The sequence below is a fragment of the Rhinatrema bivittatum genome, chromosome 3 (genome assembly GCF_901001135.1).
Source record: "Rhinatrema bivittatum chromosome 3, aRhiBiv1.1, whole genome shotgun sequence".
Classification (NCBI taxonomy): domain Eukaryota; kingdom Metazoa; phylum Chordata; class Amphibia; order Gymnophiona; family Rhinatrematidae; genus Rhinatrema; species Rhinatrema bivittatum.
This window is the reverse complement of record NC_042617.1, coordinates 415,092,925-415,655,017: the sequence shown is the minus strand read 5'-3', so window position 1 is coordinate 415,655,017 and position 562,093 is coordinate 415,092,925. Positions and strand designations below refer to the sequence as shown.

General features: G+C 43.5%; 3 protein-coding genes across 8 annotated transcripts; 2 read left to right on the top strand and 1 right to left on the bottom strand.

Moving 5' to 3' along the window:
• Positions 1–76,826: 76,826 nt before the first annotated feature.
• Positions 76,827–119,890, bottom strand: KLHL31 (kelch like family member 31). Of its 2 annotated transcripts, none has more exons than XM_029595711.1 (3): positions 119,753–119,890; positions 95,360–96,563; positions 76,827–93,590 (listed from the first exon to the last, which is right to left on the bottom strand). In XM_029595711.1, the coding sequence occupies exons 2-3, from the start codon at positions 96,529–96,531 to the stop codon at positions 92,858–92,860; spliced, it is 1,905 nt and encodes a 634-aa protein (XP_029451571.1). In that variant the 5' UTR covers positions 96,532–96,563; positions 119,753–119,890; the 3' UTR covers positions 76,827–92,857. The 2 variants fall into 2 exon arrangements, with proteins under 2 accessions (XP_029451571.1, XP_029451572.1); XM_029595712.1 differs by having other exon boundaries at positions 95,360–96,559.
• Positions 119,891–157,685: 37,795 nt separating this feature from the next.
• Positions 157,686–235,901, top strand: LOC115087943 (elongin-A-like). Of its 5 annotated transcripts, none has more exons than XR_003855668.1 (11): positions 157,686–157,858; positions 190,989–191,045; positions 192,715–192,827; positions 201,197–201,893; positions 203,474–203,576; positions 206,647–206,814; positions 213,609–213,706; positions 214,335–214,515; positions 221,592–221,715; positions 227,554–227,647; positions 235,388–235,515. XR_003855668.1 is itself a non-coding variant. In XM_029595708.1 (11 exons), the coding sequence occupies exons 1-11, from the start codon at positions 157,781–157,783 to the stop codon at positions 235,709–235,711; spliced, it is 1,806 nt and encodes a 601-aa protein (XP_029451568.1). In that variant the 5' UTR covers positions 157,687–157,780; the 3' UTR covers positions 235,712–235,901. The 5 variants fall into 5 exon arrangements, 4 of the variants coding, with proteins under 4 accessions (XP_029451568.1, XP_029451567.1, XP_029451569.1 ...); XM_029595708.1 differs by lacking the exon at positions 227,554–227,647 and adding an exon at positions 235,650–235,901 and having other exon boundaries at positions 157,687–157,858; positions 192,715–192,822; positions 201,195–201,893; XM_029595707.1 differs by lacking the exon at positions 227,554–227,647 and adding an exon at positions 235,650–235,901 and having other exon boundaries at positions 157,687–157,858.
• Positions 235,902–310,789: 74,888 nt separating this feature from the next.
• Positions 310,790–558,987, top strand: LRRC1 (leucine rich repeat containing 1). The gene is made up of 14 exons (XM_029595706.1): positions 310,790–311,595; positions 371,438–371,555; positions 413,416–413,494; positions 419,313–419,402; positions 472,187–472,243; positions 473,084–473,147; positions 478,660–478,734; positions 498,181–498,325; positions 501,978–502,096; positions 503,818–503,901; positions 535,228–535,343; positions 551,539–551,711; positions 555,708–555,844; positions 557,802–558,987. The coding sequence occupies exons 1-14, from the start codon at positions 311,437–311,439 to the stop codon at positions 557,958–557,960; spliced, it is 1,575 nt and encodes a 524-aa protein (XP_029451566.1). The 5' UTR covers positions 310,790–311,436; the 3' UTR covers positions 557,961–558,987.
• The last annotated feature ends 3,106 nt before the right edge of the window (positions 558,988–562,093 follow it).

Here is a 562,093-nt window from a genome sequence, read left to right as displayed (position 1 = left end):
AACATGCCTATTTGTCTTTTGTTTTATAACTTGCATGACATCCATAGCAGAAAAGCAAGTTTGCTTACTGTAAACGGGGTTGCTGTAGATAGCAGGATGAATTAGCCATGCTGTCTGGGAGCGTGAATGCGACCGGGAAGAAGGCGGAATTTCTCTTAGGTATTGACAGAGTTTTAACAATGTGCGACTGCGCGGTCGTCTTCCCGCGCAAATCCGTTTCTCTCCTCAGTCTCTTTGTAACCAAGCGAGGTGTATGGCAATTAAGCGTAGAGTAGTCCCAGCTGCCTAGGGAGGTGGGAGGGATCGCATGGCTAATTCATCCTGCTATCTAAGGAAACACCGTTCACGGTAAGCAAACTTGATTTTTCCCGTCGATAGCAGTGCTGAATTAGCCATGCTGTCTGCGAGTCCCAAGCTCCCGGGTTGTGTCCATATAGGATGTATATGAAGTTCTGGACGACAACCCTTAAGCTGAGTAGACAGTCCTAAGTAATGGTAAATTTTGACAAGACTGCTGTACCTAGTGTGGTGTCTGTAGAAGCTTGCTGGTCAATGCAGTAGTGTGACGTGAAGGTATGAAGAGAAGACCAAGTTGCTGCTTTGCAAATGTCTATTAATGGTACTTTTCGTAAATGGGCAACTGAGGTTGCTGTGGCACGTATTTGGTGCGCTTTTGGTTTGCTGCTAAGTTTGGCAGAACGTTTATTATAACAGAATTCTATACAATGGCACAACTAGTTCGCTATGGTTCTTTTAGAAATAGGCTGACCTGGTTTGTTTGGATTGAAGGAAAGGAATAACTGAGATGGTCTGGATGGAGAGTGGGTTCTCCGCTTGTAATAAGCCAAAGCTCTTTTGCAGTCCAATGAGTGAAGGAGTTTGTCCCGGTCATTAAGATGCGGCTTTGGTTTGAAGATGGGTAATGTAATTGTTTGATTGATATGAAACGGGATAATGACCTTTGGAAGGAAAGAAGGGTGAGGCCACATAGTGACCTTGTCGTGATAGAACTCCAAATAAAGAGAATAGTGAACTAAGGCTTGCAGCTCACTAACTCTCCATGCAGACGTAATTGCTACAAGGAATACTGTCTTCCAGGTCAGATATTTTATGTGGCAGGAATCGAAAGGCTCAAAGGGAGGAGCCATGAGTTGCTCTAACACAACGTTCAGGTCCCATGGTACGGGTGGTTTTGTCGTTGGTGGTTTTAAATGTAGCATGCCTCGCATGAATTAGGAGATGAGAGGATGATTAGAAATAGGAAGACCTTCTTGACAGTGATGAAAGGCTGCAATGGCACTGATGTGTTCTCGAACAGAAGCGTACGCTAAACTGGAAAGGTAGAGTGTATGGAGGTATTCCAGCAGTTGGGCTGCTGTGGATGAGAAAGGGTCTAGTTGTTGAGGTTTCATAAATCCAGGACCGGACGAAGACCTCCGGATTTTTTTGGAATGAGAAAATAATGGGAATAGAACCCTTGATTCCTCTGCGATGGAAGAAGTTTGTGAATGGGTTTTTGGATGCAGAGATTGCTTATTTCTTTTTGTTAATACACATATTGGGATGATGTTCCTCGGAGATGAGGAACATAAGGAATGTTTGTAGGGATGATGAAATGTAGATGATAACCTTCTTTGATATCCAGCACCCAACGATCTGTAGTGATTGCTGTCCAATTGGCATAGAAGTGTTGTAGGCGACCACCAATGAATAGTGGTGGGGGTAGCTCGGGGTAGCTCAAAAAGCCGGTGTCTGCTTTTGAGGGGGAGCGGTTCCTTGAGGGTTTCTTCAAACTTAAAGTCTTAAAAAACCTGAAACCTCTCCTTCACGCTAGTGACTTCCGCACTGTCGTCCAGGCTACACTGGCATCCAAGATGGATTACTGTAACTCCATCTTTCTTGGCCTACCCTACTCCTCCTTAAAGCCCCTCCAAATGCTACAGAACACTGTAGCCAGAACCCTCTCCAACGCTCACAAATACAACCATATTTCCCCTATACTGAAGGACTTACACTGGCTCCCTATTCCCTCCCGCTTCCTCTTTAAATCCCTGACCATTATACATAAAGCCTTATATTCCCATCACTCCAACTGGCTGGCAGATCCCCTCCAATTTGCCTGCTCGAATCGTCCGACAAGGACCACTAACAAAGGGTCCCTCCATGTGCCATCCCTAAAGAAAGCACACCTCACAGCTACAAGGGATCGGGCGCTCTCCATTGCTGGACCTATGCACTGGAACTCATTCCCAACCCACCTCAGACTTGAACCTTGCATCACCAAATTTAGAGCCCAGCTCAAAACCTGGCTATTCAAACAAGCCTTTCCCCAACACCCTTGATGAATAATGAATTGTGATGGATCATGACCTGAATTTGACTATGACCTTGTTCTTATGACATTATAGTTCACTTGTTGTTTGTTCCTATGCTTATCTGCTCTCCTTATGGTTTTTTGTACCCCTTACCCTTCCCCTGTTACTTGTAATTTCCGTTGCTTTTGTTCCATGTAAACCGAGGTGATGTTTTGACTAACATCGGTATAGAAGACTTTTTAAATAAATAACTAAATAAGTAAATAAATGCGACGGCATCCCGGTCCAGGGTCGATGCGACAACATCAGGAACAAGACGTTGACATGATACCAAGTCCGATGCAACGGCATCCAGGATGAGACGAGGAACTTGACAAAGTCCAGATGAGACGAGAGCTGGGTGGAAGGACATTGGCACTATCTCTCAGGGCGCCCTACACAGACCACTCGCAGGACTGGTCGTGGACCACCCTGTCCCACTGCGCACCCTACACAGCCCAAGGAGGCTGGTCATGGACTACGCTGAGAACAGGACAAGCGCAGGGAAGAATCCAGTCGAAGTGGGACTCCGACGACGAAGCCAGATGTCACCCGAAGCACCACAAAGGCTGGCAGGACATGACGGCTCAGGAGCACAGGACACCAGTCCACCTGCTGGCCACTCCACGCTCGGGAAAGACGTCATCCGAGGGAGTTGGGCCTGACAGGACCAGAAGGCTCAGGAGCGCTGAAGCAAACACCAAAAAGGGCAGAACATCAAGGAACCTGGGACATCAGGAAGCAGAAGATCAAGACGAGACACCAGGACACCTGGATGGGGACCTCAGGCACAAACATGACTTGACAAGAAGACGAAACGAAGAGGAGCTCCACAAAGACCTGACGGAGCTCTGGCAGGCAGGAGCCTCCAGAGTGAAGTAACTCCGATGCAAGTCGAAGACTGAAGTGACGGAGCAGCCCTTTATAGGGCTGGAACAGGAAGTCCAATCATAGGTGGGGCCAGCACACTTCCTGTGTCTCGCCCTTTAAATCCTGTAGAGAGGCGCGCGCCAGTGCATAAGGAAGGAGGAAGAAGCTGTGCAGGACCGCGGACAGCGGTGATCTCCTGCATGCTGCGACAGCAGAGCAAGGGAGGCAGGCCGGTCGCAGGCAGGCCCCTGGGCAGCCTCCAGGCTGCCAAACGAGAACCCCATCGATGGCGTTGTGGCTCCCGGTCATGGGGGCAGGCTGATAATGGCTCCCTGCCACGGGGGCAGACTTCGGGGCAGCCTCCGGGCACAGAAGGAAAACACAGTCCGCAGCTCCAGCCGCATGGGAGACCCGACTTCATCGGCGTCTGTGTCACATCGGGCAGTCACGAGGGGCGGCCTCCGACCGCAGGAGCAGGAAAAGTCCGTGGCTCCGGTCGCAGCAGAAGGCCCGACTCCGGTGGCACCAGCCACATCAGGCAGCACAGTAAAAGGTGAGCAAGGCCTGCTCGCGGGTTCCCCCGCGAGCAGGGTTCATGACAGATCCTCTCTATCATTGCGATATAATTTGTACCCTGATATAGCACTGTCCCATTGGTTATCCTCCTTCCACCAAGTCTCTGTGATGCCAATTATGTCAATCTCATCATTTGCTGCTATACCCTCTAATTCTCCCATCTTACTTCTTAGACTGCTGGGATTGGCACACAGACATTTCAAAGTGTGTTTTTTTGTTTGTATTAACAACCTGCTTTTCAGTTGTTAGGGATAATTTGAAAATCATTAGCTTCAGTGATTTTTTACATATAGGCACATGGACTACGTTTGCTTTTATTGGAATCTCTCTGTTGGGATGCCCTAACTCTCCTGTTTCATTAGTATCCTTCAAGGATACATTTCTTCAAACCATGCACTGCTGAGTGACTGTCGGCTTTCCCCTTTGTTCTAGTTTAAAAGCTGCTCTATCTCCTTTTTGAAAGTTAGTGCCAACAGCTTGGTTCCATTCTGGTTAAGGTGGAGCCCATCCTTTTGGAAGAGTCTCCCCCTTCCCCAAAAGTTTCCCCAGTTCCTTACAAAACTGAATCCCTCTTCCCTGCACCATTGTCTCATCCACACATTGAAACTCTGGAGCTTTGCCTGCCTATGGGGACCTGCATGGGGAACAGGAAGCATTTCAGAGAATGCTACCCTGGAGGTTCTGGATTTCAGCTTTCTACCTAAAATCCTAAATTTGGCTTCCAGAACCTCTCTCCCACATTTTCCTATGTCGTTGGTGCCTATATGTACCACGACAGCCAGGTCCTCCCCAGCACTATCTATAATCCTATCTAGGAAGAAGGAAGCCCCACAGCTGAAGCATGATTCCACTTCAGTTTCAATTAAAACACATTCACAGGACTCTCTATATTTCACAAGAATTAATCCACAGTTCCAAATACTAGAAAAAGAAAAGCAGCTTCATGCTGCTTTTAAGATACCTGCTCTGACTTTTTCTGACAGTAATATCTATTTGCAGAAATCAGTAGAGGAGAAAAATGATAATTTAAAAAGGAAAAGGATTCAGTTCCAGAAGTACCTGTCTTAATAACTAATCCTTATGTTTCAGCTTCTCCTACCAACAATCTAAACTTTGATTCTCCCTAGCCGGCTAACTTTAGGATAGTTCTTTGACTCGACCAGACTTAGCCAGTTAAGCTATCCGACTAACTTTGAATATCAGAATTAGCCGGTGAACATAGTCGGCCTACTCAACTTTTCCCAGTTATGCCTCTGGACTGCCCCAAACTTATTAGGCTAAATTCTAGCTTTCTTACTTATTAGCCGGTGTTGAGAAGGGGCCTCGAAAGGCCTTGCATTCTGTTACGTGGCGGGGTGTTTTCGTGTGCCCATGGGCCTCGACCCGGCCCCAGATGGATCCAGGACCGAACTGAGGGTTGACGGCGTGTTTCAGCATGGCTGACGGTCTTACCCTCTGCCAAGCCTGCAAGCTCCCAAGGCCAACAACATGATGATGTTGGAATGTGAATGGTCCTCCGACCATTCCGAGCTCTTTCGGACTTGCCGCTTGGATCGGCATGGAGCAGCAGGCCTGGCCCGAGGACGAGGGCAGACGGGCCTTGACATGAAGACATAACACCAAGATCAATGCAACGGCATCACAGACGAAGACATGACACCAAGGCTGATGCGGACGACATCAGAGATGAGGGCTGGCACAAGACATGACACCAAGGCTGATGCGAAGACATCACGGACCAATGGTCGATGCGACGGCACCCGGACCAGGGTCGATGCGACAACATCAGGAACAAGACGTTGACATGATACCAAGACTGATGCAACGGCATCCAGGACAAGACGAGGAACTTGACAAAGTCCAGACAAGACGAGAGCTGGGAGGGTGAACATTGGCACTGTCTCTCAGGGTGCCCTTCTCAGCCCACCTTCACGGGCGGACCCAATGGGCTGGTCGCGGACCACCTTGTCCCACTGCACGGCCTACACAGCATGAGGAGGCTGGTCACCGACCACACTGAGAACGGGACGAGCGCAGGGAAGAATCCAGTCGAGGTGGGACTCCGACGACGAAGTCAGATGTCATCCGGAGCTCCACAAAGGCTGGGAGGACATGACGGCTCAGGAGCACAGGAACAAAGTCCACCTGTAGGCAACTCCTCGCTCGGGAAAGACATCATCCAACAGAGCACGGCCTGACAGGACCAGAAGGCTCAGGAGCGCTGAAGCGAACACCAAGAAGGGCAGGACACCAGGAGACGAAACACCAGGAGACCTGGATGAGGACCTCAGCACAAAGACTTGACTTGACATGACATGAAGATGAAATGAAGAGGAGCTCCACGAAGAAGACCTGACGGAGCTCTGGCAGGCAGGAGCCTCCAGAGTGAAGTAACTCTGATGCAAGGCGAAGACTGAAGTGACGGAGCAGCCCTTTATAGGGCTGGAGCAGAAAGTCCATCCAAAGGTGGGACCAGCACACTTCCTGTGTCTGGCCCTTTAAATTCTGTAGAGAGATGCGGCCGTGTGCCTAAGAGGAAGGAAGCAGGAACTGTGCAGGACCGTGGACAGCGGCCTGCACAGCCTCGTGGTGTAAAGAAGCAGGGCTGGCCTGAGAAGAAGGCCCGATGATGGCAGCGGCTCCAGCCACTGCAGGAGGCCCCGGGGCAGCTCCAGCCGCTACTCCAGCCCGGGGCTTGCGGCCTGCAGCCCCGGAAGATGAGATGACGTCGGCGGCGCTCCGTGCCGCATGGGAGGACGCAGAAAAGTCCGCGGCTGCTGCCGCGGTGAAGCAGAGCAGCAGGGGCCGCGAGAACTGGAAAGTCCACAGCTCCAGCCGCACTGGAAGGCCCGACAACAGCTGCATCCATGCCGCGTCGGGAGAAGCAGCGTGGGGAGGTAAGCAGGGCCTGCTCGTGGGGGTTAGCTCCGCGGGCAGGGTTCATAACAGCCGGCTAGAATTTAGCTGGATAAAGGCTGAATATAGCTGGGTAAGACATTTAGATGGATAACTATCACATTATCCATCTAAATGTTTTTTAATATGGACTTCTTCAGAGCTTATTATGGAGATGAGGCTTAATATATTTATATCTGAATCTTGGCATGCTGACGAGGATAATCTTACTGAAGCAGGCATGTCTATCTGGTTGTGGTTATGAGGCACTGGCTAGAATAAATAAAAAAGGTGGGAGGTTGTAAGTAATCTTTAAAGAATTCCGCAAGAACAGATATCCACAGCAGCTAATTATGAAGCTGTTTGATCGCCTACGTGAGGCATTAATCTTTACGAAACTAGATTTCAGGGGAGCTTCAATCTCATCCGCTTACAGGAAAGGGATGAGTAGAAGACTACATTCAACACTCATGATGGCCATTATGATAAATAAGATCTTCAAGGACCTCCTGTATTCTCATGTCTTTGTATATCTGGAATATATTCTCATCTTTTCACACTCTGACACAGCATCATGATCATGTGAAACAAGTATTGTAGAGACTCTGAGAGAGAGGCTCTGAGTTTGGCTTATATGCCAAACTTGAGAAGTGTACTTTTGAGCAGGGTGAACTGCTGTTCTTCAGGTATATTATCTCTCAACATGGTCTGTGTATGGACCCAGCAAAAGTGAAGGTCATTTAAGACTGGCCTCCACCTATCAGGCTCAAGGCTTTGCAAAGATTTCTTGGCTTTGCTAAGATACTCTTCACTGGCCACCCTTCTCACTGCTCTTACAAAAAAAGGCGCTGATACCAGACATTGGTCTGAAGAGGCAACTCAAACCTGTCATCTCAAGTAAGCATTCCTCAGAGATCCCTGTCTCCAATACCTGGATCCATCGAGGCCCTTTATCGCAGAGGTGGATGCGTCTACCATTGGCATAGGGGCTGTCCTTGCTCAACACAATGATAAAGGAATACTCATGCCTTGCTTCTTCAAGAAGTTCACGCCTACAGATAGGAATTATACCATTGGGGACAGGGAGCTTCCTGCAATTAAACTGGCTCTGGAGGCATAGCGCCATCTATTGGAGGGAGCTTGACATTCAATCACGATCTTCATGGATCACAAGAATTTGCAGTACCTCCAGCAAGCTGAATGCTTAAACCCTCGCCAGGCTCAGTGGTCTTTATTTTTCAGTTGTTTTGACTTCAAACTTAGGTACCGTCTGGCCAAGAAAAACCAGCAGGCTGGTGCCCTGTCATTTTTGTTCAAGACAGAGGACTCCATGGAACCTCCTCACCACATCACTAACCAGGCAAGAATGATGATCGCCATGGCAGTACATGTTCCACCTGGGAAGACAGTAGTCCCCAAATGCCTGCGGGAGAAATTACTAAGATGGGCCCATGATTTGCGAGAGTCAGGCCACCCTGAGTTCACCAAGACTAAGGAACTGCTACTTCACAACTCCTGGTGGCCTCAAGTGAGGCATGATGTGTGGCACTACATAGTCTTGTCCCAATTGTGCTGTTAATAAGAGTGCCCATTGTTACGATCCGGCCTGTGGCAGGAGCCACAGACCGCCTCTTCACCCCTCTTTTCCAGCAGCCCGGAGGCCGCCGGCTGTTGCCGTGACTCGCGGCGGGCCCGCCGCTGTTGCCTGCCCTTCTTGCAGCAGGGAACCACTGCTGCAGGAGCCGCGTTAACACATTCCATGTGGTTCGGAGGCCGCTGGCACTTCCCTCTTCCAGCTGGAGCTGCACTGTGACAGGCTACGCGATCCGGAGGCCGCCAACCCTTTCCTGTTGCAGCAGGAGCCGCTCTACCACTTCCTATGCAGCTAGGAAGCCGCTAACAATGCCCTCATGCGACCCGGAGGTCGCCAACCTTACCTTCAGGGGAGAGGCCTCGGAGCCGCCCTCAGTCCACCTTCTGCGGCTGGGAAAGCTGCCTTCCAGCATCAGGCCTGCTCAGGGCCTGCTCCTCCTCCTGTACTCAGCGTTGCCTAGGCCTTCTTCCTAGGGGGCAAGGCCGCGTCTTCCTTCCCTTCTTAAAGGGACAGCGAGGGAGTGGTGCTTACTGATGTTATCATTGGATCCGCTTTTTCCTGCAGTATAAAAAGCTTCATTCTTCATTCTTTCCTTGCCTTCACAAGGAGCCAGACCTCCTTAGGACTTATCATCTGCTTCTCAAGGCACTTTGTTTTATGTGGAATCCCGTGTCTTCGTGATGTCTTCCGGCTACGTCTTCATCTTCATCGTCTCAAGGTCTCCAGATGTCTCATCTTGATGTCTTCTTTATCCATTTGATCTTCGTCCTGGTAGTGCAAGTCTCCAAGAGGTTCCAGCTTCCTATTTTAATCTTCATCGTAGAGGCATTCCCTCGAATCCTAAATCTTGCCTGGAACCTCGGAGTCTGCACCCTGCCTCCATTTCACGAATGAACTCTAGTATCCGATCTGTTCTGGCGTGGCCCTGCCTGGCCTTTATCAGCTGTGCAGGGTGCATTTGGAACTAGAGATGTGCTTCGTTTTTTCCTACCGGGTCGTTTTTCGGTTCGGATACTTCGTGGTACAATTCGGGTTCTCTCGTTTCGTTTTTTCGAAAAACGAAACGAGGAAACCCGAAACCGGGCCGAAAAACGAATCCGGAAACGAAGCTAAAAAAAAACCCACCCCAAGCATTTAAAATAATTTTGAAGCATTTTCGTACATATATACAACCCCCCCCATCCCGATCCCTCCCCAAGACTTACCAACATCCCTGGTGGTCCAGCGGGGTCCCGGGTTCCATTTGCCCTCCGTGCCCGGTGTGCTACTGCAAGCCGTGCGCCTCAAAATGGTGCCGAATAGCCTGAACTACCATTATTGGCAAGCCTTGGGGGGGGGGTCAGGAGCCCCCTCCTGACCCCCCCAAGGCTTGCCAATAATCCCTGGGGCTCCAGCAGGGGTCCGGGAGCGATTTTGTTGTCGGCTGCCAGTAACCAAAATGGCGCCGATAGCCTTTGCCCATACTATGTCACAGAGGCTTTCGGCGCCATTGGTCAGCTCCTGTCACATGATAGGAGCACAAGATGGCGCCGATGGCCATGTGACAGGGGCTGACCAATGGCGCCGAAAGCCCCTGTGACATGGTAGTTCAGGCTATTCGGCACCATTTTGAGGCGCACGGCTTGCAGTACCGGGCACGGAGGGCAAATGGAACCCGGGACCCCGCTGGACCAGTGATGTTCGTAAGTCTTAGGGAGGGATCGGGATCGGGGGGGGGGGGGGGTGTATTATAGTTAATTTAAATGTTTGGGGTGGTTTTTAATTTAAAAAAAAAAAAATTGTGCCCCTCTCCCCAGGCAAACCCGAAAAACGAAATTTCCCCGAAATTCGGGGAAATTTCATTTCGGGTTTCAGGGCCTCCGAAACCGCAATGAATTAGGAAATTTCGTGCAATTTCCTAATTTGGGCGAAAAACGAAGCACATCTCTATTTGGAACAGGCTTTGTCGGAGTCTTCACTTCATCTTCTTTCTTCCCTGTGTGGGGAACCACCAGCATGGTCCGTGACCTGTCTTCATTGGCTGAATATATGTGCACGTGATGTGCAGTACCAACTCAGCTCTGCCAACTTGTGTGGGGAACCACTAACTTGGTCCGTGACCAGCCTACCCCGGCTGTGTAGGGCGCGCTGCCTGCGTGGTCCGAGACCAATCCGGCTAGGTTTGGTAGGGCGCTTGATGTCCAGTACCGACCAAGTCCTCTTCAAGCAACTCATGGCCTTCCAGAGTTTCTTCATATACGTGACCAGAGTTCCTCTTCACTCCACATATCCAGATTGCATTTCTTCATGTTTCGAAGTCTCGTCTTACTTTGTATCCAGAGTGATGTTCTACTTCACGTATCTTGAGTTTTATCTCACTTCAAGTCTTCGTTTTTGATGTCCTCATCCTCTGACCACTGTCCGCCCTGTCGAAGTTGCTGCTCCGTGCAGCAGGTCCAAAAGGGCTTGGAGTAGTCAGAGGACCACTTATGAGACCAACATAGCATTGTTTGGGTCTCTCTGCTGTGTACAGATGTGGCTGTGGTCGAGGTAATCATTCTTCCATCTTCAGCCATGTTGGGGCACCTCTCACCTCCCTCAGTGCTTGCCAGAGCTCCTCTGTGGCTGTTTCGGTGCCCAGGGGCACACGAAACCACCAGAGATGGGATCGCTACCCGCGTTTCCACATCATCCATGCTCACTCTTTGGGGCTGTTACAGCCATTGCCAGCACCCAAGAAACCCTGGACTCATGTGGCCATGGACTTCATTACTGATTTGCTCTCTCTAATGACTGCACTTCCATTTGGGTGTTGGTGGACAGATTCTCCAAGATGGCTTATTTTACACCACTTCCTGGCCTCCCATCTGCACTAGAATTGGCTCAGCTCTTTTTCCAGCATATCTTCTGATTAGATGGCCTACCCCAAAACATTCTCTTGGATTGAGGCATTCAATTCACAGCTCTCTTTTGGAAAGGCCTATACAAAAAGCTTGGAATTTCTTTGGACTTCTCATCCGCGTACCACCCACAAAGTAATGGACAGATGGAGAGAACCAACCAGATCCTTAAAAAGATTCCTGAGGGATTATGTCAATATACAGCAGGATGATTGGACTTTTCTCCTCTCCTGGGCAGAATTCTACCACAACAACCATGCTGCAGACTCCTCGGGATCATCTCCATTCCAGATGATACTGTTATGGTTTCGAGGTGTTGGAGTGGATTCTTGGGTACTGAGGTGATGACCACGCCCATGGGGAGGAGCCCCGTGAGGATCCACAGTACTAGGCTAGACTCTAGACATGCAAACAGAGATTTCTTTTATTATACAGCAGAATGATACCACCAGAGGTGGCAGTAGTTAGGTGATCCATAGGTAGCAGTCCAGAGGCCCTCGGCAGAGGAGACCAGTCTTGCAGTGATAGTATAGGGAGTGCAGGATACAGGTTCCCAGTGCTGATCTGTAGATGAGACAGACTGACAATGTTAGATTACTCACTAAGTTGGTAGCTGTATAGATGGAACCAGACGCCGACAGGTATCCCTAGAAATAGCCCCCCTGATGTCTTGGGCAGAAGCAAATCTACAGGACATCTCCGCCGTCCACATCGCCGGGAAGGACAATACCACGGCAGACTTCCTCAGCAGAGAAAGCCTAAATCCGGGGGAATGGCAGCTGTCGCCCACAGCTTTCCAGATGATTGTGGATCAGTGGGGGACGCCGGGTATGGACCTACTAGCAAACAGGTCCAACGCTCACGTACCCAGATATTTCAGCCGCAGGCGGGAGCCTCTATCCCAGGGGATCGATGCCCTGGTCCAGCCATGGCCCCTGCTGGGCGCCATTATACACAAGATTCAGCGGCACAGAGGCCTAGTTCTTCTAGTGGCCCCGGACTGGCCAAGAAGATCCTGGTACGCAGACATGAGAAGACTGCTGGCAGGGAATCCACTACCACTGCCTCCACACAGGGATCTGCTGAGACAAGGTACCATCTTCCACGAGAATCCAGCTCAATTCTCTCTTACGGTCTGGCCATTGAGAGGGCTCGACTGAAGAAAAGGGGTTACTCGGGGCCGGTAATAGACACACTCCTGCGAGCACGCAAGTTCTCCACCTCACTAACATATATAAGGATCTGGAGAGTATTTGAAGCCTGGTGCGAAACTCACAGCACCAATCCACATGCCGCTAAAATCGCTATCATTTTGGATTTCCTGCAAGATGGCCTTCAGAAGGGTCTGTCCCTCAATTCCATCAAGGTTCAAGTGGCAGCACTATCCTGCTATGGTCCCCGGAGTGACGGCAACAGCATTGCCACACACCCAGACATTTCACGTTTCCTGAAAGGAGTCAAACACATTCGCCCGCCACTGAAGTGGCCAGTGCTCCTGTGGAACCTCAACCTAGTTTTGGAGTTTCCGGCGGGACACGCCTTCAGACCACTTCGAGGCCTTTCCCTCCATTTATTAACCTTGAAGATGGTGTTCCTGCTGGCTGTATGCTCAGCCCGCCGCATCTCAGAGCTACAAGCACTGTCCTGCCGTGATCCGTTTCTCAGAATCACTCCAGAGGCTATCCATCTTTGCACGGTTCCTTCCTTCTTACCAAAGGTAGTCTCACACTTCCATCTCAACCAAACCATATCCTTGCCTACTACGGAAGGTTTGAAGAAGTTCGAATACTACGCCATCTCGACATCGGCAGGCTGCGGTCCAGATACCTGAAAATGTCGGAAGCAGTACGAAAGACAGACCACCTGTTCATCCTTCACAGCGGGAAGAAGCAAGGGGAAGCGGCCTCACGGGCAACCATCGCCCGCTGGATCAAAGAAGTTATCAAGGCAGCCTACCTAGAAGCAGGAAAACCACCACCTCTACGGGGCAAGGCTCACTCTACCAGAGCGCAGGCGGCCTCTTGGGCAGAAACTGGGATGCTGTCGCCTGCAGGCATATGTAGAGCGGCAACGTGGTCCTCCCTCCATACCTTCTCCAGATTCTGCCGTCTGGACATCCAGGCCAGGGAGGACACAGCATTTGCGAGGGCAATCCTGAGCGGACCTCGGGCAGCCTCCCACCCAGTCCGGGAGTAAGCTTTTGTACATCCCATTTGTAATGAGTCCATCTGCTACATGCTAGGAAATGTAGAGATTACTTACCTGATAATCTCGTTTTCCTTAGTGTATGCAGATGGACTCAGCATCCCGCCCGGCTGCCCGCATACATGGGGATTCACCGACTCATGGTAAGCCATTTTTTTTTTTCTTATAATAGGCCATCCACCCTGTCGAGTGTCGACGCCTTCCGGTTGAGAACACTGGCGGTCTCCAGCTACTGTCAATTGGTCAGGGTAATCCTGTTCATTTAATCGATTGGTCAGCTACAGCTTTTGCAAGGAAGATTACTGAATTGCTGCACTTCCTGCGGGGGTATATGTACCCGTGCTGACATCAGATCCGTCTCCAACTGCTAGCACGAGCACATTATACCATTTGTAATGAGTCCATCTGCATACACTAAGGAAAACGAGATTATCAGGTAAGTAATCTCTACACTATGGGCCATGATATTATGCTCAGTCTCTCTCGTCTGGGATCACTAAAAAATGGTCCCCCAGTGGTTGAATGCAGGAAATACAACAGGTTAGCGCAAATTACAATAAATGCTATATTAGCATAAAACACATCCCTTTTGCTATCGCATGCGGTACTTACCGCATTTTGATAAATCCAGGCCTAAGTTGGTAGCAGTATAGATGGAGATCCCAGCAGACAGAAATAGTTGAATACAGGCACTGAGGCAGGGAAAGCAGGCCCTCGAGGAGCAAGTACTTGATCCCTGATAGGCACCTGAAATAAAGCAAAGGGCCCCCGAGGAGCGCGTACCCAGGTTAGAGAAATACCCTGAAGGGCAGAGAGAACTTCCAGCGGCAGCAGGGAAGCGGCAGAGTAGCTTAGACCGGACAAGTCCAATCCTTGCTAACTCGAATTGTTAGCAAATAAAGGGCAGGCTAAATACCTGGATGGCATGATGTCATTCGAGGGGGCTGCCCCCGAGGTTCCCACCATGACGAGGATAAAGATGTGGGTGGCCCTTAGGAGAAACATGGCGGATTGCCTTGCCGTTGCGGGGATGCCGGAGAGAGCGGCATGCAGACACGGCGGTAGCCATCTTCCCAAGGCTAGCGGGGAGAGCTGAGAGAAAGGTGAGGCACAGAGGTCGAAGCCGTCTGAGACCGACAGACGCAACACTTATTTGGCAAGACAATTGTAGGACAAGGATCCGGAACCAGAATAGGCAGGGGCACCCTAGGATAATGTCATGATTCAAGACCTTAAGAAGTTATGGCATAAAACCTGCCAACTTTTATCAGCTCCTGAGAAATACAAAAAACAAGTAGACAAAAAGCGCTGGTCAGCGCCTCACCTCAAACTGGGGGAATTGGTATGGTTGAGTACCCGCAACCTACAACTCAAGTTCCTCTACCAAATTCTCACCATGTTTCATTGGACCATTCTCCATCATTCACCAGGTGGGACATAAAACATGCAATATTTAGAAGTTTATAATTTATGCCTCAGTTGCATCGTTGAAGCAACATTGATGTCAGCATTTGCATTTTCTTTTTTTCCTTTTTCAGTGATGACATTTATTGTTACCATCATGTTGAGTCTTTTGGAAGTCTACAATTGGATGATGCAATTTCAGAATATCCTGTGATCTGAGTACTCACCAGCTGTAACTAAGAACATAAGAACTTTCCATACTGGGTCAGGCCAAGGGTTCATCAAGCCCAGCATCCTGTTTCCAACAGTGGCCAATCCAGGCTACAAGTACTTGGCAAGTACTCAAACACCAAGTAGATCCCATGCTATTGATGCCAGAAATAGCAGTGGCTATTCTCTAAGCAACTTGATTAATAGCAGTTAATGGATTTCTCCTCCATGAACTTATCCAAATCTTTGTTTAAGTCCAGCTACACTAACTGCACTAACCATATCCTCTGGCAACAAATTCTAGAGCTTAATTGTGCATTGAGTGAAAAAGAATTTTCTCCGATTAGTTTTAAATGTGCTACTTGCTAACTTCATGGAGTGCCCCCTCATCCTTCTATTATTCAAAAGAGTAAATAACCGATTCACATTTACCTGTTTTAGACCTCTCATGATTTTAAAGACCTCTATCATATCACCCCTCAGCCATCTCTTCTCCAAGCTTAACAGCCCTAACCTCTTAAGCCTTTCCTCATAGGGGAGCTGTTCCATCCCCTTTATCATTTTGGTTGCCCTTCTCTGGACCTTCTTCTTCACAATTATATCTTTTTTGAGATGCGGCGACCAGAATTATACACAATACTCAAGGTACGGTCTCACAATGGAGCAATATAGAGGCATTATGAAATTCTGTTTTATTCACTATTCCCTTCCTAATAATTCTTAATATTCTGTTTGCTTTTTTGACTGCTGCAGCACAATGAGTTGACAATTTCAATGTATTATCCACTATGAAGCCTAGATCTTTTTCCTGGGTGGTAGCTCCTAATATGGAACCTAACATCGTGTAACTATAGCATGGATTATTTTTCCCTATATGCATCATCATGCACTTGTTCACATTATATTTCATCTGCCATTTGGATGTCCAATCTTCCAGTCTCGCAAGGTCCTCCTGCAATTTATCACAATCCGTTTGTGATTTAACTACTACTCATGATGTTGCTGTCAGAAGCTGCTAGCATCATCATACCATACACTTTTGCAATTTCTGACTGAGTGAGGAATTTGGGCTAAAAATGATGTGAGGAATTTGACCTGATGCTGACCACTGGTTTTAGATAAATTTTTGTAAAGATGTTCCCCTGATGCAGTTTTGCTATGACATACTAGCTGGTGTCAGGTTATGTATTGACTTTTGGGTCTGTATTAATGTTTGGGGTCAGTTTGATTACAGTAACTATACTTTTTTGGTGACAGTTTGGTTAAGATAAATATACCACTGTAAGAATAGAATATACTATACGCAAAAAATATCTGAAAAATTGGGACTTTTGGGGTTAATGACTAAGAAAACCAGTGTTGGCTTTTTTATAGCCAGATGGTTTACTGGCTTGCTGAAACTCCATAAGAAATTCATATAAGTGATTGAAACACAGGTGGTTTCATTTATACATTGGTGCCTTTTTCTCTGATTTTGTATTATTGCTATTTATGAGAACAAGTTGCCAGTCTGTATCACAACCCCTGACTTAAGGGAACTTTGATCTACTCTTTGGCTAATCTCTTTAGACCTGTTGGGCAAAGGGTATCCCTATCAGGAGCTTGAGCTCTGAGGATGCAGCTTACAAGATCAAAGTCACATACAAGTTCATTAGCAATTCATATCAGTTAAGCTCACTTATCTTCAGGGTTATCGGTTAACTTAAGTGAAGCTAGACACACACAGGCCAAGATTTCTTAGATCAGAATATCTAGTTACTCTCTATAGTTCAGTAACTGAACTTCAGTAAGCACATGTACAAATTGCTTATTTATTAATTTATTTAAATCCTTTATTTCTTGCCTTACAACATAACTGAACTCAAGGCGAGTTGCAGTAGGAAAAAATATAGCATTGGATAGCAGTAGAATGGACAGCAGTACACTTTTCTAGACGAGCATTCACTGTTAGATCAATACCAATTTGGTTTCAGAGCCAACCACAGAACTGAAATGCTCTTGTCTTCCAGTACTGACTTAATTCATCGTAACTTTGATGCAGGGACTTCATATGTTTCTATCTTTCTAGACCTTTCTGCTGCATTTGATACAGTAAATCATGAAATTCTACTTTCTCTACTCTCCGGGACAGTCCACTCTTGGTTCCAATCATACCTCACAAACAGCTTCCAATAAAGTTTAGCCCAAATTCCCCTAAAAACAGGTATCCCACAAGGATCCACTCTGTCAGCAGCACTATTTAATATCTATCTTACGCCCTTCTGTCTGTCTATCAACCCTCGGCGTTTCTTACCGTCTGTACACCGATGACAATCAATTTTATTTTCTGACCTGGCACAATTGGAATTCCACTTTAAAATTCATCGAACTTTGCTTATCCACAGTTAAAAAATGGCTGTCCTATAATAAACTCACTTTAAATCTGACAAAAAACGAAATAATGATTCTAGGACATCATCAATTTGAAAATATTCCCAACTCTATTCTCCTTGATAATAAATCTATTAACATTTCCAAACAGGTTCTAATCTTGGCATCATTTTAGACCCCAAACTCAATGTCAACTCATATCAAATTCATCATTAAATCTTCATTCTACAAACGTTGACTGCTTAAACATATTAAACCACTGCTTAATCCCGCTCTTTTCTGTACAGTACTTCTATCCCTCATACTCATAGGATTGGACTACTGTGACTTTTTACTTAGGTCTGTCTCAATCAGCTTTACTCCCACTCCAACTTGTACAAAATGCTGCCGCACGGCTACTCTCCAACTGCAGACTACACAATCATATATCTCCAGTTCTCTTTCAATTACACTATTTTCCAATTAAATGGCGAATTCAATATAAAACCTTGACCATAATACACAATCTCATCCACAATAACAATAACTCCTGGTTATCTGCTACTCTACATTTATACATTCCATGTGAAATCTTAGGTCAAAAAATCAATTCCTTCTACAAGTCCCATCCCTCAAATCAACCAGATTGTGTTGTGAACCTGCCTGCAAGGAGCGGCAGGTCCCCTACCTTGCTGCGGCCAGTCGGGCTGCTAGCGTTGCCTTCTTCGCAGCAGGTGTGCCACCGTTGCTGGGCTCCTCTCTGGCTGCCTCCTGACCTGCGCAGCAGGGCTGAGCTGCTGGGAGCTCTCCCTCACGGTTGGGATCGCCGCTGCTACTCCTGCTCTCCCCGACACGGCTGGAGCTACTCCTGCCTCTGTCCTCGCGCTGCCGGGGTCCTTAGATGGCAGGGAGACAGTCTTTACCTTGCCTGCTCCTGCCAGTGCTTGTTACTGCTCCTGGAGTCGTCAGCTGGCAGGGAAGCCGTCCCTGCCAGTGCCTGCAGCCCTCCTGCTTGCTTTCTTCGCGGCTGGAAGCTGCTCCTGCAGCCTGCCTTCTTTCATCTTCATGGCAGGACTGCTCCTGCTGCTTACCTTGTTCTTCGGGCCTTGCACATGGCTGGGAGAACGCCATCAATGATCCTGCCCTTCCTGGATTTCCCTAGGCGCGGGCGTGCGCCTCTCTTCTCCTTTTCAAGGGCCAGCCAGGTGTTGCTCCCTGCCAGTTCCTCCCTGGGCGTTCATTCCAGTTTGCCTTCGCAAGGAGTTAGATGCTCGTGGATGTTCCTGTCTTCTCTCCAGGAGTCTTCTCTGTTCCAGCTTTTCTTCAAGGTCCTGTGTTCTCTGTTTCCTGTTGGAGCTCCATGTCTTGTCCTGATGTCCGTGATCCGGTCCTAATGTCCGTGATCCGGTCCTAATGTCCGTGATCCGGTCCTAATGTCCGTGATCCGGTCCTAATGTCCGTGATCCGGTCCTAATGTCCGTGATCCGGTCCTAATGTCTGTCTCCTGATCCTGATGTCCGTGATGCAGTCCAGTTGTCCTTAACCCCTGGTTCCTCGTTGCCACACTTCCTGGCGTGCCACATCGTGGTCCGTGACCAGTCCCGCGAGTGGGCTGTGTAGATCGCTTCGTGGTGCAATGCCTTCCTCACTTCTGCAGCACAAGCCTTCGGGAGACTTCCGCTTGTAAACTTGTCCCTGGTCTACGGAGTCCCTTATGCTTGCTCCGTCCATGCCAAAGACTCTTGCTAGTACCTGTGCCGTCCCAGCGTGGTCCGCAACCAGCCACTGGCGGCTGTTTAGGGTGTGCTCCGGTGCAGGCCTCTACAGCTTCTGAGACATGTTCCTTTCTTTACTCCACATCTCGTCTAGAGGCTCTTTGAGTCCAGCGTGGTCCTCGACCAGCCCCGTGGGTGGGCTTTGTAGGGTGCACTGCATCGCAGTCCCAACCCAGTACTTTGACTCTCCTGAATACCTTGAACCTAGCTTGAGTCTTCTGAATACCTTGAACCTTTCTCTGAGTATCTTGTTCCTGAGTCTCGTCTGTGCTTCCAAGTACCTCGTTCCTGAGTCTTCATCTGAATCTCCATGTTCCGGTCTTCACTGCCCTGGCCTCCATCCGGCCTGCCGCTTCTTGCTGTTATCCAGCGGCAGGTCCGAAAGGACTTGGAATGGTCGGAGGTCTGTTCATAAGACCACCATTGTGTTGCTGGTCTTTCCAAAGCATGCATCCGGAGGAGGGTCAGTATCTTCAGTCATCTGTCTTCAGTCCAGCCTCGCTCCTGTCCAGCCCATGCTCGGGCATGCCTCGCCTGCCGTGGCACCTCTTCGGAGTTCGTCTAGGGTCGAGCCGTGGTCCAAGAACACACATTCCCCTGGTAAACGGAACCGCTCTCCTAGTGCTTCTTAACAGATTGGTCATGACACAAGAGCGTGCTTTTTCCATCACAGGCCCAATCTTATGGAACATGTTACCCCTTGACCTCGGAATACTATCCAATAATAAAGACTTCAAAAAAGCTCTAACACACCACCTTTCCAAGTTAGCTTTTCCAGACCTATGCGAAACACTATCCCAATAAGTTTAGTTTATTTTCTTTATTCACCGTTATATAGTTTGTTATTTCAAGTAATTCCAATTTTATTTATTGTAGTTATTTCTTTTATTCTTTTATATTAATTTATTATTTTATGTCTGTCTAATTATGTATATTTTTCTTTGTAACCTGCCCTGAACATTGGAGAGTGTGGGAAATAAATAATTTTAAATAAATAAACATTTTTCCCCGAATAAAGATACTACAAATATAAAATCCTACTATTTTATGATTTTATTTATAGTATAATGGGTTTTTATTTTGTTGTTTTTAGAATTTGTGGGTGGGTTTTGGGTCTCAATTTTAATTCTGTTTTATGTTCTTTTATATAATTTATAATAATTGCAATTCAGCTTAAGTGTTTTTTAATTGGCAAACAACAAATAAAGATTGATTATTGTGAAATTTCAATCTATATAGAAAGAAGGGAGAAACCTGGGATAAAATAACTTATTTCAAATGGAAACAAAAACACACATAATTAACATCACCCACCCAAATATGTAAATATATGAACTCAAATTATATTGCTGCCTCACATGACTCAGAGTTTAGGTATAAGATTTCTACCCTTACCGTGAGCAGGACCAGCACAAACAAGTTTATCTTTAAGAGATGATTTAAGATGAGTCAGTTCATAAAATACAAATTGTTTCCCTAAAATTTCACAATACATTTTCAAGGAATTTTAAGGAAGAAATCCACCACCCTAAAAATTGCCTGCTGGCACATTTCCAGTTACATTGAGTCACCTTAAGATTAGGAAATATTTTGCTTCATTGACAAAGAAAGAAAATTTCTAGATTTAAAGAAAAAATGTAATATGCATTAATGATGTTGATCAAGAATTAGAGGTACTACAATGTTCTTTTGGATTTCACCTAACAATGCTGACATGTCTAAACTATGCCAACACCAGCAAATCCTGGTTTCCCTTCTGTTACGAATCCCGGCCGTGGGACTTCACGGCTGGGCTCTCACCTCCTTCTCTGCCGGCTCCAGGCTGACCGCGGCGTTCTCCGGTCCTTCTTGGGCCACAGTTGGACCACGCCGCTGAGCTCCTCCAGCAGACCCCACCCCTTAGGCGCGTGCAAGGGGCTGAGATTTAAAGGGGCCACGGCGGGAAACCTCGGCCCAGCCCCTTGGATGACGTCAGATGCTGGCAGATATTGAAACCCAGCATCTGCCCTCATTTCTTTGCCTTGCAACAGGGTTCACTCTTCAGAGCTACTAGTTGCTGTTCCTGCCTTCGTGATCCTGCTCCAGTTCCTGCTCGTTCCTTCCTTCATGATCCTGCTCCAGTTCCTACCTTCATGTTCCTGCTCCAGTTCCTGCTCGCTCCTGCCTCCGATTCCTGATCCAGTTCCTGTTTCCTTCTCGGCTTGTCTTCTTGGTTCCTGACTTTGGCTTGGCTCCTGGTATTCCGTGTCTGCTGCCCGTCCTGATCCTTGGTTTGTCTTTGGTCCTCGCTGATCTGCTGCCTGCCCTGACTACTGGTCTGCTTCCCCGTTGTGCTTCTCTGCTGCCTGCCACGACCTCTGGTCTTTCTTTGGACACTTCTCCTGCTGGTCTCCTGGCTTTGATCCACCTCCCGGCTATGGATTCCACTGTGGGCCATCCCTCAGCGGCCTCTCTCCATCTCCTAGCCAGCTCAAGGGTCCACTACCATAACAGTTTGCAAGGCCATGGACCCGGCGGACCTCTCCGGCCTCCAGGCCATCCTCGGTATTGCTCAATGAATACAGCAGCAGCAACACTGCTTGGATGTCTTGGCAGCTACTGTAGAAAGATTGGCGAACCGGTTGGACTCTACAACTCAGGTAGCACCTCCACCTCCGGTTCCTGTTCCAAGTCCCGGTCCGGCTGTGTCTATGTATCTACCAGCTCCACCCCAGTACTCGGGCGAAGTCAAGCAATGCCGAGGTTTCCTCAATCATTGCTACATGTGATTTGCTCTCCAGCCAACACAGTTCCCATCCAACCAGGTGAAAAACACTTACATTTTGTATTTGCTGGATGGGAGGTCCCTGCCTTGGGCCTCTCCATTATGGGAACGTAATGATTCATTGCTGGGAAATCTTCAACAATTTGTACACATCTCTAAACAAGTATTCGATGAACCAGTTCGCCAGTCCACGGCGGCAGCTGAGCTTCTGCACCTGTGCCAAGGTTTCCGGCCGCTGGCTGATTACGCGGTCGAATTATCGACTGAGCTTGGTCGGCGGGAGGACAGCCTATGCAGCATCTTCTTGGAAGGACTGTCCTCCCACATTAAAGATGAGCTGTGGCAAGAGATCTTCCTGATGACCTCAAAAGCCTGATAGACCTGGCAGGAAGGGTCGATCACAGGCTTCAACAATGGGCTTGAGAGCTTAAAACGGTCCATAGAGCGGTCACGCTGACTCCGCCCTTCTCCCGACCTATGTCTTTACCTCCGGCTCAATCGAGCAGTCAGGGTGACAAACCCATGCAACTGGGGCGAAGTCCTCTTACCCCTGAAGAGAGGAAACAACGCCGAATGCTAGGTCTCTGTTTGTACTGCGGAGGTAAGGATCATCTACTGGCTCAATGCAGTGAGCGGCCGGAAAACTTCAGGGCCTAGGTTTCATCGGGGAGCTGTCCCTAGGCTGTGACAATTCTGCTCCTCAATGTACAGTCCTTGTAACCCTTGAATACCCTGGAGGAACATTCTCTACTCTTGTCTTCGCTGACTCCGGAGCAGGAGGGAACTTTATCCTAGCAGAGCTGGTACAACAATTGCAACTCTCTGTACTTCCCTGCAAACCTCCATTACGAATCTCATCTATCCGGGGCACATTACTTCCAGTGTGCGTCTCGGCTACCACAACACCCTTGACTCTTCACACTGGAGTGCTCCTCATGGAAGAAATTTCATATCTGGTCTTGGAGAAATCCATTCATCCTATCATCCTAGGCCTACCATGGCTTCAAAAGCTCTCTCCTATTATCCATTGGGACTCTTTACAAATAGCAGCTTGGGGCCCACAGTGCTTTTCATCCTGTTTACCAAATTTACCATGGCCCTGTATAAATCTAATGGCCACTCCCCTCGCCCTACCTTCACAGTACGCTGACTATACTGATGTATTTTCTAAACAAATGGCGGAACTTACACCTGAACATTGACCTTTTGACTGCGCTGTTGATTTACTGCCGCGCACAACTCCACCTCAAGGGCGAGTATACCCCTTGTCCCTTCCGGAGACACAAGCCATGTCTAGTTATATTAAGGAGAACTTGCATCGAGGATTTATTCATCCTTCTAATTCACTGGCTGGAGCTGGTGTCTTTTTCATTGCTAAGAAAGATGGTTCCCTCAGGCCCTACATAGACTACAGAGGACTCAATGCCATCACACGACGAGACCGGTATCTATTACCACTCATCCCTGAACTTCTGGACCGATTAAAGGGAGCCAAGGTCTTCACCAAACTCGAACTCTGCGGTGCCTACAACCTTGTTTGGATCCGCCCAGGGGACGAGTGGAAGACCGCTTTCAACACTCGTGACGGGCATTACGAGTACCTCGTCATGCCTTTTGGTCTATGCAGTGCCCCTGCGGTTTTTCAAAATCTAATGAACGAGGTACTACGGGACATGCTCCATTCTTCTGTTATAGTTTATCTGGATGACATCCTAATCTACTCTAAGGATATTGCCACGCATTGTCAATAAGTAAAGCAAGTGCTACAGCAACTAAGAGACAACCGTCTACTCGCTAAATTAGAGAAATGCTTGTTTGAGCAAAAGTCACTACCTTTTTGGGGTACATCGTCTCTTCAACAGGATTTCAAATAGACCCAGACAAGGTATCTGCCATTAGGGATTGGCCTCAGCCTGTGGGGGTCAGAGCCCTCCAAAGATTCCTTGGGTTTGCAAATTTCTACAGACAATTTATACCTCACTATTCTCAAAGGGTGGCCCCTCTTATGGCCCTTACCAAGAAGGGAGCTAACGCTAAAGAGTGGCACTTGATGGCACGTCAAGCTTTCGAAGCTTTAAAGAAAGCCTTTCTACTTGACATTTGCCTACATCATCCAGACCCTCAACGACCCTATATTGTGGAGGTGGATGCTTCAAACATAGCAGTGGGAGCTGTTCTTAGCCAGATCTCAGACAAGGAGAGATTACTTCCCTGTTCTTCTCTCGGAAATTCTCTGCTGCAGAAAAAAACTACGGTATTGGCGACAAGGAACTCCTGGCCATCAAGCTAGCATTCGAGGAGTGGTGCCAATGGCTGGAGGGTGCCCAGCATCCCAGTGTGGTATACACAGATCACAAGAAGTTAGAATTTCTGTGCTGTGCACAGCATCTAAACTCAAGACAGGCTCATTGGTCCTTGTTCTTTAGTCGCTTCCACTTCTCTTTGCGCTACAGGCCAGCATCTAAGAATATACATGCTGATGCCTTATCTCGCACTATAGAAACCGACGAATCATCCGATCCCCCTCAGTATATCTTGGACCCTGTAATGGTTATTGTGGCAGCTACAGAAGTAGCTCCTCTCGGTAAGACAGTAGTCCCAGCTCGCTTAAGAAGGAAAGTTCTCTCATGGACCCATGATTCGCTTATTGCTGGACATCCCGGTAGAGCGCGAACTTTGGAACTTCTCACCTGGTATTACTGGTGTCCTCACGTCCGGATTTACTTCGGTTCCTGTCCTACTTGTGCCAAGCAAAAGCCTTTGCCAGGTTGCCCTTGGGGCCTTCTCCAGCCACTACCCATTCCTACCGAACCGTGGACCCATCTCTCCACCGATTTTATAGTGGACCTGCCCTCTTCTGAAGGAAAGACTGTCATCTGCACCTGAGTTGGCCCAACTCTTTACACAACATATTTTTCACACTCATGGACTACCCCTTCACATTACCTCTGACAGAGGTCCACAGTTTACAGCACGGTACTGGAAGGCTCGTTGTAAGAAGTTCGGGGTTCGCCTAGATTTCATCTCTGCTTTCCATCCCCAGAGTAATGGACAGGCAGAGTGAACTAATCGCTCTCTGAAGACTTTCCTCCGAGCCTTTGTAGGAGACAAGCAAGATAACTGGGTCTCTATATTACCATGGGCTGAATTTTCATGTAATCTCCATGTCCATTCAGCTACAGGGAAGGCTTCCTTTCAGCTCGTCTATGGTAGAGAACCCAAACCATCTTTGCCAATTCCTTTGTCTGTGCCGAGCCCTATTGCCCAAATGTCTGCTCAGCAGCTTCATTCTCTCTGGGAGTCTATACAAGTCAAACTACAGCAAATGGCAGCCATTGCTAAGAAGAATGCTGATAGACGTCGCCGTCCAGCTCCTGTGTTTCACCCTGGAGACAAAGTTTGGTTAAGCACAAAGCATATTCATGGAAGACGCAACAGAGGGAATCCAGAGGTTGGACTGAAGATGGCCACTAGGGTTCAATCTGGAACCCGGTACAAGACGAGGACATCAGGACAGATGGACGAGGAGGATCTTCGGCCCCATGAGATGGAGGAATCCCGCCAGCACCCTACACACCCCAGCGGGGTTGGTCGCAGACCACTGGGCCACTGTGCGCCCTACTCAGCTCAGCAGACCACAAGGGACGGGATGACAGAACCTCAGGAACTTCTGGAGGAAGAACTTGTGGAACATGGACGAAGACTTCAATTATAGATCAGGAACAGCAAGACTTGGAGACATCCGGAACAGAAGGATTAAGAGACAAGATGAGATGAGACGAGGCCAGGAACAACAGAGACGAGGGATCCCACAAAGAAGGAATGCCAAGCTGGAGCAGAAGACAGGAAGTCTTGGAGAGAACTTGCTCCTTGCGAAGGCAAAGACTGAATGGCAATGGAGCCCTTTTGTAGGGCTAAGGAGGCACATCCAAAGTGATGTCATCAGGTGGGGCCAGGAGGGCCTCTCCCTCATTGGCCCTTTAAAACTAGTGAGGAGGCGTGGCCCCGCGCCTAAGGAAGCAGGAAGAGAGGAAGTGCAGGATTCTGAACAACGGCCATGCTGACGTGCAGGAGCAGGTCCCAACCAGGCTGACGTAGAAGCAATGGCGTCCTGCTGCTCGAGGAGGTGGAGTAAAGGCGGCATCCTGCCGCCGAGGAGCAGGCCTCCAAGCCTGCCAAGGACGGTGTGGGCAGTGGCTCCATGCCACGGAAGAGCTGGCTGAAGTCCGCGGCTTCCTGCCGCGGTGAAGGGGACGTCGGCGGCGGCCTCCTGCTGCGAGGGAGAACCCCGGCATGGCTCCTGCCGCACCAGCACAGCAACAGTCTCCAGGCCGCGAGACGGAGGAAGGTAAGAGGCTCCCCGTAGCTCCGGCTGCGGGCAGCATCGCAACACATATAATAAAACAAATAATGTATTCTCTTGTGAATCCTCTCTCCAGAAAGGCAGAAATCAATATAACTGCAATAAAGTAGCAATCATATTGTGCAGAGCAGAACTATGACAGTTCACATTACTACCTAACATGCAAAAAAAATAAAAATCCAAATTCTGGTGTCACCTCAGCAAAACAAAGTCCCTGCACTGTTAAACGCTTTCAGGTAGATTTTAAAAGCATTGCTTGTGGAAAAACGACCCCCATACATGCGTATGTGGGCTGCGCACGAGCAATGCTAGTTTTAAGAAACCGGGAAGTGCGCGCGGGCATAGGTATTCTGGGTTGGGGACATGTGGAACCTCTGAATTTTGCAAAGGCTGAACATGGCACACGCGCCATGTTACCTGCGTAACTTTACTACTGGTCTTGATGAGGTGCAAGTGTGGAGATTTTGAGCCAGGGGGTCCTGAACACTGGGGTGGGGGTGGGAAAGAGAGAATTTGACACTCTTTATATCTCCCAGTGGAAGAAGGGCATTTTCAACTCAGAGTGGGTTGGTTTTTTTTTTTTTGGGGGGGGGGGGGGGGGGGGGGGGGGGGGGGGGAACAACGTTACATTGGTTTGCCTAAGACATAAGGGTATGTAGACCCTTGTAACATTGCACCCCCCCCCCCCAACTCATTCTGAGTTGAAAGTGTCCCTCTTCCAGTGGGAGATATATAGAGTGTCAGATCCTTTTAAAATTTACCTGTTTGTGAAGTAACACAAACCCCTGAAAAAAAAAAAAGACACCTAGAATCTTGCCATTCCATACAATCACAGCACTATCTCTTAGGATCAAATAAAGCAACTTTATCTATGAAAAGGCAGCAATACAAATATTACACCAGGCCCTAGAACACTAATACAACACTACTGGAGTAAAAGAACAAGCCAGACTGCTACAAATAGTAACAGAGATACTACACACCAGCAGAAATACTGCACCTCAGTCACACAAGCAGAACACAGACTGACTGTTACCTCATACAAAAATAAGGAACTAGAAATTAAGAAACAGAAACATGCAAACAAAACCAAAATGAAAAACACAAGAAAGACTCACTGGAGAATGCTCAAGAAAGAGCAAAATACAAAATTATAAGAAATACACATTCCCAAAGATGGCACATTCCAATCACTAAAACCTCAAACTATTTTTCTATTTGGTTAGTCCTTGTCTTTTCCTAATTCCTGGATCTTCTCTTTCTTTCTGTTTCTTCTCTCTCCTATCTTCTTCCCTTCCTCTTTCACACACATACACAGGCTCTTACTCTCACATGACACACATACATAGACTCTCACAAGTACTCGCTCACATGCTCCCACACACAAAGCTGTTGGTCTCACAGACTTCCTCACCCACATACAGGTTTTCACTCTCAAACCCAGGCTCCCTCACCCACTCAAAGGCGCTCACTCATTCACATACTCATACAGGCTCACTCTCACAAGCTCACACACACACACACACAAGCTCTCACTCACACAAACACACTCAAAGAGGCCAGTGCAAGGGTAGTAGGTGCCCTAGGCGATTTCTGCCTTGCGCTCGCCTCTCCCCCTCCGTGCCACACACTGCCCCCTCCAATCTTGGGCCCAGCTCCTCCTACCTCGTTCACGCTGCCCACTGTATGCTTCTTAGGGCCGCGCACGCTGCTTGCGGCCCGACAAATCTCTACTCCTCTTTGCCACGAGTGGCTCCACTCGCAGCACCACTTGGCTGCTCTTCGTCACCCCCTAAAGGTCGGCGCCATAGGCGACCACCTACGTTCTCCTAATGGACGCACCGGCCCTGCACACTCACAGGGCCTCTTCTTTGGTCGCTGCAGGATGTGGTCCCATATCAAACTCCTCCTTCGGCCACTGCGGAATGGGTTCCTGTAATGGCCCTCTCCTTCTTTGGCTGCTGTGGGATAGGGTCCTGTGGCAGCCATTCTACAGACCTCCTCTTCTAGTGTTGGGCTGCGGCCCATCTGAGGCTACACCACTACTCTCACGACAGAAACAAGGGGAACTTGATGGCCCCACATAACACCTCTCCCCCCCCCACGAGAACTATGATGAAGCCATACCTGGGAACTTTTGATGTTGAATCACTGAGATTGTCATTGATTAGCAGGGGGGAGGGGCAGATCTAGGCAGTATCCACACAGACTTCCTCCTCTTTTCATATACACACACTTACATGTTCACTTTCACATACATACATGCTGTTCTGGTCAGGCGTTAATTTCTGAGCGTAAAAATATGCGGGTCCGGTGCACAGTTTGTTTTTTTTGCATGTGGGGTGAATAACTAATAGCCTCATCAACATGTATTTACATGTGAAGAGCTCTATTCGTTTTGTGATGTGTTGAGAACGCGCTAATCCCCTTATAGCATAAGGGGCTGTGGACGTGAAGCCAACCATGGATTAATCAGTGCGCTCGGCTGAGCACACTGTTTTAAGAAGAAATTGCCATGCTGGGTCAGACCAAGGGTCCATCAAGCCCAGCATCCTGTTTGTAACAGAGGCCAAACCAGGCCACAAGAACCTGGCATCGGCCCTAAAGCATATAATTGAAATATGAGAAATGCAGTTACAGAAATGCAAAGAATCTTTTAGTTACAAGTCTGTCTTTGCTGGGATCTGCCAGCTGATATTGTTCAGCAGAAAATTCAAAGACTGTTCAAACAATGGTGCAAAACAAAAGGTGTGAGGAATTAAGAAAGCTAGAGAGTGAACTAATATCATGCTTCAGGCTGCATGAGTCATATTCATGGGAGCCAATTTACTTTTGCTTTGTCATAATTGAATGACGCTTTCTTTTTTACTTAATCATGGTATACCTAGTTATAGTAAAGGAAAGTTATTCATACTTTTCCTTATATAACCTGAACACTTTTGTTGATATCACAAAGCCACTAGAATTATCTACATGTGGCCCATGAGTAATAGCATGTACATAACAGTCGGGATACTCTAGTTATATTTGAGCATTATGACCATCTGGTCTCGTGGAGTGGGATCACGTTAAATTGGAGTGAAAATAAATAGGAAGAATCAACACAGTGAAATTTAACAGAAGTTTTTTCTTTTTTGATTTTGAGTTAATCATGAGAGGTATAAAGACTTTTTCTAAATAAAGTTTTTTTTATTAATAAGTGGAAAAGTATGAGCTAAAAATCTTGGTATATGTACACACACACACACACACTGGTTGTAGCCCATTGCGGGCAAGAGCCTGTGGATTATAATCATTGAGCACTGTGTTCTGATACTTTTCCCCCTTTTTTTTTTTTTTTTTTTTAAAGTTTTTTGATATTTTGAATTATATTCTTTTGATTGTGTTATTTTTTTTCTCATACCATAAAGTAGAGCCAGATTTTGGAATATACAGCAGAGCAGCACTATCAAAGTGACTCTGGGTAGGCATTCATTAAAGCTCCCCCTGTTTTCAGAACTCCAAAAGTGCTTTCTATGACATAGCGAGTAGAATATAAGGCCTTGTACCTCATCTCCACTGACATGTTGGGAACGGTGAAGGGCATGAGAAGCCAAGTCCTGCAACCGTATACAGAATCTCCTATGGCAAAGAGAGAATGGCTGCATCACTCACACCACCATGAATTTGTGCTATCGCTGCCAACCCACAGCATGCTATTACACACTAGAAGCTAAGTTCTAGCTTGATATGAGCCTTAAAAGGCTCTTTCCAAACCCAAATTCCATGCTGCCTTGTACTGTGAATCTATATGAATGCCATAGCACTTGCTTAGGTTGTGTCAGATCGTCCCAAATGGCAAACTGCATGTGGGGTTCCTACAAAATATTTCCATGTCATTCATACCCAAGCTTTTGCTACCCGTTTCTAGCACTTCTTGTTGTGGCCCCGGTCGCGAGTGCCGCGACCGGGACCTTACCTTCTGTCAGGCTTTGGTTCGGGGGGCGCCGGGTTCTGGTCGGCTGCTGCGTAGTGCTGGCGGGCCGGCAGGATACATCTTCGGCGGAGTCTCCACGAGGGAGATGCCGTCGCCTCGCTGAATTAGCCCCTTCTCCCTGGGTGCGCGCACACGTGAAAGGCCGGGAATTAAAGCCCCTCCTCCCTGGGTGTGCACGTGCGAAAGGCCAGGAGCTAAAGGGCCTTTCCTGCCTTGGGCGCCCCGCCTCCCTTTCTGAAAGTGTGTAGCTTGCTGGGCAGACTGGATGGGCCGTTTGGTCTTCTGCCGTCATTTCTATGATGTCAGACGCCAGCAAATATTTAAGGCTGGTGTCTGCCTCAGCTTACTACCTTGCATCAAGTTTGCTTATGGTTACAGTGTGCCTCTGGAATTCCTGCTTGTAATTGTTCCAGTTGCCTGCTTCAGTTCCAGCCTTGATCCTGGATCCTGTTCCAGTTGCCTGCTTCAGTTCCAGCCTTGATCCTGGTTCCTGTTCCAGATGCCTGCTTCAGTTCCAGCCTTGATCCTGGTTCCTGTTCCAGATGCCTGCTTCAGTTCCAGCCTTGATCCTGGTTCCTGTTCCAGATGCCTGCTTCAGTTCCAGCCTTGATCCTGGTTCCTGTTCCAGTTGCCAGCTTCAGTTCCAGTCCTGGTTCGTGTCCGCCAGCCTTGGTCCTGTTCCAGACTTGCCTGCCTTGACCTTGGATCTTCTCATCGGCTTCTCCTCTCGCTTAAGTCCCAGCAGCCTGGCTCCTACGGGCTCCTCCCGGGGGAGCGCGGGCTTCCAGGGTGAAGATCCTTCTTTTCAATCCGTCCAGTATCTGCCTCCCGGCCTGTTCCGCTAGTCCGGAGACTATTTCCATCTTCTCCGTCAGGCCCTCCTAAGAGTCCACTAAACCGCTTTAACAGTAACACTTCTCTAACACTGAAGCTGTATATCACATCTTCCATACTGTCATTGCAAAAAGACATGAACCTTGTGATATGATTGTGCATGCCCCTGGCTGTTCTGCAGGATATCCTCTGGAGCTATACACTTGAATGACATGACAGTGCACAGTCTCCAGCTTCAATACAAATCTTGTACCCCCATGATGGTCAAGACAAACTATGGTTGACATCCTGGCTGTCAAATCACTAACAGGGCGCACCTGAGCTGGGAGTCCCTGCACTTGGACATAAAAAGGTTTAGGTTGCCAAGTGACATTTCAAAAGCTCCAAGAGAGAGGAATTGAACAGCCACTTGCTTAAAGTTAACAAGTTGAAAGTCTGTAGTGCTGGGTCACACACAAAGCTCTGCGGAAAGTGTATTGTTTGGGCACCCAACATTAGCATGCCTCTCTGGTATGGAGAAAGAAAGCAGGGCCATGGTACTATGGCTTGTAGATCTAACTATGCAAGCCACTTATCACATAACTGATGCAGTACATCCGACAGCCCCTGTATCAGAGGTGTTTGCTTTAAAGACATAGCCAGAGAGAGACTATAGAAAGAATTAGTAGTCTTATCTATAAGCCAACTGTCATCACAGAGGCTGTCTTCAAAATTATCAATACGCTATCTAAACATACAGGGAGCACCCAAACACTTGTTACCATGTACAATATTTATAATAATATCCCTACTACACCATACTAATTCTGATGTATACATCCACCATATATTTCACAACTTTATTTATTGTCATAACATCAAAACAGTACATTTTTCATTACAAATCTTAATCACATCATCTCATATCAAAATTTGTCTGTTGGACATGCCAGTAATACTCAAGAACATTTTTTTAAAAAACATAGCCCACATACATTCTTCCCCCATTCATACAACACACCTAACTAAAAATACCTAGAGTACAATCATTATGTTCGGGTCATGAGTGGTTGTGAGGTTGTTTGTGGTGTTTGGTATGCATAAAGTTTGTTAGAGTGTGGTATGGGTTATGGTGGTGTTGTGATGACGTCTGTAGCACATCAGCTTTGGTGATTGGCTTGTGCCAGTTACGTGATGAGGTGGGGTTGTAACTCGAATTATGCTGGAAGCTAATTTAAGGGGTAGCCTTGGGTGTAATGCCATTAACAGCGTGGTTCGGGTTGCTTTGAGTGGATTGAAAATCTTTGTGAGCGGTGATATGCTATTGAAGGTAAGCTGTATCAGTAATAGTGAGTTATGTTAGATAGAGATATGGAGGATATAAGTAAATGAAGTAGATGTGTTGATAATGTGTGTGCCTTTCTTTGAATAGGTACATGTGAATCTGGCATTAACGGTTGTAAGAATCGGGTGGAATATCTACTGTTTGGAGATAACAGGAAAGAGAGTGTGAGGAATTTAAAGGTGGATGAAATTTATGAGTAAGATAGATGAAACATTAATTGAGAAGATTTAAGTATTAAAATAAGAAGTTTAAAGATATTATTTTGTTATAGGGTTACCATAATGTAGCGGTGGTGGACATGAACAGACATTGATAGTGTTGGAATAAGTGAGTTAATATCTATTAAATCACATTTTGGGGTTTTTTAAATATGTTTTAACAGAATTCTTTTTGTATATCGAGGTGTTTTGGGGAGTTTGGAGACAGTTCAGAGACAAGCTCGGAGTGCAAGTTATCCCCTGAGGAAGCTTTTGAGAAACAAGGAACTTTGTAGGGAATACTGATAAAGGGTTCTAGTTAGTATGAAGAGGATCTGTACTATCCGAAACAAGTGTGGAGAGAAGATCTTAGATATTGAGAGGAGGAATTGAGCCTTCTGAACAAGTGGAGGGGACATTGAACAATTTGAAACCATATACAGATAGACAATAGAACTGAATCTCCTTGAACAAAATGGTTGCACTCTAGGTATTTTTAGTTGGGTGGGTTGTATGTATGGGGGAAGAATGTATGTGGGCTATGTTTTTTAAAAAAAATGTTCTTCAGTATTACTGGCATGTCCAGACAAATTTTGGTATGAGATGATGTGATTAAGATTTGTAATGAAAAATGTACTGTTTTGATGTTATATAATCAATAAAGTTGTGAAATATATAGTGGATGTGTACATCAGAATTAGTATGGGGTAATAGAATGTGTAGTAGGGATATTATAAATATTGTACATGGTAACAAATAAGTGTTGTTTGGATGTTACCTGTATGTTTAAATAGAGTATTAGAAATTGGGGAACAGAATTTCTCTCTGTGTTGTATGACCATTCAAAATTGTCAAACAGGCCCCATTTGCCTAAGTATAAAGGAATCATGCGTAGCTCTTGGGTACCTGGTGACCACATCGAGGATGCTCATTCGAGTGTCACGGACCACCTGCACATTTATGGAGTGGAAGAGTTTTCTGTTGCAGTAGATCTCCTCTCTACGATGGGGTGGGATGATGGCTATGTGAGTGCAGTCAGTAGCTCCCAGAACATTAGGAAAGTTGGCAATGGCATAAAGTTCTCCTCTTTAAATCCAACTCCTGCCTGCCACGAGGGAATCTTATATGATTACATACGGCTGTTATGACTTGGCCCAGATAGTGGGAAAAAGGTTTGGGACATTCCCTGACAACTCTGTCGTTTAGAAGGTGCCAGATGCTACAAAAAAGCAGAGTTCACGAGAGTTTTGTGAGGCTCAGTATAGTGTGGGATCTTTCTATGACCGGATCCAGATCCGCTCTGAGTTCTTGATACAAATCCATGATATCAGATATTGCCTCGGCTATCAGGCTAACCACATGTTCCTCTGGCATGCCTAGCAATGTGGTGTGTGGATGAAAGATGCACTCCCTGTACTGCCTGCATGCCCTCCTGTGTGGCAGGCCCAGCTGTGGGCCAGAGTGCTCTACCAGCGGGGAAATAGGCTCATGTTCAGGTGCAGAGATTTCCTTAGGAGGCGTTTGAACCTCCTTTGCCTATTATAGTTGTTCTTGTTCTTCTTCTTGTAGTTGTTCAGGTTGTCATTATTGTTGTTGAGTAGCCCGAAGCAGCCAATATCCCACTACTTGTTGTGCTCCGCGGCCGTGGCGCCCCACGACCGCGTCCCCCTACCTGACTCTCAGCGCCATGAAAGCCCCGGGGGAGGGCTCCGACTCGGGCCCGTGCTGCCCGCTGCAGGGGAAGCCATCCTGCTTCCCCCAGCGGCGTCTCTCCTCCACTGGGGAGATCCAAGATGGCCGCCACCATGGGATCCAAGATGGCCACCAACTCATTTGCATTTAAAGGGACCTGGTCCCTTTAACTAGACTCACCTGCTTCCAATGATCCAGAGCAGAGGAAGTATATAGGGAGGCTTCCTCTGCTCATTCCTCGACTTGGCAACGTCTCTTGCGAGTGTTGTTTGAGTCTGCTTGCCTCGGTGAGTTCCTGCTTCTTGCTCCTGTTACGTCTTGGTGTTCCTGGTTCCTGACTTCGGATTGGCTTACGGTGATTCTCTGGTTCCTGACTTCAGGATTGGCAAGCGGCGATTCTCTGGTGCACGACCTTGGACTGGTGAGCGACGACCCTCTGGCACTCGACCTAGGACTCCTCCAAGACTCCGTCTCCAAGGGCCCACCTAAGTCCCAGTGGCTCTGGTCCCTACGGGCTCCTCCTGGGGGATCGTGGGCTTCCAGGACGAAGCTCCAGTTGGCCTTTGCGCCATTGCTCTGACCTCCCTAGGTCCACCTAAGTCCCAGCGGTCGGGGCCCTACGGGCTCCTCCCGAGGGGACCGCAGACCACCAGTGGTGAAGACTCAGCGCCTCATCTACTCTCTTCATCGCCTCCGTATTCGCCTCAGCCTCCAGTGCCAAGGGTCAGCTGGTCCCACCTCCTGTTCTGCCTCGCCACCCGACAAGAGACCCTACGGACCCTCCGAAAAGGTATACCATCGTCGGCCAAGGGTCCACAAGCCTGAGCATAACACTACTAATACACTTCCCCCTAAAATTGTAGCTTTTGGAAGATAAAAACAGCTTTTCCTTACCTGCCCTATTAGCCCAGCAGGACTGTGTAGCTGTGTCAAATAGAAGGCCTCATTTTATCATGCACGATAACAGTCACAATTGTGAAATAAAAACTTTTGCTGCTCTGCCACAAAAAAAAAAAAAAAAAAAGTGTTATTTGCCACATTATACTATGTTATTTTACCATGATATGCGGAGGTAGTTCCTCATTTGCATAAAAATAAAGCTTTTGCATACTCTGTCAAATTTGCATGCTAGCGCACGATGTGATAAATATTGCGTATTTGTCGCGTGTTAGACCCCTTTTATCGTGCGATAGAGCCCTAATGCAGTGTTGCGTTCGTGCCTATTCTCGCCCTCGCTCCACCCTCTCTATCTTTGTGGCGACTCCCTTCGGATCTGATGGACAGATGCTGCCGCGGCTTCTCCTCGCCACTTCTCCCTGGAATCCCCGGGCTGGCCTGACGCTGTGGATCCGCCATGTTCCTGATGACGTAAAGGCGCACGTGTGCACTTCAGAGTTTGTACCAGCAAGGGAGCGAACCTTGGGGGCATCCCCCCGTAGTGACGTCATCCGCTTCCACCTTAAAAGGTCTTTGCTTGCAACTACGAATCGAGTTAGCATGGGGGATAACTCTCTCACTGATGCTCTGCCTCCTCAACTTACCAAGGGGTACCTGCTCCTCGGGGGCCCCGCTCTCTTCTTGACTTCAGATTGCTAAGACGGGATCTAGTACTCGCTCCTCGAGGACCTACGTCCCTGAATGCTCAGAAGACTCCTTACTGCCTGGAAGCAATCGCAGACGTGAACACTGAGTCCTATTACAGATAGGAACTGGTACTCGCTCCACGAGGGCCTATGTTCCTAAAACCCTCCAAAGACTCTCTTCTATTCCAGAAGCCATCTCATACACAGATATTGTGAGTTCTCATTCCAGACTGCATATAGGAATCAGTACTCGCCTACGGCTCCTGTTCCTGAATATATTGAAGACTCTGTTGCATAAGAGCCATTACAGATATCTACAATTGTGAGTGTATCATTTACTATTTTATTTATTTAAAAGTATTTATATACCGCTTTTTAAAATAAAATTTTATCAAAATGGTTTACAAGTTAAAATGAAAAAATATAAATAAAATTAAAAAGTACATAAATTTAGCTAAATAGCTAGATAATTGCTAGCTTAAAACAAAATTATTAACTAAAAAATAAAATAATAATAATGTGCCATGGATAAACAGAATAGGGAAAGTAAAAGGTGTAGAAGGGGGAGGAGAAGTGATAAATTGTCGGATTGACATATCCTAAGAAGAAAGCAGGTAGGATGATTAAGTGGAAAGTTGAGGTAATGTGTGTCAGGTGGGTGGAATTGAAGAGATGAGAACTTCATTTTTGATGGGGGGATGCTTAGACGGAGTATTAAATGCATGTTGAAAAAAGTATGTTTTTAAAGCTTTTTTGAAATGAGGATTTGATATTAAACGGAGAGGGTTGGGTAAAGAATTCCAAAGAGATGGTCCTACTACTGAAAAATGCTCTCTTTCTGGTAATGTCTAATCTGGCCTGTCGTGGTGATGGAATGTCTAGGAGATTTTGAGTAAGTGATCTTAGATATCGGGTAGGTTTGTAAATGCGGAGTAAGGTGCATAGCCAGGTGGAAGAAGAATTATAGATTAAGCTGTGAATGATTGAGAGTACTTTATATTTTATCCTGTATTTTATGGGTAGCCAATGAAGAGATTGTAAGATAGGGGTTATATGATTGCGAACGGAAGTACCGGTTATGTATCCAGCATACCCTGTCTACTCCCTACCTATAGTCTCTCTCTACAGCTCAGCAACCCAGAGACCGCAATTCCAGTATCTGAGGGACTTCAGCCCTGCCGGGCATATCAGCTCACTACTGCCACCTCTGGTGGTTCTACTTCCTGTCTAATAAAGAACTGTGTTTGTCTCCATACTCCAGCCTAGCCGGTGGTCCCTCTCAGGATATCCTCCTGGGGGCGCTGTCATCTGCCATCAGCCCAAGGATTCACCAATTTCCATTGTGTTTATTCTTTACACTGCTGAGCAGTATCATACAGACTGCCACTCTGTGGGAGCCAACCCATAACAGATCATTAACTCTGCCTACGGAGTATTACAAGTTGCTAGCTCCTCCCCTTGAGGGAGCAGCATTGAACAGAATGCTAACTCCCCTCCTTGGCGGGGTGATCCATAACAGACTGCTAACTCCCTAGCAGACTTATAACAGATTGCTACTCCTACCCTTTGGCGGGGTGATTTATAACAGATTGCTAACTCCACCCCTCTGGGGAGCAGATCCACAACAGATTGCTAACTCCTCCTCTCTGGAGGAACAGATCTTCAACATGCAGATTGATGAATGACCCTGTAAGTTAGCTGGATAAACAGCTCCTCCCAGTTATGCCCCTGGAATGCCTCTGTTTTATCTGACTAGATTTTATCTGGATAATGACTTATCTAGCCAGTTAAGAGGCTGAATATACCAACACATGTGTTGCGCTGGAGGTGGATTGGCATGGCCCTCTGGTCAGACCCAGAGAGCGCCTGCCACCAGGAGGCGGAGCACACAAGGAGACAGAGGCTAGCTGGAGCTTCACCACTACCAGTCCGGGGTTTCTGCAGGTTGAGCCCTTTGGTACCCAGACTGCCTGGACTTAGGTGGGCCTCCAGGGGTCTCCCAGAGAGGTGTGCCCACCACGAGCAAGGGTGCGCAGCTGATGCAGAGTGAGTGGACTAGACCAGAACCAGAAGCTCCGGAGACCTCAGGAAGGCAACAGTTCAGAGAGGTCCTCTGGATGAGACAGGCAGCACCTGCAGGTCCAGCCACATGGAAGCCGTGGTTGTTATCCAAGTGCATAGGCCCGAAGGTCACTGGGGCCAGAAGAGAGTGTCTGAGTAAAGCGCAAGGGTCAAAGCCAGAATATCAGTCCAAGAGAGGTCAGCACTAGAGTCAGTCCGTGCGTTGTCATGGCAAGTGAGGGTTGGCTCCAGATGGCAGGCAGAAGAATGGTCAGGCAGGCGGTAGTCAGTTCCAGGCGGCAGGCAGAAGAATGGTTGGGCAGGCGGTGGTCAGTTCCAAGAAGTCAGTCTGGATAAGTACTACCTGAGAAGGACATGGGAGCAGGAGACACTGGAACACAAAGGCAAACTCACTACACCAACGGTGTCGACCCGATTGCCAAGGCAGGGATCAGGGGTTTGAGCCCCGCCTTATATATGGAAGGCTGATGTCATCATCGGGGCGCACCTCCCGAAGGTTTCCCGCGCTGGGCCCTTTAAATATATGAGGTCGGCCACGTACACATGCGCCTAGTGTTGGGGCCATGCCGGCTGAGGAGAAGGAGCCCCAAGGGGAGCTCCGCTGTGAGGCCTGTAGAGATGGGGGCGCTGAGGGAGGCCACAGTGAGCGACAGGGACGCTGGGGGTTAGCGGCAGCAGGCAAGCCTGCGCTAGTGGACGGCAATGCCAGGTGAGCAGGCCCGGTCGCAGCACCCACGCAGCTGGAAAGCACAACAGTATCCCCCCTTGTAGGCCTCCCCCTTACCGGCATAGATTTTTCTCTGGATGGTCCCTGTGGAAGGTCTGGAGCAAGACCTTGTCATAGATATGATGAGAGGGTTCCCAGGAGTTCTCCTCCAGGCCGAAACCCTCCCCTGACAGGAGGTACTCCCAATGGCCTCTATGGTGCTGGACATCTAAAACTTCTTTTACCTGTAGGGTGTTCTCAGGATTAGCAATGAATTGTGTAAGCAAAGGAGGCCTTCGAGAAGGCCAGGACAAGACCAACAGTTTCAACAGTGACATGTGGAACGTGTTGTTGATTCCTAGAGAGGCAGGGAGTTGCAACTGGTAGGTGACTGCACCAATGCGTCGAAGAATTGGAAAGGGCCCTATAAATCTGGGGGCTAGTCATTGAGATGGTAGACGCAAGCGAATATTCTTTGCACTAAGCCAGACTTCTGAAGAGTGGTGCACCTCAGCGATAGACATTGGTAAAACGCTTGGCTCGCTCGGGTGCTTGGTTGAGTCTCTCCTTTACTTGGGTCCAAGTCTTCGTATAGTCTGCGCTGTAGACTGAGCTGCAGGTGAAGGTACCGTGAGTGGAACCGGTAGGGGTAGGCATGGTTGGCGGCCAAAGACTACTGTAAATAGTGAGACATCCGTGGCAGAGGCGATGTGAGAGTTGTGGGATAATTCCACCCAAGGCAGGAAATCAGGCCAATTATCCTGTTGGTCATTGGCGTATGACCGTAGGAATGATTCATCTTCTCGGCTTGGCCATTAGCTTGCGGATGATAGGCTGAGGTTAAGTTTAGTGTAATATTAAAAACTTCTTACAATGTGATCTCCAATATTTGGCCTCAGAGATGATTTCCTTTGGAAGTCCTTGCAAGCGAAAAATATGGGTCAGGAAGAGTTTAGCTAGTTCTGGAGCTGAAGGGAGACCAGGCAATGGGACAAAATGGGCTATCTTTGAGAAACGATCAATGATCACCCAGATGACAGTATTACCTTTGGAAGGCGGTAGATCTACGATAAAGTCAGTAACGAGGCTTGACCAGGGTTTGGTGGGCGCAGGAAGAGGTTGGAGGAGGCCCCATGGGTGGCCAGTCGGAGGTTTCTGTTGCACGCAAACTGGACAGGAGTCCACATAGTCGCAGTAGTCCTTTAACATGGTAGGTCACCAATAATGCCTTAGAAGCATCTCGAGAGTCCGGGCTTGTCTGGGGTGACCAGCTAGCTTAGAGTCGTGTGCCCAACGGAGCACACGCTCACAGAGACTGTGGGGTACCACCGACTTTCTGGCTGGTACTGTGGTGGTAACTGCAATGGAGATGCAGGCTGGGTCAATGATGTGCCTAGGAGTCTCGGGTGTATCCTCCCGCTCGACAAAGCGAGAAAGTGCATCTGCCCGAAGGTTTTTAGTTGCTGGGCGATAGTGGATCTCGAAGTTGAAGCGTTCAAAAAGCAAAGCCCAGCTGGCTTGTCTGGGGTAAATTAATTGAGCCTCCTTTAGATGTTCTAGGTTCTTGTGGTCAGTAAATGTTGTGAACTTGTGTTGTGCCCCTTCCAACTGTGGGTGCCATTCCTGGAGGGGAGGTTTCACTGCTAGGAGTTCACGATCCCCTATAGTGTAATTTTGTTCAGTTGGGAAGAATGTGTTTGAGTAGTAGGAACATGGTACTAATGTTCCTTTAGTGGAATATTGACTTAGAACCACTCCAGCTCCGATGGTGGAAGCTTCAACAATGAAGGGATGGTTAGGATCCAGATGGCATAGACATGGGCCAAAACAGAAGGCTTCCTTTAAGGATTGGAATGCTGACTGGGCCTTGGGACTCCACACTCTGAGGTCACATCCCTTCCTAGTCATGGTGGTAAGTGGAGTGGCTAGGGAGGAGTAGTTAGCGATAAAGTTTCAATAGTGGTTTGTAAATCCAAGGAATCTTTGCAGGGCACTGAGGCCCACTGGTTGTGGCCAGTCTTGGATACTCTGGAGTTTCAGGGTGCATGGTGAAGCCACAGTTGAAAATGATGTATCCTAAAAATGGGAGACTGGGTTGTTCGAAAATACACTTTTCTAATTTTGCATAGAGGTGGAGGACTGTTTGGATGTGGGAACGATGGGACTTCATATCTTTGGAGAATATTAGTATATCATCTAGATATACTACCACAAAGGAGTACAAAAGATCTCATTCATTAAGCTTTGGAACACTGCAGGGGCATTACAAAGCCCAAAGGGTATTACTACGTACTCATAGTGGCCATCCCTCGTATTGAAGGCTGTCTTCCATATGTCTTCTGGTTGGATTCGTATAAGGTTGTACGCCCCTTGGCGGTCCAGTTTCGTAAAGATGTGTGCTCCCTGCAGACGATCAAATAATTCGCTGATAAGCGGCACTGGGTAGCTATCCTTACGAGTCACTGCATTCAAGCCTCTGTAGTCGATGCAGGGTCTTAAGCTGCCAGCCTCCTTCTTTACGAAGAAGAACCTGGCAACTGCCGGGGAATTAGAGGCTCTGATGAACCTTTATCTACGTTCTCCTTGATATATTCAGACATGGCTTGTGTTTCATGAAGTGATAGAGGATAAGTTCTGCCCTTAGGAGGCATCGTTCCAGGTAGTAAATCTATGGGACAATTAAATTCTCGAAGTGGTGGCAAGATGTCAGCGTTAGTCTTGGAGAAGACATCCTTGAAGTCTGAGTATGGGACAGGTAGTCCAGGAAGGGTTGTGGTGTTGAGAACAGTCATAGATAGGGACACTTGGTGTAAACAGCGATTATGACATTGAGGGCCCCACTGGGTTAGTTGTAAGGATTGCCAGTCAAAGTGGAGTGCGTGTAACTGGAGCCAGGGAAGTCCAAGTACTACCGGGTGTGTACCGTCTTAGGACCAGAAGGGAGATCTCTTCATCATGAAGAGTTCCAATGGTGAGGTAAATAGTCGTGGTACGGTGAGTAATACGACCGGGGAGGTATTCCCCCTGGATCGAGGCGATACAGAGAGGTATTGCTAGTGGTTGGGTCTGTATCTGAAGAATTTTAATGATATCTTCCATGATGAAGTTGCCACTCGCCCCAATGTCAATAAGGGCGGTGGTAGCAAAGGATCATGTCCCCTAGGAGGGAGATAGGGAGCAATAGTTGAGTGCCAGAAAAAGTAGTGCCCAAGCTCAGGACCCCCGCCGGGCTCAGGCTTTGGAGTTTCCCAGACGCACGGGGCAGGTTTGAAGGTGGTGTCTGGAACCACTGCAATATAAACAGAGAGCTGCCTTTCTGCGTCAGAGACGTTCCTCTGGGGTCAAACGACCACGATTGATTTTCATGGGCTCTTCAGGCGGCTGAGGAGCTGGTAAGGCTTTCAATGGGCTCACTGTACTTGGTCATGGAGGAGGAGCTCTGAGAGCCCTTACCTCTTGATGACATTGTCGGAGACGGTAAGCAATTCTTTTTTTTTTTTATTATTATTCCAAATTTTTGGATATCAACTATAGTACAACACAATACAGTGATAACTAATACAACAAGAACAAACTCCTTCCATCTGTACCAGATAACAGTATCTGATCACAGTCAGAATACATTGCATATCAAACATAACATACCCACTTTTTTCCCCCCCCCCCTTAGATCCCCCCCCTCCCCAATCCCCCATCTCTAGATGGTAGTAATACTTCAGGACCCCTGTCTGCCGCAAGAGAAAAAATGAAAGAAGACTTAGGAATATAGGTTAACGTACGTCTACAGGGTCGGTAGTCAATTCTACTGACCAGGGAGATCAAATTCTTCCAGAGAGAAAGAGAGAGGGATTTTACGGGCAGCCAGTTGGTCCTTAAGGGCTGGAGATAAGCTTTCGAGGTAGAGTGCCCTTAAGCAGTCCTCCTGCCAACCTAGTTCAGTAGCGAGTGTTCTGAATTCTACTGTATACTCAGCAAGTAGGTGTGAGCCTTGACCTGAGCAAGACCTCCTGAGTTGGCCATGACGGATTCCTCTAATTGTGTACACATCTTCACTACAGAAGAAGTCAAGGCTTCTAAGATCCGTTGTTGTTCTCAGACATGATTAGCCAGGCCAGGAATGGCCTGCAAGGCATGAGACTCCGCTGAGTCCATGGCCTTGGCAACCTGTTGCGCTGGAGGTGGATCTTTGGCATGGCCCTCTGGTCGGACCCAGAGAGTGCCTGCCACCAGGAGGCGGAGCATACAAGGAGACAGGCTAGCTGGAGCTTCACCAATAACAGTCTGGGATTTCTGCAGGTTGAGCCCTTGGGTACCTCTACTGCCTGGCCTTAGATGGGCCTTTGTTGGTCTCCCGGAGAGGTATCGGAGAGGTGTGCCCACCACAAGCAAAGGTGCGCGGCTGATGCAGAGTGAGTGGACTAGACCAGAACTGGAAGCTCTGGAGACCTTGGGAAGGCAACAATCCAGAGAGGTCCTTCAGATGAGACAGGCAGCACCTGCAGGTCCTGCCACGTGGAAGCTGCGGTTGTTATTCAAGTGCGTAGGCCCAAAGGTCACTGGGGGCCAGAAGAGCGTGTCCGAGAAGAACAAGGGTCAAAGCCAGAATATCAGTCAAAGAGAGGTAAGCCAAAGTGGGGATCAATATCAGAGAGAGTCCGTGCGTAGTCATGGCAAGCAAGGGTCAGTTCCAGGCGGCAGGCAGAGGCAGAGGTCAGTCCGGATAGGTACTACCTGAGAAGGACACGGGAACAGGAGACGCTGGAACATGAAGGCAAACTCACTACACCAACGGTGTCGACCCGATTGCCAAGGCAGGGATCAGGGGTTTGAGCCCTGCCTTATATATGGAATGCTAATGATGTCGTCGGGGCTCACCTCCCAAAGGTTTCCGTTCTGGGCCCTTTAAATATAGTGAGGGCAGCCGCGCGCGCACGCACGCCTAGGGGCGGGGCTGAACCGACGACCCCGACGGGAGCTCCGCTGTGAGAATTATAGAGACGGGGACGCTGAGAGAGACTGCAGTGAGCGACAGGGATGCCGGGGGTTAGTGGCAGCGGGCAAGCCTGTGCTAGTGGATGGCAATGCCAGGTCGCAGCACCCATGCGGCCGGGACCACAACATTGCGTTTCAAACACGAAGTAATTTTGTTGAAGATAAAAAGAAGACAATCAAGAATTATGCAAAGTAAAATAGTTCAGAAGTACAACATATGTAAGGAAATAACTGTAGAGACACCTATGTCTCTACTATCAAGTTGGTCCCTAGCTTAATCCCTAGGTTAGGATGTTGGAATTTGCAAACTGTCCTTGCAGGCACAGCGACAGACGTTTCTCTGGATAAGTCAGCAATACATTATAAAAAGTAATTATAAAAAAAAAAAAAAAGTGTGGTTTGTGGTTTAGTGTTCTGAGTTTTGAGTTGCAGTTTGGAGTGCTCCCCATTTGTTGGTTCCTACAGCCTGATACAGGGGAATCAGTTGTTTTATCTTGTAAAGATTTGGGAGAAGAGGAAGAGTGTTAAAGAGATTTCCCATAGTGGGCCCTCATCCTAGAGCTAGAGGGAAAGACTTTGCCCTGGACAGTACTCTCTGAACTGGAAGAGATTGTCTTGGAAGAGTAGTTAAATCACAAGCGGATTGTGATATATTACAGGAGGACCTTGCAAGACTGGAAGATTGGGCATCCAAATGGCAGATGAAATTTAATCTGGACAAGTGCAAGGTGTTGCATATAGGGAAAAAATAACCCTTACTGTAGTTACACGATGTTAGGTTCCATATTAGGATCTACCACCCAGGAAAGAGATCTAGGCATCATAGTGGATAATACTTTAAAATAGTCAGCTCAGTGTGCTGCAGCAGTCAAAAAAGCAAACAGAATGTTAGGAATTATTAGGAAGGGATTGGTTAATAAAATGGAAAATGTCATGCTGCCTCTATATCGCTCCATGGTGAGACCGCACCTTGAATACTGTATACAATTCTGATCACCGCATCTCAAAAAAGATATGGTTGCGATGGAGAAGGTACAGAGAAGGGCAACCAAAATGATAAAGGGGATGGAACAGCTCCCCTATGAGGAAAGGTAGAAGAGGTTAGGGCTGTTCAGCTTGGAGAAGAGACGGCTGAGGGGGGATATGATAGAGGTCTTTAAGATCATGAGAGGTCTTGAACGAGTAGATATGAATCTGTTATTTTCACTTTCTAATAGTAGGACTAGGGAGTATCCATGAAGTTAGCAAGTAGCACATTTAAGACTAATCGGAGAAAATTCTTTCACTCAACGCACAATAAAGCTCTGGAATTTGTTGCCAGAGGATGTGGTTAGTGCAGTTAGGGGCAGATTTTCAAAGGGTTATGTGTGTAAGATACGCACGTAACCCCCAAAAAGCTGCCCCTTCCATCCCCTGCACGTGCCCCGGGACACGCGTAAGTCCCGGGGCTTTTCTGGGGGGGCCGCAGCCATGGTTCCATCCCAGGGGCAAGGCTGCGGCCTCCGGACCTGCCCCCAGACCGGAACATGGCACGCTGACAGCTGGCCCAAGTTACGCTTGCCTCGGGCAGGTGTAACTTTTGAAATAAAGGTTGGGGGGGGGGGTGTTAGTTAAGGGAAGGAAAGAGAAGGTGGGGGCGCCAGAAAGAAAGTTCCCTCCGAGGCAGGCTGCGTGGCTCGGCGCGCACAGGTTGCCAATTTTGCACAGCCTTGTGTGCGCCGACCCCGGATTTTAAAAAGATACGCGCGGCTATGAGCATATCTTGTAAAATCAGACGTACTTTTGTTTGCACCGGTTGCGTGAACAAAGTACGCACGCGCATACTTTTTTAAAGTCTGCCCCTAAGTGTAGCTGGGTTCAAAAAAGGTTTGGATGGGTTCTTGGAGGAGAAGTCCATTAACGGCTATTAATCAAGTTTACTTAGGAAATAGCCACTGTTAATTGCATCAGTAGCATGGGATCTTCTTAGTGTTTTGGTAATTGCCAGGTTCTTGTGGCCTGGTTTGGCCTCTGTTAGAAACAGGATGCTGGGCTTGATGGACCCTTGGTCTGACCCACCATGGCAATTTCTTATGTTCTTAAGAGTTTTTAGAAAAGCTACTTTTTTTTCCTGTTAGTTTTTTTTGGGATCCTGCTGCTACCTAAGGAGCCTTGTCATCCCTGCTTTGGGAAGTCAGGATAAGGTGCTGTGATTCCTTCCGCCCAGCTAAGGGGGAATAGCAGCAACCTGACAGAGAAGAGAGAAGTATTTTTGTGGAGACTTTTGTTCCAGCTGTTTTTGCCACCTGTTCCTGCCCACTGAGAAGGAAGAGAGATGTTTTTTTTGGAACACTTTTGGGACTATCTACCATGAGAAGTCCAAAAACTTTTATCAGAGAGGAGATTCCATCCCTACTAGGAGCTCACTCTAACAATGAAGAGGGTTGGGGGTTTTTTTTTTCCTAGTGCCTACCATCTAAGGGAACACTGACTAAGAAAGAGGCACCTTTAGACTGTTTATTTTTGTGAGAAAATAAATGAAATAAGTTTTCTGAATTGGACTTAAGTATTTTTTATTTTGGTTTCAGTAACTTTTTTATTTAGCACCCTACCAGAATGTCCAGCATCTTTACTTCAGTGTGAAAAGTGCTCTCAAGCAAGGACATCTGTGAGAGGAACCAAAGAGAGACTGAGAGACTATGCGTGGATCCCCACTCCCGTGAGCTTAGGGTCTCAGATGTTAAATCCTCTTCCCCACTGGAAAGAACCACAGCATCCTGAGGCAAGTGGATGGTGTTGGTGTGAGAAAAGAAAGTTGGGAGAAAAGTGGCCCTGGGGTCAACAGTGTGCCCCTGCATTCCTGAAGGTCCCTGAGCATAATCATATCCCCAAAGTAATTTCAGCAGTCTCAAGAAACAAAGATACGTCCTCAAACCACTTGAATACTGGGGCAGAACTTAGGGGACCACTCTGAGCTCTCCGAAAAAGGTGTCTATTCAGCACCTCTTGGAATTATGAAAATCCTTTTCTCCCAAGTACGAGTGGTAGCACACTACCTGACTGGAGACCCGGTCTCCCAGATGACTTCCTTTATCTCTCAGATCATAGGATTTGAAACACTCATGAATTTGGATGCAGATGGCTCCCTCTTAGAAACCACTCCATCCCTGTCAGCTCTTGGGCATGGGGGTTCTTGGGGAGGGTCATGCACCATGGAAGTCCCCCTGACCTCCCAGGCTTCCTGCACAAAGGGGGAAAAGGCAGTCTTTTCAAAGTTATTAAGGTTTTGCTTTCTCTGGAGCTCTTCTGCACACCATTCCAGACACACACAAATCACCCTTCACTCCAGAAACTGTTATTCAAAATAATGTCTTTACCAAAATCAGTGGCAAGAAAACAGATTGTCTAACACAAGAGGGTAGTGCACAACACTACACAAAGTCCAAAAATACAAAAACAAACAAATCTCAGTCTCTTTCACTTCTTCTCTATACACTCTCCCCAAAACAGGTCAGATCTCGGGGCAAGTATTTTTCCACCCTAGACTCTCCCTGTACTATTTGGGTCTGTAGATCCTCTCAGTTCCTCTCTTGTTTTTTTAGTAGAATCACTGGCAGCTGGATTTAGTTGGTCAGCACTACTGGGGGAATTTTCTGGGGCAGGTTGCTTCTCTCTGAAACCTCCCAAGGCAATCCTCTGACTCTGAAAAGATTCTTTCTTTCTGGGAATCCTCAGATGCAATTTCTTTGTTACAGATAAACGGGGAACCAAGACAGGTGACCGCATACCTTGCCTCGAGAACAGTACCTCCTCCCTTACGCCCCCACTTCAAAGGGCCTGGTTTACCGGGATGGTCCAGATGGAACTGTCATAAGAGGGATTTATCTAAGATGTTGCGAGCAGGTTCCCAGGTGTTGTCTTCATCTCCGCAATCCTCCCAGGATAACAGGTACTCCCATCGACGATTGAAGAAGTGCACATCAAGGACCTTGCGCAACTTGGTATGTGGGGTCCTCAGCCGTAGGAGTCGTAGCTGCCTCTGGCGGCTTGCGTGAAACAGAGAGAATCACTGGTTTAAGGAGGGAACAGGAAGACATTGTGAATACGTAATGTGGAAGGCAATTGTAGTCGATAAGACACCAACCACCCAATTCGCTCTGCCACACGAAATGGGCCACAGAACTTAGGTGCCAATTTTTAGAAGGTAGTCTCAAATGGATGTTCTTCGTGCTGAGCCAGACGCGATCTCCCGGCAGGAACACTGGGGCTGGTCTACGGTGCCGGTCAGCAAACTTCTTTGCAGCCCTGCCAGCTGAAGTGAGTTTGCTTTGTATGGAATTCCAAAGTCCTTGAAGTTGCTGAGCTGATAACTGTGCTGCAGGTGAGGAAGCTGGTATAGATAAAGGCAGAGGTGGCTTAAGTTGTTTCCCATAAACAGTCTGAAAAGGGGGCCTCCCGGTCACAGAATGAATCTGGTTATTATAGGAGAACTCAGCCCAGGGAAGTAATTCCACCCAATTGTCTTGCTTCTCATTCACAAATGCCCGGAGGAATGTCTTCAGAGTGCGATTCATACGCTCCATATGGCCATTGCTCTGAGGATGAAATGCTGTGGAAAAGCTGAGCTGTACCCCAAAGCTTCTACATAAGGCCTTCCAATACCAGGCCGTAAACTGTGGCCCCCGATCCGACATTATGTCCTGCGGAAGTCCGTGAATACGGAAGATGTGTTGCGCAAACAGTAGTGCTAATTCTGGAGCGGATGGCAGTTTGGGCAATGGCACAAAGTGGGCCATTTTAGAGAAGCGATCTACCGTGACCCAAATCACGGTCTTCCCTAGAGATGCCGGTAGATCCACCACAAAGTCTGTGGCTATATGGGTCCAGGGCTCCGTGGGGACTGGAAGTGGCTGTAGTAGGCCCCAGGGGAGCCAGACTTTCGGTTTCTGTCTAGCTCATGTGGGGCAGGATCTCACATAGGTTCGAACATCCCGTCTTAAGTTGGGCCACCAGTAGTAACGATTCAGTAACTCTAATGTCCTGTCCAGCATGCCCGTCGGTCAGGGAATCATGGGCCCAGCTTAGCACTTTCTTTTGTAGGCATTTAGGAACTACAGTCCTTTCTTGGGATTTGACAGTAACAGCTGCCAAACGAACCTTGGCAGGGTCTAGGATGTATTGAGGGCTTTCTCTTTCCCTCCTCCCAAGACCGGAGGTCCGAGATAAAAGCATCGGCCCAGACATTCTTTGAAGCTGGACGATAGTGAAGAGTGAAGTCAAAACGGTTAAAAAGAGCGACCATCTGGCTTAACTAGGATTCAATCGCTGAGCATGAGACAGGAACTCGAGGTTCTTGTGGTCTGTGTAAACCGTAACTGGGTGGATTGCCCCCTCCAGCCACTGCCTCCACTCCTCGAAAGCCAACTTGATTGCCAGGAGCTCCTTATCACCTATGCTGTAATTGCATTCGGTGGGCGAGAACTTTGAGTAATAAAAGCATGGGAGCAATTGACCAGATTTCGAATGCTGACTGAGTATGGCTCCTACTGCGAGACTAGAGGCATCGACCTCTACCACAAAGGGGCGCTGAGGATCAGGGTGGTACAGGCAAGTGTCCGTTAGAAAGGCTTGTTTTAAATCTTTGAAGGCCTGACAGGCTGCTTCTGGCCACACCTCAGCATCTGCTTCTTTACGGGTCAATGCGGTAAGGGGTGCCACTCTACGCGAATAGTGAGGAATGAAATGTCTATAAAAGTTGGCAAATCCCAGGAACCACTGTAACGCCTTTAACACCGTGGGGCAATGCCATTGGTGATTGCCGATATTTTTTCTGGATCCATCTGAAAATCCGGTAGATGACACTTTGTATCCCCATGAACGGAAGCGATTCGCACTCGAACATACACTTTTTCGAGCTTCGCGTATAAATTGGTTATCCTTCAGGACTTGTAGCACTTGTTGACATGCTGTCGGGTGGGATTCCAGATCTTTAGAGTAGGATTAGGACGTCATCCAGATATACTATGACGTACGAATTCAGCATTCTCCCTCAGTACTTATCGTTCATGAGATTCTGGAAGACTGCCGGGGCATTGCATAACCCAAAGGGCATTACCAGGTATTCATAATGCCTGTCTCTGGTGTTAAAGGCAGTCTTTCATTCGTTTCCCGGGTGGATGCGAACCAAATTTTAAGCCCCCCGTAGGTAGAGTTTCGTAAAGAGTTTGGCTCCCTGTAATCTAGGAGCTCGGGGATCAACGGAAGCAGATAGCGGTCCCGTTTGGGTGATGGCATTTAAGCCTTGGTAATCGATGCAACGGTCTAAGAGACCCATCCTTTTTCCCCCCCACGAAGAAAAGCCTGCTCCAGCAGGCGACCGAGAGGGGCGGATGACCCTTTAGCAAGATTCTCCGTGATATACTCTGACATGGCACGAGTCTCTGGTAGAGATAGTGGGTACACCCTGCCACGAGGAGGAGTGGTACCAGGTAGATCTATAAGCGGCAGTCAAAGGGTCGATGTCATGGAAGAATCTCTGCTTTCTTCTTAGAAAATACCTCCGAAGTTCTCTGTACGGTGTGGGAGGTAGTACCGAGGTGCTTAACACGGATATCCTGGGTGGTCTTAGAAACTTGATGGCAGTGAGAAAGGCAAAAGGGCTCCACTGTGCCAGTTGTAGAGTGTCCCACTTAATCACTGGAGAATGTTGCTGCAAGCCATGGCAGGCCCAGCACCACTGGGTGCACCTGCTTTCTCCAGCCACCAAGAAGGATATTCTTTGGAGTGCAGTACTCCTGTCTGGAGCGTCAGTGGTTTTGTGGATTCAGAGATGGTTCCAGAAAGCATAGTGCCTCGAATAGATGTGACACGTAGCGGAGGGCTCCGCAGTATGGTTGGCAAGATGTAATTGCCTGATACCAAATCTACTACGATGAAGTTCCCCCCCTCCGCTCCCCGAGTCTATTAAGGCCAAGGTGTGAAAATACCCTCCAGGGTATTCTGTTGACACAGGGACTGTACATTGAGGAGCAGAGGCCTGCGCAGCTTAGGAGTAGCTCCCCCGTACCTCCTAGGCTCTGGCGTTTTCCGGATGTTCGTTGCACTGTGCTAGGAAATGACCTTTACTGCCACAGTAAAGGCATAACCCCAGCGTGCGACGTCTCCTCCTCTCCTCAGCAGTCAATGGGGTACGACCTATCTGCATAGGCTCCTCTGAGGAGGAAACCACATGGGGCGCTCTAGGAACGCTGGATGATGCCATGGGTCTAGAAAACGCTGGAGCTAGAGATATGGGATGGCGAGGCGGATGCTCCTCTTTAGCCCGCTGCTGAAGCCAGTCAATCCGGCCATGTCGATAAGATCATTAAGGTCATCGGGGATGTCCCTGGCGGCCAATTCATCTTTGATATGGCCTGCCAGGCCCTCCAGAAAGACTCCCCGCAAACAATAGTTGCGCCAACCCACTTCCATGGTGAGGGTGGAAATTCCATGGCAAGTCTGCCAGAGATCAGGATCCTTGTCTTAACTGTAACAGCTCTGACGTTGCTGTGGACAGACATGCGGGTTCGAAGACTTGCCGGAAGTTAAGGACAAATTGCTGGAGGTTGTGCAGTAAGGGATCCTGGTGTTCCCACATTGGCGAGGCCCAATCCAAACGCTTTCCCATCAAGCAGTGAAAAGATGTAGGCTACTTTCAGCGAGTCAGATGAAAATTGGGCTGGAAGCAAGGAGAACCGGACGTAACATTGGTTTAAAAACCTCAGCAGGCCTTGGCATCACCGGCATACTGTGTCGGAGCTGGAAGCTGAGTGGGGGCCACTACATTCATGGTAGGCACTGGAGGTAGTTCTGGTGGAGCCGCATTCAGCCGATTGGCCAGATGCTTGACGGGTGGCAGCCAGGACATCTAGGCAGTGTTGCTGCAGACGTTGAGCCATCCAGGAATGGCTTGCAGACTGGCATGTCCGCCGGGTCCATGGCCTTGCAAACTGTTGCGGGTTGAGGTGGACCCTTGGGCCGACCTGGTGGAATCGGGGGTTCCAAAAGCTGTGGAGGTAGAACCAAAGCTGAAGCAACCGGGAAACACCTTCACCCTGGAGATCCTGAGATCCCCCAGGAGGAGCCCATAGGGATCTGGACCACTGGGACTAGGAGATCACAGCGAGACGAGAGGGGGATCCGAGGGTCGAGGCAGGCGGCAGGCAAGGCACGTCAGGAGCAAACTGGAGTCAGGAGCTCACCAAGAGAGAGGAACAGCTGGAGCTGGAGCTGAGGCTGGAACTGTAGAGACAGATGGGAGGCTCAGCAGGATGGCAACTAGACACTCAAGGAGAGACCTCGTTGCAAGGCGATGTTTCAGGAGGTCAGACACCGGCTTAAGTACTCTGCTGGCGTCTGACGTCATCCAGGGGGCTGTCCAGTGTGGGGGCAGAGCTGGCATTGGGCTTCGGCGGCCTCTCCCTCGTGGAGATGTCACAGCCATGCGGCCTAGCAGGCCTGAGACCCGGTTCGCGGCTGAAATCACCGGAGCGGAGGTAAGCGGCCACGGCCCCGATCGCAAGAGAGGCGACCGGGGCCGCAACACACAACACTTTCTTCTGGATTCTCTGGACCCAGGACTTTACCCCTCTTGGGCTCCGGAACTTCTCTCCTTTCAGGCACTCCTTCAGCCCCTGTCCCTGTGGAAGGACAGAGCCACCTAAGTGTCCTTCATGAAGAGAAACACCTGCTCCCTCTGTCCTGTGCAAAAGCTGATGCTGAACTCCCCAAAGGTACATTACACTAACACACCTACCATACACTGAACTCACACATGGGGGCAGTGTCTGACTCACACTGCTGGTAGGACGACCTGTTAAGGCCATAACCGCCATTCCACTCAAGGGCAAACACTGCTAGTAAGGGGCAGATTTTGGGGTCTTCTTACATGGAGAAAACAGGAAAGCCTAGAGAAGTGAAACCCCTTGGCTGCCTCTCCAGTTCCCTCTTCTAACTCCATCACCAACTCTTACTTGACTCACTGAGACACCTATATAGATTCCAGAACAGACCCGACCTTTTGGGGGACGGACTATCACTCAAGCTAAGCCACTAACTCTCCTTGATCCTTCCATTGATGAAATGTTCCTTTTCTCACCCCTCCAGAAAAAGGAAAAACTGAGAACAGGCAGAAGTCATTCCTCTTCATAAAAATGGAAGCGTAGTCTGAAAACTACACTTAGTCTGACCTCAGTGGTGAGTATCTCAATGAAATCAGTTCTAAAGTAGAAGAGCGGGCAGTTTTTGATTCCAATGGATTAGAGAAGCAGAGGCAGCATGGCATTCAAGTAGAGGCATGAGAGAAGATTTGCCTCTTGAGCAATTAACCATAGTGTTACCCTAGACTACAAAGTTACTGGGCGTACTTTTCTTTTCCACTTCAGGACCTGGCAGTAAGAATCTAACAGTTTTCTTCATTTTGAGTGCTGCCACCATATTTGCTTTTCTTGCTCATGCTCACAGGAGCTTTAGTCTTGGCAGGAGTAGTAATATAGAAGAACTAAAGAGGACTGCAAAAGAATAGAACTAATATGCTCCTTTCATTAATTTGATACTTAATACTTAAGTCACCATGGTACTAGCAAAGCTAGTCAGCTGAGTTTCAGGCTACCTCTCCTGGTGCAGGTCCTGAGGCTTAGGGCTGCTTCCAGCTTGAAGGGTCCTAATTGGGTTACCCCAGCACAAGTGCAAAAAAATGAAAAATATACTATATTGTAACAATTTCAAAAGAGAGCTATTTTATCATGATTTTCCCTTTCACTTTGTCTGCTTATCCTTTTCTACTAAGAAAGGAAAAGGTTACAAAATAAAAGGTGGAGATTTATTTCTGAAAGGTTAAATAAAGAAGATTTTGTGCTGGTTTACTTCTAAAAGAAAGAACAAGGGGTGGAATGTAGCAAGTGAATCTGTCATTGCTCAAGGGAAGTTCCAGAGGACAGGATTATATTTAATTAAAGATCCTGGATTAAAGGAAGGGAGATGTTTGTTACTGAACAAGTCTCCAGCTGCAGTTACAGCATGTTTCAGTTTGTAACTGTAATGACTGCAGGAACTGTAGAAAAATGGTGTGTTTTGACAGAAACTACTGCTAATTAGAAAACTGTGTTTTTGTTGTATGGAAACTGCTAACTGCATGGAGAAAAGCCAAATACAAATTCCTTCCTTAATAGTCTCATACTTTTCATTGCATAGGGAGGCAGGATAGTAAATTTCACAGAAACCTTTGCAAGTAAAAGAGTGTTTTATGTGCAGAAATGGTCTTTTACAATGTTTCTCACCCAATATGCAAGTAAACCATCTATATGTCATGGTTCCTCCAGTCTGTGCACTCCCAACTCCATCTTTTTTAGGGTCCAGCCCCTGAAAGAGCTTTCCTGGTCCCTTGAACACTCAAATAGAAGAAGTTCTTTGTAATTTATCTTTACAAGTCCTCAAGCAGGGTTTAAACCCTTCCAGCTTGGTTAGAAGGCCAATGCCCTCCCCACTGAGCCAGCGACTCACTTTGCAAAGACTGGCTTCAATCCAATGTTCAAAGTCTGGCCCACTGGGCCTAACTGCCACCTCCCACTGTATCTCTTGGGATAATTTCCTTGTCCCCTCAGATACAACCACCCGCTGGCAGTCTCTCAAACAATATCCTTAAATAGGCACATCCAGATATTAAAACAGTCTTTAGCTCCCGGCTCACCTTCCTGGAAGTCACACCAGCCATCCATCTTCCGTCTAAGCAGGAGCATCAACATTCCAGTCTTGAAGAGCACCAGGTTCCATGATCCTTCTCCTTCAGTCCCCAGCAGGAGACTGAAACTGCTGGGTTAGGGAGTCTCTTTTATACTCTGTAACTCCTCCTCCTCTGCCAGCTGATTGGCTCCGGGAAGTCCCTCCCTTAACCTCCCACACCTGTGTGTGTATCTATGGTTACAGGGGAAGCCACCAGAGTATATACTTGACTCTGTGTCACCTGGGTTTTCTTCCCCCTCCTTCTAGGACTTTGGTTCCAGGGAGTTTTTGTTCCTGGCTTTATTCTACCTACCTGGACTGGCATAGTGACCCCGTCACACATGTGTATGTTGTTCCCATACTAAGTGGAAGCATTCCTGGGGGCTGTTATGATTCTACCCACGGCCGGAGCCGCGAGCAGCCTCTTACCTTTATTCCCCTTTCTTCCGCAGCCCGGAGGCCGCCGATGCTCTCTTCATGTGGCGGGAGCCACCCAGATGCTGCCCTTGCGGCCAGGAGACCGCCACCAGCATTCCCATGCAGTCCGGAGGCCGCCGACATTCTTGCTGCTGTGCTGCAGCAGAGAGCTGCCGGCATGCCCCCATGCAGCCTGGAGGCCACTGATGTCGTCTTCTCCCCCCCCCATGGGGGGGGGGGGCCCTCCATTCTCAGCTTTACCGTCGTGGCATGGAGCAGCCCTCAGCATCCTCTCTGCAGCCTGGAGGCCGCCGCTCACACTGGGCCTGGTTGTGGCCTGTGCCATTCCTGCTCCTGCTCTGAGCCGGCAGGATGCCGCTCTCCAGGGTCCTGCCTTAGGCGCAAGGACGCGCCTCTCTTCAATTCTTAAAGGGCCCACGGTGGGAGTAGTCCCGCGGCCCCTCCTGATGACATCATCATGGGTGTTTCTTCTCAGCCCTATAAGAAGGGCCTATCTTCATTGCTTCGTTGCCTTCGCAAGGAGCCAGTCCTCCTTAGGACTTCTCTTCATTCCAGCTTCTCCTAGACATTCTGTTCTTCATGGGAATTCCTTGTCTTTGTCTTGGTCTCTCGTCAGATCCCGTGTCTTCATCCTTTCAAGCTCCTAGATGTCCTATCTTTCAGATCCCCTGAAGTTCCAGTTGTCCCTATATTCTTCTGGTCCTTCTCTTCAAATCTTCAAAATCTCCTTATGTCCTAGATGTCTCGTCCTTCAGATCTTCTCTTATCCAGATGTCCTTCTCCTCAGCAGCGCAAGCCTTCGGAAGATCCTGCTTTTAATGCTCCAAGCTTCAGGTTCCAAGCTCTGAGTTCCTTGCCCAAGTCCCTACTCCATGTTCCTTGCTCTGAGTCTTGGATCCTGAGGTCCTACTCCGAACCCTGAATCCTGTCCGGGTCTTTGGAGTCCCTTGCGTCTGCCTATGTCCATGCCTAAGAACTCTGCCTAAACCTGTTCCGTTCCTGCATGACCCATGCCTTGCTTTGATTGGCTGTGGGGGCACGTTTCGGTGCAGGCCTTGCCGGAGTCTTCGTCTTGTCCTGAGACTGGAATCTGCTTCATCGTCCGTGTGGTCCACGACCTGCCTTGACTGGCTGTGTAGGGCATGCGGCGTGGCAGTACCTATTCAGTACTCTCCTTGATCCTGAACCTCGTTGAATCTCCAAGCAATCCTGAGTCTTCATCTTACTCCTTCGTCTCAGTTCTTCAAGTATCCTGAGGCTTTGTCTGAATCTGTTCCAGCCCTCAGCCTTTGTCCTTCCTGTCACATCTGCCTTCCCATATGACAGGTCCGAAAGGGCTATTGAGTGGCCGGAGGGCTACTCCAGAGACCAACATTGTGTTGCTGGGTCTCTTTGATGCGTTCAGGTTCGGCAGAGGCCAGGGTTCCTTTTCTCCAGCCTGTCCACCCATGCTTGGACACGTCTCGCCTGCCTCGGCGCTTCCCCGGAGCTCCGCTGTGGTCACGTCGTGGCCCAAGGGTACACAATCTTTCCAGAAACGGGACTGCCTCCAGCGCTCCCGTAACTTACACACATACTTTTAGATTTAAAAAAATAGCATACATTTTCACAAAAAATGTGTACAAACAATTTAGCAAATGTAACTTGTGCAGGTATGTTTGATAGGATAATTTTCAAAGCAAATTTATATGCATTAGCTTTGAAAACCATTGTAACTTGCTGAATAAGTATATTTGATTACTTTTTATGCATGGTTACAAAATTACCTCCATAAAGTGAAATACATTCAAAGGACACAGAATTGTATGACAGAAGTCTCCATCTTGATATGGAAAATTGAACTTTATATGCAAACAAATGTCACAAATCAGCCTCTTTCAGTAAGTTTATCTCCTGTTTACCTCAGCATTTGATGTCTAGCTTGAATCCCTACACAGTCAATTAAACCTTTTCTCAGCTGAAGATATCAGATAACTCAGTCCTTGGTTACCAAAACATTTATTTGAATAAAGAACAATTCAACACTCATAGCTGATGAGTCCCAAGAATAGCTGAACAAACTGATGAGATTGATACAGCTTTAAAACATTTCTCTGAAAGCTGACAATAACTGTGGGTTAATAGTAAATAAGGTGAAAAGATGATGCATCTCAGAGCCTGAAAGAGGATGAGAAAAAGCTGTTAGCCTGCCAAGAGTCTTCTTCCAACTGCGGCAGTTACTACCCTTAACAGAAGGTATGTGGGTAACCTACACAGAGCAGCAGTTACTACCCTTAATGGAAGGCATAGGAGGTAATTACATAGAGTGACAGTTACTGACTTTAACAGAAGGCATGGGGTTAACCTGCATGGAACAGCAGTTACTACCCTTAATAAAAGGCACGGGGTAACTGCATGGAGCGGCAGTTACTACCCTTAACCCATTATGTCCCAAATTTTTTTAAGGAGCTGACCTCTAAACAGGACACTGGTACATAATGGGTTAACAGAAGGCATAGGGGTAACCAACACAGAGCATTAGTTACTACCATGAGCAATTTGCTGGGCAGACTGGATGGACCATTTGATCTTTATCTGTCATCATTACTATGTTACTATGTTAGGTTGTTTTGAGTCAAGGGACCAACACAAAGAAGAGAGAGAACACAGAGAGAAACAGAACAAAACAGAAACAGATACCATGTAGAGCTCAGAAACATTCAAACAATAACCAATCAGAAAAAAGATCTCTACAACCTGCAGAGACACTAAACTAAGCTAAGCAGTATCATAAGATGGCATAAGGTGGCAGCATATTAAAGGAACATATATATTTTCTGTGGAGGCAGAACAACAAAACTTGTGAGAACATTTTTATAGCGACTAATTGATTCACACAATTGAAATCGAACTTGTCTTTTGTCTGCATTTATCAGGTGGGAGGCTCAAATTGAAGTGCTACAGGGTGAAGGTGAAGTGGTGAAAGTTTGCGAAAGGAGCTAGCCTTCTGGCTACTTCTCTGGTCCTTTTGGGCCTGTCATGGACTCAAATGTGAAACTGTTGGGCCATCAAATTGGCACTGCCTGATCTGTGAGCAGATCTAGCTCCAACAAGTGGCGGCTGATGCAAAACCAAGGAGCATGATAAAAAGTCAGGTAAGGGTCAGGGCAGGCGGAGTCCATTCATAAAGAAGAAATACCAGGCCAAGGTCGGGGCAGGCGTAAACAGAGCGAGGTCAGAACCGTCCTGGTCAAAGGAAAGAAGGAACATGAAGAAGCAGGTACTCGGAAACAAGAATAACAGTATCTGTTGCTCGGGAAATTGTTGAAATGAATTGAACTTCCTTAAATACTTTAAATAATGCTTATGTCATCAACGTGCATCACAGATTTTTCTGTTTTCAGGCCATATAAAGCTCAGTACTTCCTGGGCAGATCCCTAGTTAGCTATAGGATTCAGGGCAGAGCCAGGACACTGGGAACCATGGTTGAAAGCCATGTGCTTGAAAGCTCCAGTGTGTTACTTCCCCAAGATAACACACTGGAGCCGGGATAGAGAGGTACTGAGGGCTAGCTGTGGTGCAAGCTGCTAGGTCGGAGACATATTATAGTTCCCCCCCTCCTAGGCCCCCCACTATGGTTCCCTCCAGGACCTTTGCTCTTCAGCTTATGTGTAAATAGCCGGTGAAACCGCCCGATCAAAATCAGGGCATTAAGGTCTTTTGCTGGTTGCCAAGATCTCTCTTCAGGCCCATATCCTTTTTAATTAATTTAAAAGTTCTTATATTCCACTACTTCCTAGAATCTGCCCAGTACATTAAATAATAATGCTTATTTTTTTACTGCTTAGAATCGATGATTTCTTCAACTTCAGAATTGGTGTCAGGATAAAGGGAGCCTGGAAAGGGCACCATCCTGGAGAACCTGTTGAGAGAGAGGCTTGAGTAAGGAGACATGGAAGGAGTTAGGGATGTGAAATGAAGATGTAATCCTGGATTGGTTTGTTTTATGATATCGTAAGGACCAATAAACCTGGGAGCAGACTTTATGGAGGGAACCCTCAAGTGGATTTTCTTGGTGCTGAGCCACACTTTCATCTCCCAGAAAGAGTTGGGGAGCCGGTCTGTGTCCCTGCTCAGCATTATTTTTATACCAGTCAGTGTCCTTAGTGAGGAGGGTATGCATGTCTTTCCAGATCTCCAACAGGTTGGAAGTCAGAAAGTCAGTCTCTGGTGTTTGAGTAGATTGAGGAAGAGGTAGAGGAACTTTAGCATGCTTGCCCTATACCATATAGAAAGGGGATACCCCAGCAGACTCATTGACACAATTGTCATAGCTGAATTCTGCCTAAGAAAGCAATTGCATCAAGTTATCCTGTGTGGCAGAGACATAGGCTCTAGGGAATCCTTCGATTGACTTTCTCTGTCTGGCCATTAGACTGTGTGTGATATGCTGAAGAAAAGTCTAGAGTTACATTCAGTTGTCTGCAAAGGGCCCACCAGAACCTTGATGTAACCTGCACATCACGGTTACTAATAATAGATGCCCGTGCAACTGAAATATATGTGGAAAGAAGTGCCTGGAAAGAGCTAGAGCCGCAGGCAGGGCTTTGTGGGGAAGAAAATGAGCCAGCTATCAACTACTACCCAACCTATCAACTACTACCTAAATGACTGTGTGCCTCAAGAAGGGAGGCAAGTTTGTGATGAAATCCATTGATATATGTGACCATGGTCTCACAGGTGTAATAATCCCCAAGGACACAGATGGAAGGTCTTCTTCTGAGTGCATTTTGTGCAGGCACAGACAAAGGCTTGTACATCCTTGGCCAGCTAGGGCCCCCAACAGTGGCAAGCAATGAAACCCCACGTATTGTGGATGCCCAGCCAGAGTGGTAGAGAGATCGCAGACAGCCATTTCGTCTTTAAATTGATCCTCCTGGCCCTGCCATACACGGTTGTTAGTGCCTCTTCATTCCACGATAGCTCTGATGCCAGAATGTGGAATACACAGCATACTGCACCACAGTCATGGGTCCTTGCCTCAGGCAGAGCAGAGGTGGTGCAGAGAAGGTGTATCAAAATAATGTGAAGTCTGTACCAAAAACACTATGAAATGAGACTTAAGACCTGACATATTAAACCTGTCCTGGGGGATCCCCAGCCAGTCAGGTTTTCAGGGTATCTGCAATGAATATGCTTTAGATAGATTTGCATGCAAAGGAGGCAATATCTATGGGGGAAATGTTTAGTACATAGGCCCCTTAAGGACCTAACTGTGCATTCTTTATTTATTCTATAATTTATTCATATTTATAAACCAATCCTGCATGCCATTCCTTGCAGTGAATAAAAATAATTATAAATAAAGTCAATAAAGAGGAGATGTTCAAATACCTGAAAGGTATAAATAATGTAGATGAAGTAAACATTTTTCATTTGGAAAGGAAGTTGTAAAAGAGGATATCATATGAAGCCCAAAAGGGATAATGAGGCTCATGTATAGAGGCAGCTAATGTATTCTGTGGTTCAGAGTAGGACAAGCCCATAGTGCTTCATTATAGGAATATTAACCCCACAAACAATGAGAACCAAAATGTCATCACATCAAACAAACTTATATATAAACATAAAAAATGTTATTAAGAATAATACATCCTAACTAGACACATAATACTAACTAACCATTCATCATTCAACCCCATTCATTCAACCCCATTTGTTTGATGTGATGACATTTTTGGTTCTCATTGTTTGTGGGGTTAATATTATTGGATATTAGAGAACCTACTTATATCATTGCCCTCTGTGGTTGTATTGCCTTGGTCATTATAGGAATAGGCAAGAATGGTCCTCGAGTGCCACAGGCTGCTCAAGTGTTCAAGATATCCACACTAAATATTCATGAGATGCATTTGCACACACTACCTCTACTGCATGCAAATGTATCTCTTGAATAGTTGTTGTGATGGCCTTCGGAGAGAGGAAACTCACTCCAAGATGAGATTTGGGCAGTGTTCTCTCCACCTAGCTTGATGTTACCCAGGTAGAGAGTCCATCAAGCTAGGTTGAGAGAACATTGGTCAAATCTCATCTTTAGGTGAGTTTCCTCTCTCCGTCGGTCCTCAGATCTTCACAAGAGACCACTGTTCTGTTCGTACGTCTCACATTGAATGTCAAAGTGGCCCCTAACCCACTACACCAATACCTAACCCTCACCTTGAGTTACTAGGTGGGCCTACCATAGGGATACAAATACCTATCTAGGGAGAGGTTACTATGGCTAGTCTCTCTCTCTCTCTCTCTCTCTCTCTCTCTCTCTCTCTCTCTCTCTCTCTCTCTCTCTCTCTCTCTCTCTCTCTCTCTCTCACACTCACATTTTGATAAATCCAGGCCTTAGATTGTAAGCCCTCTGGGGATAGGGAAATACCTACAGTACCGATGTGATATCTCAGATCAAATGTCAGTATATAATAAATAAATCTATTTTTTCCAGGGATAAATCACTAGTTGTGGATGGGATAGGACAAAGAAAGAAGCCCAATAATGGAAAGGACAGAAGGGCTGTGAATATCTTTATTCAAGCTCTGGCAAATTTCTTTTGGAGTTTGAAAACAGACCAAATTGTGGCCAGATATCCACTTTTACAATAGTAAAATTCAGGTAAGCACAGTGGAGTTGGAATCAAGCTGTGCTAATATTCTTTTCCAATATGGTAAGAATATATTCATAATCTATAATACAGCTACAAAAGAAGGGGGATCTTAATGTTTTTCCTAAGGGCCTGGGTTTTAATTGGGGTAAATGCACTTTACTGGTGTAAGAAGGCTTTTGAAAAATGGTATGACAGTATGTTACATTTACATATGTAACTCCTTTGAAAATTCACCTGTTAAGTGTTTGATAAATATGAGAAAAAAAAAAAAGGTATTTCCTCCAGGATTTATACACCATGTTACATGAACAGTATGGGCATCCAGTTTCACATTTATTCCAATCTTTTATTAATAGATATCAGAAGTAGAGATGCTCTTGGATGTATGAAAAGGATGTACTGTACTATAGCTAACGTTTGGTTACAGTGATATGTCAACATCACACAGGCAGGAAACAGATGCGGCAGAATGAACAGGTGAAAAGCAGGGAGCAGGCAGAGAGCCTTCATAATAACACCAAAATAGTCACCGCTTTCTTCTTTGAACAGAGCTTTAATGATGACATAGTGCTTGAACAAGGCAGTATAGGAAGTGTACATCATAGAACAGCCTAAATATTACATTTGAATCATCACAAAGCACGTACAAACCTTTTACTTTAACCTTTGACAACTCAATTCATTTTAACAGTACTTGTAAGGACTGGTTTACAGTTGGGGTTTTCTACTTGAAAAAATGTACAGAAAAATGTGGGGGTTTTTTTTATTGCTTTAAATGGCAAAATGAACTATATTAAAACATTTTACAGCCACTGCAGTGGTAGGTCATATATACCTTGTGTTTGGTTTGTTCCATTTATTCCAGGTATTTTATATGCAGGCCAGAATCAAGGGTACCTCAAAGTGACATATTTTACTGTAGTTTTATTTCTAAAGGTACAGAAAGCTATTTACACTAAATTTTCTTGAGCCTGGATGGTCTGCTTAACTTTGTCTTAGGCTTTCATTTTTTTCTTTAACATTTTTTTACAGTTAACAAATGTTTAAAATAATCTTGGCCAGTGAAAAGCAACTTAACTATTTACACTCATGTATGTACAGCAACCTTTTAGACATCACTGGCATTTCTGCCACCTTATTCTGATTGTCCTCAACCATCTGTTGAAGCCTTGAATACATTTTTTTTTTTACCTACAATGTTCTACTTAACATAGTAACATAGTAGATGAGAGTGGATGAGGACCAACTGGCTCACCCTGTCTGTCCAGTTATTTGTTTTTCCTACATGAAGAAAATTTAAATCCCGTCACCACTGTTCCTCTAAACATAATTATTTATGAAGATACTTTAATTAATAACCATAGGAAAATTTCAATGCCACACAATTAAAAAATGGGAGCATTATAATCCAGGTAGGAAATTCATCAACAAGAGCAAAACACAGAGTGCTTAGATAAAGTAATTTTGCAAGCTGTCTTCTGCATTGTTTTATTAATATTACTCATACAGCCTCAAGTAAGGATTTTGAATCAGGGTTATTAAGGTCTTTAGATGCAACATGGAAGAAAGCCATTAATAGAGCAGGTTTAATTTAATCCTTTAGCATACTTCTACAAATAGCTTTGCTCTCTTTGCTTGTATATGCTTCTGGGACTATACAAATGATTTGCACATGTTTAAGAACAGAAGTAAAATTACTTCACAATAAAATAAAATTAATAAGAAAGAAGAATATTGGCCCCCTAGTTTTCACAGTAGAATTTAGTTGATGTCTTTTGAATTTACAGTCACAATGAGATGTATCTTCCAGTTATGAGCACAACCCAGGGCTTCAAAATTAAAAACATTATAGTTGTAATAATTTATAAGCTATTTGAACAAAAGCATTACTATCTCAAGAAATCAATTATAACATTTCTTTGCATGTTAATTCTATTTTAAATAATGCTTACAGAAAAAGAATACAAATAATCAGCATGCTTTTTCCTACTGCTATTACGTCATGCTAAAAACATTTTCATTTTCTTTATTTAAAAAACAATTTTTTTACAACATTTTACTAACGAAAAATCTCTCTGTTCCCTTGTACTGAAAATTAGGGCATTAGATACTTAATTCTAAATTGAAATGATGTTATTTATTAATGGCAATGATAATTAAGTGGAAATTTGCTTTATATACCATTTTAACGTTTGAATTGGTGAACCAATTATATTTTCAACACAAATCCTAAAATGTATTGTTATGTCCTCATTCAAATCAATAAAAATCTACACCTACTTAATATTCCTCACAATCAACCAACTAATCACAAATAAATCATATATTACATCACTTGTCAATCGCCAACAAAAATGTCACATCATTCTTTTATCCATCCACGCTCTTGGTTATTATTAATTAGCTTATTATTTTCCTGGTTTTGCATTCAGGGTTCCCCAGACATCTTACTTTAGACAGATTTAGCTTTTTCATGCTATGTATTTTTTTAGATTTATTACTCTGACCATCTTCTATTCCCCTTAATAACCATGGTTATTTCAGAGGGACTGGAAAATCATGACAACTAATTGTGATCCAAAATCCTGCTTGTAATTTAGGTATATACCATTGGAAAGAGTTTATTGGATCATGACACAAGTTTATATTAAAAAGATTAGCTAAAATCAGGGAAAAAAATGGACATCTTCAATTTTTTTTTCACAGTTTTTGGGAATCTCATTAACTTTACATTTTTAATTCCACACACCATGATTTTTCAAGCCATTTTTAATTGCTGGCATTGTATTCTCCGTAAAGCTCAGAGGGCAGGCCAATTAACCAGCAAATCAAGTTCTTGGTTAATAGATGAAAATAAAAGTGCACTGAATGGTGTGTTCAATATTTTCCCAGTCCTTTAAGTCAACCTGCACTTTAGTTGTTTTACAATCTAATAGAAAAACATTCTTGCACACTATAATAAGAGTTTTAGTATGGTTGTAAACACTTAATCACTGATCGTTAGATTAGTATCTTTTAGACAATGGAATGATACCATCACTCAATTAGAATCAAGTTTCAGCTACTTTTCTCTGGCAGTAGAAGCTTTCTGGAGCACAATGATTAGATGCAGTGGTTGGAAAAGAAATACAGATTTTTACAAATTATGTTTTTGGTTTTACTGTTTTTCATTTTCTAAAATGAACAGTGTCCTTGGCCTCAGGCTGTACACTTCCTGCAAAAACTGCTCTTGACCAACTCCTCATCCCTCACTTTTAATCTTCTGGGTAACTTAAAACAGCAAAACAACTATCTAGAAGAACCCATCATCACTGAAACAATTGCTTCAATGAAAGGTACCACCAAATTATTACTTGTTTAAAAATTATATTTTACCAGGTGACAAGTAAGATGTTCTTGTTTAACAGTATTATTTCTTTTGTTTGCTTTGGACCTGACAGAGCCACAAATACCAAGCCACACAAGGGGCCTTCTGCGTATGTGAGAAGTAACTCAGTGGTTATTTTATTTACACAATTTATTATGCACCTTACCAAACAATGGGCTCTCTTTACAAAGCTTTTTTTTTCCCCATAGACACAAAATGGGAGAAAACCTTTAGTAAATAGGCCCCAGTGTTTGAGGTGGGGTTCAGCAGAATTAAAACAAAATGTTAAATTGACAGATGTGACTTGGCTTATATATAGAGTGGGCTCACTGTGCAGTCTAAAACTGCTCTCTGTACAACTCCAGTGTCCTGTTTTGCTACCCAATGAATATTTTTCATAGTTGTCTTTCATTTAATTCAATTTGTATTCTTTAATATAAAAAAGGATAATGAAATAATAAATTGCCTTCAATATGTTTTTTCATTTTTAATAATTTAAATTTTTTAAAAAACATTTTAAGAAGGTAATGATGTCACCAATTGCAGTTATGCTCTGTCTAAGTATTCTTGTCGAGTTATAAATACTAGAAGGGACAATGATAGCCAATTGTTCAATAACATATAATGCACAATTTTTCAAAGTTGTAAAGAAACAAGTATTTATATAAAAAGTTCATAATTTATTAGCATGTGTAATATAATTGAATTAAAATCCAGCCATACTCTTTCACAAGCCTAATTTTTAACCTTTCAGGTACTAACCTCCCATTGCACGTAGCCCATAACTCATACATTACATTCCATTTAAATATTTAAGCATAATACCGATGTTAAAGTTGGTTATTGTTTTTTATTGCTCCATTTTTATAAATCTGAGCTGTTTGTTGCCATATTATATTTCATTCTGTATATGATTTAGAACTTGAAATACTAAAAACGTGTGTGTAAGTTCATAAAAGCAAAATCATGGGTTTCCACTGTGCAGCTTACACCAGATTCACAAACAAAACTTTCAGGGCTAGGTAGATTTCCTATACATTTTTGCATAGTGCTCTATGCAAATATGAATAATAGAAATATGAATAAGCTATACTGTAGTTATACCTACCACTCCTTTTCAACAAAAGTCTCATTCCAAGGCCCCAAAAAATCTGCAGGGTACAGTACAGTAAAAGGTATTTTATTAATGGCCTATTTATTTACATGTCTTCAGTGGAATGTGTACAAAATCTTATTTGAGAAAATACTTATATTATGAACTTAGGAGGATTAGAGAGCATGGTCTTTGAAATGGAAAGGGAAGTTGGTACTGTACTAAAGCAAGTTGAACCCAAAAGAAACCAGGGGTGTACAGCCAAAATGTTTCATTTTGTATTGTTTCTCATGTTGCTGTCATTTTAGCATGTGCTACAACATTTCAGTGCACACTAAAAAAAAAATGTGACACACACTAAATGGCTTTAGCACGTGCTAAAATAAAAAATGAAACAAAACAAAATTTAAATTCTTGTCATTTCATTTTGAAAACAACACAAAACAAAAGCAACAAGTGTTCTTCATGTTTAAGTCATTTCAAAACAAAAGTACTTCCATATCATAAACTAGTTATTCTAGCATAATGTAAGGTTGATGTTTCTTTGAAGAAGTGAATATGATTCCAATATTATAGCATTAGCAAAAATGTTGAGACACTTCCACTGCTGCCTTTTGCTAAACGCAGTGGGGTAGATTTTTAAAGTTATGTGCGGGCGTAGATTTGTTTGTGCCAAACAAATCTACGCCCGATTTTATAACATGTGCGCGCTGCTGTGTGCATGTTATAAAATTCAGGGTCGGCGCACGCAGGGGAGTGCACAATTGTGCAACCTGGCGTAGCGAGCCGAGCAGCCTGCCTCTGTTCCCTCCGAGGCCGCTCTGAAATCGGAGCGGCCTCGGAGGGAACATTTTTTCTGGCCCCCCCCCCCCACTTCTCCTCCCTTCCCCTACCTAACCCATCCCCCAGCCCTAACTAAATCCTCCCCCTACCTTTGTGCAGAAAGTTACGCCTGCCTGAGGCAGGCATAACTTGTGCGGGCCGGCGGACTGCTGGCGCGCCATTCCCAGGCCCAGGGGCTGATTCAGAGGCCTCGGTCATGCCCCTGGAATGCCCCTGGGCCAGCACTAGGCCCATGGCCCCGCCCCTGGAACGCCCCCGAATGCCGCGCCGCCCCCGACAAGCCCCCCAAGAAAAGGCCCGAGACTTACGCACGTCCCGGGGCTTTGTGCGTGGCAGCAGCCTATGCAACATAGGCGCGCTGGTGCGCAGGGCTTTTAAAATCTGCCCCAGTCTCTTGTAATCTGCCTCTACTTGGTGAGTACAGTATTCTAATTTCTTTAGTTATTGCCATATATAAGGTATTGTTGTCTAGGCATGTGCATTTGTTTTAAATGAATTAGACAATTTCACCGAAATTGTCTAATTCGTATTGGTTTGGGAGAACCCATATACGAAAGGAATTTTTCCGATAATTCAGGTGTGGCCCGAAACTGGCTCCTGGATAACCTGTATCAGTGTGTTTATATATCTTGATGACATCTTAGTCTTCTCTCAGGACATTCAAAGTCATCGCCAAGATGTCTCACAAGTTTTGCAACGCCTACGAGACCCTGCAGCGTCTGACGTCATCCTGGAGCTGTCCTTAGTTTTCCCATGCTGGCCCCTTTAAGAGGAGAGCACCTGCACGCACGCGCGCCTAGGGGGCGGGGCCACCAACGGGGAATCGATGGCGTCTCCCTCGCAGTGGGGACGCCGCGGCAGGCCGCGGAACGGGCCTGGGAGGCCGAAGATGGACTCGTACGGGCCGGGCCGGCCCCAAGGTGGGTGGAGGGACCGAGGTACGGCCCGGTCCTGCAACAGTACCCCCCCCTCCTACGCCCCCTTCCTGGGGGCCTGGGTTTGCCCGGGTGATCCAGATGGAACTGACGGAGGAGGCCTTTGTCCAGGATGTTGACGGCAGGCTCCCAGGAATTCTCTTCGGGACCATAACCCTCCCAAGAAAGAAGGTACTCCCAACGCCTGCGATGAAACCGGACATCAAGCACATCTCTAACCTGATAGATGGCATCTTCCTGTGCCTCAGGCGTGGCGGGTGTGGGCGACTTCTTGTGCTACGGAGAGAGGACCAAGGGTTTCAACAAGGAAACGTGGAAGACATTGTGGATCCTGAGCGTGTGTGGAATTTGAAGGCGATAGGAGACTGCCCCAATCCTGTCCTTAACTGCAAAGGGACCAATGTACTTAGGAGCCAACCTCATTAAAGGAAGCCGTAGGCGAAGGTATTTAGTACAAAGCCATATCTTCTCACCAGGAAGGAACGCTGGGGCTGGCCGTCGCAAACGATCGGCCACTTTCTTCATAATAACCGCTGCACGCTGGAGTCTCTTCCGGTTGGATTGCCAGATCTGGCGTAACCGTCGGGTGGTGGTTTGTATGGTTGGAGACGGCACATCTACTGGTACTGGTAAAGGGGGCCGCAGACGTCTGCCGTAAACCGTGTAGAAGGGAGACTTGCCGGTGGAAGAGTGCTTGTGGTGATTATAAGAGAATTCTGCCCATGGGAGCAGGGCCACCCAGTCATCTTGCAGGTCTCCCACGAAGGAACGAAGAAACGTCGTCAAGGTCTGGTTTACCAGTTCTACTTGCCCGTTAGCTTGGGGATGGAAGGCGGTGGTGAAGTCAAGCTGGACCCCGAACTTCACACACAGTGATCGCCAATACTTCGCCTTAACTGAGCACCCCTATCCGAGGCGATGTGTAGAGGGAGCCCATGAAGGCGAAAGATATGTCGCGTAAACAAATTCGCCAGTTCAGGCGCTGAGGGTAGTTTGGAGAGAGGCACAAAGTGGGCCATCTTAGAGAATCTATCTATGACAATCCAAATCACCGTCTTCCCCTCTGAAGCAGGCAGATCTACAATAAAGTCTGTGAGTCCATGGTTCCGCAGGGATCGGCAGGGGCTGAAGAAGGCCCCAGGGGTGGCCGACGAGAGTCTTATGTCGGGCGCAGGTCGGGCAAGAGTTAACATAGAGGCGAACATCCCTCTTAAACTGGGGCCACCAGTAATATTCCGAGAGTAATTCCTGGATCCTGGCTATTCCTGGATGGCCAGCTGTTAGAGAGTCATGTGCCCAGGAAAGAACCTTCTTCCGCAGTCGGAGGGGTACCACAGTCTTCCCTGTCGAGACCGTGTTGGAGGCCGCGAGGAGCACTTTGGCTGGATCAAGGATGTACAGCGGTGGGTCTGGCACATCCTCCATTTCAGCGGTACGGGAGAGAGCGTCCGCCCGAACATTCTTATCGGCCGGCCGGTAGTGAAGAAGGAAATCGAAGCGGCTGAAAAAGAGAGACCACCTAGCCTGCCGGGGGTTGAGGCGCTGGGCACGGCATAAGTATTCCAGGTTTTTATGGTCTGTGTAAACAATCACCGGCTGTTGGGCCCCCTCCAACCATTGGCGCCACTCTTCGAATGCCAATTTAATGGCTAGTAATTCTTTATCCCCTATTCCGTAGTTCTTTTCCACTGGCAAGAACTTCCGAGAGAAGTAGGAACAGGGCAGGAGCTTCCCCCTAGGGGATACTTGACTTAAAACGGCCCCGACGGCAATGTCGGAGGCATCCACTTCCACGACAAACTGTCGTTGGGGATCGGGGTGCCGCAGGCATGTATCCTGGAGAAATGCCTCTTTCAGTTTCTGGAAGGCCTGTATGGCTGCCGTTGACCAGTTTCTTGCGTCTGATCCCTTCTTGGTAAGGGCCGTCAAGGGTGCCACCATCTGGGAGTAATGTGGGATAAATTGCCGGTAGAAGTTGGCGAGCCCGAGAAACCTCTGCAGCGCCTTCACCCCCACCGGTTGGGGCCAATCTTTGATGGCAGCGACCTTCTCTGGGTCCATGTGGAACCCCGTAGAGGACACAATATACCCTAAAAAGGGTAACGATTCTTGTTCGAATAAACATTTCTCGAGCTTTGCTTAAAGCCGATTATCACGTAACTTCTGTAACACCCGACGAACGTCCTGGTGGTGTGTCTGTAGATCCTTGGAGTAAATGAGCACGTCATCTAAGTAAACAATTACTGAGGTGTGTAACATTTCTCATAGAACCTCATTCATGAGGTTCTGAAACACTGCTGGGGCATTGCAGAGACCGAAGGGCATGACCCGGTATTCATAGTGTCCGTCCCTTGTGTTGAATGCGGTCTTCCACTCGTCTCCAGGCCAAATTCTCACTAGGTTATAAGCTCCGCGAAGGTCTAGTTTGGTAAATATCCTGGCCCCCTGCAGTCGGTCCAAGAGTTCTGGGATCAAGGGCAGAGGATACCGATCCCGCCGGGTATTACTGTTCAAACCCCGGTAATCTATGCAGGGTCGGAGGGACCCATCTTTCTTCGCCACGAAGAAGAAACCTGCCCCGGCTGGAGATGTAGATGGTCGGATGAACCCCCGATCCAGATTCTCCCGGATGTAGGCCGACATGGCTTGAGTCTCCGGGAGGGACAATGGGTAGACCCGTCCTCGTGGCGGTGTGGCGCCAGGGAGAAGATTAATTGCGCAGTCAAAGGGGCGATGCTCCAGGAGGATCTCGGCCTTCTCTTTGGAGAACACATCGAGATAATCCTGATAGTGAGATGGCAGACCCAGAGTTGATGTCAAGAGAGGAATCGGTGGCCAAGTAACCATGGCTAGGCAGGAATTAAGGCACGCAGGTCCCCAATATGCCAGTTGAAGGGAATCCCACGCAATTACGGGCGAGTGCTTCCGAAGCCAAGGTAGGCCCAGGATGACCGGGTGCATGGACTTCTCTAAAACGAAGAAGGAGATCTCCTCCTGGTGCAGAACGCCCGTGCGGAGAATGAGAGGCTCGGTGCGGGTAGTGATGACTCCAGGAAGTATTCTCCCCTGAATGGAGGACACGCGGAGAGGGGGTCTTTGGGGTTCTACCCCGATCTGGAGTTGTTGAACCAGCTCCTGAAGAATGAAGTTAACCCCCGCTCCCGAGTCGATCAGAGCTTGCATGTTGAACTCCCCCTCCGGGAGGAGTAAGGTCACCGGCACAAAACATGGGGAGTCAGAAGCAGTATGACCTAGGGTTAGCTTCCCGGCTGCCCCTAGGTCTGAGAGTTTCCCGGACGTTCACTACAATGGGCAAGGAAATGGCCTTTGCCACCGCAGTACAGGCATAGGCCGAGCGACCGGCGTCTCCTTCTTTCTTCTTGGGAGAGAGGTCCCCGACCCACCTGCATGGGTTCGATGTCTTGGACCCCTGAAGAACCAGGCTGGGAATTCCCGCTGCGGGGAGGAGTAGATCCAACGAGCCCCAGCCTAAAAGTCGGCCTCTTTTCTCGAAACCGGTGCTGGATGTGACGGTCCACACGGCCTGCGAGGTCAATCAGAGCGTCCAGGTCATCAGGGAGGTCTCGGGCCGCCAATTCATCTTGCAGCTTTGGGGAGAGACTCTCCAGAAAAATGCCGTGCAGGCTGTCGCTCCCCCAGTTTAGTTTGCCGGCGAGAGTCTGGAACTCTACGGTGTGTTCTGCCAGAGGCCGGTTCCCCTGGCGTAACTGGAGTAACTCTGAGGCAGCAGTGAACTTGCAGGAGGCTTCATCAACGACCCGCCTGAAGGCAGAGATGAAATGCACCAAGTTGTCCAGGCGAGAATATTGGCACTCCAAAAGATTGGAGGCCCACGCCAGGGGTTTCCCATCCAACAGAGAAATGATGAAACTTGTCTTGACCCGGTCCGTCGGCAACTGAAACGGAAGCAGGTTAAAGCGAATGTAGCACTGGTTCAGAAACCCTTGGCATAGTTTCGTGTCTCCTGAATACCGTAAAGGTACTGGCGTCTGGATGGGAGCTGTAGTGGCGGAAGTGGCCCCAGTTCCTGGTACCGTAGAGCTGGCAGCCGTGGCTCCTTCGACACGGTCAGCTAACCTCTGTACCGTCGCCGTCAGCGCGTCGAGGCATGTCTGCTGCTGTTGCAGCCTCTGGGCAATACCCAGAATGGCTTTCAGGCCGGCTAGGTCCGCCGGGTCCTTGGCCTTGCAAACTGTTACGGTTGTGGACCCTTGGGTCGGTTTGAATAGAAGATGGTGCGCTGTGGAGAACCACGGCAAGCGTCCCAACCGGGAGGCGGCTCGGAGGGCTTAGAGAAGACTTCGACACTGAGACACGGTGGAGTCCTATGCGACCAAGGACTCGGCGAAGGCTGAAAGGATGGATGACATTGGGCCCCGGTGACAGACGAGCCTTCACCCTGGAAGCCGGTACTCCCCCAGGAGGAGCCCGTAGGAGTCCAGCCACTGGGACTTTTGGAGATTCGCCCTGGAAGCCAGAGCCCCCCCCAGGAGGCGCCCGTAGGGGCCCGGCCGCTGGGACTTAGGTGAATCTTCTGGGCCAGCGAAGACCAGGAAGACAGCTGAGTTGGAAGCCGGGAGTCGGAGGAGAAACCAAGCCAAGGATGAGGCAGAAGACGAAGTCGTGGACGGAGCCGGGTCAGAGCCAGAGGTCAAGGACAGTACCAAGCCAGGAACAGCAGCCGAAGACAAAGTCGGGGATGGAGCCGGGTCAGAAGCCAGAAGTCGGACGTCGAAACCAGAACCAAGGGGTGGAGGCAGGAGACGGAGTCAGGAGCAAGCCAGGTCAATGACAGAAGCAAACCAAGAGCAGACAGCAACTAGCAAGTCAGGAACTCCTGAGAACCTCGTTGCAAGGCAAGGATCTATCCCAGCTGCAGGGTAATATACCCTGCAGCGTCTGACTCATCCTGGAGCTGTCCTTAGTTTTTCCGCGCTGGCCCCTTTAAGAGGAGAGCCCCTGCGCGCGCCTAGGGGGCGGGGCCAGCAACGGGGAATCGACAGCGTCTCCCTCGCAGTGGGGACGCCGCAGCAGGCTGCGGAACGGGCCTGGGAGGCCGAAGATGGACTCGTACGGGCCGGGCTGGCCCCAAGGTGGGTGGAGGGACCGGGGTACGGCTCGGTCCCGCAACAGTTCCTGCGAGCCTATGTAAGTCTGCGGCAAGACAATTGGACTAGCCTTTTGCCCTGGGTGGAATTTGTGCTGAATTCCCTCTTATCTTCCTCCATGGGTTCATTGCCTTTCCAACTAGTCTACGGACGCCAACCTTTGCTGCCACTTCCACTCCCGCTGTCCATTGCTTCTCCAGCAGTGCAGGCTACTGCCCAGGAATTACACCAACTGTGGCAAAGTACACAACAATTGCTCGAAAGGGCTGCCCAGAGATCTAAGAAGGCTTTTGACACCCATCACCTTGCTGCAACCCAATTTCAATTTGGAGATAAGGTATGGCTCAGCACTAAGTTCATCTGCCTCAAGCTGCCCTCAGCTCACTTTGCTCCCAGATACATTGGACCTTATCCAGTGTTACATCGCCTGGGTCCTGTTATATATTGGCTGCAATTACCTCCATCACTCAAAATCCACAATGCATTTCATGTTTCTCCACTCAAGCCTTTAATTGTCTCTGGATTCTCCAAGAAACCACCCGACCCAGCTCCGCTGTCTTCTGAAGCCGACATCACCTACCAAGTCCGGGAGGTCTTGTATATCCGGAAACATGGGAGAAAATTGGAGTATCTCCTGTCGTGGGAAGGGTTTGGTCCTGAGAAGAACAGCTGGGAACCCATGGCTAATATCTTGGACAAGGACCTTCTGTGACAGTTCCATATCAAGCATCCTCACAAACCCAAACCACCAGGGAGGGGCCTTAAGAAGGGGGGTACTATTATGCCTGTCGGTCGCAGACAGCTGCGACTGCGAGCACTCATGTCTTGAACTGCTCTTCTGCCCTCCCCGGGGCTGCTTGCTGCGCAGGCCTGTCTGTTCCGCAGTATTTCGCGGGACTCTCCTCAGCAGCATGGATGCTGCTGCTCCATGCTTCGACGCTGGGCCTCCCTAGGCGCGCATGCGCGTGTCACAGTCCCGCCTATGAAGCTGCTTCAGCGGGAACCTTGGGGGCGTCCCGCCATGATGATGTCATCAACCTCTCATTGATAAGCTCCTCCGTCACCCCCAGCAAACAGACTTGGCAACAAGTCCCACTCTGAACTCAGCTCCTGCAGATTCCTGAGACGTTGCCTGCTGCCGTGCCTTGGCAGCCAGTGTGCACTTCCTGGGGGACTTACTCCCCTGGCCTTCCCCTGCTCCTTGGGCTGGCTCTGCGCCTCTTGGGTTCAACCCTGCCTTGGCTCCAACTACTCTAGTCTCGTCGGATCTTCACAGTTCCTGTGATTTCCTCGTCAGGCCTCCCCGCTCCTTGGGGCTGTGCCTGCATCTCTGCCTAGTCTGGCAGCTCCTGCCTGCTCCTCGGGTCGCGCCTCTTCTTAAGAGTTCTACCTGGCCTCGTCCCGCTCATCGGGGTTGGACTCCAGCTTGTTCCTGTCTACTGCTCTGCTCATCGGGTCAGCTACCATGTCATCTCTGGCAACACCTTCGCTCTCCAGGTTCCTCCCTACTTCAGCTGCTGTGGTTAACCGGACTACCCCACCCCGTGTGTGGTCTACATCCATTCCTACATCCATCATCCTGCAGCTGAGCCATCTTGGGTTCCGGAGAACCTCTACAACTCACCATCCTACGGGGATTAGCTACAGGTCCCTGGGGCCTCTCCATTGCTTGTTCAAGAGCTCTCCTCTGTGCCGGTATCTCGCCTTCCGATGGCGCAGACCAGTGGGGCTCCTCCCTACAGGCTGTAACAACTTGCACCTCGGGTCAAGGGTCCACTAACTCATCAACCATAACTTATGTAATGGATTTCAAGGGAACAAAAGCTTGATTATTGTCAATCACTTCATTTCTGCATTAATTATCAGTAAAGTTATATTGGAACTGCATTCATTGTCCAATATGACTATTATTGTACATGTTTAAAACTTTTAAAACAATCCTCAGGACCTTGGAGATCAGTATACCCCTTCCTATATTGACCTTAAGGACAGTATAGGAAGTTTGGAAAGCTTAAGTCCTTGGAACTGGATGTAGCCTGTGGACTCCTCAGTGAGTACCTCAGCCCAGGGGGTTACACTTGAACTGTACATGAAAGCAGATGGGAAGCCAATGTAATGAACTGAGAAAAAGGGTTACATGGTTGTAGCAATATGAAGGAGGATAAGTTGTGCAGCTGAATCTTGAGTAGATTGCAGTGGAGAAAGATAGTTCAGTGGGCAAAGGCAAGTTGCAGTAGTCTAAGCTGGAAGTGATAAGATTCTGGCTGAGCATTTTGGTAGCAAGGGAAAGGAAGGGATGGATTTTTGCAATGTTATAGTAGAAGAAACAATATACTTTAACAGTGTTTTGGATATGTGTAGAGAAGAAGAGAGAAGCATCAAAGATGACCCATGGTTATGGGCTCAAGGAACCAGGAGGATGAGAGTGCCATCCACAGAGACAGAAAAAAATGGAAGAGGGAAAATGGATTTTGGGGGAAAGACAAGAAGTTCCATCTTGGCTATGTTATGTTTAAGGTAGTGTTAGGATATCCAGGCAACGATGTCAGAAAAGCAGAAGAAGATTTGGAATTGAATTCTTGATGAAATTTCTGGAGCAGAGAGGTAGAGCTGGAAGTTATCAGCATAAAAGTGGTACTGAAAGCTGTGATCATAACACCAAGGTAAGAAGTGTAAAGTGTTGAATCTTAGAAAGCCCAGCACTGGCTTATGTTGTGCTTTTTCTCTGACTGGCTTATTGCAACTGCATTGCAACTATGCCAGTCTTATAGAGATAAGAATGTAACTGCTTAAAGGCTATGAACTTAATTAACTATTGCAAAAAGTAGAAGTTATAAGGTTATATGCATGCAAACAAAACCAGCTTCAACCAGCTTTTGTTTGTCTCATAGAATGGAGTGGTTTGCCATAATGTAGGTAATATTATTATACATAAGATACCAAATCTACTAGAAGTTTGTGGTGTAACTAAATACTTAGATGGTAACTTTAATATGCGTGCATGGGTGCCTATACATGTGCGTATGGTGCATGAGTGCTCATACGCAGAAATTTTAAATCATGTGTGCAGTTAAACATGTATGATTTCAAATATGCCTACTGCACTTATGTGTGCTCCTAATTTTAAGCAGTCTCTCAAGCTAATGTATTTCATGTATTTCCTTAGGACATTGTCAGCTTTAATATGTGCAAGTAAGCAGATTTTAAAACATGCTCTCATGAAGGACATTCCCAGTTTTACCAATTAGTCCACCAGTTTGCCCAGTCCATCTTGAGGTCATCCAGACCCCTCTGGTTCTTCAGCCTGCACTCACCCAGTTGACCCTCATCCAGTCGTTTAGGACTTACACGTCATCAAAAGTGGAAGTAAACCTGTGCAGCTAAGAATCCACCACGTGCTGTGGCCTCTGGATTTAAAATATGGATTTATACACATAGATTTTGGCCCTGTCCCAGAACACCCCTGACAAGCCCCAACTCTGCACCCCCCCTTTTTTTTTACTCAAGCACATACATATAAGTGCATAATTTGCTGCTTTTAAAATACGAGTCGCTCACACTTGGCACATATACTCGCATAAATGAGCCTATTAACACAAGCAATTCTTAAAATTCACCCCTTATTGGGAAGAAATAGTCTTTTGTCTAATATGAAAGTATGCTGTACTCTAGGTAAGACCACCCAGAGGTGGTATACATCAATTATAAACTGTGTACTAATAAATGCTAATTATTAATGTAACACTCTGTGATAAAAGACTGTATCTCTATAAACAGGCAGATTGCATTGTGTGATCTCTTTGCATGCAAGTTCTTATAATAAAACCTTTTACCGGTTTCCTTGGGTGTGGCCCTTTGTAGAGAACCCTAAGAGGAAGTTTAGGGAATTCACCTACCATGATGATCTTTCCTATAATTTCCTGGTGAATTGGCCATTATTTGAGGAAGAAGATCTCATGTAAGAATCCTCGGTTTCTTTTGCCTGTTTGTCCCTTACCCCTCTGTCCGCCTACTGCTCTTACCCTCTAGTAATTGTTGTTTTTTTTTTTTAATTGCCCTCCCTCCTCCTGCCTGTGTTTCTCCTTTTAATTTTAATTTTCTTTTTTTTTTCTCAGTGCTATGCTACTCTCTCTCTGCCGCTTCTCTGTTTGCTGTCCCTCCCTTGCTGCTGGGCCTGGCTCAGGGAGCACCTTCCCCTTGTCAGTACACAAGGGGGGAAAGTTGATGATGGTCTCTGCTGCCCCAGTTCCCTATCCTGGTCTCTTTCTCTGCTAGCACGTAGGGGACTTCTGTTGACAAACAAATGGAGGGGTCCATCTGTGGTGGAAGTCTGGCTGCCCCATCTTCCCCAAGGCCACAAAGTGAGAGAGCTAGGCAGATACAGTGGAAGCTTAGGAACCTGGTACAGCCCTCCTGTACTACAAGTCCCAGATTCCCTAGTGCTAAGGGAGGTGGGAGGGACCAAGCTCAAAGGCCCTGGGTTCAGGGGAAAACCAGGGAGGAGGGATGAAGCCGAGTTTGATTGGAAAGACGAGTGGCAGGAGAAGGGTGGGGGCTTGCTCTGAAACACCAGGAGGAGAATCCACTGGGGGAGGGGAAGCAGCTGACCTGGTCCCAGAACCCATGGAGTTCCAAGAAGCAGAGGAGTCCCAAGACAACGGGGAGCTCATGGATACATCGGAATAGCCCAGAAGAGGTGAGTCCCCAGGTGGGGAGTCAGGATAAAGATTTCCTTTTTGGAGGTGTAGAGAATGCAAATGGAGTTACTGAGGACTGCCCACCTAGTGGATTTCTGTGGGAGGAGAGGGAGGTTGAAATCCCCATCAGCAGTGTACAGCTGTTGGAGAGTGTGGGTGTGTTAAAGAGTCTGGTGAATAACTTCGCCTACTGGAGAAAAGGTGCTGGAATTACTATGGGGAAACTTAAAAAAAAAAGAGAAGAAAAACTGCTGGTATTCTCCCAAAGTGTCAGGAGGGCCTTAACAGGGAGCTTACTTTGGGATGTTTGATTTGGACTTTGTTGTTTTACCCCAAAGACTGAGAGGGACAATAATTACCTGGAGAATTGCTGGTACAGCTGGAAGAAGTGTGCAGTGAACTGATTACTGGCAGGATTGGGGTTTTTTTGTTGTATTTTTTTGTTTACCTTTTGGACTAAAGGCTGAAACAAGCAGTAGGACATTGGTAGTTGAAGGGGCAACACTCCCTCAGTTTCCCTCCCAGGTTAAGAGGGGAGGGAAGGACTCAAGTGGAGCTACTAAAGTGGGGAGCTGGGTTCAGGCAGCTGCCCTGCGAAAGTATACTGCAAACTGCAAGCATTGTTCCTGAGAAGTCTGGACTGTTATGGATTGACCTGAAAGGCTAGCACTGCTTGAAGGCGGGAGGACAAGAGACTAAAGGCTGTTTCTTGAGGGTACTCACTGCAGGCCCCCAGCCCAAGCCATCCATGGGAACATTGCTCCAACTCTGGAGACCAGTGAGGTGACCCGAGGCTACTACACGTGGTGGCAGCAGTAGGATTCTGGACCACTCAGAGCGGAGGCGGAGCCATGAAGCCGGGGAGGCATCGTGATTGCCACAGATGGGGTGGACGGATAACGGAGTCTAATTCAAACAGCGCCAAAGCCTGTACCTGGTGGAGGAAGGGTACGGCGCAAGTCAGACCCTGAGGAGGGAAGGGGAGAAGCACAGTGAACCTAGCAGGTGAAGCAGGGTGAGGAGGGCAGATGCATAGGATGCTGAGAACATCTTGGCAGCTGGTGAGCAGTCTGTCCCCAAGCCAGAAGGGAAATTGGAAAAGAGTGGTCAATCCGCACTTGGGTTTTTTCTTTTTGTCTCCCTCAGATATCAGGATGACTTCCAAAGAAATCTGGAAATGGCTGACGGACCAGCTCCAGCAGCAACAGGAAGGCTTTCAGCATCTAGTCCAAAACATGATCGCCCGCAGCAACAGCAGCCGTTGCTACACCTGTTGGAGGAACAGGCCAAGCTGACACGTCCAATGCCTTCACAGAGAGGAGAACAAGAGGGAGGTATCGTACTCCCGCAGACTGAGAACTTTGGGGATGGAGAAGTGGCCCGTGGACTGTTGCTGACCTGAATGGGGGAAGGGGACGACTCGGATGCATTTTTGACAATGTTTGAAAGAATAGCTGCATGGCTGCGGACACTGTGGGCGTATCGGTTAGCCACCTATCTTACCGGGGAAGCTCAAATGCCATTTCGAGCCTTGACTCCAGAGGAGGCCGCAGACCATGACACGTTGAAGGCCACTATTAGAGACCAGTTGGGGCTTACAAGGGAATCATACTGTTAGAAGTTTTGGGCGATGAGAATGGTTGCCGGGGACAGGCCCTGAGCTTTGGCATAGCAGCTCAAGGATTTGGCCTGTAGGTGGATTGAACCAGAGGGCAAGTCTGCTATGGAGGTAGTGTCCATAGTAGTGTTGGAGCAATTTTTAAAGGCCATTCACCTGAAAGTCAAAGAGTGGCTGGTGAGGGAGGGGGCATCTACCATGGGAAGTGCAGTCACCCTGGCAGAGCAGTATATGGAGACTGAGACCACCCTTAGGTCTGATGAGGGTGAGGGCGGCCAAGGAGGCCTTCATAGGCAAGGAATTCAGGATCTAGATAAAGGGAAGAGGGGACAAGGTGACCCTCAGGGGCTCACATCACGAATGGAGCAATTTTTCCCACCAGGGAGAGGAAGGGATAGAGATCGCTCTACTGCCAGGAGGGAAAGTGGCCCAAATTACGCCCTGAGATGCTATGGCTGTGGGGAGGTCAGGCACAAATGACGTACTTGCCCCAGAGTGAATTATACGGCAACTAGGGTCAGGCCGTCTGGGGGAGCAGGTTCTTCAGAGGGAGGTAACCATTCATATACACAGTGAGAATTAACAGGAGGCCCACCTAGGCCCTCCTGGACACTGGAGCCAACCAGCCCATGGTATCTATAGAATGGGCTGAGGGTGCAGACACGGCGAAGGGGCATGGACATGATATTGGGGAGAGGACTGACCAGGTGCTGGTAAGGTGTGTTCATGGGCACCCTGAGTACCACCAAATGAAAGAGGCAGCAGGCCAGCGGGAATGCCTCCCCGAGGCAATAGTGGACGGGCTCCCATTTGAAGCCATATTAGGGGGAGATTGGCCCACTATGAGCCAATTGGTGTGGGGGTTAGGAATCTCTTCTCAACTCGGTCCCACCAAGGACAGGAATTGGCCCCAGACCACCATGTGGGGCAAATTTACCCTTTCAAGGACGAAGAGTTGTACTCGGGGTCCAGTAGGGGAAGGAAACCCAGGGCCCGACATAAAGAGGAGAAATAGAGTCATAGGGGTGTCCAGACTCTGGTAGGGGAAATTGCTGAGGTAGACAAGTGAGCGCAGGGGATTCCAGGAAGAGCAGGAACATGATGAGACCCTGAGGGAGGGTTGGAGGCAAGCCTTTGCAAGAAATGAGGAGGCGTTGGATGGAGAAAATAAACAGGGTTTTGTGTATAGGATAGAAGAGGATGAAAAGGGGGGTCCTACGGGGGGGTCCTACAGTATAACAACTGTTGGTTCCCAGGTCCTTTCAGGATCAGGTGCTAGACCAGGCTCATAATTCCTCGATAGCAGGGCATCAGGAGGTCCAGAACACATTGGCACCGATTAAGACCCAATTTTATTGGCCGGGATTCTACAGAGATTTGAAGAACTATTGCTTGTCTTGTCCTCAATGCCAATGGGTTCCCTTGGGGGTACCCCTACGGGCCCCTCTGATACCCTTACCTGTAATGGAAGATCCTGTCTGCTGGGTTGCCTTAGACCTCGAGGGCCCCTTTGAGAAGAATCGCTGAGGGTATAAGTATCTGCTAGTAATGGTAGATTATGCTATGTGATATCCCTGGGCCATCCCCCTGAGGAATGCAGGTGCCCCAAGTATTGCATAGGAATTGTTGAAAATCTTCTCTACTGTGGGGTTCCTAGGGAAACAAACTTCATGGCATGAACCTTGAGCTAGGTATGGGACACCTTTGGGATCTGCCATGTGTGCACAGCCGCTTATCATCCCCAGACCGATGGTCTAGTAGAGAGGTTCAATCGGACCCTAAAGGGAATGTTAAGATGGTGACTGTGAGAAGACATATCTCGCCCATACTGCAGTCTCTACACTGGTTACCAATCAAAGCCAGGATTTCGTTCAAAGTACTTATGATGATACATAAAGACATTCATAACATCGCCCCTCTCAAACTGAGCCATCAATTCCGGGCTCATACCTCTGAAAGACCAATCAGAAGAGCTTACAAAGGCTCTCTGCATGCCCCCCCTACTAAATCTTCTCTAAGCAAAAGAGCGTTATCTACATCTGGGCCGACTCTTTGGAACACTCTCCCTCCTGACCTCCGTCAAGAACATTGTCTCCTAACCTTCAAGAAAGACTTAAAAACTTGGCTGTTCAATCAAACTTTCCTTGAAAACCCAAGTTCTCTTTGATGCAGGTCCTAGAACATGACTCCAAGACCTATGCTAACAGTTATTGGACTTACTGAACTATCTTTTCACAGTCCCTCGAGGATCCATCCTAGTTTTAAATAAAGTATTTTATTTATTTTATTTTATTTTATTTATTTACTTATCATTATTTTATTTATCCTGAATTTTATTTCATTTTTTTGGTTTTTGTTCTCGGTTTGTTATGGTTTGTCATGGTTCCCTATTTCCAAATGTTTTTCTGAATGTTTCCAATTACTAAGTTCATTGTTTAATGTATCGCCTCCCAGCGAAAGTTCAGTTCCATTGTAAACCGGTGTGATCTATATTCTTTATAGGAATATCGGTATATAAAAATTCAAAATAAATAAATAAATAAATAAGACCCCCGAGACTGGGCCCAGCTTGTCCCCTTTTTGCTATTCACTGCACGGGAGAGCTCCCAGGTCTCAACGGGTTTTTCCCCCTTTGAGTGAATGTTTGGTAGACAACCTCGGGGACCCCAGACATGGTGTGGGAAGCCTAGGGAGGGGAGCCTTCACAGAACAAGGGGATATTATCTTACCTGCTAGGTCTCAGGGAGAAAATGGAATGGGCCAGGACATTGGCAAGGGCTAATCAAGAGAAGCAGAGACTATTATGATAAAGAAGCTAGGGAGAGGAAGTTGCAGGTAAGGGATAGAGTGTTGGTGCTGCTACCCACATCTTCCAACAAACTCCTAGCAAAATGGAAGGGGCCGGGGCAGGTGGTATGCCAGATGGGGCTGGTAGATTATCAAGTATGGCTGAGGCAGGGTCACCTGCAAACATAAACATGTTAAAAACTTGGTTGTCCCGAGAGGCCCTCCTCACCATGAAGGACACTGGTGGGGAAGGGGATCTGGGTCCCCAAATCTCAGCAATGCAGGAGAGAGATCCATAGCTCTGGGTTTATCTTATTCTCAACGGACGCAGGTTGAGGCTTTGGTGAAGAGGAACTGAAATGTATTTTCCCCATACCCGGGGACCACTAGGGTGGTCAGCCATAGCATTATTACACCCCTGGGGAAGGTCATTAGACAGAAGCCCTACAGGCTTCCTGATGCTAGACAAGAAGGAGTTGTCAAGCAAATGAAAGAGATGTTACGATTAGGTGTCATAGAGGAATCCTGTAGCCTGTGGTTGAGCCCCATAGTATTAGTGCCCAAGTTTGACGGTATCCTACTTTTTTGTATCGACTTCAGACAAGTGAACTCCATATCTCAGTTCGATGCATATCCAATGCCTAAGATAGACGAGCTGGTGGACTGACTGAGGAAGGCCCAATTCATTTCTACTTTAGACCTAATGAAGGGATATTGGCAGATCCCATTAGATCCTCAGTCCCAGGATAAGATAGCCTTTGCCACCCCACCGGGCCTTTACCAGTTAAAAAGAATGCCATTTGGCTTACATGGTGCTGCTGCAGATATTCAGAGAATGATGAACATTGTGTTAAGACCCCCTCCAGCGGTACGCAGCAGCCTACATAGATGATATCATGATCCACACCGAGAACTGGGAAGACTATTTAAAGTACTTGGAAGCAGTATTAGGGTCATTGCGGGCGGCAGAACTCAGGGCTAATCCTAAGAAATGCCATCTGCTGGAGAGGGAAGTACAACATTTAGTATACTGGTTGGGTGGAGGAGAGATAAGACCGCTGGTAGACAAGATAGCAGCTGTCCGCCATTTTCCGCCCCCCCCCCCTCCAAAAGAAATAAGCAGGTTAGATCGTTCCTGGGGCTAGTGGGGTCTTACCGGAGGTTTGTACCACATCTCACTGAATGGGCAGCAGTTCTCTCAGATCTCCTAAAGAAGGGGAGTCGAAATCCCCTACAGTGGGGCACAGCCCAAGAAGGAGCCTTCACAGATTTAAAGGAGGTACTGTGTAGTGCCCCAGTTTTGAAAGGGGTGGATTTTGACCACGAGTTTATACTCCAGACTGATGCCTCTGGGGAGGGACTAGGTGCCGTGCTGTCCCAGGTACACCAAGGGGAGGAACATCTGGTGAAATACTTGAGTCGAAAGCTATTAAGCCATAAGCAGAAATACTCCACAATTGAAAAAGAGTGTTTGACTATCCTTGCTTTCTTGGACCTCCTCGGCTTTGATCATCATATTGGTCACTGACTACGAGTATCGCTGCCTGCCTCGACCCCTGCCTGGAATCCAACCACGAGTAACGTCGCCTGCCTCCATCACCACAGAGACCCCATGTAAGTCCAGCCGGCCCCAGCATCCAAGGGCTCAACCTAAGGGGAAAGTGAGCTGGTAGTGGGGAAGCTCCAGAGGGGTCTCTGCCTGTCTTCAGCTTCGCCTCCCTTGCTCCAAGGGTCCAGCTGCGCAACAGGTTGCCAAGGCCATGGTCTCGGCAGAGGCTTCAGTGCTTCAGGCCATTCCTGGACTCGCTCATAAAATTCAGGAACAGCAGCACTTCCTAGAGGCTCTGGCAACCTCCTTTGAATGCCTCAACACTCGGCTGGACGCTATGGCTAACCAGGCTGCGTCTTCTCTTCCGCCGGCGACTTCGCTGACCTCGGTGACCCCTTCACATCCGTCAGTACCTTCACCGGCATCCTCGCGGTACGGCAGTGATCCTAAATAGTGTCGGGGGTTCATAAACCAGTGCTTTATGCACTTTTCTCTCCAGCCGGCTCTTTTTCTGGACAACTCCACCAAGGTTACTTTCATCCTCTCGCCTTGATGGCAAGGCCCTGGCTTGGGCTTCCCTGCTTTGGGAACTCTGACTGCAGGTCTTATCCCATTTCATCTCCTCCTTCAAGAAGGTCTTTGATGACCCCGGGTGACTGGCAACTTCTTCTGCAGATCTCCTGCATCTCCATCAAGGGAACTGTTCTCTGACTGACTACATCATAGAATTCTGCACCCTAGCCATGGAGCTCGGCAGGCGGGAGGACTGTCTACGCCAAATTTTCCTGGAAAGGATTTTAGTCCATATTAAGAATGAACTAGCAGCTTGTAATCTCCCGAAATCCTTAGAGGACCTCATCAACCTGGCCGGGAGGACAGACCGTTGCCCTCAAGAACGTCCCCGGGAGTTCCATACCCCTTATAGATCTGCTCCTACCAGGCTTCGTTCTCCTACTCCCATCCCAGCTTCCACCTTAAAGGCTCCCTTTACCACTCAGACCGAGGAACCGATGCAAATAGGCCATGGCTGCTTCACGCCTGAAGAGCGCCTATGGAGACAATGAGCTGGCTTTTGTCTGTACTGTGGCGCGGCAGGACATTGACTTGCGGAGTGCCTCATCTATCCAGGAAACTTCCCAGCCTAGGGAACCATGGGGGCAAGTCCTTAGGCTTCTCCACTCCAGCCACCCTGCTAACCCTCTCTGCAACCATCTCTCTGGACCAGCAAAGCTTCCCAGTCTTGGCTCTTGTGGACTCTGGGGCTGGTGGGAATTTTCTCATGAAGTCACTCGTAGACCACCAGCATATTCCAACTGTGCCTAAGGAGTTGCCTCTTGTCATAACCTCCATCCAAGGTGTTCCATTGCCCAGGAGGGTTACCTTAACCACAGTCCTGGTCACTGTGAGTATCGGAGCATTACATGTGGAGGAGATTGAATTCCACATGATTGACAAGTACATTCATCCTATGATCTTAGGATTGCCGTGGCTACAACTCCACTCTCCCCAATTTGATTGGGTTTCTCTTGAACTTTTGAAATGGGGCCCTCATTGTCACCAGTCCTGCCTCAAAAGAGTTATGGCTCCCTCGCAACTCCCTTGGTCCTTCCCTGCTTCTTATGCAGATTTCTCAGATATGTTCTCTAAAGTCAAAGTGGAGATTCTACCACTCCACCGAGACTTTGACTGTGCCATTGAGCTGCTATCGGGTACCATGCCTCCGCGTAGTAGGGTTTACCTGCTATCCATTCTGGAAACCAAGGCTAGGTCGGACCATATCCGGGAGAACCTCGAGAAGGGGTTCATCTGACTATCCACCTCTCTGGTCGGCATGGGATTTTTCGTTGTGACTAAGAAGGATGGCACCCTATGGCCTTGTACTGATTACTGTGGCTTCAACGCGATCACCAAAAAGGATCGTTATCTGTTACCACTAATCGCAGAATTATTTGACCGCCTGCAGGGAGCCAAGATCTTCACCAAACTGGAATCTGTGAGGGGGCCTACAACCTGGTTTGTATTCGACCCAATGATGAATGGAAGACCACCTTCAACACTACGAACACCTCGTTATGCCTTTCGGGTTGTGTAATGCTCCGGCAATCTTTCAAAAAATGATGAATGAGATGTTCCGTGATCTCCTCTATAACAGAGTCATGGTGTATCTGGATGACATCCTTATATTCTCTAAGGACCTTTCATCTTATCACTGTGATGTCTGCCAAGTTCTGCAATACCTCCAGGAGCATCACCTGTATGCCAAGCTGGACAAATGCCTGTTCAAAAAAGAGAGCCTTCCCGTGGTTTTTCCAAGGATCCAAGCAAACTAAAGAGCATCCATGACTGGCCTCAACCAACTGGACTGCAAGCTCTCCAAAGGTTTTTGGGGTTCGCAAATTATTACTGACATTTCATTCCTAATTATTCCCTGATTGTAGCTCCCCGTATAGCCCTCACATGTAAGGGAGCCGATGTCAAGAACTGGACCCCTGAAGCCATGGCAGCATTTCAGGACCTAAAGGAAGCATTTCTACAGGAATCCTGCTTGCACCATCCAGACCCTAATCACCCCTTCATCCTAGAGTTGGACGCATCCTCGGTAGGAGCTGAGGCCGTGTTGAGTCAGTACTCTCCTAAGGGCACTCTGCATCTGTGTTTTATTTTTCCTGGAAGTTCTCCGCTGCTGAATGTAACTACAGGATTGTCGACAGAGAACTCCTTGATATCAAGCTAGCCCTCGAGGAATGGTGCCACTGGCTGGAGGGCACACAGCTTTGGTTCATGATCTACACTGATCATAAAAATCTCGAACACCTGCAACATGCCCCACGTTTGAATGCCCGATATGCCTGCTGGTCCCTCTTCTTCACCCACTTCAATTTTGACTTGAGGTACCACCCAGCAGACAAGAATGCTCGGGAGGTCCTGGATGTAAGAAGAAGTGGTCATAGGTGGGAGAACCTCCTCACTTGGGAAGGATACGGCCCAGAGGAGAATACTTGGGAGCTGGCTTCTAACATTTTGGACAAAAACAATTTCATGCCTCTCACCCTAAGAAGCCAAAATCCTCAGGAGGGGGACTTAAAGGAAGGGATACTGATAAGCTTGCCGGCCATGGAGCCCCATGACCGGCTTCACTTACCTCCACCTCTGAAGCGGGCCCGGGCTCCCTGGCAGCAGCAATTCTCCCCATTTGCGTGGCTCTGAGCTGCCAGCCAATGCCATCTGTGCCTCCTCCACAGCTGGGATGCTGCCGACTTCCTCCTGCACAGGACTGCTTCCTAGGCATGTGCATGCGCCTCCTTCAGTCATTTAAAGGACCCGCATTGGGAAAATGCCGTCGACCCTCCCTAAGGATGTCAGTCCTTCTGATCTATTTAAGGAAGGACCCTGCTTGGTCCTTGCTTCTTCTGAGCTACAGTGAGTTCCTGAGTTCTTCATCCCTTCCTTGCTTTCTTGGACCTCCTTGGCGTTGACCATCAGACCGGACACTGACTATGAGTAACACTGCCTGCTTCGACCCCTGCCTGGAATCCAACCATGAGTAATGCCGTCTGCTTTGACCCCTGCCTGGAATCCGACCACGAGTAAAACTGCCTGCCTCCATCACCACAGAGACCCCCACATAAGTCCAGCCAGCCCCGGCACCTGAGGGCTCAACTTAAGGGGAACGTGGGCTGGTAATGGTGAAACTCCAGAGGGGTCTCTGCCTGTCTTCAGCCTCGCCTACCGATAGTGGGGACCTGTGGGGCTTCTCCTCACAGGTAGTGTCAACTCCCCCTCAGACCAAGGTCCATCTGCGCAACACTTTCCAAAACTTGCTCTAACTGAACGCATAATTACCCTCGCAGTCCATGGAAAACCCATAAAATATCTAATTGATACTGGTGCTTCATAATCCACACTCCAAATGCAGTCTGTTCTTCCATTACCATTATCATCCCAGAATGTTCAGGTTGTGGATATTGCCAATACCACTGAGACCCTCCCCATTTATGTGACAGTGAGCCCACTGAAGACATCCCACTCTTTCCTTCTTTCTTCTTCTCCTCTTAATCTTCTAGGCCGAGAATTTATTTGTAGGCTCGGCTGCACTATTTTCTGTTCTGAGGGGGTAAATTTTTCCTTCAATTTCCTGAATCATCATCACCTCTGCCCTCAAATACCATCTTGGCAGTACAGGGCTGCATTGAATCAGTCCTTTTAGATACTAACTCCTCATTTACACTTTCCTGGCCTCCTAAGCTTGATCTTTCTCTAATATCAGAGTCTCTGTTAGCCATGTCCAACATTGACGTAGGTCTCCTTGATATCTCTCCAATTAAAATGTATCTTTCTCACATTCCAAAGCTTTGCCTAACCAATACCAATATCTTCTGAACCCTTTGGCTGTTGAGGGTATTTATCCAGTAATAACCAACTTATTGGGAAAAAAAAGGTACTTATCAAGGTCTCCCCTACTAAACTGAAAAATTGTAATACACGATTTTATCTGTGCAGAAACCAAATTCAGACAATTGGTGATTTGTTCAGGATTTAACACTCATTAATTCCACTATGCAGCCCAATACTCCTGTAGTCCCAGACCCTTACCCCATTTTATCCAAAATTTTCCCCTGAACCCTCTACATTTCCAGTTGTTAACTTGTGCTCTGACTTCTCTTCCATATCTGATTCTCCCGAGTCTCAATATCTATTCCAGTTCACATTTAAGAACTATGACACACCTGGAATAGTTTGCCCCCAAGGTTTTATTCATTCTCCTCCATCTTTTCCCAGGCCTTAGGTGATGTTCTAAGTTTGAATTTCCTGAAGGTTCCATCCTCTTGAAATATGTTGATAATTTGCTCCTTTGTTCTTTTTCCTTTGAGGCATCAGTCTCAGACATTTTGCAGCTTCTGATCCAACTAGCTGATAAAGAGTTGAAAGTTTCCAAAAGCAAGCTGCAACTTTGCTCTTCCTCTATCATTTATTTGGATTACTCTCTTTCTGCGGGACAATCCTCCCTTACTCAAGACTGCATATAAGTTATCCTCAGATATTCAGAACCTTCCACAGTAAACCAGCTGCAGTCCTTTTTAGGAATGATTAATTTATATCACCTTTGGATCCCAGATAATTCTGGTCTCACCAAGCCCCTTTACAGTCTCTTCAAAAATCATTTGTAATCCTCTTTTTCTTGGTGCCTAGCAGCTGAAGCCTCCTTTACATCTCTCAAGTGAGCCCCATCCATCTGCCCAGCCCTTAGCTTAACTAACTATTCTCTTCCTTTTTTTTGTACTGTCACAAACAAAATGGAATAGCCTCTGGAATTCTCACTTAGCCTCATAATGCCAAGCAGGACCCATTGCAACTCAAACCATTACTATAGCTGCTCTCTTGTTAAGGCTTCAATTATTTTATTCTCGAGCATTCTCTTCATCGTTTTGTTCCCCATTCAGTGTCAACCCTCCTTAACCATTCAGGGACACATCTGTTGATTTTGACCCAATTGTTTCACTATCAACTTCTCCTTTTTTCCGGAAGCCTCACCATTCATAATTTTCCTCCAATTAGTCTAGCCTCTTTACTACCTACTCCAGTTGGTGGTGAATCACATGGCTGTGCGGCAGCTGTGGAGACTGAATCTAAGATCCACCCTGATCACTCTCTTTGACCTTGCAAAACCCTGATTTTATTTATTTAGTTGATGGCTCCCATCTTAAAAGCCCTTCTGGAACATTTGCCACAGCCTATTCTGTGTGTTCTCCTTCTGACAATATTGAGACGACTCGCCTCCCTCCTGGACTGTCTGCTCAGATAGCAGATCTTTTTGACCTTACGCATGCTTGCATTTTAGCAGACAAACACTCTGTCACTATCTACAAGGATTCCTCCTACGCTTTTGGCATGGTGCATGATTTTGGCGCTTTGTAGCACAATCGTTGTTTCTTTACTTCATCAGGTGCACCCATTAAAAACACTGCTTTTGTTCATGCTCTACTACATGTTCTTTTTTCTTCCCTCACTGCTTGCTGTGGTGAAGTGCAAAGCATACACTTCTGCCAATACTTCTGAATAAAAGGAAATGTCTTGGCCTGTGCTGCTGCCCACTCTACAGACACTACTGTTCCTAATGACCAACTTTTCCCCTTACAGCTTCAGGACCAGATTACTGTCAATAATTTGCTTGCCTTACAGAAGGAAAATGGTAGCCACTACCCAGCTTGAATGAAGCACATTCCATGATGGCCTTTGGATAGGTCCTAATGGATTTCTCCTCCTTCCTTACATCCTTTCTTGGCTCATTTGATTCATTCTCATTCAAACTCGAGCCAAAGGAGGGTGGGAGGTCAAACATGAAATTCTATCATATTGGTAGGCTCAATTGTACAGAAAGTGTGTTATAGAGCATGTGCACTTTACAATGTGGGAAAAGGGTTATGGGTCACACCTTCAATCTGACTGCCCCTTGGGGCCTTTTTGTGAAATTGCAAATGCACTTTATTCACATAAACAAAGTTTTACATTATTGATATACTCTCACTATTGCCTGTGTTTTTACTGGATGGCTCAAAGCCTTTCCTATTACTAAAAACAATGTGGAAGCTGTGGCTAAGAAACTATTAAAAGGGATTATCCCTAGGTTTGGATCTAGTTTCTGAGACTGACAGGACAACTGATGCAGCAGATTGGAATGAAGTTGGGCCTCAAATTATTTTTCCATTGTCCACATAAACCATAGGCTTCCAGACTTATAGAGCATTTAAATGGGGCCTTAAAGACAAAGCTTGCTAAAATTATTCATGAGACTTCCTTAATGTAGCCAGAGGCCCTCCCACTTGCCCTCATGGCTATGAGAAACAAGACTAATTGTAAGCATGGACTTATGTCTTTTGAACTTTTGATGGGCCAATCAACACTAACTGTTTCAATATTCAACCTTGCAGTGAATCTTGACTTTGCCCAGGATGAAGCAATGTTACATTTTGTTTCTCAGCTACACCAGCAGATGTGAAGGAAACATCATTGAGCAGTAGCTACACTATCTATCCCACCAAATACAGCAGGATTAGACATTCAACTAGGTGATTTTGTATACCTTAAATTATTCTAGAGAACTGTCTGCAACCCAGGTGCAAAGGCCCTTACCAAGTTCTTATGGTAAGCCACTCAGCATTAAATCCACAAAGACTTAATCACGGGGTCCACATCATTGCAAAAAGACATTTGCTCTGATTACTGCAGTTACAGATGAGGCCCACCTGAACTCCAGTGGGAGTGGCCCATCTGGGCTGGGTGGTGGATGGGCCATTGACTCTTCTTGTTTGTAACCTCTGAGCAATCAAACTTGAAGACATACTGGGAGGGGTCTATCGGGATCCCACAGTGGCAATGTGCATTTCCCTGTAATGAACATCATCTATGAAAGAAATGAAGAGGATACTTCTCTTCCTCTTCTGGGCCTCCACCTCCTCCACTTCCACAAATGTGATTCCAGACAATAATGGATATGTTCACCTCACTTGAGCTCTGCACAAGAACTTTAATCTTACCAATAATTAGGTCTGTTCTCATATCCCAGCTTCAGCCTATACCTTTATAGCTGCCTGTGCTTTCATTACAGTGCCAGTGAACCTTACTGCCATGAATAGTTCTGTGATATACCATAGCTGTGTTATCCCTCCAACGACTGTGAGAATCATTGAGGTCTCCTACCCCTTGGACCCTGCTGAATGGTGTTAGCAGCTCAATTCTGCTGATCACAGCCTTAACTTCCCTCATGAGGACAATTATCCTCATTGCCATTACACTATTAAGACTCTTACTAATAGAACTTATGTCCTCCCACTAGGGTGGATGAAGAACAGATCCTGTAGTATAGATTCCATCAACAGACCTGAAGCTGTACTGGTAGATATTTATTACAACTCCACGTTTCCTAATATTTATCACTGACACCCCTACTATACTTGGTACAGGCCACCTGTGAATTACCTGCTTTTCCATACCACAAATGCAGCTACTCTTCATTGTACAGCCGCTGAGACCTTCTACCTGTGCCTTTTATCGCAAGCCTTCAGTAAACTAATTTGTCTAGATGGTCTAAAGATAATTCAATGTGGACTTATAAATTAGCATGTGTATCCCTCTTTTCAAGCCAAAGTATCAAATGCAAGAATAACTGAAACCACCCCTGGAGTCTTCTTTTTGAATAAGAAAAGGGCCTTTAAAGTGTTCACAGTTAGTCATATTTCTCGAGTCGCCATGTGATATACTATCCCAAACTTTTCTGTTAACAGTTTCTCCAACATGTCCTTACTTTCCTCTGCATCCACCTATCACCTTGATATCTTAGCAGCTAGAGCAGCAGGTTGAGATCCAGAGAAGCCATGAGTGCACTGAACAAAGTTGGGCCTGGCTAGCATTGCTCTGCATGCTGCCCATTAATTTCCACACTGTGGAGATCATAATGAAGTTAGGAAGGAGAGGCATGCATGACTGTATTTGTGCTCATAAAATAGCTTCTGCATGTTTAAGAGCCACCGCTGATGTCTTGTTGCTTAGAGCAGAGTCCAGGTGCTGGTCTGGACCTGAGACATTGGTGATTTTTCCATGGCACATCTGATCAAATTTGAAGGTACACCAGTGTTCCATGGCGCACTGGTTGGGAAATACTAAGTTAAACTGTCCCAGTGTCTGTGAGTAAGCAGATACCAGGGAGAAAGAAAGGCACTGAGTTTAGCAAGTTGTTGTACTGTATTGTTATTTCCAACATCAAAGCAGTGAGTTTTTAGACTAGATTTGAATATGACCAGAGAGTCCACGATCTGGAATAAGTCACACTTGCCCTTATGAATCTTCCAGATGCACAATTTGGAAAGTATGTTTTCTTTGCGAATTGGTGTAAGGCACATGATGAACCTGTAAATATTGTTTATGAGATAATTCTATCTTTGTACTGCACTTTTGAGGTATGCATTTAAGTCTGAAATGTTTACATCGGAAGGCTCTCTGATTATGAAAGTGTTTGTTTTTGCAATTTCTAAATGTTAGTCATTTTTTCCCACTGATATTTAAAGCAAGGGTTTCATAACATTTTACAAATAAAATCCTTAGGGTACATTTTTAGTAATGGGACATGAAAAATTAAAGAATTCCCATGATAGGAGCTACATGTTTGATATATTTTACCCAAAATACAAACATACCCCTTTAAGTTATTTATATGAAAAATGAAGTGATGACTAATCAAAACTTACAAAAACAATTTGATTTTATATTTCTGAGAATGAAGTAGTTCTAAAAACTCTTTTTGGTGGACTTTACTAAAAATAAAAAAACATATTTAGACACATGTTTAAATTAAATGGATCTCTAAACTACATGTTGACTTGTTTTTATGTAGACCTACTCATGGCACAATTTTTAAATGCTAACAGGCACAGAAGACACTGAACTGGCCCTGGATTCTTGTGTTTTGCAGTTAGGCATGGTAATGGTACAACAAGATACTCCCACTGTGGCTTCAGGCAATTCATCATCCTCAGTCCATTCATTAATATCTGGATTGTAACACTGAATGCACTTCTTATATTTCTTTTCTATTTCATTCCAGCCACCTACCAAATAGATCTTACCATTAAGTGTTGAAGCACCTGAGGTACTTACTCCAGTCTGAAGTGGAGCAACATAACTCCATTGCCCAGTATGTGGATTATAACACTCAACAGGGAGGACATCAACCCTTTCACCTCGGCCACCAAGCTGGCTCCCACCCATTACATAGACTCTGTCACCAAAGGAAACAGCGCAGTGCCAACCTCTTGGAGTACTAAGGCTTGATTTATCTTGCCAACTGTCAGAAGAGGGGTCATACATGCATACCGAACGTGAATAAGCATTATTTATATAACCACCTGTCACCAAGATCCTACCATCTATGACTGCACTGGCATGACAGCACCTTGCCACCTCCTGTGGTGCTTTCATCTGCCACTGATTAGTTGAAGGTACATAGCATTCAAGTGAGGATAAACAGCCTTCTGCATTGCGACCACCCACTGCATAGAGGAGGCCATTGAATGCATTCAGGCTAAAATGTGTGCGCTTCTGATTCATATTTGCCAGGTGAATCCAGGCGTTGAAACGAGGATCATATCTGAAAATATTCCAAAATGATGAATTAATAAAATCCTCAAACACTCCTTAATGACAAATGTACTTTCTATTTGAAAGCGCATCAGTTGTGTTACTATTATACATGCAGTAGTTAATGTAAGTTGGTTTGAAATATATTTTCTGTACATAACATATAATAGTAGTATGCATACATATTTTAGATTTGTAGCCAGAAGATGTGGTCAAGGCCAGCAGTATAGCTGAGTTTATAAAAGATCTGGACATGATTAAGGAGGATAATTGTATTAACAATTATTAACCAGATAGGTGTGGGGATTTCCATACTTCTTACTTCTGGGAATGAGCAACAGGGAAGTGTTCTCCCCATTAAGATGTGCTGGGTACTTCCAAGGAACCTGAATTGGCCTCTGGAGACAGGATGCTGGGTTTGATGGACCATTGGTCTAACCCAGCATGGCACTAGGGTTACCCAATGGTTCCAGATTTTCAGGACAGATTGATCCATTTGCATGCAGGGACTTGGAGTTCTGAGTTTTCTATTGTGATCCCTAAGAAAAGCATGACTACAAGTCCCTGCATGCAGTGAGGTAAAATCAGGATTGGATCAACCTGTTTTGATAATCTGGAGCCAGGTAGGATCCCCACATGGCACTTCTTAGGATCTTATGATTTACAGACCTTTTACAGCTTTTGCTACTCTGCTTGTGCCTCAAAACTAAATCTGGCCCTATGGAAAGATTAAGCATCAAATATAGCCAGATTGCCATAGCAAGTCTAAAAGTATTTGGTATATGTGAGCAATAAACTACATAAAATAAAACTAAAGGGACCAATATTCAATAGGGCAGTTAGTGGCTAACCTGTCTGGTATTTTCAACAGGATAAAAGTCCTGCTGAATATACTTGCTTAATGTCATCCGGCTACATGTAGCAGGATAAGTTAAAAACATAAATGGCTATATTTGAATTTGTTTGTTTTTAAATTACCTGGCCTTGTGTGGCATATCTTTAAAAGATATGCAGCTAAGCAACATTGTCCTCACTTAAGATTCAGTAACAGAATCCCCTTCCTTCTCCCCCAAAGCCATACTTTTCTAACCTACCCCACATACACATATACACATACACCTCTTTTTAAACATCAAAGCTGTGCCAGAGTAAGGCTTTGGGGGAGGAGGAAGGGGATTCTGTTACTGAATCTTAAGGGAGGACAACGCTACTTAGCTGCATATCTTTCAAAGATATGCTGTTAAGTAGCATGTTATCTGGTTACACAAGGCTGGATAACTTTAGACCTGCTCAGATACTCAGCTAGGTTAGCCGGATATCTTAGCTAGGTTAGCCAGATATCTTAGCCCCCTCCCCGGAATGGCCTCAAAATACCCCTAGCCGGGTAACTAGTTATCTGGCTAGAATTTAACCGGATAAGGGCTGAATATAGCCAGCTATGTCATTTAAATGGATAACTGTTAGGTTATCCATCTAAATGGCTTTTGAATATGGACCTCAAGATATTTTAAGGTTGCCACTTCAGTGGGTCAATTTGAACAGGTTGATTCAGTTCTAGTTTTGCCCCATAGCATACATGAGATTGTTGTTTTGATTTGCCTATAAAATGTAGCCTATTTGGGTTCACCTGGGTGAGGTGGTAACTCTAATTATATTGAATTTTTGACAATTTCATCATCCAAGGAGACTTCTTATTGGGTCCACAGAAGCTAATTTTTTGTGTACTTGGTGTTGGTCTTACAGTTTGTGAGATACAAAGTTAGCATAAAACAAAATTACCTGCAGAAGTTGCTGACTGCATGCTTGGCTTGATTCCTGGCATCATTCTGATCTTCACCACCAGCCACATAAAGGAATCCATCCATCACAGACACACACTGGTTAAAACTTTTAGCAGGCATTTCAGCAAGTCTTTTCCATCCATTTTCTGGATTTCTGTAGAGGATTTCTCTACTTAGAGACTTCTCTGTTAAAGCTGGGCGGCCTCCAACAGTGATCAGCACTCTAGAACCCCCACGAATTCTTGTTCTTCTAGATTGCAATGTGTTCTGATGATATGGAAGCAAATGATAATTCATGGCATCTACTAGAAGTTTGTGACAATCAGGATCTTGCATCATTCTTGGTATAGTTTGAACATAATTGACTAGCTCTTGAGCTGAGATGGTGCCAAAACGAATGTTGCTCAACAGATCACCTGCATACTTTACCCGTTTTTGGTCAAAATCTAGCCATTTACTTGCAATCTGTAATGCAAGAATTTCAGAAGATAACTGCAAATCATCATCTATAAGAAGCTCATTGATCTGATCATAGGTAAGTTTTAAGAACTGTTCTGTCTCAGAAAATTCAATGAAATTGTCTCTAATAAATTTCTGTGCTGCCTCTTTGGTAGTTTTTAGCCCATACGTTTCTGCAAGGTTGGCAACGTACATGCAGTTTTCGACATTAATTTCTTGCAATAAAAAGTCACAGCACATCTTTACAAGGGTGTGAATCTGAAGGTAGATTGCTGAGGAAATTGTACTGCCAATTGTATACAGTGAGAGAGTAAGCTTTCCAGCATAAGCATATGTGATAACTGTTGCTAGACCTAAAGGTGATATGTCATTGAGGTCAACTGTTTGAATAGATGGATCTTTCTTAAGTATGTTATGAAAGTAGTTACTGCAAGAAGCCATAACTACTCTGTGAACAGCAAAGGATTTAGTTTTGGTAGCTATGGTCAGGTCACAAAGGAAGCCATCTTGTCTCATTCTGCTAAGTCCTTCCATGAGATTGGATCCATAAGAAGCATCACAGACTTCAGTAGAGATGCAGCTGAAGCCATTCCCTCCTTCCAAGAGGCCACTCAAGCCATTGAGTTTGCTAAGAGGACCATCCTCCACAATTATGGTCATTTCATTGATATCCGCTTTGTTCTTTTTGACTGTCTTCTTTTTCGGTGCCATGACTGCAATGAAATATCACAGCCAAGACCTTTCTAGGAAAAAAGGTAATTTAAAGATAATTATAGCATGATTAATATACATATGTTTACATTATAATAATATACACTAGAAGACAATGAAACATAATACACTAACCTATAATTGTTATGAAATGTAATATTTAGTTAATACAGTATGTGTTCTAATACAAACAAAAAAATCTGAACCCATTTTGATGATTATATATTCATGATCTACTTCAGTTAGTGTATCTTCTATATCCTTGAGTTCCATATTCAGTAAGTAGTGAGCAGAGAAGTTACCTGGTTAAAATTAGCTGTATAACTTTTCCCAGATAAACATCCTACTGAATATACTTTCCTAACGTATCCAGCTACCTGGGGATAAGGGGGGGGGGGGGTGGGGAATAGGTCTGGGAAGTCCAGGGGTAAGTTTTTTTTTAAACCATATGAGTGCCACTTAACTGGATATCTTTTAAAGATTTCTGGTTAAATGGCAGATTATCCAGCTACACAAATTATGCGGCTAACTTAGAGACTGATTCACTATGTTTTTTCTCTATTGACACAGAATGGGAGAAAAGACTTAGTGAATCAGATCCTTAGCTGGTTATAGCTAAAAATCAGCTAAGTTAGGCCTAGATTCATCACTTTGCTATAAATTTCACAGGCCTAATGCCTGTGATAAGAAAAAGGGGTGTGGTTAGGCTAATTTTCCAGTTACTGCATTGGACAGCTATTTTATTGCAATGTGCCTTATTTTTCATCATTCCCTGTGTTACTGCCTGGACAGGTGAGAGAGAGGAGAGAGAGAGAGCCTCAGTATTAGATAAATGGGTCAGTTTACTATTTATATCCCTGTTATGGGGGACCTTTAAATTCGGAGTAAGGTATCAGGGGTGGGGAGGGCAACCTAGGATACACCATCACATGTACAAATAGCACAGTAGACACTTATGAAGACTAGGTGTCATTCGGAGCACTGGGAGTTGAAAGAAAAGTAGATTTGTATACTGTACTCTCTGGTGTACTCTCTCAGTATTTGTCTAATATTGAGTTTTTCTCTCTCTCTCTCCCTCCCTCTCTCTCTCCAGCCTGAACCACAAAATGCATTAAAAGCATTTTCGATCCTATCACGGGGAAAATGCAGCCAAAAATGGTATAGTTATTTCCAGCGATAAAACCATTATCACGTGTGTTAATGCATTATCGCATGTGATAATGTGTTATCACATGTGTTAACTGACGAACATTTCCATAAACATTTCCACCCTAACTCCTCCCACATGAATAACTAATGCATAATTTGCATATCAACGCATGTGGTAATTAATGTGTGTGTTAGGGCCCTAATGCAGGCATTAAGCCATTATAGCAAAATGATGAGTGACCCTGTTAGCCAGCTAACTTTAACTCTTCCCAGAAATGCCCCCAGAATGCTCCTACATTATCTGGCTAAATTTTAAACAGATGATGAGTTATCCATCTAAAATGTAACTGTATAAGTGAGGGAAATACTAAATATTCATTATTTAGCTGGATAACTTGTGAGGTATCCAGTTAAATGTCTTTGAAAATTAACCCTCATATTTTTATTATATGATTAAAGAAATCATTAAAAACTTCATGCTGGGGGCCTGCCTGTGGTGGTGAGAGGGGGCTGCCGACAACCTGCCCAGCTGATTGGAGGGAGAGCGATAAGAACTGCTTGCACCTGCGGGGCTCCCGACCCGACCGTGACATCATCAGCCGAGGACCGCGAGTTTAAAAGCCCGTGGCGAGGAGGTGAGAGCGGGGCCTGCCTGTGGTGGTGAGAGGGGGCTGCCAACAACCTGCCCAGCTGATCGGAGGGAGAGCGATAAGAACTGCTTGCACCTGCGGGGCTCCCGACCCGACCGTGACATCATCAGCCGAGGACCGCGAGTTAAAAAACCCACGATGCTGCGGTGCGTAGCTGCCGCCAGCGCGTCGCCTAAGCCGTGCGCGCCCCTTTGGCACGCGCGGCTTAGATCGGCTTGATCGCCTTTATCGCATTAGTGGTGGTTGTTTGGTAAATTTATGGGGCGAAAAAGGAAGGCGAAGCTCGTAACCTCATCCCCGGCACCACAGATAATAGGACCTATGGACTCTCATATACGCAGGTTAAATATGCCACAGGAGGACTCGGATAGAGACATTTCGGATGTCTCTTTAAGTCCTGGCACGGGACCGACACCTTCACAGCCCATAGGAAGAAGATCAGGAGTGACATCAGACATTGAAGATCGTGCAAAAGTAAGTGGCTTTGAAATTACTTCTCAGTCACTGAAAGTTGCAACACCTCCCTGCCCAGGGCTAGAACAGCACGAAGCAGGTGAAGGAGCTTTAACTGTCAGAATAGATAGTCTACGGGCTACTACCGTAGACGAATCTAAAATTACCATGGGAGATCTGTGGAGGATGCTGTTAAAAGTGGACTCTAATGTTTCCTTAATGAATTCTTCCCTTTCAGCTATTGTTAATGGGAACAAAGTTGCTATACAAGAACAAGGGAAGAAATTGAGGGATGTAGAAATATCAGTGGAAAATATTAATTTAGAACTACAAAATGTTAAATTAATGGAAAATTTACATACATCTGATAATGTTATGTTACATAATGAATTGGAAAATTTAGAGAACTTGTTCAGAATTAGAAATTTGCGTTTTGTGAATTTTCCCATTACCAGATTGCTTGCACCTTACGAGATGTTTAAGAAATATTTGAGGGAAAATCTGGCATGTGAAGAAATTCCCTTAATATCTAAACTATATTACTTTCCAGCCCCAATTAATGAAGCTAATGGGAGGGAGGGGGAGAACACCTTGGGTGTCTCCACCTTCTTGGAGGAATCCATTGATATAATCTCTAAAAGAGCAACATTGTTTGTTTCATTTGTATTAGAAAGGGATAAAGAATTCATATTAGAGAAATTCTTTAAAAATAAAGATATTCTATTCTGTGGGCAGAAGGTCTTTATATTCCCGGATGTATCCAAGCCTACTCAGGCAAGGAGAAAGCAATTTTTACTCTTGAAAAATAAAACCTTGGAAATAGGAGCAACTTTTTATCTGAAATATCCGAGCAAGTGTTTTATAAATTTTCAAGGGAAAAAATATATATTTACAGAACCTTCTCACCTCCAAACTTTTTTAAGCGATAAAAGTGAGGTTAATTTGAGAACACCCAATTCAGCAATAGTAAAGTCCAACAAATATAGATTTAACAACCCCCTCTCCCTGAAGTTAGTATTTGATTTAATGATATATATATTTAGGCCTCCAATCATTATTGTTTTCATTGTGAAAGTTAATGATATGGTTGAAAATGAATGTAAGTTTGTTATTTGCTTTCGCACTGGACTGCCTGTGAAATGCACAGAAATGTGATATTGTATTATAATTAAGAAATATCTAATAAAGAGTAAATTCAAAAAACTTCATGCTACAAAGATTCAGATACAGAATTTTTCACAAAATTACAGAAATATCAATTCATAAATAATTTTATTACAGAGGTAGTTTCAGATAGGCTGTAAACTCAGGATTCAGAGATTAGCTAATTGTGGGCTTGCACTGTACTCACACCCAGTCTGATGGGTGTGAAGAATAAAACAAATACCAGAGCATATCTTTTGTGGTTAATGGCAACTTCCCCCATCAAACGCTACCCTATTGCACTTTGTCTTAATAGAGCTTATATAAGGAAGTGCAGGTTATTGTAGAAGCAAGGTATGAGTAATGTAACTAGTAGGAGGCATGTGAATTAAATGGAATACATTTGCCAAAATAATTCCAGATACTAGGGATGTGAATCGTGTGCCCGATCGTTTTAACGATCTGCATCGGCTGGGGGGAGAAAAAAATCTGATCAGCATGATTTTTTTTGCAAAAAAATCTTTTTCTGAATAGTGCGCACTAACGCGAGTTAGTGCACACTATCAAAACATTGTTACTTAATGGTTTAAAAGTAACATTTCAGGAAATGTTCATTAGCTAGAGGTGCACACTAAGCCGCGCATGCTTGGTGCTGTCCCCCGTGGCCATTTTGCTACCAGATACAGCACACACTAGCCAGAAAGAGGAAAAAAGTGCCAGCAGGCTGCAGCAGTGACAGTGCCAGCAGTAGCCACTAGCCAGTAGCCAGTCTAGCCTCAGCCTGCTCTTTAAATTTAACCACTGTAAATATAATAAATTAATAATAACGTTTTTTGTTTAGTTTTTCTATAGTATGTTAATGTTTTGAAGCTCAGGTTGCAAGTTTCTTTATTAAATGTTTTGTTTCACTAAAGTAGAATATAGAGAAGTACTTAATTTCATGTTATGTAAAGTTTCTTTAGTTTAATACACAAAGTACTTCATTTTATTTTATTCTACTCTAGTGAAAAAAAAAGTTTAGTTTAACACAGGAACTGCAAACTTGAGCACAGTTTTCTCACCAATTTTATCTGCATGGCCCATCTGAACTTCTGAACAGACAGCTGTCCTTCAGAGACTGCCTGGCCCTTCACCTCCCCGCCCCCTCCTTTCTCCCATGTACCAGCAGTGTGGGTGAGGGGGAGCAGGGATGTGAAGGGGGAGACAGCCCCTGCATTCAGGTCTGATTTTCTGAAGAGAGCTGTCCTTCAGAGACCAGGGAGTCCTGCTTGGCCCTTCACCTCCCCCTTCCCTTCCCTCTCCCATATACCAGCAGTGAATGGGGGGGGGGGGGGGGGAGAGGGATGTGAAGGGGGAGACAACCCCTGCATTCAGCAGCTCTGAGTTTCTGAAGAGAGCTGTCCTTCAGAGACTAGGGAGTCCTGCTTGGCCCTTCACCTCCCTCTTTCCTTCCCTCTCCCATATACCAGCAGTGAATTGGGGGGGGGGGGGGGGGGGGGAAGGGATGTGAAGGGGGAGACAGCCCCTGCATTCAGGTCTGATTTTCTGAAGAGAGCTGTCCTTCAGAGACCAGGGAGTCCTGCTTGGCCCTTCACCTCCCCCTTCCCTTCCCTTTGTCAAGCTACCAACCGTTTCCATTTCCCATCCCCCATATATTAAACCATCACCTCAGTGGGAACCTTGGTAACATCAATAGATAAGAGGGCAGCCAATAAGAATACATATTCCTTCCTAACTGACCTGAAAAGTGTCAAAATGTTTCATTTTCTGTTAATGCGCACTAACAATGGGTAGTGCGCACTAACTCCCGTTAGTGCGCACTAACCCAATTAACGATTTTTTTTACAATAAATCGAGGGAATTTCTATTATATCGCACTCTTTAATGATTAATGACGATATTACAAATATTGGATGATAATTTGAATCATTAAAAAACGATTCACATCCCTACCAGATTCTATAAACAGAGGTAGTAGAGCTAGAACTTGGCAATCAAAAGCAGAAACATTTAGAAATACTTGAAGAAACAATAAGTAACTCAATAAACAATGCAGCATTCAGCAATACCATAAGAATCAAAGAGCAACATAAAATATACAGTCAAAAGGAACAGTTAGTAGCAAATGGCCAGGGCTGGCTTTAAGGTATAGCGAGCTGGGCAGTTATCAGGGCCGTTGTGAAATGAAAGGTGAACCATGTGCCATTGGCATCACCCATTGGGCTGGACTTGATCTACCACTTCCTGCCACATGTGCAGCTGGTAGGAGGAGTGAAACTTAGTAAGTTCTTCTGCATGGGGCCAGTCTTGCAGTATAAGCTGTAAGATCCCATAGACCTTTCAACTAACACTTTGAGACTGGCCTCATGCAGCAGAAGAAGCTGACCTACTATTAAGCATTCTCTTACTGGATTTAGGGGGCAAAGAAGAGCTGGGGTTATAGGTGTGGTATATGAGGGAAGGAGATTGAAAATACGAGGCATCGGGGGGGGGGGGGTGAGTGATACGAAGGATGGGGAGATGTATTGGGGTAGAGCATAGAGAGGGAGAGAGTCTATATGGAATTGTGAGAGGAAGAGGAAGATTTATATGAGGAGAGGGGTAGGGCAAGGAAAGGAAACTGAACATAGGGTGGTGGGGGCGGGACATGGAGAGGGAGACCTACATGGGGGGTGGGGACAGAGAGATTTAGACTGTACATGATATGGGTTGTGGACACAGGGATAGGGAGCTAAGATTTGGGATGCAGGCATAAAGCAGGAAAGAGATTGGATCCAGGATGGTGAATGATGGAGGAGAGAGAAGACCACAGAGGGAGAGAGGATTGGAGAGGGGAGGAAATTGGGCTGGTGGGACAGCTTGTGGGAGGGACCACATTTTGGGAGGAGGGAAGATTGAGAGAATTCAGGGGAACAGGGCGAGGCAGACTGATTTTGGGTAAGAAGGAGGGCAGAGAGAGAGAGAGAGAGAGAAGACATGGGAGTGGAGGGATGAGTTGAGGAGATTATGGATGGGTAATAAAGAGGGAAAGAATATTTGAGATGGCAGAAGCAAGGAACTGGAGCCTGGGGGAAAGTGAGCAATAGGGAAGAAGCTTGAGCAGGTGAGGAGAAAGGAGGTAGAGTAAAGAAAATGATGACTGGAGGGAGGGATTAGTACAGAAGGTAAAAATGGGGGACTAAAGAGAAGATGGGGTGAACAGAAGGCTGAGGAAAGGGAGTGAGAATGGGGAAGGGACTGGGAGGATTGGGGAGGAGGTGAGAGAGAGGGAAAGAAGGGCTGAAAAAGGGAGGAGATTAGGAGATAGAAACCTGGAAGGTAGGCAAGAGATAAAAATAGGGCAATTGTGAGGACTGGGAGGAGCAATGAGAGTAAGAGAGAGATATGATAGGGAGGGGTGTGAGAAGGTGCAAGACAATAAAAGATTCAAAGAAAAGGAAAGGGAAGTAAAGAGATGAGGATGAGAGAGCCTGAAGGGGTATGGTTGGAGCAAGAGAGTCAGCTTGGGGATGATAGCTGGGGGGGGGGGGCAGGTGTTGAAAGAGAGCCAGAAAGGAGGTAGCAGTTAGGAAGTAAGGATAAGGGAACCAGATATCTGGAGATCAGTGAGAGGGAGATGGAGAGCTGAGAGGGGTCAGTGGAGAGGAGTTAGGGAGGTGAAAAGTTGAGGCAGTGAAAACTGAAACAGAACTGGTAATATCTAGCTATGTGTGACTAGAGATGACAGAGAAATGAAATGGAAGGAAAAGATCAATGTCAGAGACAGATGTAGGGAAGAAAGTAAAATAAATAGGAGAGAAGAAATAAATAGAAAATAAAAAGGAGGCCCTGGAAAAGGAAAATGGAGAAGACAAAGTCATTGAAAGCAGAAAAAAAGGACTGAACCAACGCAGTTAGATAATAAATTGCCCAGACAACAAAGGTAGAATATATTTCATTTTAATTTGACTTATTGGACTATGTTAGCTTTGCGAATGTGCATCTCTGATGTCATAGTATTTTGCATAGTACAGGAGGATGTTCATTTCTGTTTCTCTTTCTCCAGTGTTGCACTGCATAAAGATTCCAACTTTATTTTTAATAATTTTTTCTGTATATGGTGAGGGTCTGTCTATGTTCAGCATGGGGTAGATTTTATAAATCTACGCGCGCGCGTACTTTTGTTCACGCACCAGGCACAAACAAAAATACGCTGGATTTTATAAGATACGCGCGTAGCCGCGCATATCTTATAAAATCCAGGGTTGGCGCGCGCAAGGGGGTGCACATTTGTGCAACTTGCGTGCGCCGAGCCCTTCGCGCGCTGCTTGTTCCCTCCGAGGCCGCTCCGAAATCGGAATGGCGTCAGAGGGAACATTCCTTCCGCCTCCCCCCACCTTCCCTCCACCTTCCCTTCCCTTCCCCTACCTAACCCACCCCCCGGCCCTATCTAAACCCCCCCCCACCTCTGTTGTGAAAGTTACGCCTGCTCGAGGCAGGCATAACTTTGCGTGCACTGGGGCGGCTGCCGTGTGCCATGTTCCCGTCCGGGTGCTGGTCCGGAGGCCGCGGCCATGCCCCCGGAACGCTCCCAGGCCAAAACCACGCCCACGCCGCTGCCCCCGGATGTCACGCTGGCCACATCATGCCCCCCCGACACGCCCCGGATGACACGCGGATCGTGACAGGCCCCCGACACGCCCCCCCCAGGAAAGCCCCGGGACTTATGCGCGTCCCGGGGCTTTGCACGCGCCGGAAGCCTATGCAAAATAGGCTTGGCGCGCACAGGGGCGTTTTAAAAGGGTTACTCACGTACCTTATGCGCATAATCCTTTTAAAATCCGGCCCCATGTGTGTGACAGAGATGAGGTATTTTACTAGTGTCTAGTTTCTATGTAGGGAATTTTAGTTTTCTGACTTATTCTGTTTTCCCAATAGAAGGGGTATTGATGTTCTAGGACCTGGTATAATATTTGAGTGTTTCTTTCATAGAAATTATTTTTGCCGTTTGAGTCTTGGGAGTTAGTGCTATTTTAGTATGGCAGGCTTGCTATATAGGTTCAGAATATGTTTTTTGTAGGATTGCCAACTGACTTCATTTTTTTGATGACAGATTGATCCATTTTGTTTGTTTTAAATAAATGTCAACTTGAAAAAGGGCTGGAGGTTTTAGTAAGTCGCCGTAAAGTGCATACTGACTGCTTTGACTTATCTTGTATAAAATTAAAGGCATAATTTATCCTTTATGTATCTTTTGAATAATATATTTAAAGAGATACACATTGAGTCTGCCAAGTAAATCATACAATTAGCACAGCAGGAAAGATCCATGAGTAGTAATAATAATAGCATTCAGCATAATATAGAAAGAATAGATAGGTGCTAGGATGCACAGGGTATTTTTTATGAAACCCCCTATGTCAGGGCATTCTCTCTGTAGAAGGCAAGGGACCATCTTCAGATGCTGCCAAGCACTGACCAACTCAGTATAACTCTTGAATCAATATTCTTCCAGTGGGGGGCAACTTATGCTGTACGACTCAAGGGGATGTTCTATACCCTGGAGCCTCCCATGGAAGGAATTTTCCTCATTTTAACCTACGGTGAAGGCTGAGAAAAGAAAATATTTGAGAACCACTATGTAAACACTTTTTTTCTGTAAACTTATTGCATTGCAGTATACAATACAATATGGAGAGTAGAGGGGGATCCAAAATATTCCTATTTCTGCAATGGTTGATCAGATCATTACAGACTCTCTGCTTGGCATAGGCTCTGTATTTCTTAGACTACAACTCCATCCCTGAAAATTAATACACAGTTAGTATCTATAGCCACATAAATATTAAAACATATAATCAGTATCCTATTTAGAAGAATTCATCTAAGGATTACCTTAAATGGAGTCCCTAGATAATATTTACATAGATCCCATTAGCATGTTGCTGAGCAAGATATATAAATATGACAGCCTACTTTTTCTCCCATAGGATTTATACACAAAGGCTACCTTCATATAGAAGTGTACACCCTACATGTTGCACTGTCAAAACACCAAAGGTGGAATTCTATTTTTAGACATTTGAAATAATAATAGACATTCATTTATTACATAATATACACTCAACATAATTTTCTTAGCCAAAGAACGGATTTTAGGGAAAAAATTGGAAAATTGTCCAGAGTTCTGCAGAACCTCCAGGACATGGACAAAGAAAACATAGTAATGACATTGGGAAAGAGTACCAAATAAAGATTGTGAATATGGCTAATGGTTCTCTGCATTGTAGGAGAGAAAAACAGACTCTTCTAAAAAGTAGGGACCATGACTTCACTGAACTTGAATCCTGTCCCTTAAAAAGATGTTGGTATAATGTATTATTATCCTAGTAAGGATAGGTAAAAGATATCAATTTCATTTCCCCTGTAAAATATTATAGGTGGAGATAATGCAAACTTTATTAAACACTTATACAATCTTTGAGTTACAGAAAATATACCCCTTTAATACCTTCATCAGCTTTCTGATTTACAAATTCACAACACATCCCAAGACCATGGTTAGTCACCTGTGGAGGTAAAAAACCACTCAAATTTGTTACCAAAAATGAAAAATCATCTTAGGACATCATCTCCCTTTTTCAGGTATAGCAGGTCGCCTGAAAAGGTAATTGAATTAATATTGGGGCCAATGTAATAAGACGTGATAACACTAGCAAAGGTTTTTACTCCTATTTTAGCATGCATTTTTTGTGGTAAGTCAACTGGAATTTAACACGTGTTTTAACTCCTAAAATATGCACGTTAAACCGGGATTAAAAAACAGCACTAAAGTTAGTGCAGGTTCATGAAACTCTCATGTAAAAGAAGGCATTAGCAATTCCCCAGCAATGCAGGGAGGGGCGTTAAAGAACAGACAGCTTAAAGCATATTTTCTTAGCACTGGAAATTTAACTCCTGGGTCAGAACAGGAGTAAAACTTAACTCACGCTTCTGGTGACTATATTGTACTATTGCTGTGCCCAGTGTGGTAGTGTCTAGCTGCTTCTACCACACTGGGCACAGCAATATAATAACTTTGGCCACCAGAAATGTGAATTTACGTCACTGCAGACCCAGGAGTTTAATTTCCAGGGTAAGCTCTTGGGGGCGTGCACTTATGCTGAACCGTACACCTGTGCTGTGCATCCCAGCTTTGGTATACTGTTTATCTGTAGATGCCCACCCCAAGGAGCTTACACTTTGTCCAGCTAGCTGTAAGTGCCCACTCAAAAGACCAAGGAAACTCCCTAAGGGCCTTGAAGAGTTCAGTGTTCCCCCCCCCTGTATGGGAAACCCAAGAGATCAGGAGATCTACCTTGGGACCAGATCGGGACAGGGGCTACACGTGTAAAATTGGAAATTACATGTGTAAGTAGCATGCACACGTATAAGTAGTATTTTACAAGCAGCCAAAGCATGCCCGTGCTTTCAGTGTCCTGCATAAAAGTGAAAGGGAAAAAAGTGGGGAGTTTAGAGGCGTTCCAGGATGGGGGTTCAGGCGTTTGTGCATAAGATAGTATTTGTAAGCAGTGTACATACATTCATTACCGACTCTGTCCGCATGTTTTTTCACCTGCTAATTAAGCTGTGGAAGTGAAACTGCACTTGCCTTTTTGGGTAGGAGGTCTGGATAAATTGGTGGTGGGTCAGGGTGAAATGGTAGAGACAGAACAGCCAAGGAAGGTTCCCCTTTGGAGCCTGGCCCTTTCGTTGAACTGAAATGTTAGAGAAGGGGGAGACAGGGTCCAGGGCTCCCAGAGAAGATACAATGTCGATGATAATATTTCTAGGAAGCTGACAACCCTGCCACATTCACGGGAACCCTACCACCTGCCTCCCATCTTACCTCAGCATTTGACCCCGGAGGAAGTGGGAAGAAGTTGAAGGATAAGGACAGGAGCGGATTGGCCTATCGGGGGATCGGGCATCCCCCGGTGGGCCGGTCGCTCCCATCACGTGAATTTTTTTTTTTTTAACTTCCCGGCCAAACACAAGAAAAGGGTCTGCTGGGGCTGCGACCCGAAGAGAAACCTGTGGGCAGGGCCAGTGGAATCACTAGGCCTGGGCTTGAGGCGCTGCGAGCAGTGGTATCCCGAGGGGAGCCAATGCCCCCGGGCGCAGGGAGGCTCATGCGGCGCTGCGACAGGCAGATCGGCAGGGCCGTGGTGACGTGAGCCTCACCACGGCCCGAAGAAAAAGATCGTGTTTAAACGTGCTGATGCTCCTCCTCCTTCCTGCCTGTATGGCCCCAGAAGTAAACGTTGCTGGAGCCGCGTGGGCAGGAAGGAAGGAGGAGGAGCATCAGCGCATGCAGAAGAGGAGCAGCACTTACGGGCCGCCGCGAATCCCAAGTCGCAGCGGCCCGAGAAGAGGAAGAGGCCTGGGAGCAGGGCCGCCACGGCCCGAGAAGAGCAGGGCCGCCGCAGAGCCCATCCTGCAGCGACCCGCGAAGAGGAGGCCCAGAGGTGAGAGAGAGGCTGAGGGTCTGTAGAGTGTGTATGTGTGCATGTATGAGATGAGTTGAGAGATTGTGTGTGAGAGTGAGGACCTGAATGTTTATAGAGACAGCATGTGAGAGCCTTTGTGTGTGTGAGAGAGAGAGCATGTGACAGTGAGAGCCTGTGTGTATGAATGATTGTATGAGAGACAGCATGTGACAGTGAGAGCCTGTGCTTGAGCAAGACAGCATGTGGGAGAGAGAGAGAGCCTGTGTGTGTGAGAGTCAGACAGCATGTGCCAGTGAGAGACTGTGTGTGTGTGAGAGAGAGAGAAATGCATATGAGAATGAGAACCTGACTGTGTGTTTGAGGGAAGAAGATGGAGAGAAAAGTAACAGAAAAAAAGACAATATAAAAGGAATTGGCAAAAAAAAATAAGAAAGGGAAGGTGGGAAAAAAAAAAGCTTGTGACCAACCAATTAGAAAACTAAGATCAGACAGCAAAGGTAAAAAAAAATAAATTACTTTTTAGTGATTGGCACATGTAATCTTTGGGAATGTGCAAGAATAGCACTTTCTCTATGCGGATCTCACGATGTACGAGATCAGCATGGAGGAAGTGGAAGCCCACGGGGCCTGCACAGAGGAGGCAGCAGAATGGGCTTCAGTGTCAGTAGCAGCAATCAGCACCTCCCCAATAGCCATGCGGCAGCAGTGACAGTGGCAGCGGAGGAATGAGAGAGGCTCCGAGGTTGGTGGCAAAAGAGAGGGGGGAGGGGGTCTGCCTTTAGTGTGTGCATGTGTATGAAAGGGACTCTGCCTGGGGGCATATGTGTGTGAATGCATAGGTGCCTGCCTGGGGGTCTGTGTGTGTGAGAATGAATGTGTGCATGCCTGGGGGATGGGGAGGGAGTGGTGTGAAAATGAATGGGAGCCTGCCTGGGGGTCAGTGTGTGTGTGTATGTGAGGGAGCCAGTGAGTGTGAGAGCATGAGTGTGTATGAGAAAACCCAAGGGAGTAAAAGTTTGTGTGTGGAGGGGGAGAGAGTGTCTTAGAGCCTGAGAGTGTGTCAGTGTCTGTGAGAGCGAGAGGTTATGGTGGATATAAGAGCATGAATGTGTATGTATGTGACAGTGTATGTGTGAGAGAGAATGGACATGTGAGTATGTGTGAGAGAGAGAGAGGATAACCTCCTAATCCTCGACAATGTCAGGGTGACTGGAAATCAAGAGTTCCCACAGAAGGGGACAGCAGGGGCTTTTTAAAATCCTTATTAGTTTTAATTATTGAATATTATTTGATGTGTGCTCTTTTTGAAATATTTTATTGGTGTTATATACAAATTTTTGAAAATTTCCCTGAGTTAAATTACTGGAGGTTCTATTCATCAGCAGTTTTGAAATATATATTTTTAGTATGATTTTCCTATAATGATGTTTTATAGTTCTTGATTTTATTGTTTGATGTTTTATGAGGAATGATGGTATTTTCTGTTTTTCCATTGCTGCATTACATACAGTCTAACTTGTTGTGATTTCCAGTTCAGTTTGTCTGTGCATTTCTGTATATATTTTATGGTCCCTTTATTCTGTATTTGGTGACTCACCAAATTGTATGTGTAATTGGGTACCCATGGGCCAGTATGGAGAAAAATCCCCCGGGCCACTATTTTCCCACAATCCGCCCCGGATAAGGATCTGGGTGTGGTGGACTCTCTCAGAGACAGTTCAAAGGTACTTGGTGTCTTAGGCAAACATTACAGCTTTGTGCCCTCCCCCAGCCTTCACCACACACAATTAAAAATTACGCATTTAAAATACATTTTACGTGAAAAAGGACATTAAAACTACATTCTTCTAAGATTAAAATATCACTTATAACATGTATATTATTATATTTATATGCACCGCTGTGGTGCCAACGAGGAAATCCTGCAAAAAATACATTTGGAACCTATATAATATTAGGCCTATTGTAAAATACATTGGTTTTGGGTTTGGCCATCAGAAAGGCATGAATAAACTGAACTACAGTTACAATATAATAAACCTCCCATACAAAATAGCACTAACTGCCAGCATGCAAATAGTAAGTACCCTATCCATGAAAATGCAACACTGCAAATATTATACTAGGCCCTAAGATACTAATACACCTCCTATTAAGAAAACAGAACAATCTAATTTGCTATAGGACCCAACACAGAAACTAGAAGGTAGCAGAATACCTCACCTCTGTCACACACCAGAGCATAGACAGATGCCCACCAAAATTCACATAAGACATGGTCTTGAGCATCAGTATATTAAAAAGAATTAAATAAATAAATAAATAAATAAATATAGAATAAAGTGATCATAAAGTATAAACACAAACATGCAGACAAAAACTGAACTGGAAACCGCAAAAGGCTAGACTATGCAACAATGGAAAAACAGAAACATCACCATTCCTCATAAAACATCAAACGTTAAAATCAAGAAATATAAAATATCAATCATATTAGTAAAAATATACTAATAAAAAGAATAAATATTTCAAAACAGCTGATAAACAGAATAACATTCTATAATTAAATCCCTTTAGAAATTATAAACAGTTCACAAAAACAACAGATACAAATAAAATCTAATAAATAAATAAAATAATAAGGATAAAAAAAATTCCCTGCTCTCTATACCTGGGAGCTTTTGATTTTCAGTCACCCTGAGATTGGCCTGGATTAGTGGAGAGAGGGTACTGCACAAAAACTTTGTCCACTCTTTCTCATGTACACCCACTCTATAACACATTCATTCTCACCCACACACACTCACTCTCGCTTATTCACAAATTCTCACACAAACACACACTCTCTCTACACACATGCTCATTCTTCTCCCCCTCCAGAATGCACAAGCAGCAACAGCGTTCACCTTCAACCCACACAGCTGATGGGACCTCTACTCATTCCTTCCAGGGTGTGGGACAATAAGAACATAATAAGATTTGCCATACTGGGCCAGACCAAGGGTCCATCAAGCTCAGTATTCTGTTTCCAAAGGTGGCCAATCCAGGTCACAAGTACTTGGCAGGATCCCAAGGAGTAGATAGATTCCAGGTTGCTTATACCAAGAATAAGCAGTGGATATCTGCAACTCCACCTTAATAATGGTTTATGGACTTTTCTTCCAGGAACTTGTCCAAGCTGTTTTTATATGCAGCTACACTACTAGCTTTCACCACATCCTCTGACAACAAATTCCAGAGTTTAATTATGCGTTGAGTAAAAAATATTTTCTCTTATTCGTTTTAAATGTATTACCTAGTAACTTCATTGTGTGTCCCCTAGTCTTTGTACTATTTCAAAGAGTAAACAACATATTAATGTTTACTCATTCCACTCCACTCATTATTTTATAAACCTCTATCCTATCTCCCCTGAACAGTCTCTTCTCCAAGGTGAATAATCCTAACCTCTTTAGCCTTTCTTCATAGGGGAATTGTTCCAACACCTTTATCATTTTGGTCACTCTTTTCTAATTTTGCTATAACCTTTTTGAGATGTGATGATTAGAACTGCACACAATACTCAGGTTGAGGTTGCACCATGGAGCGACATAGAGGCATTATGATATTCTCTGTTTTATTCTCCATTCCTTTTCTAATAATCCCTAGCACTCTATTTGCTTTCCTGGCTGCTGCTGCACACTGAACAGATGATTTCAACATATTATCAACGATGATACCTAGATCCTTTTCCTGAGTGGTGACTCCTAATGTGGAACCTTGCATTGTGTAGCTATAATTTGGGTTACTCTTCCCTAAGTGCATCAGTTTGCAATTGTCCACATTAAATTTCATTTGCTATTTGTACGCCCAGTCTCCCAGTTTTGCAATGTCCTCTTGCAATTTCTCACAATCCTCTTGTGTTTTAACAACTTTGAATAATTTTGTGTCATTGGCAAATTTGATCACTTCACTTGTTGTTCCCATTTCCAGGTCATTTATAAATATATTAAAAAGCAGTATTCCTAGTACAGATCCCTGGGGCACTCCACTATTCACATTCACTACTCACATTTTCAAAAAGAAACCACACATGCACCCTCCCTTTGAGAATACAGGTAAAGTACATGCGTTAAAACTGCCCATGTAGTTTGCAACTAGGCAGGCTATATAAAAATCATCTTCTGAATGCTTCGGTCATATTCCCCCCCCCCCCCCCCCCTTTCTCTCCTGTCCACTAGCGTTAATATTTAGGCTTCTAAGTTTCATTATGTAGGACTTTTGGTGCATACCCTGTATCAGTTTGGTAACCTTTCTCTGAACTGCTTCTGTTACCCTCCACCCCCCCATCTAGGTCTCGCTCCTGCTTGTTGCAGATCAGTGTCATAGCTCAAATCACATATTACTCTCTTCGATTTTAACAGCCCAAATGCATGACTAATTTTTTATGCATTGAATCTTAGCTATCAAACATTTGACTACTCTTCAAGCTTTTTTTTTTAGATTTTTCCTCATGTTGTCTGCTCCTTTAGGACTGTCTACTCTTTTGCAGATCTTAGTGTCTTTGGCAAACAGACAAATCCTCTGATTATCATTCATGAAAATGTTGAGTAGAGCTATCTCTGGGACTGATCTCAGAGGCATTCATAGTAATATAGCAATGAAGGCAGATAAAGACCAAATGGTCTATCCAGTCTGCCCAGCAAGCTGCTTATGTAGTAACTGCTGCTCCATGCAGGTTACTCCCAAGCCTACTTACTGTTAGGGATAGTAACCCCCATGCATTTTGTTAAAGATAGTAACTACCACTCTGTGCAGGCTTTCCCCCATGCACCCTTTTCTTCATTTTCAACCTCTAGCCTCTAGGGATCTGCAGTGCTTATCACATACACTTTTAAATTCATTTACTGTCTTCGTCCTCACCACCTCTTCTGGGAGAGCATCCACCACCCTTTCCAGGAAGAAATATTTCCTGATGTTGGTTCTGAGTTGTCTTCCTTGGTGTTTCATTTCATGACCCCTAGTTCTATAGTTTCCTTTCCAACAGAAAATATTTGAAATTCGTGCATCATTAAAACCTTTTAGGTACTGTATCTGAAGGTCTGTATTATATCTCTCTTGTGTCTCCTCTCTTTCAGGATATATATATTTAGATCCTTGCCTCATATCTCCTCCGATACAGACCCTACATCATTTTAATCACCTTTCTTTGGACCGCCTTCATCTTATGTCTGGAGAAACGGTCTCCAGGACTGAACATAGTACTCCTGTTGAAGCCTCACCAAGGACCTGAATAAGGACATTGCCTTACTGGTTATCTCTCTCTCTGTGCAGCCCAACATCCTTCTGGCTTTAGCTATTGACTTGTCACATTACTTTGCTGCCTTCAGATCGCCAGATAGTATTACCCCAAGGTCCCTCTCCTGGTCCATGCACATTAGTCTTTCGCCTCCATCCCACTCAGCTCTTTTGGATTACTGCATTCCAAATGCATGACTCTGCGCTTCTTGGCACTGAATCTCAGCTACCAGATCTTTGACCACTCTTCAAGCATTCCACTCATAATCCCTCTTTCCTTGGAGTGAATCCCATTTATCTCTACTTTCTGTTGTTTATCATTCAACCAGTTTCTATACTAGTCAATTATCTTGGTGTCCATCCCTAAGCATCTCAGTTTATTTACTAGCCTCCTATGTCTAACAATATCAAAATATATGTACTGAAACCCAAGTACATCACATACCCCTAATCTAATTCTCTGGTGACCCATTACTGTTCATGAGAGTAGGTGAATGAGGAGGCATTCCTAAAGTTTGTGAGCAATAAATATTTTTGTTTAGAAAGAGATACAAAACAATGTTTCATCATATTACATTTGACACTTTTATACCACCTTACTTCACAAATATGAACTTTAAGTGGTTTATATCACAAATCTCATCCTGTCTCTGAAGGTGGCCAGTTTGGACCACAAGTACATGGCAGATCCCAAAAAGTAGATTTATTTCTTGTTGCTCCCTCCATGGATAAGCAATGGCTTTCCCAAGTCTACCTGGCTAATAATTGTTTATGGACCTTTCTTTCCAGAACTTGTCCAAACACTTTAAACCTCACTATGCTAGTCACCTTGAACATGCCCTCTAGCAGCTGATTCCACAGGTTAATTGTTCACTGAGAGAAAAAATATTTTCTGTTTGACTGGGCCCCTAAATGAGCACCTGGGTCACAAGAGATTCGCCTTGGAGAAGTTCTGGGGAAGATGTCACTTAATCTCTAACCTTAGGTTATGGTGATGTGTATTGCGACAGAGGTTTATTGAGCAGATTGTATATATCTTTAAGGGATGTTGTGTTGGAAGCCAGAAAGGAGAATTTCCTTGGATCAATATAAGGCGATGGTCAGCATGGGAACTGTGAGGTTGGTGGGTTTCAGAAGCAGAGAGTGGAGTGGGTAGCTTCACAGCTCCAGAAGGACAGCTGGTCTACTCAGTCCAGCAAAGCCAAGGTATCGGAGGACACTGAAACTGCCCTGGGCTTTTAGGTAGAACCTAGAGGCAATCTGGGCGGCTTATGGAGCGAGAAAGCCGTGTGAATTGTATTGATGGGACTGTGACTATGTAATTCTGTGGAATGATGAGAGTACTGAATTTCTTCTGAGGTGAGGAATAGTGAGGAATATTTTGGGTACTTTTTTCTATCAAAGTGAAGAATGAAAGAAGTGTTTTGTTGTTATTACTACTGTGGCTGCTAAATCAATGCCCTAAGAACCCTGAGAACTCAGTTTTATCTCTGACTGCTGGAAACCCCAGACTGGACTATAAAAGTTGTGTTTGTTTGAGGATGTCTTTGGAGTGAAACCCTCATTTATCCCAAGGGGTGAATGTGTGAAAGGCATCTATCAATAGCAGAAGCTTGTGGTTGAAGACTATGGGGGTCATTTTCAAAAGGATTTGCATGCTTTAAACTGGGTTTTACATGTGTAAATGCACTTTACATGTGTATGTGGGCTTTTGAAAATTGCTCCAATATTTATCATTCAATTGTCAATATGTTTTACATGTGTAAGTTCACCTTAAGCGTGTTAAGTGGCTTTTGAAAATTGCTGTGATAATATGTTACATTTAAGTGTGTAACTCCTTTGAAAATTATCTGCTTTGGCTTTAATGTGGTGCAATCAGAAGGGTCACAGAAGGGAAAGAAGTGTTTTGGTTTTTAGTTCCCTATCCAGCATGAGCTATACAGCCCTCGCCTCTGGGCCAGGTCCATTACACCATCTGTTTGACCACTTTTGAATTCTGAACCCACAGAGATGGTTGCTTAGCTCAAAAACAAGCACCAGACACTTCATCACTTTATGTGCCCTGCCAGGAAGTTATATATTTTGTTTCAAATCTGCCGGTTGTAGTTTCATGGAGTGTCCCCTTGTTTTAGTATTATTTGAAAAGTAAATAACCTTCCTCTATTTACCATTTCCACTCCACTCATGATTTTATAAACTTCTCAGATCCCCTATCAGTCATCTTTTTTTCCAAGCTGAAGAACCCCAATCTGTTAAGCCTTTCTTCTATCCCCTTTATCATTTTGGTCACCCTCCTCTGCACCGTTTCTAGTTCTGCTATAACGTTTTTGAGATGGGTTGACCAGAAATGCACACAATATTGAAGGTGCAGATGCAGAGGCATTACGACATTCTATGGTTCTTTCTATATTCCATTCTAAAGAGGTGCTAATATTCAGTTTGTTTTTTAGTTGCTGCTGCACACTGAGTTTGGAGTTTCAATGTATTATCTACAACGTTCTTTGCCTGGGTGGTGATTCCTAATAAGGAACCCTGCACTGTGTACCTGGAGTTGGGATTATTGTTCGCTATGTGTATCAGTTTGCACTTGTCGACATTACATTTCATCTGCCATTCAGATGCCCGGTCTCCTAGTCTCAAAAAGTCCTTCTACAGTTCCTAAATAAAAATAAAGACATTCAGAAAACTCCATTCCACACTTGCCCAGCTAATAAACAAAGCAGAATATAGTAAACTAACAAAACATCAGCAAATCAAGGCCCCTCACTCCAAAAACAAAGGATGCATACCTCATCACATTCTGAATAACAATCTTGACTCCCCTGGGTTGTTCCCGAAGGAGCACCCCAAAAGGGTGATCCCCGTTTATGTCATCCCTTCAGCGATGACATGCCCAGGGGTGCCCCACCCCCAGTGACAGATTTCTGTTGCAGATAACATGATAAAGGGGACAGAGCCAGTAACAGGACAGGTGGTATGGATTGTGAGTATTGTGATCTATAAAGGCCAGTTCTAGTTTTTTGGGGTTTTTTAAAATTATTTTTCCTTTCATGAGTCATGATTCTTCATCAATCTTTTGTGAATTAAAGATGGATCCCCAAAAACCTTAAATCCTTAGTTCAACAGAGAACTTTGATTCTTTTTTTTTTCAGGATCAATTTTTTGGTTTGAAAAATACTGATCGATGATTATGATCTAAAAATGAAAACTCACCCAAATATTACTAGTTGGGGTCAGGCCACCCTGGGCAATAATCCTTGTGATCCATTTTCATTTTACAAATTTAAACCACTTTCATAACAGAAGAAGAGTATCTATGCATATTAAAAACATAAATACACTGGGGCAGACATTTAACATTGTGAAATCTCTCTTCTACAGTAATATGTTTATGAAATTTGTCACTTTTGTTTTCTATACATTTTTTCATGCATATATTTACCTTATATATATATTTTTTAATATATATTTACTGTATGGGCTCCTTCATATTTATATGTCACATTTATATTGATTATGACTTTATTCACCTGCATCACTAATAATGAAAGGAAAACCTCAGACAGCACTCACACCAGGATCTCTATTTTATCTCTTGGTGCTTCATGTGCCTATATTTCATTGCTGTCACTGGTAAAAAATAATAATAATAAAACAAATACTTTCACCTTTCTTATTGCTTTAATTAGCTATTCAAAAATATTATAAAATCAATTGAACAGTTTTCTGTTTCACCACATAACTCCACTTTTAACCAGTATGATGCTACAATTGTACAGATCCACTTTTTACAAGCCTCGAACCTCAGTCTGACCAGTCCAAAAATGTATTTTAAATCCACCAGTGGTTAGATGAAATGACTTCTCTGTGCAACGCCAAGGCCATGTTTTGCTCTTATTTCCACTGCTTCAGGGCAGACGTACACGTTGATGTTATCACCAAGTTTCTCAGTCACTAGCATTCCTCCATGCTTAAGCAGCCATCTCATTTTTAGATCATGATCTTTGATCAGTATTTATAATTTTATTATAAAACAAAAACTGGTGACTAATGAATACTGTGAATGCATTTTGAGTTGGGACATTGGGATAATTGCTTTTGGTAGTGGTGATTTATCTATATTTTTAAAATAACATTTTTTTTGTGAATTTTCAGTGTTTGCGAAGGTTAAATTTACAACACTTGAGACTCCGTGCATCCACAGGATAGGTACACAACAAAAGAACAAAACGCTTTTCTGATTTGCCAGCTTCTCCCTGGTCTTGCACTACATGGAAAAATATAAACTTGAATCCTTCTCAGGCTTTATTTATTTATTTATCTGCTTTCATTTCTGTACCACCTATCAGCAATCTAATCTTTGACTGCTGCTGTGAGGATACCAGGAAGTGTGGCAATTAACATCTGTTGTGAGGTGAGGTTCTGTTATACAGAAAATTGTCCATTGAGATTGTCCCTAAAACCTCCTCAACTGCTTCCACAAACAAAAAGCCACTGAATGGCCAAAAAATGGCATTCACCCAGCTGAATTGGATGTTTTGGTCACTTGTAGATGAAAGACCTCGTATTGCTTTGCAAATCCTGGAGCCATTACCTCCCTCTTAGCTGTTCCTGCTTCCTCATTATTTAAGAAACATACTATAATACAATTCCTAGACGCCCCCCTAAGAAATATGCCCTTATGTTTTATATATTTGGAAAAGTTAAATCTTCTAGTAAACCTCTAAGCTACTAAAACTGTTCACCATAAAAAAATATGGAGTCTTACCAAGAGTGCTCCAGCTAACAACACATCATGGAGATGATTTTTAAATAAATTAAGCATTTGCCAACTCTGCTGCACTTTTAACACACACACACACACACTGCCGGTGCAAAGTACATGCATTAAAGATGTCTGTATAGTTTATACCTGTTATTTGTGGGGGGAGGGGGGGCAATAGAGCCCTTATACATTGCAAAATCAAATGGGTGCACACTGTATTCCTCCCCAGATCTAAACACACCCCCAGGGCCGCCTCCTTCTTGTGTAGCTAAAAGTATGCAGATTTTGGATCCCATATGTAATTTTAGCTGCATTTGAGGTGGGGAAATTTTTAGTTGGGCCATAAGAACATATTTATCCGGGTAAATGCCTTTGAAAAATTGTCCTCTATAGGTGTAATTCTAGAAAGGAATGGCATTGAGTTGGTTCTGCTTTTGTCCCAGTAGTGCAGATGCCGAGTGCAGAGTTGCTTCACATGTACCTCAGCTATCAGTGTCACTGCATACCAGAATAAACTGAGCTCCCAGAATGTCATCCTGCCAAAGGGGGATCAGCTGCCTCTCTACCAACTCTCCCTGCTCTGCATTCCAAATGCTGCATCTGTTGAAACCACTCACAGTCAGCTCCAGGAATAGCAACACTGAATGCACACACAGAGCTTTCCATTTTAAGATAGCTTGACTTTTTAAACAGGTTTCATGTATAGTTTGTCAAAATTCAAATAGCTACCTTTGAATGGGATGAGCAGTGAAAAACGCGGACAAATGCAAAAGCTGGACTTGTTGCTGTACTTTGCAGTACCATCATTGTTTCACTGAAATCTATAGAGCATAATTCTATTTATTTTCTGAAACAATTGATTCTCCTTTTCTTTTTTATTTAATTTTAACAAACAATTCATAAATTTATGAACATTTTCAATCAGCTGTGTTTTTTGATTGATGTTCATGATTTTGGAAGAATGATTACCATTATGAAGCGTTCAGAACAAGTTCAGGGCCTGATTTAATAAGCATTTTTCCCATAGACTACAGAATGGGAAAAAAGATTTAGTAAACTAGGCCTAAGTTTGTCTTGCTAGAAGTTCATCTGCATAGTTGCAAGGAAAAGAAGATCAGTTTGCAATCCCTAGCTGTTTGCATTTGTTAGCAATGCCACATTGCCAGAAACAGGGGACATTTTGATATCAACAGGGGAAAAAAACCCATCTCTGCATGCCTCTTGAATTCTGGAATATAACTTAAGAAGTTTACAGTGCTTCAAAAAGCAGCAACAATTTCATCCTGTTTTCAAAAGTAAATGACCTGAAAGCTTACCCTCCTCTGTGAAGTGCCTATCCACACTGTAAGCGGGTTGGAGCCGAGCTTGTCCGGGAAGCAGTCTGAGGACAGAATGAGAAACACACACAGACAGTAATCTCCACCTGCCAAGATTGGGAGTTCTTTAGTGACACTTTGCTGTCACACTTCATAAAAGAGGATGGAGTTTGCGCGAAAGATTTCTTAATACTGACCCCTCCTCTCGCACGTCATCACTTCAAGGGAGGGGATTTCTCCTCCCTGACATAGTAACTGAAACATAAGTTCTGACCTGGTTAGAATGTAGAGACAGATACACTTTTCGCCCTGACGCAAGGGACCATATTTTCCAAGGTAGACTCAAATAAGAATATACATAGTATTACATGTTTTCCTCTCCTCTTCCTGCCTCTGAGGCCATGGGTTCTGTGGTGGAGTGTAACAAAAGGGATTCAGATAGGAATGGTCAAACAATTGTAACCTCTCTTTGGTTTAGTGCCAGAATAAAAGGGCCATACAGTCCTCAGGGCCAATCTCACTGTCCTGGACCTCTAACTCTTCTCTCCATGCACCACACAGCTACTGGGGTGCTGGGGTTCCTCCGGTGGGGAGGAGGACAAGCTTCCTAGGTGTATGCTAGGTGGAAATCAGTATACAGTCTCTCCAGGCCTACTCGACCTTTCTCAGAAGGGCATTCATTACAGTAGATTGCAGTGGGCTGGTTCTCCAGTTCAGAAAGAGCAGACAAGAAGCTTGAAATGGTATTCAAATAATAAGTTTACTGTAACTCATAAAAACCCGATTCGAAGCAAAAATAGAAAAAAATCACACATTACAAAAATAAAATTATTTCTCTGACTCTCAGTCAATGTCCCATGTGTATTAAGTTTGTGCCTGGAGAGGTCATATACTGGAGGAATTTAGTCAAGATTTCCCTTGATGTAGGGCATCATAGGATGCCGAAATTTTGGCAATGTTGGGACTAGAAGAGCTGGATTTATAAACTAAACAAAGTTTTTTGTGAACTATTAAAAAGTAGATCCTAACTTGGGAAAAGTTACATGACGTGAATTGAATGCTTGGTTAATGATGTTTATTTATTTATTTGTTTGTTTTTATATACCGACATTCATTGGGCAATATCACATTGGTTGAAGCCCATTGCGATCAAGAGCCTGCAGATTAAAATCTATAAGCAATAAAATTTCTGATACCAGTTTTTACCGAGGTAGATTTATGTATTAGAAAATTTATATCATTGAAAGTTTATTTACTCAAATCTTTTCTTTTTTTGAGATTATGTAGATTTAAAATTTTGGAGAAGATCCATAAAGTGGTGATTCAGTTTCTCCCTTCTCCTTTCCTTTGTATATTTGGTGTTTTAAATGTAGATCATGAACAACAAGATGACATCAATATAGAACAGGTTGAAAATGGGAATACTTTTCAAATTCAAAGTAATAACATACATAGTAACATAGTAAATGACAGCAGTTAAAGACTAAACAGTCCATACAGTCTGCCCAGCAAGTTGCTTTTGGTAGCGAACAATCAGCTGAGAATCAGACAGTAGAGACTTATCAAAAGAATGGGATACCAAATTACATTGAATGGTAATCATTTGACAGTGAAATTGAGGAAAATGATTGAGATGATCAAAACCATGATGAATAAGCACAAGTAGCCCTAGGGGAAATTGTCATATCACATATCCATAAAGAGGCTAAAAGAAGAAAATATGCAATTCAATGGCAAAAAGCTATGCAAGAAGAAACTAAAAGGGTAATATTCAATAAGCTGGTGGGCAGACAATTTATCTAGCTAGGTAGCTGGATAACTTGTCCCAGATAGTCATTGGGATAAATGTCCCATTGAATATACTTGCCTAAAATTATCCAGCTACATGTAACAAAACGTATTCGACCTTGTGTGGCCAGAAAACTAGCTACTTAACCAGGTATCTTCAAACACCCCCCTCACCCCCACCCGGCTGGCTTCATGGTGCTGGACAGTTACACCTACAGCTTACGCTTCTAATGCTGAAAGCATCCAGGATCCCAGTATACTGTCATCCTAGGCCTCAAAATGGTGGCACAATTTGGGGGCGCTGTTCTGCCGAGCTCCAAGATGAACGTTTGAGCCTGAAGCTCCCTCCTTACCCTGCTGCTAAACAGCTCTAAATCTGATACAATCCCTATTTGTGCGATCGATTCCACTGCATAATGACCTCAAGAAAGTGCTTAACGGACTTGAAGCAATTTTCTTTTTTGAAAGCGTTGCCAGAATTTCTAGCAGGAGAGAGCGGCCTAACAACTAGGAGGTATCTTTAGTGATACAATTGTTAAAATCCAATAAATCCCCAGATCTCGATGGCTTTACTAGCGAATGTTACCGCCAGCTATCTCCGTCATTGACAGTGCTCCTAACTGTGCTTTTCAACTCTATCCGGGATGGGGGTTCTCTCCATTCGCACTCTAACGTTGCCAGGATCACAGTTATCGCTAAGTCTGGTAGGGATCTCACGCTGTGTGGATCATATCGGCCTATCTCATTAATAAATCTGTACCTTAAAATCTTAGCGCGTATTCTCGTTCTTCGCTTGAACCAATTTTTGCCACTTCTGGTTCATACATATCAAGTCAGTTTGATTCCACAACGAATGGCTGCAGACAATGTCCGCAAAATTATAGACTTAATATAGTGGGTGAAATGGGAAAATATGCCCTCAGTCTTTCTGTCTATAGATGCTGAAAAAGCCTTTGACCTCATTCATTGGTCTTTCCTTTTTCAAACCCTTCAGAAGATGCAATTTGATCCATTTTTCATACAATGGGTAAGACAGTTGTACACTTCTCCCAGAGCGAAGGTTAAAGTTAATGATAGTTATGAGCTCGAGTTCCCAATTACAAGAGGCACCAGATAAGGTTGTCCCCTGTCTCCGTTTCTATTCGCACTGTTTCTGGACCCATTCGCAGCCGGGATACGTTCCTCTGCTGTTATTAAAGGTCTCCAGATTAGAGATATGACTTGCAAACTATCTTTCTTTGCGGATGATAATTTTTTTGCTTTGTCAGATCCTACTTCCTCACTCCAAGATGTGGAAGCTGAACTACAACAGTTTAACAGAGTTGCTGGTTTTAAGGTCAATCTGGAAAATTCTGAACTCTTCAATATAAATTTAGCAGATCGAGAGGTCGGTTATATTAATAAACATTTTTCCTTCCATTGGGCTAAGACTTCTCTCAAATACCTGGGCATATGCATAGGTCCTTCTCTTTCTGACTTATTCTCTCTCAACTACACCCCACTGGTCCATATGATTAATAAAGACCTGGAAAAATGGCGGAGAGGGATTTTTCCTGGTTTGGGAGGACCGCAATTACAAAATGAATATTCTTCCCAGATTTTTGTATTTGTTTTTCACCTTACCCATTTATATATCCCTGATACTTTTGCGCAGGCAGCAGAAAATGATATTTGATTTTATTTGGTGCAGGAGACCCCCGCGGGTGGCCAGGTGAGTCCCCTATCACCCTAAAATAAGGGTGGACTTGGGGTATCTAATCTTGCCCTCTATTAGTCAGTGGCTCAATTAAAGGCTTTGGTTGAGCTCAGCTGTATGGAACCCAAAAAGCAATGGGTATGGCTTGAACAAGCAAGTGTCAGGAATATGCCTTTGAGAACCATTCTGTGGCAACCACAACATTCTTGGCTCTCGATATGTGTTATTGCTTGGACTCCCCAAACAACCTTGAAAGTGGTAGAGAACTCGTTTAGTGGGAGACTACTATTATTTTTACCAGACCTCTCTGTATCATAATCTAAACTTCCCTGCTGGCTGTTGTGGCTCTTGGCCGTGGCAGGCCTCGACCGGTCCCCCCTACCTGTTCCACCGCCAGCCTCCGCCACAGCCCTGCGCGGTGCTACCCGCTTCGCGGCAGGCCAATTGCGGCCTACCACATGGACGCGAACGCCGTCCTCCTCTGTCCAGCAGGGCTCTCCCTAGGCGAGCGCTCGTGGGAGGCTCCGCCCTTTAAAGGGGCCGCGGTGGGAAACCTCGGCCCGGCCCTGGGAGATGACATCAGAAGGGAGGGGTATTTAAACCCCACAACAGTCTGCAGTCCTTTGCCTTTGCAACAGGTCGTCTCCTTGGAGTGCTAGTTGCTGTTCCTGACATCTTCGTTCCTGTTCCTGCCTTGATCCTGTTCCTGCTTCCGTTCCTGCTTCTGCTCCAGTCCTTGTGTTCCTGATTCCTGTCCTGGCGTTCCAGTTCCCGCTTTCCTGCCCATGCCTTCGTTCCAGTCTCTGGTCTTCTCCTTGATCCTCAGTTCCTGTGACCCCGTCCTTGGCTTGATCTCCTGGTTTGACCTTGGCTTGTCTCCTCGTTTCTGCTTATCTGCTGCCCACCTCGACCCTTGGCCTGGTACTTCGCTCTTGCCTGTCAGCTGCCTGCCCCAGATCTTTGGTTTGTACTCCTTTCTGCACCTTTGCTGCCAGCTCAGACCTGGACCTCTGACTCTGCCTACATCCTCAGCACCTTCATCTTCTGTGAGGCACCTGCACCTAAGTCCTGCCGGCCCCGGCACCCAAGGACTCAACTTGCAGGGAACGAGGGCTGGTATAGGTGAAGGTCCAGCCGGGTTGTCCTCACCAGCTCCACCTACTGGAGACGAGATCCATTGGGGGCAATCCCTCAGTGGTCACATCACCACTTAAGAACATAAGAACATAAGAACATAAGAAAATGCCATACTGGGTCAGACCAAGGGTCCATCAAGCCCAGCATCCTGTTTCCAACAGTGGCCAATCGAGGCCATAAGAACCTGGCAAGTACCCAAAAACTAAGTCTATTCCATGTAACCATTGCTAATAGCAGTGGCTATTCTCTAAGTGAACTTAATAGCAGGTAATGGACTTCTCCTCCAAGAACTTATCCAATCCTTTTTTAAACACAGCTATACTAACTGCACTAACCACAACCTCTGGCAACATATTCCAGAGTTTAATTGTGCGTTGAGTAAAAAACAACTTTCTCCGATTAGTTTTAAATGTGCCCCATGCTAACTTCATGGAGTGCCCCCTAGTCTTTCTACTATCCGAAAGAGTAAATAACCGATTCACATCTATCCGTTCTAGACCTCTCATGATTTTAAACACCTCTATCATATCCCCCCTCAGTTGTCTCTTCTCCAAGCTAAAAAGTCCTAACTTCTTTAGTCTTTCCTCATAGGGGAGTTGTTCCATTCCCCTTATCATTTTGGTAGCCCTTCTCTGTACCTTCTCCATCGCAATTATATCTTTTTTGAGATGCGGCGACCAGAATTGTACACAGTATTCAAGGTGCGGTCTCACCATGGAGCGATACAGAGGCATTATGACATTTTCCGTTTTATTCATCATTCCTTTTCTAATAATTCCCAACATTCTGTTTGCTTTTTTGACTGCCGCAGCACACTGCACCGACGATTTCAATGTGTTATCCACTATGACACCTAGATCTCTTTCTTGGGTTGTAGCACCTAATATGGAACCCAACATTGTGTAATTATAGCATGGGTTATTTTTCCCTATATGCATCACCTTGCACTTATCCACATTAAATTTCATCTGCCATTTGGATGCACTTGCTCCGGTCCAAGGGTCCACAACCATAACACTGGTTTCCAGAATACAGCAATTCCATCAATGAGAACTGCACATTTGAAATTAGTGAAAGATAGAGCATTATCCCTGGTAGGTCCTGGTGTATGGAACGAATTACCATCTGAGTTACGGCTAGAAAAAAAATACACAGTCTTTTAAAAAGAACTTAAAAACCTGGTTATTTTTACAGGCTTTTACTTGATGTTTTAATGAAGGTTACAGGCTCTTATTTTACTTTTTTCTCGTTTATTAATTTTTGTCTTATTTTGTATTTGATTGGAAAAATGTTTTATTGTATTATTGTTTTATTTTATTTTAGTATATTTATCATGATTCGTAGTTTATTTAGTTGTTTTAAGATATGTATCATGTATGTATTGTATTTTATGCACGTGCTATTTTGTATTGTACACTGGTGTGAAGCGACCACGAATGACTGTATAGAAAAATGAACGAATAAATAAATAAATAAATAAATTTAAAGTGTGGAGGTCGGCTGGCATTCATACAATTGGTAGACTGGTATCCCCAGACCACTTGTCTCAGTGACTTCCCTCTGGCCATGGCACCTTTTTTGCTTACACACAAACCAAACACTTAGGGGTGGATTTTAAAAGCCCTGCTCGCGTAAATCCGCCCGGATTTACGCGAGCAGGGCCTTGCGCGCCAGCGCGCCTATTTTCCATAGGCCTGCCTCTGCGCGCAGAGCCCCGGGACTCGCGTAAGTCCCGGGGTTTTTTGTCGGGGGCGTGTCGGGGGCATGTCGGGGGGCGGGGCCGATCGACGCGGCGTTTTGGGGGTGGGACGCGGCGATCCGGGGGTGTGACCGCGCCCTCCGGAACCGCCCCCGGGTCGCGTCTCGGCACGCTAGCGCCCGCTGGCACGCGGGGATTTACTTCTCCCCTCCGGGAGGCGTAAATCCCCCGACAAAGGTAGGGGGGGGGTTTAGATAGGGCCGGGGGGGTGGGTTAGATAGAGGAAGGGAGGGGAAGGTGAGGGGAGGGCGAAAGCGAGTTCCCTCCGAGGCCGCTCCGATTTCGGAGCGGCCTCGGAGGGAACGGAGGCAGGATGCGCGGCTCGGCGCACGCCGGCTGCACAAAATCGGCAGCCTTGTGTGCGCCGATCCTGGATTTTAGCAGATACGCGCGGCTACGCGCGTATCTACTAAAATCCAGCGTACTTTTGTTTGCGACTGGTGTGCCAATAAAAGTACGCGAACGCGCATTGTTTGTAAATCTACCCCTTTGTAGACTCCTTGCAATGTTTAAATCTCCTCAGACCAAGTAGATCACTGTTTGAAAATTTTTGCATCCAAGCTGCATCGGTCTCTGGGATTGTAGCAAACATATATAAATTATTATGTTTGCCGGGCAATGAAATGGTAGAATCTCCCTTTGCTCATTTAGCTCTTTGGGAAGGAGATTTCGATTAGCCCCAAAACATGGAGCATTAGCTATAGAAATGCTGGTAAATGCTCTATTTCCTCTAGCTTACAGGAACATTGAGGTTTCAATAATAAGAAAAGTAGTCCAAGTGCCTGTAACTAAAAACTCACCTGAGCTAAAAAATTCTAACTTATCCCTATCAATTAAAAAGCAGAATGAAAATACAAACAAAAAACAAACTTTGAAATGTTTGTATGCTAATGCCAGAAGTCTAAGAAGTAAGATGGGAGAACTAGAATGTATAGCAGTGAATGATGACATAGACTTTAATCGGCATCTCAGAGACATGGTGGAAGGAGGATAACCAATGGGACAGTGCTATACCGGGGTACAAATTATATCGTAATGACAGAGAGGAGCACCCGGGAGGCGGTGTGGTGCTTTATGTCTGGGATGGCATAGAGCCCAACAGGATAAACATCCTGCATGAGACTAAATGCAAAATTGAATCTTTATGGGTAGAAATCCCTTGTGTGTCAGGGAAGACTATAGTGATAGGAGCATACTACCGTCCACCTGGTCAAGATGGTGAGACAGACAGTGAAATGCTAAGAGAAATTAGGGAAGCTAACCAAATTGGTAATGCAGTAATAATGGGAGACTTCAATTACCTTATATATAAAGACGTGGTATTTGATAATTTTGAACAATCACAACGCTATGCAAATCTTTTTATCAATTACCCCAATATTGACTGGGTAAATGTATCATCGGGACATGCTAGAGAGATAACGTTCCTGGATGGAATAAATGATAGCTTTATGGAGCAATTGGTTCAGGAACCGACGAGAGAGGGAGCAATTTTAGATCTTATTCTCAGTGGAGCACAGGACTTGGTGAGAGAGGTAACGGTGGTGGGGCTGCTTGGCAATAGTGATCATAATATGGTCAAATTTGAATTAATGACTGGAAGAGGAACAATATGCAAATCCACGGCTCTCGTGCTAAACTTTCAAAAGGGAAACTTTGATAAAATGAGAAAAATTGTTAGAAAAAAACTGAAAGGAGCAGCTATAAAAATAAAAAATGTGCAAGAGGCATGGTCATTGTTAAAAAAATACCATTCTAGAAGCACAGTCTAGATGTATTCCACACATTAAGAAAGGAGGAAAGAAGGCAAAACGATTACCGGCATGGTTAAAAGGGGAGGTGAAAGAAGCTATTTTAGCCAAAAGATCTTCATTCAAAAATTGGAAGAAGGCTCCAACAGAAGAAAATATGATAATACATAAACGTTGGCAATTTAAATGTAAGATATTGATAAGACAGGCTAAGAGAGAATTTGAAAAGAAGTTGACCGTAGAGGCAAAAACTCACAGTAAAAACTTTTTAAAATATATCCGAAGCAGAAAGCCTGTGAGGGAGTCAGTTGGACCGTTAGATGATCGAGGGGTTAAAGGGGCACTTAGAGAAGATAAGGCCATCACGGAAAGATTAAATGATTTCTTTGCTTCGGTGTTTACTGAAGAAGATGTTGGGGAGGTACCTGTAATGGAGAAGGTTTTCATGGGCAATGATTCAGATGGCCTGAATCAAATCACAGTGAACCTAGAAGATGTGGTAGACCTGATTGACAAACTGAAGAGTAGTAAATCACCTGGACTGGATGGTATATACCCTAGAGTTCTGAAAGAACTAAAAAATGAAATTTCAGACCTATTAGTAAAAATTTGTAACCTATCATTAAAATCATCCATTGTACCTGAAGACTGGAGGATAGCTAATGTAACCCCAATATTTAAAAAGGGTTCCAGGGGCGATCCGGGAAACAACAGACCGGTTAGCCTGACTTCAGTGCCAGGAAAAATAGTGGAAAGTGTTCTAAACATCAAAATCACAGAATATATAGAAAGACATGGTTTAATGGAACAAAGTCAGCATGGCTTTACCCAAGGCAAGTCTTGCCTCACAAATCTGCTTCACTTTTTTGAAGGAGGTAATAAACATGTGGATAAAGGTGAACCGGTAGATGTAGTATACTTGGATTTTCAGAAGGCGTTTGACAAAGTTCCTCATGAGAGGCTTCTAGGAAAAGTAAAAAGTCATGGGATAGGTGGTGATGTCCTTTCGTGGATTTCAAACTGGCTAAAAGACAGGAAACAGACAGTAGGATTAAATGGACAATTTTCTCAGTGGAAGGGAGTGGGCAGTGGAGTGCCTCAAGGATCTGTATTGGGACCCTTACTTTTCAATATATGTATAAATGATCTGGAAAGAAATACGATGAGTTAGATAATCAAATTTGCAGATGATACAAAATTGTTCAGAGTAGTTAAATCACAAGCAGATTGTGATAAATTGCAGGAAGACCTTGTAAGACTGGAAAATTGGGCATCAAAATGGCAGATGAAATTTAATGTGGATAAGTGCAAGGTGATGCATATAGGGAAAAATAACCCATGCTATAGTTACACAATGTTAGGTTCTATATTAGGTGCTACAACTCAAGAAAGAGATCTAGGCGTCATAGTGGATAACACATTGAAATTGTTGGTTCAGTGTGCTGCGGCAGTCAAAAAAGCAAACAGAATGTTGGGAATTATTAGAAAGGGAATAGTGAATAAAACAGAAAATGTCATAATGCCTCTGTATCGCTCCATGGTGAGGCCGCACCTTGAATACTGTGTACAATTCTGATCGCCGCATCTCAAAAAAGATATAATTGCGATGGAGAAGGTACAGAGAAGGGCTACCAAAATGATAAGGGGAATGGAACAGCTCCCCTATGAGAAAAGACTAAAGAGGTTAGGACTTTTCAGCTTGGACAAGAGGCGGCTGAGGGGGGATATGATAGAGGTGTTTAAAATCATGAGAGGTCTAGAACGGGTAGATGTGAATCGGTTATTTACTCTTTTGGATAATAGAAAGACTAGGGGGCACTCCATGAAGTTAGCATGAGGCACATTTTAAACTAATCGGAGAAAGTTCTTTTTTACTCAACGCACAATTAAACTCTGGAATTTGTTGCCAGAGGATGTGGTTAGTGCAGTTAGTATAGCTGTGTTTAAAAAAGGATTGGATAAGTTCTTGGAGGAGAAGTCCATTACCTGCTATTAAGTTCACTTAGAGAATAGCCACTGCCATTAGCAATGGTTACATGGAATAGACTTAGTTTTTGGGTACTTGCCAGGTTCTTATGGCCTGGATTGGCCACTGTTGGAAACAGGATGCTGGGCTTGATGGACCCTTGGTCTGACCCAGTATGGCATGTTCTTATGTTCTTAACATTGTTTCAAGTTACTATATAAATGGCATTTTATTCTGGAGAAATTGCACAAATTTTAAACCAGGTCAATCGAATTTGTGCTGGAGGAACTGTGGCAAGGTGAGATCATACTTTTACATGTGGTGGACCTGCCCCAAAGTTACTGTATTATGGACAACCATTATATCTTGGTTACAGACTAAACGAAAAACTCCCTTCTCACTGGATGCTGATGCGGCTCTACTTAATATGTCATGCAAAGGTTTGAACAAATTCCAACAGAAACTTTGCTATCAAGTCCTTTTGGTGGCCTGGAGTATGCTTGCTTTTCACTGGAAGTCTGAACGCTGCCCCAAGCTATCAGAGGTGCTGCTCAAGCTCAATGCTATCAGGCGCATGGCGGAGCTTTCAGCTGATAAGAATAACAGTATGGCCACTTTTCACAGAACCTAGAGGTTCTATCGAGATTAGGGTTACAATCTATGTATCTATTGAAATAGAGGAGTAATCGCCCTTTCCTACCTATGTTTCCTTTTGATTCCATACCACCTTTTCTTTTTACATAGTAGCATTGACACTGGGATATTCGGATAATATATTTTATTTAGCTGAATGTTTTGCTTTTGCATTATCTGTAGTGAACACATTGTCTTATTTGTATACATATTTCAGTGAGCCCGGGTGGGGGGGGGGGGGTAGGGGAGAGGTTCGAGGATGGCTATGGATCACCTGCTGTGTGTGCGACTTGCGGACTCATAATTTGTTCTGAAATGTTTTTGCATCTAAAGCTGTTTTGTATTGTTTACAAATTTAATAAAATACTAATTACAAAAAAAAAAATGGTGGCACAATTCCAGTTAACTTAGCCGGTTAGAACTAAAATCCAGCTAAGTTAGCAAGATAGCTTAGGCATGCCCCAGAATGCTTCTTGAACACCTCTTTTACCTCCAGCTAGATTTTAACCAGTCAATATTTCAAAAGCCGTTTGGTTGGATAACTCACTTATTCATCTAAAGGGCAAGGTCTGAGATATTCAGTCACTTATCCACCTAGATTTTAGCCAGATAAGTCATTATCTAGTTAAAATCTAGCTGAAAGAAAAGACAGTCTGGGTGTTGTGAGGCCCGGCCGTGCTCACCCGCGGCCAGACCTCTCTACCTCCTCCACGTGGCCGGCTCGGGATCCCCCTCGCAGCTGGCTGCAGCGCGCGGGCTGCGGCACGACTGAATTCGGACGTCGGGGAGCAGCCTCGGAGAAGTCGCGGCTGGTCCCGCCTCTTAAAGGGGCCGCGATGCCGAGACCAGGCCGGCCCCGGAAGATGACGTCGGCAGCCAGGGAGATTTAAACTCCCTTGGAGGAAGGTAGGATGCCTTTGCAACAGGTTCCTGAGTTTTGGCTGTGTTTCCCTGGTTCTCCTGTTTCCTGGCTTGAATTGGATCGGATTTGGATTTCGTTGCTCGCTGCCTGCCCTGGACATTGCTTGGATTTGGATTTTGTTGCTTGCTGCCTGCCCCGACCTGTGGTATTGTAACTGTCTGCTTGCCGCCTGCCTTGACACTTGCCTGGAATTTGGACTGAGTTGCTTGCCACCTGCCTCGACCCTTGCCTGGATTTTGGACTGAGTTGCTTGCCGCCCGCCTTGACCCTTGCCTGGAATTCGGATAGTGTCCGCCCGCCGCCTGCCTTGACCCTAGCCTGGAACCGGACCACATACCTGCTACCTCTCGGAGGACGCCGTGACGAGGTCGTGTTATGGAACTTCCACCTTCCAGAGACAAGTTCACCTGGGTACTACAGGTGGGTGTCATCTCTCGTCCTGGTCCAAGGGTCCACTATCATAACAGATTGCAAAGGCCATGGATCCGGTGGATTTGACTGGTCTCCAGGCTATTCCAGGTTTAGCCCAGCAGCTGATGCAGCAACGACAACAGCAGCAGAGTCTGGAGGTGTTAACTGCCACTGTGGAACGGCTGGTCCGTCGTCTTGATTCTGCTCATGGAGCTGAGGCAGCCGCTCCTGCACCTACCCTTCCTTGTACCTCTGCTTCGGTTTCTCACATGCCTGCACCGCCTCGCTTTTCTGGAGATGCTAAACAGTGTCGAGGTTTCCTCAACCAATGTTTCATCAGATTTTCTTTGCAAAGGCAGCAATTTCCTATGGACCAGATGAAAACCTCTTTCATCATTTCTTTGCTGGATGGGAAAGCCATGTCCTGGGCCTCTCCCATCTGGGAGCGAGGGGACCCCATTTTGAGTGACTTATCCAGATTTGTCCAAACCTTACGGCAGGTGTTTGACGAGCCAGGACGGCTATCCACAGCTTCTTCGGAACTCCTCAACCTGCGACAGAGTACTCGTACTGTTACACTTGGGCTGAGTTCAGGGGTAGTGAACACCACCCAAAAGGGTGGCTCCAGGTGGAGAGAGACAGGGATGGATGGAAACCGTGTCTGGGGCCCGGCTGGGTCAGGGCAGACAGCAAGTAGCAGTGTCTGGGTCTAGGCTGGGTCAGGGCAGGCGGCAGTTAGCAGGGTCTGGGTCCAGGCTGGGTCAGGGCAGGAGGCAGATAGCAGTGTCTAGGTTCAGGCTGGGTCAGGGCAGGCGGCAGATAGCAGTGTCTAGGTTCAGGCTGGGTCAGGGCAGGAGGCAGAGCAAGGCAGGTCAGAAGGCCCGTAGGCCACACACACACAGAAGGCCCGTAGGCCAGACACCGTAAGCGGGGCAAGGCAGGTCAGAAGGCCCGTAGGCCACACACACACAGAAGGCCCGTAGGCCACACACCGTAAGCGGGGCAAGGCAGGTCAGAAGGCCCGTAGGCCACACACACACAGAAGGCCCGTAGGCCACACACCGTAAGCGGGACAAGGCAGGTCAGAAAGCCCGTAGGCCACACACACACAGAAGGCCCGTAGGCCACACACCGTAAGCGGGGCAAGGCAGGTCAGAAGGCCCGTAGGCCACACCCACACAGAAGGCCCGTAGGCCACACACAGTAAGCAGGGCAGAGAGCCCGTAGGCCAAACACACACAGACAGTAGAGCAGAGGGCCCGTAGGACTGCACGCACAGTAAGCAAGGCAGGGCAGGGCAGAAGGTCCGAAGACCATACACAGCACAAGGTAGAAGGCCCGAAGGCCGCGCAAGGCAAGGCAAGACAAGACAAGGTAGAAGGCCCGAAGGCCGCCCAAGGCAAGGCAAGGCAAGACAGAAGGCCCGAAGGCCGCGCAAGGCAAGGCAAGACAGAAGGCCCGAAGGCCACGCAAGGCAAGGCAAGACAAGACAAGGTAGAAGGCCCGAAGGCCGCGGAAGGCAAGGCAAGGCAAGGCAAGACAAGACAGAAGGCCCGAAGGCCACGCAAGCCAAGGCAAGGCAAGACAGAAGGCCCGAAGGCCACGCAAGGCAAGGCAAGACAGAAGGCCCGAAGGCCACGCAAGGCAAGGCAAGACAGAAGCAAGGTCAAAGGACCACACGCACAGCAAGCAAGGAAGGCTAGAGCAGGGAGCCCAGGCGAGCTCGATGCCGAAGCACTGAGGGGACTGTCAGGCAGGGTTATAAGGGAAAGCCCAGAACATAGAGAAGGGAGATAGACTGGGCCTGTCAGGAGAGCCAGCTCTAGAGGGACCCCTGGTGGTGAGGCGGTTGCACAGCAGCCACAGCCGTAACACGTACTTTGGCAGACTTCGCGATTGAGTTTCGCACCCTCGCCTCAGAATTAGGGTGGCGTCCGGACTGCCTACGGGGCATTTTCCTGGAAGGGTTATCACCCCGCATCAAGGACGAACTCGCTGGCCGTGAGATACCAGAGGACTTGGACGCGCTCATCGACCTAGCAGGCCGTATAGATCGACGTTTACAACAGCGCGCCAAGGAAGCAAGACCACCTCGATGCCTGGTTCCCTTGGCTCCAAGCTTCTCTCGTCCACTTGTTACCCCTCCCGCTACTGAAGCTTCAGCAGAGACCAGGGAGGAGCCTATGTAGTTGGGCAGGAGTCGGTTGACTGCAGAAGAAAAGCAACGCCGGAGAAGGATGGGACTGTGTTTGTATTGCGGTAACAGAGGACACCTTCTGGCTCAGTGCCTGGAGCGCCCGGGAAACTACCGATCCTAGGTGTCTCCGAGGAGCAGACCCTAGGGAGTAACCGGGCTCCTCACTTCATAGTTCCAGTGACGTTGCAATGTGATCAAGGGTCCTTCACCACTCAGGCTCTGGTTGACTCCGGAGCCGGAGGGAACTTTATCCTGGCTGAACTTGTCCATCAGCTACAGCTCCCGGTACGTCCTCGCAAGACACCATTATTCATCTCGTCTATCCAAGGAGAGAATCTTCCCGGACGGGTTACCTCTTGTACTGCTCCCATAACTCTCCAGACCGGGATCCTCCACCAGGAAGAGATATCCTTCCTTATCTTGGAGAAAGCTGTTCACCCAGTAGTACTGGGACTGCCCTGGTTACAAAGACACTCTCCTACTATAGACTGGAAGACCCTCCAAATTGCTGCCTGGGGTCCAGACTGCTTTGGGACCTGTATCCAATGGAGACCTCAACCGGTAATACCAGTAACTACCACCAGGATCCCAGTACCTCCCCAATACTCCGAGTTCATGGACATCTTCTCCAAAGAGAAAGCTGAAATCCTTCCCTGCCACCGAAGGTTCGATTGTGCCATTAACTTATTTCCCAATATCAGCCCACCCAGGGGGGCGGGTTTATCCCCTCTCCGGTCCCGAATCACAGGCTATGTCACAATATATTAAGGAAAACCTCGAACGGTGGTTCATCCATCCCTCTACGTCTCCAGCAGGGGCAGGTTTTTTCTTCGTTCCTAAAAAGGACGGGTCCCTGAGACCTTGCATTGACTACAGAGGGCTCAACACTATTACTCGCAAGGATCGATATCCTCTTCCCCTAATACCTGAATTACTCGATCAGTTGCACGGAGCCAGAATCTTCTCTAAACTTGATTTATGTGGTGCCTATAATCTGGTTCGAATTAAGCCCGGAGATGAGTGGAAGACCGCATTTAATACCCGTGATGGCCACTACGAATTCCTTGTCATGCCATTTGGCCTGTGTAATGTGCCTGTGGTCTTCCAGAATTTAATGAACGAAGTGTTCCGGGACATGTTGTATAAACAAGTGATCATTTATCTGGACGATATTCTTATCTACTCAAAGGACCTGGCTACTAATCGCAAGGATGTCAGACAAGTTCTACAACGTCTAAGAGAGAACTGGCTATTCGTGAAGCTGGAAAAATGTCTTTTCGAGAGACAGTCTATACCCTTTTTAGGATTTATTGTGTCTACCATGGGGTTTCAAATGGACCAGATAAAGTGGCCAGTATTTGGGATTGGCCACCACCAGTGGGGCTTCGAGCGATACAACGGTTTCTTGGCTTTGCCAATTTTTACCGAAACTTTATTCCACATTACTCGAATATTGTGGCACCGATCACTGCTTTGACCAAGAAGGGAGCTGACCCTAAGAATTGGCCTTGTGAAGCCGTACAAGCATTTGAAAGACTCAAGACTGCATTCCTACAAAGACCTTGCCTCCACCACCCGGACCCCACTCGGCCATTTATAGTGGAGGTAGATGCCTCCGAAGTGGCGGTTGGAGCAGTCCTCAGTCAACATTCGGATTGAGGCATCTTATTCCCCTGCTCTTACTTCTCCCGGAAATTTTCTCCCGCCGAGAAGAATTATGGAATCGGCGATAAGGAGTTGTTGGCCATCAAGATGGCTTTCGAAGAGTGGAGACAATGGTTAGAAGGGGCACAACACACCATTACGGTATATACTGACCATAAGAATTTAGAATACCTCAACAGAGCCCAATGCCTCAACCCTCATCAAGCCCGCTGGTCATTATTCTTTTGTCGTTTTGACTTTGTACTACGATATCGTCCTGCGGCCAAGAATATTCACGCAGACGCACTTTCCAGATCTTATGAAACTGAGGATACACAAGAGACTCTTAATTATATCATAGATCCAGCCAAGCTGATTCTTGCTTCTACCGAGACTGCACACCCAGGGAAGACGGTAGTGCCACTTCGACTTCGCCCTAAGGTGCTTTCCTGGGCACATGACTCTCTCTCTACAGGCCATCCCGGGAGAGCACGTACCCTGGAGCTGTTATCTCGCTACTATTGGTGGCCTCAGATGAAGGGGGATGTGCGGGCCTACGTAACTTCGTGCCCAAAGTGTGCCCAGCAAAAACCATTACCTGGTCAACCTTGGGGTCTCCTCCAGCCCCTTCCGCCTCCTCAAGAGCCCTGGACCCATATATCCACGGATTTCATAGTAGATCTTCCTCTGTCATGCGGAAATCAGGTAATATGGGTTGTAGTCGACCGGTTCTCTAAAATGGTACACTTCGTGCCTCTGCCCAAGTTACCATCCGCCCCTGAATTAGCTGACCTATTCTCTCTGCATATTTTCCACTTTCATGGACTTCCTCTTCATATAACCTCTGATAGAGGCCCCCAATTCACGGCCAAATATTGGAGCGCGCTTTGCAAGAAATTTGGCATACAATTGGATTTTACCACAGCTTTTCACCCGCAAGGAAACGGACAGGTGGAACGCGTTAATAGAGGGTTGAAGATGTTCTTACGCCTTTTTGTGAACCATCGCCAAGATGATTGGGCCACCCTACTACCCTGGGCCAAATTTTCACATAACTCCCATGTACACTCGGCCACGGGACAATCTCCATTTCAGATCGTTTTTGGCAAACAACCACGGCCTCCACTACCTCTACCTCTTACTGTTGCCTCTCCAGCGGCCCAACTATCGGCACAGCGGCTCCATGAACTCTGGGAGGTCACGAATGCTCGTCTTCGCCAGGCGGCCGAAACCGCGAAACGGATGTCCGACAAGCATCGTCGACCTGCTCTGCAATTCAATGCGGGAGACCGGGTTTGGCTCTCCACCCGTCATTTACGCCTCCGGGTCCCCTCCATGCGACTCGCTCCCAGACACATCGGACCGTTTCTCATCAGTAGACGTCTGGGTCCTGTAACTTATTGATTGTGACTTCCCACCAGTCTTCGCATTCATAATTCCTTTCATGTCTCCTTGCTAAAGCCTCTGATTTCCTCTTCGTTCCATGATACTCCACATCAATCTCCTACTGTCGAGTCTGATGAGGATCCCATCTATCAAGTACGGGAGATTCTGGATGTTCGCCGTAATCATAGACGGTGGGAGTATTTGATCACTTGGGAGGGGTTTGGTCCAGAGGAGAACTCCTGGGAACCTGCGGCAAATATATTGGATAAATCATTACTTCACTACTTTCATCTTCTGCATCCCAACAAGCCGGGCCCTTCCAGGAGGGGGCATAAGAGGGGGGGGGTACTGTTATGAGGCCCGGCCGCGCTCACCCGCGGCCAGTCCTCCCTACCTCCTCCACGCGGCCGACTCGAGATCCCCCTCGCGGCGGGCAGCAGCGCGCGGGCTGTGGCGCGACTGAATTCGGACGTCGGGGAGCAGGCTCGGAGAAGTCGTGGCTGGTCCCGCCTCTTAAAGGGGCCGCGACGCCAAGACCAGGCCGGCCCCGGAAGATGACGTCAGCAGCCAGGGAGATTTAAACTCCCTCGGAGGAAGGTAGGACACCTTTGCAACAGGTTCCTGAGTTTTGGCTGTGTTTCCCTGGTTCTCCTGTTTCCTGGCTTGACTTGGATCGGATTTGGATTTCGTTGCTCGCCGCCTGCCCTGGACATTGCTTGGATTTGGATTTCATTGCTCGCTGCCTGCCCCGACCTGTGGTATTGTAACTGTCTGTTTGCCGCCTGCCTTGACCCTTGCCTGGAATTTGGACTGAGTTGCTTGCCGCCTGCCTTGACCCTTGCCTGGAATTTGGACTGAGTTGCTTGCCGCCTGCCTCGACCCTTACCTGGATTTTGGACTGAGTTGCTTGCCGCCCGCCTTGACCCTTGCCTGGAATTCGGATAGTGTCCGCCCGCCGCCTGCCTTGACCCTAGCCTGGAACCGGACTGCGTACCTGCTACCTCTCGGAGGACGCTGTGACGAGGTCGTGTTACGGAACTTCCACCTTCCGGAGACGAGTTCACCTGGGTACTACAGGTGGGTGTCATCTCTCGTCCCGGCCCAAGGGTCCACTCTCATAACACTGGGAGTAATTGGGGGAGGAGTAAAGTTATCCAGATAACTTACCTGCTGCAGGCCGATACAGTACAGTGCGCACTGTTAGCCTCCTCTTGGACACGCGTTTTCCCTTACCCCTTATTCAGTAAGGGGAGGAAAACGCGCGTCCAACCCGCAGCACCTAATAGCCCCCTCAACATGCAAATACATGTTGATGGTCCTATTAGGTATGTGCGTGGGATACAGAAAGTAACATGTGCAGCCAAGCCGCATATTTTACTGCTACGAATCAAAATGGCGCCGATGGCCCTTTGCCCTTACGATGTCACAGGGACTACCTGTGACATCGTTGGTCAGCTCCTGTCACATGGTAAGAGCAATGGACGGCCGGCGCCATCTTGCCAAAGTCTTGCCAAAAGTCCCTGGTCGTCCAGCGGCAGTCCTGGAGCGATCTCCTGTACTCGGGCCGTCGGCTGCCAGTATTCAAAATGGCGCCAATAGCCTTTGCCCTTACTATGTTACAGGGGCTACCGGTGCCATTGGTCGGCCCCTGTCACATGGTAGGAGCACAAGATGGTGCCGGCCATCCATTGCTCCTACCATGTGACAGGAGCTGACCAATGGCACCGGTAGCCCCTGTGACATCGTAAGGGCAAAGGGCCATCGGCACCATTTTGATTCATAGCAGGCCCGACAGTCTGACGGCATGGAGGGAGAGATCACTCACGGGACCCCGCTGGACCACCAGAGCTTTTAGTAAGTCTTGGGGAGGTATCGGGATGGTGGGGGGTTGTAAGAAAGTAAAATTGAAAGGTTGGGGTGGTTCTTTTTCCAATTCAGGATTTGTTTTTCTTAATTCGTTTTTCCGGGTTTGGGTCGGGTTCCAGCTTCGTTTTTGGTGACAAACGATCCATGGGAAAACCAGTTTTCCCATGAAGCGCCTGAACTGAAACCCAACCCGAGCCAGAACAACGAAACTCATCTCTAATGCTGGTACATAATAGGCATGGCAAGTAGACATATTAAAAGCATGACCCCCAAGGTAGTATATCAAAGGAATGGCAAGTACACAGAGCAGATGCAGCAAGATCCCTAAGATGGTATATGAGGGGCATGAAGGTAGGCATAGTAAAATAGTAAATGATAGCAGATAAAGATGAAATGCTCCATCTAGTCAGCGCAGCAAATTTGTTTTTAGGGTAGTAGCCACTGCTGCTCTATGCAGACTACCTCCATGAAGTCTGTTAAGGGTACTAGCATGCGGCAGCAAGACCGCTAAGGTGATATATCTGGGGCACGACAGGTAGGCAGAGCAGAGCAGTAGGGCCCGTAAAGTGATAAATTTGGGGCTTGACAGGCAGAGTTGTAGCAGTAAGACCCCTAAAGTGATTCATCAGGGGCCTGGCAGAGAGGCAGACCAGCAGCAAGACCTTAAAGGTGCTTTCACTCATCTTGCCACTTGCATTGGAATTCTGGAAACACAAGGAAAGGCAGATTGATTTCCAAAATACCAGCTTTTCCATCAACTCTGGCCCCAGCCTTGAACAACAAGGGCTCATAATGTCATCTGACACTGAGAAGAGACATTCACTGTGCACACTGGTTGGTAGACAGGAAAGATGGCACTAAGATAACTTGGCTAAGTTTGGACAGACTTCAGACGTGTGCTTAATATGCCAGTACATCTGTATCCATTTCTTCAATGGGATCTGCGAGATAGCATGTCACAGACATTTTTGCTGGAGTCTCCTTTGCTGAGGTGGTCCGAGGGTCTCTCTTGTCAGCTGTGTTATCTCTGGCCTATATCAGGAGAGATAGTTATTGTGGGCAAAGTGGCTTTGGCTTATTGAGGTGGGTGAGGAAGTGTATCTGACAGGGTGTATCTAGTTGCACAACTCTCTGAAGTGGCCAGTCTTTCCTATGCCTCATTCTCTCTGGTGCTTTTTTTCACACACCTTAGCTACCAGTATCTCCTTCATGAATATAAGACACTGGGACTGGAGGGTGAGATTCCCTTTCACCTGTGGATCACAAAGTGTAACAAGCATGTATGTTTTGTTTTTAGTCAAAGATTTCAATCTCTCTTGAACCTGTGGCTGCAACGAGTCCAGAAACTGCAACACCTTTGTTTGTGTTTCTTCTTGCTCACGGAAGCCCTCTAACCTTTCCTCCAGAATACTTACTGTAAGGATGACCCCACCCAGGGTGGGACCTCTGGCACTCAGATCCTCCATGGTATCCTTGAAGGGCTTCAATATTTGTAGCAGCTGCCTCATCAGGCAATGCACATCTATGGCTGTTTCCAGAGACAGATCATGAATGGCCGTCTATTGCTCCATTAATCTCTGCAAGATACTACAATAAAACCCGTGAGGTGAAAAATATTAATAGTATACACAAAGATTTCACTTCAATGAACAATGCAAATCACTTGCTAAATAATATTAAATGCTCTGCTTAAGGTGACCGCATACAAATAGGCACTTTGCACCATTTAATCAGATGTCTTGTCTTAAACTAAAAATGTGCAAAGTTATTTATAATCATCGGTGCAGGATAACACCTGTTTCTGAGGGTCCCAAGTATATTTTTATGAGAAAAAATGTTTATATGCAAATTAAAAACATGACAAAGCAGAGAGAAAGACTGAGTACTTAGCTTATTACCAACTGATTCCTGTGGACTTTAAGTTCTTTACAAGCATTCTATGGCTAAACTTATCCTTCTGGAGTTTATAAGATAAGTACTCAGTCTTTATCTCTGCTTTGCCACGCTTTTAATTTGAATGCATATTAACTGATGCCAGTATGAAAACATGTTTCAGTTGCAAGGCTTTCCTCTTGCTACTACTGATATCAGGAGTACTGGAGTCCTTTGATATACAATATACCTTTTTATTTGATTGCAGTGTTTTTCTCTCACTGCCTTCTGCTGATAGATATTGCCTTCAGAAAGAATTAAGACAGGTAGCTTTAGCAATTGATCATGATATTTTTCTTTTTTCAGTGTCTGATGCTACAAATCAACTACAGGGTGATCTAGAGATATCTGTGAGTCCATGTTTAGTGAAACCAAGGTGGAAACAGGTTTTACTTGAAAAGCGTTTTCCATGTTTCTAATTGTAATGGACAAACAAACAGGAGTCCTCTGACACTGAATGTACCTTTACCCCTTGATTGTAGCATTTCTCTTTCACTGCCTTCTGAGGAATATTGAGTAACTGTAAATCAGGTTCAACAGAATCTAGTCTAAACACAGACCTAACTGGCTTGGTTTTTACCTTTTCATTATGGGGAAAGAAGACATCAGATTTTTAACACAGATGATAGCTTAGCTTGAAAGTTACAAGGACCCACCTCTTCAGAGGTCAGTTGTGCAGTAACTGGATCTTGTGTCTTAGAAGTTGATTTAATAGCAGCATAGTGAAAACATATTACTTCAAAGAGACTATTTTCTGTCTAGTTCAATGTCACAATATATTTTTTTGTTTGCAAGTAAAAACATATCTGGCTTGGTGATCTTGAATAGTAATTTTCATAAGAATGGCATCATCGGTAGGTGAACCCCGGCACGGTCCGTGTTTCAAACGGATGATTCTGCATCGGGAGTACGTTTATTGTGCTTTGATTCCATTCAAGCGATGATTATAAATCCATGGTAGTATCTCTTAAGGAATTGATTCCGTCAGTGTCTCCACAAATTGGCACCCATCTGAACTAGATCGATGATTAAATATTGAAGGCAAGTGAAGGTCACCCATTGTCAAACTGCTAGTGCTGATTATGAAGGTCTATTGAAATTTATTAAATTTACTGTCGTGTATATGAGAGGACGCTGTCTTTTGTATAATTTTCTCCTCGGCACTGTCTTGTCACCATCATTTACAACAGAGTGAAATTTAGTGCCATTGTGAAAACAACCAAAAGAAGCCATTTGACTGAGAGAATTTCTTGGTGAGTTTGATTATGAAAAAATGGATACAAACCCCTGTTGTCATTAAGAAAGACATCCAATCAGCAAAAATTATTCCATTACTTGTCAATGTTAACACAAAAATGAAGCACATTGTGAGAAACATCAATTTTGTACATGATAGTACAGGATACATGAAGAATATTGGCTTGGAACATTGTCCTGCTGAATTAATGTGGACTGACAAAAGTGTTGACTGTGCCTAAACTGAAGAAGCATCTAGATGAAATTAACATGAAATAATCAAGTAGAAAAGTACCTCAGCATTACATGGAGTTTATGGTTTAAGGTGCAATATTTAACTGTGTGAAGTACCCATTTCATTTTAAAATATTATATTAATATGTTTAATTAAAAAATTATTTCAAGAATAAATTGAGCAAAATGCTAAAATTCTTATCTAATTATATATTTTACTCATGCATTGATTAATGGTATTAGTTGAAATTTTAATATTTCAAAACTTCGAAAAAAAAAAAAGAAGAGCATGCCAGTGTATTGATGTATAATGTCATACTGAAGATTCTTGCAGCAGCAGCATTAGCATGTGCTCACTGTGAGGCAGATTTTAAAAGCCCTAAGTGCATAAATCCAGCTGGATTTCCGTGTGCCGAGCCTATTTTGTATAGGCCTGGCGACGCGCGTAAGCCCCGGGACGTGCGTATGTCCCAGGGCTTGAAAAAAGGGGCGGGGCTGGGGAGGTCCGGGGCTGGGGCGTGGCCAGAGGCCTCCATAGGGCCTCTAGGCCGGGGGATCGCGCATCGGCACTTGGCCGGTGCGCACAACCTATGCCTGCCCAGAGGCAGGCGCAACTTGCATAACAAAGGTATGTGGTGGGAGGGTTTAGGTAGGGCTGGGGGGTGGGTTAGGTAGGGGAAGGGAGGGGAAGGTAGGGGGGCAGGAGGGAACAGAGAAAGGCATTGGGGCTCCCCTAGGGCTCGGCGTGCACCCCCTTGTGCGCACCGACCCTGGATTTTATAACATGCGCGGGTCTGCTCGCGCATGTTATTGAAATCAGGTGTAGGTACTAAAATCTGGCCCTGTGCTTGCGTACACTGTACCAGCATTCTTTGATGCAGCCGTTTATTTTTCTTCTCATTTCCTATACTTCATCTCATCTAATTAACCCATCATGGTTGCTGTTAGTCCACTTGAATGCACTGGAATGAAGGTTAACAAAACAATAACGTGAAACGCTACTTAGCTGGATAATTAGGACTTATCCGGATAAGTGGCAGCTGCTGAATGTCTGACTATGTTTAGCGACTGCCATTTAGTTGGGTAAGTATTTATCCTGCTAAGTAGCTAGCCAGTGGGTTAGGAACAGTCAGAGGAAATCACAATTAGACTCTGACTGTGCTTCAGTGCTCTCTATTTACAGTCGGGCCGATACAGTAAAAAACGCGGGAGAGCGGGCAAATGCATGTTGCGGGCGCTATTAGGTTTGGGGGGGTTGGACGCACGTTTTGGATGCGCTATTACCCCTTACTGAATAAGGGGTAAAGCTAGCGCGTTGAAAATGTGCGTCCAAATGCCGGTTAACAGTGCACTCCGTTGGAGCGCCCGCTCTCCCAGCGCTCGCACAGGACACTCTCCTGTGCGCGTGATACAATAAAAAAATTTATTTAAATTAGGCCCAGAGGTAAAAAGTGGCGCTAGGGACACTAGCGCGTCCCTAGCGCCTCTTTTCGGACAGGAGCGGTGGCTGTCAGCGGGTTTGACAGCTGATGCTCAATTTTGCCGGCGTCGGTTCTCGAGCCCGCTGACAGCCACGGGTTCGGAAACCGGATACCGGCAAAATTGAGCGTCCGGTTTTCAACCCGCAAGCCACTGGACTATTTCAAAATTTTTTTTTTTTACTTTTTTAAACTTTCGGGACCTCCAACTTAATATCACCATGATATTAAGTCAGAGGGTGTACAGAAAAGCAGTTTTTACTGCTTTTCTGTACATTTTCCCGGTGCCGAGAGAAATTAGCACCTACCTTTGCATTTGCATGTTGCGGGCGCTATTAGGTTCGGGGGGGGGGGGGGGGTTGGACGTGCGTTTTGGACGCGCTATTACCCCTTACTGAATAAGGGGTAAAGCTAGCGCGTCGAAAACGTGCGTCCAAATACCGGCTAACAGTGCGCTCCAACGGAGCACACTGTACTGTATCGGCCTGCTTGGAAGTAAACACAAAACAAAATGGCAGCAAATGACAGGGAAATACTTCAACTGTTCCCCTGTTAGCCTCAGTTACTTCACAGTCTTTACACAGAGAAAAAGCCTTTAACCAACCTTTAGACATAACTGGTCTTAGCATATGCTGGGACTCCATCAGTTCCCCAAGGCCCATCTAACCCTTCTCTAGGGCCTGAGATTTTATCCTCTAGGGAAGGGCTCTTCCCTTTACCTTTACCCAGGTTTATTTGCGACTCTCTTATCTTAAGGGGGACCAGACGGGATAGCTGTGCCCAGTCCTTTAAGGTAGACTGAGGGAGTTTCCTATACACTACCTCATATACCCTCCCCCTCAGCTCAGTCTTGCCGGGATAAGCATTTGCCTGTACAAGGGACACCTCTCTTGTCAGGAAATCTGCATTCGCATTCTCCTTCCCTGCTCTGTGTTGGAGTTTGTAGTTGAAAGGCTGGAGGGCTAGGAACCACCGCATCAATCTTGCATTGGATTCCTTGTTCCTATTGATCCATAACAGCAGTTGATGGTCCGTTACGAGCGTAAACTGCTGCCCCAGCAACTAGTAGCAAAAGGCCTCTAAGGCCCACTTGACCGCCAAACCCTCCTTCTCAGCAGTTGAGTACCGTCTCTCACGTGGCATCAACTTCTGCTGATGTATGCCACAGGATGTTCTTGGCCATCCTTCTGGGCCAAGATGGCTCCAAGCTGATCTCCGAGGCATTGGTTTGTACTGTGAAGGGTTCAGTCAAGTCCGGGCTGATCATGACTGGTTCAGAACATATCGCCTCTTTCAGGGCTCTGAAGGCCTTCTCCACTTCCTCCGACCACTGGACCTTCTATGATGCTTTCTATACCTTGTGAGAGGCTCCGCCTTCTTTGGATAAAGAGATGCTATAGGACTTTCATCAAGTGCATCCTCAAAAACCAAGACCTGATAGGAAATACCCTTTGAAGGGGGAGTACTGTTGCGTCCGTCGGTCCTAGACGGCTTCGCCCCGTTTGCCTCACCTTATTCACGGCTCCTCCCGCTTACCTGGGAAAGATGGCTACTGGCTCTTCCCTTTACCCAGAATTCCCTGTGACCAGGCAGGATAGCTGTACCCGGCCCTTTAAGATAGACTGAGGGAGTTTCCTATACACTCTCTCACAGGCAGTCAATGGGCGGATCGATGCAGGGCAATTGATCCAGTTATTTTAACTGGATAAATGCCTATATTCAGCCTTATCTGGTCAAGTTAACCAAATAAGTTAGACCTACTCAATAGCAGAACTAACGTTATCCAGATATTACTTATCTGGTTAACTAGCACTTATTCAGTTATATTCAGCAGCATAGTCGTGCTGCTGAATATGCCTTCTGAGTTATCCAGATATGTTGTATAAATTATATCTGAATATCTAAGATAATTGGATATCTTTAAATAAATGTGCTCCTGATATCTTTTTATTGGATTAACTTAATATATTTCTTGAAAGCTAGTTAAGAAATGTATTAAGGCAGTCAAAAAAGGTATCACCGTATATGTTTTTTGTTAATCTTTATTTCCATGCTTTGGAACCTTAGTTACCTGTTTCTAGAGAGACTACAGGTTTCATGAGTTACTCCCTTTTTGAGAAAGGAAACTCGATAAAGGAAGTTTGAAGAACAAGAAGTGAAAGGTTGGAGAGGGAATTTTAACAGAGCCCTGTGAAACAAACCTATGCCATGGGCAGAGCACATTTAAGATTCTCAGAGATATTTCTCATGAACTAGGAGTCTGATTGTAAGGATAGAAGGAAGTGGCAGACCAAACTACAGTTGTGTGTAACCTTTGTGGACTGTATTTACACAGTGAGTTTCTCTTTAAGAAGCCTTGAGACACAAGGGCTTCTTAAAGAGAAACATACTCCGTTGAATATTGTTGCTTTATAGCAGCCATGTTTAAGGGCAATACACATGCTTAGCAATTGGAGAAAATGCAATGGAATAAAAGAATATAACCAACAGGAGGGTGGGGTTTTTCTGTCCTGCTTAGACCCCAGAGAAGGCAGCATACCTGCGCTACCACGATAGCTGTTGGACAGTGGCCAGTGGAAATCTGAGTGGATTGCAAGACTCAAAGATGATAACTTTTAAACAGGCACGCGGGCGTACATGTGCGCATGTTTGCTGATTCGCGCCCATAGACGCGGCTATTTTATAACATTTGTGCTTATATGCGTACATTATAAAATAGGCTGACCGTGCACACAGGCGCGCGCAGTTTTAATTGGGCATGCAAATCCCACTTCCACTGCGTAAGTGGGAGGATTTTAAAAGGGACATGCGTCCATGCCATTGCCAGTTTCACCAGTTTGTTACCAGTTCACCCAGGCAAGGGATAGGACTTCCAAACTCCCCTAGTTTAATAGCCTCCTTTTTCCCCCTGTTAACCCCAGCCCTTAAAATCCTGCTGACTAGCCTAGAAAGTTTTATTTTGTTACTTACATGCTATCCCTAGCAGTAGTAACGTTATGTGGCAGGGGACCCTAGCGCGTGCCTGTGTGCATAAATATTTATGCGCACATCTCTTGGCCTTTCCCTAACATGCCCGTGCCTCGCCCCTTTTTCAAACGTGTGAGTAGCGGGAGACACGCGCGTACATGGGTGACTTTCAAAATCCGCTCGCTGTGTGCTGGCCCAACGTGCCCACTTCTCTCCCGCTTTTGGCGCTTGCAGGGATTTTAAAATTCGCCTTAAATTGTGGAAACTTTCCTTTCAGATGGAGTAGTGGGCTTCTAAAAGCAGTGGCGCCAGAAGACTACTCCCGAAGAAGAAGGTTACCGCAGGAACTGGACCACTGTCAAGGAAGAAAGTTACAAGTAACAAAAGATTTGGACGCTAAGGAAAAGGGACTGAGCAATTAGGAAATTCTGTTCATTTTCTTGTTAGAATAAAAATCAGAAAGATAATTGTAGAAAAATGATCATTTGCATTCTTTTAATGAACTTTTGACTTATATGATTTTCATGGTTGATGAAGAAACAACTTTTCATGTCCAAGTGCAAATTACATAAATAAAATTAAAACAAATAACTGTTTCTCCCTCTCTTTGGTTCTTCCTGAGAAGCTGGTAAGCGGCTACCAAAGAGAAAATTAAAACAATCCAGACCCTGAACTGAACTCTTGAATGCTTGTTACATATGTTTAAAGGTAACCTGGGAAGTAACATTAAACCCATAATTACTGAATTCCACGTAACTAGGAGGAAAGAAAGGTGTTGAATGTGGGGATAGTAAGCTTAGCCCGACACTGGCAGTGAAAGCACTGCGGCAGTTATAGACAATGTTCAGATACAGCTTAGGTAATTTTTCTGAGCTTTTGTTTCCTTTCTTTTTTCTCCTCCCTCCCTGTGTTGGTTTGGTGGTAAATAAACCCTCTCCTCAGACAAATCTACATTCCATTATGATTATTCACCTGAAAAAAGAGACTGAGATCTCTGAGGGGAGAGTGGGCAGCCCCAGCTGGATCCCGGTACATTATATATTATGTGAGAAGTAGGATAAGAGATTGGGCCAGAGAAAGACACCTAGGTGCCATGGAAATATTTCAATTAAACTTCTCCCCAGTTAGTTCACAGAGGCCTGGAAATGTATGTAACTGGATTACCATGGGAAACTGACCTGATTCGTTTAGGGTTCTTTTCATGTGGACCAATCCTCTCTGTTCTCTAGAAATGTCTTTGTAAAGGTGGAAATAAAGTTGAGAGAGAGAGAGGAGAAGAGCGGGGAGGGGCACAGAAGAACAGGAAGTTTAGGCCCCCTCACACTTATTAGGAGACTCCTAAAATACCCGTTTCCAAAACCTGTCCTGCTGACCCCACAGTCTGGCGGGATTTACAGGATATCCACCATGAACATATATAGGAGACACATTTGCATATATTGGAGATATGCACATTTATCTCATACATATTCAAGGTGCATATCCTGAAAACCCGACGGGCTATGGGGTCAGCAGGACAGATTTGGAAAGCTCTGCTCTTATGGCCCCTTGAATAAATCCTATGGCAGGTTGTGAAAATACCAAGAACACAAAGTCATGTTCCCTGTACATACCAGGATCAGTCCAGACCGCTGGGTTGTGTCTCACTTCCAGCAGAGGGAGTCAGAGAAAAAAACTGAAAAGGCACCCCTCTTAACTTGGTGTGCCACCTGTGAGCCCTCAGTATTTTCTCTGACTCTCAGCAGAAGGGTTGACAGAAGCTGCGGTCCTGATTTTTAAATTTCTTTAAATTTAGTTACATCTTTTTTTTTTTTTTTTTTACAGAGTTCTAATGCTCTGGATGCTTTAGTTAACACCTTTGGCTACAGCAAGTTGGATGTGTATAAAAAAAAAAAAAAAAAAAAAGCTCAGTGCGGTTTTATTTTCCCAGGCTTTTCACTCAGCCGGTAGAGGTAAGGCAGGGGCTGGCAGCTCTAAAAGCCTTGTTCCTGGAGGGCCGTCTCTCTTTGGAGGGGGATTAACCTGTGGGCCGGTCCCTCCCCTCGGTGCCCCGAGACGTGTTTCCTCGGGTGCTGCAGCGTTCCCAGAGCTCCGGAAGGCTGCGAGTCAGCAGGGTATTGTAAGTTCTTCTTTTTTCTTTCCTACCGCGTTGTTTGGGACCCCCCCCCCCCCCGGATGCCTCAAGGGCTATCGTGTTCAGCATGTGGAGAGGCGGGCTTGCGCCTCTCACGGGACGAGGTTTGCGCCCTCTGCCTCCCCGGGGGGGGCCCCCTCCCTCATTTTGCCATGAGGCGCGGAACGGTGATCGTGGCCGGGACCGTCGCTGGCGCGCACGGGAACAGCGGCCATTTTGTTGGAGCCCTGCCTGCCGACTGGGGAGAGGATTCTCCGATTTCTCCTCCCAGTCTGAGTCCCGTTCGACCGCGAGATCCGGGGCCCGCCCCCTCGGGAAGCCTGGTCTCCCCCTCCTCCTCCTCACCTATTGGATCCCTTAAAGGGCCAGTCAGTTTTTTCTTCAAAATTTATTTTACTTATGCATAAGGCTTTATTGGAGGTGGAAGCCCATCATCAGGATGAGCAGCCCCCTCCCACGAAGATTGCGCGGCAGGACACGTCTCTGGATGCCCTTTCGGCCCCTGAGGGGGGGCTCCGGATCCTGCTCCCTTGGGATCTTTTCTGGATCCTCTCCTCCAAAACCTAGATGGGGGTGTTGATGAGTCCGCTCCAGTAGAGGGGGATGACCCCCAGGTTTCTCGACTGTTTCGCTGGGAGGAGTTGGATCCCTTGATCCCCTATGTCCTAGAGGAACTGGAAGTGGAGGCACCAGTCCCCAGTTCGGAGCCAGTTAAGGGGAAACCAGTACTCTCCGGGCTGCGTGCCCTGCCCCAAACTTTTTCTTTCCACCCAATGCTTAAGCAGTTGGTCACTTGGGAGTGGGAATCTCCGGACGCGACCCTGCGGGTGGGACGGGTGATGGACAAACTCTACCCTTTACCCGAGGAAGCCTTGGATATCCTCAGGATTCCCAAGGTGGACGCGTCGGTTACTGTGGTCACCAAGCGGACCACCATTCCTGTTACGGGAGTGACGGCTCTTAAGAACTTACAGGATAGGCGGCTAGAGGTCCTCCTCAAGCGCATTTTTGAGGTGTCAGCACTCTGTGTCAGAGCGGCGGTCTGCAGTAGCCTCATGCAGCGAGCGACCCTTGGGTGGGTCCAGCAAATGCTCACATCACAGGTGTTGCCGCCAGAGGAAGCAGATCAGGTGAATAGGATGGAGTCCATGGTAGCTTACACAGCGGATGCATTATATGATCTGTTGCGGGCATCTTCATGCAACATGGCCACTGCAGTTTCGGCTAGACAGCTTCTCTGGCTCTGGAATTTGTCTGCGGATGTTTCTTCCAAAACTCAGTTGGGTAATCTTCATTTTAAGGGAAAATTGTTGTTTGGGGAGGAACTCGAAGCCCTTATTAAGTCTCTTGGGGAGAATAAGGTGTATAAATTGCCAGAAGACAAGCCTAAGTCTTCCAGGCCCTTTGGGGCAGCGCATTACCATTTCCGAGGACAGCACAGATTTCGGCAGTTGTGGCCGCCTGCTTTTCCCGCCCAACAACAGACTCAGACAGCTCAGTCTTGGCCTACTTCCTTTCGTGGTTGGAAGCCATTTCGGGAGGGAGGCTCTCAAGGGGCCACCGGAGGTAAGCAGTCCCAATGAAGGTGTTCCGACCCTCTCCTCGGTTCCAGTAGTGGGAGGTCGTCTCTCCCTGTTTCTCGAGGAATGGGTCAGGATCACGTCGGACTAGTGGGTCTTCAATATCATCGCCCACAGTTAGATTTTGCCCGCCTGTTAAGAGATCTTTTTCTGATTTCTCCCGCCGGCTCTCTGACCAAGCAAGAGGTAGTCGGGCAAACCCTGAGTCACTTGAAATCCCTGGGGGCTATTGTTCTGGTCCCTCCAGAGGAGTGCAGGGCTGGCAGGTACTCCATCTATTTCATAGTCCCGAAGAAGGAGGGGTCCTTCCGGCCAATTTTGGACCTCAAGGCAGTCAACCGAGCACTTCGGGTTCCCCGATTTCACATGGAGACTCTACGGTCGGTCATTGCGGCCGTCCACTCAGGAGAATATTTGGCCTCTTTGGATCTGACCGAGGCATATCATCACATTGGGATACGCGAGCGCCATCAGAGGTTTCTCCGATTCATGGTCCTGGGGGAGCATTATCAGTTCCAAGCTCTTCCGTTCGGCTTAGCAAAAGCGCCTTGGGTCTTCACCAAGGTAATGGTAGTCTTAGCAGCGGCCCAGCGGCGGGAGGGGATCTTGGTTCACCCATACCTGGACGTTTGGCTCATCCGGGCCAAATCGGAGAGCCACTGTCAGGAAGCAGTGAGCAAAGTTCTACTCCAGCTCCAGTCCCTTGGTTGGGTGGTCAACTTTGCCAAGAGCCAGTTGGTACCATCTCAGATTCTAAACTTCCTGGGAGCATGCTTCGACACCTCGGTAGGCAAGGTCTTCCTCACTCAGGAGAGGAAGCTCAAGTTAGTGGCGCAGATCCATCGGCTCATGTCCTTACCCCTGCCCATAGTATGGGATTATTTGCAGGTACTTGGTTCCATGGCGTCTACTCTGGAAGTGGTTCCCTGGGTGTGGGCGCATATGAGACCATTACAACGCGCATTGCTTTCTCGGTGGGATCCGAAATCGGATGAGTTTCGCCTGCCTATGCCACCGATGGAACCAGCCAGGTCCAGTCTCGATTGGTGGTTGATTCCGGCCCATTTGTTACATGGGATGGACCTAGAGGAGCCGCAGTGGGTAATAGTCATGACGGATGCCAGCCTCACTGGTTGGGGAGCAGTTTGCCAGTCACAATCCGCTCAAGGTCGTTGGACAAGTTATCAGGCGACGTGGTCAATCAATCGATTGGAAACCAGGGCGGTACGCCTGGCATTACGTGTTTTTCTCCCTCTGGTAGCTCAGTGTGCGATGCGAGTCTTGTCAGACAACGCGACGACGGTAGCCTACATCAACCGCCAAGGGGGAACCAGGAGCCGATTGGTGGCCTGGGAGGCCGAAAGGCTCATGACGTGGGCAGAGCGGCATCTGGTCCGGTTGGCGGCCTCGCACATAGCCGTGGTGGACAATGTGCAGGCAGACTTTCTCAGTGCATGTTTTGGTTGTGGAGTGCTTGGTGGATGAGGGTGAGAGTTTTGTTTGTTATTCTTTCAGCGACAGGTAACCAATGTAGGTGTTTTAGAACAGGGGTGATGTGGTCTCTTTTGTGTGCAGCGTTTTGGAGTAATTTATTTATTTATTTAAAAATGTTTCTAGACCGTCGTTAAGTTAAATACCATCACAACGGTTTACAGAAGGGCATGATAAAGAGAAATATGGGTGGTATAGATTACAAATTACTCGTGTGCCATCATAGTACGGTAACAATGTAAAATAATAAACTAGGTGTGTAAATTAAACCTGATTGTTAGGAACAAATTAGGCAGTTTGATTTTAACATTAATATGCTTATGTAGGTTACTAAAAAAACTTCTAGCTTGGTGCATCCTTATTGCTCAACTATTTTTCTCCTTGCATTTTTCTCATTGCAGTGGCTGCAGTGTGCTTTTGGGTAAACCTAGGAGCAGGGTGTTGCAGTAGTCAATTTTGGATTGAATGAATGCTTGTAAGATAGTGCGAAAGTCACTGAGGTGCAGGAGGGGTTTGACTTTTTTGAGAGAGCGAAGTTTGAAATAACAGGCTCTGAGTGTGTTGTTGATGTATTTTTTGAAAGAAAGGTGGTTATCAATAGTGATGCCAAGGCTGCGAACCTGTTGGTTGTAGGTAGTGGTGGGGTGGGGATTGTAGCCTGGCTGCAGTGGAGGGGAAATGCCTTGTGGAGTGATGAATAGTAGCTCCGTTTTGTCAGTGCTGAGTGCTAAGAAGTTGCTTGTCAGGAGTTTATTAATAACCGATAATGTGGAATTCCAGGTATCAGTGGCTTTTTGAAGCATGTCATTTACAGGTATAAGAATTTGCACATCATCAGCATAGATGAAGTGCGGGAGGCCTAGATTGGATAGAAGGTTGCAGAGAGGGAGGAGGTAGATATTGAACAGGAGGAGGAAAGGGAGGAGCCTTGGGGAACCTCTTGTGGCAGGGGGATAGTTTTGGAGGTGCAGTTGCCTATTTGTACACTGTATTGTCTGTCTTGTACGTAGGATTGGAACCATTGTAGGGCTGATCCTGTCATGCCAATATCTGAGAGGCGTTGAGCCAGTATTTTATGATTGCCGGTGTCAAAAGCCGCTGAGATATCCAGGAGGATCAGGATATGTGAGAGGCTTTTGTCTAGGCTTTTGAGAATGTAATCAGACAGAGAAATTAGTAAAGTTTCAGTGCTGTGGTGTCGTCGAAATGACGACACCACAGCACTGAGACTTTACTAATATATGAGTAAGACCCCAGGTAATATAGCTTGGCCATAGCAGATAGGCAAAGCACTAGCAGTAAGATCCATAAAGTGTTTTATAAGGGGCATGCAGGGAGGCATGTGGCAGCAAGATCTCAAAGGTGGTACATCTGGGACAAAGCAGGTAGGCAGAGAAGCAGCAATGTCTTCAAGGTGCTTTCAGTCATCTTGCCACTTGCATGGGAATTCTGGAAACTCAAGCAAAAGCAGATTGATGTTCAAAAAGACCAGCTTTTCCATCAACTCTGGTGCCTGTCTTGAGCAATGAGGGCTCACAATGCCCCCTACCATTGAGAAAACATGTTCTAGGAACTCTGGTTGGTGGGCAGTAAAGATATTGCTGAGCCACCTTGATAGAGCTGGCCAGACTGTGGACTTGCGTGCCCAATATGCCAGTGCATTTGTGTCCATGTCCTTGATGGGTTCTGTGATTATAGCATATCACAGAAATTTTTGTTGGGATCTCCTATGCTGGGGTGGGCTGAGGGTCTCTCTTGCCAGCTGCTCAAGCTATGGCACATGTCAGAAGAAATGTTTCTTTGTGGGTAACATGGCTTTAGCATATTGAAGTGGGGGAGGAAGTGGTAGCTGAGAGGGTGCTGCTCATTCTTGCACTACTCTCTGAGATGGCCAATCTTTCCTGTGCTACATCCCAACTGTGTCTCTGCCTCTGGTGCTTCTGTTCATACACCCTAGCTACCAGCATCTCCTTCATGAATGTGAGACACTGGGACTGGAGGGTGAGATTCCCTTTCACCCGTGGATCACAAAGTGTAGTAAGCATGAATGCATTGTTTTGTGTGTGAAAGATTTCAGTCTCTCTTGCACCTGTTGCTGCAAGGAGTCCAGAAAGTGCAACACCCTCTGCTTGTATTCCATCTTGCCGTTGGAAGCCTTTACCCTTGCCTTTGGAACTCAGATTCTCTGAGTATCTTTGAAGGGCTTTAAAATTTGTACCAGCTGCCTCATCACTACCCAGTCTTGATGTTCCAGGGGGCAATGCACATCTGAAGACAGATCATCAGGGGTGTCTGCAGCTCTACTTACTCTGCAGCATCATATAGGTGGAATTCCAGGTGCCAACATATTGAATCCGATGCTTAAGGCATCCTGAATTCTCTCTGCTTCTCACGGAAAAGCTGCCCCACCTTCATCCTTCAATGAAAATGTCCTGCTGTTTTCATGCACGTTTCTACATTCCTATGGTCCTTGGGCCCAGTCCCAGGGTACCCTCCCTGCCAGATGCAGCAAGTGTGAAAAGCAATGGATACCTTGAAAGTCCCAGTCTTCTACTGCCTTTAACATATTTGCAGCACTGCCTGGAAAAAGAAACCTGCCTCAACACTTCTGCCTCTCTGGTCTAGCTGCCAACCTTCCAGCATCTTTCTTAAGATTGGCAGAATATTACATAAGGTATGGGGGCTATCCATCAACTGGGTGTGCAGCAAAGCCCACCTGAACCCTGATACTCCATCCCCTCTGGAGTTGCTGCCTGCCCCTACCTCAGCCAGGTCCCACCGGTGTGCCATCAGGGAGAGGTAAGAGTGCATAGTCTTCATGCTAATCTGTGAAATGATCACTACTCCCCTCTGCCTTAGCCGCATGCAGGCAGAACTGGCTACGGAACTGTTTGTACAGGGCGGGGATGACCTTCCTAACTAAATGTAGTCCTGGAGGGGACTTTGTAATCGGGGACTAATACATGCAGCAGATGCTTAAAGCCCACATTTTCCACTACCTGCAGAGGCTGGTCATCCAGGGCAATCATTTTCACAATGCTCCTACTTTAGAGGCTGCCTGTATCTTGCCTTGGGAGAGTACCACGGATCAGCATCCCATTTCCTCTGCTGGCTTGCTTCAGAAGCGTGGCTGAGGAAAGCAGGCTTGCCACATGACTGCTGAGACATGTGGCAAGCCGGCTTGGGGAAATGTCTTCCCTTTTCAACCCTTTCCTCTGGCTTGTACTTTGATTGGCAGAAGGGGGTCCCCAGGTTAGCTCTGCCACCCTCCCCTGATTCCAATGCTGGCTGGTGCTGCTTCTCCAAATGATGCTGCATACAGCATTTCTGAGATGCCCCACGTTCTTCCCGTAACTGATGTCTTTAATGAAGTAAACATACCGAGCAAAATGCCGGTCCTCTTTCACTTTAAAGTGTCTCCAGATCAGGGATGTCTTTCGCAATCTTTTCCCTATATTCTTGGGGGTGCTGTCAGCATCATCCATCCCGCCGCAGCTATGCCGGGAGTCTCTTTAGTCACAGCGGGATAAGAGAGTTCTGGTGTGGCCGCAGCAAATGTCATCCCACCGTGGCTGACGAGAGTCCCGGCGTGGGCTGTGTGGATCCCAACTCTGTGGCCAAAGAGAGTGTTGGCATGGGCTGCAAGAGTCCAGGCATGGGCTGAGTCCATGGCATATCCTCTCCCATCCCCCCCCCAACCTCCCCTTACCCAAAAGATGACTCCCTGTTCATCTAGTGGTGGCCCAGAGTGCCTCTAGCTCCAGGCTGGTCGATGCCATTTTCAAAAATGGTATTGATCCACCTTTGCCCCATCACATGGTAGGGGCAAAGGTCAGTGAATGACATTTTTGAAAATAACATTGATCAGCCTGGAGCTAGGGGGCACTCTGGGCCATAACTGGACTACCAGGGAGTCTTCTTTTAGGAAAGGGGGGTTTGGGGGACATGTGGGACTTCTGTGGGGGGACCACTACACTACCAGGGAATTGTTGAGTGTGTGTGTGGGGGGGGGGGGGGGGGGGAGTCCTAGCATGGAGGGGATACATTTTACCCAGGACAACATTTGCCTTGCCTTTCCCTCAACCGCTGCCTCTATTTTTTCTCTCTGAAACTTCCCTTGAAACCTCCTTCTCCCAAATCATCCTCCCTCCCCTCCTTTCATCCTCCTCTCCTTTTACCCAATCTCCCCTTCCCATCTCCATACTTCTATCCACCTCTCCCCTTTCCCTCTTCTAGCTTATACTCCCTCGCCTTCCATCTTCCCCTCCTCTGCCTACTCCTCCCCTGTCAACTTCCATCCTGCCCTCATCTTCCATCCTCCTCTCTCCACCTTCCATCCTTTTCTCCTCTCCACCTTCTAACCTCATATTCTTCTCTCCTTCACCCATCTTCCAACCTGCCCCTTCTCTCCTTCCCCTTCCAATTCCCTACCTTCCTTTCCCCTACTCCCCCTCACCTTCCATCCTCTTTGCTCAACTTCACCCTCCCATTTCATCCACCCTTCCTTTCCTTCTCCTTCCATCCCCTTACCATCCAGCCACTCTTCCATACAATCCCCATTTCCACCATCCTTCCCTCCCACCTCTTCTGGACTGAGTTGCTTGACCCCTATCTCTACCTTGCCTTTCTTTTCCCCCCTCTCTCTCCTTACAAACTCACCTTCCATCCTTTCCTTTTCTCCTCCTCTTCAGTCCCCACCTGTTCCATCCTTCCTCTCCTTGCCCTTCTCTTCAAATCCCCTCCCCTCCCCTTTTAACACCCTCCCCTTCCATCCTTTCCCCTTCTCTTCTAACCCTCCTGTCTTCCCTACTCCTAGCCTGTCACACCCAATCCCTCACTCAACTCTCTCAGCATGGAGTCATGGGTGCCAGCTCTGTGGCTACAGTGGCTGCTTGAACACACCTGATATTGAACAAACTCCTTCACTATGACCAGGAAGGGGCAATTTGTGTGGAATTGAGCAGCTGCAATCATTTTGACAACTTGGTGCTTCAGCATGGATTCCTCTGGGATGAGACTCAGCTTCTCACAAGCACTTGGGGAACTCAGTTATCCTTAAGGCTGCCACTCTCAACCCGAGGCTCAGGTAGCCATCGGAGTTGACTGATAAAGATAACAGTCAACAGGGCTCTCTCCATAGAACTGTCTCAGATCACCATCAGTTCAGGAGAATGGGGGCTGAAGATTGAAGAATGCAACCGCCCTGTCCTTACCCTCCTAATCTTTCAAGTTGCCAATGCCAGGTGCATGCTGCTCCTGCTGTGTTCTACCATTGTCCCTCTTCAGCCCTGGGGCAGCAGCAGGAGGAGAGAGGAGACAGCTTTTTTTCGCAGCAGCATTGGGAGGGAATTCTAGCGCCCCCTAGTGGATGGCACGTATGACCGAGACCATATTGACTATGGTACGCACAGTGAAAAGAAGTCAGTGACCCTGTTTGTAATGCTGTCTCTTCCTGTGCTACTTTCAGTTCTGTAAAATGAGACAGCATTGCCTGCTGTGCATCTTGGGAGTTTGGAGCTTTTGGAAACTTGGGTGGCCGTTCTTCGGTCCTCATTTCATTGACATTAACTGTACATTTTTTTTCTCAGATGAAACATCAGTAAATTATAAAAACACTTGAGAGATCTACATAGAGTGAGTTTCTTTTAATTGAGACACCTCCCCTTTAAGAACTATGGTCCGTATTCAAAGAACTGCAAGGCAAAAGAGTGGCTATAAAAGGACCTGCTTCGGGGTTGGCTCTGGGGAGTTGATTGGGCAGTGTTATTAGATTATAATCAGATTTGGTGAGGAAGTTGTAGTTTGGGGGATTTTGCCACAATGGCAGATTGTAAAAGTGTTGTGCAGAGGGTTTTGCAGCTCAAAGAACGGCTCAGTGGAAACCAGGATCCCAAAAAGGTAGTTGTTTTTTTTTTTTTTTTTTAATCAGCCAAGGGTTGTTTAGATGTTTTAAATCTGCAGTGGCTTTATGAAGCTATATTTTGAACAGAACAGGCACTTAAATCAGTGTGCTTATTGTCTTTAGTTGTGTGATCTTTATAAAACAACTTTAAGGTGCATCTGTACTATTCCTTTAAGATTTTAAAAGGTGGACAGCCGATTATTTAAAGCTTTTTTTTATTTTCTTCGTTACTTGGAGATATATTTCTGCTTTTATTTATTCCCCCCCGCCTCTGTTTCTGTGTTGCCCTTTAGGTGGGGAAGATGGGTTATGCAGTATGAGATCAGTTTGGGTTTTGATTACAAGGCTTTGATATCAGGGTGGGAGGGGCGAGAAGTCTAGGAGTTTCACCATTTTAAATGTTAAAGCTTTGCCTATTTGTGTAACTGCATATCTATTTATTTGTGTGGGTTCATTTGCTTCTTGGGTTGTTTTTTTTTTAACTCTCCGTCTCAAGTTGCCTCTGATTTTGGCTACAAACTTGTTTTCAGCTGCAGTTAATTCCCTTCTTTTCCGCTGCTGAGAGCTACGACCGTGCACACCCCCCGCACCGCAGGATTTCCCTCCTTTGCTTGTGATGAGCCTATTATTCCCACATTTATGCTGCAGCCTCGCATGGGCACGAGGAAAAAGTGCCGAGTGCCACATAAAAAGTTCTTTCAGATATGAAAACCACTATTGCTTTCTTAACTATTTTGGTCTTATTCATAAGTGTTCCCCCCTCACAGAATGGGAGAAACCCCATAGTAACTGTGACCCCCGTCTCTGGTTTCAGTAAAACTGTAAATTTTTTATAATCCTCTTTTTGTCATGTAGCATTACTTACTGCTAATTTTGCAGTGATTGGTGCCTTATTTTTTATATTTTAAAACACAGTAGCAGTTGCTGACTCAAACTATTTTAGTTTGGTCCAAGTGACCCAGTTTCTGGAGGGAGATATCAGGAGATGCCTGGATTTTGATGATCATGCTTGGACTGCTGTCAGTCTGATGTAGGATTGCCACCTCATTCAAGTCAAGCTCAATGTTTTATCCCGGCCTGGTTTAGTCCCACTGCATGGAGTCGTCCTTCCTAGTCCCTAAATTTAAAATAGGATTGTAAAAACCAGGATCCAATAAACCAATTTGGATTGACTTGGCTGGGGTGGCAACCATGTACAGACTGCAATTGGAAGGGCTGCAAATTTAAAAAAAAAAAAAAAAAAAAAAAAAAAAAGGAAACAGACTGGCCAAAAGTCTCCTTCCAAAAAACTGGGTCACTTGGTGGCTGAACGTTTAGGTCTGAAACTTTGCCAACTTCTCGCTTTCTTCCCGCCCCATAAAACAAACCTTGTTCTTGTGCTTTATTCTAAGGATTCCTTTACTCTAACTCACATGATTTATAATGATTTGTGCAGATAAGACTGCAGTCTGCTAGAGCAGGAAGTGTACAAAAGGGGACGGGGGGATGGGATGTGTGTGAGTGATCCTGTGGGTGGGTTGGATGATCAAGAAAGGAAAAAAAAATGGCTGCCCTGTCCAGTCTTTGTGCAGTGGAGGCACTGCAAGCTCGGGAACAATTAACATCATTCCAAGCATGCCATGACTTTTAGCCATGTGTCTGTTTCAGCGGGCCTGGGAGAAAAGCTGCTGTGATATTCCACAATCCCGGAAGAGCTGCCACCCTCTGGCCCCAGCCCAGGGGTTCCTGCAGCCCTGGGAGGGGGAAATGGGTAGTGAGGCCAGAGAGAGGAAAGAAGAAGAATAGAGGGAGAATGAAGGCAAAAAGGGCAGAAACAATTTTATATCAGCAAAACATGGCAAAATAAAGATAGTAACAGTAATAAAAATGGTGGGAATGAGTTTTCTGCCCCCACCCCAACTCCTAAAGATTTTGGCTGACATCTTAAGTTCCTCTGGTCGCCCCTCCCCCCCCCCAAATAAGAGTTCTGTCCTTGACAATGTGTTTGTGGTGTGTCTTTGTCTGTCTGGGTATGTGGTATTTGTTTCTGTCCGAGTGTGGGGTGTCTACCTCTGTGTCTGTGTGAATGCTGGCTCCTTTCAGCTAGGGTTGCCAACAGTCCAGATTTTGTCTGGACCGTACTGACTTTTGTTTTGGCTCTGTCTTGAGCCAAAGGGAGGGTTAAAATGTCTGGAAGTTGTCTGGATTTTAACGCTCAGTCCAGAGCTCCATTGTTGTACCATCTGATGCTCTACCCTGCCAGTGTGAATACCAGCTCAGCCAATACCTTGCTCCCCACTGCAGCTGCCTGTTTGTGGATTGGCTCGCTGGCTGTTGGCATCCATGTGGAGAGAATCAATCCACACCACTAGTGAGGAGCATGAAGTCACCTGGTTGGGGATTATTGCTGCCAGGTAGAAGGTCTTAACCTGACCACACATCACGTCCTTCCTGCTGCAGCATTGCCCTCCTCTCCTCTGCTTGCCTGTGCTGTGCCAGTAAGTGAGAGCTAAGCAGTGCAGTGTGCATGAAGATCACCTGGCCTGGAGTGACCACCAGAGGTCCAGAGTGCCTTCCTCTCAAGACTCGCCCCTCTGGTGCTGGGGAAGCAGGGGCAACCACAAGCTGCATGAGTTTTGCTCTAAAAGCAGCCAGGGTGCTGGGACTGAGCCTGGCTGGGTTAAGAGTAGGGGTTGAGAGCGGTTGGGTGGGGAGAAATGATGGGTATACTGCGGCTGGGCACAAAGTGAGGATAAGAGGAGGGTGCAAGATGGGAGGAGATGTTTAGGGCCCCCAGTATTGGTTTTGTGAGAAGGGTTAATGTTAGGGCTGCTGGGCCCTTATTTTTATTGTAGGGGTGGGAGGATTTTATGTTGTAACTGCATAAATTAAAAAAAACATGTTTTATGTGGGATAGTTTTTGCAAACTGCAATCTATATTGCTTTTAGGTGGAGCAAGTAGGAAAAGACGAGCAGCCTTTATTTCTACAGAATACCTAATACATTTATATATAAAAATATGAACATATACATCTTTCTATCATATACTTTGTTAGGCTTGTGCTGTGGTCACTCTGTCAGTCATGCTGATAAACTTGTTTCCTGGTATCTCAGACCTGCTTCTCCATTTTCCACCCAGTTGGTCCATGGAAATGTCTACAGGAAGAAATCAATAGAAAAGAGTGAGGTTTTCTTGTGTTTGTGTTTTTTTGTTTTTTTTTAATTTTTATGGCTTTTGCAGTCATTCCTGCATCTTTGGATGGCAAATAGTGCACCATGAACAGGCAACATGCTCAAATCGTTATACATAACAAGTGCAACTCCAGGGTATTCCCTTGTCTCTGCATAGCAACTGTGTCTATAACAGGGGTGACTAACTCTAGTCCTCAAGAGCCATAAAGAGGTCTAGTTTTCAGGATATCCACAATGAATATGCATGAGAAGGCTTTGCATACAATGGGCGCCGTGCATGCAAATCTCTTATGCATATTCATTGTCGATATCCTAAAAATCAGGCCTGTTTGTGGCTCTTGAGGACAAGAGCTGGCCACCCCTGGTCTATAATATGACTGTGACGAATGTCTTGCCCACACGCAGACTCTCCAGTGCTAGGTCGTGCTTTTAAATTCTACTGCTGCTAGTTCAGCTCACCTTTGGCGGCATTCTGTGTCCCTTTGCTAGTGCTTCTCTGGCACCAGAGACCCTAGTCTAATGCCCCATTGCCTTCATTACTGTGGCTAAAACAGCTCTTCTCTCCTTGTCTTATCGCACTAGGTGCCATTAACTACAATCAGCTTCCAGAGCCTTCACAACATTCTCTCTTTTTCTCTGGCACCCACACACCTTGGAAGCCTGATGCATTTGTACCATTGTTGTTAGAGTTGTAACTGCCTCAGCTCACTCCAGGGTAGTTATGTTTTTTGACCTTGGCAGTCTAATCACTACTATTGGGGTTTAATCAAACCTGATGCAGTTGCACTGCCTTTCTGACCACTGTCCTGTGATTTCCCCTCATGTCTAAAGTGGTGCATGTTCTTCATTCTTTCTGGCACGCTGGCATGTCGTTCACATGGTTCTTCTGCTCTTGATCTTGCTGGTGCGAACAGCTAGTTGAAAAGACCAGAGAAACTGGCTTCTTCACACTGCAGGCAATCTGGACATGTGATCTGATCTGCTAGTCACATGGTAGCTAGCCATGTAGTACTTAAGACTATTGGAATAGCATTCTCTGACAGCTGATACCCTTCAATTGTGATAGTGTGCGGCTGTCCATGTCTGCAGTACGGTCTCTTACTGTACAGCAGTTAACTTGTTTCCGTTTGCCTAGAACCCCATGGCTCTGCATTTGTTGCCACAACTAGTGCACCTCTGCATATGATTGTGGGTATCATTATACAGTACTAACAAATGTTTGTTTGAAAAAGTCTGAAGCAAATCCCGGCCCCCCCCCCCCCCCCTCACCCTGTGCAGCTTGCAAAAGCCAAATAAACTTAATTACTGAACTGAAACTGCAAAAGGCCATCATACATTGTGCTGTTGGGGAGATGGGGGTGGAATTTGGACACAGAGACTTTAACTATTGGTCAGTGACTACCTCTGAATGGCAACAGCAAGCCCTGGTGCAGCAAGTGATAGCAAATAGTGCAATGTGCTATAACTGTGAGTGCATGCCACGCTACTAGCACTAACATGATGTACTCGGTGGCACTATACCATCTGCTAAACTAATAATGAACCACTGGCATTATCTGTTTCCTTAGATGAAGCAAACTATGTTTAATAGTACAACATAATCCCATTTGACGACTCCTGGTCGAAAACATTCTCTTTACTACAACTTTACTTAACCTATCACACAACAGACTAAAATTAAACATGAACAAGACAGAATTGATTTATTTATCCACAGTTCCTGATTCTCATCATAAACCACCTCAATCTTTCACATTTGAAAATCAAACCATGACTATCAAACCATTTGCAAAAAATTTAGGAATGCTCATTGATTCCCGATTATCACTAACCAAAAACATTTCTGAAGTAGTGAAAAGATCATTTTTTAAGATGCGCATGTTGAAAAAAATAAAACCCCTACTACTACCAAAAGACTTTCGATCTGTTACCCAGGCTTTAATATTGTCCGCACTAGACTACTGTAATGCTTTATATCTTGGACTGCCTCAAAGCTCACTTCAGCCACTGCAACTTGTTCAGAACACAACAGCTCAAATGCTTTGTAATGCTACACGCAGAGACCATATTACACCAATCTTGTACCTCTTACACTGGCTCCCTATATCATTCCGTATTTCATATAAAATCTTATCCACAATTCACAATTTAATACACAACCCTAACTCAATAAGGTTATGCTCCATGGTAAGATTATAACAAGCCCAATCGACAGCTTAGATCAATAGATAAATGTATGCTAGGAATCCCAACAATAAAAACCGCAAGTTTGGCATTAACAAGAAAAAGAGCTTTTTCTGTTGCAGGACCAATTTTTTTTTTTTTTTTTGTGGAACTCAATTTCTGAACACATCCGATTAACAGTCAACGTAACGAGTTTAAAAGAGCATTAAAAACGTATCTATTTACCTGTGCATATAATATAACTGAATGACCTTCTCAATATCTGTGACACAATATCCGAACGACTGTTCCAATATCTGTGACATTTATCAATCACTGTTGCAAAGTAATTATGTAATGATTTTTTGTATGTTATGACTTTTGTTACGTATGACGCTATTGTGCATGTTTTAATTCTTGTGAACTGCTAAGATGGATAGACTACTACCCCTAGTGCGGTATATAAAAACTTTTAAATAAATAAAATAAATAAATACAACATAACATCTGTGTTAAACACTCATGCCCTGCAGTTACCGGAGTAGGCATGCTCTGCTGTAATAGCGTGCAAATGGTTTGGGCACTAGGCTGTTGCACTGTGAAGTGCCAAAAGAGAAATTCCCAGAATGTTGTAAAAAAAATTACTTTTAACTGTTTTACCTATTTCTAAATAGTATCTTCCCCCTTCCCCTTTTATTTATCCATTGCAAATACTTGGTATGTGCATGCTGTGGAAGACACTGAAGAATGCAGATCTGTGTGACAAGAGTTCCCAGTGTATGGCAGAGTTGGGCCTAATCTAAACCTGAAGCCTGTGCTCAGTCAGTGACTGCAAAACTTTCTTTTCTTTATCTTTCTTTTTTTTTTTTTTTTTTTTACACATCTCAGTACACAAGCAAGGCTGGACAGGCTGTTGTACTTATCCGTATTTTCTTGGAGGGAGGAGATACAAACTGATCACAACGGACTCTTATTTCCTAAAGCAAATTAATGATTTCATTGCTGGGTGAATGCTTTTTCAGATGTAGAATTTCTAAGCCTGGGGCACCAAAACTTTCAGTTGGAATTTGTTGAATCTGAGGAAAATCATGGTGTATAGAATCTGACAAATTTTCTTAATGCCAACTGGATATATATATTTTTTTTTCAAAAATCTGACAAACTCAAACCAGGCTAAAATCTTCTGCTCACCCTTCAAGTTTTAATCTTAAAGTTTAACCTTGGATTGTTTGCAAGTCTGCTAATGGCTGTTAAAGCAGTTGTACTAACTGGATCCCGCCTTTGTCTCCAGATATCAAATTGCCTTTTATTTGGCCCTTTGTGTCCTCTTGATCCATTTCCTAGGACGACGACTTCTATCTTAGGGGGGTCATTTATCAAATGTGCTAAGGCGTTTTCCCATGCGATAGGCCCTTACCGCATGCAAAAAGTCTTTAACACATGCGATAAGCACCATATCGTACGGTGCGATGCAAGTATGAAAAAGAGGAGGAGTTAGGGGTGGGGAGTGGGCTGGGTTTGCCAGTCTGCAAAGTGCTATCGCACAGACTTAATTTTTTTCAGTAGCGTTAAGCCGTGTGATAGCTTGCGTTACAGGGCGGTAAGGTGTTAGTGCATTTTGCGATGTCATCTGAAAGACCTGTTTTTTTGGTAGATTTAAAGCTCCTGGAGGATATATATATATATATATATATATATATATATATATATATATATATATATATATAATCTCTCCATGATGGAATGCAGGAAATACAACAGGTATGGCACGTATCACAAAGTCTGAAAATGTTATAGCACTTCGCATAGATAATTAGCGCAAATTGTGATAAACTGTATAGTAGCATAAAACACGCCCCTTTTACTTTTGCATGCGATACTTATCACACTTTTGATAAATCCAGGCCTTAATTTCATTTTGAATTTGACAGCCTTAATAATAAGGCATTCCTCTGTGTGAGCCTGCCTTTAAAAATCCCTTTCCCAACCTTCTTTTTGGTTCATGGTTTACATGTACCATCAATTTCATGGAAGTCTGTTAAAGAGCAGCACAGCAGTGCTCTTATTTACTTAGGAGGCCTAATATTAGGTTCTTTCAAACACATCAAAGAGTAATCATATCTCAGGAATCTAATAAAAGTTACTATGAGGAAAGCAAGGGAGGGATGGTGGTGTGTGTATTAGTCCCACTTTTTAAATACATTGATTTTCATGGGTCATATAATGTACTCCTTGAAGTCAGCAAATGACTGAAATGTTTTCAGTGTTTTAGGAAATATACTCCATGTTTCATCGACAGTGGGCTAATGTTGAATGGTCCAGTCTTATGTTGTAAAAGCTTGGGGATTTAAACTGAGGCGTCTTGGCCCTGTCGGCTCTGGCTGCCCGGGCTCTCTGCTCCTGCCCTGTGACAGATCTGAGGTCAGCCCAAGTAGCTGCTGGCACTTCTAATGCCCATTTATAGCACAGGGTAAATGGAGCTGTCTGTGCCGGGGTCTTCCCAAACATAGCTCCTGACCTCACTGCAGACTCAGCCATCCCCCATGCTTTCGAGAGAAGAGGGCAGGTTTTCCATAAATGGAATTTGTGGGACTCCTGTGCCTTTTTGTCTTTCTACCTTTTTAAATCTCTTTCCAGCAATTCTATTACCTGGATTCCATTTAGTGAACTTTAATATAAAAGTAGTTGATTTTTCAGTAGAATTTTGAGAGCAAAAATGTTAGCATTATGCTGTGCTAATACATCTTATCTTGCCATAAATACCACATTTTGATTTTTTTTTCTCCCTCAGAATGGTTCAATTCTGGAAGGTCCTCCAATTTTTTTTTTTTGTCCTGAAATCTGCATAGTCCCCTTCCTGCCCCGTAACTCTACACAAAAAATGGTATTTTAAATGTTATGGACAGTGTAAAGTAGCTGAATTAAACTAAAAAACTAACTTTGACTTTTTCTTTTTTTTGCCTATAGCATATAGTTCTTAATCCAAAGAAAAACATGGTTCAAAATATCTTAAAGCATTAAGAACACAAGAATTGCCCATGGTGACAGGAAGCTGGGCTCGATGGACAGACAGTAGCCAATCCAGGTTGCACTTACCTGGAAGGTCCATAAAGTTGATCTAATTACTGTTACTCCCAATGTGGATAGCAATAGCTTTCTTTAGTCTGTCTGGCTAATAATGTGTTATGGACTTTTTTTTTTTTTTTAAACCCTGCTGTGCTATTTGCCTTGATTACATCATCTGACAACAGATTCCAAAGTTTGAGAGGGTGCTGAATGGGGGGAAAAACTACTTTCCACAATTTTGTTTTGAATCTCCTGATAATTTCATGTCGTGTCCCCTTGTTTACCTGTTCCACGCCACTTAATGATTTTATAAACTTTTGTCATGTCTCCTCTCAGCTGTTTCTTTTCCAAGCTGAATAACCCTAACCTTTTCATAGGGAAGATGTTCCATTCCCTTTATCATTTTTGTCACCCTCTGCATTTTTTTTTTTTTTAATTCCGCTATGTCTGTCCCGAGATGGCGACCGGAACTGCACACAGTACTCAAGATGTGGTCGCACTATGGCTCTCCAGAAGCAACGTGATATATTCTGTACCGTTCTCCATTCCTTTTTGGATCATTTCTAACATTCCATTTGCTTTTTTGACCACTGCAATGCACTGAGCAAAGTATTTCAACATATTGTGCACAAGGACTCTAAAATCATTTTCCTGGGTAGTGACTCCCAATACAGAACCCAGCATTGTGTACCTGTAGCTGGGATTATTTTTCCTTATGTGCAGTACTTTGCACTTTTCCATATTAATTTCATCTAGTATTCACTTGCTCAGTCTCCTAGTCTCACAAAGTCCTTCTGCAGTTCTTCGCAGTCTGTTGCTTTTTTAACAACTTGGAACAATATAATGTCATCTACACTGGAATGCTGTTCCGTGCATCCATTTCCCCCTCTAAAGAAATATTTGTTAGATTACTCCTGAAATGACCTCCTTTCAAATTCATCCCATGATCCTTTGTTCCAGAGCCTCCTGCTCATTAGTATCTTGGATTTATTTAAATATCAAATCTTCCCTATCCCACCTTTCCCTTGGGGTATACATGTTTAGATCTTTAAGTACATCCCATATGCTTTAGCCATCCTCTGGACAGACTCGATCTGGTTTATATCCTTTTGCAGCTGCGGTCTCCAGAACCGTATACAGTATTCCAAACTAGGTGCCACCAGCGACTTAAAAGGGAGGTGATATTACCCCATTATATCTTCTGACCATTTCTGTCTTTCGCTATCACCTTCACCATGTGTCTGACCACCTTGAATACGATCATCCCCAGATCCTGTTTGTGCTTAGAAGAATTTCACCTGCTATACTGCTATACCATGTCCTTGGGTTTTGTAGCTCATACGCATGACTCTGTCCTATATTTTTAGCATTAAATCTTAACTGCCAGGCTCTAGATCCATTTCTCAAAGCTTTGCTAAATCTCTTCTCATGGGTTCTACGCCTTCCTGGATGTCAAGCCTTTTATAAAAAGTCAAAGCGTTCCTGATCCTCCTTCCACAATATGTCTTACAAAAATCTTGAAAGGAAGATTTTCCTGGGCACACCACTAGTAATGCTGCTCTCCTTGGGGTGAACTCCATGTCGCCTCCCACTCAACCAGTTTGTAACCAGTCCGTTGCTGCTTTTCTTCAGTTCCTGCCCTCTAATCCTCTGGGCCTAATTGCACAAATCTAAAACATTAATATGACAATAACTGCTTCTCATAGGGGCACTTGGCAAAAATAACACTGAGGAAATGCTTGGATTATTTTATAATTAACTGCATCAGGGCTTCGTGCCGGGAAGAATGAGCTGCTGTTTATCCCATTCTCTGTTCTGGGACAGGAAAACCACCCTCCTGTATCAAGGGTAGGGCATAAAAATAATCCCCAATAGATTTAAAAAGATGAAAAAAAAGAAGCCCTGAGGTCAATCAAGTACAGCACTAACAACCCCAGACTGTACACCAGCACTTGATTTTAATGCAAATGCAATCCCTGCATTTTGGATGCAAAAATAGAATTCTGCAATAAAAAGGGTCAACTTTTTTTGACAAATAAGCTTAACTGACACACACAGTTTTTGACACTAAATTGTTACCGTTCTATGATGGCACATGGTTAATTTGTAATCTATACCACTCATATTGTTTCATTAACGTGCCTTTTGGTAAACCGTTGTGATGGTTATCTAACTCAACCACGGTATAGAAGAGTTTTTAAATAAATAAAATAAACTCAGATGGCAAAAAAATTCAGCATCAGTTTTTAAAAGATTAAGCTTCTACAGTGACAACTGTGGGGGAGGCAGGAGCTATTTTGCTCTGTGGTCTTCCATGTCATACAAATCTAGTTTGATGTAAATATCCTGTATTAATATGTAAACATTTAAGACAAGACAAGTTGTTTTTTTTTTTTTTTGCTTCATTTGTATTGTCATTGTTACAAATATAGTTGAAAAAACAGGCTGCTATTTTTTTGCATACTTAAGTTTGTGTAATTCAAGCTGTATCTGGTGTTCTAACTTTATTTTATTTTTTAATGTTATAATACTTTTATCACTCACTCCTTTCAGATAACACAGTACAGACATATATTTTGTAATAAGCAATTTGCACATCTTAAAATCTACACTGTCCAAGTGATACATATTTTTTTAAAATTTCCGTGCATCATGTTCACAAAAAAGTCACCAATAAACAATCTAATATTTTATTTATTTATTTATTTTTTGGTTTTTATATACCAACACCGCCAGTCTATATAGATGCTTTCCCTCCAAATGCCACCCACCATTGCATTTAATCCCTAGAAATCATTATTTCTTAATTTGCCATCAGCGTTTCTCTAACACTGCCTTTAAAAATACAGATAGCTACTTTGTGCTGAGACTTGCTTGCTCTAGAATGCTCAAACCTTTTTGAAATGGAATCCTTTCAGAAGTTGGATATCGTTCAGCAAGCTGTTCTGAAGTCACAGGTCAGCAATAGAGGACTTTCTTGCCTGCTCTAAGCATACCTCCTTCCGGGGAAGACATGGTAGTTCTTTTTAGGCAGCCCTCAAGCAGTGACCTGGAATATAACTAAAGACCTTCATTTTTCAGTTCTTTATTTTTTATTTTTCCTAGGAACTTGTCGGGTTTATTAAGAATAAAATCAGGAGAAAATCAGTTGAAAAAATGACTACTTATTTTTCCAGGTAAATATCTGCGCTTTTTATTTTGGTGGTCAGAAGCCAGAACAATAAAATGTAGTAAGGGGCAGGCCAGGCAGGGGATTCTACCTCCCCCAGCCACTCGCCACCAGTAAGGCTGACTGTGGTAGGAGTGTGGGCAGCTCCAGGCTTCTCCTCGGGCCTTCAGCGGCAATGCTTACTGAGGCTCCTGTGCAGGGTTGTGCTTCTGCTGGACAGGCCTGCTTCAAATGCATTTGCCACACCAGACAGCAGGTACTTTTGGCTGCTTGTGAGACGAGAAGGTGGGACTCGAAACACGGCATGTGCTTTGGCCCACACTCTTGAAGTGCTGCGTCTGCAGCTGCAGAGTAAGATTTTTTTTTTTTTTTTTTTTTAAATCAGCCTAAAATTAGGGTGAATATCTGATTAAACAGACTGTCGCATTTGGAAAAATCTGGGAATTTATGGGTAAAAAAAAAAAATCCAGTTTAAACTGAAAACAAAGGTCCATGTTGTGTAACTCTCCAGTCTGCAAGATATGTGGGTCCTAAGCCTTGTAAATATTAACATGAGTATTTTTGAATTTAACATGACAAGCCAATAAAGCTTTTAAATGTTAGAGACTGTCCCCAGCATGTAAACGACCTACTGTCTTCACTGTTGTATTTTGTATCAGCTGTTACGCCTGTCGGTCGCAGACGGCTGCGACCACTTCTGCTCACCTCTCTTCTCTTCAGTGACTCCATTGGGGAAAGTGGCGGCTACCGCCGACCCACCTGGCATTCCCAGGACAGCGTGGATGCTGCCGACCGCCATCTTGACTCCGGGATCACATGCGCGCACAGGTCAGGTTAAGCACTGCTTGGCGGGAACTTCAGGGGCGTTCCCCCGCTGATGACGTCTCCACTCCCGGATATTTAAGCCGACCGAACCTGACCACTGGCGACTTGGCAACAAGTTCCCTCATTGCTGAGTCCGCACCTCACGCTACGGACTTCTGTTCCAGCTCTTACTCTGGCAAGACACCCTCGGGGTACCCGCTCCACAGGGGCCCTTCCGTGTCTCTGGCTATCGGTTCCTCGGAGGGCCTTCTGTCTTGGGCTATTGCTCTATCCTGCATCCCAGGACTACTTCTGGAACTCGCCTTGCTGTGAGTGCTCTGAAACCTTGGATTACTTCCTATCTCTGGTGTATCCCGTGCTGTGGGCCACTACCATGTTCACCTTCATAGGACCTCCTATGAGCACCTCATCCTGTGGACCTCCTCCATACCATCTTCTGTGGGAATCCTCTGGCATATCCTGCGCTGCGGCCCACTACCAAGCCATCTCTACGAGAGGACCTTATCGCTGTATCCTGCTTTGTGGACCATTACTGGCTTACTACTAGGAGGTATCCCCTCTGGGTTTACCCCATCTCAAGCACATTGTGCTTGTCTCTGCACTGCCCACTTCTCGAGCAGTCCTTCACGCTCTCTCTCTAATAAAGACTCTATTCCACAGCTGTGTCTGCAGCCTGCCGAGACCTCGCCTCCCGACAGCGAGACTCACAGGGCTCCTCCCTGTGGGTGGTACCATTGCTCCCAGGGGCCCACCAACCTCAAAACCCTAACAAGTTGAAGCAGCTTAGAAAACTTTTGTTGGGATACCATTCAAAATAGCATTACAGTAAGCTGAGATTGGTCTACTGCTTAAAATGGGCAAAAGCAGATTACCATGAAAGCTCAGCTTTTTGCAACATGCAATGTCCATCTTGAGCTTGACCCATTTAAACACATGGAAATCTGGGTCAGGCTCCCTGAGTCCCATCTACCACAGCTCTTGTTTTCTTTGTGTTGGACCGTCAACCTGAAACTGGAACACAAAAATTGCCAAAATAAGTCAGACCGAAGGTCCATCAAGCCTAGTATTCTGTTTTCAACAGTGGCCAAGCCACGTTACAAGTACCTGTGGCTTGGTACAAGTACAGTTTCTTGCACCGCTCCCTGAGTTGAACAATAATTAATCTGTTCCATTCTTCTGAACCTTGACTTACTCATTTGAAACAATTTAAACAGTCTGCAAACATAATGGATCGCATACCTAGGGCTTTCAAAGTATCCCTCAGAGGAGTACAAAAAGAAACGTAACGTTCTATTTCTTTTCAAACCCTGTGGTGCTCCACAGGCTATGGTGCTTAGAGGAGATACTGGGGCCGATGTAATAAGCTACACAAAACCTGCCGTGGGTTTTTGCTCCGGTAATTGCATGTGGCTTTCTTATATGTGTATGTAATATGTTTAGAGCAGCGGGTTTTTGCACAAATGGCGTGTAAAGAAGGTAATTATCTATTCACGGGCTATGCAGGGAGCCACACCACCAGGGAGATTTTGTTAAGATGGGTTTCTTATAAGTGCCCAGGTTATGGCAGGAGTTAAGTGAAAATGCCTGTCTGGAGGTCCTTTTACTCCTTTGCTGGAATTAGCTTTGTTGAGCTACTTTGAATACCCTTCATTTCCTGAACAGCTTTCTGATGCCAGGTTGTGTCTGTGCAGCCTCTTTCTCACCGGGTGCCTGGGGCTTGCTGATTGCGACCAGCAAACCTCCCTGCTACCACTCTGGCAGCTTTCAGTCCCAATCCAGGTCCTGGCGGTGTCTGCGCTATCTGTAGCTCCTGGAGGTTGCCGGTCCATCCGTCCTGGCTACTTCTCTCTGCTGGTGGGGCTGATCTATGCTGAGCAGTCCTAGGCACCCAGCGAGGAAAAGGTTGCACAGACGCACAACCGCACTGCAGTAAAAGGGCTGGTAGAGATGAAACGACTTGTTTTGAATAACGTGGGCCAGATTGTAATCAGTAACTTAGAAATGCCCCTCAGTAGACTGCAACACTCTAATTTCAATTGCACCTATTTTGGTGCTGTTTTTTTTTTTTTTTTTTTCCCCTGCAGCAATTTGTGTGGGTATTGGAGCATGTATTTGGTCTTGCAAGTGTCCTTTTGTGAGCATCTAATTTGCATGCTGTCCCTTCATTCCATCCCCCAGAGGTGCCTGCTTTTGCCGCTCATGCAGAAAATTTGCACTGATTTCAACACAGGCCTTATTACCTTGGTCCCGCTGTCTGTTCCTTACAGAACAAGTTAAATGTTGTGAATCTGTTTTTCAGTTCTACTCCTCAGGAGGGCATTTATCTTCTCCTTGTGATCATAAACTTCAGTCTACTCATACTTGGGCATTTTCTTGTGCTGCCCCAGCACTGTGCAATGAGCTCTGTCAAAGTGTGTGGGGGAAAGTGACCATAAACATTGGTAGAAAGCAGTGTGTGTTAACCCCTTTCAGGACGAGAAAACACAATACAATAGGCTCACTGACGAATATATTCGGGGTGGACTGGAAAGGGGTTAATTAACTTCTTTTTTTTTTTTTTTTATTAGGGGTGGGGGAGAATCATTTTCTCTTCCTCCCCTGCTGATATGACCCTTCTAGGCAATTCTTTCCTCTGAACAAAGGTTCTGCTACTTGTGCCATTTTTATATCCTGCTGTTTTTTTCTTTGTGGTTGAATATTTTGATTTACTCCTTGCTGAATGTTGGATAGAGCAAGAAGAATTAAAATCTCATTGAGGTATTTGAATGTCTATCAAATCCACTTGTTCCCCTCTAGGCACTTTCCCAGCCAGAGTGCCGTGACACACTGTGTCTTCAGACCTGATCCAGTGTGCCACAGAAAAGCCACCACTGCCTGATTCTCAGATCCTGGGCTCACCTCCCAGCAATAAGAGAATAGAATTGGTTCTTAAACATGCAGCAGCTCCTTTCTTAGAACATGTATAGTCACATAGGCCTCCCCTTCCTAGCTACAGCATGAGCCCCAGAGTATGGAAATTAATAAGCACCATGCAGAGTATGGACAGCAGAGCCTCGCGTTGTTCGGCACACACATCTTCCAGCCTCTGTCTTATCCCTAGGCTTTGAGACAGGCCCTGAGCACTGGATGTGACTTGTTCTGAGTGTTGGGAGCAGCTACCTGTGCCATGCTGACGTCTTTCTCTTGCACTTATAGAGAGAACTGGTCCTTAGTGATGGGATCATGTGTGTCTTGGCACCCTCTCTGACCCCTGAGACTGGCAGGTGTTTCACTGCTTCCCTAGCTATTCTGGCCATGTGAATCCTCCACATGTCTGCATTGCCTGTTCCATGGAGGTTGGTCGGCTTGAAAAGGTTGGAAAATACTGCTCTAGGGTATGCATATTTAGGTCCTTATGTCTTTATCTAATACAGCTCTTGGTGCAGACCCTTCTCCATTTTGTTAGCCTTTCTGCAGTCTTCAATCTGTTCCTATATAATTTTTCAGAGGTGTGGCCTCCAGAACTATATGCAACATTCTAGATGTAACTCTTGGAGAGGGCACATAAAATGTGAGTGGGCAGAGTGCCCAAGTTTTGATTTAGGGTTCAGGAATATGGAAGTGGGCTAAGCAGATGGGGTAGTGGAACCAGGTCCAGAGGCATGAGGGACAGAGAATTTTCTGAACTGGAACGAGAAACTTGCCACTAAAATTATTCCTGGAGGAATTCTGTGCCACTTCATGTTGGTCAAAATAACACAATATACATCAGTTTTTGAGTAACTAATTTAAAAATGTAATACAGAAAAGTTATAACTCAAAAAGATGCAGTTTTACATATTTGAGCAGAATTTCCCTAGAAGTACAGAGTGTCCCTTACATCATCTCCCCTGGCCAGAACCCTTTCATTCTGCCAACTGACCCCCAACTCCTCTGCTATCCACTATCTCTCCCCTCCAGGATCACCCCCTTCTATTCTATCTCCACCTCCCAACACACTCCATGCCGAGTCTGCTCCCTCTGTCCCTCTTGCACAGAGGCTGTCTCACATGCTCGTTCTGGGCCTCTCCCTCTTCAGCTGCCATGGGATGAGCTCTACTTATCGCTCTCTCCTCTGTTTGGCCATGTTCAGGATGAGCTCTACCTGTGGCCCCCACCGGGCCTAATTTTTAACCATGAGTGGGATGAGCTACGCTTGTGACCCTTCCAGGCCTTTCTTGATCTTTTGACTGCAAGCAGTATGGGATAGACTTGCAGCCCGCCAGGCCTCTCTCCAGATTCTGTTGTGCAGAATTCCCCGAGGAGTAGGAACCCTACTCCTTACTGTCCTAATTGTTAGTGCTGACATTTCACCTATATACAAAATTAGTCTGCATCAAAATATGTTCCACCTTCGTTTCTGGAGATACCATCAATTCAATATTTACAAAATGTGTAAGGGATGGTAAGTCACTGATTTTTTAATCAGGGATCACAGACTTTTCACAGCCAAAATGCAGCTTCAGTACTACTAAGCTAGTGGTTACTCAAACCATTGCAAAGGTCAGAGGATTTCTTCCTATGTCCCAAAAATGCACTCAAATACTCCTCACTCCTATTCCTTAGGACATATGTTGCGAGCATTCCTGGATTTACATAAGCTGATGGTGGAATTGAGCTAAAGTTGCATCAATACTAATGAGATACATGGTAACACTTCTTCTCTTTGGGTCAAGTAATTCTGTATTCTTGACTCTGACTTCTATGTCCAAGGACTTCCCCCTAGCATCCTCTGCACACTCAACTCTAACTTCTCTGGGTCTCTTGTTCTCCACGGGTTGTGGGGCAATGTATATCTCTCACTCCTCTTAGACCCAGGTTGGGTCCCTTGGCTGTTTCCCTGTGGGAAGAATCACTTACTCAGCCTCAGGTCTTTCCCCTTGATGGGGGAAAATCCCTGCAGAGCCCTTTTCAAAGAGGAAGAGTCCCCAGGCCCACCAGCGCAGGCTCCATCCAAACCTCCTCCTGCAAAACTTGAACCATCATTATATACTTCCAAGAACATTCTCCCTAGAGGCTCTCCTTCTCAACCTTCTTACAGGACCTCATTAGATTCCAATAAACATTCTATCTAGAACTTCCCTATTAGTTACAATGCATAGAGCTCTTTTGCTGTATACTCTGCCATCTAGTGGTGTTTCACAGCAATTGTCCACAGAGTAATGTCTCCCAAACACATGCTCAGGGTTAATATGGCCCAAAGAACAAGCAAAGGCCTCTCGCCCATTCTCTCTCCCAGGCCAAAGAGCCCATTTTGCGGGCCTGCACATATGTAAGGTCTAACTTTAAAATATATGCTGCTTATAAACATTAGACCTACCAAAGCAAACACATACAATAAAGAATCACTTAAATGACAGTAAAAATAGAAGCAAAACAATATCTAACGGAATATTCTATATCTTCAAAAGACACATCATAAACTTTAAAAAGGGCTTCTTGGAAAATAAAGTGCCCTGTATAGAGAGATTATTACTTTTTTGTTTTCCCTACAGGTTATACCTCTCCCCCCATCTCTGCACCCTAGCATCCCTCTGGCTCACACCACTTTGCTATCTTGATCAGCATACGATCACCCATGGTATCTCCTAGTCCATGCAGATAGTTTACTGCTGTATTTTTGCACCCTCAAATGCACAATTTTCCACTTTTTTTTTTTTTTGTATTGAATCTTCATTGCTAGCTGTTTGACCACTCTGGGTGGATGTGTGTGATTTTATGATTTATATTCTGCTTTTTGCCACTTCAAAAGTAGATTACATTCACGATTTTGAAATCTTTCCTTAACACCTCTTTTTCTTAGGAGCCATCCATGCTCTTTAGTCCCTCCCACAGAGAGGTTCTGATTGGATGTCTCCCTACTTTTTTACCCAACCATTCTATTACAATGTGGGTTCAGTTAGAGGGCCAGGTTCATGTGGCCTGGTTTGGCCTCTGTTGGAAACAGGATGCTGGGCTTGATGGACCCTTGGTCTGACCCAGCATGGCAATTTCTTATGTTCTTAAGGATGTATTTATTTTGCACTCTAAGGCCTCCCAGCCTTGCCCTAAAGAGGTTGTTTTTTTTTTTTTTTTTGTTTCAGAGGGGATTCCTCCTCCTTTACTCCCTGCCTGAGCGTCCTCCTTTAATGTGTTGAGGTTGATACCCTTTAGGAGTAAAAGGGTTCTCAGCAGGGGACTAAAGACCTGTGAGCCAACTCTAAACCCTAGGTAGGCAAGCACCAGTGATGGATCCTGCTGCAGGAGATTGTGAAGGCTAGAAGAGTTCCTATCTTTCGGGCAGATATAGTAAAAACGCGGGAGAGCAGGCGAACGCCCGCTCTCCCAGCGCGCGCACAGGACACTCTCCTGTGCACGTGATACAGTAAGTTAATTTATTTAAATTAGGCCCGGCGGTAAAGAGGCGCTAGGGACACTAGCGCGTCCCTAGCGCCTTTTTCTTTTTTTGACAGTGGCGGCTGTCAGCGGATTTGACAGCTGATGCTCAATTTTGCCGGCGTCGGTTCTCGAGCCCGCTGACAGCCACGGGCTCGGAAACCAGACACCGGCAAAACTGAGTGTCCGGTTTTCGACCCGACAGCTGCTGGCCCATTTTAATTTTTTTTTTTTTTTTTTTTAATTTTTTACTTTTTTAAACTTTCAGGGCCTCCGACTTAATATCGCCATGAATAAGGGGTAAAGCTAGCATGTCCAAAACACGCGTCTAAATGCCAGCTAACAGTGCTCTCCATCGGAGCGCACTGTATCGGCCCATTTGAGAGGAACTGAGTTCACCCTACTTGTTTGGGGAAAGTCATTGTCGCTAGCCATATTCAAGGGACAGGGGCTGAAGAAGAGTGAGCCCATTCATACCCTGAATATGGCGAGCACTTGGGACAGCATGAACCCTAGTTTAGGAAAAAATATCCAATTAAAGTTTTAAGTGCATTTGGACTCTTGAGTTAATGGGGAGAGTTTTTGGATCCCCCTTGCCCATTGGGATTGCAATGCTGAGAGCTTGCCTGATCCCTTGATTTTTCCACACGAGAAATCACCTGAAGTAACAGCTAAGGATAAAAGAAGAGAGAACAAGAGAAGGAGTCAGAATCCAGGTCTCTGCACTTCAAGGGACCAGGACAGGCTGGATGTGCAGGGGGAAGATGTCTAAAAGTAGGATTTTTGCAATTTAAAGGGAACCCTCTCACTAGGATTCCACGGGACGACCGCTGGGAGAGTAAGAGCATTTAAACTCACCATGGGCTCAACCCAGATGTCTGTAACTAAGGACACCTACCCACCCATAAGAAATCTTGTACCAACCGGCAGATGTACACTCATCTTTGGACAAAAGGACTCTATTTAACTTTAGGAATCAGTAAATAGCAGGTAATGGACTTCTCCTCCAAAAACTTATCCAAACCTTTTTTGAACCCAGCTACACTAACTGCACTAACCACCTCCTCTGGCAACAAATTCCAGAGCTTTATTGTGCGTTGAGTGAAAGAATTTTCTCCGATTAGTCTTAAATGTGCTACTTTCTAACTTCATGGAATGCCCCCTAGTCCTTCTATTATTCGACAGTGTAAATAACCGAGTCGCATCTACTCATTCAAGACCTCTCATGATCTTAAAGACCTCTATCATATCCCCCCTCAGCCGTCTCTTCTCCAAGCTGAACAGCCCTAACCTCTTCAGCCTTTCCTCATAGGGGAGCTGTTCCATCATTGCTTCGCTGTTTAAGATCCTGAAGTTCGTTGTCAACCAGGTAGTTGCCATAGGCCTCCCAAGATGACGTGGGTTTCTGATGTCCTTTTACCCAAGTGATGGCGATGTGCTCTCCTCTTTCACCAAATTCTTCAAGGGATGTAAACAATTTCTGCCATATTTTTATACTGTTGAGAGTGGCTCCTGTACTTGTGGTCATCCCTCTCTTTTTCTATTTATGACTGTGCTGATGTACCGATGAGAACACATAGTGGGAATCAGTGTAAATTGTCAACGGAACAAGGGGATGGCGGTGTTCTAGCACGAAGTCTAGAACCTATGTGACAGCAATGAGTTCTCCCTCCTGTACCCCTGTATCAGGGGGCAGAGAAAACGCGTATTTCTCAACGACAATGTCTGTAAAAGGGTAAGAGTCGAACAGCAGCGAAGCCAGTGGAGGTAAGGAGAATACCTCCAGCATCAGTGAACCAATATTCACCATCGTCTAAGGGAATGGCAGACAAAGGTAGGTCGTCAGTTTCAGGAAGCTGATGAGTGCAAGAATGCGACAAGGTGTCTTGGGGCCCCAGAGCAGACAGGATTTTGTCCAAGGAAGCAGCAGTAGCGAGCATAGACTTGCCCCATGGTTGCAAAGAAGTGGCAGACGACGTAAGAATGGCCTGGTATTTCCCGGTGTGGGAAGCTGTTAATGTCATTTGGGAAGGGGTGAGGAGAAAAGTGACATGACTGGTGTGGAGAACCACAGTGGCATAGGGGATGTAGTGGTCCAATTTCTCGCATGCAGTAGCGCAAGCGACAACTCCTTTCACAAGTAGTCATGCCCAGTTCGACTGGGGGAAATTTGCCAGAAAGGAAAATGACAGCCTCCATCTGGTCCTGTGTGCCGACAGCTGACCAGGTGTGGAAGCCCACGACTACCCACAAATGTAAAGGCTGGATATGCTGATAGGAGAGCAGAGTGTTGGCTTGTAGGGCTTCTGCAATGAGAGCTTTCAAATGGGAAGTTTCAAGATCAGTGAAAGAAACAGGGTGAGAGCCTTTAGCTGACCCTTGGGTATGGGCATACAAGAAAAGGGCTTTCTCACTGAAAGCTGGGATCCAGAGACGGCAAAAGTTGAGCAAACCCAGAACTGCGCGAGTCTGGGTTACCATACAGGGCGGAACAGGGAGAGCCATTAATGAACGTACTAAATCATCGTTGATGGAACGAACACCATTCCCAAATGAACGCCCAGAAAGGAAACAGAAGTTTGTGCTAACAGAAATTTCTTACAGTTACAATGCATTCAAAAGATCAATGGACAGCTGGATACAAAGATCTTCAGTAGTAGCGGTGAGTAACAGATCGTCAACATTTTGTTTATTTATTTATTTAATTCTTTTATATACTGACCTTCATGACTATTGTCATATCAAATCTGTTTACATGGATCTTGGGGATAACACTCTTAACCATTTAACAATAGAGCAATCAGAGGAGGCAAAGTTACATTTAACAAGGAGATCAAACTTGGGAATTGAAGAAAAAGAAAGGAAAGAGAGACAACCATTAAGGGTATAAGAGGGCATAAACTTGCGTTATCAGGTAAAGTGGCTTCAAATAATTCCAGATCACGGCATAACTGGTTACTGAAATATAGTAGCGCTATCGTGGAATCCTTGAGGAAGCCGTGTCCATTGGAAGCTGCGGGGGGGGGGGGGGCAAACTGAAAAGAAGTAAGAGGACGACAATCAGGATGTAAAGGAATGCAAAAGAATGTGTTGCAGAGGTCGATACATGTCTTAAAAAGTTGAATTGGCGTAGAATGCAGAAGGGTAATGGGGTTAGGGACATTAGGGTAAATGGGTTTGGTAAGCTTGTTCAGTAGTCTGAGGTCTTGTACTAATCGCCATCTTCCATCCCGTTTGCGGACTGGAAAAAGAGGGGTATTAAGAGAGAGACCTTGGTTTCAAAACGCCAGCAGCTAAAAGTGAGGCAATTTCCCGTTCAAGAGAAGAGTGAGCATCAGAAGGAAGGGATGCCTGTGCCGGTGCTGGGATGGTGTGGAGTGCAGAAATCTGGGCCTCCAAATGTGGCATGATGGGGCTTCTGGGCTGCTCCTGCCACGGGCATGGTGCTTCAGGCTGGCACTGTGGTGTGCTGGCTAGAGGTTGTGCTAGGTTCCTCCATGAAGCCAGAGATGAGGGACACATTGAGTGAGTGGGCTGGGTGAACCCAGGGGAAAGGGGTTGCAGCATCTGTAATGCCTCCTGTGGCTGCTTCTGCTTCTCCTTGCTCACCTGGGTCTGGGTATCCATCAGGAAGGCCCTCTGTAAAAGAGCTGCTGTGCTGCTGTTTCCTGGGGCTTCCTGGCTGGGACCAGCAGTTTCAGGGGCAAGAGCTGTGGAAACAAAACATAAGACTTAAGTACCAATAGCAATAAGTATCGTGTGTGTGTGGTTTTTTTTTTTTTTAATTTGCCATTAGAGGTGCACTTTGCTGCTTCACATTGTGAGCTTCTTATGCCAAATGATGCGTACACCTGTTGCAGCCTGTTCATTTACAGGTGAGGTGAACTTACTGGCTGCGACACATGGTGTTCAGCTGCTCAGCCATGCCCTTAGACATCCAGTCCCAGCCTTTGCATGAGGTGTTTCTCTATGGTGGTGAGGATGGGACCAGGGGTTCTTCCTCCGGTCTATCATATATATATATATATATATATATATATATATATATATATATATATATATATTTATTTCTGGCCATCACCTTGGCTTTCAACTGTACCTTGATGTCCCAGCGCCTGTGGGTCACCTGCTCGTTGGACTCTGCTGCGCCTGGAGATGCCGTGTGCTATGTTGCCTCAGATCCGGTCCTTGGCTGCTTTCGAGGTCTTGGCCGCCTGGTTGCTGAACAGCATGGCATAATGCTCCAGGGTCCCCTGTAATGACCATCTTATTATCCTGCACACTGAACTTGATAGCCCTGAGATGAGGGCTGCCTGCCAGAAGGGGGTGCCACTTCCAGATAGGTGCCCTCACTTTCTTCACTCTCCCTCCCCTCTCCTGCTTCCCCTCTCCACTCTTTCTCTATTCCTAGCCTGTCATCCTCCTCCTCTTATCCCTTCCCTTCTGCCTATCTCTATTCCTATCCCTGTTCTTACTCCTTTTCTAGCACTCTTGCCTTGTCCTCCAACCTCCTTCCCCCCCCCCCCCTCCTCTCCTCGCTCCTCCACACCAAAAGACAAACTGGACAGACAAACAAAAACTTCACTCAACAAAGAAGACAAAAGACCAATGTACAGGGAAACAGATGGCAACAGAAGACCAGACAACGCACTCGGGTAATCGAAACTGAAAAAACTCCCACTAAACCACTCAAACTCTCCTCTTCTCTCACACGCCTGACAAACCCTCAGACAGCTGCAGGAAGCTGGGATATATAAACTAGGGGTGTGCATTCGTATTGAACATAAATGTAAAACGCTACTTATTTTTTTTTTTAACTTAAAAAAGTGATAAGACATAAACGATCGGATTTCCAACTTATTCAACATAGCTATGTTGAATAAGTTGGAAATCGCGATTGTTGATCCAAAATAAAAATTTAAACCCCTCGCCTTCCTTAATCCCCCCACCAAAGACTTACCACAACTCCCTGTTGATCCAGCGAGGAGTGAGGACGCCATTTCTGAAGGCCTTTCCGAGGAGCAAGTGACGTCGGCGCCACGTCGGAGTGACGCGGCGTCACGTGATTCCCCGCGGGTTCGCGCCGGAATGCTCATTCGGCCCAAAAGGAACTTTTGGCCAGCTTGGGGGGGTCAGGAGGCCCCCCCAAGCTGGCCAAAAGTTCCCCTCTGGGGATAGGGAAATATCTACAGTATTCGAACGTACCGTATTTCCACGACAATAACCCGCCCACGTATATAACCCGCCCACACACATAACCCGCAGGTTTTCAAAATTTATGTAAGAAACCTTTAATATACCCCGCCTCCTCATATAACCCGCGGGCAGACAGGGCGCTTGTCCGAGGGGGCGGGGCCGCCGGCACACTGACCTTGCGCACTCTGCGCGCCGTGTACAGCCCCATGCCGTCCTGCACGCTGGACGCCTTCAGCGAGAAGCGCTCCGGTACGTACATGCCCAGCATTTTCATGGCCTGCCCCGGGGTGCGAGCCGCTCCCTCTCACATCGCCGGCGCTTTGCTTCCCGAGGGAGTTTGACCCTCCTCTCTCGTTGTCCCCTCGTTCCTTCCTGACCAATCAGGAAGCGGCCGGGCGCAGGGATAGGACGGACTCCTCTCAGCTGCAGCCTATCAGATGCGCGCTCTCCTTGACGCTTTGTTTTGTTTCCTCCTTCGCTTCTATTCAGAGTCGGGAAACTTTATTGGTCGGAAAGTTTGTCCACGTGTAGCCGAGTCAATGCCCGCGGCGGAGTGGGCGGAGGGATATACAGCGTGAAGCGCCGGGGCGGGGGGAGAGAGATGTTAACCGCTGCTGTAAAATTTTTTCTGGATAACCCGCCCACGTTTATACCCCGCGGGGGGCATGCGGGGTAGGTAAAAACGCACATTACCCGCGGGTTATATGCGTGGAAATACGGTAATCTGCTTTGAAGTGCCAAAAACACTGGAGTACACAAATTAGACATTTTGGGAGTGGATGTGTGTGGGTTGCATAGGTGGGGGTTTTTGTGCATGAATAAGTAGATGGAGATGTGTGATGGGATGCAGTGTGTTTTGAGTAGGTGGAACGTGAGTAGCTCCTTCTCTCATCCTCTTATCTTTTTATTTAGTTTAATTACTCCTTGATTTACCATAAATCCAAATAAGATCAAAGTAGTTTACATCACAAAGCTGTATAATATAACATGAGCATAAACTAACCATATAATATACAATTTAATACAGGTAATGCACCATATATAGTCATAATCTCTAGGTTGATAACCCTGGATAAGGTCCTAGGAATCACACATCAGTCTCCAAAAGTCAAAATCTTCCTGTGTTTTCACCTGGCTGTCAAAGATTCTCTGAGCAGGGGGAAGACTAATCTAGGCCCTGTGCATTGCATTTACTCAGATCCTAGTTTAGCAGTGCTGTTTATAATGGACTTTAATCTATAGTAATAGTCATGTTGGAAGCATTGGATAGTTTCCAACAAAAGATTTACTAATGAATGATGAAACTGAGAAAAGTTCTTTATAGTTTTCATTTATATTCACAATCTGCATTTATGTTTCCAGTTCTTAATTTGTGACTTTATCACCCAAATTTAAATTTAAAAAAAAGCTAAAGCCAATTTCAATTGTATTTTGTCAATTCCTCCCATCCTTATTGATTAGGGCAAGTAAAAACTCCTGGTAAGCATGGTCTCTCTCTCCAATTTAGAAGTTAATTAAATTATAAGTCCAATTCTCATACCTCTTGTAACTCTTCTTCCTTTTTACTACTTATAAGATAAGTGGTTTACTCTTCCTGTTATCTCCTTGAGATGTTAGTAACCTTAAAGATGAGTTCATGCAGACTCCTTCTTCTAGAAATGGATCAAAATCCATCAATGCACTCTGGTTGAGATACTGCTCCTCTAGTTTGTACACACTGAGCACCTGGGTGAGTATTCGGGCATATTAGAAAAACATTTTGAAAATAGAAAATAAAAAATATGAGATGAGGAAGGCTGAAAAAACTCACCCCACCTTTCCACAAGAAAAGAATGGAGTACAAAACAAAGTCCTTAAATTAATAAAGACTCAAACTCTTCTCTGAACCCACGTCTCAGCCCTAGAGACCCCAGAGGCCTTCCTCCTTAAAGGGAACAGCCATTGACCTGCTGTCCCTAGAAGGGTCAACTCAAATTTGCCAAAGAGCAAAATGATGGTCTAGGTTTATATAGCATAGGAGCACACCACTTTCTATCTTCCATATGAAGGAGCTACAAACTTGCGACAACTATTCTATTTCCCTTATGCAAATTGCATAATCCTTTTGATATAGATCCATGGAGAGCTCTGCATAGTAATACAATAAAATCCTAAAATTATTCAAACACCAGAATTTACCACTAATCACAAGATAAACATAATTGCTCAAACTGCATTTCATATTTCCTCCCACCCTCTGCACACACTACCTCACGCTTGCCTGGTAATACCAGCCCCCGAGGAAATGAGGCTCCAGCATGAGAGAGAACTTTTGGTTCTGCCCTCCCCCAACTGGAACTCTTTACCTTTGGATATTGGCTTCAAGAAAAACCTGGCTGTTCATTGAAGCTTTTGCCTATAGTTAAGGCTCTTCCTCAACTTAAGCCACTCAATTACCATTCTAGTTCCCCTGTCACAGTCCTAAATTTTCCTGGATTCAGATCTCGCCGTGTTGCACTAGCCCAACTATTAACTAATTAACTATTTCACATCTTTAATCTATCTCATCTTTTCCCAATTGCACTGTGCTTCAGCCTGTATATGCTACTTTCCTCTAATTACATCCTCTGACATTTTATTATGGTGGTACTGACTGCATTGCCTTGTTCTCCATCTAAAGAGTGATTTGATTGTATATTGTTGAACTTTATGCCTTTTCTTCCATGTTTGCTGTAAATTATGCTCATTGTAGCAATCTCACTTTATCATGGTGGTCTCTGTTGTATACCATTGCCTTCTGTGGACCTCTCTATTCTGTAATGTTCTCTGAACTCATCTGCTGGAAGAGAATGGGATAGTAATGATCTGATTTCATCCCATCCCATCCCCTTTCCTTTTTCCCTTCATGTGCCTGTCTGGCTGTACTGGGGTAGTTACACAGGCATATTTTTTTTTCCTCTTTCCTCCTCACATCTTGGTAACTACCTACTTTTTCTTCAGTTGATGGGGCCTGAGCTCCTCGCTAACCCCACAGCTTGGTTTCACATGCTCCCTGACACCTGGCCTTCCATCAACCCTGCAGTGAAGCTCCTGCCCCTGCTGCTCCACACACAACCCAGCAAGAGGCAAGGAGTGTTCCCGGAGACTGGTTGAGGACTGGCGGCAGAAGAAGGGGTGGGGAGTCCTGGCTGGACAGAGCTACTGGGCTCCTTGCTCAGCAACTTTTACAGCAGAGCCCTGGATCATGACCTGATGCCTTTCATAGTGTGTGTGTGGTGTGTGTTTTTTTTTTAACTGGGGGAATAGAAATTCTGCCAGCAATTCAAGGTTGGTTGTGCTGTTGTAGTTATCCCCCTGCTAAAATATAACTTCAGTAACATGAAATTCTAGTTTCAGAAGCATATGCATATGGATAAACCCTTAACAGGCTCGTCCGCTGCAGTGAAACATACCTACAAATGGTGGGTTTTCCAGTGGCATAAATGAAGCTGCCTTTCATTGGTTGAAAAGTTTCTTTTAAAACTCTATTTACCATTATTTATGGAGTTCAGTTTCCTCATGTAACTTAAATTTTAGGCTTGTGATCTCAGAAATGGGTCAGAAGATTCTATCCGATCCAGAATCATAACTGTTGCTATCCCTAAAACTGTCACATTTTTAAATTATAAAATGCAAAAACCTATAGCTTCCAAAATTCTAAGGACTAACAAATGGTTTCAGTTCTTCATTCTTTTTCATTATGGAAAAAAATCAAAATGTATTAATATTTTCAAAAATATTGCTATGCACAGCCAACAAATAGTACATAGTCTCTGAACACTCTTGGAGGGCAATTTTTCAAAGAGCATATCTCTGCCTGCAGGCACTTCACCAAAGAAGTTTTTTCCACACATTTGCAAAGCAAAAGTATACACCTCCATCTGCTTTTGAAAATTCTAGGAAAGTATGCACACGGACTTCTTCACACAGTTGTACCTTCTCCTGGCATTTCTTACCTTGTACATGAGCGTTTGTGCATGCTCCCCTTTTAAAACGGAAATTTGTGCATGTAGATTGATTTATTTAAGCATTTTTATATACCACGGCACATTGGGAACATAATGCAGCAACAGGCTTTACAAAAAATACAAAGCATAAAAGTGATTGAATAACTATGTGAGAGGTATGAATAACCATGTAAAGAATAACAGCAAACTGAATATCTGTGTGAGAGGTATATACAAAAAGTACCCAGTAAGGAAGTTAACATTCATGAGGGGAAGTAGATGGGCAGGGTTACAAAGAGGGTAGTCGAGTAAAAAATTTTTTAACAGAGTATCTGCCTGTAGGGGTATTGACAGAGTATTACAGGGATTTCGATGGGAAGTGTTCACAGGGTATTTACAAAAGAGTATTGAGAGAGGAGTATTTGGGAAAAGAGGGGGGGGGGGTGTGAAGGAAGCAATGGTTCAGGTGAATGGTAGATGTGAATTCTGCTCCCCTTTCCCACACAATTAATTAATTAATTTTTTTATTTGGGGGGGGGGGAATTGAGGTATGCACATCATTTTGTACGCTATGACTGGCAGGCTTTCTAATGAGTTATGTAAATGCATATGTAATGATCCTCTGGGGTTTATTACTAATATTGCCCTGGTAAAAACCTTTTAGCTAGGGGACTTCAGGTTATGTGCCTAACTGAGCAGTTGCGGTCATGGAGAGCTCTGTGAGGGTCTGCTATCTTATGCACCTACTGCGTTTTCTGGTGACTTGAATGGGACGATTTTTGGTGCAGCCTCTACATAGATTATACGGTGCCTTTCTGATAGCTTTGAAATGTCATGAGCCTTCCGGCATATGAGATAAAGGGGAAAGTCTGTGAGAAAATTGTTCTAGTTGAAACAAAGATGGCAACTGCCCCTGAATAAAACTGGTGGAGTTGAAGGATGATATTGTTTGGGTCATATCTAAAAACGTTACTGCCGCTATGACTTAGTTGAACAAGCTAGTCTGTGATGGAAAAAATGTCTAGGAAAGGGAGTATCCAAGCTTTAAAGATCTCAGTTTAACAGAGTTGCCACACATGTGATAGTGGCAGACCAACTAACTACACAGCAGGCCGAACTTAAAGAAAATATGGCCTTAAATGAAAGTGTTGAAGATCAGGAAAATTGTGCAGAGGAATGATATCAGTGTCATTGGACTCAGAATCTGTTAAAGAGCAGGAACTTCTACAGTTCTTTCAAGTATGGCTACCTGAGGCCTTGGAAATATCATATGAAACAGAGCTTGTTGTAGTGGAGTGGGCTTTTCACAATGGATACACAGAGAAAAGGATTTGAGGCCCAGGCCCGCCATTACGTATAGTTTGAACTATGCAGACAAGGCCAAGCTTATGAGAGCCTACGTGAAATGTATCAGCTCCTTGGCCAGAGAAGCTATAAAGCGGTTTCTTTTTAATTTTTCTCTTAATTTTCAAAGATCATCACAAAATGGCACAGATATGCACTGCATTTTACCATAAAGGCGTGAAGATTTTTCTCTTCAATTTCCTGCCAAAATGTGTTTTTGCTGATGGTAAAAATATCATGCTTCACTCTGTTTGGATTCCCTATGAATTTTTTTTTTTTTTTTTTAACAGCATGTTTCTATCAAGTGCTTAATGTATGGGGGTTTCTATGGTATGCAGATTCCTACAGTGCTGTTTCTTTTGGCTGGATTTTTTGTTGGCTGGATTTTTTGCTGACTAATAAGAGTCAATAATTTTGATTTTTTAATTGCCTTTGGGACTATGCGCTGTAGGAATTTCTATTGGACATATTATTCTTCATGGGGTCTCTTAGTTAGTTAGTTATTAATTTACCAAAATGATGCATTATTCCAATCTGGTTATGCTTTTTGTTTTATTAGAGAACCTCTATTTTGAACACTATATAGTCAACTGATTTTTATTGGCCACATTTACTTCTGGAAATTGGAATTGCCAGTGTATTTAGGGGTTGTGTGTGTTCCATTTTATTCATGAACTGGCTTGGTTTTATTTTTGGTTTTGTAATGCTGTGCAGAAATGTGAGGTTAGTGACTCACGATCTTATTTTCTTCAAATGTTAACACTTAACGAAGAGTGTTATCATTTAGACTTATGAATGACTATAATAATTTCAGTACACGTTGCTGAATTATATAAACTTTTTTTTTTTGTTTGGGGTTTTTTTAGCCTGAAAGCAGATATAAATGGGAGGATATATAGTGGTGAAGCTTGCTGGGTTTTTTTTTGTTTTTTTTTTTAAACCAGGGTTGTTAATTGTTTTCCCATTTTGAGCATTCTTGATCAGACGAAAATGGTCTCAAACCTCTTCAAGATGAGAGTGGAACAGTTAGGAAGCTATCATGGTTTAAATGTGTGCATGATGCAATGACGTCAACAGACTTAAAAGGACCTGAAAGAGAACTTGTACCATAATACTAAAAGACTTCCTGATGACCTGATAGAGAACTTATTCATTCAAAAAAAAATGCTGAAATCGCAGTCCGTGGTTTAGACCAAATGCGTGTAATTTGTAAATCCAATGTTGCTGTGCTTGAAATAGAGAAAAATTTGAATCACCACCCGACCTGGGGCTGGTTGATCGCACAAAACCATAAATCATGGGAAAATTCTTCACAGTGACTAACTAAAGGAGTGCCTTCCTTGTGATGCAAAAGCACTGACCGATGTTCAATCATTCTAGTTTTAAGCATCCGGGAAGTTTTTCCAACATAAATCTTCTTGCATGGACATTCAATCAAATATACCACTGATGCTGAAATACAAGAAGTGTTTTAGCTTGATAGTATAATCTGGGGCTTGAATTTTAATTGTAGAAGTTTGCATTAAAATGTGGCAGACAGAACATTTTCCACATGAACTGTGAAAACCCAAAGATAACTAAAGAGTGGAAAATCGTGAAAAGTTGGAATGAATGCACCAACCGATCACGTAAATTTAGATCCTCTGGTAAACATGATCTGCGGAGGGTCTTTAAACACATGAATCTGTAAAACATACCAATTGCGCATGATTGATGCCCGAATATGATGATCAGCTGGTGAAAAAGGAAAAAAGCCAATCACGATGGCAGAATCTTGCTCTTAATAAAAGCTTTTCGTACTACTTTTTTGGGGTAGCCACAGCTTATAAATCTGTCATAAATTTTGCTTGAGATCGAATATCACTGATTTTCAAACATGTCCAACACAGTCTCAAAAACTGACTCACTGGTAAAAATTTTTTTTTTTTTTTTAAAGATCTTGGATGCGCACTGGTAAAATGTAGCAACGTGTTTCAACACCAGTTTGTGGTATAAAGTGGTGGGAAAACCAAAGTGTGATTTCTTAATCAGAATATCTAAAAATGGAATTTTGTCAGATTTTATATCAGCAATGAAACGAAGGTGACAATTCAATGAGTTTAGTCAGTTCAAAAAATTATCACACAACGAAGAGGAACCTTTCCATAGCTGGAGAAAAGGAAATGCTGAGTTACTTCCTTTCTAGAAGATCTAAAGTCCAGGCAAAACTCTGTTGTAAAATATATAAGCTTGATATGTATAGAAACTCGGGAAGCTAACTCTTCCCTTCTGTTTAACAAGCTTCAGTTTCTTTAAGGCTATTCTAGGGATTTTCTTTCCACAGAAAACAAGTGAATAACCGACCTACCTCTCTGTAGAATATGATAGAAGTAAAGGCAGGAACCATACTAAGTGCAAAATCAATTTGCAGAGCTAATCCAGTTTTATGGCATCCAACCATCCCTACCAAGTGAGATACTATGGCTTATTGGTTGCCATATTTCTTTCAGCATTTGTAATATGTGCGTAATACAATGAGTAGTCTTCTCCATTTCCCCTTAAAATAGGTACTTGGATATTTAAGCCCTTCAGAAATCCATCTAAAGGGATAATTATAAAGCGACACACTGACCAGGCAAATTAAGGAGCACCAGTTCTGATTTATGCCAATTTACCTTATAGCCCAACATTTGGGGAAAAATGGATTACCAAATCATTGAGAACCGGGAGGGCCTGTCCAGGATTACGGATGTATAGTAATTATCTGCATACGCAGAAAATTTGCATTCATTATCAGCCATAGGAATACTGACCCTTTACTAGCAAAAGAAGTTCAAGGGATACATTAAATAGGTAAGGGGTTAAGGGTCAGCCCTCATGGGTACATTGCCTAATAATGGAGGAATGCATTATTTCATTCCTGGGGAAGGAAGAGAAAGTGGTTAGGATATAGGGGAAGGTTTGTGGCACTCATCCAGTGAGACCCGCATAAATGCATTCTTGCACACACATAAATGCTCATTCACTTCTCTCCCTTTTCCACACACACATGCCCTCGCGTTCTCTCTTCTCACCTAGATTCGCATTGGCCACATGAGCTTCCTCGTTCCCTGGGCCCACAGGACATGTGCTCCGATTCCTCCTCCTGCAGCATCAGGCTGCTCTGCCCTTTTTTTTTTCCCCCCGGGATGTGGCACGATGCTCTTGCTCCTTCTCCTGCATCTGCAGTTTCTTGTTTCCCGTGGGGGAGGGCAACGATCTTGCTGGTCTTGCTGTTCACGTATTCTTCCTGAGGCACGGGTGCTGACGGTCTTCCTTCCTTCCTTGAGCCCATGTTGTTCTAGACCCTTTTTCTTCTGGCCTTCTGCAGCAGGGCACCCGGAGTTTTTGGGTGTTCCGGGGACCTGGCAATTCATTCAGAATTCCAGAGTCTCAATGCCAAATCCGGAGAGTTCCTAGGTATGGACATTGGAAGGGGGGGGTCTGTGGGGTGGTTTTTTTTTTTTTTGTTTTTTTTTTAATATAACCATTCACATTTCCAAGATGGAACTGTTTTCCCCTGCTGCATTCACTGTTTTCTCTAGTTTGTAAAACAGGATACAATTCCTTGTGATGCTGCAGCAGTTAGTTACAAAATCTAGCCCTTGCTGGTTATAATCGGCCTGCCTCCCTTCCTTTTGCTGACGCAGCCTTGGATTTAACCATTAAGCAAAATAAGCATGTGCCGAAGGCAGGGGGGCACCACAGAGTGTTGAAAATGTGCATTTTTTTTTTCTGTTTCTCCCTGGTTATTTGGTGTCTTTGGAATATTAGTACCTGTAGATTACTTCTGATGTCTGCCTGCTTTTTCTTAAGATTATGAAAGCACTTAAGGGACTGCAGGATCTAAACATATCCTTGGATATCCTTGGGGTAAGTGGACAAAAGATTTGTTTTTATGCTCTACATTTTGAGAGATTGGCAGTGTAGTTCAAAAGTAGTAATTCAGTTTGGAAATATAAATTAAATGGCAGTGGCATAGTCTTTATAATATTTACCAGAAAGACTACAAAGACTATTTAATTGCAAGTAACACACAAAATCTTAGTACTGTATCTTTGCATGAAATAACCATAATGGAATTTAATGTCTCTTTACCAATTATTATTATTATTTTTTTTTTTTGAGATTCAAAGACTACAGTCCTGTTACCCACAGCACTAGTGATGTCTTTGGCTTGTGTTGCCATCCAATGATAATAAACTAGTTAGTCTAAACAACAAAAGCATTCTCTGCTGTGCAGTGTCAATACTTTGGTATCATAAGAAGGCTGTAGAACTGATTGGAGAGATTTTGCTGGATGTTGAAATAACAATCCCTAGCTTTTTGGCATTCTTCAAATAGTTTCCAATCTGCCTGATTTAGCCAGTTCTGGAGCAGAGCCCTGCTGGCTTCTATTTACTAGATGGGCTCTTTACTAATCAGTTTAGGCTGTATTTCAACAGTAATCTACCATTTTGTTTTTTTTAATGCTTTGCTTTTTCATGTCCCTGCTATAATGATAAAACAAAAATATATCAAATATGCTTTCCAGACAGTAGCAACCAACCTCTTTTATGCCATAGTATACTTGGCAGTTGGTTTATTTAGACATGCAACCCTAAAGTGAATACATCATGATTTAAAAAGGAAGTAAAAATAAGAATTAAACTAGAAAAACTATTTCTAAATTAAGCACACGATTTTTAACAAATACAAATGTATTTCTTCTTATGAAGTCGGTGGGATATCTGTGCCTACATGATGTATTTGTTTTTCAGTCACAGGTCAAACTGATAAGTGGACAGGTAGCTCACGTTTCACTATCAATTAGTCTTGACCATCTTTTTTTTTTTTTATTTCATTGCCCCTTTCCTTTTGCTGCTTATCCCACTCTCCCAAACACACTTGTCTGTTTGACAGAGGGACTGTGGAGGAAGAGAAGGGTGAAGCTGGAGTGGACAAAATAGCAGAAAACCATTTTTTTTTTCCTTTTTGCTACATACTGCCTGGAGTGGAGGGGCTGAAGCAGGAAGGAGAACCGCTGTTGCCTGAGATCTTGGGCACTAGCCAATAGAATCCAGCATGAGCCTAACAGTACATAGACATGCTATGGCACACTAGGTTTGGAAAGCCTGATCTAGGCTCTGTGACATCAAAATAGTTTGTCTTTGACAAAAGAGGCATTCAAGATGTCTTAGGAGTTGGCTGGGCGGATTGATGTAGTGCTGTTTGGAAGATGTGGGATTCAATTCCTGGGACCAACTTCTCAGGCTAGTTGAGAATGTTGTGGAGATAGTACGCATGGCCATGGGGGCTGTAGGGTAGTCCTAGTTATTGCTCTGTGGTGTCACTAATTGACCAAAGGCTTCCACTGCAATGACTGAGGTAGTTGGGTAAGGTTTAGAAAATAAGCAGGTAACACCCCTGGGCAGCTGTGAATGAAGGCTCACAGTTTTGTAGCCCAGCAAAGGCTAGTTCCTATTGGAAGCCCAAAAGAGTAGAAAGGAACTACCAGGCCAAAAAATTTCTAAATTGTTAATTTTCTTTGACACTTTAACAGGAAACTGGAATTGGAAAAACAGTTAATGGGTTCCGAAAACATGTTGAGGTTGGTGAGATGGCAAAGTCCTTAGTAAACCACTGGAAGAAGTTGGTTCCTGAAAGAAAAGAAAGGTAGGTGTCATCTTAAAATGCTACAACCATAGAACTGATCTAATGGATGCTTTTGAAAACCAGGTAGGTCTTGTGATCTACTCGCATCCATATTTGTTTCTCACCTTAACTGCATGCTAGAAAGATCCTTGTCATTAGCGGGTGGATGCTAAAATCTCTTCATGCTCCAAATCTTCCTGTTGAGTTGGTTAACGTGTCTGTTTGCCTTGGTAAATTCTGAGTTACATAAAGCACACAAATAACAGTCAAAACTCAGGAAAGTTAAGAGGATATATTCTCTTGAAACTTATTAAAAGTCCTCTGAAATGCTAGTGTAACCCTTTAAGTTCAAATTTCTTTATGACTCCTTGTGTCTGAAACCTGCACTTTGATTCCCAGCCCAGTATCAGAAATGAATCCACACGCTCTTTAGTGAGTAACAGTTTTATCTTTACTGGGATGAATGACTGAAATAAATCTGTTCACTTCCTAATCATCTGCATTTTTCATATAAACACATGTATATAGTACAAGAGAAAACTCAACTTTGTCATAAACCCATGTTAAGTATTTCAGCCAGAATCAGCATGTGATAATAGCACCCGACCTTAAGCAGTCTCTAAACAAGCAAAGTCCCAGATTGTACCCTACTGTGTGTCCATCTGAATTTAGAGCTGAAGATGGCGTCAGTACTGCTCTTTGCTTCAACTGTCAAATCCACAATACAGCAGCCTCTATCCGAAAGAAAAGCTTCAAATCCAGACAGGGCACAGTTCAATTACTCCCAAGTCGTCCACAGCAGGGTTCCAGAAAAGAGAACCTTAATCAGTACAGATAATATTTATTAGTTCAGAGCAGGGCAGAAACTCTGTGCAGACTGTAGTAGTGATCTGTATGTTGCACATGCTCAATACAATCCAATTTTGAATCTCCTTCCCCCCCCCCCAGCTCTTAAAGAGACAGCACTCTATTGTCAGTCTTTTCATGTCACAATGATGATTCAACATTTCTCTGCCCTAGTTCCTAGAGGTATGTTACACTAGCACTTTTTTGTACAGCAAGAAAAAGCATTTAATGTAACTTTTCAATATTCTTTATATGAACTTGGCAGTATGGAGCAGGTGCCATTCATCTAGCTTCCCTATCTGGGCAATTTGATGCTCCTATGAGCTCTTATGCAAAGCTCAAGGGAGGAAGTGCCCCCCAAGAGGATTTTTACTGGATCAACTCCCAGATGTGGGAGTTGTCGTCTTATCAGTGGTAGAGCAGAGAACAACTTTCTTTGTTTAAAAAAAAAAATATATATTTTCGGTCATAGGTATTCTGGCAAATTTGTGGAGATAGGGACTCATCCCTATGCTAAAATTTCCTTGATATTTTTATGGGAGCAAACAGAAGACTTGGTCACTCTTACTACTGAGTGATTTAATCACTGGTTCACTACAACATCTGATTGCCCGCTGGCAATGAAGATTTTGATCTGCTGAGCAAGCTACTGCACAACAAACCACATGCAAAACATGTTCAGCTGCAATCCAAGTTCCACTTTACTTCTCAGCACTCACTTGGAAGAATCTGTAGAAATTTTCCACAGAGTTCTTTGGGTTCTACCAACAGAGGGTATACCTACTGCATATGCAGAGGGATACATGGGATTATAAATTGTCCTGTTCTCAAAACTGGACTAAATACAGTCCAGGGCTATGATTGTTTAAATTGGGAGGAGAAGAAATTTCTTATTATAATGTATTGTATTATTCTATTACTCTATCAAGTTTGCTTCTTTAATCGTAAGTTGCACAATTCATTAACACTTGCTTTGGAATTCTTAGGGGCCGATGCAATAATTGTGCACTGAAAGTGGACGCTGAACGGTCAGCGCATGGTTTCCTAATGCGCCCCTTCTGGGGGTGCCATGCAAAATTTAAATTAGGGGTCACATTATCAAGGAGGCCGCGAGCGTCTGCTGTCTACCGGTTGGGAAAACAGACACCCAACTTATTGGTATCTATCTTCCTAAACTGTGGACAGCCAGAGGTTCAGGAAATGGACGCTTGTCAATGGAGAATCCATTTCCTGCACCTGACTGCTAGCACTCTTTTAAAAAAAAAAAAAAAAAAAAAAAAAAAAAAATCTTCCTCCTAATCAATATCACAATGATATTGAGTAGGAGGCTGTACAAAACAGTTTTCTGCTTTTCTGTACTACTTTTAGGAGCACTCAGCAATTAACACCTGCTCTGGGCAGGCGTTAACTTCTGAGCACAAAAATGCGGAGTGAATAGCTTATAGCCTCATTCACATGCATTTGCATGTGATAAGTGCTATGAATTATATTCTGCGTTGGACTTGCGCAGGCGCTAATAGCACCTGTACAACCAGAGTCCAACTGTGGGTTATACAGTGCACTCAGCTGAGCGCACTGTATTGTATCGGCCCCTTAATGGGCAGGCTGTTACAGTACATCTAGCCACATTTTGTATATACTTGCCCAAGAATTTACTTGCTACAATATGTAAAATGTCTATAAGTGGGCCTACTGGTAGGATCCATTTTACTCTGGTTGCATAATGTTTGGTAATCCTGAATAACCACTTCACTCCACTCCATTTACTAGGGCAGGCTCTGTAAGGCTTGGGCCACAAATTGAGACACAAATATTATATACAGAGAGGCCTGGAATAGATATTTGTTACTGACGTTTTTCATGTAGTGTTTCTTCGAACTTATTGAAATGTCAACTAACTCCTCCAAACTTTCCCCAAATCCATTTTCATTTGTCTTACTAATGCCATGTATAACTTTTTTTTTCTTTTCTAGGGTCAATTCAGATAATCATCTTCCACTCTGAAATATAATCAAAGGGATTCCAAAGAAGCTCTGTCAGATTGTTTTATATATAGGCTGATCTCTTAAACAAAACTTTCTTTTCAAATGCTGCTGTGATTCATATCATTACAACATTTATTATCCTACAATGGAATATTGAATTCAATGAGTCAGTTTTCTGTAAATTGCTCAAAACATCAATTTAAGATTCCTTGGCTCTATTGCTTTTTCTCCATTTACCTTCCTTCAGTTATTTTTGCTCACGTTTCCAATTTGTGCTAATTATACTCCCTTTTGTCTGTCTGGCGAAATATAATGGGGTAGATTTTAAAATGTGGGGGTACATGTGTGCACTACCCGGCACGCACACACATGTACACCCGATTTTTATAACATGCGCATGTTATAAAATCGGGGGTCGGCGCACGCAAGGGGGTGCACAATTGTGCGCCGAGCCGCACTGCCCTTTCCCCCCCCTACCTTTTTTCTTTCCTTTTGTTACAAAACTTACTTCAGCCCTGGGGCTGAAGTAAGTCGCGTCCGCTGGCCTACTGCCGGTGCGCAATCCCCGGCACAGCGGCAAATGGCCGCTGTGCTGGGAGCCTCTGACCCAGCCCGGCCCCTTTTTTGCAAGCCCTGGGACGTACGCACGTCGCTGGGCCTTTTGAAAATAGGCCCGGGGTGCATAAGACCGGTTACATGCACAAATCCTCCGAAAATCCAGCCCAATATGTCTGTTTTAGTAGAAAGTGACTTGCCCAAGTCTACAAGCTGGGTAAGTGGAGTATGTGCCTGGCTTTTGGTTGCCAGCCTATTGATCTGAGGCAGCTACTCCTACTGCTCTGTTTCAGATGTCATTGATTGTAAGATTGGACTAGACATAGTAAAAGACTAGCTTTATAGAAACATGATGGCAGATGAGAGCCACAAGGCCCATTCTAGTTTTCTCATTCCTGATTATAATACCAATGTCTACACGACCTTAGGCTTTAATCGCACCTCCTTATATCAAAAGATCTTCCGTAGTTATCCAGCATTTTCTTGATTGCTATTACTGTTTTGGTCTTCATCTCCTCTGAGAGGTTATGCCTTTTATCTGCCACCATTTCTGTGAAGAAATATTTTTGTTATGGCTAAGCCTAAATGTCCTTCCCCTTGTTCTCAAATTTTGTTTCCATTAACAAAATGCTTACTTATACATTATAAAATACTTTTTTTCAATTATTTGAATTTCTAACACATCTTTGCTCTCATCTGTACAGCATAGAATAAAATATATATTTAAAAAAGTTTGTTCTGCTCTCACCAGTTCTAGGCAGGTAACATAAAAACACAAAATCAATCAACATAGTTCATAATGCTGCAACTTAAAATGGATAGACCCTACCAAGAAATGCCCAGAAATTCTCTGCTAACAACTCAAATGTTAAATTATCAGGACTAAATTAATGACTGGAAGGGGGACAGTAAGAAAATCCATGGCTCTTAGGATAAACTGAAAGGAGCAGCTACAAAGAAAGTGTGCAAGAAGCGTTGGCATTGGTTTTTTTTTTTTTTTTTAACAAACATGCTAGAAGCACAGTCCAAATGTTTTCCACACATATAAGAAAGGTGGAAAGAAGGCAAAACTATTACCGGCATTGTTAAGGTGAGGGGAAAGAGGCTATTTTAGCCAAAAGATCCTCATTCAAAAACTGGAAGAAGGATCCAACAGAAGAAAATAGGATAAAGCATAAGAGTTGGCAAGTTTAAATGTAACTGACTGGAAAACGAAATAGAAGAGCTGAATAGGTGGACAAGTAGCAATATTAGACTTGCCCAATGATGAAGGAACTTCTCCGAAACATGGACCGTGTCGGCCATTCATCAAATGATGCTTTAAAGGATTTGGGCAAATGACTATACCAGCACTCCTATTTGAAGGAACGATTAAGTCTTTCATGTCCTCACACAGCTAAGTGGATTATTTGGTATTATGTAATAACAAATGAAGAGAATTTATGAACTTTGTCCTTATGAACTATATTGATGTGAAGAAGATTTTAATGAAAATATTAGCATAAAAAAAGATTTGATTCAGTTGATCATAAAAACCTTCCTTCTCCGGAATGGGGTATCTCTCCAATATCCTCTTTAGTAAACACTGAAGCAAAGAAATCGTTTAATCTTTCCGTGATGGCTTTATCTTCTCTAAGTGCCCCTTGATCATCCAACGATCCAACTGAATCCCTTGCAGGCTTTCTGCTTCGGACATATTTAAATTTTTTATTGTGAGTTTTTTTGCCTCTAAGGCCAACTTCTTTTCAAATTTTCTCTTAACCTGTCTTATCAATGTCTTGCATTTAACTTTACAGATGGAACAACAATTAGATTATGCTGAGAAGAATGCAGTGGGCGAGATGGCTGATAAATCTTAAGGAGTGAGTTTAGACAAGATGGAACTCTTCCACTGAAATCTTTGAAGATTATAGTAAGAACTCTGAATTTGAATTCCCACAAAACAGGGAGCCAATGCAATTTTAAGCAGGATGGGTTATATGATCACGTAAAGCACTAGTACCCATTCATGTTACAATGCTCTCTGCTACCTGTAGACCTCAGATGTAAAGATTAGGGAAAGCCTACAAATAAAGTTATAATAGTTGATGGAAGATATTATTAAAACTTATGCTATAGATCAAAAATTGGCTTCATGGAGAGACTGCATGAGATTGCACAATAAAACCTAAGTTGGAAGAGAATTTTTAACTGATTTAATTTTTGGATGGAGAGAGAAATTAGGATCCAAGAGTATGCCCAGGCTCTTGACCTATTTATGCACTGGGATATGGATGCTGTCATTTATGCAAAATATTGGGTAAACCTTTTCATCAGCAGTGTGCCCAAATCCTGCCAGTATGTGCAGAAATGCCAGCAGAGCCAAAAGGGGCGGGGTTTGGGTGGGCTGTGGCAGCACCATTACACGCTGTCCTGGGGAAGTGCCTGCCGGCTGGCGCACAGAACTTCTTCTCTGAAGAGCAAGTAAGTATTACTACAAAAAGATAGATAGGGTAGGTTTAGAGGTTGGGGAGGAAAGGGAGACAGAAGTAGGTAGGGTGATGGGGAAGTTTGCTCCAATTAAGGAGCGGACTGGGAAGGAACTGGGAACAGGCTGATCGCATCGCCACTTTTTTTATCACCGCCTGCGCGCACATGTGCACACAGATTCAAAATTGGGCGTGCATGTGTGTACGGGCATAGTATTTTAGTACATGTGCGACGAAATGCTCAAGTTATAAAATTGGTGCATCTGTGCCTTTTAAAATCGAGCTTTATCTATATCCAGTTTAAGAAAGCAGGTCAGCAGAATGGTCTGTCTGGTTTTCAAGTTCAAGGCTAATTTCTTTGTCAGGATCTGATAGTGGTGAGGCAAATTGATATCTTCACTAACCCATCCTCCAAGGCAGTAGTTACAGGGAAGCAGAATTGTGTATCATCTGCATACAGTTTAAAGTCTACCACTAAATTGCAAGAACCTGACAGAGTGGGAAAATATATATGTTGAACAGTTATTGCCGAAAGGGCAAAGCCCTGAGGGCCACCAGTATGTAGAGCAAAATGAGTTTTGCCTGAAGGATACTATAAAGATCATTTGGTAACAACTCTGAATGAAGAGAACTATTCCAATATCATAGCGGTGATACCTATTACTTTCTAGCATTCAAATAATATGCAGTGATTCAAAGTGTCAAAGGCATAAGAAATGTTGTGCAAGCATCAAACCCACAGCAAAATATATCAAAACATGAGAGAAGCAAAAGTTCTGTGCTATGGGCTGAATGAAAACAAAACTAGCCGTTATCAAGTAACCTCTTCTCATCGATACCTGTAATTGTTCTAGGACTAACTTTTTCTGGTACCTTTGCATGAAAAAGAAAGAAGATGGGTCAGTAGCTGTCAAGGATTTCAGGATATAATCTAAGGGGCCTAATATTCAAGGATATCCAGTTATTAAATTATCCGGATATTAGCAGCATGGCTATGCTGCTGAATATAACTAGATAAGTTCTAGTTAGCCAGATAAGTTATATCTGGATAACTTTAGACCTAATTATTGAGTGGGTCTTAACTTATTCGGTTAACTTGACCAGATAAGGCTGAATATAGTAATTATCCAGTTAAGATAACCGGATAAGTTGTCCTGCCTCGATTCACCCATTGCTTGCCTCCAAGATATTCGTATATCTACTTAGCCGGATAAGTGGTGGCCACTGAACATAGCTGGGATATTCAGCAGCTGCTACTTAGTTGGCTAAGTCTCTATTTATCTGGCTAAGTAGTACTAAATATTAGCCCTTAGGCTATTTTTTTTTTATTATAGGATGATGAACTGATGCAAATGTGAACAAATCAGGTATTTAACCTTCTGTTAAAGACAAATTGATAAGGAAGGCAATATAGCTATTCAAATCAGTCCATAATACCTTCATAAGTGCTGTTGAACATGTATTTAATGGACAGAAGTTGTCTTTCATCCTTCTAATTACTTACTCAACTTCTATAGTAGTAGTGGGCAAAATAAATTCCCATAAAGTTATTGACATGCACAAGTTTTGGGATGGATAGGCATTGGCAGGGAAGTGAAAATTCAGTTGTATCACTCTCTTGAAAGTGATGAGCAAAATTCGCAACTGCTGGAAATGTGCTAAAACTTTTGAGCTATTTCTATATCATTCTTCAGTTTTTCTATGCCATCTGTTTGTTCATCCTGTTTGTATGTGGAATAAGACGAACCTGTCCTACTAACCCTTTATGTATTAGGGTTAATTAAAACTTGAACTAAACTAGCTTTAGAAGTAATCCTTGAGGCACATCATGGTTTGCCCTTCCTTGGATTAATCTCTGAACAATAGGTAATCAGTTTTTATGCCAGGCTAATTTTTATGTCAGGCTAATTTTGGATTAGTTGATATTTGGGTAAGTAGTATGGGTAACTCTCTGCTCTTCTGACTTGATTTTCAAATGTGAAAAATATTTTTACATTAGTCTTGTTTTACAAAATTTCTGTCCTGCGCTAGACACAGGTTTCAAGGCAGCTAACAGTAAAAATAAGAAACTTGAACAAACACATGAGCAGAGGTCACCTGCAGTTAAGCCACCACAGGGAAAAGTTTGTTCCAAAGTGTGATTGATATTTGGCCTACAAACTCTAACCTGAAAAGTTAATTTTCAATTTAAAGTATCTGAACTGATTGACCTGCTGCATATAAAATATTTATCCGACAATAGTGTGCAGCTGCTCCTTTTTTTCTATTTGTTTTTTTTTTTTTTAATACGCACTAAAATGCACAAACTAAACAAATTTTCAGTTATCTTTTGTGCCGTTTTGGAAATGAAACAAGATGTAGAAAACAATAACCTATCACTTTTAAATGACAGCATATCCCTTGTACCCTACGAGCAATATGTTTCATTATAAATCTGTGTATTAAATGCATTCACGAGATCATTCGTAAACTGTTCGACATTTAGTTTTAGAATTCAAATTTAATATTTATGAGAAATGTAATGTTAATGTTTCAGTGATGAAAGAGAGAGACCTAACCCAGAAAGAAGGAAAGAGCTCCCATCTGACAAGACAAATGCGTTCTGTTCTAAGCAGAATCAGCCCTCCACTCAAATGGAACAAGCATCTGAAACTCTACCAAGAGACTACAGAAGACTTTCCAGAGTTGATGAGAATAAAAACAAGCATAGCTCGCGACGGGATAAACGTGCCATTAAAGCTGCTGGTGCAGTACTTCACAGTAAAGAACTCGGCAATAGCGGTTTAAAAAAGCATTCGCAAAATACTCCTCAAATAACTTCAAATAAGGACTGTAAGAACACCAGCAGAAAAGCAAAACCAGCAGAAAAGACCCACTCTAATGCTGCCAAGAGAGACCCATCACCCCAAGAAGAAAAGCAAGTTGGCATGGATCAGCCACAATCAAAAGCCTTTGAACCTCTAGAAAGCTTTCAGCTGGGCCATAATACAGAAAGCACAAAAGAATCCTACGAGGATGAATTTGAGCCCCCTACTATGTCTTTTGAGTCTTATCTTAATTATGATCAAGTTTCAAGTAAAAGAAAAAAGAGAGCAAATCCTGAAGGACAGCCCCAAAAACTGAGGGTCTGTAAACCAAACAGGGCCTCATCCCACGAAGATACACCTGTTGCAATAATGGTAGAAGAGAGACAAATAAGCAAAGATGATCAATCTGAGACTCCCACCAAAAAGGTAAGCAGTTGTGGAATCTTGAATTGTTAATTTCACTTGTAGTGATTTGTACTAAATGTCTGGGTGATGGGGTTTTGTTTTTTTTTTTTATTTAAACATGTTCTCCTAAACTTGTTTAGGATTTTTGCTTTCTTTACAAACTTCTGAATTAAACTGCTTGAAGCCTATTTTGAACAAATTGCCATAATCACCTGGGCAGGGTGGCTTTCACAGATATCTCTGTCAGTCAGATTGACTTTCTCACCACAAGGTCTGTTTGGATGAATAAATACATAAGGATCCTAGTTTGTTTTCAAAATACAAAATAAATGGATGTAGATGAGCTGACCTTGAAGGAATGTAGTACTTGGCATACTCCGCTAATATCCTAGGTTTAAAAGGACACATGCATCAGAAGAGAACCTGGAAATGTTTTCACTCGTTCTAGAATGTATATATTGTCTCTTCTATACAGCAATAGCCTATATTTTTATAGTTCTTTCTGTGCTTGTGGAGAATGATGGGCAGAAGGAAAATTGTAAAATAAAGCAGGGAGTCTTTTATGAATACAGAAATTCTCATTTGTCTGCCCCCATCTGTTTTGAATTTGAAAACTTGTCTTTTATGGCAAAATGGTGCCAACTAGCCTGACCCACACACAAAGTGGGTTGAAACTGGTTTTGAATGAATTCTTAAAGATAAGAACATGTGGATTGGACATGTTCCCATAATGAAGTACTATAGAGAGATAATCGGGCAGAATTTTATTCCATACTGTCGTAAATGAGTGTATTTTGTGAGATCATGAAGCTCTTTACTAGCACCTAGAAATATTTTATTTTTTAATCCCCCACAAACATTTCAGGTGTCAGTACATTTACAGATTTATTTTTCACTTCTGAAAATTTGTGGCTATTGGGTTTGTTACTTTTTTTAAATTTAATTTTTGTGTCTGAAGAAGCTGTTTCTGGAGGGAAAAAGGCAAAAACGATCCCAAATTATGTTTAGATTTTTAATGAAGTGCTCAATATCTGACTTTACAGACATGAGAATCTTTCTTCTTATTTCCCCCCCCCCCCTTGTGTTCTTGTGAGATGTGGTAATGCAATGTATACTTTTTTTTTTTCTTATTACAACTTTTGAATTTATAACTTAGCATGACCAATTATGCAAAAATAACACAATTGTCAAGTAGCACCCAGTATGTCAACAGTGCTGTTAATTATGACGACTCTGGATGTTTTGAATAATCAAATACAATCTTTTCCTACACGTAACTGTAGTTTTATTGCACAGTTGTGTTAATGTCAAAATATACCTCTGATTCAAGCCTGCAAAAAAATAGGGTTCATCTATTTGTATAGCCATCAATGTGACTGAACGAGTTGTCAAGTATGTATATGGTAGTTGTAGACCATTTCTGGAAAATCCAGAGTTCACCAAATGATGGGAATAATGTGATTTAAGTATACAAACGTCCTCTCTGGTTTGTAGACTAGGAATAATTTCTCAACCATTGTTTTACTTATTTATATAGACTGCCTTTTACTTTGTACTAAATGTATGGGATATTCTATTTATTTCTATCCATGTATCTATAGGCCAAGATAGAATCACTAAGAGATTTACTTAATGTTCCACTTCCTAAATTTCTGCCAGAGTATGCCAGCATGTCTTCTCCCCCCTATTATACAGATTATAAAGGTAAGCAAATAACTACATGTGGAGAAATATATTTATTAGAGATCCATGGAGGGTTTTGGGTTGTTTTCTTTTTATTTGGCAAGACTGTTTCACTCTTGAGCACACATTCCCATCATGTTCTCCTTCCCCAGCCTGTCTCTCTGTTCCCCAGTCCCAATATCTATTCTGGCATCAGAAGCTACCTTGGAACATGGGCACCGTCAATCTGCAGGATCCTTTGCATGGGTTGTCATTGCAGAAAACATGCTCCTGGGTATCGAGAGTGCCTCAATTTTGATAGGTGGTATGATTTTTTTTTCCATCTTATTTTCTGTTTTTCTGGGTAAGAATTTGAAGGGACATTAAATATAAATGGGTCAATATTGGATACACAAAATGAGGGTTGGAGAAAACTGGGTCATGATTCTACTCAGATGTAATGGGTTTGGGTCTATTTTTCTGATCTGGTACTAACATGGTTTCCACTGAAATCCTAGCCTTGCCTAGAGAGAGGCAGGTTGGGGAAGGAGAACATATATATAAAAAAGCCTTGTCTGTATGGTTTGATAACAGGGTGGCAAATTGAGAAGACTTCTGATCTTTGAAAATCAGTTCCTATTTCTTCTGTAGCAACATTACAATACTTTCTGTGGATGTTATGCAGGTATCCAAGTTGCAGGCCACCCTTGTTGGTTCTTGAATACAAGCAGAGTTGAGAGAGGTTTGGATTGGAATTCTGAGAGACGAAAATACTTTGACTCCACTTGAGCTCCACAGGGACAGAAGCAGCTGTGCCTTGGATAAATGATCTAAATCAAACCCCCCTACTTTAGGAAGTGGGCCTATTCATGTTCAAAACCAGCTTATCTATGCCAAATGCAGACTATCCAGATTTCATTCTGTTATATGCATGCAAGATGAGGCATCTGTCCGGTATTCTTAATTCTGTCCCCATACCCTCTTCCATTTCCAGCTCAAGTCTGGTTCCCTTTTTAGACCTGCATTCTGTCATCTCGCTAATGCCCTATGACAGTGGTTCCCCATCCTGTTCTGGAAGCACACTTAACCAGTCTGGTTTTAAAGATATTGGTAATGAATATGTCTGGGATTTGCATAGATTTGGATATATCATGTCTTCACTGTATCCCTCCAGATAAATAATTCTGCCATTGCTACCCATTCCCTCCAGATAAACAATTTCTGCCCTGCCAGTTCCCCTCTCTGCCACTGTACATAGTAAGTTAAAACAGAACATATTTCTGTTAAAACATTTTTCTATAAAGCAAATTATATTTGTAATGTTTTGTAAAGCAAGTTGTATGTACTTAGTTAATCTGTTACACTGTATCATGTCATAAGGCTTGCCTTAGACATCATGGTGTATGTAAACCGATGTGATATGTCAAATCGAATGTCAGTATAGAAAAGTAAATAAATATCTCATGAGTATTTATGCCTATCCAGAAAACCAGCTTGTTAGGTGGGCCTTCAGGATGGGGTTGGGAACAGTACTCCAAGCCTGTTTTTCACAGTGGGTTCTTAAGGTAGGGTTCTAAGGCCTATAGACGGCTTCTGTGTATGGTGTTGGGCAAGGTGAAGGGAAGGCAGCTGAAGTCCTTTATAAGGAACCTTCTCGCACCACCATTCTTACACATACAGATCAAGTACTGACGTGATCCCACGAGGTTTCAAAGCAGGTTGTAGATTCCCCACTGAGATTGTACAATGGAGTGTCAACAAAAAAACAGAGCAATGAACTAGTAAGAATAACCTTGAATGACAAGCGCAAATTTCCACTAGGAGTTCTAGATACAACCCAAGCTTATTCATTTTTCTATAATAACTTATCAAATTATTTTATTTCTCTGTATTCAGGGTGTGTGTTGGAGAAACTCAATGTACAGCTCCTCTTGCATAGACTTAGTGCTATTTCAAAAATGTTTCTCATTTTAACACTACTTGGATGATTCGTGTTTGTAGCCCCTGCCCCCAATTCTCCTGGTATGTAGGAGGTCATGGGCCATAGTTACACCCATGTTCCTGGGTCCTTCCCATGCAGAGGGGAAAGAGTCAGCCTTTCATGACCCTAAAGGTTATTTCTGGAGCACCTTTCCAAACAATCCAATAAAAGAACATACTCCACACTGTGGCTATTTAAAAAAAAAAAAAAAAAAAAAAAATGTATCCTTTAGAGTAAACACAATTTTTGTAGGAAACCGAAATGCACATGCTTAGTTCACACTCAACACAGTAAATGTTTATTAGAAATGCTGCACTCTGGGTCAGGCATAGCTTCTCTGGGCACCTCCACAGGTCCCTGCTCCTCTGGCTATAGCTCTCTCATCAGTATATAGAATGGGGTTGAGTCTTGCTGACTTCCCCCTCCCCCTTCCCAGGCAACAACTCTCAGGACCCTTTGCTAGGCAGTCTTTCCTTTGACTCCTCTTTCTCAAGCTCTCTGAATAAATCTCTTAAAATAAGGAGTATGGCGTTTAACCCTGTGCTTAGAGATCTCTTCCTTTATTCTTCAGTAACTCTCAGGAATCCAGTCTTGGGTGCCAGCCAGTTTTCCAAGACAGGAGACAGGGCTGGCAATTCTTTCAACTTGGAAAGACTTTCCTCCAGCACCTCCTAGCCAGACACCCTGAACCACGAGGGCCACGGGAGTTTTGTGAAACCATTTGACATCTCCCAATGGGGAGTGTCCAACCTCTTCTACGCCTACTCTACTCTGACACCACACTTCATGCATTGTCTGTGGAGGCTCTGATGCCACTCCTTTCAAGGTGGGGTTGGCACCCCTCTTCTGTTCTAATCACTGCTGTTACTGTGACTTCCTTGGATCATCTTCAGCAATAGCTATAAGAGCAACCAATGCTATCTAAAGTGTCCCAAATAACATGCTGAAAGTCAGGGCAAATGCAGAGACTAAAAATAAAATACTCTCAACAGAGCAAAGCAAGCCATATAATCCAGGATGCTCCTAGAAGAGCAACTTTTTAAAACTTCATTCCAAAGAAATGTTTTTGTAAAGCATGATTGGTTGGGTAAATGCAAAATTACATTCATTTGAAAATGTTTTAAATTACAGCGCCTATAATCGAAGCAGTACCCCAACAAGGTAGTATTACTAGTGAGTTTACTGGGCGGAGACTCAACTCTAAAATGCAAGTTTACTCCGGATCCAAACCAATCTATCTTTTGAAGATGTTAACATTATATGAACAGTGCATCCGTGTTCTTCAAAATAACATTGACTGTGAGTATGTGTGTGTTTAATCTTATTTTGCCTTTTGTTTTGGTAGTTATAGCAGCTATCTTTTGTGTACAAAATCTAGCCTGTATTACAGCAAGACTGTTGGGTCAATGTGGATGGTTGATCGCATCTGCAGTTAAAGCAGGAACATTGCCCATGGAATAACATGCTAAAGATTCTTGCTGAAAACTCTGAAATTGTATTTCAACACAAACAGGAGGAAATGGCGCATGAACAATTGAACTTTTTTTTTTTTTGACCTGGCAGCTTCCTCCTACTTTTGTACTTTTAGCTAAATCAAAACTAGTGCTGGGATTTTGGTACCATAAGCATTTATTCACAACCACCCAGAGATTGTTCTCCTCCTATTTTTACAGCATATATCCTTCCAATTGTATCTAGTCTAGTCATTGCAGTGACGGTCATGAGCTGGGGGCCATGCATAAGACGTCATGTCACGTTGCGTTAAAACCCAGTCCATCGAGCCCCGACTCCGGTCTCAAACAATAGCTAATCTGGGTCACTAGCATCTGGCAGGATTCCACAGAGTAGATCAGTTCCTTGTTGCTCAGTCCCACTGCACCAGGAACTCTGTACCATTGGCTTTAAATCTGGCTCCCCAGCCTCAGCAGACCCAGGATACAGAAGACTCTATCTGGAAATTGAACTGGGGACTTTCCACAGGGCTGCCACAGAGCCACCAGGTTAGCCACCTTTAAAATATATTAAAATCCTCCTGTGTCTGGCTTGCACAGTTCACTTCTTTGCCACATAACAGTGAGCACGTAATCCTCCCCAGAAGCCAAAGCAAAACTTTCTTAACTTTTTTTTTTTTTTGTTTTGTAAAGCTTGCACTTAAGGCAAGATAACTCAGTTCAAAGAAATAGGGCCCAACAGTTTAGACTAAGGACAGAGTTTCAAAGGGTTTAGAGATACCTGGGAACTCTCCAGATTTAGCTCGGAGACTCCAGATTGCACCCAGAAATCTCCAGGTGCTGTAGCAAAAGCAATCTGCCTTGACCCAGAAAGAATCACTGGTTTTGTGTGGCTGAAAAAGGAGGAACTCGACAGTGATTTCTACCATCTCTGGCCCTTTATAACTCTTTAACTTCGCTTCCTCTTGACACCACCTGCTCCTGCACAGCCAGTTTCCTGTTTCCAGCCACTTGGCTGCCCCTATCCTGTTTACCTTGGCCAATTGACATTGCGATTTCCTACCCATGCACCAAATGAGGAGTAAGAAACAGACAGCGTCCACTTCCGCAGCACAGGAGGAGAAGGAAAGGAGCCGGCCTGAAGGAAGAGGTCGCTGCTGCTCCAGGAGTCCAAGTTAGTCTGCTGTTGCTAGTATGTGTTTGAAAGGGGGGGAGAGAATGAATGAGCATGTCTGAGAGTGAGTGTGTATTTGTGTAGGTAGGCGAGAACTGAGTGCAAGTGGGCATGTGTGTATGGAAGAGGGAGAGAAGTGAGGGTGACTAAGTCAAAAGTTCCCAGGTATGGGTTTAGGTCAGGGGCAGATTGCAGGAAAATATTGGCCTGGGGGATATTTTTCAAACCTGGCTCATGGGGTATCTGCCTTCATGCACTTTCCCTGCAGCACATGTATCAACAGCTCCCAAAAGCACACTAAGTCAACACTGGAACCCAGCAAAATTGAGCTAAAATATCTCTAAAATAAACTTTCTTTCCTAAATAACCAAGTTGAACACATGCTAGTCCATGAGTGAGCAGAGTTGCAGCCCCATTCTATCCATGCAAATTGGTTGGACTCCCTACACATCTTCCTTATATTAGAGATATATTCTGGATTCCTGGTCTGGCTCTTGAACCAGTTGCAAGTAATAACTCTGCCAGCCAGTATTACACACATGCTCAGTCACAAACAGATTTTTTTAGAATGCAGAAACTTTATTGGTACATATACACCAACAATCACAAATCACATACTCGTGTGCTCTCTCTCATGCATACGCCCTCTCTCCCCAGAACATACAGACTTCCTTGGGCCTGCATAGCTTCTTTCTCACACACACATGCAGGCTTACATGCTCCTACACATTCACCCACATGCTCTTATATGCTATTTGCTCACACATATGCTCTCTCATCCATACTTACTCATCTCTCACACAAACACTTGCCCTCTCTCTCCCCGGAACAGACCAATAACAGAAGCCTGCTCTTTGGGCTTGAGCAATGCCTCTCACACACATAAACATGCTGTTTTACATTCTATCTACTCATACTTGTTCTCTGTCTCTCTCAACGAGGCCCTTGCCAGCTAGTCTGCTAGACAAAAAAAAGAGAAGATCGTACAGCCCAACTGACAGTGGCCTCTTCTCTTCAGCTGCACAACACAGCCGACAGCGGCAGCATCTCTTCCTCTGCATAGCCTGGCACAACTTAGCTCCGCAACCATGCGAGTCGACTGACCAGCCCACCGGGGCATGTCTGAAGTCCTGATAGACCAATCCACCCTTGGTTTAGGTTCCTAACTTTTGAAGTTTGATTCCAAAACTAGTAAATTTTCAAAAACAGCCAAAGGGCAAATTCCTAAATTTAGGACCCTAAAAAGTAGGTGGCTGCAGTGATTGAGTTAGGATGGAGAAACGTTTTTATTTGATTTTTATTCTGCTTTTCAGGCACTTCGAAGTGGATTATATTAAGCTACTGTGGGTATTTCCCTGTCCCTAGTGGGCTCATAATCTAAGATGGTAACTTTTTTTTTTTTTTAAACAGGCGTGCTGGCACACATGCGTGTGTTCGTCAGCCCGTGCCCAGGGACGCGTGCATGTTATAAAATAGCCTGACTGTGCGCACAATTTTGAGTGGACATTAGGGATATGAATCATTTTTCTGACGATTGAAAATATCGTATGATATTTTCAAATTCGTCAGAAATCGGGGGCTCCCCGAAACAGATAGGAAAACCCCACGTAATTGTTCGTGGGGTTCTCTTATCGTTTTGGGGGAGGGTGGGAAAAATGGCACACAAAAACAACCCCTAAACCCACCCAGATCCTTTAAAACACACGCTTTAACTCCCCCCCCCCCCCCCCCCCCCAAACTTTTTAAAAGTACCTGGTGGTCCAGTGGGGGTCCCGGGAGCGATCTCCTGCTCTCGGGCTGTCGGCTGCCACTAATCAAAATGGTGCCGATGGCCCTTTGCCCTTACCATGTGACAGGGCATCTGTGCCATTGGCCGGCCCCTGTCACATGGTAGGAGCATTGGATGGCCCACGCCATTTTTAAAGATGGCTCCGGCCGTCCATTACTAATCAAATGAGATGACATCTTTCCCGCTTTACCGTACTGGTACAACTGAAACCAGCAGGAGAAAAAGAGCCTTATGTATCGAAGAATTGAGGGCATGCTGTATTGACAAATATTCCTCCTGAGCCTTCCTTGTATGTAAGGAATATTGAATACTCCTTGTCCGGAACCACTTATTTATGGGGTCTCAAAAAAGAATGCAGTCAGGATGTATAAAACAAGAATTTATTTATAAAGGATTGAACTGACATACACACACAATCATCATATCACAAAGCAATGTGATAGACTAAATGCCTCACCAGCAGTACTTGTTTCAAGACCTTACTGTCCGAATTCCTCAAGCCGAGAAGCGGGGGCTGACATCAGGAGCGGTCTACTGCAGGGAACTCCCAGCATGCGTCCATGCTACAGGTTCTGCTTCTGACTTTGCCCAGGCCTCTCTCTATATTTAAACAAGAGTGTTTGCGAAGAGGCTCGTGATTACTAATCCCCATGGGAGTGATAGCATTGTTACTGGAAGCAGCAGGATTGCACAAGGAGGTCACCCTTGTCAAACTGTCACTGCCCAGCACGTAGCCTTCCTGGACATTGCTAGAATTTTCCCTTCACCGTATTAGAGACCACCACTCCATGCTATGCCTGACGCAGCTGAGCACTAAGCTGCAAAATGCGCTGATTCAGGGACTTCCGCCTGTGAGCAACATACGCAATGTTATCCCCTCGGAGAACAGCCTTAGCTATATACCAAAATAGTCGGTTGATCAGTGTGGCCTTGATTAAATTTAGCATATTCTGACCACTTCTCAACCAAATAGGCCCAAAATTTAGCATCTCTGGCTAAATAGTAGGGAAATCTCCATGTCTTAGAAATGGGTGTGGGATCAGTGAGCTGGATGTCAACCCAAACCGGGGTGTGATCAGAAACAATGTCATCAATACCAGTGTCTCGAATACGGGAGAAGGCATGACAGCTAATGAGGAAATGATCTAGTCTAGAGAAGGCTGCATGTGCCCTAAAAAGGTGAGTAAAATTTTTCTCCATTGGATGGAGAGTGCGCCATGCATCTATCAAATGCAATTCAGCCTCCAACATGGACGGGCCTTTGCCCAAGCCAGGTTCCAGCCGTCTGCTACGAGAGGCATCTAACTGAGGATCCCTAATGGTGTTGAAATCTCCCCCCCCATAATTATCGTGTCTGCCAAATAAGGGAGCAAATGACGAAAACGCTCTCGGGGGGAAAACAGCTTGAGCTATAAGTGTTTGGGACATATACATTACAGTACAACCACAGTATTGTATACTTGCGTGATTAAAATGAGAAACCGGCCTTTGGGATCCTTAATTTCTTGGCAAATCTTTATAAGTAATTTGTTTGCTGAGCAAAATAGCCACCCCTTCAGATTTAGATGAGGCCGAAGCGTAATGTACTCCACTGTTTCCCCCCCCCCCCCCCCCCCCCATGTCTGACAGCTTATGCTCAACATCCGTGAGATGGGTCTCCTGTAAGCCAAATCGGCGGACTTCCTTTTCAGTATGGAAAGTATCTTACACCGTTTAATCGGCGAGTTAATCCCACCCGCCATATAAGTCCCCCCCACAAATTAGGCCATCTATGCTCTCGCTGGATCTGCACATCAGAACACTTCGCATAACCAAAGAAAGTTACCCACTCCCCCCATTCCCAATCCCCTCCACTTCATCAAAACAGAGAGCACCACCATGCATTCAGCCCCCCTTCCTCCCCATTCCAACCCCATCCACAGCAATGTTTAAAACAAAAGTAGAACAGCCCCTCATGAAATGGAAAACAGTCCAGAATCAGGGGGCACCTAAAGGGGTTCCTAAAAAATGCAAAGAAAACATCAGGTCTAAGCAAAACCCACGCCACTCTCTTATAGGAAAAAAAGCCCCTTTGGCATTTGGAAGTCCAGTTGACATCTGTGGCAAGGCAAAAACACCCTCAGAACTGGGCCCAACAGGAACAAACTCTCCAACCAAGCTGCAGAAAAAAAACCCAGGCTCCCAGCCAGAGTAAACACTGAATCCACTATGGCTAGTCAATACTTTTAGCCAGGCTTGTTTCTCAAAGCCTCCTGCGCCGTGACAAATTCCTTGGCTTCCACTTCCATGACAAACCAGCGAAGTCAGGCCAGGGTGTGGACCCGCAGCCAGGCTGGATAAAGCATGATGTCACACAGGCCCAAGTCAATTAACTTGGAGCAGTAGGGAGCCATTACGTGCCACTGAGCTGACAGTCTGGCTGAGAAGTCCTGAAAAGCTAAAATTTTGCTGTTCACATAGTTCAGAGCGACCCGACCGGAGCACACTCAGAATTTCATTTTTATGAGCGAAGTTGAAAATCTTCGCGATTACAACACGCGGTCGGGTCACAGCTGCTTGCTTTGGGCCGAGGCAGTGTGCCCTCGCCACCTGTACGGGGCCATGTGTGGTAGATAGGGCCTAGCTCTGTGACCAGCCATTCCTCGAGGAAACCAGATAGATCCTGGTCCCCCAGCGACTCAGGGAGCCCCACAAAGCACTTTGGCCCTGCGAGAATGGTTCTCTAAATCCTCGAGTACTGTGTGCTTAACTAACGAGGCCTGCAGAGCCGCGATGTCTGCCTGTGCAGTCGAGAGGCCATCTTGGAGATCTGAGACTTGTTGCTCCCACATCAGAGAAGTGAGGATGAAAGCTCCGTGAGCTGCCCCGAAATCGCTTTCAGTTCCAGACTAAGGGCATCTAGCAATGCTGCTTTAATCACAGCGAGCGAGGCGGCAGACTAAGTTACCTCTGAGATCGGCATCCGGCAGCAGCGGGGGGGTTGGGGGCCGCGCGGCCTCTCCTTCTCCTTGTCTGTCTTTACAAATCACCCTGGAAGCCATCAGACTGCTCCAAACCGGTAAGGGGGCTGCGCTTATGCCTGGAAGAGGTTTAGTGCCGAAAATGTTATGCCGTGATGGTACAGATGAGGTTAGATGCAGAGGCTAGGCGCCGAGAGGGAATTTTACATCCTCTTCCCTCACTGCATCACGTGATCTCTCAGAGCATGTGTCTTTTTTTTTTTTTTTTAAATTCCCCCACATGTAGTAGAAGTGGCATTTGCGCACGCAAGTGCATATGGTCAGGTTATTTTATAACATGCGCACATATACGTGCTTATGGCTGTGTCCCTGGGCGTGGGCCAACGAAAGTGTGCACATGTGTGCCTGCATGCATATATAGAACCCCACCCATGTCTGCCTGCTAATCTTGATACCATTTGTTTGATTCTATTTGGACTCATGAGGTAGCATCACACAACTTTTAGAATATCCCACGGAACCCTTTTGGTAGTTGTCTACCCGAAACTAATTTTAATATTTTTATACATATTTGTACAAGCTGCAAAGTACAGTAGCATTCTGATAGGTCTCAGTAACTTATTTTTACAGATTCTGTACTTTGACTATTCATAAAGTAGCTGAGTTTTTCATTGATGTTGAATGGAAGAGAAACTTTAGAATGTCTTCTTGTTTCCTAGCATTATATGACGTAGGAGGGGTGCCATTTGAACTTCTTGAGCCAGTGTTGGAACGTTGTACACCAGAACAGTTGAATCGGATAGAGGATTGCAATCCGGTAACCTTTTTTTTTTTTTTTTACTTTTTTACTCTTCATTGTTATGAAACCTTGAAATAAATTAAAGTGGGATACTTGAGTATTTTGATTATTTTTCTTTAAATGGCAAGCCTGTATGAGATTTCAACTTTCACTGTAAAATGCATTTAGAAAAGAATCTTTTCAATCATAAGTAAATTTTACATTTAGGTCATTTCATTTGATATACAAAAGGGAATTATTTTCAAAAGGATTTACACGCTTAAAACCGCATTATACATGCATAAATTGGCTTTTGAAATTTGCTACAATGTATGCTATTTTTATAAGTGTAAAATCCTTTTGAAAATTACTCCCTTAATATTTTAATCTTCATATTTTGTGGAATGTATACAGAAAAAGCAATATGCTTTTTAAGTATGTGCTTAACGAGTAGGGTTCCTAAATATTTTAAATCATAATTGATGGTTGGGTTGGACATTCACTTTTGTGAGTAGGTGAGCTCAAGGTATTACAAGTGTTTGGTTAAGGAAATAAAGGGAGAAAATTAACTGTAAAACTTCCCCCTCCCACCATGCAGGAATATTCACTTAAGAATTAAGATTTCCCAATAGAAAATAACCACCCATTCTTTTCTTTTTGTCTCAAGATTTTTATTGGGGAGTCTGACCATTTGTGGAAGAGGCATTGCCAAAGAGATTTCAAGAATGAACAACTCCAGGAATATGAATCTTGGCGTGAAATGTACTTGAGGGTCTTCAGTGAGAGAGAACAAAAACTGAAGATGATAACTAAAAATATCAGCTCTGCACATTCTTTAAAACCTAAAGGTATTTGGTTCTAAAAATGAGCAAATGAGTTCTTTTTGAAACGAAGGCACCTCCATAACCTGTCCAATATGCATGAAATAGTCTCCTGTTGTCTTGCACTTTTTGTACTTGCATTTTTCTTCTTGATTGGTACTTAAGATGTTTCCCTTGGGTAATATAGAAATGTGATGCCAGAAAGGCCTTATAGCCTATCTTGTCTGCTAATGCACAAATTACTACTGTGCTGTAAAATTCTTACCATGCCATCAAAGATCTCTTGTGCTTGTCCTCATGCTTTCTTGAATTCTAATACTTTTTTGTCTCCATCGTCATTGTGAGACTATCATGTATCTACCATCCTCTCTGAAAAGAAATTTCCTTGGATTACTCCGGAGTCTACCCCCTTTCATGCTCATCCCATGACCCTTTGTTTCAGTGTCTCCTTTCTGTTGAGAGGCCCATCTTATGTGCATTGATACCTTGGAGGTATTTAATGTATCTATCCTATTCTACCTTTCTGCCAAAGTATGTGTTTAGATCTTCAGGTCTGTCCCTATAAGCCTTAGAACAAAGACATTGACCATTTTAGTAGCTACCCTAGGATCAACTCTATCTAGTTATATATCCTTTTGAAGGTGTGGGCTCTAGAACTATACACAGTATTTCAAATGAGGTCTCACCAAGGACTTGTACAGGGACAATATCACCTCTTATTTTCTGTTGCCCATTCTTTTTGCATGCAAAAATCTTTCTGGTGGTTTTTGCTGTCAACTTAAGATCATGAGATATAACCTAAATCCCAAATCCTGCTCTTGTTTCATGCTTAGAAGAATTTTATTGCCTATAATGTATTTCTCCCTTGGGATTTTGTAGTCCAAATGTGTGACTCCATTTTTTTTTTTTAACATTAAATCTTAGATACTAGACCATTTTTTTTTTCAAGTTGTTAGATCCCTCCTCATATTTGCCCCACACCCTTTTAGGTGTCTACTATCTTGCAGAGTTTGGAATCGTATACAAAAAGATAAAACTTTCCTGATAGTCCTTCTGCAACATCACTTAAGAAAATATTGAAAAGAACAAGTCCAAGGAATGATCTCTGTGGCACACCACTCCATTTTGCACTACCGTCACTTGCCACTCAGCCATTTAAAAAAAGAAAGCAGCATTTAAACTAGACTGAGGGGCCAAAAAATATCTCAGAAGTGCATGGTTTGGAAGGGTTATATTCTAAGGATATTTGCAAAATAGGGAAGTCAGAATATCCCAGTTAAGTTGTAGTGGCCCAGATGGATGTAAATAGGTCATTGACATTTGCGTACTTAATATTGTATCTTCTGCTAATAAACAGATTGTGAAGATAAACTTACTTTAACATGTCTATATCCAAATGCCATAAGCCTAAACAGTAAGATTGGAACCTTAGAATGTATGCATTATATGAGGAGATAAAGCTTTTATGAGTATTTTGGATATGGTATGAGGAGTATAACCAATGGGACATTGTCATACCAGGGTATAAAGTCTATTGATTTAATAAGGCAGATCAAATTGGCAAAAAGATGGCACTATATGTAAAGGATGTCAAAGTCCAAGCAGAAAGTTCTGCAGGAAAAAAAATGCTCGATGAAATCCTTATGGATAAAAATTCCGTGTGTGATGGAATAATATAGCAGTAGGTGTATACTACTGTCCACTTGGCCAAGACGAAAAAATACTTTGAAGTGTTAGCAGAAATTAGAAAAGCAAATTTGGTAACATCAATAATAAATGGAGAATTCAATACCCCAATATTCTGTCTCATTAGGATTCACTAAAGAGAATAGGTTTCTTGATGCCATAAATGTTTCATGGAGTAACTTGTCCTAGAACCAATGAAAGGGGAAGCTACATTTGAACTAATATGAGCAGGTACAAAGGATTAATGTGGTGGAGCTGCTTGGCAATAGCTATCATAATTCAATCAAGTTTTTGATATAATCGCTGAATGGAAGACACTAAGTAGTGTATAATTTTTAGAAAGGGAGATTGATAGAATAAGGAAAATAGAACAAAAACTAAAAGGAGAGGTGGTAAGCATTTTTAAGCTTGCATAGACATTGCTTCAGCATGACATTTTTAAACAATCACCTTAACACTTTCGTCATTCAAAAAATAATGCATGAACGGGACCATTCATATAAAGGCTGCTTGAATTAAGATGGCTAACAGGTGAAAAGTTTTACCATCACCCCTTTTTGTTTATATTATGCTGTACATTAATGCAGAATAAGATGGCTAACAAGCGAAAAGTTTTAACACAGGCAGCCTTTATATGCATGGTCCCTTTCATGCATTATTTTCTTGTTTGTTGATTTCACAGCATGGGCTACCTTATGTTTAGGATGATTGCTTCAGTGTGACATGTTTCACCTATATCAGTGGCTAACTAGATATGCATTATTTAAAAAATATCTTGGAAGCCCAGATAAAATGTATCCCATACATTAAAAGTCAGACCAAACAACTGCTAGCATAGTATAATGAGCTAAAAGAGGCAGTTAAAGCAAAAAAGGCATCATTAGAAAAAAATGGAAAGAGACCCAATTGAAGAAAATAGGCAAGATCATAAGTACTGACAAATTTAGATGTAAAACAGTAGTAAAGCCAAGAGAATTTTGAGAAGTTTGCCAGAGAGGCAAAAACTAATATAAACTGTCAAGCATATTTGAAGCAAAAAGCCAGTGAGAGATCAGTTTGGCTGCTAGACAACTGAAAGGTAAAAGGCATGTTCAGAGAGGACAATGAAACAGAAAAATTGAATACTTTGCTAGGTCTTTTACTGAAAAGAATGTTGGGAACATACCCACACTGGAAACATTCTTCTTGATGGGGATGATTGAAGTGTAATTTCTGATAATGAAGGAAGTAATAAAGAGTAACAAACTTCTAATACTAGACAGTTTCTGAAAGAACTCCAATATGAAATCAGCCACTATACCTGAAGAATGGAAGGTGGTTAATGTAATGATACTTAAAGGACTCCAGAGGTGACCCAAAAAACTATAGACTGGTGAGCCTGACATCATTGTAAGGCAAAATGGTAGAAGCTAGTCTTAAAAGCAAAATTATTGGCCATACCAATAAATAATTCAAAATTCAGCTGCCTGTATCCTAACTGGTTCATCTATTAAAAATCACACCTCCCCCCACCTTACTTACTCTGCATTAGCTGCCTATTAAATTTAGAATACTATATAAAATCCTGTTCATTGTGCACTCCTTACTACATAATCCATCCTCCATCTGGCTTTGCACTATCCTTTGAATCTACAAACCATCCAGATACTTAAGATCTTTGAACAAAAACGTACTAGACATTCCATCGATACACTTAGCACGTCTAAACATCACAAGACAAAAAGCATTCCTAGTAGCTGGTCCGCAACTATGGAACTCATTACCTACTCCCCTTCGTCAACTCTCAAATCCAAAAGAATTTAAGAAATCACTAAAAACCTATGGGGTAGATTTTAAAATGGTGTGCGCGGGTGTACGTGTGCACATGCTACCCGGCGCGCGCACATGTACACCTGATTTTATAACTTGCACGCGCCGCTAGTTATAAAATCCAGGATTGGCGTGCACAATTGTGCACCTTGCGCACACTGAGCCATGCAGCCTTCCCCTGTTCCCTTCCCTTCCCCCTACCTCCCCCACCGTTTTCTTCTTTTTTTTATTTCACAATTTACTTCAGCCCTTGGGCTGAAGTAAGTTGCGTGCGCTGGCCGAGTGCCGGCGCGCCATCCCAAGCACGGTGGCAAATATGGCCACGGTGCTGGGAGCCTGACCCCGCCGCCTCCCCGGAGCTTACGTGCGTCGCCGGGCCTTTTGAAAATAGGCCCGGTGCGCGTAACCTTTTGAAAATTCAGCCCTCTCTCTTTACAAAAGCATTTGTCACCCCAGATACAAATCTCTCCTAACCACATTATACACAGCATTCTTCATCATGTACTCCCCATTCAATTTGAATTGTCTTTCTTTTCTTATTTCTTGTTTTTAAAGTTAGATAACTTTTATTTTAAAATATTTGTTTTAATAATTTTAATACAATCATGAAATTATATCTTTTTATTTTTGTTTTATGTACATTGTACACCGTTTTGATCAATATTTTATTGCTAGACTGTATATAAATTTTAAATAAATTAAATTACTTAATGGGGAAGAATCAACATGGTTTTAAGAAAGGGAAGTCTTGCCTTACAAATCCATTAACTTTTTTTGACAGTACAAATAAACATAGATAAAGGTTATCCAGTTGATGTAGTAGATGGGATTTTCAGAAGGGATTTGACAAAATGCCTCAAGAAATTAGTCATGGAATAGGAGGCCATGGCCTACTGGGGATTGGTAACTGGTTAAAAGACAGGAATGTCACATAAGAACCTTCCCTCTCTTTTACATTCTTAGGATTGATGATCCCAACAAGTTCAAGTTGCTTATGCGCGTATATGTTAACTTTACATTTGTAACTCTTTTTTTTTTTTTTTTTAACTATCTCAACACTAACACACATTCATTCTCTTGTTCACTCACCCATGCTCCCTCTTACTTGCTCTCTCTAACACACAATACATACTCACTTCGGCAACCAGTGGGATGGGCTGTGCCAGTGGCATGCCAGGCTTTTCTCCAACACCTTCAGGCATATGCGATAGGCTCTGCCACAACTGGAAGCTGGCAGTTTTTGCCAACCCTTCCCAACAGTTGCCCTTCTAGACTATTCACTTTTTCTAATGAAAGTACCAGCCCTGTGCCTTTTGAATGAACGTTCACCACCCCTGCATTCTAATACTGAATCATATCATCCAGTGATCACTAGATCTCAAACTATCCTGTACAAAAGAGAAACACTCCCCCCCCGCCTCTCCCATGACTTGTAAGCCCCAGGTCTGGTATCTCCCCCTCTTCAGTGTAGGTTTACTTACCCATTTAGTAAACATGTAAGGGCCACTAGTAATAGAAGTTAATTGTGTCATTTAGACCGAAAGATTGTGTGCTCCAATGTCCTTTGTAAAAAGGCTGAAATGGTCTAGTCCAGTATGTAAAGTAGGAGAGGCTCACAGAGGGCAAAAAGGAATAGATAAACCTTTTTTTGTCCTCTTTGAAAGGTACTATGAGAGCTAGAAACTTAATCTGTAATGAGCAGGAGTAGAGGATACAAGTGCTTGCTCTAGGTAAAAAGAGAGAGAGTTCTCTTTAGGAGTTATCGGGGGTTCTGTAGCTGAGAAACTTAAAGCACAGTTATTTCCAACCTTTTCAAGCCCAAGGCACATCTATATTATAAATAAATAAAATAAAAAAAAATTGTATGGCACACCAACCTTTATGGGGTAGGCAGTGAGGACTTGGAGAGTACTTGTATGATCAAAGGAAATGCTGGGGGAAGCACTGAAAGCTCCTCAAAAAACAAAACAAAGGGAGAGAGGGGGTGGAGTACACATGAACTTGTCACAATGGGCCAATTTCCTCTACATGGAAGTGTGGGAGGTCTGTGTGGCACGGGCAGATGGATCAGTTAATTACCTTAACTGATGTATGTGACTGCCAGAGATCCTCCATTGGGCTGCTGCTCCTAGAATGAATCCTGTCTAGTACTAGATGCATGGTCTCCCTGTCTCACTCAGCCTAGGGATAAGAGATGGTGGAAGGATTCAAAGAGACGTTCAGGAGGGAGACGATGAGGAGACACTATGTGGTGAGCAAAGTGGGGCCTGGCTATCATGCTTTGCATACTGCCCATTAATTCCTACTCTCAGGGCTTGCTGTAGCTAGGGAGTGATGATCTTTTTCCTGTTGCACACCTGATAAAGTCCGAAGGCACACCAGTGTGTTATGGCACACTGGTTGGGAAACACTTTTCTAGCGGAACAATTTCAGCGAGGAGCAGGATTTTTTTTTTTCCTAGGAATTCTTACAAAGTTGTGAGAAAGCAGGAAAAGCAAAAATCACAACAGTTTGAGCAGTAAAATACAAACTCAGGAGGCTTTTTTTTTTTTCATTGCTTACTCAGAATGTCACCTTTTTCCCCCTATAAGATTATTAGATTACCAATGGTTTAACTGCCTAAAGTCATGAATGATGAACATCTATTTTCAGTGACAAATACAATGACCAAACTAGTATGGGGGCTTTATCTGCTGGAAAACTGGGCTGGACCGTTTTGGCCTTTTTGTGGTGTAAAGCCTTAGATTTGTGATCATATGCATTGGTCTGAACTGATCTCAATATTCTTTTGTAATTAGCATAGACTATTATGCCTTAATTTTATTGGAAATATGCTGCTGTAATTTGTTTGGATGTGGTTTGCTGGGTTTTAATCTTTAAACTTCTATATTTTGTTTGCTGAATGTGATATTGGCTTCTTTTAATTGTTATAAATTAACCTTGGCTCTATTGGATGGGCAATATATAAATCTAAATGAAATATATTTTGTATTTAAGATCTATTTGTTATGATATTGTAGAGTTTGTGCTGAGCTATAGTTTAGTACAGGGTTGGCCAACACTGGTCCTCAAGAGCCACAAACAGGCCTGGTTTTCAGGATATCCATAACAAATATGCATGAAAGTTTTGCATGCACTAAGTCCATTGCATGTGGATATATATCTCTCTTGCATATTGAATGTGGATATCCTGAAAACCAGTCTTGCTTGTGGCTCTAGAGGACCAGAGTTGGCTAGCCCTAGTCTGGGGGGGGGGGGGGGGTGTCTATACAGTGAATTTTCAAACCAATCCAAAATGGGAGCTGGGAGGGGCAGCAGGATTCTTATTATATTGGGGCCCATGTAAATGGAGAACTATTAAGACAGTAAAAGTACAAGCCAAAATGCTCATAACTGCAGTATTTCTGCTGTTGAGCAAGTAACCAAGTGGCACTAGCTACCCAGGGTGCTATACTCTGCAGTGAAGAAAAATCAAATCTAATAAGGTCATCCTTGAATTGTGATGATCCTAGACACCAGATTCCTTATTTTGATAAAGTGCATTTGCACACATTTCTTTTATTTTCCTCTCTTGTTGAGAAGTCCTATTTCCCTTGTTTTTACCATAGGGCGTCAGGTAAAATTGGCTTATATACACAGTGTAGCCAAACCTCCTAGAAATGTTCGTCGACAGCAAGAGATTTATGGGACAGCAGGGCCCATTGCTCAGTCTCATCCTCTAGACAAGAACAGGTAAGTGTGTCTTTGTTTTTTGTTTTTTTTCTCTTAATAACTCTCCCTATTTAATGATATGTATTCTCAAGAATAGTACAGGATATTGAGAAGATAGAGGGCAATTTCTGGTTAGTTGCAAGAGTGCAGATATTCCTGTGCTCACACATCCTATACCTAAATCTCAATGCAAAACTGTCCAGCTGATTTCTCTCTGAAAATAAACTACACAGGTAAGTGTCTTTGCACTAGATAGATTTTTCTACGCTCTCCGTCGGTGTGGGTGTGTACCAGAGCCATATCTACAAAGAAAGTCTGTGCCAGTCACCACCATGGCTACAGCCAGCCACTTTGTGGATTAATTTAGTTACTGCATTTTACTAGTGTAAGATTGTACTATGTATTCATGCACGTATTACAACATTATGTACCATTTGCTTTTTGTGAGTGTGTGCGCAATGCAGTGCACTAGTAGTCAGAGAAATTTCAAGTTACTAAAATAGCACTATAGTGCATGCTTTCTGTTTGAACTTTGCACACAGTGATCATTCAGTTTAGTCAGTGTCCAATCCAATCTTTTAAATCACAGTAGGCTGGTACAGCACCTGATAAAAATTGCATCATGTCAGGCAAAGGAAGAGGCCGTGGGAAGCCATAGTTGGGGAAAGGATTCTTTTATAAGACAACAGTGAGTCCCCCAACCAAAATAGAGGGATTGGCTTTTAATCCAAAACATCAGCAGGGCAGGCAGGCCACAAGAAATTGAAATTTGGGGAGGAGGATATGGCAGCATCAGCTGAATCTCAGCCAGAGCCTGTTGTGTCAGAGAAGAGGGAAAGGGCAAGTAGCCTTAAGGTACAACCATCACCAGTGCCTGTGGAAAGCTGTACTGCAAGTGGTAAAACCTAACCTAAAGCACTGCTAGCACAATCGACCATTAGTACAGCAAAGATAGCAAAAGCAATTATGTCATCTTCTGCATGAGTTTGAATAATCTCCCCTTTAAAGGATTTCCTGAATCAGAGATGGGAGAGCTGTTAGCGAAAGACCCTGAATTTGGAGGATTGAGCACTCTTTAAGCCTCCACTTTAATGATTGAGGGGAGAGAAGCAGGGGCGGATTGGCCCACCGGGGGATCAGGCATCCCCCGGTGGGCCAGTCGCTCTAGTTACGTGGTCTGCCGAGTGCGGCTGTGACAGAACTGCGCTCGGCAGACCACGTGGTATCTCCGGAGCCGGCTGGGGTGGCGAATCCCCGGGCCAGTCGTCAGCGTGAAACCGCCCCTGGGAGAGAGATAGGAGCTGATGTTGGCGAGGGAGAGCAGGCCACAGTGCAGGAAGAGGATGAGTGAATCCTATGCCCTAGTTTCTCAGGCTCCGTCTGTCTTCAACATCATCCATCCCCAAGGACGCAGACAGAGGCAAGAGATCACAAAAGAAAGCTGTGATCTGGAGCCATTTTCAAATCAGGGAGGACCCACGCTTTACGTGTTGTAAATATTGCATGAAGGACATCAGCTGAGGGAGGCAAGTAATTCTGGGATGAAGCAGCATCTCCTTCAATATGCACCTGGGAATGGTAGTAACAGTAGGCAGGGGGCACTATTTGAAAAGGGGATGAGTGTTCAAGTTGCTTCCAAGCCTTTAGCTCCTACTACCAGTCAGGTGGCAGGCCAGAAGCAACAGCCCACAATGGGGGAAATGGGGTGGTGTTCGATGGCACAGTCAATGGGGAAAGAGGCAGGCAGCATCCAAAACTGTGATTAGGACTATTGGTGAGATAATCGCTTTAGATGATCAGCCCCTGCAGGTAGTGGAGAACATGGGTCTCAAGTCATTTGCTGCAGCTCTTAGCGCCAAACTATAAAGTGCCCTCCAGGACCACTTTCAACAGGAAGGTCATCCCCCAATTTTATACAAGCATTGATGTAGTCTCCTTCAGGTGCTGTTGGTGAAGGCACAGGGGACAGTATGCATTTCCCTACCGACAACAAATGCCTTCCTCTCTCTCTGACAGAACATGCTGGGACCTGACGGAGGTAGGGGCAGGCAGCAGCTCCACGGGGGCCGGAGCAACAGGACATAGGTGGGATTTGTTGCACACTCACCTGGCAAGCTATGCCCATGCCTCTGCCAATATTTTAGCAACTATTAGACAAATGCTGGAGGGCTGGCAGCTGGATCAGAGCCAGAAGGTCTTAATGCAGGGTTCTTTATCACAGACAATGGCTCTAATATGGTAAAGGCAGTATCTGGGGGAGAAGGAAACATTCAGTTAGAAAAACTGGAGGGCTTTCAACAGGAAGAGAGAATGAGAGCTAAGGTGCTGCACTGTTTTGGTGTCCTTGGAAAAGCAGGTAACAGAAACTAGAACCTCCGGCTACAAACCCCAGAGAGATACTCACTACGGTATGTGATCCATACTGTGAAAGGGAGACTTGCCAAGAAGCTGATACACATGAAGAACTTGCTGACCGAGGAGGCCTGTCAACTAGAGCACCAGAGGTTGAATTGGAGGAGGGATGTTGCACAGGAAGAAACACCATCATTGCTCAGGCCAGACAGTAGTGCAAGACAGAGCAGCACCATGTCATCACCATCTAACACTCCCTCGTGCTCAGTAAAACAAACCATCCTCATGTCTGTACCAGGCGTTTGCAAAAGCAGCTGGGAAGAAGGACATGTCAGACAGCAGCTCGAATCTTGGTGATATGCTATCTCGCAGAGGCCATGGGACATGGACACAGATGTGCTTGGCATGTTGGTCCCACAAGTCCAGCATCTGGCCAGACCTAGCATTCTCTTGCCCACCAAGGAATGTCCCCAGCAAAAGAGTGTTTCCCATGACAGAGGATATTGTAAGCCCTCATTGCTCCAGACTGTCACCACCCTTGATGGAGAAGCTGGTGCTCCTGAAAACTAATATGCCTTTGCTTGGATTTCAGATTTGCAATGTGAGTGGCAATACGGATAAAAGGAATTTGAAGGTCTTGTAGCTAATCTGTCTGCCTGCTGTGCATCAAATACCAGCAATGGTGACTGCATCTGAGTCCCCAACACTACCAGTTGGGTCACACTTCAACAACCACACTGCTGCTGCTGTCCCAGGCCTGATATGCCAGAGTCAGGGCTGGAACACATGACATGCTGAGTCCTGCTGTGTCTCCAACGCTGCCAGTTGGGTCACACACACCTTGGTTTCTCCTGCCATTTCTTTAGCAATATCATCAGGGCCAACACAATTTATCCCTTCTGCCTGCCTAGCCCTTAGCAACAAGCTTATGCAGGATACTTCAGGCCTTGGTGGATATGGAGCATCGGATGCTGCAGCTGGAAGTGTCAGGCCATGGTGCTCATGGCTGGCACAAGACAGGCTTTTGCAGGATATGTTAGGCCTGAGTGGATATGGTGGAGCATGGGATGCTACAGCTGGAAGTGTCAGGCTACGGTGTTCATGGTTTTTCACAAACACTACTACTGGGGCATATCTCCACTGAGATCCTCTGCCTCCTTGGCTGCAAATACCACCACTGAGGCCAGACATATCCTGTATAAGCCTGTCTTGTTCCAAACATGGAGCCTCTGGGAGACAGTTTTTTGAAAAGGAGCTTAAGTTATTACAAAGAAGGCAGTAGAATGTTCCTGTGTGGCTCTGAATTTGTGGAACAAATTGTCTAACAAGTGTCATTACCAATTATTTGCTTTTGTTGGCACCTAAAGGCATGGCTGTTTGAATAAACTCACTAAGCTTCAGGCTTTCTTGATTGAATTGACCTGCCTTTTGTATAAATTATTGAATGATTAAATATTAGCAATTACTGTAAAGTTGTGATAGGAATTTCTTATGTAGTTGTACATTTTTTGAGGTTTTATATTTGTATTTGACAGCTTTTATATTTATTATAACATAACATGGTTATTTTGAGGACGTAGTTTAAAAAAATAAATAAATAAAAATTTTTAAAGTTTTGCTTGCTCAGTGTTAAACTAAAACACACTTGCATCAAAATATGTTCGAGGTAACCCTTACTTTGGGAAGGTTATTTATTCTTCAGGACTGCTCCAGTTAGCACTTCTCATATAACTTTACTTTCTCTATCTCAAGGGTGAAATCCTTTTGTGGGGGAAAGCTCTTATGGCCCAGGCGGTGGTGCATTTCTCCTTGGGTTCTGTTAGATGCGGCATCTCAAGGGGTGAGATACTGGGACAAACCAGGCAGGACAATGCACTAGGTGTTATCAACTCTTTAACTAAGCACTATGTGTACTGATTCTTTAACCATTACATTTTTCCATAAAGGTGAAATTATAGCTGCTTGATTTAGAGGTAACTTTCTTCTTCTGGGTAGATGACCTTTAAAATCATCATGGGGAAACTTTGCCCAGATACCAGAGATAAAAGTGCACAAAGCTTTCCCAGTGGCCAAACTGGAATCCTATTGGGGGTGGGGGGATCCTCTCAAACACAAAAAGTCCTTCCTGAGTCTAGTTTAATCAGACACCACCCAACCTGTCCTGGTCCCATGGCATGGAGATCCGGTGTGGAAACGCCATAGATCTTGTTCCTTACTTCTTGGTTTTGCTATTTGTGACTTGTCTTGCAGGAAAAGTCTCTAAAACATGGGAATCGGGCTGTCTAAACCCTGGATCCCCATGTGGAGGACTGAATCTAAAAGCTCCCCACAAATAATATCCAAAAGACTTTCTTAACTCAAAAATCTAGTTGCATCAGTCATCAAAACTTAACTCATAAGGTGCTGTCACCAGTCTTGCCCACTGAGAAGCAGAGTGGAGCTCATGGGTCTTCAGTCCTCTGAATGACAGTCCCCAAAGGGAATCCAACCCAAAAATCTATCTCCCTGTAACTAATAGTAGAGGGACCCTCTGGCAGGGAATGCACGATGAGTTCTCTTCTCTTCAAAAATAAGAAGCATGGTAAGTCTGGGATGCTAACCAGGGTGTAGAAAAGGGACATCATCACTGCACTGAGGCTATATAAAACTGACCACACAGAATATTAAAATGGCTTCACTAAATGGGCACAGGCAACCAATTCCAGCCTTCCAGATTGGGAGGGGCTGATGGGGATGGAAGGCTCACAGAGATGCTGTTTCTAAACAGGGATCTAGGGCTATCTAGTAGCTGACTGAGGGGGCACCACACACGAAGTGAAATGCTACTTCTCTTGTACATGCTATACAGCAGATCTCCCAGGTTAGACTGTAACTTGAAGAAACTGGTGAAGAGGAAAGTACCAGTAAAACATGGAAATGCAACGAAGAATCATTCTTGCAGTACTTAAACTCTAGGGCTGGAGTAGTCGGCTCGTCAGAAAAGATGGATTTTTTTTTTTTTTTTTAAGAGGGATGACTAAAATATGCAAATTGAGCAGCTCTGATCTGACACTATCTGCCTTCTTCAGTACAATTATTCATCACATATGAAGTGACAATATCAGATTTGAAATTGAAGGAGCACTGAGCACTCAAATTTCGATACCTAAGTTAGGCATCTATAGACAGATGATTATAGACAATAAAAGTGAGACTTGCTATTCACTGGCCCAAGTTGGACACCCAACATTAGAAATCTGTGCTGAGCACCTTAATTTGTGCCCCTGACTTGTCCCTGCATCTGGTCCTGTGTCCCACTTTTTTTTTTTTTTTTTTTTTTTAACCTAAATTTATGTACCGAGCCCAGGAATATTATTTTAATAGCTAGATCCAGGTTCCTAAATATTTGTTAAAACCTCCTCTGAACTGGAGATGATAGCTTATTCTTCGTGGTTCAAAATGTCAAGGTGACTTGGTTCATATGGAAGCTAACTTGACTTAGGAAACACATTTTATGTCTCTCTATAGGACTGTATCGAGTTAGCTAGTACTGAACTGTTTTGAACTTCTACAGCTTCCATTCTGCCTTGTGTGTGTATTTGCTTCCTGTTTCTGTGTAAAGGTAAGGATCTCTTTCTTTCTTCCCCTATTTCTCTTTGGCTGCACCTCTCGCCCCTGATTAAATAGAAAGTAAAAATACATATTGCTGGTCCACACCCTGTGCTGGTGAGTGTCTCAGTTTTTGGATTTTGAAGTGTGTGTGATTTTTTTTTTTTTTTTTCCTCCTGATTTTTTTCTGATTCCTTTAGTACTGTTGAGGATGGGAAACACCCCTGTCCTAGGAAAGGCTAGGAAGAGAACCCAATTTTCCAATTTACATCCTGTGGTTGGAGTGACATCTCTGTGTGACTTGAGATTTATGGAGAGTTTGTGATTGGTCTTTTTTTTTTTTTGGGTGGAGGGTGGGAAGGAAATTTCTTGTCCTCCTTTCTCCCCAAAAGTGTGTGTGGGAAGTTCCCCCCCGGCTACTGACTTTGAGACTTTCAGCCGTAAAGAACCAGTTATCATCTGAGAAGAGAGCTGAAAGTAGAACTTTATCTGGAGACCACCTCCCCCGCCTCATACACACATGCGTCTCTGTTCCTGGAAGAGAAAGGACTGAGAAGATGGGAGCCTTTGGAGAACCATTCAGCTAGGGGACCCTATTCATGCTGGAAGTCTTTCTTTCTATACCCTGAAATGCAGAATATCTCAGAGCCTACTATACTGAGGGACATAGCCATAGATTAAGCTGAATTTAGATCTTATGCTGAACATGGATATTTCAGTGAGGAAATGTCTGGTGCCAATGTATAACTTAACACAGTTCTACAGTAAACAACATTTTTATTTTTTTTTACATTCAGCCTGTGTTCTTGTACCCTGTTTCCCCGAAAATAAGACAGTGTCTTATATTAATTTTTGCTACCAAAGATGCACTAGGCCTTATTTTCAGGGGATGTCTTATTTTTCCATGAAGAAGAATTCACATACCGGTATATTGTTGAACAAAAAAATGAACTCGCTCCTCTAGGGCCTGCTGTCCCTGCCTCGGTGCCTGTATTCAACTACTTCTGCCTGCTGGGATCATTTTTAACTTGCTTCCTTTTCTCCATTGGGAGAAACTGAAAGGTGGAGGCTGCTGCTGATTCAAACCTAGAAAATGACCACTGATGTTACTGAATCCTGAGAGAACGGGACATTGAGCACATTGTCCATTTCCATCCATTCTTCTCCATTCATTTGTTGATCTTTGAGAGAATGCAGAAGAAAGGAAACTTAGACTAATCTGATTAATTTGATTCCTTCCTTCTTATAGCAATTTGTATGAGATTTTATTAATCTAGATGTCCAATTATATCACCAATATATAGGGCAGTTGCTGAACAAAACAAAGCTTGCATTCTCTTCCCTTTTGGGCTTGCGTGCTCACAGAATCACAGATTGACTGAAAAAGAAGAGTGACGCTCTTTATACAGTAATTTTAAAAAATGCAAGCTGCGTCTACGCCCCATACGACGTTTGGCATCACGGCATGTGACGTCACGCATTGAGCGGCCCAATCGCACGCACAGGGGCCGCTTTCGCCCGTGTAGGCATCCACCTTCGCCGGGAGGCAGGGGAGCCGCGATCTGTCTCCGGAGGAGGGCTGTGAAAAAAGTAAGTCACTTCGTTGCTTTACCGTACACTGCCAGTCCTCTCCCCTCCTCCCGGAGCAAGGCTGCTTTTCGCGCCTTGCTTCGGGAGGAGGGGAGAGGACTGGCAATCCCGAGCGTAGGATTGCCCGTCCTCTCTCCCCTCTCTTGCAACTTTTTTTTTTTTTTGCTTTTTCGCTTTTTTTGCGCTTTCGTTGCTTCGGGAGGAGGGGAGAGGACTGGGGCTGCCCCGGAGACCAGCACCCATGGACGTGGCCAGGGCAGGTGAGCGGGGGCTGGGGGAAAGTTTGCCGCCTACCCTTACCCCTGCCTCTAACGCAGGGGTAAGGGTAGACGGTAAGTTAGCAGGTTAAATGCGCGGCAAAACGGCAGGGGCGTGTGTTACTGTATGGGAGGGAATACTGTAGCTAATTCGATCGTTTACATGAATTATGTGCTAGGTCTTACTTTCGGGGGAGGTCTTATATTTAGCAATCTGGCAAAACCTCTACGAGGTCTTATTTTCAGGGAAACACGGTACCAGTAAATTACAGAATTAAGATCAGAGAACATCTACAGTGAAAACTTTCACTCTATGCTCTGGGCCTTGGAGGTATTCCACCCCCATTCAGAGAATTCACACCAGGGTTAAAGGGACTTGGTTTAAACTTAGCTCTGGGACAGAGTATGATCCCCCACATTCATAGCACACCCTACCCAAGGTCTGTGCTCTAACCAGGAAAGAGGCTGCTTTGGGGAATTGGCAGACTGACAAATGTCAATCTGATCTAGGTATTTTAACTTTTTGGTGTAATACCAACCATTTCTTATGCAAAATGGTTTCATCTAACAGTAAGAAGTGACTTTCACACTTCAGACAAGTGTCCTTTCTCTCAGGTTTCAAGGTCTCACTTCCAGACATCTGAGGATTTTATACAATGACTCAAATTTTAATCTTAAAATATGGTTAAACTGACCCATGTTCAATACACTGGAAATGAGAGCTGTTTTTCATCCTCAAACACAAGTTGCTCACCCTAGTTTTAGATTGAGATTCTACCCTCCTGGGTAGACTTCATAATGTGATGCATGGATTTCAGACTCAGAAAGGCAATGATTTCCATGCTTATTTGATACTGTTTGAGGAAATTTCTTCCTCAGATTGCTCAGAACATTTAATCTTGAAGATTTCAGAATCTATTTAGGTAGCCTGTTTCTTTTTCTTTTATTGAGTAGATGAACATCTGATTCTGATCTAACCATGCATGCTCTTGAGTCTTGCATGATTTTACTACTACCTATCTCCTCCTCCTCCCCCCACCTCTGGCTCCCCAAATTTTCAACTGTGCTGTTATTGTGATACAAGTGAATTACAAAGGGAATAAAAGTTAGGGAGAAAATTAACTTCATTATTGCCTTCTTTTAGATAGATCTTTTATTTGAATTTGTTAATCACCCATATCCTGGGCGATGTACATAAAAACAATCATAATGATACAAAGCGGGATCAAAATTCACAGCATCAACAGAACACACACAAACAGGAACCTTCTGCAGACTTAATAGAATGCCTGTCTGAATAGCTATGTTTTTAGTAGAGTCGTAAAGGTCTTAGCGCTGTCTATTAAACATAGAGCTTTGGGAAGAAAGTTCCAGATGACTGGGGTGGCCACAGAGAAAGCACAGTCTCTCTGGAAACACGAAGTCTCTTGCAATGGTGAGGGCACATCTAAAAGGCCTTGTTGTGCAGATCGAAGCTGACGGGAGGGACAGTAAAGCTGTAAAAGAGCATTGTTCCATGGTGAAGCATCTGACGAGACAAGGTTAAATGTGATATTTGCAATCTTATACTTTAAATGTGTTCTGCAATCGGAAGCCAGAGTAATTCGGAGAGCACTGGAGTGTTGTGTTCACACTTATTAATGCTGGTGACAAATCGTGCTGTGGCATTTAGCAGTAGTTGGAGGGATGTAAGCACTGCTGCAGGAAAACCAAGAAGAGTGGAGTTGCAATAATCTGCCAAAGGTAGGATGGATGCCTATACCACTGTTTGGAAGTCTGCTTTCTCTAGCAAGTGTTTAAGGCCACAAAGCATGCGAAGTTTAAAAAAGCCTGCTTTAATTTTGTTTTTGACAAACAGATGAAAAGATAAACAAGGGTCAAATAAGACACCCAGGTTGTGTATACAAGGGTTCAGTGAAAATGAGATTGTCTGTCTGTATTGTGCTAGAATCGTGATGGATTTTTGACAAGTGTATGAGTCAACAGCCATTGAGTTTTTGATAAATTTAGTGACATATTACAGAAAAATAGTCATTGCTTGATGGTGGATACACACAGATTTACTAGATTAACTGTTTCAGCCCATGAGGGGCGCACACAAATGGAAAAACTGGATGTCGTCTGCATTCAGTTTATATCCATCACACAGACTGGATAATATTTTGCATAAAGGTGTGAGAGGTACGTGTTAAAAAGCATGGCTGATAATGCTGAACCTTGGGGCAGTCCTATAGTGAATTTGGCCCATGAGAGGCCTTTTTGTTAAATTCAACGTGCTGAAATTGATGAGACAGGTAAATCACTGTAGCACTGTTCCGGAAATGCCTCAGTCTCAGATGATGTATAAGAATGGCGTGATCAATGGTGTCGAATACTGCTGTGATGTCTAACACCAGGATATAGCTATGGCCTGAGTAAATACCTCTTCTTGAAGTGTCCATGAGAGACAAAATTAACAGTTTGGCACTTAAAGATTTTTGGAATCCAAACTGGGGGTCCAAAATTTGAGACTTGATGAGATCGGTCAGTTGAATGAGAATGCTACTTTCAATAAGTTTTAGCTAAAGAGAAGGGTGAGATGAGATAGGCCTGAAGTAATTGAGATTTGCTGGGTCTAAGGTGTTCTTTTTTTCAAGAGAGTTTGACCACTGCTTTCTTCAGGGGTTCAGGGATTGAGCCCTCAGATAGTGATAGGTTGACTAGGACATGTAAAGATGGTAAAGTGTCTTTAATCCCCTTTCAGTATTATGTTATATGGATTCAGAGAACTTTGAGCTGGGTTAAGTTTGGAAATCTTTGCTGTTCACTGGAGTGCAGGTTCTAATAGTTCTAAAACTGGAATGCAATTGAATTTGTGACTATTTTTGTTTACCAGGTGTTGCTGAACACAGTGACTTGCTACATCTACTTTTAGTCTACATGTAATCTTCACTAGCATGCAACTGCTGCTAACTTACCTTCCACCTGCTCAGCACTCTGTGTCAGTCAGACTTAATGCACTACTTTGTCTGAATACAGATTGATCTTTGTAGCTATTTTTAGTTATAATTGAGGATGCACTCTTTAATTAGGACTACCAACGCCAGATCAAATGAGTGCTCCAATTAAGTGTGGCGTGAAATTCCTGAACAGAGTGAACCACAGATGGCACAAGACAGTCTTGTAAAACATAAATTGTATTCAAGCTGATCTAGTAAATTACCTCACTACAATATGTACACAGTGTAAAGTCTTATTTAACATAGGAAATAACTTCCCCCCCTAACTTCTCTAAACTGGGCTGTGGGGAATTAATTTAAAGTGCTACTGTTCCTCTTTCTAGTTATAATAGTGATCTCATTCTGGTCCTCATGAATCATGGAAGTCTGGTTTTCTTAAGTAAAATAAGTCTAACCATAAAAGCCAATGCAGGCAGATATTCTGAAGGCTAGATTTATGCCCCTTTAGAAACAGATTTTCAGCTTCATTTCATGGATAAATGGTAATAAACCAATCTAGAGAATGTTGTGGGTTAAAATGAAATAAAACATCCTTCAGCCCTATAGCCCTCTCTTTAGAAAACAGGGACGTGTTCTCAAAAGCATATGCACTATACTCCATTTGATTGTTTTAAAATGTATAACCTCCAAAGTCTTCAGTTATTCTTTAGTACAGTGGTTCTCAACTCTGTCCTACAGGACAGATTTTCAGGATAGCTACAAAGAAAATACCTGAAATTTGCATGCAGTAGACGCAGTGCATGCAACACTCTCATACATATACATATTCCTTAAGGATATCCTGGCTGGGTGATCCTGCAGGACCAGCCTGAGAAACTAACAAAGTAGTTGTAGTATGTATGTAGAGATGATGCCTTTACGGAGTTAACATACACATTTTAAGACGTAAGCTTCTAGGACCACTACAGCCTTTTCTTCAGGCAATGACGCTGCACTGTAAAACATTCATTAGCTTAATAGATATGTGACCCATCACTAATACAGTCCCCAGTATTTTTCCATCATTAGGCCTTGGGAGAGGGGTTTTGCATTTTGGAATCCTCCCCTTGCCAGAACCCCACCTTTTTTGGGAGATGGGATTCTGTGGGATATATATATAACCTCTTGGACCATGCTCAATAGTCAGAGGGTTAGGTGCAGGAGAAGGAGCCAGTAATCCCTCTCAGGATCTCAGCGGAGAGAGAGCTAGAAGCTGAAGGAACTGGATTTCACCTCTTGATCTCGGAGCAGAGAGGAGGTAGAGGATAGCTGTTTTGGAGAGATTCATCCAGAGTCTCAACAGAGAAGTATTTGACTTCTGGAGATTTTTTGACTTTTTGGTCTGAAGAGAAGGGTTGCCTTCGGTCTCTGAGGATTGGGATTGGATATCGTTTTGCCCAAGCACCCAGACAAGCGAGAGTGGAGAGAAATTAGGAGGATTTTGAGAAATGGAATAAAGAGCCTCTGTGCTGGGTAACTGATTACAGTTCAATGTTTTGGGAAGTTTGGAATCCACTTCTGATATATTTGGATTGGTGATATTTTTCGAACAGATTAGCTGATGCTGGAAGTCATGTTTTGGTTGTCCCACCCAGCTAGTGAGGAAATATTGGCCGAGAATGAAGGTGCAAGAGAGAGGGTGGTGATGAGAAGGTTCACCATGGCCAAGGAAACTCCGTTTTTTATTTTGGCTATCTGCTGATTTTCAGTTTTTGCCCAGACCCCTTTCAACTTGTAGTAAAAGATGTATGCTATGTTTTATTTTATTAATTGTTTGTGCGGTACAATGCACAGTTTTGGTGCTCTGCTTAGTATTGATTGTTTTCAAAACAAGTGATATATAAGCACTTTTAAATAAAATAAATGTTTGAACACCACTTCTGGACTCCTTACGAAGTTTTTCTTGCTGCTTACAGTGCAAGGGCTGAAAGGATGGACACTGGGTTGAGACTTATTTTCTGCCTATTCTACTCAATTTGTTTCCTTGCTCCTTTCTGGACAATATTGCACCTTGGTGAGATTTTTTCCCCCTCCAGTGTGAGCCGTGAGTAAGCCAGAGAGTGATTTGCGTCCAGGGCCCCAGAAGAAAATTCTTCCTCCCCGTCCTGATTCAAACCCAGACCCATGGCATCCCTAGTTGAGGATAAAGCACCAGATTGGGGGAGGGAGGACCTGCTACAGATATGTACCCAATGTTTCTGATTTCTGTAACTAATTTTATTTCTGCCAGACTAAGGGCACTTCTCTTTTCTACTGTGATATACTGGGTACAGAAGGAATTAAGAGTTCTAGTATTTTTATTTATTCTTTTCAAGTAATCATGAAAACTTGAAAACGTTAAAGCTAAATTAAGGTCATCATACATACTTCTTTTTCCATCTCTCTATAAATATCTATATCTATAGTGTGTGTGCCTGGAGTATCTTAGTGATTCTGCTCCTATATTCTTACCAGGAGTAAGTCTAGTGAGTAGATTGGATGAGGGAGCAGTGCTGTCAATAGCCAATCAGTGCCTTGGGCAGTAGGGGGAGGGGGGTATGGGTCTGGTCCTCGCTTGGATGATGCAGTCATCCAGCTGGGGTTCCTCTTTAAGGTAGCTCTAATCCAGCAACTGGGTAACTGTTTGGTAGAGCTGCTAATATGGTGGTGGTATAGAGCATTAGCGCCTCACCCTTTGAGGTGTGCTGGTGCCCCTCACCCCCCATCAGAGTGGTTGCCTGTCACAAACTGATAGCTTTGTGAGGAAGAGTAACTACAACGAAATGTTAGAAATGCTTCTTCCCTTAATTTGCACTATGCATTGCATGCCGTAGATTTTCTTGCCCATTTTCTATAGGAACGAGATAATATAATTTGACATTCTTGCTAAAAACGATCTAGCACTAAAAACGTGTACGATGCTGCCTAAGTCATGGTTTATATTTTTAGGTTGCAGAAAATGGAAAAAGAGAAAAGCAACACTTTGAATTGCTCAAACTCAACTAGTCACAGCACAGCCACAACTTCGAGCACTCACTCTAATGGGACAAGCCTGGATGCCAAAAAAACCATTAAAAGTAAGTTAACCTACTGAAACAAGAGGGAAAATCTCCAAAAATAGTGGATTAGATGGTTCTTAAAACATAGGTGACTTAATTTACAATCACCTTCATACTAATTAAAGTATTTTATTTTATTTATTTATTTGCAGAAATTGCCCCAATCATGGCAAAGACAATGAGAGCTTTCAAGAACAGGGTTGGACCACGTTAAATTAAAATGTGACATGGCCTTCTCCCCTCTAGTATTGGTATTTGATTAACTTTAAATATCTTTACAAATCCAGAAGAAGAACTTCAAATCAATTCAATTGTACATATTTTTACAAAGAATCACTGCTTAGACATTGAAATGTGTGTACATGTTGATTTAAGACTGAAAATAAACCAGGTAGTTAAGTTGCCTCTGCTTTTTGTTTTCATCTTTTCTTTTTCATGGATTGATAAAACCTCTCAGCAAATCGTTTCTCGCATTAGAAACTAACATGGAGCAAGGCCCTTCATGTGCTTTGATACTTTCATTTTTGTTAGAAAGCCCTAGATTGGCATTACAAAGCACTATGATTAAATCACAAGAGGTCAGTATTTCTGCATGGATTTAAACATGTTCAATTGCATAGTTAAGTCTGAATCTGTTTTTGTATGAGAGATGGTATTAACCCTTCAGCTTTCTGCACATGTGCTGATCTGTATTATTGGTTTAACACATTCAGTGAATTGAAGGATGGGAGGAAGTGCAATTTTACTATCTGTGATGCAGAAGTGTTGAGGGAAACTTCTTTAAAATGCTGGTGCTATGCACAGTTCTCTAGATTTATTTTTATTTCTTTGTGTTTAGCCAATTTTTTTTTTTTTAAATTGCTAGCTGAAGGCCAGTTACCTCCTGTTCTCGAATGTATTTCCCTGTTCCCAGAGGGCTTGGAAACTAGAGGCATGGCTTGCTAAATTTCCCCTCCCAAGGGCACAGAATAAGAGAAAAACCATAGTAAATCAAGCTCCGTTATTTTTATACCTGTGGTAACAGAAGGGTGAAGTGACTTCCCAATATCACAGAGAGCAGCAGTAGGGTTCGAACTCTAGTTTCCTGTTTCTTGACCTCCTGTTCTAACTGTAACCCAGTGGTTAAGATAAAAGAAGGGGAGAGAGTAACATTTTTTAAGGCATTTTCTCATCTATTATATTTAAAGCTGAAATTCTTGGTAAAATTGGCTATCACAGTATAGAGCTTCAGGGATCCTATACCCAGCTTGCAGTGGACGTTGCCAGCTAATTGGAACTGGAACCTAAGAACTGCTGGAAATTATTAGCTTAGCTTACCATGGATGCGGTATACTAACAGGACAGTTGTTGCAGTTGGGATTCCAGTCAGAGAGTGGCAGTTGAGCGAGACGGAACAGAAAGGACTTTGTGCCAGCTCTACCAGAGTCTGCTCAGAAACTTTAAAAAGTACTAGAAAGCAGAGAGAGGAAGGCACACACCAGAGAATGTATGAATATTGTGTGTGAGAATGTATTCAGAGAGTCTTAGTAGTGGTGGAGTCAATATATTCCAGGTAAGAGTAATAATTTTGGCTGCAGCACCTGTGATTTTAGCAGCTGTCGATACAAAATTCATGTGCTATCTGAACCTAAGTGCGATTTGTGAAGTGAATTTCTGTTCACACAACTGGTTATATCATTGTATATTAGAGATGTGAATCGGTTCCGGAATTGCTTCCGGTATCATGTTCGTAAAACCGTGGGAAATCTTCGTTTCCCGTGGTTCTGACCGCTTTTTTTTTTTTTTTTTTTTTTGCTGTCCTGAGCTGAAAAACAAAAAAACCACCCCGACCCTTTTACATCAAATTTAGAATCCCCCACCCTCCCGACACTCCCAACACTCTCCCAAGGTACCTGGTGGTCCAGCAGGGTCCCAGGAGCAATCTCCCGCTCTCGGGCTGTTGCCTGCCAGTAAAAAAAAAAAAAAAAAAAATGGCGCCGATGGCCCTCTGCCCTTACCATGTGATAGGGGCTATCAGTACCATTGGCAGGCCCCTGTCACATGGTAGGAGCAATGGACGGTCTGCACCATCTTAAAAAAAAAAAAAATGGCGTGGGCCATCGGCGCCATTTTGATTAGTGGCAGCCAACAGCCCAAGAGCGGGACCCCCGCTGGACCACCAGGTACTTTAGGAAAGGTTTGGGAGGGTGGGGGATTCTAAATTTAGATTTAAAGGGTCGGGGTGGGTTTGGGGTTTTTTTTCTGTGCCCTTACTCCCCCTCCCGAAAACGATGGGAAAACCCTACGAAATTTGTGTGATTTTCTTATCGCTTTCGGAGACACCCCCCCCCGATACTTGATGGATTATTTTCATCCGTCAGAAAAACGATGCACATCCCTATTGTGTATATCACTGCTGTATCTGTTTCTCTGCTATCAAGGGGAACAGGAGAAATTAAAGTCCCATGAGAGGAGTTATGTGAACTCAGATTACAGAATAATCTCAAAACTTTAAAAAAATTTAAAAACATGGCTCTTTAAAAAAGCCTTCCCTAAAGAGTGTGGAGGGTAGAGAATGAAAGTACAAGGTAATGCAGATGAGAATGAATTTACTCAATCCTACATTTAAGAAGTAATATTTCAAAGAGATAGTAACTCAATAATATACCTGGACTTAACCAACATTACTCAAATAATAATTTTATTTATGAAATTGTAACCGAACTTTATTGGCACCTGTTAGAATGTACGATATCCTAGATTTACTAACCTTAGTCTGTGCCTATTTGTAAACTGTTGTGATGGTATATAACTTAGCGACAGCATAGAAAAGTTTTTTTAAATAAAAAAAATAAAATAAAATAACTGGATTCTTGGTGAATGGAGAAACAGCCTCAGTAATTTGGGGCATGGTGTCTGGCAAACTAATAATTGGGTTTAAGGATCAATTCCCCTAAACTGCTGGTCAAGTGGCTAGTAAGGTAAATGAGTACCAGAACTCCACTATAAGAGCTGTACTGATTAAAAAAAAGTGTGTGTGTGTGTAACATTACTCTAATATTATGGAAACAAATCAAACACTGGAAACAGATTAGTGCTCAGACTTTAACACTCAGAACTGTGAGTGTGCTAAGAAAAAAACAGATATAAGTACAGTGAAGTGATATCATCATATCTGTACTACAGAGCAGAGTAAAGCTATAATCTAATCCTTATATTTAAATACCTTGTCTGGAAAACAGTGACCTGGAAATAAGTGTGAGAGTACAAAGAGTGTGAGAGTGTAATTTCTGTACAATACATATATGAAACTGCTGAAGCAATTCCTCTGTGAATAGATAGGAGGTTAATTCAATTATTTTTTTTCACTCACTTAACTAGCAGAGTTCAATAAGGCTTCTAGACCATAGCATGAGGGAACTCAACTAGAACACTTATGGAAGAGACTGTCTGCCTGACTACACTTTAAACAGAAATAATGTATTCCTAATTACACCAGCACAAAGTCAAGCCAGGAGACTACACTCCCCAATTGGATCTGGTGACAGGGTCCCTCTAGTTGCAAAAGCTGCAATCTCTCTAACAGCAATTTAGCCAGCTACCTTATCAAGCATCAGTGAAGGGGACAGAGACTGACTGCAGAGCAAAGAAAACAGCTAAATGCATGCAACCTAATATTTACACAAGGAATGCTAGAAAACAATCTGAGACTACAGTACTTAAGACCTAGATTCGAATATTATAAAGAAAAGAGAACACAGAGTTGGTTAATTTTCCTTATGTGTGTGTGATAATCTTTGTCTCTATTGTAGACTAACTGAATTATATAATCTGAGTTATTGCTGTCTAAAGACTGTCTTCACTCTCTCGCCCGGGAGACTGCCTGGATGGGTTCTGTCCCATATTTCTTTGGAAAAAGACCCAGCAGGAAGAAGAGAATCTTATTTTTCCTCTGTCAGTACTTACAACATAAGATATGCCATACTGGGTCAGACCAAGGATCCATCAAGCCCAGTATCCTATTTCCAACAGTGGCCAATCCAAGTCACAAGTACCCAAACATTAGATCACAAGCTACTATTGCTTATTAATTACCATAGTAGCAGTTTATGGATTTTACCTCTAGGAACTTATCCAAATCTTTTTTTAAATCCAGTTACACTAACTGCTGTAACCACTAACTACTATAACCACATTGTCTGGCAATGAATTTTAGAGCTTAACTATGTGCTGAGTGAAAGAATTTTCTTTGATTTGTTTTAAATGAGCTATTGCTAACTTCATGGAATGCTCCCTGGTCCTTCTATTATCTGAGAGAGTAAATAACTGATTTACATTAACTTGTTCAAGTCCTTTCATTATTTTTAGACTTCTATCATATCCCCCCCCCCCCCCTTAGTCGCCTCTTTTCTCCAAACTGAACAGCCCTAACCTTTAGCCTTTCCTCATCTGTTAGTGAGACTCTTATTATCCCATTAGTTGAAGTTTCTCACTCAGCCACTGGTGCAGAAAAGTCACTACCATGAAGTGTCCAATTGAGAGAACCACTAGGCTACTTCTCTCCTCTAACTGGCAACTTGGGATATATTCTTAGAGGGCAGATAAGGATCAATTTGGTCAACCCAGCTTGGCTAGCTCTAGCTACCAGCGTATCAGCATTTGGTTCAAATGCATATTACCACCGTGGGAAAAAAGATAAGCAGCCTCAATGGAGACACGTGCATCACAAGAATTGTCAAGAACTTTCCATAGGACACTTTTGGGCAGGTGTGGGAGGAGTCCACGTAACACGAAATCAACTGCTACTCAGTTTTGAGTTTGTCTTCCAAGGAAGCTTGTTTGCTCAGAATGCTGCAGTCTGCATTGTGTATTGTAGAAAACTGTTTATTGCTCTTCTTGGCGTCTCCTGTCTAGTTTTGCCAAGTAGGCATTTGAGCCCCTGTTTGTGTGTTTGCTGTTTTTAAGTTACTAAATTGACTGCTCCTTTTTGATTGTAGTAGGTCTTCTACAGTAGACCAAGAACCAGGGAGCCCAGGTTTCAAATCCTGCTGATGCTCTTCGCAACCTTAGGCCAGACATTTCACCCTGCATTGCCCAGGGGCCTATTTCCTAAAGGTTTTCTCTCCTTTTGTGTCTATGGGGAAAATGCTTAGTAAATGTGACCCCCTTAGATTGTAATCTGTTTGGGGATAGGGAAATACATTAAAGTAGTATAGGTAACTTGCCTTGAGCTACCAATGAAAAGGTCTGAGCTAAATATATAAGATACAAGTCCCTAAGATACCCCGTTTTATATAGTTCCTCTTTTTCACCTTATAGATATTTTACTGTTTCCTATTCATGCAATTTGTTATTGTTCTATGTAAGGGCCATGCCCAAAAGTTCTTAGTTGTATGTAAACCAATACGATGTGCAAACGGCTATCTGTATAGAAGAAGCTATAAATAAATCATCTAGATGGAAATTGTATAGAGAAGCCTATACATACCCTGGTGGTACTAAAGCATTCCCTTACTATTTGTTCCAAATCTCACATAAATACTGTTAATATGCCACATTTTGTGACTGTACACTAAAATTATATAGAATGCACAAACTAAACTTCATGCACAATGCTAAAAAAAACATTCACAAAATTAAAAGCTGTAGAGTATAGAAAAAGATTGAGTAGGGTCAAGGAATTAAAACTAAGACTTAGATAAAAATTCATCATTAGGTATTGTCTATCCATAGGGACCACCCAAATGGAAAGTAATCTGTCAGTGCATAAGAGTACTAGAACAGCCCATACATCCCATGTTCTATACATCTGTAACACACTGGAGGTAGAGGAGCACTAGCTGATGACCACAGTAGGGACCAAGGGGCTCAATCACGAAGCTATTTTATTGTTCTCAGAGGGGGAAAAAAAAAAAAGACACGGCAGGAGTCTCAAAGCAGTGGTATTGGTCCCTGCTGCTTTGTGACTCCCACAGTATTATTCCCAGCAGTAAAATAACACCAGGAAAAATATCATGGTAGTAAAGTGCCCCCAGAAAATGCACAACAGTGGCCCTGGAACTGAGACCATTATTGCTTAAAGGGGCTGCTAAGACCTGAGTAGGCTCACCCCATCCTCAAAGTTAAGCAAAAGTCCTAGTGAAGTCCATAGCTGTTTTAACTAACTATAAAAAAATAAATAAAATAAAAATTATAAAGCCTGGGCCAGGCCCTACCCTCAACCCTTCACCTTAAAATACAAATTTTGGCTCACATGCCTAGACTCCTCATCGTCTGGACTCGCACAGCACTGATCATCGAAGTACTGGTGGTCCAGAGTGCCCCTTAAACTCTGGGCCTGGTGGTGACAGCTGGGCTAAGTCTTTGCCCCTATCACATTATAGGGGTGGCTGGTACCATTTTGAAAAATGGCCACTGTCAGGCCCAGAGCCTAGGGAGCTGGTTAATGCTGTGGGTTAAGGTGGGCCTTGGGGCCAAAACTTTGTATTACAAGGGAAGGGGTGGGGCCTTGTCCAAGCTTTTACAAATATTTTTGTACCTTATTTTAAAATGGCTGTTTCCTGGGAAGGGGTTTGGGACAGGGGATCTTTGGAGACTCTCTGAGTTTTTGCTTAACTTCTTGGGGGGGGGGGAATATTACTTGGAGCCAACCGGTCCTTTTAAGTCATTTCTCCATGTGTTAATATCCCAGTGCTCCTTAGAAGTTAGCTACAACTTTTGCATTGTAACTAGCTTCATGTCAAATAACATGGTTTGTGATTTTTGAGGTATGTAGATTTATTGCATATCAATCAACTCATTTAAATACTTGTGGTGCCAGTAGAAGAATGTGAGGTATTTGAAACATCTCATATTATCCCTGTGTAACCCCATCCCTGTGTGCCTGTCCTGCACGGGTGGGGACATACAAATTTGTAAGTTCTTCTGGGCAGGGACCCTGGCTAGCTTTTACTTCTCTTCCCATCCCAAGTTGTAGGTCCTTCGGACTAGAGATGGAAAGGAGTCTTCACCTGTCTCTGATTAGTGGGCTGTGCTGGAACTCCCTCATTCTGCTGTGCCAAACAAACATTTGGACCACATAGGCAGTGTCCAAAATAATTCTTTACTAATAAGTTTTTGTTGAATGACACAAATCGCACACCATAATCTGGTGTCTGTTACATTTGTATTAGTCCGTTCACCACAGGGTAAATGGCCTAACTTTGTGCCAAAGCCCCCTAAGATTGATTGTGTATTACCAAGGGCAGGGATATCAAAAAAGGGCAGAAAAGTCCAGGGGAAGATAAAACACATTCTGATAGGGGCTTCATAGTGAGAAATGTAGAGTGAGAGGGAGGAGAATTGCACAGAACTTCTCTACATGACATTCTAGTAGTCATAGCTTACACGGATGGGCAGATACTAGTGGGGGCAGTGGGGAAATTTTAGATTTAAGTCAACATTATTGTTCAGCTAGGAACCAAAGATTGAGTTAGGATTGAATTGGAAAACATTCCAGAACAGTTCAGGGAGCAGTGTTAGAAAACTAGCTCATTTGGTGATTATTTTCAGAAATGCTTCTTGTTATCAATGGAGGAGAAGGCAGAATTACTCATAAAGAAATACATTAATTTATTATTGAAAGGTTAGTGCAGGAAAGTGGTTTTGGATATATTTGGAGACCTGGGGCTGTATCTAGGAAAATAAGTATCTGCATATAGGTGATGCTTGCATTCATTCCAGTAAGCAACTGTAGTCCTTCACAATCTTAAATGCTACTTCAACCATTATTTATACAAACTGTCTTTCCCCGATAAGAATATGAGAGTATGCCCTGGAGGGATGAAAGTTCAAACCAGCCATTCAATAATTGGTATCTCAAAGACTGTTAGAAAAGATATCTGGTAGAAATTAGTGGAAGGATAAAGATATTCTACTGCCCTTTATCTCATGCTTTTGAACAGTTATATGCAAATGCTCAGTCTTTTCCGCAAAGCCTGTGCCCTGGAGGCACTATGGCAAAAGTAAATATCAAATCTTTTTGTAATGGAAATTATCTGTGCATCCCAGGTAATACACTTTTTAAACAACCTAAAACATGAACAAATCAGTGTTGAGGAGGGAGAGGATATATAGGGGCATTTTACTGTGCATTGCTGTGGAAAAAAATATATAGGAAAGATTAGATTTATATGGGAGTAATTTTGCAAGGATGGTGTACAAAGAAGAGTCACTATGGAACTCAATCTACTAGATGTGGATTGGAATTTATTAGCTGCCTCATGTCTTGAATTACCTCTAGGGACACTTCTCAGGCAACTATTTCAACAGCTCATACATATGGGGACATGATACGGAACCAGATCCTAATAGAAACAGTATAACTATCATAAGCAGGAGACAATTTTAGAGTTTAGTGATCATTGCGCAATGTAGTTCTATGTTGGCCTTGGCCTGGAAATGAACCATACTAGGGTGAAAAATCCCTAGGTTCAAGAGCTGACTTTAAGATTTTGAGTGAATGTGTAAAGGAAAACCTGTTAAGAACAGAGGAACTGTGCGTAGTGTAATCATCTGCCTTATCAATCACACATATTTATTACTACTTATCTCCTGCCAGTACCAATGACTCGAGGTAGCTTACAAATTTACATGCTTAGCATAAGCAACCAAAACAGTGTGTCTACCACTCAAGATCTGAAATAAAATATATTAAATTAAGTGGGACCTTCTCACTAAATTGGTTATAAGCCACTGAAAAGATGGGTTTTTAGTGCAACTGTGAAAGTTTTTGAACAAATTAACCACAATTCCTGAGGTACACGGTTTCATATAATAGGTGCTGCCACCAAAAATGCCCTTTCTCATGTCTCGCATAAATGCGAAAGCTGCCCTGAAGGAACATCAAGCAGGCTGTGTGGTGAGGATCTCAAGGTCTACAATGAATTTTAAATTCTCAACAAGCAGTTTTCCCAAGGAAAGGAGTCTAGTGCCATAAGCTTATGCACATAAGATACACATAGGCAACCAGTTAAGATTGAAAAAATAGAGAGATGATCCTTTGTGTGTACCAGAAATTAGCTAAGCAGCCACGTTCTGCAAGAGCTGCAGTGCATGCAAAGCTTAAGCAAGGAGGCCAAAATATAGTGCACTGCAATAATTCAATAGTGGCATTATAGCACACACAACCTAGCGAAAATCAGAGTTGGACAACAAATGTTTTAGATTGTGTAATGTCACAACTTGAATAAACCAGTATGCACAACTTGTCTGATCTGTTTCTGAAACGATTGGCCAGAGTCAATGACACCCAGACTTTGAATACTGTCAGAATGTTGGATATCATAGTTCTCAATTCATAATGAAGAGGGACAGCAATAGTCATCATGATGGATAATTAACAAATCCAGTTTTTTTTGCAAGATTGAGCGCTAATTTATGGGTCCACTATTGTGGAGGGCAGCAACACAAGAAGAAATAAGGGTGGAAGTCTCATCCCAAGACAAAAACCTACTTGAAGATCAAACTGAATATTAAGGCAATACCCAAGGGTCAGTCCTGCCAGCAACTTGCAAATAGGTTGCATATAGATATTAAAAAGCAATGCTAATAGGGCTGAAGCCTGGAGAATGCCAGTCAAAATTGGATGCCATGCCTAAAACAGTTGTACCTTTTGTGACCGGCCTGACAAGTAGGAAGTAAAACAGCTGAGAACTGACCCAGTTAAGCCAAACTTAGACTGTATAATAGAATCCAGTGAGTGACACGAGATGGCTAATTAATCGGCACAAACTATATCACTGTCTAAACCTCATCTAAAGGAGTCAACCAAAGAGACTAGCAAAATCTCAGTATTCAGTAACTTCAGAAATCAAAATTGATTGGGATTGAGGATTTGGTTATCTAGAAAGAGTAGTTGCTTCAAAACAGCAGACTCTTAAAAAATAAAATGTTTACAAAAAAAGTGATATCTGTCTGAAATTGGTTAGGTCTTGATGGGCCCAAATTGGGTTTAAATAGCGGTTATACTGTCACTCTCCTCAACTGGGCAGGAACCAAACCCTCATCTAATGAAGAGTTTACAAATTGAGTTAAAAATGCAATAATCAATACTTTTGTAGTGTTCAAGGTAAGTTGTTTTTTTTTTATAAGGATTCAGTGGAGAGGATGAATTATTCATAGCTAAAATATTTGAAATTTCAAGCTGGGAAATAGTGTAAAAATTAGCCCATTTAAAGTCCAAGTCATTGGGTATAGCTCAAACCATGATGGAACATTTATTTAAAAAGAAAGTGGTCTGTTTCCGAGCTTTGGCCTCTAACTGTCCAAAAACTCTTCAACTTTCACAGTTTAGAAAATTTTTCAGAGCAAGGGCTTCAGGACAATTGCAAATAACTGCTTGAATACATGATCCATAAAAGGCTTTTTCTGAGGCATCTAATTTTGTTTGTAGTCAGCAAACATCTGCTTATAGGAAGCCAATGCATCTCTAGAACTGGATCTGGGTCATGTGTGCTCACATTTTCTCAATAAGCACTTATGGTTGCACAGAGCAGGAGGAGGTTTAAATTTCAGCCCGCTACACAGATAATTGATGAACAGGGGCAATTTCATCAAGTATAGAAATAAGTATTTTCCCAAAACAGAAGTACCTGCTCATTATTATCAAAGACCCAACCTTCATATTTACTTGCAACACAAGCCGCACATTGTTCATTAGCAATTTGATCTCTTCCCACAAAATGATCAGTATCTGGCATCTCTGTTATTGGTGAACAATCAAAGGAAAAAATAGTTACGAGGAAATGGCAATACTGTTGATTTATAGGATTGCTTAATGCTTGGCTACTGTTATAGAGTTGAGAACTAAGATCTCATGTATGCCCTCTAACGTGCGTGGCTTTGTGTAGACTTTGCTGCCATCCAAGACCATGGAGGCCATCAAGTAAGGATTCACAGCTCACAGATAGTAGCAAGGTGTCAATTATGAAGATTTAAAATCACCACCAAGGAGGATCATGTTGATATTTGGTCTTGGAACAAAGAAATTGCTCAAAAAATAGAGCAGTTTGAATTTAAAGGGGGGGGGGGAAGTATAAACAAGACAAATGCTAATAACATCAGCTGAAACTGTTAGTATTTCCAATAGAGACTCATTACTGGTATTGTCATATGTAAGAGCTCTCATAAATCTTCAGCAAACCTCCTCTATTTTGCAATTGAAGTTGAGATCCTGGCTTATAATCTTGAGGACACAATCTATTTAAAGATTGTGTCAGCATTGTTAAGCCAGGATTCAGTTATGCAAAAAGTCTGGTAGTTCAGCATATATATCTCTGAGAACTGGCATCTTTTGTCTAATGGCCTGTCTGTTAATCAGAAGAATTTTCAGGCTGGATAAGGCGCATGTATCAACAACTCGCACAGGAGAAAGGCAAGATGGCAGACACTAATAGAGTGGGAACAAACACCCAATTTGCCATTCCTGCCATGACAAAGTATCACTGGAATTTTAGGTCAAAAATCAATCAGACAAATAGTAGTAAAAATATTAAATAGTTTAGGCAAACTTGGCACACATGAAGGAACTCACAAAGGAGCTGCTTTGGAGAAGTCCTTAGTCCACGGAAAGGAACATGCGCACCTCAGGTATCCTGCTCCTGCTCTTTAGCCCCCCCCCCCCCCCCATGCTGATATCAGGGGGTGGGGCTACAGTCCCTTGTTGACATCCAGGCAGGCAGCTCTTGGGAAGCCTCAGGAACTCCTCTGCTCAGAAGAAAGTGTGACATCCAGGTTCTGGAGAGAGCAGGGTTGAAAAAAAGGCATAGCAAGTCCGGTGTCTTGCTCCTGCTCGTCACTCTGTTATACAGGATTCTTTTTACAAGGGGGAGTAAGTAAATTTGAGTGAAGTCAGGTGTATGCACAGTGTCATGTGCCTGGTTGCATGCATGAAAGAGCTCCTTTGTGTGAGCCTGAGACGCTGGGAGTAACATCAAAGGTGAGACTTAGTTTGGAGGGGAGTTCATATGCCTTCTACTTCCTGCTAGGATTCATACTGTTATCAGTATGACTGTCTGATACGTATGTGCAGAACTTCAGATGTACAGTGAATCCCAGTAATTACTGCATTAGACCACTATGGAGGCAGGTCTTAATTTGTAGACAAAAGAAGTGGAACTGTGGAGTGGGGTGAGATGGATGGTGCCAGGGCTAAGTGTGACTTGTGTAAAGGGGTTCAAACTCTTACAAACACATTGTTCACATTCTTAACATTCTCAATGAACACTGATAGACTTAAGATGATTGGGGGTGAAGGATCACTGGGGTAAGGAGAATGGGGCTCTTTCTCTCTCTGAACCCTATTCCCTATTGATCCTGATCTTTATATCCAGCCTCTCCATATATTACCCAGTGGTCCTTGTCCTCCCCTTCCTCTAGTGGACCTAAAGTTCTAAGCCCCATCCATGGTGATATTTGACCCAAGCCTCTCCCTGATAAATCACCCTTTCCAGTACCTCAGTCATACATGTAGAACAAAGACAGACCTTCACCAAATACAAAATAAAGTGACTATAATGGAAAAATGCAGACAAAAAGTGAACTAGAAACTGCATGCCACTCTATATGCCAGTGTACCAATGGAAAAACAGAAACATCACCATTCCTCAGAAAAACATCAAACAAAATCAAGAAATATAAAGTATCAATCATAATAGTAAAACTATACTAATAATTATTTCAAAACAGTTTATGAACAGAACATCCAATAATTTAAAAACTCATATTTTAACTTCCCAAACAGCAATAAAATATTTCAAAACACCATACAGGTGAAACACTCAATTAAAATCTATAAGAATAAAAAACAAAAATCATTCACCATGTCTGGGAACTTTAAACTTCCAGTCAATCTGACATTGTCATGTATTAGTGGGAGGGGAAAGGAGGTGCACAAACATTCTACACTCTCATATATACACACACATTCATCCTCGTGCTCACACATATATACACAACTGTCTATCAAAATTCACACATGCTCACACACACGCATACCCGCTTTCTCAGGCACAATTGCTACCCACACATGCTGGGCTGCATAGAGAGAGGAATAACCAGTAAGAAAAAGGTGATAATGCCTTTGTATAAGTCCTTGGTGAGGCCTCACCTGGAGTGTTGCGTTCCATTCTGGAGGCCTTATCTCAAAAGGAACAGAGACAGGATGAAAAGCGGTCCAGAGAAGGGTGACAAAAATGGGGGATCTCCATCAAATGACTAAATATATGTATACCCTGGAGGAGAGGAGGTGCAAGGGATATATGATACAAACCTTCAGGATACCTAAAAGGTTTTTATGATGCACAATCAACAAACCACCTCCGCTGGAAAGAAATTAGAACTAGGAGTCATGAAATGAAACTCTAGGGAGGACGACTCAGAACCCACCTCGTGAAATATTTCTTTACGGAGAGGGTGTTGGATACCTGGAATACCCTTCCGGAGGAGGTGGTGAAGATAAAAACAGTGAAAGATTTGAAAGGGGCATGGGATAAACCCTGTGGATCCCTAAGGGCTAAAGGGAAGTGCATGGGAGTAACTTGCTGTATGGCAGTAGTTACTACCCTTAACCAATAAGCCTTCATACTATTGGTACAACTCCAATATTGCTCTCTGCTCCAATATTACACTTTGCTTTTATGGGGAGGGGGGGAATCAGACTCAGCAACCAACAAGGACACTAAATTTTAAGGTCTGAGAAAAAAAAAATAAGAAAGGGGGTAACGTACTGATGCGACTGTTGCTACCCTTAACCAATAAGCCTGATACTTGATGCTACCACATGCTTGCTGGGCAGACTGGAGGGTCCTTTTCTGCTGTCATGTCTATGTTTCTATGTTACACAGGCTTCCTCTCTCTCGGGCACACATGCTTACACACACACATACTTCCTCTCTGGCAGGTGGGCAGGACTTGATCCCCTGCCAATGTTGGGCCTCCTTTAGTTGGGCTGCCAGGCAGGATATGATACCCTGGCAACTGTAGGGCCTCCTCTATTTGGGCCGCTGGGTGGGATTAGATCCCTCAGTGGCCATGAGTTAACCGTTCCACTGAAAAATAAAGGTCTGTGGGTGACAGCCTGGCACCTGGGGCCTTGGCCCTTCCCTTCGGTATGCCACTGCAAAAAAGGTTTGAATTAGTACAAGTCTGAAAGTGGTGAGTAGTAGTGCCATTCATTAAGGCTAGTGTTAAAGCTTTGACATAGGTACTGCTGCTTACAAGTTTCAGATTTCTGCTAATTCAAACCCTTGCCTCTTCCACTTTTATGTTCTCTGAAGTACAGGAGAGGTGGTGGGGAGGGGCTGAATTAGGTAGCAGAGTGGCTGTTCTCTATGGGATCCAGGCTTACCCCCTCATCTTCCCTGCAGGCTGCCTGAAGGGGAGGGCCTGGATAATGACACTCCTGCTGCTCTGCCTCCAAAAGAAGTGCCAGAACTGCATTCCTGGTCATTCCCCCACAAATTAAGCCTTTTATGGAAGACTAAGTAAGCGTTTTTTATAATATGATCCTACTGTAACCTCATAATGGTCCCCCTTAGTAAAGATTGGTGAGGGTATTGTGGGACCGTTTATACTATTATTGTTACTGAATGCTAGATCTGTAAAAAGAAAATACAGCGATATTCAACCTATGTCTAAAATATAAGCTTTTTTTTTTTTTTACTGAAACTGTTTGGATATGACCAAGTAGTTTTAAATCAGCTATGTCCTCCAGGCTATGAATTTAATATCTCAGCCATGCTCAGCTAATAGATGTGGTAAATTGTCAATTGCTTTCAAAATACATTTTCAGTTGAAATTGGGAGATTCTGTTGAGAACGGTGTTTTTCGTGTGCCCATGGGCCTCAGCCGGACCCCGACCTTCAGGACCGAGCCAAGGGTTGACTGTGGCTCCGCATGGCTGAACAATCTGCCCTCGGCCAGGCCGGCAAGCTCCCATGGCCAAACATTCGAGGATGTTGGAAGGTGAATGGTCCTCTGACCATTCCGGGCCCTTTCGGACCTGCTGTGTGCAGCATGGAGCAGCAGGCCTGGCCTGAGGTTGAGGGCAGACGGGCCTTGACATGAAGACATGACTGTGGATTGATGCGACGGCATCCAGACGAAAACACATGGCTATGCAATGGTATCCAGGGACGAAGACACGTGACTGATGCGACGGCATCCATGACGTAGACACTTGGGATCGATGCGGCGGCATCCAGACGAGACTCTTGACATCCACAGGGGCAACACAAGGCATGGACATTGGCACTGTCTCTCAGGGTGCCCTACTCAGGCCACCCGCGGGACTGAGTCGCGGACCACCCTGTCCGTTACGCGCCCTACACAGCCCTTGCAGACTGGTCATGAACCACGACGGGAACGGGACAGCACAGGAACACACATCAGGACTTGACGGCTCAGGAGCACAGGACAACCGTCCACCGGCAGGCAGTCCACCCAGGAATACTGCATCTGAGGGACCCCCGGCCTACCGGTACCAGAAGGCTCAAGAGCGTTGATGAGGCATGGAGAAGGAAGGAACATCACGGAAGGCAGGAACACCAGGACGTAGGAGAACGAAGACACCTGGACATGGACCTCAGGCACGAAGACTTGAGCATGGAACAATGAACACGACGAGAAGCTCCACGAAGAGAAGAAGACCTTACATGGACTCTGGCAGGCCGGAGCCTCCAGAGCGAAGACTCGACGACGATGCAAGGCCAGGAACAATGGACGGAGCAGCCCTTTATAGGGCTGATACAGGAAACAGTCATAAAGGTGGGGCCCAGACACTTCCTGTGTCTGGCCCTTTAAAAAGTAGAAGAAGACGCTGCTGCCGCACCTAGAGAGCAGGAAGCAGAGGGCTGTGCAGGACCATGGCCAGCGGCCTGCACAGCGTCTGTGCGTCAGACGCCAGAAGAGGCAGGGCTGAGCCTGGGAGCAGGCTCCAACGTGAGCAGCAGCTCCAGCCGCTGCTGGAGGCCCCGGGGGCGGCTCCTGCCGCTAGTCCAGCCCGGGGCTGCGGCCTGTGCGCCGCGAAGATGGCGATGACGTTGGGGGCACTCCCAACCCCGAGGAAGACTGCGGCTCCAGCTGCAATGAAGGAGAGAGAGATGCGGGCGGCCTCCGGGCCGCGTGGGCAGGGAAGACTGCGGCTCCAACCATGCACGAGGCCCGGCGGCGTCCTGCCGCGTCGGGAGAAGAAACGTGGTGAGTCAGAGTGCCTGCTCGCGGGGGGACCCACGGGCAGAGCAATTCATAACAGATTTACATTTGACCACTAATCCAGAGAAAGAAATACCGGGAATAGTTTACCCTAATACAAATCGGGGTTATTTTGATTTGTATTAGGGTAGATTTACATTTGAACCATATCTATGAATTATTACTTTTAATGTCTGCTTTGTGGAGTATGTTTGCTATATTCCTTTTAACTCCTAAGTTCTCACTAGTTATGTTAACCTAAATTCGACCTTGGTGTTGGGTGATTTTAATATTCATGTCAAAGTTCCACAGTCTTGTCATGACTATTTTTTTTTTTTTTTTAACATCTTTGTCTGTATTAGGATTTGAACAAATTGGCACTAAGCCCACTCATGGGGGTGGGGGAGGACACAATAGATTTAAAAATTTTTAAGTGACTTGTTCAGACCTAATGGATTTCCAAATTTGGAATCCAAGAAAATATTAATTTTTGACTTCTCAGCCTTAGCTTGAATTTACCCCCCAAAAAGGTTAAATTGCCATACTAGTGTTCCTCCTTACTCTTGACAAGATCACAGTGAATATAATCAAGTGAAAGCCTTGCTGTTACCACAACTCACTGATTCTTCACATCGTAATGTCACTGCATTTGTGAATCATTGGTTTACATCTGTATTTTCTGCTGTCCATCAACTTGCTCCCAAAAAATTAGTTACACCACAGCGTATACAAATTTCCCCATGGTTTAACAATGAAGTTAGATACAACAAAAAAAAGTTGTGAAAGGAGATGACCAAAAAAAAAAAAAACATTCTCCAGACAAACTGCACTATATAAATTGTTTTAATTTAAAAGTGCAGTGGAAATGTGAAGAAATTTTATTACTATAAGAAAATTCAAACTGTAGGCCATGTACCCAGTCAGTTATTTAAAGTAGTACAACATCTCACTAATAATTCAAATTACCATTAGGAGCGGATTCTAGCAACCCAACAAAGTTTATTGTGAAACATTTGCTCAAATTGTATTTGCAGACAGTACAATCAATATGCTAAACCGTTATGAAGACTGTTTAAAACTTGTAGGGTAACAATGACAATGCATTAGATCATTGATAGGACTTCAAATATGTCTTAAGCCTGAAATAATGGAAATAAATAGTTTGAATAACTTCTCTTGTATCTTATATCTGTATCACACTGCTGTTCTTAAAATGTTAATCAAAGACTCTATTGAATTTGTTTCCTTCATGGTGAATTCATCTATTGGAGGCTTTTCTTCCACTTCAGTTAAAGAAAGCAATTGTGATTCCAATTTAAAAAAACACAAAATTTAGACCAAAATTACCCTTTAAATTATCGATCAATATCTGTCATTTCTCTACAAAGTAATAAAAAAGGCTGTTCTTAAACAATTGCGACACTTTTTAGATCATGACATTTTGAATCCTTTCCAATTTAGATTTTGACAACAACATAGCCCTAAGTTCCTTTTTGTTACTCTGGATTTTGTACAGATATGCATTTGAGATACTTACCAACTATGTCTTTGTTATGTGGACATATCTGCTGTGTTTAATATTATAAATCATTAGTTATTATCTTGACTGAGAAATAACAGCATCACTCACCAGACATTATAATAGTTCAAATCTTTTCTTACTGATCATTGTTTTGTAGGAAGCAGACTTTCCAGTGGCATCCTATTACCACTAGCATACTTCCACGTTTGGTGCTTTCTCCTCTTTTATTCAATATTTATCTGCATCCAGTTTAAAGCCTACTCATGAATTTAGAAATAGGTTACAGACTATACGCAGATGACATCCATTCTTTTAAGTAATGTCCTCAATTTCTTTTTTTTTTTGTCAAAATCATTTTTATTAGGGAACATGCGTCGACAGTTTCAACAGCCTCGATAGAGGCAAGTCATGCCAACCAATAACAAGAGTAGAAAAACAACAGAGCGTAATAAACGTTGGCATACAAGTAACCATACAAATGTTGCAGCCCCGCATACCTCCCTTTGTTTCCAATGTTTATCCGCCCCCCACTCACCCCTCCTAACATCCATCACAAACACTCACACCCAGCCACTCGGTCATCCGCCCTGTAACTGCCTACCCCCCCCAGGAGATGGTGTTAGAACCAACAACAGCAGAGTCAAGTGGCTAAAAAAGCAATAAAGCATTAATACAGAGAGAGCCGCACTTATGTCCATACATTTTGATATCCAGTATTTAAAAGTTGGGTTTGTATATCCAGAGGTAATAAATCAAAACAAGTAGTCCAGTGAGCCACAGAAGTAGCGTCCATAGTGCGTCCCGTTGAAAGAAGATTGAGGCGTGTCAACTGCATAGTTATCGCAAGCTTAGAATACCAGGCTCTCAACGTTGGTTGTGTCGTAGGATCAATCCAAACAGCCAATATCAATTGGCAGGCCAACAAGATAGCAGTACGTCCAAAACGTCCAGCAGGAGCAGTATGAGGGGTAATATTGCTGTGCATCCCAGACAGCAAGAGCTTCCCCGACCTCAGGATATGTGAAGTAGTGCAACATGCCACATGCGTCAATACGCCATCCCAGAATGACCGAAGGGTCGGGCATTGAAAGAGTCAGTGTGCCAATGTACCAGGTACAACACCACATTTGACACATTGGGGGGAGGGCAACCTGCCCATTTGGTAACGTCGAACGTCATCACAGACAATATGATGCAGGATCCGAAATTGCAGGTCCCGCAGGGTATGGTCTGGCACCGTGGCGTTTATAGTTTTAAAACATAGCAAAATTTCCTCAGTAGAAATAGGTCGCTCCCAGGCTTCCGACCAATACTCCGCCAGGGCCCGCAGATGGTAAGGTTTTCTGTTTTTTTGGCTCAGTATACACCAGCCCCTGATAGAATTATGTAGAAGGGCAGTATCAAAAAATCGATGTGCAAAGTTAGACTCCTGACGGAATGCTTCCTCTGTCCATTTGAACGTCTGGATATAATGGCGAGCTTGCAGATAAGCAAAGAAATGTTTGGAGGGTAGCGTGTAGGTGCGCGCCAAAGTGGCAAAATCCTGCACCGCTGGAATATCCGGAAGATAGAAATGAAAAATAAACGGCAGTCCTTTTTGAAGCCAACTTTGAAAAATCGCCCAGCAATCCAATCCAGGCGTGAATTTCTTATTACCCAAAAGTGGCATTAACAGAGAGGTAAGACCAGTTAAACCCTCCTGCTGACGAAGCCAACGCCAGGCTTGTCTACAAGGATGTAATAGTTCCTTGGGGATAGTCAATATGCTGTAAGTGGCTGTATCTGCCTGAATCAGATACACCAGAGACCACGGAGCGGTCATACTAATAAGCAAATTATCTTCACAATAAGAGTACTGGTCTAGTATCCACTACCCCACAAAGCGCAGCTGGCATGAAGCATTGTACATTCGGATGTCAGGCATATTCAATCCCCCCTTCTCCTTTGAGTGTATTAATACAGAGTACTTAAGGCGTGCCCACCCCCCTACCCACAGAAATTTTTGAAAAGAGCGTTGTAACCACAAAACATCTGCACGTGATAACCAACAGGGTAGCATGTGGAGCTTATAGAGCAATTTTGGTACCAATGTCATTTTAATCAAGGCACATCGCCCAAATAGGGTCAGCGGCAATTTATGCCAAGCTTTCAGTTGGGTCCCCAAGTCGGTTAACGTTTTATTTATATTAAGGGTGTATAGCTCAGTCAAGTTTCTGGGGATCCAAACCCCTAAATACTTTATTTTTTCCGAGGCCCACTCAAAGGGAAACCCACTTCCCCAATCCCGCTTCGTAGCAGGTGTAAGCGCTAAGGCCTCCGATGTAGCATAGTTGATAGTTAGACCGGCAATCTCCTTAAAAGAGGAGAAGTGTTGAAGAATCACTGGGACACTCTGCTTGGGTTTACCCACAAACAACAGAATATCATCTGCAAACAACGCCAGTTTTAATTGGTGCCTCCCTATACGAAGGCCTGCAAAGGTGGGATCTGAACGTAATTTAATCGCTAGGGGCTCAATAGCCATTACAAATAGTAGTGGGGACAAAGGACAGCCCTGGCGCACCCCACAGTGTAAAGAGAAAGATGTAGTCAGTGCTCCATTAATAAGGAGGTGCGCTCCAGGGTTACTATATAAAACCTCCAACCACGTAACTATATTTCCCAGCATGCCATATTGTCGTATGCTCCAAAACAGGTAATCCCAAGAAAGCTGTGGGAAATATGCGCTTGCCAGCAAGCCATTTCATCAGGTTTAAACACTTAACTTCCCTTCTCCCTGACATATGCCTGAATAAAAGCATCACTTGTGCTTAAGTCTCTGCCTGGGAAAGGATACCTGACTATCATGTATTTCTCTGGCTTGTGCTTAGCCCTGAATTCCTGGGGGAGGGGCTGGGTGTTCCCTAGTCAGAGGCAGGACAAAGTCAGGAGGTATAGATTTCAGCAGCCAATGAGATGATCCGTGCACACCCCCTGAGCCAAAGCCAATAGTGTAGGGACTCGTCTGTTGCTATGGGGAAAGTAGCCAATCATGTAATGATACATCATCTGCCTTTGTATGAATGTACAATAAAAGGAAGAGCCTCGTGAGGGCTCAGCCCTTCTTCTTCTCTCTTCCTGCCTGCGATGAAAGCTGCCTCAAGTGTGTTCTATGCCTCCATATTCAACAAAAGCGAGTCAAATGCCTTCTCGGCATCCAGACTCAAAATTAAGGCATCTGTCTGCTTATGAAAACTAAGTGCTGCAATGAGCCTACGGACATTCTTCACTCCCTGTCTGCCTTTGATGAAACCTGTCTGGTCCGGGTGTATCAGCGTGGGTAGTATAAGGGCTAGCCTAGCCGCCAACACAGCCGCTAATATTTTTAAGTCGCTATTTATCAAAGAAATAGGACGATAAGAGCTCACATCGTGTGGGTCCTTCCCAAGCTTAGGTATGAGAACAATAGTAGATTGGTTCTCAGAAGCAGTTGAGGATTTAGCGTGTAGCAAGGCATTAAAGTAAGGAGTCAAAATGGGCAAAACTGAGAACTTCAATATTTTATAAAACTCGGGCCTGAGGCCGTCCGGCCCCGCTGCCTTCCCCAATTTCAGGGTGTGAATGATAGCATATACTTCTGCTTCCTTAACTTCTAATCCACTTGATCATGTCTGATGTTTTGAGATCTGTTTTGAGTTGATGTATGCCAATAAATGTACACTTAACATCAGTAAAACAAATTTAATAATTCTTAGATTTCCCTCAAAGGATATTTAAATTGGATTATGGGTCTTTAAATATTTTGTCAGTAAAGACAAATGTAGGGGTGCAACAAGAATCCAATTATCTTTGAAAGAGCTAATAATTAAAAGCACTGATAGAAACTGATTTTATCTACTGTACTCACTCAAACCTTATTTAACTGGCAGATTTTTATACTATTGTATAATTGCTAGTCATCTCCAAATTAGACTACTGTAACTCCCTGTATGTAGGGCTCCCTGTGTACATGTTAAAATGTCTCTAAATAGTTCAAACTGTGACTGCCTAGGGTATTACAGGGAGAAGACTAACTGACCATATTATCTCTATACTGTGTTCACTACACTGGCTCCCTCTACACTGGCGGTTAAGGGTTTTTTTTAAATAACGACACTAATCCATTATGCACTTAGCAGAGAAGCACTTCTTTGTGTTGGTGCATTCCTAAAAATAAAGAAACCACAACAATCCTTACGGTCCACTGGTCACAATTTACTAGAGGTACCATCAACCCATAGAGAGTGAACATTCTTTGTGGCTTGTCTAACAGTGTGGAATAAATTGCTAGATGAAATTCATCTAACTTGATGCTATTCCAGTTTTAGAAAACAAGTGAAGGCTTTCTATTTTAAGCAGGCTTTTGATAGTATTGAGTCTTGATAAAGCAATCTTGTTCGATGCTCACTACTTTAGTTGCTTATGTAAACTGTCCTATTGTGAATTTTATTTCTATTTTTTTTTTGGTAAATTAGTCTATATTAATTTTTTTAATTATGATTGATCGTATTCATGTGCTTTTGACTGTGAATGTTTGTTATAAATCACTTTATATCATGGGATTTGTTACGCTTGGGCTCCGGACAGGAGTCGTGCACACCACCCAGCAGGGTGGCTCCAGGTGGAGAGAGACAGGAAGCTCGAACAGAGTCAGGTACCAGGCTGGGTCAGGGCAGGCAGCAAGAATCAGAGTCTGGGTTCAGGCTGGGTCAGGGCAGGCGGCAAGTGGCAGTGTCTAAGTACAGGCTGGGTCAGGGCAGGCGGCAAGTGGCAGTGTCAAGTACAGGCTGGGTCAGGGCAGGCGGCAGTCAGCAGTGTCTGGGTCCAGGCTGGGTCAGGGCACAGTAAGCAGGGCAGGGCAGGTCAGAAGGCCCGTAGGCCACACACACACACACACGGAAGGCCCGTAGGCCACACACCAATAGCGGGGCAAGGCAGGTCAGAAGGCCCGTAGGCCACACACACACACACGGAAGGCCCGTAGGCCACACACCAATAGCGGGGCAAGGCAGGTCAGAAGGCCCGTAGGCCACACACACACACACGGAAGGCCCGTAGGCCACACACCAATAGCGGGGCAAGGCAGGTCAGAAGGCCCGTAGGCCACACACACACACACGGAAGGCCCGTAGGCCACACACCAATAGCGGGGCAAGGCAGGTCAGAGGGCCCGTAGGCCACACACACACACATGGAAGGCCCGTAGGCCACACACCAATAGCGGGGCAAGGCAGGTCAGAAGGCCCGTAGGCCACACACACACACACGGAAGGCCCGTAGGCCAGGTATGGAAATCAAGGAAGAAGGCCCAAAGGCCACGCAAGGCAAGGATAGGCCCGAAGGCCACACAAGGCAAGGCAAGGATAGGATAGGCCCGAAGGCCGCGCAAGGCAAGGCAAGGCAAGGATAGGCCCGAAGGCCACGCAAGGCAAGGCAAGGCAAGGATGGGCCCGAAGGCCGCGCAAGGCAAGGCAAGGATAGGATAGGCCCGAAGGCCGCGCAAGGCAAGGCAAGGCAAGGATAGGCCCGAAGGCCACGCAAGGCAAGGCAAGGCAAGGATAGGCCCGAAGGCCACGCAAGGCAAGGCAAGGCAAGGATGGGCCCGAAGGCCGCGCAAGGCAAGGCAAGGCAAGGATAGGCCCGAAGGCCACGCAAGGCAGGCTAGAGCAGGGAGCCCAGGTGAGCTCGATGCCGAAGCACCGAGGCAACTGTCAGGCAGGGTTAAGAGGGCACACCCAGAGCATAGAGTGGACATAGGAGATGGACTGGGCCTGTCAGGAAAGCCAGCACTAGAGGGACCCCTGGTGGTGAGGCGGGTAGCACAGCAGCCACAGCCGTAACAGTACCCCCCCCTCAAGGCCTCCCCCTCCTCCTGGATCCCATCTGTGCAGGAGGTAATCAAGAATAACGGGAGACCACTCCGGGGGAGATGCGGCAGGTTCAACTCCTTTCCGAGGCAATAAGGCAGTCCATAACCCCTCCTGGGACAAGGCGGCAGGGTTAGACCCCTCCTGGGGTAGCAGAGGCGGTGCAGATTTCCATAACCCCTCCTGGGGTGACAAGGGGAACACAAACCCCACCTGGGGCAGAGAAATAGTCCGTAACCCTTCTTGAGGCGATAGTAGGACCGGTCCGGACCCTTCCAAGGTCGGCATTAAGACCGGTACAGGCCCCTCCAGGGGCGGCAGCTGGGCCAGTACAGCAGGCTCGGATCCTACTCGGGCAATAGTAGCAGGCTCGGACCCCTCTCGGGGCGTTGTAGCAGGCTCGGACCCCTCTCGGGGCGTTGTAGCAGGCTCGGACCCCTCTCGGGGCGTTGTAGCAGGCTCGGACCCCTCTCGGGGCATTGTAGCAGGCTCGGACCCCTCTCGGAGCGATGAAGCAGGCTCGAACCCCTCTCGGGGCGTTGTAGCAGGCTCGGACCCCTCTCGGGGCGATGAAGCAGGCTCGGACCCCTCTCGGGGCGTTGTAGCAGGCTCGGACCCCTCTCGGGGCGTTGTAGCAGGCTCGGACCCCTCTCGGAGCGATGAAGCAGGCTCGGACCCCTCTCGGGGCGTTGTAGCAGGCTCGGACCCCTCTCGGGGCGATGAAGCAGGCTCGGACCCCTCTCGGGGCATTGTAGCAGGCTCGGACCCCTCTCGGGGCGTTGTAGCAGGCTCGGACCCCTCTCGGGGCATTGTAGCAGGCTCGGACCCCTCTCGGGGCGTTGTAGCAGGCTCGGACCCCTCTCGGGGCGATGAAGCAGGCTCGAACCCCTCTCGGGGCGTCAGCAGGACCGGTATGGACCCCTCCAGGGGTGGCAGCAGGACCAGGTCAGCAGACTCCGATGGCTGACTCAGGAAGTCTGTCAGTAGGACTGGTTCGGACCCCTCTGAAGACGGCAGCAGGGCCGGTTCGGCAGGCTCAGATGGCAGAGTTAGAAAGTCTGTCAGCAGGGCTGGTGCGGACCCCTCCGAGGACGGCAGCAGGGCCGGTTCAGCAGACTCAGGCTCTTCTCGGGGGTAGTGCAGCAGGTTCAGATGGCAGAGTAGCATGGTTAAAGGTAGTGTGCATGGAAGACACAGATTGTACTGCCGTGGGCTTGATACCTCGAGCCAAAGTCTGATGCTTCTGATTTTGTTTCTGGAGGAGCAGTTTAGAGAAGGCACAGGCAGTTCTAGGACGTCTAGGGAAGGTGCTCGTTAGTGTCCACTTGGCAGCTGTGGGAAGCTGAGCCCTGCTAGAGTTAATCAGCTCTCTCCGTTGTAGAGAAACCTGTTCCCGAGGCTCTAGCACTGGGCTCACAGAAGCCTTCTTGGCCAGGTAAGTCCTGGGTTTTTTTACCCACAAACTGCCAGCAAAAATGTCTGTTTTAATTGAGCCAGAAACAGAATACTGGTTAGGAGAGCTGATAGCTTTTTCTAATTGCACAGCTGGTCCTAGAGCAGAACACCAGGGGCAGGGTTTGCCTGGAGGTAACAAACACGGGAGACAGGAGCATTTCCACCACCCTGGTTTAGGAGCCAGACAGTTCAAACACTCCTGATAGACAGAGACATTTTTCTTGTTGCAGTTATTGCATGACCAGTGTTCCTGACCAACAAGTTCACAGGCTAGACAGTTCTGATAGCTTGGATAATTCAAAGTCTGACAGGAATGGCAGGTATAAAACTTTAAAGAAGGAGGCATCTTGAATTAGTGAAAAGTTGACTCACCGGCAGGACACAGACCTATCTCTTCCCCTGGAAAATGTGATGGCTTCGGCATACTGTTACGCTTGGGCTCCGGACAGGAGTCGTGCACACCACCCAGCAGGGTGGCTCCAGGTGGAGAGAGACAGGAAGCTCGAACAGAGTCAGGTACCAGGCTGGGTCAGGGCAGGCAGCAAGAATCAGAGTCTGGGTTCAGGCTGGGTCAGGGCAGGCGGCAAGTGGCAGTGTCTAAGTACAGGCTGGGTCAGGGCAGGCGGCAAGTGGCAGTGTCAAGTACAGGCTGGGTCAGGGCAGGCGGCAGTCAGCAGTGTCTGGGTCCAGGCTGGGTCAGGGCACAGTAAGCAGGGCAGGGCAGGTCAGAAGGCCCGTAGGCCACACACACACACACACGGAAGGCCCGTAGGCCACACACCAATAGCGGGGCAAGGCAGGTCAGAAGGCCCGTAGGCCACACACACACACACGGAAGGCCCGTAGGCCACACACCAATAGCGGGGCAAGGCAGGTCAGAAGGCCCGTAGGCCACACACACACACACGGAAGGCCCGTAGGCCACACACCAATAGCGGGGCAAGGCAGGTCAGAAGGCCCGTAGGCCACACACACACACACGGAAGGCCCGTAGGCCACACACCAATAGCGGGGCAAGGCAGGTCAGAGGGCCCGTAGGCCACACACACACACATGGAAGGCCCGTAGGCCACACACCAATAGCGGGGCAAGGCAGGTCAGAAGGCCCGTAGGCCACACACACACACACGGAAGGCCCGTAGGCCAGGTATGGAAATCAAGGAAGAAGGCCCAAAGGCCACGCAAGGCAAGGATAGGCCCGAAGGCCGCACAAGGCAAGGCAAGGATAGGATAGGCCCGAAGGCCGCGCAAGGCAAGGCAAGGCAAGGATAGGCCCGAAGGCCACGCAAGGCAAGGCAAGGCAAGGATGGGCCCGAAGGCCGCGCAAGGCAAGGCAAGGATAGGATAGGCCCGAAGGCCGCGCAAGGCAAGGCAAGGCAAGGATAGGCCCGAAGGCCACGCAAGGCAAGGCAAGGCAAGGATAGGCCCGAAGGCCACGCAAGGCAAGGCAAGGCAAGGATGGGCCCGAAGGCCGCGCAAGGCAAGGCAAGGCAAGGATAGGCCCGAAGGCCACGCAAGGCAGGCTAGAGCAGGGAGCCCAGGTGAGCTCGATGCCGAAGCACCGAGGCAACTGTCAGGCAGGGTTAAGAGGGCACACCCAGAGCATAGAGTGGACATAGGAGATGGACTGGGCCTGTCAGGAAAGCCAGCACTAGAGGGACCCCTGGTGGTGAGGCGGTAGCACAGCAGCCACAGCCGTAACAGGATTATGCGGGCTAAAACTCCATTAAATAAATTAGTGTACAGCAGGTTAACAGGTATTAACTTTAATATTCAAAATCATCCACTCCAATACCATGGACCTGATAGGTGTGACACTACAACCATACACACCTCAGCGAGCATTAAGATCTCAAAAGGAAAGACTACTGACTATGCCTACACTATGGAGTACATATCTGACACAAGTAAGAGATTGTGTGTTTTCCATAGCTGACCCAAAACATTGGAATTCTCTACCTGAGACATTACATGTGATTCCAGAAATAGATTTAAACGTGAGCTGAAAACATGGCTATTAAAAAATGTATATAATCTAACTTAAAAACATCAAAAGGCAGAGAACTACACTAACAAGAAGGACAAAAGATAATTGAGGAATGAGTAATAAATTAATGAGAGAATGTAAGTAACTTAAGACAACTTACGGACGTGAAAATTGTTAAATTATAATTCTTGCACTACTAGCCTGACGTCTTAGACCTTTAGTTAAAATGTATTAGAACTTCTCAGTAGATTTATATTAATCTCTGTTCTGTTGATTTATAGTATAAATGTTATTTTTGTAAACCATTGATCTTTATTTGGAATGACTATATATAAAATGTCTAAAATAAATAAATGGGAATAAAAAGAAACATTGTTCTCAGGAATAATAACTTTGAAATAGCTGCATGGGCACACACACACACACACACACATATATATACATATGTTGGCTTGTGCCAAAGGACATGGCCATATTATAGCACATGCATGCATGGTATAAAATATATTGTACGCGTGTATATGTGTGCATAATTGTATATGGATGCACACATGTGATGCTAACTGTACCACATAAGGGAGGGAATTTTAGTAGACAGGCTCACCAACACAATTAGTCTTCCCAGTTCGCCCGATAAAGGATAGGACTTCCTAACCCCCCTAGTTAATTAACCTCCCTTTTGCCCTGTTAGATCCTATCCTTAAAACCCTGCTGACTAGCCTAGCTTTTTTGTTTTAGAAATAATACTGTAGGGAAATGCCCTATGTTTTACCACTAAAAGCACCAAATATGAATCTTAAGAGCCAAGAAATATGCAGACCAAAGGCCAATGCAAAAACAAGACCTTGCCCTGAGGAGAACTTTACATGGAAGGATACTTTAGTTAGATGTGCCTGTGTAAATAACCAAGGCAGAGAGACAATGCAACAACTTGAGCTGCTAATCAGGAGTTATGGACCGGTCCAGAGGTCAGAAAGACCCCTACCCTTGGAAAAAGGGGGGCAGTCTAATACTCTGGCATAACTGCATGGCATACAGATGAAAAAATGGGGAGGGGGAAAAAGATCTGCAATGTGGCAGGATCCCCTCTGAAGTAATGGGGAGGTGGGAATGACCTCCAATGTGGCAAAGACCCTCCACCCACCATCTGATTATGCATGAGCTTATGCATATTTATCAGCTGGAAAGTATAAGGGGGGGGGGGGGGGGGGGGGGGGAATAGAAGGGCGTGAACCCTGGGAGTTCAACCAGAAAAGTGACCCTGAAAGAGACATTAAAAGAAAACAAACCAGAAGAGTGAAAGGGAAGCCCTAAGCAGACCAGCACCCCCTGCTTATTGTGGAGGGAGAAGGCTAGGTGTGGCCAGAAGACAGAGAGGAGCCGCCCTGCTCAGGTGCAGAGAGTGACACAAAGTCTTCGACAGTGAGGGGCGAGAGTAAGCCCAGCCAGCCTGGCAAGAACCAGAAGCAGGTCTCCTTCCCAGACAACTGCCAGCTCTGCCAGTACCAAACCCAGGAAGCAAGTCCTTCCCTGCCCACATTCTTCAGACCTTCAGCCAGCATCTGCTTCAGAGGTGAACAGGGGGATGTCTCCCGAAGTTGGGACCAGGGGTAAGAAAGTTAACCGTATGAATTAATATATTAAATAGGCTAAGGTTTATGACCTGTTTGAAACTGCCCATGGTATAGAACTTTCCTATGTAAATTGCTGCTTAGTGGCCAAGATGTTAGAGACAGGAAGTGTTGTTTTTCTCTAAATGCTACATCCTGCCAAATCTGATAAATAAAAGTCTATTTCTGAGGAGAACATGTCTTTTTCCTGAGCTTAGTATCGTGAAGTTGGAGGTGAACTAGATGTGTCCTGTAGTAGATAAGTCCCTGCATCCCTAAACTTGCTTACAGTCTGGAGTTTACCCAAGACAGGATAGACCATGCCTATCTGCAGAAATGTCAGATGTGCAGGAAGATCTAGTAAAACTAGAAAATGAAGCATTAGTGAAGATTACACAGGTTTTCACTAAGAAAGAAGATATGCAATTCCAGATCTCTAGGGTACATGAGAATTTTAAAAAAGCATACCTACAATTAGGAAATATTACTAATCTTTACCTGACCACTTTGCAATTTTTAGTTAGTGAATCTAAATTAAGCCTTAAGACATTAGCTGAATATGCAGTTGTGAAGAGAATGGCTGCAAAGTGATAATTTACAGCTACAGGCAACAAATCAAGTATTAGACATTAGTCAGCTAAGAAAAGGAGGAGATTGAACATTAATGGCAAAACAGAACCAAGAAAAAACACAAGCCTTAGAAAAGCAAATCACTGAAGCTCAGCCCATAGCCCCTCCTCTTGAGAAGCTGCATCAATAAACAGATTCAAGAGTCAAATGTTACTGAGATTGAGTTGTTCAAGCCTAGCAATAAAACATTAATCCAACAGCTTTCAGTAGAAAAGCAAGATAAGCAAGAAATTACAGCTCGGCTTTGTCAGCACCATGAAGTGAATTTACAGTTAGAAAAAGAAAACCAAGAATTGTTACTTGATTTAAAGGAATCTAGGTATCAATTATAGCTGTCCCAAATTATGGTTCCATTATTGAAAGAAAAGACAGATAATGTTATGCACAGCTCGTTCTCTCCGAAGCAGAGCCACAGACAGCCTTTTCCCTAGACTGGGAGGCAACGCAGAGGGGTTAGCTTCTAAATATAGCTGTATTCTCTTGCTAGTACATAGGCAAGAGACACCTACACCTGCCCACCTCTTTACAGCCTGGGAGGAAGCTGCCCCTCCCATCCTCCCAGAAGAGAGGCTGGGATCAGAGGCCAACACCCTGACAGGCTTACCACCAGCTGCCAATAGAGGGAGCTTCAAACCTCAGTAAACAAATTAAGATCGTTTCGTTTGCACATTAATCACTCAATTTAAAGAAAATTCTGGCTCAGATATTTTGCAGCACTTAACAAGGTTGCATGAAAGTTTTGAGGTACTGGGTGCCAATTGTGAAAAAGACCAAGGGGTAGATTTTTAAAGGGTTATGTGCGTAACCCCGAAAACCTGCTCCTGTGCGCGCCAAGCCTGTTTTGCATAAGCTCGGCGACGCACGCATGTCCCGGGGCTTTGAAAAAGGGGGGCGGGGTCGTGGGTGGGACATTGGTTTGGGGGCGGGACTGAGGCCTCCAGCACAACGGCTGTGCCGGGGGACGGCACGCCGGAAGTTGGCCAGCGCACCCGTTACCCCTGCCAAAGGCAGGCATAACTATTGAAAACAAGGTGGGGGGTGGGTGGGTTAGATAGGGCTGGAGGGTGGGTTAGATAGGGGAAGGTGGGGGGGGGGGAGCGGAGGGAATGGGGAAAGCCATCGGGGCTCCCCTAGGGCTTGGTGCGTGCAAGGTGCACAAGTGTGCTCCCCCTTGCACGGGCCAACCCCAGATTTTATAACATGCGCGTGGCAGCACGCTCATGTTATAAAATCGGGTGTACATTTGTGCGCGCCAGGTAGCGCGCACAAATGTACCCCTCGCACGCAGGTTAGAAAATCTGCCCCCAAGTGGCCCTACTCCCATGGAGTTTCAGTGAAGAAGCTAGACAATACAAAGGTAGCATCCCCTGCTAAGCTAAAAAAGTCCTTAGACACATTTGAGTTTTTCTAAAAAGAGCACTTTGGAACTTATGCTAATAGCATTTTGGCATGGCAGGCCGCCTACAAGCTATGATCTAGCCCTGAAGAAAGTCCCTGAGCTTTTATCTACCGCTTAAAGCAGACTTTCTTTTATGGGAGAGCCCTGTGCCACAGAAATAGATGAGGTCATGCTTCAAAACCTCTTTTTTTTGAGGCACCCTTAAGTTTCCTTGAGAGGAAGCAGAAAAGCTATATGCCATTTGTCATAAAGGAAAGTCTTCGAAAAAAACTGAATGGATATGAAATAAAGAATGAAAAAAGCCCTCAGTAACCTATGCTCAACCACACTGATAAATAATCAAATTGGAGGAAAAAAAAAACTTCAGAGGCCTGATCTCAGCAATAAATTGCTTACAAATAGGTAACTAAGGCACCATCATTAGTTTAAAAAAACCTCCAAATAATTTTTATTACTATTATTTTTCAATAATTTTAAACCCAAAAACTTCTTATAAATACTGTAACCATATTGTTGTCCTTGGGCAAATAGGACCTCCAATTATATGTGAACAAATGATTTGTGTCATCTTATTTGAAACCTCCAATTTGTGACCCTGATTGAATTTAAAATAAGAGTCTTATTTCAAAGATTAAAGTTTGAAAACTTAATGTGGTTTAACTTGGTCTTCTTAATAGATGAAATTCCGCAGTGACACACTTCTGCCTGCCAGCTGACGAGAATTTCAGTGTGGGACAAACATCTACCACCATCTTTTTCCATTACCTACACTGACACCATTTCACCCGCTAATGGCTGCATCAGGGAAACCGTCCAAAAGACACACAATATATCTAAAAAAGCAGACGTCTTAGCATTTTCAAAAGAAAAAAGGTTTTAGCCATTTATCACACATTGCATACTTACAGAATCACACACTCTAAAATGTGTAGTCTTCATGTTTCAAAGGATTTGGCTGCGGCTGGTGCACTTTCGGCTTTATTTAAAGGGCTTTCTGCTAATTAAATGCCAATGCTAATTAAAGGAATGAGAACAAAATGAGAACAGGTGTGGATTGAGAATTGAACTGAAACTTTTTCAATGTAATGCCCAAAACAAAAAAAAAATAAAATGTTTCCTCCGCATGTTTAAATGACATATGAACCGGGGATCATGCATGATGCCACTGGTTAAAAATAATAAAATAAAATTCTCTTTCCTCCTTTAGAGAATGTGCCACAAATGACATCATGACCAGAGCTCACAAAAAAAGTGAATTAATGATAAACCAGGAATTGTTTATATGATCCTTCGACATAGATCCAGTAGAAGGAAAAAAGACTCTCCTTTGACTCCTCTATGGAATAAGAACATACCATACTGGGTCAGACCACGGGTCCATCAAGCCCAGCATCCTGTTTCCAACAGTGGCCAATCCAGGCCATAAGTACCTGGCAAGTACCCAAAAACTAAGTCTATTCCATGTTACCCTTGCTAGTAATAGCGGTGGTTATTATCTAAGTCAACTTAATTAATAGCAGGTAATGGACTTCTCCTCCAAGAACTTATCCAATCCTTTTTTAAACACTGCTATACTAACTGCACGAACCACATCTTCTGGCAACAAATTCCAGAGTTTAATTGTGCGTTGAGTGAAAAAGAACTTTCTCCGATTAGTTTTAAATGTGCCACATGCTAACTTCATGGAGTGCTCCCTAGTCTTTCTATTAGCCGAAAGAGTAAATAACCGATTCACATCTACTAGTTCAAGACCTCTCATGATCTTAAAGACCTCTATCATATCCCCCCTTTTCCATCTCTTCTCCAAGCTGAAAAGTCCTAACCTCTTTAGTCTTTCCTCATAGGGGAGCTGTTCCATTCCCTTTATCATTTTGGTCGCCCTTCTCTGTACCTTCTCCATCGCAATTAAATCTTTTTTGAGATGCGGCGACCAGAATTGTACACAGTATTCAAAGTGCGGTCTCACCATGGAGTGATACAGAGGCATTATGACATTTTCCGTTTTATTCACCACTGATGAAATTATGATTACAACTTACAAAAAATATTTTGTCCTTATGGTATGGTATGGTATGGTATTTTGTCCGTATGGTATGGATGGTATGGTATGGATCTGATAGAATTCCACTGATAGAATTCCACTGTTTTTATATGTGAAATAGCCCTATTAGATGCCCAGCAATGTGGATAGAAATTGGAGGAGTGATAAGATTGAAACTGATGCATGTTGATAAAGATCTTAAATGTAAGGAAGAGGGTTTTTTTTAATTTAGGCATTAAATTGATTATTTTTGTTCTCCACATGTTTAAATAACTTTAATGAGGATGAGATTGTACCACTAACATTCTTCTAATATAAATCCATTTAAACCAAAAACTGTCCTTTAGCTCCTCTACGGATTGTGCCACAAATGAGGTCAGGGTCAAAGTACACAAAAAATACATTTTAAATGACCGCGATAGAGGTGGAATCGTGCCACTGATATCCATCTGACAAGGATTTAATGAAACCAATAAATACTTTCCTCTGGCTCCTCTATGGGATGAGAGGGGTGGAAGGAAAGTTCCCCCCGAGGCGGCTCCAATTTTGGAGCGGCCTCGGAGGGAACGGAGGCAGGCAGCGTGGCTCGGCGCGCGCAGGCTGCCGATTTTGGGCAGCCTTGCGCGCGCCGACCCCGGATTTTAATGGATATGCGTGGCTAAGCGCGTATCTATTAAAATCCCGCTTACTCTTGTTTGCGCCTGGTGCGAGAACAAAAGTACGCATGTGCGCAGATTTATAAAATCTGCCCCAGCATGTTCTTCCTTATTTTGAAATATAAATTACAACATATGGGTGACATATAGGTATTATTCTTTCATGAATAAATATACAATATATACCTGTGTCTATTGTCAGCAAAATGTATTTACTTTAATTACATACTCATAATACTGTTAAAAATTGTATAACATTATCCACACATACCACATTCATCCACATAACATAACACAATATTATCTATTGCACATATCCCTATTACATAATACATACATTTTCCATCATTATTACATACATATGGCTAATTCCCTTATCCAACAATTATACAACAATTCCCAACCATTTACACCTCCCAAATTTTACTGGATTATATCTTAATATTTCTTCACACAGTTCCCACAAAATCTATTCTCATAATATTTATTACTCAGAAGCTCCCAAAATTTTCTCTTGATATTTCCTCACACAGCTCCCTTTTCTCTTGATATTTCCTCACACAGCTCCCTTTTCTCTTGATATTTCCTCACAAAACTCCCGACGAGAGACTCTCGTTTCACCCGATGGTTTCCTCAGGGGATCACTACTAAACTATTATTTATTCTTTACCATTTCAGGGAACATCCATTCAATCGTTAACCTTATTGTTCTTGTTGTACATACGGAACATTTTCTTAGTCTAATGTCTATGCAAAATATAAAAAATAATAATTATTCATATTAAATAGAAAATATTGAAAGAACATTTTAAAATGTTTTAAATAATTAATATTTTAAAAAATGTATTGTTATGAATTGCGCCGCCCGCGGGTTTCCCCCGCGAGCAGGCCACTCACCCTCGCTGTCTGTCTTCACCGACACGGCAGGACGCCACCGTTGGCTTGCCCACACGGCCCGGAGGCCGCCCATCATTATCCTGGCTTCCGCGGCCGGAGCCGCGGCTGTCTTTGGGGCTGGGACTACCCCCAACATCGATTCCACCTTCGCGGCTGGAGGCCGCAAAAGCCCCGGGCTGGAGTAGTGGCAGGAGCCGCCCCCGGGGCCTCCGGCAGCAGCTGGAGCCGCTGCTCACGTTGGAGCCTGCTCCCAGGCTCAGCCCTGCCTCTTCTGGCGTCCGATGCACAGACGCTGTGCAGGCCGCTGGCCATGGTCCTGCATAGCCTCTGCTTCCTGCTACTAGGTGCGCGGCCGCGTCTCTTTGCAATATTTAAAGGGCCAGACACAGGAAGTGTCTGGGCCCCACCTTGATGACTGTTTCCTGTATCAGCCCTATAAAGGGCTGCTCCGTCAGTTCTCCAGGGCCTTGCATCGTCATCAAGTCTTCGCTCTGGAGGCTCCTGCCTGCCAGAGCCTGTGTAAGGTCTTCTTCTCTTCTTGGAGCTCCCCGTCATGTTCATTGTTCCATGTCAAGTCTTCATGCCTGAGGTCCATGTCCAGGTGTCTTCATCCTCTACGTCCTGGTGTTCCTGCCTTCCTTGATGTTCCTTCCTACGTCATGCCTCGTCTTCGCTCTCAAGCCTTCTGGTACCGGTAGGCCGGGGGTCCCTCAGATGCAGTACTCCTGAGTGGACTGCCTGCCGGTGGACGGTTGTCCTGTGCTCCTGGGCCATCTTGTTCCGGATGTGTGTTCCTGTGCTGTCCCGCTCCCGTCGTGGTCCGTGACCAGCCTTGGGGCTGTGTATGGCGCGTAACGGACAGGGTGGTCCGTGACTCAGTCCCGTGGGTGGCCTGAGTAGGGCGCCCTGAGAGACAGTGCCAATGTCCATGCCTTGTGTTGCCTTTGTGGATGTCAAGAGTCTTCGTGCCATGGATGCCGTTGCATCAGCCATGTGTCTTCGTCCCTGGATGCCGTAGCATCAGCCACGTGTCTTCATCTAGATGCCGTCGCATCACTCCATAGTCATGTCTTCATGTCAAGGCCCGTCTGCCCTCAACCTCAGGCCAGGCCTGCTGCTCCATGCTGCTTGCAGCAGGTCCGAAAGGGCCTGGAATGGTCGGAGGACCATTCACCTTCCAACGTCCTCAGATGTTTGGCCATGGGAGCTTGCCGGCCAGGCGGAGGGTAGACTGTCAGCCATGCGGAGCCACCGTCAACCCTTGGCTCGGTCCTGAAGGTCGGGGTCGGGCTGAGGCCCATGGGCACACTAAACCACCAAAACACAACATTTATTTCACCCAGTTACCACCGATATATTCAAAAGCCATTTTATTTCAAGATATATTTCAAAAAGATTTAAAAAACTGCTCACCTCTTTCCCTTTTAAATACCTCCTATTGTCACCGTTCGAGCTATTGGTCGATGCGGTTCTCAACCAATAAACATTCTCTACACTTCTCCATGAATACAATTTCATCAACTTCAATAATGCGTCACCATCCTGGTTATTGGAACAACATATATATTACAATCCCCGTTCATTATAAATCTTCATATCTTGCTATTTGTCTTATGATTTAACTTAACATACTAACCTTATAACGTCTACATGGGGTTCCACGCCAATACTACTCTTGTTTGGCTACTCCGCAGCTCACCTAACGTTCTCTACAATTCCAACAATTTGAACTCAGAAATCACACTAAACATTAAAAAACCATTCAAAAGAAATGTAACCATATAAAACACACATTTACTTAGTTTTTCCACTCTTTTAAGTTCAGTTTTTAAATACACCAACCTGTATTCATCTTAAAACAAAGTTCCAAGCCGACTCGACTATCTTATATCACCAAAACGCCGCAGCTGCGCATTTCAGTGCTTCCTTAGTCTTTTTAAATCTCCCGCCAATCAATCCCATTATGCGTCACCCAATCACGCCCACTATACGTCATTGCTATGAAACCTGCCTACAGTTCTCTCTACTCATTCACTCTTATAAAGAACAATATTTCATATTATGATGTAATGTAAACGGCTTGAAATATCTAATTCTAACAGCACCTACTATTGCTTAAAATCCAATTCAAAATAAATGCACTCCAATCGCACCTACTATTATCAGAATCAAATTCAAAGAAACGCACACCACTCCACATCTTGATTTAATCCCAAGGGTTCTGTTGTTCCCCACTGAAATATATATCTTTGTTCCTTTTGTACCAAAATTTTTGAAACATCCCCACCTCTTCTTAATAACACCTGATTAAGCATACAAAATCTCAATTCCTGAACTTTATGATTTTTTTCATACCAATGTTGTACCAATGGTGCATTTTCTCTCCTCGTTCGAATATTACTTAGATGCTCAATTATTCTGGTTTTAACCATTCTCTTTGTTTGTCCAATATAGTAAAGTCCATATGGACATAAAATTACATAAATCACTTGAGTAGTTTTACAGTCAAATATAAAGATTTTGAGCAATATGTCTCTCAAATTCTTGCCACCAAGAGAGCAAGAATTCTCCAAGGGCTTTATCCTTAAATACACAGGAAACCGGACAATGATCTGAAACCACCATAGATTCAATCTCTGCCCCAGACAGCTGAGAAAATAAAGATTCAGAGATCAAAACATAGTCCAGCCGGGACTTAGAGTCACTGGTATGAGCATAGTGAGTGAAGTCTTTAGAGCAGGAATGTAATACTCTCTAAGTATCGATAAACACCAAAATATGGCACGCAAAAGAAATACCTTTGGAACTGGCCAAATGGATGACTCCCTCCCTTCACCTGTCTGTCCAAGTGTGGGTCTACAACACAGTTAAAATCCTCGCCGAGGACTACACGAGCTCTCTCCAAGGAAAGAACACGGGTGACAATTTCCATAAAAAAATTATGATCGTATTGCTTGGGACCATAGATTGAGCCCAGAATTACTGGCTTCCCAAACAGCAATCCCCTTAAAGTTACATAACAGCCATTAGAATTAATGATTGAGAATTGCACTTGAAAGGAAACAGTTTATGAATCACAACGGCTACCCCCCCCCCCCCCCCCCGACTGTGGGATGTACCCGAAGCTGCAAATACCTGATTGGTACCCCGCTTCTTTAGTTTTAGATGCTCTGAAGGGGAAATGGTGAGTTTCCTGGAAAAACATTATGATTCCTCTGAGTCTATTCAGGTGGGATATTACTTTCTCCCTTTTCACAGGAGTACCCAACCCTGTGACTTTCCAGATGATAAATTTAATTTAACACCCCAGCGACGCCATTTGCGACAACTAAAAGCATACTACACTTCCTCACCAAACACATAAAAAAACCCCTCCCAAGTCATACTTCCAATCCTGGAAATCTCTAAACAAAACTGACAATCCAAAGTGAAAGTGATCTTGAATATAACCTCCATCCCCTCCATGACCAAGCCAACCCTTGTAACTTCTCCCCCCCCCACCTTGCCCCCATTAAAGCCCTACTCTCTAATACCAACCAAATTAACATTTCAGTACTCCCTTCCAATAGAGTTGTTGCAATGTGGACCCTTGAGCTGAGGCGGGGTTGGCACGACCAGCAGAAGGAGGCCCCCCTCCACTGGTCCCCGCCATTGACAGGTGGAGCTGAGCGGTGCAGAGACCCTACTGGACCTTCACCACTACCAACCCTCGTTCCTCTCAAGTTGAGCCCTTGAGTACCGGGGCCGGCTGTATTTAGGTGCGGGTCTCTGAGTGACGAATCCAGGAGCGCGAGCGCCGAAGGCAGAACCAGATGTGCTGAGGTCAGGGGCAGGCCAACATTTGGGGAAGGCAACAGACAGACAAAATCTGGGAAACAAGCCAAAGGTCAGGACGGGCAGCAGAAAGTGAAATCCAAAGAGCATACCAGGGTCAAAGGCAGAAGAACCATCCAAGGAGCAGAAAAGCAGATCCAGGGTGGGAGCATGGGGCCAGGAGAAGTGAAAGAGCAGGTGCTGAAGCAGGGACACAGAGGAGCAGGAACACAGAGAGCAACGTGCAGTCTCAGGAGAGAGTGACCTGTTGGTGAGGCAATGCTAGAGCAGCAGGGGCTGCCTTAATAGGCCATCCCTGCTGACGTGGACATCCGGGGCCGCAGGAAGCTTTCCCATCACTGCCCCTTTAAGTGTTGAGAGGAGCCGCGCATGCCTAGGAAAGGCTGAGGCTGGCGCCGCGGCGGTGGCATTACTGGCTCCCTGCCATGCAGGAAGGAGGCAGCAGTGGCGACTCCAGGGTGTCGGAGAAAGGGCAGGCCCGGCTTGAGGGGTAAGCATGGCTGGCTGGTTGGTGCCATGGCCAGTAGTCACAACAAGAGTACATTGATGCACATGGGTGCCTTCCCTCAAAAAAGAAAAGAAAGCGAGAGGGAGAAAATTTTAACCTCAAAATCTGAACAGAAGCAGTTAAAAAGAAAAAAAAAAAAAGGAAATACACATAGTAGCGCAAGCGAAACGCAAGAAAATAATGACCTTGTTGTGAAACCTAAGGCCCAAACTCTCCTAGCCTCTAAAAAACTATGAGAGAATTTTAAAACATCAAAGTTAAAATTACATATAGAACTGCAGAAAGAAGCAAAAGTCTCATCAGTAACATAATAACAAGTTTAACCTCTGTTTAATATGCATATTGTTATACTTTTTCCACAATTGTTAAGAGTTACAATTTAAATTTTGTAAACCATTATGATGGCTTTACTAAATGACGGTATATAAAACTCAACAAATAAATAAATAAATAACACCATAACTTTGCAAAAAAAAAAAAAAGGATGAACTGTGCAGCAAACCAGTGTCCGTAATAACAATCCAGGGTGTTTGTAAACCGCAGAACTGATGTTTCCGGCACATCAGCTCGCTGAAGCAGTTCTCTTGTGCATCTCATATCGATCCCAAGTGCCCCAATTGACAGACAGAAAAATACAGGTAAAACCACTCAAAAATTATCAAGGTCATAATAGGCTGAAGCAAACATCCCCTGAACGAATCAGGTATGTAGCATGCACAAAGTTCAAAGTATTTGAGAAAAATCAGCAAATTGTCATTCCGTTGTCCTGTTGCAGTAGTGAGGTCAAAAGATCCTTGGCTGCCTGCATGGACTTACACCAGCGAATCCCCTGACCTTTAGCTTAGTGTGGTAAATCGGGGCAAATCTCAGCTGCTTCTGTGCAAGAGCCACAGAAATCATCCCAAATTCACTGCGCATGACTGAGACCCGTGCCAAGAAATCCTGAAAAATCAGAATGAAGTGGCCATCATACATAAGCTACTTATGCTTACGATATTCCTGCAAAATGTGTGTTTTGTGAGTAAAATTCAAACTTTTTGTGAGGACTATTCTGGGTCAAGCCTTATCCGCTGAAAGTGAGCCCATGTGATGCACACGCTCAGTCCTCAGGCGGTCAGAAAGGTCTGCCCAGTTCCGTCGATAGCCAATGCTCCAACATCTCCTGAAGCTTTCCATCTGAAATAGTATCGGCAAAACCCACAAAATGCAAATTAGAGCGTCTGGACCGGTTCTCAAGATCATCGATCTTTGCATCTTGCACTCCAACCATTTTCTCTAGTTTCTCCACCTTAGCAGTAAGTGCAAGCATATCATCTTCCATAGTTTCAAAGCGTGCATGCAGGTCAGAGAGTTTTGGATTTCTGCGATTTGGGTGGATAAGTGATCGAACTGGGAGGCTAAGGCTGTCACCACTGCAGAGGTAAGATCAGCAATAGTGGCTGCATTCTCTACTACCATTGAGGCAAGTTCCTTCGCAGCAGCCATCTTCTCCTCTGTTATGCTCAATTTCTCCTTCTCCTTTTTTGTTAGTCGAGTGGACATACCGCAGTGGTAAACCACCCACAACTTTCAGAATGAGATGCAACTTACACCGAGGAATTGCCACAGACAAAAAAGGAGAGATTAGGATCCAGTGGGAAGGCACCCAGAGCCTCAGGAAACATGTCCTTCCTTGCTCGCAGCACCACGTGACCTTCAACCCAAAAAGTTTATTGGATTAATTGCTGGATCCATTATCTTTTCTGCCCTGGGTTCCCTCTTTGCTGCATCCATGTCCATTGCAAATGCAGTTTCTGTAAAGAATTTGCAGGACACTGTTAAAGAGCTGCAGGATGATATGAAAAGTATTTCTAAACAGATATGACACCACCAAGAACAGTTAACTTTGCAAGGTAAAACACTAAGTAACACTGTCACCTTGGTTAACCTACATTCTCAAGCAATTGAGCATAACCCAGAGGATATTAGTTATGTCCCAGTAACCCTTTTCCAAAGGATACTACAGAAGCTCTGTGTGGTATGTCCTCTGACAACATCTGAGTGAAATGCAAGATAACCATGACAAAGTATGATGAATTCTCTGAAACCAAGGTTGCTGTTGTAAATATTTGGTTAGTTAGCACCCCTCTGAAAGAACTTGCTATTTTTAACAATCATGATGTTGCTGCGTCTGTCGGTCTCAGACAGCTTCGACCTCTGTGCCTCACCTTTTTTCTTCTCTCTCCTCAAGCCTTGGGAAGGTGGCTGCTGCATCATCTTCATGCCGCTCTCTCCGATGTCCCCGGAACGGCAACGGTGTTCGCCATGATATTCCTGAGGGCCTCCTAGGGTGCACACATGCACGTCATCCACGTTTTTATCTACGTCATGGCGGGAACCTCGGGGGCGTCCCCTCCGAGTGATATCATCACATCCTGGTATTTAGCCTGCCCTTCGTTTGCTAACAAACTGAGTTAACAAGGATTGGATTGCCTCCAGTCTAAGCTGCTTTGCCACTTCCCAGCTGCCGCAGGAAGCTCCCTCTACCCTTTGGGGTATTTCTTCACTAACCTGGGTACCCGCTCCTCGGGAGCCCTTTCAGGTACCTATCTTGGGGTACTGGGTACTCACTCCTCGAGGGTCTGCTTTCCCTAATCGGGTGCCTGCCAGGACCTTCAACAATACAGCTTTCTGCTTCAGTGAGTACTAACCCTTTCGGTCTGTCTCATCTTCAGCTTCAGCGCTCTGTATCTACATCTGGGACCTGTCCCTGCTACGCCGTGCTGCCTATCACCTACTCGAGTGTAAGACTGGTCTCCTCTGCTGAGGACCCCTGGACTACTTCATTAGATTACCTTCACTGCTGCCCACTCCCTGGGCAGTACCATCAAGCTGTACAAAAAATACAACTTCTCTGTGTCTGCGTGTATAGAGTCTAGCCTAATACTGCGGTTCCTCACGGGGCTCCTCCCTGTGGGAGTGGCCATCACTACAGTACCCAAGAATCCACTCCAACACCTCATAACCATAACAGATGTTACCAGTAAGGTTCCTTTACCCAGTAATGTTTCTTTAGTCACAGTACCTAAGAACACAATAGTTACTGTAGGGGGTGTGTCCTTATACAGCCTGGAACCAGACCTAGTTCCCACAGAGGAAGAAATCCTGGAGGTGTTTCAGGGCCATGAAATCAACTTTGATGAAAACTTGTAATATCTTTTAGGCTATAAAGACTATCACACTGTGGAACTGACTGTAGACTAAGACACAACAGAAATTGCAGACTACAACTATGATTCCAGAGATGAAGATATTTTACAGATGGACTATATACTGTCTTATGCCTTACCTGCTCTAGCATTGGTGATCTTAGCCCACATCCTATTTTCAATCACCCTCTTTAAAAGAGTAAGGGCCCTAATGAGAGAGACACAAGGAAGGTCTCGTTGTAAAGCTATGTGCTTGCAAAACCTCCCACAACCTCCATCTCTGGAACTGTATGAGGCACCGGACAATCAGTGATCACACTTTGTCACTTTCTAGACTAGGGAAAGGAGTATTGCACACATACTCTATCTCAAGTCTGAAATGATGTCCCTACCTCATATTTCTACAGCATGCACCATGTGAGAATTACATTATTTCCTTATTTCTTATCACCCATTTACATATTTCCTGTTCCTATTCCCCATTTATTTTTTATTATACCTTTTGCCTTTCCTCATTATAATGATGATTTTATTCACTATTATTCTATCACATTATTCCCATTCTATTATTACTATAGATTCCTTATACATACCAATTATTATTATTATTGTTGCAATATTTCTACATTATGTTGATGATGTCATAATTATTGGTCATACAGCTGAAGCCTGCATAGAAACCTGGTAGATAGGCTTAAGCAACATAATTTTATTTTTTTTTATTTATTTATTTAAAAGAATTTATATACCACTTTATAAAATTAGTTTTTGTCAAAGTGGTTTACATTGGAAAGAGTAATAAAATAAAAAGAATAAAATAAAATTATAAAGAAAGGGTAATAAATAAATAAAATTAAAAGTACATAAAATTAATTAATAGCTGGAACAAATTCTAGCTAGAAATAAACAAATATTTACTAAAGTAAATAAAAATAAAACTGTTGCCGTGGAACTTGCTATTAATATGGAAGGGAGGGGGGAAGGAGAGGAAAGGTAGAGAAGTGACAAAGTAAGACCGAAAACTAGGGGGGGGGGGGGGGCTTATTACTGGCTTATCCTGCTTAAGAAGGGGGAAATGTAGGGAGATATCCCATGTTTTACCACTGAAAGCACCAAATATGAATCATAATAGACAAGAAAGATGCAGACCAAATACTGACAGGCCAAGACACTGTCTCAGTGGAAAAACAAGAGACCTTGCCCTGATGAGAACTTTACACTGAAGGATACTTTATCTAGATCTGCCTGTTTATAAGTGCTTGTGTAAATAACTAAGGCAGAGAGACAATGCAACAACTTAAGCTCCTAAGCAGGAGTCCCAGACCAGCCAAGCAATTCCAGAGGTCAGAAAGACCCCCCACTCTAAGAAAAAGGGGGGGCAGTCTGAGACAGAGAGAAACACTCTGGAATAACAGCTTGACATACAAACGTGGCAGTACCCTGAAGAAGAAATGGGGAAGGGGGAAAAGACCTGCAATGCGGCAGAGACCCTCCACTCACCATGTGATTATGCATGAGCTTGCACATATTTATGAGCTGGAAAGTATAAGATGGGACAAATAGAGAGAAGGCTGCAAACCCTTGGAATGAAACCAGAAAAGTGACCCTGAAAGAGACCCAACAAGAAAAGGAACCAGAAGAGTGAAAGAGGAGCCCTAAGCAAACCAGCACCCCCTCTATGGAGGAGGAAGAAGACTAGGTGAGGCCAGGAGACCAGAGAGAGGAGATGCCCTGCTCAGGTGTGGAGAGTGACACAGAGTCTGAGATGGTGAGGGGCAAGAGCAAGCCCAGACAGCCCAGCAAGTACCAGAGGCAGAAGCAGGTCTCCTTCCCAGACAGCCGCCAGCTCTGCCAGTACAAAACTCAGGAAGCAAGTCCTTCCCTGCCCACATTCTACAGCATCTGCTTCAGAGGTGAACAGAGGGATATCGCCTGAAATTGGGATCGGGGTAAGTTATCCATAAGTATTAATATATTAAGCAGGCTAAGGTTTATGGTATGTTTGAAACCACCCATGGTACAGAACTTTCTTAGGATAAATTGGTGCTTATTTGCCAGGATGTTAGAGACAGAAATTGTTATTCTCTAAATGCTAAATCTTGTCAAATCTGATAAATAAAAGTCTATTTCTGAGGAGAACATGTTGTCTTTTTCTTGAGCTTAGGATGGTGAATTGAAGAGGGAGGTGAACTGGAAGTGTCCTGTAGCAAACATGTCCCTGCACCCCTAAACTCACTTATAATACACCAACTAGAGCAGAAGTAAAGTTATCCTGAAGGGAACCCCGTTGCGTGCTTGTGTGCATAAGTATTTACGCCCTGGTTTCATTCTTAAATCCTGGAACATCCAAGCCCTGCCCAGACCACACTCATGCTGCGCCCTTTTTTCTGAAAACAATGTGTGTGAACATACGCCCATATGCCTTTTAAAATCTGCGCGTATCTTCTGGCTTTGGCACATGCCAGGCTTTTAAAATTCATCCCTAAGGGGATAGCAGAAATAATACAAACAAAAGACTTGCATCCAGAACATACAGCAATCACAGGATGAGGACTGGTGAAATGATCAGAATGAACGTAGGGAAATTTAGAAAAGGCAGATAAATGAGCAGAGACTTGAAATAGAAGAGGAAACTGCCCAATTTGTGAGGAGTATATAAAACTTCAGATATATAAGGCCCTTTATCTAGTATAGAGAATGGGTTCAGAATTGCACACCCCCCACTGTGTGCATTATGTGGTTTCAGTCAGAGGGCATACATGAGTCCTAGTGGTGGATTTAACTTCCTAGATATATTTAGGCAGTCCAAGAGTTGGGAAGGGGCCTAAAAAATTACCCATGCCAGCCCAGAAGAAGGTCCCCTTTCTCTTGTGATGATTTTTGAATGGTTGTACTTCAATGCAAAAAAAATATCACTGCATAGGCACACTAGAACAGACTTCCAGTGGCAAAGTGACTGCCCCTTGTCAGAGGCTTAGTCTACCTATTGGGAAATCTGTCCCTGTAGAGCCTCCCCTCCCACATTTAGTACTATGGGCACACCATCCATCAAACTGATTGACAGGTTGATGTCAGTGCCTTGGGTTGCTAAAAAAGGTGGCTTGGTCAAGCTCAGAATTACTCTCTTTTCTGCTGCCAGCTACAGCTGTCTGAACTGCACTGAGCACTTTATCTGCCTTCCCTGGCCACCTGTGGGTTTTTTTTTTTTTATTGCTGCCCAGAATTAGAGCTGGGTTGCTCCTCTTACCTTTGACTACGATGCTGACATCATAACAGGAAGTGCCTAGGTTGTTAAAAAGAGCGGCCCATGTGTGGGCCCACTGGCTAGGGACCATGACAAAGGGCCCTATTCCTTTGCTTGGACTTTGCCTTATTGTTCCATGACTATCAAGTCAGAGTATACTGACTGTTATGGGGAGAGGCTGTTGATAATCCCTTGGGCTATCATGGTTGGGACTATTGTTTCTCATCCTCAGGCTTTAGTTGATCATTTTTGCCTGGAAGGGTTATATCTGACTATACATTTGATCCATTCTTGGAGGCGTATATTAATACATGTCCGTTTAAAAGGGAAATTTGAGACTGTGTTTCATCTTTTAACTGTTTAGAAAAAAAGCCCCTTTAGTTGTGACTGAAAGTTGGCATAGTGATTCTGATGTGGCTATTATACAGTTAGGGGGCCCTAATGGGTACACTTTCTGTTACAAGGCCCACCAAAATAAAAGGGGAGGTGGGGGTTGTCTTGTTTTATAAAATCAGTTTTCCTTATTAGAGTATAACATGAGTATAACTTGAGGATTGGTTACTGGATTAGTGTACTGCCCATCTTGTCTAATTAGTAATGATCTTTACTTAATGGGAGATTTTATTACTTTACTTTCTGCTCTGTCTAAAAAAAATAAATGTGGTTTTAGGTAATTTTAATATTCAAAATTATAGTAGGCCGAAAGATGTATACCAGGATTATTTCTAATTAATTATGCTCAGAACGACCTTTTGTAATGGGAATCACTGATCTCTCCAACATACAATGTTAAATAACAACTGTGTTCCCCCAATTCAATAACATTTAATTAGATGCATGATTTTGATCTTCATAATAGGCATCATCGTATAGTACTAGTTGACTTTATTACTCTGCCTTATATATAATCATAGGTCAGTCCAAACTATTTTTAAAATTTTTTTTTTTGCAAAATGTGACAACCTCCACCTTTATAATAAAATATCAATATTGATGACTAATCATTCGTTGATGTAGAATCTTTTTAAACTTGACTTATCTTAGCTTAGTTAAATACATTCTTCGCCCATAGATTTGCAGGTAACGGTACCAATGCCCAACACGGGGCCATGTTTCGGACAGCAAAGTCCTTTGTCAAGGGCTTACTTCTGCGTCAAAGAACAACACATAACACTTTTAATTACTCAAACTCATATATTAAATTAGTCAGAGCACTCATGGTACTACTTACTATTAGGACAGTATGACGGTTCATGGCTTTTCTCGTCGTTTTTCAGAACATTTCTCTTCCGGTCTATCCCGGATCTCAGTTATATCTAACAAACGTTACTGACGTCACTAAACACCTGACTCTAGCGGTATTTCCTAAATCTGAGTTGTATCCAAAAGAGGTTACTTATGTCACTAAACACATGACTCTACAGGCTCTCCTCTTAGTACAAGGAATTCCAGTCTATTGCACTGTTTAAACCTTCAGGTGCTACAGATCTTCTATCCGATGATGCCTATTATAACGGTCAAAATCATGCGTCTAATTAAATGTTATTGAATTGGGGGAACACAGTTGTTATTTAACATTGTACCAGGATTATTTAACATTACCTTCCTTACAGATTTCACTAATTTTAATTAGGCAAACACATAAGGCAGGGCATGCCTTGGATCAGGTGCCTATCCCAGATAGTATTATGGAACAGAATGTTATTTTAGGGATCTAAATTAATCCGGTGCCATGGTTCAATCTTTTCTTATAAGTTTTCTCCAAGGCAGGTTGGTTCAACCCATTTTACTCATACAGTAATATCTAAATTTAGATGGAGTGTTACAGATCCAAAGGATATAAAGCAGTGTGGGATAAACAAAAAGTAGGGCTATGTTTTCTGTTATGGTTTTGAGGTGTTGGAGTGGATTCTTGGGTACTGTGGTGATGGCCACTCCTATGGGGAGGAGCCCCGTGAGGAACCACAGTACTAGGCTAGACTCGAGACACCCAAACACAGAGATTTGTCTTTTATTATACAGCTGAATGATACCACCAGAGGTGGCAGTAGTGAGGTGATCCAGTGGTAGCAGTCCAGGGGCCCTCAGCAGAGGAGACCCTTCTCACAATGATAGTATAGGGAGTTCCGGATGCAGGTTCCCAGTGCAGAGCTGTAGATGAGACAGACTGACAAAGTTAGATTACTCACTAAGTTGGTAGCTGTATAGATGGAGATCCCAGCAGGCAGAAGTAGTTGGATTACAGGCAGGGAGAGCAGGCCCTTGAAGAGCGAGTACCTGGTATCCCAGATAGGCACCTGAAAGAAAGCAAAGGGCCCCCAAGGAGTGGGTACCCAGGTTAGAGAATACCCCGAAGGGCAGAGAGAGCTTGCAGCGGCAGCACGGAAGTGGCAGAGTAGCTCAGACCGGAGGCGTATCCAATCCTTGCTAACTCGATTTGTTAGCAAATGAAGGGCAGGCTAAATACCCGGATGGCGTGATGTCACTCGAGGGGGATGCCTCAGAGGTTCCCGCCATGACGTGGATAAAGACGTGGGTGACAGGCGCGCACGCACCCTAGGAGGCCATCAGGAGAAACATGGTGGATAGCCTTGCCATTGACATTCCGGGGACGCCGGAGAGAGCAGCATCCAGACACGGCAGTAGCCATCTTCTCAAGGTTAGTGGGGAGAGCAGAGAGAAAGGTGAGGCACAGAGGTCGAAACTGTCTGAGACCGACGGACGCAACTGTACCCCCCTTCAAAGGGTCCCCTCCAGACCCCCTACCTGGTCTTGGTTTTTGAGGATGCGATCTGTGGTATTGACGAAGCATCTCTTTGTCCATGATATTAGCCAAAGGTTCCCAAGAGTTTTCTTCAGGTCCGTAACCCTCCCATGACAGGAGGTATTCCCAAACTCTGCCTCTCTTTCTTACATCAAGGATGGCATCAACCTTATACTCGATGTCTTCTTCTGCATCAATAGGTGTAGGTTCAGGTGTCTTGGTGGAAAATTTGCTAAGGACAAGTGGTTTCAGTAGCGAGACATGGAACGAGTTATGAATCTTCATTGCTGGAGGAGGTTTCAGACTACGTGAGTATCCCCAATCGTTGGAGGATGGGAAAGAGTCCGACAAAGCGTGGAGCAAATCGAGCTGAGGGTAGCTTGAGTCTCAGATGTTTGGTAGACAGCCAGACTTTGTCACCAGGCTGGAATTCAGGAGCCTTGCTGTGGTGAGCGTCATAGCATTTCTTTGCTCTTTGTCCTGCTTTTTGGAGCATCTCTTTAGTCTTTCTCCAGAGTAATTGAATCAGTAGATTGAGCTGACGGGATCGAAACTGAAAGTGGAAGTGGTAAAGGTGGTAAGGGTAGTCGTCCATAGACCACTTCAAATGGTGTAGATCCAGTAGATGATGCTGGATGAGAGTTGATGGTGAATTTAGCCCAGGGCAACAGTTCAGCCCAGTCATTTTGACATGAACCAACATAGGCTCGAAGGAACTGCTTCAGTGTTCTATTCATTCTCTCAGTTTGGCCATTCGACTGAGGATGGTATGCAGAGGTGAAGTCGAGTTTGATGTCGAACTTCTTACACAAAGCTTTCCAGAACTTTGCTGTAAATTGAGCTCCTCTGTCAGAGACGATGTGTTTTGGCATGCCATGTAGGCGAAAGATGTGGGTGATGAAAAGTTTAGCAAGCTCCATGGCTGAAGGCCAGCCAGGGAGAGCCATGAAGTGAGCCATCTTCAAGAATCGATCCACTGTAACCCAGATAGTATTGTTACCTCCAGAAAGTGGTAAGTCTACCACAAAGTCTGTAGCAATGTGAGTCCAGGGCTCAACTGGTACTGGCAAGGGATGAAGCAGGCCCCAAGGACGTCCGGGCGGAGGTTTCTGTCTGGCACAATTGGAACAAGAAGCAACATAGGCGAACGTGTCTTCCTTCATGGTGGGCCACCAATAATACTTCTGTAGTTTAGCCAGAGTTCTTCGTTGACCAGGATGTCCAGCCAGTTTAGAATCGTGAGCCCATGCTAACAATTTCTTTCTTAGATTGCAGGGTACAATGGTCTTGCCTGAAGGTACCAGATGTGTAGCTGACAGAATAACTCTCTTCGGATCAATGATATGCTGGGGTTCATCAGATACTTCTTCAGAGAGAAACGAGCGAGATAGGGCATCTGCTCTGACATTCTTATCTCCAGGGCGGTATTTCAGCACAAAGTCAAATCTGTTGAAGAACAGGGACCACCTCGCCTGTTTATGGTTTAGGTGCTGAGCGTGACTGAGGTACTCCAGATTTTTGTGATCAGTGAAGACAGTGATCTGATATTTTGCACCTTCAAGCCAGGGGCGCCACTCTTCAAATGCCAAATTTATTGCCAGTAGTTCTTTATCCCCAATGCCGTAGTTCTTCTCCGCTGGCGAGAAGCGTCGGGAGAAGAAAGAACATGGATGCAAGATTTTAGAGTCACTGGTCTGGCTTAGCACGGCCCCTACGCCTACATCCGAGGCATCGACTTCCACAGTGAAGGGCCGTGTAGGATCCGGATGGTGGAGGCATGGCTTACTCGAGAAGGCGTCTTTCAGCTTCTGAAATGCGGTCACAGCTTCCGTAGACCAATTGGCGACGTTGGCACCTTTCTTAGTCATTGCTGTTAGTGGAACAGTTAATGAAGAGTAATTCTTGATAAATGTTCTGTAGTAGTTGGTAAATCCCAGAAATCGTCTAAGAGCCTTTAGACCGGTGGGTTGTGTCCATTTTTGAATGCTCTCAAGCTTCTGAGGGTCCATCTGGAAGCCTTTGTTTGAAACAATGTACCCTAAGAAGGGCACAGATTCCTTGTGGAATTCGCATTTAGACAACTTGGCGTATAAACGGTTCTCGTGAAGTCTGTGCAGCAGTCTTTTGACATCTTCCTGATGGGTATTCAGGTCCTGGGAAAATATCAAGATGTCGTCTAAGTACACAACGACACATTGGTAGAGTAGATCCCGCAGAATGTCGTTCATCATATTTTGGAAGACAGCCTGGGCGTTGCACAGGCCGAAGGGCATCACCAGGTATTCAAAGTGCCCATCCCGGGTATTAAAAGCTGTCTTCCATTCATCGCCAGAGCGGATGCGAACTAGGTTATAGGCTCCTTTAAGATCAAGCTTGGAGAATATCTTGGCTCCCTGCAGTCTATTGAATAGCTCCGAGATGAATGGTAAGGGATAGCGGTCCTTTACAGTAATCTCGTTTAGACCTCTGTAGTCAATGCATGGACGTAATGTTCCGTACTTCTTCCCCACGAAGAAGAAGCCTGCGCCAGCAGGAGACTTGGAGGGGCTTATGAAGCCTTTCTGAAGATTCTCCTGTATGTACTCTGACATGGTTTTATTTTTTACTACGGAGAGAGGGTAAATTCTTCCTTTGGGTGGTTCTGTGTTAGGCTTCAAATTGAAAAGAACATAAGAACATAAGAATATGCCATACTGGGTCAGACCAAGGGTCCATCAAGCCCAGCATCCTGTTTCCAACAGTGGCCAATCCAGGCCATAAGAACCTGGCAAGTACCCCAAAACTAAGTCTATTCCATGTTACCGTTGCTAATGGCAGTGGCTATTCTCTAGGTGAACTTAATAGCAGGTAATGGACTTCTCCTCCAAGAACTTATCCAATCCTTTTTTAAACACAGCTATACTAACTGCACTAAACACATCCTCTGGCAACAAATTCCAGAGTTTAATTGTGCGTTGAGTAAAAAAGAACTTTCTCCGATTAGTTTTAAATGTGCCCCATGCTAACTTCATGGAGTGCCCCCTAGTCTTTCTATTATCTGAAAGAGTAAACAACCTATTCATATCTACCCGTTCTAGACCTCTCATGATTTTAAACACTTCTATCATATCCCCCCTCAGCTGTCTCTTCTCCAAGCTGAAATGTCCTAACCTCTTTAGTATTTCCTCATAGGGGAGCTGTTCCATTCCCCTTATCATTTTGGGCGCCCTTCTCTGTACCTTCTCCATCACAACTATATCTTTTCTGAGATGCAGCGACCAGAATTGTACATAGTATTCAAGGTTTGGTCTCACCCTGTAAAATCCAAACAAGGGACAGAGGAGCCAGGAGCTGAAAGACTTCCTTTCCAGAGCTATCCAGGCCCAGGAGCACATGGCTGTATCACCCTCCTAAGACACTAAGATAAGTAATCTAAACTTTGTACAGAGAGTATCTTAGCAGAGGAGGAAGAAGGTTTATTTCCTTGCCTTTTGTCACGAATTCAGTATCTCATCTTAACTGCTTCATCCTTTCAGCCGACGTCAAGCATAAACCCTTGCCACAGCTACATGAGATAGGGCAGGGAAAGAGAAGCTGATGGACGTGGTCTTTCTGTAAGAGACTGAAACCAAGTCTGCTTCTGTTTAGTACCAAGTAAATCATTTGGGGAAGCTCCCCAGGACAGAGAGACCTTTCAGACACTGCAGTACTTATCTATTTGGTTTGTTATCTAGCCCGCTCCACCATCAAGAGGGACTTCATTTTCTTGCTTGTTTTTTTTCCACACAATCTTTTGTTTGGAACCCTTTACAAACTGGTGACATTGGGGTTGATCTTTTCCCCTCCCCCTTTTTTGGTTCTTAGCGGTAAAGACAATTTCTGAAAGTTGTGTACTTCACTGTTCCCTTTCCCCCAAACCTTTCTCTTTAGTATTCCTTTTTTTTTTTTTTTAATCCATATGAGTATATTGATTGCCCTGGATAACAGCCCATACCCAGTTTTGTTTTTTCATTGCTTGATTTAAAATAAGAAAAGAACAAGGTTAGATTATACTTTTCCCATTTAATGTTATGGTTGGATTTACTGTCTACTTATATAAAACTACTAGTGAAAAGGTTAATTATTGTTTTATATTGGTGTGATGATTTTATCTGGTCTCTGGTGCCACAAGTGAGAGGTTGTTTGGGAAGAGCACAGAATTGTGGTATCATGGTAACTGGGACCCTGTCTCATCCCCCACTATGAACCTGAAAATAAATCATACTATTATTATAATTTCTCAAGCATAGGGGATAATTCATAGTCCGGACCAAGAGGGGAGGGGGCCATATCTATATGACAGAGTCTTTCTCTCCTTTTCCCATGAACATGTAATACTTCTAAAAAGGCAATGGTCTTTGCCATGTGTCTAATCTTTTTCCCTAGATTTTGGAAATCTTTCTGGATACTATATCTAGCAAAGTCATTGGTCCCCAGATGGATAACATTGATATTGGAGTCTCTACTTTCTTTTATAATTGCATTGACTACCTGGTTGGTATTTCTACTGGCTGAGGATCCTGGAAGATATTTAAATCTTGTGCCCCCGTCAAATGATTCCCAAATTAGTTACTCTGACAACTGAATCTCCCAGGAGGAGAAGCTTTTTTTTTTTTAATGACATTTAATAATGTTTAAGGGTTTCTGGGTACACTGGGAGCTTCTTCTATCCAATGCAGAAAAGGTATTATACAAAGGTAGATACCAGCCTTTTTTAAATTAACAAATACAGTTACTTAATACAGATTAGCAGTAGCTATAACTTGGAAAAATAGAGGGGGATTTCAAACCATGCAACACCGGAATGCAGAAGAATTAATGTCAACAAGAAAGCAATCTATATTATGGCTAACTTTAAAAATAAATTCAACTTATTTGGCCACAAGGATTCTGATTTCACTGAGGATATAGATGTTCAGAATTAAATTAAATCCCAAACTGCCAATGCATCAAAAGATGTTGATTGTCTGATGCAATCTGATTATCCATCAGGCCTTTTGCTTATATAGTCTGATTTCACTAAAAGTGGACTAATGCAATCCCACAAAAGGATGGTTTGCTCCAAGCCTCAAGAAAGAGGAGTTCAGTTAATTTGTTGTTTGACTAACCACCTAGGTCTCTCTCCCTATGTGTTTGTAAATGAAGACTACCAATAAAGATAAGCCTTGCCATACAGACTGAGTGTTTTCATTATTTTACATTCAGATAGGTCCCAGGAATATGCAAGCCTCTCCTAGTTGGTCTGGCCGGGTTTTTGCCGACTAATCCACTGGATTTTTTTGGATTCCTCATACCCATGTTATACATTATCATGGTACTGTTAGAGTGTGTTCTCTTATAGTAAAGCCAAATCTCTCAGAATACACTGCTTTGTGCCCTAGATTTAGCCAATCAATGCAACTCTGCTACACATAAAGTACATCCATAGTTGCAGTTTTCAATAAAACCACTAGATGGAAATATAACATTACATATAAATTTAAGAAGTTCTGTTTTAACAGAAAAATCCCTTAGCCTTGAATTTCATCTTTCTGTAATGTATTGAAGTCTCTCAAATATTTTAATGTCTCTATGATGTCCCCTCTTTTTCTTCTTTACTCCAGTGAGTATATTTTGAGTTAAGCCTCTTTGTATGGTTTGTGTTGTAGGTCCCATATCATTTTAACAGCCCTCTTCTGAACTGCTTTCATCTTTCAATGACCTTATGTAGGTATGGCTTCCGGAGTAGAACACAGTGGAGTCTAGGTAGTGGTCTATACATTGGCAACATTACCTCCTTTTCTTGCTGATAATACCTCTGCTTAAGAACATAAGATATGTTATACTGGGTCAGACCAAGGGTCCATCAAACCCAGTATCCTGTTTCCAACAGTGGCCAATCCAAGTCACGAGTACCTCGCAAGTACCCAAACATTAGATAAATCACAAGCTACTATTGTTTATTAATTACCGTAATAGCAGTTATGGATTTTTCCTCTAGGAACTTATCCAAACCTTTTTTTAAACCCAGTTACACTAACTGCTGTAACCCACATCCTCTGGCATTGAATTCCAGAGCTTATCTATGCTGAGTGAAAAAGAATTTTCTTCGATTTGTTTTAAATGAGCTACTTGCTAACTTCATGGAGTGCCCCCTAGTCCTTTTTTTTTTTTGTCTGCGAGAGTAAATAACTGATTTACATTAACTTGTTCAAGTTCTTTCATTATTTTGTAGACTTCTATCATATCCCCCCTCAGTTGTCTCCTCTCTAATCTGAACAGCCCTCACTTCTTATCCTTTCCTCACAGGGCAGCCATTCCATGCCTCTTATCATTTTGGTTGCCTTTCTCTGCACTTTCTCCAGAGATGCAGTGACCAGAATTGCACACAGTATTCAAGGTGCAATCTCACCATGGAGTGATACAGAGGCATTATGACATCCATTTTATTTGCCATTCCCTTCCTAATAATTTTTAATATTCTGTTTGTTTTTTTGATTGCCACAGCACACTGAGCTATCGATTTCAATGTATTATCTACCATTCACTCCTTTTCAGTTTAAGTGCTGCAAGCCTCCTCTCCGGCGTCCTAATGGTGGTTTGTCTCCAATCCACTCACCATTGGAATTTAAAGTCACATGGGCATTCACGAAGAGCCAATCACAGCTTATCATTCATATTAGAGACATCCAGTCAAGCTCCTCATTCAAACCACTGGGTTGTTCTGATCGTAATTTATAGATCCAAAATTGCTCACAATGATTTAGTTTTGCTGAAACATCCCCTCCTTTTGTCGCTATATAATCTGTCACAGTCTATTGTAACTGGCCAAATGTGTGTTTGAAATCAATGCAATGCGCCACTATTGGTGCTATCAAATTAAACTGAAAAGGAGTGAATGGCAATATCATGTGAACATCGGGTTGCAGTGAGACGGTAACCCCTGAAGAAGGACTTCATTTGAAACTTGTACAAGTCGAGTTGAGCGATCTGTTTAAGAACGAGTAGAGGAGGACACCATAACTTTCAGTTAAGTAGTTGTATAATGGCGGTTGTTTGAACACAGGGATGTCGTTGATGGCACAGTATGAGCACAAAAAATAATTGAGGTTGGACATTAAAACAGCAAATTTTATTGTTCGTGGCATGATTAAGATAACACAAGAGGAGGGGGTTGGTGTGTTTATGATTATACAAAATGACGGGATAACCTGGATGGTTCCCGCTTAAACATATTATGAAACCACCACCTTTCAATTCAAATTTTTTTTTATAAACAGTTGTTACATAATCAACACAGAAATATTATATGTGACCACGGCAATGAAATTTGAAAAATGATGTATTGGGTTTACAGTGAGTATTATTGACAGTTCAAAAATTGGACCCATACCAGTGACCTTTAAATATTTGGTTTGTCACACTCTTGATTTATGATCAGGAAAACGAAAGGCCTACAAGGTATAGACTATTCAGCACTGATTCAAAAAAGACCCAACAGGCTTTTGGATCTCCAGAAAAGTGCAGAGGGATTTCCACCCAGGAATCCTTAGGCATATGCTCTGCAGATGCAAGGGGCATAGGAGCAGAGGGAGGAACTTGCTGTGACTATGAGCCAGAGGTCCCAGGGAAAGGGTTTTGAGCAAGTACATTAACTTTCTGTTGCAGGCTTATCAGTTGTTAATTCAGCTCTCCCAAGTGTTGGTCAACTCCTCCAGGAGCATACCATGGGCTGCCAAACACACTGTCTACTCGGTGGGGTCAATATTGGCCAAAGCTTAATGTGACAGTCATCATCCATGGGTTGCCTCAGAAAGAGCAGCCTAGCATCAAGAGAATCAATCCAGGCCACTGATGGTAGATGATCTTCTGCCTTTACCAGCTTCCTTCCATAGTATGAGCTTTCTACGAAGCTCTGGCAACTGAATGATGAAACTATATCAATAAAAACATGTTTATACAGGAAACCAGATGATTGAGAGGAGGCGAGCCTCTTTCAACTAAAAAGAGAACATAAGAACATAAGAAATTGCAATGCTGGGTCAGACCAAGGGTCCATCAAGCCCAGCATCCTGCTTCCAACAGAGGCCAAACCAGGCCACAAGAACCTGGCAATTACCCAAACACTAAGAAGATCCCATGCTATTGATACCAGTAATAGCAGAGGTCATTCCCTAAGTCAACTTGATTAATAGCAGTTAATGGACTTCTTCTCCAAGAACTTATCCAAACCTTTTTTAAACCTAGCTACACTAACTTCACTAACCACATCCTCTGGCAACAAATTCCAGAGCTCAATTGTACGTTGATTGAAAAAGAATTTTCTCCTATTAGTCTCAAATATGCTGCTTGCTAACTTCATGGAGTGCCCCCTAGTCCTTCTTTTATACGAAAGTGTAAATAAAATAACTGATTCACCTCTACTTGTTCAAGACCTCTCATGATTTTAAAGTCCTCTATCATATCCCCCCTCAGGCTCTAGAATGAGAGATCATAGGATGAGGGTGAAAAAGGGTAGAACCAGGAGTAATCTTAGGAATATTTCTATACACAGAGGGTGGTGGATGCCTGTAACAGCATGGGATAAATACAATAGAGGGGATCTCTAAGGGAATGATGAGAATTATAAAGCTAAATAAATTGGGTGGCTGGGCAGACTAGATGGGCCATACGGATTTTCTGCCATTATGTTACTATGTTTCTAAGCTTTCTTAAATACTCCCGGCATGTCCACTCTGTTGTAGATCTTAGTATCATCTGCAGAAAGACAAACTTTTCCTTCTAACCTCTCTGCAATGTCACTCACGAAGATATTGAACAGGACTGGTCCCAAAACTGATCCTTGAAGCACATTACTTACCTCTGTTCTCTCTTCAGAATAGATTCCATTTACCATTACATACTGTCTCCTGTCAGTCAACCAATTTGTAACCCATTCCACGACCTTCGTACCCTCTCCGTGGCATTTCATTTTATTTATGAGCCTCCTATGTGGACCCATATCAAAAGCGTTGCTGAAATCCAAGTAAATCACATTCGGGCCGATTCAGTAAAGTCTGCGGGAGAGCGGGCGAACGCCTGCTCTCCCGGCGCGCGCACAGGCCATTTGGCCTGTGCGTGAAATTCAGTATTTAAATGAGGCCCGGCGGTAGAAACAGGCAAAAGGAGGTGCTAGGGACACTAGCTCGTCCCTAGCGCCTCCTTTTGGCCCGGAGCGGCGGCTGTCAGCGGGTTTGACAGCCGATGTTCAATTTTATCGGCGTCTGTTCTCGAGCCCGCTGACAGCCATGGACTTGGAAACCGGACGCCGGCAAAATTGAGCGTCCGGTTTTCGACCCGACAGCCACGGGCCGACTTCAAATTTTGTTTTTCTTTTTTTTCTTTACTTTTTTTACCCTTTGGGACCTCTGACTTAATATCGCCATGATATTAAGTTGGAGTGTTCCCGGAGAAATTAGCGCCTACCTTTGGGTAGGCGCTAATTTCTGAAAGCAAAATTTCTGAAAGCAAAATGTACGCAGGTTGAGGGTGCTATTAGGTTCGGCAGGTTGGACACGCATTTTCGGCCCCTTACTGAATAAGGGGTAAGGGAAAACGTGTGTCCAATGGTGGGTTAACAGTGCGCTCCATCGGAGCGCACTGTACTGTATCGGCCCGATTGAATGTTCTTCTTTGATCTAATTTTCTAGTCACCTAATCAAAAAAATGAATCAGATTTGTTTGGCAAGACATTCCTCTGGTGAAACCATGTTTCCTCTTAATCAACCACCCACCAGATTATGGATAGTTCACTATCCTTTCCTTTAGTAGAGTCTCCATCAATTTTCCCAACACTGAGGTAAAGCTAACAGGCCTGTAGTTTCCATCTCCTCCCCTGCTGTTGTGGAGGCTCAGTTTAGTGGACCCTTGGGCTGACCTGGGGAGACTTGGAAAGGTGTTCACTGTCTCTGGTACACCACAGGCCGGGAGGCAGATGTCGGGCAGGACGTAGATGATGCTCTTCACCCTGGAAGCTGGTGCTCCCCCGGGAGAAGCCCGTAGAAGCCCAGCCGCTGGGACTTAGGCAAGTAGTGGAACTTGAAACTGTAGCGGGCAGGCTGGTGAGCTGGACTAGGAACTGGAACCAGACAAGGACAGTGGGCAAGGCTGTAGTAAGGCTTGGATACTGGAACAGGCAGGAACTGTAGCAAGCAGGCAGGATCCTAAACAGGTACTGTAGCAAGCAAGCAAGGTCCAGGCAAGTACTGTAGCAAGTGAGCAGGATCCAGGCAGGTACTGTAGCAAGCAGGCAGGAACGGAGCGAGTTCCAAGGCAACCCACTCCGGGGCACGGAGCAACTGGGAACCAGATGGTAACCCCGTTGCAAGGCAAAGACTGAATGTCCGCGGCCGGCTTGTCAGGAATTGGGCGGAGACAGCAATGGCGGGAACGGGCCTAGAAAAGTGTCCAAGTGGTGCGCGCGCCTAAGAGCAGGGCGTCCATGGGAGGCTTCCCGGCGGTGTTGCCCCCACAGGATGCTGCCAAACAGGCCACGAAGTAGGCCACCAGAAGCGGGAACGAGTCCAGGAACATGGAGGTAAGGGTCTGGACGTGGCACTCGCGGCCAGAACCGTAACACCTGCTACAATCTTTGTGCAGCAGGACCACCACTGTTCTTCTCTAACGCTGCGGCAGCACTCCCATTTCCAGGGATCTATTGAACATGTCTTTCAGCAGACTTGCCAGCACATCTCTGAACTTCCTTGGTATGCTGGGCTGTATGTCATCCGGCCCCGTGACCTTGTCTAATTTCAGTTTCCCTAATTCTTCCCCTATATTCTCTTCTGAAAATAGGCTTGCATCTTGCCCACTCCCATCCATACTATTTTCAACCAGAAACTTTTCTTCTCCAAGGTCTTCTTTATTGAACACCAAATTGAAGAAATTTGTTTAATATTTTTGCCATTTCTTCATCTTTCTCTACACATTTTTCCTTGTCTCCTTTCAATCTTACAATGTCATCCCTTGTTTTCCTCTTATCTCTGATGTAACTAAAAATGTTTTATCAACTTGTTTTACCTCTTTGGCAATCCTTTCTTCTGCTTGACATTTTGCTTTCCTGATTACTTTCTTCATCTCCAGCTTCATCAGTTATTCCTCCCTGATTTCCATTTTTTGGGATCCTTTGTATATCTTGATGCTAATTTTTGCCTTTATTTTATTAGCTACCTCCTTTGAGAATCAAATCAATTTATTTTAAGTCTTACTTTTGTTTATTTTTCTTAAATAAAGATGTATTGCCTTTTTAATAGCTTCTTTTAATTTGGCCTACTGTTGTTCCACTTCACCCATTTTCCCCAGTCTTCTTGTTACCCATCCTGGCCCGCGCACGGGCCTGCTCACCTTCATGTTCCACGGCAGGTCCTGGGTTGGCCTCCCTAGCAGCTGCTGCTAGCGCTTCCAGGCCCCAGCATCCCACGGCGGTGGTAGCTGGGCCTTCCACTGTGCACCAGGCCTCACGCCGGAGCTCAGCGTCCTCGGCTGTGTCGGCCACGCCCCTATGTGCGCGCACGCGGACTGTCCGGCCTCTTGTAGGGCCAAGGGCAGGTCCTAGCTCCGCAGCGTGCCCTGATTGATCCCCCGTTATATGGAAGTCATTGCTTGAACTTCCTTGTCTTGGCAATTGGGTCGGCATTTGTGCTAGATTGTCCCTGTGTTTGTTGCTTGCTCCTGTCTTGTTCCAAGTCTCATTCCAGGATCCTTCTGTTCCAGTTCTGTTCCTGCCTTGTTCCTGCTTCCTAGTACTCCAGTGTCCTCCTGTTCGTCTACCCAGGTAGTAGCCAGGGCTGTCTTTCTGGTACTGACCTCGGCTTGTTCCTTGACCTGCCCGCCTGTCTGCTGCCTGCCTCCTGACTCCAGTCCATCCCTCGACTCGCCTGCCTGCTGCCTACCTCTGACCTCAGCCTGTTCCTCGACTCGCCTGCCTGTTGCCTACCTCTGACCTCAGTCCGTTCCTCGACTCGCCTGCCTGCTGCCTGCCTTCTGACCTCGGCCTGCCTGTGACCTCGTCTGATCTCCGGTACCTGACCTCTGCTCACTGATCACTCCTTGGACTGGGACTCCTGGACTTTGACCTCTGCCTGCCTGACCACGTCCTTAGATTCTGGCTCTGTTCCTCGCCTTGTCATCACCCATGCTCTTCTGGTCCTCCTTGTTACATTGGACTTCCTGATTCGAACCTGATCGCGCACCCCTTCTGCCTGTGGGCACGCCGGACTTCCACCTTCCCAGGAGACCCTGCGAGGCCCACCTAAGTCCAAACAGCCCGGGTCCCTACGGGCTCCTCCTGGGGGGACCTTGGCCTTCCAGTGGTGAAGCTCTACCTAGCCTCTGTCTCCCCCAGTGCTCCGCCCCCTGGGGGCAGTTGCTTCCTGGTCCCAACCAGGAGGCAGTTCTCCACTGCCTCAGGACAAGGGTTCACCCCCAAGTGCAACACTTCTCATGCCTCCACAAGGTATGTCCCCATTTTCCCAAAGTCTGTATTTTGTAAGTCCAAAACTTGGACCTTTAAATGACTTTTCTCCCCCTTGGCTGCTATATCGAACAATTCCATATGATGATCACTAGTACATAGGTGATCACCTACCTGGATATTAGCATCATTAATCCCATTTATGAGCACTAAGTCAAGTATCACTCCCCCTGTTATAGAGTCCAGCAAGCTAGAACATAGTAGAAATGGGATCTTTGTGAGACTTTCCTTACTCCAAATGACGTCAAATTTTCACCGAGGTGTATTGTGCTGTTCGTACATCTCACTCTACATGAGAATCTGGCCCCTAAACCACCACCAAAACCTTACCTCGAGCTATTAGATGGCCCTCCTATAGAGATATCAATAGTTGCACACTGTGAGGGCCTTGAATCAATGATGATGGGAGATGTTTTATTTTTATCTTTGTGTTGTGCACCCCGACCGCACTAGGGCTGCGACCAGCCCTGGTCACCTTCCAGACCCAGCCTCGACTGCTTCCCCAGTCTCTCCCGTGGTCATAGCTAGCCGTCTGCGCCCTCGAGCTCCTAGTTCCTCTGTCTCCTCAACTTCGGACCCGGTTCCCTCCTGCTCTGGTGCTCCGCGTCCCTTGCGGCGCAGATAGGCCCGCACCATGCCTTCCTGCAGTCGGCCCCTAGGCGCACGCGCGCACACAGGGCCGACCTTTAGAGGCGCTGCGGTGGTAAACCGCTCCGCGGCACCCAGCGATGACGTCACCTGAGCCCTGCCTTGGAAAACGGGTCTTCACACTTGTGTGAACTAGTTGCAGTCCTCGTTCCTGCGTTCCTGTGCTTGTTCCAGTGTTCCCGTGTTCCTGTGCTTGTTCCAGTGTTCCCACGTCTGTTCCTGTGTTCCTGTCCTGGTTCCAGTGTTCCCGTGGTCCTTCCGTGTTCCAGCGCCTGTTCCTGTGTTCCTTTGTTCCTGAGTTTGTTCCACGTTCTGCAACCCAGATTGTACCTTCTCAGACTGATATCTGGTACTGACCTCTGCCTGCCTCTGACCACGCTTGGACTGATCCCTGGTACTGACCTCTGCTTGCCTCTGACCATGCTTGGACCGATACCTGGAACTGACCTCTGCTTGCCCTGACCACGCTTGGACTGATACCTGGAACTGACCTCTGCTTGCCCTGGACTTGCTCGGACTGATACCTGGAACTAACCTTTGCTCTGGCTGACCATCCTCGGATGGATACCCTGGTTTTGACCCTCGCGCTCCATTCGGACATTTTTTTTGCATCTCCTGAGACCACCAGGCCCACCTGCCTTGATGCTGTCTGCGGCCTTCCTCGAGCTAGACCACTAGGCGCTGCCTACCCTGCTCGGAGGACCTTCAGTTCCTGCCTCGTACCCGTGGTCTCCAGTACTCTCTGTTCCGGTCTAGCTCGTCTGTTCACCGTCAGCCACGCACCTCTACTCTTTGTGGGCACACCTCTCCGTCATTTCTCGGGGAGACCCCCAGAGGCCCACCTACGCCCAGGCAGCCCGGGAATCCAAGGGCCCAACCCATGGACTCCCGGGCCGTTATTGGTGAAGCTCCAGCTTGCCTCAGTCTCCTTGTGTGCTTCGCCTCCTGGTGGCAAGCGCCCTCTGGGATCCCTCAGAGGGCTGTACCAATCTGCACCAGGCCAAGGGTTGTTAAGGTTGTGTGGAAGTGTTGTTTTTACAATTTTATGTAAGTATATTTATGAATGCCCTTATGTAATCCACTTAGAATTGTGGATAAGTGGAATATGTTTACTAAATAAATACAATTAAAATAAATCTTAATTAAAACTTTACAGTCTATTACAACAGGGGAAACTATCAGATTTAAGGTTTTCATTCAAATTCTTGATTACCCTGAACAATTCTCATGGACAATTTAGAGAATTTTGTAAGCATAAGGTGACATATTTCCTTATTTTAAACATTTGTATTCCACACTATCCTTAGCTTTAGGCAGATCACATTTAAAACCATCCATAAACATCCAAAATATATTTTCTTGGTTGCATCAAATGCAAGTTTATAAGCATGCAGTGTGCCCTTATAATTGGTCCTGCTCTTAAGGCAACATTGCTCAAGGCAACAAACTATGCTTTGTAATATCCCAATATCCTGGGTGAACCAGGGGACACGTGCAAAACCTTTTGAGGTTTCAGCCATTTGAGAGGACTGGTTAATATGTCAATAAAAGTGGAACTGTTGGTCACATCTAATACATCTAGGGCCTGAGATCAATGTTATTCAATCTTAGGCAAGTCAATTGCTCCTCTAAATAATTTACAATTACCCAAAGGTGGGAATGGCAGGGGGTATAAGCCTGAACTGAATAAAAGAACGGTCTGTTCAACCATCCTCCTTAACAGAAAACCTTAGACACAATTACTAGCAAAAGAGATCCTGAAACAATCGGTCTAATGCTTGATGACTTAGGACAAGCCTAGCATAGAAAAAGCTTCTCCAGTACCAGAAGAAATGTTATCTGCATGAATGTTATGCTCGCTTATGATTAAAAAGTTCTTGCTATTTATCCACAGGGGCTGCAAATGTCTCAGCCAGGGATAGCAATCTAGCAATTCCTGAGGGACAAGGCACAATCTTACAGCTCTTATGAATAATCCTTTACAATTCTGAGCAAATTGTCAAGTAACTCAGGAAAGCTGAAAATGCACCTTGAATATGAAGCGAACATCTCTGCCCCTCTTTCTAGCCCTCGGCAGATATTCAGAGGTAAACCCCAGGAGCCACAACTGTTCCAGAATAATGGCACCAGCATCTGACCGCCAAGATTCAGTCATGCATTTTGAGATGTCGGTCAAGTAACAGGCTATTAAAAGACATTTGTTCTTAACAGATCAGGCGTTGACATATCCAATCTTAATGTCATGGTGGTCTCCTGCATCTATGCTTGGATGTAACAAGGAGCCTATACTAAGTACCTATACTAAGGTATAGGTACAATGATCCTTCTTATACTGTATATATTCCTATTGAAAAAAAAAAGCACTATACTTACCCCTGTCGAATACAGTGGGGATTGCATTGCTAGATGAATCAGGTACATCATAGCACAAGAGATGGAGAAAATCTTAGCACATTAAGAATAAAGGCAAACTACATACCTGGGGTGTGCATTAAGAGGTGCATAAAGGAGCTTGGTCTTTTAGTGTGGCCCTTTAGCACTAGTCTGCCAAGTGGGCAGAGCCCTCTCACTGGTCACCTAGATGTGATGTCACTTGAAGGGGCAGGAGCACATATATTCAGGAACATTGGCCTAGTTCAAGTGCTGAACTCCAGAGATCTACAGTACATAAAGCAGGCAGCAGTGGCATGTGGTCAGGCAGGGGATTCAGTGAATCCCCAGCCCTAATTGATTTCCATTATTTCTCTTTATTTCTTTATGTTTTTTGCATTTTTTATTTTGAGTCAGGCAGGGATAAACCAAACCCCTGCCCGAGCCGATGCAGCACTCAACTGCATGATCCACTTCCTTGTCCCCATAACCAGCAGCCTGAGTGGAGTTTAAGTGTATGTCACTTCTACTGCCGCAGGGTCAATCTCGCAGCTCTTATCATGAGATCAGCCCTGTGGCAACAGGAGATAATGTTGCATCAATGCAACTCTTGCTATGGCCCATGCCATCAAAAGATCTGGCAGGCTGCCATGGAACCCATCCTGCAGCAGCCAAAGAGACGAAATCCCGTGACCTGGCAGCCACCAGCAGATCCCATCTGGTTGGTGGCTGTTAACGAGTCTTGGTAGGCCACCGTGGAGGAGCTCATACTGTGTGGCCAAAGAAGAGAGGGTCTGTGACCCTGCGGCATGATGAAGAAGCAGAGAAGAGAGGCGGAGGCCCTGAGCCTGTGGGTGTGTGTGAGAGAGCAAGCAAGCCATTGAATATGAGTGCCTGTGTGTGAGGCAGAGACTCGAGAGCCACTGAGTGTCAGAGAGTGCTTGTGTCTATGTATGTTTGTGTGGAGAGAGCCACTGAATGTGAATGTGTCTGTGTGTGAGGGAGAGAGAGCCATGAGTGGGAGAGAATGCCTGTGTCTCTTTGTGTGGAGAGATCCACTGAATGTGAAAGTGTCCCTGAGTATGTGTGTGTGAAAGGGAGAGACAGCCACTGAGTGTGAGAGAGTGCCTGTATATACTGTATAAGTGAGGGGGAAAGAGCCATTAATTGTGAGAAAGTGCATGTGTGTGTATGAGGGAAAGAGCCACTGATGTGAGCGTGTCTGCGTGTGAGGGAGACAGAGACACTGAGTGTAGAGGAGAGTGCCTGTGTGAGTGAGGGAGAGAGAGCCACTGAGTGAGTACCGGTATGTGTGTGTGTATATGTGCGTGTGAGGGGGAGAGAGCAATTAAGTATGAGAGAGTGCGTGTGGGTATGTGTGAGGGGGAGAGAGCAATTGTGAGAGAGTGTTGTGTGTGTGTGGGTGGGAGGGAGTGAGAACCACTATGAGAGTGCCTGTGTGTGTGTATAAAAGAGAGTGCCATTTTGTGTTGAAGAGTGCTTGTGTGTATGAGAGCCACTGAGTGTGACAGAATGTCATTGTGTGTGTGAGGGAGAGACATTGAATGTGAAAGTGCCTGTATGTGTAAGGGAGACAGCCATTGAGTGTGAGAGAGTGTTTGTGTGTATGTGAGTGAGGTAGAGAAAGCCACTGAATGCAAGAGAGTCTCTGTGTGTGTGTGTGTGTTTGTTGTGTCTGTGGACATGTGGGCCAAGGCAGAATTGGTGCAAACTGCAGGAAGAAGCTATGCAGATTCCCACCATTGGCAGCAGACCCGGGTGAAGCAGAGCCCCAGTGGGACCTTTGCCTATATCAGCCCTCATTCTCTTTGGATTGAGCCTTTGGGTGCCGGGGCTGGCAGGTCTTAGGTGGGGTCTCTGCTGATGACAGAAGTGGTGCTCCTTAGATAACTTGGCTCATAGGCATGCAGAGGTCAGGTGAGTCTGAGGTTCAGGCAATGATCAGAGGCAGGCAGTGGTCAGGGATATCCAAGATCAGGCAGCAGTCAGAGGTAGGTAGCGATCAGGTATATCAGAGATCAGGCAATGATCAGAGGCAGGCAGCGGTCAGGTATTTCTGAGATCAGGCCGAAGTCACAGCAGGTATCTGTCTGAGAGGAGAGGAGGGATGGATAGGCAGGGCAGGCAGGCAGGCAGGCAAGGAGAAGAAGAGGTGGGCAACAAAGAAGGAGATGAAAACTGAATACAAGGCTGGGCCTGAAGACCAGGCTAGGACAAGACAGGACACTGAAGTAACACGCTCTACTTTGGAGTAGGTGGACCTGTTGCTGAGGCATTGAAGCAGAGCCAGCAAGGGCCTTTTATAGGCCTGAGTGTCTGACGTCATCCAGGGGCACCGTAGGACTTTTTCCACCACAGGCCCTTTAAATCAGGGAGCATCGGGTATGCATGCGCCTAAGGGGAAGTGCCAGTAATTGCAGTCTGTGGCGTCCTGCCTCATGGAGATCAGGCCGCACTTCACTGCGTTGGAGCGCAGTGTTTCGCTGCGAGAAGAACAGGAGGGCCTCGAGTGCATTGGGGACCAGCGGTCTGACCAGGAGGTGAGTGCAACAGTCTGCGGGAGCAGTCGGCCGGAGTCGGGCAGGTATTATTGTTTTGAATAAATTTACTTTCCAAGGCATCGGTCTTGTTTTGGTTTTTCCCAGAAATTTTCTTCTGGACCATAGTTCTTCCATGAAATTCAATGTTTTTGTCTCTCTGGTGAGAATCCCAAACCTCCTGGATTTCGCATAAGGCATCTTTATCAGCGGCCACCTCTTGTGGCTCGTGTGGTACTCTCAAGAGCCAAGAGAGTATTACTGGTTTGAGCAGTGACACATGAAATACTCTGCAAATCTTCAATGTGGGTGGTAATCTTAGTTGATATGTGACAGGGCCTAGTTGCCGAAGCACAGTGAAAGGTCCAATATAACATGGTGCCAGGCACATAGATGGGTGCTGTAGGCATAAGTGCCAAGTACTCAAATTTTTTCTCCTACTTTAAACTGAGGGGCCGGTCTACTATGCTCATCTGCTGTTTTCTTGGCCTTGGCAGAGGCTTTCTCAATCAAGTGATTGGTTCATTTCCATAGTTCATGTAATTCCTGGGTGGAATGTTGAGCCGCTGGAAATGGGACTGTCACGGGCAGTGGTAAAGGAGGCTGCTTCCCATAGACCAGCTGAAAAGGTGAGGAGCCGGTGACCGCATTTGATATGAGTGCTATGAAAAAATTCGGCCTAGGGTAAGGGAGGGGCCCAGTTATCCTGGCGCTTATTGATGTAGGAGTGGAGGAAGATCTTGAGAGTATGGTTAATATGCTCCTCATGTCTGTTGCCTTGCGGGTGATAGGCTGTAGTATAGTTGAGGACGATACTGAACTTCTTGCAAAAAGATTGCCAGTATTTGGTGATGAATTCAACTTCTCTATTTGATAGTATGCGTTGAGGTAGGCCATGCAGGCGAAAGACGTGTAGGGTGAAGAAATGCACTAATTCTGGCACAGAAGGAAGACCTGGTAATGGGATCTTTGCCTATACCAGCTCTCGTTCCCCTCAGGTTGAGCCTTTGGGTTCTGAGGCTGGCACCCAAATGAACCAATCAATCACCATCCAAATTACCATTTGAGATGGAGAGGTCCATGGTAAAATCCGTGGACAAGTGGGTCCAGGGTTCTCTGGGGGCTGGCAATGGCTGTAACAGACCCCAAGGTTGGCCATGCAGTGCTTTTTCCTGTGTGCAAATGGGAAACAAATCAACATAGGCTTTGACGTTTTGCTTCATCTGGGGCCACTAGTAGTGTCATTGAAGCAATTCAAGGGTTTGTGCCCATCCAGGGTGACCTGTGACATGGGAGTCATGGGCCCATTTTAACACCTTCAAGGAGTCTGGAAGTTACAACTGTCACCCCTGGAGTGACGGGAACCGTGGTGGGCAGAAGTATCTTAGTGAAATTGATGATGTGTCGGGGAAGGTCTGGGACATCCTTGGTCTGGAGAGAATGTGAGAGGGCATCTGCACATTGATTCTTGAGTGCTGGGTGATACCACAATTCAAAATCAAAGCAAGAAAAGAACAAAGACCAACAGGCCTGTCTTGCATTAAGCTGCTGAACTTGGTGTAAATGTTTGAAGATCTTATGGGCTGTGTATATGGTAACATGGTATTGGGCTCCTTCAAGCAGATGGTGCCATTCCTCGAGAGCTAATTTGACAGTTAAGAGCTCTTGATCTCCAATGTTGTAATTACATTCAGCTGGCTAGAACGTCTTAGAAAAGAAGGAACATGGATGAAGTACTCCTTCTGGGGTGTGTTGGCTGAGGACAGCCCTACACCAAGGCTAGAGGCTTCAACTTCTAGGATGAAGGGTCGAGCAGGATCTGGATGATGCAGGCAAGGCTCGACTGTGAAGGTGTTTTTTTAACTTCTGAAATGCCCCTAAAGCCTCAAGTGGCCAGTTTTTGGTATTGGCACACTTGCGGGTAAGGGCCGTAAAGGGGGCAGGCATAGAGGAGTAATTTGGGATAAACTGATGAAAATAATTAGCAAATCCCAAGAATCTTTGTAAAGCCTGGAGCCCTTTGGGAAAGGCCGGTCCCTAATGGCTTTTATTTTGACAGGGTCCATTCAGAATCTCTCTCATGAAACTATATACCCCAGGAAGGAGAGCTCCTCTTGTTCAAAATGACATTTTTCCAATTTTTCATAGAGATTGTTTTCTCGCAAGCACTGCAGGATGATGTGGACTTCTCGGCAATGAGAAATCAGTGTCTGGGAAAAGATCAATATGCCATCTAAGTATGCGACTGCACAGGTGTAGAGTAGGTTGTGAAAAATCTCGTTGACCATCTTTTGGAAAACTGCCCAGGCACTGCAAAGCCCAAAGAGCATGACTAAGTATTTGTAATGTCTGTTGTGAGTGTTTAAATGCGGTTTTCCACTCATCACCAGCCTTTACACGAATAAGGTTATACGCACCCCTGAGGTCCAGCTTTGTAAACATCTTGACGCTTTGCAGGTGGTTGAACAGGTCTGTTATTAGAGGTAAGGGATAACAGTTCTTATTGGTGATGGCGTTTAGGCCGTGGTAGTCTATGCACGGCCTGAGGAAGCCGTCTTTCTTCGCGACAAAAAAGAATATAGCCTCTGCTGGGGAAAAAGAATGGATAAATCCATGTTCCAGATTTTTCCAAATGTAATGGCCTGAGTCTCAGGGAGAAATAGGGGGTAAATCCGTCAACGTGGGGCATAGTTCCTGGGATGAGTTCAATGTGCGATGAGGTGACAAATTTCAGCTTTTTCTTCAAAAAGACATCTTAGTAGTCCATGTACTGCAGAGGAAGCTGGGAAGTAAGGTAGCCATGGTCACAGGGTGAGGAGATTCTATAGGCTCCAAGTAGGAATCCATGTACCCATGGCCCCATCAGGCAAGTTGTAGGGTAGCTCAATTGAAGTGTGGTTGATGTTGCTGGACCCATGGTCACTCCAGGATAATGGGGTGGATAGCCCTGGAAATCACATGCAGATTAAGGTTTTCCAGGTGCAGTAGACCAGTGTGTAAGGTCACAGGCATCGTGGTCAGTGACTTGGCCTGGAAGAGGGTCTCCATAAACGGAGATTATTAAGGGAGTGGTCATCTGGACCGTGGGAATTAGGAGTTGGTCGATGAGTTCCTTCAAAATAAAGTTTTCCCCCAGAGCCACAATCCACAAAAGCATGTGTGGAGAAATGTATGGAACTCAACTCCAGGATCACGGGCAGTAATAGTTAGGGAGATGGAACAGTAAGGCATAGGGTCATCTCCCCACAGGACTCTAGGCATTGATGTTTCCTGATCTCAGTGGGCATTGGGCCAAATATTGCCCCAGGCTGCATAGTACAGGCAGAGGCCCTGATGTCTGCAAAGGAGCTTCTCCTCTGGTGCCAAGTGACAACGTCCCAATTGCCTTGGCTCTTCTGGGGAAGGAGAGGTTGAAGGAGTAGCAGCTGGGGGTGAGAACAGGTGCTGAAACTGGGGCACCAATGCAACACTCCTGTGTTCTAGACAGCGGGTGTTTTTGCCAGTTAGGGTAATGAGCTCCTCTAGTGAAGTAGGGAGATCCCAGGTAGTGAGCGCGTCTTTGAGTTTAGGAGTGAGATCTTTGAGAAAGATAGTGACTAAACTATCCTCTTGCCAGTTTAGCTCAGTAGCCAGTGTTCGGAACTCTATTGCATACTCTGCCAGGGTTCTGGAGCTTTGATGGACATGAAGCAAGTCGGAAGCCATAGCTGCTGTACAGCCAGACTCCTTGAAGACAATTCAAAACTGTTCAGTGAACTGTTGCAAGTTGAGCAAGAGGGGATCTGCGCATTCCCAGAGGGGAGAGGCCCATGCTAGAGCTGTCCATCCAATAGAGACAGAATGTATGTAGTTTTTGCCTGGTTGTTGGGGAATAGTGGTGCCTATATTTGAAAGTATTTGGTTCAAAAATCCCCAACATCGCTTGAGGTCCCTGGTGAACTGGGGTGTAGCTGGTAATTGTTGTATGGGATGGCAGGAGGCCATAAATGCTAGCAGTGCTAGTGCAGGTGGAGGTGGCATCACAGAAGTGGTTAAGGTGTGGAGGCGAGTAAATAGCAAATCCATTGAGGCGACCAGAAGTTCCAGAAGCACATAGAAACATAGAAATGATGGCAGAAAATGACCAAATGGTCCATCCAGTCTGTCCAGCAAGCTTGTGGTAGCACCAACCGTGCCATGCAGGTCTTCCTGCCACCCCTGGTGATACCATACTTAGTTTCCCAAACCGTTAAAATCAGGGTCTTTGTTGGTTTCTGTCCGAGTCCAATTCACCATTACCTCTTGCCATTGAAGCAGAGAGTAATGTTGGACTTACATCACAAGTATAAGGCTTACTGGTTAAGGGTAGTAACAGCTACATCAGCAAGTTACTCCGATGCTTATTTGTTTTCCCAGCCTGTAAAATTCATGTCCTTGTTGATTGCTATTAAAGCAGAAAGCAATAATGAGTTGCATCAACAGTATGAAGGCTTGTTGGTTAAGCAGAGAGCAATAATGAGTTGCATCAATAGTATGAAGGCTTGTTGGTTAAGGGTAGTAACCGCCACATCAGCAAGTTACCCCATGTGCTCTTTTCATCATTTCCATCCTCTAGCCTTTAGGGATCCACAGTGTCTATCCCATGCCCCTTTGAAATCTTTCACCGTATTTGTCTTCACCACCTCCTCCAGAAGGGCATTCCAGATATCCACTACCCTCTCCAGGGTTCTCTGCTGATTGTGCAGCCTATGGGCTAGACCCGGAATGGCCTGTAATGAAGTCAAGTCCACCAGAATCATGGCCTCAGCAAACTGCTGCATCTGTGGATTCTTGGGCCGAGGAAGGATTGGCACAACCTGCAGGGAGGAGCCCTGCAGGTTACCACTATTAACGGGCAAACTCGTGCAGAGACCTGGTAGGATCTTCGCCTATACCAGCCCTCATTCCCCTCAGGTTGAGCCTTTGGTTGCTGGGGCTGGTAGATCTAGGTGGGGTCTCTGCTGATGGCAGAAGTGGCAGTCCTTGGATAGCTTGGGTCATAGGCAGGTGGAGTTCAGGCGAGTCCGAGGTCTGGGCAATGGTCAGAGGCAGGCAGCGGTCAGGCCTATCCAAGATTAGGCAGTGGTCAGAGGCAGGCAGTGGTCAGTGTATCTGAGATCAGGCTGAGGTCACAGCAGGTATCCATCCAAAAGGAGAGGAGAGATGGATATGCAGAGCAGGTGGGCAACAAAGAAGGAGATGAAAACTGAAGACAAGACTGGGACTGAAAACAAAGCTGGAACTGAAGACAGAATGTGAAGCAATACACTGTACTCTAGAGTAGGTGGCCTGTTGCTGAGGTATCAAAGCAGAGCCAGCAAGGGCCTTTTATAGGCCTCAGCATCTGACATTATCCAAGGCCTCTGTGGGGCTTTTTCTACCGCGAGCTCTTTAAATCAGGCAGTGTTAGGTGCGCGCGCACCTAAGGGGAAGCGCCAGTGGTTACGATCGTTGGTGTCCTGCAGCGTGGACGGCGGGCGATGTTCCACCGCATGAAGAGCAGGAGGGCCTTGGATACGTCAGGAACTAGTGGCCCAACCAAGAGGGTGAGTGCGAAGGTAACCAGGAGCAGCCCATGGCCCGCCAAACACAACATGTTTGTGTGTGTGTAAGAGAGATAGCCACTGAGTAGGAGAGAGTGACTGTGTGTGTATATGTGTGTCTGTGTGAGTGAGGGAGAGAGGACCACTGAGTGTGAGAGTGTGTGCATGAGGGAAGGAGCACCACTGCATTTGAGAGATTGCTTCTGTGCATATGTGAGGGAGAGATAGCCACTGAGTGTGAGAGCATGCCTTTGTGTGTGTGTAAAAAGCCACTGAGTGTGACAGAGTGCCTTGGTGTGTGTGAGGGAGAGCCACTGAGTGTGAGAGAGTGCCTGTGTGTGTGAGGGAGAGAGAGCCTCTGAGTGTGAGACAATGCCTGTGTATTTTTCTGTGAGAGGGAAAGAGAACCACTGAGTATGTGAGAGTGACTGTGTGTGTGTAAAGGAGAGAGAGCCACTGAATGTAAGAGTGCCCATGTATGGTGTGATGAGTTGAGCCAGAGCGGAGTCTCTGTGCTGTATAACTTTGAGGTGTTTTCCTCAAAGGGACTGTTACTTTGCAGGAAGGAAACTACATTTCCCAGGTGCCCTGGTAGTCAGCCTCAGGAAGGGTTGTGGGCAGGGAAACGCAAGGGCGGTTTCTTCCTAGGGAGGGGCACTCTATCTGACATAAAGAGAGTAGCCTTCCAAAGGAGGGGGAGAGGAGAGCTGGAGGGAAGGCAAGGCAAGTAACATCTAAAGCCTGAGGCAGGGGGATGGTGCCCAGGTAGACCCTTTCCAACTAAAGGCTACGTCAGCTCTAACAGGATTCCTTCACTCTTAAGGGCTGTGTAACAGGGGATATGCATAAGTGTCGTCAGCAGTGCCCTGAGGGTTAATTAGAGGGATTAGCTCCGGTGGCGTTGAAGAAGCTGCGGTAGGAAGGCTTATGCAAAGGTGGAGAATGCTTATTGTGGGGTTTGGAAGGAAGTATAAGGTACTGGGGGAAAAACCTACTTTGCCCACATGTTGTGCAGGGGAACATATACTAGAAATTCAGAGTGAGAAGCTTGGATGTTTTGGGGGATTAGTGAATCAGGGCTTAAAGGGTATCAAACCCGCAAGCTCCCAGTTACTGCTTGGAAATGCAGGTCTGGTAATACTGTTTATGTTGAGTGTTTTTCCTTTCTGTGGAGTTTTGTTTAATTAATAAACTTCAATACATAAGAAGCTTCTGCCTGAATGTAATATGTTGTTTTAAAGGGCTGCCCGGGGGGGTGACCCTTACTCTAGTGGAGAATGAGGGAAGTTTGGTCTCAGGGGCCTAGTTGTACGAGAACCTTCCCTCACAAGTGGTGCTGACCCATAGCCTCCTTGCCTTATGGTTATCCTCTACTCCTGTCTCCTGGGAGAAACTTCAAGAAGGGATCTGCTATAAAGGACTTTGTGGAAGCAGTCCTTGATAATTAGCCCCGAGCTTGAAGTCACCGCTGAGGACCTGCCACCAGGGGCACCATCATCGCCACAATGTACATGAGGGAAAGAGTTCCACTATGTGTGAGAGAGTGCCTGTGTGTGTGATGAGAGCCACTTAGTGTGAGAGTGACTGTGTGTATATGTATGAAGAGCCACTGAGTGTGAGAGAGAGTGCCTTTGTATGTGTGGGTGAAAAGAAGAGCCACCGAGAATGCACCGAGAATGAGAGAGTGCATGTGTGTGTGTGTGTGAGAAAGAGAATCAACACGTGTGTTAGGGTGTGTATGGAGGAGAGAAAGAGGATAGTTTGTGCACTCTCTCCCCCACAACTAATCCAGGACAATTTTAGGGTGACTGGAAATCAAGTTTCCAAGTATGGAGAGCAGAGGATTTGTTTTTTTATTCATATTTTGTTAGATGTTAGTTATGTCTGCTGTTCTTAAATATTTTATTGATACAATATTTGATGTGCTACTCTTTTCTGTGTAGAGTGGTTACTGTTTAAGTCCTGTGAACAGATTTGTCTCTTGGGGGTAAACTGTATTCTTGGCAGACTGTACTAGCTTTTATTGGACTGTTATCCCAAAATAGTGTACTGAGCTAATGAGACAATATAGGAGCAATCTTTAGATGTGAATGTCTCTGATCTGACTCTGAAGAAGGGGTTTATGTAGTTTTAAAAACTTTTGTATAATATTTTTAGGTACAGGGATGGGGTTTTTTTTGTAGGTATTTTTAGGCAGCCTGGCTTGTTCTGTTTACCTAATAGGTGGTGTATTGGTGTTTTTATAGGTAGTGTGTTAAGTACCAGCAGTCAGTGCTGTTTTGGTATGCAAAGTTTACTATATTGTAATTGTTTATTCATGGCTTTCTGAGGGCCAAGCTCACACCCAATGCATGTTACAAAAAGTCTAATATCAACTGGGTTTCAACTGTCTTTTGTATCTTGGGGAGGGGGACAGTAGGAGTGAAACTGAAGAAGACTTAGGGGATGTGGGAGGGGAGAGGAGAGGAGACAGAGGGAGTGAGACTGCTGGTGACTCTGGCGGAGAAGGAGATGGAAGTAGAGAAGGGGCTGAGGGAGCAAGACTGAAAGTCCTACCATAAATGTCATTGCATGTCACTGGCAAGCACCCACACATAGAAAAGCCTGGGGAGGGTCCCTCTCCATTGCTAGGGAGTGGTTGCTAAAGGACCTCTCCTTTGGTGTGGAGTTTTACATTGAATATGACTTTGGGAACTGGGTATTACTTAATGATTTTCTACATGGATTGCACCAGATGCATTTATACTGTTTGCCTAGTTATTCATCTGCAGCAAACACATCAGTAAAAGTATTTATTTTTGGATTACACCATACTGTGTTCTTTTTATTGTAGAGTATTAAAAGACACCCTACAAGCCTTAGGCTACTGAAAGACTTGTCTTCTCCCCCTCCCCCCCCCCCCAAGCTGGAAAGAACCCTGGAAGCATGTGCCCCAACCTGGTCCCTGAACTCCCGAGTAAACCCCTGCCTCCAGGGGGAAAGGGCTAGGTGTACAATCAAGCTTGCTTTCTCTTTTTCAGAAAACAATAAAATATCTACACTGCAGTAAGTGAAAAAACGGCACACTAAATACTTTGGTAAGATGTACAAGTTTTCAGATCTGTAAAATTTATTGAAAATGAACATTACAAAACATAGCTGGCTACATAGTACATTGTAAATCACTTTTATGATTTCTCTTCTGACACAGTAGTCAGTAAGAATTACAATGTAACTCTGAATTTCCAATGAGACAAAATAAAGAATGGAATTTTTTTTTTTTACTCTACAGTTTCCTCTTTTACTTCTAGCTCAATCAGAACCAGGGCTGGGATCTGGTGCCATGAGTCTTCGTTCACACCTGGGGATCTTCCCCCAGTCCCCATTTAATATTTCCTCAAAAAAAAACAACCTAGTCTGGCTATTGCAGCAGATCTCCTTCACAAGCTCTGCAATCAAGGAGCCTCATTGTGGCCACTAGGTGTCACCGTTAAGCAATGACCATAACTTCCAGCGCCAGCCGACCCAGTAGCAAACCGAAGATATTCAGTACAGCAAAAAAATAATAATAATAAAAAAACACCTTTCATCAGGGCCTCAATTAATTCTCATTTACAGTTATTTCAAAATGAGAGACACACCATTTCCCAAACTGTATTTTTTTTTAATTGTGGTATTTTTTTTTTTACTTCCGTCGCCATCTAAATAACTTTTAAGTGTAAAGATGTATTGAAATAAGTACTTCATTGATCCCTGCGTCTGTGTGTACGTCTCCCGGAAATGGCCCTTACTTTGGTTTAAAATCAGTCAGGATCCGGGCGCCTGCATGGCAACATCGTCCTTCCCTGTCTAGATCAAAGTCCCAAACAAAGCGACCACAACTTGCCGAGGCAGGCTGGGAGCCCGGGGCACAGCGAAACTCAGGCGATTCCCCCGGCCTGAGCCGCCTGCCGGGGCGGGGACCCGGCGGCGCCCAGCGCGCAGGAGCAGGCGGGGGTGAAAAGTTTTGGACCAACACCGCCGAGCGCTGGGATCGCCTCGCCCGCACCTCCTCCCTCCCTCCCTCCCCGCCGTGTCCCGGGCGGCCGGGAGCGCTGACGTCAGCCTGGAAGGAGGGAGCCGCGCGTTCCGGGTCAGCCGGAGCCCGAGGGGGTGGCTAAGGGGCTCAGCTTGGGGAGGAAGAGCCATCCGGCGACACCAGCGCCATGCAAAGGGCTCGCCGGAGCCGCCAGCGCAGCGCCGCCAGCCCCCTCCTCCGATGAGAACCGCGGCCGGCCAGCTGCTTCCCTTTTCCAGGCTGCCCGTGCCTTCCGCCGCCGGCGGCTGAGGCTGCTTTGTTCCCGGAGCACAGAGAGAGAGAGAGAGAGACATTCGCAGCCCCCCCCCCCCCCTCGTTCCATTGTCCTCCCCCCCCACCCGGCGCTGGGGTTCGGATTCCTTTCGGCCGGCGCCGCCGTGGGGAGGGGGAGCGGCCGGCGCTTCGGGGATGTTGCACTGCATTCCCCTGTGGCGGTGCAACCGTCATGTGGAGTCCCTGGACAAGCGGCACTGCTCCTTGCTCGCCGTCCCCGACGAGGTCTATCGCTACAGCCGCAGCCTGGAGGAGCTGTTGCTGGACGCCAACCAGCTACGGGAGCTGCCCAAGGTAAGGGGGGGGGGGGGGGGCGGAGGGCGAGCAAGACTAAGAGCAGCCGGGACTGAGGTGAGCTTTCAGATCACCTGAACTGCGCCCTTGATGGGGTTTGGGTTTTTTTTTTTTTGTTCTCATTTAGGAGCAGGTCCCAGATGGGGCATCGCAAAAGTTTCTGTATTAGAAAACTTTGGAAGCAGGCACCGGAACTGGAACGCTTATCCTCTATAGCACCTTGGCAGACCAAGGTTATAGTTTTATGCAGGGTAATGGCAATGAATTGGCCTAATTTAAAGATGACCCCTAAGTATATATAGAGGTGTTGGGCCTATCTGATAGCTAGGACTTTATAGCGAGTTCTGTTTTTTGTCACTGTTGGAAGGTTGGGGACCACTATATATTATTTTCACTTGAAATAAATTACATTTAAATGGAAAGAGAAGCTTGCTTTTCCAGATCTTCTTCTGAACAGCAATTTTAAAGTATATAAAGCACAGTAGGACCCTCAAACTACTACTACTTTTTCTGTAGCACTACTTGATGCATGCAATGCTGTACAGAAACACATTAAGAGATGGTACCTGCTCGGTAACACTCACTCACCAACGGGCAGCCCTAGCGTCCATCCAAAAATAGTTTTCTGTCCAGCTAGTTTGAAAATGCCGTTTCTCAGCTGACTATGCTTTCATTTTGTGGCTTTCGGAATTTCATCTGTTTTGCTACATATGGATGCACTCTGTGCAGGAGGAGTAGGATTTTCAAAATGTTTGCCAGCAAACAGCCACTTCATTGTTCGACAGCTAACATTCAACCAGATAGGTAAACCTGGCTGGATGCTTTCAAGCTGTCCATTCATAGGATTCGCCATGGAGCTATCTCGTGGTCCTGTGTGGCTGTAAGCAGGATCTCACGGTTTTAAAAAAAACTTGAAGCAGCTTGGCTATCGAAAAAAAAAAAGTAAGGCTACTATCACAATTAGTGATGGACATTTATCTAATATATTAAAGACTGGGTGGAAAAACAAAGGGCAAAATCCACCCCAAAATATAAATGTGATCTCGCTGATTCCTGCATGAACCCTAAGATGGCTTTGTGCTCTTTCAGAGAGAATCTGGCAATTGGTTGATGCACTTACAATAGTCGACTGGGTGAGAATTCAGTTCAGAATTTAAAGTAGACTGCCAGTCTGATCCAGTAAAGCTGCTTCCCTCACTGATTCAGATCGGGTAGGTTTTGATTTAGCTTGCCTTGGAAAAGGCTCCTTTATTGCTGTTTTGAAGTGTCTCTTGTGCTAACAGTATTAGAACAGTTATGTCAAAAGGTCCTCCCTGTGGTGGGGAAGTAAGGGGCTCCCTGGCCTCAGACTGTTCTGCACTAGATTTTAGCTCTTTTCCGTATATGCTACCTCACATTCCTCTTAGATCTAAAACTAACTAGTCAGCGAGGGGATTGCTTTCATATGACTGGCCAATCTTAAGTTTAGAGCTTGGAGTTTAAATAAACTGTTGTGCAGGGCAACTAAATATGCAGTTGGTTTTCAAGATTTCATGCAGTGCTTTAATATATAATCCAGCTTGTTTCTGGTCGTGTGACAAACGTTACCTTTCACTGTAGGTTAATAAGCTCATTGACATTGTGAAACAGAGATTTGCTTCTGCTGTTTGCTTCCCCGCCCACACTGCATGGTTTCACTCTTCATTGACCTTTGAACTGGAGTTTAAAATCAACGAGTGACCAATTCAAAGGTCATTTAGGTACACTTTCAGTACTCCTACATTGTTCTTTAATACGGATGTTTGTATGGGGGATTACAGCTTGCCACCTAGAACAGGAATCAATAAGATCTCCATTGGAGGAAAAGAGTTTAACATGGATTTGAATTAGTTCTCAGACTCATAATTGTCACCTGCTTTTTTTTTATCTTGGAAAGAAATGGCTGCTGCTCTTAATAAGCTTTCTTCTCTCATAAGACACCAACTGGAAATACACACTTGTGCTTAATTAACTCAGTCTGTGGTTTCTTTGCAGGACTAGATACCATTCGAAGCACCACTGCTTCCCCCTTAATCATGTATTTCCTCTCAGCTAAAGTTTACTAGCTGCTTCTCCAATGTCCTTCCTCATATTTTCAGGCAGTACAGACTTCCTTCAAAACTTAATTAAATTCCTCCCCTTGTATTTAGCCTGAGTAGGCAGCATGGCTTTTCCCAGAAAATTTGACAGAAATGTGTGTTGCTGATGTAAGCCTAGTGCGGTGTGTCTGTTTCTGTTTGATTATTGGTGAAATTTAAAGCCGCCACATAAAAGTTGTGCAATGTCAGGGTGTTGCCCTGAGCATGAATGAGAAGCCTTGTGTATTAATAGACAACAAGAATTAAAAAAAAAGAAAAAAAAAAAGATTGTAAGGTGTAATTGCCACACACTGTCATTTTTCATCTGGCAATGTTATGCCAGAGAACTCCTTTCTTGCATGAACCTTGAGTTTTCTTGGGAAGTGGTGTGATCATTTTTCACTTGTTTGACGAGGTCAAAGTTCTCGTTATCACTACAAAAAAAGTAAACACTTTAATGTACCAGGATTTGTTAGAGAGTTTGTATAGCTGGGCAGATGAAGGAGGGAAGTGGCCCTGGAGGTCTTCTGTGCACTCATTCTGATTGGTGTTAGTAATTTGTTCCAGTAAATATATATATATATATATTTTCAGGTGTCCATTTCACTTCTTTCTCGGCATCTTACTAAAGATTTTCTGTTATTCTGCATAGCAATAACTTCCATTTGTATCAAAGTGGCAGTAACATGGACCTGCTATTGGCTCGAAGCTCCGCATTGAGCTTCCATCTTGAGCACCCAACTCTGCTTTCTGCTTGCCTCTTTGCTATAGTTGACTATTCCCGCCTAAACACTATTTTCATGTGGATAAATTTTGCAGGACCTGTTTCTGTTTGTTAAAATCCTGTCTACTGGAGAATTTTTTGAATTTGGTTTATTTAATGAAGGGATTTAAGCTGTGGAGTATCCTCTTACCTTTTGTCCCTTAAATGAGAGCATTTACATATTCCAGTTGAGAACCCTACACCCCTGAGGAAGAGTCAAAATGTGTGGCGTGTTGGGCTTTGTCAGCTTGTTTGTATTGAAAGACTGAGATTTGTTTAAGATTTTGGGAACTTGTGAAGACGTCGCATCTGGAGGTTTTACTTCACTCGTGGGCTAAAGTTAGACTAAGATAAATGGACAACGTTTTTCTCAAATTTAAATCGCATTTGGGCACATTTCACATAGACACACTTGATAAAAAAAAAAAAAGAAAACTATTGGTAAGGCATTGGTAAACAAGTTATTAAAATGGTGAGCATGGTTCATTCTAAGAGTTCCTTTTGATGAGTATGGAACAGCTGTTTAGTGAACACACATAGCTCCATATTATGTTGATCTCTTGATTTGGGTGTTACCTATTTGTTTAACCTTGGTTTACCCTTTTCATGTTTGATTTTTTTTACTAAGGTTTTTTTTTTTTTTTTGTGGTGAAATGCATTCACTGCACCAGACAGCAGGCGCTTTGGCTGCTCAGGGGCTGGGGAGTTGAGATTTGAAACATGGCAAGGGTGGCACTGGAGGGTGAGCACTTTCAGTGGTGGGGGGATGGGACTTGAAATACAGCCTACGCTTTGGCGCCCACACTGGATTCCAGCAGTGGCTGTGGAGGCCTTGAAACGTATCTGCAGCTCTGGAGCAGCTTGTTAATCAGTCTAAAATGAGGTTGAATATCGGTTTAAACAGAATGTCACCTTTGGGGAAAACAGCTAGGAATTTATAGGTGAAAATCAGTTGAAACTGCAAATGAAAGGCCCTAGCCCTTCCCTGTGTAGAGCTGCCCTTCCAGTATACATCTGTATGGACTGTTGTACATGGAAATGTAACCACAAGGATTGAGAAATTCAGAACCTGGAGTAGACTTCCTGGGTCTTCTGCTGAGTTAAGTAATTGCTGTTAGCCACTGTGTATTAAAGGGTTTTCTTTTTATGCTAAAAAAAATATGCTTAGCTCATTTGACACTCTGTGGTTTTAAAGGTATGTTAAGAGCGCAGATTTTGCCAAATGAGTTAATTTGAGTGATTAGAATTTCTCAGTTCAACCCCCTCCCTCTTTTTTTTTTGGAGAAGAGTTGATCTGTGATAGGGCTGATTGTCTTCATAAAAGGCAACAGCATTAGGATGATGGGGCTCCATATTCTGTAGTAATATAGTAGATAAAAGACAAGTTGGTTCATCCAGTTGTTTCAGTCCTCACCACTAAAGATGTATCACAGCTGCCAGCAGTAAAACCTTGGCCACTTACAGGATATTGCTGCTGCTTCAAGTCCATTGTTGTTGTTTTTCCTCCATTGGATCTCTCTCATCCTGAGTAGATCAGCATACGGGATCCCATACTTAAACCAATCCTCAGTCGTCACGTTTCACTACCAAACGTTGTAATAATCTGAACGGCTACCGAAACTAGCAAAGCAGTTACTTGGACATCTGGCTGCTTAGGGCTACATGGCCTTGCTGGACGACACCCAGCTGGCATCATGCTATATGCTACACCAGTTCAGATGACGTCTGTATAATTGGAGCCTGCTGGTACCACTTCTATCTCATGGCCTATTCTGCTGCTATGTTTCCCTTATTTGTGCCTTTTTATCCCCCTTGCCTCTGCTCTCGAGATAGTGGAAGGTAGGTTGTTAGCAATACTGTGCTCTCCTGCCCCTGTTCCTACCATTATCTATACCTGCCTAAGAAATACTTGTATGAACAGAACTCATCTTTTTGGCCACCAGCAGAAGTCTCTTTTTTTGGAACTTTTCTCTTGTACGTGGTGAGAAGTAGGGCATTGATATTTCAGCTTGAAGTGTAGGATACTTTTGATGATCCTTTTTTTTTTTTTTTTTTTATTGGAGTAACAAAAGTCAATAAACATGCAATGCATGTGGTGCATTACTCCATGAGAGAAGGGTTCCAGCCAAGGGCTAGTTAAGGATTGGTTAAAGTTGGAGTGGCATTATTCTTTACTAATTTGTTTACCAATGCTATATGATTGTGGTGGTTATGGGGTTCTGATCCTTGGTTTCTGATTAGACCAGATTCTTCCGTAGTTGGCTGCAGTTCAGAACACAACACTCATTCTTATACTGCTCTTCCCATGATAGCCTCCCCCACTGACCAAACTGGCTTTTCCACTGTTCAGAGCTTCTCTGCTTTGGAGTATAGGTTTTTAACTTCTCTTATTTTGATCATAACAACTAGTACCAGAGCTGAACTGTGGTACCATAAACTTTACCTGTATTGGTGAATCTGGGTAAATTAATTCCAGAATGGGGTTCTAAATTAGCTGTCAAAAGAACTTTTAAATGCTCTATTAGATGAGGTGTGTGAGGCTATGAATGCTAATGTTGTCTGATAAGATATTGCAATTTCTAAACTTCCTGAGGTCTGTATTTTAAAGGGTTTGTCTGCATAACTTTTAGAGTTAGCCAGACAAAACCCGAAATTTGAATATTTTGTCCAGGCAACTCGCTGCCTGCATAAAATTACCCAGGTCAAAAGAGGCGGCACTGAGAGTGTTCCCAGGGTACATTTTCACTTTGGGCAATGCTGATATTCAGTGCTGTCCAGTTAGCTGGGTAAGTGTCTGGTCGGACAAACACCTGTCTTAGTTATCCAGCCAGCTTTATCTGGCTTTATTCAACAGAATGCTTATCTGGATAAGTTCTGTCGAATATGCAGGTAACTTTCCTGTCCACCCACTTGCTCAGTATAGATCTCCCTGTTTTCTTTTTTGGCTAAATTAACATTTGATCCATCTTTTAATATGGTATCTGAATTTAGTGTTTGAATCACTCTGAGGGTGGACTTCCACTAAGCTGCTAATGACCAATGATTGTGTTTTCTGAATATTTGTTCTTGTACAAACATAGATTGTAAGCCCTTTAGTGATAGAGAAATACCTACAGTACCTGAATGCAATCTGCTTTGAAGTGTCAAAAAGCAAAATTAAATCAATTTGGCTCTTTGGTGTATTTTGGAACACTCAGGGTCTGAATAAAGATATTTGCAGAAGTTGGAGCCCACCTATACTATTAATGGGCTCTAGTCTTGCCCTCCCAGGGTTCTTCACCTCCCCAGGTAGATGACTTTTTTTATTCTGCTCTCTGAGGCCTTTACCTCCAAAGCATTTACTCCCGCTTAAAACAGGAGTTGTGCCAGGCTACCTCCCTTTTTCCTGTGTAACTTCCTGTGTCTTATGGAGAACCCTGGGAACCAGCCCATTCTGACCTCTTTCTATTGACATGAAATCCAGAAAAATAGGGTCAGGAAAAGGTTTGGAGAATGCACATTTTTAGAGTTGTTTCTTGACATTTTTAAAGAGGCAGTAGTGCAGTTTTTATGGTACATTGCAGCCCTGGTCAGAGCAACATAGTAAATGAGGGCAGAAAAAGACTTAATGGTCCATCCAGTCTGCCCTGCAAGCTTGCTCTTTTTTTTTTTCTTTTCTTTTTTTTTTTAAAGGGTAGTAACTGTTGCTCCATGCAGGTTAACTCCTGTGCCTTCTGCTAAGGGTGGTAACTGCCGCTCTGTGCAGATTACCCCATTTAACACCCCTCTTTTTATTTTTCCATCCTCTAGCCACAAGGGATCATCTTTGTTATCCCATGCCCTTTTGAATTCCATGATGTTCCTTGTCGTCTTCACCTCTTTTAGGAGGGCATTCCATGCATCCAGCCCCCTTTTCGTGAAGCAATGTTTCCTATTGATGATCCTAATCTATCTCCTTGGAACTTTATATTATGTCCCCTTGTTCTATAAGCTTTATTTCACTGGAAAAGGTTTGATACCTATACATCATTAATGCCCTTCAGGTATTTAAAAGTTTATATCATATCTCCCCTGGTCCTCTGCTCTTCCAGGGCAGTGGTTCTCAACCTTTTTTCCCATCGTGACACACCTGTCAGGCCACGCTCACATCTGTGACACACTGCTCATCACAATTCACGGCGGAAATTAAAAGTAAGGGTCCGGTAATTATTTTTATTGTTTAAAATGACAAGGAAAAGATACGTATTCTGTCTGAACAGAAACTGCATAAATAGTAAACATCTCACACCAAAACAGCACCAATTTCCAGCACTTAAACAGTAACCACCTTACCTAAGAAAAGGCAACACTAAAAATATTACACCAGGCCTTAAGACACCAATACATCTCCTATTAGGAAAACGGACCAAGTCAGGCTGCTATAGAGCCCTACACAGAAACTACATGCCAGCAGAAAACCTCACCTAAATCACATGTGCTGACCCTCACCTAACAAGGAATAAAGAGACCAAAACGCATAACTAGAAGCATGCAGAAAAAACTGAATTGGAAACTGCAACAAGCCAGAGTCTCTGTATGCAGTGCAACAAAGGAAAAAAAGAAAAATCACCCATCCTTATAAAACAAATCAAGAAATATAAAAACAGTAGCAGTAAAACCATACTAACAAAAAGAACAGATTATTTCAAAACAGCTGATGAGTGGAATATCCAATAGAGATGTGAATCGTGCGATCGTCTTAACGATCGATTTCGGCTGGGGGGGGGAGGGAATCTTATCGTCACGGTTTTGTTTTTTAAAATATCATGTAAATCGGGGGAGGGCGGGAAAACCGGCACACTAAAACATCCCTAAAACCCACCCCGACCCTTTAAATTAAATCCCCCACCCTCCCGAACCCCCCCAAAATGCCTTAAATTACCTGGGGTCCAGAGGGAGGGTCCCGGTGTGATCTTTTACTCTCGGACCTCCGGTGCGTTGTAGAAATGGCGCCGGCGCTACCTTTGCCCTGTCATATGACAGCAGGGCAAAGGTAGCCCCAGCACCATTTTGTTTTTTTGTCCCCCGACATCAGGAGCGTAGGAGATCGCTCCCGGACCCCCAGGGACTTTTGGCCAGCTTGGGGGGGCCTCCTGACCCCCACAAGACTTGCCAAAAGTCCAGCGGGGGTCCGGGAACGACCTCCTAAACTTGAATCGTTTTGCCGTACAGCAAAATGGCGCCGACTGTACGGCATGGTCGGCGCCATTTTGCTGTACGGCAAAACAATTCGAGTTTAGGAGGTCGTTCCCGGACCCCCGCTGGACTTTTGGCAAGTCTTGTGGGGGTCAGGAGGCCCCCCCCAAGCTGGCCAAAAGTCCCTGGGGGTCCAGCGGGGGTCTGGGAGTGATCTCCTGGACGCGTGACGTCGGGAGCTAGGAATCAAAATGGCGCTGGCGCTACCTTTGCCCTGTCACATGATAAGGGCAAAGGGCCACCGGCAAATTTTCTCTTCACAGCAGCCGTGGGCAGAGAGCGGGACATCGCGCCGGGATCATCGCGCCGGGACCCCAGGTCATTTAAAACATTTTGGGAGGGTTCGGGAGGGTGGGGGTTTGTTTTAAAGGTTCGGGGTGGGTGTTAGGGTTTTTTGGTGTGCCGGTTTTCCCACCCCCTATTTAATGATACAATACAAATGCCCCTGACGATAAATCGTGGGCATTTGTATTGTATCGTGCACTCTAACGATTTTGGACGATTTTAAAATTATCTGACGATAATTTTAATCGTTCAAAAACGATTCACATCCCTAATATCCAATAATTAAAAACTCATGTAAAAAATTCTAGATACCAATAAAATATTTCAAAATAGCGGACACAAAGACCAAGAAATGAAAAATAAGTATACAACAATTTTTTTCCTCTGCATACCTGGGAACGTTTGATATCCAGGTCTGAGATTGTTCTGAATTAGCAGGAGGTGGGGTGATTTGCTTGGAACTTTCTCCTCTCTCAGTCACATACCAGCGCTCTCTCTCACACTGGCTCTCAATGACACACCTATACACACATGCTCTCAGTACTCACATATACACATGCTTTTTCTCTCACTTATATAGGCTCTTAATTACACACTTACACACACATGCTGTCTATCTTTTCACGCTTACACACACAGGCTTTCAATCACACACAAACATGCTCTCTCTCTTTCTCTCATTTACACACAGGCTCTCAATCACATACTCACATGCTCTCTCACCTAAACCAGCTCTCAATCACACACAGACACACAGGCTCTTAACCATGCATACACATGATCTCTCTCACACACAAAGGATCTCAATCACACACACATACTCTTTCACACAAACAGGTTTTCAATCACAAACTTACACATATAGGTTCCCAATTGTAAACTTACATTCATGCTCTCAATCACAGACATAGTCTCTTTCACATATACAGGCTCTCAATCCTTCACATACGTGCTATCTCACTCACTCACACACACACACACACACACACACAGGATCTCAAACACACATGCTTGCTTGCTCATTCACTCTCTCTCCTTCCTTCCCTCCCCGGAACTAGCGGCAGCAGCAGCCTCCTCCCAACCCTAACCTCCTTCATTTTCAGCCCTCGCGTGGAGAAAGGAGTCCCATGGGCCGCGGGGGTTGATGATGTTCTTCATTTTTCTGCGCGCCGCGCTGCTCATTCCTGAGGCCGCGCCTCTCTTTTGTTCTTCGGGCCGACGCTGACCATGCCGGTGCTGCTAACTCCAGCTGTTCTGCCGCGTTCCGCCTTGGCTGACAGCATTTTAAGCCCAGGCGGAGGAGGACTGGGGAGCAGCTGGGTCAGCGGAGGACCGGGAAGTGTGGCAACACACTGGTTGAGAACCACTGCTCCAGGGTATACATGTTCAGGTCCTTCGCTCTCATCTCATAAGTCTTCTGATGCAGTCCCTGCACCATTTTGGTCACCTTTCTCTGGCCTGCTTCCATCCTGTCTCTATCCTGTTTGAGAGACTGTCTCCAGAACGTCCCTAGCACCTTTTTTTTTTTTTTTTTTTTTGACAGGAGCGGCAGCTGTCAGCGAGTTTGACAGCCGACGCTCAATTTTGCCGGCATCGGTTCTCAAACCCGCTGACAGCCATGGGTTTGGAAACTGGACGCTGGCAAAATTGAGCGTCCGGTTTTCAACCTGCGAGCCGTGGGCCAATTTTTTTAAAATTTAAAAATTTTTTTTTTTTTTTTTAATTTTTAATTATTTTTAACTTTTGGGACCTCTGACTTAATATCGCCATGATATAGTAAGTCTGAGGGTGTACAGAAAAGCAGTTTTTACTGCTTTTCTGTACACTTCCCTGGCGCCGGCAGAAATTAACGCCAGCCTTTTGCTGGCGTTAATTTCTGAAACTAAAATGTGCGGCTTGGCTGCACATTTTACTTACTGAATCACGTGGGAATAACTAAATAGGGCCATCAACATGCATTTGCATGTTGCGGGCGCTATTAGTTTCGGGGGGGGGGGGGGGTTTGGACGCACATTTTGGACGCACTATTACTCCTTACTGAATAAGGGGTAAAGCTAGCGCATGAAAAATGCACGTCCAAATGAGGGTTAACAGTGTGCTCCGCCGTAACGCACTGTACTGTATCGGCCTGAAAGATATTGAACAGGACCAGCCACAGAACAGATCCTTGAGGCACTCCACTTATCACTCTTATCTCTCCTCTGAGTAGGTTTCTTTTACTACTACTTGCTGTCATCTGTCTAGCAACCAGTTTGTAATCCATTCCACCACTTGGGACTCACTCCCAGGCTTCTCATTTCATGAGCCTCCTATGTGGAACAGTGTCACAAGCTTTGCTCAAATCCAGATAAATCACATTGAGTACTCGTCTTTTGATCTAATTCTCTTGTAAGTCAATCAGATTAGTTTGACATGACTTTCCTCTGGTAAAAAGCATGTTAGATCCTGCAACCCACTGAATTGTAGATAGTTGACCATCCTTTCATTCAGCATCATTTTTATTAATGTTTCCACCACTGAGGTAATGCTAACCAGCCTGTAGTTTCCAACCTCTTCGCTGCTCTCACTTTTGTGAAGCTGGACCATGCCCATATGTACATTTATGCTTACATTTATTGCATTTCTTAATCGCTCAACATGGTACCGGCCTGAGCGATGAACAATAATACATACATAATATAATCTCATAATAAAGACAATATTAAAAGATGAAAACAATAAGACATACTTTGAATAAACTAAATCTTAAAAGCTAAAAATGCAGGTGAAAGCACAATAGCATATGAAAAAACATTAAACTAAAACACAGTATCGAATAAATCTTCTAGCGTACCTGTCAGCACCTCTCTGTGCTCCTTTAGTATCCCGATATGCATCTCATCAGGCCCCATGGCCTTGTCCACTTTCAGTTTGGCTAGTTCCACCCAAACACTCTCGTCTGTAAATGGGGTTGTATCTACCCCACTGCCATCTGCACACTTGCCACCCAGCAATGGTCCTCCTCAAAGGTCATCTTTGGTGACACCAAACTGAATTATTTGTTTAATAAGCCTGCTTTTTCCTCCTCTTTCTCAACACAATGAGCCTTCATTTTGATTTACATTCTGCTTTTCAGGCACTTCAAAGCAGATTATATTCCGATGATGTAGGTAGTTCCTTGTCCCCAGTGGGCTCAAAATCTTTGGAGGATGAAGTGACTTGCCCAAGGTCACAAGGAGCAGCAGTGGGATTTGAACCTTGGTTTCCAGCCCACTTCTCTAACCCCTAGACTACTCATCTACGCCTTGTCTCCTTTTAATCTTGCAATACTCACTGTACCTGAATGTAACTCACTTTGAGCCACCAATGAAAAGGTGCGATTTAAACATACAGTAAATAAAATTACTAAATGCCACCTTGTTGGCCTTCCTCCTTTCCCTGATATATCTGAAAATGTATTTTTACCACCTCTTTATTTCTTTAGTGATCCTTTCATCCACTCAAGCTTTTGCTATCCTGATTTGTCCTTGTCTCCTTCGGCGTTCTCTTTTTTAGTTCCTTTGTACTTTTTGAATGCTGATCTTTTTTGCCTTTTTATTTTTTTTTCAGCCATCTCTTTGGAGAGCATATCGCTTTCTTTTTCCTCTTGCTTTTATGTACTTTGATCTTTGTGTGACTTCTCTCCAAGTTTGGACACTCTTGTCTTTTGAAAAACAGCTTTGACTCTCCATACTTACCTGGCAAGCATCCCAGCACATTTGCTCCACATGCCTGCCTTGCACCCAGGATTCATCCATCATCTCACAACTACACGACTGTGTCCAGCATGTGCACTCATACTTCAGCATTCAGATCCATCAGAAAACTTGCACATAACAGGAAAGAGTCTGTTTTCCACATTTTTTCTAGAATGTTACCAATGATACAATAAACTTTCTTTTTTCTATAATTTCTTTTGTCTACTTTGTAAATAAGAGTAATCCATTTTAGGTCCTCTTCCTGTGCATGCATGTTCATCTTTTTTTTTTCTATTCTTCTGGCTTTTCTCTCCTGCCTGTTGCATCTTTAAGAACATAAGACATTGCCATGCTGGGTCAGACCAAGGGTCCATCAAGCCCAGCATCCTGCTTCCAACAGAGGCCAAACCAGGCCACAAGAACCCGGCAATTACCCAAACACTAAGAAAATCCCATGCCACTGATGCAATTAATAGCAGTGGCTATTCCCTAAGTAAGTTTAATAGCCATTAATGAACTTATCCAAACCTTTTTTGAACCCAGCTACACTAACTGCACTAACCACATCCTCTGGCAATAAATTCCAGAGCTTTATTGTGCGTTGAGTGAGAGAGAATTTTCTCCGATTAGTCTTAAATGTGCTACTTGCTAACTTCATGGAATGCCCGCTAGTCCTTCCATTATTCGAAAGTGTAAATAACCGATTCACATCTACCTGTTCAAGACCTCTCATGATCTTAAAGACCTCTATCATATCCCCCCTCAACCGTCTCTTCTCCAAGCTGAACAGCCCTAACCTCTTCAGCCTTTCCTCATAGGGGAGCTGTTCCATCCCCTTTATCATTTTGGTTGCCCTTCTCTGTACCTTCTCCATCGCAACTATATCTTTTTTGAGATGTGACGACCAGAATTGTACACAGTATTCCAGGTGCGGTCTCACCATGGAGCGATATAGAGGCGGCATGACATTTTCCATTTTATTAACCATTCCCTTCCTAATAATTCCTAACATTATTTGCTTTTTTGACTGCTGCAGCACACTTAGCCGATGATTTTAAAGTATTATCCACTATGATGCCTAGACCTTTTTCCTGGGTGGTAGCTCCTAAAATGGAACCTAGCATTGTGTAACTACAGCAAGGGTTATTTTTCCCTATATGCAACACCTTGCACTTGTCCACATTAAATTTCATCTGCCATTTGGATGCCCAATCTTCCAGTCTTGCAAGGTCCACCTGTAATGTATCACAATCTGCTTGTGATTTAACTATAGAAACTTAGAAATGATGGCAGAAGAAGACCAAACGGCCCATTCAGTCTGCCCAGCAAGCTTAGCACTTTTTTTTTTCTCATACTTATCTATTATTCTTGGCTCTTAGTAACCTTTTGGTTCTATTTCCCTTCCACCCCCTCCATTAATGTAGAGAGCAGTGTTGGAGCTGCATCTAAGTGAAATATCTAGCTTAATTAGTTAGGGGTAGTAACCGCCACAATAAGCAAGCTACACCCATGCTCATTTGTTTACCCAGATTATGTGATTCAGTCATTGTTGGTTGTTTGTATATAGATCCACTTTTCTTCATTTCCCCTGCATGAAGTATCAGACTTTCTCCCCTGCCGTTGAAGCAGAGCTATGCTGGATATGCATGAAATATCAGACTTTCTCCCCTGCCGTTGAAGGAGAGAGCTATGCTGGTTATGCATTGAAAGTGAAATATCAGGCTTATTTGGTTTGGGGTAGTAACCACCGTAACAAGCAAGCTACTCCCCCGCTTTTTGTGAATGCAAATCCTTTTTTCCACATTTCCTCTTGCCTTTGAAGCTTAGAGCAATGTTGGAGTCGCATTAACCGTGTGTATGTTTATTGAATAAGGGTATTATCTCCAGGTGGTAGCCGTCATTCCCGCGAGCCACCCACTCTTCATTCACGTCCTCTAGACTTTATGGATCCACAGTGTTTATCCCATGCCCCTTTGAAGTCCTTCACAGTTATGGTCTTCACCACTTCCTCCGAAGGGCATTCCAGGCATCCACCACCCTCTCCGTGAAGAAATACTTCCTGACATTGGTTCTGAGTCTTCCTCCCTGGAGCTTCAAATCATGACCCCTGGTTCTGCTGATTTTTTTCCGACGGAAAAGGTTTGTCGTTGTCTTTGGATCATTAAAACCTTTCAAGTATCTGAAAGTCTGATTCATATCACCTCTGCTCCTACTTTCCTCCAGGGTGTACATATTTAGATTCTTCAATCTCTCCTCATAAGTCATTCGATGAAGACCTTCCACCTTTTTGGTCGTCCTTCTCTGGACCGCCTCCATGTTGTCTTTGTCTCTTTGGAGATACGGTCTCCAGATCTGAACACAGTACTCCAGGTGAGGCCTCACCAAGGACCTGTACAAGGGGATAATCACTTCCCTTTTCTTACTCGATATTCCTCTCTCTATGCAGCCAGCATTCTTCTGGCTTTAGCTATCGCCTTGTCACATTGTTTTGCCGACTTCAGATCATTAGACACTATCACCCCAAGGTCTCTCTCCTGCCCTGTGCACATCAGCCCTTCTCCCCCCATTGAATACAGTTCATTCGGATTTCCACTCCCCATATGCATGACTCTGCACTTCTTGGCATTGAATCTCAGCTGCCATATCTTCGGCCACTCTTCCAGCTTCCTTAAATCCCGTCTCATTCTCTCCACTCCTTCTGGTGTGTTCACTCTGTTGCAGATCTTAGTGTCATCTGCAAAAAGAGAAACCTTACCTTCTATCCCGTCCGCAATGTCGCTCACAAAGATATTGAACAGGACCGGTCCCAACACTGACCCCTGCGGAGTTTTTGCCTCTATGGCCAACTTCAATTCAAATTCTCTCTTCACCTGTCTTCCACCTTCCACCCCACTGTTACATTCTCATCTTGCTCTTTTCTTTGTATTTAATTTTTAAATATTTTCTGGTTGCTGTACTTCCTTTTCTCCCCTTCTTACCCTCTCAATGTGACCTAGGTACTAATGTCTTTTGTTTGTTCCTTTCTGGCTTTTTGCCTTGATGACGTGTACTGACACTTTGGAGCTTCTAAGATTAATGACCTTAGCAGTCAGATAAAATGAAATCACGCCAGGTTTCCCAGATTCTCATCTCCTCCATGGAAGAACAGCAGCAGGACAGAGTTATCTCCAGTAGCAAGGAGCCCGGATGAGGCAAGCGTGAGCTTTCCCACCCAATGCCTGGAACTGCCTCCTGCTCTCTCTCTCTTTCCTTATTCAAATTCCACCCAAGCCCCCCTTTTCTGAAGTGGTATTTAAAACGTAAAGCTCAGTTCTCCCTGATTTTAACCATTTTCTATAAAATCCCTTTTACTGGGGCAATCTGTCCACCCCTCTCTCCTACTCCTTTGTATGCCTTCCCTCTGTATTTTCCCTCACCCTCCTTTTTTCTCCCACACCCTTTTATACCTCCGTTACGCTGTTTTTCTCCCTGACCCACCCTATTGAATCCCTGATTTACTCAGCTCCCCACCGCTGTTTTTATACTTTCTCATAGCAACGTTGTATAGTTTAATGTTCTTGTTTTGCTAGTATCTTAACCCCTGTATCATAATTGTTCTCTTTAAGATATAATTATTAATATAGTTGTCTAAGAAACCCATTTTATACTCCGTTCTTATATTCATATATATCCCTTGTATTTGTTGCATATATCTATTAATTACACATATATCTCTTGTATATTTGTTTTCCACATCTTTCTACTGTTCGTTGTAAGGGCCATGCCCACAAGTTATTAGTTGTATGTAAACCGATACAATGTGCAAACGGCTATCGGTATATAAGAAACTCCAAATAAATAAATAAATAATCTCGCTTCCTTCATGTCATTAGTTGGCCACTGGTATGGGACATCAAGTATTGACTTGATTAGCAGTGATCAGTGTAGGCATTTGTGTTAGGAGCAAGGTTCATGCAAGCCTTGGCTGTTTGGTGAGGGAAAATATTGTGAATTAGGTCTTGAGTTGAGAATTGTTTGCTTTGACCCAAGTGCATGCATCATCATTTCTGGGGGACGTATGCCCTTCTGTATAACTTAGAAGGTGGTTGAAACTGTAAGAGCAAATAGTTTTGTAGATCATATTTTTGTGGGTACATGGAGAGAATGGAAGCAGTTCAGAAAAGGGTTACTAAAACTGTAAAAAGGCCTGCCACACAACCCCTACGAAGAGGGGCTTAAGAACTCAAAGCATACTTGCCGGAGTAAAGGGGTAAGAGGGAGATGATAGAAACATTCAAATATTTTACAGTCTTCAAAAAAGTAGTTTCTGGAAGTTTTCATAGAAAATGAAACATGAGAAAGTAATTCTTTATTGAGAGAGTGGACGACAGCTGAAATATGCTCCTGGCAGAGGGCGTGGCAACCAAAACCATGAAATACTCATGCACAGCGCTAGGTAGCGCAGGTAGAAGACATAAAGGAATAGACTTGAATATATGCTCAGTCATACAGAAATTTAGAGGGCCAAAGAGGGGAGACTACAAGATAATGCACAGAGAGTAATAGTATGGCTGCACTGGGCTTCCAAGAAGGCTGGGGTAACCAGTATAACCCGAACATCAAGGTGTGAAGGGAGGATGTTTGACAACAGCCACATTAATTTTGGTGGCTTTTTGGATTATTTCAAAGCTTGACAGTGTGACTTTGGCTCTTGGAAACCTGACTGTTGGATTAAGTATGGACTAGTACGAAGGGAAGTAGAAGACAAGCTCTGCTAGACACTGCTATCAGCAGAGGTAGTGGAGGTCAGCACTGTAGCAGAATTGAAATGTTCTGGTTGACTGTGATAGATAAAGGGATGAGAGTTTGGGTAAAAGACATGGGAAGGGCTAGTGTGTTTGATTTAAATATAAGAATCTCCAGCATCCCTAAAATTCAGAAAAGCAGCAAAAAAACATAAAAGAACTAAACTAAAATAATAGATAAAAAGGCAAAAAGAGAATAAGAAAAAAGGCGAAAGAAAAAAAAATAGCAACAACCAAAAGGAAAAAAGGTTTTTCAACTGGCTCCTTGGTTTTCTAAATATATTTCTACCCCTGTTCTCATCTACTCAAAATAGTAGAGAACCAGAGACAAAGACAACTGGGTGCTTATCAAGCTGTCATCTGGTTTGTTGCTGCAGCTTAAACCATGATATACCCCACCATAATCCTATGTAAGATGCATCACAAGGTCACACTTGCAATTGACTCATAAGGGCTTGTCAAAAATGACAGGAAGAAAGACATGTATATGCGACCTTCCCTGCTCTAGGAATACTCCTTTCCTTAGTGGTTGAAATTACGCATGTGCAGCGACTTTTCCCTTTCAGATACATGAACATGTGCTGAGTGAGCACGTGCACTGAGGCTGAGTAATGATCAGATTACCGTTTTCAACTGTAATCTTGCTGAAACTTGTTTTTGTGTTCCATGAGAAAAAAGGCACTATTATTGCATTTTGTCTTCATTTAAGGTTTATTAAGGCACAATTTTTGATGGGGTACTGAAACGGTCTGACATTAAACAGCCTGAAAATGCAGCACCAATATGGTTTTTTTGGAGCGTGACTGACAGGGACCAGCACACCAACATGGCAAGTAAAGAGTGGATGGCTGCAATACTGGTGCTGTGAACTGCATTTCTGCTAGTGCTGATTTTATTCCGCTCCTGGCTAATTTGCACACCCACAGTCACTAGAGTTGTGGGTCAAAGCAAAATTCATAGACCCTCAAAAGCTGCATGATTTGAATCCGTCCAGCCCTACAAGGAGCAGGCAAGAAGGGGAAAGGAAGTCGTATTACTACTTGACGTACAGACTTTAAAGGTGCATCTTGTTTGGCCTCCATGATATTTGCGAATAGTACAGTATTCATCAAACTTTTTAGTTGACATAATGGGGTTGAACCTATTCATATGTGCCTTTGATAAATCAGATTGACTATAAACATGACAGTTGAACAATGCAAACAGTGGTACAAATGGCTCTGTTCAAATCTATATAAATCTACCAACCACTGCACGTTCTACTTCTTGTTAAACTTCTATCATCCTCTTCTTCTACTCCCAGTTAGAACCATCCTTGTTTTATTGTAACTGCTTTTTCTGCGCACTTGTTATAATTTGTTATATTTTGTAAATGTATACTCATGTTATAGTTATGTACATTTATAATTTATTGATCACCCCTTGTTTTATGTAAACCGACATGATACGAACTCCGTGAATGCCGGTATAGAAAAAACTCAAATAAATAAATTAATAAATAAAATATAATTTCAGACTTAAAAGATGTTGATTCACTAAAGCCCTGCTGGCATGTGGTTTGCAACAGTGGCACTCACAATTTCCTACTATAGTCCAAGCACATTTTCTTGAATGACTATAATTATTATTCTCAGTTCACTGATATTTTTCCCATTCTTGAGCACCTTGGGAAGGACGATTGCTTTTTGCATGAAAAGTAAATAGAATATGGCTCTGTTTCAGTGATTTAAAAAAATCAATTTTCAGCTGTTGAACAAAAAAAAGATTTTCTCTTTTAGTGCTTGGCCTATAAGGTTATAATTCATTTTTTTTTTTTTTCTCACTAATTACAATTTATGCTTGTAGTTGAAAATTGAAGGTGAGCACCTGCCAGGTGAATAGCTTTGGCAGGCATAAGGATTTGTATGTCAAAGCTGGACTGGAAATAATGACCCAACAGCTGGAAATGTTGAAAGATAGGTTGGGAAAACAAGTTGCAGATGATGCCTTTTTTTTTATTGGCTCAACTTAAAACATTTTGCTACCAGCCTTCGAGTGGACTCGCACAGCAGGTGCATTCCTTTATGGAAAGCGGGCTAACATGGCAACAGTTGTCTCTCTTTTATGTCTTGTAAATGTGAAACTGTTTAGATTTCCAGAGCCATGGTCGAATCTGCATATGCTCGCTTGCGCCTACACGTGCTCCCACTCGGCCTCCGTTTTTGACACAACAGTGGTTTCATGAGTTGGAGGCGCTTCCATCGGGATAGCTCTCTTCTGCTGGGACTAAGGCCAGTGGCCTGCTCCTGCTTGCCTTTGAGGTAATGGTGGTGAGGCAGAAGTTCTTTTCCTCCCCTGTGTGCGTCAACTAGAAGCAGCTCTGGATGTTGTAGACATTTTATCAGCCAGGCAACATCTTCCTGCTTGATGGCAGGTTTTTTGTTTTTTTTTAACAAGGTATTTTCTGCTATAGATATTGCTTTTCAGCATTTCCACAGATAACCAGTATCTTGAGTATAATTGGTCATAATTATATTATCTATCTATCAAGACTGCTATACAGTTGAGATATTATATAGGGTTCATCATTTTTTTTTGTCCATTTTTCCTTGAACTTCCTGCCCCAATGCCACTCATCCATTTATGTTCTGGGAAGTCCTCAGTTGAGATGCTGTGGTCCCCTTCATTCCCAATCATCAGAGTATTCCCCCCCCCCCCCCCCCCCCCTCCGCATGACATTTTTAGGGTCGCTTCTTCCCTCCTGTTACTTGGGCACGTCAGCAACAATCCTCTGCAGCAAGGAAGGGCAGGAGATTGGGAATTCCTTTAGAACCTGACACCCATGCACCCCGAGTCTCTCTTGTGCCCTGACTGCAGATCCTTCTTGGGGGCTGTACTCTCTGTCTTCCCAAGATGTTCAGCCTGTGTTGACTTGAAGAGCAGGAGTCCGATTCAACACAAACCAGGGTCTCCATAAGACTATGCTGCTTCTGGGTCATCGGGCTCTCTACCATCCTATAGTTTTTAAAGCCAACACCCATTCTCCATGTTTTACCCCCAAGCTTTATAATCTAAACAGCTACCAGACTAGCAAGGCTGCTGTCTAAACATCTGGCCTCTAGGTCCCTAGTCACTTTGCTGGATGGCACCTGGCTACCATCAGCTTGGTAGCACTGAACCACTTGGTTTCTGGGGAGTTTCATCCTGCTGATACCAGCCCAGCTACTCCATGACCTGTGGTGTCACCATGGCATGCTTCCTTTATCTGGTCGTCTTTTTTTTTCTTCTTCCTCTGAGGGAGAGAGAGGGATTACACAGTGTAACATAGAAACATAGAAATGACGGCAGAAGAAGACCAAACGGCCCATCCAGTCTGCCCAGCAAGCTACGCACTTTTATCTATTTTTATTTCCCTTTTTCTCTCTCCCACCTGTTACTATTGGCTTCCAGTACCCTCCAGCCCTAATTCCCCTCCACCCCACCACCAATTTAGAGAGCAGCGCCGTATCTGCATCCAAGTGACATCCAGCTCAATTAGGGGTAGCAACTGCTGTAACAAGCAGGCCACACCCTTGCCCCATACTCTTACCCACCCCTGTTATTATTTTTTGTTTGTTTTTTAAATTTTTTTTTTGAGATAGCAGCCCTCCATCCTTCCGCTCTGTGAAGGTGGAACAATAACTACTGGCCACTGGCATCCCGCTCCGTGAATGCCTCTGTGGCTACTGCCGCTCCGTGCATTGTTTTTCTGCCTCCACTTTATTCACGCCCTCTAGACTTGATGGATCCACAGTGTTTATCCCACGCCCCTTTGAAGTCCTTCACAGTTTTGGACTTCACCACTTCCTCCGGAAGGGCATTCCCAAGCATCCACCACCCTTTCCGTGAAGAAATACTTCCTGACATTGGTTCTTAGTCTTCCTCCCTGGAGCCTCAGCTCGTGACCCCTGGTTCTGCTGATTTTTTTTCTGGTGGAAAAGGTTTGTCGTTGTCTTTGGATCGTTAAAGTTTTTCAAGTATCTGAAGGTCTGAATCATATCACCCCTGCTCCTCCTTTCCTCCAGGGTGTACATATTCAGATTCTTCAATCTCTCCTCGTATGACATCCGATGAAGACCTTCCACCTTTCTGTAGTGGGAGGTGTAGACGACCAGGCTGAATGGGCCGTATGATCTTTATTCACCATCTTAATCTAGCTTCTTATCACCCTGCTCAAGTTAGGGGGGAGTCCAGGCTGAGAGACACCATGGAGATATTTTTTGCACAGATAAACTACTGTTACAGTCAGTATGTAGGGCTACCTACCACTCATGTTAGGGTGTTGCAAATGATTCAAAATTTGGTGTCAAGCCTTTTGAAAGAAATGTTAAGAAATTTGGTCATATTTCCCCGGTACTCTCCGCTCTTGACTAGTCACCGATACATTGGCATTTTTCAATTTAAATTGATTATAATTATGCATAAATGGTTGAAGATGGATTTGACTTGTAATTTGAAAGAGATATTGAATATGTACCAGCAGCTTAGGTCTTCACGGTCAGGAAGTTCCCATTTACTAGCAGTTCCATCCCTGGGTGAATTTAAGCATCATTTTGCCCGTTCCTGCACTCTTCTTTGTATAGCACCTAATTTAAGGCGTGCACTCCCATTAGACCTAAAGGACTGAAGATATTTCAACATTTTTTTAGAAAAGGAGTTGGAAGCATTTTATTTCAGACAAGCTTTTAACTATTTTGTCTGTCTTTATTTATATTGTCAGTGTTTTTATATATTTTTATAGACAATTATGAATGGTGCTATGTAATCCACATTGAACACTTTGTGAAATTTGAGGAATGTAAGCAATTATAAATAAAAAATCTGAACAGAGAGACTCCAAATACCTGAGTAAGGAATGAAAAAGTATTTGCCTCTGCCTCTACATACGGACTGCTCCGCCATCTGCCCCTAAATCCCTCACCAGGGGACTTGCATTGTGAGAAAAACCAGGGAGATGTGTGTGTGTGTGGGGGGGCAGTTCACTGCTGTTCTTCGTAGTTGCACTCTTTCCTCTTTTACACAGTTCAGTAATTATTTCATTGACTGGACAGTAATTCATATGTGAGAGGTGTTTTTAGAGTTACACAAGCAATGGTTCACTAGGGTGGCCAACTTCCAACGGTGAAAATTTCGAACGCTTGGACATGCAGAGTAAAATTTTTACCTTTGTCCTTCCACACGACTACTAAAAAACAAAACAAAAAAACCCAACTTTTATTATTTGCCTTTGGTTTACAAAGCGAGGTGCAACCAAATGATCCCAAATCTAAAAATACCAACATCCCATTAGAACAGTCGGGGAAAACTTCAATTACTTAATAACTGCCACCCCACCATTAGGAAAACTTGTTTGTTTTTTTTTAACCTTACATAACACCCCTTTACTGACCACTGCCAGCCCAGGGCAAGGACTTTAGATGGTCTAGGCCAGGTCTTCCCAAACCTTTAGCCAATGTGACCTCATTTAAGCACTTGAAAATGTATGTCCCCAGAGGACGATCAAAACAGATCAGCAGGGGTGCGGTTCCCCCCTCTACTCACTCTACTCTTGCCTTCTTCTCCACACTCCAGCTGATTCCCCCTCTTATAATCCTACATCCCCTCTCACACCCCTTCCAGTCCTTTCCCATCTTCTTAGCTAATCCTCTCTCATCTCCTTGCCATTTTTTATAACCCTGAATTGATCCTCTGCCATTCCTTTTGTTCACACTATCCTCCAACCCCTCTTGCACAATTCCCAGCCTCACCTCCACCTTTTTTTTTTACACATCCCTCTAATTGAACCCCTCTCACCCTAGATCCATTTCATCTTCTGGCATACCTCCATCACTCTCTACAGCCAATTCCTCTCCTAGTGATCCAACCCTCAAATCTCTCCTGCACCTGATCTCTTGTTCAAACAGTCCCTCTTCCAAACATTCTCTTGGTCAGCGTTAGCAACATTTTTCCTTTTGTTGGGAAGAGAGGGCAGACTGCTGACAAGGGCAACATTTTTTTTTTTCTTGGATAGGTTCAGTGGTGGGTGGCAATCTCCACTGGCCTGTGCCCCCCTTTCCTTCATGGCGGTCCCAAACCCATTTGTGATCTGCAAGAGGCAGCAACATTAGTAATGAAATTCAGCATATAGGGTCTGTGTGCCAGTGCAAGCTCACAGGCCCTCTGGCAGCCTTGATCCCTTCTTGTTTAGGGCTTCTGTTGCCACAGAAACCTATGCAAAGGCAGGGCCACTGCAAGGCCTGCGAGTGTGTGCTGGCTCACAGGCTCTACACTAACTTCCACTACTAATGCTGCTGCTGGTAGCTGAAAGAAATAAGCTGCCCTTTAAGGCACTTGTGACCCTGGCTGAACATTCTGTAATCCCATCATCGGTCCTCACCAACAGTTTGGGAAGCCTTGCCCTAGGCAAAACGTACAGCCTTGTGTGACCCCTCCCCCCCCACCCTCCACACAATTAAAAAAAATTATGCAGTTATTGTAACAGATTTTACATGGAAAAGGACATAGAAAATACAGTCTTCAGAGGTAAAAATATCACTCACAATATGCATATTATATTTCCATGCACTGCTGTGGTGCTACCCAGAAAACCCTGTATTAAAGACACTTGGAACTGTATGGTATTAGGCCTATTGTAATGTGTGTTGGGTGTGGGCTTGGCCACCAGAAAGCCATAAGTAAACTGAATTAGAATTTCAATATAGTACACCTCCCAAACCAAAGCCACACTAACTGCCAGCCCTCAAAAAAAAAACCAAACCCAAACCCTACCTACGAAAAGGCAACACTGCAAGTATTATACCAGTACACGTTCTAATAGCAGAACAAGTAAAAGCTGCTATAGATCCAAACACAGCAACTGCTTGCCGGCACATTACCTGACCTAAGTCACAAATGCAGAATAAAGAGACCATAATATATAAATAAACATGCCGAAAAAAACTGAACTGGAAACTGCATCAAGCCAGACTCTGTTTATCGTGTAAAAATGGAAACAAAGAAACATCTTCACTCCTCATAAAATGTCAACCAGTAAAATCAAGAAATATAAAAATCATAATAGTGAAACCACACAAAATACATATTTGAAAACCGTTGGCGAATTGACTAAAATCCAATAATTAATAACTCATATTACAATTTTTTAAAATTTACCAAACATCAATAAAATTTGTCAAAACAGCAGACACAACAAATAGTTCAATAGTTAAAACAAATAGGGGTAACCCCCCCAGTTCTCTGAACCTGGGAACTTTTGTTTTCCAGTCATTCTGAGATTGTCATGGATTAGTGGGGGGAAGGGAGGGTGCATACTTTACTCTCTCTTATAAAAAACAAACTCCCTAACATACATATTCATTCTCTCTCACACACAATGAGTCTCATGCGTGTACACACACTTACACTGACTCTCATGCACACTCCTCTTTACACACACACACACACACAATCACTGGCTGTCCCTCACATATATACACACTTGCAGACTCTAATACGGTGCACTCAGCCGAGCGCACTGTTTAACTGGCAGTTGGACGTGGGTTGTATAGGTGCTGTTTTGAATTGTAGGGGCTTCTGTAGCCTGTACAGATCAAACAACTGATCTTTAACCTGCATCACAGGTAGGGATGGTGTTCACTTAGTGGAAAAGCACCAGTGCTGCAGCCTGGACAGAGACGAAGAAGTGCCTCAGGAGCAGAAGACCAGCAGGGAGCCCAAGCTGTGCTGGACAAAAAGATGTGCCCTGAGAGCAACAGACTAGCAGGGAGCTCAAAGCTCTGCTGGCAGAAGATGATGATGCTTCCCATGAACAGAGAGCCGGCAGGGAGTCTAGCCCTGCCAGCCAAACGTATGAGCAGAGAAAAGGGTGGGGCCTTTAGCATCTTCCTTCCCACCCAAATAGGACTGCTCAGCCGGAGGAGTTTGAGAGAGACTATTGAGTGGAGTGAGGGCAGAGCAGCCTGTGTGTGTTTTGTGAGGGAGAGAAAGCCAGTGAGTGTGAGAGAACTGTGTATGAGGGAGAGCCAGTGAGTGTGTGTGGGGAGAGCTTGCATGTGTTAGAGCTTGTGTGAGGGAGAGAACCAGTAAGTGTGAAAGAGCCTGAGTGTGTGTATCTGTGACAGAACAAATGAGTGTGTGGTACTGACCTTGGCAATAGGGATGGTGTTCGCTTAATGGAAGGCACAGGTGCTGGGCAGGAGGAGGTTTTCAGGCTGGGGGGACTGCAGCTGGATTGGAGGGTTACAAACTGGACATTTTTGCCCTCCTTTTGGCTTCCGGACATTTCCTCAAAAATCCATACCGTTCAGAGAAAATACAGACTGTTGGCAACCCTAACCCTTACACGTCTTACTTTTTCACACTTTCTCAGTGTGGTCTCAAGTCCATTTCTCCATTAAAAGTTCTTTCTCTTTCTCACTTTTAATATTTTCACAATGCGTTAGCATATTGAGCCTAAAAAGACTAATGCATATGTCCTGCCATGTTTGTACCTCTTGAGGTCGATTTATTCAAAAGCATTCCGGGGAGGAGTGGCATTCGCCGGATAAGTTATCCAACCGATGCTGATAACTTATCTGGCTGACCCTGGGCGGGCCATAGAACTGTCCTAAAGATAGCTGGATAAAATGGACCCCCTGATGACTACGTCTATGCATTCATACTTAGCTTGCATTTGATGCAGTTGGTGGCTTCTTCATCACCTGTACCAATTAAGTCTTAATTAAGCTGTGACTGCTGATGGCCCACAGTCAGCTCCAATGCACTTACTGTGGAGCAGCAGCAATTTGCAGAAATGTCAGAAGTTAGATCTTTGCATGGCGGCATGGATTTTACAGAATAATACTAATTGTATAACAAGTGGCTGTATCTTGCTGGAGGTACTTTTTTGTATATTGTGAGTAATATATTTAATAAATGAAATGAGGCAAAGTGCTCAAAGTTGAATGAAATGGATGGCATTTGGTGCCTTGGGACCAAAGAGCACACTGTAAAACATTGACTTCAGCAAAGCATTTTTCTGCTCAGGTGTTAGCATATGGGCTCCTTTTAACTTTTTAATGGGTAGGTACACAGTGACCCTGTTACTTCCAGTAGGATATTGTCCTCTCTGTGTTCTGTTGGGATACATTTTTTGAGTTTTTACGCCTCCTCCCAGGCAAACGTTTAATATTGGTGTCTGAGGGATTTGGATTGCTCCTTTCCTAAGCTGAGCTCAAGGGGAGCTGTTTTGTTTTCCTGGACTTCCCCTGGATGTGCAGGCGGCAGAGGAGTTCTGCTCTGGACCACTGAAGGAGAAGTGAATGAGGTCACCTAGGGAGCAGCAGGTCGGAGGACTTCAGATGTTGCCACGTGTGCCTCTGGACGGAGTGGAGGCATGGGCTACAAACCTAAGGTTGCAATCTGTATTTTCTGCTCAAGTTCCTTGTGACCTTGAGCAAATCACTTTGCCCTCTCTTGCCTTAGCTGCCAGCTTAGATTGTAAGCCTTCTCTGGGGCAGGGATCCACCTACTGTACTTGAATTATAACTCGCCTTTTGTACGGGTTTGGAAAAGCGAGTTATTAGAAACTAATGACAAATCCTTTTAAAATGCAGTATTTGTGTTTGCCTGGTTAGAGTTTTTTAAAAACTCCAATAGTAGAAGACAGTATCCTCCTGGAAGACAGACTGGGTAGGAAGTCTGTCAGATAGAAAGGACTCTAGTAATTGAGTAGGATCTTCATTGAAAACCTGCCCTCTGTCACAGATTAGCGGAACTGAGTACGCTGTTGTAAATGCTTATTATCTTCCATTATTTATTTATGTCTTTTATATACCGACATTTGTATGCACATCATGCCGGTTTACATATAACATTGATAACTTGGAAAAAAGGAGTTACATGGAACTGGTTCAGGGTTAACAAAGGAGTTAGGAACTTAAAAAATTCAAGAGAAGAGAAACCGTAATGTAAACTCAGAGAATGAGCAATAAAATAAGCTCTTTTTTTTTTTTTTTTTGGAAGCTGCAGTTCAGGGTACTGTCTTTATTTCTGATATCGATTGGAATTGCTCCCATCTCCCCAGTGGGGGGAAAAAACCCTCTGTGACCATCTCATGTTAGTGAGCCAGGGCTCCATTAGCATTTCTCTAGGAAATCCCATAGCTCCATAAACCTCGCTTTTTTGAGCAGATGCTCAAGTAATAACCAATCTGCTGGCTAGCGCTTACTTTAATTGCCTGCGATTCTTCCAAGCAAGCTCGCCAACTGCTGAAAAATGTATTTACTGAAAGCCCGACAGATTTTTATTAGCAGTGCTTTTTTTTTTTTTTTTTTTTTAGCCGGCACACCTTTATGCATAACTTTACACTGAACAGCTGGTGCAGTGGGCCAGCAGCAGCTCACACTCTCTCTCTCTCTCTCTTTCACCAGCTTAGTTGGGTTGACCCGGCTGACTTGCTCTGCTTGGGCAGTATGGAGGATGGTGGATTATCTGCTCCCCCCCCCCCCCCCCCCCCAAAGCATGCGCCATGTATCACGTCTAGCTTTCACCTATGCCTCAGCGGTGATGGAGGGAGCTGGGAGAAACTTTGTCACCAAGCTGATTCAGTCATAAAAGGGACTGCACTGCTGGTGCTGCAGAGAAGTGAGCATCAGCAGAATTACAGGCATGAAAAAAAAAAAAAAAAAAAAGCTAGACCTCGCAGGCAGGTTCAGTTTTAGCCATATTTTATGCTTAAGCAGTTGGAAGCCCGCTTTCTGGGTGGTGTTACTTCAAAACTTTTTTCTCCCTCCTAATCTTATTTCTGCCTGTCTTTTTTTTTTTTCCACTTTGATTCACTTCCATCTCTTCTCTCTTCCCTCCCTTCCACCTTTCCTGTTCCTTTTTCCCTTATCATTTTCACCTTCCCTGGCACCAGTATCAGGAGTAGCCCAGATGTTTAGCTGGGAGAGCAAGCAGGAGGGTTTAAAGGAATGGAAAACAAAAGCCTCTCCCTGCCCTTATCAGGAGCTTGTCGCTTTGTGTGCTGGCTCTGTAAGTGACAGGAATCCTTCCTCCTCTGTCCAGCACCAGTCAGTTTTTCCCTAACATTTTGGACAGCAGTTCTCGGTTAAAAATACCAGATGACTGATTTTTGCATGGGGAAAAGAACTGCCTTTTTTGTTGATCCTAATTAGTTATAATTTCCATAAGAAGATGATGAATTATTTTGATGAGTGTGAATTATAAAGACCATTTTGCAGCTTGTCTGACTCAGCAGCCCGTGGTTCCGAGTATGACCAAGGAGTCTTGGCAGGATGGCTTTTCACAGAGTATGGCTTGTTTTTAGAGCACTGTGAAGCTTGCACACTTGGATAGCCTTGGTAATGGAAGTTAAATGCTATGGGGCATTGGATTCTCATTGCTGGCTTTTTTTTTATCTAGTGTTGACCAACTGTCCAGAAGGCCAGGAAGCAAGTTTTAAGTATTTCCTGAACTTACAGAGAGGCTGAGGCCTGGCTGGCTAAGTCGTACATTCAGCTTGATTCTTTTTGTTCCTATCTTAGAACTTGATCAAAAGTTAAATGGGTTGATTGGATATCTGGTGCATGGCAAGTTGGGAATTCCGATCTGATTAATTTAGTTGGTTGGTTTTGAGTTTATGGTTGCATGTAGTGCCCTCATTCGGCCCACTGATGATTGATATCTTCTACTTGGGCGTTAGGATTTTTGAGCAGCCCTCATTCATCACCCTCACCCCACCTTCTTGCCCTTCCTTCCATTGATGACGACAAGTATGGGAGGTGGGGGGAAACATCTTTTTACTCATGGAGATTTCTGTCCTCTGAGCTGCTCTTTCCCACATGTGTTTTTTTATTTAATTGCTCTGAGGCCTTGGGTATCTATCGGTTGTTCCTCAGCTCTGCCGGAAGCCAAGGCACACTTCTTGGATTCCCATTAAACCCTGGGAAGTAGTGCTAGTGCGGTTAGCGAGAGAGATAATTAGGGGAGAATTCATTCAGCCGCAGCCCCTCCCCTTGAGGGTGCTGGAATGGATGTCCCACACAGAGGTTCTATAGCAGAGCTCAGCCAAGGGCTCTGGGGGCAGTCCAGGTTGGTAGTTTTTAAGAGCAAGGATGGCGATTTTTGCCTTAGTGGGGCTCCATTCTGACTGGGATCTTTCAGGACAGGTCAAGGGGCCACCACTGCTGTCCTCTTCTCATAAAGTGCAGAGTGGTTGTCCTGGGAATATTTTGGCTTTTGGACTTTAACTTGGTAGGAGCCTTGCTGGATTCCTGGGCCTTTCCAAGACTCTGGAAATGGGGAAGCCTGTGTTTAGGACGCCCAAGGTTAGGGAAGGCCTGCTCCTGTGTTATTTCCTTTTGGGAAGCAGGAGTTGTTTTTGAAGACCTGGGAGGAGGTGTGTTTTCTATCCTTCTTTTTCTACCCATCCTGTGGCCTTGCACTTCCATCCAGACTCCCTCTCAACAGGGATCCTCACTGAGAGAAGAAATAAAAGGGAAAAAGAACTAAGTGTGAGACCTCATCTACAATTTGGAGGACACCCATCCAGAGTCTTCAAGCCCCTGGGGGGGGGAGAGAGGATTTTGTGCTCTGTGTAGACAGTATTTTTGCCATCTTAGAGAGGGGTTTCCCATTCATCTAAGGGCTGCCCTTCGCACTGGTACAACCATCTCATCTAATCCAGGAGGGTGGAAAATTCCTTAGCCTGTGTAAAAGACTCTTGCACAGATTAGAGGATAAAGGTTGTAAAAAGAATCAGAAAGAAAGACTCTGGTGCTGGAATCATAGGAATTGTGCCACCAATCCATCGGTGTTTGCAGTAAAGATATTTATTTTGGACACTAATCCAGCGGCTCCTGGGTGTTTTATTTGGGCACCCAGTGGATAGAAATTGCCCTCTCCCCAGGAAATTTCAGGAAGGAAGTTATTCACCCCTGGCCTGGCACCTGAATGGAACCCTTTCCCCGTGTCAAAAGGATCCACACCCTGGGGAAAAGGGGCAATGAGAGCTTTTGTATTCTATGCAGGAATATCGGTATATAAAAGTTAAAAATAAATAAATAGCCAGGGTCCCTGTCCCAAAGAGATTATAAATAGGTTTATGGCCCCCACCTGTGCTGGATGGGCACACCGGGGTGCGGTTACATTAGCATGTAAAACTTTTTTTTACCTTTTTCTCCTAAGCTGGGAGCTTTGCTTTCCTGCCTCCTGCTTTGCTGGGGCTCAAATTATCAACATTATTAAAAAAAAAATGGTCTCCAAACGCTGGCATTCTTGCGACCTCCACTGACTGCTGCAGTAGGGCGAGATGGTTGTGGGCCTTGCTTGTACTGTAGTGGCCACATCATCTCTGGAGGTAGATGTTGTTGTTTTTATTGCCTTCCCCCTACCAAATATAAAGAAATCTGAGAACCCGCATGAAGCAGAAGGGAGAGAGTACCATTTCTGCATAAAAGAGAAAATCCCAAGTTTTTATGTGGGCCCAGGATCTTAACCTTAGTTCAGTTTGGTTACTGGAGAAAATCCAGGAGGGAAGTTTCACCCCACCCTTCTTGAATTGCAAAGCACTTGGTCTTGTGCCTCCTAGCCCTGTTGTGTATCATTTAATTAGAAGAGTTTTCGGTCAGTTGTGTTGCATGGTGCTCCCACAGTGGCAGCTTGCTGTAGCTTAACAGCTGAGCTATTAGTTGAAACATCTCTCTCTTATATAATAATTTCAGTGCCTGAAAGTGATCCACTTTGAAGTGCCGAAAAGAGGAATATAAAATCAGATAGATAAAAATCTAGAACTCACTTGGTACTGATACCTGGTGGAATTCCTTAGAGGCCCCTATTCACTCCTTCCTCCCCGGCACACTCTGACCCCTTTCTGCAGCCCAAGACCAGACCTCTTCCCTCTCCCTCCTTAGCCTGTTCCCAGCACACTCTGTCTCCCGTCACCTCTTTCTGGATATTTGATACCCCCCCTCCTCCCCCACCACTCCCAACCTGAATCTAGCACGTTCGGCCTGCTCCAACCTGACTGGCCAAAGCAATCTTGGTAGGTTTTTTTTTTTTTTGTCTGCTTCTCTCCAGTTCTCCAGCCCCCTTTTTTTTTTTTTTTTTTGCCAGGCTGCATCACTGAGGCTCACTCCAGTCCTACGGCTCTCTGGTTTCCTGCGGCCCTGCCGACAGCCTTCTGGTCCGCTGTGCACATAGGTTCCTAGGTGGCAGGTGGGGTGTACACGCATAGCCCATCGGCGTAACTTGGAGTTTATCCGTGGATGCCCTTACTGACTGACACCCAGCTCAGTGAGCACCTGTATAAGTTCTGAGCTATTTGCAGGTGGTGAGGTGCGCCATGTGTACTTGTGCATTCATGCCTACCCCGCAAATTGCCGACAGATAACATCTGGTGGGCTAAGCTTGCTGTACGTATAAAACGAAACTGTATTTTGTTGTTTTTCTTTCTAAAAGTGATATCAGTCTCCAAATTTGTAGGTCTGAAAACCTTCCAGTGTAGGGGATCCTAAAATGAAGTCCACACTGGAGTATATGGTCAGTCATGCAGGTTCTACTGTAAAAAATTAGACAAGAAGACAGTACTTCTTTAAGGTGCTGTGTTTAAAGATCCTTTATTTTTTTGAAGTAGCAGCACATTTTGGATGTGAATTTTTGATGTCCTATTGTTTTGTCTGCTAGTTTTGCTTTGTAGCTCCTGCACTTGACCAACCCTTTCCCTAGTGGGCAGCTGGGAGGCATGGATGCCACGTTGGAGTTGTTGCAAATGATTTTCTAGCCGGCTTATCTTCCTTGTGGGAAACATGATTTGCCAGTTCAGGGTGTAGTTCTCCATGAGCTCTTGTCGTCACTGTAACGTTTTACTGGGTGGATATTTTTTGTGTGGGTGGTTGAAGTTTCTACAAGTGATTATCTTGTTAGTTTCAATTTGCATGCTGGATTATGATAGTTGTGAAACAATAGTATCAGTCCGGCACCAGGCGTTTTGCCACTGCATGTGTGTAAAATAACCTGAGTGCTTGTTTAGTGAAATCGGGTTATATAGGAGTGATAGTCTGAGAGGGACAATTTATGGAAGTGTCTGATTTATTCTCACAGTTCATCCTTTCGTTTCTCATCTCGATGAAATGTAAGCCGTAGTAACTCCCTTTAGCTTTCTGCTATGGCATTTTGAAGTGCCGATTTAAATGTTAATCACTAAAAGAATAGTTTTAAGCAGATGTGTGGCAGCTGAGGATTTATTGCATTTCCACCCTTTTGAATGGAAATGTGAAGTAATTTTTATGTTCAGAACGTAAGTAAAAGTGGACATCGTTTAAAATGTCATGCTGCAAAGAGGGGGCTTTTATTATTATTATTATTATTATTATTATTTATTTTTTTTTTTTTTTACTTCAACTGGGGAATTCCACTTTTTGATCTTGGATGTTCTTATAATTATATTGAAAAATTTGATGTGGTCACCATAGTCTTATTGTGTTTGTGGCTTTTAGAGGCAAGTCCTGTGAAAATGTACAAATATTACCAGACAGCCCTGAAAAAATGATTTAATTTTGAGCATAAAATAAAAAAGCATGAGGAGGTGGGTTGATTTTTTTTTTTTTCATTCTCTCAGTAATCCTGAGAATCAAAATAAGTTGTTTGCTTCCCCTCACAAAGCTGTTAAAAATTGTCAGCTTTGAAATGTTTGGATCTTTGTTGTACATTCTGGAACTAAGAAGCCCTCAATATTTGGCAATATTTTTGCACAGATGTGCTTTTTGTGTTTTAGTTCACTGTTCAAAACAGTAAATCAACCTTTGACTTCCAGCACAATTTTTCTCTTTTTCTCTTTTTTTTGCTTTTTATCTGTATGTGGTGACTCCATGGGATCACCACTAGATGGCCCAAACCTAGGCAGGGGGTTGGGAGAGGAGGATGTCTCTTCTCAACAGCACATGCTGCAAGATTGCTGAAATAGTGAGCGCCTGTTTGCTGAACAGCAGGCGGGGAGAGAGAACAGTGCGACCGTTTGAGTTAGCTTTGGAAGGAGTAGGGATCTGTTCAGTTTTAACATTGTAATGATGGAAACCCCCCCCCCCCCCCCCCCCAAATGGTCCATCCAGTCTGCCCAGCAAGCTTCTTATGGTAGCATCTACCGCGCCATGCAGGTTATGCCATGTTTCTCTTAAGGGTAGCAACTGCCGGTCCATGTAGGCATTCAGTGAGCTACCTTGAAAATTCAGATAGTGCTGATGTTTTGCCTATTGACTTGGCCTTAGAAGCAGTCCTGTATTTTTTTCCCTTATGTCTGCATATCAGTACCCCAGACCACAAAAGTCAGGGCCTGTATTGTTTGTCCTCTGAATCCAGTTCTTCTTACCTCTCCGCCACTGCTGTCAAAGTGGAGAGTGATGATGTAATTGTGTCAAAAACATCAGGGCTTATTAGTTAAAGTTGTAATCCCTTGCTTTCTGTAAAGGGTAGTAATTGCTGCTCTGGGCAGGTTACCTCCTGTGCTTATCAGTTCCCCAGATTGTAAACATCGGGGCCATCATTGGTGTTTGTCTGACTCCAGCTCGCCTTGTCTTCCCTTGTCTATTACCAGGCCTCATGACCAGAGTCATAGTAAACAGGGGAGGCGCATTCCTTTCTAGGAAACACAGCGGTAGTCTGTCAAGGTAAGCCAGGAAGCAAGTACAATAGGAAAAGACCAAACTCCTTAGATATGAAGACTCCTTTATTAAATAAGTCCAAAATAAATACACTTAAAATATGCCTGGCTCGGGCCAAGTTTTGCCCAATCACAGGGCTGCATCAGGGGCTATAAAAGAATGCATAAACATAAATTTTAACATAAATATTAAATGCAAAATGAAACCAAAATTAGAGGACACATCACATAATGAGCTTATCGTTGTTTGTTTCATCTCACACTCAGTGGAGGGACAGTGATAATGGTGATAAGAGAGCCCTGGCTTTTGTTATGTTTGGAGGAGGCTTTTCTCTTTGATTTGGGAGGAAACTTTTGCCACCTCCTTTCCTGCTCAGTATTTTTTTTTTTGGGGGGGGGGGGGGGGGGTGAGAAGAGCTAACATTTCCCCGCCCCCCCCCCCCCCCACACCTGCCAGTCTGGATCTTTCAGTCTGAAAGATCCAAATTATGATGTTGAGAGAGAAACTTGGAGTAGGAAGTTTTGGTGTCATCTGGAGAGTCCCGTCTGGAGTCTCCACCCTGAAATGATATGGGATCTTGGAGAAGCTGAAGAGTATATCTGGACCTTAGGTACTCTTGGGGAAGGGATTCCACCACACCTAGGATATCTCCACCCATCTAGGATACTTATCATTCCAAAATCCGGAGGGTAAGAACATCTCAGTACCCAGTACAGAGGGACACATTCAAATGTAATAGGGGTACCTAAAATAGGAAAAAAAAATGTCCTGGGGCCTGACTGTATATCCCAGAAGAACTGGAAAGCAGGCTGATGTAGTAGAGAGCAGTAAGGGGGATTAGTGCTGCTGCCCAGCATTCCCAACAGCTCAGAATTCATAGGAGGAGCTGATACCTAGGGAACCAAGATGGCTTGGGCGCGGTCAGCCCAGTGACATCATCAGCGAGGGACATTGAAAATATATTTTTTTTTTCTAAAGAGAAATATTTTAGAATTTCAGCAGTTGAGAGGCTGAGCTTACAAGGAGCAGAAGCTCTGTCAAGGTGCTCTGCTTAAGAGGGCCTCATAAGTGGCAAAATACCTGTGAATACACAGGAAATAAGAGTTGGGTGAATGTAAGATGGGAATACACTGTATCCAGGAAAAAGGTAAGGTGAGAATAGTAAAGCTAATGTTAATACAAAAGCTGCAACGTGGAGACTTTTTAGCAACTTAGTGAAGTTGGTGCAAAGACTGAGAGGACATGCCAGAGAGGAAAATATAACGTGTTCAGGGAAAAAGACAGTTGATTATACATTGATATACACCGATTTTTCTATGGAGGTCTTCCCTCAGTTTATTGATAGTAGCACTCAATAGTACCAATTATTTCCCGGCCTACCTTGCCTTATTTGTTAGAAAAAGGTAACAAATAGAAAATGTATACAGTGTTAAAAGTGCCATGTGTAAAAGAGTGCTAGTCCTCAAATGAGCATAGCACAGTGCTTCCCCTTAGCTAGGGCTATTTAATTCTTTTTTAAATTAGTTTACAATAAGCCATTGGAGAATACACAGAGGGAACTCACATACTTTTTAGTCTGCGGAAGATTTGCCGGTGTAGGGAGATACACTTTTTTTTTTTTTAGTTGTTTTAAAGAATAGGTAGTAGGAAGAAGAGCGGGGAGGAAAAGGTCATCGACAAAGATAAGTGTGTGCACTCACCAACAATAGTGGTACCACCAACACATCTTATAGAGACAAAAAAAAAAGAGAGAGAATCTAACAGATATAAAAAGGAGTCGTACATATATACGCTACAGAGAAAGAAAGAGAGAAAAAACAAAATACTTACCTAGCTGGGAGTACTCTGAAAGTCAAAGTTTTGGATCCAAAGAATCTAAAAGACATAATGTAGACACACAGGATCAATTCTTTGAAATATACATCAAAGATAATTTGCTGCACGAGCCAAGAATTTCAGTAAATGATTTATACTTACCTGACAGTAGTTTTAGACAGAATCTAGATTGTCTGCATTCTATTTGAAGGCCTTGAGGTTAAAGAACCTAAATATACAGTACATAAGTGTTGTATTGAGTAATACAAAGAATAATAACATTGAACATATATAATAAAAGTTTTATATTAGAAATATATATGGTTGGATAACTGCTTTAAAATCTTAAAAAATGTTATTCAAGTGATTTCTTATAATTACCGTATTTTTCGCTCCATAAGACGCACCTGACCATAAGACGCACCTAGGATTCAGAGGGCGAAAATTAAAAAAAAAAAAAATTGTGTTAAACCGGCTCTGCGTCTGGGCGTCTTATGGAGCAAATTAGGGGAGTGCATAGCTTTTTTTTTCTCCCCATTTTGTTTTCGGGTCAGGGGAGGGCCATTTCGGTCCACTCCCCAGATCAGAAAACTTTTCTTTCTCTGGGAACCCCCAAACCCCCCCCATCCCAACCCTTTAAATTAACAACCTCCACCCCCCTGACCCCCCAAGACCTGCCGAATTAATTTCCTGCAACCCCCCCCCCAAGACTTGCCGAATTAATTTCCTGCAACCCCCCACCCTCCTGACCCCCCCAAGACCTGCCAAACGTCCCTGGTGGTCCAGCGGGGGTCCAGGAGTGGTCCGGGAACGATCTCCTGGGCGTGAGCCGTCGGCTGCCAGTAAATAAAATGGCACCGACGGCCCTATGCCCTCACTATGTCACTGAGACCGACCAATAGCAGCGGTCGGTCTCAGTGACATAGTGAGGGCATAGGGCCGTCGGCGCCATTTTGTTTACTGGCAGGCGACGGCCCTATGCCCTCACTATGTCACTGAGACCGACCAATAGCAGCGGTCGGTCTCAGTGACATAGTGTGGGCATAGGGCCGTCGGCTGCCAGTAAACAAAATGGCGCCGACGGCCCTATGCCCTCACTATGTCACTGAGACCGACCAATAGCAGCGGTCGGTCTCAGTGACATAGTGAGGGCATAGGGCCGTCGGCGCCATTTTGTTTACTGGCAGCCGACGGCCCACACCCAGGAGATCATTCCCGGACCCCCGCTGGACCACCAGGGACGTTTGGCAGGTCTTGGGGGGTTGCAGGAAATTAATTTGTCAGGTCAGGAGGGTGGGGGGTTGTAGGAAATTAAGTCGTCAGGTCTTGGGGGAGTCGGGGGGGGGGGGGGTTGTTAGATTTTTGTTTGGTTTTTTTTTTATATTCGCTCCATAAGACGCACATACATTTTCCCCCCACCTTTGGGGGAAAAAAAGTGCGTCTTATGGAGCGAAAAATACGGTACTTTCATCTACTAAAATCTTTACCTTTCTGCCCTCTATCTCTGAGGGACTGTTTGGGTGGGTAAATTCCCCTTTACTCCTGGTAAGGTGCCCTGACCGAAAGGAGAGTATTCTTCTTAGCAGCCCCCTTTTGTGATAACATCTAGTGTCGCCCCTCTGAAAACACCTGGGAACCTGTTATTACACCTCAGCCACCGATAGCGGGACGGTAGTCTCACCACAGAGAAGGGGGGGGGGGGTGTGATGTATGAAGGCTTTGGTTCAGGACTTTGGTTCAAGCAGTTTATCCCAGAAGCCTTTGCTCTTCTGATTTAACTGAACCTACCTGCATGCAATGAACCTAAGCTGACCTGTGTGTGTGTTTAAACACAGACAGAAGAGCAGTTTGAGAACTACTCTTGTACATGGGTATAACCAGGATTAATTGTCTAGTACCAACTAATTACATTAGAAGATCGGCAATAAATTTTGAAATACCTAGCCTGGTTTTTCCACACCAGTACATACTTAACAGTGAATACACCCAGAGGTTTCCCCCTGCATCTTGGACCCTGGCAGACTAGCGTCTCCTCCCATCTTTTGGGGAAACCACACCCTGGGGGCTGAATGGACCTTGTGACAGTGTACAGGAACTTAGTCCCAGGACTGAGTGAAACCTGCACGTCTCAGCATCCATAGAAGAAGATCTACTTTTGTAAGAAACTTGCAAGAAGTTGCAAAGTGGTTAGTGTGCTTGAAAGCTGGGAGCTGTGACCAGGATGGCGCCCAGCCAGGCAGCTTAGAGACCTTTTACCCCTGTCCCCGGAATAAGTATGCGTGACAGCATTCAAACCGGTACCCGGGCCAATACCTTAATAGCTCGGAAGAATCCGGGTACACGCCCACTATCCGCTTGCCATGAACCTGCAAGCCAGTGCACCCAAGGACCGACCTCCCCCCTCTCCCCCGCATTTTCCAGCAAGGGGGCCCAAACGTTCTGGGCGTGGTACCTTTCAGGTGACATGGCTTTCTCTTCAGCCCCGTGGCTGGACCCGTCTTCATGAGGTAGCTCCAACTTGTTCAGTAACTTCCCAATTGGCCCGGGTGCTCGCCGTACCCCTACACAAAAAAGAACCCCGGCTGCGACATTACATAAATATGCACTGCTGCCTAACATAATACTCTAGCATAATGCAAAAAACGGATCACAACAGGAACATGTTCTAACTAACCATTAACTGCTGTAATGGGGCCACGTCCTAGGTATGGCGTAACACTTGAAAAGCAGGTTAACACGAGTACATAATAGAGTTGCATGCTCTTTCCCTGATGCCCCTGTACTACATGCGGGATGGGTGGGAGGGAACGTGGTTGCCAACAAAAAGAATTTGCCCCGGGCAGTGCTGTGCCCCTTAAAGGCCACTAACACTTCATCAAAAGCAGCCAGAAGACTATTGCTCCCAATGATGTGCTGGCGGAGGGCTGGCGCTCCCCCCCCCCCCCCCCAAATCAGGTGTCACCTTCATCGGGGCCGGCTGCGGAGCCGGCTGGCCCTGATGACGTCGGAAAAGGGACACTGCTGCATGGCCGAGCGCACGGTCTGGCCCCAGGACACCTGTGGGCTCCAGGCACCTGGCAAGGGCCCGCACGTATCCTCACAGCATGCTCATCCTTGCTTGTATTGCTAGACAGCCAATTAACCTTTGATCCAGCTTCAGATAACCAGAAAGACTCTGTTCTTAACTTCCAAAATAATTTGTTAGATCAATGAATAGCATAATATGAAATGGAGTCAAGAGAAACTGTACAGATTCCAGGAATTGTTACAGTTTTGAGTTTCTTTGGATGCTTTTGTTGAATATAGTTGCATTTAAAGCTGGAACTGAAAATGGTAATAAGCAATGAGTTTCCTAAAGGAACTATGATGGAGAATTCAGCAGGAACTGGAAGCTTAGCTGAGAGCCTTTTTCAAACTGAAAAAAAACCTTCCTGAGGAACAGAACTGTGCTAGGCTGCCATAAGTCAAACAGACCAATTGGCAAGGTAGAAACACACACCGAATAAGAAAATGTAAAACAGGCAATGTCCAATCAGGAAGTTCAGAACAATCACAGTGCAGCTCTAATGACCTATTAGAGAAAAGGTTGAACACTGATTTGAACATTTCTTTACATTCTGCTTTTCAGCACTTCAAAGCAGATTACATTCAGGTATTGTAGTTATTTGTCTGTTCCCAGAGGGGCTCACCATCTAAGTTTGTACCTGAGGCAATGGAAGGTAAAGTGACTTGCCTAAGGTCACAAGGAACGGCAGTGATATTTGAACCCTGGTTTCCCTGGTTCAATGCCTGCTGCTCTAACCGATAGGTTTGATTTAGTTTCTTTGCAGAGTTATATGCCCTGCAAAGAAACTAAATTAAACAATTCAACAACAGCACACAGTGGCAGTGCAATAAGGAAAACATATAAAACACTAGGGATGTGCATTCATTTAAAATGAATGGGCATTCCAAAATGAATGGGGACCCCATTTATTTATTTTGGGATTCCTGAAACAAATGGAGGGGATTCCCTGAATTAAAGAATCCTATTGGTTCCATTTGTTTTGTTCCCTGTTCATTTCTTTGGGCCATTACAGTCCATGGCAGATAGAAACCAATGGGGAGAAGTAGTAATTATTAATTAGCAAGTTAGTGAGCCCTTCTCAGCGAGTCAGGTGTGAGGCTGTGTGGCTGTTGTCAAGAAGACCATAGCAGACACAACAAATCACAGTGATCCAACCTAGTGCTGCTCCCTGGATCCAATGATGCGGATCTTGAAGACTGAGCATAAGATGTACTGCGCATTTCCTTTGCAGAGATTTTCTTGGGAGGTTGCTGTAACCTGCCATACCCCTAATACCAGTATATCCTGAAAATCAATGCAGTGAAACACCTCAAATTTTAATACACAGTCAATAAAGGTGTAAAGTCACAAAACTCACTAATCACTCTTTAAAGATACTTATAATGAACATGGAATCAGAACTACCAAAGTGCTAAGATTTATCTGATATCTCTTGCTAGCAATGGGTTTCAGACATTTTCAAATAAAACACTCAATGATTTATCATTTGCCAGTTTGCTAAAGTATAATGCATTTCTAAATTTTATAAACTTTCCTCAAAACAATCCCCATATAGTAGAACAAATAATACTTAGTTTTTTTCCAAAAATTCACTGCTTAACAACATTTATATGAATTTTTAATAAAAGCCCATGTTTCAACGGGATGACCAGTCTTCCTCAGGGGTCATAATTATCTTATAATCTAACATAACCAACTCATTCACAACATGGCAGTGCCATTGGAAGATAATTTTGACCTCTGAGTGCTTTATTTAAAATCCTGAAACCCGTTGCTTGGCAAGAGACAACAGAGAAATCTTAGCACTTTGTTTCTGATGCCATGTTTGTTGTAAATATCTTTAAAGAGTGATTAGTGAGTTTTGTGGCTATACCCCTAATACCAACATAAGGGACATGCTACCACATGCCTACCTGCTGTACTCCAGAAAATAAAGAAAACTAGAAAATCAAGAAATGGAAGAGCCTGATTTCAGTTATAGAATATGGGGAAAATCCCACAAAAGCCCTCAGTTAGAAGGAAGAAAATACATGTACAAGAGAAAAGATGTTGAGGAGAAACTATTCTGGTATTCAGAATGAGGTAAAAGCTTCAGTAGGGAGAGACAACTCCTATAAAACCAGGAAATAAAGAAATGGCATAGTCTGTGTTGAGCTACAGAATATTGAAAAAGCTTTCAATATTCACAAATACTAGGAAAGTCACACGGAGGAGAAAAAAGTTACATGTTAACAATGTGACTAAAGTTTCAATCAGAAAGCAAATTACAGAAGAAACCCAGAGTGCCACCCAGCAGATCAAGTTCAAGCAGAGAATGCAATAAAGACATATTTAAAAAAGATACTTATCACAGTTCATTTTCTAGTATTGAATCTAACAATTGGCAAATGTGCTTCAACAAAATGCTTGGCATCTCCCATGTCACACTCCTGCTGCTATGTCCCTCATGCTAAACCTGGAGGGTCTTTTTGCCACTCAGTCTTTCTGCCATGCTCTGAATTTATACCTTGGAGTTCTTTCTGCTCCTGTGCCTTGCTGTTGTACCCTAGACCTTACACTTTGAGTTGTTCCTGCCCCTCTGGGGGCTGCTCTGCTCCTTTTATGTAGCTTTGGTATCTTGATGCCTCTCTTTGTACTGCTTGGCACCTTTTTCTGTGCCTTGGTGTTTTTCTTGGGCCCAAAAAACAAGAAGGAAGTCAGTCTAACAAAGTCGTGAGGGATGCAAACAAAAGGATGAGGCATGAGAATACTAAAAGTGCATCTTGGGTATTGATATAATCTGCTTTCAACAGCCCCTGAAGCAGCCCCTAACTGGGCAAAACTCAGGCCTAGAGTCGGGCAATTACGGAATATTGTTTTATTAATAAATCTTTTGAGGACACTTGATATCCTTTTTGTTTGGCGTTTTTCTTGCCACCTTTTCTGCTTTGTTCTTCCTTTTAGTGCCAATTTATCTCTCATGATGCCATCAAGGGTTTATGTCACTGTTGCTGGTTCCTTGGTGTGTTCTTCACACTAGCTTTTATTTACTCCTCTGATAATGTATTGGAGAGCTCTTTTCAATGCTGGTACCCCTTTGCCCATTTGTAGAGCCTTAAGCTGTTCAAGTAAAGTTTTGGTGCCACTTTGCCACACTCTAGGAAGCTTGGAGTTTTCTCCCTTCTGATGCTTTCTTTCCACAAGTTTTATGACAATTGATGAGTGCCAATTCTGAAGCCTGATATAGGCTGCAGTGCTTCCCCCATTGACTTTAATGGCAAACAAAAACAAATCAAACTGGAAAATGAATTAATTTTGTTGTTTTTTGAAACTAAAGAAACAAATTGATGTCCCAATGAAATGAAAAGAAACAGATTTTTTTCTTCTGCACATCCCTATAAAACACACCATGACAAAACAGTTAGATTTTACTAGTGACGTGTTCTTTTTTTTTCTTTGCATCTTTGTGATTTTGTGTGTGTATATAGTGCCATACAAAGATTACCCCATTACTATACAATGGCTTGTTTGCTTCTTTCATATTTAATTTAAGTATTTTGGTACTGAAATGATAGTTGCTATATAAATGAGTTCTTATAACAAAAATAATATGTAGGTCTCTAAAGCAAACACTTTTTAAAGGTAATCAGTATCTATGGGGAGTCTGATTTTTAAGAGTTAATGTGGAAAATATGGATTTCAATATTGGTAGAAGTAATGTATGGTACTTTTTTTTTAAAGCTGGCGAATAAGCATCTGTTTGACTATGTCAGAGGCAGTGTAAATGTGTAGAGAGAAAACCAAATAATTTCTCATTGGGTACAAATAAGTCAGAGAGCAAAAGTAGACTTAAAACAATGCTTAAATTCCAGAAACAGAACTGAGAAAACAAAATTAGTTTCAGCTGTACTAAATAACTGCTACAGTAGAACTGCAGTGGCACAATTTAAGAGAGTAGGTCAGGAGGAATAACTAATTTATTCTCTACATTGGTAACATAGTAAGAACGGCAGAAAAAGATGAAATAATTCGTCCAGTCTGCCCAGCAAGTTTCTTATGGTTTTAATTACCGCTCCGAGCAGGTCAACCCCCTGCCTTCTGTTAAGGGTAGTAATATTAACAATCAGAACCAAGCAACTGTCAAACCCATAACAAAATTACTGCTAGTAACATTTTAACAGGGTGAGCAGCCTTCTTGATGATTCATACAATGCTGCTGCTTGAATATGCTTTGCTTTTGGGCTTGGTTGAAGAAGCAGTATTTAGTATCTGTGTATCAGATGCCATGGACCGTAAAAGTCAGCTGATTTTAGAGAAAGAAGCACCTAATAAAACAAGGCATCAACCTGTGTGTATAGACTGTGAGCACAGTATTCTTGTATTGATATCTCATTTATATTTGTCTCATCGTTGCAACTTACAGAAACATGTCTCATAGTCTCATCTCAAGTCCTAAGGTCTGAAGTCTCATCTGTCGTAAATCACATGTTCCTTCTCACTGTTGCTTTAGTATAGGATAATACTAATTATCCTTTGATTTAACTAGTTAGCTATTACAGTACAATAAGCTGGCATATACTGAGGACGGACGGATGGACAATAGTTGATTAAAGATCATTTGATTTGAGGAGGATACTCCTTAATAATAATAATAAAAAAAGTCATGATAGAAGGTGGAGCCTGAAGTCTAGTGAGACAAGGTGGTTAAGAGTGGGAATCTTTGTCCTCTCCCCACTGTCAAAGATTGATATCTAGCTTTGATTTCAAGCATTTAAAGCTTCTCATTATCCTGGGGTATATTGAATAGTTACATCCAAACAGTGCTAACAAACCATGCCCACAAGCTGCTGCTGCAGTGAAAAACTGAGCTAAGTGTGCACATAAACAATAAAAGACAAAGAAAAGCAGTGATCAGACAGTAAAGTTCACTAGAGATAAAAGAGAAGAGGAGGAGAGAACAAACATAATAGAGAGACTTACAAGAGAGCATAATAAGAAACCCATTAATACTTATCTGTAGACAGTCAATTTATTATCTCAGGAGTTTGAAGTAGCTATAAAATAAAGCAAAAATCAATTCTTGAGTTTACAGTAAAGAATAAAGAGCAAAGATCGTATAAGAGAGAGAACATTTGGAACATTCACTTCTCCGATAATGGTCAGTAGTTTGTCAGAGGAACCAGTTCTGTAGTAAAATCTTATTTGAAAGATAAAATGTGAAGTTTCTTTGATTGTAGCTTGCAAATGCTTCATTGAAAATTGTATTTGCTTGCTGTTGAGTATTTTACATTATATACTTGGTGGGGGTGTGGCACTTTTATGTCTGGGAGGGTATAGAGTCCAACAGGATAAAGATCATACAAGAGACTAAAAGCTCAGAATCTATATGGGTAGAAATCCCATGTGTGTTGGGTAAGAGTATAATGATAGGAGTATACTACCGTCCACCTGGACAAAATGGTCAGACAGATGATGAAATGCTTAGAGAAATCAGGGAAGCAAAATAATTTGGCAGTGCAATAATAATGGGAGATTTAAATCACCCAGCTCAATCAAGGAGAGTCAGTGGTTAACCACACAATATAATCAATAAAAAAGAAGTGGAAACCAAAAATTACATATAGTATAGCCTAGAAGGTGTCGGCAAGTCTGACGTTGTGAAACTTATAAAGTAACCAACCGGTCTTCTAATCATCCACCTTCAAAAAAAACCTTTAATGCAAAAACTATTTTTTTGCTATATTTATGGATTTTCTTAAAATGTCCTCTGAAATGGACATAGCATCTCGATGCCTCTTCAACAAAGACAGAGGAACCGAAGCTGAGGCTTATGTCTCTTTAAATATTGAGTTGTCAGCTGTCAAGTCTTTCAAGAAATGGTGATGGATGAGGAGAGCTGTCAGTGAAGACTCACGTTTTAATGACGTCATAACATGATCAAATCTAAACTAATAACTGGAAGGGGGACAATAAGTAAATCTGCAGCTCTAACACTAAACTTTCAAAAGGGAAACTTTGATAAAATGAGGAAAATAGTTAGAAAAAAACTGAAAGGTGCAGCTGCAAAGGTTGTGTTCAACAGGCATGGACATTTTTTAAAAATACAATCCTAGAGGCGCAGTCCATATATATTCCACACATTAAGAAAGATGGAAGGCAAAACGATTACCGTCATGGTTAAGAGGTGAGGTGAAAGAGGCTATTTTAGCCAAAAAAAACATCCTTCAAAAATTGGAAGAAGGATCCATCTGAAGAAAATAGGATAAAACATAAGCATTGTCTAGTTAAGTGTAAAACATTGATAAGACAAACGAAGAGAGAATTTGAATTGAAGTTGGCCATAGAGGCAAAAACTCATAATAAAAACTTTTTTAAATATATCCGAAACAAGAAACCTGTGAAGGAGTCGGTTGGACCATTAGATGACAGAGGGGTTAAAGGGGCTCTTAGGGAAGATAAGGCCATTGCAGAAAGACTAAATTAATTCTTTGCTTCCGTGTTTACTAATGAGGATGTGGGGGAGATACCAGTTCCGGAGGTGGTTTTCAAGGGTGATGAGTCAGACGAACTGAATGAAATCGCTGTGAACCTGGAAGATATAGTAGGCCAGATTGACAAACTAAAGAGTAGCAAATCACCTGGACCTAGGGTACTGAAGGAACTCAAAAAGTGAAATTTCTGATCTGTTAAAATTTGTAACCTATCATTAAAATCATCCATTGTACCTGGAGGGTGGCCAATGTAACCCCAATATTTAAAAAAGGCTCCAGGGGCGATCCAGGTAACTATAGACCAGTGAGCCTGACTTCAGTGCTGGGAAAAATAGTGGAAACTATTCTCAAGATCAAAATCGTAGAGCATATAGAAAGACATGGTTTAATGGAACACAGTCAACATGGATTTACCTAAGGGAAGTCTTGCCTAACAAATCTGCTTAAGAACATAAGAAAATGCCATACTGGGTCAGACCAAGGGTCCATCAAGCCCAGCATCCTGTTTCCAACAGTGGCCAATCCATGCCATAAGAACCTGGCAAGTACCCAAAAACTAAGTCTATTCCATGTAACCATTGCTAATGGCAGTGGCTATTCTCTAAGTGAACTTAATAGCAGGTAATGGACTTCTCCTCCAAGAACTTATCCAATCCTTTTTTAAACACAGCTATACTAACTGCACGAACCACAAGAGGGGGAGGACTGATATTAGCAGCAAAAAAAGAACTAAAATTAATCTTACAGAACTCCTATTACACTTCTAATCTCGAATGTGCTGTATTCAAATCGAAACAGCTACAGATCTGCCTAGTTTACGCCCCACCTGGGCTTCTGGAATCAGACCCTTCCCCCTTAATAGAAATCATAACCAAAGATATCAAATCAGAAATTCCAGCCATCATCTTGGGAGATTTTAACCTCCACATTGATGTGACACCCCACTCCGCCAATTGTGAAACATTCCTGTCAGCACTCAAGGCCCTGGGTTTCACACAAATTGTTAAAAATCCCACCCACAGAGCTGGCCATACTTTGGACTTAATCTTCATTAATTCAGACCTCACTCAAACCTCCCAGCCCCTCTGCTGCCCTATCCCATGGTCGGACCACCAGATGATCACTACGGATCTATCCATTAAAGAAAACCCAGCGGCTGCATGGAAAACTACAATTAATTACAGAAAACCTTGCACCCTGGATGACCTCAGGTCTCATTTATCAACAGAACTGGTGAATCTTGATCTCTCCAATGTAGATGCTGCTCTCACCTCCTGCCACAACAGCACAAACAAGGTAGCAGATACATTATGCCCTTTAAAAACTAAAAACTTAGACCCCTCCAACAAAAACAAAAAACCTTGGTTCACACAGGAACTGAAAAACATCAAACAAGAACTAAGACGTAAGGAACATTTGTGGCGCAAGAGACCCTCCCATTCTACCCTAACGGATTACAAAAAATACATGCACAACTACAGAAACTCCATCCTCCGTACAAAAAAAGACTATTATGCTAGTAAAATTCATAATTTTATGTTTGATGCCAAAGCCCTGTTCTCCTATGTCACAGAGCTCACGAAACCTAACTCTCCAGTAATCCCAGATTGCCAAGCGCAATCTAGATGCACTGAACTGGCACAATTTTTCGAAAATAAAATCCTCAATCTAATAGCCCCCCTGAATTCCCCAAACACGAGACCACCGTCACCCTTCTACTCTGACTCAAACCAGAAAGCAAACTTAAAAGCCTTCGAACCTACCACTTCACTTGAAATTGAATCCATTCTCAAAAAGATGAAGCCATCCTCACACCCGGCTGACTCTATTCCCTCAAAATTACTGCTCACCGTCCCAGAAACCATCTCTAAGCCTCTAGCAAAGATTATCAACTGCTCTCTAACACAAGGATCACTACCTGATGTCCTGAAACTCGCAACTCTTAAACCTTTACTCAAGAAACCTAACTTGAACCCAACGGACCCAGCTAACTATCGCCCCATTGCTAACCTTCCTTTTGTCGCCAGACTCATGGAAAGAATTGTGAACAAACAACTGTCGGATTACCTAGAGGATCACAAGATTCTAGCTCCCGCCCAATTCGGTTTCCGCAAAGCTCTCAACACGGAATCTCTTCTCATCTCTCTAACGGACAAAATCCTCACAGGCCTCGATAAAAAGACCCCATACCTGCTAGCACTACTTGATATATCTGCAGCTTTCGACACGGTGAAGCACTCCATCCTCATCAACCGCCTCACAGACATTGGAATATCAGGAACAGCCTTGGAGTGGTTCAAGTCCTTCCTCAATAACAGGAAATACAAGGTCAGAATTAGCAACATAGACTCGCACCCTGTCAATGCCACTTTCGGAGTTCCCCAAGGATCCTCCCTATCCCCCACTTTATTCAACATTTACCTCCTCCCGCTCTGTCAGCTTCTCACAAAGCTAAAGGTTACTCATTTCATTTACGCAGATGACGTTCAGATCCTGATACCTGTCAAAGAATCAATCGCAAAAACGCTCACTTTTTGGAACAGCTGCCTACTGTCTATTACCACCCTCTTTACTAACCTTAATTTAGTACTCAACACATCTAAAACAGAACTACTACTCATCGATCAAGAGGACAAGAATCATGCTCGGACGCTCCACAATCTCTCTTCACTACAAATATCTACTACCACAAATGTAAGAGATTTAGGAGTAACTATAGACAATCGGCTGAATTTAAAAAAATTCGTCAACAACACAACAAAAGAATGCTTCCATAAATTACGCATTCTAAAAAATCTGAAACCCCTCCTTCACATGCAGGACTTCCGAACAGTTCTCCAAACCATCTTATTCTCAAAAATAGATTACTGCAATGCCCTTCTAATCTGCCTCCCAGCTATCACCACCAAACCATTGCAAATGCTACAAAATTCTGCAGCAAGAATATTAACCAACACCAGTAGAGGAGATCACATCACTCCCGTCCTTATGTATTTACATTGGCTCCCTATCAAATACAGAATTCAGTATAAAGTGCTAACCATAATCCACAAAACTATTCACTCTCTAACCTCCCTCGAACTATCCTTCCCTCTGCAACATCACTCAACCTCCAGACCAATGAGAACAACATACCTAGGTACCCTCTATGTTCCCCCCGCCAAGTCAGCTCTCAAAAAACGAGCATTCTCTATTGCTGGACCATTACAATGGAACAATCTGCCCTCGGAACTCCGAACAGAACCCTGCCTGCGGACGTTCAAAAAAAAACTGAAGAACTGGCTCTTCTCAAGAGCATTCACTTAAAGTTCCTTACCTGACCCTACTTTACAGAACTTAGGTTCAAACGTGACTAACTGACCAAAATGTCCCCGTAACCTTTATAATGTACTCCCTGTGCTGACTATCATGTTTTTCCTTTTTTGATTTTCCCCATATTCCACTCGTCATGCTTGTTCAACTATAACTCTATTCGCATACAATTTTGTTAATTATGTTCATATAGTTTTGCTGTACAATCTTTTGTTAAATTAAGTTCATATTGTTTGATGTAATTTCCAAATGTTGGTTCACTGTAAACCGAACCGATATGTACTTGTACATGATCTTCGGTATAGAAAAGTATTTAAATAAATAAATAAATTCTCTGGCAACAAATTCCAGAGTTTAATTGTGCGTTGAGTAAAAAAGAACTTTTTCCGATTAGTTTTAAATGTGCCCCATGCTAACTTCATGGAGTGCCCTCTAGTCTTTCTACTATCCGAAAGAGTAAATAACCGATTCACATCTACCCGTTCTAGACCTCTCATGATTTTAAACACCTCTATCATATCCCCCCTCAGTCGTATAAGAGAGAGAACATTTGGAACATTTTTTTGAAGGGGTTAATAAACATGTGGATAAAGGTAAACCGGTAGATGTGGTGTATTTGGATTTTCAGAAGGTGTTTGACAAAGTCCCTCATGAGAGGCTTCTAAGAAAACTAAAAAGTCATGGGATAGGAGGCAGTCCTTTCGTGGATTACAAACTGGTTAAAAGACAGGAAACAGAGAGTAGTATTAAATGGTCAATTTTCTCAGTGGAAAAGGGTAAACAGTGGAATGCCTCAGGGATCTGTACTTGGACCTGTGCTTTTCAATATATATATATATATATAAATGATCTGGAAAGGAATACGATGAGTGAGGTTATCAAATTTGCAGATGATACAAAATTATTTAGAGTAGTTAAATCACAAGTGGATTGTGATACATTACAGGAGGACCTTGCAAGACTGGAAGATTGGGCATCCAAATGGCAGATGAAATTTAATGTGGACAAGTGCAAGGTGTTGCATATAGCGGAAAATAACCCTCGCTGTAGTTCCACGATGTTAGGTTCCATTTTAGGAGATACCACCCAGGAAAAAGATCTAGGCATCATAGTGGATAATACTTTAAAATTGTTGGCTCAGTGTGCTGCAGCAGTCAAAAAAGCAAACAATGTTGGAATTATTAGGAAGGGAATGGTTAATAAAACGGAAAATGTCATAATGCCTCTATATCGCTCCATGGTGAGACCGCACCTGTAATACTGTGTATAATTCTGGTCGTCTCATCTCAAAAAAGATATAGTTGCGAATGAGAAGGTATAGAGAAGGGCAACCAAAATGATAAAGGGGATGGAACAGCTCCCCTTTGAGGAAAGGCTGAAGAGATTAGAGCTGTTCAGCTTGGAGAAGAGACGGTTGAGGGGGGATATGATAGAGGTCTTTAAGATCATGAGAGGTCTTGAATGAGTAGATGTGAATCGGTTATTTACACTTTCGAATAATAGAAGGACTAGGGGGCATTCCATGAAGTTAGCAAGTAGCACATTTAAGACTAATTGGAGAAAATTCTTTTTCACTCAACACACAATAAAGCTCTGGAATTTGTTGCCAGAGGATGTGATTAGTGCAGTTAGTGTAGCTGGGTTCAAAAAAGAATTGGTTAAGTTCTTGGAGGAGAAGTCCATTAACGGCTATTAATCACATTTAACATAGAAACATAGAAATGACGGCAGAAGAAGACCAAACGGCCCATCCAGTCTGCCCAGCAAGCTTCACACATTTTTTCTCTCATACTTATCTGTTTCTCTTAGCTCTTGGTTCTATTTCCCTTCCACCCCCACCATTAATGTAGAGAGCAGTGATGGAGCTGCATCCAAGTGAAATATCTAGCTTGATTAGTTAGGGGTAGTAACCGCCGCAATAAGCAAGCTACTCCCATGCTTATTTGTTTTACCCAGACTATGTTATACAGTCCTTATTGGTTGTTTTTCTTCTCCCATGCCGTTTAAGCAGAGAGCCATGCTGGATATGCATCGAAAGTGAAGAATCAGGCACATTTGGTTTGGGGTAGTAACCGCCGTAACAAGCCAGCTACTCCCTGCTTTGTGAGTGCGAATCCTTTTTTTCTTCTCCCCTGCTGTTGAAGCTATGCTGGAAATGCGTGATGTATCAGTCTTTCTCCCATGCCGTTGAAGCAGAGAGCCATGCTGGATATGCATTGTCTTAGGGAATAGCCACTGCTATTAGGGAATAGCCACTGCTATTAATTGCATCAGTAGCATGCAATCTTCTTAGTGTTTGGGTAATTGCCAGGTTCTTGTGGCTTGGTTTGGATTCTGTTGGAAGCAGGATGCTGGGCTTGATGGACCCTTGGTCTGACCCAGCATGGCAATTTCTTATGTTCTTATGTTCTTATATTATGTGAATATTTAAACTTAAAGTGATTTATTTGATTTCCATGAAATTCATCTACAGTGTCTTTATAAGAATTGCCTATATTGTTGCCAGCTTAGTTATCTCCTAAAATTTATTTACTGGAGTGTCATTCCTTTATTTTTAAACTGTGAACATCTGGTGAACTATTTTCAACTCAAAAACATCTAAGTGGAAAACTCCAAAGTCTGAAACCGGCGACCATAATCGTAACCATGCAAGAAAATAGTTCCCCACCTAGGAGATTTACATGCATTCTGGTTATTCTCATGGAGAGAATCTTTTGTCTACTGAATAATTATATGATAAAGGATTTTAAAAAGCCTTGCCAATTTCTCAACAGTGAAGGAAGAACTTTTGAAGGACACGACCTAAGTTGCTTAACGTTGCAGCATCCTTACTGTGAGTTTTGCCAGCATCATAAAGCACATTGAAGCTAAATGAAAGGAGATTGCTGGCACTAGGCATGCAGAAAATACCTACTGCCTGAGTCTGGCTATTTGCTTTACTATCAAGGCAGATGGGGATTTCATTTTGGCCCAGTGTCAACAATTCAGGAATTTCATGCTCTGGTTACTTTTGGAAGAGCTTTCCAAATATTGTGGTTGACTCTTGACTATTTTTGAGGTTATTCACCTGGTTGATTGTAAACTAAATTATATGAAATTAAGCTTTAAATCAAAATAGATTGCATGTAATTCTAGTTGAGGGACACAACTTGAATGATACTAGCTTGTAGCCAAAAAGTATTTGAAGCTTTTTTTCTCATTTTATATATTGCTGTAGATTTTTTTTTTTTTGTTCTAAGTATTGTTTTCTAAATTATTTGTGTGGTATGTATCCCGTGGGAAGGCAGCATTTTACTTCGGATCTTAACTATGGGCATTTAGCTATAGTGAATATTTGTTCTCTTGAACTATTAACTGCAGTGGTGAAAGCCAAATACAATAAATATGAACAGTCTCAATTAGCCCTCCTCTCACTAGTAGAGGACTGCTACACTAATTTATACTGCTCTTTAACATGATTGGGGCCTGGCCCAGTGACTCACTGGTAAGTGCTATGAGCTGTCCTCAGTAGCTAACAAAATATGGGCTAATTAAAAAAAAAATTCTAATGTAATGCTAAATAAGTTAAAAATGGAACACCTTGTGATTTTAAACAAATCTCATTTCCCTAGTACATTCTTAAACAGGTGAAAAAAGCCAATTCATATGAAAACTTGGTTCGGCTGCAATTAGCAGTATCTTAAATATAATCACTGGCACAAAAAAACACTTGAACAATTTTTGTCATTTGTGAATAGTTTGTTTTGGTTGAAAATATAAGCAGCGATCGCCTCAAATGCATGGACGTCACAAATATACTCCTTGCACATAAAACATTATTAAATGTATTCAATTTACATTGCTTCCTTATCAAAATCATCGCTCCTTATACGTCCCAGCAAAGGCCGTATTTCACCAAAGTTAACTTCATCAGGGGAAATATGTTGGCTGGGAAAGCGATAAAAACTATGAATATCTCTTAAGCAACTTATCTTATTGTAGATCTGGGTTAAAAATAAACTTTTCAAGCCTTATCATTGTAGATTGGACTTGAAAAATATTTTCAAGCATTCCTAAAGGAGCAACGAATGTCTTATGTCCCTAACTATGCTATATTGTTTCTCATTGCATGCACTAAATGCTCTTCCCTTGACAACTGTTCTTGTTCTAACAGCCTCAGAACAAACCTTACAACCACACTGTTTCTAATATATCTCTCTTCATTCATCATGCAACTGCTCCCCTGTCCTCTAGGAACCAATCATTCCTGACCTCTCAAAAATTGGGCAGGCTATGTTGGCAGAAGGATTTGCTGCTCTATTTCCTGATTTAATCCAGTTGATTGCAGAGTCTGCCATTTAAAACTGAAAGTTTTGTTCACATTGCTGTTGGCATGTAGAAACATCGCCTCCTCAGTTTAAAATAGTTATTTGTCATACAGTGAGTTAAGTTCTTCTGTAGTGTGAGAGACAGCCAATGCTCAGTGAATGGCGCTTCTGTTTGTTTATTTTAGAAATCCAGCTTTTATGTTCCAAGGTACGAGTTCTGATTTGACATCTGTATATTTGTCAAATATTCAGGAATCTCATGTTTTGGTTACTTTTGGAAGAGCTTTCCAAATGTTGTGGTTGACTGTTGAGGTTATTCACCTGATTGATTATAAACTAAATTATATGAAATTAAGCTTTAAATCGAAATAGATTGCAAACAGTGGGATAAATAACTTGAGTAGAACAGTTCTAGCGATCTGGCAGGGCATATTGGAATTTTAATAGAAACACAGAAATGATGGCAGAAAAGGACCAAATTATCCATCCAGTCTGCCCAGCAAGCTTATAGTAGTAACTACTGTCCATACAAGCCACCTTTATAATTATCGGTTTCCCGGACTGTCAGTCAGGGCCCTTGTTGGTTGCTTTTTGAGTCCAATTCCCCATTATCTCTTGCCATTGAAGCAGAGAGCAATGTTGGAGTAGCATTAACAGCATAAAGGCTTATTGATTAACTTGCCACACCAGCAAGTTACCCCCATGCACTCTTCTTCATTCCCATCCTCTAGCCTTAAGGGATCCACAGTGTTTATCCCATGCCCCTTTGAAATTTTTTACCATTTTTGTCTTCACCATGTCCTCCGGAAGGGCATTCCAGACATCCACAACCCTTTCTGTGAAGAAATATTTCCTGACATTGGTTCTGATTCGTCTTCCTTGGAGTTTCATTGCCTGACCCCTAGTTCTACTGATTTCTTTCCAACAGAAAAGGTTTGTCATTGATTGTGCATCATTAAAACCTTTCAGGTATCTGAAGGTTTGTATCATATCTCCCTTGCACCTCCTTTCCTCCAGGGTATATATATTTAGGTCCTTCAATCTCTCCTCATAAGTCATTTGATGGAGACACACCACTATTTTGGTCGCCCTTCTCTGGACCACCTCCATCCTGTCTCTGTTCCTTTTTGAGATGTGGTCCCCAGAACTGAACAGAGTACTCCAGGTGAGGCCTCACCAAGTACCTGTACAGGGGGATTATCACCTCCTTTTTCTTACTGGTTATTCGTCTCTCAATGCAGCCAGGCATTCTTCTAGCTCTTGCTATTGCCTTGTCACATTGCTTCGCCATATTCAGATTGCTAGACACTATCACTAATCTAGGATGAATAAAACTTTATATCAGTTGTCACACACAGTACATGACCCATGTTTAAATTGACCTTTTTGTGTCAGATTGTAAGGAAGATGGTAGCATCACTAATATAGAGTAATCATATTTTGGAACATCCACAGTATAACACACAGAATTTATGAATTAAATTACTCAAACTATGGTTGATTTAGAGTTGGTTTTAATCAGAACAAGGACTCATTCAGTTTGTCTAACAGGTTTTATTGAGAGCTTTATTAATGAAAATATACAGCAATTGATATAACAATCGTTTAGGTGATTTAGAAAGATAGAGGCACTACAGCTTGTTGATCAGAAGTTTGCATAGTTTTAATTCAGAGCAATCAGAACTATCTATCCACAAACCTAAAGGTAACTTCAGACCTCTGAATTGTTAGTTTTCTCACAAACAGGCCGATTCTGTAAAAGTCACGGGAGAGCGCTAGGGACGCACTAGTGTCCCTAGAACTTCTTTTTACCGCGGGCCCTCATTTAAATATTGAATCGCACGCACAGGCCCCTCTCCTGTGCGCGCGATTCAGTATTTAAATGAGGGCCCGCAGTAAAAAGAAGCGCTAGGGACACTAGCGCGTCCCTAGCGCCTCATTTTGGACAGGAGCGGCGGCTGTCAGCGGGTTTGACAGCCGACGCTCAATTTTGCAGGCATCTGTTCTCAAACCTGCTGACAGCCATGGGTTCAGAAACCGGACGCCGGCAAAATTGAGTGTCCGGTTTTCAACCCACGAGGCGCGGGCCGATTTTAAAATTTTTTTTTAAAATTATTTTTTACTTTGGGACCTCCAACTTAATATCGCTATGATATTAAGTTGGAGGGTGTACAGAAAAGCAGTTTTTACTGCTTTTCTGCATACTTTCCCGGTGCCTGCAGAAATTAACACCTACCTTTGGGTAGGCGCTAATTTCTGAAAGTAAAATGTGCGGCTTGGCTGCACATTTTACTTGGTGAATCGCGTGGGAATAACTAATAGGGCCATCAACATGCTATTAGTTTCGGGGGGGTTGGACGCGCATTTTCGACCCCTTACTGAATAAGGGGTAAAGGTAGCGCGTCAAAACGCGGGTTAACAGGGTGTTCCGCCGGAGCGCACTGTACTGTATCGGCCTGTATGCTGGTAAACAGCAGTTAAAGGAGACAGCTTTTCTCATTGAATGTATCAGCGTCTGTGTGCATATGTGTGCAGGTCTAGTGGCTTAGCTGAGTGCAGGCATTGAGTTGGCGTCTCTCTGCCCCAGAGATCAGGCTAAGGTGCTGGCAGACTTCTGGTCCCCTGAGATGTAGACTATTAATTGGGGAGAGCTCTTGGATGGCGGGAACCCCTAGCTCCTTTGTTTCACTTATTTTATAGGAGTTCATTTGCTTAATGCATGCACAGTCAATGCTTATGATGAGGGCGGGCCAAGCTCAGCTCTCTGATTGGGAGTCACACACTCTCTCTTTTTATAAAACTGTTCATGTTAGCAGAGAGACCTGCATAGTCTCAAAATGCCATTATAAACAAGTGTCCTTCAATCAGTATTAAAGCCCTTTATTTCAACAGAGCTAACAGTAGACAAACTGGTGACCATGCCAGGATAGGATTTACAACCTATGCATTCCTTCTGCAAGGCCTGCATTTCTCAGTCTCAGTACAAATAGAAGAATGTCCATGATGCTTTGCAGATAATCTTCGATTTTGTTAGGTTCAGAGAGAATGAACTCCTTTAACATATACTCAAAAATGTTGGTCTGAATTATCCCTACAAGATGATTCCAAACTAATATAAATGAAAGATTCAAGGACAGTAAAAAAAAAAAAACACCCAAAAAACTCCTACATTTTGCCCTCTTTTTTTATAGGCAAACATAGAATGATCTTTAAAAATAGCAGATAAAACAGTACTGTAAATTGACAGTTACTGAGTCTGGCTTTGCTCCCTGGGCCAGCCGCAGCATTCGGAGCCCCATAAGTGGGGGAGAGGGAGTGTCATCTGTCATAGAACAATACAATCTGGTGGCCAAACTCGGGGCCTGTGTTATCCCAGCTGTGGTGGGAGCCACAGTTAGTGATATGAGTTGGGAGGTGAATATAAAAAAATAAGTGACCCTCAGCTCTTGGGGAGTTGTGAATGGATTCTCATGATATGGTAGTCTGGTAGAAGCCTCTTACAACTAAACTAGAAGCTTACAGGAGCAGCCAAAACTTCTGGGACAAAATAAATATTGAAAATATTGTTTGTGTGAAGGGACATTCTTTCTTTGTTTATTGTAACATATTTTGAGCGTATCCAGAGAAAAGGGAAGGATGTTCCTGGCTTGCTGATATCAGTTTGCTGTACCTAATAGTTAAAGAGAGAATGTACTGCTCTTCAGAAGCAGATAAGAAACCACATTATCTGTGCTAGGATAATGGATACACTTACATTCATCAGTGACCCAGTTCAGACATTTTACAATCTATGGTGATTTACCTGGAAATCTTTCCCACTGTCCCAATCCATGTCTGTTTGTTTGCTTTGTAAAAAGTGTGAATTTGACCATAGAAATGCAACCCCCACGGCAAGGAAGACTTCAGAGGCGCCCTCTGATGATGGCATGGCTGGGTATTTAAATCCCAGCTGAGCTCCAAACCCATGCCTCGGCAGCATGTCGTCCTGCCTAGTCTGCATTGTGTGTTGCTACTCTTTATGCCTCATTGCCCTGCTTGCTTTGGTGTCCTGCTAAGTTTCCTTGTTCCTGCCTTGCCTTGTTTCCCATCGTGCCTCCCAGCCTTACTCCTGCTTTGTCCTGTGTCCGTCCTTCCTTGTTTTGCCTGTCCTTGCCTGCTGCCTGTTACAGACATCGACTCCTCCTTACCAGCTGCCTGCCCTGATCTCAGCTTGTACCTGGATCCTGTCTTCTCACTACCAGCCCTGGACCACTGCCTGTACCTGGACTCTCTGACTGCTCCTTAAGGGATGCTTGTCGGCCCCTGGAACCCAAGGACTTAACCTGCGGGGAATCGGCTGGTATAGGTGAAGCTCCAGTCCCAGTAAGGCCGTGTCCACCAGCTGTTGACGTGGACTTGGTTTGCCCATTAGGCTGCATCAACCACACCACAGTCCACGGGTTCCCATCTGTGAAAGAATGGTGCCCCTGCAGAACTGACTGACACAGTAGACTGTAGGAAAGCAAAGCACTTGTTGGGAACCTAAATGTAACGAGGTTATTACACACAGGAATGGTAATCCCCAAAAGTAGGCCGTAGCCTGAAGAAAAGAGGATACAATTGAACCAAAGCCACATTATGTAATCATCAAATCCAGACATCTTTTCTGTCTTGCAATTGACCCCAGAAATTTAAATTCCACTGCTGTGCTCCCTAGAACCACTATTAGTCAGTACCACGACTTTTCATTGTTTAAACTGGAAAAGAGACCCATCAGCTAATCCTCAAGTTGTAAGGTCTGCAGTTTTGTAATTGGAATTCTTTTCCTGCCATAAAACTTTTTTTTTTTTTTTTTTATATCATTGGCTAAAACCCGAATATTTGTGTACATACCCAAGGTTAAAAGCACTAATCCTCTGCTACAAAGTGGCAGCAAATCGTTTTGATTAAAAAAAGAGAGTATGGGAGCCATAGTTCAAGGTCTGTGGTTTGTGTGTGCATTCTAACAAAATGGTATCTGACAGCTCACTCGTTAGCAAAAATAAAATAATTTTCCTGGTGGATTTCAAGAGGCCACCTGCTGCTCATTTTCAGAGGTCTCGCAAGAATACAGAAATGGAAACAAACATTCAGGTCAGCTGCATAAAACGTATTTAAAAAAAGATATATGAGGATATTAAAAAAAAATAAAAAATAAAATCCAAACTACAATATAATTCAAACACTGTGTCCCATACAAAATATTTAAGTTGAAGGATTTTTTTTTTAGTTGGGTACTGGGATATTGGGCACAACACAGGGCTGCATTTAATTTGCTGTGCTCTATGTAGAGCTGCAAGAACATTTCTTATGATTTAGGTTGCATTTTTAAAATACTTTGCAAAATTTGAATGCAGATTAAAGTGCAAGTTCATATAGAGCAAAGAAATACTATAAATAATTACTCTAACAATCACTTTCAATAAACTGTATTTTCTGTGCATTCCTCTTCTGTTACTTTAATGTCTTCCATATATATATATATTCATCAGTTCAGCTTTCATATCTTATCAGACAACGGCTGCTGTTTTGGCAGATGACTGCCCCAGGGAAAGATATCAAAGCATAACTACTTGGCTTATTACAATTTATGTTTCACTTCCTCAAGCAATAGTGTTTGAAGTGAGTTACAATTTTAATTTTTTATCATTCCCTGCTCTCATCCCATTAGGTCATGTCCAGCTCCTCATCCCAACAGTTTGCTGCTCCAGCTCCAAAAGTTTCCCTCACTATAACTCCCACCAGCAATCTCCCCTCTCCAAATCCCCAAAGGCATACAGAGACTTGCTTGACTGGTGCTCACTAAGGCTCCACAAATTTCCAAAAGTTTTATTTGGTTTTTTTTATCTTTGATGTTCATAAATAGCCGCTGTTACTGACAGCACTTTATCAACCTGCAGCTGCTTAGCATACATAATACCATCATAGGATGATATCTTTTTTTTGGACATTGTCCTAAAAGAATTCTTTAAAGTTATTCAAAGAAATAGTAGTAATTGGAAAGTATTTCAACTTAAAATGAAAACACAGACATTGACCTACTCTTTCTCCCCTTTTGGGACCTGAGGTTGGTCGGCTGCCTGAAAATGTCAGCTACTTGGCCATTTCATCCCCAGATACTGCATAATCTGTATAATATAACTTAAGCCCGAGGCATATCTGAGCGGAAGGTCGTTGACCAGTCTTAACCAGCCATGGGCCATCCTTGTTAGAAATGAGTACATGGGGCCAACTCGGTGGTCCTTGGCTTGATTCCTACCTCAGGTGTCCTGCTTTTCGGGTTGGTCAGGGCTGAGGACGCTGCGGAGGCAGTGCTTACAGCCCTTTGTGTGGGGAGGAAGAGAGGGGAGTCCCGGTCATTGCACAGCGGCAACTCAGTGTCTGGATTTATGGCTTTTGATTGCAGGATTCCTGAAAGAGCTCCCATGGCCCTCGGCTGAGGACTATCGCTGTGATGAGTTGGGAAGGGATATAAAATGGGGGGGGGGGGGGGGGGGGAATGGTTACTTTACTTTGATGGTTAGGAACCTTCATTTTCAGTTTTATTTATCCTGGAAATGTATCTGCGCTTATTACAATTGACCACAAATGATATTAATCCACTGATTTTTGTCATGTTTTTGTTCTTGTAATAAACCCTATTGAATTTCTGGGAGAAATTAAATAAATAAATAAAAAAAGGAACACAAAGGTTCCCTATTGATGTTCAAGTAGGGCCGCATGGAAATCGGAACAACTCTGTGCACGCAGTTGGGCAAAACCAGGACTGGATCAGCCTGTTTAGGCTGACCTGGATGACGTGGCGATTTTATGGTTGGATAATAAGTCAATAATGGTACTAGTGAGAAGCGCATTGTGCCTCCCCCACGCTTCCTTAGTAGAAGCCATTACCTTTTTTGTTTGAAAAAAAAAAAAAAAAAAGTTGTAGACACCCTGAGTTTGTTACAGCGTAAACAAATAGATAACCCAGAGATCATACATCTGGCTCAGATTCGTGAGACCCATGTTCTTGTTAGAAGGCTTGTTGTCAGTCCATTATTGCAAACTTCAACAAAAGAAAACCAGCTCCACTGGTCTCATCTTTGAATTGCTACCCTTTAAGGATACTGAAAGTGCTTACAGAGCAGGTTCTTCTGTCTTCAGCCAGTTGAGCTGTTTCTCCCTCTCCCTGTACTAAGCATTATTGATAGTTTGGCTATTTCTGGCAAGAATGATTGATTGTATCAATGCTTTCTGTTGTGGCAGTGTGGAAGGAGGATAGAAATGTACTTTTAGGGACTAATTTGACAATAATAGTGTGCTGCACAAATAACTGAAATATCTCTCTCTTTCTTTTTCAGCCATTTTTCCAGCTTATAAAGTTGCGGAAACTTGGACTTAGTGATAATGAAATTCAGCGACTCCCTCCTGAAATCGCAAACTTCATGCAGCTAGTAGAACTTGATGTCTCTCGGAATGGTGAGTGAATGGATTGCCAAAAATGTGACGTGGTTTTTCTTCCGGAAAGCTCTTGATGCATAGTTAGACATCAGCACAGTCAATATTTAGTTAAGGCCACATAATTGCCTGGACTCGGGAACAGAGAGAGGTTATGCAAACAACCACAGTATGCCTTTCACTACAGTGATGGCACGCAAGGACAAGAGACATTTTTCATTTTAGTAATCTAAAATAGAGCAGTGTTAGAAAAATGTTACAGAAGAAGCACATACTTTACCACTGCTCTTTTCTGTGCTGATTATAATACAGGAGATATTTTGTTTGAAATCTGAAAACTGATCTGTCGATTTGCTTGACCAAAAGAGCACTCGTTAGTTCACACGTGCTAGTGTAACTTCCTGGAGAATGTAACGGCGCAGTCTACATGTGACCTTATTTTGCAGCTGTTGGAGACATTAAGTTGATATTCTATTTTAAAGCAGAAAAAACTATGAAAGAGAAATGACTTTTTTTTGTTTTTTACATTTGAAAATGTTTACTGAGGTTACGGATACTTGTACAATAAAGGGTGCCCTAATTTATAAAAGTATGCAAGTATTTGTAGTTATATGTGTGTGTGTATGTATCTATCTATATCCAGTTATTTCTTGAGTATAAACCATAGTAAATCATGCATCCTACAGAAATAAGTGAAAAAGCTCAGACTCCCATTTTATATAGAAGATTAAGAGAAACAAAACTAGAATCATCTACAAATATCGTTTCAGGTGGGCAGGCACATTAAGGCATGGTATTGAGTCTATAAACTTAACAATGGAGATAACCTATGTGTTAGTTTTTTTGTGATTTAGCACCTCCCAGATTCTTTACAGCCAGTCGGAGGAGCTTTAGGTTACTGTACATCAAATGAATAATTTTAGAGAGACCCAATAAGAAAACTCCCAAGGTTCCAGGAGTTTTGAATCATCTTCCAAAATGTGAAACTCATAATTACCAGGTATGGAAGAGAATCCATTGAACCACATTCTCTTCAAAACTGCTGAGGAGATTGGGTAAAATGTATACAAGTTGATACTTGGATACCTGCCCTCATTCTCTCTCTCTTACCAGTGAGGCTTGTAGAAGTGTTTCACTGCAGGTCCTCCCTGGTTTATCCAGCAAAGGGGTAGGGAAAGGAGGCGATCAAATCTGTGAAATATCGTTTTGTTCCATGCTTTAAAAAACAAAAGAAAACAAATTAAATCTCTATGGTTTTTTTTTTATGATAGAATGCTTAAGTGCTGTATGGCTTAGAAAGATTCTTAAAGTTGGACTGTTGCTTTTAAACCAAGATTTATTTTCCTAGATTTTAGATTATGAAGGAGGGGATGGACTTGATGCTATATGAAGAGAGTTACCAATAAAAAACTCTTGTCATATCATTCCTTATTCATCCAGATCTTTGAGGAATTTGGTTTGGCCTATCTTGTTACACACAGACTATCCCATTTATGGTTGCTAGTATTTTATACCCATAAAGATGTCCTGTCTTTTTTGTGAGCCCTGGGCTCTCTCCAGTATTTGTCACTCTTTCTACAGTTTTCCCGCCAGGAGTATGTTCTATAAAGAACATTGCTTGTTCATTGTTTTGGGATGCTCTTCTCAATTAAATACAAAATGGGAGAAACCCCTTCATGGATAGGATCCTATCGAAATGCTCAATATGCCAACATTTGAACACTGCCTTTTCCAAGTCGTCCTCGAGGCAGATTACACTCAGATTAGCATTAAATTAGAGTTACAATAGTATTGCATTTTGCAAACCTCCTATGGAGCAAACGTGATGGGGAAATAGGTAAGATTAGAGGAAATGCCGAAATTGAAACGATAGGAATAAGAGTGCAGGTGCACTGTAAACAGAGGACGTACATAGTTCAGGGAAAATAAAAGTGATCAGGTTTAAATGTTTATCATCTTTGATTGGAAGGGTTCATGTGGCCTTACAGGTTGCTGCCATAATGCTGGGTGCAGATTAGCCTCAAATGGGCAGCCCCCCCCCCCCCCCCAGCACGGATGTGTGGGCACCGCTAATAACCTGGTGCCTGATGCACCCGTGTGGGCGGCTGCCCCCGCCGCGTCAGTGCCTTACCTCCGTTCGGGATGGGGGTCGTTCCCCACCCCTCCACGAGATGTCCGTTCCCCACCCCCTCTGTGCGCTGTCTGTAATGGTGCTGGCATCGTGCTGCCGGCACCGCTGGGCTCCTTGATGTGGTGGCGCCGCCGCCAATGACGTTGCTCCCCCGGGTTTAAAATCCGCCGGCTCCCCTCAGCACGACCTCTTTCTCCTTGGCACCAAGCAGAGTTATGGTTTTTGTCCTACCCGGGGCTTGCGTTTTTGCTTTTTCTTCTACCGGGCGGGTAAGTTTGCGGCTCCAGGGTTGGTGCGAGGTTTGGCGGTGTGGCCTGTGCCAGGCGGTAGGGGGCTTCCCGCTTTAGTGCTCCCAGAACATTCGGCCCATCCACGGAGGTATGACCCCCCAACAACAACATGGGTTGTATGTCTCCATGGAGGAGCGTGGTGAGACCCCCCTAGGTGGGCCACGACAGGCGCTTGAATGCCCCTCCCCCATGAGGTGGCGAGCAACAGCCCATGAGGTGGTCTCTTTTGACCACGCAGCTGGGGAGCTGGAGATGCCAGGCAAGGACCAAGTGGTGTTGAATGCAGGACGAGGGTGGAGCAGAGGACTCGCTGGAGGGAGGTGGCTGACTTGCGGCCAGAGACTGCACATCCACTTCGGACAGAACGCGGAGTAAATGAAAGGGGGCCTGGATCCGGGTCGTTTATTACAAAAAAAAAATGGAGGTGACAGCGTTTCCAGGCGTGGTCCAGCTCATCCAATCTTGATCTTCTGCTTCTTCCAGTAAGCAGACTCTCCTCTTTTTTGGAACATGCACTGCTCGTGGTGTGCCAGTCTGATTCCTGCCCTGATTGATCTATGCTGTGGCACCACAACGGGCGAGAAAATCCTTGGTGAGGAAAGGACGCAGCTGATTCTCTCCATCCACACTCCCAGCCTATTTGGCATTGTTGGCACCTGCATGGGTGCAGTTGCTTCCAGGTCAGGTAGAGCGCCCCACCACCCCCCCAGTCAGCATGGGAATGACAGCGGGGTCTCCGCGTTCCAGCACGGGCTTTCCCGTGGGGGTCGTTTGCATGTTTCTAGTTTACCCTATAAGGCCCTACGTGTCATCAGACGGTCACTGTCTGGCGCGACTGTAACCTTGAAAGCTGCAAGGTCTGCGATCTTAAAGGGAGTTGAATTGTGCTTTATGACATTTCGGATCTGCGGTTTAGTGGTCTTGAATTAAAATTGTGTTTTCGTGGAAAGGGTGAAGACTTAGATGAAAGCTGGGTGTAGATTTATAGATATCTATCGACTTGCTGTAGGATCACTTCTATTGTAATGTTTTATTTCCAAGTTAGGAAACAGCGGGTATAAAATGTTGCAGCTTGCCTATTAAAGCTCAGAAATACAGGGATCATGTGACTGCCAGTTTTCATCAAAACAGTTTAAATCGATTTCTGCTTTGTGGGATGCTACTGTGCTGTGCGCAGAACTTGCGGTATTAAAATGGGTTTTGCGTGCGTAGGATGCAGTGTGGCAGTGATAGAATTGTGAGTGCTGGTGTGCGCCTGCGCGCAGTTCCTTTTATAGACGTACAGTATCTGCAAGTGGTACAGAGCTGCTTGTTCACATGCATCTGGCGTTGCAGGATACAGCTTGGCGTTCTTTCCCTGGTAGAGTAAGAGGAGCATGATATCTGGCCCACACGGCCCCAGTACTGCTGGTCGTTGTTAGGTGACTTTTCCTTTGGTTCCAGCTGGTGATTGTGCGACAGGGGACGTGAAGAGGTCATCAGCTGGGCTGATCCTTGGCCCCCACCCACATGGAGTGTTTGCATTCGCAACTGCAAGAAAGCCGAAGGTCTTTCTCATTGCTAACCGCTGGTCCAATCACCAGGTTTCAGAGGACCTCTTGATTAACTGCCCATTGCACGCCAAACAGCAGGGATTGGGCAGGAACAGGGTTCGTTCACACCTTGCTGCTCTAGTTTTCTCAAAGCGGGAATTGGGCTGCGTGGAGCAGCACTTGTTAAGGGGAGGTGATGATCTGCTCCCAGAAAGTGGTGATTGGCAGTAGAAAATTAATGTGTCTAGGAATGCAAATCAGTTCTCTCCTAAATCAGTACCGCAGTAGGTGTCCGTGTACAGCAGAGAGAAACTTACACTAGAACATTTTCTACTTCATTTACTTTAAGATTACTTGGCTGCGAGTACATTTTTTCAGAACTTTCTCTGAGGTGAGGGGGACCTGAGAATAGCCACAGAGGGTTTGCTGATACGTAATTTAATATTTTCAGCTGAAGAAGAAATTATGCACTTAGGAAAATCGAATTTCCCTCTACCCTTCTTATTTACAATTAAAAATACAATGTTTGATTGTTTCTTGTGTGACAGTGGTTTATGCAGGATAGAATGCTTCAGAATAGATTTAACGTTGCCTGCATCAAATTGTATGGTTAAAGTGCTCATACAGACGTAAGTTTGTTCGTGTTCCTCGCCGTAAAAAGGAGTAATGCTAGGTGGGGCCAGGGAGTCCCCCTTGCCTCGGTGCGACGCACAGAGGCCACTGACCCATGACCTTCGTTTACGGCTTTAGCGCGTCTTGCCCCATTAGTAATAAGTGAGTTTGAGACTGGCATTCTTCAGAGCCTGGCACGTTGGCGAGTTTGCAGTGCCGTCACATAATGTATCACAGCTCTGTGGCTTATTGTGGGATCACCTTATACCTAAGATTAACACTCCAGCCCAAGACCGATAAAGGGACTCAACCCTATGCCCAAAAGGGGACTGTTTGTTTTGCTTCACCACAATAGATCTCTATTAAGCCGTTACCAGTTTTCAAGAAAACCCTCACGGAAGATGGGCTTCAGAGCAAATGTCGCGGTGCTCACTCATTCCGCATTTGAGCCTATTCCGGCGTGTCAGCACTGGTCTCCCACAGGCTGTTATTCAGCAGATGGGCTAATGGAGGTCGGGAGCTTACGCGTTACACATTAGACACGATGACTGTTCCCCTGTGCGGGTGCCTTGGGCGCGTGCTAAGATTTAAGTTCTCTTTCCTATCACTGCTGTTGTCCGATGTCTTTCAGCATGGATAGTCAGCTACTCAGCCATCACGCATGCCCGAAAACATGGCCAAATGCAGGAAATTTGGGCTGGACTTTTAAATGCCTCGTTCAAGGAGGCATGCTATATCACCAACTCTGGCCCATGATGCAGTCAGGAAGAGCAAGTCCAACAGCAGTTAGGGAAGACCTGGCCGTATGGTCTAAGTCCCTACCCTAGACCGGCTAGCATCTATAATAGCCAAGTATACTCTGATGCATCAGGAGCCAGCGATTTGGTGTTACGTCAAGAAAGCTTGGTGCGCACCCCACTGGCCAGACCTCTGGACAGCGGGTTGTTCAACCGGGAACTTCACAGTTGTCTTCCCATGTAGTCTGCACGCACATCTAAGGTGATGCGATTGGTTGTCGATGGGGGTGTTGTGGCATGGCAATGCAGTAGTGGTTTGGCAGCGAATGAGCAGTCTTCTGGGAGCCCAGGCATTGGAATTGCGGTGGGACTTCATGTGCTGCGTGCACATGAACACCGTGGCGCGAGTGAGGCCTGCTCCCGGATTGTGCAGTGAGAATGCAGATTTTCTCACTGTACAAGCATTGCTGAGAGTTGGAGTGGCTGTGGTCCTTCGGAACTGGAGGGTGCACAAGATGGGGTGTGCTTCATTGTGATACTGGGTTCCAAAGGGTCTCTTTATTAGCCGTATAGTACATGCTAAATGGCAGGGACCATCCAAGAACATGTACATTTGCACCTGCCACTTGAAGTGGAAAACGGGCCGCGCAGAGCAGCATTTCTTGGTCAAGGGGGTGTTGTGGGGCTTTGCCAAAGAAGCTGACCCATGACCTCCCATTATTGCCTTGGTGCATCCTTTCAGCCGGACACACAGGGACCAGTGTCCCATGATGTCTGGTTACTGCTTTGGAGTATTCTGCCTGGGGCAGCAGCGGGTGAGTGCGAGCTACGTTCTTCCAGGTTGCTTTCACGCTTGCAGTCCTTGGAGCTTTGCATGTCAGCGAGCTACAGAGCCTTTGTGGAACACATTATAGCTGTGAGACTATAATGTGTTCTGTTGTGCAGAGTTGTGAATGGCATGCCAGGTGCTGGAGGGTCCCGCTGAAGGGCGGACTCCCCAAGGATCCTCTGGTGCGGTCATCGGAGGGCCACCCCTCTGTGCTTGGGCCATGAGTGCTAATGTCAGGTCTGGGGATTGGGCCTTGACAGATCAATAGCCGGATATGTTTGTGGAGGGGCTTTAGAGGGTCCTGCTTCATGGCGGACTAGCCAGGACCCCTGCAGCGAGATCTTGATCAAGGGGCACGTGGCCTTCAGGCCACTTCAACTTGTGGGCCATGGGCCGCTAATGTCAGGCCTGGGGATTGGGCCTTGATGATTCAATGGCTGGACATCTCTGTGAGGGACTGTGGCGGTCTGCCCAGGACCCCTCCTGTGATGATGAGCGGATGGTGGGGGAGGTACTGTGCCAAAGCCATCCAACAGCGTGGTAGTTATTTCAGCCATGATTGGGTAGATATGCATTGCGCAGAATTATATGCTCTGGACGGAGTGCACTTGTCGAACTTGGGAAATAATCTGTTTCTACAAGCTATTCATAGGTTAGTCATTGGATTTGATGCATGAATCGTAGCCGTATGTTTGGGGGGAGCCTGTCACGTGTGGGTGGAAGGGTACTTCCAGGCCCCTGTGGCAGCGGCAACAGAGTCCAGGAAAGCATTTGTAAATGCAGAGGCATTAGAAGGAAGCTGGGAAGTTCCGGTATGTACGAGAGAGGCCTAGGGGCCACCACTTGTCTTGCCACTGATGATCAATTTCAGGCCCTGGGTTTGGGGCCTTGACAGAGCGATGGCTTGGATACATGCGGAGGGTCTCCGGTGGGGCTTGCTGTGTGGCGGCCAGGCTGAGACAACATCCGGTGTTTGGCAGTCATGTCTGTGCGGGGACTCGCTGGGAATGAGATTCTGTGGTTCCACATGGGCGAAAAATCAGTTATCAGCACATGGCCCAGTGGCAATTTGTAGACATTATTGACTGGACTTGGCACCTAAATTAGACTACCCTGTTAGGGACTCTAATAAATGGCTGGAGCCATTTCATCCAAATTATGTATTACATTTTCCTTGTGTGTAGTTGGTGGAGTTCAACTAGGCTGGGTGGGGGTGGACGAACCATGGGTGCTCGGCTTCCCGGTTATATCTCTTTAACTGTCAAACCTTGGTTTTCTTTCCTCCACCTTTCTGCCTGACAGGAAGGTTTAGCAGATCTTTCATCCTTGGGGACTGTATGTGTTATAATGAGCTATGTCGAAATACTTTTTCTTGTTTAAAAATGTTGTTTTTCATTATAATTTGTATGAATTACATATAGCTCCATTTTCATTGGTACAGGGAGATCTTTTCTTTGCCAGAAATAAACTTTATGAAAGCTCTGCTTTTGGGCTTTTCAGTTTAGTTATTTAGGCCTGTGCCCTAATGCAAATGAATTTTAGTCTGATGCAGAGCTGGCATGGTTTTGCACAGACGTCATTGGCCTCTTACCATTTGTCAGTTGGCTTGCCCTAGTTTACTTGTAGGGCTCCGTTACAGTCTATTGTTGAAAACTTTTGAGTCTGTGTACATTTCTTCTGACTGATTCTCTCTTGGATTACAGTGAATCCAGTCAGGCTGCTGTGACTTATTTTTGTTAGCACAGCAATGCAAAAACTTTGCGTTTTCAGATGGCTATCTATTCTCAAACACAGAAGCCGTGCATGGGGCTACCAATTCTGTGCCTACTTTGATCTATGAGAATTTGGAATAGTTAGAGCAAGAACACTAGATCCTTTAAAATTTCAATTTGCCTGTTTCTTGAGATCATTTTGCTGCTGCTTGAGCTTATATCCAATGGATATAAGCTCAAGCAGCAGCAAAATGATCTTATCCATGCTTTATATAAGGGTTGGAAAACTCTGGTCCTCGAGAGCCACAAATAGGCCAGGTTTTCAGGATATCCACAATGAATATGCCTGAGACAGATTTTGCATGCACTACTTCCATTGTATGCAAATCTCTATCATGCATATTCATTGTGGATATCCTGAAAACCAGTACTGTTTGTGGCTTTCGAGGACCAAGCTGGCCACCCCTGCTTTATATATTTCAGTGTGATATGGTTCAGATAATGAGCAGCACAGCATCACCTTCATTTATCAATATTCCGAATAGTGGACGGGACGAAACCGAACTAGGTTCCTCTCGTTCCCTTGTCATAAATCAGTGACAAGGTGTGTGACAAAAGTCACTAATCTGTAGGAATCCGACAGGGGCTCCGATGTGAATGCCAAGGCCTTTGGAACTAGCCTGAGAGTGCCATCTCATTTCATGTTGGTCGCCTTTTGAGATCTTTATAGATGTGAGCTGGATTTGAACCGGTGACCTAGAGATGGAAGACTGTGTAATGCTCTGACAATACTTTTGAGCCATCCATTCCTTAAACTAAGGTAAAATATTAGTCTTTTAAATGCCAGTTTTCCCCCTGGAATGAAGTACAAATCAGAACAAAGGGAGGTTTTAATAAAGAAATTTCTTGAGCTGTTACAGTCTTGGAATGTGGTCCAGTAAGCTCCCTGTCCCGTCCCCGCCAGCCAAACAGCTGCAATGTGAGTGGGCTATATGCTCACAAGTTGCACTTTTTTTTTTAAACCTCTCCTTACATTTTTGTGACTTTAGTTGTTTTATCTTCCAGCTGGCTTGTATAAACCACTTTTTTTTCCCCCCTGATTTTCCAGCTTAGATTACACCACATCTCCAGATGGTGCATCACTTCATGTGTGTATTTTACAACCCAGCATTGGCTTGGTTGGGTGTGTGTTGTAAATAAAACTCTTATTGCTATGCTTTCTGTCTCAGCATGCCAGGTTTTTAAGAGTGCCCCATACCCTCTCCTCGTTAATTGCTGCTTCCTGTCACACTATATGGGGGCGGTCATTCATTTCTTTAATGGCATTTCTTTGTGTGCAACACTGCATGCTTTTGAGATTACACGGCATGAGCCGAGTGATAAAATTATCAAGGTTAGACTGCCACCATGGTCAGATATTCTCTCTGTAATAGGTTATGAATAATAAGTCAAATGAGATGTTTCTTGTGCCTTGGGCAGCCTGTGCTGTAGGAAGGGGCGCTATCTGTTCCAAGCCTCCTAGTTAGACTTGGGCCAGGCGGCTGACTATGTACTGAACAGTGATGTCAGCACTGAAAAACATCCGACCAAAGCACATACTACTGAAGGCTGACAAGAAACCTAGTAATAAGAGAAGCTGTTGGCAGTGTTATAAACTCTTAGATGTGTAGGTTGAAGCTTAAAGGAATGACATTTTCTACAGTCTTGAGTAAAAAAAAAAAAAAAAAAGAACTGAGGACAAGTTTAAACATATTTCAGACACACCTTAAAAACATAAGTGCCATGCTAGATTAGACCAATGCTCCATTGAGCCCAGCATCCTGGGTCATTTGGAAGTACCTGGCACATCCATACTGCTCACTCCCAGCAGTAAACAATGGCAATATCCAAATCTATCTGGCTAATAGCTATTTGTGGACCTGTTCTCAAGAAATTTGTCCAAATCCTTTTTTAAACTCTACTATTACTACCCTTGACCACATTCTCTGGCAGCAAATTACACTCTTAGCATATTTTAATTGGCAAATCCAATTACAGTACTTGTATGTTATACAATTTTCCTTTGGCTGAGACTCTTCTAGTCTTCTGTCCCTCCCACCTAACATTACAGGGTCTGTCAACATAATTTTTGAACTATACTCAGATCCCAGAATAATTGCCAGTAGAGAACTTGCTTTTTGGTTTCTGTGTTTGGTTGGTATTGCAAGGCAACATCTTAATTCTGCCAAGAATGAATCCCATGTCAAGTAGAGTCTCGAGGGTCCGTAATAGTTTACATTGCCTCACTTAGAAGTTGACTGACAAAGACTTCCCTGCACCCCAAAACATCAGTCCATGCCTTTCTCGCTGACATGCACAGACATTGTCTGTCTGTCCAAAATGTTGGCCATAATTGCAAATCATCGAAAAAAGTCTGGAGGCCGGTGTCTAGCTATCTTACCAAGAAATGCTATGCCTGCAAATCTTTTGAGTCTTTGAGGCGCTATGTGTACCTCCAAAAACTAAGAGAACTGAGGTTCATATGCAGTAGGCTGGTAAGTGGCAAAATTATCCAGGCAAAGCTACCCATATAATATTCAGCAGGGCGCACCTCATGCTGAATATACTCTCATAAAGTTATCCTGGATATATTTAGCCAAATAACCTTAAACCCAACTGGCAATATTCCCCCCACCCTCTTGACCCACCCAGAGCCTCCCAAGGCCGAGCTGAGAAACAGGAGTTGTACTTTCCTCCCAGAAGTTTCGGTGTTGCAATGATAGTAATCCTGCTAATGTACGCCATCAATGTTGCTGTCAGTTGTAGTTGTCTTACTAGACAGCTTCGTTGGTATTGCTCACCCCCAGCATTGCTATTGGTGCAACACTGGACACTGCCAGGAACGCAGTAAGACTCATCTACCTACAAACTTGGCCTTGGGGTTTTGGGGGATTCCTGGTGGGTTGGGGGCAGAAGGGAGCCTGGAGCCAGGCCTTTTATTTAAATATCTGGGACTAGGGGTCAGGCCTTGGGCCATTGTGGTCTGCAATTTTTTTTTTTTTTTTTTTTAATGATTATGGGGGATAGGGAGAGTGGGGGATCAGGTCTGCTTGCCTGTGAAGTGGAATGATTTTTATTTTATTTTTTACTTTACCGTTTGTATGTTTAAACCTAACCGGCTATATTCAAGTTATCCAGATAAGCATACCTGATAGCCTTTAGATCTGCTTTCCACCATGACCAGACTTTATCCTGCTAAGTTTAATCTCCATGTCTAGAATTGCCTCTTGTCACTTCTTTTTTTTTTTTTTTCATTAGGCTAACTTTTATACAGGTCGATACTCTAAGGCCGCGGTAGAAAGAGTGCGGCATTGCCAGGCGCACCCTCGTTCCCCGCACGCACAGTTCTCTTCACCTAGCGCTCGATACTCTCTTCTAATTGCATGCAAATGCATGCCGCGGCTGCGAAGCCTTAGGCAAGCGTTAGGCCCGCGCAACCCATTTTACTGTATAGAGCGCCTATACAGTATCCTGGGTTCGCGGGCCTAACGCTTCACGGCCACGCTGGTATCTGTCATTTGAAATGACAGGTACCAGGAAGTGGACAGTTATGTTCCCCGATGCTCGGCAAACTTTCCCCCAGCCCCCGCTCACCTGCCCTGGCCCCGTCCGGTCTCCGGTGCAGCCCCAGTCTGTCTTCTCCTCCCGAGGCAAAAAAAAAAAACCCGAAAAAGTAGCAAGGCTCGGGCCTGCTACGATAGTCCCTTCTCCTCTCCTCCCGATTTCGGCGCTCAAGGCAGCCGGGTGGGCGTGCATTCATCCAGGCAGAGGGAGCCGGCGGCGAAAGCAGCCTCCGGCTCCCTCTGCCTGGATGAATGCACGGCCCCCGCCGGCAGTGAATGAATGCCCGTGCGATTTCGGCGCTCATGCCTTGAGCGCCGAAATCGCACGGGCATTCATTCATGCATCAAATTCCTTATAGGAAAACCTCTTTCTAACAAATAAGTTGATCTCCAGCCTTTTTTTTTTTTTTTTTTCTTAAATCAGAAAAAGACCACTGAACCCTAGTCATAATGAAAATAACTTTGGCTCCTGAATGGGCAACCGATTAGACTGGGATAAACAGAAACAATGCCCGTGCGATTTCAGCGCTCAAGGCATGAGCGCCGAAATCGCACGGGCATTCATTCACTGCCGGCGGGGGCCGTGCATTCATCCAGGCAGAGGGAGCCGGCCGCTTTCGCCGCCGGCTCCCTCTGCCTGGATGAATGCACGGCCGCCTTGAGCGCCGAAATCGCACGGGCATTCATTTACTGCCGGCGGGGGCCGTGCATTCATCCAGGCAGAGGGAGCCGGAGGCCGCTTTCGCCGCCGGCTCCCTCTGCCTGGATGAATACACGCCCACCCGGCCGCCTTGAGCACCGAAATCGGGAGGAAGGGTGAAGGGACTACCGTAGCAGGCCCGAGCCTTGCTACTTTTTCGGTTTTTTTTTTTGCTTCGGGAGGAGGGGACAGGACTGCGGCTGCACCGGAGACCGGAAATCGCACGGGCATTCATTCACTGCCGGCGGGGGCCGTGCATTCATCCAGGCAGAGGGAGCCGGAGGCCGCTTTCGCCGCCGGCTCCCTCTGCCTGTTATACTTTATGAGTAACACTAATAAAACAAAGTTATTGTGTTATTCAATTTACCTCTTTAATGAGATATATGAGCTTGATGGGATGAACACAGCTTTTGAATATTTGGTGTTAATAAAAAAGTCCAAAGGGTCTTCTGCATAATTTTAAAAAGCTGGCCAGTTTCACACTATATAATTATTTGATAGCCTCATTCAACTAATTCTATATGGCTATGAGAGTGAAATCTGGAATTTATAGGAAGGGACAGAATGTCAATATAAATCCTGCACCTCCAGTTCTGTAACTCTGTGCATCCACTGAAATTCCCCCAAACAATGGAGCTTGGATGTTTCCCTTACAGCTCATCATACTAAAAGATATTTTCAAATGCTGTTGTCACCTCACATTAACAGCAGCACAAACACCTTCCACTGCCAGGCACATTGTGAACTAAAATAAAACCTCGCAAAAAAGACACTCAAAATCTATACTGCAATCCCATTGTAACATAACAGTAATAACACCAAGGACTCAAACAACAATAACTCTACCTGTGAAAAAGCATGGGTAAATATTACACTGGGTCCTAGAATACCAATACACCACCTACTGAGGAAACAAAACAAACCCGATTGCTATAGATCCCTATGCTAGCAGAATCTCTCATCATGGTCACACACACAGAGCAGAGACAGACCCTCACCAAACACAGAATACAAAATAAAGGAGCACAAATTAGACAAAAACTGAAATGGAAACTCCAAGAAGCCAGACTCTGTGTATTAACAATGGAAAAACAGAACCATCATTCCTCATAAAACAAATAAAATCAAGAAACATAAAGCATCAGTTATAATAGTAAAACCATACTAATAAAAGAATATTTTAAAACTACTGATAAATAGAATTTCTATTAATTAAAATCATATACATTTTTTACAATTTCCCAGAGGTTATCCTCTCTCACACAGACTCACATGTCCATTCTCTCTCACACATACACTGTCACATACATACACATTCATGCTCTTATACCCACCATAACCACTCGCTCTCACAGACACTGACACACTCTCAGGCTCTAAGACACTCTCTCCCCCTCCACACACACCCCACACACAAACTCTTACTCCCCTGGATTTTCTCATACACACTCTCTCTGGCTCCCTCACATACACACAAACACACACACCCAGGCAAGCTCCCAGTCATTCTCACACCACTCCCTCACCATCCCCCAGGCAGGCACCCATCCATTCACACACATACACCCCCAGGCAGGCACTCATTCATACACATGCACACACTAAAGGCAGACCCCCTCTCTTTTGCCAGCAACCTCGGAGCCTCTCTCATTCCTCTGCTGCCACTGATGCCGCATGGCTATTGGGGAGGCGCTGATTGCTGCTATTGGCACTGAAGCCCATTCTGATGCCTCCTCTGTGCAGGCCCCGTGGGTTTCCACTACCTCCATGTTGATCTCGTACATTGTGAGATCCGCATAGAGAAAGTGCTACTCTTGACATTAACAAAGATTACATGTGCCAATCAGTAAAAAGTAATTTATTTCTTTTTTTTTTTTTTTTTTACCTTTGCTGTCTGATCTTAGTTTTCTAATCGGTTGGTCCCAGGCTTTTTTGTTCCACCTCCCCTTTCTTATTTTTTTGCCAATTCATTTCATATTGTCTTTTTTTCTATTTCTTTTCTCTCCATCTATCTTCTTCCCTCAAACATACAGTCAGGTTCTCATTCTCACATACTTTCTCTCTCACACACACACACAGGCTCTCACTCTCACATGCTCTCTCTCATACAATCATTCATATACAGTCTCTCTCTTGCACATGCTGTCTGACTCTCACACACCCAGGCTCTCTCTCACTCCCACATGCTGTCTTGCTCATGCACAGGCTCTAACTGTCACATGCTGTCTCTCTCTCACACACACACAGGCTCTTACATGCTGTCTCTGCAAACATTGAGGTCCTCACTCCCACACCCAATCTCTCAACTCACACAGGCACCCAATCTCTCAACTCACCTCATACACGCACACAATCTCTCAATTCAGCTCATACAGGCACCCAATCTCTCACCTCAGCTCAGCTCATACAGGCACCCAATCTCTCAACTCAGCTCATACACGCACTCTACGGGCCCTCAGCCTCTCTCTTACCTCTGGGCCTCCTCTTCACGGGTCGCTGCAGGATCGGCTCTGCAGCGGCCCTGATCTTCTCGGGCCGATCGCGGCGACTCTGATCTTCTCGGGCCGATCCGATCCGCGGTGGGGGCCCTACTACCGGGCCTCTTCTCGCCCGCTGCAACAACGCGGCTCCTCTTCTGCACGCGGCTGCTTCATCTCCTTCCTGCCCGTGCGGCTCCGGCAACATTTTTCTTTCGGGGCCGCGTGGGCAGGAAGGAGGCGGAGCACCTGCACGTTTAGACATGCCCTTTTTCTTCGGGCTGTGGTGACGTGAACTCACCACGGCCTTACCGATCTTCCTGCTGTGTGCGGCACACAGCACAACGATTCTTCACTGCTTAGCCGCCAGTGGGATGAGCTCCACCGGCGGCTGCATTGGCTCCCACTTGCCGGTGTGTCACGTGCACCGGGCTTGCGCGACACACCGGCACACCTCAGGCGACACACTAAAGTGTCATGACACACACTTTGGAAAGCTCTGCCTTAGCTGTTCGGGACTATACACACGCTTGCACAGCGTTAGAAAATCCAAACCAAAGAAGAAAATTCCAAAACACAGAAGAAATAATCTTACCTCTACAGAGGTGCCCCACTCTCCTGCGGTGATACCTAAAGGTCCCTCCCCCAGTCTAGAATTCCTGAGGTGATTTCCGAGATCCCTCAGACATAAGCCTCGGTCCGGTAGCCGGCTCCTATGGTCTTAGCCCCCAGAATGGGAGTGGCAGAGAGGCAGCGGGTGCAATTCCGAGCGTGGCGGTGAAGGTAATCTCCCTCTCCCCCACAGCCGGAGACCGCCTGGCATTAGACCGGGAAGTGCTGAGACAAGGTAAGGTAGAAAACTTTTCTTAAAATCTCCGGTCTCCGAGGCTCGGATAGCCGCACAGATCATCCTTCCGGCGTCTGTTCAATCGAGTTGAGCAGCCCCATTCGGGCTAGACCCCGATCCGGCGAGAGGGTCCTCCCACGTAGAGACCCTCTGGGGGGGCCGCCATCTTGCCTGCATGGTCGCCGGTGCCATTTCGCCCCCTTGATCGCCGTATTGTCCGCACAGCGGCGAGCCTGGCGCACAAACTACTTGTGCGCACAGTGGTGCGCGAATATCTGTGCCATGCGCATAGCGACGCACACAATGGTGCTGGGCGCATAGCGGCACGCTCAACTGTGCTGGGCGCACAAATAGGCCCGCGCGCACATCTACCAACCTGCACGCACATCTTTTGAATTCTGCGCGCACAGCATCTGCACACCCGGAGTGCACAACTAAGCCTCCCAGCGCGTGCATATACGCGCACAGACGAGTTTTGAATGACTCCACGCGCACAAATCATGGCACCGCCGGCCAAGGGACAAGCCTGCCACCTGAGAGCTGCGCAACACGAAGTGGCTACTGCCCTGTGCCTACAGTGCCTACAGTGCCTACAGTGCAAGGCGGCTCTGGGGGAACCGGGACAAGGCCCTCCTCTGCCAGTAGAGGAACCCAGCTCCACCAACTATAATAACCCAGACCTCTCTATCCCCTGCTTGGCCCCTCCTCAGACGGGCCCCTCTGGGAACGCCGCTAGGTTCAATATAGACCCAGGAACCTTTTCCTGGGTGGGATTCTACAGCCACTGGCTCCACCAGAGGACCAAAACCTTCCAGGCCCCTCTCTGCCTCCCCGAGATATGCCTCCTCCAGACAAAAGCCTCCCCTTAAGGGACACGGACTCCTCTGAGGAAGAGCCAGATTCCCAGAGGAAGGGGAAATCCCTCTGGGAACAGAACCATACTGAACCATGATGCATTTCTTCTCCAAAGGCAAGCTCTCAGACCTCGTGTCTCTGAGCTTTGAAGATGCTGGCCATTCCAGGCACAAGCACCGCAGCGGAGCCAAAGACGAACCCAGTTTTGGTCGGGCTCTGTCAGGCCTCATGCCAATTCCCAATGCTGCAGGCTGTACAACTGATTGACCTGGAATGCTCCAGAGGCCAGCTTCAAAGGAGGGCGGGCCCTGGAAGGCCCTATACCCCCTGAAACCCTCAGCCAAAGAACTCCTGGGGTTCCCAAAGTGGATGCCATGGTCTGCACTGTTACAAAGTGCACTACCATTCAGTCGAAGGAGGAGCGGCACTCCAGGATGCCCAAGACAGATGTCAGGAATCCATCCTTAAACAGTCATTCGATGTTTCAGCTATGTCACTGCCTGCTGTGCCGTGGTGACATGCATCTGTATGTCACTTGCCAGGAATGCCACCACCCCAGTCAAAACACTAGAACCAGCAATATCCTTCCTCATGGATGCAACCTCCGACCTGGTGCGCACCTCAGCCAGGGGAGTCTCATCCATTGTGGCAGCCAGAAGGCAACTCTGGCTCCGAAGCTGGTCAGCCAATGCAACTTCCAAGACGAAACTCACAAGAATGCCCTTTAAAGGAGCCTTCCTGTTCGGAAGCAAACTGGAGAAGTTAGCCGACAAATGGGGCCAATCCCCAGTACCTCTGCTACCGGAGGACAAGAACAAAAGAAGCCAATGCCCCTCACCCCGAACATCTAAGGGCAGAGGATCACAGCGTTTTAGACCATACAAAAATACATATCAAACACCTCACCCCACAGGCAGGTGCCAGTCCTTTCAGAACAAACACAACAAGAGGGGAGCCGGCTCAGGCCCATCCACAGGAAGAAGCCATAGGGGGCAGTCTTGCCCTATTCGGCCAAAGATGGGTCGAGATAACATCGGACAGCTGGGTCCTAACAATCATTTGAGAGGGATACTATCTGGATTCCCACAGCATCCCTCCAGACAAATCTGTGAAATCACCGTGCCACTCCCTCTCCAAGGGGACAGCGATGGGAACCACACTGACAAAATTACTTGCCCTAAAGCAATAACACCGGTGCCCACGCATCAACAAAATACTGGACACTATTCCATCTATTTTATCGTCCCCGAGAAAGAGGGCACGTTCCGACTTATCCTGGACCTCAAGTCCATTAGTCGCTACCTGAGGGTACCATGCTTCCGCATGGAAACACTACGCTCTGTCATAAGGACGGTACAGCCGGGCGAATTTTCTGATCTCTCTGGATCTGTCCAGAAGTCTGTCTCCACATCCCGGACCATCACGATCATCAGCGCTTCCTACACTGCACGATCCTGGACCATCACTACCAGTTCCTGGTGCTACCCTTCGGGCTAGTTACAGCCCCTCGGATCTTCACCAAAATCATGGTGGTAGTGGCAGCAACACGCAGGAAAGAAGGAATCCTCGTACATCCGTATCTGGACGATTGCCTGATCAGAGCAAAATCTCCAGAGGAAAGTCATCAGGCGACCACCAGAGTCAAGAATCTACTGCAGAATCTCGGGTGGGTCGACAACACAACCAAGAGCTGCCTGCAGCCCTCCCAATCACTAGAATTCCTGGGAGTCCGGTTTGACACCAAACAAGACAAGGTTGTTCTTCCTCTTACAAGGAGAAGTAAACTGCTGAGATGTTCTCGCCCCAAGGTGTGGGATTACCTCCAAGTCCTCTGCCTCATGACATCAACCCTGGACACTATCCCATGGGCAATAGCCCACATGCGACCACTACAACGTTCCCTGCTGTCAAAATGGAACCCGATGTCCCAGGACTACGCTGTTCGCCTCCAGCTACCGGCGGAGGTGCGGACCCAGATCCAATGGTGGCTACAAGAAGACCATCTGAGCAAGGGAGTAAGGCTATCCTCACTGACCTGGGTCTTGCTCACCACGGATGTGAGCCTATGAGGGTGGGGAGCCCACTGCCAGGACCTGACAGCCCAGGGGCAATGGGACAAGGAAGAGTCAGGATAGAACATCAACCGACTAGAAGCACGGGCAGTCAAACTAGCCTGCCTATGATTCAGTCACAGACTCCAGAGCAAATCTGTCAATTATGTCAGACAACGCCACAACAGTGGCCTACATCAACTGGCAAAGAGGAACCAGAAGCCAACAGGTGTCCCTGGAAATAGACACCCCAATGGCGTGGACGGAAGCAAACCTACAAGGGATCTCAGCGGCCCACATCGTGGGAAAAGACAACATCACTGCGGATTACCTCAGCAGAGAGAGTCTAGACCCAGGGGAATGGATGCTATTGACCACAGCCTTCCAGTTGCTAGTAAACCACTGGGGAACACCAGCCATGGATCTTATGGCAACCTGGTCCAACGCCCAAGTTCTTCAGCTGCAGACGAGAACCACAATCCCAGGGGGATCAATGCCCTCGTTCAGACCTGGTCACAGGAAGACTGGCTGTACGCCTTTCCTCCATGGCCGCTACTGGGCAGAATCATCCGCAAGATAGAACACCACAGGGGGCTAGTACTTCTAGTGGCCCCGGACTGGCCAAGAAGACTGTGGTATGCAGACATGCGACGACTTCTGGCGGGGAACCCCCTGTGTCTACCTCCCATAGGGAACCTGCTCCAGCAAGGACCGATCCTCCACGAAGACCCAACTCGAATCTCTCATTCGGTCTGGCCATTGAGAGGACTCGCCTGAGAGCGGATACTTGAGGGCAGTGATTGACACCTTGCTCAGAGCATGCAAGGTTTCCACATCTTTAACTTACATATGAACATGGAAAGTATTCGAAGCCTGGTGTGAAGACCGTGACATCCTTCTGCGGACAGTCAAAATTTCCATGATCCTGGAATTTCTACAGGACGGCTTGAGGAAGGGGGTTGTCTCTCAACTCCATCAAGTTGGCCTGCTTCAGAGCCAAAGTGCTTCAGAGCCAAAGTGGACAGCATCAGTCTATCTTCCCATCCAGATGTCTCCCGCTTCCTGAGAGGGGTCAAGCAAATCCGACCACCACTAAAGTGGCCAGTACCCCTATGGAATCTCAATCTAGTACTCGACTTCGAGCGGGAGCTTCTTTCAGGCCCTCACACGGTCTGTCCCTACAGCTCCTGACCTCGAAGACTGCATTCCTAGGGGCAATATGTTCAGCCTGTCGCATCTCCGAATTTCAAGCACTATTCTGTCGGGAACCGTTCCTCAGATTCACACCGGGACCCATACAGCTACGCACTGTCCCCTCCTTCCTTCCAAAGGTGGCTTCTCATTTCCATCTAAACCAAACCATCTCGCTGCCATCTCCAGATGAGCATAAAGACTCGGAAGACTCACGCCTTCTACGCCATCTTAACATCGGCAGACTCCTAGTCCGATACCTGGAAAGATCGGAATTCATACGAAAGATGGACCACCTGTTCGTCCTTCACAGCGGGAAGAAACAAGGGGAAGCAGCCTCGCGGACATCCATAGCCCGCTGGATCAAAGAAGGCCTACGTAGAGGCCGGCAAGGCTCCACCTCTACAAGTCAAGGCCCATTCCACGAGGGCCCAGGCCGTGTCTTGGGCAGAAACCAACATGCTGTCACCCGCCAAGATCTGGCGACGTGGTCCTCCATTAACACCTTCTCGAGATTCTACTGTCTGGATGTTCAGGCCAGCATTCGCAAGGGCAGTACTAAGTGGGCACGGGCAGCCTCCCACCCAGTTCTGGAGTAACTTTTGTACATCCCATTGGTCCTGAGTCCATCTGCTACACGCTAGGAAATGGAAAAATTACTTACCTGATAATTTCATTTTCCTTAGTGTAGACAGATGGACTCAGTATCCCACCCATGGCTGCCCTAAAATCCGGAAACCTCGGGTGACCATCCCCGAGAGCAAGACAAGCACGGGTAAGCCAGACTTTACCCCTAGTTAAGACACCCATAATTGCAGGGTGTCTGAGTTTCTCGGTTGAGTGCACTGACGATTTCCAGCTAGAAATCATGTCAACCAGTTCAAGTTAACCAAGTTTAATCAAGTTATTCAACACACATATATCCACAATTGCTTTTCGAGGAGAATACTGAAGAGCAGAGCTTCCTGCACGGTATATGTAGTGCTGACGTCAGATTGAAATCTGACTCTGTCTCCAACTGCTATCCAGGAGCACACTATACCCATTGGTCCTGAGTCCATCTGTCTGCACTAAGGAAAACAAAATTATCATCAGGTAAGTAATTTCTCCAACTATTCCTAACAAGAAACTTGTTTGAAGGAGAGGGAATTCCCTACAGATACTGTAATAAAACCATCTAAAAACTTTCTTGTAAATGGTGAGCACTGACTAAGAGTCAGAGAAGGTACCGTTTTGAAGAAAACTGAATTGTCATTTTATTGACAGGAAATAAAAAGAAATGTGGTTGAAGTAAGAAGAGGACGCAGCCGGGTTTTTGATTCTGGATCTTGGTGTATTGCTTGTGGCTGTTACGTATGTTAGAATGCAGAGGTCAAGTGTGAGCGAAGTTCCAGGAACCTCAGCCTTGAGTTGCAAAGAATAGAAGGAAGTGACATTGTAGTTCTGGGAGGGAACTTAAATAGATATGATTGTTTTTATTTTATTTAAAATATTTATATTCCACCTATATTAATATTAAAGTATGTAGGGATCTAAGGAGGGCATAATTACGAGGAGAATGCTACCCTGGAGATTCTGGAATTCAGGTTTCTACCTAAGAGCCTAAATTTGGCTTCCAGTACCTCCTTCCCACATTTTCCTATGTCATGGGTGCTCCCATGTACCACAATAGCTGGCTTCTCCCCAGCACTGTTTAAAATCCTATCTAGCTGATGCATGAGGTTCCCCATCTTCGCACTAGGTAGGTATGTTACCAGGTGATCCTCATGCCCACCCAGCTGTCTACATTCCTAATAATCGAATTGCCAACTATGTCGTCTGACTTAACCCTTCCTTCCTGGGCAGTATCCCTGGGAGATACATTCTCAGTGCAAGAGGACAATGCACCACCTGGAGAGCAGGTCCTTGCTCCAGTATCATTTCCTGCTGCACCAGGTTGATGTTCTCCGATCAGGAGCTCTTCCTCTTCCAAGGCAGCACCAGGGCTGCCAGACTGGAGTTGGGACTTGGCTACTATGTCTATATACCTCTCTGTCTGCCTCAGCTTCTGCAGGTCTACCACTCTAGTCTCCATAGATTAGACTTGTTCTCTGAGAGACACAAGCTCTTTGCACCAGGTGCACACCTACAACTTGTCACTGGCGGGTAAAAATTCATACATGTGATACTTGATGAAAAAGACTGGGAGGTCCCCCTTCATGCTGCTGGATTGCTGCCTTAATTTTAAATTTGTTCAGTTCCTAGTTAAGTTTAGGTTGCCATGGGAGTAGGAGTGCGTACAATTAGGGTCCTTTAAATGTATTAGTGTATTTTCTATTTATCTGGTAATCCAGTTTAGTGAATTCATAAGTGGTGATCTACAAGGGAATGATTAAACTCTTGATAAGGCATGGGACATTTCTGAGTATAAGTTAAAAGGCTGATTCATTTTTTTTGTGTGTGAAAGTGAAAATTAAAGGATGAGCTAGGGGTGGGGGAAGCAGGATTGGAACCCTGGCATCCTTAGTTCTCAGTCGGTAGGCCATACATCTACTTATAATTCATCACCTGAGAATAGGGTAAGAGATTTTGTGAGAAAATGATGGTATTTAAAGCTTTACATAATGGTGAACCTAGATACCTGGCAGACTTACTACTATGGTATGTTCCCTTGAGGAGCCTCCATTCAGCAGGGTCTTTTGCTTATACAACATTTAGGTTGGTCCCATTACAGTAAATTTCATGATTGTGTTTTTCTGTAACTGGACCAACTCTTTGGAATGCTTTACCATTTCAGTTGAGAGAAACATAAGACTAAAAGTCTTTTCATAAGCAAGTTAAGGTGTATTATTTTATGCAGGCCTTTGGATCCTGAATTCTTTTGCTCTAGTTACACTTCTGGTTGAAAGAATTTTTATTGTGTGATGAGAAACTTATGAATGTCTAGTTTTATGATTGATTGCTTTTATATTGGATGTTAATTTTATGTTCAGAAAGTCATTTTAACTGCTTTAAATTGATGTATTTGGAAAGTGGTATAGTATAAAATGCTAACTAAATGAAATATGATCCTCCCAAGATCATAAAGAGGCTGTTTAGGTTTTCCAGAAATGAGAGTAATTTGGCAGGATTGGTGTGTCATATCTGGCATGAATTCTGTTAGGCACAACCAGGGCCAGTGGAACTGTGAGAACATTGAACTTGCTCGTGAAGGAAATGGCCCGTTTCTGGTGTGTGTGGCATATTTTTCATGCTTTACCTGGATTTTTCTTCGTGTTTACTTTTTCAATGCAATTGTTTTGGGACGCTTTGTATTGTGGCTCCAATTCTTCAAGTTTCCTAAGCTGCATAAATGGCCAAATATCTGGAGGAACTTGGCATATGCTGGTTTTTTCCTTTCTTAAGCAGCAAAAGAGATGCCAAGATTGGTTGTGGAAATGTTCATCTCTGCCTTCTGGAGATTTGGTCCTGCGCATATCTTTTGCACCCCTAAGGGCAGTGTGTATTAGATCCGACTCCATGCTCAAGCCGAATAGACAAATAAGGAGAAGAAGATTCCCCGCTACTCTCCCTCAGCTGTTGCACAGATTTAACCTGGCAGCAAAGACATTCCAGAGACATTCCATGAGAAAGTGAGTTTAAATTCTTGCTATTTCTCTGCAAATATTTCACAGTTTCTTAGTGGCTTCCTAGCCCCCTAGCGCAGTGATTGCCTTGTGACTCAGAATATTATCGACATGCACTAGTTACACTACTAATTACCTTCTTTAACAAGCCTGTATTTAAGATGTGCTTGTGATTCTTGGGTTTACTCATGAGGCCTCTTTTAGATTTTACTTTTTTAAGCCTTGAAAATAGGTTGCATGAAAAAACAAGCGCTCACAAACTGGGAACTGCATTTGACATTTTCCTTCTTATCCTTTTAATGCCTCATTTGAGGAGGAAGGTCTGTTTTTTTTTTGTTTTGTTTTTTTTTGTGTGTGGTATAAATGTCACACAGTACTATAATGTATTAGTCAAATAGTGTTAAACTAATATTTTGTATGCTACATTTTGTATGTTATGCTTTCAAAACATGTTTTAAGAAAAACTAGTAGTAATATCTGTTGGCCTAGGATAGAGAATTCCCTTTAGAGTCCCTGTGGTAACCTGGGTGATAGTGGCTTGGAAACAGCCAGAGTCTGCTTCCTTATTCCTTCTGGCTGTTTCCTTTTGTGCAATTTATTTACACTGAGCAAATGACATGCAAAGCAAAACAAACAAACGACGCAGCTCACCTTAAAGTTCAGGTAGTATGCCTGCTTCCAGGGGCCTGTCTAATCCTTCTAGGCTCTGAGTTTTTGAACATTGGTGAGGGGCTCCTCCCTTCACAGAAGATTCCTTGTTGGTCTGGATTTTAAGGAAGAGTGGGAAGAGTGGGTGAATCATCTGTGCCTGAGTCCTTAAAATGGTCTGAGGGAGTTTCCTATAGACTCCCTCACATACCCTCCTCTTCAGCTCACCCTTATTTGGGTAAGCACCTACCTGTACTATGGACACTTCTCAGGACAGGAAATCCAGATTGATGTTTTCTTTCCCTGCCTTGTGTTGTATTTTGTAGTTGAAGGGTTGTAGGGGCAGGAACCATCTCATCACCCTTGCATTGGATTCCTTATTTTACATTTATCCAAAAGAGAGGTTGGTGGTCCATTACAGGCATGAACTGCCATCCCAGCAGGTAGTAGTGCAAGGTCTCTAAGGCCCACTTGACTGCCAAGGTCCTCTTCCTTGACATGGGCCTTTCCCCTGGCATCAACCTCTGGCTAATATATGCCACAGGATGTTCTTGGCCACCCTGCTCATGTAATAAGATTGCTCTCAAGTCTACTGTTGAGGCATTGGTATGCACTGTGAAGGATTCGGTAAAGCCCAAACTTAGGACTGGTTTGGAGCATAACACCTGTTTAGGAGCCCGGAAAGCCTTCTCTGCTTCAGATGACCAGTGGAGCTTCTCGGGTGTTTTCTTCACCAACAGCTCCGCCTTCCTAGAATAATTGGGGATAAATCTTCTGTAGTACCGTGTGATGCCTAGGAATGCTCGCACATTTGCTTTTGTTTGTGGGACTAGCACCTGGGTGATCGAGGCAATCTTCCAAGTCTGCGGGCAAACCTTGCCCTTCCCCAGGGTGTAGCCCAGATATTGGACTTCTTGCACCCCCCCCCCCTCCTCAGGAAGCATTTCTTAAGGTTGGCAGTCAGTCCTGCTTTCCTCAGACTGGTTAGCATGGCCTGGAGTTGGCTTAGGTGTGTCTTCTAAACTGGGCTGTACACCATGATGTCATCCAAATAGGTGGCTGTATATCCTTGATGTGGGCAGAGCATGGAGGGAGGATGGCAAACTGGTAAAGTCCTCCGAATATCGAGAATGCAGTCTTCTCCTTTGCTGCTAGTGTGAGAGGTACCTGCCAATATGCTTTTATAAGGTCCAGGGTAGCAATGAACTGGGCTGATCCCAGACATTCAATTGGCTCATATACTCAAGGCATCAGATATGTGTCAAGTTTTGAGACCTTGTTGATTTTTATAAAGTCAATGCAGAACCTTATGCTACCAACCTTTTGGCACCAACACTGTGGGTGAGGATCAATCACTGTTAGAGTCCTCTCTAAATACGAGCCGGAGGATGTCCTTCATGTTGGTCTCAAAGATGCAGGCCTTGGAAATTCGATAGGGTAATTACTGTACAACATATCCAGGAGGCATAATGATGTCATGCTGCATCAAGTGCGTCCGACCTGGTAGGTTCAAGAAGATCTCCATAAGAACATAAGAAATTGCCATGCTGGGTCAGACCAAGGGTCCATCAAGCCCAGCATCCTGTTTCCAACAGAGGCCAACCCAGGCCACAAGAACCTGGCAATTACCCAAACACTAAGAAGATCCCATGCTACTGATGCAATTAATAGCAGTGGCTATTTCCTAAGTAAACTTGATTAATAGCCATTAATGGACTTCTCCTCCAAGAACTTATCCAAACCTTTTTTGAACCCAGCTATACTAACTTCACTAACTACAAATTCCAGAGCTTTATTGTGCGTTGAGTGAGAGAGAATTTTCTCCGATTAGTCTTAAATGTGCTACTTTCTAACTTCATGGAATGCCCCCTAGTCCTTCTATTATTCGAAAGTGTAAATAACCGAGTCACATCTACTCGTTCAAGACCTCTCATATCCCCCCTCAGCCGTCTCTTCTCCAAGCTGAACAACCCTAACCTCTTCAGCCTTTCCTCATAGGGGAGCTGTTCCATCCCCTTTATCATTTTGGTTGCCCTTCTCTGTACCTTCTCCTAGGGATGCGCAAAGGGACGCCATACGTTGCATTCGGGATTCGGATTCGTCGGGGGGCAGATACGTTGCATTCGGCCATATGGTGCCCCGATACGTTAATACGTCTATTTCTATTCGTTCCCCAGCTAAAATTAAATTAACTACAAACCCCCCCCCCCCCCAAGACTTACCAAAACTCCCTGGTGGTCCAGTGGGGGGTCCGCGAGTCATCCCCTGCACTCACACCCTCGGTCCCGGTTTCAAAATGGCGCCGATAGCCTTTGACCTACTATGTCACAGGGGCTACCGGTGCCATTGGTCAGCCCCTGTCACATGGCCATCGGCGCCATCTTGTGCTCCTACCATGTGACAGGGGCTGACCAATGGCACCGGTAGCCCCTGTGACATAGTATGGGCAAAGGCTATCCGTGCCATTTTGATTACTGGCAGCCAATGGCCGGAGTGCAGGAGGTCGCTCCCGGACCCCCGCTGGACTTTTAGCAAGTCTTGTGGGGTCAGGAGGGTCCCCCAAGACTTGCCAAAAGTCCCTGCTGGTCCAGCGGGGGTCCGGGAGCGACCTCCTGCACTCGGACAGTCGGCTGCCAGTAATCAAAATGGCGCCAATAGACTTTGCCCATACTATGTTACAGGGGCTACCGGTGCCATTGGTCACATGGCCATCGGCGTCATCTTGTATTCCTACCATGTGACAGGGGCTGACCAATGGCACCGGTAGCCCCTGTGACATAATAGGTCAAAGGCTATCTGTGCCATTTTGAAACCCGGACCGAGGGTGTGAGTGCAGGGGGTGGCTCCCGGACCCCCCGCTGGACCACCAGGGAGTTTTGGTAAGTCTTGGGGGGGGGGGGGGGTCAGGAGGGTGGGGGTTTGTTTAACTTGGTTTCTTCAGGCTGCCAAATAATTTGGTGAAGATTTGTGTATTCGTGGGGAATCTCGATACGTTTCCCTTCCCCATGAATACAACGAATATGGCCACATCCGTTGCGGATTGCCAATATGTAAGGACCAAATGCATACCCCTACCTACTCCATCGCAACTATATCTTTTTTGAGATGCGGCGACCAGAATTGTACACGTATTCAAGGTGCAGTCTCACCATGGAGCGATTATAGAGGCATTATGACATTTTCTGTTTTATTAACCATTCCCTTCCTAATAATTCCCAACGTTCTGTTTGCTTTTTTGCCTGCTGCAGCACACTGAGCCGACTATTTTAAAGTATTATTCACTATGATGCCTAGATCTTTTTCCTGGGTGGTAGCCCCTAATATGGAACCTAACATCGTGTAACTACAGCAAGGGTTATTTTTCCGTTTATGCAACACCTTGCACTTGTCCAGATTAAATTTCATCTGCCATTTGGATGCCCAATCTTCCAGTCTTGCAAGGTCCTCCTGTAATGTATCACAATCCGCTTGTGATTTAACTACTCTGAATAATTTTGTATCATCTGCAAATTTGATAACCTCACTCGTTGTATTCCTTTCCAGATCATTTATAAATATATTGAAAAGCACCGGTCCAAGTACAGATCCCTGAGGCACTCCACTGTTTACCCTTTTCCACTGAGAAAATTGACCATTTAATCCTACTCTCTGTTTCCTGTCTTTTAATCAGCTTGTAATCTATGAAAGGACATCACCTCCTATCCCATGACTTTTTAGTTTTCTTAGACGCTTCTCATGAGGGACTTTGTCAAATGCCTTCTGAAAATCCAAATAAATCCTTCCATCTTTCTTAAGGCGTGGAATACATCTGGACTTCACTTCTAAGATGGTATTTTTTAACAATGTCCATGCCTGTTGCACACTCTTAATTTTTTTTTTTTTTTAACTATTTTTCTCATTGTATCTAAGTTTCCCTTTTGAAAGTTTAGTGCTAGAGCTGTGGATTTACTTACTGTCCCCCTTCCAGTCAATTAAAATTTGATCATATTATGATCACTGTTGCTAAGCGGCCCTACCATCGTTACCTCTCTCACCATATCCTGTGCTCCACTGAGAATTACATCTAAAATTGCTTCCTCTCTCGTTGGTTCCTTAAGCAATTGCTCCATAAAACTGTTATTTATTCCATCCAGGAACTTTATCTTTCTAGCATGTCCTGATGTTTCACTTACCCAGTCAATATTGGGGATAATTGAAATCTCCATTATTACTGCAGTAAAAATGTGGTTAGTTTCCTTAATTTCTCTTAGCATTTCAATGTCCAACTCATTTTGGCCAGGTGGATGTTGGTATACTCCTATCACTATACTCTTCCCCTACACACACAAGGGATTTCTGCCCATTAAGATTCTTGCCAGATAGTTGTGACTTGGAGTGGCCACTGTTGGAAACAGGATAGTGGACTTGATGGATCCTTGGTCTGACCCAGTATAGACCATCTTATGTTCTTATGGCTGTTTTGACTTCAGCATATGTAGCTCTTCCCTCTGGGTTGACAGTTTGGAAAGCAGCTTGTCTGTTTTCTGTAAGGAGGTTCCCCAGATAGGTAGTTCATCTATCTTCTGGCCATCATGTCAAGTGAGTGGTCTGTTCCCTGTTCTTCAGGAAACACTTGGGGTCTTCTCCTGGGACCATTTTAAGTGTAGGACTGGTGACAAGGGATGTGGCCTCATCATAGCAGCCTGTACGGCCTGTGCTACCTGTGTTAGTACTGTGTTTTACTGCATAACTTGTTCTTGTAGCATCTGCTGCTGGTCAGTTTGTTTGTAGGACATTTTGCAATTGCTGCTGTCCAGTAGCCAGGACCTGGATCACTTGCTCCATTTTCCCTGCTTTCCAGGCTACCTCCAAACTGGTTATCTCGCTGGGGAAAGAAGCAGGAAAAAAACAAAACAAAAAAACGTGCTGGCCTGTTCGACTCTGACTCACTCCTGACTGCCCAGGTGGCCCCTTGGCATGTTGTAGCTTCAGCTAGTTGAATTGAACTAGGAGACCCCAGGAAAAAGGAAAAAAAAAACTCTGCAGCTTTTTCTTTTCTTTTTTTTTTCCTGCTGCTGCTGTGGGCTGCCTTTGCTTCTCGCTTAGGTAGGACATCACACTTGACACCATATGTGGTAACTTGGGTGATAGTGGTTTGGAAACAGACAGAAGAAATAAGGTAGCAAATTCAGACCGTTTCCTTTTGTGCAATTTATTTACACTGAACAAACGATGCACAAAGCAAAACAAACACATGATGCAGCTCACCTTAAATTTCAAGTGGTATGTACATCAAACATAACAGATTTTAGTCTAGGCTGGCTTCCTGCTTGCTCCTCGGGGCCTATCTAACCCTTCTAGGCCCTGAGTTCTTATATACTGGTGAGTGGCTCCACCCTTCACCCAGGATTCCTTGTGGGTCTGGATCTTAAGGAAGACTGGGAGAGACAGCTGTGCCCAGTCCCTTAAGGTGGTCTGCCTGAGTTTCCTATAAGACTCCCTCACAGTCTCTTTTTGTATAGTTAAGACTTTGTAGTGTAGAACATTGGGGTCTGTGGGAAACCCTAGCTTCCTACCTATGCTTCTCTGAGAGGCCATGGGAAGACCTCCTTTCCCACTGAGCCTGCTGCTAGGCAGCCTGCCTCAGCCATAGGAGGAAGCCCCATACTGGGTCAGGGCTGGGTGAGAGTCTGTAAGGTATGCAGTCAATGTGTTTACTCATGATGAGCTTTGGAAAGACAATCCAAATTATAGTGAACTCTGCTGTGCCTTCCAAAGTAAATTGGATTAGTGTCTAGAAGAAAAAGATCTTGGTGTGAATAATTCAATACCTCCATACTAGGGAAAAGTGCTGATTTTCTGACTTCAAATTGATAGGCATTGCTGGGATTGATAAGGAAATTTACTGAGCTGGCATTAGATGCAGTGTAGTTTTTGTCTTTGGCGAGACGTGCTAAGTGGTCAGAAGAAGGTCTTTTCAGAAGGAAAAGAAGCTGTAGAACCAGGGGGTCATGATATGAAGCTCCAAGGGGGTAGACTCCAGACTAACATCAGGAAATGTTATTTTACAGAAACGGTGGTGGATGCATGGAATTCCTTCTAAGGCGAGGTGGTGGTGTCAAGAATATTAATGGCATTCAGAAGGGCATAGATAAGCACAGAGGGAAGCCTTGTGATTAAGAGGATGGGAATGAAGAAACAGGGGAAACATACAGTAACTTTAGGTATAACATTTCTGATTGGAGGTAATCTGCACGGCGCAGACTCACAACCCTTAACAGCTTGGCACGGTGCAGACTCACAACCCTTAACAGCTTGGCCATCATTTTATGTTTACTATGATAGACCTCTGGTCGTCTTCCAGCCTACCCAGTTATGTAAGCATACAATTGAATAATACTGTATGAACACAGACAAGTTGCTGTTTGTCATCTGTGAGTTCAGTATTGTTTTCATAGACTTCCAAAAGACGTTGCCTTAATCACGTGCTTGCAAACGGTCTGCGGGATTCCACGGGCTCTTGTCATGTTTTCCCTCAGAAGTGAATGTTAATCTCATTAAAACTGGATTATGTTTTGTTCTCTATCTCTTTAAAAACAAAATGCTCTCATATTTCCAGAAAGTGGTTAACTATGAAAACCAACTTTATTTAGTTCTCTACTTCTTGTAAAGAGAGAAGGGATATCTTAGAAGTGGAAATACATGACCCCCTATGATCACAGCCCCCTGTTTCCCTGGCATCTTGAGTAGATTCTGCAACACGGGTTACAAAAGTCCTGTAGCACAGATATACAGCTTTAATGGGATGTTGACATATATTTATATATACAGTAATTGCATAGGCAAAAAAATCTATTTTCTGTCTGCATTTCTTTTTGGTTTTTTTCCCAATTGTTTTCTTAAGCTTTTCAATTATTTTTGTTTTTCGTTCATTCTTTTTGCCTATTGCTCTCCTTTCTCTCCTCTTAGAATGTAGTGGGATTTCTCATCAACTCTGAGGTGTTTCTTTCTTTCTCGGCTGTTTCTCTCACTCCTTTCTTATTCTTCCTTCCCATTTCTTCTCACTTCCCTCAGCTCTATCATCCCATCCCTCCCCAGTCTCTCCTTTTCACTTTTTTCTCCAGTCTTTCACTTCTCACCCCCTTTGTCATCTCATTTCCCCTCTAGTCTCTCCTTTCTCTCCAGTTTTTCACTACCCATTCTTCTGCCTCTCATGTATCCCTCCTCCTTTCCCCTTGCTCACCTTTTAGTCTTCTTCCTTCTCTTCTGCACTCTCATTGCAGTATCGGTTATTGCCCCACTGGACATTGACTCCTGCACCATCTCTCTGTCCCCAAAACTGTCCTGCACCTGCCTGCTAGTACACCCCATTCCCACCCCAATGTCTCCCACTTCCAGGAGCCCCAAATGCTGCTGTCCCCAACATGGCCTCCTGCATCAGTAGGCCCCCCTCATGATGCTTCCCTCGTCTCCTGAAATCCTGACTGGCTGGGGGCCCTCCAGGACAGGTTTGGGAACTCTCTGCAGAGACTGGAAATGTTGAGAGGACCGGAGAGGGACAAGGTGGCCACCGACTGGAGAATGTACTGCAGTGTGGTGGGGAAGAAGGGGGAAAAGTGTACGGTGGCTCAGTAGTTAAATGTGCACCAGTCTGGTGGGGGATGTTGGTCAACATGTGTTTCTTGGTTTTCTGATTTCTCACGATTGTGCGGGAAGGAGCATATTCTTTGCCAGCTGCCACATTTTTTAGCAATGTCTGCACAATTGCAGGAACCTGGGAGCCATGCCTATGATGGTTCAGAGGTGATGCTCCACCATCTGGAAGCCAGCCTGCAAACAGGTTTGAGTAAAATGCCCTCAGGTGCAGACTGATCCTTGATTTACCAGTGGTGGTCCTTGGGGAAGGTGAATTATAAGGACAAATATGCTAAGCAGCTTTCTGAACATGAAGAATGGGAGAAGACCTGGGCCCCTTAGTGTCTGTCTGATACAAATCTGCTTGATATCCATTTTTTTTTTTTTTTTTTTACAAACATGCAGATGTATTTATGTTGGGGTTTTAGGACATGCTTTGCTTGTAACCGCAGCAGATCAGCACTGTCTGAGAGGCAGAGCAAACATCATGGTTATACCAAGATCTGCACTGGATTGCACTCTGGCATAAACTTGGCTTGCTGTCAGTTTTGCTTTCAAAATGACGAGTAGAGTTTATGCCTTATTTAGCGATACATGTGTACAGTCTGCAGATGCCAAAGAACATCTGGGTCAATGCACATAAATTTGGAACACTGCAGCGTGCGTAGAAATCCAGGATTCTTTCATTTATTTGTAAGTGGGACCGAGTGGAAGAAGTGGACGTCAGCAATGGTACAACTCTGCTAAATTTCTATTAATACCTCATCTGTTGCGCAAAGCATTAGCTTTTTTGGCATGTGGGCTTTAATAAAGAAATCTGGGAAAGTTTGCATCCTAATTTCAGCTTATTATATAATGTAATTGTGCAATATCAAACTATTTTTATCAGCAACTCCAGGAAATATTAAAGAGCTTTTATCATCTGTCCATTTTCATTGAAATCCATCAGAATGGCACCAGTATTCTCTATAGGCATGTTCTTGCCCTTATCAGACGTCTTTAGCAGTTGTGTCCGAATTGGTTTTACTGAAGTTCAGGTGTGCACGTGCATTCTGTCATTTTGTTTCATTTTTATTTTCATTTGTGGTTTATTTCATTGTCTTTATTTAAAATTAAATATGAATGAAAAAAACCACCCAAAATGGGACCTCTCTCCCCCTGCTTAATACCCCCCGCAGGACCTAAAAAATAAATAAATAAAATTAAAGGCCTGCCCCATTCCCTGATGCCTCTTACCCCAGTGTTGGTCTTCAAAATCCAAGTGAAGTAGGAGCTGATCCTTCAGTTGCCCCTGCCCCACTGTGTTGATATTTTAAAAATGGCACCAGCTTGAGGTCTGCACCGTTTTTTGTTTTAGAGATGTACAACAGAATGTTGCAGACCTCCATGCAGTCTGGTGCCATTTTTAAATACTAGTCTGGTGTGGCAGGAGTGACTGGGGATTGCTTCTTCCAAATTTTGGACTTGAAGATCGATGGGGGTGCGAGGGAGTATACAGAAAACTCCCTCAGACCACCTTAAGGGACCAGGCACAGCAGTCTCGCCCAGTCCTCCTTAAAGTTCAGACCGTAGGAAATCCTTCTGAAGGGAGAACCCTTTTACCAGAGTATAAGACCTTAGGACCTAGAAGGGTTAAGCAGGCCCTGGGGAGCAGACAGAGAACCATCCTACTCTAATACCTGCAAGTTTACGCCTGTTTTGTTTAAAGGTTTAAAGGTTATGAGATCTCCCAACTTCAAGGTGAGCTGCTTAATTTGTTTTGCTTTGCACTGTGCTTTGTTTTCACTATAATTAAACTGCACTTAAGGAGCAGCCAGATTTTGCCTTCTTTTTCCTCTGGCTATTCCTAAACCGCTACTGCTTGAGTTACCACAGGGGGTACGAGGCATCCAAGGGGGTGGGCACAGATCCGGGGGACTTTGACTTTTTAAATTTTTAAGGTGGGGGGGGGGGGGGGGGCAGTGGCTGCTCAGTGAGGAAAATGAAGCAAAACGAAAACCAAACAAAATTGGTTCTATGTTTTCCAAATTAAACAGGAAATTTTGTTAAGATATCATCTTTCATTTCAAATGAAAGCACATCCCCTAGTGTTTAACATTAGCTTGATTATTTCATGTCTCGGTTGCTTTTGGCTTTAGTTTTAGGTTTCTTTTCTTAATGTCCTCTGAACTTAAATGTTACGTTCTTACAGTACATGTTTTTTTTAATAAGATGTGCCCCTTTATATTGCCTTTATTTATGTAAAGAGTTCTAGAAGACAGAAATCTGGGAATTTTTGTAGGCTGTAATACCTTTTTATTCAGCCATAATTTAATTAATTAAATCAATTAAAGAAAAAAAGAATAAGCAAAAAAAGAAAAGGGTAATAAAAATATTGAAGATTGATACCAGCGGGATTTATATCATTTTAGTTATGAATAGCATGGATGCCTTTTTATTCAGCCCAGCAGTAGCTTATGAAGAAGGGGTCCTATTGAGCCACGCTTCATTTTATCATGCTAGATTACAGGCATGGCCAACTACAAGTCAAAGAGGCTGAGCTCTCAGGATATTCAGGATGAATATGCATGAGGTATGCATGCATAAAGCAGAGGCAGTGCATATAAATCTAGCTCATGCAGAATTCATAGCGGATGTCTTGAAATCCAGACTTGTTTGTGGCTCTTGAGGACCGAAGTTGGCCACCCCTGCTGTATTACCCCGTTATCTGCATCATAGTTCTGATGAGTGCTGGCTTTACTGAGATCGACCGAGATTCATGGTGTTGCGAGAGACCAGGAAGAATGCTCAGAACCTTTTTAAGATTAAAATCTCATGGATAGAATGAAAATGAGTAATTTGCCTCTTCTGCTATTTTCCACTCTAGGGAAACAGAACATAAAGCTCAACTTGTTTAAAATAATTATTTGTATAATTACCACAGCAGTTGTTTTCTGAAATGCTGCAAATGGATCATTTGAAATGGTTGTCTTGACTTAATACGCTCCTGGCATGCCCTGGATTTTAACCTTTAGATACATTGAATCCCATCCAAGTGGCACACTCAGGGCTTACTTTGCAGATAAAAAGGTAGTGGAACTGTGGTCTGGGTGGGAGTGAGGGAAGCAGAGTGGAAGGGAGTATGGCCAGAACAGGATGTTACCTGGGGGGAGGCACTGAGTATGAATTCACTCTCACACACATTCATTCTCATTCTCTCTCTCTCTCTCTCTTTCATTTATATATATTCAAATATATATATTTGAACACACCCGGCAGAAGCAGTGGGGTTGTCAGGCATTCACCTCATGCCCCTTCACCCCTTCCCATCCTTTATCATAGCCTTTCCATTGTACCAGGAAAATTGCTCAAAAATCAAGGTCACGTGGCTGATCTCGTTTCAGGGTAAGCAGCTTCAACACACTCTGCTCTTTCTCTGGAACTTGGGGAGGGCCAGAAATGATCCTGCCACCAACTGGCCCTGCTCTGTTTGTTTTTTTGCAGGGAACTGGAACTGATTTATTCCATCAGCTCTGCTCTATTTCTGTGGGAGAGCTGGGATTGATGTACTGATGGGAAAAGAGGTGGCAGAACACCATTCTTGGTGGTTCTGCCAGAAATTAAGCCCTGGGTAACAGCCACAAAAAGGGGTTGAATTAGCACAAATTTGAAACTTGTGAGCTGTAGTGCTTGTCAAGGGCAGAGTTGAAGCCTGGACAACTAGAATTCAAATTCTTTGCCATCAGTCGACCTGACTGCTCTAGGTGAGGTAAAACGAAATTAAACAAAAAAAATTTGAAATAAAGATACGGTACATATACAAGCTATAAGGTTGTTAAATGACCAGCAGCATAAAATTATCAAATTACTGATATTTGCTTAGGACAGAACACCAAAAGACATAAGGTGTGCAACCAGTCAATTTTAAGTCTGTATCTCAAAAATAAATCTCACAATCATGGGAATTCCAAATTCAAAATCATCGACTCAATAATTATTGATGATTTCCGAAGTGTCACCTTTAGCTCTCTACTCATTTGTCTGGCATTAGGGTAGAACACACCATAAGCTTCTTAATCTATTTTGACGCTTCAGGAGCGGAGCGTGCAGAAACTGAGTGCGTACTATAAAACTGAGCAGAGTTACTGACAGTTCACAGAGCAGGCGCACACAGACAGTGGTGGTTTCATTTTTGATAGCATAAGTGCTGGGAGTGGAGGGCTCTTGAAGACCTGAGAGATGGGTGGGGGGTGAAGCAAGAGACTGCTAATGACCTACCATCTTGCTATCATCACTATTATAAAGAGGTGTTTTGTACACAGCTCCCAGTGAGTAACCAGTTTCCGCTTAACATGTAGCCAGCAGGTGAAATAATCATGGAGCTGTGTAGGTATTTTAGTATCGGGTTGTGTTTGTAGTGACAACCTACTGAGTTTTTACGGTACTGTTGCATTAGCAGTTCAAAGTGCCACCTGCAACTGCTCTGACCGTAGCTAATGAAAGGTTTTATGATTTTGAATTGCTCCAAGTGTACCCATGGTGCTTAATAATTGTGTTTTACAATGACAGGGAAATTGTTGTAAAGAACCAAACATGTCAAGTGGGAACACTAGGTTTTTGTTTTGGTGGTGATTTTAGTTCAGTTGTATTTCAAGAAATAGTCATGCCACATGTGTTTAATATTCTGTAACCATATGGGACAGCCAAATTGAAAGGATCACATCTCATACACTTGTAGCTGTTGATGTTGGGACTGATATTTGAAGCTGTGCAAAACCAGCATAAGACCAGGACCGGAATCCAACCTTTCAGTGGCGCTTATGTAGTCAGGGCTGGCTTAACCAAGGCAGATTAGGTGATTGCCTCGGATGTCAGCTTCTTGGGGGGGGGGGGGGGGGGGCGCAAAGAAGAGCAACAGTGATGATTAAACAAAAGGTCCTGACAGGCTCACAAACTCACAAACCCATCAGCACTTTTAATTCCTTTTCTTCACATCTTTCATGTGCACAAATAAACAATCACTCCAAGTATTGCTTTTCACCATGACTTTGTTTATTTGGGTGTGTGAGATTCTATATTTTTAAGTGGTTTGATTTACTTTGTCTACACCTATGACAGGACCTGAGCTTTCAGCTTTATTCTTAAGGTTTTCCTGTGGTAAAGGCAACAGAAGGGGTGAGGTTAGAGCTGAGAAAAAGAAGAGCTACTCTGTTCCCTATCCAGCCCCTCCCTTCCTGTTGTCCCTCCCAGGCAACCGCAGGGAATGGGAAAGGTAAGGTTGGAATGGATGGTAGATCAAAAGAAGAATTCCGTTTTTGTCTGCAGATTTCTGCTTCTAATTTGTGGTCCCTTCTTGCGATCTGTGTATGTGACCCGGGGTAGGTATTCTGTTAATGTGTAGTTTTTTTTGTGTAAGGGATTTGTAATGGTCCAAATAGGAGGTGTGCTACATATAGAATGTCATATATATATATATATATATATATATATATATATAATTTTTTTTTTTTAATCACACCAAAATAGTCAAATATCTTGTGCAAACGAAGTGAAAATACTAAGAAAAAACATTGCAAATAAATGCAAAGAATTAGAAAATACAGAGAATGTCTCTTAATATTAAATCCTCGGGACCATCATACCATCTAGTGGATGCTGAGACATTCTTTTGCCTTTCATTGTTTTCACCGCTAAAGGTACACTTTAATCACTGGTCCAAAAATAAAGAATTTTTTGAGGTTTTTTTTAGATACTTAGAAGATTCATCCCCCACACATTGATCAGACACTGTAGCGTGATTTCTAAAACATATTTATATATACAGTTATGCTCATAAGTTTACATTCCCTTGGCATAATTTGTAAGATGTATAGCTTTTTAAGAAAATATGAGTGATTAGATGAAACAAGTCTGTTATTTTTAATGTGTTTCAAATTAAACTATTGTGAATTGCAGAATAGCACAATCATTAAACCATAGCAATAAGGGAAATAATAAAATGGTCCTGTTCAACAGTTTGCATACCATTTAATGTCTGGGCTCATAATATATACTCAAGTTGATACACACAGGATGAGATGGCATTGAAGGGTAGATATCCATATCTGTGCCTTGTTTGATTGTAATTAGAATCTGTATATAAATAGTCAAAGAGTTTCTTAGCTCTTGTGAAACCCTTGTGCATTTCATCCAGGGCTGCACAGACTTTGGTAGTTACTGAAGCATGGGAAAGCAAAAGAAGTGTCAAAGGATCTGCAAGCAAAAGTAGTTCAATTTTATAAATCAAGAAAAGGATATAAAAAGATATCCAAAGATTTGAAAATGCCAATCAGTACTATTCAAACTAAGGGCCTCATTTTCCAAACGTATCACACGCGGTAAGGGACGTTTCGCACGTGAAATGTCCCTTTTCGCGTGTGATACCAAAATGGGGCGGAGTCGGCCCCGGAAGAGGAGGAGTCGGGGCGTCACCGGGGCCGACTCCGCGACGACGGCGAGTACAGCGAAAAGGTAAGTGTCTTTTCGCTGCCTATTTCGCTCCCAATAGCTACACCTCCTATGGTGGCGCTATTGGGTGCGAAACCGGCAGCGATCGCACCGCCCCTTATCTTCTAAAGTATCGCGGGCCTGCGATACTTTAGAAAATGAGGCCCTAAGATCAAGAAGTAGAAAATGTTTTGTGTGGGGTTTTTTTTTTTTTTTTAATACCACAGTAGACCAAGAAAGATTTCAAGCACAACTTCCAGGAAATTTTGTTGGGATGCAAAGAAGAACCCACAAGCAACTTCTACTGAAATAGAAGCTTCTTTGAAGCAAAGTGGTCTGGGTATTTCAGCATGAACAATAAGAAGATAATTAAACAAAAATGGGCTGCATGGTAGAGTTTTCAGAAAAAAGCCATTGCTGCACCAACACCACAAAAATGCCCACTTATGATACCCTAAACAGCACCTAGAGAAGCCTCAAAACTTCTAGAACAAAATAATTTTGAGTGATGAGACCAAAATTGAACTTTATCATAAATGCTATGAAGAGAAAGTGCATGATCTCTACTATGAAGCATGGAGGTAGATCTCTGCTGTTTTGGAGATGTATGAGCCAAAGCAACACAGGGAATTTAGTCAAACTTGATGGTAGGATAAATGCAGCATATTATCAGAAAATACTGGAAGAGAATTTGCATTCATCAGCCAGGAAACTGCGCATGGGGTGCACTTGGACTTTCCAACATGACAATGATCTCTTTACCCAAGGCAAGTCTTGCCTCACAAATCTGCTTCACTTTTTTAAAGGAGTTAAACATGTAGATATAGGTGAACTGGTAGATGTAGTGTATTTGGATTTTCAGAAGGCATTTGACAAAGTTGCTCATGAGAGGCTTCTAGGAAAAGTAAAAAGCATGAGATAGGTTGCGATGTCCTTTTGTGGATTACAAACTGGCTAAAAGACAGGAAACAGAGAGTAGGATTAAATGGACAATTTTCTCAGTGGAAGGGAGTGGGCAGTGGAGTGCCTCAGGGATCTGTATTGGGACCCTTACTTTTCAATATATTTATAAATGATCTGGAAAGAAATATGACGAGTGAGGTAATCAGATTTGCAGATAATTCAAAATTATTCAGAGTAGTTAAATCACAAGCGGATTGTGATAAATTGCAGGAAGACCTGACTGGAAAATTGGGCATCCAAATGGCAGATGAAATTTAATGTGGATAAGTGCAAGGTGATGCATGTAGGGAAAAATAAAAAATGCTATAGTTACACAATGTTAGGTTTCATATTAGGAGCTACTACCTAAGAAAGAGATCTAGGCGGTCATAGTGGATAACACATTGAAATCATCGGTTCAGTGTGCTGCGGCAGTCAAAATAGCAAATAGAATGTTGAGAATTATTAGAAAGGAAACGGTGAATAAAATGGAAAATGTCATAATGCCTCTGTATCGCTCCATGGTGAGACAATACCTTGAACTATGTACAATTCTGCTTGCCGAATCTCAAAAAAGATATAGTTGTGATGGAGAAGGCCGACCAAAATGATAAAGGGGATGGAACGGCTCCCGTATGAGGAAAGACTAAAGAGATTAGGACTTTTCAGCTTAGAGAAGAGACTGCTGAGGGGGGATATGATAGAGGTGTTTAAAATCATGAGAGGTCTAGAATGGGTAAATGTTATTTACTCGGATAATAGGACTAGGGGGCACTCCATGAAGTTAGCATGTGGTACATTTAAAACTAATCGGAGAAAGTTCTTTTTCACTCAACACACAATTTAACTCTGGAATTTGTTGCCAGGGGATGTGGTTAGTGCAGTTAGTGTAGCTGGGTTTAAAAAAGGATTGGATAAGTTCTTGGAGGAGAAGTCCATTACCTGCTATTAATTAAGTTGACTTAGAAAATAGCCACTGTTATTACTAGCAACAGTAACATGAGACCCTTAGTTTTTGGGAACTTGCCAGGTTCTTATGGCCTGGATTTGGCCACTGTTGGAGACAGGATGCTGGGCTTGATGGACCCTTTGTCTGACCCAGTATGGCATGTTCTTTTGTTCTTATCTGAAACATAAGTTCAAGTCAACCTTTCAGTGGCTGCTGCAAAAGAAAATGAAGGCACTGGAGTGGCCATCACAATCTCCTCATCTCAACATAGTTAAGCCACTTTGGGGAGAACTCAAACAGTTCATGCTAGACAACCAAAGAATTTACAGTATCTGGAGTTCTTTTTGCCAAGATGAATGGGCAGCTTTACCACATGAGAAAATAAAGGGCCTCATTCACAACTATCGCCCTGGAGCAGGCATTAATTCTTGAGGAGCCCAAAAAGTTTACAGGAAAGCAGACAATACTGCTTTTTTGTAGTTCCTCCGAATTAATATTGTGGTGATATTAAGTTGACCTGAAAATGGAGAACCCCCCCCCAAAAAAAAAATAGTGTGCGGGCAGCCAGATTAGGAAACAGGATGCTTAATTAATGAGCGTCCATTTTCCTAACCCGTGGCTGTGCATAGATTAGGGAAACGGATGCTTGTAAAATTGAGTGTCCGTTTTCCTAACCCACTGACAGCCACCTCTCCTGGGTGCCTGATGCCGAGGTGGCGCTAGGGATGTAAAACTTTCCCTAGGACCGCCTTTTTACCACGGCAGCAGATTTAAATATTAAATCGGGTGCCTGGGAGAGGTGGATTGGCGTGCGTTGAGAGTGGGCACTCGATCATGAGTGCCCATTTAACGTGCGTCAATATTGCATGGGCCTGATTAAGAACTGAGGGCATGAAACTTTTGAACAGGGCCATTTTATCATTTTACTTATTGCTATAGTTTAATTATTGTGCTATCCTGTGATGAGTAATAGTTTAATTTGAAACCCATTAAAAATAACAAATGTGGTTTGTCTCATCATTCATGTTTTCTTAAAATGCTTCACATCTTACAAATTCTGCCAGGGTTATGTAAACTTATGAGCACCACGGTATATATTGTGTACATGTGTGTTTTTTGTGTGTAATTTATTTAGGATTGTTCTGGAAGAAGTGGTGGTGGAATCAAGATTGTCGATTTTAGTTATAAAAATCGTAGGGGGGTGGGGGGGAGTGGTATGCAGTGCCAAAGTTTTACCTAAGGTATCAGATACCCTTGTACTGGACCTGAGTGTAATTTCAACTGTCACTTTTTTAAAGTGATAGAAAAATAGAGTACTAAAAAAAAAACCCACTACAGAGAAACCAAGATTTGCCAGACTTCTTTTTTTTTTTTTTTTCCCCTGAGCAGTTTTGTTGCCCAGTAGGGCCTTTTCCTTACTGAGCAGACACCGACTCAGCTTCCAGCCTTCCTCAGCCTGCATCCAGCTGCCAGATGAGGAAAGAGTGCGATGAAACCCATCCAGACGGTCACAGACACTCATGCTCATCTCTCCTTGTCCTTTCATAGGTCTTCTCTAAATGAGAATGCGGTTTGACCTTTTATTGATTTAATTTTTTTTAAGTTTAAAACTATAAGGCCACTGCTGGCATGAGTAGTTTATTTTGGTTGTTTCTCACTATGGACTTTCTTTAAAAGATCATATTTCAGAAGGGTTCTTGCATGAGGCACAGTAAAAGGGGGGAGAGACTGCAAACCTAAGGCCCAGATGCCTATAGTGATATCTCCTTTTGTGCGAGATTCCAGACTTATAGCCTGGCCTATTGAAAGCTGCACTGTTATTTCGACCTCGCTGTGGCTTCTGATGCTGTCCTCTCAGTATTTATTGTGCATTTTAGATCCTTGATACACAGAGCTCGTAATGGTTTGTATGGATTTTCTAGACTAAGATAATCTGCACGAATGTCATACGTTGGCATATGATTAATGTTTGTTGATGGGGGGCCGGAAGGGGTAGAAGCTATGGTATAACTGCGTTGTTTTTTGTGTGTGTGTTTGAAAAAACAAAACAGTGCAGTAGGTGATCTGAGTGTGTTTTTTTTTTTTTCTGCAGATATTCCTGAAATTCCAGAAAGCATCTCATTTTGCAAATCACTCGAGGTGGTAGACTTCAGTGGAAACCCACTAACAAGGTACCATCCATCTTCTTGTTCCCTATCCCTTCCCCCACAGGTTCAAGAACTTTGCTGCTGGGATGCCTTATCTAACCATGACGTTTCAGTAACAATTCGCTGGCAATGCTGGGTATAAGGGTTGTTGGCAGGAGTGGGATTTGGCTCATTGTTTTTTTTTCCTCTGCTTATGTTAATTTATAGATTTTTGTTTTTCCTTCAAGCTCTGCCCCTGCATAGATGTACCAGGGCAGCACTTTCAGCATAGAACACTCAAGGTTGGGTGAGGAGGCAAAGAGCAAGGGAGAGAAAAGTGTCATAGTGAAAGTAAAACTCTCCCAGGAGAGTTACAAGATAAGATAGGAAAGTGTTTCCTGAATGGGATCAGTAACAACTGGTAGTGATTAGCATAATGAAGAATAGCAAATGTGCTTTGAGGTAAAGATTTAAAAGAAAATGCAACATATCTTTGGCTTTCTTTTTTTACATCAAAATATTCTATAATTTGTACTGGTGCACTGGGTGCCCACTTGTCCAAAGACTTTTGTATTCTGGGGAAACATGGTGGAGTAAGCCTTTCTTTCCCTGCGAGGAGCTCATACTGTACTCCAGAGTCCTGGATAGGCACAGGTAATGGAGGCAGCTGCTTCCAGTGCTAAATTTCCATAGGCACGGGAGCACCGCCACCATTGCCATGCTGCTGATCCAGGCCTGCAGCCGTGTCTCTATGTTGCCGGCGCCAATTCAATGATAACAGCAATTTTGGGAAAAGAAATTCAGTGCCAGGGTTTCAGTCCTCATGGGCTCAGATGCCCTGTGGTGGCCCCATCTGTCCTCCCGCAGTGGCTTCCAATTAACATTGAAACCTGTGCGAGGAACAGGCCACTGCAGGGCTGGCAGGCTGCACAGTGAATTTTCTTTCCCCAAGTTGCTACTGTTGACAGGATAGAGAATAGCAGGGAAGCCTCCAAGGTGAGGAAGGGGAGGGGGCCGACATTGGGAGAGAAGACGATTGCAGGGGGTGTCTATGGGTGCCCACAAATTAAAGCCAGCCATCGCTTGCACTCTGCTGTTTTCCCCAACTTTATTCATTACTATGAATTAAATCTCAATACGTGCCAGCAGACTGAGATGGTACTACTCAAAAAGCTCGGCTGCTTTATTCTCATAGTTCAAGATTCTTATTAGTAGATGAAAAGCAGCATGTCAAAAATGGCAGGATTTCATGTGTCAAATATTTCAGAGGGCAACTAGAGAGAGGCAGGATTCCCTCCCCAGCTAATTATGCGATTGTTAAGGGATTAGCTAGGCTTTCAAGTTCCTTCTCACTCATTGGCTGAGAGAGGCAGGACTCCTTCTCCAGCAGTGAGCCATGTGATTGGCTGGGGAATGGCAAAGGCAATGCAGGATTAGCTGTGTTTCCCAGTTGCTCCTCATTGATTGGCAGTGATTAGTCGTGTTCCCCTTCTTACCCTTCTGAGATGCTTTTTCTGCCCCCACTTCTCCCTAATGTGTGTAAGAGGAAAGGTGGTACAGTGGACCCTTATGGGACTGAAGAGAGTCATCAATACCATGCTTGGCTGCTCACCTTTACTGTGTAATCTTCTTTCCCAGACAGTCCCCAGGCCTTTATGAAGTGCACCCTGGCTGTCATGTGACAGAGCTGGAATTCATTTGACCAATAGGAAGGCTCTTAGAGCATTACAGACAGAAACTGGCTTTTATTATTTACGATAGGATTTTCAGAGAATGGGGAAAAATGTAAGTAGAATAATATTTGTAAAATCTTTTCATTTCTTACAGAAATAAATTAGTGAGTTTATGCAGTTCAACCTTTAGAACACATGAGAGCAATCTGGGCATGTGTGGTTGGTGGATCATTAGTGATTGCTGGAAATATCAGCTGAAGAAACTTGGGCTTGATGTAATAAAATGTGAATTAAATATTCAGGAAGACGTCAAAAGGAAATACTTATTGAGACTTAACTATATACTCTGGACAATAATCCCGGCAACGAAAACATTCGTATATTTCAAAACGACCGTCATAACGCCCTGCAGTATTCTCGGGCATTGCTGCTCCTTCGTTATACTGCTATAGGGCCATTTTTAAACATTAGTCATATGCAATATTTTTGCTTTTTTTTCCTTTTTCAAAATTATAATAAAACTCAATATTGTATCGCTTGGAATTCTTTTTTTAAGGCATTGATTATTATAGCTACTGTCTCTTCAAGAGGAACCCAACCTACATATGAGCGAAACGGGGCTCTGCCACTAAAGGGAAGTACCCATATCGGCGAATAATCAATGCCCGAGAATACTGCAGGGCATTATGAAGGTCATTTATGAAATATAAGAATGTTTTCAGTGCTGGGAGTTTTGTACAGAGTGTATAGTTAAGTCTCAATAAGTATTTCCTTTTGATGTCTTCCTGAATATTTAATACTATAATCGTCAAAAACGTAAAAAAGAGTATTCCTTTATAAAATGTGAATTAAACATGTTCTTTGCTCGTGCAGTAAAAATTAACTCTTAATGTAGTAAGCTAATGGTATGCTATTGCATCAGGAATTAAAAAAACCAAAAAAAAAGCATGCCTTCCTGATGCACACAGAAGATGTGCTTAATGCTCATAAAATACAATTTATGCACTTAAAGAACAATTTGTGTGCATACAAAAAAATGTGTATAGGCCATAACTAATGCACAGAAAACTTGATTTGTTCACGATTGTGTTTTATGTGCATAAATTCTCAGTACAGGAGCCCCATGGACTAACAGCCCGATTAACTTTACTCCAGCTCTGACCAGGAGTTAAATTTGCAGCCTTAAGAAACCATGAGTTAAGCCTATGTGCTTCTCTGCACTGGGAAGTAATAGCAAATGCCATCATTAATGTAGGGTTTAAATGGAGGCATGCTGGATTGTACACTCCAAATTCCTTGCTGCATTGAGAATAAAGTCTGTGCACAGCCTTGCATCCTTCTTTACATTGTGGCCCTTGTTTAGATTTTCACTTAATAAACAGATGGTTGAATAGTGACTGCGTGACTGTGAAAATTCCCTTCCAGTATAAAGTTGTGCCTTGGGGGTTGTCCTTAAAGGTTTCTTTCAGTGACATTGCCATCTTAAATAATGATCCATAAAATGCCATATTGCTCCTCTGCATTGGAGGTGCCACGCTGCTTCTCTATTCTTTTACACGTGATGGACTTCATTCTTGCTTTATGTTACTCAAAGGATAATTAGCAGCTACCAGAGGTAAACAACTGCATCTTTAACTGATTAACCCTCTGGGGAGGAAACTGGAGAGTCAGCATAAACAAACCCCAACTACTGAATCAGAGATTTGTGCAATAAGAACCATCCTTTGACTATATGAATGAATGGATTAGTAAATAAATCTGTCTGTGTATTATGTATATGTGTGTGTATGTATATGTATGTAGCCTTTCATTGGTAATTCAAGGCAAATTACATTAATTCTCCGAAACATTTTAGGACAAAATAGCTTTCGCTAATTGGAAAATTCAATGTTATGAGGCGTATTATTTCTCTCCACCTTATTCTTTGAGAGTCTGATGCAGAAAGGTATGTTCAGTTAAACGCACCTTTCTGTCTGCACTTCAGTGTGCGTTTTCTGTGCCTAAAGCAAGGAGTTTTGTGCTCAGAAAATGCATGTTCCAAAATGGGAGTACTACTTGGTAGTAGCTGCTATCCACTGCCAGATATCCAGATAAATCAGTGTTTATCCAGGTAAGTGGTGGTGGTGGTGGCTGCTCCAACTTACCCATATAATCACCTGTCAGTGATATGTTACCCCCCCACCTCGAGTTAAATCGTATGCTCAGCCTGTACGGATTGCAGGCTTTAAAGATAATGTATGTTTTTAAATACCCGATGCATTCGCATAGCATTAGCTGACTGCATCAGTAGTTAAAAATTATTTCAAGGTGAGTGTTAAAACCGTGCATTGAAAGTGTGACCCAACCAGGCTGCCTGCTCAGCTACCTGCATTGGCCTGTGAATGTACTTTCCAGTGGTCTCGCATGAGATTTTTCAGCATGGTTCAGTGTGCTGATGCCATTACCTCCCCCCCCCCCCCCCCACACACACACACACATACAGTGAAGTTAAGCCTGCGGTCGTTGTCCGTCAGGGCTCGGTGTAACTCAAGAATGTCATTTTCCGGAGAAACTGTCTTCTCTGCCATGGAAAAGGCCTGCTGGGTCATTTTTAGCTAACTCTTACATTAAACAAATTATTTAATATTTGAAAAAGTAATTAGTGGACAGGGAAAGGCAGAAGCTTGCACCCTGGAGGTATAAATGCACTGATTCCTGCATCATACAGGAGACACCCTCTAGGAATCTTACATTAACATAGCAGATGCTGGCGCATACAGATCAGTTGACCCATCTAGTCTGCCAGGTACAAAGTTCTTACTGTCGAGGATCGATTCCAGCTGCTCACCATAGCCGTGATTGCTCAGTCTTTTTTTTTTTTTATTCCATTCCTCATTTTTGTGGTTAGATGAGCATACAAGTTCCCATGTTTAATCCAACCCTCCATCCTGCTTCTCCCACTGACATGCCTTGTGAACCTGAGCAAATCCCTTTATCTCCCATTGTCTCAGGTACCCACTTAAATTGTAAGCTCTTTATGGCAGGGACTTATAATTATCACCACTGCAGAACGCAGTGTATGTCTAGTAGTACTATAAAATAAGTATTTATTATTAAGTCCCCGTGCGTTACTACCATGACGTGAGCTGAACATGGGCCCCATGCAGGCTTTTACTCACTGTGGCCACAATCTAGCTCCTTGTTTTTCCTTAAAATGTATTGAAGTCAATGATTGATTGTGGCATTCCTTGCTCAGTGAGGCTGCCCTTGCAGAAAATTAGTTACTGCTGGCTTAACCACAGCATTTAAAATGGAGGCAGCAGGATTATAAGGCAAGAGGTGTTTAATTGTTTTCAAAACATTGACTTGAACCTTCTTGTCAGGGCTGGGGGGATGTAAATGGAGGCGATTGCCCCAGACCGCACGCTGCATGTTTTCAGGGGCCGTGTGCTGTTGCGGTAGTCCTGCCCTTTTTGGCCACACCTTTTTCTGCACAGCCCATGGTGCTGGCTCCTGCTTTCATAGCCCGTGCTAGTGTATCCCATTGAGACCCAGGAGGTAAAAGTCGTTTTCCTATGTGGCTCAGCCAGGACAGCGGATCCGGCGCTTAGAATTTACTCCTGCTACTACTGGCTCCTCTCCCCCAATTCAATCAGATAATCTGACCTGGTAGGGGAGGGAAAGGAGCTTGTGGCAGCAGGAGTGGGTTAGAAGCATTGGACCCTTGCTTCACTGTCCTGCTGCCTGGGTCATTGAGGGGGGAGGGAGGTGAGGGAGAGGCCCCTGGGAGGGCAGATGAGCAGTTTTCGAGCGGTGGACACAGCAATTAGTTATGTGCTAGAGGGGGGATAGTTAGGACTCAGGGATATGCACCGAGAGATGGAATTCAGGGCTGGGAAGGTTGAGGGAACCTTAGGCACCCCTGACATCACTGGGAGCAGGAGGAACTATAGGTATGGCAAGAATACCCTTCAATCTCTCTTCCCCTGAAGTTGAGGAAAGGGGGGACCTCAATGTCCACTGTACTCCCCACTTCCTTAGTCTTTAGCTTCAAGGTTGGGGGTCCCACTCCAGCTAATTTGCCCCAGGTCCTGCACCCCCCCCCCCACCCCTCACAATAAGCCCTGATTCTTGTGTTGTTGACAATTTAGCAGAAAAGTCCATGTGCTTTGCATGAGGGGAGATTGATGACTGATCTAATATTTCCTTAGGTTGCCAGAAAGCTTCCCAGAGTTACAGAATCTAACATGCCTGTCTATAAATGACATCTCTCTACAAGCACTTCCTGACAACATTGGCAAGTAAGTACTCTCTCTCTCTCCATAAAAATGGAGAGAGCATTTTCACGTAACATTTTTCAAAATAAAATAAATTGCACCTCAATGTTTTCATTGTAAGCTATCTTTAAGTGTTTTGATTGTCTTTTCTTCAGTAGAAGTGAATGTAAATACCCCTTTTTTTTTTCCATCGTAGGCAGTGTGGGTGTGGGGGGTGAGCAGTGGTAGGTTACTCATACTTTCTCACAGTCCTGCCTTATTTTCTTCTTCCGTTGATGTCCATGGAGCACAGAAGTGTGGCCACCTGAGAACTCATACAGGCCAATCCAATAAAGCAGCATGGAAAACTGGCGCTGAGTGTTGAGCGCCCCTTTTCCTAACACGCGCCCAGCCACCTCTCCTGGGCATGTGATTGAATATTTAAATGAGGGGTCGCGCTGCCAAGGAGGCGCTAGGGACAGAAGTGCACCCCTGGCGCCACCTCAGCAGGAGAGGCCAGCTTTCAGCGGGATGCTCGACTTTACGAGCGTCTGTTTTCCTATCCTGTGCAAAGCCATGGGTTAGGAAAATGGACGCTTGTTAATTGAGTGTCCCTTTTCCTAACCTGACTGCCGGCACACTTTTTTTTTTTTGTTTTTTTTTGCTTTCTGCCCTTTTTGATCCTCCGACAATATTGCCACAATATTAAGTCAGAGGAAGTACAGAAAAGCAGTATTTTCTGCTTTTCTGTACACTTTTTTTGGGGATGCTCAGAAATTAACGCTTGCTTTTGGCAGGCATTAATTTCAGAGGGTAAAAATGTGCGGGTGGGGCGCGCACTTTTTTTTTTGATTGAGGGAGAATAGCTAATAGCCTCATCAACATGCATTTGCCTGTGATGAGCGCTGCTAGTTTCCCAGGGGATTGGACGCGCTAAACCCATTATGGAGTAAGGGGTTATGGACGTGCGTCCAACCGCGAGTTAAACAGTGTGCTCGACTTGATAGTGGGTAAGATATGTGCACTTTAGAGGTACAGGTACAGAGAAGGGCGACCAAAATGATAAAGGGGATGGAACAGCTCCCCTATGAGGAAAGACTAAAGAGCTTAGGACTTTTCAGCTTGGAGAAGAGACGGCTGAGGGGGGATATGATAAAGATGTTTAAAATCATGAGAGGTCTAGAACGGGTAAATGTGAATCAGTTATTTACTTTTTCGGATAATAGAAAGACTAGGGGGCACTCATGAAGTTAGCATGGGGCACATTTAAAACTAATCGGAGAAAGTTCTTTTTCACTCAACGCACAATTAAACTCTGGAATTTGTTGAGAGGATGTGGTTAGTGAGTTAGTATAGCTGTGTTTAAAAAAGTTCTTGGAGGAGAAGTCCATTACCTGCTATTAATTAAGTAGACTTAGAAAATAGCCACTGCTTTTACTAGCAATAGTAGCATGGAATAGACTTAATTTTTGAGAACTTTCCAGGTTCTTATGGCCTGAATTGGCCACTGTTGTAAACAGGATGCTGGGCTTGATGGATCCTTGGTCTGACCCAGTATGGCATCTTCTTATGTTCTTATGTTTCCCCTTCATTCTTTCGAGAGTTGTTTTTAGACTCTTTGCTGCAATCTTCATGCACTACGTTTGGTTGGTTGGTCTTTATTTATTTATTTATTTATTTATTAACTTTTATTTACCGACATTCGTGCAGCACATCATGCCGGTTTACAATGAACTCAGGTGGAAAATACAGTGTAACGATAAAACAATATTTATAATAATGATAGTAAATAAATAACTGGCAATAACAATTAACAATGTGGGGATGGGGAAGAGAGGAGAACAAGGCAGATAGAGAGATGAGAAGTAAAGGAATGAAAACTATAGGAATAGAGGGAAACTATGTACAGATGACGGAGTGCACAGGTCTCATTAACTTGAGTATAGGTATCAGTAACTTAAGTACAGGTTTCATTTACTTAAGGAGGGACTCATGAGGACTTGAAAGCCACCAGTATTACTTGGGCTATGGTGTTTATTCGGAGAAAGGTTATTTGAGGGAGATTGAAAGGTGTACGGGGGGGGTAGGGGGTTTAGGCTGCTCATTCATTCCCCATGAATGAGCAGCCTAAAGCCCAGTTGGGAGGCTTTGCGGAGGTGGGAGGGAGGGGGAGAGAGAGAGAGAGAGTCCGGGATCTGCTGCAACCCAACTTGGTTGGAACTAAGAAGGCAGAACAGATTTGCTACTTTAGTGTTTCTGCTTTTGAAGTTAAAGGGGGATCTAGTTAAAGTCTTTAGGGACCGTTTTCTCTGTTGTTGATAGCTTCTTTGGTTGTGATAGGTAGTTGTAATTCTTGCTTAATGAGATTATGTAGTATTGGTAAAAAGAGTCTTGTGGAGAGGAATTAGCTGGAAGGGGAGAGGGTGGGGAGAAAGACAAATTTCAGTTTTGCTCCTGTGCTGTATGTTTGCTTTTAACCAGTGATTCCTTGTTCAGTGTTACAAGAACAGCTGTACAAAGGAGAGGAAATTCAGACACTTTGTTATTCTTACAATGAGAGAAGTCATTGGCACATGGGTGCACTACTGATTTCCTTATCTGAACACCAGGAAGCTGAGTGAATTAGAACATTTCTGCCAATTTTTTTATTTTTTAGGAGGGGGGATGAGGTTTAATCGTCTTGCTTTAGCAATGATCATTACATTGTCATATCGCCAGTGGGTGAGGGCCCTTAAATTATACAAGTTCTTTGTCTCCGCCAAAAAGTTAAAAAGGAGCTGTCTGCTGCCTGTAGCTCAGACTTTACATGTGGCTCTTACCCAAGAAGAAGCAGAGCGATACTCCTGTTTTTTTTATTTGATGTGAAGTGGAACCAGAGATGGCATGTTGCCACTACCATCATGTGACTGATGCCAACGGTTTCAGGGCGTGACTTCCGCTTTCTCGGTTTTGGCTGACAACCAGCCAGACGTTTGCATTTTTATGCAAACTACTTAAAGAAATTATCAGTGTTGGATTCTAAGAATGCTTTTGTAGCTAATTATTTATAACCTAGTCATTGGTAAGTTGCCGTAAATTGTAAAGCATTGCAAAAATTGAATATTTTGTCAAGAAAGAGCATGTAAGGTGTGCAGACTGTGACAGGTGTTTCAAATCATTGTGCTGTTCCCATAATTCTTGTTGAATGACTGCACTTCTGGCACCTTTTCCACCTTTCCTTAATGACTGGGAGGAAACCACTGTGGATACCTGCTGACTAATCACAATGAAGACCTTGTTTTCTTAAGTGATTTGTTTTAAAGCCACTTGTTCCCAGACATGAAGTGTGCAATGTGCTTTGTGATGTGGTGCTGCCAACCTAGTTTTCCACAGAACCATGGAAAAATGATTTGTAGAAAAGTTTGGAAATTTGCTCACTTGCTTTGATTTAAGACTCAATAAGTGCCTGCATGTTACAAACTCTTTGGAATCTCACAAAATGCTGGCCTGTGCAAAGTGTACCAAAAAAAATGTGAATGGGAGGAATCAGCCATAACATGTGATTCATCCAGCAGCATCAAATGGACCTCTCTTTCACAGCTAGAAAAGATTTTGCTCTACTGAACATGTGCAGGAATCCCCACTTGGGCATTGCCTCATGAGCTCCCTCAGTCTTTTGTCTTTTTTTTTTTTTCTGTGCACAGCACAGACATGTATCTCTCTCTCTCTCTCTGTGTGTCTCTCTCTCTCTTGCGCTCTCTCTCTCCATTTTCTGTGAAATCTTTCTAATTCTGTCTAAAACAGTTGCCTTGCTGCCTCAGCAGTGCCCAAAGAGGTAGCTTTTCATTCCTACCTCTTTTGGGGGGGGGGGGGGAGGGAAAAAAGAGAAGAATTTTTTCCTCACGATGTCTGGAAAGAAAAAGACCACAGTAAGTAGATTTAAGGACTATAGTTGTGGCAGGAAAATATCTATTACAGCTGGTCATGATTTGTGCTATAATTGCCAGTTGTTACAATTGTGGATTAATGTCCCCGCAAACGCAGAGATCCAGGGCCAAAAACAGAGGAGCTGTTTAAGTCTAAGAGAAGCTGCAGCCTGTCTTCTTTCTGAAGCGCAGTCTCATTGCCTCATGGGAATAGAGTTGACCACTAGTTCCTCCAAAGTATCTTCCGCATCGGCAGAACAGGCTGAGTCCTCGGGGGGTCAAATAAACATAGCAGTCATGCATTAAAGAAGAGGAAGTGCTACTCTGTGGAATTGCCAAAGCAGTGGGCATCAGTGACTCGCAAGGCTCCATCAATGCTGTCAACGCACAAGGCACCATTTGCGCACAAAACGCCATTGATACTGCTGAAGCAGAAGGCCCTGGCACCATTGATGCAAAAGTTCTTGATGCGTCAAGCCTCAGAGCATCGATCCTAGACAGCTTTACCCATTCAACTGCAGGAATCCTCCTCCTACATAGTCATATGCTGGCCAGACTAGACTCAATAGCAGCAGAAAGGGACATCATCCCCCTTCCACTATCAATTATTAGACCACTCTCGCCAGCAAAATTACTCGCACAAGGGCTAGATCTAGAAACACCAGATCCCATTTGCTTTCTGGTGTTTCTCATTTTCAGTCTACTTCCTTTCTAAATTCTACAACAGTCTATTCTAGTATCAGAAGATATTCTACCTTCCACAGGAGGTCAAAGGGCACATCAGCCACTTGACTAAGTAGTGGAGATGTAAAGAATTTATTTACCACATTGGTGACTAAGGATAAGGACGGTTTCATCCAACCTCTCCTTTCCAAGATATTATCTTTTCTCTCTTTAGAAAGAGTCCCAGTATCCCTAATTCATGCGGATTTTCCATGAGAACCCTTGCAAGGAGCTTCTGGCCCATGGCATTTGCTTGCAGTGGACTCTAGCCTCTTCAGGGATGTACACCAGGAGTATTCTCTTTCGAGGCAACAGAGGACTCCTCAGTTACCATCTTCATTATTTAAATCTTGGATCGGTGTTCTCTCTGATCCCCCTTCTAGAACTTCCAGAACACTTGTCTTCTCCGGAAGACCTTTCCTTTTCCAAGTTTTTAGACAACTTAGGGAAAGCCCTTGAAGTAAATGTACATATTGTTGAAGATCCTCATACGGAAGTCCTGGGCCTCTTTCAGTTTCTGGAAACACCAGTGGACCTATAGCTATTCATATCTACCATATCCTGCAAGAATTACAAATGAGAATGTGGGAAAACCCCATTTCTTGTGTCTTAGTAGCAAGGAAACTTGATTTCAAATACAGGGTTTAAAAATCCCCAGGTTTTGGGCTTGTACAATTGCCCCACCAATCAGTTGTAGTGGAATCAGCTCGTAAAAGAGCAAATAAAACAGGAATATATTCAAATAATCTTGTAAGAAAGGATCCTAGACTACTGAACAATTTTGGCAAGAAAATGTTTTAAAGCTTCTTGCTTAATGCATGGAGGTTTGCTCATCAATTCTAAATTAAATGAGGGGTTGTTTTCTCAGATTACATGATTGTATACAAAAACTAAATTCTTTTCTTCTGACTGGTGATAGCAGAGTCGCATACCCTCAGCCACTGTTGGATGTTGACGAGTGTATATGCCATGATACAATCTGTCTGAGGCATTTTATACCACTTCGCACTCCTCCTCCAACTCCCTTGCAGATTGCTGCATTGCCTGGTTTGAAAGTCAGTACCTTCTGCAAGGATGTCCATTAAAAGTTGTCACACGTACCCGGTCTGAGTGATCTTTTTTTGGAGAAAAGCTCAGCGAAACAGTAACTCAAAGGAACAGCACGTGGCAGTACAATCCCTTTCCACATGACTGGAACAGTCTTATGCTCTGCATTACTAGTACACTTTTAAAAGGCCAAATTTCCAGACACCCCCTTCTGGCAATTTCAGTGCCACTGGATGCTGTCTCTGCTTTGCAATATCAACAACTTCTTCCCACTCATTCTTGACAATGAGAAGAACACAGTCAATCAAAAGGAACGAAACAAATCCAGCCCAAGCCTAGGCCAAGTTTTTGGCCAGCTTGCAAACCCAGCAACTACTCTCCCAAATAGGGGGGAGAATCCATTACTACCTAGAGGTGTGGAAAGATCACCAAGGATAACTGGATTTTCAAGATTGTGTCATCTAGAAACTACTTGCATTTTTCCAGGCTTCCCTTGCTGCTTCATCACTCAGCCTTCAATCTGGATCTGTCTCAATGCAATTCTGCCTGGAGGAGGAATCACTGCTCAAACAGTGCACCATAGAACCAGTTCCACCCAGTCTCCATGGTCAGGAGTTCTAGTCCTGCTACTTCCTCATCCCCCAAGAAATCTGGGGGACTGAGACCTATCCTGGATTTAAGAAGCCTAAACAAGCATATTCTCTGGGAAAAATTCAAAATTTAATTCCCTCCAAACAATCCTCCCCTTTATCCAGAAGGGGGGTGGATACGTGCTCTGGATTTACACGTCTAACTCTTTGAAAATTCACCCCCAGATCTCCAGTTGTAAAAACCACCTATTCCATGGGATCTAAACGTTGTTGTAGCACAATTGATGAAGCCACTGTTTTGAACCCTTGTAGTCTGCTTCTCTAAAGTTGTTTTTTTTTTTTTTACATGGAAAGTGGTTTTCCTTGTCAGCAGCAACCTCTGCCAGAAGAGTTGGCAAACTTCAGGCTTTTGTTCATTATCCTCCTTATATGCAGTTCTTCCACAGTAAGGTAATCATCTGCACCTGACTGTAGTTTCTACCAAATGTAGTATCAGCTTTCCATATGAATCAATCCATCACTTAATTTGTTTATATATTTATTTATTTATTTGGTTTCTTTTATAGACCGTCGTTCGGGAATTTTATCCCATCTCAACGGTTTACATCCAGGCACAAAAGTTACAATATAAAATTAACAGTGCCAACATAATAAAAATCCGGTACAAAATCATAAAATATACTATTAAAAATAAAACAGGTACTTGAACTTTAACAATATATTAAAACTTAACTAAAAAATAAATAATAAAAATGTAATGTTTAGCTAAAAAATTTTAACGTGTAATACCCCAAAGAAAAAAGAAAAATTCCATACATATCCTGCTATTGCTTATCTCTCCTAATCCTTACTGAATGCCTGTTGATAGTCATGCTTTTAGCAATCCTTTAAATAACATGGTTTTTCTGGGTTCTTAATTCGAGCGGAATTCCATTCCATAGAATGGGGCCTGCTAATGACAATGCTCAATCTCTGACCTGTGTTAAACGCACCAACGTTATCAAGGGAATTGATAATAGAGCTTTGTTAGCGGAGCGTAAATTTTTCTGTGGTGTATGTAACCTCAAAGCTGTGTTAAGCCATTCACCCTTGTCGTTATATATTAATTTTTGAGCTATACATAACGTCTGTGTTCTTCCAAAGGCCTCATGCACAAGAAGATGAGAAAGCTCTTCATATGTTAGACTGTAAAAGAGCCTTGGCTTATTACTGAAAAAGAACTCTGCCTCATTGGTTAGGTTTCCCAGTTATTCATCTTGTATTATCCTAAGAGACTAGGCATAACAGTTGCTAAATGCACGTTGTCCAACTGGTTAGCAGCCTGTATTCATGCACTGCTATAAATTAGCAGGCATACAAATTACAGACTCCATTATGGCTCAATAAATTAGAGCTATGGCCGCATCAGTAGATCTGTGAGGCGTGCCTCTCGAAGACATCTTCAGAGTTCATATGATCATCAGTACACACCTTTGCATCCTATTATTATCTGGGCAGATTGACAGTAAATTTGGACAAGCAGTTTTGTGTAGCCTCTTCACCCAGTAGTCTGTTCTCCATGGTGGGGTCCAGGTTGCTAATTCAGTAAATGCTTACTGTAACCCTCAGCATGGACTTCCCACATGTAATTGATAATTCCGCCCTGCTTATCAATTGACAAAGGAAGATTGTGTATTGTAAACAATGTTTTCTATAGACAGGATGAATTAGCCATACTAAATACCATCTACCTCCCTGTAGAATCAGCTACCTAACTAGATTTAGCTATGAAATTGATTGAAGGGGCTCACGAGGCAACACCTGAGCCGGAATTCCCGCACATGCTCTGTAGAGCAAAAGCTGTATGACATCATGCACATGTTATGGCTGATTCATCCTGTTTGCTTACTGTAAATGGTGTTTTCCGTAAACTTGTTATCTCCATGGGATAGAGACGAATGTCCGATGAGCAAGGTATCTTATATCTAGCATGGGACAAGCTGCATGAATGGAGATAGAGAAATCAGAAATGCCTTTTAAAAACTTTTCTGGTGGCAATAACATAGTAATGTAGAGGATTAGAAATGTGCAATGTCTAAATTTAAATTTAATTGCAAAATTAATAATTTCATTCACTAATGTGTTTGCATTTGATGTGATCTGGCCTACTCTCTATCCCTTGGTGAGAACAGAGATGGAGAGTGCCTTTCCTCTGAGTGCTTTCCGCCCTCTACTCTTAAAATATAAACACAAAGACTAGAGGAAAGGCGAGGCTCATAAGTGTCAAAATGGGGCAACAGTATTTCTAAAAAAAAAGTATTAAAACTTAATAATCCTTTCCCCCCACCTGACAACCTATTGGTGCCCTTCAAGGAAAAAGTGAGAAAAGAGAGAGCCTTGAAAGGATTGATTTTTGTGTATCATCTTGCTCTTTGGGGGTAATTTTCTAACACCCCGCCTAAATTTTCATTCAAATATGCACAGAAGTTATACTGGTTTCACAAGTGAACTCGTGTGTATAAATTCATTTTGAAAAATATCCCAACTTATCTGCCAACACAAAATTACACCTGCTAATTTGTGCACAGATATTTTTCAGGAGAATTTACATGCATATACTTTTCTAAAGTGCAAAAGCATGTGCGTACATTTCAACCCCTTCCTAACGCTGTTCCTGGGGAATGCCTTTGCTCAGTCTGGGTAAACTTAGGCCTGATGCAGTGCAAGATGGCTAACGAAATATACCCCAATAGATAATTGTACTCAGGGCAGTGAATGCTGTGATGTGCTTTGATTTATTACAGGATTTCCCATTACAGTTTTTCATTGTCCTCTTTCCCACGCCAAATCTCTAAAGTAATAAAATGGTTTTACGTACTATAACATAGCTAATATTATTGGCCCATGGCTTGTATTTCTCAATTTGCTTATTTGATTTTGCATTTATTGATGATATTTCATTTTAATGTAACAAATATGTATTTCTTCAAGTGTTTTTTTTTTATTGTACCATGAAATCTTTGCACTTAAAGTTCACATAGGAAAGATGGCATGCTTACTGTCGTATAGCTTTGTCAAACTGGGGGGTCTTGGAAGTGAATTGGCAAAGACTACTGTCGCTTGACCTCAGGTGTAGAGAGACCATGGTTTTAGTCAACGCAGCAATGCTATTTGTTACTAGTTTCATTTTAACAGCAGGAAAAACAGCAGTAGCAATACATGATTTGCAATTGCTTTTTTTTTTTTTTTTTTTTTATTAACATGTTAGGCATTGCTGTAGAAATCTTGCTCGTGTGTGGGCTCTTTCGTTAAAAGGTGTGCACGGTTTAACAGGTTCTGCAGGCTGAGTTTGTTTGGTGACTTTCTTTAGGCCTGGAAGAGAGTCCCATCACCTCTTATTTGCCTGGGGACTTCCTGCGGTCCCTCCCCTCTAGAGCTTGCTCACCTCAGCACATGGCTCATCAGGTGGAAGACGTAGATGCTGTCTTCCTTGTTACAGTAGGCATTGCCTGTGCTGTGGGGGAGGGGTGATGGGAGCAATCTACTTATCTAGTGTACCACTATGTCTGTCCTGGCCCTCCAACCGCTCTACCCCTTCTGGACTAAGTAGAAAAAGTCCCTCCCTCAACCAGTCCAGTGCCTCTTAGAAACAATGATAGCTCAGTTCTTCTCTATTTAGTTCAAACTGCCCATAATATGATGCCTTGTTAATTTTGACCTAATCCAACCACACTGAAATCTATCTTTTTTTGGGGGGGAGCAGATCCCATAGTTTCACAACTTTTTTTTTTTTTTTTTTTTAAATAAAATGTATCTTTTATTTAGCTCTGAAATTGTTTTGGTGTACAGCATTTATATTTAACCAACCCTAAGAATTTATTTTGGTATCCCATGTACATATTATTATACCAATTATGCATACCTTTTCTAAATCTGTTATCCTTAAAAGAAAAAAAAATATTGCTAGTTTGTGTTATTACTTGAAGGGAAAATTTGCCTTGAAGAAGCCAAAGCTGAAGGCTTTGGCTTCTTCAAGGCAAAGCCTTGACACCTGATATAACTCTTGGCTTGAGGGTATTATTAGCAGTATTGCATTCGGGGATTTAATGCCAGGATGAGAGCATGGGAGGCAGGATGGTCTTTGCCTGAGCACGTCAGTGGCAGTGTTTAGCTTGGAAAGATGAGCTTTGCTTCAATAGCCTGACCTCAGTGGCGGGAAAAATCGTGGAAACTGTTATAAAGAATAAAATCACAAACATTTAGATAGACATGGTTTGATGAGACAGAGCCAGCATGGATTTACCCAAGGGAAGTCTTGCCTCACAAATCTCCTATACTTTTTTGAAGGAGTTAATAAACATGTGGACAAAGGTCAACCGGTAGATGTGGTGTATTTGGATTTTCAGAAGGCGTTCGACAAAGGCTCATATGAGAGGCTTCTAAGAAAACTAAAAAGTCATGGGATAGGAGGCAATGTCCTTTCGTGGATTACAAACTGGTTAAAAGATAGGATACAGACAGTAGGATTAAATTATGTTTTCATAGTAGAAAAAGGTAAACAGTGGAGTGCTTCAGGGATCTGTACTTGGACTGGTGCTTTTTAATATATTTATAAATGAGCTGGAAAGAGGTATGACTAGTGTGGTGGTCACATATGTGAATGACACAAAATTATGAAGAGTAGTTAAATCTTAAGCTAATTGTGATAAATTGCAGGAAGACCTTGTGAGACTGGAAGACTGGGCTTCCAAATGGCAGATAAAATTTAATGTGGACAAGTACAAGGCGTTGCATATAGAGAAAAATAATCCTTGCTGTAGTTACACAATGTTAGGTTCTTTCTTAGGAGTTACCACCCAGGAAAGAGATCTAGGCATCACAGTGGATAATACATTGAAATCGTCTGCCCAATGTGCTGTTGCGATCAAAAAAAACAAACAATGTTAGGAATTATTAGGAAGGGCATGGGAAATAGTGGATGGCATAATGCCTCTGTATCCTCCATGTTGAGACCGCAACTTGAATACTGTGTGCAGTTCTGGTCGCTACATCTCAAAAAAGATATAATTGCACTGGAGAAAGTGCAGAGAAGGGTGACCAAAATAAGAGGCATGGAATAGCTTCCCCTATGAGGAAAGGCTGAAGAAGTTAGGGCTGTTCAGTTTGGAGAAGAGATGACTGAGGAAGGCATATGATAGAGGTCTATAAAATCATGAAAGGACTTAAACAGGTTAATGTAAATCGGTTATTTACTCTCTCAGATAATAGGACAAGGGGGCAGCCCATGATGTTAGCAAGTAGCTCATTTAAAACAAATCGAAGAAAATTATTTTTCTTTCAGCGCATAGTTAAGCTCTGGAATTCATTGCCAGAGGATGTGGTTACAGCAGTTAGTGTAACTGGGTTTAAAAAGGTTTGGATAAGTTCCTAGAGGAAAAATCCATAAACTGCTATTAATTAATAAGGAATAGTAGCTTGAGATCTATTTAATGTTTGGATACTTGCCAGGTACTTGTGACTTGGATTGGCCACTGTTGGAAACAGAATGCTGGGCTTGATGGAACCTTGGCCTGACCCAGTATGGCATATCTTATGTTCTTATGCCCAGTCTATGAGGGGAGGCTCTTGGCCTAGGGTTTAAGCTCCTGGGTTTAATTTCTAAACCTAGCTACAGGACTGTGATGCCTTCTGGCATCTCCTGTCCTAGAAAGCCAACAGTGGAGCATGCACAGGAATGGGGAAAAAGACTGCACATGCAGCAAAGAAGTATGGGGCATGGTGCAACCACAGCTGCATGCCCGCACTGCAGGAGGAAGGAGGAAGTTGCAGTAGAGGAGGGAGCTGGGATCCACCACCAAAGCCGGAAGGCAGCCAAGACTTGCTGCAGCTGCTGGAGAGAGGGGCTGGAAAAACCACTGGAACTGTGCTGGAGGGAGTCCCAGAGTTGCTGTTAAGAAGGAAGGCTAAAGCTGCCACTGGAGCCACTGCTGAGAAGGGGAAGGCACAGGGAACTATGTCCTGGGAGAAGACTAGGGGAGATTGGGAAGGATGAGGTAAGACATTGGGTGGGGGGAGAAAGGAGAGAGGGGAAAAGCTGCGATGTAAGAGGAGGGAGGAAAGTGGCCAGGAGAGACACAAAGAGGGGGGAAGGACTGAGAGGAGATGGAGGTAGGAGTTGAGAAGAGGTCATTTAAAATGTTAATCTTGCCCAATCAATGATTTGAAAGTTATGTGTCCGTCTTCATAAAAAGTTTTGGAATCCCTGCTCTAGGATTCTCATCTTTATAATATATGTTTAAATATATGATACATATGTATATTGATATGTACTGTCCTGGCTTCTTTCACCAAAATAAACTCCAATATTTTCTCAGAAAAATAAGTCCTTTTTTTCCCCCATTGATTTTCTCCCATTTTGTTGTTATAATACACATCTGAAAATGAAATGGAAGGTGCCCAAAAAATGAGAAGTTGACACACACTGTCACAAAATCCTTGCCTTGTAATCAGGTCAGTATGGTATTCTAGGGTCTGTTCCATCCAGCAAATCGCTCAAAAGAACCCCCCTGCTCTTAAGATAATACAGGCTTTCTGAAGAACTTCGGCATCACTAAGCTGACCTGCTTACACCGTCTATATGCCATCAAACTGGGAACTGAGGGTTAAAAGAGCTGACTCCCTCCCTCTTCCAAGCTCCAGTCCTCTGCAAACCAAATGCAATATGATTTTTTTGAGAATTTATTTACAAATAAAGTTTTGTCTAAATTGTACCCTGAAGGGACTGCCCTTTCAGCAGATAAGAATTTTTTAGGATTGTTTTGTGTGGTAGATGTGAATTTATTCAAAACTTTCTTTGTAAACCAAATAAAAACCATATTGCATTTGATTTTGCAATGCTTGGAGCAGGGAGAGAGAAAGCTCAGTTCCCATAGATGGTGCATGTAGGTAAATTTAGCAATCTGGCTCTTCTTCATAAAGCCTATATTATCTTAAAAGCAGGGTGGTTATTTTGAGTGATTTTCCATTTTGTACCATGTCTGTAGTGGGCTGTTAATTGCAAGTAGTATACATAATACTCCATCTGACTACATTGCCTTGCTCATTTTCAGTTTTGCTAGTTTGTGCAAACCCTCTCCTCTGTATCTGCATCTGTGATCCTTTTTCAACCTCTTGTTTGGAGAACATTGAGCAAAAGTGTTAATTATTTCTGATTTTGCCTCTCCATGCATTCCTCTTTTTTTTTCACCTGACAGGGCAAAAATTACTAAGGTTATTCTCCTATTCTGTGTCTATGGGGAAAAGAAAACTGCTTAAAACAGACCCTACGTTCTAGAATCCCACTTTTGTATTTCCTCTTTTTGCTGGCATACATAAAGAAAAACCTAACTTTGCTTTACTGCCTGAGCTATTTTTCCCTCTGGTTTTGCTGTTCTGACTTCTTTTCCTGCTTCTCTCAGTCCAACAATTTTTCTTGACCTCTTTCTGAGATCCTTTGTGTCTCTTGAATGCTAATATTTTTGCTCTTACCTTTTTGGTCGCCTCTTTTGAAAACCATGCAAGTATTTATTTATTTTTTTTCTATTAAGATTTTTCTATAAAGATTTGTTACACATAAGGTAGACAAAATTGCATTTATGGAACAGAATGTATGGGAAAAGGTAGGCAAACTGAAAGTGGACAGGGCCATGGGGCCAGATGAGGTACATCCCAGGATACTGAGGGAGCTCAGGGATGTGCTAGCAGGACCACTGAAGGGACCTGTTCAGTAGATCCTTGGAAACAGGAGTGGTGTCACAGGATTGGAGAAGAGCGGTAGTGGTCCCGCTTCACAAGAGAGTGAGCAGAGAGGATGCTGAAACTACAGGCCGGTTAACCTCACCTCGGTCATGGGAAAATGAATGGAGATGGTGCTGAAGGAAAGGATAGTGAACTATCTACAACTGGGTGGGTTGCTGGACCTGAGGCAGCATGGATTCATCAGGGGAAGGTCTTGTCAGACAAATCTGATTTTATTTTTTTTTGATTGGGTGACTAGAGAATTGAATCAAGGAAGAGGACTTGATATGATCTACTTGGATTTCAGCAAAGCTGAATACGCAGACATAAGGGAAAAAGCACAGGACTGCTTTTATGGCCAAGTCCATAAGCAAAGCATGTCAAACAGCACTGTCTGAATTTTCAAGAAGGCTCATCACCCAATAAAAAATGTTGCTAGCAGTACATTTTTTTTTTTTTTTAATGGGTTTTCATAAGGCTTGGGGATAACTGCATGGATCAGAAGCTGCTAACCTTAAGAAAATCAAGTGGGTAACCTGCTCGGTGTGGCAGATACTACCATAACAAACTTGCTGGGCAGACTGGATGGACCATTTGGTCCTTTTTTCTGCCATCGTCATTATGTTATTATGTTCTACTGCACCTCCATCGTCGTTCCCTGTCAGTGCCATCCTAATGTACTCCATCCCTGATCTTAAAGTTGGTCCTGGACCTTGACCTCATGTGAGCCGTCTCAGCCTTTGTTATCATGTTAAACAGCACTGTCTAGTGATCACTGGAGCTCACTCACCATTTTTACTTGAATGATCCATTATCTCACTTGTAAAGATCTCAGCTGAGCAATGCTCTATCTGATAACTTCTAAAATAATTTAAAAAATAAAGAAATGAGTTTGTTTGGTGTTTCTTTTTTTTTTTTTTTTTTTTTTAATTCTAGTAGGTAATTTCTATGGGTGTACAGCCTACATTTTTTTATTTGTTTGTTTTTGAAGCTTTTAATTTTCTGGATTTGGTTTAACATTTTTTCTCACAGGACAAGCAGGATGGTTGTCCTCACAAATGGGTGACATCGAGGTTGGAGCCCACCACGGAAAACTTCTGTCAAAGTTTAAACAGAACTTTGACTGGCCCCTACTGGGCATGCCCAGCAAGGCACTGACCCTGCAGCCAGCAGGGGTCTCCCTTCAGTCTTCTTTTTTCCGCGCAGCAGTTGCCACGCGGTGAAAGGAGCTCTCTAACCACGTTCCTGACAGGAATTTGGAAGTTAATTTCCTAAGAAAATTTGCCCCTCAGGGGTCTCCCTTCGACAAATTTTTAGTCATCTTACGGAACCCGGTAAGTTTTTTGCCTTTTTCCATCGACTACCGTCGAATTTGGCCCTTGAGGCCTGTTGGCACTTACCGATCCCCAGCCTAAATTTTGGCTTCAGGCCATGGCAACGGGGTTCCGCCGTTGTCCGGATTGTACCCGGACTATGTCCATCACAGACCCCCACAGGGTTTGTGTGATGTGTTTGGGTAGTGAGCATGATGTCCTGACTTGCACCAAATGTGCCTTAATGACACCCAAGGGTCGCAAAGCCAGGATGGAGAAGATGGGGCTCCTCTTCCATGCACCCACCCCAACGCCATCGATAGCATCGACGTCATCGGAACCGGCACCGTCGAAGTTGTACCATCATCGTCAACCCTCCGGTGACCGCCCGCCATCGATCGCTTCTCGGCCGTCGACTCCCGTCCCTTCCCCGGATGGGCGAGGGGATCGGAAGGAAAAGCACCGCTATCGACGGCACAAATCTCGGCCTGTCGAGGATCCACAGCCATCGACCTCTGCTCAAGCCGAGCCACCGACAAAGAAGCCACGAACAGACCGGACACCCTCCACGTCTCGTTCGCAGGCATCGAGGAAACCCTCACCCTCCCGGGGTGCGGGGGCCGTGATCCCACCGGTTACGGTGGTCCCTCCGGCCCTGCCTCAGCCTCCCTCTCCCGTCGAGCCGGGTATGGTTACCCCTGGTCTCCGGGCAGAACTGGACCGGCTGGTCCAGGAGGCCATCGAGAAAGCGATGAAGAAATTGCAACCTCCATCGGCACCGTCTCCGGCACCGGTTCCAGTGCCGCCCCCGGCACCGACACCGGCACCGGCTTCGCCACCGAGGAGGGAACCGACCACCGAGCCGTTTATACAAGCGCTAGCACCGCTACTGAGCCGCATGGAGGCGCTCATGACGGCCCTTCCATCGGTGATTCCAGTGCCATCGACAACACCACCGTCTCCGACTGGATTTTCATCAGCAGGAGAAACACCGTTCCGGATTCCCCCTTCCGGGGTGGTTCCATCGGTGCCTTCTGGTATATCTCCACCGATATATCCTTCGGTTCCATCCGTTCCACGCCAGGCACCGATTCCATCGACAGCACCGAAGCCATCGATGCCATTTCTGGTTCCACCTACGGCACCGATTCCACCTCGGTTTCCATCGATGCCTTTAGAGCCTCAGCCAGGTCCATCAGGGTTACAAACCCCACTTGATCCCTACGATACCTGGGGTGATGATGATGATACATCTTCTGACATGGATTTACCTTCGCCTCCATCTCCTACAGAGAGTAGAAAAAGATCTCCTCCTGAGGATCTATCTTTCATTAACTTTGTGAAAGAGATGTCAGAAGTTGTACCTTTTCAACTACAATCTGAAGCTGATGACAGACACCAGATGATGGAACTCCTTCAATTTCTGGATGCTCCAAAAATCATCGCTTCCATCCCTATACACCAGGTGTTTTTGGATCTGCTCAAGAAAAACTGGGAATCTCCTTCATCAGTGTCCCCAGTTAACAAAAAAGCTGACTCCACCTACCTTGTCCAGTCAGCACCAGGTTTCCAAAAACCTCAACTGGATCATCGCTCTGTTGTGGTTGAGTCCGCGCAGAAGAAGGCCAAGCGTCTTAAGCCACACTCTTCTACTCCACCTACCAGGGACAACAAGTTCCTAGATAGTGTTGGACGGAAAGTCTATCATGGAGCTATGTTGATTTCACGCATAGCTTCATATCAACTTTATATGACTCAGTACAACAGAGCCATCCTTAAGCAGATGCAAGACTATGCTGACACGTTACCAGACCAATACCAACCGCAGCTTCAAGCCCTTCTTCACAAGGGATTTGAGGCAGGGAAGCACGAGATTCGGACTGCCTACGACATATTCGATGCTTCCACAAAAGTTCAGCCACAGCCATCTCAGCCAGACGTTGGGCTTGGTTAAAATCATCCAACCTTCGCCCAGAGGTTCAGGATCGTCTTGCTGATTTACCCTGCTTAGGTGATAATTTGTTTGGAGAGCAAATTCAGCAGATTGTGGCGGAGTTGAAAGACCACCATGAGACGTTGAAACAACTCTCATCTGTCCCACCTGAGCTGACCTCCAAGCAACCGCAAAAGAAAGACTCTAAGAAGTCATTCTTTCGACCACGCCGTTATTACCCTCCATCGGCCAGGCCTCGTCCAGCTCGATCCTCTACTAGGCCTCAGCCGCGTCAGCCTAGGAAACAAAGGCCTACTGTAGCCCCTCCTCCTGGGCCTGCGGCTGGCCTTTGACTCCCCTGTAGGGAACACATGCCAAACCCCTCTTCCGGACATCCCTGTAGGAGGTCGACTGTACCATTTTCTACAACCTTGGTTGCAGATCACCTCAGATCAGTGGGTGCTAACAATTATCGCACAGGGTTACCACCTCAACTTCATAACTCTTCCGGCAGACTCCCCGCCTCTTCAAGCGTGGAGTCTATCCACCCATTTGGCTCAATTACAACAGGAAGTATCCCTTCTTCTGCAATCAAATGCTATAGAACCCGTTCCTCCCTCTCAACGAGGCAAGGGATTCTATTCCAGATACTTCCTAATACCAAAGAAATCAGGGGGACTACGTCCCATTTTGGACCTTCGAGCCCTCAACAAATACCTTCAAAAAGAGAAGTTCAAAATGGTAACCCTAGGTGCGCTGCTCCCTCTGCTTCAAAGAGGGGATTGGCTGTGCTCTCTCGACCTCAAGGACGCTTATACCCATATTGCGATCACACAATCCCATCGCAAATATCTGCGGTTTCTAGTAGGCCACGAACATTATCAATACCGTGTCCTCCCTTTCGGTCTAGCTTCTGCCCCACGAGTCTTTACCAAATGTCTCGTAGTGGTAGCAGCATTCCTCAGGAAGGAAGGTGTCCACGTCTACCCATACCTGGACGATTGGCTAATCAGGGCCTCCACCCAACAGATAGCTCAATCCTCCCTAAAATTGACAATTCAAACACTCCTTTCCTTAGGGTTTCTCGTCAATTACGAGAAATCTTGCTTAGTCCCGTCTCAAACCTTATCCTTCATTGGGGCAGACTTGGACACCTTACAGGCAAAGGCTTACCTTCCTCTTCAGAGGGTCCACACCCTAATGTCCCTGGCTCGCCAGCTCCAGTCTCAGAACACTGCCACGGCTCGCCAGTTCCTCATTCTCCTAGGGCACATGGCATCCTCGGTTCAAGTCACTCCCATGACCCGACTAGCCATGAGAGTAACACAATGGACTCTACGACACCAATGGATTCAAGCTTTTCAGCCTCTGTCCTCCATAGTCACAGTCACACAAGTGCTGCGCCTATCCTTAACCTGGTGGACGACTCAGGTCAACCTCCTTCAGGGCTTACCCTTTCTTCCACCGGATCCGCAAGTAATCCTAACCACCGACGCTTCTCACATCGGTTGGGGAGCCCATGTGGACGACTTTCAAACCCAAGGGTTATGGTCCAAAGAGGAAGCCGAACACCAGATAAATTTCCTGGAACTTCGAGCAATCCGCTATGCGCTCCGCACTTTCAAAGATCATCTCTTTCATCAGATAATCTTAATCCAGACGGACAACCAAGTGGCCATGTGGTACATAAACAAGCAGGGAGGCACAGGCTCCTTCCTTCTGTGTCAGGAAGCTGCGCAGATCTGGGCGGAAGCCCTCTCCCACTCCATGTACCTCAGGGCCACTTACCTGCCGGGAGTAGACAATGTATTGGCAGACCAGCTGAGCCGTGTCTTCCAACCACACGAGTGGTCACTCGATCCTCTGGTAGCGACCTCTCTGTTTCACAAGTGGGGTTCTCCCCGCATAGACCTCTTTGCGTCCCCTCAGAACCACAAAGTGGACGATTACTGCTCTCTCATTCGGAGCCAGCACTCTCGGCCGAGGGATGCATTCTCCCTCAAGTGGACAACCGGTCTGCTCTATGCATTCCCTCCACTTCCTCTTGTGTCAAAGACTCTCGTGAAGCTACGCCAGGACGGGGGAACCATGATCCTGATAGCACCTTACTGGCCACGCCAAGTATGGTTTCCAATACTCCAGGATCTCTCCATCCGCAGGCACATTCCTCTGGGAAAGGACCCGCATCTGCTCACTCAAAACGACGGATGCCTCCTCCATCCCAACCTCCAAGCCTTGTCCCTGACGGCATGGATGTTGAAAGGTTAGTCCTTCAGCCTTTCAACCTTTCAGATTCCGTTTCTCGGGTCCTGATAGCTTCACGAAAGCCTTCCACAAGAAAGTCTTACTCATACAAATGGAAAAGGTACACATCATGGTGCACTTCTCAGTCCCTTGATCCCCTTTCCTGTCCAATCTCCAAATTCTTGGACTATTTATGGCATCTCTCTGAATCAGGTCTTAAAACCTCTTCTATCAGAATGCATGTCAGTGCGGTAGCCGCCTTCCATAAAGGTGTACAGGGTGTCCCTATTTCAGTACAACCCCTAGTAACACGTTTTCTTAAAGGCTTGCTCCATCTGAAGCCACCCTTACGTCCTCCGGCCCCATCTTGGGACCTTAACCTGGTTCTTGGTCGTCTAATGAAACCTTCTTTCGAACCTCTGCACTCCTGTGAGTTAAAGTATCTCACATGGAAAGTGTTATTCCTTTTGGCTATCACTTCAGCTCGCAGGGTTAGTGAATTGCAGGCCCTAGTTACCTATCCGCCTTACACTAAGCTCCTGCAGGACCGGGCGGTACTCCGCACTCACCCTAAATTTTTACCTAAGGTAGTTTCTGAGTTTCATATTAATCAATCCATCATACTACCTATCTTTTTTCCCAGGCCCCACTCCAACTCCGGGGAACAGACTCTGCATACCCTAGACTGCAAACGAGCTCTAGCTTTTTATCTAGACCGTACAGTTGCTCACAGGAAGAGCACTCAATTATTTGTCTCTTTTCATCCTAACAAGTTAGGACATCCTGTGGGTAAGCAGGCTCTTTCCTCCTGGTTGGCGGACTGCATTTCTTTTTGCTATCAGCAAGCTGGCATTCCCTTTCAAGACCGTGTAAAAGCACACTCTGTGAGGGCCATGGCGACGTCAGTGGCACACCTTCGATCGGTGCCGCTTCCTGACATCTGCAGGGCTGCAACCTGGAGTTCTCTCCATACCTTTGCAGCCCACTATTGTTTGGACAAAGCTGGAAGACAGGACTCCATCTTCGGCCAATCTGTCTTGCGTAACCTTTTTCCAACGTGACGTACCAACACCCTTCCACCTTCCCGGTAGGGTGCGGATGCCCTTTACCAAATTCCACCCCAGTTGTAGTGCCTGTTGCACGTCATTGGGTGCATTTGGTGCAAGTCAGGACATCCTCAGCTCGGTACTCACCCATTTGTGAGGACAACCATCCTGCTTGTCCTGTGAGAAAGCAAATGTTGCTTACCTGATGTAACAGGTGTTCTCACAGGACAGCAGGATGTTAGTCCTCACGAAACCCGCCCGCCACCCCGCGGTGTTGGGTTTGTTTTGTTTTTACTTTCTAGGCACTGCCTGTAGCTTTGAAAATCAGACTGAAGGGAGACCCCTGCTGGCTGCAGGGTCAGTGCCTTGCTGGGCATGCCCAGTAGGGGCCAGTCAAAGTTCTGTTTAAACTTTGACAGAAGTTTTCCATGGTGGGCTCCATCCTCGATGTCACCCATTTGTGAGGACTAACATCCTGCTGTCCTGTGAGAACACCTGTTACATCAGGTAAGCAACATTTGCTATTTCAGGTCATTTGCCAAATTGAAAATAAAAAACTAAAAATAAAACAACTAGGGCTTCCCTGGGCCCCTCTGACCATCCCCTTGCTCCCCTGAAAAAGTTGTTGGGGTTGCCGTGGGGGTCTTGATTAGTGAAAGAGGCGGGAAGGAAGCCCACTCGCCTTCTGCACCACCGATGACATTTTTAAAGGGCTATCAGTGGGGGCAGGAGGTGAGTGGCCATCCCTCCTGCTCCTTTGACTAATCAGGACACCCATGGAAGAATCGGTCCAGATTGGGTGGTTCCGGGCTCCGTAAACTTTGGGTGGAGGGTCGGGGTGGCTTGGGGAAGGTTTTGGGCTCCTAAACAATTTTGTTTTTGGGGGGAGGGGGGGGGGTTGAAGAGACCCAAGGAAGTCCTGAGCCCCGGTAGCATTTTTGGGAAGCCCCAGACTTGCACCGGAGTGTTTCATTTTCTTAATTGAGCAGCCTTTATTTTCAAAATGAAAGGAAGGGAAAACCAACAAAATTGTGTTCATTGACATTTGCTATTTCATTTCAAATGGCTGCACATTTGTAGTCATTTTTGGTAGATGGTTTATAATAACTCTTGGGTGCAGACTTTTCCTGTTAATGGACTAAGGTGGTGCCTTGGGCCTTTAACATCTCCTACCTTCACATTTGCTATAAAATATCCCTTTGTCAGTAATTTTACTTAAATATGTAGGGCGCAACTTTTGATTTTAAAAATGTTCAATTTTTTTTCATGCCATAGTATATGCTAGTAGAAGTTTTGGATTTGTTGCCAAGCCATTCATTCCATGAACCTATTAATTAAAAAGTTTTGTTTTTTTAATCTGTATTTCATTTATAGTAAATGAAGCTGCAATACATCAGTCTTGCAGATAACAATATTGACTCCTCTTCTATCCATGCTGAAATTTTCATCTTTTAAAATATTTGATTTCCTTCATTTCTTCTTTAACCATGTATACTGCATCTTAACACAGGACAATTCTCGGTTCTGAATTTAGACAGTTTGAGTATAGATCAAGAACGTTTGTTCATTAAAGTGTGTCCAACATCTTATCTTTTTTATTGATTGTCTACTTTGGAGGAACTGAGTCGATCCTCCAAATCATTAAATGTTTTAGGCATGCCTGCTCAGGTTCTCATCTTTTTCCTTTTGTATACACTTTTTATTGTGGTGCGGTGATCTGTGAAAAACTTTGTCATTTGACTACTGAGGACTCAACATATCCCCCTGCTGCTCCCAGTGTAGCAGGAAATGATCTTGTAGCTGACACCTACCCTCCAGGTGATGCAGTGTTCCCTCACCTTGAGGATGTCTCTCCAGGGGCATGTGCCCAGGAGGGGAGGGTTAGGGTGACCATTGTAGGAACATCGGTAGCTTGGGCATGAGGATCACTTGGTAATTTGCCTGCCTAGTGTGAATTTGGTGGACTTCATGCATTGCATAGATAGAACATTAGACAGCGCTGGGGTGGAGTGTCTGGGGGGGGGGGGGGGGAATGATTCTGAAAGCTAAATTGAGGCTTTTAGGTAGAAAGTTTGTAATCCAGAATCTCCATGGTAGCATTCTCAGAAATGCTTCTATTCCACACACAGGACTTCAGAAACAGGCAGAGATCCAGAGTCTCAATGTGTGGATGAGGGGATGGTGCAATGAAGAGAGGGCTTTAGATTTGTTAACAACTGGGCATCATTTTGGGGAAGGGGATGCCTATTCCAAAAGGATGGGATTCCACTTTACCCACGGTGGAACCTAGCTGCTGAAGCTAACTTTTAAAAAGGAGATAGAGGAGCTTTTAAATTAAATAATGAAGGAAAGCCAGCAGTTACTCAGGAGCACAGGATTTAGAATGAGGTATTGTCAAAGGATACTGGCATAACGGAAAGTTAGAATATCCCAATAGAGCAAGGTGGGTGGCCAACTCTAATTCTAGAGAGCCACAAACAGGCCACGTTTTCAGGATATCCTTATGAATATGCATGAGAGAGATTTGCATGCAATGCTTCCATTGTGTTTAAATCTGTCATGCATATTCATTGTGGGTATCCTGAAAACCTGACCTGTTGGGACTCTCGAGGACTGGAATTGGCTACCCCTGCACTAGAGGTTGTGATAGAGGCAGAAGTAGCTCAGGTGCATTTAAATAAGAACATATACATAAATGATTCCAAAGTATGCTTTTCATTGCTAAGTGGGTTATGAATACAATTACAAAAACATATTTTAAATTGTCTGTTGGCAAATGTAAGAAGTCCTTAAAAAAAAAAAACAATAAAAAAATAAAATAGAATTTGGAGAGTTGGAATGTATAGTGCTGAATGAAGATGTAGACATAATAGTTACCTCAGAGAAATGGTAGAAAGAGGGAAAGCAGTGGGACACTACCAGCAAGGTACAAATAGTATCAAAATGGTAGGCCAAGTGAAATTGGTGGACGGATGGTGCTATATATTAAGGATGACATACAGTCAAACAAGAAAAATCCTGTAGGAGTGAAAATTCAGTGTGGAATCTCTATGAATGAAAATTCCATGTATGATTTTGTTACTTTACAACTTTATTCTAAAATGGATAATATGCTTTTTTTTCCTCCTCAATCTACACTCAATGCTTCATAATGACAATGAAAGGTTTGTAGAAATTTGTGCAAATTAAAAAAAAAATAAATCCCAAAACACCAAACAAACCTGAAATATCCCATTTACGTAAGTATTCAGATCCTTTACTCAGTACTTTGTTGAGGCACCTTTTGCAGCAATTACAGCCCCAAGTCTTCTTGGATATGATGCTACAATCTTGGCATTCCTAGATTTGAGGATTTTCTCCTATTCTTCTCTTCAGATCCTCCCAAGCTCTGTCAGATTGGATGGAGAGCAACGATGTACAGCTATTTTCAGGTTTCTCCATAGATGTTTCATTGGGTTCAAGTCCGGGCTCTGGCTGGGCCACTCAGAGACATTCATAGACTTGTCCTGAAGCCACGCTTGCATTGGCTGTGTGCTTACAGTCGTTGCCTGTGGGAAGGTGCATCGTCACCCCAATCTGAGGTTCAGAGCACTCGAGCAGAGGTTTTCATCAAGGATCTCTCTGTACTTTGTTCTATTCATCTTTCCCTCGATCCTGACTAATTTCCCAGTCCCTGCAGCTGAAAAACATTCCCACAGCATGATTCTGCCAGCACCATGCCTTACTGTAGGAATGGTATTTGCTAGGCGATGAGTGGTGTCTGGTTTCCTCCTGACATGACGCTTGCATTCCAGCCAGAGAGTTCAATCTTGGTTTCATCAGACCAGAGCATGAGAAACCAGAATCTCTGAGAGTCCTTTAAGAGCCTTTTGGCAAACTCAAGCAGACTGTCATGTGCCTTTTTACTGAGAAGTGGCTACTGTCTGGTCACTCTACCATAAAGACCTGATTGATGGAGTGCTGTAGAGATGAAATCCTTCTGGAAGGATCTCCCATCTCCACAGCAGAATTCTGAAATTTTTGTCCAAGTGACAATCAGGTTCTTGGTCACCTCCCTGACCAACGCCTTTCTCCCCTGATTGCTCAGTTTGGATGGGTGGCCAGCTCCTGGTGGTTGCGAACTTCTTCCATTTAAGAATGATGGAAGCCACTGTGTTCTTTGGGACCTTCAATGCTAAAAAAAAAAAATATTTTATATTTTATTTAAACTTTATTCCAATTCTTTACTTTTTTTTTTTCGCTTGTTAATAATTTTAATTAGAAATGTTCTTTGTATTAGACTATGGAAATGTATTTCCTGCTATTCTGTTTAATGTAAACCGGTATGATTTACATTGGATGTAAGAATGTCGGTATATAAAAATTAAAAACAAATAAATAAATACCCAATTTTTTTGTACCCTTCACCAGATCTGTGCCTCGACACAATCCAGTCCTGGAGGTCTACAAACAATTTCTTTGACTTCATGACTTTGATTTTGTTCTGATGTGCACTGTCAACTGTGGGACCTTATATGGACAGGTGTGTGCCTTTCCAAATCATGTCCACTCAATCAAATTTACCATAGGTGGACTCCATTCAAGGGTGATCAAGCGAAACGGGATGCACTTGAGTTACCTTTGAGTGTCATAGCAAAAAGTCCGAATAGCTATGTAAATATATTAGATTTTTTAAAATTAATATGCATTTCTACAAACCCGATTTCACTTTGTCATTATGGGGTATTGAGAATAGCTTGGAGGGAAATAAATGCACATTATTCATTTTAGAATAAGGCTGTAATGTAACAAAATGAGGAAAAAAGGAAGGGGTTTGAATGCGCTGTATTCCAAGTTGTTAACTCACAAGCTGATTCTCAGAAATTGTAAGAGCATCTTTTGGGACTGGGCGGCTAAATGATAGATGAAATTTAATATGAACACTTGCAAAATGATGCATATAGGGATAAATAATCCAAACTATATGTAATGATGCTTAGTTCCATATGAGGCATCACTACCCAGAAAAAGGATCCAGGAATTATTGTAGACAATACTTTGAAATCCTCAGCCCAGTGTGAGAAGGTGATCAAAAAAGCAACTGGAATGTTAGGTACTAGAAAAATAATGGGAAAAAAAATCCAGAGGCTATCATAATACCTCTGACTGCACCGTGAGTATTGTATACAGTTCTGGTTGTCCCATCTTTAAAATATAGAAGTAAAAAAATAACCCTTGCTGTAGATACACAAAGTTAGGTTCTATCTTAGGAGTTACCACCCAGGAAAGAGATCTAGGCATCATAGTGGATAATACATTGAAATCGTCGGCTCAGTGTGCTGTGGCGATCAAAAAAGCAAAACAGAATGTTAGGAATTAATAGGAAGGGAATGGCAAATAAAACGTAGGATGTCTTAATGCTTTTGTATCACTCCATGGTGAAGACCGCACCTTGAATACTGTGTGCAGTTCTGGTCGCAACATCTTAAAAAGGATATAACTGCACTGGAGAAAGTGCAGAGAAGGGCGACCAAAATGAGGACAGGCTAAAGAAGTTAGGGATGTTCAGTTTGTAGAAGAGATGACTGAGGGAGGATATGATAGAAGTCTACAAAATAATGAAAGGACATAACCAATTTACATTAGCTTGTTCATTTACTCTCTCAGATAATAGGACTAGCTCATTTAAAACTAATCGAAGAAAATTCTTTTTCACTCAGCTCTGGAATTCATTGCCAGAGGATGTGGATACAGCAGTTAGTGTAACTGGGTTTAAAAAAGTTTGGCTAAGTTCCTAGAGGAAAAATCCATAAACTGCTATTACGGTAATTAATAAGCAATAGTAGCTTGTGATTTATCTAACGTTTGGGTACTTGCCAAGTACTTGTGTGACTTGGATTGGCCACTGTTGGAAACAGGAAACTGGGCTTGATGGGCCCTTGGTCTCACCAAGTATGGCATATCTTATGTTCTTAAGTACGTACTGAGAGAGGCAGCCAAAATGATAAAAGGGATAAACGGCTCCACTATGAGGAAAGGCTAAACAGATTAGGGCTCTTCAGTTTGGAGAAGAGATGGCTGAGAAAAGAGATGTGAGAGGTCTGTAAAATCTTGAGTGGGATGGAATGGGTAGACTGGGAATGGTTATTTACTCTTTCAGATTACACTAGGACTAGGAGGCTTCCCATGAAGTTAATAGGTAGCACATTGAAACCAAATTGAAGAAGTATACTTTTTCTTAGCACACTATTAAACTGGAATTTGTTGCTAGATAAGGAAATGCTTTTGTTTTAACATCCTAGGTAGATTCATACCATTTCAAAATTGAAACGATAGGGTTTTTTTTTTCACAAAATGTTTTTTAAATTTTTTATTTGTGTGCACTATTTCCATTTAGTATGCACTATTGCAACTCAAATAGTGTGCACTAATTGAACATAGTGTGCATTAAAATAAAAAACAAAATAAAACCCCTCAAGAATCAACCACCCTTCAAAAAATGAGCACATAATGAAATGAATCAAACCCGAAACAATTTTATCGATGCATACCCCTATTGCCAGAGGATGTGGTGAAAGAAGTTAGTGTAGCTGGGTTTAAAAATGGTTTGAACAAATTCCTGGAGGAAAAGTCCATAATATCTGAGATTTACTGCTAAAAGGGACAACTAAAATTCATTGCTATGAAAATAGTGAGACCTTTATACATCTAATCTTCTACAGTCCTTGTTGAGGATAAACCTTAAAATTATTGGTCTCAAAATTGTTCAGATTTTTGTATTTTCTGTTTGTATTCTAAATATCGATCTTAATTCCACACTTATCTCATTACATATTTCCGATGCTGACAGCATTTCGAGGATATTTCTGTGTCAGAGGAACTTATTCCTTGAATCATTAAGACCATATATCTGGCGTCCATTTTTATTATTATTTTACATTATACCTCTCACCCAGGAGGGAGAAAAAAAATCAAGCTTTCTGACATCAGAGCTTGATTTTAGTTGTCCCTATTAGCAGTAGATCTTAGATATTGTAACTTTTATTCTACTAGCAGTGGTTCATAGTATTTGGGAAAAGTCCATATACCATTATTAGCCATGTAGACTTGGGAATATCATTTCTTATCCCTGGTTATGAACAAGAAAGACTGGATCTATTCTTTGGGATCCTGTGTGGTATTTGTGGCCTGGATTGGCCACTGTCGGAGAGAGCATGCTGGACTTCGACAAACCTTTGGTCTGGTCCACTATGGCATTTCTTATATTCTTATTCTTGGAAATAAGATATCATGATTGGCATGATAGTTCATTTGCATATGTGGAATTCAGGGTCAACAAGCAAGTTGTAGGTAAGACTGTTTTATTGGACCAGCTTAATATATCTGTGACTAACTTCCCTGATGAATTGAGGATAAGTCCTGAAAGCAAAAGCTAATCGCAGATATATTAAGTTGATCCAGTAAAAAGGTATTGCCTCCAACTTAGGACTTGTTTGTTGACCCTTATTTATATTTGGCTATGCTTTTCCTGGATTGGCTCTTTCCATCAGGATTTAGAGGAACAAAAAATCTCCAAGCTGCTGGTGTAAAAGATTAAATGGACAAGATTATAGAAGAGAAGAAAATATGCTGTTCCCTTTTGCAGTTGTAGGGGAAGTTTCTCCTTTGCCCCTCACATGTCTTCTGGTACTTCATGTGTTCTTAGTTTTAGTGCCAAATAGGGGTGTGTATGGCTTTATCGCCCAAGTTTATGTCCCACCATATATTTTTACCAGCAATTTGAGAATATCCGAGACTTTCATTAGTCTATTTGTCTTAGATAATGAAAATCACTTTATTAGAGGTCTGCTTTACTCTCAGGGTTACTGTAATAACTTTAGTAATTGGGCAAAACATTTCTCACTAGGATAGATGACATACTGGGCAACAGGAATTTAGCAGATTACAGAATTAACAATATCACATCACCCTAGCCTAAACTTGCATATGAAGGTGCTAAACATAAGAACATAAATTCCCATGCTGGGTCAGACCAAGGGTCCATCAAGCCCAGCATCCTGTTATCAACAGAGGCCAAACCAGGCCACAAGAACTTGGCAATTACCCAAACACTAAGAAGATCCCATGCTACTGATGCCAGTAATAGCAGTTAATGGACTTTTCCTCCAAGAACTTATCCAATCTTTTTTAAACCCAGCTACACTAACCACATCCTCTGGCAACAAATTCCAGAGCTTAATTGTGCGTTGAGTGAAAGAAATTTCTCTGATTAGTCTTAAATGTGCTACTTGCTAATTTCATGGAGTGCCCCCTAGTCCTTCTATTATCCGAAAGTGTAAATAACCGATTCACACTACTCATTTAAGACCTCTCATTATTTTAAAGACCTCTATCATATCTCCCCTCAGCTGAAAAGTCAGCACCTGCTTTCTTAACAAGCATGGCACCCACAAGGGGGCGCCATGCTATATGGAAATTAGGGGGGGGGTCGCGCTAGCAAGGAGGTACTATGGTCGCTTGCGCGCCCCTAGGACCACCTTGCTAACACGAACCCGCAGCGGCTGCTGGTTACAAAAACCGATGCCGGTAAACTCTGCATCCGTTTTCATAACCGACCGTCTGCCAGTAATGAAAAGGACGCCGAACTTGTCGTCTGTTTTCATTACTGGCAGACGGCCGGTTATGAAAACCGATGCAGAGTTTACCGGCGTCTGTTTTTGTAACCGGCAGCTGCTGCGGGTTCGTGTTAACAAGGAGGCGCTAGGGGCGCGCAAGCGACCCTAGTACCTCCATATAGCATGGCGCCCCCTTGTGGGAGCCATGCTTGTTAAGAAAGCGGGCGCTGACTTTTCAGTGCTTGCTTTCTGTGCTTTTTTTTTTTTTTTTTTGCATCGGCCCTCTAGTGTGTGGGCAGAAGCCAGAGTTTCGGGATTTTGCATACAGAAAACATGCTTTGTGCACATAAAAAGCCTTTTCTTTGTACATATTTTCAGGTGTGTGTGCATTTCTTAATTCCCGGCACATTTGCATACTATTAGCTTCCTGCATCGGGAGTTGAAAAAAAATTAGCTTGTGCATTGCATTTCAGTGCATAGTTTTAATGCTCAGCTAATTACATCAGCCCCCATAGGTAGCTGTTGTATGATTTGCATTGACTAGTAAACCACATGCATTGTTTTTAGCACAGCTTTTTATTCAGTTGTTGGCAGATTAGCATCAATAACTGTGTAAGTAATTCATTTGTTAAAATAACTTCAAGTGACTTAGTGGCCGGCAAAAAAGAAAAAAAAAGTAAGATGAGTCTTAAGGAATTGTTGCCGTTGCACATTACTTATATTATGTATGTTCAAAACAGAGCTGAATTATGATCAGTATTAAAATATTTAAAAAAAAACAAACCCAAAAACTCATAGCTAGTAAATCTTTTTTTTTTTTTTGGCTGCTTTTTCCAGAGGGGGATAAATAGTAAGTTCTAAGAAATTAATTTATCATCAAATCAAAGCAGTGTGTCTCCGGGATGCCTGCGTTACTTCACGTCCCTGCTATGCAAGCAGTGGTTAAGAAGCCAATGGTAGCCAAATTGAATATTCTATGGTCTAGAAATTCATTTAAGCATGAAGAGCAGCCGCTAACCTGTTACAGAGTGCTAGGGCACTGCCCAGATCTCTCGGATTTTCATAGTCATATGGACTTTGAGTCCTTGAGTAGAACAAAGCGGAAAAATCGTATCCTAAGTCTGAATGTTCTGTTCTTGAGCTCTATTGTATTCCAACCTCAGAATAGAACTTAAGCATTTAAACAAAAGTTGATTATGTTATGTCTGTGGATTCCAGAGTTCCTTTTGTGTGTCACAACCTTGAAAAGGAAAATGTCTAACTTTTATTTTAAATGTATTTTTTATTGTAATCATGGGTCATTTTACATTGGGTTCTCTAGGTGGAGGTCCAAGAGTGTTTTAATTTCCCCGATATTAGGCAGGAGGCTCTGAGCACAGCTGGCCCACCATTATGGAGAATTCGTATTTTTTCCCTTATTTAATGTATAACACTTCAAAAAGAGGGCTTCATTGCTTTGGGGGAAGCCCAAACCCAACTTTTTGTTTTGGCAGCATTGAAGTGTTTAATATTTGGTTTTGTGTGATTTAATTTTTACTTTATACAATAAGAGTTCACTATAGTCCAACACCAGACAAAAATGGGCTCCGAAGATAGCAGCTATGTCTGGGAGGGAAGCAGGGACTTGGCACTTCCACCACTAGGTGCTAAATGAAGATGTAGTTAGTGCATTAAGTTTTTTGTTCTTCTGATACAAAGAGCGGAAGATTTGCCTAATGGTTAGAGTAGTGAAGGGGTGAGCTAACTTTTTCAGCCATGGGCCCCCCCCTTTCATTCATGCAGTGGGGGCCCCCAAAGATGGGTCACCAGGCAGCCACACTGTTAGCCTGTGGCTTAAAAGTCCCCATTTTGTTTCTTTTCAAGTTGAGGAAACAGGTAAGGTTATACATATGCACACAGGCACATAGAGGTAGACACCGCACACCCAGACACAGAGAGAAACAGATACCCTACACCCAGTTACCCCACACCAAGACCAACAGAAAGAAAAAAAAAACCCAGATATCCAGACATAGACACAGATGCCACAGACATCCAAAGACCCAGACATCGGCATAGACCACAGTACATCAGACAAACAGAGAGACACACAGGTTACGCACCGCAATGGTAAGGGCTAGAAGAGTTTTTTAAATAGTGCCAGCTAAAAATTTTTAGGAGCTGAGGAAAACTCCATCCTTCCCTGTCCAACTTTTTTCTTTTACTGTTTTCATGAAATTTTTGTAGTTTTCTCCCTATTCTGGACATTTGTCATTGTCTTTATTTTATTATGTTTTGATTTGCTTATTTAACATTTCCTTGTTACACTTTTTGCCTTTATTCTCTCTTCCCATCTCCTCATTTTCACTGGCCTCTTAGCCCATTCCCTTCCCCTGCCTCACCAATTTTTTTCCCTGGCAGGCAACAGTTGCGATCTCTCTCTCTCTGAATAGGGATCTGATGACAGCAAGAGCTCCTCCTGGACTGAGGCCTGAGGGTGTTGCAGCACTTCCTGGGTTATGGAGTATCCCAGTGGGTACCTCCCATGCTCAATTCTGCCACAGAATTCTGCTGCCGGTCTCCCCACCTGGCTGCCATAGTTAGAAGCAACTCCTCTCCCCAACCCATCGCAAGAGATGCATGGCTAAGCCATGGCATGCTTACAGTTGTCCCTACAATTGGCAGCTTCCTCCTTCCTGAGCTTGCAGCGCATCCATGGTACTGAGGCTCGACAGCATAGCCATTTTTTTCTTCCTTGATTGGGCAGTCAGGGTGCCCCGCCCCCCTTTTCAGGATTTTTCATGCTCCCTCTGGGCCATCCCTCCAGTTTGCTAACCCCTGATGTAGTGATGGTGAGAATCAGGGAAGCCAGGGTTCAAAACCCACTTCTCCCACTGACATTCCTTGTGTCCTTGGACAAGTCACTTTACCCACAAATTGCATTGGGTACAAACTTAGAGGTACATTTTAAGAGTTGCTTTTGTTAAAAGGCCCATATGCACGAGTATCTGGGCAAGCAACTCATATTTTAAAATGGCCCAATTACATGCGCAGGAGTAATCCAACATGTTGGAAAATTAGTGCGTGTCAGGGTCTTTCTGGGCAGGGCCAACATTTATGCACGTAAATATGGACTTTAAATCCATGCCTGCAACATGCGTCAGGCTGTTGCCCGTGCTTATTTACTTCTGCCCATGCACTCGTTTTAGTTACCATCTAAGGCCTAGATTCATCAATAATGCATGGATAACGCATGCGTTATCCAAAAAGGGGTGTGTTGATGGAAATTGGAAAGTTATCGCACCATGTGGTAAGTCACCGCTTCGCATAGGTATTATTGCATGGTGCGCTAACTTAGCACTTCACATGGTGCAGTAAACATAGTGTGCCCTGCAATATGAGAGAGAGAGACCATCTACAAGGCCCTCATACTAGTTAAGTATTTATCTCTCTATAAGAGGGCCACCTGATATGTCAAGGTGAGGTGTTAATGGTGGTTTAGGGGCCAGTTTTGCATGTAGAGTGAGATGTACGAACAGCACAGTACACCTTGGTGAAGGCTTGGCGACATTTGGAGTGAGGAAAGTCTCAAAAAGATGAAATTTCTACTATGTTCTCTCACCCTAACTTGATGGACTCCCTCCCCATTAGCCGCTGTCCTGATGAAGCACGTGCTGGCAGCCAGCTGGTGTGCGTAAATTACTTCTGCTCCCAAGGAGCAGCAAGTATTAAAATAAAATTTAAAAAATACGGGCAAGGAAGGTTACCTTTAGGGGGAGGAGAGGGGAAGGGAGGTTAGGCAGGGTGTTAGGGAAGTTCCCTCCCAATCCGCTCCTTAATTGGAGTGGACTGGGAGGGAACTGGGGAAGGCCCGATTGCATCACCACACAGTTTGCATAAATTCACCCCCTATTGTGCACACTGCACATGTTATAAAATCTACCCCATAGTGTGACAAGGCAGTAGTCAGAGCCAGAAGAATGCTAGGGTGTACAGGGAGAAGCATAACCAGTAGACAAAAGGAAGCAATAATTCCTTTGTCCAGGTTGTTAGAAGCATCCTTGATGTTTTGCATCCTATTCTAGAGGCTGTACCTCATTAAGGATATAGACCAGGACTTCCCAAACCTGGCCTGGGAACCCCACAGCCAGTTGGGTTTTCAGGATATCCACAATGAATATGCATGACATAAATTTGCATATACTTAGTCTCTGTGGTATGCAAATTTATCTCAAGCATATTCATTGTGGATATCCTAAAAACCCGACTGGCCGTGTGGTCCCCAAGTCAGGTTTGGGAAGCCCTGACGTAGAGAGAGTAGAGGCAGTCCAATAAAAGGCTACCAAAATGATGCAGGGTCTACACTAAAATTACTAATACATGAGACTTAAGGACCTAAATATGTATACATTATTAGAGTGGTGAAAAAGGAGAGGCATGATAGAGCCATTCAAAGAGGTTTCTTTACCATGCAAAGACAATTTTAGAAGAGATCATAAGAGGTTCAAAGGGGGCATGCTCAGGAGTAACTGGATGCATGGAATGGCCTTCCAGTGGAGGTACTTCAGGCAAAAACAGTAACCGAATTCAGGAAGGCATGGGATAAGTTCAGAGGACTTTCAGTTACTAAGAAGTGAAGGAAAGCCAGAGGTGTACGGCATTGCAGGGTAAAACAAGTTGGGCTGATTGAATGGATCTTCCGTTCCTTATCAGTTCTTGTGTTTTCTTTCTCAGTTTGTCAGGGGTGAGCAAACTGGGGGGGGGGGGGGGGTGCTTGAGGAATCCTGAAGGGAGGGCCCACGACTGCCCAATCAAGGAAGAAAAAAAATGCTATGCTGTTGCGTTTCGGTGTTGTGGAGGCAAGCAAGCTCAGGTGGGAAGGAGCTGCCAGATCGTTGTGATATAGTTGTAAGCATGTCATAGCTTGGCCATGGGTCAGGGAGAGAAGCTACTTCTGGGGTGGCAGGCTTGGGCGGGAAGTCGCTTACTTTGTGGCAGAAGTGGACATAGGAGCAGCCTTTGCAGTGTTCCACAACCCAAGAAGATCTTCCACTCTCAGACCTCAGGCCTGGAGGAGTTCCTGAGAGAGAGAGGTCACAGCTGTTGCCTGCTAGGGGAAAAGAAGTGGTGAGGTAGGGGAGGGAAGTGGGTAAGGAGGCCACAGAGAGAGGGAGGAGGAGGGGAAGGGAGAATAAAGGTAAAAAGTGTGTGTAAACAAAAAAAAAAAAGCAAATAAACAGGAGAAGCTGACTGGGGGCTTTGAACCACTGGTTGACAGTGTGGCTGCCTCGTGAATACCATATATGTATATGTGTGTATGTGTATATATGTAGTATTCATTCAGCTCACACACAGACGCACGGGCCCTAACCAATCAATTGCATAACTGGAAGGGGAACCGTGGCTGAAAATGTTTGCGCACCTCTGAATTAAGTGATCTGTATTGACCTGAAAAACATTTTTTGGGGATAGGGTATAGAAATTATGATAACATTTTTGGGCCTGCTCTTCATAGGATGGATCTCATAGAAATCTGTAATTACAAATACTTTCGTTATTTTTAGAAATCTTAAGGTCATTTCCCTGCAGTTCCCTTGAATCTGATGTTTACAACAGTGTCAAAAATGAGTTGTCCCGGGAAGAGGTCTGATTTAGGTCATACTGCTTCTGAACTCGTAGATACTCTAGGTCCATTGGGTTTAGATTAGTTTATGATTCTTTTGCCAGGATAGCTGCTCCAAGGTGTTCAGAGGATTTGTGGGGGAGCAGCTTCGAGAAAAGGAAAAATCCTCAGGTTTAAATATTAAAAGTTGGAGACATGAGCAGTAGCACCAGTTGTCAAGGTTTTGTGATGGGGGTGAGGAAGGGTAGTAGCACTTGTAATGTTCAGCACATGGTATAAAGGTTACATTTTTATTTTAAAATACATGCTGTCCTTTTTGGAATTAGAAGCCAAGGTTGAGATTGAAATTGAAATGCTAATGATAGCCCTGAAGCAGTTATTTCAGTAATTGTGGCCTATACTTGTATCAGGTTTTCTCTTCTGCTCTGTAAAACTGAGGGACCAACAAACATTCTTACTGCGATTTGCAGGAATTTTCATATATGATAGTTATAAATTGAATCATTATTTGGTTCAAAAAGATAATTCATCCCAGAACTATTTTAATTCTGATCTGATGTTTGTGGTTAGTCCTGGATTTTGCTTTACATCATAGTATCAACTGTTTCAGTGGTATATTACAAATTATTAATTATTTTTTAGAGAAATCCAGTACAGCCCTTTAATCTATAATAATTTGGTGGTAATTTGGTTTAATGTAGAGTCAGGACAGCAAAGTGTGTAAGAAGTGCAGGGCTAACATCTCATGCACATCATCACCTTTGGATGTTTCCTGTGTTCATTATAAAAGGTATCTTAACCTACAAGCAATCAGTTTCTCTCCAAGACCAATGTGTCTGCTGTAATTCTGCTTTATAGGTCCAACGTACATCATTTCATTTATGTACTGCCCAACCCGGCACCAGCCTGCCCAGGGTGATGCACAACAAATATCTAGCATCAAATTATACATAAAACCTCAAACACATAAAAATCAATTAAACTAGCTTAAAAATATCGAGCCTCTCCTGTCCCAACCAACCTGCCTAGAGTAGAAAGAGATCTGTAAGCACCTGCCATCAGCCTCTTACCCCCAATCAGTCATGTTTTCTACTACGTTATCCCCCAGGAAATAGCTATCTTTCACTTTTTTTCTAAATGCCTTGTATTTCATTTCCAATCTAACATTTAGGCGGATGTAGCCCAGCTACAGAAAATGCTCTCTCCCAACAGGCTATATTCCGCATTTCCTGCCTCAGAGGAACCCACGATAGTACTCCCTGGGATGAGTGGAGAGTACGATCAAAAACAAACAAAAAAAACACGCAGGCCTATCCTTTTTATATAACATCATGATTTTAAATTTCACTTCCTCATTCACCAGAAGCCAGTGGAGTGTGTGCAATAAAGGTACAGCACTACTTCGCTGGGACAGACCACAGGAATAACCTTGTAGATGATTACACAAGAGTTTACTGCTTGATGGATTCCAGCACATGGAAATTACATAGCATGTTGCTAGGATGTGCTCCTCCAGTTCTCTTCTTCCGACAACTATACAGTAACTTTGGAACTTAGTTTAATGTTGCTGCTTCATGTTCCTCTAAAATCTTTACCAATGCAATCTATGGAAGAAGAGGCTGCAAAATGTAGAAGGACTCTTACCAGGGCAGTGCAAGCCTTAAGTACGTTGATCCTTTTGCTTAGTCATTCTAGGGGCGGATGCAGTGAGTGAAGATGGAGCAAGTGGCATTTGCAGGGAAAGCTGAAAAGTTTCTGGAGGAAAAGTCCATCAACCATTATTAGGCAGGTGGACTTGGGAAAGATCATTGCTTATCCCAGGAAGGGAGTAACAAGAAACACATCTTTTTGGGATCTGCTGGGTACGTATGACCCAAATTGGTGTGATGTCTGGATTGATGAAACATGTTCTGACCCAGCATGGTGTAACTTCTGTTCTTAAGAATGTGCTTGAGTGCATAAGGCATATAATCGCCAGCAGGAAAAAGGAGATGGTAATGTCGGCATAAAAAGTTTCTAGGGGTACCTCACCTTGGGCCTGTGTTCAGGTCTGGAGATCGTATCTTTTGTAAGGATATAGATAGGAAAGAAGTTCAGAGAAGTGCTACAAAAATTGTATGGGTCCTGCAGCTCAAACCGTACACAGAGTACATTATTTTTACTGAGGATCAGCGGAAGATGCTGAGGATGCAATGGGGAGGAGTCTTTGTCATTGCTCAACAGTGACACCTAGTGGCCCTATGTAAAGCTCACATTAACCAGCAGTTTGGAGGGGAGCCATAATTTGTAGCCTTTGGCTGTGGATTGACACAGTGATGGTTGAGCACATTGGGGAAGGGGATAGAAAAGTAGGGGCTGGGTAAAAGGCCCTATTGGTTGCAAGTGAAGGCTTATGGTGCCATAACCCAACAGAGACCCAGGCCTGTTTGAGTGGAAGCACAGAGGTGTGGGAGGAAACAGCTGGGCTAAAATTTAAAAACAAAACAAAACAAAAAACCAACCTCCTCAGTTTAAGTAGTATTAGATGGATAGTTTCAGGTTTTCATTTGGTTTGTATTTTTTGATTGGATCCAATCTGTTTAAATCTTTATTGGGCTGTTCCTTCTGAGTGTTCTACCGTTTTGTTTTTCTTTTTTTTTGTGAGAGTTGTGTAGCAGAGCTCTGTCTGCTGTCTGGAATAAGAATGCAAGTGCCATGCTGGTTCAGGCCAGTGGTCCCTTGAGCCCAGCATCTTGTCTCTGACAGTAGACAATCTGGATCACTTGCAAGAATCTATAGAAAGGTTTTAGTATACTGAGCATAAATGTAGATGTCACTAAGCCAAGACCAGACAAGCGGTGGAGGAGAAGCAAAACATACATAAATATGTTGTAGGCAAGTAAGTGTGTGTCACATTAGTGTATTAGATCTGCTGGTAATTTAAACAATCTACAGGAAGATAGCCAGACACTTTTTTTAATTAGAAATATATATATATATCAAATGCTCAGATGTTTAAGGCAAGTGTAAAGAAACGCAAAAAGATGCAGAAATCAAGAATTCAACATAAGTCTCCTCGCCTTTCAAGACTTATCCCACGAAGTCTGAAAGCATTGGAGGTATTATATGAGGTAACTTTAAATCTTTATTAAAAGATATGCTTAGAGTTATTATATGAGCAGAATATTTTTTCAGATGTTTAAGGCAGCAGGCATGTTAAGTTTCGAAACAGTCCACCACCAAAGTCCAAGTTGGGTCCCCTGACAAGGTCTGTGTTTCGAGGCTGGCTGCATCAGGAGGGACAGAGAAGACCCAAGGAACTGTAATCTTCCATGGTAAGGGTTAGGGAAAATTGCATTTGGACAGCATCCGAGGGACCTCACTTTTTATGATCTGGGAAACTGATAAGCGTAACCTGCACAGTGCAGCAGATACTGGCATAAGCTTGCTGGGCAGACTGGGTGGATCGTTTGGTCCTTTTCTGTCATCATTTCTATGTTTTCTGTGTTTCTCTCCAAGCTTCAAGGAACCCTATACATTATCAGAGTTACATGGCTATGATGTTACTAAGCCAGCATTTGGTAATATCGCAGAATCCGTACCTTGAATGTGGCAGAGTGGCTGAGGCCCTCTGGTAGACAAATAGCTGGTTAAAGAAGAAGAGTAGTAAAAGAAAATTCACATAGACTTGAATCTTATAGTACTAGTGAGCCTGTGTAATGACATCATGTTTTGCAGCCTCTTCTTCCATAGATTGCCATGGTAAAGATCTTAGAGGAACATGAAGCAGCAACATTAAACTAAATTCCAAAGTTATTCCATGTTGTGTTCTACAAGTCAGAATAAGAGAACTGGAGGGGCATATCCTAGCGACACACAGACAGGCCTAAATCGCAAGATTTACCCATTTATAAATGATAAAGATCTGTATTTAGCATTATTCATTTTCTGCTTTTCACTTGATTAGAAAAATTATAGCAATATTTACACTTTTTTTGTACAAATCTTACGAGCTAAAAGAAAATATAAAAAAGACTACAAGCAAAATAATCTTTTAGATAATTCAGTTGGCAGTAAAAATATATTGAGATTCCTTTTCTGTTCTTATTTTTGATTATTTCATACCTGCAGAGAGATTAGTGCTGAATGATTCAGTACGCAGCTCCTTATTACATATGTAAGTAAGCAAATAAGGGGATGCCGCTGTGCTGATCCTTATCAGAACTTCTGTGCAGGCATCAATCCGGCACAGGTACGTCGTAGCTTAGATAACTGAAGAGGTGGCTTGGATGAAAATTATTGAGAACAAGAAACATAGCCATAAAAAGGGGGATTACATTTTAATTAAAAAAAAAAAAAACTACAAAGAATTCAGAAACAAACTACATTGTGTAGTAGGAATAAAAGAAAGGAACGAGGAAGTAGAAAAGCTAAGAAAATGGTCTCTTTGAAAACAAGGGATGGGAAAGAGGGGGGAGCAAGGAGGAATGAAGGGTGGGTGAGGGAGGAGATATGAATGACGAGTGAGATGGGGAGAATGAAGGGCAAGAACCAGGTTTGTTATGGGGATATGAGAGAGGCTGAAATGGATGGTAGGAAAGGGAGAGGGAGGCGAGGGTCAGAAGTTGGATCGCCTCTGAAGAGGGGAGGAATACATTATGTGCCATGCAGTGCAGTTGGCCTGCTGCAGTGAGCCCAAATCTGTGCCACATTGGAAAACTACTGGAAGAGAGAGAAGAGAAGGCGGCTCAGGAATTGGGGGAAGAAGGGAGATTTTAAGTACTTTTTCTACAAGGGTGCTGGCATGGATTGGGGTGGGTGGGAATCATGGCTATATTTGAATGTGTTTAGGTAAAGAAACACATTAATCTGCATGTTTTGCTCACTCTGAAACCCAGGCCTACTTGCAACTGTCAAGGACCTGAGTTGGCCAACTCTGATTTAGTCAGATATGAGTGTTTAGTTTTATAAACACTGTATAAAGGACAGTTTATCTGACTATTTGAGCCAAGTTTCTGTGTACATATAGTTTGAGCTACAAGACTTGCAGATTTAAGTAGGTTGGCTATCATAGCGGTTAATGCATTTCTGTAAAAGTCAAAACCTTGCGTAGAAGATCTGTACTTAAATACTTTTCAAGTTACAATGCACCCAGGTAGTATTTGACATTAAACTGAAAACAGCAATTTTCAGGAGTAGCATATACATTTGTCCTGCAAAAGAAGGCTTCAGAGGATTAAAACAGATTACAGTATTGGAATAATATCCAGCTCCTTGTGTGCCATTTACTCATAAATAAAACCGTGTAAAATCTGAGTGTTACTATGGTGACATTAGCAAAAGCTGGGCATAAGAAATAATTGAAGAGCTTAGAAGATTAATACCATTTATGAGTCTGTGACATAGCAGGTTAAAAAAATGGTACAAAACTTGTGCTACATTGTCTGACTTTTTTCACATTGTATTTTTGTTTAGACAATTCTGGTATGTCTTAGAAACATATGAATGTTGTGTTGCATATATAATATTTTTATCTAAACCATGAATTTTGCGTTTGGCATAAAATAGTAAAGCCGGTTTTTTTTCCCTTATAAGCAAACACAGCTGATGTCCATATTCAGCCATGGGGCATCCAGCTAAGTTAATTGAATAAACTTATCCAGCTAACTTATACTGGTTATTCAGTGGTACAGGCATGTTGCTGAATATATCCTAAAATTATCTGCCTAGCTTAGTTGGATAATGCCAAATATCAACTTTGCTTTGCCGTGAAACACCCCAATCCTCCTTTAACTTATCAGGCTAAGTTGTTATCCTTCTGACTACTTAATTGGATAGTTCAGAGGGCAGTGAAAGTGGCATGTCTTTCAGAACCCCTTCATTTGTCCTGCTCAGTGCCAAAGATGTGGGCTCTCTCCCACACGATCAAAAGGCACCTGCTCCAACAAGTCAGCACTGTGCAGGGATACAGAGCAGGCACTACCTTGCGCAGGGGCATAAGTCACCCACCCCTTCAACCAACCTTGATTTCAAACAGTTTAAAGGTGTGCTCCTTTGATGAACACTGTAGACAGCTGCTGTTTGCATCGATCTTGCTTACTTATGGTACTCTAGCTGTTTGCTCCTTTAGTTTTGAAACATCCAAAGCAGGAGCGGATTGTAGGAAAATAGGGGGATTTATTCAGAACTGGTCCATAGGGTACTTGTCTGACTCCCTCGAGTGTTTTCTTTATAGCATGTGCTCTAATAGCTCCCAAAAGGCCACCAGACTGACCCAGGAGCTGGCGCCTGGCAGAATTGAGTCAAATATCTCAAACATAAATTTCACATTTTTCTTAAATAACTAAGCAGTATAGCTCACACTTGACCAGGGATGGATTCTTTCCTGGTCTGGTGTTAGTTTCTTGCCAACCAATTGGCTTGTAAACCAGTTGCTAAGCAATGAGACATCCACAATGAGTCAGAGGCTCAAGAACAGACACACACAATCTGCTGCTGTGCTGTTGCTCATACGCTCACTCAGTGAATGCCTCTTTGCCCTAGCACTGCCACATCATTATGGTAGTGTTTGCTTGCTGCCAGCCCTTCTCCAGCCTGCAGCAGTCCCTTCAATTCCTATTCCCATCCCTTCTTGGCACCCCACATTCTCTAGTGGACTCACTGGTTCTGCAACTAGCTGCCCCTCTGAGTTCAACCCAGCCATTTCAGACTGAAACCTCATGAGTACCACAAAAGCTCTTCCTTATGGCTCATCCTATCTTTTTTTTGTGACTAGCTTGCTCGCTATTCCCCATTCCAGCACATTTCCATTGACCGTGTGCTACAGAACATCTGCTGCTTTTATGATTCCCCAAGCTCTGTTCTGTCTACATGCTCTAGGAGAGGGAGAGACCAAAACTGATCCATGCTGCCAGCTTCCTCTTTAGCTTAAAAAAAAATAAAATTTAGCCTGGGCCAAGACTGCACACATCACTGCTGCAGCGGGGAGCCCCACTGACTCAAATGATCACAACTGCTGATGGAGCCAGAGCAGCCTGGGCCAGTATGAGGGTATTAGGTGCCCTGGGTGAACCCCACTTGGGTCCTGCCCTTTCCACACCCAATTAAAAATTATATATTTATAATAGATTTTACATGAAAACGGGCATTCAAAGTAATAATAATGACCCAGCATGTATCACCCTTTCTGCAACATTTACCATTCCATATGGTAAAACCGTTGTACCTTAAAGTCTGTGTAATAAGGTACTGGCTTGGGGGCATGATTCACAGTTTGTGAGCATACATGTGTTGGTGAGCATGTGTGACTGCTCACGTATGTTTCAGTGCTCAGGTGTGTGAACGTGAGAGCTCATTTTGTTGAACATGTATATGAGAGTACATGAGTGTCAATGAACACATGAGAGCATGAGTGTCAGTGAATGCATGAGTCAAATGTGTGAGCTTGAGTCAGTTTTTGGGGTATCACCCTTGTAGTGATACCCCAAAAACCCTGCAGAAAAGATGCTTGGAACCCATATGGTATTAGGCCTATTGTAAACTGCATTGGGTGTGGGCTTGGCCTTTAGAAAGCCTTGAGTAAACTGATGTACAATCAAAATATAGTAAACCTCCCATATCAGAACAACACTAACTGCCAGCACTGCAAATATTATACTAGGCCCTAACACCAATACATCTCCTAATATTTTGTATTTATTTATTATTTTTATATACTGACATTCGATCTGAGATATCACATCCTATCCCCAGAGGGCTTACAATCTAAGTTTTGTACCTGAGGCAATGGAGGGTAAAGTGACTTGCCCAAGGTCACAAGGAGCGACAGTGGGACTTGAACCCTGGTCTCCTGGTTTGTAACCCACTGCTCTAACCACTAGGCTATTCCTCTTTCCCTATTAGGCAAACAAAACAAACCAAGCTTCTATAGAACCCTACACAGAAACTGCCCGCTAGCAGAATACCTCAACTTGGTCACACATACCGAAAACACAGACCCTCAGGCAGGGTTTAAATCCCATCACCATTTCTTGTGACCTTGGGCAAGTCATTTCACCCTCTATTGCCTCAGGTACAGATTGTGAGCTTCTGGGGATAGGGAACTACCTATAGTATCTGAATGTAATCTGTTCTGAAGTGGCTGAAAGTATAAATAGAAATGTGCACACAAAAATCAAACTGGAATTGGCAACAAGCCAGATTCTGTATACAGTGCACCTGTGGAGAAACAGAAACATAACCTAGTCCTCAAAATAGAAAACAATACAATCAGGAAATATAAAATATTCATCATACTAATTAAAGAATAAATATTTCAAAATAGCTGATGAATAAAATACCAAATAATTAAGAACACACAAAAATGTTTTAAAGATTTTCCAAATACTGGACACACCAAATAATGCTTAATGATTAAAAAAAAACAAACAAAAAAAACCCCCAAACCCTGCTCTCTGTACCTGGGAACTTTAGGTTTCCAGCTACCTTAAGATTGTTGTAGATTAGTGGGGTAGAGAGTGGCACACAGTTTCTTTTTTTTCTCTCTCCTGTATATTCACACGCTCTTTCTCACTCACACACTTGTTCTCTCACACATATGCACATCTCATTCAGGGGCGGATTAGCCAGTTGGGGCTTCGGGCATGCCTTTGTGTGGGGCCAGTAAGGAGGTTCACGTTGTTTGTATTGGTCGCTGCAGCCCCAAGCCTGCGGAGCCACTGTGATCAATACCAGGTCCCTCAGCAGCTTGTATCAGAGTGGGAGCCTCCCTCGAGGCTCTATTCTTACTCTCTCCTACTGTGATAGAAATAGAAGCAGCGGTGTTGACTCCGTGTGCCTGTTGCTGCTTCTCTGCTCAGGCACCTCTTTCTCCCACTTTCATGTGCTCCTGGCTCCTCCCCTCTCATGCTTCTGCTGGCGGGAGGCAGCCAGCTGGCACTTGCCACTGCCTCACCACCAGCTTAACTCCTCACTCTGCTCTCAGCTACTGGGGTGTGGCAAAAAGTAATAATCGAAAAAAAAAACCCCACCCAAGTTTGGGGCTCTTACAGCCCACCCCTTCTCACACCGGGGGGGGGGGGGGGGGGGGGGAACGGACAGAGTGGCGACAGGCAGCCCACTGAGGGCCCTAGTTTTTTGGACCCTGCCTGGCTCCCCCTTACCATCAATATACATAAAATCAATGTGTTTATTCAGAGGGGAGAAGAGTGGCAGGGAGAGAGAACATGGGTCAGTGAACGTATGAGTTTGTGAGCATACATGTGTTGGTGAGCATGTGTGACACGTATGTTTCAGTGCTTATGTGTGTGAACGTGAGAGCTCATTTTGGTGAACATGTATATGAGAGTACATGTGTCAATGAACACATGAGAGCATGAGTGGATTCGGAAGTTATATGACTCTCCTCAGGCTCAGGTAAAGGTAAATGGGGGGGGGGGGTGGTATTTGAAAGCCTTAACCCTAGAAAGGGGCACATACCAGGGTTGTCCCTTGTCGCTGCTTTTATTTGCTCTGGTGATGGAGCCACTGGTGGAGAAAATTCAACTATCTATGGATATATGAGGAATTAAAATAAGGGAAACAGATTATAAAATATTAACGTTTGTCTATTGACATCTTTGCCAGTAGTGATGGTAAAGTTATCACAATATGATAGGGTGTCCGGGTTTAAATTAAATACAAATAAATCTGAAATATTAAAAATATCTATTCCAGAAGGACTATCAACCCGACTACAAGATAATTTTCCCTTTAAATGGATTAGACAATATGTGAATCCCTTAGGAGTAAGGGTGATGCGAGATTTCAGGCCTTCCCAGAACCTTAGGATACACATTAAACGTTATCTACACCTCTGATTACCTGGACAGCATGGATACCAACTCTAACATGTGGACTAACTCTAATCTGAACTATCTCTAGTCCGGAATTTGTTATTTCTCCTTTTAACTTAACTTTATCTTTTTTCTTCCAGCTACCTAAGCTTCCAAGTTCACGGTCCTCGTTTAATGTAACTTTGTTTCTTCCTTTACCTAGTTATTTTTTACCCCTGTTCGATGTAAACCGTCCTGATATGGTATTTATCCATGAAGGTCGGTATAGAAAAATGTTAAATAAATAAATAAATGAGTGTCAGTGAATGCATGAGTCAAATGTGTGAGCTTGAGTCAGGATGAGTGGGAAAGCATGAATATGTGAGAGATCATGTGTTGGTGTATGTGAGTGTGAGCATGTGTGAGTTTTATGAAGCATTTGTGAGTGAGCATATGAATGTAAGAATGAATGTGTGTTAGTGTGTGTGTGTGTGTGTATATGAGAGAGAGGAGAAAGTTTGTGCATGCCCTCTCCCCCAGCTAATCCAAAATAATGTTGGAGTGATTGGAATCAAAAGTTCCTAGGTATGGAAAATGAATAATATTGTTAAAATTCTTTATTGGTTTTAATTATTGGTTGGTGTTTTCTGTCTACTGTTTTAAAATATTTTATTGGTATTTGGGGCATTTTTTTAAATTTGAGTTTTTGATTATTGGGCGTTTTATTTGTCAGCTGTTTTGAAATTTATTTTTTAGCATGGTTTTACTGATATGATTGATTTATATTTCTTGATTTTGTTTGTTTTGTGGGGAATAGTAATGTTTCTGTTTTTCCATTGTTGTACTGCATAATAGTCTGGCTTATTGCTGTTTCCAGTTCAGTTTTTATCTGCATGTTTCTATTTATTTTTTTGATCTCCCTATTCTGTATTTGGTAAGGTTCTATTGGTGTTCTGCATACGTGACCGAGATGAGTTATTCTGCTTGTGTATAGTTTGAAGGAATCGATAGCAGCCTGGCTTGTTCTGTTTTCATAATAAGAGGTGTATTGGTGTTTTAGGGTCTGGTATAATATTTACAGTGTTAACTTTTCATATGTAGGTTTGTTTCTGTATGGAAGATTTTGTATATTTGTTTCGGTATGGAAGATTTAGTATATTTTACAATAGGCCTAATATCAGTTACAAGTATCGTTTTTATAGAGTTTTTCTGGTTGTCATTACAGTAGGGCATGTAAATATATGCATGCTGTAAAGTGATATTTTTACCTAAGAAGATTGTATTTTGAATGTCCTCTTATGTAAACTCTATTATAAATGCTGAGGGGTAATATGATAGAAGTCTTCAAAATCATGAAAGGACTTGAGCAGGTTCATGTTCTTATGTTGGTATAATCAGTTATTTACGCTCTCAGAGTTTAAAAAATGCTAAAATCATACTTATGTTCCACCGCTTTCAGCAAACTGCAAGCAGTGTGACGCTTTTTCCTTGTCTTAATGGATTTGTACATCGAGTTACTTTGTTTTACTCTTTGTTTTTAAAATCTGTTTATCTTGTACTCCTACTTCCCCCTCCCTTTCCCCTTTGAATTCTGAATGTTCTTTTATGTAAACTATTTAGATCTACCAAAACTTGTATAGGCGGTATACAAAAGATCTTAAATAAATAAATTGGTCCTCCAACACACAGCATACATTTCTGCAAATTTCAGCACAGAATTTGATGTTTAAATTGGTCGGTGGTTGGGGAACTAGGAAGCATTGCAGCATGCCTTTGGCAGTTCTTTCTGGAAAGGTGGTTTATAAAATAATAAATTTAAATTAGAAATTAAGAAATAATGGATTCTTAGAAGCATTTTTGAGCTTTGGAACATCAAATCTTGGTCCCTCACAGAGATTATGATCTTGGGAAAGTCACATTTTGTCCCTATTTCTGTTGACACATGAAGTTGGGTAAATATAATAATAATGTTCTTTTTCCCTTCTTCCTTTTGGAAGCTGTCATACAGATCGGGTGCCAAAATTACTAGCCAAATTTTCTATCCTAGCTATGTTTATCCATTTTTTAAAAATATTACCAAGTCCACAAAGTGTAAACTTGTAGGCATTTGTCAATTGTTGTTGAATGTAGGGTTTACACTCACTGTGATTTTTCGAATTCACTTGCGGTTTTGTGTTTCATGGAAGCTCTTAATATAATGCAGGGGTCAGGAACCTTTTTGGCTGAGAGAGTCATAAACGCCACATATTTTAAAATGTAATTCCATGAGAGCCATACAATATGTTTAAAACTAAATATAAGTAAATGTGTGCATTTTATGTAAGATCACACTTTTAAAGTACAATAAGTCTCTGAAAATATTACACCAGGCCTTAAGACACCAATACATCTCCTATTAGGAAAACGGACCAAGTCAGGCTGCTATAGAGTCCTACACAGAAACTACACGTCAGCAGAAAACCTCACCTGAATCACGTGCTGTCCCTCACCTAACATAGAATAAAGAGACCAAAACGCATAACAAGAAGCATACAGAAAAAAATGAATTGGAAACTGCAACAAGCCAGAGTCACTGTATGCAGTGTAACAAAGGAAAAAAGAAACATCACCCATCCTTATAAAACAAATCAAGAAATATAAAATCATCAGCAGTAAAACTGTACTAACAAAAAGAACATATTTCGAAACAGCTAATGAGTGGAATATCCAATAATTAAAAACACATATAAAACATTTCCAGATACGAACAAAATATTTCAAAATAGCAGACACAAAGACCCAGTAATGAAAAATAATAAGGATACAAAACCTTTTTTGCTCTGCATACCTGGGAACGTTTGATATCCAGGTGTCCTGAGATTGTTCTGAATTAGCAGGAGGTGGGGTGGTTTGCTTGGAACTTTCTCCTCTCTCAGTCACATACCAGCGCTCTCTCTCACACTGGCTCTCAATGACACACCTATACACACATGCTCTCAGTACTCACATATACACATGCTTTTTCTCACTCACTTATATAGGCTCTTAATTACACATTTACACACATGCTGTCTATCTTTTCACGCTTACACACACACACACACACACACACACACACACACACAGGCTTTCAATCACATAAATACATGCTGTCTTTTTCTCTCACACACAGACTCTCATTCACATGCTTACAAACATGTCCTCTCTTTCTCTCATTTACACACAGGCTCTCAATCACATACTCACATGCTCCCTCACCTAAATCAGCTCTCAATCACACACAGACACACATGGTCTCTCTCTCTCATTTAAACACAGGCTCTCAATCACATACTCACATGCTCCATCACCTAAACCAGCTCTCAATCACACACACATGATCTCTCTCTTACTTATACACACAGGCTCTTAATCATACATACACATGATTTCTCTCACACACAAAGGATCTCAATCATACACACATACTCTTTCACACAAACAGGTTTCAATCACAAACTTACACATACAGGTTCCCAATGGTAAACTTACATTCATGCTCTCTCTCTCTCTCACAGGCAGGCTCTCAATCACAGACATACTCTCTTTCACATGTACAGGCTCTCAATCATTCACATACATGCAATCTCTCTCTCTCTCTCACACACACACTCACGCACAGGCCCGGCCCTCCCCCGCGGCCCGGAAGAGGAAGTGGAGAGTATCGGGTGCCTGCGCGGCAAGAAGAGGCCACGCTAGTGCGCTCGGCATCGGCCCGAAGAAAAGAAGACTGCAGCGCGGCGGGCCGATGCCGAGCGCACTAGCGTGGCCTCTTCTTGCCGCGCAGGCACCCGATACTCTTCACTTCCTCTTCCGGGCCGCGAGGGGGAGGGGGCGAAGAGAGCACGCCGGTGCCGCTGACTCCAGCTGTCCTGCCGCGTTCCGCCCGGGCTGACAGCATTTTAAGCCCGGGCGGAGGAGGACCGGGGAGCAGCTGGGTCAGCGGGAAAGTGTGGCGACTGTCTGCGAGCCAGATGCAGCCCTCAAAAGAGCCATATCTGGCTCGCGAGCCATGGGTTCCCGACCCCTGATATAATGGGTTGTCTAACAATATTGCCTTACCTAATTGACAGCCTATTAGTTCTATTTATCATTTTTAAAGTGCTACTATAGACGTATGTAGCATTGTACAGATACACATATGAGATCGTCCTTGCTCAGTGGAGCTTACCTTAGAGTCAAGATAAACATACGTGACAAACGAGTCTATGGGAAGTCTGTTTGTTGTAGAGATGTGGTTAGAAGATAAAAGCATTCTCAAAAAGGCAACTTTTTAGACTGGATTTGAATGGGGCCGGAAAGGAAGCATGACCCTCAGCTCATACACGCAGCATGGTAGAAAGCATGGGGTTGCAAATTGGCAGTGGAAGGGAAGGGCACAACTGACTTGCCCGATGAGCGAAGTTCATGAGGAAGGGTGTATGGGGGGAGAGAAGTGATGATAGATATTGAGGAGCTGCAGAGTGAATGCATTTGTAGGTGAAAAACGGAAATTTGAACTGCATGCAGAAGCGGATGGGGAGCCAGTATAGTGACTTGAGGGGTTACATGGTCATAGTAATGTTGAAGGAAAGACAAGTCTAACAACTGAATTTTGAATAGATTGCAATGGGCAAAGGTGCATCAATAGGAGGCCTGCAAACAGCAATTTGCAATAATCTAAACAGGAGGTGAAAAGAGAATGGAAGAGCATTTTAGTAGCATGATCAGAAAGGAAGAGACACATTTTAGCAATGTGTTAGAGAAGAAACAGCACAATTTTTGTAGCATTGTTTTGAGTGTGTATAGAGGAGAATGTGGCATCAAAGATCTTGTTGATAAAAAGGCCAGGCTGGATGGTATATTGTATATAAGTGATATCTATCCACCATGCCAATGGTGCTTAATTGCTTACTTTCACAAAGGGTAAACATTTTTTTTATGTATACTGTTTTTTTTTCTTAAGGACCTGGTACAATATTTCAAAGCTAAGCCTACCTTGTGGTAATTATTCCTGCACTGAACATTTTTATTTTTTATTTGATTTTTTAATATTCTGCTTTTTGGCATTTTCTCTTAGGTCCAGAAGTTTTGATCAAAGTGACCTAGGGAAAAGGAAAGAAAATGTGCATGTCCATTTTGCTTACCCAGATTTGATAAAGCAGTTCTTTGACCCAAGGATATAATTACTTATAAACTCTGGAAGGGAAAACGTCTCACAGAAAAAAAAAATCATACCACTTGTACTAAAAACTCTGGAACTGAAAGTTTTGAATCTAAGCATCGGGCAAATGTCCCACTGTGCTTTTTGCACAAGCTTGTGCTTGCAGTGCTTTTTTTTTTCCTAGAGAATTTCTTTTCTTTCCAGAAGTATCTGGAAGTTATATCAATGGCAAAGTTGTGTTTATTTCAAACCCATAGAAAGAAACTCTTGCTTGAAGACTGGTATTTGTTGGTATTTTTTTTTTTTTTGCTCTACTTGTTCTGAAATTAAAATCTTTCACTTATTGGCCAAACCAGTACCTGAAAATCTTACTTTAAGAAAGAGAAAAAAACCAAAAATGCAAATTAAACACGGACATGTGCAAGCGAATGGCACTTTTCTTGACCTCTCCATGCGGTATTTACAGTACTGGTTTGTTTGCCGCTGCCTCGCCCCGGCGAAGCACTGAACAAAACAGAAATGGAACGAAGAGGCAAAACACTTGACAACTGAGTAAATGTTCTCCCAGTTTGCTGCACGTCAGCGTAATACTGTGAATTGAACCCGAGGCTGTAAATGTCCCTTTAAACCTGCACTAAACTAATATGAGATGGAACAAAAATGTTGTGCATTAAAGGAGAAGGCGTGACGATGCCGGGTTGGAGCCTTTTCTTCCCTTCTTCAGTCATGTACTTATACAAAGAGTAATGTAATTACTGGCAGGCCAAGTGTGGGACTGTCGTTTTTGGGAAAGCTGTAATGTAGGATTTTGCTTTCCTAGATGTCAGGCCACATGAAAAGTCGATTCGCAGCATACATTATAAATCATGCTGCTAGACCTTTGTAATTAGAATATTCTGGGGTGATATTTTGCACATAAGAACAAACCACAAGATATTTAATTCTTTTTTGGGGATGGGGAGGGCAATTTTTACAAAGTTTATTGGAATTCCAGAAATAGAAGGAGCATGATTTAGATCAGGATAACACAGACATTCTATATTTATGTTTACAGTTAACAGCATATATAGTGCACAACAGATTTAAATTCATTTTTTGTCAAAATATATGCTCCTGTATTATCAATAGGAATCCAATCATGTATGTCTGTTGTGGAAAAGACTAATACACCAGCCACCATTTTTAAGATCCAGGGCAAAAACATGTTTTTGCTTATCAATTTTCTTGTTTTGCTAGTTTGTTTATTTGTACTTTAAAAACATTGTATTTTGCTCTCTTATTGGCTTTATTTTGTTCCCATGTCTTTTTAGTTCCCATGTCTTTTTTGATTTTTAGCTTTTTCTAATATTGCTTTTTGGTCTCTCTCTCTCTCTCTCTCTCATTATTCTGTGGAGGCAGGGAGCGGTCCCAATCCATGGCTGCAGCTCCTCCCATTGGGCCCAGATCTGCTGAAGCAGGAACTCTTCCTGTTGAGCCTGGACCAGTAGCAGACACTACTTCTTTTTTTTTTTTTTTTTTTTTTCGTTTAGGAGGCTGGGAATTTTTCACCCTTGCTATGTGTATATACAAAGAACATAAGATGTATGTTACTGGGTCAGAGCAAGGGTCCATCAAGCTCAGTATCCTGTTTCCAACAGTGGCCAATCCAAGTCACAACTACTTGGCAGAATATCAAAATGTTGATAGATTCCATGTTGCTTATACCAAAGATAAATAATGGATTTCCCCAAGTGTACCTTAATAATGTGGTTTATGGATTTTCCTTCAAGGAATTTGTCCAAACCATTTTTAAACCCAGCCACACTAATGCTTTTACCACATCCTCCAGCAACAAATTCCAGAGTCCAATTATGAGTTGAGTAAAAACATATTTTCTCTTATTTGTCTTAAATTTACTACCTAGTAACTTCATAATGTGTCACCTAGTCTTTGAACTTTCTAAAAGAATAAACCAACTGATTCGCATTTACCCATCCCACTCTACTCATTATTTTATAGACCTCCATCATATCTCCCCTTAGCTGTCTCTTCTCCAAACTGAAAAGCCCTAATCTTGTTAGCCTTTCCTTATAGGGAAATCCTTCTACCCCACTATCATTTTGCATCACCGCTCTCTGTTCCTTTTCAAGTTCCGTGTTATCTTTTTTCAGATGTGGTGACCAGAATTGTACACCAAGGTGTGTTCACACCATGGAGTGATACAGAGGCTTTGTGTTATTCTTTGTTTTATTCTCCATTCCTTGTCTAATAAATCCAAACATTCTATTTGCTTTCTTGGTCACCACTGCACATGGAGCAGAGGATTTCAACATATCCACGATGATGCTTAGATGCTTTTCCTGGGTGGTGACTCGCTAGGTGGAACCTTGCATTGTGAGGCTAGAATTTGGGTTCCTCTTCCCTACATGCATCACTTTTCACTTGTCCACATTAAATGTCATCTGCCATTTGGTTGCCCAATCTTACAAGGTCCTCTTGCGATTTAACAACTTTGAATAATTTTGTATTATCAGCAAATTTGATCACCTGACTCATTGCTCCCACCTCTAGGTCATTTATGAATGCATGCATCTGCTTTTCTTAATGTTGTGGTTTGCTTGCTTCTCTCCTGCATGTATCATAAAGAGGAAATAAAAAAAATCACATAAAAATAAATGTGAAAAATTTAATAAACTATAAATTAAAAAAAAAAATCATATCATGCAGTTAAGCATATTTTCTTGTTTCATGCTTTGTGATGGAAAATATTGCAATGATGTACATTAAGGCCATTGAAAATGAATACAATAAAAGGAGGTACCCAACGCTGAGATGATGTTTTATAATATCTGTATAACATCTTGTAAAACATGTGCTGAAAATTTGAGTACATTTAGAAAGAGGGATGTGTGTTAAAGCACATGCTTAAAGTAAAAAGCCCAAAAGGCATACATTTGCGGTGAGTGAAACCAAGGCTCAAAGGTCTTTGGAAATGTTTTTCTGTACTGTGGTGCCTCTTTAAGGGAAAATGTGGGTTTTGTTTTCACATTTGCTGTAAGAAAGCTTTTTTTATTATGGATTTTGTGCCAGTTTTCTTAAACTGCTAAAGAATAAAATTCTTCTTTGCATTTGTTTTCCCCATCCAGCCTCTCGCACCTGGCCTCATTGGAATTGAGGGAAAATTTACTGACCTATTTACCTGAGTAAGTTTAATGAATCATCATTTGTTTTATGTGATTAACCACATGGTGGACATGGTAAGTATTTGGTGACATTGGGGTTAGTTTGCTGAAACTTAACAGTGACATTTCCTTCGTTTTGATGTGGTGGTCTTTCTCCCAGCCCTTCTCTTTTAATGTCACTTTCACTAAGTATGCACTCGAGCCTCCTTTAACCGCGGTGCTATTCACCAACAGTCCTGAAGGGCCGCAGATGGCTCAGGGTTTCAGGATATCCCTAATGAATGTGCATGAATCCCAACCCATTTATTTACTTATTTTAAAACCTTTCTGTATCGCCCAGTCTCTAGATTCCAAGCAGATACAACGGGGGGGCCTACTGCTGTGAAATCCAGAGCCCCAAGTATGCAGCAGAACGCCACCACACACCATAACCTTGCGCCAGTGCTTCGATAATGAGCCCTTTCTTTTAACCGTGCGATTTATACAGCGATTTGGACCCCTTACTTCTTAAATTGTTTTTAATCTGAATTATTATGTGCATCATTGGTACTGAAGAACCAGTCAGGGGGTGGGTGAAAAACTAGGTGTTCCCGTTGCATTTTACCATCTGGAGAGGGTTGTGCCTTTGAAATGCCCAAGTCCTCCTGCAATACGGCTTGCGGGTTAAAAGGAAAGGGAAAGCGTTAAGGATACAGGGTAAATATAACAAGATACCCTGATGATAACTTCTGGCATGTTAGTAAATGGAAAAGATACATTTTGCATAATTTGAATTATTTTGTGAAATGCTGTTAAATCTTTTTTAAATCACATTTTTTATTTATTTGTAACAGACTTTCTTTTCTTGTATTGTTTTGCCAGGTCCCTTGCCCAGCTCCATAGGTTAGAAGAGCTTGATCTAGGAAATAATGAACTCTATAATTTGGTAAGGTTTTTGTGCTCTTTGCTTCTCGTACTTAATTTATGAATTTGAGCTGCCTTTCCAGGGAGCTGCCCAGTACAGAGTATAATAGCGTAGAAATCTCTATTCACATGCATAACATATCAATACATCAAAAATCTCATATTCAGAATGGAAATAAAGCAATCCCACGAAAAACACTTCAAGCATAAAATACAGCCAGCACCACTGCAGACACAAAACTTCATATCCCTTCTTCAGCACTAGGGTCTGCAGTAACTCTCATAGCCCGGCGAGTGCAAAACCGGTTTCAAGCTGATAAATTGTCTTCCACTATCATGGAGCTAGTTTGAAACTTTCAAATGCCTTTCGACAAAGTTTACGTGCAGACTGTACTGTAGACCACAAATCAGTTATTCATTCAGCAGCCATACATAGAGGGGCAGGCAAATAGATCTTGAGATGTGAAAACAAGGATCCCTGGGCGAGAATGCCAAACCCTGCGAGAAAAAAAATAATACATTTTCTGCAGCTCGCCTAGACTTGCTTGTGAATGGAAAAAATGCACACATACAAATTATAATCAGATTGGGTGGCTAGGGTCCTCGGCAGAAAGCTGAACTCCGTGCACAAACATTCAGTCTGAGAACTATGCAGATATGTCCCAGTTATATCTGAAAATAGTTCGGTTCATTTCCTCTCAGGATTTTATTTTTTCTCATCCTATTATGTCAGATAATAGCATTAGGGGCTTATCCAGGAATGTGGTTTCTTCATTTTTGTGTCAATTACAGCATCTCTTGTTGGCGACATTTAATATTTTCTTATTTATTAGGGATTCAATTCAGTCACAAATCTTTAGGACGAGCAGCATGGCAACGCATAAATAAGATCAAATTAATCCTTAACTGGGTTTGTTTGTCTGAAACTGTGAGTCAGACAAAAAAGGGCCACACACAGGCTATTTATTGATAACAGGCGACTTGATCTGACGATGATCACTGGGGGTATAATTACTATGGAAAATGCTAATTCTTCTCCTGGTGAGGCTTATTCATTATTCGTATCTCCAGGGCTTCCTCACAGGTCACAAACAAGCAGAGCCCCTAGTCTCTTGTGATACCAGGATGCAGACTGCAAAAGCTGACTCGTCACAGCATTGTGGGGTACCTCAGGAACTGCACACAGGGCTCTTCATGCGGGGGGGGGGGGGGAGGGGGCGATGACGAATCTGGTCAGTTGCCCTGGACCCCTTGCCACTGTGGATAGCTGCAGCATTGGCAACACTCAATGATTTGGGGTGGCAGTGGGCCCATGGTGGCAGTGGTCCATAAAAAGTTATTAGCTGGGTAGATTTGGGAAAGCCGGTGCTTATCCCTGGGAGTGAGATACTAGAAATCTGCTGGGTCTTTGTGTGTTTGTGGGTGTTTGTGACTCAGAGTGACCACTGGGCTTGATGGGCATTGGACATTGGTGTGACCCAGCATGGTGGCACTTGTCTTTTTATGAGGCAAAGAACTCCTAGGTAGCATGGCGATGGCCCTGTCTCCTTAACCTTCAGGGGGATCCCTTTCCATTCTTTAACCTCTGCTAGGCCCCTGCTCTGGCAGATTTGCCTGGGCCCTCACCTCGCCCCCCTCGCAGTAAGCCCTGATTGATTTACAAGGTTTATATTCCAAATAAATACAGAAAATACTGTTTTAGGTAAATTACAATGACATGGACAATACATTGAAATACACATAAACCTTAAAAGTACAATAGACTAAGAAAAAAAACACGCATTGTACCTTAAAACGCAATAAGATTGAAAATAGAACCAAAAAAGATCAACTAATTGCAGGGACGGATGCACGAGTATGCTGCTCTCCCTTGTGTTCATCCGGCTAGCAAGAGGAGGCGGAAATGGATGATTGTGCCTTGTGTCACGTCAAACAAGAGTTTTGAACCCCACAGTTCAAAGTGCAGGTTAGGCCTTGAATGGCAAAAGAGGAAGATGTAGTGGGGGGGGGGGGGGGATCAACAGGAGAAGGGATGGTGGAATGAGATAGGGATTGAATATCGGGGGGAGGGGGACGAAAGAGGTTGAATTTGTCGGGGAGAAGTGGGGAGACAGGGTGAGAGGGAACATGTGGAGAAGGGTGATAGTGAATCAAACTGGGTGTTGGGAGAGGAAGTGATAGTGTGAGAGGAACAGTTTGGGCAGGAGGGATAAGGGGCTGAGATAAGGGATTGGCTTAAGGGGGATGGGGACAGGTGGGGGGCTGTAGGAAAAGGGAAGAGTAAGGAGGTCTGTGTGTGAGAGAGGGCTCCATGCTAGTGGGAAGGGGGTCACGAGAGAGGAGGTGAACTTGGGGAGAGAAAGGGATTGGTAGCAGGAGTAGTGGGGTGGGCCATGAGAGAGAGGGGAGTGGAGATGGGCATTAGGACTGGGCCAGGCCTATGTGTGTGTGTTCTGATTTTTTGCTTGCTTTTCTGTAGAGTGAAAAGGAAAACATAGCAATAAATATGCAAATACAAATAAAATTCAAACTGTAAAATAGTTACATAATAAAATATAATTATTGTAATACTGGACCTTTAAAACATCAAGAAAATGTACAAGGTAATACCAAGACCAGAGATGAGATGCCAGATAACCTGCCAAAACACAAGTTAATACAGCACATTAGAAAGCAATAAAAATATTAGTAGAACCAAATATATCGGCTAAACTACAGCCTTGGTGATAGCCAGTAAACAAAATAAACCAATGGAGAGAGAAACATCCAGCTAAGGAAAAAACACATATTTGTAGCCATGGGGTAGATTTTCAAAGCAGCGCGTGGGCGTACATGTGCGCGCGCACATGTACGCCCGATTTTATAACTTGCACACGCACAAGTTATAAAATCAGGGGTCGGCACGCGCAAGGGGTTGCTGCCTTCCCCCGTTCCCTTCCCCCTAACCTTCCTCCCCCCAACCCTACTCTAACCCACTTTAACCTTTGTCAAACCTTTTGCGCCTGCCTCGAGGCAGGCGCAGGTTGCACGCGATCCTCTGACACAGCAACGGGCGCTGTGTCGGAGGCCTCTGGCCCCGCCCCTTTAGTAAAACCCCGGGTCTTAGACGCGTCGCCGGGGCTTTATAAAATAGGCTCAGTGCGCGTAAGCCCCCTACGCACGTAAATCCTCTGAAAATGCGACCCATATTGTTTTCCCCATGAGCACTCACATTATTTTTTTAGTTACAATGCTAACACCTTGGCGTAGAAATATTTAGAACATGTAAAACTTATGAAAGAACACAGAGAGGCTTTTTATTTGTGTGACAGGGGGAATCTGTGAGAGGGGAGCCTTCTTCTCTGCCTGCCCTCTGCTCCTGAATTCTCCTCTCCTCCCCCATTTTTACTCCCATGCTCCTTTGGCCTCTCCCCATCCTTGATCCTCCCTCCATCCTTCATGCTCCTGCCCTCCTCCCATCTTTCCTCCCCTTCCCTCTCTTCTTTCCATCTTTATCATTCCCACCCTCACCTCCGATCTCTCTGTCTCAAATATCCCCAATTCTTCCTTTTTCTCTTTCCATTTCAGACCCTCACTCCTTCTCCTTCTCCTCCTCCTTGAAAATCCCAGCCCTGTTACTAAGCTGATGCTCCTTTTTCTCTTCATTGCACAAATGATGAAGATTCCTTTTCCCCTGCTCAGAACTCAAAAATAGACCATATTAAATTAACCGGACACAGGAGAGGTCACAAATAACTTTATTTTAATAAAATAAAGTTATTTAATGTGCAAATGTGCCAGAATTTTCTCTTGCCACAGAATCTACCCCCTGAGAAACCTGGAGGCTCTGCCATATCTTCCCATACACAGGGCAGCAGAACATCCAGACGCAGGAAAACCAATATGGATGGCCTGAAATACCTCTAAATTGGCCCCTTTTGTTTGCTTGCTGTGTTTGTACCAAACACAGCAAGCCAGACTCGTGCTATACTCATATTGGGTCTCAATTGGTAATGCACAGCTTTGACAGAAATGTGAAATGGTTTGATATTAGCCAATTCCACGTTCTCAAATGTAGAAGTGCTCTCATGTCTGAGGATAAGAAAAATAAAGTTGAATATTTTAAGTAAAAAAAAAAAAAATTAAAAAATTTGCACATTTTGAAATAATATAATTCCTCTTAAATGATAGATGTAGCAGGCTGGCAGTTATATTTAATAAGAAATGGTATAGACAGGCATTTGATATAAGTAAAATTATGTGTGTATATACTGTACATAGGGAGAAGTGTCCTCAATACCTATTTCCTTGACCCCCTTCCTGAATTCTTTCTTCCATCCAAATTTTCTTTTCACTTTACTCCCCAACGTATAGAAGGTTGCAGGCTCGCCCAGAACATACAACATTTCAAAAGAAGTTAGAGCCCCAAAGAGTGGACACCAGGTGTCCGTAATGTTTATCCCATGCCACATCCTTCAAATAAGGATGCTGGTTTCTCCCTCAAGGTCCCCAGAGCTGTGGCATTTAGATAATTTTGTTTTTAAATGCCAGAAAATACAATTTTAACTTTGAAAGTTCCCCAGCCCTGCCCCCTCCCTCCCCCCAAAAATTTAAAGAACAACCCTCCAAAGAAAATCAAACGTTTCCAGTGAATTGATCTTATATGCTCACTTCCTTTAAGAAATATCCTTGTAATGGTGACTTTTTTGGAAGCAGGGTTAGATTTAACTTATAACCTGTTTTGGCAGGTTCCACTATCCTGATAAGAATGTAGTCCAGGTTGAAATATGCCTCTATACATAAAAGAAAGGAAAAAGCAAATAGATGCTAATTTAGTTTTTAAACAAAGATTCATGTTTGCCCTCGGATTGCGCAAGGAAGTATTTTTAAAGTACGTGTTTATAATTTTTTTTAAATAGTTCATCGATTCCATATTTTTCTGAATGAGAAAGCATACATGTACGTCATAGGCATGTGAAAGTGGTGTTTCTGATTTCTGGTGCCACAACAATGGTCATATTCTAAAGAGAAAAGAGCAGTTTGATTTTTAATGTAGGCCCTCCAGAACACTATCGGCACTTTAAGAGGATAGTAAAATGGCAACCCACGCGTAAGTTTGCTTTGAAAATTAGCGGGATCACGTGTAACTTAGCACGACATAAGTGCACACATTTCTGTTTGCTGGAGAGCAGGTGGAAATGCGCAAGCAGACGTTTACATGCATAATTTTGAAAATCAAAGGGGTACACGTAAACGATTTCCTGGCCCCGGGGAATGCCTGTTTGCAGTACCCCCTAACAGGACGTGCAAAATTGCTTCTGTGTGTATTTTGATGTGTACAGCCCTTGGAGTAATTATCAAAAAGTCCATTTACACATGTAAAACTGCATTTTACATGGGTAAATGCTTTTGAAAATTACCCCTTAAAGAACTTAAAAAAAAAATATATATATTTTTTTTAATTTGTGCATTTTCATGTTCTACCTTTTTAATAAATAGTATGATAGTAAAATATAGATTGTTCAGGAATTAATTGTCTTCATTTAATGTTTTAGCCTGAAACCATTGGAACACTTTTTAATCTCAAGGACCTCTGGTTGGATGGAAACCAACTGGCTGACCTACCTCCAGTAAGATGATTATTATTATTATTTTTTTTTTTTTTTAATGGAAGTTTCTTACAGTACTTCAGCTTACCCAGAAAAGCAGGTTGAGTTTCAGGCTTCTGACCCAGGCTTGATGCGTTTTCTCTGTGGCAGGAGTCAGCTATGTTCCTGCCGCTGCCCTCACCGGCACCTCAGCTCTCCCACTCTTCCAGCATGCTGCTGGCTCCCCTTTTTATATCCCCTGGCCAGGGCCGGATTTAGGATTTGGGCTCCCGTAGGCAGAATTGGGGAAGGGGGCAGAAGACCCTGGAAATCAGATGCTGGCTGAAGTCCCTCTACCACCACCCCTCTCCAGAGTCCCAGAGTGAAGTGGATGATTGGAACAGGCTCCTCCTTGGCACAGTTCACTCATCTTTGGCCTGAGTGTTCAGCGCCTTCACAATTTGGCACCCTAGGCAATTGTTTATGTTGCTTGGGGTCTGCCTGTGATAAGAACACATCAAACGAACATCGGGGCATCTATGAACAGTGCCAGGGCAGCCACCACTCTCTTGGCTCTCTTATCTGGGCAATTAGAGCCCCCCTCTCCTTCTGCTGTGCTTATTGGCCCTGCTATGGCCATGTTCTCCCATATCCCCCCAGCTCCCAACACAATGTCCGTCAAGTCTCGGCCTTTATACATGGGTGATCTAGGGAGCATAAGTGTCCCCAGCTATCAGGAAAACAAACATCTTCAAATTTCGTTTTTTGTTCACATTGTCCCAATTGCTCCATCATCAGTGCTGCTGTGATAGAGCCAGAGAGCAGGCGGCACAGGGCAGTGCTGCTTCTGCTTGCCGGGCCATCCGGGCCACACTGGAGCCAAGAGGTTTGGGGGTCGCTAAATGGGAAAGACTGAGAGGGGGAAGGAGGAGACTGGGAAGAGGAAAAGAAAGATGAGTAGGATGGGAGCTCAAATGTAGAAAGTTTTATTTTCAGTTTTAGTGAATGTTCATGTCTTAAGTTTTTTTGTGTTTTGATCAGTACAGGAGGGAAGTGCATTTCTCTTTCTCTGGTGTTGCACTGCACGCAGAGTCCGGCTTCTCAGAGCTTCCATTTCAGTTTCTCTCTCCGTGTTTGCATCTAATTTGTGGTCTCTTGTTCTGCATGTGTGCCAGAGGGATTCTGTGTAGGGATCTATAGCCGTCTGCCTTATTCATGTTTGCCAGTGGGAAATGTGTTATGTACTAGGGCCTGGAGTAATATTTGCAGTGCTGCCTTTTCTTAGGTAGGGGATGTTGCTCTCTGAGTCTTGGGAGTTAATGCTGTGATGGTATGGCAAGTTTGCTTTATGACTTCTGAGGTTTTTTTTTCTGCAGGGTTCATCTACTTCACAAACTGGAGGGATGGAGGGATGTTATGTTGCTGTTACTGAGGCAACAAGTGAATTTTAAATATTATTGTTTTCTATGATGAGTTGTAAAGGGAAATGTCCTAGCTCTGCTTTGCACACATTCTTGAGGGAAATTTCTGTGGATACAAAGTGTGTTTTAGAAAACTGGATGTGCAGAGTTCTTATGGAAGATTGGCCCATCCTGTATTGATTCCAAATTTCACTCTGATCTAGAAGAAAGGGTTAAATGAAGCTATGAATTTTAATGGTAATTTTATTGGGTGGTTGAAACTGGCCAGGGGTTTCTTTATTGCATAGAAAGACCTTGGGACTTTTTCTTGTAGTGTCTTTTATAGCCACTTTAAAGGCAGGAGCTGTGCTGTAGGGGTGCATGTGATATATGGAAATGCCACTTTAGATTGTTACACCCCTCCCCCCCACACACGCACACCAAATTTTTCTGTCTAGAGAAATTACTGTCTGGCAATCCAAAATTTAAAAACTGGCACCCATGAGCCTTCTCCTATCCTCACCTCTGCACCAATCTTACACAGTCTATGGGTCTAAAATGTCTAAAGGGGGCCGAGCGATCTCTAAGGCGCTTCTGCCCCACCTGCTGAAATTTTAAAATGGCGTAGACTAGCCCTGTGGTCAGAGCCAATTCATTGTATGGAGGTACTTCTGTATTGTATTGGAAAAGCAATAATAATTAAACGTTAAAAACAGAGTAAGATAGGGTGGGCAGCACAATAATTGTATGCACAGGGCAGCAAACAAGCTAGCACCGGACCTGTGTGAAATGCAATAACTGGGAAGTATGCACAGAAGAAAATCAGAGTTGATAATCGATGAGATGAGTGGTTATGTGGGGAAACAGCAGCATGGATGGCACAAAAGCATCAAGACTCAAAAGAATAAGCCAAGTTCATTGAGGATGACCATCAAACTGCTAGCATGAGGATAGTTATATTAAAAAAAAATAAATTACTAAATAACTGAAATATTTATAAATCGATGGTGAAACGTGGCTCCAGTTGGAGTCTGTCATAGCTGTCAGTGGGAGTAGCCCCAATATAACGCTACATTTGGAGTAGAGGAGTAGCTTAGTGGTTAGAACAGCGGGCTACAAACTAGGGAGACCAGGGTTCAAATCTCACTGCCACTACTTGTGACCCTGGGCAAGTCATTTTACCTTCCGTTGCCTCAGGTACAACGAGGGACGGTAACTTTCAAAGCAGCATGCAGGTGCATATTGGGCTGGCGCCTAGAGACGTGTTGATTTTATAAAGTGCAGGCATGTTATTAAACCACCTGGGTGCACGCCTAGCTGTGTAAATCCCACTTATACTGAGTAAGTTGGGGAATTTTGAAAGCAGTACGCGTCCCCACCACTACCAGTTTCACTTGTTTGTCCATCAATTTGCTCAGTCAGTCCTCCAAACCCCACTGGTTTAATAGCTTGCACGCTCCCAGTTATCCCAGACCCTTAAAACCCCTCTGGTATGGTTAGTATTTTCTTAATTTAAACTTACACCTCCTTCCTAGCAGAAGTTAACTTAAGCGGCACTCAACTGGGCCCATGCCTAGGTGCGTAAGTATTTGTGTGCATATATCTTAGCCATGCCCCGAAACAGCCATGTCCCACTCAGACCCCATCCCTTTTTCAACCGGAGTGAGATTTGCACGCTGTGGGAGATATGCGCGCATCTGGGCGACTTTTCAAAATTCAACGTGCGCATCTACCGATTTTGGTGCGCGCCGGGCTTTTAAACTTCACCTTTAAGACTGTAAGCTCTCTGGGGATAGGGAAGTAACCTACAGTACCTGAATATAATCTGCTTTGAAGTATTGAAAAGCAGAATATAAATAAATAAAAATACTTACTTAAGTTCAATGATGAAGGAGCAGGTGGGAATCAAAAATTACTGACGCAAAGCATAAGTTTAATAACTTTACCAATGATTCTCCCGCCAGCTTTAGGGGGAGGTGTGCAATCTGTGTGGTCACAGGGCACTGCTGCTTCAGATGCATGGTGGTGTGGCTTGTAAGGGGTGCCTCAGGGGGTCTCTCTTAGCTGTGGAGAGCTGTATGTGCAGAAGTGTTTGCCACCACCTGCATGGAGAGCAGGGTGCCCTTGCAGCTTTGAAGAGGGCACTGCTGCCCGCAGTGCCGTGGGGTCTTCAGGGGGAGACGAGCCCTCTTCCCCGCCCCCCCCCCCTGCACACACACACATCCTGGCCATGGAAAGAGCTGCTTTTGGTGTTCTCACAGGCTGATGCTGCCACTGAAGCTGGTCCTGAGGATTCCCACACTACCTCTTTTGCATCCTTCAGAGATCGCTGTGAAAAGTCAAACGGGCATAGAGTGAAAGTGGATAGAGTAGCCATGCATTTTAGTAGCAGGCACCTTTTTTTTTTTTTGTAGGATTCAAGTTATAATATTAAATCTAAATTATCACAGCTTTTTGTGTTTATCTCCCATTCAAGCACTGTTTAAATACAATTTATCGTAACAAAACTTACTGAAAGAGGAGAGACTAAAAGGAACAAGATTATTTTTACCCCTTTAGAGTGGGATAAAGCAAGACACAGGAACGTAAATATCTACAATACCTGAATGTAATCTGTTTTGAAGTGGCTGAAAGGCAGAATAAAAATCAAATAAAGGTACCTGTGCAAATTTACTCTCAGAATCAGTGAGGATGGCAGTCTGTAATCATTGGACTCCTGCCGCCCCTTTCAAATCCAAAATGTTTTTAGCAATTGTAGTGAACAGGCAGGGTGGAAAGATATTTTGAAAGCATAGGGAAACATTTTTCCTTGTAATTTTTTGATTTGTTTTTACTTTGCTCATTATTTTCTATTGTCAATTTTTTACATTTTTGGTAGCTTTTTCTCAACTTTTTTCTTCTTTTGCCTGTTTTTTAGATTTTTTTTTTTCATTTTTGCAGGGATGTTTTTTTTTTTGTTTTATGTTTAGTCATTTTTTTAAAAAATGTTTTCTTTTGTATATTTGTTTATGGGTTGGTTCTTGCTTTGTTTTTAAATTTAGTTTTCTCCCCTCCAGCATTAAGTCAGTAAAACTCAAGGTTGTTTTCTTTCAGTTGTCATGCTTAGACTATAACAAAATCATCTTCCTTTTTGGGGTGCATACCCAATATTCTGTGAAGCAATTGCTAATTGTGATATACAAATGAGACTTCTGGTAGTTTTGCAGATGCACTGATTGTCTTGTGCTTAGTATCTGGACTATGAGAATGCTCAGGTGTGACATGAAAAGAATGTGTGTAGGTGTAGGCATGTTATGAAAGGCTTTTGCATGTGTTTACATTAATACAGAGGTGTGTGAACACAATCTATAATAGATTTCTCTCTGGAACTTTTTCAGGAGTACAGAATGTTATTGGTATTGGCATGTTTTACAGTTTCAGTATAAGAAATCTGTTTATGGTATTACAGGTAATTTCTGGCAGTTTTATTTTTTTAAACTCCTTTATATATTTCAACATTGATATGCAAGAATAAACTTGTAAATAAATCAGCAATAGATAAAAGAAATAAAATATTATACATAAGAATGAATTAGAAATCTAATGCTATAAAGACCACAACATATGGAAGGTGGACCTATAAATTAGGGAGAATTTAAGGAAAAAAAGCAAAAATTCTACCAAGACGAGAGAGATTCCTCTAAACATATAACAAGATATCCCCGTTAACCAGCCAACTCAACATATTTCAAGATCTAGGTAGCCCATCACTCCTAAGGGCAGTAGAATCAAGAAATAAATGTAACTGAGAGGGTTCAAAGAAAATAAACTTTCCCATTGAAAGAGACACTAATCATTCACATAGATATCTGAGTTAAAAACAGACACCCAAGGATACGATCTCTTGTGTCATAACCAAAAACTTTTTCTTACTTTATTGGGAAGCTTGACAAAATTCCGGAAAGATCTTAAATTTTAACTCCATAAACAAAACTTGTACAGAATGATAGAACAGTCTGAGAACCTCTTGATGAGAAGTAAATGTCATATTAAAAGGATATCCCTGTGTGCTTCGTCTACCACCGTATACTCCAAAGCGGGCCCCGAGAAATGGAACTCATTACCCCCCGAACTCAGACAAGAACAATGCCCGATCACCTTTAAAAAGAGACTCAAAACTTGGCTGTTCGAGCAAGCTTTTAATCTACACCAATAATCTCCCACTAATCACGCCTTTTCCATCTTAAAATGGCTTTCTCAGATTATAACCATATTGTAATCCCAGATATCATTCTTACATGCAGCCTTCTCATGCCGCAGTTCTTCCAGATTGAACCAAGTTTAGCTATTGTCTTGATTGTTACTTTAACTATTGTCTTGCATGTTACTTGTTTAGCTATTTATGAGCTTGTTACACATAAATATCATATTATTTTGTTTATGGTAATACCTCTCGTTTGCTGATCCTAGTTAATTTTCTTTGTTCTATGTAACCGCATTCTTACATGCCTGTTAATGTTAAAATGTAAACTGAATTGATTTGTAGCTTTGCTACAAGAATTTCGGTATATAAAAATGCTAAATAAATAAATAAATACTCCAAAATTGCAGAAATATCTAAGGAAACATTCTGTTGAGGCAAATCTCAAACATCCTGCCCAGTCTCTGTTTCTTTTCCAACTGGAGGGTAAAAGGTCTTCCTTATAAGAGGGCATGGTACCTTGTAAAATACCAGGAATATATCTCACATATATGATTTAAACAATTCCGCTGGAGAAATCATAGATTCAATAGGAAAGATTTTAGCACACGGAAATTGAGAATCTGCACAATATTGTCTAAATGTTTTATTCTACAGTGAGCCACATTCTTATTTTGCAAAAGTGTGGACTGAATAGCAGACAATTTTTTCAATTTTTTGATTCAAATTAGCGGTTTGAGATTGGGCCAGTCGCTCAGCAGTTTGGAGGAATGTATCTTTGAAGGATACTAATGAAACAGGAGAGTTAGGGCATCTCAACAGAGAGGTTCCAATAAAAGCAAAAGTAGTCCATGTGCCTATATGTAAAGAATCACCTGAGCTACAGAATTTCAAATTATCCATATCAACTGAAAAAGCAGGTTGTTAATACAAACAAAAAACGCACTTTGAAATGTTTGTATGACAATGCCAGAAGTCTAAGAAGTAAGATGGGAGAGTTAGATTGTATAGTAGTGAATAATGAGATAGACATAACTGGCATCTCAGAGACCTAGTAGGAGGAGGATAACCAATGGGACAGGGCTATATTAGGGTACAAATTACACCGCAATGATAGGGAGGATCAACTTGGTGGAGTTGTAGTACTTTGTCAGGAGAGTATAGAGTCCAACAGGATAAAGATCATACAAGAAACTAAATGCTCAGTAGAATCTATATGGGTAGAAATCCGATGTTTGTTGGGTAAGAGTATAGTGATAGGAGTATACTACCGTCCACCTGGACAAAATGGTCAGACAGATGATGAAATGCTAAGAGAAATCAGGGAAGCTATCCAATTTGGCAGTGCAATAATAATGGGAGATTTCAATTACCAACACATCCAGCGTGCAAGAACTAGGTAGCAAAGTCCATCAAATATAATAATTTTTTAATTGAACCAAAGTTAAAGACATCATTCATGGCAACTCCATGTCACTTCAGAAAGTACAGGTGAAAGGAGTCCCCCGACACGGTCCGTGTTTCGCGGTAGCTGCATCGGGAGGGACCCGCGGATAAATTTCATCTAGAACATAAAAGATAATAAATAATGGACCTTATAGAATGGCTATAAAGACTACAACTGGTAACAATTAAACATACCTTATGTATTCATCCTGGAGCGCATCGGCTCGTACAACAGGTAAACTATTTAAAGAGGCAGTTTTGGCGCCAAAGACAGGAAGTATCGCGATAGTGTCTGGAGACAGAACCACGCCCCCACTGAAGACAATTCAGGTAGACAGTAAAACAGGAAATATCGCGAGAGTATCAGAAGACAGAACCCCGCCCCCACTGAAGACAATTCAGGTAGACAGTGAACCATCCAGTGTCAGTTCAGGTGAATAGAAACCATTCAATGTCTCTATTGAGACCATTCGGATGGACCGAGGACAAATTGAAGATCCACTTTTGTTCCCGTCGACCCAGGATTTCAGAATAATCCCCTCCCCGAATCGGGGGAGCCACAACCTCCAAAATTGAAAATTGTATATCAGCAGTGGTGTGTTGATGTTGGACCCAGTGTGTAACTAGGGGTTCATCCATCCTGAGAAGACGAATATTAGAACAATGTTCTATGATTCGGGTCTTCACCATTCTCGAAGTCTTCCCCACATATAGCAAGGGACAGGGGCACTGTATAACATATACTACGCCCTTAGTGGTGCAGTCTGATTTACTTCGAAGTTTAACCACATACCCAGTGGTAGGATGGATGAAAGAGTCTGACTGTACAGTGTGACAGCATACTGAGCAGTGTCCGCAGGGGCTATGCTGGCCAACCCTACTCTCCCTTGATTGTCTATTGAAAGTAGCGTGTACTAGTTGGTCCCGAAGATTGTTACCTCTCCGAAATGTAAATCGTAATGGACCCTGAAACAGCGAAGTTAAAGATAAATTCTCCCAATGTCTACGGATCATTGCTGCAATTGCTTTACTTGAAATGGAGAAAGGTAGGATGCAGTTAAAACACCGATTATCATTGTCTGCTGAGGGGAGGAACAACCAGTCTCGATTGGTGTACAAGGCTCTCTTGAAAGCCTTTTTCACCACGCGAGGCGGATATCCCCTCTCCAGAAACCGCTGAGCCATCACCTTAGATTGTTCTAAATAGTCAGTACGGGATGAGCACAGGCGTTTTAATCTTAAAAATTGACCCGTGGGGATATTATCTTTCAGGGGTTTCGGGTGGCAGCTCGAGTATGCCAACAAAGTGCCTCGTACACCACGTCCTCCCTCGCACCTTCCGGATGCATGGCAGTGAACTCTGAGACTGTATTTAATCTATCTTCCCGCGCGCTATCTGACGTAGAAATAAATGCCCTACAGAAAGGTCTATCATTTGTACCTACTACACGTTGTGACCCATTTGACCTTCAGGTGCACCTTTATAGATTTTTTCGGATTCTAAAATTAAAACTGTTCTTTATTGATTCTCCGCCCACTGCAGACAATTCAGTAATTTCTAAAAAATCCAGATGGACTCCTCCGGGCCCCACTCACCCCTTATTGGGGGCTTTTGAACGCTTAGTCAGCAAAGATGCTCAGCTGCTCGCCACCAAGAAACAGTTCATACAGCATAATTTATCACAAAGAGAGGCTTTAGCTTTAAAGGAATTATCTAAAGACTCCTCTATTGTTATCAAACCGGCGGACAAGGGTGGAGGTATAGTAGTATGGGGGAAGACAGACTATGAGGCGGAGGTGTTGCGCCAACTCAGCGACACCTCTTTTTATAGACTCCTTGCAGAAGACCCCACACCAGATTTATTAAAAACGATTAAAGAACTCGTTCAGGAAGCCTCTGACCGGAAAATGCTCACGAATAGGGAAGCGAAATTTTTGGTCAATTCTACCCCGATTATGCCACTCTTTTATCTCCTGCCCAAAATCCATAAAACTCTGATATCCCCTCCGGGCCGTCCCATTGTTTCGGGAATTAATTCTTTACTGGAACCACTATCACAGTTTACTGATATTTTTTTAAAACCATTCGTTGCCCGGATTAGATCTTATGTGAAAGACACGGCACATTTGATCACAAAATTGTCGAATTCTACGGTCCCCTCGGGGGGCTTTTTCTTTGTTACATTAGATGTTATCTCACTTTACTCGAATATCCCCCAGCTAGAAACATTACGACTCATTGAAACAGTTTTAGATCAACGACCAGTTCCTCAACGACTGTCTACTTCTTTTTTGTTGCAATTAGCCACCCTTGCCCTGACAAAAAATTTTTTCATGTTTAATCAAACCTACTACCAACAAATAAAGGGGACGGCGATGGGGGCCACAATGGCCCCCTCACTGGCATGTCTGTATATGGATCACTATGAAACTTCTTTGATATATCCCTCGGACTGGTTTATTTTTGTAGATTCTTGGTTACGCTACATTGACGACATCCTGATTATCTGGAAGGGGACAGACATTCAATTCTTTCTGTTCTATGATTGGCTTAACTCCCTAAATCCACATATACAGTTTAATTACTGCATTCACTCCTCACAAATTGCCTTTCTAGATATTGTTATTTCTGTCAAACAGGATCAATATGTTACCACACTGTTTAGGAAGGAAACCGATAGGAACACTTTGTTGGCATACTCGAGCTGCCACCCGAAACCCCTGAAAGATAATATCCCCACGGGTCAATTTTTAAGATTAAAACGCCTGTGCTCATCCCGTACTGACTATTTAGAACAATCTAAGGTGATGGCTCAGCGGTTTCTGGAGAGGGGATATCCGCCTCGCGTGGTGAAAAAGGCTTTCAAGAGAGCCTTGTACACCAATCGAGACTGGTTGTTCCTCCCCTCAGCAGACAATGATAATCGGTGTTTTAACTGCATCCTACCTTTCTCCATTTCAAGTAAAGCAATTGCAGCAATGATCCGTAGACATTGGGAGAATTTATCTTTAACTTCGCTGTTTCAGGGTCCATTACGATTTACATTTCGGAGAGGTAACAATCTTCGGGACCAACTAGTACACGCTACTTTCAATAGACAATCAAGGGAGAGTAGGGTTGGCCAGCATAGCCCCTGCGGACACTGCTCAGTATGCTGTCACACTGTACAGTCAGACTCTTTCATCCATCCTACCACTGGGTATGTGGTTAAACTTCGAAGTAAATCAGACTGCACCACTAAGGGCGTAGTATATGTTATACAGTGCCCCTGTCCCTTGCTATATGTGGGGAAGACTTCGAGAATGGTGAAGACCCGAATCATAGAACATTGTTCTAATATTCGTCTTCTCAGGATGGATGAACCCCTAGTTACACACTGGGTCCAACATCAACACACCACTGCTGATATACAATTTTCAATTTTGGAGGTTGTGGCTCCCCCGATTCGGGGAGGGGATTATTCTGAAATCCTGGGTCGACGGGAACAAAAGTGGATCTTCAATTTGTCCTCGGTCCATCCGAATGGTCTCAATAGAGACATTGAATGGTTTCTATTCACCTGAACTGACACTGGATGGTTCACTGTCTACCTGAATTGTCTTCAGTGGGGGCGTGGTTCTGTCTCCAGACACTATCGCGATACTTCCTGTCTTTGGCGCCAAAACTGCCTCTTTAAATAGTTTACCTGTTGTACGAGCCGATGCGCTCCAGGATGAATACATAAGGTATGTTTAATTGTTACCAGTTGTAGTCTTTATAGCCATTCTATAAGGTCCATTATTTATTATCTTTTATGTTCTAGATGAAATTTATCCGCGGGTCCCTCCCGATGCAGCTACCGCGAAACACGGACCGTGTCGGGGGACTCCTTTCACCTGTACTTTCTGAAGTGACATGGAGTTGCCATGAATGATGTCTTTAACTTTGGTTCAATTAAAAAATTATTATATTTGATGGACTTTGCTACCTAGTTCTTGCACGCTGGATGTGTTGGATTTGATTGATGTGCAGGATTTTTCTGCTTCATGCTTTGCTTAGATTTCAATTACCCCAATATTGACTGGGTATTGGGTAAATGTAACATCAGGACATGCTAGAGACATAAAATGCCTGGATGGAATAAACGACTGCTTCATGGGGCAATTGGTTCAGGAACCAATGAGAGAGCTATTTTAGATTTCATTCTTAGTGGAACGCAGGATTTTGTAGGAGAGGTAACATTGTGGGGCTACTTGGTAATAGTGATCATAACATGATCAAATTTGAACTAATGCCTGGAAGGGGGACAATATGTAAATCTACAACTCTAAATTTTAAATTTTCAAAAGGAAACTAATAAAATGAGGAAAATAGAAAAAAAGTGAAAGGTGCCGCTGCAAAGGTTAAAAGTGTACAATAGGCATGGACATTGTTTAAAAATTCAATCTTAGAAGCGAGGTCCAGATGTATTCCATGCATTAAGAAAGGTGGGAGGAAAGCAAAACGATTACCGGCATGGTTAAAAGGTGAAATGAAAGAGGCTGTTTCAGCCAAAAACGTATCCTTCAAAAATTGGAACAAGGATCCATCTGAAGAAAAGGGGAAAAAGCATAAGCATTGTCAAGTTAAATATAAAACATTGATAAGGCAGGCAAAGAGAGAATTTGGAATGAAATTGGCCGTAGAAGCAAAAAATCATAAAAATTATTTTAAATATATCTGAAGCAAGAAACAAGTATGGGAGTCAGACCGTTTAAATGACAGAGGGGTTAAAGGGGCACTTAGGGAAGATAAGACCATTGCAGAATGACTAAACAAATTCTTTGCTTCTGTGTTTACTAATGAGGATGTTGGGGAGATACTGGTTCCAGAGATGGTTTTCAAGGGTGACGAGTCAGACGAACTGAACCAAATCACTGTGAACCTGGAAGATGTAGTAGGCCAGATTGACAAGCTAAAGAGTAGCAAATCACCTGGTATGCACCCCAGGGGTCTGAAGGAACTAAAAAATGAAATTTCAGATCTATTAGTTAAAATTTGTAACCTATCATTAAAGTCAATCATTGTACCTGAACACTGGAGGGTGGCTCATGTAACCCCAATATTTAAAAAGGGTTCCAGGGGTGATCCAGGAAACTACAGGCCAGTGAGCCTGACTTCAGTGTCAGGAAAAATAGTGGAAACTATTCTAAAGATCAAAGTCACAGAACTTATAGAAAGACATGGTTTAATGGAACACAGTCAGCATGGATTTACCCAAGGGAAGACTTGCCTCACAAATCTCCTTCATTTTTTTGAAGGAGTTAATAAACATGTGGATAAAGGTGAGCCAATAGATGTAGTGTATTAAGATTTTCAGGAGTTTGACAAAAGTCCCTCATGAGAGGCTTATAAGAAACTAAAGTCATGGGATAGGAGGCAGTGTCCTTTTGTGGATTACAAACTTGTTGAAAGACAGGAAACAGAGAATAGGATTAAATAGTCAATTTTTTCAATGGAAAAGGGTAAATGTGGAGTGCCTCAGGTATCTATACTTTAACAATATATTTATAAATGATCTGGAAAGGAATATGAGTGAGGTAATCTCATTTGCAGATGATACAAAATCATTCAGAGTAGTTAAATCACAAGCGGGTTGTGATAAATTGCAGGAAGACCTTGCGAGACTGGAAGATTGGGCATCCAAATGACAGATGAAATTTAATGTGGATAAGTGCAAGGTGATGCATATATGGAAACATAATTTATGCTGTAGTTACATGATATTATGCTCCATATTAGGAGCTACCACCCAGGAAAAAGATATAGGCGTAATAGTCGATAATACATTGAAATCGCCAGCTCAGTGTGCTGCAGCAGTCAAAAAAGCAAACAGAATGTTAGGAATTCTTAGGAAGGGAATGGTGAATAAAATGGAAAATGTCATAATGCCTCTGTATCGCTCCATGGTAAGACCGCACCTTGAATACTATGTACAATTCTGGTCGCCACATCTCAAAAAAGATATAATTGTGATGGAGAAGGTACAGAGAAGGTTGAGCAAAATGATGAAAGGGATGGAACAACTCCCCTATGAGGAAAGGCTGAAGAGGTTAGGGCTGTTCAACTTGGAGAAGAGACAGCTGAGGAGAGTTATGATAGAGGTCTTAAAAATCATGAGAGATCTAGAACAAGTAAATGTGAATTGGTACTCTTTCGGATAATTGAAGGACTAGGGGGCATGAAGTTAACAAGTAGCACATTTAAAACTAATCTGGGAGCATTCTTTTTCACTCAACGCACAATTAAACTCTGGAATTGTTGCCAGAGGATGTGGTTAGTGCAGTTGGTTTAGCTGGGTTTAAAAAAGGTTTGGATAAGTTCATGGAGGAGAAGTCCATTAACTGCTATTAATCATGTTGTCTTAGAGAATAGCCACTGCTATTACTGGCCTCAGTAGCATGGGATGTGTTTAGTGTTTGGGTACTTGCCAGGTACTTGTAGCCTGGATTGGCCACTGTTGGAAACAGGATGCTGGGCTTGATGGAGCCTTGGTCTGATCCAGTATGGCAGTTTTTTATGTTCTTATATGGTTCCTATTTATAAAAGTGGACGTAAGGAGGAGGCTGTGAACTATAGGCCGGTTAGTCTGACCTCTGTGGTGAGTGAGCAAATTAACGGAGTCACTACTAAAGCAGAGGATAGTGCAGTTTGTTTATTTTATTCATCTGAAAATTTTCTAACCCACACCCTCCAAAGTTTGGGGCGGGTTACACTTCAAGCATACACAGTTTAAAATAGACAGACTCAAAATCAAATTTAAAATAAAAAGATAATTAATGGCTGTTGTTTCCAATGAAAACTTGTTTTGGTGATAAACTGTCAGGTAGAGGAAGGTTCTGTTTGGTAGGCCTGCGTGAATAAGTAGATTTGTAATGACTTGTTTAAGTCTTTAAGGTTGGATATTGAATGTAATGTGTATATATAGTGGAAGTGAGTTCCAGATGGTGGGTCCTACTTTGGAAAAGGCTCTTTCACATGTCACTGCAAGGCTTGTGTGTTTTGCCATGGAAATATCTAGCAAGAACTGACTTGCAGATCTGAAGTTTCTGGTAGGTATATAGAAATGTAAAATAGAACTCAGCCATAGATTGGTCACTTTATGCAGTAGATTGTGAACTGTTACAAGAATTTTATAAGTGGTTTTTCCATTCAACCAGTAACCAATGTAAACTTTCAAGTATTGGTGTGATAGTAATTTAGCAGTGGAGTTCTGTGCCAATTGCAGCAATATCAGTTTTGGGAATCCATTGGATTGCAAGATCAGAGGCAGCATGGATTTACTAGAGGTAAATCTAGTCAGATGAATCTAATCAATTTCTTTGATTATGTGTCCGGAGTGTTGGATCAAGAGAGTGAGCTAGACGTAGTGTACTTGGATTTCAGTAAGTCCTTTGACACACTGTTCCACAAAGGAGACTTTTAAATAAATTGGTGTGGAGCCTAGCGTGACCAATTAGGTTAGAAACCGGTTGGAGTCAGGCCAGAGGGTGGCTACTAAAATGAGCAGTGGTCTTCGTTCTAAAGCATATGGGGATAGCCTTAAAGATTTAAATGTGCACCCTAGAGGAAAGGCAAGATAGGAGAGAGATGATAGGGATATTCAAATATCACTAAGGTTTCAATGGAAAGGAGGCTCTAGATCGCGGGGTCGTGAGATGAGGTTAAAAGGGAGTAGACTCCGGAGTAATCTTAGGAAATATTTCTTTACAGAAAGGATGGTGGATGTGTGGAACAGCCTCCAAGTAGAGGAGATGGTGGCAAAAACAGTATCTGAATTCAAGAAAGCATGGGAGATCGCTGGTGGAGTGATGGGAACTGTAAGGGCTAGATAACTTAGATGGATAGGCAGACTAGATGAGCAATATGGCTTTTTTTTTCTGCCATCATATATCTGTTTCTATGTTCATTAATTCCTATTTTTTCCTTTAGTTTTGTATTTTATCTTAGTTTGCTTGTATTTATTTGGTTACATTTTGTTTAACTTTATTTTTTACACTTTTTGCTTTTCTCCCTCCTAACTCCCCAGCTCCTCCCTCTCTGCCTGTTTCCCTCTCCTAACTCACCACTCTTCCCCCCCCCCCCCCCCCCCGGGCAGGCTGCAGCTGTGAATTCTCTCTCTGGTGTGTGGTAGGGTTACCGATTTTGGAGAAATCTAACCATAGGGTAAATAATATCTGCCACATCCCTACATCCATGGGAATTCTGCCTCCTGTCTGCTCTTTTCAAATCACCAAAAGGGCCAGACATGGTCCCCCTTCAAACTCTTTTCAGCAAACAAGTAAATAGTTCCGAGGGGCTCTCTTCTCCCCCTCACCCCTGGCTCAGCATATTATGAGGAGGTCCTCCTACCCCGCCCCTGACCTTTTCAGTGATTTGAAATGTCCTATGTGGCCTTTCTTTTGAAAAGTTTGGATCCCATGCTTTAAAGCAAAGGTAGTCATATTGGAAAGGGGTGTACACTTTCTGTACCCACTGTACCTTTGAGTGCTAAATTCATAGATTATTGTATAGGTCTGTATGTATTCATAATGCTTACTAAGATGACTAGCGAAAGTATAGGTTTTATGCACAGATAGTTACAATTATTTTGCATGTAAAATATATATACATTTTTATAAAATGGGCAGAGGAAGTATGCGTTGCAAATATATGCATGGAATTTCAGGCAAAAATATGCAGTATTTTATAAACTCTGCAGCTCCTGGCACACAGTTTATAAAATAGTAGCATAAAACTCCATGGGCCCAATTATGCATCTGAATGGTATACCACAGTCAATTTTGGAAGTTGGACTCTTATTGTGTTTCTGCTAGGCGTTTCCTATGTGCAGCTTGAACAAATAGCTTAACTTAGTCCTTACTCGCGGATCAAGGAGGCTTCTTCAATTCCAAACTTTATTAACAGGTAATACAAACAAGTATCTTAGTGTGCATGAGCTGAAGATTACAGTGACCAGCATAGTCTGGGCCAACGAAATAGACAGCTGATTCACATAGGCTTGGATAACGCAGGGTTGACCAGAGTTAGGTGAGAAAACACCCAGAATCCCCAGTTTGAAGTCAGAGGTTATCCTTTAGAGCCAGTTGCCCTGAATACTGGAAAAACTGAATATGCAGGCTGAACACTAGTTGGCGGTACACAGCAAACACAGAAACTAGACAAAACAAAGCATGAACAGCAGCATTAGTAACAGAAACAGACAAGCTGTTGTGGAAGCAGGACAACAGTGAATAAACTAGAAAACACCTGTGGAGACAGGACAACTCTGTATGAATAATATAATATCTGTCTTTCTCTTACTGTATTTGTGCTGAGATAAGCTTGCATGCAGTATTTTCTGCTTTTCTGTACAACCTTTTGGGGTGCTTAGAAATTAATACCTGCTCTGGGCAGGCATTTATTTCTGAGCATAAAAATGTGCAGATTGGATGCACATTTTTTTTCCATGTGGGGTGAATAACTAATAGCCTCATCGACATGCATTTACATGTGATGAGTGCTATTAGTTTTATGGCGAGTTCAGGAGGTGCTAATCCCCTTATAGCATAAGGGGCTGTGGACGCGCCTCCAAAACAGACATCCAATGTGGTTTAAACCAGGGGTCCCCAACCACCGGTCCGCGGACCAGTACTGGGCTGTTGAGTGTTTTTTGCTGGTCCACGGCGCCATTCTCCCCGGCTGCCGTTCATTGGCTGCCGTTGCTGCAGGGAGGCGGGGCCTTCCTGCAGCAACGGCAGCCTCCTCCAAACCCACGACCCAAAAAGCCAATTAGTGCGTCGCGGCTGAGCGGTGAACTATGTTGCCGGAGCCGCGAGGGTAGGAAGGAGGAGCATCAGCTACTGCAGGTGCTCCTCCTACTTCCTGCCCGCTCTGCCCTGGAAGAAAAATGTTGCCGGAGCCGCGCGGGCAGGAAGGAGGAGGAGCTTCAGCCGCGTGCAGAAGAGGAGCAGCACGGCCCGAGAAGACCAGGGCCGCTGCAGAGCCCATCCTGTGGCGACCCATAAAGAAGAGGCCCAGAGTTGAGAGAGAGGTATGTGCGTGTATGACATGAGTTGAGAAATTGTGTGTGAGTGAGTTGAGAGACTGTGTGTGTTTGCAGAGACAGCATGTGAGAGCCTCTGTGTGTGTGTGAGAGACAGCATGTGGGAGTGAGAGAGAGTCTGTGTGTGTGTCAGACAGCATGTGCCAGTGAGAGACTGTGTGTATGAATGATTGTATGAGAGAGAACATATGAGAGTAAGAGCCTGTGCTTGAGCAAGACAGCATGTGGGAGTGAGAGAGAGCCTGTGTGTGAGTCAGACAGCATATGCCAGTGAGAGACTGTGTGTATGAATGATTGTATGAGAGAAAGCATGTGAGAGTGAGAGCCTGTGTGTGTGTGTGAGTGAGAGAGAGAGAAAGCATGTGAGAATGAGAACTTGACTGTGTGTTTGAGGGAAGAAGACAGATGGAGAGAAAAGAAATAGAAAAAAAGGCAATATAAAAGGAATTGGCAACAAAATAAGAAAGGGAAGGTGGGAAAAAAAAACCTGTGACCAACCAATTAGAAAACTAAGATCAGACAGCAGATCAGATGTAAAAAAAAGTAAATTACTTTTTACTGATTGGCACATGTAATCTTTGGGAATGTGCAAGAGTAACACTTTCTCTATGCGGATCTCACAATGTACGAGGCAGCAGAATGGGTTTCAGTGCCAGTAGCAGCAATCAGCACCTCCCCAATAGCCACGCGGCAGCAGTGACAGTGGCAGCAAAGGAATGAGAGAGGTTCTGAGGTTGTGAGGGAGCCAGTGAGAATGAGAGCATGAGTGTGTATGAGAAAATCCAGGGGAGTAAGAGTGTGTATGTGTGTGTGTGTGGGGGGGGTGGGGGGGTGGATGGGGAGAGAGTATCTTACAGCCTGAGAGTGGGTATAAGAGCATGAATGTGTATGTATGTGACAGTGTATGTGTGAGAGAGAATGGACATGTGAGTATGTGTGAGAGAGAACTTCCTAATCCTCGACAATATCAGGGTGACTGGAAATCAAGAGCTCCCATGTATGGACAGCAGGGGCTTTTTAAAATCCTTATTAGTTTTAATTATTGTGTTTGATATATGTGCTGTTTTGAAATATTTTATTGGTGTTTGGGAAATTGTAAAAAATAACCCCGCCCCTATATGACCAAAGCCACGCCCCTGCCCCACCCCCACCCCGCCTTGCCAGGCCATGGAAAAATGGTCTTGCTTGAAGCCGATCCCTGTTGCAAAAAAGGTTGGGGACCACTGGTTTAAACAGTGCACTGTGTTGCATCGGCCCCAATGTGCTGCGAACAGGTGGGGAGGGGATGGATGAGGCTGGTGTACCTAGAGCATGGCAAAGGAAACTACTGTGCTCCCTAGTCTTACCACACTCCTCCTATTGTTCCCAACCCCCTTTCTGTCCTGAATGCAGGAAACAGAAGGGGAAGTGGGAGACTGGAATCGACAATAGAGCAAACGAGTTCATGCTTTGTCTATATAATTCTGTTTCTAATTTGTGGCCACTTATTCTCTGTTTGGTGAGGATTTGTCTTCTGCTTGTATGATCGAGGTGAGGTATTCGGTTAACATGTAGTTTCTGTGTAGGGATCTGTTACAGTCTGAATTGTTCTATTTTCGTAACAGGAGGTGTGTTGGTGCCTTAGGTCCCACTGTAATATTAACTGTTGGCTTTGCGTAGATAGGGTTTATGCTATTTTGAGTTTTGCATGTTAGTGCTGTTTTGTTATGGCATGTTTGCTGTATAGCTTCTGCGTCTCTTTGAACGGTTTTTATGTTACTTAAACAGCAATTTGAATTAATTTGTAGTATGATTAGAAAGGGAAAAGACCTAGTTCAGGCCAGCCAGTCATTTCAAAGATGAACTTTAGGCAATGTGGTATTGATTTATTTTAATTTGTAAACTTGTGTGTGTGTGTGTGTGTGTGTGTATGTGTGTAAATGTGTGTGTATATATATTTTTGCAGTATGTCCCCAAAAATCACAGATGACACATTCATCACTGACATATTTGATATACTGTCTGTCTATATATTTTTTCAACAAAGTTTAACATTTAAAAGTATGTTGCCTAATGTGCTTTTTACATGCTTGTTCTGAGAGGGATGATGGTGTCCTCATAATTAAGTTTAATTATCAAAATCTCAGGGAGCTGGGATGCGTATGGCCCTGAAAGTTAATTGGCGGCAGGGACAAGGCTGAAGGTTTGTCCAGGATGTCCAGTACCCTAGCACTGGTTCTGCTTGCAGGTCTGCACAATGACACTTTGGTTTTGGGGGTTGCTCAGACAGTATGGGATTAAAGAGCAAGGAGTTATTTTCCAGCCCCTTCTAGGAATCTAAGAGCAGCAGGAGGTTTTTGTTAAATTTCTGGGAGTTGTGCGTCTAGACATGATATGCTTCTCATTTAATGTAATATAGGAAATCGGAAACCTGAAAAACCTGCTCTGCTTGGATGTGTCGGAGAATAAACTGGAAAGACTCCCTGAAGAGATCAGCGGTCTGATTTCATTAACAGACCTGCTCGTGTCTCAGAATTTAATCGAGGTTTTACCCGATGGCATCGGTAAGTGTTCAGCACACAAAGAGACCCAGAGCAACAGAACGAAAAAGCAATTCATTTATTTTGGGGTTTTTTTTTCCCTTTAGGCATATTTAGAATATTATTAAGCAAAATGTTTTCTTTTTTTAAGATACTGTAACGGAACACGTCTTTCCTTTTGGTTTCTTATCTCACCATACGCAGAGCTGCACTTCCGTAAATGAATGTTACCTGTCTTGTTTTCACCTGCTCACGGAGTGCAAACTGTAAAAAAAAAAAAATAAAAATCCCAGTTTACAGTCCATACAGAGAAATTACAGATTGTGGGAATCTGTAATTCTTTTATAGGAAAGGCCTTAAATGTGAAAAAAAAATTGAACAAAGAGAAACTGCATATTTGTGGTCTCATCAGAACATTAGTACTGAATTAGGTATCTTGCTGTTAAACATATTAGCCGACTGGAATCTAGACTATATATATATATTTGAGAAGTGAATATTTCTTTTGGGAGATGAGCCAAGCATATAAGCATAAAACAGCTGCAAATTCTATCACTAATTATCAGTGCAGATTATATCATAACATAGGAAATGATGGCAGAAAAAATCCAACTTGGTCCACCTAGACATTGTGTGCTTCAGTCATTCTTTCTATGAGGTCTCTTTTTAAAGTGATTTAATCAGGTAAGAAGTGAAGTCCTTGCATTAATGGTCTGTCGGAAAATTGCTTACCTTTGGTGCAGCTAAAAGTTTTTTCCTGTTTTTCCACAAGGCGCGAGCTTTTAGTCACATTGCGAGGAGGCGTTTCTGGACTCTTGTTTAGGTCTTGCAGGGGAGGGGGACATAGCACACACATAAGATGTACGTGTGCAGATTTGAAAATGGCATTTCCAGTAAAATTCTGCCCTCAGAAAAAGCTGGCACGAGTGACCATGGCAAGTTTTGAAGCAAAGGTTCGTGATGCGCACATTTTCCCTTTGAGAAAAAAAAAGCACAATAAGTGGGAGGCGGGCTCTGGCAGGCAGCCAATCAGCTCGTTAGGCCCCCGTTTCCCCTGCAGTGCACAGAAAGGGCCACAACATTGAATTTAATTTCTTATGTACTGCAAATACAAGCCGACGCTGAAAACCCTCAAATAGCCAATGTAAAGTTAGCTACAAAATCTGGTCCCTGCCGATTCATGAGAAACTGCAGAACCAGCCACTGTAGGAAGGAGGCTGGGGGCCTGCTTCTCTCACTTTCCTGATCTTTCTGCACAGCCCCCCCAGTTCTGATCCCCCCCCCCACCCCTCTCGTCCAAGCTGACCATCTCAAGCCCTGTCTTCCCCCTTTTTTTTTTTTTTTACCCATATCCCACCTTTGCTTTGAATTGTGCAGCAATACACCATCATGTGCAGTTCAAACCATGACTCTGGCTATAGACAGAATTGGATGGAGACATGGCCGAAGGCACTTTATCATTCTCTTCTTTCCACTGGCCAGCAGAGGTTGGGTGGGAAGGAAGAGAAGAGTGTGGGGGGGGGGGGGGTTGGGGTGGAGGAGAGAGAGAGCTCATCCCATGATTGTGATAGAGAGGATCTGCTGGGGGGGGGGGGGGGAATTGAGAAAAAGGATTGATTCTAGGAATTGTATATATATGAGAGGGGACCATGGATGGAGTAGAGGGGGGTTGCCAGGGGATAGAAGAGAGAGAGAAGAAAATGGGTAGGGGATGTGAAGAGAGGGGAGCAGGTCCAGAACTATGACTTTGGACCATTTCTGCCCTGAGCCTAGATCACCCGCCCCCTTCTACTTTCTCCTTCTCTTCACTCTTCCCACCTGCTATCCCAGATCCTCTCTCCCTCTCTTCCCTCCATCCTGGATCCACTATCTCCTCTCTCAACCCTGCCCCCTTTCCAGTTCCTCTTCTCTCTATCTTTGATCCTTCCCTCTTTCCTTTATGCTGTCTCCCTCTTTCTCCTACTCCTTCCTCTCATACCTCCTTCCATCCTTTCCATTTTCACATTTTCTTTATTTTTATTTTATTTTTTGTATTTATATTCTGCTTTTCAGCACTTCTGTCACCAGGATTCCCCTCCTCCTGTTCCCTATTTTGAAGATAAGAACATAAGAAATTGCCATGCTGGGTCAGACCCAAGGGTCCATCAAGCCCAGCATCCTGTTTCCAACAGAGGCCAAACCAGGCCACAAGAACCTGGCAATTATCCAAACACTAAGAAGATCCCATTCTACTGATGCAATTAATAGCAGAGGCCATTCCCTAAGTAAACTTGATTAATAGCAGTTAATGGACTTCTCCTCCAAGAACTTTTCCAAATCTTTTTTAAACCCAAATGCACTAACCACATCCTTTGGCAACAAATTCCAGAGCTTTATTGTGCGTTGAGTGAAAAAGAATTTTCTCCGATTAGTTTTAAATGTGCTACTTGCTAACTTCATGGAATGCCCCCTAGTCCTTCTATTATTCGAAAGTGTAAATAACAGAGTCACATCTACTCGTTCAAATCCTCTCATGATCTTAAAGACCTCTATCCTATCTCCCCCCCCCCCCCCCCCCCCAGCCATCTTTCCCCCTCCACTAAAGGAAATAATCCAGACATAAGGTCAGAAATTTTTATTTATATAATGTAAAATTAATTGTAATAAGCAAACTAAACAAATGTATGCAAATTGATGCAGATTTGCCAAAGAATTTGAAAATGTTTGTGGTGGTGTTTTCTGACACTTGACACAGAATCTGGCCCGAGCTGCCACAGGAAAGTTGTGGCTTTGTTTATACCAGGATAGGCAACTCCAGTCCTGGAGTGGCTCAAATAGGTCTGGTTTTCAGGATATCTTCTATGAATATGCATGAGGTGTATTTGCCTGCACTATCCCCTTGTATACAAATATGTCCTGCATATTAATTGAAAACCAGACCTGTTTTCAGTACTCCAGGAATGGAGTTGCCTACCCCTGGCTTATACTATACAGCAGCAGGTTTATTCCTGACATGTGCCAGTCCATTAAGGACATTAGTGTTGTTGGCTCAAGGTTTGTTGTAGTGTTTCCATTCCTTTCTGCTTCTTGTTTTATGTTTTATGTTTTTTGTTTTGTTTTTAATGTTTATACCGCATCCTCTGATGCTTTCAATAGGCAGTTTAAGTCTCTGTTTTACATTGAATTTGTTCTGCCTGTTGGGCCATTCAGAACGTTATACAAAGATAAGATAGACCCAGAATTTGCTGATTGGGTTAGCAGGTTCAGGTTTGTTTAGGTTTGCTCCTGCCTTGTACACTCTGCTAGATGGAAGATGTAATAATGTGATGATGGAGAGAGAGAGTTGTTAAAACTGTTTTCTTATTTTTAAGTTACTTTTTTTTTTTTTTTTTTTAAGAATACCATAGAAATGAGGAAGATTTCTGCTATGCAGTCCGGCTGCTTGTCAGGTTTCCTGAGGGGGTGTGTGTGTGTGTGTGTATATGTTGCACCTTGGCTTTTGGGGAAGGAGCCAGGTTTGTACATGGCATTTTCCATGATCTGATCAGCAACAGAGAAACAAAGAAGGAGCTTGTAGTCTAATGTATGAGAGCTTTGGGACCATTCTGTTCCTAGCGTGGGAACGTTTTTGGTTTTTTTTATAAAACAGGTCCTGACTGTGTAAGTGTTGGGTGCCAGTAACATTTCTCTTCTGCAGGCAAGTTAAAAAAGCTGTCGATCTTAAAGGTGGACCAGAACCGGCTGGTCCAGCTGACAGAAGCTGTTGGTGAGTGCGGGAACCTTACTGAACTCATTCTTACAGAAAACCAGCTGCTGGTAAGTGCACACTGCTGCTGATTGGGAAGCTCGCTATCTAGCAATACAGATTTTAGGGGCTGTTTGATCCCACTTTAGTCCATATTGATGCTAGAGAAAACTGATGATGGAGGTACCTGAGCTCGCAAGACCACAGCATCCCCTTCTTGAAAGCTCAGGAGCGATATCTTTGAATAGGTTTCATCTTGCTCTAATGAAAATCGTGTGCCTTTATTGTAAATATGAACGTTTTATTTTGTAAGCCACCTAGGACTGTGGATTGAGTGGCGCATAAATATTTTTAAAAGAAATAACTCTGCAAAGTGTGCCAGACTCCCAGTCTGTGTTGTGTCGGTTTCTTTGGTTTGTTTTTGGCATGATGGGTTAAGTAGACACACAAGGCGTCTGCATGCGGGCACTTGCTTATTTTACTGGAGTCAAATCACTGACCTGAAATGACACAGTTCACGAGATTCTGTGTCCTGTGCCACTCTGAGGGCCTGCTTGACATTAATGCTATGAGGGAATGGGAAAAGGCCGAGCTACAGCTTGTGTTCTCATAAGCTGCTGATGTAAAAGGGGGTGGCTAGGGGGAGGGGAGGACAGAGAGGGGTGTCTGGTTCCTGTCGATTTTGCCAAGCCACAAAGAGTAGCACAGCCGCTTCTAAATCAAGATCTCATCTGTGGCATCCACTGGGATGATATATTTCTTTCTCTTAAAAATCTGTTTTGTGGTGAGGTTTTTGTTTTTTTTAAATAAAGTATTTTTCAGAGCTAGATTAGGATAGTGTCAGAGTGGATAAAATACAAATTGGTTTATCTGTTTTGTGCTCCCTGTAGGACCAATCAGATTGTTTAAAAGTAGCAATTCCTTGCTCATCCTTATGTGAACATGCTTAGTTAACATGATGGACAGCAAAGCAATTTTTACAGAAAGTCTAAGACGAGACTTTCCCTCCAAATAAGATTTCTTGATGGCACAGTGGGGTAGGGATGTAAATCCTTTAATATGTGAAAAACAGGTAATGCGATCAACATAAACCAAATGATTCAGTCTGGAGAAAACAACCACCCCAACTGCCTTGGATGGTTTTAATGCCAAATAGGCTTTTTGTAATATTGACAAAACACACAGCATGCGTGTGTGTTCCTCTGCCTATGTTTATCGCTGATTTTGTGCAGAGGGGGTTTCACAACGAATGTCGAAGGACTGTTAATGTCAGTGAGCCATGCTGGTTGCTGCAAGTATCACGTTTATGCTGCCTCTCCCTGCTGTGTGCCAGCAGCTGGAAGCGAACCCCAGGCCTAAATGAAAGGGAGGCTTCCTGTGCTGGCTCCCTGCTTTGCCAGGTTGTTGTCTTGTTGTACTTTAAAGCAATTCTGCTTATTACAGACGAAACTGGAAGTTTAGTTGGCCCGGGCCTAGCGCTCTGGCATTCACCAGAGCTCGCTTCCAGCTCCTGCAGAGCTTTACAAGAAATGAGGGGCTGGCCAGTGTGCGAGTTAGATGGCTTGTAAAGCGTTTTCAGTATGGGCGTCATTTCTTCCAGGATAGCACTGGCTGAACACTTGTTTTATTTATCATTTTCACCATGTAAAAGAAGATTGGCTTTACACCCACCACTAGAAGCATATACTTTATTATAATGATTGCACTACAAAGTAAATTACCACCTTGCATTTTCGTTTGGCATGGTTATACAGTGAATATTTGTTTTATAAATAGCTTTTTATTTCAACAGGTCTTGCCAAAGAGCATTGGGAAACTAAAGAAACTGAACAATTTGAATGTAGACAGAAACAGATTAATGTCTTTGCCAAAAGAGGTATGTGATATGCCTGTGCCTTCTGTTTTATTCAAGTTGCTGGGGAAAAGTGTAATAAAAATGGCCAGGCTCCCCACTGACCAGACACTGGCACAAACCACTGCGGTTTCTGCATCATAACAGCAGTGCGTGCTTTGCCATTGATGCGGTTATATTTCTAAATCTCACTACTAGGGTAATGTTTGTTGTTAGAAATATGGCTTCACACAGACACAAGGCATTTAATTGATGTTTTTCTACCCTTAATGATTTATTTATTTATTTATTTATTTATTTATTTATTTAAATAATTTATATACCGGAGGTTCCTGTATAATATACATATCACCCCGGTTCACAAAGAACAGTAACTATCGCTACAAATAGCGGTTTACATAGAACAGAATAAACAAGAAGTTTTACATTGAACAAGAACTAAGTAAACAAGATTTTACATTGAAGTCAGCATGTGTAAATTTCTGAATGAAAAAAGGAAGAAAATAATAGATCTGAATAACTCGTTGTGGGCTTGAAAAAGACTTTTATTCGAGTTCTTGGCTCTGCACTTGGAAGTCTGAGGTTCTGTGATGTTTTGCTTTCGGCATTTGGAGGTGTTGTCACGAAGTGAGAAGGCAGAGGGCTAGATTCATCAGTCTGCTTTATTTATAGCAGAATGATGAGCCATAAGAAAAGGGGGCGGAGTGAAATTGTGCAGCCGGGGCCGCATTGCGGCGGTGCATTTTCGCCTGCCGCGGTTCTGGCCGGGCCGCACAGTTTGGCATCCATAGCTCCACAGGAAAACAAGTGGCTATTTCCCGCAGTGCCACTGGCGATTAATGTAGAAAACATTATTGCCCACAGCGTTGCTGGGACGTAACCCCACCCACACTCCTCCCCTTCCCCTAATTTGCATTGTACTGCTGCCATGCTGGCACACTGCGATTTGATGAATGACCTGGTAAATTGGCAGATAAAAACACATACAAGCTTTTAGAGCCATATTACTAAAGGGTTTCCTCCATATTGTATCTATAGGGAAAACAGCTTTGAGGCCTGTCTAGCAGTCCCGCCATGTAATCAGTTTGGGGTACGATCTTAATGTGTGTGTGTCTTCAGACATGACATGTATGCACAGTCTCGTTATTCTAACTTAAGTCCAAACTTCACAGTTGACGTTTCCTTTCAGTGGCTTAGGTCAGAAGGCCTTGCGATCTGCCAGTTACAGCTTAACCTGGCTTCCAACAGTGAACTCCAGCCTAATTTTCCTAATCTGTCCAGTTACCCAGCTTCCTTCTCAGCTGGATGCTTCCAGCTCCCTTTTAATCCTGCCGGTGAAGAAAACCCTTGGAGAGCCGCAGCCATACTCGGGGGGCCCCACCTGCAGGATGATGATCCATCCGTGCTCCTCGCCACCTGTTTTTGGTGGTTTGGCTTTTTTGAATCCAGCTGCAATGATCCCTAATCATCTGCATGCCTGCAGCCTGCAACAGCAGTCAGGCTCTTTCTGGCTATGACCTCATTTCCTCTCTAGGATTCAATAAGCTCTCTAGAGCTCCCCCTACAGGAAAAGTACCAGAAATTCAGGAGAGGAATGGCCCTTAATGTAATAAGGGTTATTTAAATAGAATCCCCACACTAAACACTTGCATGTTTCGTTTTTTTTGAAAATTGGATGATTTTTAATATTAATTCCAGATGTTCAAGTGCAGTTTTAAAGATGCAGGAGAACAAATGAACCAAATCATCCAGTCAGCATCTGCTATTGCTTTGTTTCTTACATAGTTTGGAACCTCTGACTTCTTGCATGAATCTGAGACTGAGTTATTGTAGTATGTTATTCCAGGAAAGTAGTTATTTCAGCATGTGAAGTGCTCCCCATAGGGAGTGTTAAAATATATTAGAAATGATCTTTCATATATTAATTGGCAAGATCAGAATACAATAACTCCATTTACCAAAAATCTTTTTTCCTTATCTAATCCTGTCTGCACCATAGTTTTATCCGTTTCTGTGATTCAAGTTATTTCTGTCCTGTTATGGCTTCTGGTTTGATCCATCACATCATGGGGTTTTTTTCCATAAAGAACTACAAAAAAAATTCCTAAAAACTGTCAGTTTGCTGTGTTTCAGAGCATTATCAAAAGGATCCTGTTATCTAGTCGGCAACCATTTTTTTTTTTTTTTTTACAGAATGAAATATTAATTCTTCCAAATCTGCAGTCCAAAATTTATCAGTCGTTTTGTGTTCAGAGTAAAATATCCATAAATATACCTGAATCACTTTTTCCACTGTATTTTCTCCTGTTTCTTTTGTTATAAACACTGAAAAATGCCAAGGAAAATATAATAAAAATTGAAAACAAAAGTCCCCTCCCTGTGAACCAGGGTGTCAATTACTGATGTTCTACATGAAAAAGTGCAGCTTTGTATGTGTTCTGCATTAAGACTTTTTTCCAGCTTGCCAACTGCGGTGACCAGGGGGAAAGTTACTTGAGGTCCCCACATATTGGCATTAGAGATTACGTGAAACCTGAGACCGAACATTTGCAGCTGCAGCACTGGCATTCTGGAATTCATGGCCTGAGGGTTTGACAGCTGAGTCCTGTATTAAAACATTTTGAAAGAGATTAAAGGGGGGGGTTCCTGTTTGTCCAGGCCTTTGGGGAGCAGTTGAATGTGCCAGTTTCTGATTTAACCAGGTGCTGCATTTGTTAGGTCTGATCAATCGGAAAGCAGTAGTTTCAGCAATTGTCCTTTTAGTATGCCATTGCTTATGATGACCAGTGTTTGCTATTTATTTTGTTTGGTCATTGCTTTATGTATTTTTTGTGAGTATTTTATTCTGTAAACTGCCTAAGATTTTAGATAGTGTGGTAGGAAATATTTTAAATAGATATGTGATACATACTTTTAAGTTTTAGGAACCATGATGCATTTACCTCCATTTGGGACTTCCAAAACATATGTGCAGCTATTTCAATTGAAATTCACAAATATCAGATTAGAGATTTTGTGGGCCATGTAAAGCAGACTCAGTCTCTCAGGTCTAATTACTTCATTTACATTTTCCTGCCTTCTCATCATCCAAATGAACAAAACTCTTTTCAATAATTAAAAATGTAGATATCCCAGAAATGAAAGTATTCATCATATTGGAATGATTAATGAATATATCAAAAGGTGTTCCAAAGAGGACCCCTTTATGATCTACAAGTATTGGAAATAGATTGTAAATATGCACAGACACGTTCTTGTAGAATTTCAAGTTAAGCCTCAGGTTGAACAAAAGATCATTGAATTGTTAGTGCATTACAGTAAGCATTCAACTGTTTTAATGCCTTTCGCCTACCAAATGATAAATGTTAAGCCATACACACCTGATAATAGTTATTCTCCCATAGTAGCAAAAATCTTTTATTTCATCAGCTTTTCTGAAATTGCACAAGTTCTGATCCTAGGTTCCCCTACTTTGCTACCTGACACTGTTGTATTCTTGAGATTGAGGGCAGACCATCTTGAAAAGAGCATAGCCTAGTTGACTCTCTTGTTATTTCCAGTGAGCAATTCTTGGGTGTTTGTATAAACTCATTTCTTGAATGTCAGACTTGACCTGTCAAATTACATATAAAACAAGAAAAATAAAACCACCTTTCTGAAAGGAGAAGACTATGTATTTATTTCAGATCCTTACCTTGTTCCTTCTCCAAGTGTAAAACAAAAAAAAATAATTCAGAGTTTTATTATGAATTTGCAAGTGTTTCTCACTTTTAGAAAGCATTGGAAGGAAGGTATAGAATTTGAGATTCCACAATCATGCCAGTTTTTCCTTCACCTTTGATCAGTATAATATTTAGCTTTAGAAAGTTGGTGACAGACCTAGATATTTTAAGAATGTAGTAGCCTTCCTATAAGGAAGAATGCAAAGCCATTCTGACATTATAGGCTGAATAACTAGAAGGGCTTCTGGCTTATCAAAATGTCATTTTGAATCCCAAGGTTTCTCATTAATATCGACAATCTCCGCAGCTGAAAAGGGAACCTCTGTGCTCTTGAAAGCTCATGTACTGCAGCCTACAGCGATACCAACCATAATTGGGATAGCTCTTTGTGGGTTATTAGCAAATGGCAGCATGTCATCTGCAAACAATGTCAACTTGAGCCCCTTGCCCTTTACCTCAGTACATTTGTTTTCTAGGGCTCTCCTAGGGCTTCAATTACTAAGGTTTTGTTTTTTGTTTTTTACGAGCATAAGAAATTGCTATACTGGATCAAACCAAGGGATCTATCAAGCCCAATATCCTGTTTCCAGCAGTGGCCAATCCAGGCTACAAGTACCTGCCAAGTACCAAAACACAAAGTAGATCCCATGCTACTGATGCAGTAATAGCAGTGGCTATTCTCTAAGACAACTTGATTAATAGCAGTTAATAGACTTCTCCAAGAACTTATCCAAACCTTTTTTAAATCCAGCTACACTAACTGCACTAACCACATCCTCTGGCAACAAATTCCAGAGCTTAACTGTGCATTGAGTGAGAGAACATTTTCTCTGATAAGCTTCAAATGTGCTATTTGTTAACTTCATGGAGTGCCCCCTAGTCCTTCTATTGTCCGAAAGAGTAAATTACTGATTCACATTAACCTGTTCTAGAGATCTCATGATTTCAAAGACCTCTACAATATGCCCCCTCAGCCATCTTTTCTCCAAGCTGAACAGCCCTAACCTCTTTAGCCTTTCCTCATAGCGGAGCTGTTCCATCTTCTTTATCATTTTGGTTGCCCTTTTCTGTACCTTCTCCAGTGCAACTATATCTTTTTTGAGATGCAGCAACCAGAATTATACACAGTTCTCAAGGTGTGATCTCACCATGGAGAGCGATACAGAGGCATTATGACATTTTGTTTTATTCACCATTCCCTTCCTAATAATCGCTAACATTCTGTTTGCTTTTTGGACTGCCACAGCACACTGAGCAGACAGTTTCAATGTATTATCTACTATGATGCCTAGATCTTTTTCCTGGATGGTAGCTCGTAATATGGAACCTAACTTTTTATGTAACTACAGCATAGATTATTTTTCCCTGTATGCATCACCTTGCACTTTTCCACATTAAATTTCATCTGCCATTTGGATGCCCAAACTTCCAGTCTTGCAAGGTCCTCCTGCAATTATCATAATTCATCTGCAAACTTGATTACCTCACTCGTCCTATTCCTTTCCAGATCATTTATAAATATATTGAAAAGTACCTGTCCAAGTACAGATACCTGAGGCACGCCACTGTTTACCCTTTTCCACTGAGAAAATTGACCATTTAATCCTACTCTGTTTCCTGTTTTTTTAACCAGTTTGTAATACTACACTTGATCTTAGCCAAACAGACACTATCCCATGACTTTTTAGTTTCCTTAGAAGCCTCTCATGAGGGACTTTGTCAAACACCTTCTGAAAATCCAAATACACTGGTTCACCTTTATCCACATGTTTGTTAACCTTTCAAAAACAAAAAAATGAAGATTTGTGAAACAAGCCTTGGGTAAATCCATGCTGACTGTGTTCCATTAAACCGTGTCTTTCTATAAGCTCTGAGATTTTGATCTTTAGAATAGTTTTCACTATTTTTCCCAGCACTGAAGTCTGGCTCACTGGTCTATAGTTTTTTGGATCACCCCTGGAGCTCTTTTGAATATTGGGGTTAAATTGGCTACCCTCCAGTCTTCAGGTACAATGGATGATTTTAATGATGGGTTACAAATTTTAACTAATAGATTTGAAATTTCATTTTTCAGTTCCTTCAGAACCCTGGGATGCATACTATCCATCCAGGTGATTTTCTACTCTTTAGTTTATCAATCTGGCCTACTATATCTTCCAGGTTCACAGTGATTTGGTTCAGTTCATCTGAATCATCACCCTTGAAAACCATCTGTGGAACCAGTATCTCTCCAACATCTTCATTAGTAAACACAGAAGCAAAGAATTCATTTAGTCTTTCTGTAATGGCCTTATTTTCCTTAAGAGCCCCTTTAACCCCTCAGTCATCTAAAGGTCCAACCGACTCCCTCACAGGTTTCTTGCTTCAGATATATTAAAGTTTTTATGAGTTTTTGCATCTACAGCCAACTTCATTTCTTCAAATCATCTCTTAGCCTGCCTTATCAATGTTTTACACCTAACATGACAATGCTTATACTTTTCCCTATTTTCTTCAGATGGATCTTCCTTCCAATTTTGAAGGATTTGTTTGGGCTAAAATAGCCTCTTTCACATCACCTTTTAACCATGCCGGTAATCGTTTGCCATACTTCCACTTTTCTTAGTGCATGGAATACATCTGGACTGCGCCTCTAGGATTGTATTTTTAAACAATGTCCATGCCTGTTGTATGTACACTTTTATTCTTTGCAGCTGCACCTTTCAGTTTTTTTCTAACCATTTCCTCATTTTATAAAAGTTTCCCTTTTAAAAATTTAGTGTTAGAGCTGTAGATTTACTTATTGTCCCCATTCCAGTTATTAGTTTAAATTTGATCATATTATGATCACTATTGCCAAGCGGCCCCACCACTGTTACCTCTCTCACCAAATCCTGCATTCCACTAAGAATTAAATCTAAAATAGCTCCCTCTCTCGTTGGTTCCTGAACCAATTGCTGCATAAAGCAGTCTTTTTTTCTATCCAGGAATTTTTTGTTTCTAGCATGTCCTGATATTACATTTACCCAGTCAATATTGGGGTAATTGAAATAAGAACATAAGAAAATGCCATACTGGGTCAGACCAAGGGTCCATCAAGCCCAGCATCCTGTTTCCAACAGTGGCCAATCCAGGCCATAAGAACCTGGCAAGTACCCAAAAACTAAGTCTATTCCATGTAACCATTGCTAATGGCAGTGGCTATTCTCTAAGTGAACTTAATAGCAGGTAATGGACTTCTCCTCCAAGAACTTATCCAATCCTTTTTTAAACACAGCTATACTAACTGCACGAATCACATTCTCTGGCAACAAATTCCAGAGTTTAATTGTGCGTTGAGTAAAAAAGAACTTTCTCCGATTAGTTTTAAATGTGCCCCATTATTACTGCAGTGCCAAATTGGTTAGCTTCCCTGATCTCTCTTAGCATTTCATCATCTGTCTGATCATTTCGGCCAGGTGGACAATAATATATTCCTATCTGATTTCTACCCATATAGATTCCACTGAGCATTTAGTTTCTTGTATGATCTTTATCCTGTTGGACTCTATACCCTCCCGGACATAAAGTGCCACACCCCCACCAAGTTGATTCTCCCTATCATTATGATATTATTTGTATCCTGATATAGCACTGTCCCAGTGGTTATCCTCCTTCCACCAGGTCTCTGAGATGCCAGTTATGTCTATCTCTTTCACTGCAATACATTCTAACTCTCCCATCTTACTCCTTAGGCTTCTGGCATTGGCATACAGACATTTCAAAATGTGTGTTTTGTTTGTATTAATAACCTTCTTTTAAATTCATATGGATAATTTGGAATTCTTTAGCTTAGGTGATTCTTTACTTATAGGCACATGAGTTACTTTTGCATTTATTGGAACCTCTCTGTTAGGATGCCCTAACTCTCCTGTTTCATTAGTATCCTTCAAAGATACCTTCCTCTGAACCATGCACCGCTGAGTGACTGTCTGCTTTTCCCCTTGTTCTAGTTTAAAAGCTGCTCCATCTCCTTTTTTGAAAGTTAGCACCAGCAGCCTGGTTCCATTTTGGTTAAGGTGGAGCCCTTCCTTTCAGAAAAGTCTCCCCCTTCCCCAAAAGGTTGTCCATTTCCTTACAAAACTGAATCCCTCTCCCCTGCACCATCGTCTCATCCACGCATTGAGACTCCCATTTTGTGTCTATAGGTGGAAAGCTTAGTAAATCAGGCTCTGTTTTCCTTACAAGGGGTTGAGCTACTGATATGAACAGAATGTGGCTCCAAATCCCTATCTGGTACTGTATTAGGAGGTTGGTGAAGCACACATTGGGGGTCATTTTCAAAGGAGTTACGCATGTAAATGTGACATACTATCGTAGCAATTTTCAAAAGCTATTTACTCGAGTAAAGTGCACTTACTTGAGTAAATCCTATGGACAATTCAATGGCATATATTGTAGCAATTTTGAAAAGCCCACTTACTTGAGTAAAGTGTATTTACTCGAGCAAAAACCAGTTTTGCTCGAGTAAATGCTTTTTAAAATCTACCCCATTATTTGTAGTAAGGATTGCTGTACAGAAATTTCATCTGGTTTAGTGTATTACTAGAAGGAATGAGTTTTAAATGCTAAGCAGTGCATTGCCTTGGGAACTTCAGAAGTTCATTTTTACCTCAAGTACTCTGATTCCAGGATTCGCTTACTGTGGCTTTGGATATGAAACCACCCCATTTTGTTTAAGCGTTTTAAATGAAAAAGTAGATAAAATCACAGGGTTTGACTTATGGAGCTGTTCTGCCTGAGTAAATTGATGTTTGTTAGTGCTTGTATTTAAAAAAACATTTTTTTAACACTTTTCAGCACCACTGACTACTTCTTGGTTAATGTAATTAACGGTCATTTTTTTGCAGGTCAATAGCATTTTGAGAAGTTTGAAATAAGTTATCTGCTCGATAATTGTATGCAATTTGGTTGGAAAAACAAACCAGTTTGTGGCCCCCCCACATACCCCCTCACACACGGGGGTATGTGGGGGGGGGCCCCCCACATACCCCGTGTGTGAACAATTATTCACAGTGATCCAAAGGGCAAGAGAAGCATTGTGGAACTCCAGCCCATTGTATTTTCCAAGTCAGAAATTGCTTCCCGGTCTCAAGCAAAAAAAGTGAAGAAATCTGTGGAGTTTTAGCTGTCATTTGGAAACTTATCAAACCTTATTACCCTTTAGAAACGTACTCGGCCCAGTTTACACCTTCATCAAGGTGGATAGACTTGTAATGCTGTGTAAATAGCAGAGATAAGTTGCTGTCTCTCAAACCATCCTTATTTGCATGGAATAACCACTTTTTTACTTTGAAACTGATTATTTCATTGATTGGTTGTCATCCTTATTGCAGACAGCTAGGAATATTTGTATTCCTACAGACTAATAATTTTGCTAGAAGTACAGTCCCCCTTTACCTTCCCCAACCATTGCTTTTAAAGCTGGTGTCAAATCAGCATTTCAGCCTTGCTTATTCAAAATGTCTTGATTGAAATGGTTTCCCAAGCTTACATGTTGCGGAAATAATAGTGCCATACAAATGTGGAAGACACAAATAACTTTTAAATCATTTTCCAAGGCTTCGGAGGGGGTTGGAGAGAAGATAAAGTTTTCGGGTGTATTCCAAGTTCTGAATTACCAGATTCTTTTTCTTCTTTTCTAAGGTTGTATAGTACTTCATTTTAACATTATTACCTCGGGGGAAATAGCTCTCTGAGGTTGATGTGCTGCTAGGTCATGAAATCCAAGATTACTGCAAATGGTGTGTTGTAAGTTTAGACTAATCTCACATGTATGTAGTAAAGGAAATCATTTACTGTAACAGGGGCATCTGTGACCATTCTTCTCCCTCATGTTGTCCATAACGGATTCAGGCACTTAAGCTCACAAATAGACATAAGCCATTAAGTTGATTTGGAATATAAATGGCCGCAGCTTTATTAACTAACAAGAACAATTACATGTAACAGGTGCTGAAGCTCACCACCTCGGCTCCTTCTCCCCCCCCTTCCCCCTCCCCCCCCCTTCCCCCTCCCCCAACCCTTCTGAAAGGGTCCTGCAACAGCCCATGATTTGAGAGCTGTTCTCAGGGCTGTTGAGGCAATGCTCTCTGACCCAGCCATTCCTTCCCCCTTCCCAAAGCCTGTCGTTTATTGTAAGGCTTTGCACCAAGCCGTAGACTGCCGAGGCTCGCTCCACAGATGACGGCCTGTCCGCATACAAGATGTCAAGGACCCGCCCCCCCCCCCCCCTATTACCTCCTGAAGGCTCAGACCCTTACTGTGATGTACAACTTTGACCAACCATGATCAAAACAAGCTACCTCTAACATCAAATACCTAATGCTAATCTGAACTTAAGCAAAATAGAGTGGAAGGGAGGGAGAGAGAAAGCAGTAGCTGGCAGGGAGAGAGAGATGGGCTACTCTTATCCTTTTATTTCCTTGCCAGCTCCATACTGTGCCTTGGGTGGCTGGCCAACTGCATCCCCATGCTGGACTGGCTGCTCCCGCACAGCATCCTATAAAGAGACCCTTAAGGGGCTACGTGGCGTGGCTGCCATGTGTGCAGACGAGGAGGGGGGCTACAATTGCTTTTTAAGAAACGTAGAATCGAAGTTAAATACGAGTGCCGCGGTGCGCTGCTGAGCACCTCCCCAACCGTACAGGAGGCCCAGACGCCTCAAGCCAAGTCGCCCGCATGTCCTCCCCCCACCAAATCGTGGGGTGGGGAAAAGGCCTGGACACCCATTACCATCGAAGCCCACCCACTTACTCTTCCATATGCCCAGCGCATGGCAGTCTGGGTGAGCTCGCTGTCAGTGGACGTTAGGGCAGTGCACCTTGGGATGGGGCCCTTCTGTTGTGACATAAGGGACTTGTGTAAATATAGATATACATCTCGGGTTTTTCTTTTGTTTTGTTTTGTTTTATGGTCCTTGGAATTGCTCTTTTGGTTTTGTTGAACATTGGTTGCTAAAAAATGTCTGTGTATGTGGTACGCTCCATGGCATTTCTCGATGCCTGGTTGCCAAATGGAGCCAAAGCATTTGCATTACTAAAGAGGATCAATATGGCCTTAAATTTGTATCCCAAGCTTTTTTTTTTTTAAACTTCTGATTGAGATGCAGGATTTCTGGTGGTCCAAGCAGTGACGGCTTGCAGAAAATTTGCAGCTACAAATGAGTGCAGTCCCTAATAGCCACTTGTACATTTTTTGAAAGCATACCTTCCATTCTGCATATTACTTTGTAACCAAACAGCAGCAGAAACTGCGGTGCAGTGATCAGTTAATTCAGTGGTCTGCATCTGTCACCAAGTCCATTACATCTAAAACCCACACAAATGAAGGTGATCCCCCCTGAGAGAGAGCAGACTGCAAGAAATGTCAGGGCATGACCTCCAGCCTTTCTGCTTGGCTACTTCACTAACTTGTGTAACTGGTTTCCATCAGTTTGACTAAATAGTTTTATAAAAATATACTTATTATCCTGTGGATTTTTACAGCTTACACCCTTCAAAATGTTTATGAAAACATTTTTAGGAAACACATTTTGTAATGTTTTTGCATCGGCTGCATAAGTAGTTCATAGTAAGAGTGGATGTCAGCAAAAAGAAAGATAGCCGACTGGTCCACTTTTCATTTTTCACTTATTCCTGTTCACGCCGGTAAGAATGTGTCCGTACTGACCATAGATTGTTGCCACTTGTTAGATATCACTCCTTATCCAGGAAAGTTTTGTCATCTTCCTGCTTTGCACTCTTATCTTGGCGGACAAGCTCACAAGACTCCCCCCACTTAGTTCACACCCAAGACCCCTCTCTTCCCATGTGTAACCTCAAGGCTTTAAGTAGTTACATAGAAACATGGAAATGACGGCAGAAGAAGACCAAACAGCCCATCCAGTCTGCCCAGCAAGCTATGCACTTGCTGGGCAGACTGGGCACTTACCGGTACTAGCAAGGCTGTTGGAGTATCCGGACCTCTAATAGCTTACCAGACAGACCCAGCAACATGAGCCCCTGCTAGTGGATCTTCTAGCCTTTGCTGTAATTGCAGCATGCCAGCCAGACCTGCCTGTTTGGCTGCCACATTTTTGTGAGGAATTCTAACTTTTCATATTACTCACTTACCATTCGTTCTGACAACTTCGACGCTTATTCAGATAGGGCACTTTAAACACATGCTTCTTCTATTATCTTTTCACTTTTGTGCAACCAAGTATCTTCTGCGCTTATCCTTTGCACTGTTTTAGCCATCCGCACCAGTTCCAGGAGGATGTTCCAGGCATCCACCATCTTTTCGTAAAAATAATTTCTTGATTTTGCTTTTGAGGGTACCCCTTTGGAATGTCCTATCAAAGCCCCTTCTTCTAATACTTCCTTTCCATTGAAAACATTTATTAGTTGTGCATTAATACTGTATAGGTATTTGATTGTTTCTATTATATTTCCCCTATCTTCCCTTCTCCTCTCTAGGATATACATAGTTAGGTCCTAAAGTCTCATCTCATAAGGCCTTTACTATAGACCTTGCACCATTTTGGACTACCTCCGACCTGTCTATATCCTTTTGGAGGGATGGCCTCCAGAACTGGCATAATTGCCTTTTTTTTCTCTACTAATTATGGTTGTCCCTATGCAGTAGCATTCCTCTAGCTCTAGCCATCACCTTATGCGCTGTTTTGCTACCTTGAAATCATCAGATATAATCCTCCCAAGGTTTCCTTCCAGGCATTAATTCCCAAAGATGCAAAGGTCAGTGTGTCAGACTCAAAAACCTGTCATCTATGTTTTGAGTTTTCTAGGTGTAAGAGTGAGTACATTCATATTGCAGCTATTTCTAATATCTGAACTTATGTTGATGGTATTCCATTTTTCACAGACATGGTGAGGTTTTGTAGATTCAGATTTGCAAAGGACTAAGGTTTTATAGCCTCTGCTTTCTTGGAGTTTGAATATTGCATTGAATACTGTACTAGAATGTCCTTTAGAAGTCCTTTTTCAAATATTGGTTCATGACCCACCACTGGGTAATGGCATGCTAATGACTTGGTTGCTGCCCTGTTCCTGCCCCCTGCACCGGTTTCTTCTGAAGAGTTGTTTTGCAAGCTAGGAAGACGTGTGTAGCACAGGATTCAGCTGTAGACTCCTGGCTTCCCACAGCTTTCGAGAATTTTGAGGTGTGCAGTACCCACACTCCCACCTTGTTCTCATGATTGCTGAGAAGTACAAAATATATGGGCACCAAGTGGATTAAAATGACTAAGTGGCATTCAGAGCTGTGGGTTGGCAGGAGTGTTCAAGATAGTAAGCTGTTGAGGGCACGAAGTGCTATAATGCAACTTCTGGTTAGACTGCTGGCCTCATTTACATTTCCACAGCAGTAGTAGCCCACAGGTCCTGACTTATGAAGAGGTTAATAGAACAGAAATTGACAGTGAGAAAAATGCCATTATAAATTCAATTCAGACCTTTATATTGGGGAAAGACTATGGTCACATGATCTATCCATGAGGATGGATGTAAGGCTACCACGGAGGATCATTATATTTATCCTTATAAATTGACTTAGAGTCTCCAGAGATGTTTAAAATTGCACTTACAAATTGTCTGACCAGCTCCGCTCCAGTATTGTGGTTGGATTAAAAAGAGAAGGACAAAAGAGGGAGCAGTAAGACAGCCATGAAGAAATAGGCCTTGAGGGGAAAATTGCAGCTGTGGAGATCAAGATCATGGATCGTACACTTTCTTTTGGTGTAACGACGACCACGAATATTCAGTTTTCTGGACTTCTCCGCAGAGTTTCAGCATCACAGGCTAGAGATCTTGTTCGTCAAGGAAGAGTGGAGCTGTGTACACTATGTTGAACCCAACAAAGCTGAAGGTCACTATGGAAGGACAAACCAGATATTTGAGCATGCAAAAGCTGTGGAACAATTCTAAAATCAATTGGAGAGAATGATATCCATTCTGACTGAGGGCAGCATTTCCTGACGAGAGACCATTTAATTTGTCGGACCTGTGAATTAAGCTTTATTTCCTTAATTTGTGATATTTTTTGAGGGCAAAAAATTGATAACACCAATTTTGTTTGAGCCCTTATAAGTTACCAATTAAAAGATAAAAGGCAAAAGAAACTTTGCAGAAATGGGTTAGTTGACCGAAGGGCTCCCCTTCAGTTCCAGAGTTGAGCTTCAATGTATCTCTGTATGTGCTTGGGTCTCTCTGGCTTGGATGTGTGTTGTTGTTTTTTATTTTTTCCTTTCTTTCTGCGTGAGGTTATGTATGCTAGGGTTTATGTTGGCTTCTCTTGCAATCTGGTTGTTTTTTCTGTTTGCCTAGCAGTGAACTGTTTTAGTTGGAATCTATGGTTTGTGGTAATTTAATTTTTTAATTTAAATCAATTTTTGTATTGTCTTTGTTTTGGTTTTGTCATTTTCTGTTACGGTATCTGACAGCCGGACGCTAGGGAAGTTTGTTGGTACATACGTGGAGGGGGGAAGAGGTCTTGCTGTGGAGAAAGGGGAGTCTGCCCTTAACAGGGATGCTTCGCTGTCCATGCCAGAGATGGAGCAGTGACCTAATGCATTGCCTGAAAGCTAATTACAAAGCTATGCAATATAGAAACGAGATTGAGCAGAGGAAGCAATATGGAGACACTGCAGCCTGCTCCAATGAGGTATGGAGTCTACTACTGAGTTGCTGCACAAATATAGCTTCTAATTTCTGTAAGGCAGAGGTTGTCTGTTTTTTGCTGGTCAGGATTTAGATATGTGAGTATTTTTTAAATTTGCTTACTTGATCTGTTTTGGTCTCTGATCTAAAGCTGGTTACTACTTTTTTAATTTGAAATTATATCAACGGACTATGTTGCACAAGGGAAAACTGATAGGAAGTGTGGGGAATTTCTGGATAGGGGTAGGGCAGGAGGGTTTGGTTATATTGGGGTTAGTTGGGTTTTTTGCAAGGAAGGCACTGGTGTTGGGTTGTGCATGAGCTTGTACCTGATGTCCCAGGTGTCTGGCTTAGAGGTTTTCAAGTATACTTGGATAGACATGTATGAACCTATGATTGTTTTTGTGTGCTACAGCAAGAGTATCTGTGTCCCTTTTTTTTTTTTTTGCAATGCTGGGCAGAGTTTTATCTGATCCTTGGTGGCTCAGTGCCCGTTCACCAATTGTATGAGAGGAGGGGAATTATAAAAGTTGAAAAAATAACATGTTGACAGGCAAATAATCCAGTATTACCAGTTTTTTATTTTTATTTTAAGGAGTATTGGAGGAATGTACATGTCAGTATAGCCTCAGGCATACTGGATACTGCACATCCTGGGGCTATACTGACATGTACATTCTTCCAATACGCCTTAAAATAAAAACAAAAAACTGTAAGACTTCACCATCCCAACTGTTTAATATACTTGAGGGGTATAATGGAGTCTCCGGTTATAAAATAAATGTCGTAAACCTGAAAAGATGCTGTGAAGGAGTGGTCTTACTACTGCTCCTTAACCTGGGCAGGACCAGGCTAGATACCAGCTCCACTTTAAATCCATAGAGGGAAAAAGCTCTGTGGGTGGGATCCAGCTGGGCTGGATAAGAGACGGAGCACAGCTGGGATCAGGAGGCCCCTTGTCTCCAGGAGAAGGAGCTCCTGAACCCTCACTGTGACAGGTATGATGTGAGTACACTGCTAGAAATTAGGCAGTCTGCTAGTACTGTATGCTGAAAGTGTTTTATAAAGCTATAATCTGTAAAGAAGAAAGGCTGGAGTCTGAGTGTCTGTGCCTCCAGCCTAAGAAAGCTGCTTGGCTATCCCACATATGGGACAGCATGGCTGTCCCAAGCTGCCTAAACTGGTGGAAAAGGGGTTTGAGTATTTGGGAATCAGAATAATTACGCAGTCTGGGAACTTGTTTAAGAGCAATTATAATCAGATTATCGCACGTTAAGAGACTTACAGGGGAGGCAGGACCTTTACCTTTCATGATCAGGAAAGGTTCATGTGTTCAAGATGAATATTCTGCCTCGATTTATGTACCTATTCCAACACCTGCCATGTCAGTTACTGAGCAGAGTTTTTAAGGAGATAATATATTTTCCAGTTTTATAGGGAATGGTAAGCTTCCCCCCCCCCCCAAGGATTGGAGACTCTACAGTATAGTTACTGAAAGATAGGAGGGGTGTATGGCTTTTCCTAACTTGCAATACTACTATTGGACAACAGGGCTGTCATGCGTGAAGCAGTGGGTTGACTGTAGGTTTGTATCTCTGACATCTGCAGAAATTACTTATCTGGATGCTTTAGACAATGCTTTTTGATTACCATTGATCCTGGGTCCTCTCTTGTGAGATGAGTCTTTGTATCAATCCTGTGATCTCACATGCTGTGTGGTGGTGGTGGTGGTGGGGGTGTTCTAGGGAGGAGGTGGTACCAGCCAAATTGTCTCCTGTGACTCTTAGAAATAATCCAGATATTTCTTTTTTGGTTCTTTTTCTTTGAATTTACAGAATTGGCAGGAATGTGATTTGAAACACTTACCAAGTGTGGTCTGCCGAGGAGATTAATACATTTGCACAGTTGGTGCAAAAGTACAACATGCCTGCTGACATGCATGTTATATATCTGCAAGTGAAGGAAGCAAGAGGGACAGAAGGGATGGGAACCTAGGATGCCTAAGGGAGTAGAGCAACAATTATTCCAAATCACGAAACCTTGTAAAAGGATAGCATCATATACATGAGGTTGTTGCAGAGTTTAGGGGATGAATCTAGGGCATGCTATCTTGTATCTAAATGGAATGAAGAGTTATCCTTGCAATTGGGGGAAGAGGATTGGAATATATTGTGGCTCTAGTCCCAGAAATATATCATTGTGTCAGAGATGATGAGATTTAATGTTCCCTCTCCTACTTAGAACTTACAGATTACCCAACCTTTCTTTCTAGGTCTAATCTGCAGGCTGGTCCTAGGTATTGGAAGGGTTATGGACTTAGGGGGTTCATATATCTATATGTGGTGTACTTGTCCATTAGCAATGTCTTTTTGGACAGAAGTGTTCCTTACCATTATGGATATTGTGGGGTTCACGGTTGATCCGGCTCTGGGTTTGAGGCTGCTGAGATAACTGGATAAGAGTTAGATGCCTTGAAAGAAGCAAATGAGTTGGTTTCCCAGATGCAGCTGGTAGCCAGATTTATTGTTTCTGGGTTTTGGAAAACTTTTCCTTCTACTTCCCAATGGCATGGTCATCTGTTTGAGGTGACTTACATTAGAAAAACTAACCTACTCCTTGAAGGGAGTTCCAAATAGATACCAATAGGGCTGGGGACAGTTCTGGCATTACTTTTCTTTGCAAGGATTGGATGTACAGTGAGAGGCAGACTGGTTGGGCTGGACTAGTTTACTAAATAATGTAATAGCTGAGATGTTTCTCTTTTTTCTTAATTTTGTTTTTCTTATTACCCAGTGCTTCGAAGTTTACATTTACTGTTGACAGGATTTATATTACATATTGTATTGGTACTGTGCCACCAAAATTAAATATTTTCTGCAAATAAACTTAATTTACTGTACTCATGGCAGAAGCAAATGGAGGAAGCCAGATTGTAATTTGCTGAAGGTAAAACAAAAATAATAAGGAACGTTTAATGTGGGAAGCATTTAGTTCACTGCATGTGTAAACCTATGAATGTTATAAATGTGTTGGAATGAGTTCTTCACTTCTGATGTGTCCAGACATGCTGTGCTAGGTTTTTGTACCAAGAGGGATTTTTCCGATGAAAGCAAGAGGATGAAACAGAGTAGCCAGGCCATGAATGTAAGCTACTATATGCATATCTGTGTGTAACTCGGAGAAGCCAGGAAACCTAGGCCTTAGGGAAATGTTGCAAACTATGGGCCTCATTTACTAAATATTTTTCCCATAGAAACAGAATAGGAGAAAAGCTTTAGTTAAATCAGGCCCTATGCTCAGTTTGTCTCTGCCCGTAGGCCTTTCACAGCATCAAAGCAGTGTATATGCACATCCTGGTGTGTGGTATTCCACATGTGGTTCAGATAGAGAGAGTTAAAATGGCAATCCTTGCTAAGTGGAATTTTTATTTTTTGATATTGTGTAACTGGGTGAAAGGCTGGAGCGGGCTCCTAGAAAGCCCTTTGTTACAATTTATTTAAACTGTCTTGGTGAATGAAACAGAACTGTCATGAACCTCTTATGAAAAGGTTGGCAGCATGCAATAATGCTATCTACAAAAAAAATGAAGTGGCCACAAGTATAGCAGGCCTCCCTTATATTTCTTTTTTATCCTGTACCTTCACCTTTTCCAGCTTCAGTCACTGAAGCATTTTATGGTCTTCAGACACAACTAATGAGAGCTTTGAATAGTTGGCTTAACTCTCTGAATAGAAATTGCAGCTTCTTGAGTGTATCCTGGCATGTAGTGCATGACAACCTAGTGGTCACAATGATCGATCACTTGGTGTGTTTTCTTTTCTTTTCAGTGGGCACTGTAGAGTTGGCTTCAGCAGCTTGATGTGTGTTGCGGCTCGCCAAGTCATATTAGCTTCAGGTTTTAAAGTTCTTAGGCTTTTCCTTGTCTGACGTAGAATGTGTATGTGTTCCTTAAATGTTTAAATAAAACAAAGAAACTAGTTTTAACATCTGTTTTGACTTTGGTGAGATATTAAATTGTATTTTGATAGTTCATTTTTCCTCTCCGTTCCTGTAGCAGTACACATAAGGTCTAACCTTTTTTTTTTTTTCATGTTTTTCTTAGAAGTCCATATTAAGCCATGGGCTGTCTGGATAAGTTGCTCAGATAAAATTACTCATGTAACTTAAATTGGATATTCAGTGGCGCAGCTGCACTACTGAATATACCGGAAGTTAGCTGGGTAAATTAGGATAGTCCTAAGGCACTACCAGATTTATCCAGATAACTCTGAATATTGGGGTTATTCAGGTAAGGTGTCTGGATAACTTTGCTCCATCCCAGAATGCTGTCCAATATATATTGATAAATGTTATTTGGGTAAAAATTAGCTGGTTAGAAAGAGAAATGTAAACCTCTGGGTTTGTTTGGATAACTCAAGTTACTCGGACAAAGCCCTTTGAGTATAGACCTTTCATTGTTTAAAGGCTTCTTAATTGAATACATGGAGATCTGTTTTGTGAAATGTTACATATTGTGTGTTGTAATCCATATTCTGTTTTGTTTGTATTTTGGCACCATGATACTCAAATTAGTGTGAATATTCTTAAAGGCTATGAAGGAGGTCTATACTAAAATAAAAGATAGATTAGCTCTGATGACAAAATGGTTGACCTGCGTAGTGCAGTTTTGCTATAAACCATATGCTTTAATGGCCTCAGAGAATTTTGTGGCCTTGTAAAGTAATATCACCAGAAATTTGAAATTCATCCAGGAATCAGTCCTCAGGGAAAAAAGTTACTCCACACATGCTGCCTCTCCCCACCCCTCCCCCCCCCATGCAGCCCTTTCACTCGTCTCCCTTCTCTTCTCCACCATGCGGTCATCTCACTGCTGCCCCTACCAGCCCATCTGACTCCCCTCCTCCCTCTCCTCTCTCTGCTTTCCTTGCAGCCCTCTAGATCTTTAGTCTCCCCTGTGCCCCTGCCTCCAAGGCCCCGATTGGGCCAATGACACCGCTGCCGGAACCCCTGTAACCTGCTTTCTGGCCATGAAAATCCATTCAGCACAGGGAAGTGGGCGAGCAGCGTATCCTATCCACAGAGGACCTATTCTTCTATCAACACTGGCAACAGTTCACCCCTCTCAGTTTTAGCCTCCAAGAGGTGACCAGTCGCTGAATTCCTAGTTTTCCCCAAATATCTTCTGTTGTAAAGGGGAATGTTCGGTTGCTTTTTGGGGTTTTTTTTTCAAACACTCGAAGTTATTTGAAATGGCCTGAAAAAAGATAACTCTGAGCGTGCAGGAGCCAAGCCCACTTCATGCTGCACTGGGCTCCACGCCACCTCTGCTCCTGCCTACAAAGAGTTAGTCACCCACCTGGATGCATGGCTTTAACTTACCTCCCTAAGGCTTCTGTTCCAGTGCTCAGCGCAGAAGTAAATCTGCTCGGGGGGGGGGGGGGTAGAGACTTTTGGGGATCAGGAGTGAGTCTGTCCAGCCTACTTGTTCTGCTTAATATCCACTCCAATAGAGTGTAAAACAAATCAGTTCAATGTCTCTCTCGTTTTCTTATCTGTTTTCTTATCTGTTTTCTTATCTGTTAGCTGCTTGTAAAATTGTACAAGTCATGTAATTATGTAGTCCTGTAATTATTAATCCGGCTTTACTATACTCTCAATAGTTTGCTATAATGCATTACTTTAACTCTGTCTACAGCACCGCTTTCATTTTCAGGCATGGGGGGGGGGGGGATTTTCTATTAGGATTGCGTAGCTGAAACTTTGCCCTGCTGTAATTTTGTTCAAAATTTCGCATGGCTTTTGAACAAAATTACAGCAGGACACAGAGTAATGTGCAGCTAAAGGTCTTGAGGCAGTTTACACATGTATCCATTTATCTATTTGTAGGCTGTGGATTTTTATTTTGGTTTTTTTCCAGGGTCTCCTTTGTTTGTATCCAAATATACAGGAGAACATTTTTTGTCCAAAAGCGGTTGGCACCAGAGTAGTTCCAAATAATGGATATTGCAAGATAGTGGAAGTTCTCCTCGTGTACGAAACACCCCCACCAGAAGAATAGTGACTGTACAGAATCCAACTGAATATTGACTGCTGTATAATGACTGATGGTTCACCTTGCATAATGACTGATGGTTCACCTTGCACCTAATACACAGTACAGTACTAACAATCTGTTACGCATTCAGGTGCCATCAGCCTGGTTTAGGCATCACCTATGATAGAAAACACTTTTATATCAGACAATGTGACAGATCTTCTCTTGTAGCCTGTACAGTTTGCATGAAGTTATCAGTCGTCTCATAGTTGATGCAGTCTTATTGTAGATTACATTAGAATACAAGAACTGCCATATTAAGTCAGACCAAAGGTCCATCAAGCCCAGTATCTTGTGTCCAACAATGGGTAATCCAGGTCACACAAACCTGGTAGGATCCCTGAAAATAGATCCAATCCTTCTTGCTCATAACCAGGGATCAGCAATGGCTTTTCCAAGTGTACTTGGCCAATAGTGATCTATGGACTTTTCCTCCAGAAACGTGACCAAACACTTTTTAAACCAGCTAAACTAACTGTTTTAACCACATCCTCTGCCAACAAATTCTACAGTTGAATTGTGTGCTGAATGGAAAAAAAAAACAAAAAACGTTCCCCAATTTATTTTAAAAGTTCTACCTGGAGTGTTCCCTAGACCTAGTGCTATTGGAAAGAATAAATTTAATCGTTACCCATTTACCCTATTTGGTTTTTTTTTTTTGGTAGTTAGGTTATTTTGGGAGATCAGCTCAGCAAAGTTTTCACATGCTTCTCTGTAGCCTCATGATCCTGCGGTCAGCATTTCACCAGCAGCTGTAAGGTAACGATTGCTATGGCAACACTTAAATTAATGAAGCCAACCAGTCAGTCACATTTCTACATGAAAAAAAAAACAAAACTTGGCCTTCTCCAGTGATGGGAGCCTATATCTGGGACTACCTTTTTTGTAGATTCTCAGTTTCTGTGCTTATCACTCAAAACGGACGTAGAGCAGCAATCTGATCTGCAAACACCTGAGGCACTTGGTTGAGACATCCATGCAGGACCATTTTTCAGATAATAGATGTTTTTCCAAATGACAGACAATACCCATGATTTTACTCAGATAATGCGTTTTGGATATTGGAATTTTGAATAAAGGGTTAGTCACCCACTCCACTGTTTTGTTTACTTAGGTTTTTATACAGTTTGGCAGTAACAGGATGTGCCTTTGTTATTTTGGCTACATTACATATGCTTACAATGATATCCTTCTCCAAGTTTACTTTTCAGTACATATTCGCATTTTCCATCTATCATTGTGATGCTAGCATAAGGTCCTGATATGAGGTAGCACACTTACAGGGTCATTTTTCAAAATGCGATAGGCCGTTATCACGCTTGTTAGGGCCTTATCGCGTGTGATATTGCCCTAATGCATGCGATGGCAACCTTATCGCGGCGACAACATTTAAATGAGGGAAAAGGAAGAGGTTTGGGCAGGATTTAAAAAAAAAAAAAACGTTGGGCCTGGTTGTGCTGCGGGCGATAATGTTTTACACATTATCGTCAGCAATAGCGCCGGAAATAGCTACATCTTTTGCAGGGGCGCTGTGGGGGCGATAGTGTGTGCCGCGGTCACAATGCGGCTGGGTGCACACTATTGCCCCCCCCCCCCGCCCCTTTTCTGGCTGCGGCTCAATGTAGGCCTTAGCACTCTGATGAACTTTGATTCATAACAGGAGTGTGCAGAGCAAAGATTTTCATGTATTTTTTCTGTCATTTCGTTTTGTTAATTTTTGGGGTTTTTTAGGGTTTTTTTTCCTTTTGGTCTTGGAAAATTGTGCATGCTATTTGTAAATAGTGCATACTGTTTAGAAATAGTGTGCACTATTTGCAAATATGTGCTATTTCCAGATACCTGGAATAAAACCCAAGTAAGACTTCAGGTGTCTCTGGAGACCCCCACGTCCCACACCCTGCCATCCCTGGAGATGGCTAAAGTACACCCAAAGAGGTAATATTTATGGTAAAACCCCCATACACATATCCCACACCAAAGTCCTCCCTTTTGTTTAAAAAAAAAAAAAACTGCTAGCTCCCGCATCGCCCACCCTAACCTACCTTATCCGGTCCTCCCTCCAGGCTTTACAAATGTGCCCTGTAGTCTAGTAGGAGCACTCAGCAACTCCTCCACTCTTGGACTTGGCAGCAGCCATTTTGGAAAAAGGTGCTGGTTGGCCCTTTGCCCCATTATGTGACGGGGCCTAACCAATGGCACTGGTTCCGATTTTCCAAAATGGTGGCCACCAGGTCCAGAAGCGGATGGTCCATCTCACGCCCCCACTAGACCACCAGAGAGGAGTATATAAGTCTGGGGGTAGGGGTTAGGAGGATGGGCTAGGGTGGGTGATTGGGGGGGGGGCCTGGCAGCTGGAGGGGCCTATTTTTTTTTTAAGGGAGGGGTTTGGGGATGGCTGTGGGACGTGAATGGGGGTGCTTTGCCATAAATATCTTTCTGACAGTACTTCAGCTACCTGTGGTGGTGGTGGTGGTGGGACAGGGAATCTCTTCAGACAATGTTTCTCAGAGGAACTAATGCACACTCTTTGCAAATAATGCACACAAAAAACAATAGAAAATAAAACGCTATATTTTGTGGGTTTTTCTATCATTTAATTAAAAAAAACAAAAAACAAACTAGAAATGAAAGACAGGGTCGTTAATATTGTCTTTCATTAAAAACGAATGCACATCCTTAATTCATAATATTAGGAGTGACTGAAGAGGAAGCATTCTTAGATCATTTAAAATTCATATCATCTGAAGAATTAAATAAAACTCATCATGAAAGGGGGACTTGTCATGATTGATTTGAATTTTTCCCCCATGCTTTTTTTCCTTGCATTGCCTTTTTTTTTTTTATTTTGTGTAAATGAGGCACCCCTACAGTGAGCATCACCCTCTGCTCTTACCTGAATATAGAGATGGGGCAGTTTCTGGCTACACCTTCTTGGCTGTTAGATGGCAGCTTATAATGAGCCAGAGTTACATTGCCTTTGAATAGGGAATTTCCATTCATAGCAACAGATTAGATGAGCCGAAATTAATTTTGTAACTGCTGAAATCTTTTCTACATTTAAATGTGTGGATTTGATAGTTTTAAGTCCTCGTACGCTCCAAACAAGATCATGAGCAGTCCTGTTTGCTGTAAGTAATTAGACCACTAATGATTTTATTGTTGAAAGCTATCTACCTATGCTGGGAGGCAGATCAGTTTACCTTTTTTTATACGTCTGTATTTATTTTAGCTCTTCGAGATTGAACAAGGTGACCATTTTCCGTACCTGTTTAAGCAATGAAGCCCAATGCACGGCGGGTACTGTCTGGCGTGTAGGAGCTCCGTCTTAGTGTTATTAAATCCTTGTGAGTTAATTAAATGAAGGCCACCAAAATGGTGCACGGTCTGCACATTTCAGCCCTTATGCTAAGCTCCAAGCGCAGGATCCACCCTTGGAGCTGGAGACCGGCCCTTCTGGACCTTTTTAGATGAGGTTGAGGACATGTACAATATGTGGGAGATGGGGGGGTTATAATGACCTGTCACCCTCACCCCCCCCCATGATGTTGTAACAACTATTGCCAGAAGAGGAGGATTTAAACCTGCTACTGAAGGAAAATAAACGTAGGAGTCCTGGAGAGGTGAATTGTTTGAGGGGAAGCTGAGAATGTTAAAGCTTTTGGATTCTTAGCTGAAAGCCTTGGAGGAGAGGATTTTATGGTTCTGGTAAATCTGATCTTCAGTGGAGTTTTTCTTATCTAAATAATGTGAAAATGCTGGTACCTGTTTAAAGCTTGTATCCTGAGGCGCAAGACAAGCACATTTTGTGCCAGGGAGTCATTCCTGCTGTGCTAAGGCCTCTCACTTCAGCAATCAGATTGCAAATGGTTTAGTAATGACACTCAGTGCCAGAATAAGAACCTAAGAACCTGCCATATTGGGTCAGACCCAAGGGTCCATCAAGCCCAGCATCCTGTTGGCTGACAGTTGGCAAAAGCATCATAAGATTTGGTAAGAAAAATTTAAAATGCAGTGGACAATCTCTTGTGGTAAGATAATTCCAGTGGTGTGTGTATTACTAGACAAATACTAGAATTATTTGATAAGCATTTATGCTTATGGCTCATTTTTTTGTTTTTTGAGCTATGAGCAATTATCATAACCACATTTTTATTTGAATGTTTTAGCTCTTAACACATCAAAGCTATGTACCAATAACATTAAAGAAACACTTCAATCTAGCGGATAAAAAGGTGGCTAGATTTAAATACTTCATACAGGTGTCCGGCACTAAAATTTAAAAGTTGTTGTCTCTTGGGGTAATGTCTCCAAATGACTTTTTTTGGTGCCGGCCACAGCAAGGAAGGAAAAGAGGAATTGGATTTAGTCCACACCCAAGGCCCCTACTTCTATGGTCTGGGGTACTGCTCCGCAGACATAAGGGAAAAAGCACGGCCAAGTCCATAAGCAAAGCACGTCAAGCAGCACTGTCTGAATTTTCAGGAAAGCTCATTACCCAGTAAAAAATGTTGTTAGCTGCAATGTTTATGGGTATCATAAGACTTGGGGATAATTACACGGAACGGCAGTTACTAACTTTAAGAGAAACACAGAGTGGCAGTTACTCCCTTAAGAAGCATGCTGGGCAGACTGGATGGACCATTTGATCCTTTTCTGCCAATTTTTTCTCTGTTTCTATGTTGGATATAACCTCAGTCTCTCAAATTTTACTGCCCTTACTTGCCTCAGTGCTTGCATTGTGCCACAAAGATCTTCCTTTTGGAGTTCAAAAGATGCAATATGTAGAGACAGTACAAGTGCACTTGGACGTTTTGTAATCAGGCTTGTGGCACAGTATACAACTGAGACTATTCTGTATCTTTCTGCCCATTTTCCTGGTCTCTGAATCATATGATACTTGAGGGTCTTCTCTCTCTTAAGCCATATAAGCCATTTAAATTTTCATAAACTGCTTTGCATGCATTGAATTGTTCTTAAGGGGGCACTAGAGACCTTACTTGCCTGACTGATGAGTGAGCGATCCACTCTCTGAGGATCTAGCCAAAAACCTGTAAATACTGCAAGTAAATATTTTCTTTCAAATACTTATCTGAAGAGATCTGTCATGGCTAGTGGTAAATTGGGTAACATAGAAGGAACGTTTGTGATATCACAGAGTGAAACATTCTAAACAGGACCCCCCCCCCACCCTCCATCAACCTTGAAAATGGCTGCTGGCAAAGCAAGGAAACTGAAATTTCTCTTACCATGACATTGAGAGAGTTGTAATCCCTAATGACAGAAAATGATAGTGTAACTTAAGTGATTAAAATGGGGCAAAAAGGAGCCTCGGGTCAGCCATTTCTAATTTGCATGACTGCGCCAGCAGGGTAGGAGTAACTGGGGATCATTCCCCCACTATTGAACCCAAGGCCTTCTGTGGGCAGGGGGTGGGGGGGTTGGGGGAAGTTAAATTTTGGGTGTCTCGATTTTTGCGAGCCTGGTAAGAGCAGCAAGAGCGAGCGTCCACGTCAACCACGCATCAGTCGGCCATCTTGGAACCGCCCCCTGGTAATGTTTACCTTAAGAAATTACTTTATGGGACGAAAAAGAAAGCCAAGGACTGCTTCTTACCCCGCGATCACTCCCGGGCAGTCTTTTACGGGACCCATGGACGCCCATGTCTCCCGCAGTACTCCTCTGCCGGGGAATCAGCCGCTGGAGAGTGGGGGAGGGGAATTTGAGCTCCCCTCTCTCCTTGGCTCCATATCACCCTTGAGCCCGGCGCAAAGAACGCCTCCTGGTAACCCAGCGGATGAGAGACCCACCTCGATAGCTGTGGAGACTCCGAGGACCCAAGTGGTACAACCGGTTTTCTCTGCGGAGGACAGCGAGGTGGGGGAAGAACCTGCAAGCCCGGCGGCCATCTTGGGAGAGGGAACCAGGAGAAGACTGAGAGACGGGAGAGGAGAGGAAAACCTCAGAACCGATCAGGAGCCCATATGGACTGAACTAACAATTCCAGAACTGCCCTCTGTCCAAAGACCAGGTGAGATATCTTTAATCTCTATTTGGGATGCAATAGCTGAGTTTTGTGCTTCCATAACAAAACAGCTGGCACCGATAGTCAAAAGAAGTAATGAAATGGAACAAAAAATAATATCTTTGGGAAATACAACTGGATTTAAATCAACAGATATCTACTATTAGAGTTCAAGTAACCTCTATTCAACAATCTCAATGTCTACTGGCTAAGGACAATGCAAATTTAGCATTAAAAGTGGAGATGCTAGAAAACAATGTTAGAAATAAGAACTTGAGGATCATAAACTTTCCCAAAGTTCCTCTTGTTTCGCCACGGGATATGTTCAAGAGATACTTAATTGAAATCCTGAAAATACCTGAAAAGCTATTCCACCAACATCTAAGATATTTTATTTGCCAACGTCTAGAAGAGACTTAAATCAGCAAATGGGAGGAATGGAAGCATTACAGCCTGCAGTAGAGCCACCAATGGATTTGACTGCAATAATTGAAACATCGGATTCAGACATTGCAATACCTGCTACACTTATAGTCTCACTGGTTTTAGAGCCAGATCGGGACTGGTTACTGAAATTATTTTTCAGGCATAGATTAGAAACTTTTCTGCGATTTAAAATAAATATTTTTCCTGACGTATCTCGTTCAACACAGAAGAGGCGCAAGCAGTTTCTATTAATGAGGTCTATGGTACAACAGATAGGGGGTCATTTTGTTTTAAAATTCCCTTGCAAATGTTTAGTGAAACATCAAAATGTTTCCTATGTTTTCTTTGACCCTCCTCAGTTGTCACAATTCTTAATAGGAAAAACCCCCGAGAGTGGTTCTGAGGTAGAACCTCCACCCGTAGACCCTCAGGAAAGCGTTCCGTAAATATTATATGTACTGCACCGCATCAGTCATTGAGCCTTTCTATTATTAGTATTGTACAAAATTTTCCTTGGATTGTGTCTGGTTAACTCCCCAGTATTGAGGACTTTGAATGGTATTGTGTATATGGAAAATGTTTAATACTTTTTGTTTCCTGCTATTGGTTTTTGTAAAACAATACCTGTTTTCCATTCAAGATTATTCTTGTATTTAATTTGAGAAAATTCAATAAATAAATAATAATAATAAAAAAAAATTTTGGGTGTCTTAGGTGACGAGTCATGTTTAGGTATGGGGTGGGTGTAACAGACAAGTTGAAGCTAGTAAATTTTTTGATGAATAAGGCTCTAAATCTCAATTTACCCTTGGTCTAATTTAATCTTCTTGTAACCATAGCGAGGGTAGTTTTCAGAAGTGAAACAGTGCTTTATCCACGGAAATGATTTTTACAAAATTGCCCACTCAATATGGGCCTCATTTTAAAAAGCATTTACTCCTGTAAAATGCACTTTACTCAAGTAAATGCCTTTAAAATTATCTCCAGGGGCGGTAACTTTCAAACGGGTGTGCATGTACATTGGCACACACCCAGAGGTGCAGCCGTTTTCTAATATGCACGCACGTATGTTATAAAATAGCCTAGGTACAGCCTCGTAAAGTCGGGTCTGAGCCGTGCAAGTGAGGGAAATTTATAACAGGTGCGTGTCCATGCTTTCACCAGTTTGTCCACCAGTTCACCCTGTCTAGAGCTAGGTCCTGCACCCCCCCCCCCCCAGTTACCCCAGACCCCTTAAGCCCCTAAGGAATGCCTGTTTGTTTGTTTTTTTATTGAATTTACGTCTCCTCCACTTAAGTGGTACTGGACCTGGGCGTGTGCCCAGGTGCATAGGTACTTGCATGCACATCTCTTGGCTCCGCTCCGGATTGCCCATGCCCCCGACCCCGACCCTTTTCTGTTCAAAGTGAGATATTCACATATCGGGAGATGTGCACACATGTAGACAGCTTTTAAAATCAGGTGCATAAGCGCATGTCCTACATGCACGTATATCTCCCGATTTTGGCATGTGCCTGGCTTCTAAAGTTTCACCTTTATGTGCGTGAAAGTATGCTCATAGGGCCTGTATGCATGCACTTTAACCCATACTGAGCAGAGACATTCCTGCCATTTTCAGAAATATGAGCATATTTTTCTTAAAAAAAAAAAAAAAAAAAAAAAGATTTACATCCATTGGCAGGTGTGAATGTGTGTGGGTAGTTTTGGCAGAAGAAAACTATGCAGGTACTTTCCCTTTGACAACTGGTATGTAGTCCCATGTGTAAATCTATATGGGCTGTTAAAAATATTTCCGCCTAAAATCTAACCACCTACACTTCTTTGAATCTTACAAACATTTCTGGGGTTTCCAGCCTTGTGCCATAGATACCACTAAGAAGGACTGCTTTATTGTTATGTTTTGACTTTGGAGGTAATTTATACCCAAATTGTCTTTGATCTCATGCCTCATTTCTAGAGGTTGATTGTTATGGGGTGTGTGTGTGTGTGTTGATGCTTTTTTTTAATAATCTGAGTATTTCTCACATGCAGACATTTTTTCAATCCATGGTGAAAGGAAAGGAATTAACAGAACTTATCAGGGTCAGCTAATAAGGCTGTGGTGCCCTTATAGTGGGGCATTGTCTTTCGGAGGCACTTAAATCTATCACATTCATATTTATGTTTGTCATAAGGCTCAATATCATAAAATGTGAGACACCCTTTATAGAGTTCTTGTACATCACTTTTATTGTGGAATAATTGATCCTCCGTTTTCACATTTAGTATCTCCTGCTCTAAATTTATGAACTCCATATGATGATACTATTCAAGTTTGAACTATATCATGGACCCGTTCTCCTACAAATGTAATATCATCAGACGGCTTATTGCACGGAACTTAAGCATCTCTATAATAATATTCCATTTCCAGTATGCGATTTGTCTTTGGCTTCTCTTGCTCTGTGTTGGTGTCCTCCGGTTTCTGCTTTTGAACTGTCTAAAAATCCGACATATCAGGTCTGATTTTCAAAGCCATTTCTACATATAAAGCCCAGTTTTGTGCACATGAATGGCCATTATAAAACCGCTCCACCAACAAGAATTTTTAAGGTGAGGTAATAGCCATATATATGAAAAACAACGGGGAGGACTAATATACCTAGATCATCTGAAAATAATCAATCACCCTGATTTATGATTTTTTTTCTCATTTAATTGACCTCATACATGGGCATCATCGTAAATGCTGTTTAGCATAACTTTTTATCTGCCGATATTATAATCATAAATGAAATTTTTTTTATGCTTGGTGCATCCAAATTCCATGTGCAAAATCAATTTCTTCTTTTAAAATATATACTGTGAAAGACACTTCTTCATAATGTTCTGGTAAATATTATAGCTACTTAGGGGGTCATTTTCAAAAGCGATCACACACGAAAAGTCCCTTTTCGCGTGCGATCACTAAATAGGGGGCGGAGTGTGCTCCGGAAGAGGAGGAGTCGGGGCGGCACTGGGGCCGACTCTGCGGATACATCACTGGCGGCGAAAGGTAAGGACCCTTATCGCTGCCAGTTTCGCGCCGAATAACTACACCTTTTATGGTGTAGTTATTCGGTGCGAAAGCCGGCAGCCAGCGCACCTCAGTGGTGCAATGGCTGCCGGCTTTCGCAGGCCCGCCCCCCCGCTTCGCCCCCCGGCCTCCATTACTGCCAGATTTTCTAAGGTCTGCGACCTTAGAAAATCCAGGCCTTAGCTTGGTATATTCGGAGAAACACTTGGGAGCCCAGCGTGTAGATGATCTAGGTACATTAGCCCTCCCTGTTGTTGTTTTTCATTATAAAACAGCGTCAGGGCTCAATGTGGGTAAAAACACAAGCTTAACCCGGATATGTGCGTACGTTTACGCAAACTCGTTTACGCAAACTACAGAGAGGTGTTCCGGACAGCAGAATTGGAACTTCATGCGTATTTCATATTTATTTTGAAAAGTATGCTTTGAAGTTTAACCACGAAAATACACCCTGCGAAGAGGAGGTGTAACTTTATCCGAGCTAATCTGTGCATATAGTTTGGCATTTACACACAGATTTTTCAAAGTGAATTTGGGCACATATTCTCACTTTGAAAACTGGGGGTAAAGTCTGTGCATAAAAGCACAGCTATAAAATTACTCCACATAGATTTATTTATTTTATTTATTTAAGTTTTTTTATATACCAACATTCAAGACAGTAGTCCCATCATGCTGGTTCACAAGAAACAGGGGTGCATAAGGGGTGCATAAGGTAAAACTAATCACTGTCCATATTTCAATCAGTCATTTTATTTTTAACTCTCCTTTCCTTAAAAGCTCAAGGCAGGGAATGTCATTTAAAAAAAAATATAGCCAACAGCTAATTCTTTAGGTTAAATGTTTCAGCTTTTTCAAAATAGCTATAATGATATTTCAAATTATAATGCAGAGTTTATAGGGTCAGGAACTGATGGTGTAAAAGTGTGCTGCAATAAATTTTGTTGCATCAGCTTTGCAGTTTGTGTCACTGCTATAGAAGGAATAGTGATGACCTCTCACATTTATTTTGAGGGCCTATCCTTTTTCAGGCTTTTATTGCATCAGCTGGGACAAGTGACAGTGATTCTGTGCAGGCAGGAGAGGACTGTTAACTGTACCTTGAAGCAGTGTGGCCTGTTAGAGTGCAATGATGGTATGGCCTCTCGTTTATGGTTACAGGGTAATAAAAATAGCAGATAGAGCTTAGTTGGTGTAATTATCTGCTCCCTTGTAAGCACTATGATCTAAGGAATGATCTGTGATCTTTTATGTTCTTTGTTTCTTTCTGTTCCATGCCTTCTTGGGAATAGGTCTGTACGGAAATAAAAAGCAGAGTGGGAGAGGATTAAGTTTTTAAACTGGTTTCATTTTAGATTGGAGGGTGCTGCAGTCTTACTGTGTTCTGCGTGCGCGACAACAGGTTGACAAGACTTCCCTCAGAAGTTTCGCAAGCTACTGAACTTCACGTGCTAGATGTAGCTGGAAACAGGTAAGGATATCCCCAACATTCTTCTACCATACTTTTTTGTCAATTAACTTTGCCTCCTTGTTAGAGCCTTGCATTGTGTACTATAATTGGTGATATTTTCATGCTGTGAAGCATAAAAACAGAGAAACTGATAGCAGCCAAAGACTACCAGGCCCCAACTAGTCTACATGTCTTCCCTGCCTACTGCAATACCTCAGACCCTTCGTTGCCTTGCTTTCTCACTATTTTTGATAGCCTCTGCCTCGGCCAGATATGTTTGAATTTCAATACCGTTTTTGCTTAAGGTGGGCCAAAATATCACAATTCACGTTTATGATGAAAATCTCTGCCCATTATTTAGAGTGCTTGGGCTTCAGGTCAGGTGCCATTCCTCTCTCTCGCTTTCGAGGCATTCCTAAGGAAACATGCTTCCAACCCATGGTATTGGCCAGGTTTCCCTTTATTTTGGCACAATACATACTCGGGGGCAAGTACAAAGTAGAACGACAACCAAAACCTGATGGAGTCTTTCCTATATTCTTGGCCTTATCCCTGACTTTCCCTCAGACAAAAAGTTGTCCAAAATCTGTACCCTGTAGGAGATTTATCTGAGCTCTGGCATCTCTTGGTTCCTCTCCTGGCCTAAAACTTCTTTTTCCGCAAGCCATTTCTTTTACCTGGGCTTTCTCTCTGGTGGTTCCTTGCCTCTTTGCTACTCCTCAGACTGATTTTGTGCTTCTTTCCAGTACTCATTTTTCAAGGCTTTCCCCCTGGGTGGGGATGGTGTCCAGTTATTTCCTCACCGAAGCTCCACCAAGGGACTCCTTTTACTCTTCTCTTCCTAACTTTATTCATCATGCTTTATCCCTGGGCTAGCCTTGTCTTTTGGGCATTTTATCTGTTTTCCCCCTTGCTGGCATATTCTGGTATAGGTTACAGAGACCCCATCAAATCTAGATTAAACAGTTGAGTGAAGTTGTGCTGATGGTAGTTGCTTATCTAATAAATGTGATTCCAGACAGTTGTAGGACATTTTTACAGAGTTCTGCATTGCATGGGAGATTGTGTACATTTTCCCTGGTTGTTTCTTCAGTTTGCACCTGGTAGTACCAACCTAGGTGATTACTTGACTCCCCAGCCTGCCCAGCTTGTATAAGAGTTACCTGTGTGCAACAGTGTGAGAGGTCCCTTTAACGTCTAAGTAGGCTTGATCCAGCTCCATCGTGAAATCTGATTTCCTGGTCATCCAGTTAAGAATTCAGCTCTATCCAAAAGTATGTTCAGTTTGGCTTTCTAGCCTACTGTGTTTGGGGAAGAAATAGAAAAGATTTGCATCTGTCCAGTGCATTAATAATGCAATGCTTTGCATTAATTTCCAGTATAGATTTTCTAAACAGTTGTAAACAAAGTATGGGAAGCATTGTTCCATTGTAGAGAACAATTAATTTGAAGCAAGGATTGTAAATTGTCTTAGTACTTTGTGATAAGATACATAGAACCCTTCATTTTCAGTTTAAGCCAATATTTACCCCCCCCAAAACATATATACTAGAAATATTTTGTTATACTTAACCAGCAGCATTTGGTTTTGGATTCAGAAAATTCAGGACTGTCCTGGGATCTTCCCCTTGTGTACGTGCCGCTTAACTTCATGAGTCAGTCCAGTCCTCAGTCTTACAGGTTCATTCATCAAAGTGCGTTATGGCAATGCCCGCGATAGTTATCACAGTGCATGGCACAAATACAAATATATTCAAAGGGGGCGGGATTGGGGAGGGGTTTGGGCGGGATTAATGAAAATGAGGGGCATTATCGCACTGTGTGATAGCACGCGTTACACTAGCGCATGCTTTTAATGCCGGAAATAACTACAACATTTTTCCTGGCATTAAGCTATGCGATATTTCCAAAATGGCTGTGACGCGATTTCTACAATGTTCTCTCGCCCTAGCTTGATGGACTCTCTACCAGGGTACTATCAAGCTAGGGCAAGAGAACATTGAAGTAATCTCATCTTAGTCTGACTTTCCTCACTCCAAATGATGTCAAATCTTCACTGAGGTGTACTTTGCTGTTCGTACATCTCACCCTCAGGCTGATAAGTACAGTGAGCTCCGGCGGAGCGCACTAACCCGCATTTGGATGCGCGTTTTCAACACGCTAGCTTTACCCCTTATTCAGTAAGGGTTAATAGCACATCGAAAACGCGCGTCCAACCCCCTGAAACTAATAGCGCTTGCAACATGCAAATGCATGTTGATGGCTCTATTAGTTATTCCCGCGCGATACAGAAAGTAAAATGTGCAGCCAAGCTGCACATTTTACTTTCAGAAATTAACACCTGCCCAAAGGCTGGCGTTAATTTCTGCCGGTGCCGGGGAAGTGCACAGAAAAGCAATAGAAACTGCTTTTTTGTGCACCCTCCGACTTAATATAATGGCGATATTAAGTCAGAGGCCCCAAAAGTAAAAAAAAAAAAAGTAAAAATTAAAAAAAAGAAAAATTAAAAATTGGCCCGCGGATCGGAAGACGGACGCTCAATTATGCCGGCATCCATTTTCCGAACCCGTGGCTATCAGAGGGTTTGAGAACCGACACCGGCAAAATTGAGCGTCAGCTGTCAAACCTGCTGACAGCCGCCACTCCTGTCAAAAAGAAGGTGCTAGGGATGCGCTAGTTTCCCTAGCGCCTCCTTTTACTGAGGGCCCTAATTTGCATAGGCCACCCTCCTGAATTGCCCGCTCTCCCGCGCGTCTTTCTGAATCGGCCTGTCTGCATGTAAAACTAGCCCCAAAACCTCACCTCGAGTTATTAGCTGGCCCTAGTATAGTGATATAAATAGTTAACTACTAGGAAGGCCTTATAAATTGTTGCTTTCTCCTTTCTCCCCCCCCCCCCCCCCCCCCCCTCAGAAAAGTAAGGAAATGCTACAAGCATTGTGGGATGTGAAAACTTTAACACATGTTGCGATAAACTACCTATGCGAAGCGCTAAGCGCACAGTGCGGTAATTCTAAAATTATTATAGCTACGCCACTCTTTCTTATTGCGGGCGTTATCCATGTGAAAATTATATCATTTTGATGGATCTAGAGGTTAATTTCCAAACCCCCTGACACAGAAGGAGAGGCTAAGCATTCCTGCTTCTGTCCACCAAAATAACCCCTGTTCCCCTGTTCTTTGCACTGATTTTCTCCATTTTTGTTTTAATCACTGAATTTCCTAGAGGGAAAATAAAAATTGAAAATGAAGAGCCTTGCTGATATTATAACTTTCAACTTTCTAATTGCAGCATCTCAGTATTCCTATTGTTCCAATTTTACAAAATATAATAATAATGAAATTCGATCTCCATCTTATTATATTTTGAGAAACCAAATTAATTTTGTTTTGTAACCCAGTCATGAACTACCAAAGCAGAAAGTGCATCCTGTATTCCAAGGATATCAGTGCTTCAGGAACCGTATGCTGTAGCTGTCAAGCTTATACTCAAGACTTCTGATGAATTTTTGCGCCAGTTAACGCATTTGACTGAAAAGATTCTGTCTTTAATCCACATGGGATAATTCTGTAATGTCGTGCATAAGTTATGCAGAAATATGTGCATAAGTGGCACCAATTTTCAAACTGGACTTGCAAACATAAGTCTGCTTTTTAAAAATTATCCCAGCAGAACTACGAGCACATAATTCCATCTGTTGTTTGGTGTGCTTGCTTTTGCTAAGAGGAAGTTATGCACAGGGAAGATAACATTTAAAGAACTGTGCGCGGCACCATATACGTGAATGTATGGCCGTACGCCACTCAACTTTAGTATTTTATAACCGGCACATATATACGTGAGGGTTTTAAAATATGCATAAATCTATCCTGCAACAGTAGGATGTATGTATAGATATGTGCAAATATATAATTGTTAGTCGTATAAGTCCCTACCTCCCAGTAAGTTAGCTGGATAAGGAGCGCTTTTTGAGACTTATCCAGCTAAGTGGCGCTGAACTGCTGAATGCATATAAAATGCAAAAAAATGGTGTATTTTTCCAATCGATTTAAAAATGATGTGCCTGGATAATTTATATTCACATATCAAGTAAGACTTACCCAAGTAAGTCCCTGTTCGTCGTGTAAGTCGCCCATTCTGTTTCCAGATCAGCGAGACCCTCCTGGTTCTTCAGCCTGAACACCTCCCCCAGTTCACCCAGATCTCCCACCCAGCCAATAATACAGTATAAACATGTTTGATACCATGCAAGATAATCAGCAAGTGTAAAATTACACAAGTATGTTGCCAAATCTACATGTGCCACTTTTAAAATTCCAAATTGTACGTGTAAACTGTCCCGCCCCGGCGTGCCCGTTGACCACTCCTTTTTTATATGCTTATATTTGCACGCAAACCATTATTTGCACATGTATGTTTGATGTTTATTTGTAAAATAGCATGTCTGCATGTACATGTTTGTGCAAACTATATTCGCTCATTTTTTCACGTGCAACCTTTTGAAAATACTCCCGTACTTTTTAGTAAGAAAATGTATGCGTGCAAGTCCCAACCCCATTCAGACTCCACCCCCTGGAACGCCTCTCCCCCTATATGCATAAAAGTGCATGTATGCAGTGTGTGTGTGCATTTATTTTTGCACACATATTGGTCATGCTGCTTTCTAAAGGATCATTGCTGTGGGTGAAGCACTACTTTACCCACAGAAGTCCCTTTGAAAATGATCTTCTGTATAAGTAATAATATTTAGCTTGATGTCCCGATTTCTCAGGGCAGCATGTTGCATTATGCAGTCAAAAATGTTTGCGCTTCAGATGTTGTAGAACCCACCTTGCTAATGAATAATTTGTGGTGGCATTTCCTTCACTAGCTCTTATCAATTAAAGCTGGAATCTTGTTTTCCCTGGCGACTATTCTGTGAAGAAATAATGCAGCTTGGCTTCCTCCAGCTAAATTGACTTTTCAGTAGAAGAACCTAGGGGCCAGATTCATCAAGGTCTTTTCCCTATAGACGCACAAAAGTCTTAGAGAATCAGGCCCCTAGGTAACGCAAGCTGTGAGACGTAAACCGAGCTAATATGAAAGTCATAGAGCATGCCGTTCAACAGATTGATTGCTCCATTAAAAGATGACAGCCCACATAGGCTAATATAATGGAAAACTTATGATCAGTCTTACCGTGCATTTCTTGCAGTTTCTGATTTTATTTTTAGTGTTGCAGTTTTTCATCTTGTTACATGTTTCATAGTTTATTTGCATTGTTTGAGTAAATTACAGTATATTTACCATCACACATAGACACCCATTAGAAAATAAAAGCCTGTACGTGTGTGTGTGTGTGTGTGTTTGAAAAATACCAAGAAAAACAGGCATCTGTGGAGCTTTTGCTAGTAGCAGAGCGTGAGATTTTGATGTAGGATAGTCTTACTCCTAGGGGGAAATTCTCTCCCTCCCCTCATAATCTGAGTCACATATTCTCTTTAGTAAAACTTCCCTCTGGTAAACTTACGCCTCTTTCCACAGTAGTTTAATTAGCTGTAGCTAATGTAAGAATATACTGTGACACATTACTCCCCTGGTATATATATATTTTTTTAATGTACCCCTGTTCTCCCCACGCCATCATAAGAGTGTTCCACAAGCGACTCAGGTTTCTGACAACTAAAAAAAAATGTCTCTGCTGAGCCTGATCCTTTCGGTTCAGTTATGGGCCAGCAGGGATTCCCTTGACTTTCCACGTTTTTATACATCCAAACCCCATCCAGCAAGAGACCTGAGCTTACATTTTTTGTGTGACACTGTGCAGCACTCCCTCAAGGCATCTTCTTCCTGGTATTTTTTTTTTTTTATTGACGGGACAAAAGTCTCTCCCTTGTTGAACATTTATTGTGAAACCAGTCTGCCCCCTGGGAGCTTTGTCAGTTGTAGAACATTGCATGAGCCATTAGAGTACTTACTGTAAACTGCAGTCCTTCTTTTAAATACATTTGTCTTAGTTGAAATAGTGATGGACACACAACAGTCCAGTTTGTCTTGGCTGGGAAGGTGTACAGTAGTTTTGATGATATGATGAGCCATAAGAAAATCTGTGCAGAATGGTTAAATCTGTTCCACTTCTGAAACACCTGGTCTAGTCTTTCAGGTTTTCCATTGAATGTGCCAAACAAAAATGATTTTGTTTGAAAAGGTCTTCCTTGTGACCACTGTAGGGTATGTCCATAGTGGCCATAAGTACATATCTAGGTAAATTTATTTATTATTTGGATTAATTATCTGCCTTTTTGAATAGGAAAATTCACTAAAGGAAAGTAGCGTAGCAGCATATAATCAGGGATTATCAGTTTGATATATTTATTTATTTATTTATTTAAAATTTTTATATACCGGCATTCATGTTGCAAACACATCATGCCGGTTTACATATAACAGGGGTGTACAGTGAACAATTCAATAACCTATTTGTGTAGAAGGAAGCAGTTACAAATAACAAGGTAATAGAACTGGGAGGAGAGAAGAAAAGGGAGAGAATAACATTAGGTATAGGTATTTACATTAGTAAATACCTATACCTAATGCAATAGAATAAGATATACAACAATATGACTAAACTTTAAATCAATATTAATGCCCATTTCAGATAAATACTACTAACATAGTAAACCTAACTTGAAATAAATACATAAATATCTCAAACCAAATACTATGTTGTAGCAACAGATGCAGGAAATAACTAAGTTTTCCCCATACCTGGACCTTATGCCATTATAATAGCACATAATGTTAAGTAGTCTAACCATTATATCTGTTAAGTCTTAAATTGTCTGTAATCCCCTTTGAGACCATATCTGACAGAAAGCAGAATAACAGAATGTTTTTAAATAAATAAAGAAAAATAGTGCATTGGAAAATTATTTCCTTTTTTAGTTCAAAGCATGTTTTCTAAGATGGAGCGTTTGACATTAAAGGCCCTGGTGGACCAGCCAAGGCTTTTGCTTGCTTTTTGAAACCAAAATAGTTGTTTATTTGGCTGAGCTCTTCTGAGAGAGAAGTCCTTAAGGCATGTACTGCTTCTGAGAAGGATAGACTTTGAGTGTCTGTTTAGCTATTAATCTGGGTGATATCTGGTGGCACCAAATTTTCTCATCTCTCTGAGCTAGTAGAGTTTTGAACTCTGAGCATGTGCGGGAATTCCCATGTGTCTCCTCAGTCATTTTTTGTCCGCGCATGGCACGGATGCATTCTCACGCCTATCTTTTTTTCTATAGAAATCCTAAAAACTCATTCATTTGACTTTTTTTTTTTTACACTTCAGTTGCACATCTCTAAAGACCCATCCAAGGCATCCAGACAGTCTACCCCATCAAAGCCATCGATGCAACAACCTCAAACTTTAGCAAGCTACTTTGTGAGCACAGCTCTATATAGCCCACCCTAGATGGTCAAGAAAGGGGTCAGGTTGCCCCTGCCACCACCAGTAACCAGGACACTTACCCCATCTAGACTAGTGGTAGAGGGGCTTATCCTGGAGACTGCAGACCCAGTGACCTCTATATTACCATTTATGTCTAACAGGCTACCTGTCCATGCAGGAGCCTATGCTGTTATCAGAAAAGGATTTCTGCCACCTACGCCAGGCCAAAGGATACATCAGTTGCTCAACCAATTTGCAGACTTAGTGTGTTTACTTCTCTGGCCAAGTAGAGGGAAGAAACTTTCCAGCCTCTCCTCTTCACTTTTGCTGTGGCAATACCACAGACTGGAATCCTGATATCACCTATAGGGGTGAACTCATCAGAACCCTTGCTCAGGGGTGGTTCTTCATCTTTTGCAGCAGATTTGAGCAGGTTGAAGATATTGGACTAGACTGTTCCTCTTCCGAGTGAACTGGAAACCCTTCCTGGTTCGCCCTCTTCATCATTGGCGTCCTGGCTATAAGTGATCTTTGTGCTCGGATGAAGACTCTACTGGCATACCCTCCAATCACTGACAAAGAGAATTCTGGCAACAGAAACCTACAAAACAGGCCCATCCCAAACCAGGGCCTAGTTTTTGTTTCAGATTCTCTCAGTAGGGGGAAGAATCCATTTCAAGGAGGAGTGGTGTCAGATCACCAAGGACACCTGGGTCCTTCAAATTGTGCAGTGTGTTACTGGTTACATTTCTCCTGGGCTCCATCCCTCCACAATGTTCTGTGCCCCATCTGGATTCATCTCATTTACTGCTGCTTCAACTGGAAGTGCAATTGCTTCTCCAACAATGTGATTGAACCTGTTCCACCGTTCAGCATGGTCTGGGGTTCTGTTCCTGATACTTTTAACACAAGAAAACAGGTGGGCTGCTGTTCATTCTCAACTTAAGATGCCTGAACAAACATAAACTCCAAGAGAAATTAAAAAATTAGCTCCCTCAGTAAACTTCTACTTTATATGGATGTTTGCTTTGGATCTCAAGGATTGTATACGTTCACATACCCATCCACCCTTTACACTGGCACTATCTATACTTTCAGGTGGATTCTTCCCACTGTCAATACAAAGTATTCCTGTTTTGACCTTTCTTCAGCTCCAAGGGTCTTTTTGAAATGCCTTGTGGCAGTGGCAACTCATCTCAGTCACCAGGAAATACCAGTCTTCCTGTACCTGGACGACTGGCTCATCACAAAAAATTCAAGGGACAAAGTGTTTGTCCTCTGAGCTAAGCCATAGCTCTGCTTCAATAAGAAATTACCATACTGGGTCAGACCAAGAGTCCATCAAGCCCAGCATCCTGTTTCCAACAGTGGCCAAACCAGGCTACAAGAACCTGGCAAGTACCCAAACACTAAGAAGATCCCAAGCTACTGATGCCAGTAATAGCAGAGGCTTAGGTGTTCAAGAAGTTAAGCATGGAGCCCACTCAGAGCCTCAAATACTTACAGTACCTGAATGTAATCTGCTTTGAAGTGCTGAAAAAAAGTGTGAAAAGTGGAATATAAAAATCTAAATAAAATTAATCAGGGCTTCCATAAACTCAATACAGAAAAGAGAAGTCCTGCATCCCAAATGAGCGAACATGATGTCTCTCATCTGCAACCTGCTCTCTTTGCTAGTCTGAAAGGCGATGTCTAGTGGTTCTTGGTCATTTTGGTAGTGGCCATTCATGTAGTTCTGCTGACCCATCTTTGCATCTGCTACCTCCAATGGGATTAACCTTCTCAGCTGCTGTTGTCTCAGTGCAGTGGTGGTTTACACCCATGAGTTCTCAAGGAAGGAGCCCCTATTCGATTACTCACCTGTGAGGTAGTTCTAGTTACAGATACCTTCACTAGTGGATGGGGAGCACATACCAGAAACCTTCAAACACAAGACCTCTGGACTTTTCAAGAGAGCCATTATGAAATCAATCTTCTAGAGCTGAGTGTAATCAGATATATTCTATCAAACTTTACACATCTTTTTCAGGGGAAGAGCATCCGGATTCAAACCAGCAACCAGGCCACAAAGTTTTAAGTCAACAAGCAGGGAGGAACGGGATCATGACCTCCTCCGTCAAGAGACGCTAAAATTTTGCATTGGATGGAGACAAATTGAGCTACTCTTCAGGCCACTTATCTGCTGAGCACCTCCAGCACATTGGTGGATCGACTCAGCAGAGTGTTTCAACCAAATAATTATCTCTACAATAGACAGGGGCTGACAAACTTGCCACTGACTGTTTGCATTACAGTCAATTTTGCTCAGTTCTACCAAGTGATCACAGGTCGGCTCAAGATGCTATCCTCCTCAACTAGGGGCAAAGCTTCATCTACACTTTTCCACCATTACTTCTTATTGCCAGAAAAATTCTCCAGGACTGTGACTGTCTAATCCTCATAGCCCTGGTGTGAGTCAGGCAGATATGGTATTCATATCTCATACAACTTTCCAGAAGTCCTCCCATACATCTGGAAATAGACCCTGTGTTGATACAAGAAGATGGGACATTGTGCATTCCAAGTTTTCAGGCCTCAACCTCACAGCTTGGATGTTGAATGCTCAGTAATTGAGGATCTTCACTTGCCTATAGAAATTGTGGACCTACTTTCCACTAGAAGGAATTATGTCTTAAAATGGCACAAGTACTTCAAATAGTGTCAAAAAACACTTTGGACCCATTTTTCTATGAGCATCTGCTTCCACATTTCTGACTCAAGCCATGCTGCTTCTTCAGTATAGTGCAACTCAACGCTATAGAGGCTTACCATACTCAAGTGGGCAGTAAACCAATCTCTACACATCCATTCATATCTCTCTCCATGAAAAACCTATGGCATATCAACCCCCCGGTACAAAAATCACCTGTTCTGTGGGACCAGAATGTAGTCCTTTCAAAATTAATGAACCCTCTTTTTGAAGGAGTCAGCTTCTCTGAAATACTTGACATGGAAAGTGGTGTTCCTCATTGCAGTGACATCAGCTAGAAGTAGGTGAACTCCAAGCTCTAATCCATTATCCATGCTGTTCTTCCACAACAGGGTGGATCTCTTTACTTACCCACAATTTCTTCCAAAAGTTGCTGGGCTTTTCATATCAATCAATCCATTGTATTTCCAACCTTCTTTCCTAAGCCCTCCATGCATGAGGGTGATAAAAACCTGCATACTCAGGACTGCAAAAGGACCTTAGCGCATTACAAGAAATGAACGCAGCTACATTGGAAAACCTCCTAACCTTTCATCTCTTATGATCCCAACCAATTAGGTGTAGCAGTTGCCAAGCATACCTTGTCTAACTGGCTGACTGAGTGCATTAATCATTGCTATACCTTAGCAGGACTGCAGATCACAAACTCTGTGAAGGCTTCAAGCGAGCGCTATAGAAGCATATTCAAGAAGTATCTAATGACGATATCTGCAAAGTTGCAACTTGGTCTTCCATTCATACCTTTACGTCACACTACTGTTTTGTTAACATCTCAAAGACTGACAGTAAATTTGGCCAAGCAGTTTTGCAGTCTGGTGTCTCAGTGTCCACCAGACTGCTTACTAAGTAATCACTCCGCTGCAACCCTCAGCTTGAGATTTCCCACATGTAATGGCTAATTTAGCTTGCTTATCAATGGAAAAGCAAGTTTGCTTAGCATAAGTATTTGGTGGACCCATTCAGTAATTTAACTACATAGTTACCATGGCATTGATCACTGTGATTAGATTTGTGTTCTCAATGAGAGGGTGCAGTCTTCATAAGTTACATAGTTTGAAGAGACAAGTCGTTGCTGTCACCTAGATTATATGGGAGCATGCTTAGTTCTGAGTCTAGCAGGACTCCAAGGTTTTTTACCTGTGTTTTTAGAGGGAACTCTGAGCATCCGAATGGCATTTTAAGGTCAGGAACTTATCTGTGCAGGTTGTATCCATAGAATCTCTGTTTTGTTTGGATTTAGATGGAGTTTGTTTTTAGTTCATTCTTGAATGGCTATGAGACAGATACTTAGCTTTATTTTTATTATTATTTTTTTTATCACTGCTGATGGATTGAAGTCCATTGGTAGTATGAACTGGTCATTATTCACATAGATATATGCTTTCACATCAAAGATTTGGATCAACTGTGTGTTGGTGCTCTTAGGCATACGTTAAAAAGAAATGGTAATAATATAGAGCCCTGGAGGACCCCCACATTTCAAAGTTCAGAGCACTGATAAGGTATCAGCAAAATGTTCAAACAGTTGCCTGTCAAAGGAGTTGAACCAGGTTGGAACCCGGTCATTAATTCCGGCTTCAACTAGTAGTGATAGCATGATAACTGGGATGGTACTGGCATGATTTCACTTCTATCTTTCTCAATGAACACAAGTGAGAATAGGGAATACGTACTTTGTGGTCTCAGATCAAAATGGGTGTTCCTCAAGGTTCAGCCCTATCATCTATGCTTTTCAATATCTATATGTCCCCTTTATGTTAAATCCTTGCTGGCCTTTATGATGAATATTAATTGTATATGTTCAATCGTCCTGGTCAACCACAGTCGAAGCCATAAATAATCTGTCTACCCACAATCAGAAAATGGCTTTTCTTTAACAAATTAGCTTTCAACCTCACAAAGGCACAATTTGTGTTAATACAGAGACCACACTCCAAAACTGAACATACTTCAATTTTATATATTTATTTATTTTTGCAGATTTATAGTCTGCAATTCGCAGAACATCAATGTGGATTACAACTAAAGTACAGAATAAAACATACAATACAATAAAATACACAAAACACTCAAAATATAACAAATATTAATTAAAAACTCAGAGAAAAAAATGTTTTCAATGCCTTTTAAAATCTCATATAATCAGTAATAACATGAAGCTCATTTGGAATAGTATTCCACAATTCAGGACTCAAGACAGAAGAGACTTTAGAGTGAGTGCCGATTAATCTAACAGATATGAGATGCAACTATTAATAAATGCTGAGAAACTGAAAGCAGTGGGTGAGCAGGTACATAAGGGATTATATGATTCTTTAAACAAAAGGAATCAGCATATAGAGATTTTATGTTCCAAAGACAGTATCTTAAACTTCACCTTCTGCTTTATTGGAAACCAGTGCAATTTTATTAAATAAGGAGGAATACTATCGTATTTTAAAACAAGAAATAATCTGACCACAGCATTCTGAGTAAGCTGTAAGATGCATAAGGAATTTAGGTAATCCTCCATATAGTGAGTTATAATAATCCAGTTGGGACACAAACGATGGCTTGATGGCTTGAACGACTAATCTAAATTCAAGAAAAGAAAAATATTGCTTCAAGGTATGCAATAATCACAGTTTAAAAAATGTGACCGGAAACACCTTCTTCACCTGTGCCATTAAAGTTAACTTTGAATCCAACTGCACCCCTAAATTCCTAGCCTCTGCACATAATTGTAACATCATTTTCTAGAGAGGATAACCTTAAATCAAGAAGCATAGGATAAGACCCCAATCATAAATTTTGGTTTTTGCAACATTCAAGATCAAATTATTATCCTTGAACCAACGACCTACATGTTCATACAATCTTTAAAATTAACCTCTGGAAATTTCCCTTGAACAGGCCCTTTTCAACATTTTTCTGAGCAACATTGTAAAAGGATTATTGGGAAAGGTTTGTCTTTTGCTGATGATGCCAAAATCTGCAACAGAGTAGACTGCCAAGAGAGTGTGGAAAACATGAGAAGGGATCTAGTGAAGCTTGAGAAATGGTCTAGGGTCTGGCAGCTAAGATCTAATGCTAAAAAAAAAAAAAATGCAGAGTTATGCATTTGGATCACAAAATTCCAAGGGAGGAATATAGTATGGGGTGAAATTCTACTAAGCATAAAAGATGTGGGGATCTGTGGATGATCGTATCTGTTGATCTTAAGATGGCAAAACAGATGGGTAAGGTGATGGCAAAAGCCAGAATGATGCTTGGCTACATAGAGAGAGGAATAGTCAGAAGAAAAAATGCACCTCTATAAGTCCTTGATGAGAATACTGTATACAGTATTTAGAATACTGTATACAGTTCTGGAGACATGTTCAAAAGGCTGTAAACCAGTTGGAGTCAGTCCAGAGAGTGGCTACTAAAAAGATCATTGTTCTTCATTCTAAAGAATATGGGTACAGACTTAAAGATCTAAATGTGTATACCCTAGAGGAAAGGCGATAGGGAAGACATGATAGAGACATGTAAATACTTCCAAGGTTTCTATGCAGAGGAGGCAGGTCTCTTTTTATAGAAAGGAGGCTCTAGAATGAGGGGGTGGGGGATCATAGGATGAGGGTGACTAGGAGAAACTTTAGGAAATATTTCTTTACAGAGAGGATAGTGGTTGCATGGAACAACTTCCCCTTAAAGGTGGTGGAGCCAAGAACAGTTTCTGAATTCAAGAAAACATGAGATAAATGCAGAGGGTCTCTGATGGAGTGGTAGACATCAGAAAACTGAGTAGTTGGTGTGGATGGACAGACTGGATAGGCCGTAATGGTTGTTTTTTGCTGTCATGTTTCTAAGGGTCAGGAGCGCAGGTTGTTGGGAGGAAAGAGGTCAGAGTTATTTTGAGACCCTGTTTATTGATTGGCGGTAAATGTCCCCCAAATCTGTACTATATTTGGAGTAGTTAAGCTTATCTATGTCTCTGTATGGGGCATGTCCTGATAGTGTTGATGAAAGCCCTTGATTTTGTCCTTGAAGAATAAGGCACAGTCGTTTGATGTTGGTTTTGATTGAGAGATATGATTCTGTTGAGGTGGAAGTTGTAGCAGGTCATTTACTGTTTCAGTTTTTTGTTGGGTTTGAAGCTTATTAGCATTGTGAGACTATTCTTTGTTTGACCTTTGTTAAGGCCTTATGGGAGATTGTCATATATAGTTTACATTGAGTTTTTGCTGCCTCATGGAGTGTTTTGTACCATTTTCTCTCTAATATATCCCCCTGTTGTTTTTAGAGCTTGAAGTTCTTCAGAGTTCCAGAGTGAGCATTTGTGAGTAGGGCAAACCATTTTTTTTTTTTGAGGGGCAGTTTTATCCAGGGCTTTTCCTAGGTTTTCATTCCATGGTTTTATGTGATCTGTTACTGATGTAAATTGGTCATCCATTGGAGGGTAATCCAGTGCATTTAACAGGTTTTCAGAAGTCAGGTATTTATTTTGAACTGCTTTCAGCGATCTCATCTTGTCTACCTGTTTAAAGTCACTGCATAATGAGAAATTAATTAGTGTTTGGTTGATCCTTTAGAATGATGTTATGATAATGCTGTCCTTGCAATGTTCTGGATTTTTCGCCCTCGTGAGGAAAATCAGGTCATTATTTGTCCCCTCACAAATGTAGGAGTTTTATCAGCCTAAGTAAGACCTAACAACATTATGATGAGGAAATCAGTCATCTGAGATGTTGGATTTTGTGTATGTAGATTAAAGTCTCTCATAGTCACTAGGCTGGGGAATCTTAGCATAATATCTGTGATTTGTTCTAATAGCTCTGGACAGAATGATGTGGTATTTTGAGAGGCCCATAGGTCAACAGAAGTCTTACTGCAGTTTCACCTCCTAACTTGGCTAAAAAGCATTCTTTTTCCAGTAAATGAGGGAGAGGAATTTTTCATAGCTTTATTTTGTGTCTGAATAGGATTGTTACTTCCTATCGACTACTTCTGTTCTGAGTTGATATAGGAGGGAGAAACCTTTTGGCATAAATTTTGTTCAAAAAGATTCCGCCTACTTCATCTAGCCATGTCCCCATTATACCTAAGATGTCTTTATTTCACTTACGTTGTCATGGATCATCAGAAATTTCTTGTTGACAAATCTGATGTTTACTAAGCTCATGTGTCTATATGACAAGTATGAGAGGTTTCTTTATGGCAGTTTGATGAAAGCTATGATAATGTTGATGTTCCTTCTTATTCTTGGATGGATATTGTTCCCTTATCCTCAAATAACTGGGATCCAGGAGGTTGATTGGCTGTGTATGCAAAATCACTTTTTGAGTTGGTGTAGGGTGTTGCAATAAGCCTCAATGGTTGGTTGAGGATGAAATCAGAAATATTTGGATGGTATTTATAATACGTCCTAAATGGTTTCTCTGGTGCGAGAATTGCACAGATTAGAACACTTAAATGGTTTTTCTGAGGACAAGAAATGGAAACATGGTCTGAGCATTTAGAAAGGTTCTATGAGGGTGAGATGAGAGTAGTACAGTCAGTACACTTAAATATACTTTTTTACATGAGGCATGTTCAGTAGCCCTTCTTTTCATGTTTTATTGTATTTTGGGGGGAGGGGCAGAGCAGAAATTCAATCTACATCCTAGACGAGAAGGCTAGGATGAATTGATCCTTAAATTAATAATTTCATTACAGTAGTTTTATGCATGAGAAGGGAGGGGTTTGGAAAAGGACACACAATGTTCATTAGACTTCTTAAATTCCTTGGTATTACAAGTCTTCAAATATGTCATTTCCCTGAGAAATTCAATGTATCTTTTTCCTGAATTATTTAGAAAATTGCTAGTATTGGAATACTAATATAGACATAGAAGATGATGAAGATAAGGACTTTAAGGCCCATCTAATCTGCCAGTTTAATTCCTTAACTAAGGAAATCTGATCACCTGCTATTAGAGGTTGTCTGATATTCAGAAGAAATACGCATAAATGTTGAGAAATGCTAATCTAATACAATGTTGACCTTGTCCAGAGATTTTGTGTTACATGCATTTATTTTTTCATCAAATTAGGTTGCTACATCTACCTTTGTCACTGACTGCATTAAAACTGAAGGCCTTATGGTTATCAGACAACCAGTCCCAGCCTTTGCTTACCTTCCAGACAGACAAAGACCCTGAAACGGGGGAAAAAATTTTAACATGTGTGTTACTTCCGCAAATACCTTCTGAGCCAGCAGTCCAAGGTAATGTGCTTTTAAGTAATTAATACACTGGGTTTGTTTGCTTCAACTGTAGAAGACTCACTACATGATTGTTGGGGCCTGCAGCTTATTGTAGAACATAAAGATGTAGATTTCATAGCTTAGCAGTCAATATATGTGCGCCTGCTTTCCTTATGCGCCCCCAGGCGTCCCATCTGGGGGCGCCATGCCATATTAAAATTAGGGTCGTGTTATCAAGGAGGCGGAAGGGTCGCTTGCACGCCCCAAGCACTTCCTTGAGAATGGGAGCCCGCAAGTTGTCGGCCGTCTGCCGGTTAGGAAAACAGACTCCGAATTTATCAGCATCTGTTTCCTAATCTGTGCACGGCCAGGGGTTCAGGAAACGGATGCTTGTTAACTGAGCGTCCATTTCCTGAACCCGGCTGATGCTGTGTTTTTTTTTTTTTACTTTTTTAGTTTTTTTGTTTTAGTTTTTTAAAGATTTGTTCTTCCTACTTAATATCACAACGATGTCGCCTATACAACCTGCATCCAACTGCCAGTTAAACAGTGCGCTCAGCTGAGTGCACTGTATTGCATCGGCCCCTCAGTCAGTAACACGATTGAGTGAAGTTTCTTCAAAGGATCTTGGCATAATGGGAAAATTAGAATATCCCTATAGATAGGTTGTTATAAAGGCAGAAGTAGCACAGGTGCATTTAAATAAATAGCAGACAGATATAAATGATTCTAAACTACCTATTTCAACTGCTAGGCAAGCTATGAATACAATTAAAAATGCCGGAAGTCTAAAAAATAATTTTGGAGAGTTAGAATATATGGCACTAAACTAATATGTAGACATAGTAGGAATCTCAGAGATCGGGTGGCAGAAGAATAACCAATGGGACACTGTGATACCAGACTACAAATGATATCGAAATAGGCCAGGTCAAATTGATGGAGGGGCTGGCGCTATGTTTTAAGAACGTCATAGTGTCAAACAGGATACAAATCTTGCAAGAAACAAAATGCACTGAGAATTTGTATGGACAAAAATTCCCTGTGTAGTGGGGAAGAGTATATAGCTGTGAGATATAATATTAGCCGGGCCAGGATGTAGAGACAGCCAGTGAAATGCTAAAAACAACCAAATTAGGAAACACAGTAATAATGGGAGATTTCAGTTACCCTAATATTGATTGACTTTCATGATACACCTGGTCCTGCAACAGACAAGAAAGAGGTGCGCTCTATATCTAATACTTACTGCCATGCAAGATCTGATGCTGAGATATAATGATGATGGGGTCGCTTGGCAATAGTGATCATAATATAATTAAATTTAGCATAATCACTGGAAAGAGGCCATTAAGTAAAATTGCTATGGTAGCATTTAACATTTAAACAAGGAGACTATGATAAAATGAGGAAATTAGAGGAAAAACTAAAAGGAATGGTTGCAAAGGTTAAAAGTTTGAATGAGACATGGATATTGTTTAAAACACCATCTTGGAAACCCAAACTAGATGTATTGCTTGCATTAGAAAAGGAAAAAGAAGATCAAACGACTGCCAGTATGGTTTTACCAGAGGTGAATCTTGTCAGACCAATCTGATCAATTTCTTTGATTGGGTGACCAGAGAGTTGGATCAAGGGAGAGCACTAGATATAGTGTACTTGGATTTCAGCAAGGCCTTTGACATAGTTCCACACAGGTGACTTATAAATAAATTGAGCACCCTTGGTATGGAACCTAGGGTAACCAACTGGGTTAGAAACTGGCTGAGTGGGAGGCGACAAAGGGTATAGGTAAATGGCGTTTTCTCTGAGGCAGGGGATTGTTACTAGTGGTGTGCCTCAGGGATTGGTCCTTGGACCAATTCTTTTCAATATTTTTGTCTGCGACATACCAGAAGGTTTGTCAGGAAAGATTTTGTCGATTATATCAAAATCTGTAACAGGGTAGATAGCCAGGAAGGAGTGTAAAACATGAGCAGGGATGTAGCAAAGCTTGAGGAATTGTCTGAGGTTTGGCAGCTAAGATTTAATGCTAAAAAATGCAGAGTAAGGCATTTAGGATGCAAAAACCCAAGGGAAAGGTACAGTATTGGAGGTGAATTTCTTCTAAGCACAAAGGAAAAGCGGGATCTATGGGTAATTGAATCTGATGATCTTAAGGTGGATAAATTAGTGGTAAAAGCCAGAAAGATGTTTAGCTGCATAGGGAAAGGAATGGTCAACAGAAAAAGAGAGGTGATATTGTCCCTATATAAGTATTAAGGCAGGCCAAAAGAGGATTTGAAAAGAAGCTTGCCAGAGAGATTAAAAACCCAAAATGAAAACTTTGTCAAATATAGATGAAGTAAAAAAACTTGCGAGGGAGGGAGTTGGACTGCTAAATGACTGAGGGGTAAGAAAGATGCTCAGTGAAGACAAGGCCATAGCAGAAAAATTAAATGAATTCTTTGCTTCGGTTTCTACTGAGAAGGATATTGGGGAGACACCTACGCCAGAAACATTCTTTGAAAGTGATGATGCAGAGGATCTGAAGCAAATCACGGTGGACCTGGAAGATATAATAGAATAAATTGACAAACTAAAGAGTAGCAAATCACTGGGACCAATGGTATACACATGAGAGGTCTGAAAGAACTCAGACTGAAATTGCATACTTATTATAATCTCTGAGTTTTCCCCAGGGGCACAAATTTGCTCCTCTTAATCCCTCTCTTCACATTATCACTGGTGAGAATTTGGATCCTTTATACTTAAAATAAATTATAGGATTATATTAAGAAGGTAGCCAGATGCCAAGTACCCCGATTCGGAAATGAAATACTTATATTTAGGCAAGTATGTGACAATCTACTTGTCTGCCCAGACAAGATGTAATCATCTAATTTTAATTTATAATATTCCTTTACATCTACTTCCCCTTAGTCTAATCAGTCAGGTACCCCTGGCTGGTATGAGGCTATAATTGTAGCCATCCTTGAGGCTCAGGTCTCACTGCATCTGGTGTATCAGTAAGGATTACCCATGCTGTATGCTTTTGAAAACCCTCTCCTGTGATTCAGTCACATCACCACCGAAAAGAGTTCAAACCCTATCAACTAGAGAATCCAAGCTCTGGTTTTCCACCCTAGGGTATTCAATGCTTCCACCAAACTGGTACTTCTCAGTTGATCTGAGGGAAGGTAACTATTGTGTTCACGCAACGAGGGAGACCAAAAATGCAAAGCAAGAGAACTAAACTGTGTCCAAATATTTCGTTTTAAATAGCTTTTAATGGTTACCAGTAGGATCCTGACTGGCTTGCTGACAGCAACAACACCAAAAAGAATCTTTTGTGATCATCTAGGACATTTCTGATCCAACTGATGGGAAGATCAGTGCTAGAGAACCAGACATTGTGGTAAAGGAGAAAATATAAGTAACTATTCTGTGGATCATATGGAGAAAGTGTAGGTCCTTAAGTACCAAGAGATGCAATTAGAAACCAGAAAAATACCTTAGGAACTTCAGAAAGAGGTTCTCTTTGGCAGAATTCAAATATTAAGAAGGGCACAAGTAGTACATTTGAAAGATTGAGATCACTTGCAATGAAGACTTATTCCTGTCAAGGAATGTGCAGAACAAACCTATTTGGAGATGCTGCCCTGTTGAGAAACCTTTTCTGAAAGCACCAAGTTGTCCTCTATTTTCAAAGAGAGGTTTCATTTTGACTTCAGCCATCAGGAACCTATTTATTTATTTCATAGATTTCTATTTAGCTTTTTATTATAAGACTGTGCAAGGTGGATTACAATGAATCATAAAACATTGAGATAAAAATGGACATCATACAGCAAACATAACGTAAACAATCTACAGTTAATTATAAAACTTTCAGCTACAAATTAGAAAAGAATTGCCTTGGCTTAAAATTCACCTTTAGGAAATTGAAGATACTTGAAACTGCTGGATTTATTTGGCAAAGTATTAATAGCCTTCAATTGTTAAAATATTGGTTTTCTTATGTTGTGTTTATACTAGACAATTTGCCACGATGCGGAGCATTTGAGAGTTTGGTCAGCGACATGTCAGATGATACATGGAATGAACAGGCAATGAATAGGATTAGTGCAATTCGCTTTTTAGAAGATGAAAAAGATGAAGAGGATGATGAAAAGGTATATTTGGACCAATGTGATGTTTCTGAATTTTAATCTTCACATTTTTTTAATGTCAAAAGCTCACGCTCACTCCCTTTCTTTCTTTCTTTGTGTCTATACATGCTGCTATTTGCATACATTTTTGCTCCTGGGCTTCCCTTCCTTCCATTGATCCTGATTCACACTAATAAGTAATTCTTGTCTCTGAATGATTTTGTAAAATAGTACTGTGGCATCTCAGGAGGTACAGGTGAATTGGCTATATGTAACTTCACTTCTGAACATAATTGTATTGTGCTGTATTTTTTATAGCAAGGATTTGTAAATAGCTGTTCTTAGTCATGTTATCCTGATTATTTTTTTTAACCGTATCAGCTATAATGTATTAAGTGTAGAGCTGTGTTCCTTGGCATCAGATACTCAATCTAGCCATACATTATGGTAAAGAATGAATGACCTTTCTTCTGCATGTTCTTTTTCACCATAGAGTTTGTCAGGCATATAGAGGAATTCCATTGCTTTACATGGCAACTTATCTGCATGTTTTCACATCACTCTGTGCCGTGATAATGATCGAAGTTGTAAATCTCTTTACCTCCATCTTCCTACCTGCTGTCTGCTTCTGCCTTCATGCCACGTACTCCTCACCCCAGTGGCTCTACCTCTTAAATGCTCTACCCCAGCTCTGCTTAGCATGAATCATCCCAAAGAATCCGTCTTTAAATGATGCCTCTCTGCCTCCTTCCATAAACTTGTTTATGAATGATGCGTGTCCATTTTCAAACCTATGCAGAACAGGTTGTTTTTTGTTTGTTTTACCATGAGCTTTATCCTAGGTCAAAAAGACCCAGAGAAGAATATAGATTTCAGTGTAGATCTCTTCTTTCAATTTTGAACTGCTGATATGCGCACAGTTAATTTACCATTTCTTATGGAAATTAAAATTTTTTTATGAAGAGGAGGAAATATATACGTAACCTTTTTGGCCAGAAAAATTGATTACAAATATATATATGGTGTGCACCTATTAAATGCCAATTTTAAGCCTTGCAGTAACGAGATGAAAATTCCATTACCAGAATACAGACAAGTTTGCTAATCTATGATAATGATATAGCCAAGCTGCTGTAATCAGACATATTCAGATGGGATAAGCTATCATTTATCATCAAAAATGGCAAAAGGCTGATTGCCAATAGAAAATCTATTTAGCTATATATTAGTTTTTGTGTTGTCATTAAAAATACTATATAATTGATCTTACTGAATTATAGTGACCCCTGCTCAAAGCAGCAATTGACTTGGGCCAACATATTTTGGCTTCCTAATTAGTTAACTATAATCCCTGATTTCAGGAAGGAAGTAGATACATGAGTGAAAAAAAAATCAAATGTTTTATTTTAAAATAGTAATACTTTATTTTCTGTTGTGAGTTGTAAAGACGACATCTTTAGATAGGGACAAAAACAGGTTCATGTTGACATGAACAATGGCTTCCTACACTCACAAAAATCAGAGGTCCATCTGTAAAATTTTTATGCTGATTTTTATTTGCTATGTAAACTTGTTTATCTGTATTGGATGAGTTGTAGTAAAATAATAATGCAAAATAGTGTAATTAAAAAAAAAATACTAGGAGCAAAGTATAGAAATAAAGGTCAACAAATAAGCTGAAAGGGATACCTTTATCTTGGACATGCTCAATATGTGTGAGACTAGCGTTCGAGAGCTCTGCTGACACTGTACTATTTAAACCCAGTGTAACAGTGCTGTCACTTCAATGAGCTGGTAAAGGGAGCTTAGCTCTCAAAAGCTACACATTCCAGTGGACTGGTACGACAACCACCATACCTTGCTTGAGAGCCAAGTGATATTTTCAGAGTTAGGCTTTCTGACTACGAAAGACAAAAGTCACCAGTTTGGGGTTTTGTTTTGTTTTTTTAAGTCTTTTCTTGTTTCTATTTATTAATTAAAGGGAACACTTCTAAGGCGAGCCACCCCACACCCTGGGGAATTAAAGACCATGAAAAAGACAGTGGAAAATCTACGGAATGACAGGAATGCTGCTAAAGGACTGGATTCGAACAAAAATGAGGTCAATAATGCCTTTGACAGAGTGACCACATCTGTGTAGCACCTTGGCCTCCACGTCTCACCTCCTGTGTCTTCCCCCTTCTGTCAAAATGTTTCCCCCTTCGGGACCATGGTTACACCTCTTGTTTTTAGCTAGAATATGATTTGTCATTCCTTTTCTTAGTTGGGTGAAGGGTGCTGCTTACTGGAAGAAAGTGCCTTATTTCAAGCAGTCGTGAGAAGCACTAATCAACCAATTAATACCATGTTAGTTTTATTTTTTTTTATTTTTTTTAAATATGTGCTGCTTGTTAGTGCCACATTTCACTTTACACACTCGCACAGGCTGGGTTATTTTACAGCCAACTGCATTTTGGATCTACTTCTGAGAAAATGCTAAGGTTTTATGTGAAATTGACTTATTTTTTTTACTTTTTTGGCAGCTCAAATGATGTACATTTTTACAAATTTGTATAGGAATTTCATAACCAAATGGTGTATTTCATTTCTAAAATGTTATCATGAAATGGGTACGAACTGTACTACTTGTAGAGTACAACCTCAGTGTGTTAGAAAGTCTGTATTTGTGCCACCTGGTTGTGCCTTAATGTGTCCTGTTGTACGTCAAACCACTCATAAATAGCATCTTTGGTAAGAGCTGTGGTGCCTTTTATATAATTGTACAGTTTATTTGCTAATTATTTTATGGGCGCGGGTAGAATTTTAATCGGGAAGACATAGTGCAAACGTAAGAATTCTTGGTTTTAAAAGCGTTATCTGTTCTGCACAGTGTTTTTCTATGAACCACCAAACTGCCATAATGTCACTGAACAAATTTGCCTCCTCACTTTTAACTTGGTGAAAAGGTAAAAAAAAATTCCCAGTGCAATCAAGTATTGCAGTAACCCTGTGACCCTCTTTTAGGTAAATGTGTTATTGTAATTCAACTCAACAGGGGGATGGCTCATGAGTACGCTATTAAATTATGACTTGATGTACTGAAGAAATCATGATGTTAATAAATCATTCATTAGAGGTTTTATAATCAGTATTTAAAAACCGTAATAAAAGAAAGTCATTTAACTTTCGGAGCCTTGTGGAGCAATTATTAATAAAACTGTGACTAAAATTTGAACATCGTTAAGTAATAATTTGCAGTATTTTGAATATTTCTTATCCAGCAGCAATTTATGGGCTAATTTGAAACTTTTATGCATGCTTCATGTTAGTTTAAGCAAATGTGAAATGTCATCAGTCCTTTTAGTACTAACTTTTCTCCATTGACTTGACAGATACTGTGTTCTCTTTGGCAAAGCTATCCTTTTGTGTGCAAGACCCATTGTGAATAATTTTCAAAGGGATTTCTGCATGTAAAACAGTGTTGTGTACACAAAGAATTGGCCTTAAATAAAATTGCCTGCCTGACATGCAGGTAAACTTACGCACATGTCATGTTTGTGCATAAGTTTAACCCGCATGGAAGCATTCCTGGGGGCAAAGCTGGGGAAGGGTCTGGACTTACATACACACTTTATAAAATACAGCAGAGCACGGGTTAAGTTTGTAAGGATAGTTTTGGTGGGTTAAATTTGAAAGCCCACTCATGCATGCAAATCTTCTTTGAAAATTGGTGTAACTTAGATGCATTTTTGCCTACTTTCCTCTGGAGACTGTTTGAAAATAACCTTCCCTATAGATTGCTAATTCATTTTCCCAAATGGCTTCTAAACAATGTCCTATATTTTCCTCCAGGATTTGCTATGGTTTGGGTCTTCATTTATCCAAAAATCTAATGCAGTTTCCATAAAATTAATGTATATTGCTGTTATGGGATTGGGAGGATAGGTCAAGATCAGCCAAGTATATTTTAATATTTCCATATATTGCTCTGTAGTGATTTTTATCAGTGACCTCTCAATGTAAACATGCCTTTAAAGATATTTTTAATTGTTTAGCAGGAATAAATCTGTATGCATCTCTTTGTAAATAGAAATCATAGGTAGGAGGCAGATGTTTCTACTTTATAGATCAATGTTTTCTCTAGAGAGATTATTTCATATAGGTATTTGAGGTTTTACCATCTTCAGTGTAATGTCACACACTCCATACAGTATACCAGCAGTGGCCAACTTGTGGCTTGGGAGCCACAAGTTGGCCACTGCTGGCTCTTGCTTCCTGGCCACATGGTAGCTGAATAGCAGTGCAGAGGACAGGAAGCACACACAATAAAAAAAAGAACAGAGAAGAGCCATTCTGCTGCAGCTTCTCTCATGACCTCACATTGCTGCTGGGGCAGAGATCAGAGGGTTTTCTCTGCCCATCCCAGAACTACTAGCCCCCCCCCCCCCCCCCGGCCCCATCTGCAGTCAGCAACAGTGGCGGACAGGATGGGAGGGAAGGGGGTGAAGACAGGACAGCAAAAAGAAGAGCCAGTCAGCTCCCTGCTCCAGCCCTCATCCTTTCCAATCCCCATTCCACCTGCTGCCTGGAGTAGAGAGCACTTATCTGGTCTGCTGTCTGGAAAGGAGAGGCTGGATTGAACACAGCATCAGATCAGCAACTCACTGTGCTCTCAGTACTTGGGATTCAGCTGACAACAGAGGGGAGAAGGGAGTTATCCAGAGCTCCAGTCAGGCCAGAATAATTTGTGGCAAGGGAAAGGGGGTGAATGCTGAAAGGGAGTGAGGAGAGAAAGGGGGTGAATGTAGTTGACGAATACTTGTGGGATCAGTGCATGAAGTGAATGTTGGGGAGGCGAGAGTTGTGAATGTTTGAAGGAGATCTGGTGCAAGAGGAGGTGAATGCTTTGGGGGCAGTGTGGTGAAAAGAGATTATTCTGCAAGAGTTGGGGTGAACAGCAGAAGGAGAAGCTTATGATATGGGGAAGATGGGGGGTGAATATTGTTTCCCTCCCCATCTCTCGGAAGTCATCAATGCAAATTAGACTGTGTGGCACTATTTCTCTCAAGATCCATGCTGCCACCTGTGATGGAACAAGGGCTTCAGTGAGGAAAATTGAGGGAGGGAGAGAGAGCTGCAACAGGGTGTTGTATGAGAGTTGTGTGGGAGGCCTGGAGGGGCATGAGAGATCCCGAGATGGGGATAGAGGGGGTTCAAAAGAACAGAAGAGTGTGAGAGAGCCAGCGGGGAGGATGTATGTACAAGAAAGTCAATGGTGATTGTGGGGGAGGGTGAAAAAATGTAAATGGTGATGAAAGGGGGTGTGTGAGAGCCAGAGGGAATTAAAAGGCAGGAAGGATGAGGATGGTGACAGTCATAGATAGTAGAGGTGGGGTGGGAGAGGGAAGGTAGCAGAAGGGGTGAGAGAGCCAACAATGTTGATTTGGAGGGAAAAAAATCTGAAAGTGACTTATTGGGGGGGGGGGGAGTACAAGAGGGGGGAAAAGGGGGGTTGGTGTTTGAGAGCCAGAAGGTGGAGGATGTATGCAAGAGAGCCAGATGGCTCTCTTGCATACATCCTCCACCTTCTGGCTCTCACACACCAGGGGAGGGATCAGAGGGCGAGAGAGAGCAAGGGGGTTGGTCAGGGGAGATACTGGTGGGGAGCAGAGGGGAAGCAGAGTAGACTTAGTGTTGAGAAGGGAAGTGTTAATTTTGGAGCCCTGTCACTGTTCTTGAAGGGTTTAGAGAAAGTTATGCTGGGGCTGCCAAGAGAAACATTGGTATGAACATGGTAGGGAACTGAGAGAGAGAAAGATAGATTTTGGACAGAGCATGATGGAGAGAAAGTTGCTGGTCACAAGGTGGGAGGTTTGAGATAGATGCTAATGGGGTCATGGAGAGAGGATTTGAGAGATTGGGGGGACAGGGTGGGGGAGCTGAAAAGAGACTGATAGGAGGATTGAGAGAATAGGATGGGATTGAGGGAGAGTGAAAACTGATGGGAACAGGGTGGAGAACTGAGTGAGAGACTGGTGGGAACAGTTTGTGATTGGGAGAGACTGGTGAAGACAGGTTTGAGAGATTGGTGGGGAGACTGCTGAAAACAGAATGGGTTTGAGAGAAACCAGTAGAGACAGGATGGCAGGAATGAGAGAGGGAGAGATACTGTTGGAAGTGGGTACTCCCCTTCCCCCTCATCTATTGAAAATTTGAGGCTCTCTGGTACTGTGCATTCCAATTTCTTGGCTCTTGGTGTGTGAAAGGTTGGCCACCCCTGCAGTATACAATATT

Excerpts from the sequence above, each read along its gene's own strand:
- LRRC1 (XM_029595706.1), top strand. The coding sequence starts at position 311,437 with ATGTTGCACTGCATTCCCCTGTGGCGGTGCAACCGTCATGTGGAGTCC. Across the intron at positions 472,244-473,083 it reads TTACTGACCTATTTACCTGA|GTCCCTTGCCCAGCTCCATA; the intron begins GTAAGTTTAATG and ends TTGTTTTGCCAG. Across the intron at positions 473,148-478,659 it reads ATAATGAACTCTATAATTTG|CCTGAAACCATTGGAACACT; the intron begins GTAAGGTTTTTG and ends TTAATGTTTTAG.
- KLHL31 (XM_029595711.1), bottom strand. The coding sequence starts at position 96,531 with ATGGCACCGAAAAAGAAGACAGTCAAAAAGAACAAAGCGGATATCAAT. Across the intron at positions 93,591-95,359 it reads GCAGTCAGCAACTTCTGCAG|ATATGATCCTCGTTTCAACG; the intron begins GTAATTTTGTTT and ends GAATATTTTCAG.
- LOC115087943 (XM_029595707.1), top strand. The coding sequence starts at position 157,781 with ATGGCAGATTGTAAAAGTGTTGTGCAGAGGGTTTTGCAGCTCAAAGAA. Across the intron at positions 213,707-214,334 it reads GGATAGAGGATTGCAATCCG|ATTTTTATTGGGGAGTCTGA; the intron begins GTAACCTTTTTT and ends TTTTGTCTCAAG. Across the intron at positions 214,516-221,591 it reads ACATTCTTTAAAACCTAAAG|GGCGTCAGGTAAAATTGGCT; the intron begins GTATTTGGTTCT and ends TTTTTACCATAG.